At 46.8% G+C, this 576,716-nt stretch overlaps 3 protein-coding genes and 1 non-coding gene across 4 annotated transcripts; 2 read left to right on the top strand and 2 right to left on the bottom strand.

Moving 5' to 3' along the window:
• Positions 1-78,530: 78,530 nt before the first annotated feature.
• SEC61B (SEC61 translocon subunit beta) lies at positions 78,531-107,640 on the bottom strand. The gene is made up of 4 exons (XM_078659418.1): positions 107,498-107,640; positions 103,173-103,270; positions 84,359-84,460; positions 78,531-78,863 (listed from the first exon to the last, which is right to left on the bottom strand). The coding sequence occupies exons 1-4, from the start codon at positions 107,498-107,500 to the stop codon at positions 78,776-78,778; spliced, it is 291 nt and encodes a 96-aa protein (XP_078515544.1). The 5' UTR covers positions 107,501-107,640; the 3' UTR covers positions 78,531-78,775.
• On the bottom strand, positions 97,658-97,793 carry LOC144783571 (small nucleolar RNA SNORA84). Its single transcript, XR_013601523.1, has one exon. It is a non-coding gene; the product is annotated as a small nucleolar RNA SNORA84 (small nucleolar RNA).
• Positions 107,641-108,298: 658 nt separating the features above from the next.
• On the top strand, positions 108,299-129,529 carry ALG2 (ALG2 alpha-1,3/1,6-mannosyltransferase). The gene is made up of 2 exons (XM_078659416.1): positions 108,299-108,651; positions 128,419-129,529. The coding sequence occupies exons 1-2, from the start codon at positions 108,352-108,354 to the stop codon at positions 129,319-129,321; spliced, it is 1,203 nt and encodes a 400-aa protein (XP_078515542.1). The 5' UTR covers positions 108,299-108,351; the 3' UTR covers positions 129,322-129,529.
• Positions 129,530-250,174: 120,645 nt separating this feature from the next.
• On the top strand, positions 250,175-576,500 carry G2E3 (G2/M-phase specific E3 ubiquitin protein ligase). Its single transcript, XM_078659417.1, has 16 exons — positions 250,175-250,317; positions 316,527-316,647; positions 353,243-353,311; positions 359,230-359,327; positions 378,677-378,778; positions 404,671-404,795; positions 419,622-419,781; positions 424,444-424,550; positions 433,585-433,701; positions 465,186-465,316; positions 483,044-483,170; positions 519,434-519,747; positions 533,017-533,198; positions 539,692-539,864; positions 540,532-540,746; positions 574,650-576,500. The coding sequence occupies exons 3-16, from the start codon at positions 353,275-353,277 to the stop codon at positions 574,928-574,930; spliced, it is 2,169 nt and encodes a 722-aa protein (XP_078515543.1). The 5' UTR covers positions 250,175-250,317; positions 316,527-316,647; positions 353,243-353,274; the 3' UTR covers positions 574,931-576,500.
• The last annotated feature ends 216 nt before the right edge of the window (positions 576,501-576,716 follow it).

Below are 576,716 nucleotides of genomic sequence, written 5' to 3'. Positions count from 1 at the left end.
AATTTGTGGATTTCTATAGGACCTTATATACTCCAGAATCTATCCCGAACGAAACTACAATACAGAACTACCTAGATGAGCCCCCTTTAACCTTACTTGATACACTAGAAACAGACGTCTTATCTGAAAGTATTACTGAGCAAGAATTACGCCAAGCTATTGTTGTTTTACCTGCAGGAAAAGCCGCAGGTGAAGACACCATTCCCCTAGAGATCTATAAAATCTGTCTAGAGGAACTAGTACCTTTACTACTGCAGGTCATACAATCCATTGGTGTGACTGGAAGGGCCCCCAAATCATGGAACAGAGCTAAAATAATTTTTTTTCCTAAAAAGGGCAAACCAAAAGAAGAGAGGGGGTCATACAGACCCATTTCTCTGATCAATACCGACGCAAAAATATTTGCAAAAATCTTAGCTACTAGGTTGGCTCCTCTCATGCCCAAAATTGTCAAACCGCAGCAACACGGGTTCGTTGCTGGGAGAGACGCCACCATACATGTCAACACAGCCATAACAGTGTTTGACGTGGCTGAGACCGAGTCCATCCCACTCGGTATGATATTGTCGGATGCCGAGAAGGCTTTTGACCGAGTGGGGTGGGACTACCTGTGGCGCGTTATGACCAAAATGGGGTTTAATGGATATTTTCTAAAATGGATACAGGCATTATATGACAACCCTTCAGCCCGTATTAGTTATGGGGGACAGACCTCCACAGATTTTTTTATATCTCGGGGCACTCGCCAAGGCTGCCCCCCTATCACCTTTATTATTTGCCCTCTCATTAGAACCATTTGTACATTCTCTTCAGGTACAACCCAAAATAGTTCCTTTTAAGTTTAATGAACAGGTATTGAAAATTACGGCATATGCCGACGATATTGCCATCTACTCTTCAGACATCACGAAAACATTACAAGGGATTAATACTGAGGCTTGTAAATTTGGCAAAGTTTCTGGTTACAAACTAAATATAAACAAAACACAAATTATAGCCAATCATTCACCAGCAGTAAACGTCCCAGAGATCTGCAAGACCGCTACCTACTTAGGTGTTAAAATCACTTCTAAAATACGAGAAATAAACAATCTTAACTATAACAAATTAATCAAATCTACTACCGTTCTGTTAAAAAAATGGCATAGATTACCTCTGAATTTAATCGGCAGAATCAACCTCATTAAAATGAAGATATTACCTAAATTTTTATACCTCTTTCGCTCTATTCCATTAGCACTAAACAATTCTTTTTTCAAGCAGCTTGACGGAATATTTAGCAGCTTTATCTGGGGATACAAAATAGCTAGAAGATCGCTGAAGCTCCTAAAAAAAAGCACAGACAAGGGCGGCTTAAACTTCCCGGATGTTAAGTTATACTTTTGGTCCTCATTTATCAGGCGTCTCCGGTCTTTGCTACACAATGAAGATACTTTTTTTTCCCATTCTTTTATGTTAAAATCTGAATCAAATATGTTTTTATTGCGAGCTAATGACCCTAATTACTAAGAGAGAGTGAAATTTAAGACCGCCAAAGATATTGTTAGGATATGGGTTAGCATTTTGACCTACTGTAAAACTTCTTTTTACCACTCGAAACTGCAGCTTTGGGGAAATCCGGGTTTTCAGGGAATTTTCAACGATTGAACAGCCCTCAGATGGTCTGCCCATGGAATTAACATTTTGGGTGACCTATACGGCGCACAAGGGTTTTTAGATTTTCACACTCTCCAAACTCTTCACAATATGACGGAAACAAGGAGATTCAAATACTTACAAATACACGATTTTTTAATAAGAAAGAATCAATTACACAATATTCTAGATTGTGATATTTGGAACTGTTTATACTCTACTAAAAATAAATCAGTGATAAGCGAGGCTTGTAAATACTTCTGCGCTGTTAAAACTGACGACTGCTCAAAATTAGCTGAAAAATGGAGTAGCAAAACTGGCCTAAATATAACCCCCAAACAAATCACATGCTCTTTATCCAACATTAACAATGCTGTACGATCATCTAGTTTAAGATTACAACAGTTTCGTACAACATGTATGCTATACTATACACCGGAAAAGATTTCTAATTGGTCCCTGTTAGAACTGGCTATTTCGGGTAGGCTAAGGCGGACGCCAAAGCCGGGCAGAAACCACCATTCTAGTCAGGGCAAGGAAGTCACACGCCAAGATAACCCCTGCTCACCCTCTAGGTAGCTTGGCACGAGCAGTCTAGGCAAAACTCGGAGGCGATGTGTAAAGCATTCGCGCTAGCGCACAACAGCAACAACATCCTAGGCACACCACAAAAGGAACTCCACACAAGGTTATATTAAAATAACTTTTGTATTGTCAAAACATATCAGATAAAATCACACATATACATTGTGCCAATTGGCACGGGCAATATTCACATGGGATTATTTACACAGGACAGGGCCACATGGGCCACTGTCATAATCAGCACTTTGTAGATATATAAATAGCACTTATAGAAGTGAAATACTGTCAGAAATTAGAATAAAAGTATATAAAATCACTGTAACACAAAGTAACAGTTATAGATCACATCCAGTAACTACTGGGGACAGGTAAGTACCACCTACGCAACCCTAAACCCTTAGGAGACTGTCACGCAGGGGACCGGGGCCTCACTAGGACCAACTGTACTAAAAAGAACAACCACCTAAGTATCACACAGCATTTAGGGGTCTAAGCAAGAACACATTACCCATGATGTATGAAACACATTCAGAGGAGTAGTAAAGGAAAACCACCTAAGTAGCACACAGCGTTTTAGGGGTCTAAGAAAGGACACATTACCCATGATGCATAAATATACATTCAGAGGAGTAGTAAAGAGAAACACATAATGTATAAACCTACACATTCAGCGGTGTTAAGAATAAAGCACATGATGCAATAAAAATACATTCAGAGGTACCAGAATAACACAGTAGCGCACAAGTCACATGATGTCTAGAAACATTCAGAGGTGCAGGAATAAAAACCATACAATTGCGCACAGCCTTACATAAGCCACCACCTGTGGCAGCCCCTAGGCCAACTGGCCTTGTAGGGGCAAAGATGCCCTGAGTCTCAATGTCCGGGCGCGCTGCCATGCAGCGCCAGTCTCAGCATAAGCCTAAACGTAGCAGGTGCCCACTACTTGCTGGACACCTGGGAATCACACAAAACCTAAACGGTGCAGGTGCCCACTAATTGCTGGGCAGCTGGGAACTTCATACTGCGACAGGGTCCTCACTGACCCTCAGGCGCAAACTGCGCCCACGCTGGAGCCCCACAGGCTCTGAAGACAACCGTTGGAGCCACACAAGCTCTAAAAGCAAATTCCTCGCAGGCAGGAGGGGGGCGGGCACCGACAATGTGCCCCGACGCCCCTTCTAACTAAAAATGACCAAACGTTGGAGCCACACAGGCTCTTAAACACCTAGGCCCAATGGAGCCCTCAGGCTCTGCAAACATGGCCCCTCGAGCCTCGCTGGGCTCTCCAAACGAATGTGGCGCTTCTGAGCCTCTCATGGGCTCCTCAGCAGAAATGGGGCGCTGTGAGCATCTTGGGCTCAAAGAACACAAAATGCGCCCGTCGTTGGAGCCTCGCTGGCTCAAAACACGCAATGCCCCATAGCCTTTCTGGGGCTCCAACCCACGTTGGGGCGACCCGCTGCCAACCGGGGCCGCCCTTCCCGCACCACTATCTCTATGTGGGAGCGGTCCACTGCCACACGGGACCGCTCTGGACCTTGTGCCCCCCACCGGCACCGCCAGCAACCTCACGGAGCCCCCAGCCCTCTCACTCACCGGGCTGTCTTCGGCTGGGCTCCTCTGCAGGGGCAGCTGGCGTCACGGGGATTCTCGGCTGGGGGGGCAGCAGCTCCAGGCTGCCTCCTCCTTCCGCCTGCGTCCTCTCCCCTCGGCTTCCCTGGCGGCGGGGGCGGGCACCAACAATGTGCCCCGCGCCCCCTCCGCTCTCTCTGCACAGCTGGCTGGTGCCTGCGGGGCTCTCCCACAGCAATAGGAGCCCCGCACCGGCGGCACTGGCCGCCATCTCTCGCGCCTTCTTCTTTCTTCTGGGGCTCTCTCAGCAGAGAGGAGCCCCGCGACCGGCCGCCATCTCCCGGGTGCCTTCACACGACGTCATCCAGCTTCCAGGAGCCAGCCAACCACAGCGCGGCTCCTGGACCAGGCCCCCTTCAAAGGACCAATCAGAGCACGGCTCTCCTCGGGTCTCGGATAATCCGGTCGCGGCCCCTTCGTGGTTGTTTTCTCCGCGGCAATTCGAGGTGGGCACTCGTAAATACTTAACTAAGTACGGGCAAGAAACCTCCGCGCGTCCAGCGCTATAAGCGAACATAAAGCGCTCCTAAGCGCTAGACGGTCCAGATAAAGCGCTCTCAAGCGCTTGGGGGAAATAAAGCACTCTTTAGCGCTAGAGCCCAATCCACAGCGCTCCTAGCGCTAGAACAGCAGGCAGAGCGCTCCCAGGCGCTCAGGGGGAAGCACAGGGCCTCCAGGCGCTAGAAATACAGCTCCAGCGCTCTCCACAGGAAAATGCAGCTTCTCCATGCTGCAACAGTCCCAGAGCTTCCCAGGGGGCAAAGCCAAGTCCCCCCATAAGCCCAGGCAGGGCAGAGGGGTCCCCCAGGAGTCCAGGAAAGGCCATCAAGTGTCCAGGGGCTGGGGCAGGGCTCAGGGATTCCCCTGAGCCCAAGCAGCAGCACGCCCCTGGCAGATTCAAGTCAGAAACAAGAACATTTTGGAAGGGGACACAGCCCCTTCTTATACACAGAAAAGTCTTTGAAGTCCTTTGAAGTCTTTGTGTAAGCGGGCCCTGAGCCCTGGGTGTTTCTGGTTTCCCTCTCCTGTCAGCCTCAGGTCAGAGGTGACAGTGGGCCAGCAGGAGGGGGAGCCAGCAGGGTGATCAGGCAGACACAGCCCTGCACCATCAGACGCTATCTCCTCTCGCTTCCCTGGCAGCAGATGTGCCCTTTCATCTACGGGCTGACTCCGACCCCCTCCCTCCGGGGGCTCTGCAGCGCCTGGCACCCTCAGACCAGACAGTCAATCCACAAGCAGGCCCAGGCACTCCTGGGCCAGGCTCACCAGCCAATCACGTGCCAGCAGACTCACTACACAAATATGCCAACTTCTAAAAGTGGCGCTTCTAGACTAGACACAACCATGCTGCATACACCAATACGCAGCATTCATTCTCACGAGTTCATACATATCAAACTCGACCCTGCACTCCCCACACATCAGGAACTACCATGGGCATACATATTCCCCATTCATTCCTATGGGAGGGCAGGTCACTCACCACACATACCCAGAGAGCACACGCACTTTACACTGTGCCACAGTGAAAAAGTGCGCAGAGGCCTAAAATCACCAACCCAGGTTCCAGAAACAGGCTAGGAAAAAGCAAAAAGTCTCGGGGTGAACCTGCCCAAAGGACCGGGTCCAACAGTCCCTTAATAACATCCAAGGGGACCGTACTAAATGTCCCAAATGCTTCGCTTACGCAGCAGACTTGGCACACATGCTGTTCTCATTTCCAACTCTAAAGGATTTTTGGGGGGGAAGTACTTAAAGTTCTGGAAATCAAAAAGATTTTTTTACCTGCTCTTACTGCATCGATTGTACTACTTGATATACATCCTGTTTCCCTCCCCCACTGTGCTCTGATAACGATCCTCATATCTTGTGCTAAACTTATATTGGCCAGAGCGTGGATATGCCCCAAACCACCTAACATTTTGGAATGGTGGTCATTAATCAACGAAATTCACTCTATGGAGTTTGGGTTAGCTAAACTAAGAGGAGCTGGCTCACTAAAAAAATTTGAGAAAATTGGGGCAATTTTATTGAAGGCCCTTTGTCTACCTGAAAACTTTACATTTTTTTTTCCTCTTTTCTCGAACAGTAATTTTTTCTGTCGGATAGATATTTTGTTGTAGCATATGTTTATATCTTTGTGTTGTTCTGGTTTTTATGTATGAATAAAATGAATTATGTTGTAATATGTTCCAAGTGGAAAATGAAACTAGCTTCTGTTAGGGAGCGTGCTACATTTATTTTTGTAAATTATGATTTTCTTATTATTTGTACTTTGACATGTCTTCCTTATTTGTTTGTTAAATAAAACAATTTATGGAAATAAAAAAAGAGATATCCATCATTGATGGTGGGGTAGTAAAATATTCGGGATGTCCCAACTCACTTATAAATAACCCTGGGCGTAGTAGGCATAGTGGGGCTACGCGAAGCTACGCGAAGTGGACCAGAAACTACGTCCACCTATGCACTTTGCGTAGCCCCACTACGCGCCACCCGCCTCCCTCCAGCCCTCGCTAAATACTACCCGCCTCCCTCCCGCCCTCCCTAAATACTTAAATAATGTTTTTAAAAAGAATAAACACCACTTACCTTGTCGGCTGCGTCTCCGGGGCTCCCTCTGGTAACCGCGCCGCCATCTTGGATACTAATGCGCATGCGCGGCCGCCCGCGCATGCGCATTTCTCGTGAGAAATGCGCATGCGCGGGCGGCCGCACAAGCGCATTAGTGTCTGAGATGGCGGCGCGGTTACCAGAGGGAGCCCCGGAGACGCAGCCGACAAGGTAAGTGGTGTTTATTCTTTTTAAAAACATTATTTAAGTATTTAGGGAGGGCGGGAATGAGGCGGGTGGCAGGCAACTTCGCTACGCCCACAGAGTGGGCGTAGTGTTGCCTGCTACGCCTACTTCGCAAATGGCGAAGTAGGCAACACTACGCCCACTCTGTGGGCGTAGTGAAGTACTACGCCTAGGATTACTTGCACAGTCAAATACAAATTTAATCCAAGGGGTTCTGTAGGCCCCATCCAGCTGTAAAATATATTTTAAAAATCGCTCTATTCCGCTCTGTCTGGTCCTTACACCAGACCCTGTGCCACAGGAGGATTGGCTCTAGTTCTACCAAATCTGCTAAATGGCTAAGAGCCAATTCCTCGTGGCAAATGAAAGTGGAGGCACTGGGGGGACAGAGAGAATGTACCTTATAAAAGCGTTTTCTATCTTTTGTAAAGAGTTAGTATCGGCAAAGCCCCACACCCAGTCTCCATAAGTTGCCATGGAGACGCACTTGGCTTTACATATATGTAGCAGCTCTGAAGGCGGTTTCCTACCTCACTTCTTTACAAAGCTTGATAGTGCCGCGGTAGATCTGGCAAAAGCTGTTTTTTTGTAAGCTATGGCAGGGGCCCATGAATCTTGAAAGTTAAAAAATACACCTAGGTAAGAAAAGTTTTTTGTGGACGCTAACTGTTTCCCATCAATAAAGATTTCACGAGTTGTCCGCCTCCCTTGCTTACACCTCATAACATAGGTCTTGGTTATATTAGTTTGTAGACCAAGATCGGCCATAAATATACTAAAAATACCCAGGACTCTTTGGAGGCCATTTTGGGTTCTGGCCATCAACACCGCATCGTTCGCATAAAGGAGTGCGGGGATCGATTGGCCACCTACTTGAGGATAGTCTATGCCCTGGGAAAGCAGCGCATCTTCAAGTCCATGTATATAGAGATTAATAAGGAAGGGGGCCAGCACGCAACCTTGTCTGACCCCTCTCCTAATTGGGAAAGCTTCAGTGCATTCTCCCTTCTGGCCAAAACGGACGCTTGCTGACGCGTCACTATACAATCGGCGTTGGAGAATGATAATTTGCAAATCAACCCCCACGCTTTCAAGGACCTCCCACAGGCTTTTATGCTTTACTGAATCAAAGGCCGCGGTGAGGTCAACAAAAGCCAGAAAGAGGCTACCTTTTTTTGCTCTAGTGTATTTCCCTATTAATAATGTGAGGTTTAATGACTGCTCGATAGTGCCCAGACCGTCACGGAACCCATACTGCAGATCTGATAGAATCTACTTTTCCTCTGCCTAATCGGCTAAGCGTTCCAAAATAACCCTCCCTAATACATTGACCATGGAGTCCAGGAGAGAGATTGGCCTGTGGCATCCTGGGTCTTCGCGGTTACCCTTTTTAGGTCTCGCGCCTGCTGTCGCAAAGCGAGTCTATTGCAATCGTTTCAGTCCTTTCAGCTTTCAAGGACTACCCAGAGGAGACAATAGACTGGCACGCGCACGCAGCCTGCCGGAATCGGATCAGGTCGCGTGCGTGAACACGCGCTCCGATTCCGGCAGGCTGTTCACAGACACACGTACACAGACACACAGACACACACGCACAGACACACACACGCAGACATATGCAGACACACACGCGCACACACACGCACACATACATACAGACACCCCCCCGCCGTCACACACATACACACACACGTGCACGCACACACACACACACACACACAAGTGCACCAAGACACGCCCCCCCTTCATCTAAGCCCCACTCACCGGCACTCCGGACATCTTCAGCCTCCGCGCTGCTCCTCTGGCCAGGCACTCCGTGGGCGCGGGCTTCACAAGACGGAAGTCCCGCCCCACGATAAGTTTCGTTTTTGGGAGTGCGCGCGCACGTCTTGTGTTTTCATTGTGAGTTGCCTCAATTCCGAAAGCATCACGTTAATTTTACATATAGCGCCTAAACACATTTGCTTGCTTAACTCACACTTATCAACGCAGCAACTTCAGCTCAACCTTGGGGCTCAGACGCTGCTTGGGTTTCTGTATCCATCTGAGAAGGAGAGGTTTCGAAAGCTTGCTGCTGCAGATCGAGTGAGTCACTTCAAAAATAGATTATTTTACTTTTCTACGTCTCCTTGTCCTTTCCTTGTAGGCCCAGGCAGCGCCTAGGAATGACCAAACGGCAGCTTTTGCTACTGTAAGCCTTTTTGCTTCGAGGGCTGATTTCAAGAAAAAGAGACCCCAAGTCCCTCAATTACCTGCGAAGCCACAATGCCATCTCTGGCTCCTGCCCCGAGAAAGGTTTCTCCCTACACCAAAAAGCAAACGGCGGGAAGCGTGGAAAACAATACTCTCCCAAAAGAGCTGCCCCAACGATGGCACGGCGATTCCAGGTGACGTCACCGGAAGTGCGAGCCAACATGCTAGGTTTGATAAACGCGAGCCCCAGCTTTCTTTAAACAGCTGTTGCAAGAAGGCATGCAAGAATCTCCTGCGATATACTTACATTTTGTATCCGTGAGTGCCAGAACCTCGCCCAGTCCAGACATTTTACGGTGCATTCTGGGATTTGTAGTTCTGTGGCTGTCGATGTACAATCTGGACTAGAAGTCTCAGGAATGCACGCGCAAAACGTGGACTGGCTGTGTGATTTGTGTAAAAATCAAGCTGCAGTGCGGGGGCTGTAGCCGTCATGTCATCCAATAGGAGATGGCAGTCTGAGGTTTGTAGTTTTGTCATATTGCTATTGGACTCTAAAGCCCAGAGTGCAACACGGCGTTGCTTCAAAACATGCCGATGTCCAAACACACATATCAAAAACATACAAATACTTGTTGATTCAAAATGTATTGTTAACTCACCCATCCTGCCAGAGCGCAATTTCCCCACACGCTGTTCCTTTGTTATTTACGCTTTGTTGAGCCTGCTGAATGAGGAATAACCAAGGGCACCGGATTCCCTCAGTTCAACTGGCACACGTCATTCCCTAAAACCTGCAGACTATCTCCCCCTTCGTCGCCTGTGACAGGTGGTAATGGGAGCGGCTGGGGGTGCAGGGCTGGTGGGTGGGGGTGCAGAGGTCGTCAGTGGGCGCCGGCGGGGGAAACACCCGCGTGCTGAAGGTTAGGCGCACTTTTTTAGATGATTTAAAGCAGGCTTTTAGTGGAATGAAAAGCTGGGGGTCTCTCAAAGGGACGTGGCTTAAAACATTTATGCAAATAAAAAGACATGTGCTCAGCATATTGTGTATGTCGATGCTTCAGTCATCGCCTCGAGATATATAATACAACAAGTCACATGACACCTACAACAAGCCAGGACTACTGGCTTTGTCAAAGGGTGTTAGCTGCACGAGATACATATACTACATGCAGACATACAACTAGGGTTCCGTGGTCTGTAATATTTCAAACGCGTTAGTTCTTGCCCCAGAGGTTGTGGCGTAATGGCCAGAGCTACTAACTTCGGAGCAGGGGAAGCACGTTCGGATCCACAGCGTGGGCTCAACATCTGATCCTGGGGCTTATGTACAAGCCCCTTGTGATGCCACCACGTCACTTGTTGCCGTATTCAAAGTGACGCAGCAGCGGCGCAGGGGGCTTGTACATAAGCCCCCCTGTGCTGCTGGGAAAATCACTTCATTGCCAATGGAACCAACAAACAAATGTTGGTGCTGATTTCAAGCAAATCAATATCGAAGCGCAAAGAGATGAAAGATACAGCAGAAAACAATGAGCTGCGGAGCCCGTCTCGGAGCCGTCGCTCACCGGCAGGACCCGGCCCACTTTAAGCCCTGGATTTAGAGAGATTCTTTTACCGCGGATGCCAGAAGCCAATACGTATCCTGTTCTTCAATGTATATATATACATACACTGTAGGGGACAAGACTGGGAGCAGTCAGTGTGCATCGAAAGAATCGATCTTTCATAAGCACTGGAGGGCGCTGGCTATTCATACCTGACGGTGTTCTTCTAAATGAGAGAGAAGGTTTAGTACCCTGTGCCCCCCAGAAAGCAGTGTGAAAAGCCCCGGCTTTTCCCAAGTTGGCCGAGGGACAGTGGCCCCCGCCTGCGCCTCGCTTCAGCCGATGCTTCCAAGGGAGGCCCCTTGAAATAACTGTAGGAGACCGTGGCAATGACCGGTCCCCGTTCTTGCACCCAGAGCAGCTCTCGGCAATCGGCGATCCCACGGCAGGCCTGGCCGGAAAGAGAAGCCGCCCCGCCGCAGGTGCGTGAGGGCTCTGCAGGCCCATAAAGGCCCGGCCCGAGCCCAGATCAGATCAGATGTGAGAGAGCGCAAACTGATATAAATGTATGAGTACATCACACTTACCTATAGTAAGCACAAGTCATGATGAGAAATGCCATGAGTGCTAATAGTATCTGAAATTATATTCTAAATGTATAGCTAATATAGAGATTTAAGTAGAAGTGGAACTAATACAGAAATGTGTGACATTATATGATTTTATTAGACGTGATTATTTTGAATCTATGTCGTGTAGCTGTTAACATATAAGATGGTCTGTGGTAAAACGCAGAACGTGGTAGGCCTCAGGGCCAGAGCTGGAGCTAAAAGGGAAGGTGTTTCTTTTCACGACACAGATTGTTTAACGTTTTTGGTCATTGCATTAATGGGCCATGATTTAGAGTAATGTTTTCTAAATAATAGAATAAGAGTTTTAACATGCTTTAATTAAATGAAGAAATTGAATGCTATAATCATAATGTGAAATATTGTAGGCCTGAAATGTTTTAGCATTGATTTACACGTACATGTCTGGGCTGAGAAATGTTGCAAGCTTTTAGAAGTCTATGAGAGTTGGGTTCTTGGCGGCAGATATCTGTCTGCAACAGGAAAGGGGGGATCCAATTATAAGTGAATGAATAGAGGTCTGTTCAGTAGACGGCCCAGACATGGAGGAGGGTTCTGGAATGTTTAAGGGGTATCAGCGGGCCGGAGAAGAGACTGAGAAGCAAGGTCAACTCTAACGTCTGAGGCCCAATACAAAGCATCATGGAAAAAGCCTGAAGTTGCACCACGTGAGAGGCGTTTCGCAAGGGGCGTCTCAAATGTTGTTGACTGTTTTGTATTAGGGACAGCACCCCTGGGTGGAGTTAGAGCAGAGACCTGAGGACCCTTTAGAGAGCGGATGGGTAGGCAGTGAGGGGTCATGACTGGAGAACTTTAGGTTTTTCACCAAGAGACTTAGAGTGGGTGACTTCCCTTGGGGGTCATTCATTGCTGACACCTTTGTTAGGTTGGGATTTGGTTAAGTAGGGATACCATCTAGAACAGGGTAGGGACGCCTAACCTGTGTTTGTTTTCCTCCAACCTAAATGAAGGAGAGATATGCGTCTATGCTGATAGCTTTGCTATTTTTAGAACTTGTGTTAGTGATTTCTGTTGCTCGTTTGAGGGCTTTTCGAGAGCACATGTATGTAATTGGACCTGTGTATCTCGTGAATCTCATTCTGAGATGCTTGTATTTGCAGCTCATTATATCTTTACAATAAACTTTTGAAACCTAGAAGTTGTCCGTGATCTTTGAGAGTAGAGTCCTTTCTTGGGTGAACTAATTTGCAGATAGGTGTACTGTTTCCTTCCAAGACAGGCAATAAAGGTTCAGTCGACCAGATCGAGGTTTGGATCAATAGATATAAGGTATCGATCAAAATCTCGCCCTTTCAGTTGGTAGCTATAGAGGATGGTTGCCTTCTTGAGGACGGTGACCTAGGCCAGGTTAGCTTACCCCAAGGCCCCTAGAAATCGATGATCGGAAGAACAGCCCGCAGATGAAGATCCGGATGACGTGAGACAGAAAAAGCAGCAGTATCAGAGAGAGTGAGTATAAAGGGTTATGCGTGTTAGATTGCGGTGTTTTGTATTGTATCTATGTTGTAATGTCTGGCGGAGTTGAATGTCTGTAGAGTGACTGTGGAACAGGTTGTGAGCGCGCGCAACCGGTGGAAATCTTAAGTTCAAGGAGAGCTTAAGTGGTTCGGGTGTATCGGACACCCAGAGTAATTGTCAACTAGTGTGAAGGGGGTCATGAGGTACCATTGATCACCCGAGAGACCGAGATAGGGGGAACGTAAGAGTGAGTGCGTGAGTAACGGACGCTGGTCGGAAGTTACTGTGTGTGTAAGCAACCTATCAGAGAGACGATAGACATCTCGTCAGTTGTGTTGACAATTACAGATAGACTGTGGACGTACAGTCGAGAGAAGTGACCGCTTGGTCGGAAGTAGTCATTTTTCAGAGTATGAATGGGACGCATGCATAACCGGGAGACGAGTTGAGAAAGGAGGGGTGCTGCTGCGAAGCGGAGAAAAGAGACGTCAGGTGGTGTCGCGACGTGATTGGCCAACAGGAGAAAGACCGCGCTGTGATAGGCCAAGCTAGCAAAGCCGCGACAGGATTGGTGGATTGTCATCAGGAAGTAAACAGAGTAGCGAGGCTGGATTTTGTGCGCATAATTATGAAGTGTTTTAAATGGTTGAAAGCACTGTTTAAGAAAGAGAGGCGAGGATCGTATGAAGGGGAAGAAGCCCCGCCGGAGGGTACGCCAGCTCGTTATATGGCAGTAAATGTTGGGTTGCATACGATCCTTTGGATATCAGAGTGGAGTAAGATTACTGAAGGAAATGAGGAACTGACGTTCCCGAAGTACGGGACGTTCAGATTAGAGGTGTTACATCGATTGAAATCAGTCATGACCTCAAAGAGACCCTTGCCTAGACCAACCCAGTTTGAAGCCCTTGAGGCATGGCTTAGGGCAGCGCATGAAAGGAATATGAACAGACGACAAGAAAGGGTGAAACGCTCGGTAAGGGCAGTACAGGATGCCAGGTGGGATGCGGATGCTAAAAGATGGAGAGTGCATAATTTGGAAATAAATAAACTGTACCCAGTGTTAGAGGCGCCAGTAAATAAAAGCCCCATAGAAGAAGATGACGAGAGCGAAACAGAGGACAGCCTGATAAACAGATTACTGACAGACAGGCCACCCCCGTATAATAGAGCAGGGGGAGAGGTCGAGAATACTGAAGGAGAAAAGGGGGGCAATGCAGGAGAGCATAGACCGCTTCCCAGTTCAGAGTGGGATCCTGAGCCAAAGAAAGAGTTGCTCCAGCCTAGTCAGGTGCAACAGGTAGTCGGTAGGTTTGTGGTACAAAGAGCGCCGGAAACGGAAAGCGCCACATCCTACCCATTACCAGATGCACTACAGGTACCTGTTACCATAGGTCCTATAATATCGATATATGACCAAGAGAGAGCAAAAGGGGAAGAACGGAAGCGGAAAGACAGAGAAAGAGCAGAGCAGGCAAGGAGGAACGATACCACTAATTCCCCAAGTCAGATGCCGATACCCAGAGAGTGGAGCACCCCGATGCACACAGCAGGGGACCCAGGGGGAGATCCTGGGGGCCCCAGATGGCCAATGGATCTGAGGGGATCTGGACGAAAGTCCTTTCAAGAACTAAATGAGTACATGAAGCAGTGGGATGAGGCAGTGAAGGCTCAAAAGTGCATCAATGCTGCAGAAGCAGAAAGGGAAAGTCAGGACAGCAGAGCACGAACTCACTGCGGGGCTGGGGAGAGTAGCCCGGAGTGGGACTGTAGAGGGAGTAGGGGAGTCACCCATTGGGCCCGAAATGGAGGTAGAACAGACCTGGAAAACGGGGGCCCCGGGAGTGAAGGGGTGGCGTGCCCAATACTCAGTGAAGGGGAGAGGAGAGCGCAAGAGTACAGGAACAGCTTTAAGTGTCCACACTGTGTGCCTGGCACCAGAGAACAGAATGGGAGTTGTGAGAGGTCGCACCATAGTCCCTGTGATGACAGAAATGAGCGCAGCCCAGGGAATATGGGGAACCAGGAAGGATCGTATCGGATACTGAGCGATACGAGGCAAAGGGAGTGTAGCGACCAGAGGGAAAATAACAGAGAGATGTGCGGTGAGAGGAGAGAAGAAGACGAGAGTGGGCAGAGAGAGAGTAGGGATAAAAGGCCCGTGTTCCATCACCTTCCAAGATTGGATGGCCGAGCATGGGACCTGGAGAGATGGGAGCAAGGGAGGCCACCCATTAATTCTCCTGAGCCCAAACGCAGAGCTCGAAGTTGGGATGGGAGGGAGACCAGTGAGCCCCCTTCGAAAGACATATTGCGAGCTGAGATAAAAGCCAAGAGACTTGATGTCTCCAGCTTAAGGTCAGATCTGGATGACATGGTAGATGGTACCCTGCCTTTAGAAAGAATGGAAATGTATGAACAGGATGAAATACTGTATATGGCAAAGGACATCACACGAAAGGCGAGAGCAGTCCATGAGAAGTTAGTCGAACTAGCAGGCAAATATATGGTGGACTTGTCAAGAACCAAAGCATTACAGGGTAACCACAGGCTACATTACTCAGATCGAGATCTAGATGAGAGGAGAACGATTGGGCTGAAAACACACATAAGGGAACTGATTACTGGAATAAGGACATGGAGGGCACTAGATAAATGGGAAGAGAGGTGGTCCAAGAAAGGGACCGGCAGAAGAAGCATGATTGGTATAACACCAGGACAGCAGGGAATAGAAGCTTACCCTTTGCGTGAAGTTGCCAATGGGAGCTATGTACATGTCCCTTGGAGTAGGGGAGATTTAGCTGCTTTTACCACATCTTTCCCCAAGTTACGAGAGAGCCCCGTGGAGTGGTACAAGCAAGTCGAGAGGTTTGTAAAGATCTCAAAAGTCCTATGGATAGATCTGAACACGCTGTTTGACATTGTAGTACCAGGAGATCTGTGGACAGCATGCAAGGTTAGCGCTGAGTGGCCCACAACGGAGCCAGAGAGAGATGCTAGGACTAATGGGCCGTCCGAGATCGTGATGGCAAAATTCGAGAGAGTGATGACTTGGCTGAAAGAAAAAGTGCCAATGCAAGACATAGATTGGGTCAGAATAGACAGAACGAGACAGGAACCCAAAGAGACAGTCCATGAATATTACGAGAGATTGCTGAAGGCGTTTAAACAGTATAGCGGCTTGGATGTAATGGATCCAAAGGACATAGGGCAATTCGTGTCCAAGTTCGTCCTGGGACTGAGACCGGATATTAGTTTAATGATTCAGCAACACTCGATTTGTTGGCAAAGTAGACCCCTAGATGAAATACTGAGATATGCTAGGTACTGCTGTGATGAGGTAGACTCCAAGACTAAGAAACTAAAAGAGAAGCTGATGGTGGTACAATTGCAGACAGCAGGAAAGGGGGGACCGCAACAACAGCAGCAAGGGACAGGTACAGGAGGTAAGAAGCAGTACAGTCAGAACAAGGGTAATGAGGAGAGTACTACCTTTAGACCCAGAGTAGACATAGCTACCTTGAAGAAAACGACTAGGTGCCACCAGTGCAACGAGTTGGGGCATTGGAAACGCGAGTGCCCTTACAATGTAGAGATCGGAGAGCAAGAGATAGAGGAGGAAGAGGTCCAGAGCGCACCTATGAGAGGGGCGACGCCATACCAAGGAAAGGTGCTCAAAGGGGGGGGGGCTCCTCCCCGAGCCCAGTTCCCGCAACCTCCTCGAGTAGGGAGTATGGGTAAGACCTATAGACAAATGCCCCTGTTTGTGGAAGGTGAAGAATGCTATTATGTGGACCCATTAACCGGACAGAGAGTGGAAAGAGAAGACTGCACCCTTGGGGCAGCCTTAGAGGTAGATCAGAGGGGACCCTATGTTGAAGCAGAAGTAGCAGGGTGCCCTACGACGTTTCTGGTGGACACAGGAGCCACTAGATCCACGATCAGATCAGCTGCAGTTCCAGACCTGCCTATGTCTGGAGAAACCATACAGGTGGTAGGGGTCGCAAACAGGAGAATAACCAGCCAATTGACAGAACCGGTACAGGTGAAAATAGGGAAGTACAGCGATGAGCACCAATTTGTGGTTTGCGATTCAAGCCCTGTGTGTCTGCTAGGAAGAGACCTGTTGTGCAAATTGAATTGTACTATATATTGTACACCCCAGGGAGTGGAGGTATTGACTAATGATGATGATGCAGATTTCAAAGTTGCAAACTCAAGAATATGTGTGGAGCTGTACCCTACTTTGACAGTAGACGAGCTTCCCTGGGATTTGAGAGAGACAGTGGCATCAGAGGTATGGGATTTCACTGGGGAAGAGATTGGATTGGTCAAAGGGGTGGACCCAGTGAAAATTGTAGTGAAACCGCATGCTGAGTTCCCAAGAACACCCCAGTATAAATTGACCCCAGAAACGATTGCAGGCATAAAACCCGTGATCGAGTCCATGATTAAACAGGGAATACTGAAAGAAATCGTGGGTAGTCCATGTAACTCCCCGATTATGGGTCTGCAGAAACCAAATGGGAAATTTCGGATAGTGCAGGACCTTCGAAAGATTAATAACATAGTCGTTTCATGTTGTCCAGTGGTACCGAATCCATCAGTGATACTGTTTCAGATTCCATTCCAAGCAGAGTGGTTCACTGTGATAGATCTTTGTCAGGCTTTCTTTTCGATCCCTTTGGACGAAGATAGCCATTTTCTTTTCGCATTTAAGCTGGAAAATCGCGTCCTAACATGGTGTCGTATCCCTCAGGGGTATACAGAGAGTCCATCGATCTTTAACCAGCTTCTGAAGAAAAATCTTGAAAGTCTAGTGCTGCCCCAGAAGTCAGTTCTGGTCCAGTACATAGACGACCTCCTTGTGGCGTCAGAAACAGAAGAAGCTTGCAGGGAAGATTCCATTGCTTTGTTAAATCACCTAGCTGCCAATGGGCACAAGGTGTCCCCGGGAAAATTGCAGTACTGCCTGACAGAAGTGCAGTACTTGGGACACAGAATTGAGAAAGGCAAACGAAAGGTGTCACCAGACAGGATAGAGGCGATCATGAAAATGAACGCGCCTCAGACACAGAGAGAGGTCAGGATGTTCCTAGGGATGGTGGGTTATTGCCGACAGTGGATCGTGAACTTTTCACTGAAAGCAAAACCTTTGCAAAAACTGACGCACAAGGAGGTGAGTGATCCGGTACCATGGGACAAAGACTGTTTGATGGCATTCTTACAGCTGAGAGAGGACCTATGTCGTGCTCCGGCATTGGGAATGCCTGATTACAATAAACAATTCTTTCTTTACTGTTGTGAGAGAGAAGGTTGTGCGTTGTCTGTGTTGGTCCAAATCCATGGGAATGCCCGTAGACCAGTTGCTTATTTCTCGGCTACTTTAGACCCAGTAGCCGCAGCGTTGCCCGGATGTCTCAAATCCGTTGCTGCAACGGGTGTCAGCATTGAGAGATGTGAAAATATTGTTATGGGGCACCCGTTAGAGGTGTGCGTGCCACATTCTGTTGAACTGTTGATGACCAGGACCAAAACACAGCATCTGACCAACAGCAGGCTCACGCGCTATGAGCAAGTTATTCTTGCTGCAGAGAACGTGACCCTCAAGAGATGCTCTGTTTTGAACCCTGCTACCTTAATGCCACTTCCAAATGATATTGATGATGATGATGAATATACAGACCATGACTGTCTCGATGTGACTGAACTATGCACCAAACCCAGACCCGACATCGTAGATGAGCCACTGACGGACCCAGATGAAGTTTTCTTTGTCGATGGCTCATGTGTAAGAGACGAAGTTGGGCAGTTGAGAGCAGCTTATGCTGTTTGTACAATTGAAGGAGTTGTGGAAGCTGGGTGCCTGGAAGGAGTACACTCCGCTCAGGTAGCCGAGATTATTGCCCTAACACGTGCTTGCTTAGCAGGCAATCAAATTCGAGTCACCATCTACACCGACAGCCAATACGGGTTTGGGGTAGTTCATGATTACGGGCAGTTATGGTCTCAAAGAGGGTTCATGACTTCTTCAGGCTCTCCCATTCGCAATGGAGAGTTTGTGCGCTTGTTGTTAGAAGCATTGCAATGTCCAGCAAGTATCGCAGTTGTAAAGTGCATCGCACATACCAAAAATGAGGACTTTGTTTCGAAAGGCAATAGATATGCTGATGAAGTTGCGCGGTATTGCGCAGAACAAGGTTACTCTTTCACAGAGGTGGATGTGGGTGGAATAAATGTAAGAACTGAATTAGCCATGATACTGGAAACTGTTGATACTTGGGATGAATTGTCAACCATGCAAGAAAATGCTCCTGATTCAGAAAAGGAAACATGGGTAAAGGCAGGATGTGTAATAGGTGAGACTCATTTTTGGGTCTCAGCAGACGGCAGAGCAGTGTTGCCCAATGAGATGGTGAGTCCAATGGCTAGACTCATACATGGTCCCGTACACTTAGGGAGAGATGCTATGCTGAGAGTGTTTAGACAGACTTGGTACAATCCTAAGTTTAGAATAGCAGCAGAAGCAGTGTGCCAGCGTTGTGTGACCTGCCAGCAGCTGAATGTAGGGAAAAGAACACCAGTTGCACTAAGTCACATAGGAAGGTCTGGAGGTCCATTCAACAGAATGCAGATAGATTTCATTGAAATGCCAAGATGCAACCGCCTCCGCTATGTCCTGGTGGTTGTTTGTGTGTTCTCCAGGTGGGTTGAGGCGTACCCTACACGTAGGTGCGACACCCTCACAGTGGCTAAGTTACTGCTTAGAGAACTTATCCCTCGGTTCGGGGTGCCGGCCTTTTTGGAATCAGATAGGGGAACACATTTTAACAGCGAGCTTGTGAAGATGATTTGTGTTGCACTGAATATAGACCAAAAACTCCATTGCAGTTACCGACCAGAAGCCTCAGGAATTGTGGAACAAATTAATGGCACGATCAAGTCCAGAATAGCGAAAGTTTGCTCCTCAACGACCCTGAATTGGCCTGACGCCCTGCCATTAGTACTCATGAGCCTTCGTAGTACCCCAGACAGAAGAACAGGGTTGTCACCACATGAGGTGTTAATGGGGAGAGCAATGAGACTGCCATCTATTCCAGCTACTGCACTGTTAAATATCACAGATGATATGATCCTGGACTATTGTAAGGGGCTGTCTGACGCCATGCGTTCTGTGTCCCTTCAGGTGCAGGCTGCAGAGGTTCCAGCGTGCCAGGGCCCTTGCCATGACCTGTATCCTGGGGACTGGGTCCTGGTGAAGAAACATGTGAGAAGAAGCTGCTTGGATATTCGTTGGCGTGGGCCCTACCAGGTCATCCTGATCACAAGTACAGCTGTAAAGGTGGGAGGCCTGCCCAACTGGATACACGCGTCGCATACGAAAAGGGTTCCAGCACCTCTGGAAACAGCTCCTCTCTCGGATGGACGTCCAGCTGAGGACCAAGAAGCCATAGAGGGGGCTAGCCAAGCTGTAGAGGTGCCAGTGGAAGCAGGGAACGAGTCTGACCAAGCTGAGGACGGTCAGTACAACAGCGAAACAGAAGACGCTACAGAAGGAGAAGACAGCTGGGAGTACGAGTCTGACCCTGACAGGTCTGAAAGAGAGCGAGAACAGACCAGAAGGAGAAGGAGTAGAAGGGCACGTGGAGAAGCAAATTGGCCGCAAAGAAGAAGTTCTAGCCTGAGGTCAACTCCAGAAGCAACCCTTCCTCCGATATCAGAAGACTCAGACCCAGAAGAAGGTGCTCAGGGCGCTGAGGCACCGGACCGAAGAAGGTCAAGAAGAGTGCGTGTGCCTAACAGAAGATACTCCACACCTGAGTGGACATATCTGGCGACAAATGTCTGTGAAACCGGAGACAGGGAGGATCCGAGCGGTGGTGGTGTCCAGTTCTGAGCCCATTATCACCGTGGAAATACAACTGTTGGTACCCGGTGTCGAACAAGAAGGGTCACTAACATTCGTGCTCCCCAGACCTCCCCGCCTCAGCAAGTTAAAACACATGTTTCTTACAGAATTGAAATTCCCCGACTTTGGTACCACGATAACAGCACATGAAGAGCATACTCTTCGCATGGAAATATTGAACTATGCTATTGAAGCTGCAACCACAAATCTAATAGTCGATTGTTAAAGGACTTTGTAAATAAAGCAAGCAGAAGAAAAGAAGATTACCTAGCGCCCAGGAAGCAGAGAATTTTAGGGAACCCCTTGAGTGGATGGAGAAGGGCTAGGGTTGTCTTTTTGAACTGTGAAAGGACTTTTTGCGAAAAAAGGCTGTCAGCCTCCAGCTGTGTGGATTCTAAAGACAAAAAAAGGATTGAAAGAGACTGTAAAGGAACGAGAGGAAAAGAACTTTTTTTGCAAAGAGAAAGGGAAAGCTAGATTGTCTGACGAAATGGAGGCCGGCACCCCGAACCGCAGAGCTAAATGTATAATAGGTACACTAATAGTAGGAGTGATAATATTAATAGCTTTAGTGGTAACAATTTCTTATGTAAAGGGACATGGGGAAGAGGTAAAGGTAACTGATGCGAATTCTGTAGTAACACTTACACCCACTGTTGCAGGTGAGAAAAGGGAAAACACTCAAGAGAAAGCGTTATTGGCTGCAGAAGCCCGCAGGTTACATGTAGACGAGTCCCAAGGAGACTTTAGGTCAAATGCTTATGCTAAACTTTTGTATGAATACGTGGATGCCATGGAGGTTAAGGATTGCTACGTCTGCATGCAGTTGCCTGCGTCTGTAGATGAAGGAATTCGATATCATCACCTCCCTCTGACATATGGCATTACATGTAGCTTATTGCTTAGTATATTTTATGAGAGAGATAGTTTTGAATACTATTTCTCCAATTATGATTCTGTGTTGCCAGAAGTCCCGAATTATAAGCAGATGAATAAATGGGATTACTGGAAGAGTGAAGACAGATTGGCCAAGTTCTTCATTCCTTGGATTACCTTAGATACTTCACATGCCCGTAGAAATAACCTGACATGTAAGGTGTCCGAAGTCGAGAAAAAGTTCATAGGGCAGGTGGATGATCGTTACAGGAGACAAAAGATTTTGAAAAAATCAGGACAAGGGAAATTAGATTGGACCGAGGAAGAGAAGTCACATAAGAGAAAGGGTAGTAGTGGTCCAATAGCTTTAGATAAAGCGCAGAAAGGAAAGTTATGTCTTCACCGAGCCAAAACGTATTATGAAAATGTATACGTGGGTGAAGTTGACTGTGAACATGCTTTTAATTTAGAGTACTACACTAAGGATTTCCTGAAGGGAATGCAAGTAATTCCAAATGTGTATTTTGTATGTGGAAGAAATGCTTACGTGAGACTACCTGACAACTGGTATGGATCATGTTACTTGGCAATTGTCTTCCCCAAAATATATCATGCACAAGACTTATTGATCATTGAGGGCCAGACATCATCGAGGGGAAGGAGAGATGTAGGTGATGCAGAAATGGTTGGAGATGTCTTTGGAGCTATGTTCCCTCTTTTGGGAATAATCCTTAATGATGTTAAAATTAGACGACTGGCAACAGTTGTCGACAGGTTGTCTGCCAGCACTGCTCAGTCCTTAATGCTGGTAGAAGGAGAGATGCAATCGATAAGGGCTATGGTTCTTCAAAATCGGCTTGCATTAGATGTCTTATTAGCAAAAGAGGGCGGAGTCTGTAAGGCTTTGAAGGTTCAGGAATGTTGCACTTACATTCCAGACCTTTCAAAACCCCTTGAGAAAGTTATTAAGAACATAACTAATATACACAAAGAGATCGAAGACTTGAGTAGAGAAAATGTCTGGGAAAAGGTGGGCCACGGAATGAGTACAGTTGGAGGGTGGTTTTCCACCTTAGGCAAAAGCTTTATTTGGTATATCCTAAAGCCTATCATCATAATATTGATCTGTGGGATAATATTGTGGGGATTGGTGAGGGTATTCAAATGGTATAGAGCAAGAAGGTCAGAAAGGGCCCAAAGAGAACAGTTGCAGAGATTGGCTGCCATACAAGATAATCAGTACAGGAGCCTGAGAGCTCTGGAAGCGCAGAGAATGCCAGCAATAACTGCAGTTTAAATGTTAGTGATGACCCCGAGAGGTCATCAAAGGGGGGAACTGAGAGAGCGCAAACTGATATAAATGTATGAGTACATCACACTTACCTATAGTAAGCACAAGTCATGATGAGAAATGCCATGAGTGCTAATAGTATCTGAAATTATATTCTAAATGTATAGCTAATATAGAGATTTAAGTAGAAGTGGAACTAATACAGAAATGTGTGACATTATATGATTTTATTAGACGTGATTATTTTGAATCTATGTCGTGTAGCTGTTAACATATAAGATGGTCTGTGGTAAAACGCAGAACGTGGTAGGCCTCAGGGCCAGAGCTGGAGCTAAAAGGGAAGGTGTTTCTTTTCACGACACAGATTGTTTAACGTTTTTGGTCATTGCATTAATGGGCCATGATTTAGAGTAATGTTTTCTAAATAATAGAATAAGAGTTTTAACATGCTTTAATTAAATGAAGAAATTGAATGCTATAATCATAATGTGAAATATTGTAGGCCTGAAATGTTTTAGCATTGATTTACACGTACATGTCTGGGCTGAGAAATGTTGCAAGCTTTTAGAAGTCTATGAGAGTTGGGTTCTTGGCGGCAGATATCTGTCTGCAACAGGAAAGGGGGGATCCAATTATAAGTGAATGAATAGAGGTCTGTTCAGTAGACGGCCCAGACATGGAGGAGGGTTCTGGAATGTTTAAGGGGTATCAGCGGGCCGGAGAAGAGACTGAGAAGCAAGGTCAACTCTAACGTCTGAGGCCCAATACAAAGCATCATGGAAAAAGCCTGAAGTTGCACCACGTGAGAGGCGTTTCGCAAGGGGCGTCTCAAATGTTGTTGACTGTTTTGTATTAGGGACAGCACCCCTGGGTGGAGTTAGAGCAGAGACCTGAGGACCCTTTAGAGAGCGGATGGGTAGGCAGTGAGGGGTCATGACTGGAGAACTTTAGGTTTTTCACCAAGAGACTTAGAGTGGGTGACTTCCCTTGGGGGTCATTCATTGCTGACACCTTTGTTAGGTTGGGATTTGGTTAAGTAGGGATACCATCTAGAACAGGGTAGGGACGCCTAACCTGTGTTTGTTTTCCTCCAACCTAAATGAAGGAGAGATATGCGTCTATGCTGATAGCTTTGCTATTTTTAGAACTTGTGTTAGTGATTTCTGTTGCTCGTTTGAGGGCTTTTCGAGAGCACATGTATGTAATTGGACCTGTGTATCTCGTGAATCTCATTCTGAGATGCTTGTATTTGCAGCTCATTATATCTTTACAATAAACTTTTGAAACCTAGAAGTTGTCCGTGATCTTTGAGAGTAGAGTCCTTTCTTGGGTGAACTAATTTGCAGATAGGTGTACTGTTTCCTTCCAAGACAGGCAATAAAGGTTCAGTCGACCAGATCGAGGTTTGGATCAATAGATATAAGGTATCGATCAAAATCTCGCCCTTTCAGATGCCTGCGGATTGTGGCCAGAGACCAGCGTGCTCCTGCCTCCTGCCTCCTGCCTCCTGCCTCCTGCCTCCTGCCTCCTGCCTCCTGCCTCCTGCCTCCTGCCTCCTGCCTCCTGCCTCCTGCCTCCTGCCTCCTGCCTCCTGCCTCCTGCCTCCTGCCTCCTGCCTCCTGCCTCCTGCCTCCTGCCTCCTGCCTCCTGCCTCCTGCCTCCAGCCTCCAGCCTCCAGCCTCCAGCCTCCAGCCTCCAGCCTCCAGCCTCCAGCCTCCAGCCTCCAGCCTCCAGCCTCCAGCCTCCAGCCTCCAGCCTCCAGCCTCCAGCCTCCAGCCTCCAGCCTCCAGCCTCCAGCCTCCAGCCTCCAGCCTCCAGCCTCCAGCCTCCAGCCTCCAGCCTCCAGCCTCCAGCCTCCAGCCTCCAGCCTCCAGCCTCCAGCCTCCAGCCAGATGTCTGCAGTCACGCCCGCCACGCCCGCAGACCCCCGGCTGGTGCGCCACTTCCTCCGGAACACCTTGGAGGAGGCCTGCGGGCGGCTGCTCCGCCGCCTCCGGGAGCACGTGGTCTTCAGCCCGGTGGGCGAGGAGACCCTGCGGCGGCGCGCAGCTGAGCTCCTGCAGGCCGTCCACCGCCTGCCCGCCAGCCCCAGGACGAGGCCCCGCTGCTCCTGGAGGCCTGCAGCTGCGGCCTGCTGCCCCCCACCGTGCTGCAGGGCCTGGCGCGCCGCCTGCTGGAGAGGCTGGACCTGCACCATTTCCAGCTGGTGCTGGGCCACCTCCAGCAGGCCGTGGTGAGAGAGCGGCGGCTGGAGGCCCTGCTGGCCACCCGGGGCGGGCTCCGCTTCGCCCTCCACCAGGAGCTGGCGGCCCTGCTGGACGCCCACTGCTACCTGCACCTCCACCTCCGGCTGCGCTACCAGGTCAGGTTGACCACAGCCGCCGCCTCCACCACCTCCGCGCAACAACACCAGAGAGTCGACCTGGCCTTCGGCGAGAGCACCAGCGGCATGGGGCTCTATATCACCATCAGCCGCAACCCCCGGGACATGCGGGCCCTGCAGGCCGGGCAGGCTCCGCTGTGGGACATTCTGGCGGGCGAGGGGGCCAGCGCGCCCGGGGGCACCATCACCGGGCCAAGGGGCCGCGCCTGCCACCAGCTGGTTTTTTACAGCTCCAGGGAGCTGGGCCAGGGGGCGGACCACCACCAGGAGGCCTTCCTGGCGGAGATGGCAAACTACAGCGCCTGGGAGCAGGTGGGCAATTTGTATGAGGCGGCCTGGGGGCTGCCCCCCCGGCAGGTGGGGGCTTCCATCCTGCCAGTCTGGCCAGGCATGTAGGAATCCGCAGGCTCCTCCCGTGCGGCCAAATAAATAGCCGTTAATGAGCCAACTTTATTCATTCTTCTGTAGCGCCGCCCGCCGAGGGCTGCAGCTTTACAGCCAAGAGCCCTTTTTAAACGTGTGGAGAGAGGCCCTGTCCTCGCATGGATGGATGGATGGATGGACGGATGGTGGATGGGGGGGGCCTTCACAGCTGCCAAGGTTTCAGATTCACATCTCCGACGTGTGGTGTCATTTTGCTGTTTCCACTAGTAGCTTCTCTAACCTATAAGCGTTGTGTGGGTTTGATTTTGTTTTGAAGTTCTGTGTATAGTGTGTTGTGCTTCTTCTCTTCAGCCTATCGCAAACGGGGCCATTACCTCTTGTTCATGAGGCAGCCTGCTGTTTGCAGCCCCAGAAGTGTGCAATAGGGAATCCTATTATACTCATCAAAGTAATATTTCTTACGATAGGACATAGGACGAAGGAATGCGCGCCCCCGTCACAGCAATGTCGAGAGCTTGTTTTACATTCAGAGCAGCACTTCCCACTTATTAGGTCTTGCCTAAGCAATCCCGTTAGGGATGCTGGCGAGATTATATTAAGACTTTCAAAAGTGTACCCAAACTGCGGATCGGGTACAGTTCATGTGAGCCGGGAGCGTGAACATCGCACACCATTTGGGAGCCTGTGCGCCTCAGCACCAGACTTCAAAGGAATCCGCTCCCCCGCCCCGCGCATCAGACTTCAAAGGAATGCGCTCCCCCGCCACAGCAATGCCGAGAGCTTGTTTTACATTCAGAGCAGCACTTCCCACTTAGTGTGGCTCCCGATTCCCACCACCGCACGGCTTAAATGTAATAGAGCCCTTCACTCGTGGCACACACTTCATGAAGTCCATGTTCTTTTAATTTATGCACAAGCTTCGCAACATGTTATTTGTATTTCTTTAAACATTTAGGTAAGCTCAACACAACGTCCTTTTCATGGCTGTCGCACTTCCGGGCACACGCTTTATAGCCCCCACACTTTCTCTGCTCTTTTGCCCCCTGCTCACTGCTGCTTACCTCAAGGTCTCCACAATCTTCACCCAGACTCGGGAAAGCCCGGGTGGTACACGAGGATACTGTCCGCACAGGTCGTTTTCTATAGTTGGAAATTTAGAGTCTCTCACTATTGCCAACATTAATCTTTCTCCGACTTGGCTCCTTACAGGAATGTAAATTCAAAAGATCATTCAAACATGGTTGTCTCTTGCTCCTCTCAGTAGTACATCTTCTCAAATGTCTAACAGTATGTTTACTTTTAGCGAAGTCCTCGTGAGGGCGCTTTTTTGAACAATGGGCATGCTCACTTTATTTTGCCCTAGACAAGATCATACAACACTCAATGCCATCGCTAGACCATTCTGTACAAAGCTCTACGGCTGGAGCACAGTAGATTCACAAGTCCTAGCCACCTAAAGACCATAACAACCCCACACACACACACAACCCCCCCACACACACAACCCCCCCACACACACACACACCCCCCCCACACACACACACAACCCCCCCACACACACACACCCCCCCCCACACACACAACCCCCCCCACACACACAACCCCCCCCCACACACACAACCCCCCCACACACACACAACCCCCCCCCACACACCACAACCCCCCACACACACAACCCCCCACACACACAACCCCCCCACACACACAACCCCCCCACACACACAACCCCCCCACACACACAACCCCCCCACACACACACCCCCCCCACACACACAGCCCCCCCACACACACAACCCCCCCCACACACACACCCCCCCCCACACACACACACCCCCCACACACACACAACCCCACACACACACAACCCCCCCCACCACACAACCCCCCACACACACACAACCCCCCACACACACACAACCCCCCACACACACAACCCCCCACACACACACAACCCCCCCACACACACAACCCCCCCACAACCACAACCCCCCCACACACACACAAACCCCCCCACACACACAACCCCCCCACACACACACCCCCCCCCACACACACACAACCCCCCCACACACACAACCCCCCCACACACACACCCCCCCACACACACACAAACCCCCCACACACACAACCCCCCCACACACACACACAACCCCCCACACACACAACCCCCCACACACACACAACCCCCCACACACACACAACCCCCCACACACACACAACCCCCCACACACACACACCCCCCACACACACAACCCCCCCACACACACACAACCCCCCACACACACACAACCCCCCACACACACACAACCCCCCACACACACACAACCCCCCACACACACACAACCCCCCCACACACACACCCCCCCACACACACACAACCCCCCCACACACACAACCCCCCACACACACAACCCCCCCACACACACAAACCCCCCACACACACACAACCCCCCCACACACACAACCCCCCCACACACACACACCCCCCCACACACACAACCCCCCCACACACACACCCCCCCACACACACACAAACCCCCCCACACACAACCCCCCCACACACACACACAACCCCCCACACACACAACCCCCACACACACACAACCCCCCACACACACACAACCCCCCACACACACACAACCCCCCACACACACACAACCCCCCACACACACACAACCCCCCCACACACACAACCCCCCCCACACACACACAACCCCCCCACACACACACCCCCCCACACACACAACCCCCCCACACACACACAAACCCCCCACACACACAACCCCCCCACACACACACAAACCCCCCACACACACACAACCCCCCCCACACACACAAACCCCCCCACACACAACCCTCCCCCACACACAACCCTCCCCCACACACCACCCCCCACACACACCACCCCCCCACACACACCACCCCCCACACACCACCCCCCACACAACACCCCCACACACAACACCCCCCCACACCAACACCCCCCCACACACAACACCCCCCCACACACACAACACCCCCCCACACAACACCCCCCACACACAACACCCCCCCCACACACAACACCCCCCCCCACACACAACACCCCCCCCCACACACACAACACCCCCCCCACACACACAACACCCCCCCCACACACACAACACCCCCCCCACACACACAACACCCCCCCCACACACACAACACCCCCCCCACACACACAACACCCCCCCCACACACACAACACCCCCCCCACACACACAACACCCCCCCCACACACACAACACCCCCCCCCACACACACAACACCCCCCACACACAACCCTCCCCCACACACCACCCCCCAACACACACACCACCCCCCCACACACAACACCCCCCACACACACACACACCACACACCACCACCCCCCACACACACAACACCCCCCCCACACACACAACACCCCCCCCACACACACAACACCCCCCCCACACACACAACACCCCCCCCACACACACAACACCCCCCCACACACACAACCCCCCCCCACACACAACACCCCCCCACACACAACACCCCCCCACACACAACACCCCCCCACACACAACACCCCCCCACACACAACACCCCCCCCACACACAACACCCCCCCACACACAACACCCCCCCCACACACAACACCCCCCCCCCCCCACACCCCCCCCCCCACACACACAACACCCCCCCCCACACACACAACACCCCCCCCCACACACACAACACCCCCCCCCCACACACACAACACCCCCCCCACACACACAACACCCCCCCACACACACAACACCCCCCCACACACACAACACCCCCCCCACACACACAACACCCCCCCCCACACACACAACACCCCCCCCACACACACAACACCCCCCCCACACACACAACACCCCCCCCACACACACAACACCCCCCCACACACACACCATCCCCCCCCCACACACACCATCCCCCCCCCACACACACCATCCCCCCCCCACACACACCATCCCCCCCCACACACACCATCCCCCCCCCACACACACCACCCCCCACACAACACCCCCCAACAAGCACACACAACCATCTATCACTCTGTCCCCCAACAAGCACACACAACCATCTCTCTATCACTCTGTCTGTCGCCCTCACGCTGTCTGTCGCCCTCCCTCACTCTTTCTATTGCATCAACACAGCATCACTCAGGGGCACCACAACATCACTATGCGCTACCACAGCATAACTGAACGCCCCAGCATCACTCATCTCCACAACATGAATCTGTGCAACCATTCAACAACTGGTTCAAATATGTTCTCTCAATGTTTCAAGCTTTATTACAAATGTCACAAAAAGATGTTAATATTTCACTTCTGTTCTTGGATTTTCGTCACGATAAAATACACTGAACATAACCTTCACAAAAGTTATTTACATACGTTTAAGCTATTGCCATTATAAATTACAATAACTTTTATTCAAGTATCAATCATTAAAAAAAATAAAAGCCATTGTTATTTGTAATAGCAATACATCTAAGTCCTGTAAATACACACATATTGCATTACAAATGCTATAGGTGTCACATTTGCGAAAGTTATAACTATTGGCATTGTAAATGACAAAGCTATTAATTTCGCTATTTTCAAAACCAACACATAAATAAAGTGTCATTTACAAGACCAATAGCTCAAGCTTTCCTAATGCGAGACCTATTGCATTGCAAATGCTTGTTAAAAACTGGAATAATTATTGATTTTGCCCATGTAGGGGGAAGGGTAGACCTTATGCTAGCATTAAAGACCTGGGTTAATATGGGACCCCACAGGGTAATATTACGTTTATACAAATCAAGAGTTACCCCGTCGGACCCTGGTGCTTTACCTCCTGCTCTTTGCGCCAGAGCCCTGATCACCTCCTTTAAGGTGATTTCTAGGTCAGTGTGTTCCCCAATACTTGGAGTGCTAACTTACAGGTGGCTGCCTAAAACCCCCTGATCATTGTATAATTTGGAAAAATGAGTAATTCATGCTTTTTCCATTATAGCTATCTCCACTGAAGGACCTTTACTAGAGACTAAGAAGGGAGTTCTCAAAACATTCCAAAAGGTTTTTTGACTGAGACCAGCGAGACCTCATTGCCTGGATCTACTCTGGGGTGAATTGCCGCGCTCAATAAGTATTGACTGTTCAGTTGATTTAGGCTCTGAATCATGGCCTGTCTGCAGGTCCTTATTTATAAAGAGTTAACATGTTTCTAAGATAACTTCTGTGTGCATCTTTCCAGGTTGGACACACACAAAACGTACAATCTTTTTCCTCTTTAGAGTAGCAAAGCCTGCAGTTTGGAGCAGCCACAACTGTTTCCGGTGAAATGTTAGTTCCTTTGTTGGGAAACAGCCCAGTCTGCAAGAAAGGAGTTTGAATTTGGTGTGAAGTGAATGGTTGGTGTTTAATATGATTGTGACATTAGTTATTTACCATTGGTTGGCTCTCACGTCACTCTCGTTTCCTTTCTTCCTGTTGGTCAGTGCCTTCTTCTGCCTCCAGCTTCCAGCTCGGCTTCACGTCTTCGTCCTTGCTGTGGAGCTTCGACCAAGTACTGAAGAAATGAAATCTTCATTCTCAGGGAATACTTACTAATAGAAAAAAGAACTTGGCACAGAAGCTGAAATATGAAAAGACATCTTTATTAAATTTAATAAGTGAGGCCACGTCACACAGAAGCCGTAGCAACTGAATGAGGTAGTCTAAAGAGTACAGAGCACAGAGGCCTTTTATATGCTTAGGGTTACAAAACTCAGCATAAAAGAAAGGGGCAGTCCTTGCTTTTGCAAGCATGCAAAATGCCTAACATTCCTTCTTACACAAGCCGGACACACCCATAATAAAAGGACCACAACCCATATCATAAACAGACCATAAAAGAAGGAACAGAAAACAGATAAGAAGCTGGATAAGGGGTGTGTGTGTGCATACCAAACTCTACAATGTCCTGTGCTTTGATACTCAATCTTGATCAGCTAAAGGGCAGGAACTGGTTTAACAAGGTCAGCTTCAGGCAACAGGGTCAGTTACCTCAGGTCAAACAGGAGTCAGCACAAACTCGACCTAAGGTGTACATGTCCTTGAAAGACTTGTTCAGCCACAGTCATCGGCCTATGTGAGGGCAACCACAAAATGGCTGCCATACACAAAATGGAACCCACGGGTTCAGAATTCACAGAACCTCAGTACTGCTGCCGGTGGTCATAGTTCCTCCACTGGATGCACACTTGTAACATACTTTATTTTTTTACTGTCCAGCATCCACATTCTGTTGTTTGCTCGCCCGTCCCTACCACCACCCCGCTTCCATCACCCCATAACCCTTCCCTACCTCCATCATAGCTTGTTTTTATATAGCATGAAGTCCACTGGAAGGACTTGGATCGGTTTATATAAGAACCAGTTACATTACACAAGGACACATTAATTTTTACAGGGAGATTAAGGGATTTGCTCAGAATCACAGGATGTTGAGCTGTCGCTTAGACTCAAAATGGTACCCAGCTCCACAGCCAGCAACACTGGCCTTAGCCTTTTCATGCTCAGGGTTCCAGCTAGCTGCACTATGACAAGCTGGTAACTTCATGTGCATTTGTTCAAGAATATAAACTGCGTATTAATTATTAGGACAATAACAACTTTAGCTTATTTGTACGTGCTTTACTTAAAGTAAAAGAAATCGCTATGATGCAGTCTAGCCACATCATAACTCCTTTTTTAGGTTTCGACCTGGCGAAAAGCTGCGCAAGCAGCGTTTCGAGCAAGGTGAAATCTTTTGTTTAGAGTATGTGGCTTGGGAATCCGCCCTCTGTTCCATTGGCTAGCTCCATAAATGGAGGCTAGCCATTGGAACAGAGATCGGTCCGTCAATTGCGGAGCAGATTCGGGGGGCGTTCCGGCCATTTTTACTCATCCTGCCCTTTCTGACAACGTCATGCGGCGGTGGGCGGGGTTTATTTTTTTTTGTCCTCCATGTTTGTTTTGGCCATTCCGCGGCCGACCTCCGCCGGAGGAAGTCCAGGTCCAGGTGAGTGCTGGCCGTTCCCGCCGCCCCCCCGCCCCTCCTCCCGCTGTCCGTGCTCCCCCCCTCCCGCTGTCCGTTCCCGCCCCCCCTCCCCCTGTCTATTCCTTCCTCGATCACATCTCCGTCGATGGAGTGGCCGGTATAGCTTCAGGGTGAGTGACTAGTGAAACCGAAAGTAACTGTCCAGAGGCCTGAAGCAAGTGAAAGGTGTCGGGGGGGCTCCTTTAGAATAAAGTGCAACCATTGCTGGGGAAATTAATGATACAAGTTGCCTAACCCGCCAATGGCAGCGTGAATCATAGGCTGGGCCAGTATTTTGTGTGGGACTAGGACTGGTGTGTTTGAAGAGGAGACTGGGATTGTTCAATAGTGCATGGTCTTAGCTTTGAAGTAATTACTGAATTCCTAAAATAGTCCCTCAGCGACACCTTTTTTAACGAAGGGGTTCCGGTTACTGATAGTCTCGATATCAGCTGTTCGTGAGTAGATCCTTCCTGGGGTGCAGCTTGGTGCATGGGGGAGGTTTGGGAAGACTGAGATTGGGGCAAAGATTGCCAAAGTTGAGGCTCGTGTCTGAGGTCTGGAGCAGATTGTAATCTTGCTGAAGTTGCAGGAGGTGTTGATTGCATTGGGGCCATTGCTGCTACGACCAGGGGTGCGTGGGCGGCCGACATTTTGAAACTTTTTTTAGAGGGTTTTGCTGGAGCTTTCCTAACTCTCCCAGGTCTCATCATTAGGAGATTCTACCAATTGGGGCCGCCAAGCTACCACCTGTGTCTCATCACCGGTATCCTTTCGCCTGGGTGCGGCAGTCGGGCCAGAGGACGAAGAAGATGAGAGAACTGATTGAAAATGGTTGCCGGATGCCGCGCTGACAAGACGAGACTGCGGACTTGGCTCACCTCATCTCTCGCCTCACCTCGCCACTGCTCTCAGGGCTCTCACTGGTGCTCACTGCTGCCCACTAGAGACCTCTAGAGAGAGTGCAGGGGTTTGTGGCAGGTGAAAGGTTGTGCCAATAGTACATGGAGATGAGGGGTGCAGGGGTTTGTGGCAGTTGAAAGGGGTTTGCTTAACTAGAACTGTGCAGAGACTGGAAAGCTCTGCAGAGTGCTGTAGTGTAGTAGCCTGGCATCTGAAGATGTGTGCTATGCAAGGATTGGAGGGCTGTTCTGTGAGTTATGCACGGTGTAGAAAGTGAAGTTGTGCATAAAGTTGAGAGCTGTGGTAAGTGGAATACTTTGCAGAGAATGGAACTTTGGTAGAACAATGAGTGAAAGTGTGTGTAGGAGACCTGGGACAGGGCAGAGAGTTGAGTGATGGACAAAGAGGGGGGCTGGACAGAAAGCCGAGGTTTGTGTAAAGGGTGAGAGGCATGTTCAGAGAGCAGATGGTGGATGTGTAGAGTTGATGTTTCTTTAGCAAATGTGGCCTGTGAACATGGAGGAGAACTACACTAGGAGAAGGGTTGAGTGGTAGGTGAACGGCTGTGATAAGAGTTGGGGCCATGAAGAGAGAAGGGATGTACTGTGAGACGGGGCTGGGCAGTGTGCACCGCTTGAAGGAATGTGCACAGTGTTATGCCGTGCCAAGTGCGCCTCAGTATAGAGTTATGCAGGTAGGGTAGAGCTCTTCTGGGACTGTAGGGCTGTGCAGAAAGTGGGTTGTTCAATGTTCTACACTTCCCAGGGAGTGTGCAGAGACTGGAGCTCTGTGCAGATGGAATCTAGAGAGTGTTGATTGTGATTGACTGTTTTTGCAAATAATGTGGTGGGCTATTCTGGAGGTGGTGAGAAGCATAGACCCGAGAGATGTGCAGAGTCTAGGGAACTGTCATGAACACAGTGACTGCTCCTATTTTAGTGTCTCTCTTTCATACCTTCCCAGCTTTCAGATGGACTTTATCTTTAATAGTAATTGTGACGTTCTTAGACAGACATGAAAATTGCTGCTATCATGGCTGCCTGCGATCTATGCTGACGTTTTACTGTTTTTAGTCATGAATGCTGACATTACGTTATGCCCCCTTGCTGTACAGGTTGCTGGACTTTTTATTGTTTATAATAATGTCTCCTTAAGACCAATATGCAGCTCGAGTAGATGTATTTTACCCCATATTAGTTTAGATTTTGTGTCTCCAAGTTCTGCTTTATTTTGTAAATAGAATATAAAGCCAGTAGTCAAATGATATAGAAACCCAGGTATTTGATCATTGAGTAAAAATGCAGAGCTCAGCACTGGTGCAGACCCCAGTAGTGGCGCAGAGTTCAGCAGCGCTGTATAACCCAGCAAGCAGAGCCGCCATCTACTAACTTTCATAGAAAGGGATTCGCATCAGCGCAGACTCCAGCAAGCAGCGCACAGACTGTAGCAGCAATACAAATCCCAGCAGTACTGCAGACTCCAGCAGCGGCACAGACCACGGCAGCACTACTGATCCCAGCAGTAGAGTATATATGTGTGGGTGTATGTGACTGCTCCAGTGTGTGTGTGTGTGTGTGTGTGTATGTGACTGCTCCAGAGTGTGTGTGTGTGACTGCTCCAGTGTGTGTGTGTGTGACTGCTCCAGTGTGTGTGTGTGTGACTGCTCCAGTGGGTGTGTGTATGTGACTGCTCTGGGTGTGTGTGTGTGGGGCTCTGGGTGTGTGTGTGTGGCTCTGGGTGTGTGTAGCTGGCTCTGGGTGTGTGTGTGGCTCTGGGTGTGTGTGGCTGGCTCTGGGTGTGTGTGTGCGTGTGTGTGTGTGGCTCTGGGTGTGTGTGTGGTTGGCTCTGGGTGTGTGTGTGGTTGGCTCTGGGTGTGTGTGTGTGTGGTTGGCTCTGGGTGTGTGTGTGTGGCTCTGGGTGTGTGTGTGTGTGTGGCTGGCTCTGGGTGTGTGTGTGTGTGATAACAATTGCTGTCTGCTGAGCTCGTCCGTAGGGTACAATAGGTCTCACATTTGCGAGAGATTAAGCTATTGGCAATGTAAATGACAATGACATTTATTTATCGGTTTTCAAAACCAACACATAAATACAAATTTTGTCATTTACAATGCCAATAGCTCTAACTTTTCCAAAGGCGAATCCGTTGCATTGTAAATGCTTGTTTACTTTAAGCTATGTAGCACAGCAGCTTGCACCACTGTGCAACAATTAAAAAAACATTGACAAAGTCAATAGATCTTGCATAGGCAAAACCTATGTGCTTTGCCAATGCTTGCTTAAATACCACAGGCGTAGCTGGTACGTGCGATGCATCGTTCAGTTTTAAGAAACCCAAAGCTGTTTACAAATGTGATCGCAACAAGTTAGAGTTTTTTGGTCTTAGGATTTTGGACCACATGGACCACTTGGTTTGTTTGTGGGTCTTCCTCCAGTTTTCTGAGTGATTAATAAAGGTCCCTGCTGGGCCAATTGCTGCTTTACAAGGCCACGCTCAAGACAGATCTGTGCCTGGGAGGTATTTATTTGAAGCTTAAACAATCGCCTAAATTAATTTCCATCCCATTTTTACCTCTCGCCTGGGACAGCGCATGCAGTGTCGCTTGCAACGATTTATTGTTTCTATAAAAAATGAAACTCTAAAAAGGGTCTTCTAGCCACTCCATTACTCACCTTTGGATGGCCTCACTGTCCATCTTAATTTCTTTCTTTTCATTGGTGAGCGCCTGCCAGTGCCCATCGGCTGTCTCCGTGAGTTTGTTTTCTTCCCTGGAGCATGGACCAAGTACTGATTGATTTCTTAATTAGTGTTCTTCCGCTGCTTGCTCTTTGATTGTGGCACTATTCTTTTCTTTTGGGTTTCTTGCAAGCCTGCTTGAAGCTGTCACAGTTGAAGTCCCTGCTACCTGGGATTTACAAGAGCTGAACTAAAAAAAATATCTATAACAAAACTTTGTGGCATGTGACCAATTTCTGAAACATACATTTTGGCCGCCTGACACTTTAATTTATGATAAAGCTGTAAACCTACTCCCTTCGTTTAAGACTGTTGTCATACAGCATTTGTTTTTCAGAATTAACATTTGCTGCAATGTCACATGGTGACATCTTTTATAATTTAGAGGATGTTTTATTTATCGCTAAACATGCAGTGTTTTAAAAAGGTTTGTTTCATCATTACCTCTACCCACACCTAAGCCCTAAAATCGTCCTTACCTTCTTTTACCTCTACCCACTCCAAACCCTAAAGTCACTTTTTTAATAACTTAAAAAGTAAGTTATTCAAAAACAAACTACTTACCTGAGCGGTAAAGGTATGAATACTTACCTGAGGGGTAAAGGTATGAATACTTACCTGAGTGGTAAAGGTATGAATACTTACCTGAGGGGTAAAGGTATGAATACTTACCTGAGGGGTAAAGGTATGAATACTTACCTGAGGGGTAAAGGTATGAATACTTACCTGAGGGGTAAAGGTATGAATACTTACCTGAGGGGTAAAGGTATGAATACTTACCTGAGGGGTAAAGGTATGAATACTTACCTGAGTGGTAAAGGTATGAATACTTACCTGAGGGGTAAAGGTATGAATACTTACCTGAGGGGTAAAGGTATGAATACTTACCTGAGGGGTAAAGGTATGAATACTTACCTGAGTGTTAAAGGTATGAATACTTACCTGAGTGTTAAAGGTATGAATACTTACCTGAGTGGTAAAGGTATGAATACTTACCTGAGGGGTAAAGGTATGAATACTTACCTGAGGGGTAAAGGTATGAATACTTACCTGAGGGGTAAAGGTATGAATACTTACCTGAGTAGTAAAGGTATGAATACTTACCTGAGTGGTAAAGGTATGAATACTTACCTGAGTGGTAAAGGTATGAATACTTACCTGAGTGTTAAAAGTATGAATACTTACCTGAGTGTTAAAGGTATGAATACTTACCTGAGGGGTAACGGTATGAGAACTTACCTGAGTGTTAAAGGTATAAATACTTACCTGTGTGGTAAAAGTGTGACTTCTTGCCTGTGTGGTAAAGACTGCGTGGTGAAGGTCATGCGTGATAAAGGCGGTTTCTCCTCAGGAAGGACACATTTCCGTCCCTTCCTTAAACATTCTCCTGCCTTCAGCCTAGCGCCCCTAAATGTTTTACGGCACTGTTGGTTGTTTTACGCCCTATGGTATGTTTGGTGGGCACCATCACCTATTTGACAGTCAACCCCCCCTCACCATATACTTTAGGTCTCGTCAGAGACAACGCATGCGCTGTCCCTTGTGAGGAATTTTGTTTACTCACTGGGGGCTTTGAGCCCACCCATTACTTACCATTGGTTGGCTTCATTGTCACTCTCATTTACTTGCTTCTCTTTGGTTAACAAGTACCAGCTTCACTTCCTCTTTGGGCTTTTGTCCCTACTCTGCTCACCGCTTTCAGAGGTACTTTTTATCCTTTTGGGTGCACCCCCTTCAACCTCCTCCAGCATTAGTGTTTGCTCAGTCACCCCCTCCCGCGTTGTTGCTTGCCCTCTCATCCCACCCCCCTCCTGCGTTGTTGCTGGTCTGTTTCTCCCCACCCCCTCCACCATTGGTGCTTGACCTGTCTGCCCACCACACCCACTTCCTCCTTTGCTGCTTGCCCCCTCCCATCCAGTCAGAAAAAAAGAACCCAAAAGTCCCACCAATGGGTTACAAGATAGTACAAAAATGCAGACGGCACCGCACTCCCTGCTCTGCATGACCTTTGGCGCTGTCTTCATTCTGGGGAAACACAGCAAACTTTAGCTTGGAGGTAAGATAATGAAAAAACAGATTATTTTTCCTTGAATGCATTTTATGTATTTGTGACGTTCAGACATTGGTGCCATGCCATGACCCCTCTCCATTTTGACAACCTCAGACTGCTTTAAATAGATTGCAGGCTTCGCGCCCATCTAAGGATGTTTTTTTTATTATTGCTTCAGGTGCCCAGCCTCTGGTTCACATTTTCTGCCCCCATTAAAAAACAAGCATTAGAAATGCAATCGGGCTCGGATTTATTTGAGTTTGAGCTAATGGCATTGTAAATGCCAATGTCTTTTTGCCATGTGTTATGGAGTGTGTGCATGTGGTGTGTAGTGGAAGTATGTTTGTTGAATTGTAATTTTACCAATGGTGGCATGCTGTGCTTTATATGAATATGTTTAAAAGTAAAGTGTACCATACTGCGATTGCTTGGTGGAAAAGTGCACTGCCGGCTGGAGGTGTGTGTGCCTGGTGGAAGGGTGCACTGACGGCTGGTGGGTGTGTGCTTGGTAAAAGCGTGCACAGATGGATGATGGTTGTTGGTGTTTGCGCATGGTGAAAGCATTCATTGACGGCTGGGGGTGTGTTGTGTGTGTTGTTTTCTGTGTGCTGGTGAGTGTGTGGTGGTGAGTCTGTGGGGGTGAGCCTGGGGAGCGAGTGTGGTGGTGAGTGTGTTGTGTTGAGTGGTGACAAGTGTGTGGTGTTGAGAGACTGAGGTGTGTGGTTTGTGTGTGCGTTGTGTGTGTGGTGTTTTCTGCACACTCACACACTGCCCCGTAACATTCACACACTGCTCACCCGCACACTCCCAATGTCACCCTGCATAGTCACACACTGTTTACCCTGCACACTCATTCTGCACACTCACACAATGTGCACCCTGACACACTGTCTCTGCAGTCACTCTGCACTCACTGTCACTCTGCACTCACTGTCACTCTGCACTCACTGTCACTCTGCACTCACTGTCACTCTGCACTCTGCTGTCACTCTGCACTCTGCTGTCACTCTGCAGTCACTCTGCAGTCACTCTGCACTCTACAGTCACTCTGCACTCTACAGTCACTCTGCACTCTACTGTCACTCTGCTGTCACTCTGCACTCACTGTCACTCTGCTGTCACTCTGCACTCACTGTCACTCTGCTGTCACTCTGCACTCACTGCCACTCTGCACTCACTGCCACTCTGCACTCACTGTCACTCTGCACTCACTGTCACTCTGCACTCACTGTCACTCTGCACTCACTGTCACTCTGCACTCACTGTCACTCTGCACTCACTGCCACTCTGCACTCACCGCCACTCTGCACTCACCGCCACTCTGCACTCACCGCCACTCTGCACTCACCGCCACTCTGCACTCACCGCCACTCTGCACTCTGCACCGCCACTCTGCACCGCCACTCTGCACTCTGCACCGCCACTCTGCACCGCCACTCTGCACCGCCACTCTGCACCCCCACTCTGCACTCTGCACCGCCACTCTGCACTGCCACTCTGCACCGCCACTCTGCACCGCCACTCTGCACCGCCACTCTGCACCGCCACTCTGCACCGCCGCACCGCCACTCTGCACCGCCGCACCGCCACTCTGCACCGCCACTCTGCACCGCCACTCTACACCGCCACTCTGCACTCTGCACCGCCACTCTGCACCCCCACTCTGCACCCCCACTCTGCACTCTGCACCGCCACTCTGCACCGCCACTCTGCACTCTGCACCGCCACTCTGCACCGCCACTCTGCACCGCCACTCTGCACCGCCACTCTGCACCCCCACTCTGCACCGCCACTCTGCACCGCCACTCTGCACCCCCACTCTGCACCCCCACTCTGCACCCCCACTCTGCACCGCCACTCTGCACTCTGCACCGCCACTCTGCACTCTGCACCGCCACTCTGCACCGCCACTCTGCACCGCCACTCTGCACCGCCACTCTGCACCGCCACTCTGCACCGCCACTCTGCACTCTGCACCGCCACTCTGCACCGCCACTCTGCACTCTGCACCGCCACTCTGCACCGCCACTCTGCACCGCCGCACCGCCACTCTGCACCGCCACTCTGCACCGCCACTCTGCACCCCCACTCTGCACCGCCACTCTGCACTCTGCACCGCCACTCTGCACTCTGCACCGCCACTCTGCACTCTGCACCGCCACTCTGCACCGCCACTCTGCACCGCCACTCTGCACTGCCACTCTGCACCGCCACTCTGCACCCCCACTCTGCACTCTGCACCGCCACTCTGCACCGCCACTCTGCACCGCCACTCTGCACCGCCACTCTGCACCGCCACTCTGCACCGCCACTCTGCACCGCCACTCTGCACTCTGCACCGCCACTCTGCACCGCCACTCTGCACCGCCACTCTGCACCGCCACTCTGCACCGCCACTCTGCACTCTGCACCGCCACTCTGCACTCTGCACCGCCACTCTGCACCGCCACTCTGCACCGCCACTCTGCACCGCCACTCTGCACCGCCACTCTGCACCGCCGCAACGCCACTCTGCACCGCCACTCTGCACCGCCACTCTGCACCGCCACTCTGCACCGCCACTCTGCACCGCCACTCTGCACCGCCACTCTGCACCGCCACTCTGCACCGCCACTCTGCACCGCCACTCTGCACAGCCACTCTGCACCGCCACTCTGCACCGCCACTCTGCACCGCCACTCTGCACCGCCACTCTGCACCGCCACTCTGCACCGCCACTCTGCACCGCCACTCTGCACCGCCACTCTGCACCGCCACTCTGCACCGCCACTCTGCACCGCCACTCTGCACCGCCACTCTGCACCGCCACTCTGCACCGCCACTCTGCACCGCCACTCTGCACTCTGCACCGCCACTCTGCACCGCCACTCTGCACCGCCACTCTGCACCGCCACTCTGCACCACCACTCTGCACCGCCACTCTGCACCGCCACTCTGCACTCTGCACCGCCACTCTGCACAGCCACTCTGCACTCTGCACGCCACTCTGCACGCCACTCTGCACCGCCACTCTGCACGCCACTCTGCACCGCCACTCTGCACCGCCACTCTGCACCGCCACTCTGCACCGCCACTCTGCACCTCCACTCTGCACCCCCACTCTGCACCCCCACTCTGCACCCCCACTCTGCACCCCCACTCTGCACCCCCACTCTGCACCTCCACTCTGCACCCCCACTCTGCACCCCCACTCTGCACCCCCACTCTGCACCCCCACTCTGCACCCCCACTCTGCACCCCCACTCTGCACCCCCACTCTGCACCGCCACTCTGCACCGCCACTCTGCACTCTGCACTGCCACTCTGCACCCCCACTCTGCACCCCCACTCTGCACCCCCACTCTGCACCCCCACTCTGCACTCTGCACAGCCACTCTGCACCGCCACTCTGCACAGCCACTCTGCACCGCCACTCTGCACCGCCACTCTGCACTCTGCACCGCCACTCTGCACTCTGCACCGCCACTCTGCACTCTGCACCGCCACTCTGCACTCTGCACCGCCACTCTGCACTCTGCACCGCCACTCTGCACTCTGCACCGCCACTCTGCACTCTCAAACTGCACTCTCAACTCTCAATCTCCACTCTGCACTCTCAAACACCACTCTCAAACACCACTCTCAATCTGCACTCTCAAACTGCACTCTCAAACTGCACTCTCAATCTGCACTCTCAATCTGCACTCTCAACTCTCAAACTGCACTCTCACAATTGTCATATACACGTATGTGAGTGTGACAGGAGCAAGGCGGTCATGTTTTCTGCCCCCAAGACCACTGTAATCAGATGCTTTACTGTCTGCTACAATAGTGCAACTACTCCATATAAACAGTCCTGAAGAATTCCAGTTAGACTTCTGAAAGCGGAAACCTGTTGACAGACAGCCTTTAGAGCGAAAGACAGTTCCCCTCAACTTATCCCAGATTTGCTGCTTTTATGAACACTACACATAAACTTTGAGAATGCTATTAGGCTTTCAACGTCTTGCCCCTTATTAAAAAAATATTATAGTATGCCACTTGTAGTATGTCATTGCTCTGCACTGTGCTGCTTTGGCATTTCATCTTGAAAAAATACTTTTAGATTGTTTTAAGATATGTAAAAAAAAATACACAAACCTTGAACACCTAAAGAGTGATATTTAAAGAGGAATGAAAGTGAATCTCTGAACTATATGAAACCAGTCAAAAGGTTCCTATCTCCCACTTCCGATAGATGCTTGCTTTTAGAAAAAAGATTTTGTAAAACATTGTCAGGAGTCTCAAACAGAAAGCAAACAGTTCTAAAAGGCGCTGCCTGCCAGCTTGCTATTCATTACCTCAGCTCCGAAAACAAAAGCTGCTGCAAAGAAACACCTAATAAACTCGAGAGAACAATTCCATTCACACCAGCCACGGACCATTCTAGAAAAAAAATGAAACTGAGATTAAAAGAACAGCCCATGACAGAACGTCAGACTCTTGTTCTTGAACTAATGAAGCCCTTTCCCGGCCTGGCATGGAGCAGCTGCGCGCTGACCGCTGCTGAATGGTGAACGCGCCCGGCCATCTGGATTCACTTACGGAGGCACCCTGACAGCTCCTAATTATAATTAATGTACTTCTTTGCGCGCACACGAACGAAAAATGCTACACATGCCCGACGAAAAAGACATTTAGCCTATCACTTCAAGGCTATTAAAACGACACCACAACGAAGACGAATCACTGGCCAGATGACATAACACACTAAAGAATGTGTGGAATTTGTCTCGCCAAAGCCCTAGGAGATACTTTTTTTTTCTCTTCTTTAACATTAGGATCTCGAAACTCCTCCCACTTTCAGTGGGCGGAGGCCGAGCCCTAAAAAGAGTGATGCATAAATCTGTATTTTATCTTTTTGTTGGTTTACGTTTGCTGACAAGTTGTTCTTGTCACTTGTTCCTCAAATGTTGTCTTGTGAAGGCAGTGAATAATCCCAGAGTAAGAGAACATATTACTACCACTCGAGGTCAGCACTGGCTGCTTCATAGCGCTTTTTTTCTAACTTTACACATGCTGCACAGCAGCTGTACTACTGTACAACCTGGCCAAAAGACATTGATGAATCCAATAATTCTCACAAAAGCACGACCAATTGGCTTTGCCAATGGTTGTTTGCTATATAAAGGGCAGAGACAGACGTTAGTCTCTTTCTTCCCAAAGGGAGTGCGAGAGAGGGCTGTTCTAGCTGTATTCTCTGAAAATAATATCCATACACAAAAGGGCAACCAGTCGAAAAAAGGGAAACCGCTTAGAGGTCCTAGTGCGAAATCCAAAGATTTTGGAGTAGACGTCTCACCCACTAAATAGCGGCATGCTTCATTTGCGGCACCTATCCACACCCTGGTTGGGTAGTACCTCCAGGGTGGGCTCAACCACGAACAGGAACTCTCATATAAGGTATCTTTCTGGATAAAGCAGGGATCCCGAAGAAAAATAGGGTATTAAAAATGCCTCAAGGTATACCCTCAAAAGAATTGCTGTTTATTAATAGGGTATCACGGGCATATTTAAATACAATTACAGGGTTCGAATTGAGCATTAGATTATCAATCACCCCTGATTCATGCCCAGTAGGACCTCGAAGTGCTGAGTGTTTTCTCTCTTTTTGCCAGGTTGCCCTTCTGAGTAGGGTTCTAAGTCTCGTAACTTAGGAGGGCAATGTCATCCGCATACAACAGACTTACGATAGGCGTGAAGTCTACACCGAGGGGTGTGGAGTGGAGTTTACAGCGCCCTGTGTTTCGCCCAAGTCAGTGATGTATAAGTTGAATAACGAAGGGACCAGAATGCTCACTTGTTTTAAAGTATCTTTTGAGAATAAGTTCTTCATGGTCTTTGTTCCACCATTCAGTGCCAATCAATCAAGGCATTTAAATAGCGCGCTACTCACCCGGAGGGTCTCAAGGCGCTTGGGGGAGGAGGGGGGGTCTGTTACTGCTCAAACAGCCAGGTCTTGAGTTGCTTCCTGAAGGAGAGGTGATCTTGGGTCAGGCGTAGGTGGATGGGGAGAGAGTTCCACATCCTGGCTGCCAGGTAGGAAAAGGATCTTCCTCCCATGGTGGTTCTTCGGATCCGTGGAACGGCGGCGAGGGCGTGGCTGGTTGATCGTAGCTGGCGGGGGGGTGTAGAAGGTCAGGCGGTTGTTGAGGTACCTGGGGCCCAGGTCGTGGAGGGCCTTGTGTGCGTGGGTGAGGAGACGGAACGTGATTCTCTTGCTGACGGGGAGCCAGTGCAGGTCTCTCAGATGTCTGGAGATGTGGCCGTGTCGGGGGATGTCCAGGATGAGACGTGCGGAGGCGTTCTGTATGCGTTGGAGTCTTTTCTGTAGTTTGGCTGTGGTTCCGGTGTAGAGGGTGTTTCCATAGTCCAGTCGGCTGGTGACTAGTGCCTGGGTCACAGTCTTCCTGGTTTCGGTGGGGATCCATCGGATGATCTTTCAGAGCATGCGTAGGATGTTGAAACATGAAGAGGAGACGGCATTGACTTGTCTGGTCATCGAGAGGGAGGAGTCCAGGATGAAGCCCAGGTTACGTGCGTGGTCCGTTGGCTTGGGAGCGGTGCCCAGGGCAGGGGGCCACTAGGAGTCGTCCCAGGCAGAGGGTGATGATCCGAGCATGAGGACTTCCGTCTTGTCCGAGTTCAGTTTCAGGCGGCTGTTCATCATCTACTCGGCTACGTTTTTCATCCCTTCGTGTAGGTTGGTTCTGGCGGTGGCTGGGTCGTTGGTGAGGGAGAGGATCAGTTGGGTGTCGTCGGCGTAGGAGATGATGTTGAGGTTGTGTTGGTGTGCGATGGCTGCGAGGGGGCTCATGTAGACGTTGAAGAGGGTGGGGCTGAGCGATGATTCTTGTGGTACGCCGCAGATGACTTCGGTGGCCTCGGATCTGAACGGGGGGAGGTGGACTCTCTGGGTTCTTCCGGCGAGGAACGAGATGATCCACCCTAGTGCCTTCTCTTGGATTCCGATGTTGCTGGGGCGCTGTATTAGGGTGCGGTGGCAGACGGTGTCGAATGCTGCGGAGAGGTCCAGGAGGATAAGGGCCGCTGTTTCCCCGTTGTCGAGTAGGGCTCGGATGTCGTCAGTGGCTGCGATGAGGGCGGTTTCGGTGCTGTGGTTGGCTCGGAAGCCGGACTGCGAGTGGTCGAGGGATCCATTCGTCTCGAGGAAGGCGGCAAGCTGCTTGTTGACGGTCTTCTCGATTACCTTGGCTGGAAAGGGGAGGAGCGAGATGGGGCGGTAGTTCTTGAGGTCGGTGGGGTCTGCTGAAGGTTTCTTCAGGAGGGCGCTGAGCTCGGCGTGCTTCCAGCTCTCCGGGAAGGTGGCGGTGTTGAAGGAGCAGTTTATGATATCCCGGAGTTGGGGTGCGATGACGGAGTCGGCATTGTTGACGACATGGTGGGGGCATGGGTCGGTTGGTGATCCGGAGTGGATGGTGTTCATTGTGTTGATGGTGTCTTCGGTGCTGACCGCGGTCCAGGCGCGGAGGTGCTAGTGGGGGGCGTCTGCTCGGTGGTTGGGTGCGTGGTCTGTGGTCCGAAGCTGTTGTGTATGTTGGCGATCTTACTGTGGAAGATCGAGGCGAGGGAGTCGCAGAGGTCTTGTGAGGGAGTGATGTCGCTGTTTCCTGCGCTGGGGGTGGAGAGCTCTTTGACGATGCTGAAGAGTTCCTTGCTGTTGTGTGCGTTGTGGTCCAGTCGTTCCTTGAATGCAGTCTTCTTGGTGGTGTGGATCAGCTGGTGGTGTTTGCGGGTGGCGTGCTTGAGGGCGGTCATGTTGTCTGTGGTCGGGTCTTTGCGCCAGGCTTTCTCGAGGGTACGGCAGTTCTTCTTGGATTTCTTGAGGTCGTCGTTGAACCAGGAGGCTTTCTTGCTGCCGGGCCTGCTGGGATGGTTTTTCAGGGGTGCGAGGTCGTCAGCGCAGTTGGTGATTCACTGTGCGAGGTTGTTGGCTGGTTGGTTGGGGTCCGTCGAGCTGGCGGGCGGGTTTTGGTTCAGGGATGTGGTGAGCTGGTCAGTGGTGATCTTGTTCCAGTTCCTGCGGGGAACCTGTTGCGGGTGGTGGTGAATCATGGTCCTTCTGAAGCTGAAGTGGTCGCAGCTATGGTCTGTCCAGTGGAGTCCGGTGGAGTGGCTGAAGGAGATGTACTTGCTGGAGGAGAAGATAGGGTCCAGCGTGTGTCCGGCGTAGTGCCACAGTCACTCAGTAGTTGGGATAGAGTAATTCTATAGTCTAATGGGAGATTTTCTGTCTTGTGGAGCTTAAAATCCCTGAAAGTATCTGTACCTGGCTGGAGCTACAGCTAGGTTAGCCCCTCCCTGGTTTGTGACAGACAATTGAGATTGTAGGAAGGATATGGTTGAAATAATTCAAAGAGTAGTGGACAAGCACAAGAAACAGGCAGTGTGCTATCAATCATCTACAGAGCACGGTAAATCACCCATGAGGGCCTCGAGGCGCTGAAAATGTTGGCTGCCGCGTGGTGGTTTCATCGTTCCAACATCCAGGTCTTGAGTCTTTTCCTGAATTGCTGGAGCCACGGTGCAGCGTTGAGGTCCAGGGAGGTCCTTCCATGCCTTGAGAAGGTGATGGGCGTGGAGGTGCAGGTTGGTGACTGCGTCATCATGAGGTTCACAGGTGAGTCCATGTACCCTTGAGAGGAAGAGGTGCTCCAGATTATTAATGCCTACTCGCTCTTGGAAGGGAAAGGGGGTGGAATCGAGAAGTGGGGTCACGGAGGATGAAGCTTGCATCATGTTGCAGGGCACCCAGTGGGGTCGTGATGGGGGTTTTTGTTGGGTTGATCTTTTGAATCACAGGGGGTTAGTTGGGTGGGCCTGAAAAGGTATATCTTTAAGTCTTTCTGGAGAGCAACTGTTCGGATTTTGGCTGATGTAATCTAAGAAAGCGTCTTCGAACAAGGCAGGAAAAAATTCCAAAGAGCACCCTTAATTGGGGTGCAGACACATACACACATAGACACACACACCATCCACCCAGCCCAGAGAGGATCCCAGATGCTGTTTGGAATTTTAGTTAGCTTCGGAAAAAAATCAAACTACACCCGGGCCATTGCCGGGGTGAAAACACACACAACTGCGCCCCAGCGAGGAACTAGAGCTGTTTGGATATTTTTTTTAATCTAAGCCGGGGCACAAAAACACACATTTAGGTTTAGGATTGTCCTGCACCTATGGAAACATACCAACCTTAGACATTCCTGAACACCAGACACCTGGAGGAGTCCTAGGTGTTGTTGCGTGCCATGAAGCCGCCATTTTATCTTACCCAGGTGTCATTGCAAAGGACAAACACTGGTAAAAAAGGGATTTCCTTACATTTCTGTAATGGAAAATTCCAGAATCTGTGAGGAATAGCAAAACTTCCACAAACCAGTGCTCCCACAAATCTACCAATAAAAACAGTACCTCACATGTCTAGGTGGACCCATCACAATTAAAACTTAAAGGCCAAATAGGTGACCATGTGAAGTAATTGTGGTCTTCACCTGATCACATTTTTAGCCTACCCATGATCCGTGCAATGTGCTAATCCACATATGTGGGTACCACTTTTTTTTAGGGAGAAGTGTGGAACCATTGGATGTTTTTTTTACCATACTTTCACTTTTGCAGGGGATTTTGGGTAATAAAATGTGCTGAGATTCATGCAAACAATATAGAGTCAAAGGTGCCAGCAAAGGAACTTTGTTTAGATAATTACTTTTCAGCTTATGATTCTATATTAGAATAATAATTAAATCTTATCTGATTAATCAGAAACTGCAGCAATTTAACTTTGTAATAAATATACAGAGAACAGCATTTGACCAACTTAAATGTGTAAATACTGGAAATTAGAGATGAAGAAGACACGGAGTAGTAAATCTTTTGATAAAAAATTACTTTCGTTTTTATACTGCTTATGCAAGTCAAATGGGTACAAATCAACATTTACTGGTGGGTACACAGCACTAGACAAATGAAATAAGAAATTGTGAAATCAAACTATAATTCATTTGCAGAAACAAGTCCAATCCTATATCAAACAAGAGATGACAACTAATTCTTCATAATAAGACAGTCATCAATGTAAATTAATAAAGAATCAGGAGAAGGACTGTGTGGTCGACGTTACCGTCTTCAGTAGAATAAATCCGTAAGACCTTCTTCAGGACAGAAAAATAGATAAACAGTTGTGACCCTTCACAAGAAAGTCCAAATGCGACTTTATAGGTCTCCACCTGTGGCTGTAGATTTCTGTGGAGATCTTTGATTTTCTGTTTTACTTTTGTCAAGCTATCGGACAGCTGCTCGTTCTTGTTCAACCGTCACGATATATATATATATATGGCACAGTCTTTGTAATTCTTCAAATTTTAAACAAGCAATTTCCGCATTGAATGTCAGTCTTCACAAAGGGCGGCATCCAGAATTACCTTCTCACATGATTCATGCAAGCCACATCACAGTTGATGTCCCTTTATTGCTACTTTTCAGAAATGCCTGGGGTTGGTAGATGCTCCTGGGTGCCAGTCCACTCTGTGTCCAAATCCTACAGACATCCCCAAAGGTATGCCCCCCGTCCCCATCAAAAACATTCCGTGGAGTCTAGAGCGTGGGTCCCTGCTCAAACACAGGGAAAACCCACACGTCTGATCACCAGACCTCAGAAGACCTAGAGAAACGTAGATTGTTTTTGAGAAAAATGTTGAAAAACTGTCTTGCTCATTGCAATGTCCTAGCTAGTATATCAGGGTGAGGGTGGTCTGTCACTCTGTGATCAAAAGACTGGACCATAAATGGGGCATTTCATTTCCAGCAGCTTTCTTAATTTCCAAAGTAGACTTCACACAGTTGATCACTGTGGGCACCTTGACCCTATAGAAAACCCTTAAATATCCGTTACTCCTAATTTCAGGAGACTCGGAGAAACAAAGCTGAGTGTCAAGCCTGGATAGGGATATTTACATGCGGTAACGAGAATGGTGGGAATTACCACATTTTGGGGGGAAAAGTGCTAAAAATCTAACAAAGATCATGTTTAGAGTGTACTATTGACTAGCCAGTCATGGCCAGGGAGAAGTGGCCAGCACCAACAGATTCCTTAGTTTGCAGAGAATTACAAAATATATTGTTTTTCTACCATAAACCGTAATACTGCTATGATTTTGTGACCTGCACTACAATTACAGAACTGACATACATATTTCCTATTTCCCGCCAGACTCCAGGGACATTCAGGGCAACATTTCTTTGGTTAGTATTCTGGGATTTATGTTTTTCTGCTTGACAAATGCAACAAAATATTGGCCAATTTGTTAAAAAAATGAGAATATCTCCACATTTTTCGTTATATCTTCAGGCAGCGATTCAATATTCATTTGAATTTTGATCCAGTGCATAGCCCTGTAAGTGCCAAAAACCAAGAAGTGTGTTTGGGTGCACAAAGAGATCCAAGAAGTGCATGGGCATCAACAATCTAATTCCAGTTATTTGGAAACAACTCAGGCACAGCTGTGCGCAAACACACCAGCAGTGAAAGGAAGTTGCAAGGTACAGGTGAGCTTTTCAAGTGCAGAAGTTGGTAAAAGTTAGTGTGGGAACAATTTCAGCATTTTCAAGTGCCGTCAAAGTTGATAAGTTGGCGGAGCAGCATTGCTGGCATTTTTGTGGATGATAAATATACTTTCATGGTTTTTATTGGCTCTGTCTCTATAGAGAATGGAGTAGCTTTTAGGTAACAAGATGTCAAGAGGCAAAAACGTACTGAGAGGAACCAGGTCTCATTACCGAATTCTAGACCAATGGTTGTGTTAGACCTGGCACCTTGGCGTGAGTCTCCCTTCCACTTTTTGCTGCTGTGCCTCATATGTTTTGCTGGTGTTAGCTGCTCAGAGCACTGTGCCACTGCCAATCAGTGCCACAGTGCAAGTGATCCCTGTATAAAGTGTATATGTGATTGGTTTCGATGATTGGCTTATTTGGTTTACTGTCAGACCCCAGTAAAGTGCACCAGGAGTGCCAAGGCTTGTAAATCCAAATACTGCTCGTGGGCCTGCAGCACTGGTTTCGCCACCCACAGAAGCAGCCTTGGAAAATGTGTCTAAAATGTGTCTAAGGTTGCAGAACCTGCGTGCAGTCTGGTACTGTCATGCTGGCTGGGCAAGTGCACACACTTGCCAGCCCCTAAATCTTCCCTTTACTTCATGTGAGTCACTCCTATGTTAGGCCCAAGGGCATGGTGCATTGTAAGCATAAGGTAGGACAAGCCCTGATGTGTGTGGCATGTCCTAATAGTGAATTACAGCCATATTCGGTTTTCACTATTGTAAGGCTACCTGTTCTCATAGGTCAGAATGGGCTGCTGGAATTATTACACTCTATAATCCTAGCAGGCTCAGGGAACATGGTAGAAATTCCAGTTTGGTATGCCTGAACTCAGAATAATAAAATACATCTTTTAGCAACATTTATTTTAATGTTCTGTGTTTGCAAATACCACTTTTAGAAAGCTGGTATTTGCTCGCCTAACCATTTTAGCCCGCCTCTGCTCCGATGTGTATCTGCTGTCTGGTTTCGGTGAGTGACAGGGCTGGGGAATTCCAGGAGACAGGCTGGGCAGCCAAGTGGTGAATGTGAAGATTACACCAGGATGGGTGGGAGGAGTGCCCCTTGACTCTGAATAGGGCTGTGCTCTGCCACCAAAATGCTGGCTCCATCTCCTGTTGAGCGTCTGATGTCTCTGCCCTGCACACTGAAAGCAGAAGCCTGCATCATGTCAACAAAGTGCTCAGAAACTGGACTGAACTAGGCACAGGCCCCCTGGACTGAAAGAACAAAAGATTTGCAGTATAAAGATAGGAGCCCTGCTCCCAAGAAGTCAGATCATGCTTGAACCACGAAGAACCTCTGCCCGACAATAAGGACCTGGAAGAAGCTGTAAGGAGGCTTGTGGGTGAGCTTGCCACCTGAATGGAGTCCCAGGATTATTGGACTCCTCCTGCCTTCGCTGACAATCTGCTGAACTTTGGCCATCCTTATCGCTGGAGCCGCGATCCCAGTGCGCCTTGTCCCCTTCTTTGCAGTGACGCTTGTGCCTGGCTGCCCCCGCACCGTGTGAGCCACTCCGCTACCAGCCGACCCTCGCACCGTCCCGCCAGGGCCGCCCGCACTCTGCCTCACTCTACCCCCCTGTTCGAGTCGCACTGCTCGCCTCGCCGCCCCCCACCGCGGGAAGCCTGACCGGAGTGCCTCACAAAGCCAAGGACGGCCCATACGCATGAAGCGTACTAGCCACCTCGCATCGCGCTCTTGAGCACCCGGGCCGCGCCGCACTGAGAGAGCCCGTCCCGTACGCCTCGTACTAGCTGCCTCGTGCCGCGCTGCCCGCATTTACTCAGCAGCTCCGAACCGAAGGTGCGGCTCGAACGCCGAAGAGGACCAACATCACCTGCCCCGCTCCTCGAGGCCCCCCTGCTCTACGCCTCTCACCGAGACACCTACCACAGCCGGGGCCCGCCTCGCAGAGGAGCCACCTGTATCTTTGTGTTGACTACACGTCCCGGACGCCTCATTCGAGCCAGACTCATCATCCCAAAAGGTACTGTCACTCACCTCGTACCCCTGTGTGTATGCCAAGGAGTCCGCAACGCTTGCATAGTACCTTTTGACAGTTTTTGTTACTCTGTGAGAGTCGGACAAGAGTGCGTAACGCGCACAGGAACAAAGAACTACGCATTTTTAACAGAACTCTTATTTTTGCTAAATAGTATTGTGGTCTCATTTTACCAACGTTATTTGCGTCTTGTGCTAAGCCTTATATGAAGAAAACCTATTTTTATACAAACCCTAGTGTGGTATCCCTTTTGTGGTGTGGTCACTGAGTTACTGTATGTGTTCACAAATGCTTAACTATTAGCGCTCTGAGATTAGCCTTGTCTGCTCGCGCCACACTGCCTAGAGGGTGAGCAAGGGTTATTTTGAAGGGTAATCCCCTTGTCCTGACTAGAGGAGAGGGTCCCTGCTTATCACAAGTAATTACCTGTGCCAACCAGAGACCCCCAAATCTAACATTGGAAGCAGCGGAAGGGATTTTCGAATTTGCATTTGTGATTCATGTACAGTAATCGGTGAACCCCACGTAGTGAGTTCAGACCAATAACGTAGCCACACACATGTTGATTTTTGCTATTGCTGAGAAATCTCTATTTTTTAAAGAAGTCATGCCTGGTTCACTCCGTGGGTGGAAAGGCAGCATCTGTAATCCCTGACATTGAAGGAATAGAATGGGAAGAAGAGAGGCTGTAGAGCTACACCGTAGCCCAGCTGAAGGGCTTCTGCTGTTTATAGAGGTTTGTTTGGGGGGGGGATCGGTATAGGAAAAAAAAAAAGGTGTCAGATGATGCAAGGAGGAGTAGAGTAGGAGAGAGTCTAAAGGTTATTTTGGGGATCATAGTAGTGGTTTGGGATAAATGAGAGTTGGTGTAGAGGATATATTGATAGATGTATAGAGTGAGGGTAGTGCATTGGGTAGTGCATTGGAAAGAGTAGTAGAAAGTAGTTTGAGATGAGTCAGAAAGTTGGGCTAGAAGACATATTGAGAGAAGTATAGGCTGAGAGATAGGGTAGTGCATTCAAAATGCCAAATTAGAAGAAAGTGATAAATGTATAGATCCATAAGTACATTAAAAGTATATAGATACATAAAGGAGGTAAGTATATGTAGATTAAAGATATTGATAGAGGTACAGAATGAGAAATAGGGTAGTGCATTGGATATGCTTTTTCAGGAGAAAAGTAACAGACACACATATCCAAGTACATGGAGGTACATAGATGCACAATGGAAGCAATTACATGTAGATTTTTTTTTAATCAACAATTATTCTACATGTTTATACAAAGCAATACACAAAGATAGGTAAATATCTATAGTGAAAATAAATGCTTATATACAGAGGGATATGCTATAAATTTCTGTTTGAGTATGATGCTTATGTGGGGAAGAGCCAATTCTTGAATAGTTTTCTAAAGATAAGGTGGTTGTCGGTGGATCTTATGTTGGGGTAAAAAGTTCCATAGTATGTCTGCTTGAACAGAGGAGGATGTGCCACCCATGTTTTTTTTTCTTGTTTCTTGGGATTTTGAGGCGAGATGCCCCTTTAGAGCGGAGGTTCCTTTGTTGAATGTGTTTGGTGATTTTATTCCTGATGAAGAGCGCTCCTATTCCATGTATTGCTTTGTGTGAGAAACAAAGTAGCTTGAACGTGGAATTTCTGGCAACCGGTAACCAATGCAGGGCTTTCAAGGCAGGGGAGATGTGGTCTCGTGGTTTGATATGCAAGAGTAGTCTGGCAGCAGAGTTCTCAATCCGTTGTAGTCTTTTCATGGTTGTTAAAGGCGATCCATCGTAGAGGCTATTGGCGTAATAGAGTTTGGATAAAACAAGGGAGATGGTAGCTTGGACCTTGTGTGGAAATCCCAAATGAGGGAAAATTAGTCGCAGCGTTTTTATAGTAGCAAAGCTTGATCTTGCTAGTTTATCCACTTGGACATTCATCGACAGTTTGGAGTCCATGGTCATTCTGAGGTTTCTTTCTTCCTTCGATACTTTAGGCAGTGATCCCAGTTCATCAGGCCATGCGGCAAGTGGGTTGTAATTTTTCCAATCTCCACACGTGAGTATTTCTGTTTTGGAAGCATTCAATTTAAGTTGGCTTCAAGTCATCCACAGCTCTGAGACAACTGAAAATTAGGGTTTTCCAATGTCTTTGGGGCATTTCAGTTGAAGGAGTATTTGCGTGTCATCTGCATAGTTATGGCATACGAGATGAAGTTGATTGCCCAGTTCCGGTAATGACTTCATGTAGATGTTGAAAAGCATGGGCGAGATGATAGAGCCTTGAGGGACCCCTGCTTTTGTGGAGTATGGTTTGGACGAGAAAGGTGGGCTATGGATATTATTAGTTCTTTGTCCAAGGTAGGCCGCGATCCAGTCTAGAGCAGTTCTCTCTATGCCGGCTTCATAGAGTCTTTGTTTCAGAGTGTCATGGTCAACCGTGTCAAAGGCAGCAGAGAGGTCCAAGAGGAGTAGCGCAGCAACCCCGTTGCGGTCCAATCGATTCTTCAGGTCATCCCAGATGGCAAGGAGGGCAGATTCTGTGCCTCTTCCCGGACGGAATCCTGTTTGGAAGTCTGAAAGTATGAAGTTATCTTCAATGAATTGTGACATCTGGGGGAACGCTGCTCTATCAGTTTGCCCAGGAACGGTTAATTTGTAATGGGTTTATAGTGGTCATGGTTCAGCAGGTCCAAGTTTGTTTTCTTCAGAAAAGGGCGTATGTGTGACTTTTTGAGTTCTTCTGTAAATGTTCCGTTCGTTAAGGAATCGTTAATGATTTTTCTTACTGGAGTGGCAGCAGAGGTTGTTAAAAAACTGTCTTGAAAGTTTGTGGTGGACAGGGGTCAGAAGGGCTGCCGGCAGGCCTGCTTGCTGTGACCAGGTCCATAAATTCATCGTGTGAGATGTGTTGGAAGGAACGGAGAGGCTGGGTTAGAGTATTCTTGGATTGTTGTTTTGTACAAGGGTTAGTGCTGGTGCTTTGTTTCTGTTTTAAGGACAAGTCCAATGTGTCTGCTTTGTGCATATAATGATTTGTCAGTTTGTCTGTGAAATCTTGAGTAACAGAATGAGTTCCATCTAGGCAATTTGGTTTGCAAAATTCATGGAGTATTTGATAGATTTCTTTATTTGCACATTTAGCATTTTGAATTCTGTCTGAATAATACTTTTTCTTAGCTTTTTTTGATAGCCGACTTGTATAATCTGTTCATTTTCTGCAGGTGAAGTTTGTCTTGTTTGGCGTTTGTTTTGAGCCAGGTATGTTGCAGCTTTCTAATTTCATTTTTTTATGTCTTTTATTTCTGTTTCTACAAGGCGCTTTTTTTTTCTTTTGTTCTGTTGTGTGGTTTTGAGTGGCATCAGGATATCAAAAGCTTCCTGTAGCCACTCATATAGATTTTGAACAGAATTTGTTTCTAGATTTGTACTGGATGTTAGTTGTGTTTCTAAGTGTTCCAAATTGAGTTTGTTCCACAGCTGATAGGTGGATGGATGCAAGGCAGTTTTAGGCGAATAGCTTAGTGTTGTTTTATGTTGGAAAGCAAGCAAGTGGTGGTCTGACCATGTGACTGGAGTTATAGTTTGAAAGGTAACTAGTTCAGTATTAGCAAAAATGACATCTAGGATATGTCCAGTGATGTGTGTGGGGTTGTGGACAATCTGATGCAGGTTCAGTGCATCTAAGCCAGTGATTGATTTTGGATGGGTCATATTGGGTTTGTCAAACCAAATGTTGAGGTCACCCAGAACGCATAGATTGGAGTGTGTTGTTATCAGGTTTGAAACTGTCTAGAAGTGCACCTGGGAATGTCGCCTTGCTAGGTGGAGGTCTGTTAAGGAGCAGGAAGTTAAAGGAGGAAGACAGTGTAGGATTGCATCTGGTTAGAAGAGTCTCACAATTCTTTATGGAGATGTTGTCAACTTTAGTGATATGTAATGTTTGCCTGAACACAACAGATAGACCACCTCCTTTTTTGCCTATACGATTTTGGGTGATTGTTTGATAGCCTAGAAGAACTGCTTCATGCAGGACTGGAGCCATATCATCTCCCAACCATAATTCAGTTTTGGTTTTGCATCCGTGAGAAGGTCGTAGATGTGATGTTTGTTTTTAGAGAGGGATTGAACGTTTATTAGTAGACAGTTTAGAGAATGGCCTTTGGTGCTAGTGAGACTTTGTTTTGTAGATGAGTGATCAGTATTGTGTGGGTTTGTAGCAGGTGTGTTTTTAGTGCTGGCATTAGCTGTATTAGGATAGCAATCGTGTAGCTGTTCTGTATCATGTTCCTCATCCAGCATGCTAAGAAGGAATTTGGATGGGTCTGTGTGTGTATGTGGTAGCGATGGTGTTTGAGAGTGAGTTGGTGTGCTGTGTTTTCGTGGTGTAACATTGTTGTGCAGTAGACATGGGGAAGCGAAGGTGTGACACATTGCTTATATTGTTTGTGTGTGCTTAGGGCAGAAGGTGTAGGAGACGGCGGTGATGCAGCATGTGGGTCATGTAGTAAGGTTCTAAATTGTCCAATGGATGAGAGGCGGTTAGAAGAGAGTTGCTGTGTCGGTGTTAGGTGTGGTGGAAAAGAGAAAGCTTGGCATTGGAGTTTGTTCCTTTGTGTGGTTTGAAATGTGTGTGTATGTTTGTATTTTGTATTGGTAAGTATTATGAGGTGTTGCGCTTTGAGGATCTTGCTGTGTTGGTGTGCGTAATAGGTTTTGTTTTTGAGGAGGGGTGCTGGTGCATTTGTTTCATGCATTGGATTTGGTTGTATAGTTTGTGAGAATAGGTTGTAAGGTAGAGGGGTGGTGATGTGTTTATAAGTACATTGTATATTGTTTGTCTTAGGTTTGTTGCAAGAGTTAGAAAGTGTGGTGGTGTGCAGTGTATGTGTTAGTGTTATTATGGTAGAAGGAAGAGGAGGGTGTTGGTTGGACAAATTATGGAAGGTTGATTATATGTTTGTTAGTCATAAAAGGTGGTCTGTTGGGAGTAATTCGAGCAGGAAGTGTGTGTCTGGATGGGATGTAGTTATGTATGGTGTTGAATGGGGTTGTGTTAGTGATGAGTGGATTGGTTAGTGGTATAGGATAGAGGTGTGTACTGTTTGTAGGTGATGGTGGGTATGCGTGATAGTTGGGATAGTAGGGTGTATAGATGTGGTTTGGTTGGTTTTGTAGTGTATGCTGGTACATTGGTGTGTGCTTAGGGTTGCGTGTGGTATACATTTGGTGTGTGCGTGTGTGTGTGTGTGTGTTACTATATTTGTGGATGTGGATGGTGTGGGGTGGGTATAACTGAATGGGAAAACAGGCAGCATTTCTGGCCCTGGTCGCGACCAGCCTCGAACAGGCTCAAACAGGCAACTGCCCTTGTCCTCTCTAAATTTAGCCTCGATGCCCTAACCCTGGTCTTTTATAACACTAGTAATCAGGTGACCCCTCCAGCCAATGGGAACCCTAGCGCTAACACTATCCAATCACAACAATACCCCTAAAATCTGGAACCAGTAGGAGACCAGGACCTTACAACCAATCTTAGCCCTAGTCCAAGCAACCAATCAGTTAAAAAAAAAACCCTAATCTCTTTGTCCCATAGAGGCCTTAGCCATACCAGTAGTCCCAACCCAAGTCCAAGCAACCAATGGCACAGGAAGCCCTAGTCCCTACTTCCAATAGAAAGCCTAACCCTACTCTTAGTCCAACACATAGTCCAGCAACCAGTCACACCAGAAGCCCTAATCGCTACTTCCAATTAAAGGCCTAGCCTTAGTCCCACCCTAGTCCCAACAACCTATAACAGAGGAAGCCCTAGTCCCTACTTCCAATAGAAATACTAACCCTAGCCCCAGTCCCAACACTACAATAATTGAATCACAGACTCAGAAACCAATCAGAGCCCTTAAATATCCAACCAATGAGGCCACTAACCGTACTCCAATAGAAACATCAGATACAACCGCCAATAAGTGTACACATGTACCAAACAACAGCAGACTATATAAAGGTCCCAGCTAGCTCAGACAAGGTTTGCTGGCCAGGGAGTTGAAAGCTTCTGCTCTATTCAGAAATCTCCTAGGAGGCAGACAGGCTCAATCCACACTTTGAACTTCTGCAGGTAGGGGCCTAAATAATTTGCCATTTAACAATACTGTCTGAATAAAACTTTCCTCTCTCCTGGCCAAAAAACGAAGTGCACTGTCCCTATTAAATACAGTTTAAACAGCACACAGCAGAGTACTGCTGTCTCAGAGCACCCTTGGATGTAGAATATCCCTGTGGGGAAGGGTGGGCTGGTTTCACTGACTTGTTAACACAAAATGGTGGCTGGGGGTGCACTGCTTAACATACAGATCTTAGCATGGAGCAAAGGAGAAATTTGGAGGGAAAGATCGGTGGTCACTGGGAATGAGAGGGGAAAAATTACAGAGTTTTGACTGCAAATCCCACAATTCAACAGGTTAAATGGAAGCAGTCACGGGCAGGAAAAACCACAAGTAAATGTAAATGTAGTTGAGCTTATATAGCGCGCAGCTACCCGCAGTGGGTTTCCCGGCGCTTGCTTAGGGAACCCTTCCTGGTATTCCCCTGTGAGATAGCAGGGTATCCACAAGGTGAAAGTCAGGCATCCCGCCGCGAGGGGCCGTTGTGGAGATTAAGCAAGCTATTGCCCAGAGTCGCAGAGTGTGAACCCGTGAGTCGAGGAGGCACCGGGGCGAGAATTATCGAGTCCGTGGAATTTTTAGCCCAAGACCCCGCCGAGGCGGGGAATTGAACCCTGGTCCAGGACCGATCTCAGCTTCCGGGTCTGCTGCCTCTAACCCCTGAGCCACACTTCTGCACAAGTTTAAACATAAACCTAGTAATAAATTATCCAATCAAGGGCAGGTTAAACCTACAATTTTAAACTAACAACCACAGTTCAAGAAATTAAAAAAAAAAAAAAAATGATGATGCAATCACAGGTAGGGAAAATCGTTTTTAGGTCTCGTCCTATTCCATTCCGCAAGGAATGAATAGGGCGAGACTATTGGGGCTAAACTAAGAGCTAAACTAAGCTCTCAAAAATGCGGATTTCCAGAAGTGCATGTGTCCCGTGCACGCGCTTCTATCCGCCTGCCTGCCTGCCTCGCATCATCACATCAAAGCCAGCCATCTGTTGCTTCCCCAGCGTGGTGCCGCCAGCAGCTTCACTTCAAAGGGATCCGCTCCGCCCCCTGCTGCATCAAAGGCTGTCATTTCGCGGCCGCGTTTATTTACTTTCATTTCGCGGCCGCGTTTATTCTGCCCCTGTTAGGCTCGTTTTTAGGGCCATTTTTAAATTTCAGTTTATGTGCTCTCTCCCTGTTACGCAAACTAACAAAAGGATTATAGAGTATGAAGCTGCTGCCTGATCACAACACCGGCACTGCCTTTGTTACAAATTAAGCACTACTAGGGCGGCTGCGTTTTTGCAGCTATACCCAAATTAAATTAGTAGCGTAGCTCCACTTTAGGTCATATTTATTTTTGGTGTGTATAAGAATACGTCCACAATCACAGGCTATTAAGCACAATCAGACATGAAAACCTAGTTTCCAAACTCGTTCATTGGCAGTTTTGCCCTTTAAACAACATCGCCTCCCCCATTTGAACAATTTATGTGCTCTGTGTTAAGAAGGCTAAAAAAAAAAAAAAACATGCTGTGTAAAGCCGATGCCTGCTGAGAGCCCAGGCAAGAAGCCGGGGTGCTTTTCAAGAATCCATCTAATGTTACTTATGTCACCCTTTCTTTTCAACAGAATTTGTTTGAACCTGTTTCCCACAGCTCCCACCAGGGTGCATAGTCTCTCGCTTTCTTTCTCTCTGTCTCTCCTGCTCTCTTTCCCTCTCTCTCACTCTTTCCCTTTCTATCTCTTTTTCTCTACCTCCCTCTCTCTCTCTATCTCTCCTCACACGTTCTGTTTCTCCCGGTCTCTTTCTCTCTGGCTCTCTCTACTCCCCTCTCTCGCTCTCCCTCCCCACTCTCGGTCTTACCCTTTCTCTCTCCTCCCTCTCTGTCTCTCCTCTCTTTCTCCCTCTTCCCCCTCCTATTTCCCTCCGTCCCTCCCTCTATATGTCTCTTCTCTCCCCCTTTTCTCTCTCTATCTCTCCTCCCTCTCTACTTTCTCTCTCCTGTTGATCAGATTCCCCCACACACAACCCCAACACATCCCCACACACACACCCCCCACACACACCCCGCCTCCGCACACACACAACCCCACACACACCCCCCACACACACCCCACACACACACACAACCCCCCACCCCCACACCCCCACACCCCTCCACACACAACCCCCCCCACACACACACACACACACACACACACACACACAACCATCTATCGATCTATCTATCGCCTTTAGTCTATCTATTGCCCTCACTCTATCGCCCTCCCTCACTCTATCTATCCCCCTCCCTCTATCTATCTATCGCATCCTCACAGCATCACTCAGCACCAACACAGAATCACTCAGGGGCACCACAACATCACTATGCGCTACCACAGCATCACTGAACGCCACAGCATCACTCGTCGCCACCACATCACTCAGTGCCACCACAGCAATCAATCTGTGCAACCATTCAACAACAACTGGTCCAAATATGTTTTCTCAATGTTTCAAGTATTATTACAAATGTCACAAAAAGATGTTAACATTTCACTTCTGTTCTTGGATTTTCGTCACAATAAAATACACTGAACATAATCTTCACAAAAGTTAAAGCTATTGCCATTATAAATTACAATAACTCTATTTCAGTATTAAAATATTTTTTTTTTAAAAGCCATTGTTAGTTATAATATTAATACATCTAAGTCACGTAAATACAACACATATTGCATTACAAATGCTATAGGTGTCACATTTGCAAAAGTTCAAACTAATGGCATTGTAAATGACAAAGCTATTCATTTAGCTATTTTCAAAACCAACACATAAATAAAATATTTGTCATTTACAATACCTCAAACTTTCCTAATGCGAGACCTATTGCATTGCAAATGCTTGTTTAGTGAAGAGATGGCACTAGTCTGCCTCCTTACCACTTCCTGGACTCTGCTCACTGCAATCTGGGGCACAGGTAGGCTGCAGCTTACAAGATGGAAAAGCAATGCAGACACTGACAACCCAGCCAAACACTAATGCATCCACTAACACACCCAGACAAAAACACGGACACACCCAGGGACATACCAATGCAGACACTGACACACCCATCCAAACACTAATGCATGCACTAGCACACAAAGGCACCTACTGATGCATACACTGACACACAGTGTACTGACACACCCTGTCTCACACCGATACAGTCAATGGCGCATTAAAAACACAGTTGGCTCTTTGTTGGACCAGATGGTGGTTCCAACAAGCAGTTTTTTTTCTTGAAGGGTTAGCATTTATTTTTCAGAAAACGTGAACAGGGTTGTAAAAGGTTAAGGATGGGAAAACTTAAAGAAGCAACATGCTTGAATCTTCAAAACACATTACCTGGTAACTGAAAGCAAAGAAAAAAAAAACTAATAGTGATGCCCCTTCACTGTCACTGTATTCAAGTACGCACACAGGATATTTTTACAGCAACAAGCATGTGGCACTTTGCACAGTAACCACTCCCCTCAATTCTTTGCAGGCAGCTGGTATTGTAATCATTGCAGCTGAAGATGGTTCTTTGAAGGGTGCTGTAGAGGTGGACTGTCCTCCCGTCTCTCGCATCAGCTGGGTGTAGACCCTTTTATGAATTGTTTATAAGTGCTTCCAAGTGGAACTTATGCCGTGTGAATACTTTTTGTCGTGCCTCTGGATAAGTGCTTGCCGCAACTATTGCACACCACATATTTTGCAGTTGACTTCTTTTCCCCAGAAGGTATTGTAAAGTGCTTCCAGGCATCACCTTCTTTTCTTCAAGGTGTTGATCTTTCTCCTCATCAGGTTGTGGATGTTCATCCGAACAGAACATGTAGCTTTAGCCATTCTGTAAATGCAGAGCACTACCGGTTCTCAATCCCCTTCCTACAGACTTGACTGGAGAACTAACTGTTTTGAGGTTTGGTTTTCCATGTACATGGGTGGGGTCCTCAGATATCCAATCAAAAGACAAGGTTTGGGTGTAGTTTCGAGTGAATTAGCGAATCTGGTGCGTGGATTTGCAAAACTCAAAATGGGTAACTTAGTTGAAAAGCAGATAAAAGATGGTTAATATATGGCTACCGATTACAGGTGAAAAAAAATCATCCAACGTGCATTCACTAAATTTAACATGGTCAAGATAGGTGACCTATTTCCAGGAGGCCACGTGTTTGAGGCCGATAACGTAACCCAATTCCCAGATGCCACGTTTATGGATAAGTTCACTTTATTGCGTATTCGTTCAGCGTTACGCAACACTTTCCCCGATTTCCCTCTCGAACCTCCAGCCTTCCCCCCACTCACCATGGTGATAGACAGCGCTAAGGGTGTACACCTGGTCTCCAAACTCTACAAGGTCTGTGCGGACCTTATCCCTCTTAATGATTCCAAGATTCGTAGAGAGTGGGAAACGGACTTCGGGAACCCAATTACGGATGATCAATGGGCTGCATGTTGCATAGTAACAAAGAATGTCTCACTTAACAGTCGCCACAAGCTGATCCGCTTTAAATTTCTCCGCAGAACGTACGCTACACCGGCCAGAATCCAGAGAATAGATACATCCAAACCTCATAACTGTCCTAGATGCAAGGCCCAATATGAGGACTTTGCCTGCCCACGCATCCACACATATTGGGTAGAAATATACAGGATTATTAACAGTATGGTAAAATTTGACGATAAACCCCCTGCCCCAGATCGCCCTTCTAGGCTACGTAGTCCAATTGCCTCTGAAGCTGCGTAAATCTGAAGCCATAAGCTTGCTAATAGCCAAAAGAGAAGTCACCATTCACTGGGGTGGAAGGGCAACCCCCACGATAAAGGATGGCTTAACAGCATGGGATCCTGCTCCATGAGAAGCAACATTTATGCGAGCACAATGTCTCCAACCTCTAGGCCTAGACACATTTGGGGTCCATTTCGACCTTACCTGGAAACACAGCTACAAGATCCACCCACACAACAGGACCAGGGAATCTTTCCAACTGGAGTGGGGTAGACAAAGACTGCTCCACACAAAGCTATATGGCATACCTTTTGGTGAAATAATTCACCACTTGCACAATGTCAAAGCTGAAAGCACCGTCAAATTAAGTAACAATGGTTGGTGTGGACAAATGCATATAACCAGAGTTTTGTTAATAGATATTTTGGAAAAAGAAGTATATACTACCCTTAAATAACTGACGATATCGAGGCCATAAATATGTAAAATGACATTATTCTTCAAGTACTCTGACTGTTCTCATAAATGTAATGTATTGTTATCTATAAAAATGCAAAATAAAGTTGTTTTTTTAAAAAGATGGTTAATATATATGTTCACACTGATGTCATTAATGAATATGGAGGTTTGTACATATTTGAAATAATTACAACATTTGCGGTAAATCCGCGGATTCATTCCGATCACATGATTGGGATTAAAAACCAGAGCGGGGTAGTCCTGTCTATCTTTTTGGAACCACAAAGGTACAGTGGTACCCCCAAAATAATTTAAAAAAAAGGGTTTAATTGCATTATTAAAAAAACGTATATATATGATATTTTTATTTTTTTAAACATAAGTATTTTTTTTTAATCTGCCGTTAAAAAAACTAAATTCAAAATAAATTGTAGCGCACTTAGGGCCAGATGTAGGTAGGCTTTTACCGGGTGGTAACGGCCGAATTCGGCCGTTACCACCCGGTAAAAGCAATTTGACATGTAGGTCCCTGTAATTTACAGACTCGGTAAATTTACCGGTAGGTAAATTTACCGAGTATGTAAAATACCGAGTCGGTATCATTACTGATTCCGGACAATTGGTATGTAGGTGGGACTCTTCTGAGTCCCACAAGCAGTACAACATCGGTATTTTACCATCAAATACTACTTGATGGTAAAATACCGTTTCTGGTGTGCATGCACATGTGTGCATGCACACCTATGCCATATGACAGGCAGACCTGCCCTTAGGGCAGGTATGCCTGCCACATGGCACCCGAGCCTCTTTTGGGGGTGCCAGAGGGTGTCAAAGTGACACCCCCTGCACCCTTGTGACAGTCGGTATTTTCCGATGTGGTAAATACCGACCGGTATATGCCCAATCAATCCTATGGGCTTCAAAGCCCATAGGAATGCATGGGCATTGACTGGTCGGTATTTACCACATCGGAAATTACCGACTGTTTCCGATTCGGTAATTGCACATCTGCAATTACCTACATCTCGGTATTTTTATTTTCCGACCTCTTAAATACCGAGTCGGTATGACTCGGTATTTAAGAGGTCGGTAAATAAAAATTACCTACATCTGGCCCTTAGTGTTAAAAATAAAACAAATTAACTAAATAAAACAAAGGTTGCGTGGATGTTATGGGTAGGAAATAAAACTAAAAATACCCTAGAAATTCACTGAAAAATAAAGGTTACAGGGGGGCCCCCAAAGTTGTTGGGGGCATTCAATCTCGCACAGATTTCGCTGTCACTGCTGATTTACTGCCCAGAGCACCGGGGACACTAACACTGGGTCTGTGGCACCCGGACTACCAGTCCCGGCGAGACCTGCGCCCTGTGAGGCATAAAATCCACGGAGGGCTACCGCGTCGCGGGAGAATCCCGGGACAAGGGCGGGGCCGTCTGCGGACGTCTGAGGCCGAAGGAGGCTGGGCTGGGCCACCCCCCTTGGCTATTGTACACCAAAACAACTATCAAATGCATCGGGTATGTTACACCTGAAATAACTTATGCTGACATTGTTCCTAACTATTCATGGACGGTTCTATTCTCTATCGATATCGGGCTGTGTCTGATCAAAGAGGAGGGGGGGGGGGGGGAGGAAAATTGAATTGTGGCACTCTTATCGGATGATCTGGCAAAGGATACTACTAGTTTAATATCGGGGGCGAAGGGAAGGGAGTATTTTCATTCCTAACATTGGTTATTAATGTTGTTGATGAGTTGTGATATTTTAACTGCCAAATACGCAACGGCTTACTCTATTACAGCGTGTGTAAGATTAACTCTGGTTGGTCAAAGTTAGCGTGAAAAGTTACTAGCGTACTCTTACATCATTGCCTAAATGTAAGTATATTGTCATGAGTAAGCAGAAATGCCTAGCGGGGACCCTCAACAACTTTATTTTAAGAGCAGAATCACTCATAACCCACGAAATTGCTCTTGCAGAAAGAAGGTTATCTTTAGATCCGTCTAAGCTACCAACATACAATGAATCTGGCCAATTACTCCTAAAAGACCCATCGCAAAAACCAATGAGTGATTGTATTGCTTCCCCCGCACACACTCTAGGGAGCCATGTGGCAGATCATACTATAAATAATAACAAAAATCAGTCAGAGCTAGAAGTGTCGCCAACTCCATCGATGGCAACTAGGCATCGAGGAGTAAGGCAAGGGGTGCAGGAGAAAAATAAACCAAAGACCATATCACAAGGGAAGCGGACCACCAGCAAAAAGGGAGGAGTGGGCAGGCTAGGGATGCCAGCCGGAATTAATTGAACATATGAGCTCTGAATGTAGATCCTTCGGAACTCAAACTGAGACTGATTACTCCCCATACTCTAACAGAGCAGATAGTACGGCGGAGACGCTAGAACTTATTGTTGCAGATATTTTTAAGACCACTCTAGATTCTGTCCAGGTGCAAATAAATGATCTTATGTGCGCTAGACTGAAGGATCTAATGATAAAATTACCCAAATAAATCAGGCTATAGCTAAATTAGACATTATGTTCCAAAAGGGGAGAGATTACTTTGAAGAAGGAATTAAATTACTTGCAGAATATAGGTTGAGTTACCAAAAAAATAAAGGTGATTCCTGATAGGATCATTTTAGCACAACCAGGAATAGCTACCCTGAACGGAACTGGCATTGTGGGAGAAAGAGTACAATTATTAAGAAACAAGGAACCCCAAAGTAATGTCACTGGCCTAGGAGAAAGAAGAATTGATCCAACCATAGGGAGACCAGATTACTCCTGCAGCAGTAATGTAAGGGCACCAGTATCTAGTTCTGACGAAATTAATGTGATTCCCAATTGTGACAATCTAAGTTTACCCCCAGCCGCATGCCCGTATGTTTTAATACTAACTGGCGTACCAGCTTTAAGAAGAGATCAAATCGAAACATGGCTTAATCTTAGGAATAAGGTTGTAGATTGGCTCCAAAAGTATAAAGGATTCAGCACGGAAAAAAGGAATGAGATTATAATGGTGCGCAGAGTGGGGTGGGTGGGGCATCAGAGGAAAAATATTGATGGCGACTGTATAGTTGTAAATTTTAAACGCCCCCACATAGTTCGTCATTTATTAAGAACATGCGAGGAGACCCAGAAAGAGAACACTAACATCCACGCTCTCCCTTTGGGGTACTTTCATAGACCGAATGGGGACGAAACACGTAAGAATTTTGAGAATTTTTTCCCTCTTCACACTTTTAATAGATTCCAATACTTACCTTCCTTGGAAGCGGTTGATTGACTGTATTCAGTAACAGACCAAGGAGAAGGAATAGTGGTCGCCCCAATAGAAATAAAGACAAAAGGGATAAATGTCTCATTAGTCACTTTTCCACGGACATATGTCCCAGTGTATGAAAAGGAAGACATGGAAGAAGGGGTCCTAGCGAAACAAAAACCCTCATTGATCTCTGGTGGAGAAACAGTATTGACAGGAGTAAATACCTGTACAAGTGATACTATATTAGATGGTCCTCTTTTAGCTAGGAGTGACTGCAATCTCCCAAATTTAAAATAATTTCATGGAATATAGCAGGGCTTACGAAAAATGTTTGCGACCCAGAGTAGTGCAGCTGCATTGAAGGAAGTGACATCTGTCTCCTGCAGGAAACTTGGGCGCGAAATACCCCGCATAGAGTGGGATATAGAACATATAACGTTGATGCAGTTCCCTCTGCTAGAGGTAGGCCCTCGGGGGGGCTCTTAATATGGGTAAAAGTAACACTCGAGGTCCAAATAACAATATTAAATATTGACTCAATGGATATTCTTGGATTAAAAATAATTACGAAAGAAGGTAGTGCGTTACATTTATTTAATGTTTACAACAGACCATGCCGTTCATCCAAAGAGTCAGTGACATTGGAAAAGTTGGACTACTTCTTAAATTGCATGGAGGAGAAATCAAGCATAATACTAGGTGGCGATTTGAATTGCAATTATGAGCCAATTATAGGTCTTGGCGATATTTTTGATGAGGAGTATAGGGCCAATAATATCCCTTTATTACATAATATTGAGTCGGTCCAATGTACTGTATTGGCAGTCCAAATAATGAGGCTGACAGTCGCGCATGGTTGAGAGCATGCAACGGCCGACTTCCATCAGACACACTAAAGGCCTCGACCTTTATAAGGAATAATTCCCAAAGTAAAATTGATTATGTCATGGTTTCCTTTGATATTTGGCATTATGTAATTGACCTAGAGATTATGCCCAGGATTATTGAGAGTGACCATCGTCCACTCCAATTGTTATTTTCACCAGGCTAGTTGCTCAGTGTAACCCAAAAAAATGAGGTGCCCTATTTAGTAAATACAACCAATGATGCTATATTAGTTAGTAATAATAGTCGTTCACTAAAATGGGCCCACATATTGGAGCATGGAGAAGTGCTAAGAGAAATCTATAGATTGTTAGCCGACACGTTTGCCAGTTATTTAAGCACACCATTAGAGGGTAGTACCTTTGTTGACCTACATATTGGGTTTTTTAAGTCATTAATACCATTGGTAACCAAAATGCCAAAAAAATATATAAATAATATATCAAGCAGGAAACCCTGGTACGGCAAGGATTGCCGTAATGGCAAGGTTAGACTCATAGAAGCGATAAAAAGCAAGTCTCCTGAGGAGATCAAGGCGGCCAGAAAAGAATATAAGAAAGTTCAAGCGAAGGCAAGAACAAATTGAGATGAGGAAAGTTGGTCCGAATTGCTAATGGCAGCTAAGATTAAGAACCAAGTGGGGTTTTGGAGATTGGTGGCGAATGGGAACCATATAGGAAGAGTGGTTAAGGACGTGTTTCTTGATAAAATGACTTGGGTCGAACATTTCTCACAGTTCTATAGGGCTACAGGACATATTGGGGTTCTGGAAAAGGATACATTATGGTCCAGCCCCAGTATAATTAAATTAGAGTTTGAAATAGAGGAAACAGTGTTAGCAAGTAATGCAGTTAAAAATGGAAAGGCACCAGGATTGGATAAAATCCCAGGCGATTTATATAAGCATGAAATTAACGTCTGGGCGCCTTATATTAATTTTTTGTGCAATGCTTTAGCAGCAGGGGTAGATTTTCCTGATAGCTGGAGGGGTGCAGAAATCGTTCTAATTTTTAAAAAGGGCGACAGGAATGAACCATCTAACTATCGCCCCATTAGTTTAATGTATATTTTACAAAAAATCTATGCAAGGCATATTTTAACACGTGTGAATATATGGATGGAGGAAAGTTCTGTACTCACTAAGTTCCAATCTGGCTTTAGGCCCAGAATAAGTACTATTGACCAAGTTTTCAGATTTTGTTGTTTATGTTGGAAATATGTTATATAAGGAAAGGACATCTTTACGTTGCATTTGTAGACTTCAGGGCTGCTTTTGGTCTCGTCTCACGTGATCTTTTATGGGAGTCTTTACATTCTCAAGGGCTTCCGGTCCGTCTTCAACAGATCATAAGGTTGCATGAAAATAATTATGCGAGAGTAAGATGGGTGCCCAATGGCGAACTAACAAAAACCATCTCAATTAAACGAGGAGTCCGCCATGGATGTGTGGTGGCTCCCACATTATTTTCAATGTTTGTCAAGGACGTCCCATCTTACTTAGAGGGCTGCAATAACGATTCACCAAAATTGAACGGAGAAAGGGTTCCAGCCCTTTTATTTGCAAACGATACTATATTGATTTCTCAAACACCCAGAGGTCTGCAATCCCTTTTAAATTCATTTCAAACATATTGCAACAGGAAAGGCCTAGAGATTAATACTAATAAGACTAAATATATGGCCATAAACCCTCACAAAACTTTAGGGGGAATTTGTTTTTAAATGATCAAAAACTAGAATCTGTACAGAATTTTACTTACTTGGGAGTTTCATAAGATACAAAACTTTCGTGGAAAACCCAAGTAGAAAAAAGTAAAATGATACTTACACAGAACACTCTGCCTATTGTAAAAAAAAAACACGGGGCGAGCCTTAGTAAGGCAGTTTCTCCGGCACTTGAAGTTTGTAAGTTTAAGGCCCAGTCTGCAGCGTTATATGGGGCAGAAATATGGGGGCCAATGTGTAGGACTGTTTTCATGAATAGCGAAAACAAATTTTATAGGACTCTCCTGAAGTTGCCAAAAAGTACACCATTAATATCCTTTATGCTAGAATTAAACATGACGCGCACGGGTCATTATGCCATCTTGATACCATTATCACTATGGGTGAGACTCTGGTGTACACCAGAGCTAGTAGAGTATAGAAATGGACTCCAAGAAATAATGAGATTAGATTCGGATAACTCCAATATCTGGCTAAAACACGTGCGCACATGGTTAAATAGAATTGGGTTGACACAGTTTTGGGAAAATCCTTTTAGTTTGACGCAAAATTCCAAAAAATTGCTGAAAACGACCTTTTGGGTAGACACGGTACATAGCTTGTCAAATGACCAAGTAGGTGGAACCTTGATAAGTAATTTTCTTGTTTTTAAGGATATTCCTTGTTTTGAAGAATTCTTAGACTAGGTTCAAGCACCTTTGGCCAAAACCTTGTATATGAAATGTAGGGATTTTAAAAAAATGAGAGGGAGACAGTGGAACCTTCCTAACACATAGCACCTAACCCAAGTCACTCCCAATTATAAGTTGCCCCCAATCATTTGTATGGGCAAAGTGTGTGCACACTGACTGACACCCACTGTCACAGTGTTAGTTCAACAAAGAACTAAAGTAATCCATACACAAGAGCAAAGGTGCACAACACAATTCTTAAACTACAGTTCTAATAATCACAGACGTAGGTTTTCTTGGTTGCGATTTTCTTTATTCCAAAATGGTGTACATTCAAAAATACGGGTTTTTGCAGCCGACGCGTTTCGTCCACAAGGGACTTCTTCTGGGCGAATTCTTTTGATTATAAGTAGTCGTGTTTTCTTTATAATACGGACGTCTCAAGAGGCTTCTTAGTTCATAGTGCTGAGGTGCCACACAATTGTCGTGTTGTGAGCAATGTTAGTAACAACGGCTTCCTTCCCGGATTAAGGCCTTAATCCGGGAAGGAAGCCGTTGTCACGCGGCGAGGTATGAAGATTGGTGATAAAAGAAGCATAGGACTTTATTAAGAGCCTCTTTTTGCTGAATTATCTATTATCCAACCACCTCTCTCTGAGATTAATAGTTTATAGCAGTAACAGAAGACTCATCTTAGACGTCGTGACAAATATTTGAAGACGACCTTCTTTCTTTTACTAACATTGCTCACAACACGACAATTGTGGCACCTCAGCACTAAGAAGCCTCTTGAGACGTCCGTTTTATAAAGAAAACACGACTACTTATAATCAAAAGAATTCGCCCTGAAGAAGTCCCTTGTGGACGAAACGCATCGGCTGCAAAAACCCGTGTTTTTGAATGTACACCATTTTGGAATAAAGAAAATCACAACCAAGAAAACCTACGTCTGTGATTATTAGAACTGTAGTTTAAGAATTGTGTTGTGCACCTTTGCTCTTATGTATGAAAAGTAGGTATGTAATGTTGAAAACCAACACGACCATAGCCAGGTGGACAAGCACCTGTGAAATAAAGACTAGTGAGCTATGTACCTTGTGCCAAAGTAATACAAAAAGACGAGTCGCACATCCTCTTTTGTTGCCCAGCTTATGAGGCTAGGAAAAAATGGATTAAGCCTCTCTGCCTTACCTTAGGAGTGCGCTCATACAAGGAGGCGAATAGGATTATTAAGACTGATACTAGGCAGGTGATTGTTTTTGGTGTTCGTAGATTTCTATTTGCAATAAGCTTTGTACGCAACAAGATGGGCCTGAATCTATAAATTAACTGATGTAAACTCCTTTTTGTACTTTAACTTAATGTTACTGCTATCTTGTGCTTATTAACCCCTTCCACGCTCATGAGGAGCTGGGCTCGTCATGAGGTAGCCTCCTCGCACGCTCATGACGAGCCCAGCTCGTCACGTAACATGCGATTTAAAAAAACTCAGCGTACGGGCGGAATTACGCACGCACGCGGTTAACTTGTGTATATATATATATATATATATATATATATATATATATATATATATATATACACACACACACACATTTTAAAGTCACCAGTAATTTTGGAACTGGTGAGAATAATCTTAAGTAATGTTTTATGTGTTTTTTGTAAAATTGATGCCTTTTTAACTAATTTATAAAGATTTTATTGTGTCGATTCCCTAACCATATCCATGCCATCTCTAAAATCATGTATTTCTCTATGCAGACACTGAATTTTGAAATGATTGGTTTTATGTATCTTTTATGGCTCTATTGTGCCGAAATAAAGATTATAAATGAAATGAACTAAATAAAATAAACATTACAGTGACAGAAGACTTTAGAAATGGAATTTAAAAAGGTTAGAAATTCACTGAAAAAACAAAGGTTGCATGGATGTTATGGTTAGGAAATAAAACTAAAAATACCCTAGAAATTCACTGAAAAATAAAGGTTACAGGGAAGATATAGTTAGACTCCGATTTCACTCATACAAAACCACTGAAATACTGCAGTTCTAGTTACCTGAGCTAACTATAACTTACGCCCCCGCAATGCACTGCTTATGACCTCACATATTACATCACTTATGACAAGGTCAGTGACTTCACTGATTACATCTTCCACAGAACCACTCACACACCCACATCCCCAGACAACCTCTCATACACCCCCACAACCACTGGCATACCCACTTAAAGACCGTATACACCCACTCACTCATCCGTAGAGCCACTCAGACACACTCACTCACCCATACAGGCACTCAGACAGCCACACATCCACTTATTCAACCATACAGCCACTCACCCATACAGCCTCTCAAGACAGCCTTTTACTCACCCTTACAACTACTCATACACCAACAAAGCCACTTACATACCCATCCACACATCTATACAATCAATTACACACCTGCTCACTCACCAGGAATTCACAGTTTGAAAAATCTGCAGTTTTGTAAAAAGGCAGCTCTTTTTACAAAATTGGCCACGAATTTGATGAATGAGACCCTCCTTGTCTGGTTAACATTCTCAGGTGTTGCAAGCTACTCAGTGGTCGTACGTACACCGACAGATGCCCCCTCTTGCCTGCATTGCTTATGTTGCGCGACTGATGTGAATTGTCATTCTTTTCCTCACAGTGAGTGAGGCTCTCTGCCCTGACCCTGCGCTGATTTCAACAATTCTTCACCGAGCTGCACAAGCCCTTATCTGAAACAGCATCCTATAGGTACACAGTTGACAAATTATGTGGCAAGAAAATTCTCTCTGTGCGGCAAGCTCTGTGGCATTACCCTCTTCATGTTTTAAAACTCATTGATTGAGAAATCTCACCAATGTTACAGAACACTGAACTATTTATTGAGAAAGACAACTGGGCACATAATACCTGCTTTTCTTTTGGATGGAAGCAAACAGCCATCATTGTATTACCATTCATTTGTAACAGCTGCATTACATAGTTTGTGTAAAATATAACTTTGCAACCAATAGAGAACAAGCATTCAAGCACACACTTCTTGTAATAAAGGATGTGTGTCTTATTCTATGGCAGTACCGGAGGCTTCCGATTATGCTTCCTCATTTCTTTACTGCACAAACAGCAGCCAATGAAAGTAAAACTACAATGATAAAAAACAACATTTCCTACGAGGCTTTGAACCATGCCTCCAATACTACAGCCAATCACAGTAGTAGCAAACATATAAAGTATCGAGACACTAATCTGGCCTCCTCTTTCTTTGCTGCTCTGCAGCCCAGATAAGTGCTCTTTACTTTCCATACTTGTATGATCTCATGTTACTGATATCGCCCCTGGCAAGTGTATTTTAATGCTTTTAATCGTATTGTTTATAGCATTGCCAGTACTGTGTACTGTTTCATACCTGGCTCGTGCTGTGCCTTTTAGCCTGAACGCGCTGTTGCGCCTCGTTCACATACGCCCTTGTTGGCGTTCCTTCCCTCCCGATCTCGGAGCGGAGTTTTCCTGGCCCGCTCAGAGTCCCTTTAGCTGTGTGGAGCGCGTGTTGCGCCCCGGCTGTGGCGGAATACCTGGAAACTCACCTCCGCAAAGGTTTTGACAAAGAGGTGAGAGCACGCCTTAAGTCAGAGTGTCCCCGTCCCGATTTGGCCCACAAGGTGGCCGTCACACCAGACATTGACACTTCCATGACTACTTTCCTCAAGAAATATAAAAAAGACCCTAAAAAAAGGGGATTGATCGCGCGCTCAGAGCGTGCCAAGATAAGGTCCTTGACCTTTCAGGGCCGTTGGCCAAGATCCTGGAACTGGCCCTCCAAGCTCAAGAGACAGGGGATGCCATTCATCCTGAAGTCCTAGCAGGTTGGGCGCAACGTCCCATTTGCATGCTGGGGAACGCCAACTGCGCTTTAGCTTCTGAAAGGCGGAAGTCAGTCTTGCTCCGGATTGATCCTCAGTTGGTAGAGTTGGCTCCGTCAGAGCCGGGTCCTTTGGCGGAAGGACAGTTGTTTGGGGACAACTTTGTGAAAGACATTGCAAAATTTGTTAATACCTTTGCGTCTCTTGATAAATTTGAGGCCTCCTTGAAGAGGGTTTTGCACCAGGTCTCTAATAGGGCCGGGCGTGGCAGAGGACGCTCGACCGGCCGCTATTCGAATACCGGTCCTGAAAGGGGATACGCTCCTAGACGGGGCAGAGGATACACACAAGAACCGGACCAGGCCGGTTTCTACCCGTCAAGATCCCGCGGCTTCAGAGGCCGCTATAATCGAGGTGTCAACAAAGGTTACAAGAACTTCGACAATCAGTCCTCTGGTAAGTCACGTGGGCTTCTTGGCTCCGTTAGGGGGCAGGTTGCGTCACTTTGTGGTGAATTGGAAGAGTCTCACTTCAGATGTTTGGGTCCTCTAGACCGGCCAGGGTTACCAGATAGAGATGTTGGAATGCCCCTTTCAGGCCTCCCCCCCCCTCCACCTCTCCTTTTTTCCCTTCTAGAACAGAGTTTTATCGACTCAGAACTAGAAGAATTGTTAGCCAAGGAGGCTATTGCTGTGGGACCCTTCATCCCCGGAGGCTTCTGCAGCAACGTCTTCCTAGTACAGAAGAAAGGAGGCGGTCAACGCCTAGTTTTAAATTTGAGAGACTTCAAATCCTATGTCACTTATCGCCACTTCAAGATGGAGGGTATCCATCTTTTACGAGACCTTCTGTTGGAACTTAAAAGATGCCTATCTGACGGTCCCCATCTGCCCCTCTCATCAAAAGTACTTACAGTTCCCTTGGAAAGGGCAGTGGTACCGGTACAGGGTGCTCCCCTTTGGTCTGTCCTCAGCCCCTTGGGTGTTCACCAAGCTTCTCAAACCAGTGAGCTCTCGCCTCCGAGAGATGGGAGCGTGTCTCATTGTTTACCTAGACGACATGCTTATTCTAGCCCAAGATCGGTCCCTTCTTCTCACACATCTAGAGTGGACGACTTCTCTGCTGCAAAATCTGGGGTTCGTTATCAATGCCAAAAAATCGGACATGATACAGTACCAACAGATGGAATTCCTAGGTTTTCTGATGGACTCCGTAGCAGCTCAGCTCCTCCTTCCTCTTCACAAGATCAGGTCCATCAAGAGGGAAATAACATCCACTTTATCCAAGGAGATGATTTCCTTGCGTGTTCTGGCGAGGACTGTGGGCCTTCTGGCTTCATCGATTCAGGCCATTTTCCCAGGCCCCTTACATTACAGAGCCCTGCAGAGACTGAAAATCTTTTATTTACAGAGTAAGTTGCATTCCTCTTTCCCTCGAAGCCCGAGAGGAACTTCAACGGTGGCTGGAGCACATGTCAGCCTGGAATGGCCGAGCCATCTTCGGCGCAGCCCCAGATGTGGTAGTCGAGTAAGACGCCAGTCAGTGGGGCTGGGGCGCTCGCTGTGGAGACTTTACCACAGGAGGACGGTGGTCAGCAGACAAACTCACACTACACATAAATTGTCTAGAGTTGTTGGCAGGGTCCTTTGCCATCAGATCTGTCTCACCGCTGAAGAGCAATTGTTGTATCCTCCTTCGAATGGACAATGTCTCAGCGGTGAGATATATCAATCGATTAGAGGAGACGAAGTCCCGAATGCTGGTACACATTGCGAAGGAATTTTGGCACTTTTGCCTGAATCGCAAGATCTCTGTGGTGGCAGAATACCTTCCGGGGAAATTCAATCAGGTGGCGGATTGGAATTCCCGGTTTCTTCGAGACTTCAGCGATTGGAGACTTCATCCATCGCTGTTTGGTCAGATCATGACTATGCGAGGCCCCTGTCAGATAGATCTGTTTGCCTCTCGCCTCAATGCCCATCTTCCCCTGTTTTACAGTTGGAGACCGGATCTGATGGCGATGGGAACGGACGCATTCCTACACCACTGGGGGCAACGGAGGAATTATGCCTTTCCCCCGTTTGCTCTGATCCAGAGAGTGGCGGCGTTTGTGCGCCGGCAGAGGGCGGCAATAGTGTTGGTGACTCCGTTTTGGTCGACTCAGTCGTGGTTTCCCACACTGTTGGAGTTATCTGTGGACCTTCCATTCCGGCTCCCAGTTTTCCCGACGCTTCTGCAGGATCCATTGGGAGCTTGCCACCCCTTAATCCTGCAGAATCAGTTGACTTTGATGGTGTGGACGTTCTCCGGAGACATGAATGCCTTGCAGGCCTTTCACAAGAGGCTTCCAGATTTATACAGCAAGCTTGGGCTCCTTTCACCCGGAAACGATACTCTGCATCTTGGAAGAAGTGGGTGGGTTGGTGCCTTCCGAAACAGGTGGATCCCGTGGGATCAAATGTAACTGATGTTCTGAATTTTCTATCTGAATGTGCATCTTCAGGCCTGGCTTACAGGTCGGTTAATCATTTCAGATCTGCTATTTCTGCTGGACACGATCACATCGATGGTAAGCCTGTGGGGATGCATCCCTTGGTTTGTAAGTTACTTAAAGGAGTGCGTGTGGCCAACCCTCCTCGACCCAGGTATTCCACACTGTGGGATGTTACAAAAGTTCTTAATCTGTTGGAAACCTGGCCAGATAATGGTGATCTGTCCCTAAAACAGCTTTCTGCCAAGCTTACTATGCTACTGTGTCTCATTTCATGTCGCAGAGTTTCAGATGTTAGAGCTTTAGATTTGGCTGGTAGGATGTTTTCTCCGCAGGGTGTCTCCTTTGTTATTACACGACGAACTAAGACCATGTCACGCTCAGTCGAGTACCCCGCTTTCCCACATAACAACAAGTTGTGTGTTGCAGTGTCTGAAATGTTACGAGGAGCGTACTATTGCACACAGGACTGATCCTTTAGGCCAGTTGCTAATCTCGGTTCAGAAACCCTTCAAACCAGTTGCTGCGGCTACTTTAGCCAGATGGGTTCGTTGGATTATGTCAGAGGCTGGCATCGATATCTCTGTTTATGGTGCTCATTCAGCTAGAGGTGCGATGGCCTCTAAGGCCTATTTGTTAGGTTCCCGCTTGGAGGACATCATCAAAGCGGCCGATTGGTCTTCTGACTCAATGTTTAAAGTGTTCTATTATAATCCTATTCCTCATGTTTGATGCTGTGATTCATGAGCTTTGAACCAGCATAATCAGAAGCCTCCGGTCCTGCCATAGAATACAAAATTTTCTAGCTATCGCGACAAGAATTTTAGATTCTATTAAGGACACGGAGGCGAGGATTATCCCACCCGTTGGGACAGTTTTTACAACTGTAAGTTGTTTGAAGTATGTTGTTTAACATCTTTATTCCCACCCAGTGAGAAATGTGGTGGTGGGCTCCTTTTTCTCAAACTTCTTTTTCTGTTTCAGGAAACTACTCCAACAAGAGTTGAATACCTCCTTTGGATTGAGCTTCTATTCCTTCCTGGAAGAAGATGATTACTTCTTGGTTATGGATTATTCTCCGTTGAGAATTCCTACAGGAACTGTTTTTCGTCTCCGTTGAGAGTTCAGGACTTGGTTTATTTTAAAGAGACTGTTCGCACAAAGAAAGAGGAGGCCAGATTAGTGTCTAGATACTTTATATGTTTGCTACTACTGTGATTGGCTGTAGTATTGGAGGCGTGGTTCAAAGCCTCATGGGAAATGTTTTTTATCATTGTAGTTTTACTTTCATTGGCTGCTGTTTGTGCAGTAAAGAAATGAGAAAGCATAATCCTCGCCTCCGTGTCCTTAATAGAATCTAAAATTCTTGTCGCGATAGCTAGAAAATGTTGTATTCTGTGCATTCCATACTGGTCTTCAGGTTTATGTTTACGCTGTATACACACACTATGGACCTTTGGAGTATCTCTTTTCTTTAACCCCTTCCATGCTGATGACGGCTGGGAGCCGTCATGGCACACAGTGCTCGTGTGCTGATGACGGCTCCCGGCCGTCATGACCGCACCCGCAATTGGAATGTGCCGCACAGGTGCAGAATCGCGGCCGCACCCAAGGGGTTAAGACAGAGGCCTCCCCTCCCCCCTTTTTCCTTTAAGACAGTCTAAGTGCTGCAAAAGTTCCATATGTGTGGCTCAATATTTGCTAATCCATGCCGCAATATCTTGAGGGGGTCTGACTCACCATCCAATACAGTCACTCACTAACCCACCCATCCATATAGCCATGCATATACCCACTGCATGCCAGTCACCTTTGTGACGGAGTAACCAGTCAGCCGAAATCTAAATCAGGCCCTATGCCTCGGTCTAAGGGTCCGATATATCACATAGTAAAGTATAGCACTCTAGGAGGGTCGCCTGTCGCATTATTGATTAAAGGTTTGTTTGTAAGTATATGGCAACCAGGCTAGATGCTGGCATTTATTTTAATTATTGTGGCTCGCACTTGCAATTACAAAAATATTTCACCAGGTTTTTAAGGCCAAACCTGCAAATTGCCACCGATTGTTTTCTCTCCTTTTTAGCCAAACCGAGGCTCGCTCACAGACTTATAAATTCAGTTTCAATGGCATCGCCCTGGGCAAACAGGCAGCACTGCTCCATTTTCGGTCACGAAATCCTATCAATTACTACGATCAGTTTATCCATGTATACCTTGGGAAAGTAGGTCTGCGCGAGATAGGGCAGTGACATTCCAGCAAAACAATTTCTTTTTCCAAAAGTCTTACTACCACTCTTGCTGGCGGAGTCTGAATTATTGCAGTGCAGCTTCTGTTGGGATTCATTTTAAAATCCCCACATTACATTAAAGTGCTACAGTCAGCTGGCTAGATTGAAACAAGCTCTGAGAGATTCAACCACGCAGCTCACCGAAGGGCCACAACTACCCCTCAGTTACGGTGACAAAATAAACCTTGCATAAACCATGTGGTCGGTAACACTAAATCAGAAAGGATATACACAAGGAAGGGAGACATTTTATTATTTTTTAGTAACATTGCACAATAACATTTCTTACATGTTCTAAGGCCAAACTGACAAATTAAAAAATTCATTAGCGGTTGGTAAAAATGTCAAGATTCGTAGATTAAAACTTTTCAGTCAATATAAGATTTATTTCATGCCAGGTGGGACAGCATTCTTTTCCAGAAAGTTATTTTCTAGTTTGTATGTTTGGTCCAAGATGAAGATGTTCTAGTAGTCCCTGGTTCTAAGACCTTGTGTACTTGCCCCAGATGTGCAGCATAAAAACAGAGGCGATGAAGAGCAGACTCATGACCAGCACTGGAACGGGCCCGCTAGGACAGAGAAAGAACAGAACAGGTCAAACATTTCTCAATTGCGGAAATGGCCATTGGCAGGCACACATTACTTTGTAGCATGCAGTGGGAATTAATATTAAAATAACAAGCAGGGCATTAAAAAAAGGACCATTTGTCTTCACGTGGTACCAGCTAACTATTAGTCGTATACTTATTAGAACAGCTCAACACTTTCCTCGCAACAATAATCTGGTTTTGCTTACAGCTCTGAATGTCTTTGATCCACTTCATTCAGTCTGCCCCTTTCAAAACAGAGGGACTGATTTAGACCTTGGGGTGGGGGGGGCGGGTTACTCCGTCCACTGAAATATAAATCCCATAAGATATAATGGGCTTTATATTCCATACGTGATATCTGTTATCGTTGTGTCGAGTTACCCGTCCGCCGAGTAAATCTTACATGTATTTTTGAAAGGCAGGTTTATATGCAAGCTTAGGATCTTTGTAGAACCATCAACCACTGTGGCAAACAGCGGTACATGAAAGTGATGAAAATGGTGCATAGCTTGCAGATATGCGGGCATGATCCTTATCCAAGGGAAGGCTTATTCAAGTAACAGTTAAAAGTAGCTGCAGGAATTTTCAACATTACCTCCTCATCTGACCTCCCAGTCACATTTATTAAATATAAGGAATGCCTCTTTTTGTATGGTCGCCCCCAAAGTTTTGGACAGATGGTACTGGTTTTTCGACCCAGAGTGCACTGACGCCTGCTAAACAGACATCAGCTAAAGTGGCCTGACCCATAATCGTGTATGTTTGATTGGCCTACATCCAATTGGCACATTTTAACTTACTATGTCTCTATGATAAGGTACAAGGGGTACCCACGGCCTGCAAGTTGGAAGTGTCTCCTCGGGGACTGCAGCAGTAGTTGTGCCTCCCTCCCTGAGAGGGTCAAGGTAAAAAGTGGCTCCCAATCTGCCACTGCAGACTGGAAGGGCAGTTTAAAACTTCTAACTCAACTTTGCCATTCTAAGTAATGGCAAGGCCTAAACTCCCTTTTTAATGTGTGCAAATCGCTCCAACAGCAGGCCTATTGAGACACAAGGTAAGGTGCATCATATTAAAAAGTACATGTTTTGGCAAAAAATACACAAAATTGTCGTTTTTACTGCAAGAGAGATTGGTAGTCCTATCTGGGAGTAGGAGTTACATGTGGATAGCTCTGCTGCTATAACTTCCAAATAGGACTACTAAAGTTGTTACTTCAACACATTACATTAAGCCCAACTTGATGCCCAAGTTGAAACTTGTTGCTACATACAACGTTTAGAAATTTGCTAATCTGTAGCCCAAGTTTTCCAGTGGCCATCTACTGAGGCCTGGGTGCATGTGCAAGCAGCAGCTGATAAAATGGAGTCCTGCTGTTGGAGGGGGAAGGTAGCCGTGTGGGGTGTTAGCCCAAAAGGCCGGCTTCAAAGGGGAAGCCACCCTTGAAAGAGACATGGGAACTACACTCTAGAGGGGTTGCCCTTTTGTTCGGGTAGACAGGTTGGTGCCAGGAACAGAGAGGGTGGGATGGGAGTGTAGCCCATTGGTAGTCTCACCTCTAGGGAGGGCTACCGGGCTCTTCAGGATGAGAGAGGTCTTCTGCCATCTTTAGTGTGGGCAGAATGTAGGCTTATGGGATAGCTAAATGCCACACTTCACAGAAAGTTGACACCTGGCATAAGTGAACTTATTAGTCCACTGACTAGTGATTGTGGCCTCCACGGAGGACATTTTCTGGGCTTAATAGGGGCATTCAGAACTAAGATCTCACTTGTATGGAGAAGAGGACCGAAGGAGGACTGCCCTGCTGACCTTGGAACCGGCAAAGAAGAGGATGCATTTAAGTTGAACTCCACCTGTTGCTCCTTGGGCTAGCAAAGGAAAGGATTGTGCCTGCTGTGTCCTGCTCATGGGGAAGTCATCCTCCCAGCCCAGCCAGAAGCAGACTCCAAGAGTAATTTGGCTGACTTCCTGTTAATAGCACAAGGCCACAAAATCTGAAGAAGCCTGCTGGGTGAGCTGGTAGCCCAGATTATCAGATCGCAGCTCCTCGCCGCGGTGCAGCCCTGGAGACCAGGACATAATGTTCAAAATTTGCACCAAGTCTGCTGGACCCAGGGGAGACGTCCGAGTGCAGTTTGGTCACCCAGAAGGAGAGTTACCGCCAAAAGTAGGAAACAGATGTGTTGGGTGACTGGACTTCTACTGACCCCGAGGGGACTTTGACGAATGTTGACCCCTGTGGCCAGCATCACCTCACCAGGACCGTAGACTTAGGAGTAGCCCCAAGAAGACCCCCGTCGACTGCAAAGCATCATGTATTCCTTGCATCAGAACCACTCTATAGAAGTCAATGGGAAGGAGTCGGCCACACTGGAAGTGGACTGAAGACTGCCTCTATTAAGGCGGCAAGTGTTTTGTTAGACTTTGCTGGTGCCCTTGTCTATCTCCCTGCCGGGGTTGGTCGTCCATAATAACTCCAAGTAAACGCATACCAACCTGTGAAAGTTTTTCTTTAAAAAGTTGTCGAATTTGTTGGATTTTCCAAGGCTTGTTCGTGGTTACAGGAAAAGTTGCAATGTATTGTTTCTTATCAAATCTATATCTCCTGAACCCTCCAGTGGATCTTTCGCTCCCAGAACGCCATACATTCATACAAATATACTTTTTTTATAAACTGGTGTCCGACTTCTTGAATGTCCAGTTTCTATCTTCTTTAATTGTTTTGGTGCTATTTAAATGCTTTAGACTGGTTCCTTTATGCAAGCCTCGCTACTTCGAGCCACAGCTACCGAGGGTTGAGCTAAGGTTTAACAAACAAAAACCGACTGGTCCTAAAGGGGTTGGTAGTGTATTATACGGTGAGGTCACACAACACAACTATAAAATACACCTCAGTTCCTCACATTAACCTTTAACCATTTGCTCCTCACACCAGAAATGTCATCAAGTCTTTTAAATTCACCTGTTTCCCATCCCTCCCCGGACGTCATACCACGGTTTCTGTCACCTGTTATAGAGTACTCCCTCACCTCACTTTCTGTTTTTGCCTTTCTGCTCCAGGGGCCACCAGGCAGAAGGTAAATGTATTTTTTTTGTTTAAATAGTTTTCTTGATGGTGGTTCGCACTAGCGACCACTTAGCCCAGCGGACCAAGGGTGTTTACAGGATTGTTGTTGAAGGAAGTTGCTCACCAGATGGCAGTGTAAGCAATTATTTGCACAGCATTTCTTTTTAAATACAGCAAGAATAAAAAAAAATGAGCCTCGTCATTAAGTTTACAAATCTGTTTGCGGAGCCCCCGATTAGATTTGATGGCGTACCGGGGTGCTGCTGCACACAGATTGGGAATTGGGAGGTTTTGCGTTATTTTACCACTGGGCTTTGCTTCTGTAGCCTGGCAAGGAAACTCACGCTAATGTGCTTTCCGGATTTAAAAAAATCCCAAGTACACGGGGTAGTGAGTTGGGGATGGTGAGTGCCACTGCGTAGATACTGCCCTCTGGCACAACCCAAACTGTACTTTTTGGCCCACTGAGAACACCTATGTGAGTACCCATGCTCTAAATCATATGCTAATACAGGTACCCACAAATTCAGAGATTTAAAAATAACAACTCCTAAACTTCATATCTTGTTCCCATTTCAGAAATACATAGGTTTCCTGGATTCCCATTTTTCACTTTACACAATTCACCTTATGAATTTGTCTATACCCGGTACACAATGAAAATACATTGATGCAGCTCAGTTATTGGCTCTGGGTACCTGGAGTTCTTGGAGAACCAACAAACCCTATACATCACTGCAACCACAAGGGTCTAGCGGAAGTAATGGCATATTGCTTTTGTAAATCACCCATCCGGACAAAAAATTACAGATCAAAACTTAAGACACACAATTGATGGACGGAATGCAGGAATAATCAAAACATTCACCCACAGTCAAGAGATCTGGGTTAAATCCATCATTTTTTTTTTTGCAGAGTTTTATATAGCGCGAACTAGAACCGAACCGAATCGGTTATCAGAGCGCTTTACATAGCACCAGTTACGTTACATGAGGACACACTTTCATTTTAGGCACGGGGAGATTAAGTGATTTGCCCAGAATCACAGCTTTTTTTTTGGGGCGTCGTTACCGAGACTCGAACCCAGTTCCCCAGGTCCGAGGCCGAACGCCTTAGCCGTTAGGCCAACCCCTCACCATGCCACCCCAGTTAAGACCTGGCCATATGCAAATCAGTCTTGACCCTGAGCCTCATGGGAACAGTCCAGCCCGAACTGCCGAGCCAGTTCCTCCCTGGACCGGAAACAAGCATCCAAGGACCGGTTTCGGCATTTCACCCATCAGCCAGGATAGCTAGATTCCAGTGGCACAGTGAGCCCAGGACCCACTTCTGTGCATACCTGGCGCACTTCGGGCCGGTCCCAGGATGCTTGTTTCCGGTCCAGGGAAGACATGGCGTGGCAGTTCAGGCTGGACTGTTCCCATGAGGCACAGGGTCAGACTGATTTGCATATGAGCAGGTCTGAACTGGGGTGGCGGAGTGAGCTAAAGAATGATGGATTAAACCCAGATTAGTTGACTGGGGATGAGTGCTTGCAATGTGCAACACCTAGTCCATCATCCCCTTTGGTTTTGCTTTGTTCGCCCTAAGTTGGCAGGGTATGCCCAGACTTTGGTCCCTTGCTCACTTTGCCACTGGATTCAAGATTGCCTGGCTGATGAGGGCTGTGAGCCTGAAACCGGTCCCAGGATGCTTGTTTCCGGTCCAGGGAAGGCATGGCTTGGCAGTTCGGGCTGGACACTTCCCATGAGGCACAGGGTCAGACTGATTTGCATATAGCCATGTCTGAACTGGGGTGGCGTAGTGGGCAAAAGAATGATGATGGATTAAACCCAGATCAGTTGACTGGGGATGAGTGCTTGCAAAGATGAAAACGGTCACAAACGGAAGTTTTTTCCTAATCAATTTTTATATTTCTTTATTTCAACAATTATTTTCTTTGAAACAACCTTGAGGGATCTACACAAGACAGACTCCTCACTTAATTCAGGATTTCCTCTACTTTTCAGAAATCTTTAGTTTTGCTAATCTGTTTCATACTGGTTTACACCACAAACTAGAAGTAGGTTTGAACCACAAAAAGAATAATGGGCTACCTCATTGAAAAATGCCAAAACTGTGGTAGAAAGTTTTTTTTACATTTATTCAGCTCTGCATGGTGCTGGAAGCTGGTAAGATGGTGACAGAAAACCGTTCGTTGATGTCATTTTCAGGAAAACAATCAGATGCTTATCCGGAGCACTTTCACCTAGTTTTCTAAAAACAAACAAAATCCAAACCTCAAAATGTTGCTATATTCTGCCTATTTTCTCTGTACCCTACAGGGGAATCCAAAAGCCCTCAGTATCTTTAGAATCCCCAGGATGTAGGGGGGAGTGGGTAGCAATTAGCTAACCAATCAACTTACACTTTCAGACCAGGCGAATCTTCTGTATAGAACCTCCACATGCCTCCTGTTCCCGCTGATGTAGTCCGGGCAGCACTCCTAGTTCCACTGCTGGCATTTTTCCTGTGGAAAAACAGTAATTGATATTGTAAGAAGTTGATGAGTATGAAAAAGAGCAGCCATCTTGTTTTTTCCATTATTTATACTGGTAATCCAACAATCCCTCTAAAGAGCAATGAGATCGTGTTTGGCTGAAAACAAGGCATACTCCTTTAAGGATGGCGGTCTCGCCATTTGTAGATCAAACGTATAGGCAGAGTGCCAAGTCCAGCCCCTCAGCAGGCATTCCCCCAGGTTCCCTTTTGAAAGTTGGTGGACATCAGAAGGCAACACATTACATGGCAGGATAGCAAAGTAGGTTGTTTTAGACAACCGAAACCCGCCATGCGAAACCAACATCCTGGCAAATAAGTAGGACATTGAAATACATGTTCTTTAGAGTCGAAAGTTGCACTAGGGTACAGAGGAGGAAGGACCAATTCAGGAGTCTTTAGGTCTACAATTCAATCAGCTTAAAAAAAATCTGTCTTACATGACATCCATGAGAGATCAAAGGAAGAAAGCTAACTTATTGTACCCATGGTACACAAGCAATGGCAAACAGAATGTGTCTGGCTTAGAGGCGAAGTGCTTGAGCACTGCCTCTACTTAAGTGGATGAACGTGGAAATGATTCAATCGCTGGGGGAATGGAGAGGTGGGCGAGTGATGGCAGGAGTGAGTACAGGGGGAATTACGAAATTAGCAGGTGAGAGTATGCTTAGATACAGGGTCGTGGACAAGGTGGTGAAGCTGTGGAATTTAGGTGAACAGTGGGTCGAGAAGGAGCAGCTAATGAGGTAGGGGCAAAGTGAGTGCACGGCGGAGAACAAGTGCCTCGATGGGTGGAAGAACGAGTGCATGAATAGGCAGCTGCATGAAAAGGCGGGTTTATGAGTGGATCACGGGGGCAAGGGCAGTGCATGCATGACAGTGTGAGACACAAGACAGTGTGCATAGGTATGGTCCAATTAGGTATCAGCGAGGGAGTAAAATACACCACTGTGAACAATCACCCGGCGTATATGTATTAGTGCCATATCCTGCTACACACTTCCGGCTCTTTGAGTAGTCCAAAGAGGAGATACTGCTTGTGATGTTTGGTATTTTATGGCAAACATCAGGAGATGTATTTGCATAAAATTAATGTATATAAAAGTTATTTTTTGGTTATCTTTAAATTCTGGCATGGTCCTAGCACACCTGGGCCTGCGGTGGGATCAAGATTTCAAAATGGGTTATGGTGTGCTTATTGAGAGCGCCTTTGGCAGCCACGTGGGTCTTGGCGCCAAGACAGGTAGAATCTTATACCAATAACACAACCGAAACAGGGGAAGAACGCGAAACAAACTTCCGTGCCCACATGGAGCTATAGTAAATGTGTAATCGTCTAATACACACCGGGGGAGGTGTGCCACAAATTAGCACATAAAGAGAAGAAGCAGATCCACCAGAGTGGCATTTCTTAAGAACACTCATAAGTCTGAGTAATGATGATTGGCAGTTTCTTGTAGGATTTCTCAAGTTGTAACAGAGCCAAAGTTTTAGGCTACCTGCTGCACCAGGCACATTAATTTAGATTGTATTATCTCCAAAATGTAAATAATGTAGGGATTGGTGCGTATCCAACTCAGCTCTGTGGAATCTCTCTATTCCTGGCTTAAACCGCTGAAATGTGGAATTATTTTCTAAACTGCGATTGTAACTTTGAATGATTGCCTGCACACACTGTGGGATAAACGCAGAAGACACGTGTTCGCATTAATAGCACATATGGCTGAATTGTAAACTATCCCTGGCTGGTTGTCTTTAACCCTTAGCAAGAGTACTATTAGGGCTGCTGTTTTTTTTGTTCTTTTCCAACTTTCCTTCAATTGATGCTTTATCAATTCTTCCCAAGCAGGGCAGAGTCTAAAGCTAGGCCTCGAAAATCTCCAGGCTTGCCTCCCACTTTAATGACGACCTATGCATGACGGCCACTGCCTCTGGGGGATCTCCCACCTCCTCGAATCTTACTTAAATCCTTCCCCAAGAGCATTCAGCCTGGGAACCTAAGTGAAGAGTTGATAAGAAAAATGTTACCCTGCAAGCATCTGTTCGTAGCATGTAGTGCTGTAGATGAACATGCTCTGCATACTCCTGCCATCTGGGGTCGGGGCTTGGACGTTTGGAACTTGTTTTTTCTTCCAAGTAGTATTAGTAGGAAAGATAGACCCGTCCGAAAAGGTGGGGGTGTAGCTATCATCTTCAAAGACGAACTTCAGCTCTCCCTTATAAATAACACTGAATATGCCTCCTTTGAATACCTTGTAGCCTAACTCAAAATACAGGCCCCCCATCCGCCTTCACAATATATATATATATATATATATATATATATATATATATATATATATATATCTCCGCTACTTTTCTTCTCTTTTGTAAAGAAAACAGCACTCGCGGGAGTAGGATCTAAGTTTTTATTATTCGATCCTTTGAGCACCAGACGCGTTTCGGCTCCTGCCTTTGTCAGTGGTACCACTGACAAAGGCAGGAGCCGAAACGCGTCTGGTGCTCAAAGGATCGAATAATAAAAACTTAGATCCTACTCCCGCGAGTGCTGTTTTCTTTACAAAAGAGAAGAAAAGTAGCGGAGATTATAGCGAGCAGCGTCGCTCGCGACACGCACCCGTGCAAGAGTGCGCGGCTTGACGCAACAAGGAGCGAGAATATATATATATATATATATATATATATATATATATATATATATATATATAATCTGCCCGGAAATCAATACCCATTCATTGACGAGCTATCTAACCTTCTTACCCAATCCTCAATGTCCAAATCTAAAAACATCTTCCTGGGAGACTTTAACCTCCATTGGAATGATACCAAAGATCCCTCAATCTCACTCCTCTCTGACCTTCTCGAAATTAATGACCTCAAACAAATCTGTCAGTCACCAACCCATTCCAAAGGAGCCACCCTTGACGCTATCATTACCAGTAAGGATCTAGCCCTCCTATCTAACATCATTCCCATTGACTGGTCCGACCATCACCTTATCCTGTTCTCCATAACTACCTCTGCCTCCCCCCCTCCCACAAAAACTATTAAACCCATGAAACTGATTAGAAATCTCAGTCATATCCCTCCCGACTTACTTGAATCCAAACTTCATGCCCAACTCCTCGCTATCCCTCCCTCCCTTAACACGAATGAACTAACCGAACAATATAACAAATCAGTCATTGATACCCTTGACCTCCTAGCCCCTCTCAAACTCAAAGAACAAAGAAATTTCCCCTCTAAATCATGGTTTAACACAGAGTTAAATAATGAAAGACGCAGACTCAGACTGACGGAAAGATAATGGAGACAGCACCCTTCTCCCTCTAACCTGGCCCGCCTCAGACTTGCTAGATCGTCCTACAAAAAACACATCTTTAGACAAAAAACTTCCTTCTTCAGGACTCAACTAGATCGAGCTCAGAATAGGCCAAGAGAACTATTCAACATTGTGCGCAATCAAACCGCTTCCGCTCCCCCTGTCCCACTGGCCTCGTTGACTAGATGTGAAGAAATAGCTCTCTTTTTTTCAGACAAAATTAAACAAATTGAGCAATCCTTCCTCTCTACTGTGATCCCTACCGCCAATTCGAACATCGCTCTTAATATCCCCCCCTCCATCATAACGATTAATATCCCCCCCTCCATCATAACTCCCCCTACACCCACTACTACCCATCATAACTCTGATCTCCCTCACCCCCCCGCCCTCTAATTTCCTGGACTCCAATCATCTTAATTCTCTTCCTAAAAATAATGCCGCATGGTTTAACTTCCAGCCAGTCACTGAAAGAGACGTCTTCAACATCATTACCAAAGTCAAGCCTTCCTCACACACCAAAGACCCTCTCCCTTCCAAACTTGTCCAAAACTCAAACACATCATCACTCCTTCCTGGACCTCTATTATCAACAGCTCCCTTGCCACCGGCTGTGTCCCCACTTCATTGCAACTAGGCCAAATCACCCCCATTATAAAAAATCCTTTGGCAGACCCAAGCGACCTCAATAAACTTCGTCCCATCTCCAACCTTCCCCTTCTCTTTAAAGCCCTTGAAAAATGTGTCCTTCTCCAACTAGATAAACACATTGAACATTTTAACTTACTAGACCCCTTTCAATCTGGCTTTAGGAAAGGATGCAGCACGGAAACCGCCATGCTAAACATTGTTGACGACATTCACCACTCACTTGACAATGGCGAATCTAGCCTTCTGATCCTCCTGGATCTCTTTGCAGCGTTTGATACTGTTAACCACTCTGCTCTACTAAATATTCTTAGAGATTGATCCGGACTGAATGGCACGACACAAATGGTTCGTTTCTTACCTACAACACCGTTCTCAACAAATCAAAAGCCAAAATTGCCTATCTAACCCTACCTCCATCTCCTTAGGAGTTCCGCAAAGATCCATCCTCTCTCCCTCTCTCTTTAACCTTTTCATGGAACCCCTCACACTCATTCTTAAACAAGCCGGGATCAACTACCATCTCTACGCCGATGACACCCAACTATTATAAAATTAAAACTCATGCTGACATCCTTCACCTCAACAACACTCATCAAGATTCAAGCCTGGTTCAACGTTAACCAACTCAAACTCAACCCTAAAAAAACTGAAATTATTATTTTTTTCCCCTAAAAATAACCAGCTCCCCATTCAGAATTGGAGCTCTGACCTGAACGCCCAAAACTGCTCCTTATCTTTGTCCTCCTCTGTCAAATCACTAGGGATCTCCCTTGACAACCTCCTTACACTCAAGGTACACATCAACAATTCTGCTAAAGGAGCCCTCTTCACTCTCCGCCACCTTAAGAAAATCAAGCCCTTCATCCCCATCGATTATTTCAAACTAGCAGTTCAATCCCTGGTTCTCTCGCATCGACTATGGAAATGCCATTCTCACCGGAATTCCCAAGATCCACCTAGCACCTCTTAAATCTGTGCTTCACCTTTCAGCTAGACTTACCACAGACTGCAAGCGATTCGACTACATCTCCCCGGCCCTTAAAACCCTTAAATGGCTCCCTATTGAAGGCAGGTCCACTTACAAAACAGCCTGCATCACACACAAAATTCTCCTTCAAAACACACCGACATACCTCGCTAACAAACTCACTAAAGCTGGTTGCTCCTGTTCCCTAAGAAGTACTAACACCTTCCTTCTCATCCCCCCCCCTCTAAAATAGAAAACCACCCAGTCACGATCCATTTCCGGCAACGCTCCTTGCACTTGGAATGCCCTTCCAACTGACCTTCGCTGCAACCCTTCCTACTCTAGCTTCAAAAAAGATCTCAAACTACATCTCCTCAATAAATACTGGGGACCCTAATCCCTATCTGTTCTCGTCCACTGGCCACATCTGTCCGAACCTTGATACATCCGCCCTCTCTTTATCAGCCTTACTAGCCCTTCCTCCTCGTCACTTCCCCCTCCCTATTTACCACCTTAACGTTCCTTGCACACCCCCTTCCCTTGTCCACCCTCAGCCCTAATACCCTCCTACCCCCCCCATTTCTGCCCCTCCCTCTCCCTTCCTTCCTTACCAACCTAACTGACCACTAACCTCCCTATCCTGACTCTGCAATTTTCCGGCTCTCTTTTCAATTTGTGCCTTATGATATTTTTTGACTATCACTTCTTCCACATTTTGGTGTGCTTATTACCCATATTTATCATTTTGAAATATGTCAGGCGAAGACTTATATGTTATTTTCACATATTGATGCTATGTATGTTCCCTGTCTTTTTTTACCTTCTTGTCTCAATAATGTAAAGCGCTCTGATACTCCTGGGTCCAGCCAGCGCTATATAAAACCTCTAAAATAAATAAATAAATAAATAAATAAATAAATAAATAGAATCACGGGTACATGGGAACTAATCCTTTTGCTGACATTGTACATGGACAATGACTTTATGCAAGATTGTTTTTCACTCAGCAGGTGAAGGTAGTATAGAGCTGTAAGAACAGTGGCGCACATGTGCACTGCTCGAGAATTAGGCATAGAAAGAAAAAGAAAGAACCGTGACCAGAGCCACACAATTAGGAGAGGAGCATGTGACGCGGCCTGTCAGTAGGACTGATCTTTCAAAGAGGCAGGTACAGCCTATCAAGGCGCCACCATGAACCTGTGGAGGACTGACTGGGTTCTTCACTAGGTAAAACGAAGATGCTTGAACGTCCGATCAATCTTAGGACATGCATTTAAAAATTAAAACCCGGTGCGGAAATTAAACACTGAAGACTTAACACCAGCTCACTGACCCCTCAAACCTGCAACAATTCATGGAACTTGAAATGAAAAACAAGCTCTACACCAAACGACAGTAGTGATATCCTTCTCGTCAGAAAAAAGTTTCACATAGCACATCTATGCCATTATAGGTGCTTATCTGTGTGCTGCCAAGGAAAACCACTGGGCACTTTCAGATGGATGACTCATAGAAAACAGGAAACTCACAACTGAGCAATATTGCACCAGAAAATAGACCCTAACAACAGTAAGGCTGCGCACAAAAAATAGTCAGTGCAGTTAACAGAAATCTGTTTAGGCTACAAGACAGGGACACAATCTGAGTTGGGGGGGGGGGGCAGAATTAGAACCGGGCACAAGACCAGTACAGCCCAGCAGATACCTGGCATGGTTGCATGAGCAAGACAGACACCTAGGGCATACGGAACAGCAGACCACTGAGCCTGTAACCAGGCAAGGTCACCCCCACGCACCGCTGCTTCCTGCCTCGCTTTTGCCTCGTTTTTCTGCCACTTCCAGACGCCGGACGACCCAGCCGCCGCTGAGCCGCCCTCCGACTACTTTTCCCGCCGCTGCCTCCCTGCGGCCCGCCCCCCTCCAGCCCATTCGCTGCCCCGCTCCCGCCACCCAGCTGCTCCTCCCTCCCGGCTCCTTACTTATGATGCCCTCAGAGCGACCGCGCAGCGGGAGCGCCAAAGGCAAGCCCGTCTGCGCCCGTCCGCGCCCAGCACCAAGACCCCTGGCCCCCGCCGATGCAAGACCACCCGACGGACCTACGACGCCGCCACCCTCAACGCACTCAATGCCAGCCGGAACCCCGCCTGCTACCGTGCCACCCCGAAACGCACCCACGGACCCTTCACCTGCAAAGCCTGCCGATTCACCTGCCTCCGAACCTGCACCGCACCCGCAAAGGCGAGCACCAGCAACAACCACCTCAAGTGCATCCTGCTCAACACCCGCTCCGTCCACAGACACGCCGTGGAACTCTGGAACCTCCTCGACACAACTTCACCAGACGTCGCCTTCCTCACAGAAACCTGGATGAACGCCTCCTCAGCCCCCGACATCGCCATCGCCATCGCCATCCCGGACGGGTACAAGATCACCAGGAGGGACCGCGTCAACCGACCGGAGGAGGCATCGCCATCGTACACAAGAACACCATCCGCATCACGACCAACTCCGACGACCCCCTCACCGCCGCCGAACTCCCCCACTTCCAGATACACATCGACCCCAAGAAAACCCTAAGAGGCACCCTCATCTACAGACCCCCGGGACCACGCACACAATTCAGCGAAGACATCGCAGACTTCATCAGCCCGCACGCCCTCCCCTCCGCTGACTACATCCTCCTAGGGGACTTCAACTTCCACCTGGAGAACAACAACGGCACCAACACCACCACCCTGCTGGACAACCTCGGACTCAAGCAACTGGTGAACACCCCCACCCACTACGCCGGCCACACGCTTGACCCAGTCTTCTCCTCCAGCAAGCACATCTCCTTCAGCCACTCCACCGGACTACACTAGACAGACCACAGCTGCGTCCACTTCAGCTTCAGAAGAACCACGACTCACCACCACCCGCAACAGGTTCCTCGCAGGAGCTGGAACAAGATCACCGCCGACCAGCTCACCTCCTCCAGAACCCTCCCACCAGTACAACGGACCCCAACGAAGCAGCCAGCAACCTCATACAGTGGATCACCAACTGCGCAGATAACCTCGCACCACTGAAGACCCCTCCCAGCAGACCCGGCAGCAAGAAAGCCTCCTGGTTCACCGACGAACTCAAGAACTCCAAGAAGAAATGCCGTACCCTCGAGAAAGCCTGGAGCAACAACCAGACCACAGACAACATGACTGCCCTCAAGCACGCCACCCGCAAACACCACCAGCTGATCCGCACCACCAAGAAGACAGCATTCAGGGAACAACTGGACATCAACGCCCACAACAGCAAGGAACTCTTCAGCATCGTCAAAGAGCTCTCCAAACCCAGCGTCGGAAACAACGACATCACTCCCTCGCAAGACCTCTGTGACTCACTCGCCTCGTTCTTTCACAGCAAGATCGCCGACATACACAACAGCTTCAGCGCACAGACCACGAACCCAACCACCGAGCCAACGCCCCCCACCACCACCCTCCGCGCCTGGACCCCGGTCAGCAGCGAAGACACCACCCGCGTGATGAACACCATCCACTCCGGATCACCAACTGACCCCTGCCCCCACCACGTCTTCAACAAAGCCGACTATCAACGCACCCCAACTCCGGGACATCATCAACACCTCCTTCAACACCGCCACCTTCCCGGAGAGCTGGAAGAACGCCGAGCTCAGCGCCCTCCTGAAAAAACCAACAGCGGACCCCACCGACCTCAAGAACTACCGCCCCATCTCGCTCCTCCCTTTTCCTGCCAAGGTCATCGAGAAGACCGTCAACAGACAGCTTGCCGCCTTCCTCGAGACGAACGGATCCCTCGACCACTCGCAGTCCGGCTTCCGAGCCAACCACAGCACCGAGACCGCCCTCATCGCAGCCACAGACGACATCAGATCCCTGCTCGACAACGGGGAAACAGCGGCCCTCATCCTCCTGGACCTCTCCGCAGCGTTCGACACGGTCTGCCACCGCACCCTAGTGCAGCGCCTCAACATCGGAATCCAAGAGAAGGCACTGGAGTGGATCATCTCGTTCCTCACCGGAAGAACCCAGAGAGTCCGCCTCCCTCCGTTCAGATCCAAGGCCACCAAAGTCATCTGCGGCGTACCACAAGGATCATCACTCAGCCCCACCCTCTTCAACGTCTACATGAGCCCCCTCGCAGCCATCGCACGCCAACACAACCTCAACATCATCTCCTACGCTGACGACACCCAGCTGATCCTCTCCCTCACCAACGACCCAGCCACCGCCAGAACCAGCCTACACGAAGGGATGAAAGAAGTCGCCGAGTGGATGAAGAACAGCCGCTTGAAACTGAACTCAGACAAGACGGAGGTTCTCATCCTGGGATCATCGCCCTCCGCCTGGGACGACTCCTGGTGGCCCCCTGCCCTGGGCACCGCTCCCAAGCCAACGGACCACACGTGTAACCTGGGTTTCATCCTGGACTCCTCCCTCTCGATGACCAGACAAGTCAACGCAGTCTAGTCGTCGTGCTTCAACACCCTGCATATGCTCCGAAAGATCTTCCGGTGGATCCCCACCGAAACCAGGAAAACGGTCACCCAGGCACTCGTCACCAGCCGAATGCACTACGGAAACACCCTCTACGCCGGAACCACAGCCAAACTTCAGAAAAGACTCCAACGCATCCGGAACGCCTCCGCACGACTCATCCTTGACATCCCCCAACACAGCCACATCTCCGGACACCTGAGAGACCTGCACTGGCTTCCCGTCAGCATGAGGATCACGTTCAGACTCCTCACCCACGCACACAGGCTCTCCACGGCCTGGGCCCCAGGTACCTCAACAACCGCCTGACCTTCTACACTCCCACCCGCCAGCTACGATCCACCAGCCTCGCCCTCGCCGCCGTTCCACGCATCCGCAGAGCCATCACCGGAGGAAGATCCTTCTCCTACCTGGCAGCCAAGACATGGAACTCCCTCCCCATCCACCTCCGGCTGACCCAGGACCATCTGTCCTTCAGGAAGCAATTCAAGACCTGGCTCTTCGAGCAGTAGCAGACCCCTCGCCCCCCCAGCGCCTTGAGACCCCTCCGGGTGAGTAGCGCGCTATACAAACGCTATGATTGATTGAAGATAATCACCCTTAAAAAAAAACAACCTTAGAAACACGAAGCAGGGGACCTAAAACCGAACACCAATGCAGGAACTTAATGTACACTTAACAGTAACAATTTAGTTTAAAAGGTCCCAAGTCAACCCCCCAGCCCATCCCCAACCCACTTTTTTTTCAAGGAAACTGGTTGAAGCCTAGATCCAAATAGGGTTTTGGGAACAATCCACCCAATGGCTAGTTAGTGGGTGAATCACAATGAAAGCCATGTGTTACCAAAGCACAAAGAGGCCAGATTGGTGAACACTGCACTTCATAATTACCCAACAGAAACTGGGCAAAACTGGTTTCAGGTTAGATGAGCACAGTCCTGCGCACACGTGGTGAGGATTTTCGACCTTCTTGCCTCGTTGCCACAGCTTCGGCAGTGCCGATCCTGATCAGTTAGTTGCACATATGCGCAGTAGTCCCCCCTCGGTTACTCCAATTGGTGCTCTATTGGCACCACCTGCACCTCCTAACCTCATTGTGCATACCATATTCTCCTCCGTACACATTACATGTAAACCGCCAATTTTTATCTTCTGTGCTTTGTGCCTGTGGCACTTCTTCAAACCCGCACCATCATTTCTCTCTCTTCTTCGTTCTTTTGCAACTGGACTGCCCAATTGCTACTACTACGGCAATGCCAATCTTGTACAGTTTGTCCACACATGCGCAGTTATCCCCGTATAGCCCCCCAATATGGTGGCCTATGGCTCCCCCTACGCGGTCTAGTTTTCTGCGATCACTCCACGGCTTAAATAGACGCGTCATTTCCGGTTCACTCGTACCAGGCTACTCCATTATCCATAGTCCCTCGACTTCTCCCATCGAATGTTTACAGGTAAGCTGCCTCCCGCAGCCGCTAAACCACCCGTTATTCACCTTGCTACTTTTGTGATTCTGTCCAGCTAACCACGACATACCTTCCTTCTCATTACCCTCATAGGCGCACCCGCCTTTCCTATGCTTACTCCTCGTGGATCGCCATCATTTTACTCCCTGGGTGAGTTTTCCCCTCTTTTCCTTTTTTCACATCATCATAGGGCTACATTCCTCCTCCCATTCCTGCCCTGCCTCAAACTCTGTGCCCATTTTAAAGCTTTTCATAACCGCGAACACCGCCTTCCGATGTGACACTGGACTTCACACATACTTAGCCTTGGGGTAAGTCCACTTCATCTGCATTCCAGCATGTTCTGCCGCCTGGGATGTATCCCTGTAATGCCCTCCATTACTTTTACCTCTTACAGTGCGAGACACCCGCCTGCCGTCACGGCGCTCTCTCATCGGCCCACCTATCCGTTGCCTCAGCCCACGCTTCTATATACTAGTCAGGTAGCTCCTAGGCTACAATCTTTATAAACACCTTGATTTCTCCTTCAGGGGCCCCCACGGTCCACCCGCAGCTTCATCCTGACGCGGGACCTTCAAGCAGTCTACACAGACTAGCACCACTTTCATCGTTCATCTACTCTTGCGCAGCGCACACCCCAGCCCGGGTTGAAATTATCACCGTTCATATGGTGAGCTTTTAGGTCTAATCTACCTCCACCTCTCCATACGATGCCCCCACCCTGGGTCCATACGGTTAGACCTAATCCTTTCCCATCCCCGTTCCTCCTCCACACAGGTGCCTGCTCTCACATTGTGTCCAAACACGAAACCGGTAACCACCATACCTCCTCCTTCAAATGCCGCTTTTTCATAGTGCACCACACAGCTTGTGGACTAGCCACCCACACATTCTTGTCCTCCTCGTCTCTCTTGCCCATTACTTAGCTTGCCCACTGCGGTATCTCATACCCTGTACACTTCCATTCACACAAATACCACGTCGGGGGAATTTTTGGAAACCTCAGGCCCTAATGTCCATTAGTTTTGCCTCAATCACTTTGAATTACTTATAGACCGCCGCCGTCCATTTATTCCTGTTTATTAATTGCACAGTCTCTGCGGGTTTGCACAATGACCACTCCATACCACTCCTGTCACCCACACACCAATTTTTTTCTTTCCCACCGTTTTTATGCATCATGGCACATCATCTGACGTTTTGTACTTCTGCACATTTCTCATGAGGTCCAACCCATGAAAGCGGCACACCCACAACAGTCACTGCATTTGTGTTTTCCCGCGCATTATTCATGATCTAGTAACCATGAAAGCGGCACACCCACAACAGTCACCGTTCACCTAGCGCTCTGTCGCTCTCCTTATCCGCAGGTGAACTTAGGGTGATCCCCCCTCCCTTCATCCCTGTGTCTTATATAGAAGAACGACAGTGTTACTTTCAGTTTCTCTCATATCCCTTACCCTTTATTTTGTATCCTTCCCAGCCCTGAAGAGTCACAGGATCACTCCTTGTGACGAAACACGTGTCGGCTGGTTGTTTGGTATAATACAGTCATTGCCTTGTGATAAATAACTTCCAAAACTTAAACTGGTGTGTCGGTCGACCTCCGCATTGTCAATACGTGAATACACTTGTACTAACTTTGTAATATCCTCACCACGTGTGCCCAGGACTGTGCTCATTTTACAATGTGGATCTTCCGACTCGCACAAATCCGGAGGTTATCGGGTAAATCCCCCGACATGGCAGCACCGTATTTACTTAGATACATACAAGACACTACGCGCATCAGTCTGAGCGCCATTCTTCCGGTCTTCACAAAAAAAAAAAAACACCCCTAGCCTTGGTTTCAGGTTAGCATGAAGTATTATTCGAGATCAATTCTAGTCTAATAACGGAGTGGCAGGGGAACCTTGGAGTGACCATCTCAAGAAAATGGAAAGGATCCAACTTAAAATATGCTGAAATCTCACCCAAGGAGAGTCCTCACAGGAGGTCAATGCCCATGTCCGAGGCGCAGCACTGAGGCAGGTAGCAACCAACGGGTGAGGCACAATTTCTTACATCTCAGAAAGAACTACTAACGTGGCATTGCTTAGTAGCTACAAGAGGCTTCATTGAAGGACGAGCAAATGAAAACCTACCGGTGTGTCAGTTTGTGCCCCTACACCAGTGAGAATTTTTCAAGCTACGTCAACCACAAGTACAAGTACAATAGCATTCATTAAGAAATCGGGTTCATGAGAAGAGTGTAACTGTGACCGGGCTATGGAGGCTGCAGAATAACGACAGACACCATGCATAAAATCACAGCATTACTGTTGGCCCATTTTTTAAACCTGAAGTGCTGCACAAATAAACAGTCTTCAGGCACGAAGTTACCAATAACATTGCTAATTGAAATGAGATGTATATATAATAAAAACAGAAGGTCTTTAAATAAGACAGTAAAAGCAGCATATACTGAAGGGGAGTGACCAGCATAATGTGCCAGAGTTAAAGGGGGCACACCGTTGGGGGCAAGGTGTACGTACATATTACGAAGGGCAATAGCCAGATAAGAGCTAGAATCTTTGGGTGCATAGCATGAACATCTGCGCCCTTTGTACATCACATTTAGTAAGGACATTTTCACCAGCGCAGCAGGTGAAGAGCAGGCGAATGGCAGCATGCAAATCCTAAAGGGGACAAACAACACCAGATTCGAACCTTGCTATCAGTAAGCAAATGGGACAAATTTCTAGACAGTAAGTTCAAAAGTTAAGCTGTGGCACAATACCATTTTTAAATGTCTGGAGGCCAAGACTAAAACGGTACAAAAGCACCCACATGCTAAACCCCAAATTTCTGCTATTAAATTAAACTAATGTGTTCTGAAAAAACAAGCCAGCGAAGGTCTGGTGTAAAAAAAGCATTGGCCGCGCGGCCGTGAAAGTGATAAGGCAGCGAACGTGATCACGGGCTGTAAGGGTGCCTGCGAGATGGAGCCTGTGCTCGTAAGCGAGCGCCCGCGTAACCTCAAGCTCTAGGCCACCAAAAGCAAAAGCATGTGGTAGCATTTTCTGAAGCCCATTTACTAAAAGTATCGCCAGAGCAGCGAATGCGCTGGATCAGGCGAGACCTAAAAACATGACCAAATGAGCAACAAGCATTTGCAATGCAATAGGTCTCGCATTAGGAAAGTGTGAGCTATTGGTATTGTAAATGACAATTTTTTTTAATATGTGTTGGCTTTGAAAATATATAAAATAGCATTGTTATTCACAAAGCCAATAGCTTACACTTTACTAATACGAGTCCTATTGGCTATGGCAATGCTTGTTGGTAGCAAGCAAGGACAGTGCTGTGGTGGTGTCCCGCGAGTGATGTGGTGGTGCGTGCAGCAGTGTGAGGCGGGCAGCAGTGTGAGGCGTGAAGAATAATGCGGGCTAACAAAATGCGGGCAAGTTAGACTAAAACAAAACCCAGAACATCGCCTCGCGCCGAAAGCAAATCTGTTACGGCAGGGTGGAGGGGTGGGGAGGAGGGGGCTGTAGCTGAAACTAAATAAAGGTGACTTCGTACATTATGGGAATGCTTGCATGTTGATTAAAGCCTAGGCCATGGTTGAGGAAGCAGCACAGACGTGCTACGTTTATAGGAGGAGTGGTTCTGCCTTTTGTTGCTGACACACCGTGCAGTGGCCACCGTTAATGTGTGGTGCAGTGGCAGCACGTCGTAGTGCCTCAGAGCAGAGTCAGCTCTCGCAAATAGAAATTCCTCTGTTGTCTCTGTGTTTATTTAAGTTGTAACGCAAGGAAAACCAAGTTTAAGATGGAAGGACTTGCGCACCGTCGCATGTACCTATGTGGGCACTAATCAGTACGATAAAAAACGTAAGTGGTCTGGTGTGAAAGATGAAGCGGGTGGCCGTGAAGAGGCGCTGTGCTGATTAAGGGAAAGGAAACATGAACAATTGCATGCAGAGCTTATAATGGGAGAAGTTTGTATGCCACAAGTAATCATGGTGATCCATGGGGGTGAACAAACAACAACAAGCTCTTGGCATTGCTGTGACGGGGGGCAGATCCTTTGAAGTCTGAAGCGAGGCACAGACAAATGGTGGTGTGACGTGGCTGGTTTGTGCACGTGCATAGCTCACATGAACTGTGCGAGATCAGCAAGTTTGGTAGAGGTTTTGAAGTGCTTACTATAATTCTCGCCTATCTTTCCCTGCGGGATAGAATAGTCGAGACCTAAAAAGTGGGGGTGACCATGAAAGCAGATCCTACTTTCCTACAATGCTGATATAAATACTGCAATCGGAACAATGTATTCGGTTTCATAATCTGTTTAGTGGGGTAAATACCCGAATAAACATTTGACTTACTGATATAAGAAATATGATGTACAGGTATATTTTTGGGTGCTTTGCGGAGCACTTGTTTTGGTAAGGGTGCAATGTTGCTGGTCACCCACAATATTCACCAGAGTAAATTACAACTAAAAGAATAAACAGAGTGCAGTTACCAAGGGTTTGAGACACTTATGCACCCTGACCGCACCTCATGGCATCAAAGGCAAGGCCTCATCTTTTTTCAAACTGGGAACACTTAGCGAGTTATCAGGGGTACTGCTCAAAGAAGAGCACCCATGACGTAAAGTTAAGAAACAAAACTGTGAAAAGCCAAAATGCCAAGGCTTGTGTGCAATATGGTTTGAGGGAAGAATACTCAGAAGCCTTTTCGATTAGGAGCGGAGTAAGACAGGGCTGTGTCTTGGCTCTGTTACTTTTCAACCTGGATATAAATGGACTGGTGGAGGCCCGTCTTAAGGATAACCAGGACTTTCCTCTAGTAGCTGGCTGTCCAATTCCAGCCCTACAGTACGCGGACGACGCAATACTAATCTCTCATACACAAGTAGGCCTTCAGCGTGTCTTGGATAGTTTCTCCCTCTATGAAAGATTTAGGCCTAAGGGTAAACTCATCCAAAACTTTTATTATGCGCTATGGTAATGGTATCAAGAAGCATAAGGATATGTTTGTGGCAGGGCAAAAGATCGGGGTTGCTAAGAAATTCTCATATTTGGGCATTCTTTTTGCCCATAACGATACCTGGGTTCAAGCAGTTTTAGCTAAAAAAAAACATGTCCTTTTACGTACTACATCTGGCTTAACGGTTTTTGCCAGAAAACTGGGAAAAAGACCCCCTGTGGAGCTTTTAAAAATGTATAAAGCAAAGTGTGTCCACTGGAGCGGGGCTTGGGGTTTTGCCGATCTGCTCCCAATACAGAGAGTTGAAATTTTTTTCCTAAGATATATTTTATGCTTACCGAAAGGTTCTCCTGCATGCGTTTGTCACGCAGAGTTGGGGCTCACATACATCTGATTTAATTAGGCTTGAACCTGTGCTTTTATGGCACAGACCGTGGTATAAAGACAAGGCCAAATTGAACAGAGAAATTATTTTAGATATTTTGAACCTGGAAGGAGCAATGAGGATACCGTGGCTAAGATGTGTGTACATTTCTAAAAGATCTTGGCCAGAGTTTTTTTATTGACCCTGGCACCCTTATTATTATAACAAGGAAGAAATTAAGAAAAGATGGTATGTTGCTGCTAGACTCTAATAGAATGTCGTCCGAGATTTTAAAACCCACTGTTCCGCACAACCAGATGGTCTTAACTACTTTTAAAATTCAACCTTACTTAACTTTTGTACAAGGCGCCTATGATAGGTTTTTATTGACCCGTTTTAGGCTGGGAGTCTTTCATCGACTACTCCCTTTTCCTACAACAAATGACTGGTCTCAAAACCTCCAAGCCTGCCCTTGCGATAATTCTCCCCCACAGTCTACCATTCATGTTACCTTCTTCTGCAAATTTTACACTGCTTGCAAGGGCCCTGTTCTTACTACCTATTCTCAAGCAGTTTGGGCTACACCAATGCAGACCAGCCTTCTTCGCTTTACAATTTTTAGATAATGAGCATAGGGTTTTTAGGGTATCGATTTTTCTGAAAAAAGTTGTCCCATAGGACACAATTGTCTACCATTTGATCTATTGTGTCAAGAGCTTTCTTTAGTTTAATACCGTTTCAATTTCTTAGGACTGGAGCCTAAGTTAACTCAGGTGTTGAATTTGTAATTGTTTGAATAATGGTATTATATTTTTAATGTGCTTTTATGATTGTCTGTTCAAACAATCGAATAAAGCTTTCTTGACTTGACTGTATGGCATGACCCGAGACTGCACATCTTCAATCATATGCCCTTCCTTCTTGTGAAAGGGAGGGTAATGTAACATCTAATGAATTCAATACTATGTTTGCAAAGCCAAAGGCGCATACATATAAAGCTATCCTCACACCATTCTCTACCTCAAAAGTAGACAAATCCTGGCAGAACCCTGCACACCACAGAGTTCGAAGCCACATGTGGTTAAGGATTTTGCCACCTCAATGGCACATCAAGTAATACTCATACTTCACATATTACCAGCAGTGTACATTTGAACCTTTAGCTGTCATTATGCACGCAACATGGTGAAATTCATACAGAGTGCTAAGATTCTGCCACATCAACATAATTTCCATTACCCATCAGTCCACTTATGAACCAAACGAAAGATGTAAAAATACACTACACCTTCATGCACAGAACATGGCGTCAAAGTTAAATAGCAGACATTGATACCTTAAATCATTCATTCAAAGCAATGAGCAATAACCTTCCCTCCTCCCCCGCAGAATAAGACAAACGGCAATGTCAGTACATTTGCCTGTGTACATCTAACCAGCCACTATCCAATATGATCAATCAGTAAACACTACATTATAACCTTCAAGACCTCAGCGCTGGGAAGCCAACATGGGGAGCCATGCGCTCAAGAAATCCTTTTGAATAGAACTGAACTGAATTCCTGCCAAACCGAATTGGACTCATTCATAAATGAAATGCAACACAACTAAAATGTTGACTCTGGTAGCCGGTATACTGGACCCTAGAATATACCACTCGACACTACAATTTAGTAAGTAGCACCATACAAATTCAAATAACCTAATGTTTCGTTTCTGCAACAGTGCACATCACCCCAAAAAGAGGAAATAACTGCTTGCTCAGTCACTCTGTTGAACCCTTGGTTCAGAACTGCACAGGTCTTAATTGGCAAAGGAGACCGTTGCGTCTCAATGACGATGCTGCCCACTTAATCGTACTCCTCTACTCCACCCTAACCCAGCTGCAAAACAGTAAAGATTGATGTACCTTTCCAGCGACTGTTCTTAACCAGGACATGAAAGAGGGAAATGACAACTTCCTGGCACAGCTGAAGGACTAAACTAGAATATTTCTCTGTGCCCCCCTCAGAAGTCTGCACATTGAATAATGTTAACTGCATTGGTGTCTGTGTTCAAAACTGCTCAATACCAATAAGTTCAAAAACTGCTTCCCAGTGACCTTGTCACTCTCACCCACGCTCCCTAAATACACATCAGACTCAGATCGACTGAGAAGGTTTATCCAATTCCAGGAAATTGTCAGGGATTGAAGACTTTATAATCTGTGTTTGAAAAGGGTTGACGCTAGTTATACAGTAAGCTAAAAATCTACTAATAACCTCGATTTCACAATTCAGCAAAGGAGACCGACGGATTACAAAGTAGTGCGATCTTTGAGGACTAAAAAGACAGTTCAAATGTATTTTTCACTGTGTATAATGCATAGTGTAAAAAAGTGGACTACTGAAAGATTGAGATTAATTAAGTTTCAAAACCGTACCTTTGTCGGACAGTCGAACCAGCCGCTCTGGGCGCAACAGCTTTACTGGGAGATCGGCTGGATGCACCAACATTGGTAGCGCTTGCAGCAGGACCAGGCTACAAAAAAATAAATTAAAAGGTTAGCAGTGCTCATGAAATGCCATAACTACAGCAAACTGAAGAAAATATTGACAAAAGTAGTAATGTAAAAAAATGAACTAACAAGAAAATTGCTAGCAGTGGCACTTCAAAGATAAAATTACATTTTAAGCAAGTAGCAGAACTGGGTTTACAGATACATTTAATTATATTTTTTGATACATCATAAAAAAAAATTAAAAAAAAGAAGGTTATCAAAGTAAGCAGAATAGTTTTACCTGACTGAGTCACAAATTCACCATGTAAACATCACCCAACTCACCGTGTCAGAGATTGCAATACAAGGATATTTAATGTAAGTAAATTAATGGTATTTACACAGTGCAAACCTTGGACGGCAATGAAGTGTAGAACAATGGGGAAACCCATTTAAACTGTTCAAAACCATTGAATATAGGGTAAAATGCTGAGCCTGCTTTCAGTTTGTAACATGCAACGGGTAGTTAGTGTTCTATGCACAGGTGTTTCCCTTCTGAATTGGAGCAGAGAAGGTCCAGTTAAGATGGGGATGCTCCAGAGGAGGGACAAACAAGAAGAGGAAGGAAAGCCCATACAAGTCAATGAAATAGCAAGCAAATAAAGAGTGGCAAAGCCAACCAGAGGTAAGGCCGTGCTTCAGGCCCACGGTCTCACACTTGCGGCACACAGGACTGCATTTGTGACACTAGCAAAAGGTCAGACATGTAGCACTGGAGGCAACATATCTAGATTAGAGTCAGTAGACAGGAATTCATGTTTTCTCTGCTCACCTCGACACATCTAGAAAGCACAGGATGGGAAGTGGAGGGGGGGGGGTAGATGCTGTAGGGAATCACAAACGCTTTCCTAATGTTCTGCTCCCACCTTTATCGCATAGAACTAGGTGATCCCCACTCCAAGATGAATACCCGCCAGGAGTCTGCTTTGCCCCGGACTCGTGGGCATGAAAGACCTTGGGGCAGATTTATGTTAACTGGCGCATCCCCAGGGATGCGCCAGTTAATGTGCGCCACAGTGTGCCACAGCTCCGCCACCCATGGTGCAAGGCAAGGAAGATGCGTCACGCATCTTCCGGCGTACGGGCGGCGCATTGCTGGAGTCATGTCGCAAGTGTGACATAACTCCTGCAATGCACAGGGGCCACCCCTACAATGGATGGTGCGTCACTCTTACGCCTGCTTCAAGCAGGCGTAAGGAATTAACGTAGAAAGTGACTGAGTGAAATCTCATAGATTTCACTCAGCCACTTTTAGGAGGCGTTCCTGCGCAGGAAAGTCCCCCCTGCGCAGGAACGCCTCCTTATGGCGCAGGGCTTTCTAACGTGACGCATCTCCTAGATGCGTCACGTTGTAAATAGGGCGCATTGCTTGCGCCACCGTTGCGTCAAATTAAGTGACGCAATTGCGGCGCAAAGGCCTCATAAATCTGCCCCAAAATATCAGACGATGGAGAGCAATAGTTAATTAAAACTCTGCCGAACAACAAAACTACCAGGTCAAATGGATTTCCAATGTCTTTCTATAAAGTGTTCTGCAAAACTTTAGCCTCTGGATTGAGCAATGTCTTCAATGACGGACCGGAGACATTCCTAGGCTAGCTTTCAATGGGTTAGACAAGGCAACACGCAATAATAACCAGATACTCCTTCTCTTACTCAGTGCAGAGACTGCCTTCCTTAGAGCGGCCCGGAGCGTGATAAATTAAGGCTGAGGTCTAGAATACTCATTCATCAAAGCTGACTTACATCGTCCCTCCACCAAATTAAAGATTTGGATGAGACTGGGCTCGTTTTTGCTATTTCAATGGAGCTTCTCACTAAATAAAAATGGTATGTTCATCAACAATATCCATTATTTCTTAAGCATGCATTATATTTTCTGCCTCTTATAGTTAGAAATACAAGTGTTTTAAGAAGTCTCAAGCTTCACATAGGACATAGGTATAGAAATAAATCAAGATAACAGCAAAGAGATTCTTAGGACACATGGAGTCCTTGGGGTCCCAACAGGCATTGAACACTTAAGAAAGATCTTTACCCTTAATGTTTTTGAGACTTAACAAAGCAACAGTCCACCATTGCTGGATGTACAAGACCTATATAGATGGGGAAAACTAGAAATTTAGCAAAAAGGCAGAATTAACTGCGTAAAAATAACTATGCCTAGACTGCTGTACGTAGCCATAGTCCATCCCAACCCATTTGGGACGGATGTTATTTTCTTGCGTACTTCGAGAGTGCTGGTGACTTATCAACGTCCTAGTTTCACCCCTCATACTTTTCCATGGATTTAAGATACTGATTCCTGCACTAAGATTTGTGCGTGCGTGCAGCACATTGGACTGATGTTTATCCACTGAAGAAAATAAACTGTACTATGCTGTGACAATTCTTCATAGCGGTTTTCAAAAGCCTTGAAAAAGTCATCTTACGACGAAACACGTCTCGGCTGTAGCCCAAGTTGGACTTTTGAATAAAGAATATGGAATTATCCTTTGGTCTTTTTGTACTCACTGCGATATGCACTCAACTGCTAACTCACACTGTCCAATTCCGTCAAGTCTCTTGCCATTTCTATCGACAACACCCACACCCTTAACGTTCACATCAAAAATCTCCCAAAAGAGCGCTCTTCACTCTCCGTCACCTCAAGAAAATCAAACCATTCATATCCACTGATGACTTTAAACTTGTAGTTCAGTCAATTGTTCTTTAACGTATTGACTATGGCAACGCCATTCTAAACGGAATCCCCAAAGTCCACCTTGCTCCAATCAAAGCTGTGCTCAACCTTGCAGCCAGGCTCATCACAGATTGCAAACGCTTTGATCATATCTCCCCTGCTCTCAAATCTCTTAAATGGCTCCCTATCGAAGGGAGATCAGCTTACAAAAATGCCCGCATTAATCATAAAGCCCTCCACCAAAACACTCCGCAGTACCTCTCCAAGAAACTCCTTATCGCTGGTACCACTCGTCCTTTGAGAAACACCAACGCCCTCCTCCTAATCCCACCTCTGCATAAAAAGAAAGCCACACAATCTCGCTCCTTTTCTGGCAACGCCCCTACTATCTGGAATACCCTCCAAAAAAACCTGTGCTGTAACCCCTCCTACCCCAGCTTCAAAAAATACCTCAAAACCCACCTCCTTAACTACTATTGGGGATCCTAATCTGTGCCCGACTCCTGATCTCTTTTCACTATTCCATATTTGTTTTAGTAATATAGGTCCCTCTTCCTGTACTCCACTTTACCTAAATTACTTGAAATGTTATTGCTCCAGCTCCTGTTTTATCCTATCTTGATTTGTATAATGTTGTTTTTTACTTTGGATATTTCACGCTGATTTTTCCTTACCTTTGTTTTTATGCTCATGTAAAGCACTATGATACCTCTGGGTCTAGACAGCGCTCTATAAAACTTTTAAAATAAATAAATAATGCTGCTGAACACACCTGAAAGGACGCACTAGAGCCACAGACCTGGATGCCTCTTTTTCTGGTGGCGCTCTGAACATTTTATGTGTGTATGATTTTCACCCTACATATGACCCTACTTGGATGACATAGTGTCCTTCTTTACATTGAGCACGCCAACTCAACATATGGATGTTAAAGATGTCCTGAATTCTTGTATGTGCTAGCAATAGGACCACCATTGCCATCCTCTCTGTGTTTGTTTCCTTCTCGCCTGGGGACGGGGGAGCTCGCTGGAAACCCCCAAATTACAGATAAAAGGATCATCACAGTCATGGGACACGAGACCCAAATAACGGACGAACACCCGGCTCTAAAATACTTTTTTTTTTTTTTTTTTTATTTGTTTACTGCTTGGAGTTTAAATACGAAAATATAGTTTTCACTCCTCAATCAAATGTATTAACCACCAGGACTTAAACATACAAGTTAAATACAATCAAACCCCCCCAGGTCGCAGGGCTGGGTTAGGCTGACGTGTCACTGCTGGGATGGAGGGGCCACACTGGCAGCTCAGGGGTCTGCCCGGCTCTGACTACAAGAGGATTTAGAATGAGAGTCAGGGCAAGGCTGATGACAGGGGAGAAGGCAGTGGTGTGATGAAAGAGCACTTGAACCTGGTCGCAACAGGCTGCACTTTGCATTCAGAACCAGGTACCCCGAAGGTGCTCGAATAATGCGGGGGAGCCCCCTTTATAGCTGCTGCTGCTGTGTCGGGGTTCAGTTACTCACCATGGCTGAGGTGAAGTCGGGGTTCCTCTCTGAAGGGACAGACGCTCAGCTGCTCCTCACTCCTCCGCGTCACTGAAAAGAAGAACCGTTCTCGGTGATGACGAGCCCTCCATGCACCGTGGGGCCCCACCCCCGCCCTCCTCTCAGCGCTGTGCCACGATACAACAGATGTATGCACTTGGGAAACCTCCTCGGGGATAAAAAAAACAAGCATTGCAACAGATAGTACTTATGAGCCGTGTATGGTTGTTTCTAGCTACAACGCAGGCATGCACAGTTTGTCAATGGTTTACATTATTTTAATTGAAATTGAACGGCAAGGTGTACTAAAATTAATAATTAAATTAATTGCGAATATAAGAGAATGTGGCCACTTTTATGTAGACTGAACTGGCAGCCCTGCCCTTCCAAATTCACTGAAAGAGCCCCTCTCTAAGATGGCGGCCAGCGCAGGGAATGTTTGGGGCATGGTTAACTTGGACTTTCACGCCCCCTCCCCGCAGTGCACTGTGGGAAGCTAAAAACCACATGACGTGTCACTTCATAAACCTCCCTCTGGTGTCAGCTGTCAGTGTTAGCACACGACCAGTGCTCTACCCGCATGGCAATGTTAATGAAAATACGATAAGTTGCTGTGAAAAATACTGAGCAGTTTGGCGGTGTATGTTCGATGTTTGGCCAATTAACGGAAAATCCTCTTTCAAGATGGCCGACCCTGTTTACAGGGTTCAACTATGGCTTTGGTGTAGATGTTTACGCTTGTTAGAGAGACGTGTCCAGTGACGTCACGGTCACGTTGCGTGTCCTCCCGGAAGTGGCCTGTCAGCCTGCAGGGTGGCGGCACCGCCATTGGCATGAAGGTGCTCTTCCTGCACCCGGACCTGGGCATCGGCGGGGCCGAGCGGTGCGTGCTGGACGCGGCGCTGGCCCTGCAGGCCCGGGGCTGCTCGGTGGAGGTCTGGACCGCGCACTATGACCGCCGCCACTGCTTCCCGGACTCCCTGGGCCTGCGCGTCTCCTGCGCCGGGGACTGGCTGCCGCGCAGCCTCGGGGGCCGCTGCGCCGCGCTCTGCGCCTACCTGCGCATGGTCTACCTGGCGCTCTACGTCGTGTTCCTCAGCGGCGCCGAGAGTGACGTGTTCTTCTGTGACCAGGTGTGCAAGGGGCTGGGGCTGCCACCGGACACTGCTGTTTGTTATTGATTGAAAGTGCCTTATGTGCTGGGCTGCATGCGTCTTCACAGGTTTCACTGAAGCTGTCTGTTTGCTTAAAAATGAGGGCCTCATTTGTGAAAAGTGACGCATCGCTGCGTGAAAACAGCGATGCGTCACTTTTCATTGCACCCCCCTTGTGACATGCTGGATGTGTCTGGGCAGATTTACCCCTTGTGCCACTATTGCATCACTTTTCCCAAGTGACGCAAAAGTGGCACAATGATCTTGTAAATCTGCCCCGTCATATTTACAATATGAAGCATCGTGTCGCAAGGAGTTACAGATACGTCAGTACTTGTGACAAATCTCTAGGCGCAAAAATGACGCCTTGCTGGATGTATTTCACAAAGGTGACGCAACCTCAGCAATGGGCCATTTAACATGGGCAAGTCCCATTTCAGTGTGCTTGCGTCAGTCTTACGCCTGCTGCGAGGCAGGCATAAGATATTGACACTTTTGTGTCCTAGAAGTGACACAATTTCATAGATTACACTGCGTCATTTCTACGAGGCTTACTTGCGTCAAAACGCCCACCCTGCATACATTATACATGGCGCAGGTATAATGTGGCGTAGGGGTTTACAAACTGACGCATCTACCCAAATGCGTCACTTTGTAAATATGACGCCGCAGGCGCACTTTTTACCCTGCTGGTGCGTCACAAAAAGTGACGCAAGGGCTCATAAATAAGCTCCTGAGAGTTTTAGTTGCATCTCCCAAGAGTAGGGACGTAAATATTATTTGGAATGAAATCCATAATGGATTGAGTGGTATCTTTTGATCTCTCAAAAATAGTTTGCATGAACCTTTATACGTTTCTCCTCAATAGTGTGCAATAGTGTAAATATTCCCTTCATTAATATTGATAGAATTCACTGGTATGTCATGGAACTCTGCATCCCAGTATTCTATGTTATCTCATTGGTTGCTGTTCAGATCTGTGGAGGATTCGATTATAGCTGTTATAGACTTTGAGTTTGTTACGCGAGTGCTCAATTAACCTAATCTTCTTAAGTTATCGCTTTATATGATTACAACATTTTAGCGACGGGGATGTTTATATGATTACAACGCCGTATCTGTGCACTATGCATCACCTATTCACGCTGTTCACTTTTAAGAGTAGATCTATCCGTTATTGAACTGTTGTAAAAAATGGTATCACAGGGACTCAAAATGAATGACAATTGGACTGCTTAAAACTTTGCCGATGTGCAGATTTTAAAGTGGAAACCTGTCCAGTATCATTTTTCAGAACACTTTACATGTGCAAATGTATCACAGGATGTTGAGCCGAGACTCTAACCTAGTTCAAAGGTCGGCAGCTCTGAATAAGAATAATTTATTGTACAGTTAATTTAAAACTCACAATGTTAAAACTTTCATCATTAAAATTATTTTCAACCGTATATTGTACTTATATTCTTTGGCCATTACGCCACTCCCCTCGCAAAGGCTTCAGCTTCTTCTATTTCTAAATCTACCAGAGTATACATTATAAACCACAGATAGTGCGCTTCAACTCTGTTTTCACTGAACAAGATAATACTAGGTTCTTCTTCCTCATGTGGACAAGCCACAGGTTTATTATTGGAACTTGGTATTTCAATCGAACTCCTTCAACTGTTCATCCTCGAAGTGCTGTGACTATATGGAGTGTGCCCTTCCACCATATTGTGGTGTTTCCTTAAGAGCGGACTCTGCTTAGGAGGATTATTCTTCCCTTCCCGGTGTGCTTGTCCTTTGGCCTGTGTCCTCATCTCTTCCTTCCTCGATGTCAGTGCCTTAGTGCGTCTCTACCACATGCCAGTGTCTCTAACTTCCAAAGTTGGGGCATCTGAGTCTTGCTGTCCTCGTGTAAGTGTCTTTACATTCATAGGCAGTATATCCTTTTTTTCAGCCACTGTGCCTTTGTTTTTTAATTTTAGTTTGAGCTAATCCTCATCTTTGTACCCTATTTCTATGTCTCTACCTTCTGGTGTCTGTGTCTACACGTCTTTCTTCCCAGAACCTGTCGCTCTAAATTTGTGTCTTTGTCTCTGCCTGCTGGTGTCTAATTCTCTACATTCTAGTTTCAGTGAATCCTCTTCTGTATGTTGAGGTATGTGTGTTTCTAAAGCCAATCTGTGTCTTTGACACATTGCCTTGTTCTACATTCTGGTGTCTGTGGCACAATGACTTTCTCCCCTTTGTCGGACTCTGAGTTTTAGGGTGCTTATGCCTTTCAGCCCTCATATTTGTAATTGTCAGTGCCAATCTGCCCATGTCTTTCTGCCCCATTTCCGTGCCCTAATCTTTTGTGAAAGTGTTCCTTGTCTGCATTAAGTTCTAGTGGAAGTCTGTCAAGTCGTTTCGTCCCAGTGCCTGTCTCTAAATTTCTGTGGCTATACATCCTTACCTGTAACTGTGTCTAAATGCCAGTGTAAGTGTATCCCTACCTGTTACTTTACCCATGTGTTGAAGTCCCATTGCATCCACGCCTGTTACTTTACCTATGCGTCTAAGTACAAGAATCAGTCTATCTGTGCCTCTTTCTGTATCTAAGTCTGTGTCAGTCTATCCCTGCCTGTTACTGTACTTATTTATTTATTATTTATTTATTTAGAAGTTTTCTATAGCGCTAACAAGACCCGAAGGTAGCAGAGCGCTTTACAGTAAGAGGAAAGGCATGGTGAGCAAAAAGATACGTAACACATAAAGGCAGTCCTCAAGACAAAGTTGGGGGAGGAGAAGTTCGTAACAGTAGGCCTTTTGGTAGAAGGATACAGAGATAGCACATAGTTCAGAGGGAGATCCTAGTTATCTAGGACCCAGGGAACGGGTGAGGAACAAGGATTTGAGTTGGATCTTGAAGTCCGAATAGGAAGGTAGAGTTCTGATATGAGGGGGGATAGAGTTCCATATTTTGGGGGCATTTCCAGTGAAGGAGCAGTCCGCAGTTTTCTTCTTTCTGGTTTTTGGTGGGATGAGCAACAGGGAGTTGGAGCTTCTCAAATATCTGCTTTGGCCTGCTTTTTTGAGCTTGTTAGCCAAGTATTCTGGTTTACCGGTGTGGAGGGCCTTGTGTGTTAGGCAGGCCGTTCTGAAGGAGCTACGCATTTCCACCGGGAGCCATTCAAGTTCTTTGAGTGCTGGGGAGATGTGGTCAAATTTTTTGCATCCTGTGATCATTCTTGCTGCCGCATGTAGTGTTGTTTTTAATGGAGACAAGTGTGATTTGGGTATGCCTGTAAGGATTGAGTTCCCATAGTCCAGTCTAGATAGAACTAGAGATTGGGTGGCTAGTTTGAGGTCTTTGTTTGGAATAAAAGTTTTTATTTTATTCAGCAGTCTGAGGTTGAGGAAAGCACTTTTTGCCGAGTTCTTAATGTGGTTTGTCAGGGTTAATTTGGGGTCAAGGGTGAAACCCAGGGATTTGACGGAATCAGTTGGCGTGAGAGAACCTTTAAGAGCATCGATCGACTTCAGCCATTCAGTGATTTGAGGATTGTCTTCTTTGTTTGAGATGAGAAGAGTTTCGGTCTTGTCGGGATTGAGTTTCAGGTGGTTTTTTGTTAGCCAGTCTTGAACATCTTTTAAGACAGCATTTAGTCTGTGGATGTCATTAAGCGAGGAGGTTTCCAGGTAGATCTGCGTGTCATCCGCGTAGAGGTGGAAGAGGATATTGGCATTCCTGAGTAGTTTGGCGAGCGGTTCCATATAAATGTTGAAGAGCTGAGGTGAAAGTACTGATCCTTGGGGGACACCCTTGTTGACTTGCTGCGTTTCAGAGGTGAAGTTCTTCGGTTTTATTATTTGCGAACGGTTGTGGAGAAAGGAAGAAAACCAATCAAGGACAACTTCGCCGAGGCCAGCTCTTGCTTGCAGAGTTTTGATGAGGAGCTTATGGTCTACCGTGTCGAAGGCTGCGGATAGATCAAGGAGTATGAGAAGGCAGCACTTGTCAGCGTCAAGAGAACCGTGAATGTCATCTAAGATGTTCAGCATCGCGGTTTCTGTGCTGCGGCCTTGTCTGAAGCCAGATTGGAGGGGATCGAGGAGATTGATGTTCTCCAGATGATGAGTCAGTTGCAGAAGAACACAGCGTTCCAGTGTTTTGGCGAGTAGAGGGAGGTTAGATATCGGTCTGAAATTGTTTAAGTCTGCAGAGTCAAGACCGGGTTTTTTCAGTAAAGGAGTGACTTGTCCCATTTTTAGGCAGTCAGGGACCACTCCGCTTTGTAGGGAGCTGTTTATGATTTTGCCCCAGATGGGAGCTAAAGTGAGCTTCATTTTTTTGACTACTGAGGGAGGAATGGGGTCTGAGATGTGAGCTGATGGTTTGGCGGTCGAGATCAGCGAGATTATCTCAGTTTCCTGCACGTGGCGAAAGCTTAGCCGCGGGGAGGGGGCCAGAGAGGAGGGTCTGAGGGATGGCCGCGTTACTGATGTCTAGAGATAGTTCAATTTTTAGGACCTTGTCGTTGAAGAAGCTGGCGAAGTTATCGCAAAGTTCTTTGGACGCTTGCAAGGGTGGGGGTAGAGGCTTGGATGTTTGATGTCTGATTATGTTGAAGAGCTCCTTAGGTCTGTTTTTGGAGTTGGCTAGAGCCTCTCGGAAGAAGCTGGATTTCTTGCTTTTGATATTGTTGTTGTACTTCTTGCTGGCTGTTTTTAGTTGTAGGCGAAGGGTGGTTGTTGGGTTGTTTCTCCACTTTCTTTCTTTGGCTCTCAATGATCTTCTTTCTGCGTTGAGGTCCGCATTGAACCACGTTCTGGATGGGGTGGCGCGGCTTCTTTTGAGCTTTGGAGGAGCTAGATTATCGAGAATGGAGACTAGCTCAGAGTTGTAGTGGTCAGTGAGTTCGTTGGTCGAAAGATGTGGGGAGTTGTCTAGAAGAAGAGAACTTAGCTGCCCTTCTAGAATGTCTAGGGGGACTTGGGAGAGGTTTCTTGACCATTTGGGTGGGTCTTGGGGAGGTTTAAGCGGGATGATGGGGTGATTAATGTGAAATAGGATCATATGGTGATCTGACCAGTCAACAGGGAGTATGTGGTTGATCGTGATTGAATTCTTTTGTGCAATGATGGCGTCCAATGTGGCTCCTTTGTAATGTGTCTCCTCGGTGCAATGTTGAGTGAGGTTGTTGTCGGTGAGGAGGTTGGATAGTGATCTAATTAGAGGGTTATGGGATTCATTCCATCGGAGATTCAGGTCACCAAGAATTATGTTTTTGGAGTCATCGAGGTGTCCAAGGTCCAGTGTCCATGGCTATTACTGTGCCTGTGTGTCTAAGTCCCTATGGCACTCTATCCGTGCCTATTACTGTACTTGTGTGTCTAAGTCCAAGAGTCAGTCTATAAGTGCCTGTTACAGTACCTTTGTGTCTAAGACCCAGTGTCCATACTTTTGCGCCTGTTACTGTACGTGAGTGTCTAATTACCTGTGTCACTCTATGCATGCTTTTTACTATATCTATGTGTCCAGCTCCCAGTGTGTATGTATCCATACCTTTCTGCTCCACCTCCCACCCTAAGTTGGAGTGTACCTGTGGCTCTAGCATGAGCTCAGCACTGCTGCTTTCGGGCATTTTACAGCCTTCAGACGCTTGCACTCATACTTCACTTATGTCACACTGCAGTGCTGCCTGCCAGACTCTTCACCTCCTGCAAAGGGGAGGGACGGCCTTAGGTGCTCTCATTGCAGTGCCTTTTCAATAGGTACCGCAGTGTGACCACCGCACTGCCCGTCTGACAATGAGGAAACTCGTAATCTGGTGGGAGGGCGGCGGTCGATTTTGGTGGTCTGGGAGCGGGGCGCTGGCGTTGCGGCCCACTCCCAGATTGCCAAAGTCGTTAGCAGGCCCTTAGCCCAAGGCTATGAACTGCACTTAAGAAGATTTTTTTAAGTTATCCCCTGGTTTTCTTGAAAAAAAAATAGTTTTGTTACAGAAAGCAAACTAGTTAATTAACCAGATCGATTAGCAAGCAGACTGACATAAAGCCCGTCTCCAAAGAAAAGCTCAAACGTCTCTCAGTGCAAAACAACTTTCATGTCAAAGGTCTCAGACAGGGCAGTTATTTCTGCTCGAAAAGTCTCAGTAAATCTGAACTGAGAAGACGCAGCATAAAACAACTTGAGTCTCATAACAATAATTTCAAGCAAAAAATTCTGAAGTCAAAATTCTGGCTCCTCTCCAAATAGCATGTCCTGTTATATTGTTGTAGGGACTGATTGCATCACAAACACAATATGATGGACAGAGTGCTGAAACTTTTCAACCACTCGCCCCCAGTCACACATCTGGGTTTAATCCACCGTTCTTTTGCTCACTATACCACCCCAGTTTGTACCCAGCCATATGCAAATCAGCCATGACACTGCTCCTCATGGGAACATTCCAGCCCGAACTTCCAGGTCAGGTCCTCATTCATTTCATTTTCATCTTGCTTGCATCCTGCTTTTTTTCGACTTTTGTTTCCCTCATTTGACATTTAATTCTTCGTTTTACCCAAATTTATTACTCGAATTAACATTGAGAGAGAAATATTAGTAGTTATCAATGGGGAGGGAAGAAGAAGCTTTGATCCATTCAGCTTCCTGAGGTTACAGTAATGATAAAAAGAGAATGGATCACTTGTCCTGTCAAATCAAGGTCTTTATTGAGAATATATAAAAACCCTCAAAAAACGTACACAGGCCATTGGTGTATGTTGATTGTCCGCCTAAGTGTAACGTTCCAGCATCATCATAGGGTTTTGGTTTTGTAATATGCTGTCCTCCACCTGGAGGTTGACCAACTGATTTTCAGTAGTGTCCAGAGATAAAAACTGTGAAAAAAAGTGCAAGGTGCTCATGTGTAGTTGGTTAAAATTCTCTACTTCACTCTACAGCGCCAGATTTTTATTCCAAAAAAAGTGAGGTGAGAAAGTGTAAACCAAAACCAAAGGGGAAGAGGGAGCATCAGTAAGGCGTCGACATGGGCATCTTCAATAAATCTATTGAGCAGCCCCCAATGGAATATAAGGGTGCCAAAGCACCAGATGTGCCAGGGAACACGGCCTAATCCTGATTTATTTGACCCCTCTCAATCCAGAATCCCACCAGTGCGACGAATCCCAGGGAGACTCTCACAGTGAATGGGGCCATGACCGGCCCTGGTGCCCTTAATCCGAGGTTCCTCCTGCAACAACTGGGCCAGAAATGACAACAATACGAAGTTCTTAGATACGCCAGACCCTAAGAACATCCGTCATCCTTGCTCATCTTAATGGGCCCCAGGTGGGAAAGTGGCCGCCTACATGGTGGGCAGGCTTTGAAAGCCTCTTAACAAACAGATTCACAGCTGCCTAAGAGCAGAATGCCTCCATCAGTCACTGGTCAACAAAGTGTCTTTCACTCCGAAAAGGGTCACTTTGTTAGCCAAATACATTAGAGGACCTCAGAGGGGCATAGATCACTTATTGTGCTTAAGATACAGTTCTGGGCATCATTTCCCCCCTCACAAAGATTCACACCATGATCTAAGGAATCTGTCACTCTTATCGTCCCCAAAACACTCCTGCTAGGCCCAGCAGGCAGGTATCTTCCTAGGCAACGCTCTCTCTAGTGAGAGATGCCACTCCCTTCTCATTACAATTGACCCAAAGCGCAGTGATTTTGCCTTTTCTGAAGCCAGAGCCATATCTCAAAGTAGGAGGAGGTCAGGTGGGAGGGTCTTCAGAGATACCGTTATGAAGGAGTTTGATAAACTTGTGGCTACCTTTACCTCAACAGATAAAGCCCAGGCCTCCAAGGAAGTGATTTTTACTCCAAAGATTTTCTCCAGGCCAGTTGTTGTAGGGGGGCATAGCCACCTGTTTCCTGGGTAGGGTGTGTTGTCCCCTCCTCAAGAGAATACACAAGATGCATGGAGTGCCGGAGGCCACTACACTGGCCGAAACAACCAAACCAAAACTAACAGTAAGTGTTCTCCCTACTTCCCAGTTTAGGATGGGAGGAAAGTTGGAAGATTTTGCTCACAATTGTTGTGCTTGGACTATGGACACCTCAGTACTCTAGACAGTGTCGGGATTTCCGGTCGAATTCTATAGGTTCCCTGCACTGACCATGCGGCCCCATCCCATTTTGTTTTCAGAGCAAGATGCCAACTTCCTTGATGAGGAGGTAAAGGCACTGTTAGCGAAAGGTGCAATAGTTCCATCTTATCTTCACCACTAGGGAATTTGAATAGGCTGTTTCTGGTGGAAAAATGGGGCAATTCTTAACCGCCATGTGATCAATCTTATGGAAACAATAAGTGGTTGTTGTCCCGCTACTTCAAAATGTAAAGGATTCACTTGGTCAGAGATCTGCTGAGGCCGTGGCGGCTGTATGGTTCGGTGGGACCTAAAAAAAAGTATACCTTACTGGTCCCATTATCCCACCGCATGTCCGGCGCCTGTGGTAATTGTGGAGAACTCAAATCTTCAAATTCACCTCTCTCCTTTTTAGTCTGTCCTCGTCTTCTTGGTGTTTCAATAGTGTACTCAGTACAGGCATGGAGCACCTTTGATCCCGAGGATACATTTCATAGTCTACCTAGACCACATCTTCCTTATGGATCACTGTCATGAGCTGCTGACTGAGCATGTGCTTACTGGAACATCTGTGAGTTGTCATAACTGAGAAGAAATCAATTATGATTCCATCCAACAATTTACATTCTTGGTTTTCGTCATAGATTCTGTCGCAGCTACTCTGTCTAGCATTAAGGAGAATGGCGAAAATCAAACAAGCTATGGAAGACCCTGGCCAAAGAAGCCATATCACTCCATCAGCTTGCCAGATTGGCTGGTCTCCTCTTTGATACAGGCCATTTTCCTGGGACCTCTGCATTACAGAGCCCTTCAACAACTAAAGACGTATTCAGAAGGTACCCCTGTGGTCAAAGCCAAGGAGGAGCTAGCTTGGTGGCTGTCCCACATGAAAGCATGGAATGGAACGGTGATATTCTGTTCTAATCCAGATGTCTGCATCAAATTGTAGCAAAAGTGGTTGGGTAAATCTGTGTGGTGAATTTTTCTGAAGATGTAAAATGGTGTATTTATGATAAACAGCTGCATATCAATTTTCTGGAACTCCTTGTTGGACTCCTTTGCGGTACAGCGTTGCACTTAGGACCGAATACAATGCCAAGTCCTTCTTAAGATGGACGACGCAACAACAATGTGATATTGATAGATAGTCTAGGCTGCGAGGTCAAGAGTTCTGGTTAACTTGGCCAAGAACTTCTGAGAGTTTTGCCTAACGAACAGAATCTCGGTGATAGTGTGATTTCATCTGGCGGATCTCCAACAAGGTAGCGGACTAGCATTTGAGGCATCTGCATGACTGGAGCAGTTGAAAGCTGATGACGGCGGTATTTGAACAGATCACAATGCGAAGGTGTCCTTCCATGATCGATTTCTTTGCCTGAATCATTAGTTACCAATGAATTAGTTAGAGTCCGGACCTGAATGCTTTAGTGATGAGGGCCTTCCCCTTGGACAGAAAAGGTCTGTCTTTCCACCATTCTTGATGATAATGTAGTTCTCAGCACACTTGAAGCGACAACAAACAGTCATGGTAGTGGTGACCTCAATCTGGAGATCTCAAGTGTGGTTTCCAGATCAAATGCAACTTTCCTGACATTATCCAACCAGTCTACCCCATCTTCAATATCTATTACTAGATCCATCAAGAAACCTGCACCACATGAAAATGGAGAGCACATTGCATCTTATGGCCTGAAGGATTACAGGGAAAGATGGAAAATCCCTAGACTAGTGCATCAAGCTAAGCCACTCTTATCCAAAGCCTGGGCTGTCGGAAATATCTAGAAGTCAGCATGATCGCGATGGTTGTGTTTGTGCCGCAATGTGGTCACAGTGGGGGTCTCAATCTAGCCATATCCTGAATTGAATTTGGTAAGCGTGGCCTAATGACATAGAGGTCGGTGAGTACCCTATGATTGGCGATCTCTGCATGGTACTTAACCTCCCTTCCCCCAACACAAATCACTAACCAGCCAGTAGGTGAACGCCCAAGGATTAACAAGGGTCCGGGACCGAAAGCAACGTTTTAAAAACAAGCTCTCGGCATTGCTGTGGCGGGGGGGGGGGGGTGTAGGGCAATACGTTAAACTCTTTGTACGCCGTTTTTGTGCTGCACACTTGGAGGCTTGACAATAACATGCTAGTTGGGGCTGAGCAACACCATCGCTGCCGTACCAAAATGGTTAAAGGGACTGTAAGAAGGGGAGGTGCAAGGAAAACAAACTGCGAGGGGCGGAAGGAAGGAGACAATGTAAACAAAAAAATTCAAATGAAAAGAAGCGGGACAGGTCGATTACAACAAACTGCTGTCCAGCATAATAGCATTTACATTGGAAAGGCTGTGCTTCTGTCAGAGGTTGGTCAGAAGGCAGAAACAGCAAGGGTCCGGGATTGAAAGCAACATTTAAAAACGAGTTTGAGGTCTCGGAGCCAAGCCAGTCCCTGGCTCGGACCGCTCCATGAATTCTTTGCCTAAATGTAGAGTGGGGCCTTAAGATAAGTAGCAGAGAATCGACCAATGGGAGCACTGAACCAGTTAAGAATGATTGAGAAACTAAAGAAGACACTCATAAATATTCGGCTTCACATTATTATTGTTTTGCAGAAATCGGAGATAAGCGCCACGCGTAACATTAAAATACACAGATAAGAGTCAGGTTGTCAAGGAAACCACAGCAAATAAGTAGGCAACAAGTAAAACATGTAAACGTATAAATCAGCCTGGACAGTTCGCTTACCACCCAGGAAAAGCAGTAAAACTAACTGAAGCATTCATGGGATCACCACAGACCTTCAGGTTTTAATTCCGATAACATAGAGTTGAAAAACAATCAACTTGCCTGAAGAATTTTCAGAAAATATATAGAGTGGGGCGAGTGACTATAGTCAGAAAGTGAACAAGCATTTACAATGCAATGGTTTTGCCTTTGTTAAAGTTAGAGCTATTGGCATTGCTCTTGACATTATTTTTATTTATGTTTTTTTAACATAAATAAATGGCATTGCCACTAGCTTTATCTCTCGCAAATGACACACACAAACACACACAGAGCCCCCCCACACACACCCACACAGCCCCCCACACACACAGCCACACAAAGCTTCCCACACACACAGCCACACAAAGCTTCCCACACACACAGCTACACAGAGCCCTCCACACACACCCACACAGCACAAGCAGGCAACAGGGGCACACGGAGGCACAAGCAGGCAACAGGGGCACACGGAGGCACAAGCAGGCAGCAGGGGCACAGGGAGGCACAAGCAGGCAACAGGGGCACGAAAACGGAGGCACAAGCAGGCAACAGGGGCACGAAAACTGAGGCACAAGCAGGCAACAGGGGCACACGGAGGCACAAGCAGGCAACAGGGGCACACGGAGGCACAAGCAGGCAACAGGGGCACGAAAACGGAGGCACAAACAGGCAACAGGGGCACGAAAACGGAGGCACAAGCAGGCAACAGGGGCACACGGAGGCACAAGCAGGCAACAGGGGCACACGGAGGCACAAGCAGGCAACAGGGGCACGAAAATGGAGGCACAAGCAGGTAGTGCTTGGAAGCGACCAAACTGTAACCTTAAGCTCTATCTCCAATGCAAGCCATATTATTGCATGTCGGCATTTAAATTGATTATTGGTTATTAAGATTATCATTTTTTGCTGCATCCTAATACATACGATGTGCTTTTCTGCGCGTCATCCTTCACATTGACGCCTTCCATGGAGGGACTGCACCTAGCCTGTCACATTGCATTCGTTGTTTCACTTCCCTGACCTGCCTACCTACTGGGAAAGTGTGCTACATATTTGACCTTTCATATCCTACTTGTGATGTGACGCGAGTTGGAGAGCAGACTGGGCTTTTTTTTTTTTTTTTTTGATAGCAGAGGCCCCGGACAACAAAGAGGATTGTTGAGGAGATGGCAAGAGAAGATACAAAACCTGCTGGCAACGGGATGGTACAAAAGGTTTTCTGTGCCCCGTACATCGCAGTACTTGTGCAAGTACAGTTAATCACTTTAAAAAGATGACCTCGGTGTTATAGTAGAGTTCCCCGAACCCGAGAGGGAGCTGCCACAGACCATGAAAATATTTGCACCTTTTTTGAGAGCATCTCGCAGTTCTAGCGCAGCTTAAGTGATTTGGCCTAAACACCAGAGGTTTTCTGGCGTCGTTACCTAGACTCGAACCCAGATTCCCAAGTCCGGGGTCGAGCGCCCCAGCCTTCAGGCCACGGCAGCGATGAGAAATAAGTGTCACCTTGAAAAGATACTTCAACACTCCCTAGATGTATTTCAAAAGTGATCGCATCAAGAAGCCATATGAGATTGAATTAATTTTTCATCAGTGTGTAGGAACAGTTGCAAAAACAATCTGTGACAATATTGTACACAAAGGCGGCAGCTATCATAAACAGCTGTATTGCTTAGGAAACCTTAGACAGACACTGCGATGCAAGCTTCAGAATACATTCCTCCGGAATAACTTTGTTCATGATAAGAGGTGGCATTCCCTTTCCGTTACAACCCGGCGTTCCCCGCAAATAGAGGCTGCAAAGCGAACCACTGCGTCACCAAGAAGGCCCTTCTCAATTCTGACTAGGGTTGAGATAATACGTGGATGCAGCAGTCAGGGACGGACAAAATTCCCTCGGGCATATGGCTTGCTTCTACCTTTCAGATAAACATTGCCGCTAATGGCGTAAGGGCCTTGTAAATAAGCCCCTAAAAGTGCAAGTTACTCTTTAAGTGGAAGCAACCGATAACTGCCTCATTTAAATTCTATACTCACCAGAGTGACCAACACGTGGAGCAGATACTTAAATAGACACTTTGAAGGCTGTACTTGCATAGGGTCTCACATTCTTTTAAATAAATGGGGATACACGATAAATGCACAGGTTGACCTGTGCGGCCATAGTTAAAGTATGCTTCGTTCCTTGTTTGAATTGTTCTTCTGTATTTTCCCATGATGCAGTGCACTCTGCCAATGCGAACGTTTGCTTCAATGGGAAAATAATGTTGCTAAAAAGGGGCGATTTCTATGACTCTGTGAAAGGGATACGGCGAAGTGTGGGCCCTGCAAGTGTGAAGCACCCATGAGGAGGGGCGGGGGGGGGGGGCGCCGGACAACTCGGGAATCGGAACTAGGACCCGCCGCCACTTGCCACAGTCGGCCTGAGACCCCCACCTCTCTCCAAGGTGGGGGGGAGGGGGAGTGGGAGGGCAGCGAAGCTCGCACGGACCAACACAATAGGTCGGCCAGGCCCCGCTCGGCGCCGCATGTGCCCACACATAAGTAGAGTGCTCTGGGAGCAAACAGAAGCGGCTCAGCCTATGCGGGGCTCGTGCTCGGAGCCCCTGGACGCCATGCAGCCGCGCCACCAAGCGTACCTCTCCATTTATACCCCATCTATAAAATTGTCAGGAAACGATAGATCCCCAGGTGCCCCCATGCCACGCCGCCGGACGCGCATGCCAACACTAGCATGCGGGGAGGGGGGACGCCTCACACTGTAGGCGGAGCGGGCAGGGGACCGGCTAAGTACAGGAACACCAAATGGACCTGGCACACATGGGAGGAGGGGGGGGGGACTAACCTCGTCGCAACCCCCGACCACGGCAACGGCGTCGAGCCCCCTTATTATTATTGTTACAGCTGCCGACCCCTGACAATTGCTACGGAGTCCTTAGTGTGCTTTCATTATACCGCGTGTCTCAGTGCGCGTGTCCGAGACCCTCCGGGGGTATGTAGCGCGTGGGGGCCCGTGCTCCTCGTGGCTGAAGCCCCTGGTTTAGCCCCTGTTTCTTCCGAAGATCCTTACCCGCACCCGGTTGCACATGACCGGTCAACCGGAGCTAAGCCGGAAGGCATGGCGCGATCAACCCCTCGAAGTGCCGAGGAAGATTCCGTGGGACGCGGGCAGCGGCAAAAGCCGAGGAGCTTCTTACTCGATGTCCCAGAAAGCGCTTTTAGCCGTTTTAGAGGAATGGCAGCACCTACAACTCGCTTCAGTACACGGCAGGGGCCGAGTCAGTTTCATGTCCGTAGTGCCTCAGAAAGGATGGCCGGGCAGCTGCAACACCCAGACGAGGTGACAGGGGAGAGATAATCACGCCATGGAAGGCTGGAGAAGTACTGAACAAGCTAGTGCTTGATGCACAACAAGCAGGAAGGCGGGTGCCGGCTCAATGCCGGAACAGATTCGGGGGCGTTCCCGGCTTTCGGCTGACGTCGCGTGACGTCGGCAAAAGCCAAAGAATCGCGGGAACGCCCCCGAATCTGGTCCGGCATTGACGGACAGGCCCCTCGTCCAATGGCTAGGCTCCATTTATGGAGCCAGCCAATAAATGACGAGGGCCGACCCAAACCCCACTACAGTTCTCATCAGGTTTTCGCCTGCGCGAAAAAGATGCGCAGAGCGCATCTTTTCGCCAGGCAAAACCTAAAAAGGACTGCCTCCCAGGTTCTGAACTGGGATGGTGCAGTGAGCTAAAAAACGGTGATGGATCAAGCCCTGATCTTTTGACTGGGTAGGAGTGTTCTGCTTAATTCAGATACTCTGTCCATCACCACCCCCTTTTGAATCGTTTTGGCCACCACAAGTGTGGAAGGGTATGCTCAGATGTGAGTCCCTTGCTCACTGCACCATCAGGACTCAAGCAAGCCGGGCCGAAGACGGCTGTAATGCCAGAAACCGGTCCCGGAAGCTTGTTTCCTTTCCAGTAAAGAATTGGCTTGGTAGTTTGGTCTGCCCTGTTCCCATGATGCACTGGGCCAGGGTCAGACTAATTTGCATGTAGCCAGGTTCTGAACTGGGATGGTGCAGTGAGCTAAAAAACGGTGATGGATCAAGCCCTGATCTTTTGACTGGGTAGGAGTGTTCTGCTTAATTCAGATACTCTGTCCATCACCACCCCCTTTTGAATCGTTTTGTCCACCACAAGTGTGGAAGGGTATGCTCAGATGTGAGTCCCTTGCTCACTGCACCATCAGGACTCAAGCAAGCCGGGCCGAAGACGGCTGTAATGCCAGAAACCGGTCCCCGGAAGCTTGTTTCCTTTCCAGTAAAGAATTGGCTTGGTAGTTTGGTCTGCCCTGTTCCCATGATGCACTGGGCCAGGGTCAGACTAATTTGCATGTAGCCAGGTTCTGAACTGGGATGGTGCAGTGAGCTAAAAAACGGTGATGGATCAAGCCCTGATCTTTTGACTGGGTAGGAGTGTTCTGCTTAATTCAGATACTCTGTCCATCACCACCCCCTTTTGAATCGTTTTGGCCACCACAAGTGTGGAAGGGTATGCTCAGATGTGAGTCCCTTGCTCACTGCACCATCAGGACTCAAGCAAGCCGGGCCGAAGACGGCTGTAATGCCAGAAACCGGTCCCGGAAGCTTGTTTCCTTTCCAGTAAAGAATTGGCTTGGTAGTTTGGTCTGCCCTGTTCCCATGATGCACTGGGCCAGGGTCAGACTAATTTGCATGTAGCCAGGTTCTGAACTGGGATGGTGCAGTGAGCTAAAAAACGGTGATGGATCAAGCCCTGATCTTTTGACTGGGTAGGAGTGTTCTGCTTAATTCAGATACTCTGTCCATCACCACCCCCTTTTGAATCGTTTTGTCCACCACAAGTGTGGAAGGGTATGCTCAGATGTGAGTCCCTTGCTCACTGCACCATCAGGACTCAAGCAAGCCGGGCCGAAGACGGCTGTAATGCCAGAAACCGGTCCCCGGAAGCTTGTTTCCTTTCCAGTAAAGAATTGGCTTGGTAGTTTGGTCTGCCCTGTTCCCATGATGCACTGGGCCAGGGTCAGACTAATTTGCATGTAGCCAGGTTCTGAACTGGGATGGTGCAGTGAGCTAAAAAACGGTGATGGATCAAGCCCTGATCTTTTGACTGGGTAGGAGTGTTCTGCTTAATTCAGATACTCTGTCCATCACCACCCCCTTTTGAATCGTTTTGTCCACCACAAGTGTGGAAGGGTATGCTCAGATGTGAGTCCCTTGCTCACTGCACCATCAGGACTCAAGCAAGCCGGGCCGAAGACGGCTGTAATGCCAGAAACCGGTCCCCGGAAGCTTGTTTCCTTTCCAGTAAAGAATTGGCTTGGTAGTTTGGTCTGCCCTGTTCCCATGATGCACTGGGCCAGGGTCAGACTAATTTGCATGTAGCCAGGTTCTGAACTGGGATGGTGCAGTGAGCTAAAAAACGGTGATGGATCAAGCCCTGATCTTTTGACTGGGTAGGAGTGTTCTGCTTATTCAGATACTCTGTCCATCACCACCCCCTTTTGAATCGTTTTGGCCACCACAAGTGTGGAAGGGTATGCTCAGATGTGAGTCCCTTGCTCACTGCACCATCAGGACTCAAGCAAGCCGGGCCGAAGACGGCTGTAATGCCAGAAACCGGTCCCCGGAAGCTTGTTTCCTTTCCAGTAAAGAATTGGCTTGGTAGTTTGGTCTGCCCTGTTCCCATGATGCACTGGGCCAGGGTCAGACTAATTTGCATGTAGCCAGGTTCTGAACTGGGATGGTGCAGTGAGCTAAAAAACGGTGATGGATCAAGCCCTGATCTTTTGACTGGGTAGGAGTGTTCTGCTTAATTCAGATACTCTGTCCATCACCACCCCCTTTTGAATCGTTTTGGCCACCACAAGTGTGGAAGGGTATGCTCAGATGTGAGTCCCTTGCTCACTGCACCATCAGGACTCAAGCAAGCCGGGCCGAAGACGGCTGTAATGCCAGAAACCGGTCCCCGGAAGCTTGTTTCCTTTCCAGTAAAGAATTGGCTTGGTAGTTTGGTCTGCCCTGTTCCCATGATGCACTGGGCCAGGGTCAGACTAATTTGCATGTAGCCAGGTTCTGAACTGGGATGGTGCAGTGAGCTAAAAAACGGTGATGGATCAAGCCCTGATCTTTTGACTGGGTAGGAGTGTTCTGCTTAATTCAGATACTCTGTCCATCACCACCCCCTTTTGAATCGTTTTTGCCTCCTCGGCTGGAGCACTGTAAAGAACAAGCTCTCGGCATTGCTGTGGCGGGCGGGGGAGCTGGTGCCTAAGCACAGACAAATGGTGGTGCGCGATGTGCACGCGGGGGAGCGGCAGCCTTTGATGTCTGATGGCAAGGCACAGACAAATGGTGGTGTGTTATGTGGCTGGCGTGCACGCGCCTGTCTCATATGAGCTTATGGGATCCACAGCCGTTTGGTAGACTTTCCTTTTCCACTTACCTAAAAAGTTGCTAAGTGGTATGATGATAAATACTTCCCTAGGAAAGAACTCTCTGAGAAACTGACCATTTTTCTCTGCTTACTCAGGTGTCAACAAACAACAAAGACAGACCTGAGTTTTATAGGAATAAACACCAGGATTTACTCGTCTTTTGAGAACTTTGTAAAAACTGTAATGTATTTGGCTGTCTTGTATGAAAGTAACCAGTATACCATTTATGCTCACTTATACTATCACTTCTTCTTATATGGTTTTGGTTCTAGTCACTTGGGGTTCTTCTAGAACATTTCTTCACTATTCACTTTTCTGTTATATTTTATACTTTGTGTGATATAACTTTGATATTTATCAGAATAATACATTCCTATCTGGCTGAATCAAAATTACTCCAAATACAGGTTGGTTTTTCCTTTCTTTTACGATTCAATCAAAAATACATTTTTTCTGTAAAAAGAATAACGCTCTTTTGTGAGATTAAGTCTAACCAGGATTTCCTGTAGTACATTATTGACCTACAAAAAATGAATTCCCTGTGAACACTTGTTTTAAGCTATAAACTTTGTACTCAAGTTCACATGGACATTTGGGTTGTGCTCTTGTGATTGTAAGTGCTGTCACTTTTTAAAAGTGGCATTTCTAAAATACTAATGTTAAATCCAACTTCACTAGTAAGTAAGATTATCAATACTATTAAAAACATATGAAACTTGAAAAGACAACCCCTCTCTGATCAGGAATTACAAATAAAAAGTGTATTAAGGAATTCCCAACGCTAACTTATCGGAGGAGTAGGCCTCACAGTAGTGAAAAACGAAATAGGCTGTTTGTCGCTACCAGGACATGCATAACATAAAAGTGCAAGTTCTGCTTTTTACTTTCATAGCACACTGCCTGTAGGGCTACGTAGGGGTGATGTATGTGGAATAGAAGGGGAGTTTAAGGCTTAGCAAGTAGTTTTAAATGCCAAGTTGAAGTGGCATTTAACTGCACACACAGTCACTGCAGTGGCAGGCCTGAGACAGGTTTGAAAGAATGCTTCTGTGGGTGCACATCCCGACCAAGGCTCATTCACCCCACTTGGAGACAGATAATGGATGGAGGTAAAATGGAAACTTGGACAGTAAGTAAATTGGTTTGTCGCTGATAGACGATCCATGTATAAGATTGTCTAATAAACACATGAACAAAGTTACAATGATGCCGGTTTGCATAATGTCTGCTATGTTTTGTTCATTTACATTGCTAATAATGGAGGTGGCAACAGATAATGTATTCATAGATGGTGAAACTGTCTTTTTATTCTTGGGTAACAAATGTTGTAGCAGGATTTATTGGAACAGTTGGATCGGTTCTTGTGGTAGGAAGAAGGAGGGCAATGGAAAGCAACAAAGGACCATTATGGACAGTCCAGTGTTGTGATAAGATTTTATGGCATGTTTGTTTTCTCACGTTCTTAAGGGAAAGTTAGTTTGTGTGATACTTTATGTGGCTGTTTGAGAGAAATAAAAAGATAGCATAATCCTCTCTTCCATGTCCTTAATACAATTGAAACTTTCCATAGCACTAGCTAGAAAATATTTCATTTATTTGCCTATAGAAAAGCTATGGACCCATAGGTTTTTAAAGTAGCTATACTACGAACCCTGACCTATTCATACTGAGAACTGTAAAAAATCATCTTTGTTGCCACTTTAATACCTATTTGACCCTAAAGTGCAAAGAAGGAGATATACACATATGTTAAACCTATATTCTTCATGAAAAGTGGCATCCTACTTCGGATCAGCAACATTTGAGTATACAAATGAAAAAAGTAGTTTGTGACACACGCTAAATGTACAACCTTACACCGCATGCCTTTACCACACATGTAATATGTGCTGATTTTTGCAATGCAGTACATTACTTTGCGCGTCTTTATCACACATTTTTGTGTTTGATATATATACTGTTTTGGGGGGTGAAGGGGAACACATTTTATTGTGTGTGTGTGTGTGTGTGTGTATATCTTTACCCTCCCACAACTCTAAAAATTCTTATATCCCTTTATCTCTATGCAACCCTGAAACCTAAATTCACCCTTACCTCCCTTTACCTCAACTGACTGCTAAACCTATTTATAAAAAATAGCAAATAATGATGGTATTAAAAAAAAATAAACTCTTACCTGCATGGTTAAGTACTGCATTGTAAAGGCTGTGTGGCAAAGTAAACGCCTATACTATATTATTCTCTTACCTGGGTAGTAATGGTCACATGTGGTAAAGACAGCGTTGCGAAGGAGGCATACCAAACAGAACAGTTAGAAAATGCCTTTCACAATTTTCCTGTAGAATTGAAATGAAATATTTTGTCTTCAGTCATGTTTAAAGAGCATACCATTGCTATCATTAATATTTTATTTTATCTCCTGTAGGTATCTGCATGTATTCCATTCCTTAAACTTTCCAGAAGGCCAAAGAAGGTGTTATTTTACTGTCACTTTCCAGACCAACTCCTCACCCAAAGGCAGTCCTTGCTCAAAAAGTTATACCGAGCTCCAATTGATTGGCTAGAAGAGAAAACTACGGGCATGGCAGATTGTATACTTGTCAACAGCAAATTCACTGCAGATGTTTTCAAGAACACATTTAAGTCCTTATCGAACATAAATCCTGATGTACTTTATCCCTCTTTGAATTCCAGCAACTTTGATTCCATAGTTTCTGCAGACCTTGAAAGTATGGTTCCCAAGAAAGTACATTTTCTGTTTCTCTCAATCAACCGATACGAAAAGAAAAAAAATATACTTCTTGCATTAGAAGCATTCCACAATCTGCTATCACGGCTCAATGCTGATAAGTTGGAACAAAGTCACCTGATTGTAGCTGGTGGATATGACGAACGTGTTTTGGAGAATGTGGAATACTATAAAGAATTGAAAAATGCTGCTACTCGATGGAAAATGGAAAATAATGTTACTTTCCTTAGATCGTTTTCAGATGAACAAAAAGTGGCTCTTCTTACAAAAAGTACATGTGTCCTTTACACCCCTAGCAACGAGCACTTTGGCATAGTTCCTGTGGAGGCAATGTATATGGGATGTCCAGTGATTGCAGTCAACTCTGGGGGGCCTCTGGAGTCTGTTGTTAATAATATTACAGGATTTTTATGTACTCCTAGTCCAACAGAATTCTGTGAAGCAATGGAAAAATTTGTGGAAGACCCTTCTTTAAGAAAGTCAATGGGAGCTGCAGGAAAAGCTAGAGTCAAAGACCTATTTTCCCCTGAGACCTTTTCAGAGAAACTTTATCAGTACTTGTGCAAACTGACACAATAGAATTTAACTTTGCAACCTTCATCGTATTTAGCAAAATATTCGGTCCTATCAACGTATTGTTTTTGGCTGATTATGCGTGGCTAAAAGATGGTTGGGCTTTTGAGTTGTATATATTCTATTTTTGTAATCTTTGATACAGTTTATCAGTTGTTTTGATTTCTTTTTGAGGGCGAGAGTTGAAATAAAATAAATCATGTTTGGCTTCCTATTCCCTGTTGTGTTTCAGTATGGTGTAACTTGACTGATAAAAACAGGGTCATTGGTTGGGTCTTTCTACGAAGTTAACTTTGACCTTTTTATGTTAGGGTCGTTTATAACCCAGTCCGCAAACCCTCTGCTTTTAACAATCATGTCCATAATTTAGGAAAGATAGACATTTCTTGTTTTTTAATATCCATTTATTCTTGCTCTGCTTTCAGTCCACTTATACAGTATTTTTGCTAACTTTTAAGTGAACCAGTGTTGGGACAGAATAGTCACAGTCGTTAACCTCTACTCTGAGCGCCCTTTCTGCGTAGATGTCTGAATCCCTGGAACTGATTTTTTGGTTAGGGGTGAACACGGATCTGTGTTTACCCCATTACCTAGGACTATCTCACAGTAATACAGTCTGCCTAGACTGGGAAGGGCGCACAAGACACGCAATACTTGTGGGTGTGTACTGGACAGGCCATTATAGCTGGGTACGGATTAAGACCAGTCAATCGTCGCTGACCAACAAACTCCTAACAAATAACGGCCTTAATCAAGGGTGTGTACTTGCACTGCTCCTGTTCAACATCTACACATCCGGCTTGGGTCAAGCATTGGAGGGGGCAAACATAGTTATTCCAAAGCTGGGGAAGGTGCGGCTCCAAATCCTTCAGTACGCTGACGACCTTGTAATTTTGGATCATACCAGGATAGGCTTACAGAAAACCCTAGACGCGCTACACAGGTTTAGTAAAAAGAATAATTTATTGGTAAACCAGGAGAAGACCAAGATCCTTATCTTTGGGAAGTACCATCGAAAGCATATAGCCCAATGGCGCCTGTGTGACCAGAAAATTAGATCTTGCAAAAATTATAACTAACTGGGCCTCAGGCTAACGGAGGGGGCAAAGACAACAGCTCATTTGAAGTATCTAAGAAGTAAAGGGGCAGGAATCACCTGCAGTCTGGGAAACTTCAATCGAAAACTACACAGTCCATTCACGGAAGCCATCTTGAAAGTCTTAAAAGCAAAAATAGTGCCCTCAGTTAATTATGGCCATTTAATCTTCCCCGGAGCCCTTACCAACTTTTATGAGTTTTCAAACTGCCGCATATAAGAAAGTGCCGGGTATCCCACGACAGGCCAGGAGAGCCAGAGTAAGGCTGGAGCTGGGGCTCTCTCGCCCCGACATTTCTTGCCTGGGAGACACAATAAAATATTACATTAGTACCTTGCGAGCCCCAGCAACAGCATTGAAAGCACAAATTAAAACAATCTTCGAAGAAAGCGGATCCCCATGGCAAGAGCAACTGGCAGTAGCCAATCAATTGCTGGAAATAGAGGGTCAAAACCTGGCCAATACGAATATTTCAATTCCAGCATGGAAAAGAGCAGTGAACCGACAGGTAAAGCAAATATCATCCGCGAGAGATCTCGCTAGTCTGCATCATCACCCAAATCTCTCCTCACTGGATGCCTCTTATAAAGTGGGAAAAGCACAGCCCTATCTTGAGCAAGCCCTATCCGTTCCAACCCGAAAAAAGATCCCTTATATGAGGCTCCTGGCATTACCCATAGTGGAGTTCAATCAAAGCTGGGCCCGTGTGGATAAATCAGTAGCATGCAGACTTTGTGATTACCATCGGGAATCCTGGTATCACTTGTGTTGCTGCCCAAAGTTAGCCAGTGAGAGGCATCGTTTGGTCATTACAATCTGCAGAGCTCAGGGCCTCAACCGATGCTGCGAAATTTCGGACTTGTGCTTTTCGTCTACAGCAAGTCAAACAGTAGCACGGCTGGGGAAATTCATAGACCTAATTCGTATAGGACTGTCCGCAAATGCAGAGCTGCAAAAAGAACAAGCATTTACAATGCAATGGTCTCGGCATTATTAAAGATAGAGCTACTGACATTTTCTCTTTTTTTATCATAAATAAATGGTATTGTCATTTAAGACACCCAGGTGACGTAAACTTTTCAGGCAGCCTTATGGAATTTTTGTTTGCCTTTACTCCCTCTGTTGGTAGATGGTAAACATCGAGTAGCCAAACTGTATTAAAATTGTAGGAATAACTTTAAGTACAGCTGACAGACTTCAGTTGATAAATGAATTCCTTATGCATAACAACATTTCAGGCGTGTTGTTAAATAAAGCAAAGACACCCACGTTTCTGTAGCTACAATCATTTACACCGTAATTTAATCTCACCCTCTTTTAGAGCCATCTGGGTAAAAGAAAAGAACGCGCCAACACATCGGCCAAAAGCTTCAAATAGTTTCCCTGGGCCTCCGCCTCTGTTCACGCCCGCCCTCCGCGCGAAAAACCATTGAATTCTGGGATTTACAGCTTCCTTCCAGGATCACCTGTGCTGCAGTTTAAACACAAGTCTGTTGCTTCAGCTGTCTAACCTCTTGCTTTCTGCTGACTCCTGTTGACCCCCTGTTTTATAATTGAGCCCGTGTATTTGCTTGTGCAAATTGGGTTTTTCTAGATGACAAAAAAAAGAACAAAAACACAAACCATCGAACACTTCAGGGCTGGGGGCGCGAGGCTTTGATCATTCCCCCCGCAGAAGGGGCAAACATTCCGCCAGCAGGTCGCTATTACCGTTTTAAGCTCTTAATTATTGCGCCAAGATACTGAGATGCGTACGCCGTTCCGTTTTTTGACCCATTTATTTTATAAATATTACGATAACAATTTCGTAGAAAAAAAAAACAGGGTTCAACCGGAGGTAAAAAAAACAAACGTTTGTGGAGTTTATGGGGTATAATTTCCCAACCATTAATTTAAAGGCTCCCACCAATTTGCTGAACAACGAGGACGAATCTCCCAGTGCACTTTTAACGATGCATCAGACCCAAAAGGAAGAAACAAACCTGACGGAAACAGGTCTTTGGAACAATGCCAGTCGTTTCCTCGATATTATTTGGCTTGTATGGCAACCTAGAAATTAAGGCACAGCGTGTCAATTCCTCCGATCTTTTAGAAAGGAACACAAACAATCAGGGTCGGATTGGGACCCAGGCCCGGGCACCGAAGGAAAAAAAAGTTATGTGCGCGCGCACTCGAAAACGAAACCTAGCGTGGGGGCGGGACTTCCGTCATGTGCGCGAAGCCCGCGCCCACGGAGTTCCTGGTCCGAGGAGCATTGGTGACGCGGGGCTCCCATGCCTGAGGGAGAGCCCCGCGGAGGTGACAGAACACCGGATTGGCGGTAAGTGGGCCTTGGGGCGCTCGTGTGTGTGTGTGTGCGCGCGCGCGTGTATGTGTGCGCGTGCGTGTGTGCATGTGTGCGACGGCGGGGGTGTCTCTGTATGTGTGCGTGTATGTGCGCTCCTGTGTGTGTGTCTCTGTGTGCGTGCGTGTATGTGTGCTCGTGTGTGTGTGTGTATGTGTGCGCATGCGTGCAGGGGGAGGTGTGCCTGTGTATGTTTGCGCTTCCCAGGAGACAGCCACTGCGAGCGCGGCGCGTGCCAGTTCCAAATCGCCTCCAAGGCGGTGCGCGCAGCCAGGATTGTCTCCTGGGAAGCAGACACGGCCACAATAGGTTCTCGGCGAGAACGCGCTTCCGCGCGCTTAGCCGAGACCTAAAAACTCTAGGTCTGGAAAAAACTAATGCACCTTGCTTTTAAACTGCATAGCTAGAATATGACATTTTATTGAAGGTTTTATGTTGAACTGACTGGAGTTAAAAAAAAAAAAATAAGGGAATACAACGTATGTCGTTTTTTTAGATAACTATTTTTATATTGTTAGTATATTGTAATGATTTTAAATAATCGAACAATAAAAGCTTTTTCATTTCATTTCATGCCGGCTGTTCTGGGCTATATCAGCTATAAGGAGGTATTTTCCCCCATACATTTTTCCTTCTCACCTCCAATGTTGCTCATTTTGTGTGCCTTGGGACTCTGCTTATTTTTTAGGTTTTGCCTGCCAATGCGTACGAAGTACGCATGCGCTAGCAAAACCTCTGAGATGTATATGTGATGGATGACCCGCCTCTGCCTCTCATTGGCTAGCTCCATAAATGGAGGCTAGCCATTGGGAGACAGAGGCTGTCAATCACGCTTTCTCACAAACGCGATTCGGGGGCGTTTCTCGGGCTTTTTTAAGCCCCGCCCCTTTGTCCTGGGCCGCGCTGTGATTGGCTGCCGGCCCGGGACCTGACTTGTTTAGATCATGACTCGCGAGAACCGCTAACTAAAAATACGGGTTCTCACTGCAGTTTGCTGCCGTGTGCCTGATAGAAAGCGTGAACGGCCCGGCAGCTGATCCTTCATCTATTGAACGACTGCTTTTGATTCTGGGTAAGTAAGTGTATGCCTTATAGCTACGCTGAGCCTTTTATAGTAAACCGTTCGTCTCAGCACAGGACTCATGCTAGACACGGTTATTTTCTTGAAACCCAGGGTGCCATCAAAAGACGGTCCCCGGCACACGCGAGAGAGAAGGGCTTCTCCCCCCTTTAACACCGCGGGGCAGGAAGCTCTCCTTCTACACGCCCGCAAACCCACCCCAAACAGCAGTGGGGACTCACACCATCATCCCAGTGCACCCCCGTCGCTCTCAGTATGCTGGTCGTGGTTCCGGTGCTGACCGGTTCTCCAGGTACTCCACAGGCTGTCGGACGGATCAGCTGGGCTCGCCACTTGATCGCCGTCGCTCACGAGTTCCTGCTCCGCCTTGCCTCACACCAGCTCGCCTTCCTGGGCTGTCTCCTCCGCTGGGCCACCTTCAGTCGTGTTGGTCGCGGACCTGGTTCCAGCCCGATTCGGCCGGCCACTCAGTGGGGTTGCTCGTCCCTGCTGCAATGCACTTCTAAATTTGCTGGACAAGAGTCTCGCTCACCAGGCTTGGCTTCCGACGGTTCTCCTTTTCAGACGGGGACACTGCCTATTCCAAGGTAACAGGTGAGCGTCTGCAGGAGTTGGGGGGACCCCTCGTCGGATCTGGGGGCCGGGGGCGTCCAGCAGCACTGCAAGGGCCCGGTGGGTCTCCGACGCGGCTGCCGCAGGAGCCGGGAGGGTGCCCAGCGTCACCGATCGTTTCTCTGCTTTGTTGTTCGCCCCTGTCTCTTGTTCTGTCTTGTGCAGTGTTGTTGGCCTGTCCGTTTGTGTGCGCATCAGCCTCTGTCTCGCTGGCGTGGTCAGCCTGTCCCTCTTGTGTCACTCTGTATTTGTCTAATGCTGTCTGTCTGCTTGTATTGCTCATCAGCCTCTGTATGTATGTCTGTCCTTTGTGTCGGTCTCTCTTGCCTCCTGACTGTCGTACTGATCATGTCGGCATCGTTGGCCAGCTTGTGTTTTTGCTTGTCAGTCGCTCGCTGTGTGTCAGCATCTCTTGTGTGTCAGTCTGCCTTTCTGGTGCAGCTCCTGTGTGTGTGTGTGTCAGTCTGATCTGTCGTGTGTCTGTCGTCAGTTTGTGTCTACAGTTAAAGGGTTGGTTTGTGGGCACAGGGCGAGGGTCGCCTTCCTTAGATACATGAAACCACTCCCACTATTTAAAGCGCCGAGAGAAGGTTGAGTGTGCTGTGGCGCTATATAAAGAATTGTCACAGTGATGAGCATCGCCCCTCAGACCTGCAGTTGGCACTCTGTCTTCCCGACAGGTGCAGTGCAAGCTGGATCCGCGCAAGGCGTGCCGCAGTGCCACTGGGCGCTGTAAAAATGCAGCTATACCATTACCCAGCGCTGTGCTGCCCTGGCACCGCGCCCGCCATGCTCGGGCAGATGGTCCGCACAAAGGGGCAGTCATGGTTCCGCAGCACCGCCCCCACTGCGGGTTTTTAGGCTCCGGCCCTCACTCTGTCTTTGCCAAGGGGCTGTGGTATGGTGTCAGCCAAGGCTTCTAGACCAGGACACATCCTAGTGTCGCTGCTGTTCACAGGAGTCACTGTGAAGCTCAAAGCCTGCCAATTGTTCGGCTTCTTGGCGCTGTCCTGCTTGTCATCAGGTGGGACCCGCACTTCCCAGCTCGGAGTGCTGCTTCAAACCCCTTTCCGCCCATGGCTTGGGTGGCACCCGCCCTCGTTTTCTAAGGATAGTCCCTAGTTTGAGGCATCATATTCCCTTGTCATTTCTTCATTGTATACTTTATAAATGGCACACAACCCTGTACCTAGCAGCGCGGCTGTATCCTAAAAAGCAACAGGTGAATGGCATGCCTCTCTGCTGGTGGAGGGGGGGGGGGGTTGGCTGAGGGCGCTGTCCGGGCAAGTGTTTATCTGGCCCTTATTGCCCCCTCATGAGTACGTATCCTTCCCCCAACAGTTCAGGCGTCTAGCGTTTAAATGGATAATGGGATTAGCACATCTCGGCCGAGGCGGTTTTAGCCGGATGTCAGGCTCCTTAGAGGGTGGGGGTCATGCAGTCCTTGAACTGTGAGGCGATAGTTCTTAAGAGCGCTTAATTATGCCACTCAACTGCTTTCTAAATGCTTCAGAACAGCGAGACATAAGGGGGTCTACCCAGGATCACACAGACTGTTCACGCCTGGACGCCGGGATTAAGACTTTCGAGGCATTTATTTGTTATAATGCCACGTCCCGTTCAGGTGCAGTAAAACATATAGTAGATTTGTGTTGATAGATGGGATGGTCGGTCCTGGTCGCTTTTTAGCTTCTTTGACATTTTGCAGCTTTTTAAAAGTAATATACGGACTGTGGTTGTGTATTCATGATATGGTTGTGATAGTGTGAATGAACATTGTCTATGTTTTGCAGTCTATGTATCTGCCCTTTTGCACTGTGCTCTCTGCTGCAGCTGTGCGCAAGGGTAAGAAACGGGTACTCTATTAACCTCACATGGACCTTACAAGAATGAAACCCAGAGAGCCCTACGAAATGTTAACATATGTGCAGTTATTGTAGGTACACAGTCGTCAGCTGGTCCCCTGTCGAGGCTGTTCCCCTTAGAGAACAGCACCAATGGAAAGTGAAATACAGGCCAGCATGTTTACTGTTGGCATGAATTGTATTGATCTTCAACTTCTTTTCATTGTGCTATTTCCGTCTGCTCGGAAAGCTGTTTTGCCAGCAATACTAATTAAGGGATAATGTTTTTTTTTGTTATTCATATGGAACCTGAGCATTCTGTAGGGTGTGGTGGTCGCCTGCTCATTTTAGCCAGCTGGAGGACGTCACAGCGATCATCCGCTCCCCTCCTGCACAACACCACATCACTACCGCTGTTCATGAGGCGAAAAGGCTCCTCATTGCGTCACATTTAAAGAAATGTGTGGCTTCAAAATAAGGCCACACAGTCAACGTTGTACCAGACGGCGTGCAGTGCAGGAAGTTGTGCTAACAAAGGCCATTAATACTATTAACAGTGCATTGGGCGAATGCTTCTTGGCAGTGGGCAAATATCTGCCCATGTTCTTGAAAGTCTGTGTAACACACAACTCCCTTCTTTCTGTGGCAGGATTGCGCCTAACACCACTGGAGACCAATGCAGCAAATTCATTTAAAAGTTCTGTATATTAATGGCGTGGAAGGCAGCATGATTAAACAAGGTTAATTTTGTACATTAAAATAATGACGTTTCTAAAGATGATCACCACGCGCGGGTCACACACTCCATATTTGCTATTATCAAGAAAACAAGTGTGCAGTGCACACTAGACAAATATGGACTTTTCACACCTTGGGCCAGGCCTATGAAACACAAGGACCATTAAAAACATGTGCCCTCCGCTGATCTCTGTGCTTCAGCTGCAGGTCACGACTTGGAATACTGTTCAGGGTAACCGGGCCTGCCTTCCATCTCCCGGAGTTCGGCAGTCTTTTTTTTGTTCCTTCCTACGGCCTACGTGCTCCCTCGTAGCTAACAATTGTTTCAGCATTAATAACAATGGATCACAAGAAAGCCAAACTGTGTTTACTAATAAAATTTAATACCGGAATGCCCCCACTTGTCTTTCCTTCACCTGAACTGACGGTTTGCTTTTATCCTATTTACATGCCTTTATAATTTCTCTTTTTTACTAATGACAGCATTAATTATTTTCATCACCTTATCTTACCGGGTCTTTGTACCCTTGGATGTTATCACTCGGATGATACCTGCCGCTTTTCACGTTAGGTTACAGATCCATTTATTTTTTTTAAAGAGAAGGCTTTACATGGTAAATATTGAATTGATATCTGTTTGTTTTAAAAAGTGGTTAACAACATTAAAACTGGGACTTCTCTCTAAATAAAAAAAAAAGTAAACGTCCAGTGTGTGTCTCAGCTGCAATATGGTTAGCTCGTTTCTAAGCACTCAATATTTTGGCAAACAAGGTGGCCTACGGAGAGTTACGGCATTTTGCAGAGGATCACACTGTTTGGTTGATTCATGCGCGCCGGGATTCAATGTTAATTAAATCGCCGCGTTCTTCAGTTCAAGCTTTTTTCAACATAGTCTGAGCACGAAAACTTCACACTAATGCCCAGCAGCGAGAAACCCAAGAGCTAAACAGAAGCAAAATGTACCCCCCCATCTCATAATGCAGGGGCCTGGCGAATGTGTTACTAATATGCACAAGCAATTACTGCCGCAGCTTCCTGCCCGGCTTCCCTCAGTTTATTGTCCCAGACAAGGTCAACAGTCAAGGGAGCAGGCAGAGAACGAAGTGACTTCCCACTTTGATCTATACCTGCTATGCGACCCACACCAGAAGAATTCCGTTCACAGTGGCATCCTTCCGGTCGTCTATCTGTCCATTCTTTGTGGTGCATCTACCTATTCATTCTTTCACTATTTCATGCAGCTATCGGTGCGCAGTTCTATCTATCCATCACTCGCTCACTAATTTATCCATCCAGTCATCCTTTTAGGCATTCATCTATTCACCCACTCGTCCTTTATCATTTCTTTAATTTATCCATCTAGCCTTTCTGCCTCCCCTCACCCATCCATTCATCTACCCGTTCACACATTCACACATTTATCCATACATACTCCAGGCCATTTATCTTTCCTTTTACCCATCTATCCATCCATCCGTTCACCCATTGATTACCTCACCCTTCAATCCATCTCTTCTTTCATGCATCCCTCTGGGCTTTCACCGTTCTAATTTTCCATTCATTCACCCATCCTTTCACGTTTCCATCCATCATTACATCTGTCCTTTCACTCTTCCATTGAACCACACTTTAGCCTTTCCTTCTTTTCACCTTTACTTCTTTTCCCCATTGTTGAAAAAAAATTTCCTTCACAGATTCTCGCTCTTTTTTTCCCTTTTTAGGTTACGCCTGGCGAACAGCCGCGCAGCTCTGGGTGTGTGTGTGTGGGGGGGGGGGGGCTCTGGGTGTGTGTGTGTGTGTGTGGTAGTAATTGCTGTCTGCTGAGCTCGTCCGTAGGGTTCAATAGGTCTCATATTTGCGAGACATTAAGCTAATGGGAATGTAAATGACAATGCCATTTATTTGTTTTCAAAACCAACACATAAATACAAATTTTGTCATTTACAATGCCAATAGCTCTAACTTTTCCAAAGGCGAAACCATTGCATTGTAAATGCTTGTTTTCACTGGTAGCCAGTGCTAAAGTGCTTGTGCATTCTCCCTAAAACATGATGAAATTGGCTTACATCTGATTGGCATATTTAATATACTGGGTGTGTACTGGACAGGCCATTATAGCTGTGCGTCATGCCTGCTGTTCTGGGCTATAAGGAGGTATTTTCCCCCATACATTTTTCCTTCTCACCTCCAATGTTGCTCATTTTGTGTGCCTTGGGACTCTGCTTATTTTTTTTTCACTGGTAGCCAGTGCTAAAGTGCTTGTGCTTTCTCCCTAAAACATGATGAAATTGGCTTACATCTGATTGCCATATTTAATATACTTATTAGTCCCTGGTAAAGTGGTATACCACATACCCTGAGGCTACAAATGCTACTAGTGAGTGGGCCTGCAGCACTCCTTGTGACATGCACTTAAGTAGCTTCTTGAAGCATGTTTCAGGCCTGCCATTGCTGCCTGTATGCAGTTTTTAAAATGCCAATTTGACTTTGCAAAATAAACCCATTGCCAGGCCTAAAACACGCTTTTTTTATTACATAAGTCACCCATGCGGTAGGTCTTAAACCGCCCATTAGGGCAGGGTACATTGTATTTAATGAGAGAGAAGAAGTCTTACTGCGAGTAAGAAACTGTCCTGAGCACTCTAGTGCACTGAAAGTGCGTAATAGTAAATAAACCAAAAGTCAATCACATGGTAATCTCAAGGCTTAGTGGATAAATTTATTCATTTTGATAAATCCAAAAGCTGTCCATTGAAACAAAAATCTTCTTGTGTGAATTTACACATCCTTTTTAGAATAAATCCATTACAAATCCATAGAGCATGTATAACATGAAGTATAATGGATAACCCCAATGCATTTCGTGCTAGAACAGCACTTCTTCAGGGGGATATATTTCTAGGAAAAAAGAAATAGAACAGACTGTAGGTCGCTGAGCAACAGGAACAGAATAACGCAAACATATACAGCGCGAAACTGTGTTAGAAAATGTGGAATATCGGACTAGGAACGTGAGAACACAAAATTATCACTAAATTCCAACAACGGGGATATCCCACCCAACTCACCAAAATTGCAGAAGACAGAGCTATGTGTCTTAACAGAGATGATTTGCTGAAACCCAAACAAGACAATCCCAAAGATGAGAATCGTACAGTTTTTGTATCAAAATTCTCTACTCAATCCAAAAAAAATCAAAGAAGTGATTCGCAAACACTGGCCAATGCTCAATTTAGAGAAAGACTTCAATAACATTTTTGAGAAACCACCGATTTTTGCATATCAACGATCCAAAAACATTCAATCTCTTCTCAAACATCCTCCCCCGCAAAATGTGGTGACACATAAAGGTACCCTTCCTTGTCATAATTGTGGACATTGTAACAGCATTATACCTGGAAATATATTGTGTCATCCTTCTAAAGGAACTCCCATTCACCTGAAAGTTTCTGCCACATGTGACTCTACAAACGTCATATATATGTTAAAATGCCCATGTGGTCTCCCATATGTGGGGAAAAACAGAAAGAAAAATCAAAATTAAACTCAATGAGCACTGCAGCAGCATTCGGACAAAGAACTTGAAGTCATGTATAGCAGCCCATTTTGTTTCACACTCTCACAACCCCAGTCAAATCCGTTATCTAATTTTGGAAATGGTTGATAAACTTCCTCAAAGAGACAACAGTAAATACTTGTTGCAACGTGAACTTCACTGGATTTATTTTTTACAAGCCCTTCAACCAAAGGGGCTCAATGACAGAATTGAACTAAGTTGTCATCTGTGACTGTTATAATGTGTCTTGAATCTGCGATCTCTCTTGAATCTGTGTTCTCCAATGGTACTTATTCATTTTTAGGTTTCGCTGGAGGGCGGAGCTCTTAGCTCCGCCTCCAGAGAAATCTCTTGATTTCCAGTAAGGAGAATGGAATACGCCCCCCTGTCCCATTGGCTAGCTCCATAAATGGAGGCTAGCCATTGGAACAGAGATCTGTCCGTCAAGGCCGGACCAGATTCGGGGGCGTTCCCGAGATTTTTTCCCAGGGCGGAGTTACGTTTTCTCCCGTTCCCTCCCCTTTCACTGATGCGCTGTCCATTTCCGCCCCCCCCGCTGTCCTGTGCACGTTTCCCGCCGTCCGTGTCCTCTCCCGCCCCCTCCCGCCGTCCGTGTCCTCTCCCGCCCCCTCCCGCCGTCCGTGTCCACTCCCGCCCCCTCCCGCCGTCCGTGTCCACTCCCGCCCCCTCCCGCCGTCCGTGTCCACTCCCGCCCCGATTGATGGTTATCTAGAGCCGGTGCCCACCCGGCATTTGCCTGTAAAAATCAGCCCCGCCTGCCTACCTAAGGAGAAGGGCCGCTGCGCTGCCCGCAGCGACCCGGAAGTGGTTGGCCGGCCGGCCAATCCCAGCGCGGCCGTCCGGAAGTGCCCGCCCCCCGGGGGGAAGAAAGAAGAAGCATGGCGGGGCGAGGCAGGGCGCGAGCCTCGCCCGTTCCGGGAATTCCAGTCAAGCGAGTTTCACTGCAACAGAGAACTCGTTGGCGCGAGGGAGGGAAAAGGCGCCCTTTTGCATCACGGGCTTCCACGTGGGGGTGGGAGCCGTTTCCTGAAATTCATGTTGTGCCTGCGCCCTGCCCGCAGGTTAGGGTAAGCTGAATGAATTGCTTTCTGTGTCGGCGGGCGGCTGCGGAGCGTCTGGGCAAAGCAACAGTCGGCCCTTGTAGCAAGCGTGCCCACCTGACCTGCATGTTCCACAGCCTCACCAGGCCTCCACGAAAGGGCCTTGCATTTTGTGCGCTCATCTGTCCAAAAACAACAGTTTCCTTTTTGTCAAAGTACATAACTTGTTGAAGAGAAGCAAAGTAGTGTGTGGTGCCTTCAGCTTTTTTATTTTTTATTTTTACCTCTGTGTCCAGTGGCTTTATGGACAAGTTCAGGTGTTGTAGTATTTTATATATTTATTTTATGTATATATTTTGTTGAATAGTGTCAACTCCAAACACCTTGGTATCGTAGGTTTGATATTGATGTTGTAACATGTCTCATTCACTACCTTTACTACAACAGCTTTAGACGGCTGCACAAAACGTTTGTAACATAATGGGTACGCAAAGGATGATGGGGCTTTATGCCTTTGACATGGCCACAGTGCTTATGCATTTGGTATATACCACTGGGCTTTATGCAAACACTGTGTAGGGAATTTGTGTTTATCATACTGAGGCATACCATGCGCTCCCACGAAAGCAAACACTTTGGTTGCAGCAGGCGGGAAATTTTTGGTGAGGCACATATAGGGAAGATGCTGCTTGGAATCTGCCAGAAAGATAAGAATCAATCCAGTAAAGAAGGACACCACTTAGCCCTATCTCCATTAGTCTATTTGGTAAGATTTGATGAATGACTGTTTCAAAGGCAGCTGACTGACACAGCTGAACCAGGACTGCTACCCGAACACCATTTATCATTCTTATCTCGTCTGTTGCTACCACAAGTGCTGTCTCCATGCCATGGGCTGGTCTGAAACCCATTTGCTCTGGTCCTAATAAATCCTTATGTTACTTAACCAAACACCCACTCAAACAGCCACTCACCCGTACTGCCACGTACAAAGCCAGTCACCCACCCACCCATACAGCCACTCCTATATATATATATATTCACTGAAAAAACCATAGGTTATAGACCATATATAGTTAGGAATTAGCATTTACAAAACCTTGAAAATTCACTGAAAAAACCATAGGTTATAGACCATATATAGTTAGGAATTAGCATTTAAAAAACCTTATTTTACTCACACAAAACCATTGAAATTCCATATATAGTTAGTTGCACTAACTATATATCGCGCACCCGCAATCCACTGCTGATCATGTCACATATTACATCATTCATGACATGGTCAGTGACATCACTGATGACATCACTGATGACATCTCAAATGACATCACTGATGAGATCACTGATGACGTCATCCAGTGACTGTATAATTCTGTAAAGTTAAAATATGTCTTACATATTGAAGAATGAATGGATGTATAAGTGTCTTGATGAAGGATTTAGTAGGGGCATGGCTGACTGTATGAGTGACTGATTAAATGTGTCTCACTGAGTGCATGGGTTAGTGACTAAACTGTCTTAATTTGTGCATCATTATGTCTGTTGTTCTGTAAACTGCTGCATGTGTTGATCATTAGCTATATGATTAACTGTATGGGTTATTGATTGGTTGCCCAAGCATTTGTATGGGAGACTGAGTGTGTGTGTGGGTGGCTGGGAGGTGTATCACTCTCTGCATAGATGTGTGAGCAGTTGATTGACTGGATGTATGGGTTCAAAAGTGCATGTGGAAACAGCTGTATGGGCGGTTGACTGTGTGCATGAGTGTATTGGTGAGTGAATGGATATCTCAGTGCTACATGTCAAAGTAAGTACATATGTAAAACACAGTACATGTGAGAGTTACCATATATAAATAACTGTGCATAAGAGCCAGTGAATGTGTGAGTGGCTGTATGGATCATTGTGAACTTGTATCCAGGATTGTATAAGTGAGTAAATATGTTTTAGTATATGTTTGAATAACTAAGGTGTGTATAACTGTATAGTTGAGGAAATGGAGGTGTGATTGATTCTTTGCATGACTGACTAAGTGTCTGAGTAACTCCATGGATGAGTGACAGTCTATGAGTGTCTGTTTACACTGAGTGTATCTAAGGTTATATTAGAGTCTGAAGAGGTTTATCGTATTATCACATGAATGATGTCATCAGTGATGTGATCAGTAATGTCAAATGAGATGTCACCAGTGATGTCATCAGTGATGTCATTTGAGATGTCATCAGTGATGTCATCAGTGATGTCACTGACCATGTCATGAATGATGTAATATGTGACATGATCAGCAGTGGATTGCGGGTGCGCGATATATAATTAGTGCAACTAACTATATATGGAATTTCAATGGTTTTGTGTGAGTAAAATAAGGTTTTTTAAATGCTAATTCCTAACTATATATGGTCTATAACCTATGGTTTTTTCAGTGAATTTTCAAGGTTTTGTAAATGCTAATTCCTAACTATATATGGTCTATAACCTATGGTTTTTTCAGTGAATTTTCAAGGTTTTGTAAATGCTAATTCCTAACTATATATGGTCCATAACCTATGGTTTTTTCTGTGAATTTCATTGGTTTTTTAACAGCTAATATCTGTAGCTGTAAAATGTATTCTTCTTTAAATCCAAAAATATATTTTATATGTTTATGAATAATTTTTTTTTAAAATATTTTTTTTTCTTCGTTCCCGCTTCGCAAATCAGGAAGCTTCCCGTTAGCTGACCTTGATGCCGCGAAATAGACCGCGAGCCGGTAAACGTTTCTTTATCGCAAGTGCCGCGTTACAAAACAACATCGTGACGCCTCCCGTCCGCATGACGTTTCACGTTGTCGCGTGATACGTCATATGACGTACTACGTTAGCGAACTGGTACGCGAAGCGAGTCGCAAAGCGCAGGTTTCTGGAAGCAAACCGGGAGGCCCTGCAAAGCGCTTAACGTAAACACAGCAAGTCATGTGACTTGGTAATAACACTTTTCATTGGTTCATTTCACTTTTGGTTTCCTAATGATGTAAGACTAGGTCATATAATCTAAAATGAACACTTTTGATTGGTTGAGAACTCTTGTTTTTCCCAAATGATGAAAATCCCTCCTTCTTTCCTCACTCTGACTTTCATCATTGTGAGAGAAAGACCCTTTGTGATCACTGAGCAATGGCTTCTTTAGTAGCTTCAGCTGGTGCTTCCCCACCACCTCCACCACATCCAAGGAAGAGTGGACCACCTGCTCAAGTTATAATTCAACAAGAAGAAGAAGAAGAGGAACAGGAGGACGAGCACGGAGAGGCAGTTTTTGCCTGAGCAGCCCAGGACGTCTCACCGGAAAGAAAACTTCATTTGGCAATTTTTTAAAATTCCCAAAGGTCAGAAAAAAGTAAATGGAAGATACGTAACTTGCCTTATATGTCAAGATAGACTGTCCAGAGGGACCGACAAAAAATACAGTTTCGGAAACTACACAATGCATCGCCATATGACTAGGTGGCATCCTAACAACTACAGTGCTGCACAGTTTCGGAACGACCTAGATAATCTCCCTATTATGGCCAGAAGATCTGTTGTACCGGAAGTAACGGGACCAGAGGGCAGGGAGATGGTGCCAAATATACAAATGAGATTTGGTGATGTAAAACACATCTGCGTATTTTGCGATGGATTCATTTCCTACGGAGAAAAAAGCATCACTCTGATCAACAGAGCTATTGACTATCATATGCAAGTTTGTACGAAACGCCCAAAATAATAAATACTTATTTTTTTTGTTTTGTTGCTCCTGTTGAGCCCTTTACAATGAATCGTTTTCATTGCCCCCTCCAAGAAAAACCCCAAAAAATATAAAACTGTTCCGAAAAATTCAAAAACAGTAAAAAAATGTTCAGAAAAATAAAAAAAAAAGTTCTTTTCAGAACTACCTCCCCGTTATTAAAAAATTGGTACAATATTTGGAACTGTGCCAACCTCTATTTCTCTTAGTTCGCTTCCCAGTTCGCTCGCCGGTACGCGAACCGGAAGCGAACCAAAAACAGTAAGTATAAGGGAAGGAAACAGACACTTATGTTAAAAGAAAGACAGCTATAGGGGAGTAAACTAGAGATACTATTACCCGTAATCCACTGCTGATGATGTCACATATTACATCATTCATGACATGCTCAGTGACATCATCAGCAGAGGATTGCGGGTTTTTTGGCAACATGCCTTATCCACGGTTTAATAACGCTGCCTTTTGCTTTATATAAGTTTTCAAATTGTATGAAATATATACCAATAGGTCGTTATGAACCTTTAGGTAGTGCTTTTCTTCATGAGGTCTGGTCGCTTCCATACACATACAGATGTTTCAAAGATGATCAAGAAGTTTATCTGAATGGAGAGGAATGCACTGAGACGCCAGATCATTCACTAATGTGTAGGCACATACAGTTACACGGTTCATGCAACAAACACCGACCAAATATGGCTTGCGTGTTGCAAGGCACGCCAGTTCCTGCTATCATCCCCACGTTCAAGTTGTTGGAAAATTGTAGTTATTTGATGCTCAATAATGAAGATTGTTCTGAGTTAATTAAAAGTATTCCTTTTATCGTAACAGTAAGTGAACGGGTTATTTGCTGCAGAAATGTTCTATTTCCTCCCACACATGAACATAGGGAGTTTTCAATCTGGCCACAAATACCAACCTTGGGACACGTTTCAACGGCATGGCAAGAATAAGAGCTCTTTTGTCTCAGAGAGAGGTGGCCTTGAGTTCGGCCCGTGAAACTTTCGTACTTCACATAGCGAACACCCGTACAGAGGTGCACACCCTTTTCAATTAAGATTTGCCTTTCAATTTCAGCAACATGTTTCCGACTATCTTTAACGCATCCTCCACAAAGTCCCTGGCGCACTTTTTTAAAGTTGTTACCAGTGGTCTCGTGACTTCATTTGAGAAAATCTTTGGAGTCATCCCTGCTTCCTTTCATTCTATTTTCTCCACTCTGGTTCGTGGATTGGCATTTTTACTTGCATTACCAGCGGACGCTCTTGTGCTTTTTTACATTTTTAAATATGGATGTCCCTCCTATGCAACCTCCCACCCTGCAGCTGCTGACACTGTTCCGCAATCGCATGCTAGAATATTATGGCACAATGCCGTTGGCGATATTAAGCACGGCATATGGATTATCTTTTCGATTCTCCTACTTCACCTGTGTCCAGCCTGTATTTCACTGCCTGACCTGTGATTTCGATTGGGCCATTGATTTGTGTCTCTGCGGACCGGTTTCTCCTGACGTCGACTTTAATCAGCTGATGACTCCTATCATTACTCACGAGTTGGTTTGTCCTGGCGAAAGGATTATGGCTGTGGCATTGATGCATGGACTACTTGGTCCCTGGAATTTACTGGCGGCAGCACAGTCTTTCTTGGAACAGAGCTTTCTTGAAAACCCACCGAGCTGTCCTCTGATGGTGATAGAGGATCCGGTGCTGGGAGAGCACGTATGTTCTTTTCCGCTTTTAAATTGGATGGCTGAACTGTTTTCGGATGAAGACGGTGACTTCCTATTGGAGGCTGTTGCAGCTTATTTTGCATACACAGTTATGTCATAGACCTTTTTCATGTTTGATATGCTGAGTACTAGCATTTCATTGACAATTCATTGACTTATTTGTCAAGTTTTTATTATTTACCTTGCCTATTGGCTTAAGACTCGATAAAGTACTTGGCTGTTTTATTTTTCTTTAGCATTAAATTTTCCTAGTTTTTAATGCTTTACCTTGCGGACCGTCCACATATAAACTTGCAATCTGCTCTCATGAGATGGCACTTCTATTATCTTATTCAGTTTGTTTCCGGATCATGGGGAGGTGTCATCTAGGTCCTGGATATCTTTACACCGTGTTAAGTTAGCATGGGCTCATTACCGGTTTAAACGCCATTTTTCCTTTTTTGCAACTTCTGCACACGACACTTAGTTGTTGCTTTAGCTTTCCACCTAGTAGTTCATCGTGGTTTACATGAGAATAATATGTTATTGCTCTACTATCTGCTTTGCTTGTTAAACTATATCTGTACAGCGAGTGCTAAAGTTTCAAGAACAACACGATACAGAATTGTTATGAGGTCTGATCTCCACGACTTCATACTCATAACATAAGTGCAACTTCTGCCAATTCTGGGCATGAGGCGGGTTTTATATTGCTTTGCCGAACACACATACACAACAGTTGATGCGGTTCACATGAAGAGAGAGCTGGTGTATGCTGATGTGATTCCTTCAAATCTAAGACACTAAAGTATGGGCACGCCCTAAACCAACACAAAGAGACCTTCTTAGCAAATAATATAATATGTGTATTAGGGAGGGTGAGATATAAGCAGCCGCGGGCCGTGGAGGGAGTTACGATGGTGCAGGGAGGCGGGGAGGGGGAGAAGCAGGGTGGAGCCCTCTCTACCTTGCCCCTCCCCCTCCCCGCCTCCCTGCCCCACCGTAACTCCCTCCACGGCCCGCGGCTGCTTATAAGTGTTGCTAACTCTTATTCATTTACAGCATGTTAACATACTGTCACCATTCGCTTTTTATGTACTAGTAACTATGCTGGTAATTTTGCTACTGATAATATGTGTACTTGTATTCTCCACCCTGCCCCTCCCCCTCCCCGCCTCCCTGCCTCACCGTAACTCCCTCCACGGCCCGCGGCTGCTTATAAGTGTTGCTAACTCTTATTCATTTACAGCATGTTAACATACTATCACCATTCACTTTTTATGTACTAGTAACTATGCTGGTAATTTTGCTACTGATAATATGTGTACTTTTATTATCTAAGGTACTACGCCTGAGAAGACGGCATTAGTAAATAAACATTTCAAATACACATCTGTTCTTCTTAACTCCATGTTCTGGTTTCTAAGAAATCTATAACGACCGACTGTTCATGAGTTCCACGTATCCTGAGGTACTATAAGTTCATATTCTGGATTGTCTAAACATTGAGAGTTTGTTATATCCAATGTGACACTGTACCTAGCTTGCTAAGGAGTTTTTCATTACTAACGTGAGTTTTGGGACACCCTAATTCGCCGAGGTTCCAATCCTCTGTCCACAGTTCTGTGTGAGAACAGAAACCCTGCGACAGGGGCACCCCCAACCCTTGCTGGAGCTTCATCACACTTGCGATACAACTCCAGCAATGCATTCGCCGAGGTTCCAATCCTCTGTCCACAGTTCTGTGTGAGAACAGAAACCCTGCGACAGGGGCACCCCGACCCTTGCTGGAGCTTCATCACACTTGCGATACAACTCCAGCAATGCGCCACCTTTACGGCACAGATACATCACGCATCTGTGCTGTTTTTGCCCCATGATGCGCCGCATTGTAAATGCAGCACACCATAGGTGACGGAACAGCGGCACAGAATGACTAACACATCCCTGGTGATGCGCCAGTCATCATAAATGTATCCCTATGCTTCTTATCTTGTTAGAGATGAACCGCCATATGTATCATCAAAGTTTTTTGCATTTCCTAAATAGCGAACTTTAAGGAATAAATAGCGATTCTTTACCATTCCTAGTTTGCGATGAGCTATTTGCTAATTAGCCGAATGTAGCCCAATGAAGCCCAATGTAGCCCAATGTAGCCCAAAGATGGACGCCAGACACACAAAAAAACAAATGTAGCCCAAATATCAGCCAGATGTAGCCCAACTATAGCCCAGTGACAGAATGACCAATCAGCTTCGCAAACCTCCGTTACGCGAAGCGGAGAGCTGTTACAGATATATATCTTTTTTTGAACGTTAATTTCTCAAAATCCACTGGAGCATATATATTGAGACCTAGCAAAGGCACATCGGGCTACCAGTCCCTAATATTTTGCCAAGTTTCGTGCAAATCCATTCAGCCGTTCGATTATTATTATTATTATTTTTTTTTGCCCCGCGGGGCCCTTTTAAAACCTCCACATCAAACCTAGGGGGTCAGCGAGGATCTACTATGCCCCCTTATAGTTATTTCCCCCTTTGTTTTGACCTCCTCTTGTCTCTCGATCCTACCGAGAGACAAGATGGCGGCCGCTACGGACTGTTTGGAATGTTGACAGACGCCGGAGAACCAATCAGCTTCGCTTCACAAAGCTCCGTTGCGCGACAAGTACGCGTCCTGGGCCGCTGCCCAGTCCGCTGTTACAGATATATATCTTTTTTTAAACGTTAATTTCTCAAAATCCACTGGAGCACATATATTGAGACCTACAAAAGGCACATCGGGCTACCAGTCCCTACAATTTTGCCAAGTTTCGTGCAAATCCATTCAGCCGTTCGGGCTAAAAGTGAGGCCAACCGCCCTATGGAAATTAACATGGGAAAAACGCGTTTTGGGACCCCCCTTTTTTCTCGGCCCCCCCTTGATGAACCCCCCCAAAATTTTCAGGGGCTGCTCAGAAACAAAATGTGCCATTTTCCTGAAAATTTCAGCCAATTCCGTCCACAAACGCCAAAGTTATTAGACATAGAATTTTCAAAAAACCCATAGAGAAAAAATCCTAACTATATATACCTACTGGCGACCGCCAGTAGGTAATATATATATATATATATATATATATATACACACTCGACATATACAAAACTCTAAAGGATCGCTGGTCTCTTAATATATTGTGCAGCAGCTCTGGGGCACAGTTCCCAAGTTCTTGTTGTGGTAAGCCTTTGGAATGCAAGTTGGTATTCTAAATATAGTATCATAGTGCACTAACTTGGCCCCTAGTCTATTCTGAGGCTGTGATTTAAATTTAAGCTCAGCAAGCAGATGGTTGTCCAAAATTCTACTTTTATCAAACGGCCACTTTCCAAAACCATCTGTTTTAAATACTTTTATTGTTTGGTGAAGTTTCGGTGGAGAGCAGCGGAGTCCTGTATGCATGAAGGAAGCAATCCAAACCATACCAGAAAAATTAGGTGGTCACAGCCCCCTCCGTGAAATCTGTCATGGTTTAATCTCCTAAATTACTCTTCACAGTAGTATTTGTATTATATTTACCATCTTACACTACGTGAGCCATCCCTTCTTTTATCTTTCTCTGTCCTTTGGCAAAACATTACATTTATAATTGGCCTTTTATAGGTAGATGGCTTACCAGGATCCATTCAACACACAGATTAGCGATGTGAGCCACACTTAAGTGTTTTTTGCGGCCCTAAGTCGCAACGCGTTTTTATGTTTGCGTTTTTAAATATCTTAATCATGTTCCTAAACTGGTATTTTACTGTGCCCTATATAAATGCTGTAGATAAGCCAAATTAATCTGGTGGTCGCTTTTAGTTGTATTTTGTGTGCATGCTTGCATTGCTAAGTCAGTTTCTTTCTCATCTTCTGTGCTTCTTGAGGGTTCCTCTCCTTTAAACCCAATTTCTTTTCAAGCTGAAGGACCAGGTATATCATAAGTGTTAAGCGTTGGTCCATCAGGACTAGATTTACTTTGAATTTGCATGAAAATCACTAGCGACGTAAATGACGCGCTGTTTGTTTTGTTGAATATAGCCAAATCCAAAGTGAATATCTTGAAAATCGGATATGTAACCACCCCTCGTGGTCTGGTGTTGGACCCACCTGGTGCAGATGAAGAAGCACGAGTGATGGAGACCTATGCACAAAAAAACACACCCTGCTATTTGAAGCATCATCCAAATTTACTTTCCGAAACCCCCCTGTCGCCACAGTAAGATTGCACCATATCTTCCATAGGTTTCATATACTGCATTTGTCAATAGGGAGGAGTATGTTCAAGTCACAGGCTGCCATACCTAATTCTGATGGGTCCAGCAGCAAGAGTTCTCATGCTGATTGAAATTGGGACGTCCACGGATACTCAGCCTATTTCTTGTCGTTCACTCAGATGTTTTGGCTGCTGAAAGCACCGTAAGAGACTTGGAGAAAGTCGGGGGAATAAAGAAAAATTGTCTGATCAAGTGTACTTAGGTTTGCCATTTCCCCGTATGATTCTCATCTCGTTGTTAATCCTCCGGGTCAAACTTTTAAGGGGCTGCATTTCCCTTTCCCTCCTTTACAAATTTCCCCTGATATCTGTAACTCTCTGCAACTTGTAATGAGGGCCTAAGCCTCCGTCCTGAAGGGCTTGCGGGGGGGGGGTGTGTAAGTGTCAGAGTGTGAGCAAAAAAAAGCATATACCATTTTAGATAGTTTCTCCAGTTGTGCCCTACTGTCACAAAACATAAGTAAATCCCAATGCTGCTGTGCCGATGTTTGGGGGAAATGTTGTGGTTGGCATATGAAAACCAGACAACGAATAATATACCTGGAATTAAGATGTCGCATGAAGACAAAGTGATCTAGGCAAACCCATTATATACACATGCAGTTCAATACACATGTATGGTTTTTAATGCGTACAAACTAACATTTGAGGGAAATGTACTCTGCTCCTTGCAGGAGTCCTAGGCATATCAGTGTTATTAAATAACCAGTTTTCAAAAAGATGATTATCTGGGAAAAACAACATTTCCTTAAAACGGCAAAGACTGCCTTGATGGAGTTTGGTTGAGTAAAAAAAATGCGGTAGTGCTGCTGGGCTAAAATTACAGTTATTTTGTTTTAGTTTTGTCGTTTAATTACTGCCCATTGGGTGGAGAGTGCATAGGGAGTGGAGAGTGCATAGAGTGCAGAGTGGGGAGTGCATAGGGAGTGCAGAGTGCATAGAGTGCAGAGTGGAGAGTGCATAGGGAGTGCAGAGTGCATAGAGTGCAGAGTGGAGAGTGCATAGGGAGTGCAGAGTGGAGAGTGCATAGGGAGTGCAGAGTGGAGAGTGCATAGGGAGTGCAGAGTGGAGAGTGCATAGGGAGTGGAGAGTGCATAGGGAGTGGAGAGTGCATAGGGAGTGGAGAGTGCATATGGAGTGGAGAGTGCATAGGGAGTGGAGAGTGCATAGGGAGTGCATAGGGAGTGCAGAGTGCATAGGGAGTGCAGAGTGCATAGGGAGTGCTAGAGAGTGCAGAGTGAGTAGGGAGTTCTAGGGAGTGCTAGAGAGTACAGCGTGAGTAGGGAGTTCTAGGGAGTGCTAGAGAGTGCAGAGTGAGTAGGGAGTGCTAGAGAGTGCAGAGTGAGTAGGGAGTGCTAGGGAGTGCTAGAGAGTGCAGAGTGACTGCAGAGATTAAGCTAATGGCAATGTAAATGACAATGCCATTTATTTATCTGTTTTCAAAACCAACACATAAATACAAATTTTGTCATTTACAATGCCAATAACTCTAACTTTTCCAAAGGCGAAACCATTGCATTGTAAATGCGGGAGTCCCGCAGGGGTCTATTCTTAGCCCCCTGCTTTTTAACATCTTTTTGGCCCCCCTTGCAGAGGTAGCGGAGTCTTTCGGCGCCCAGATCGTGTCCTATGCCGACGACACCCAACTCCTGTTTACCCATAACAGGAATGAGGTGTTTGACGGGAGCCGCATCAGAAGCTGTCTAGAGGCGGTTTTCGGCTGGTTCAGGGAGCATGGTTTAAAATGCAACTCCGATAAATCGGAGCTGCTTTTTTTTGGTTTTTCTTCTGAGCCAGTTTGGAAAAGTTGGTGGCCTCAGGATTTGTTTCCACCTGCTAAGGCAAGCGTAAAAGCCAAAAATTTGGGTATTATGATTGACAATGATCTTTCCTATGGGCCCCAAATATCTAGCCTTTCGGGGAAATGTTTTGGCATCCTTCGGATGCTGAGAAAATTTTTGCCCCTGATATCCACCAAACACAGACGGATCATTGTTCAAGCACTTGTAGGGTCCAGATTGGACTACGCGAATGCCCTCTATCTAGGGCTTCCAAAGTACCTGGTGAGGCGGCTTCAAGTAGTCCAAAATTCAGCTGCCCGTGCCATCTACGGGCTCCCTAGACGTGCAAGTGCCTCTGTACTGCTGCAAGAGCTGCATTGGCTTCCCATAGCCAAGAGAGTTCAGTTTAAGAGCCTGACGCTGACTTTCAAAGCTCTTCATGCCATTGGCCCCAAATACATGAGGAAACGTTTGGCTCTCTATAAACCAAACAGAGCCTTACGGTCTGCCTCCCTGTCTATGATGGTAGTCCCGGCCATCAAACGAGCTAGACAGGGCGGTCGCTCTTTTCACCATTTGGCTCCCCGTGCGTGGAATGAGCTCCCGCTTTTTCTCAGACAGATTCCCTGTCTTTTGTCCTTTAGAAAGGCTCTAAAAACTTGGCTTTTTACCAGTTAGGCCTGCCATTTTCCTTTGTTGTCGTGTTGTGTTGCCATATTGAAGGCTTCCTTCGCCAAAGCGCCGGGACACTCCTTCGGGAGTAGCTGTTGCGCTATAGAAGAACCGAAATAACATAACATAACATAACATAAATGCTTGTTTAGTACTTTGCATTCTCTTTCCACACTCTGCTCATATTCTGCCTACCTGTACCTGTTTCTCTATATATATTCTTCTGCTATTTTTCACCCTTTGTGTTTTTCACTGTTATATTATATTATGTGTCATCTATTCTTCCCAATTTCTTTCTTATTTTTTCACCCCACTTTTCCCTTTCTTTTCGTTTCCTTTGTTTCCCGTTCATGTGTTTCAGTCCTATATCTGTTGCATTTCAGACCCAGCCATATGCAAATCAGTCTTGACCCTGGTCCCCATGGGAACAGTCCAGCCCGAACTGTCAGGCCAGGTCCTCCCTGGACCAGAAACAAGCATCCTGGGACCAGTTTCCGGATATTACGCCAGCCGGGCTAGCTGGACTCTAGTGGAGTGGAGAGCACAGGACCCACGTCTGGGCATACCGGCGCATTCAGGGTGACAAATGCAAAAAGAGCAATTGATAGAATGCTGAATAATGTCAAACATTCACTCTAATACAGAGAGCAGGGCCTAAATCCACCTTTTATTTTCTCCCCATGCCATTTCAGTTCCGACCCAGCCATATGGAAATCAGTCTTGACCCTCCTCCTCATTGGAAAAGTCCGGCCCACGCTGCCAGACCAGGTCCGCCCTGGACCTGAAACAAGCATCCAGGGACCGGCGTCAGGGTATTGCCCCTCACCACCCAGTCTAGTTTTATTGCAGTGGCATCCTGGGAAACCAAAGCAGCAGTGGGTCTGTCATTAGTTGTTGGGGCAGTTTACCTCCCAGTTCTCCTTCCTTGGCTTACACACTTGTATACCCATGACATGGGTACTGTAGACAGCATAGTATGCCTGTGAAGAATTGAAGAATAAAATGTATTGGTTGTAAGGCAAAGTGAGAACCAGTCTTAATGAAGAAGTCTCCAAAATGCTTCAGCACTCCAGTAGTCTGGTCCAACCCATTGGTGCTGGTACCCAAAGGTGCCCCACTGTGCCCTGCCCCAGGAAATCTGATTCTGTGTTGACTGCGTGGGGCCGAACTCAGTCACTTAGACTGATGCTCACCGCACCCCTCACCCCTAGTTGATGAGTTCATTGACAGGCTGGGAGCTGCCAGGTTCTTGAGTGCTTTTGACCTCACTTCAGGATACTGGCAGATTGCCCTGACTGAGGGGTCCAAAGAGCATTCTCGACCCAGTGGGCCCCTTCACTTCAGAGTGATGCCCTTTTGGTTAAAAATATGCCCTGCCAACTTCAAATGGTTGGTCAACAGCGTCCTGGCCTGGGATGGAGTCCTTAAGGGCTGCCTACCTGGATGACATGGTTGTCTACTACAGCAGCTTGGAGGACCCCCTCCTGAAAGGTACTTAGGGCCTTGCAACAGGCAAGTCCAACTAGCAAGGCCAGTAAGTGCCAGACAGCATGTAATTGTGTTGTATCTGGGAAAACCGATGTGCGGGGGCAAGATGCAGCTCCTCCATGCCAGGATTGACACTGTCCTGGCCTGGGAGCCCCCCAAAATGCAGATGGAAGGCCTGACTGAATACTATAGGGGGTTTGTCAAGGGGACGGTACCATTGTTGCCTCCGGAATGACTCGACTGCCTAGAAGCAGCCCAGGAAGTTGATCTAGACCGTGGCCTGCCAGAAGTCTTTGACCCCCTCAAGGAGGACGTGTGTACAGCACTTGTACTCAAGGCCCCTGACTTCTCCCAAGAATTTATAGTGCAGACAGATACATCAGAGCACAGCATAGTGCCTGCACTATAACAGTTAAATGAGGAGGGCCTAATCCACCCTATAGCCTTCATTAGTAGAAGGTTACTTGCCAGGGAACAAAGGCAGTGCTTAATTTGAACCGGTGGTTTCTAGCACTTAATTGTCAACACAGGTCCTTGACTGTCTGCCACAAGGTGGTGCTGTCTGGCCAATTTAGAGATGACCACAATAACAATTAATTCAATCTAGATTAAAAATGGCTATTACGTGCCGCCCACGCCATTCTTATAGCTTTGGTTGCCTGAAGTAGTCTTAATTATCACGCTTGTAGTAGTAAAATCATTAGTAGTTGTGTTGTTACTATCATTGTGTTACTATCATTTTTTTTACAAATTGGACACTGAACAATGTGAAGTGTTATTGAGAGAGAGCTGCTTTTACTCTGGACTTGGCACTGAAGAAGCTGAGACCATACCTGTTTGAACCTCATTTACGAGTTCAAACAGACCACAGGTTCCTCAGATGGCTCCTCCAAATGAGGGGTGAGCATCCCAAACTGTTGAGGTAGTCTAGCTTCCTACTGGGAATGGACTTAAAGGTGGAACATTATTATTATTATTAATTTAGACTTCTAGAGTGCATAGCTGCCCTAGGGCTTCCCATCGCTGAGAGAGAGGATACAGACGGATTAAAGAAGATATTTAGGGATACTGCATAAACAGCCAGGTTTTTATAGATTTTGGGAATTCTAGTTCCTTGTCCAGGGAACGGCATTCCTTCGGTAAGGCATTCCAGAGTTTGGGGAAAGGCGGGAGTAGGATCTCCCACCCCCCACCTTACTTTCTTTGTGGAGATTGATATTAGAAGTCTTTCTCCACTCGATCTAAGGTTTCTAGTAGGGACATATGTTGAAACCAGAGTAGGGTCAGATGTTGAAACCATGGGTCAGACTACTCCAATGCTGATGGTCTGTCCAGGATCGTCTGACTTAGTGATGAGGACTCCCAGGAGGTTGTGTAGTTCTCCCCACTTTCAGCTGGGGAGACCTATCACCCATAGAGTGGTATTTATTTTATGATCTCATTTTTGTTGGCCTTAGGACTCTGTGCACATTACCACCTCTTACAGTGCTAAAATGCTTGTGCTCACTTCCTACACTATGCTAACATTGGCTTACATCTGTTTGGGTATATTTAATTTGTGGCCCCAGTAAAGTGGTATACCATATACCTGGGGTTGGTAAATTAAATGCTACTAGGGGACCTACAGCAATTGTTGAGTCACCCACTGTAGAAGCCCCTTAAAACATGTCTCAGGCCTGCCTTGGCAGACTGTTAGCAGTTTAAAAATAACATTTCAACATGGCGAAATAAACCTCTTGCCAAGCCCTAAACTCTTTATTGCATTTGTCACCCCCGAAGGTAAGCCCTAGACAGCCGCTAGGGCAGGGTACATTGTAACTAAAAAATGTGACGTGTATTTTTAAGTATGTCCTGGTTGTGAAAAACACCTCTCTCCATAGGATAACATTGGATTGCCTTATTACATTTAATAAGTGCTAACGTTTGACTGGGAGTAGGTGGAAAAGTCATGTTTGTTGTGTGAAAAATTGTAATTTAAAATCCTCTTTAATGGTAAAGTCGGACTTTGTCCAATGACTCTCTGACCATGCCTCCTCGGACACCGCTGGCTCCTTGCCCCACTGAACTTCACCTTCTCAGTCACTGTTCTTCAAAAAATTCTTCTAAGGCTGAAGGTAAGTGGATACCTGGCCCAATCTACTTTGTGTATACAACCTTTGCTCCGTCATGGTCAGCCATAACGTTTGACTTTGCCCTCGTCTCGTGTGACTAGATGTCTGTGGTTGGTGCATTGATCTTGTAGGTGCTATTTTTCACTTCAAACATAAAAAAAATCCTAACTTGTTTTACTGATTGTTTATTTTTTATTTTTATGTCAAATAGTTTATTAAAATGTACTCTATTTTTCTAAATTGGTGTGGGGTTTTTCTTGTGTTGAGTTTTTACCTTATTACTGTCTGAGCGTTGCATAAATACTTTACACATTGCATCTAAGTTAAGCAAGACTGCATTTGTGTCTAGCTACCAGAGGGTTAAGCACAAGTTAGTTTAATGACTTTTCGTGGCTCACAGTGATGAGGATTGTGGTTGTTGCTTGAGGCGGCTTTCAACAATACGATTTCTCACAAAAAACATTTGTAGTAGTTGATTTTAACTAGCAGTACAACCACTGCAAGATTTGTAGTACTTTGCAATTTTGCTCCACAAAGCATACATCAGTATTTCATTGATGCTTGCACACTTCCAAATAATTTGGTTTAGAGTAAAAAAAAAAAGAAATATATACAAAACAATGGGCAAGAGCTCTTACTCTCTACCACCACAATCTTGAAAGAGTTGTAGAAAAGTGCCTTTAATGGCTAAATTCTCAACTGGAAAACCGAACAACACAGTGAGAACTAATTCAACCAGTGGCATTAAAGTTGCATCCTCCTAAATTACGTTGTACGATATCAAACATAAGACAAGTCTAAACCTGTTGCTCTCACATAGGCTGGTACCAGCACAACAGAAACCATGATGTGCTGTAACTGGCAAAAGCTCACCTCACTTGCCCGTTGACACTGAACAAAACACAAGAGCCCCCTCATATACATCTACATACTTTAATTCTTTGTGAGTGTTTTTTGACAAAGATGTTCCCAATCTTGTTACCGACAAAACTCTGACCATCCTGGTACTCATGATTTTATTGCTTACTGTAACCAGGCATCATAGAAAAGCTCCTGCAGACTTCAAGATCTTAAATAATTGAGGAGACATTCACATTGGAGGCGGTTCTGCCTACTAATTAATCCAAGCGCCACTTTTCATTCTCATTTATACATGTGGAAACACTACATCACAAGTCCAATAACCACCTTTGTATGTGCAACACTATATGAGCCTACCAAAATACCTCCTGCCCCCTCCAAGGTGATATTCTGACCCTTGCACAGCTCATGGCCTTGATCTTGAAGGAGAGTTCCATAATACGGACATCAGCAGATGTGTACAAGTCCTCCAGGGGCACTCGTGGCCCCTGTGGCTGCCCGGGGCTCCTCGCGGAGGGCCGGCACGCAACCGGCAGCTGCGAGCTAGCCATAACTATGTCTCCATGGTGGTGACCTCCCCCTCTCCTCCCTCCCTGCACATGCCTTCCCAGCTGTTGGCTACAGTGCACCAACCATGCGATCACCCCCAAACTGCAGCAATGTGCGACACAGTGTACCCCAGTTCTACTCACCAGTTTGTTTCAGTTTTTTAATGTTGGCATATCACCATCCTTATGATCTAGTGCTAGCGGAGAGCGCACACCTCACACCCCAGCGTACACCAAAGGCTGCCTCATGTGGGTGTTGACACTACTGACAAAAATGAATGGATTGAGGGTGCACAGCAGGTTGATGTGGATTTTTGAAAATTCTGATATGGTTGGGTGCTCTCACAGGTAGCGTCTCCGTCCGGTGGCGCTTATATAAAGATGAGTAGTGCACGCATAGATTGCAAATGCATCCCTGTGGGGGAGGCACACCTTAGGGTTCATAAAAAAGACTCCAAATATTGTCCATGAATCTGTTCTTATTTATTCTTAGTTATGTAGAAGGTTAATGATATTCACAGCATATCATAAATAAATACTTTCGAGTTCAGTATTTAATAAATTCCATCCAATGGAAACTCTAATGCATTTCGGACAAGAACAGTCCTTTGTCAAGGAGTTCTGAAACGAAGACGAGATAAAGCCCTGTCAGGCTAGTATGAAATTAACATCAAACAAATGACATGGGTGAGGTGTGCTCGTGGTTAAAGAGTAGAACGAAGTGATTGTAAAGACGGTAAACCGTACGTGATGGTTAAGCAAGCAAGAAAAGATGAAAGAAATTACGGTAATTATTAAAGAAATGGGTTAACTGCGGTGAGCATAAAGAGCTATGAAGTTCTTAGTTGAAGGATGGTAATCCATGCGTTGTGCTTTCAGCCATAATAAAGGCAACTATGGTGGTAATAGGTTAATTAAATGCAAACTAAGGGCTGTGATACCAAAGGTTTTGCTAGCCGTGCTATTTGAGAGGAACGCGGTGGTAATATCGCTCATGCATTACGTTTACAGAATGTTACATGGCGGCGCCAATTGTCCCTCCGAGTGACTGACTTACTTGATAGTGTTCAGAAGTTCAGACGTCCGCTTGGTGGAGTGGCATTAGTATACACGGATTTTCGACGGAGAAACTGGTATAAGTGCGAAGGGAGATTAGTGGCGGGTGACGTCATGAGTGTGTGCCGCGGTGGCAAGGGTTCTAAAAATAAACGAAGGACTAAGGTTGCGGCCATAATAGGTGAAGCGGCAAGTGCAGTTAAGGAGTATTAATGACTAGAAATGAACAAAAGGCTATGATGGCAGCCATGTTAAGTGAGGGGAATAGAGTAAATGTAGGGTTGCAGTGCTAGAGGGCGCACAGAAAGAATGCATAAAAGCACAATATTTAAAGATAACAGCTAAATTCAGTGCGATCATTGAGTCCATATGGTTTCATTGATTGAAGGCGGTAAAACCATTCCATTTCGCGCTGTAGAAGAAATTTACGATTGTCTCTTCCTTCAATTTTAGAAATTGTTTCCAAAACAATAAACTTCAATTGAGCAATGTTGTGTTTGAGTTCAAAAAAATGAGTGGCAACATTGGACTTTTCATTCTTGATGCGAATGTTCGATTTGTGCTCATTAACACGAGTTTTAATTTTTCTTTCGGTTTTACCTACGTACATTTTTCCGCAGGGACATTTCAATGCGTATATTAAGTTTGAGGTGTCGCAGGTGGCATTTACATGGAGTTTAATGGTATACCCTTTCATGGGGTGTGTGATGTGGCTTCCTGTAATGACGCAGTTACAGTTATTACAGTTCATACATGGGCGGGTTCCTTTGTTTTCTTTGACCTTGTCCATTCTTATAGATAAGATTTCTTTGATGTTATTGCTACGTGTGTAGGCGAATAAAGGTTGAATCTTGAAGATGTCCTTAAAATCAGGTTCTGCTTGTAGAACAGGCCAGTGTTTAAGTATGATTTTCTTAAAGGCGGTGCTGGAGGTGGAAAATTTCGAAACTATAACCATACGCTGGTTATTTGCCAGGTTTGTGTGTTTCAGCGCATCTTGTCTATTGATTCAACTCGTTTCATAGCTTCATTAAGAATGGTTTCGGGGTATCCTCTTTCTTCAAAACGGTCGTGCATTTCTTTGATTCTTTCTTTGAATGTGGTGTCATCTGACACTATACGTCTTAGGCGTAACATTTGTGAGTAAGGGAGATGTTTCTTCAGCGATCCCTGGTGGAAGCTAGTGAAATGCAAGGTGTTGTTTCGGTCAGTTGGTTTCCGATGTAGGTCAGTGATAAATCCTTTTTCGGTTTTCGTGATGTTAACATCCAGAAAAGAAAGGTTGGTTTCACTCATTTGCCATGTGAGTTGTATTCTTTCATTTTTCGTGTTTAGTGAGCTTAATGTGTTTTGCAAGGATTCTTGAGTATCTTCCCAAAGGATAAATAGGTCGTCTATGTACCTTGCGTATAGAATAAGTCTGTCATTGAAGTATTTGTTGCCATAAATGTGCATTTCCTCAAATTCTTGCATGTAGATATTGGCATAAGTTGGAGCCGCACAATTCCCCATCGACATTCCTGATAGCTGAAGGAACCAGTTGTTGTCATGTTTAAAATAACTATGATAAAGTGTATATATCATGAGTTCCATAAGTAGTTCTTGCATGGATATTTCAATCTCACTGTTGAGGATTGCTTTTTCGATAGCTTCGATACCCCCTTCGTGGGGGATAGAGGTGTAAAGTGAACTTACGTCAGCAGTGCAAAGTACTATAGGTTCCATGTCTTTAACGTCGATTTCCGACAATCTGAGTAAAAATTCAGTGGTGTCTTTAGCATAACTTTTCATCTTGATGACGACAGGTTGTAAATACTTATCAAGAAATTTTCCCACCGGTTCATGTATTGATCCTCTTGTGGAGACGATTGGCCTGAAAGGTGGATTGTCAAGGTTTTTATGAATTTTGGGAGACATTTGTATAGAAGGACTTTTAGGGTGTTCACATAAAAGATAGTTTTTGGTGCGTTCCTCAATAGTGCCAGCATTGTGAGCTTTTGTAACAATTTCTTGTAGTTCAATTTGAAATTGGTGCGTGGGGTTGTTGTCCGATTTGATATAGAGGTTCTCATCGTTGATGTGATCATTGAGATTTCTATTATATAATTTCGTATTGAGGATTACCAAGGCTCCTCCTTTGTCAGCCTTCATGCACTTTATGTCCGGATTGTTGGCCAGACTCTTTAAGGTGTCCTTGTCTTTTTGGGTGATGTTGCTGCGTACCGTAGTCTTTTTGACACTACCCCACCGCTTATCCCTTCAGCCCAAAATCGACTTTGAGGCCACGCAAGAGATTATAGACCACCCTGCCCAAGTCCTGAAAACTACATCGTAGTCCCCCAGCCCGGAAAGCTATCTCAGACACCCCTGTAGCACTGAAAACGAGCCCCGAGCCCCCCAGCCCAGAAAACTCCCCCGATTTCCCCTCTGCCCAAAAAATTACCCCCTATCCAGCCCAGAAAACTAACCCGAATCCCCAGCCCAGAAAACTACCCCGATCCACTCTCTCACCCCGTGCTGTCCCTAAAACTACCCTAACCCCTCCACTGCCCTCGGCCTAATACCCTAACCCCAAATTAAACAAGCATTGGCATAGCCAATAGGTCTTGCCTGTGGGACCATATAAGTGTTTAGCCATGCAACAGTTGAGGCCGCACACTGGAGCAGGCAGCATCGGTGGGGCAGAAAGGGATGCTGGCAGCACCAGTGGGGCAGAAAGAGGAGCAGGCAGTACATTTGGTCAGGCAGCACCGGTGGGGCAGAAAGAGAGAAGTAGGCAGCACCAGTGGGCAGAGAGGGGTGACGGCAGCACCAGTTGGCAGAGGTGTGCAGTCAGCAACAGTGTGGCGGAGAGAGAAGCAGGCAGCACCAGTGGGCAGAGAGGAGTGCAGGCAGCATCAGTTAGGCAGAGAGAGGAGCATGCGGCACCAGTGGGCAGAGAGGGGTGCGGGCAGCACTAGTTAGGCGGAGAGAGTAGCAGGCAGCACCAGTGGGCAGAGAGGGAGGCGGGCAGCACCAGTGGGCAGAGAGGGAGGCAGGCAGCACCAGTGGGCAGAGAGTGGGGGCAGGCAGAACCAGGGGACAGACTGCAACAGAGTGAGCACAACAAAGTTGAGTCAGAGAAGCCAGTATCAGATAGAAAATAATTCAGGCAGCAGCGAGAAGCAGGCATTTAGGAGAGGCAGACCAGAAGGCACCAGACCGACGTCTGTACATCCAGCAGTGTAAGAACAAGCAAAGAAGTAGTTCATACTGTGGGAGGAGACTGACGGAGGCTGCAGAGAGCCAGTCTGGGTATCAAGCAGCATGGAGAGCACGAGAGAGAGTCGGGCATTAACTGGGAGAGTGAAAGAAGGAACACCAGAGGGATGGGCATAGATGCAGATAGGACCTGGAAAGCAAACCGTGTCATGTAACACTGTGAGCAGATGGCACCAAAGCACACGCAGCACTGGCGAGGCCGGCTGCACCAGGGAGCACGTACGCTGGCAAGGAACCTGGGAGCAGCTATAGGAGCAGGCTGCACACAAGCAGGGTGAACCCAAGAGCAGATAAGCAGTGCAGGCAGACCCAAGGGAGCAAAGAGGCAGGGTAGCAGCGACACCGTGGGATCAGGTAAGCAGAGAAGCATGCTGCAACATAGGTGCAGGTAGATCTAGAAGAAGGCTGCACCGTAGGAGCAGAGAGGCAGAAAAGCAGGTGGCAGAAGGCGTGGAGAAGTAAGATATGGAAGAAGGGTACATTATGGGCGCAGATAACCAGGGAAGGAAGTGGGACCAGGGTGGCAGACATAAAAGCATGCAGCGCAACAGGGACTGACAAAGAATCACTTTTGGAAGTTGACAGCAAACGGGTCGTTGGCTTCATGTAGCAGGTCAGAGGGCATTGGCAGAAAGGGTAGTGGACAGACCATGGAATGTGAACAGACAGGGTTGCAGACAAAAAAAGCAAACACCTCCATTTAATTCGGGAATTACTAAGCAGCAGAGCACAGAGAGGGTCTGTATGACATTTCTCATGAAGTACATGGCTGATAAAGAAAGCAAGAGAGGCTTAAACACTTTGTATGTGCACATCAGTATGTCATCCAACACAGTGTACTGACACTAATCTTGTTTGTGAGAATTGAAAAGACATCAGGGACCCAAACGAGGAGTGACGCGATCTGTGGTGGAGGAGGGAATTGAAGCGTGGAGAGAGGCACGCAAGGCTTAATGAGCCTTGACAGAAACCCACATGGTGGCTATGCGCTGGTGCACGCAAGCTTGAGGCCAGGAAAAGCCTCTGGTAGGGCTTTTAAAAGCCCTTTTACTAAATTTCTCGCAGAGCAGCACATGCGCTGGCTCAGCGAGACCTAAAAAACGACCCGATCCTCCCCCAGCCCTGAAAACTACTCCGACCCTCCCCCAACCCTAAAAACGACCCCGACCCCTCCCTAACCCTGAAAACTAAGATCAACACCCCAGCCCTGAAAATTACCTCCGACCCCTGCACCCTGAAAACTATCCTAACCTATCCCCCCCCCCCAGCCCTAAAAAACACCTCGGAACCTCCCAGCCCTGAAAACTACCTCATAACCCCAGCCCAGAAAATAGCCCCAAACCCCCAACCCAGAAAATTACCCCGACCTCCCCTGCCAGGAAAACTAGCTCAACCCCCCCCACCCCCACGCATATGTGCGGTTAAGGAAAGCGTGGTTTAGCTTGTGTAGTCGGAACACGCGTAATTATGACTGTGGTGTTCCGACTGTTTTCCCTATGGAATGGATCAGTGTGTCAACCTGAAACAGAAATCCGATGGGCTGCAACCACCTTGCAACCTACTGAGAATTCTCATTATTTGAGTAAGATACATTCTTGGGAACAGTCAATTACGTGAGATATAACAGGGTTAGTAGAACCCAAGCCAATTTTCAGTGTGGAAAGCCACACACTAGAATACTAGAAAACCAGAAATATATTTTCAAGATTTATTTAAAATCGGAGTTTCTAATGGAGGAGTGTTCCCTGCCACTGCAGTAATTGAGGAGTACCAAATCTGCTTAAAGCAAAAAGGCACTACTTCAAATTGAGTGCAATGTATAAACTACCATCAAAGGAGAAGCTGCATGGAATGTGACTAAGGAATAAGCCTAGTAGTTACAAGTGCAACCGAAAAATAAACGTGTGTTTAACCCCTTCGACGCTGATGACGAGCTCAGCTCGTCATGAGGTACACCTCTCGTACGCTCATGACGAGCTCAGCTCGTCATGAACCACAGGTTTTTCAAAAAGTGAGCGCAAAGCGGGAAAATGCGCCGCACCGATGCGGTTAAATCATACAACTCGCTGAAGGCCTCAAACTAAGAGGATAAAAAACTTAACAATTACATTTAATCAATAGGAACAATTGTCTAGAAAAAGAGATCATAAAATAAGAATATATAAAAAATAATATATATTGCAGCCTCATACTAATTGATATTCTACATATTTAAGTACCAGGAGTATAGAGTTTGGCTAATCCACACGATACTCCGATAACTAGCCACATTATAAACTGTGACATCATCGGTGCTTGGTCTTATAATTGGCAGTGCTTTAGGATGCTGCCTGACTCCTAACTTATGACAAATTGGCAAAATCCATTTCTTCCAAGGACCAATCTATGCTTTGCAAAAATAAGAACAAATGTGCCACAGATTCAGGCTCATTTTTACATACCGGACAGCAATTATTCCCAGGGTTATCTTGGTCCCATCTTGAAACTCTTGGTTGGTAAGATTTCATACTAGAGTATGTCTTTAATCACATTATTTCTGAGGGGATCAGAACATCAATATAATCACATTTGTTTTTGTGCGGATTTGAACATGACTATTATCACACACTTTCTCTACAGATCTATAATCACTATCTCTATGGAATCTGAACATCCGTACAATCACACGCTATCTCTTTGGGGACCTGGACTTCACTATAATCACACATTATCTCTGCGGGGACCTGAGCCTGACTATTATACTACACTATCTCTCCAGGAACTTGAACATCACTATCACAACACTCTATGTGAGCACTTGAATGTGACTATAATCACACACTATCAGTGCGGAAATCTGGACATCACTGTAACCACACACTATTTGTGCGGGGACATGAGAGTGAGTATAATTAAATTCTACATCTGCGGGACATGGGAATAACTATAATGCAAAATTATTTTTGCACAAGCTTCAGCATGACTATCATTGTACACTATCTCTACAGGGACTTGAACATTACTATCATCACATACTATCTCTACAGGGACTTGAACATGAGTATAATGCACACTATCTCTGCTGGGACCTGGGTGTTACTGTAGTAACACATTATTTCTGTTTCATATTCAATATGACTGTTATTGTATTCTACCTCTACGAGGGTTTGACCGAGTATTACCAACCATTATATCAGTGGGGACTTTGGCATGACCACAATCTGACATGATCTGCAACATACAACCAATAGAGAGGTCTTAGTAGACCGGCCACTGTGTCACAACCCACTAATCAAATTATTCTTCATCCTGGATAAAGGTGTGAGCATTGAGGTTAGCCTGTTGTAAATGTCTACTACTCTATGCCATCACCATATAGAAAGGTCTTTGTGAACAGATTACTTTATTGCAATCTACTACTACAGTCATTGATCACAAAAGAGAGGGGTCAAAGGAAACTGGTCAATATGTCATAAAAGAGAATTATACTCCGCTGTCACTGTGCAGTCTCAATGAACAGCTTAGACTGTCGCAAAGCACAACCATACATATACATCATCACAGGATATGTGTCACTAGAGAGGCTAGTTTATTAAATATTACACCCACTTTAAAAACGGGGTTATAGATCAGGTGACATTAAAAATAGTATCACTAATTAGTAGTACAGAAAGAATACTATTTTAACTTTTGCAGTAGCTTAGTGTATATCTTTAAGTCTCAAAAACATTTACAAAACTCATTTAATTATCAGTGATATCATCAGTGATGTCATTGACCATGTCATGAGTTATATAATATGTGAGGTCATAAGCAGATCATTGCGAGGGCGTAAGGTATATTTAGCTCAGGTAACTATAACTTCTGAATATCTATGGTTTTGTGTGTGTGAAATCTGAGCCTAACTATAACGTCGCTGTAACCTTTGTTTTTGCCACCAATGAGAAGTGGATGCTAGCATGCTGCCGGAACTTCAATGGCACTCATGTTAGAAATGTGCATGCTTGCTGATCAGTCTCACAAATTTCAATAACATTTAGCTATGTGGGTCTGTCATGTGACATGTGTCCAGTGACAGTTCCCCTCTGACCACAACCATTTAATTAGTTTGACATTGTAGCTGCTACTCTGCATTTTCCTAATCAGCGTACCTCTCTCCAGTTCACAGGAGTATGTCTCTTTAAGTCATGATATTTCTCACTAAAGTAGATATTCCTAAATTCCTTTTTCTGGCTGTTGTGGTAGTCCCGTCCTGACTCCCGACCCAAATGAGATAGTCCTGTAGTGTCGATGAATAAAAAAAGTAAAAGAATTTGAGCATTTTCTGTAGTTTTAGTAAATAAACTGACTTGCATCAGAAGAACCTGTCAAAAAAGTACACAAAAGGATCATGTAAGTAATTATACTGAAATATGAAAGGCAGCATTCAGGCAAAATCATCTCCCAGGCCCCAAGCATTGCAAATCAAGCTTAAAAAATGTGTTACAACAACCTCCCAGCCACCACATGAATCATCAATCAGTCAATATTACTAAATGGTGTAAGAGTTACCTGTTCCAAGAACAGTGCATATATATCATTTTTCCCATGGAAGAAATACACTCAAGGGCAGTCTTGTATAAAGATCTTTACCGGCAGCCCAGCAAGGGAATGAAAAAAAGAAGCATATGGATAGGAGTCATTGTCTTCATGACCTTTAGCAAATGAAGGCTTCTTGTGTGTACACTGGTCCACTCCATCCATGTTAAATGGACAGCGTAAGCCAGACACCAAATATATAAATGCCCATCTATAGAAATAAGTTCTGTTGTGGGCAATTTAGCCTGGCAAGCAGAGCTCATCCTCAAACCCAGGTGATCGCACAGAAGCTCATCAACTAACACACTTACTTCAAACTAATTGTCCTCATCCTCCTCCTGTTCTGTTTCAGGAGCAGTGTCATCTTTTGGAATTAAATAACTGTTCATTTTAAACATGGTCAATCGTTCCACATTTGAGACGAGCGACTGGTCTTTCTAACTGTGATAATGGGGCCAGCTGCACCAAATACATGCTCAGAAGACACACCTGCCTAAGGACAAGCCAGATACTTTATTCCCAGCCTGCTGAGTTTTGTTTATTGGCGCATCTTCCCATACCAATAGAACAAAGGGTTTTGATCCAGGTAGACCCCTTGTGAGTCATTCAGATACTCTTGGACCATCCTCTGAATGGTCATTGGTGTTGCCACTTGCTTCGACCTCTGTTGCCTTTGCCTCTGCACTTGACTTGCGCTGTGCCGCTTGAAACTAAGTGATTGCAGAGGTTGGGTCAAAGTCTTCTGTTGCTGGTGCTGCTGTGTTTCTGATGATCAAATACCTGGGTTTTTATAGTATCTGATTGCTGTTTTTATCTCATGTGATTGCTGAGAGGACACTAAAATCTCAATAGACTAAACAAGTATGGCACTAGATGTGTCTTTGATTTACATATAGATAATTTGCCCCTATAACTAAAACCGATCATGGCAGCCTCCACTGTTAGTGTCTATTCTGTTATGGAAGCAACCATAATAAAAACACTAAAAACAAAGTCAGGTTAGATAGGAGTCATACATGATACTAGCACTGCTGCGTGTGTCTAAAACTTCACACATTCCAAAAGAAAGATGTAAAAAAAAAAATCTGTAAGCCAGAACATTATAAAACAGAAAAGGTACCGACATGATTTGTCACATTGAAATGAAATGAAATGAAAAAGAAATTTATAAAGCGCAATACAATTACCCGTGGGTGTCAAGGCGCTAGCTCATCAGGTGACAAAACGCCGAAAGGTCTTAACACAGATTCAGAGATTGAAGACCCATGTCTTTAATGCTTTTATGAAGTCCAGCAAGTGAGTTTAATCTTTTAACCTCTGTGGAAGCAAATTCCAGAGTCTAGTCGTGCCGACAAGAAAGCTTCTCCCACCCCAGGAGCTTTTCCTGAACCTGGGGATCACCAGATTGTGTGCGTGAGCTGAACGTAGATGGTGAGCAGGAGTGTATAGTTGAAAATTATGTTTAAAAAAGACAGGCCCAATGTCATGGATAGCTTTGAATGCTATATATGTAGAGTAACACTGCCAGGCATATACCAAAGCAATTACACAATAGATTAAACAAACAAACTAGTGCAGTTTAGAAAAAATACATTTTTAATTGGGTTAAAAAGAGACAACACTAAAAATCAGTGCATTGATCACAATTAATAAAAGAATCCTATACTGATACATGTGTATTCACAAAGGAATTCAAATTAAAAAGAGATTAGATGGCATCCGGTCGACGCGTTTCGACATAAGAATATGTCTTCATCAGGACATATACCATCCAGTTTCTAAAGTTGTACTCATGTACAAAGACAAATCTATTTTCTAATATTCAGGTTGTATTAACGGCTGTATAAGGGCTGTATCATCGAGTTCCAAGTTAGATATCTTATTTAGCAGTTTTCTTGCACGTATGTTATTGGTTCCATTGAAGCATTCATAGCCTGAATTTCTAAGTTCCTAGCAGGTAATAATAACCCCTAGAAAATTATGGGACGTTCTTCATCTGGGGTCTCTTTTATCGATATCGTACCACGACGGAAAACTGATGTATTGGGTAAGGTCCTAAGTTATCATAGAGCGATGTCGAATCGTGGTAACAGTCCTATCCCCGAGTATAGTTTAAAGATATGTTCGGCGTAGGCGTCTTGCTTCCAATTATATTATACTGCCAATCGCACACGCTCCTAAATCTAATAGAGCGGTGTTCACAAGTATAGCCGTTATCCCCTCGTGCTTTGAATGCTATACAGAGAGCTTTAAACTCGATCCGTCTCTTTACTGGTAACCAGTGTAGCTCTTTCAGCGCCGAAGAGGCAGACTTGTGTTTAGGAGTGTTCAGCAAAAAGCGCGCTGTGGCATTTTGCACAATCTGCAACTTAGTTAGACATTTCATCCGGAGGTTGATGAAAAGACAGTTACAGTAGTCAGCTCTGGACAAGAGGAGAGTTGAGATCACTAACTTCCTTAAATTAACGGGGATAAATGGAAGGATCTTTCAAAGTAGTTTTAGTGTATAGAAAGATACAGAGGTGACCTGGTTTACATGGCCCTCAAAGGAGAGCATGGAGTCAAAAGTGACTCCCAGGTTTATTACCTTGTTTGTAGGGATGGGTAGTGATGGCACGGGATTACCAGCTCAGTTTACCACACTCACAAGATGATGGACGGAATGTTGCACAATGGCAAAACATTCACCCCCAGTCACAGATCTGGGTTTAATCCATTGTTATTTTGCTCACCAAGCCACCCCAGTTCAGACATGGCCATATGCAAATCAGTCTTGACCCTGTGCCTCATGGGAACAGTCCAGCCCGAACTGCCAAGCCATGTCTTTCCTGGACCGGAATCAAGCATCCTAGGACCGGTTTCTGGCTATCAGCCGTCTTCAGCCAGGATAGCTTGACTCCAGTGGCTTAGTGAGCAAGGGACCCATGTCTGGGCATACCCTTCCCACATACTTTACCATACTTACCTGGGCCCATAAACATTCACACCTTGAACCGGTAATCCAACTATCCTTACTGCCTATCAGAATTGTATTCACCTTTAGGACTTATCCCTGTACACTATGACTTACCAAATCCTTGTCACGTGTGCTCTAAGTCCTAAATCTAAGGGATCAAAGAAGTTAGAATAATAGGTAGCGATTGACATTTACCTTCATGAAATAACAACAGAATCGGGTACGTTTTAAACACTTTCTCTATGCAATATTTTGTGAGTCAGGTGCCACAATAGTGAGATTAAGGACTTTGCGAGTAAGAAAATAACAAAGTAAAATCTTGTAAGGGTGCGTGGCTAGCGAGCTACGATGGCGGACGGAGTCTGCTAGAGCTCCGGTGCCGCCGGGGCCTAACCATCCTGACAGGAGCTTCTGGGGGGCCCAAACAGATCGTGGCAGGCGGCTTTGGGGCCGCAGAGACACTCGGAACCCCTGGTTCAAGTTTGGAGGAGCAGCGAGGGAGGACGGGCGGAGGTTGCGCCCGTGGCGTTTGCGGCCTCCCTCCTCGTGGGCAACCGGGGACTGAATTTTGGAGCGGGCCCGAGGGACCTCGGTTGCTCCAAACCGAAAGTGCCGCTCCTGGACCAGGGAGTACAGCTGAACGCCCGGAGCCCCGACCGGACCGCCCAGGTGCCCTGCGCTGGGAGAACTGCCCCAGAATCCGACTGTCCCGACTGCCGGGGGCGCCTGGAAGTGGCGCGGCCTGCATACAGTGCGGGGCTGGCGGACCCTGTGCGCTAGACGGCGCCTCTACAACAACACCGCTGAAGGTAGGGAAGCGGGGCTGGGGCCACCGGGGGTGACGATAACTGGACTTCTCTTTGTGGCGCTCCCCCCCACCCCTGCTCCCTTCGTCTCCCCAATCTTCTCTCCCCAGTTGGCTGCCGGGACATACAGGGCCCCTGGGTGCCACTGGGACAGTTTCTCACTACCGATAGCCGGGGACCCCGGGGGCCCGGGACACCGCGCTGCCATTGAGGCGGCCTGGACTGCGCTGATACCCTAGACACTGCAGCGCACCAGACCTTGGAGCCAGAGATTGGCCGGAGCGGAGGCCCGGAAGGAGGTCCCCCTGGGTGCACGGCAGTGGACACGAATACTGCCGGGAACGAGACGACACGGGGGGGCCTGGTGGGGACGCCCGGCGATATTGGCGGCATTCTCCCGGCGCGACTGACCGCACCCGGTCTGAATCGGCCATGGTGCGCAAAACTACCAAACCACCGGATGGCCGGGAAGGCCCAATTATGGCTGTGACCACCCAGGCGGCTGCAACGGGGGAGGCCCCCCTGAGGACATCCGGACAGGACCCCAGAGGGGACCAGCAAATGGACAACTGGACCTAATTTTGAAGGAGATCAGAGACTCTAGGATGGCGATGGAATCGCAACTGGGTACCCTGACTACCAACCTCTCCTTACTTAAAGCTGATCATACTAAACTGGCCGACAAAGTCAAAGACCAGGGAATGGCGATAGCAGATATCACACCGACGGTTGCGGACCACACGGCCTCCGTCCAACAGCTGAAGCAACAGGTGGTATCCCTGATGGACCGTGTGGAGGACACGGAAGGCCGTAATCGGCGGAATAACATTCGCGTCATTGGCCTGCCGGAACGCAGTGAGGGGGCCCGCGTGACTGAATTTATGGAACAGTGGTTTCGCGACTATGTGGCCCCTGAGGGACTATCATCATTGTTCTGTGTGGAGAGGGCGCACCGGGCAGCCCAAACCTGGTCGGCCGCCAAGCCCGCTGATTGTCCGGATACTCAACTATAGGGACAGGGACACCTTGCTACAAAAGGCCAGAGAAAAATCCATCATGGAGTTCGAAAACCGGGGCATCTCTCTGTATCCGGACCATACCAATGTGGTACAGAAGCAACGGTCATCGTACTTCGAGGTCAAGAAGCGACTCCAGAAGGCCAAGCTGCGTTATGCTCTACTATTTCCGGCCCGCCTCAAGATAGTGTACGATAAGAAGACGCACTTCTTCGAAAGCCCCACCGACGTGGAGGACTGGCTTGAGGTGATGGACATTGAGGGTAGCCAGGCCACGACCCCAGGAGCGTCAGCGGACGCGCCCCAGCGAGACTTGGAACAAGCGGGCGAAGCGTCCCCCACCTCGGGTACGGGGCCGGGACGCAGGAGTTTGGAACTAATACCCTGATATTTACACCCCTGGCGGCGCCGTTGAGCCGGCGGCACCGAACTGAATGGCTAATTGGGTTGGATCTGTGCCTGGCCACCCCCCCACTCGCGTATGCACACGTATTTGGTTGGTTTTGTTGCAGACTTTCTTGTTCGGCTCAGCAATGTTTATAGACTGTGCCAGGTTAGTTTTGTTCTTGGGAGGGCTAAAGTACGTCTCCTGGCAGGCACTTGCGTCGTGCGCTATGAGGCGCATGGCGTCATACAGTGATTATACCTGGGTCCGGTCATGGCTGAAACTATAGTGAGGTATAGACTGACGACCTGAAATGTGCGTGGGCTTGGAGCCATTCAGAAAAGACACCGGATCCATGCATTCCTACTACGTAATCACGCTCAAATCACCTTCATGCAGGAATCGCACTTGACAGTGTCTGAAGCAAACACCTTACGGAAGAGGTGGAGAGGAACTGTAATTTCCACTTCCTACTCCGCCTTCTCCAGGGGGGCTACTATTTGGGTACGTCATGGTAACCCTTTTGTAGAACTAGACCGGAGGGTGGATGAGCAGGGGAGGTGTATCCTGGTGAAGGGTACATTAGATGGCACCCTGTTGGTCCTGGGTAGTGTCTATGCCCCGAATTTTGATCAGGACACATTCCTCGCTAAGGTCGGTTAAGCGCTGGCAGATTGGGTGGACGTCCCCTGGATCCTGGGAGGGGAACGGAATATGGTACTAGATGTGGGGCTAGATAGATCGCACCCCCCTCTACAACTGACTGGAATACATAGAACAACGGACATGTTTCAAACTTGGCTTGCGGGATGGGGACTGGTAGATGTGTGGCGTGCACTACACCCGGCCCACAAAGAATACTCTTACTACTCACCAGTACACAACCTACACACACGATTGGACAGATTCCTGTGCTCTACATCTCTGCTGTCCAAGTGTTCCTCATCCGAGTATATGGCTAAAACCTTTTTGGATCACAGACCACACACATTGGACCTGCAGTGGGGTAGGGTGCCGTCCCCGGTGTCGACCTGGAGGCTCAATCCGCAGCTCTTGGAGGATGGCCCCTTCCGCAGGTCATTATTAGAGGCCCTAGATAACTACTTCCGGGAGAACTGGGACACGGCAACGTCCAACTTGGTGGTGTGGGATGCCATGAAAGCGGTAATACGAGGGGCGGCCATTGGCCAACTGGTGGGAGACCGGCAGGAAATTCACAAGAAATTGTGTGGGGTAGAGGATCGGTTGAAAACCCTGGAAAGGGAGGCCAGCGTAGATCCTACCCGAAAGGGGGAACTACAGACTAGCAATATCGAACACGCGGAGCTATTGGAAACGTTACGGGTCATAGACCATAAAGAGTACGTACGACGACAGCAGGCTGAATCAGCTCTGCTAGCCCGCCTGGTGCGAGACCGCCCTGAAACCCCGGTTATCACACACATTCGAGACGGGGCGGGTAGAATAGTGCACACACAGTCAGAGAATAACACGGCGTTCCGAGATCACCTGCGGGCCCTATACGCCCCTTTCCCTATGACTGCTGCCGACTAGGTCAGTGACTTCCTGCGAGATCTGCCTCTTCCGACCCTGACCAGGGATGAGCGAGAGGGGATGGACAGACCCATTACCCAGCAAGAAATATGAATAGCACTCCGATCCCTTAAACATGGCAAGACGCCAGGTATGGATGGACTCCCGGTGGAGTTCTACCAGACTTACTCTGCCACCCTGGTGCCTATTTTAGAGACCGTCTACAAGACATCGTGCGAGTCTGGGCATTTACCTGTGTCAATGATGCAGGCCCTAGTTACCTCCATCCCTAAACCTGACAAGGACACTTTGGAGCTGGCTAATTATAGACCCCTCTCGATGCTCTCCACAGAGTATAAGATACTCAGTAAGGCCATTGCTCTAAGAATACAGGATCGGCTCCCTGCTCTGATTCACCCAGACCAGTGCGGTTTCCTCCCCGGAAGGAGTACCTCCCAAAACACGCGGAGACTCCATTCTCTAATGGCGGCCACACCGCCGGAAATGCCAAGGGCTGGTTGTGTTGCACTGGATCTCTGGCAAGCGTTCGATTCCCTGGCATGGCCGTTCATGTTCGAGGTGTTACGGCGCTTCGGCTTCCCAGATTCACTGCTTAAACTGATACAACTACTATATACAAACCCCACTGCTAGGGCGCGTACCGGCAGATACATCTCGGACAGCTACCCCATCCATAGGGGTACCCGCCAAGGCTGCCCATTGTCGCCCCTTTTATTTGTACTGACGTTAGAGCCCTTGGCTATAGCTCTCAGAACTCACGCAGAGAGAGTGGGCATCTCCATAAGAGGGACCCACAACTTGATCTCGATTTATGCGGACGATATCCTGCTGTACTTCCGAGATTTGGCAGAGGATCATGCGCCTATAGGGGCCATACTAGACCGCTTCGGAGCTGTGTCGGGACTAGCCGTTAACCCTGCAAAATCTATGGGATTCTACTTCAGGGCACTACAGCACCCCCCCCCATATTCAACTTGGCGGACACTTGATCCCATTAACGCAGTCCACGTTTAAGTACCTAGGTATTAACGTATACAGATTGCCTGAGGATCAGATTGAGGGAAACATACGTAGAGCCATTAATGGTCTGCGCGGTAGTGTGGGATTCTGGACGTCACTACCCTTAACAGTCATGGGAAGAATTGCCGTCTCTAGGATGGTGATGCTGCCTCGTATACTATACTATTTCGTCAACCTGCCAGTTCTTATCCCTCGACAAGACTTTAATACGCTGAATACGCTCCTAACCACGCTGGTCTGGGGGACCGGAAGGAGGAGAATTAGTCTCCGGAAACTGCAACTGAGTACCAGACGAGGAGGCCTAGGGGTGCCGGACTTTAGGGGGTACTACTATGTGAACCAGCTTCAGTGGCTGGCGAGATGGATTGCAGGTAGAGACCTACACGAGATTGACCTCACGTCTGATAGACTGGCACCGGTCGAATTACACTCCCTGCTTCTGCCTAGAGCCAGGATCCCTCGGGACAGCCACCCTCTATTATACACTGCCCTACTGTGCTGGCGGAAAGCACTAGCGTACACGTCAGAGGCCTCGCCTTACGCTGACAACATACCTCTACTAGGCGTGCCGACGCCGCAAGGACGACTGACACGAGATAGATTGCAACCCAGGGCGGAGCAGGAGTAGACACAGTGGGAGACCTTTTTGGGGACGATACACTACTAGATCACGACTCCTTTTTGCAAATCACGGGGGCACCCCCGAGGCTCTACATCATACATGCCACAGTGTCACATTATGTACGGACTAACTGGGCCCCACAGCGAGTTAAACCTGCACAGCACGAACTGGTACACCTTCTTTATTATATGGGTAATGGGGGATGCCTGGTACACTGGCTCTACACTGGGATCAGGGAACATGCTGCAATGTCTCTTAACTCACTCCGGGACTCCTGGACATTAGACTCCGGTGAGGCACTAACAGAGGGGGCTTGGAAGATTATCCTAGAACACCCCAGAAAGGTGTCTCGGAACGTTAAGTTTAAGTTCATACAAGCCATGGTATTACACAGGGCATATCTCACCCCCCACAGACTACATAAAATGTTTCCGGACTCTCCCCACTACTGTCCCCGTTGTAGAGCTGACGAGGCCGGCCTTCTCCATATGCTGTGGGCGTGCCCTCGTCTGCGGGGCTATTGGGGTGGGATTTGCCAGGCCCTGAGTACAATCACGGCCCTCCCGGTCCCGGAAGAGGTACTGCCTTGCCTGATTGGACACCGGAAACGCCCTAAACACCACAAGGCCCAGGTGAAGTTCCTAGACTTATCCTTGTTGTTGGCAATCAGGGTCCTAACCATGAGGTGGAAGTCCGCCAGGCCTCCCGACCTAGAGGTATGGCGTTCTGACTTACTGAGATGGGGCAGGGCAGAGGGGATGGTTTTGCGTAGGGAAGAAGAGGGAGGACAACGAAAATACCCGATTGCGCAGGAGTGGGAGCAGATGCTACTGGAGATGGAGGAAATGGAAGGGGAGCAGGAGCCAGTTCATGCAGACGGCCCCTAGGTGGGGGAGAGCGGGGAGTGAGGTGGGACGGCTGTGAAGCAACCTAGCCCAGATAGCGCGCAGGTTGGTCAGCTGAGTATGAATACACTAGCTGAGATGCGAATGATTAAGGCCTGGGCGGTATACCAGGTACTGAAATGGACCAGGAGACGTACGTAGCGGGGTGGAGGGAGAGGGGTGGGTAGGGAAAGGGCAGACCGGGAAGATCATGGACTATTGTTACATATATAAGCCGAATGCACAGCGATATAAGAGAAGCTATACTGGGGGTGAATGGAGTACACTGTTTTACGGTTTAAGAATGTGCACAAATTGAAGGATCCGTTAGTAACAAGCTCTTATAGTTGCAACTTGATGGTCTGAAGATACTAGTTGTGGGAGGAAAAAGAAAAGACTGTACACTGATAGCCTGTTTGATTGTATAATGTGATGATATGCAGTCGCTAATAAAGAGTTTTAAAAAAAAGTATAAATCTTGTAAGACTTTAAGAAAATACCTTTAGACATTGGTACCTGGGAAGGGTGAGAAAGGGAAACGGTACAAGGATATACCACACAGATCATATTTACCTAGAATGGTGCGAGGACCAACCCTGGCCACGGGATGGGACAAGGAAAAAGCTTGCGACTAATCAGGTGCCAACAGGACAGGTGCAGGGCAGGTCAGGCAACCTCCGCTGAGTGCAACGCCAGCGTCACACCCCTCTCTGCGGGTATTCTCGAAATCCCTTCTGGGTGACAGAGACTTCTCCCTCACCAATTTCCCGATTCTTCTTTCAGAGTGCTCGACCAGCCCTCTGAGGTCTGCGGCATCCACTATTCTTCTCCAGCATACGCTGGGTCTGTGACAGGTCTGTGACAAGTTGGACAATCTAACAAACTGAACCTACCTTAGTTATACCATTTTCCAGGGTATGTACCACCCCCCAGTGTTGCAAATACGTGTATTCCTTTAATTTGATTGGTCAGAAAGGCGAGGAGAGGTCATCACACCATACCAGTATGAGATCATTTCCATTCAATAAAGTTGATCAATGTTCCCGCCCATAATTTACTTTCCCATGGTTTTATTCCACCCAGCAATATTATTTCATTTAATATACAATGTATAAAGTTTCGTGCTTTTTCTTCCTCTTGCTCCGGGTCCCCATGAACATGGCGGGTGAGATGGGTTTTGGCGGCGGTTCAATGACAGAGCTTTAAGGATCTTAGTGTTGACTGCGCATGACCACCAATTTCAAAATGGAGTGTGCGACATCCTTCAGGCCCAAATACGAGCTAATAATAAAGTCAAAGAGAGACATGTTAGAATACAAAAATAAATGAATGTACTGTATACCACTTATTTCTACTCTAAACCCATTACTTTAATTTAACTATAGCATTAGTAGTTAAGCAGGACATACAAAATTTAGTTTGAGCAAGAGCATGTGCATTAGTATGTGAAGCATGAAGCGGCCATCTTTGGCACTAGTGCGCAGCTGCAAGAATTCCCACCAAAAGCATAGATACGTCACACTATGTAGATATAGCAGAGCATTCGCAGAAAGGTTCCCGCATTTTCGGCAGCCATATTAGGACACTCGGGTTACTGTTAGTAAAAGCACGTAGACAAGCTTCCCCTAGATGCTAAAATGCTGTGAAATGCAGTCATTAATATCACAAAACATGTTGCTCCATCAATCCCCTCTTTGATGGTATTCTATACCATCACTAATTACAGAACCAGATGCCAACTTTAGCAGTTTCCCAATTCAATTTCTTCTATTATTTTAGAATTTCCTCTTTATCTTTTCTTTTGGGAACCTTTCATTCTTTTGTAAATATCCCCCTTAATTTCTTCAAGTTGAATTTCATCGTGCTTTTGTTTCTTTCCTTTCTCATTAACTGCATACCACTTTCTGTTTCTTATATTAATACGGCTATTCCCATTATTGACATCAGTATTCGACCTACAATACTTTTTCCTACATTAGAAAACCAACTACCTACAGAGGAGAGACCATCAGTTAGACTCTTCCATGGACTATCAACCTCCAGCGGTTACAATTCTTCTTCCAAATGAGTAATGTTTTTCACATATCTCCCAATTCCAATACTTTTGTCAGGTATGTAAGTGCAACAATGTTGCGCCTTCGCATTCTACAGACTTCGCCCTCTTTTCCCAATAATATATCAAGAGCAAGTCGATTTTGTAAAACCATTGATCTTATCGCAACTAATTCAGTATTGATCAATAAGAATCCTCCTGCAGTATCAGTCGATCAGCGATCCACCACTGTTGACAATTTAGAAATTTGTTGTGTATTCAGAATTACTCCCACTGACGGTATCAATGCACTAAATATATCACCTACAATTTCAGAATAACGAGCTCTTTTATTTCGTGTTAGTCCATTATTTTCTTCATTGCTTCCAGTGATTCTTTTTACATGGTGTATCTTTGGAAATACTATTCCGAAATAGCAACTCCCATACCATTGATCAGGCAGCTTAAAATAAGCTTTGTTTCCACAAATATAATCGACTCCAGGAAATACTGGATCAGTTTCCCCTTTAGTGGTTTAAATCTTTTATTGAACATGTAACAAGACCATCTGCTCTATGAAAGCGATGCAGCATAAGTAGCTATAAACAGCAGCAGTAGAGATATAAGAGTGATATGAGCGGAGCAGGTCAAGAGTAAACACATAACAATAAAGAAAAATTATACTACCCTCCTCCCTCCCCCTACCCCTTCCCTCATCCACTGGGAAATTAAACAGTGTAGGATTAGCTGGAGTCTCCGGGATGTTAGGCAACTTCATTAGTCCGATCACAGTGGATCAGAGAGGCGTAAGAGCCGTAGGTACCTGGGGCATGAGAGTTCGTGAAATTCTGATGTAAGAAGGGATATGAAGGGTTGCCATAGTTCTCTAAAGTCTGATCCTTTACCCGCAAGTGTAAGTGTTAATTTCTCCATGCCCAAGACGTGCCACAAGCGGTGTAGCAACCCTGTGAAAGTAGGGGTTTGGGAAGAACGCCAATGTATCAATATGTTCTGGAGAGCTGAGCCTATTGCAATGGCAATCAAATGACCCCTCCTGGATTTGAGTGTGTAAGTAAGGGGATTTAACAGTCCCAGTAAGATATATGCCGGGAATCTTGGAAGTTGAGTCTCTAAGTCTCTAAGTGAATGTCTATCTCATCAAGAATCTGTTTCCAGTATGGTTGAACATGTTGGCAGTCCCATAAAAGGTGAGTCAGAGTCCCCATCTTCCCGCAACCGCTCCAACAATTAGCACGTTGCCGTGGGTCATATTGATGTATCTGTTCAGGTGTATAGTACCAATATGTAGCTAGTTTTGTCAGTGTCTCAGTGAGTACCCTCCCACTCCTTATGAGTCAGGGACCTGCCCAGTTCCCGCTCCGAGCGCTCTCGGCCAGCATTGTAAGTATGTTTGTCCTTCATTAACATCTTCTTATCAAGGTCTGAAATACGTTTTTTGTCGGATGTGCGAGTTATAAGCCATTTTTCATAGGTGGTCAAAAAGCGTTGTGCTTCAGGTTTAACCTGTGGATGTAGGGCCCAGTGACGGAGCTACAGGTATCACAGACGTTCCGCTTCCGCGAGGCCATACTCGGCTTTGAGCTGTGGGAAGGACATCATCCCATCTAGGTCAAATAGATGACCCAGCAAACGGAATGCTGTGGCCCGCCAGGCTGAGAACGCTGCTGCCTCCATACTCGGTTGAAAATCTGGGTTATCGAATAGTGGGGTGAGAGGGGAGGGGAAGGTGGTTAGATTATACTTAACGTTAGTGCGATCCCAGGCTTCCAATGTCGGGCGGGTGATATGGGATGCGTAAAGATTGGGCGGTCTGTGATGTTTCGGGAGGAATGGTATTCTATGCAGGGGTGTGGCCGCCACTGCTTGATCTTGAAATAGCCAACATTTCTCAGATTCTGGGCAATACCATTCTACTAAATATCACAATTGGGCGGCGTAAAAGTAAAATTGGATGTCGGGGACCCCCAAACCTCCTTCCTCTGGCGGGAGGATCACTATGGCGTGCGTAAGCCGGGGTTTTCGGCTTTGCTATATGAATTGTACTAGCTCAGATGGAGTCATTTTAATAGTAGCTATCCTGCCAAGCCGAGAAAGTAGATGGTGTTTCCATCGAGTCAGTTCCTTACGTATAAGTATGCACAGTTTAGCATAGATGGTGACAACTGTGGATGGGTTATTAGGGCCTAAGTGTATCTGGGGTTTTCGGCCGTGCCATATGAATTGTACTAGCTCAGATTGAGTCTGTTTAATCCAACCGATGTGTGGAGAGTGAGGCAAAGTCTGGAATAAGTATAGGATCTGGCGAAGGATAGTAATTTTAATAGCAGCTATCCTGCCAAGCCAAGAAAGTAGATGGTGTTTCCATCGAGTCAGTTCCTTACATATAAGTATGCGCAGTTTAGCATAGATGGTGTCAACTGTGGACGGGATATTAGGGGCTAAGTGTATCCCTAAGTATGAGACTGATTTTGAGGACCATTGAAGGGAGTGTTCTTCTTGAAGACAGGTTAAGGTGGATGGAGATAGGGAGAGATTGAGCGCCTCTGATTTGTCCAAGTTAATTTTAAACCCTGAAGATGATGCAAAACTATTCATCTTGGTAAATAGGGATCTCAAGGCAGGGATTGGGTCTGATGGAGAAATCAAGATATCATCTGCATATAGGCTTATGGTGTGTATGTCCCCACCAAATTTAATACCGGTTATGAGAGGGTTAAGTTTAATTCGCAGGACTAGGGGCTCCATATATAAGGCATATAGGAGGGGGGAGAGCGGGCATCCCTGCCTAGTGCCTCTGCTAATAGGAAACCGCGAGGGTGTGTGCCCATTAACCCTGACTGTGGCTTTAGGGAATTGATAGTTAAGGATCCTGGTGCGTAGTTTCTCACCCATTCCTGCCTGTGTGAGAACTTGTTCCAAATATAGCCAATGGACCCTGTCGAAGGCCTTCTCGGCGTCAATTGTAAGCAACATGTACTCTCCTTGCGTCCGAGATGCCTTCTCAATCAAGTGGAGAACCCTTTTGGTGTTGTCACTTGTTTGGCGTTGTGGGATAAATCCAGCATAGTTTGGCTCCACCAAGGCTGGCATATATGGTGCCAGATGAGAGTATGCTAGTGCTAGTGTACAGTTTAATATCTATATTAAGAAGAGATATCGGTCTGTATGCGCCACAAGATGTTCTGTCCTTACCGGGTTTGGGAATGACCACTATGGTGACTTTGAGCATTTCGGCTGGTATTGCCCCTACCTGCGCGAAAGAGTTGAATAGTTTTGTCAATTGCGGGGCTAACAGGGGGCAGAATGTCTTATAGAAAGCTGCTGAGTAGCCGTCAGGCCCCAAGGATTTGCCCAATTTGAGATGGGAGATGGCTGCGATAACTTCCTCAATTCTGATGTCCCTGTCTAGATAAATGGCCTGCACCGGCGTAAGAGAAAGTATGCCTGCCGCTGCTACATAATCAGCACTACAAGAGGGATCTAGGTGTTCATCAGTATAAAGATGTGCGTAAAAATTACGGAAGGTCTCTGCTATTTCGGAATCCTCTGCAGTTAACTCCCCGCCCTCCGTGCGAATAGTTTGGATGCTTTGATTCTGCCTGGGCTCTTGAAGTTTGTGTGCTAGTAGGCGACCACATTTGTCCCCTCCAGTGTAGAACGAGTGACGCAGCCGAAGGGCTGCAAATTCCTCTCTTTCTTGATCTAGGGCTGCCAACTGTTGCCGCACTGTGCGTAATTGGCACCATATTCTATGTGCCCCCGTTCTCTGATGTATTTGTTCGAGCTCTTGTACCTGTTGGGTGAGGTCATCTCTCTTGCGGCTACGTTCAAAATTTTCCGCCGTAGCAATGGCGACAAATTCCCCCTTATGACAGCCTTGAGAGCTGTCCATTGCATTGACAGAGTAGTGTCATTGTTAGCATTGTGTGTGAGATACTCTTTGATCGCCTTCTCTACCTGTGTACTACGGAGGCCTTCTGGAGAAGGGTATCTCGCAAGCGCCATTGGTGAGTGGGTTGGTGCATTGGTGGGAGCTTGAACGTTGCAAGTACTGGTGCGTGGTCTGATGAGGAGGCGGTCATAATCTCAACCTCCGTCGCCACTGTATGCAAGGAAGTTGAGCAAAGAAAATAGTCAAGTCTAGCATAGGTTTTATGTGCTCCTGAGTGAAACGTGTATGCCCGGTTGTGAGGGTGAAACGGTCTCCTGAGGTCTATCAACCCTAGGTCTGGAACCCGAGTAATACCGGCCTTTGAGAGACCTCCGGCCTGTCCCGCACGCTGGCAGGAGCGGTCGGCACTATTATCAAAAACTAAATTCAGGTCACCCCCCAGGATGATTCTACGCTCTGTGGTGGCCGTGGCATCAGTGAGGGAATCATGGAGGAAACTTTCTTGTCCGTCGTTTGGAGCATATATAGATCCCACTATAAATGACATGGCTCCCACCATAAATTGGTACGTGAGAAACCGACCTCTGATCTCAGCTTCCTTCTGCAATATTTTGCTTTGAAAGGACCGTGAGACTAGGATTGCTACCCCTGCTGATTTAGTAGGCCCTGATAAAAACGTTTGTACCGGAAATATGCGCAATTTCAGCTGGTGACAATCTTTGGGAAGGAGGTGGGTTTCCTGCAGGAGGCAAATGTCTGCTTTGGTGTGCTCCAGATACGAAAGGACTACCCTGCGCTTTATAGGGTTGTTCAGGCCTCTCACATTCAGAGTGAGAATTTTGAGTGTGTTGGGAGGCATCAGGGAAGTGAGACTCGGGAGAGACCTATGAAAGGAAGCGCTAATGCCAGTAGGTAGAGGAAGTAAGATGCTTGGAGATCCAGGGGAAGGCCCTCTATGGTAGTCCGAGAACAGATAGGGGAGGTGGACGAGGAATCCCAAACCCAAAATAAAAGAAAACCCCCAATAAACCGTCTCCAGCAATGAGCTAGAACATAAAGGTATAAAATGAGCAACAATGAGAACACTAGTCCGCCATCGCATGATGACCAGTACAGCATCGTAATGGGGTCCATATTGTGGCCAAGGTTAGAGGTACCCGCCTACCCCGCCGCCCACCTTAAAATGTATAGTAGGAAAACCGGGCACTCCTGCCCCTTCACGAGTCCTTGGATGGGGTCCCCGCTAGGGCCTCCAGCATGGTCTCAAGAGCAGCTCGCTGTCCCCTGGCAATTTCTGTCTTGTCTGGGAGCCTATTTCGCCTCCTTCTGCCCTGCTGCTGCCAACCCGAGGGTGTGGACGCGGGCCCAGAATGTGTGCTGTGATAATCATTCTCCTCACTGGGTGGGGATATTCCCAAAAGGCGACAAGCATCCTAGAGAGAAGGAACTTGTGTCAGCTTGCCATTGTGACAGAAAATAAGTCTAAAGGGATGGCCCCAGGAGTAGGATGTACCCATCTGACGGAGATGGTCTGTGACTGGGCGAAACTGCCGGCGCCGCCGCAGTGTTACTGATGATAAGTCCTGGGAAAGCACTGGTCTTTTTTTTTTTATAAATCTTTTTATTAAATAGACTCGACAACATGGTACAGTTCCATAAAGGTCAATACAAAGGGCACAGCAAAAGTAAGTATACACACAGAAACAATAGGATAGTGCATTGGAAATCATGAGGAGGAGGGTCATCACTGTCCAGGTCACGAGGATGGGTACAAATGTTTTCACGATAAGAATTACAGGGGGCCCATATCTTGGGCCATTTCCGGGGGCAATCTCGGGCCGTATATACAGTCTTTTTTCTCAGCATGCACCAATCAAGGTCTTTTTCCCAATCTGCAATTGTGGGTGCATGCGGCCCCCCCAGAGCTGCGCGATGTTCCTTTTAGCAATCATACATCCGAGTGTGACCCATTGTGTGGTGTATGTGTTTAGGTTGGTCGGTCCCCATATGTTAAGGAGACACCTGGGCGCTTCTGGCTTAATCTTGACCTCCAGCGTTTCGCTCATGACTGCATGTACCTTACACCAATATTCCTGGATTGGTTCACAGTGCCATATAATGTGTATAAATGTGCCTAGTTGAGTGCATCCCCGCCTGCATGATCCGTCCGTCTGCCCACCCATGTGTATCAGCTGGGGACCTGTCACATAGATTGTAAGGAGGATCTTTAACTGCACAAGCCGGAGCCGCACCGAAATTGAAGGAGATCGCCATCTGCCGATTTTCGTCATCTAGCTCGATGCCGTCTCCTGTCCTTTTCTCCATCAGGGATAATAGGGGATCACCCATGTTGTTAATAAGTTTTCGGTAGGTTAGGGAGATTGCCCTCTCGGGCAGGTGGCCATCTAGCAATCTGTCCTCAAGTGGGGAGATATCTGGTGGAGAGGAGTCCCCGGGCAAAACTGTCAGTAATGCGTGGCGGACATGCGGATATCGGAAAAGCTCTGAGTCAGCCAGTGAGTGTTGTCTTTGGAGAGCGGCGAAAGGCTTCACGCCCCCCTGCATCCCCTAGGTCTCTAATATGGGAGATGCCAATAAGGTCCCATTTATCGAAACCTTTGGATTTACCCAGATCTCCCAGCTTTTGTGAATCCCACAAGGGAGTGCTAAGGGTCATCCTGCTGTTCCAGCCAAGTGATTTGTTTGCAGCATGCCAGATCTTGACTGTATGGTTGGTAGGTCCAGTAAGTGGATATCTGTCTGGTTTGTAATAAAGTGCTCGAGTGTAGGCCCGTTCGGAAGGATCCAGCGATCCATACGGAAACCCCGGTCCTCGGGATGCCCAAAGGTGCCGTGGTTTATTGCTGTGAGGTGTGCTGCCCAGTAGTATTTTTTAACGTCGGGTAGCCCAATTCCACCTTCATACCAGCTAAGCGTGAGTTTTGGTAAAGCAATGCGAGGTCTCTCACCCAATAATAGGTCCCGTTGGAGCCCTTCAATTTCCTTGAAGTAAGAGTTTGGGACAGGATCAGCCGGGTTTTGTAGGGCATAGAGGAAACGGGGCAGGGCAAAAGTGAGACCTATTGTACCCTACGGACGAGCTCAGTAGGCAGCAATTACTACCACACACACACACACCCAGAGCCACACACATCCACCCAGAGCCACACCCACCCACCCAGAGCCACACACACACATCCAGAGCCATACACACCCACCCGGAGCCACACACACACTCAGGAGAGCAAGCACAGCGAGGGGGCAGGGAAGCAAGCACAGCGAGGGGGCAGGGAAGCAAGCACAGCGAGGGGGCGGGGAAGCAAGCACAGCGAGGGGGCAGGGAAGCAAGCACAGCGAGGGGGCAGGGAAGCAAGCACAGCGAGGGGGCAGGGAAGCAAGCACAGCGAGGGGGCAGGGAAGCAAGCACAGCCAGGTGGCAGGGAAGCAAGCACAGCCAGGTGGCAGGGAAGCAAGCACAGCCAGGTGGCAGGGAAGCAAGCACAGCCAGGTTGCAGGGGAGCAAGCACAGCAGGGGAAGGGGAACCAGGGGACGGGGGAGCAAGCACAGCCAGGGGGCGGGGAAGCAAGCACAGCCGGGGGGCAGGGAAGCAAGCACGGGCAGGGAAGCAAGCACAGCCAGGGGGCAGGGAAGCAAGCACAGCCAGGGGGCCGGGAAGCAAGCACAGCCAGCTCCCATCCCACTGAGCACATTTAGTACTTTACGAAGTGCGTTTCCTTCAAACGTTTGAAGCCGGGGTCTCTAAACAAATCCGGATGGCTCTGTGTGGAAAACAGGTACCACTTGTGTCGAACAAACCTTCAATAATGGACCAACTAGTGCATGTCACTGTTCAGAAAGGACTGCAGTAAGAATAGAAAATTACCTCAGATACGAAAACCCTTAAAAAAACATTAAACGCACCTCAGCATTCAAAATGAAGTAGAAAGTTCCATAGTATTGTCAGAAAAGCAACATATTTAAAAGACTGCTTAGTCTCATAGGGCCAAACAAACAACTTGATGAGCCCAAGAAAAACGTTTTGCGAGGGTTCTGTATAGTTCTGCAATGTGGCATTTGCAGACTTCTTCAACCCCCAGTAATAGCCAGCATGTGCCCATTCGAGAAGAAGCTGAAGGTACAAGGAAAAAATGAATCATCCTTCAACGTACCCCATCATCAACAAACTGTACTCTGTTAAACGAGAATATAAGATTTACTAAAGTCACTTTCAGAAGGACTGTATTGGGTATACAATATTCGTGCAACTGCGCATGGCCTGGAAAGATTGCTTCCCCTCAACACCGGTCTATTGTGCACAGGGCCAGTAGCATAGCAAAGCAAATCTCAGCGGCCACCATGGGTACCCTACCCTACCTAGGAAAGCAACTGTTGCCCATGTGGCGCTCCAATCCTTTTGGGTCATGTTTGCGCTATATAAATCTGCAAAATATAATAATAAATAAAGCGTTATTTTAATGTATATAGATGCATGATATGGTTACCTGATGCGCCAAGGACCAGTGTTCAGTCTTGGACTTTCCTTTGGCAACCTGTTTTAGGATTGTTTGTTGAATTAGGTCAACTGAAGTAAATGACTCACCCTTGCATATTACACCTAAACGCCCCGAATATGGTCAGACCTTCCTTGGCCTCGGCAGATCTCGCTGCTGGCGCTACAATCCTTCCGACGTCCCGCACCGCCCGCCCCTGTGCGGGCACCGGGAGAATTGATCCCGGACCAGGGGTAAGCGCGCCCGCACCCAGACTGGCCGGTCCCTAAACCGCTTTGGGGAAAGTGGAGAGTCCGCGAGCTCTGCAGAACTGCCCGTTTTGTCATTGCCTTGTCCTTCCACCCATATTTCCCACGTGCCTGTTTTAGCACTCTCACTTCTACCTACTCCTTCTAACTGCAGAGATATAATCTGGCGTACTAGGTGAAACGCTTAAGCGTGTTAAAGCAATATACTTGAATTTTGAAGACACTTTAATACATTAGAGCAGTGTTTCCCAAACTGTGGTCCGCGGACCCCCAGGGGTCCGTGACACATTCCCAGGGGGTCCGTAGGCAACAGTTTTAAAAGTACAAGTGATGAATGTACCTACTGGAGCTGAGGAGAGTTTTGTTCAGTGGCAGCTTAGATTGAACTAATGTAGCACAGAGGGCTAATGTGCCTACTACAAAGAACGTGTATCATGCATCTTAAAAAGCAGTATTTTATGTGCCTAGGTTCGTGGTTACTGCTTTTGTCACAGAGTTTCTTTTGTTACTGTGCACTTCATGAGTGCCAATCGTTATCTAGCAGAGGGACCTATAAACTGTCACCAAAGAGCTGCTTGCAAACTGCATGGTACCAGTTATTAACTTATATTTTTTCCCAGCTATTCATTATCCTGATGCTGCTAAAAAGATTTATTTGGGTGGAAATGCATTTTTAATGTTAAAGTCAGTGCTAGCCACTGTGTTATGTTCTGAATCCTGAGTTTGTGCTTTTCCCGACTAAGCACTCTTTAAACATTTTATATACACACTGATTTACATGTATGATTCAATGTCTCTATATGTGTGTGATGTAAAGTGCTCTGAAATCCTACAATGGTATGAAAGATGCTATAAAACAAATGAAATACATGTGTCAGAGGGGCTATTACTTCAATATAAAATACTAAGGGCCAGATGTACGATCTGTTTTTATATGTGCGAACGGGTTCGCGAACCCATTTATGCATGCAAAAACCTATTGAGCCATGTACATAGCCTATTTCGCGAGTCGCAATTTGTTTGCGACTCGCTAAATAGGTTTTGCAACTTGCTATTTGGAAGGGGCATTCCCTTCCAAATAGGGAATCTCAAAACCATGTACAAATGTTTTGCGTTTGCAAAACAGTCACAATTACCACCTACTTCAAGTAGATGGTAATGCATTTGCAAATGGGAAAGGGTCTCCAGGGGACTCCTCCCCCTTTACAAATGCATGCAAAATAATTTTTTAAGGGCAGGCAGTGGTCCCAGGGACCTCTGCCTGCCCTTAGAAAATGAAACGAAAACGTTTCATTTTCTTTTTTATTTTAAATGCATGGTAAACAGGCTACATTTTTTTTTAAAACGTCTTTATTTAAAAGCAGTCTGAGACATGGTGGCCTGCAGAGCCCAGCAGGCCACCATCCCTGGGAGGGCTGGTATTCCCAATGGGCTTGTAAATTGCGAGAGGCTCATTAATATTAATGAACCTCGCAATTTGCGACCCCATTGGGAATCCCAAACAGTGTTAAACACGACTCGCAATTTGCCACTCGCAATGTGTCGCCAATTGCGAGGCGCTAAATTAAATGGTCGTACATCTGGCCCCAAAATCCTTAGTACTTTGAGTATTTGTTTTGTGTGCACACATATGTATTTTTTTCGAATTACTGTTTTAATTTTGAAATTTACCTCATACAAATTGCTTGGGGGTCACCGGCTTCCAGTAGTGACTCAATGGGGGTCCTCAGGAGTCAAAAGTTTGGGAACCACTGCATTAGAGCATGACTTTGTTGCATGATTTGCATGCCAAATATTTCCAAAACTTCGCACGTGCTCGGGCTATTAGCCAGCGCTGATCCTTGGCTCGCCTCTCGCTTGACTCCCCCTTTTAATCTATCGGGCCGTCCCCCGCAAGGTAGAGATGCTGTTCTAAAGCTGCTTGCTTCATTACCAACATGGAGGGGAAAAGGGAGGGGGGATTTCCTCCCTTCCCACTGGTAAATAGTATCCAGCCATCTCCTCTCCTTGGTCGCCAGCCCCCTTGTCCGTCTCAGACCAGTAGTAGAATCTTTGGCTGCTACACCCCGAGAGGTGTAACCTGTGCTCTTTGGGTCTTTAGTTGGGATGGAGAACTGGGTGGTCTCCCAAAGTGGTGTGGCCGATGTGATTATGGGCGTGGCCTAAAACGCAAACGCAGCAATTCCGAGCTTAGCAAAGTGTGCCGCCCAGCTGTTAATTTGCTGCCTAAGTCACTGCACGCAGGGTGCGCACCCCACGCAGGGCGTGCACCGAGTCTGGGTTGTAGGATCATGTGCATTTAGACTGGACGCATCCAGACCGTAGTGCATTTAAATCTGCTGCTGTGCACGGACATCATTACACTAATCACAAGGACCCGCTGGATCAGTATGTGAGACTCTGCTGTGGGGGGGTCCTAACGCGTTGTGCGTGGGGGGCGGGACGGCATCGGGAGCTCCCGCGCACCTTTGCCTCTATGGTGCCCGCCGCGTCTGACCGGGACTGATACATTCATTCCAAAGCGCCTAATTTTGTCACATAATACTTCCTTTGACTCACCCACTCGCGAGCCCGTTTTCTAGTTTTGGGAGGGCGGGTGGATTGTGTGCTTCCCCACCGGCCAGTTCGCACACTCTACATTGCTGGAGAATTCACTGTGTGCAGTATTCACCACGGGCTTACCCTGAGCAAGCAGGGACATAAGGTTGGAAGAGAGGGGGCACCCCTTAGACGGAAAAGAAATGTGGGTCGGATGATATATAAGCGACTTGAAGACTTTAAGAACATCACAATAAAAACCTAGTCTCATAGCCCTACATGACCCACCCGCGGTTCGAACCGCCAACCTTGTAGTTCTAAGTGCCACACTCAAACCGCTTGAGCTACCTCATAAGCAAGTCTCAACCAATACTCAGTTTAAATAGACCCCCGTATGTGAAAACATAGCAACCAACATTATACAATGTTTCGAATAGCCATTAGCACCTGAGAACAACGTTCTTAAATTGTTACTGTAAATGCACCGTGCCGTGTTCTATCACGGTTGCCGGTCAGCTTGAGGCGGCTGGTGTGGGCCTCCCAGTGCCGTGCCCCGCACCTTCGCCAACGTAACAGGCAGTCTGGAGGAGCCTCATGCCTCTGTTGAACTGCGAGCAGCCACGTGCCCGCAAGATATCAATGCTCTGACCCCCAAACTCGCAGCGCAAGCTCTCAGGCGAGCAGCACGGTATTAGCTAATGTACCAGGGGGCGGTCGCAGCCAGCAACGTGTGCCTCACGGTTACCGTACATTTTGACTGAATTCCCGGCGCGTCAGACCTGCAGCCGGGCTCGCTGCACCACACCGGCAGGGGCTAATTCCGGTACGTAACGGTTACCTAAAATAATCTACGTACAGCCCTCCTCAGATGAGGGTCTGAATGGGCCCCGTTGTGATCCACTCGTGACATGCCCGTCGCCATAGGCTTAGTGGGCGTTAATATCACACAGCTGCCTCAACTTTGCCACCCGCAATGCCGTGAGTGATCAACCGAGGTTGCAGCGGTTCACCGAACCGCACACCCCGCACTTACAAAGTCGCCCCAGCGTGCTTGAAGCTGGGGTGGACGCAGCCTGCCCGTGGTGCGGAGAGTGCCCAAGGTGTCTCGAGGCACCCTCCCTGCAAATGCTGGCTCGCTGAATGGAACATCAGCATTGCGTCTCTTCCTGCCCCCCCGCAGCACCTAAATAAATTAAAGCTTGCCATACTTCAAGACGCTGCCTCGGTTGGCGTGAGGGTGAGAGGTGTGGCTTAACAGCCAGTGCTGCCGACTGACCTTGAGCTGGGGCTCCAGGGTTGAGCCCTGGCTCTCTGCTTCCTGTAATTCGGCCGAGCTGCGGCCCTGGACCTTGCACGTCTTGAGGACTAGCCTACCGCAGCCCGCCACCGCTCCGGCAAAAGACACTTCGAAAAAGACCAAAACATGCCGAAAAAAAACCATCCGCCCACCGCCGCATGACATTGTTAAAGGGGCGGGATGAGTAAAAATCGCCGGAACGCCCACGAATCTGCTCCAGCAATGACGGACAGATCTCTCTTCCAATGGCTAGCCTCCATTTATGGAGCTAGCCAATGGAAGAGCAGGTGGGACCAAGCCCCCGTACTGTTCTAACATAAGATTTCGCCTGCGCGAATGCTGCTGCGCAGCGGACGCCAGGCGAAACCTAAAAAGGGCCGCCTTTCCTAGTAGGGAGAGTGGGAGCGACTTCCAAGTTGTGATGTCACATTTGAGTCTCTGCAGGGGAGGGACAAGGTTACAGGCGTATCTAACTGTTGGGTCAAGAGAAATGAATATGCCTAGGTATTTGAAGCCTTCTGAAACTATCGGTATGGGGCAGTCTTGGGGTAGGAGGGTTGGCTAACACAGAGTACAAATAGGAGGGATTTTTGCCGGTTGACACGAAATCCAGAATATCTGCCGAAAACATCTAGGATATCGAATACAGCAATTAAGGACCTTTTGGGGGAGGTGAGATAGAGAAGGATATCATCCGCGTATAGGGAGATACGGTCTTCCCAGTCTTCGGACCATCGCATCCCTCGAATCATGATATACTTCCGGATCCATGCTGCAAGAGGTTCGAGGGCCAGAGCGAACAGTAAAGGAGAAAGAGGACACCCCTGCCGTGTTCCTCACTAAGTCTGAAGGTGATTTTTTATTATTTACAACCACCCGCGCCAGGGGCTCACTGTACAACAATCTCACCCATCTGCGGAAATTCAGGCCAAACCCTAGTTTTGTCGCTACTCGCTCTCCAATACTGTCCACATCCCGTCGGATATCCTTGATCTCTGCAGTGAGATCCTTCTTCACTGTCTGAAGATCTTCTCGGAGGGCTGAGAATAGAGATTCTAAGAATGCCTTGATCGGCTCCTCTCCTGTGGGTGTCGCTGGGACCAGCGAGTAGCCTCTTGAATTACCGCTTGCCATGTTGGGTATGGTGTGCGAGCGGCCAAAAATATACTTCAGGGGTTTGACTTTCTTCGTCTTGTTGGTGGCCATCATTAGATGGTTGTTTTGGTGCCAATGAACGGGCAAACAAGGGACACCCAATGGGCCACAGGTGCTGTGTAGGGGGATCGAAGTTCTAGCGACCCGCTGTTGTATGGGGGTATACTGTCCCTGCCACTCGGGCCAACTGTGTAGGAAGGTGGACGGTCCGAGGGCTACCGCTATGTCCAGCGATCAAGATGAACTTCAATTGGTAGAGGCCATAGCCGGGCTGCAGCGCCGAGGCGAAGAGGAGGCCAAGAGGGGCGAGGCAGGTCCTCGCAAAGTCCAAGAGAGTAATCAGGCCTCGTCAAAGGTGGTGTCCGCGAACTTACCACACCCACCACTGAAATGTCAGCCAGAAGCAGTGGGGCAGTGTCCGTGTTGGTTGGCATGCCCCCTCTCCGCCGCCTACCGGTGTCCTCTGCTCGCAGTAGCAGCTCCGTATGAGGAGTTCTTGCTTGTGGGGTGGGTGGCGAGTTCAGCGAGCCGCCAGCGAAGCCCTGTGATTGATGTGCTTCAACAGCGCTGCCAGCCCCGCCGCAATCACCCCGATGACGCAGGTGAGTGCCAAGCCCCTCAGGTGGTTGGGCGCCGCCACACCAGTTCTCGGTGATGGAACTCTCCCGGGGTCACCCCTGCAGCGTTTCCTATTGCGACCGGTGGGCTAGGCTAGGCCGCCAATATCAGGCCGCTAGTCCACTGTAAGGGGCGCCTCTGAGGGGGTCCACATATGTGCATGTAGATTCTGGTTTAGGGCGCTAAGCTGCAGGCGTTCGCTGTCCGCTTACCAGGCCATCGATCAAGCGAAGCACCACTGAAAAGGTCCTCCATCTCAGCGAGCCCCGGCCTGGTATACAAGCGTCATCTGCGTCTCCCTCAAGGCCCGGCAGCCGATCCACCACTCGAGGTCGGGGTTGTGCTCGGCCCACCGGTACTCCGGCCACTCCAGGTCTGGGTGGCGTCCGGGCCTCAGGGCGCCGGGTCAATTCTGGAAGCCGCCTGCGGGTCCCGTCTGGAAGGCCAGCGCTGGGGGCAGAGAAGAAAGAGATCCGCTCCGGCTGCACTAGGCCCACAACCTCTGCAGTGACAAGGCCACTGCGTGTGCTCGTATGGTGAAAGCTGAGCTGCTGCGATCTGGGCCCTCGCAGTCCGGCGCCTGATGGAGCAGAATCCGGGCGTGCAAAACCGCTGCAAACGGAGCCCCACTGTTAGCGCTTTCTGGCGAGACCACTCCGGGTGCTTCAGTGCTGTAGGAAACCCGGGAAACTCTGCGAAATGGCGGACAGCGGGCAGGAGCTCGATTCTGTGCGTCCTACCTCGCCACCATCTTGGCCAAGCCCCCCAGTTCCCCCTTTTAGTCCTCAATTATCAGGAAATTGTGTTCACATTCACTGGAACCTATGACTACACTATTATACGCTGTTTTTAATCTAGATTTTCTCTTTCTTTTCAAAGTCCAGAGACATAGCAGCATGAGTCTTGCCAGTTGCAATAAATTCTTCTCTTTCACCCCATTTGGGTATCTGGGGTTTGGTTCAGTAGCCTTTCTATGGAAATCCGGTCTCCTTTTCTCTACTAAATTCAAAAATATTTTCTCATCTTCATGTAACCTACATGTTAAATTATCCTTATGTGCTTCTGCTATATCTATTGTTTTCATTGTTAGGAAAAATTCACCCATAAACTGTGAGTCTTTACTACTAAGGACAGGGTTCATGTTTCTACGTATAGGAATCTCTTAAAAAATCACATCTATGTTAGAATAATACTATTGTAACTTTCCAGTTCTATAAAGTAAACTAGCTAAAACACTACATGGAATACCATGTGTCAATGGTAAATGATGATGTGTTACTCCTTCCGCTACTGATGCCTGTAATTTCATACAAACATAGCTGTCACTAACTTCCATGGTTTCTACATAATGCACAAAAAGGTTAGCAAACACATTTTAATCTGTCTCATTTCAATTTATGCTGTGAAGTAATTCTACCTCAACTGGTGCTTCTAATTCTACTCTGCCTTGCTTAAGATTGGCTACCTTTCCATGTGCACTAGTGTCATTCTGTCTACTCTCACTCATTAAATAAGGTATAGCTATCGTCAGTCCTAACCATGCTGTGGATACTATCAACATACTAGATATGCATATTCTACAACATGTTTTTATACAATTTCTTTTCGGTTTTCCAGCAGCTCTATTATGAGCCATTTCTGACTAAGGAGACTTAACCCCTCTTTGTAGCTTTTACACAGAATATAACCTGTGAAGTTATTTTCAAGTTGGTCTCACTTCTTCGTCAATTTGATCAGCAATTAATTCTTCATCACTTTCTGCATTGATTTCCAAATTCTCAAAATCCTCGAGAATTACATATGTCCACTCAGGACCCTTGAATTGATTATTCAGTCTTTTCAAACATGGACTTCTCCTTTTTGGTTTCTCTGTGGATGGTCCAGACTGACTTATTATTTCATCTACTTGGTCCGGTTCTTCACTTATTGTTTTCAAGCGATATTCAGTCTCTTGATAATACTAGGCCAAGTATCACCTTTTATGAGTCTTTTAGCTGGCACTGTGCTTTTATTTTCTTCAAGTGTCCTTTTATTTTCATCAACTTGTGGCACACTTTGATTTTTCTCGTCTTCAGATTCCCTCTCTATCTGACCTTGTCCAAGGCTTATTATCTTTGCCGTTTCTGCCTGGATGGGTTCTTCTACCCTAATTTAACCCTGTTCAGGAGTTGGTTGGATTTGACTTTTTCTTTGGCTTTGTTCTCCTTCTTCTTCCTGAACTTGTTTTTCTATACCTGTCTGGTCCTGCTCAGGTCTTTCTTTTTCTTGATTGTCTTCTGCCAGAACGTTTCTCTAGTGCCTATCTGTCCCTCTTCAGACATGTTGATAATGCTGTTGATTTCATCTGTCTAAGTATTCTTCTCTTTCCTTATCTGGTGCTCCTCAGATTTGACAATTGCTTTGGGTTCTATAATCTGAGTGTGTTTTTCTTAGGGAGAGGTGTGGCGCCGCGGCCAGGGCGACTGACGCTGGAATCTGGGGATCAGGGTTCGATCCCCGGCTCCGGCGGCAGGTTAGCCCAGCACCATGTGACTCTGGGCAATAGCTCGCTTAATCTTCCCGACGGCCCCCAGCGCCTAGAGACCCTTACGGGTGATTTTGCGCTTTACAAATGTGGATTATTATTATTATTATTCTATTCTAGACTCATCCTCACAATCACTCTGTCTGTCTAAGTATGTTTGACTTCTTGTTTTCACAATTATTTCAGGTATGTCAACTATGGGAATCCACTCATCCTGATTGGTGCTAGGTTGTTCCTCATCAGCTACTTCAGGATCGATTACTTGAGATCCTTCAGCTGTACAACCTTCAGCCTCTGCTTCGTCAGTTTCTGTCTCTCTTTTAGTGTTGCCGGCATGAATCCAGTTTGGTATTCCTTTACATTTCACAGCTGTGGTGGTAACCAATATCACGTGATGTGGTTTTCCCCACCTGGGTGCTAGGCAGGATTCTCTGGTGTGATCTCTTATCACTACCCAGTAACCTGCATTCAGGTCATGAGTTGGAGTCGATTGTCTGGCCACAGCGTCTTCCCCAACCTGGTGAGAGATAGAACGCACTTGATCAGCCAACTCTTTGCAGTACTCCAATACTAAATCATCAGATATATTTAACAGCTTGTGTCCTGGTATACATGCTTGCCTCATTGCCCTTCCCATGAGTATCTCATAGGGACTCAAGCCTGTATTTTTGTCTGGAATGCTCCTGAGTCCCATCAAGACAAGAGGTAAAGCATCAGGCCACTCTAATCGAGTGGATTTACACATCTTTCCCAGTCTTGATTTGATTGTGCCATTGAGTTGTTCCACCACTCCAGAAGCCTCTGGGCGGTATGCACAGTGCAGCTTTTGCTCAATTTTGAATGCTTCAGAAATTAATCGAACTATTTCATTATTAAAATGAGACCCTCGGTCTGATTCAATCTTTACTGGAAAACCGAATCTAGGAATGAGTTCCCTCAAAAGGAGCTTGGCTACAGTTATCCTCTCATTCCTTCTGGTCGGGTAAGCCTCCACCCATTTGGAAACTAGGCAAACAATGACAAGGACATATTTTAATCCTCGACAAGCAGGTAGCTGAATGAAATCGATTTGGAGTCTGATGAATGGACCTTCTGCCTTTCCAATTTTCCCAGGGCAAACTACAATATTCCTACCAGGACTCATTTGTTGACAAATTAAGCATCTCTGGCAAAGACTCTCTGCTATGCTCCTGAACCTTGCATTAAACCAATCCTGTCTGAACAGTCTTATCATTGCATCTCTGCCTATGTGTGTGTCCCCGTGGCACATCCTAGCCATTGGTGCAAGCATACAGTCAGGTAACACTGGTCTCCCATCTAAGTAGATTATCACACCATCTTCAGCTCTTCTCGGACAACCTATTTGCTCCCGTTCTTCTTTTTCTTTGGGTTCTGCTTCATTTTGTAGATATTTCACTTCCTCCCATGTTCCTACACCCCCTAACAGCATAAGTTGGCAGCTGATTCCACATGCATCGATTTTCTTGTTTACTGCCATTTTGTATCTGGCACAATGTTGGGCCACCTGGTCAGCATAACGATTACCGGCTGTCACTTTGTCATTTCCAGATTGGTGAGCAGCACACTTGACTACGGCCACTTCTTTTGGTAATTGAATTGCTTCAAGTAATTCCTTTACAAAATGTCAATTTTTAATAGGGGTGCCTGAAGAAGTCATGAACTCCCTTTGTATCCAAAGTTGGCCAAAGTCATGCACAACCCTGTAACCATACTGACTATCAGTGTAAATGTTTACTTTCCAATTGTTCCCAATTTTGCAGTTTTTTTTTAAAGCAATTAATTTGGCTACTTGTGCAGACTTGACTCCTGGTAAATAGGATGCTTCGACTATACCAGCCATTGTGCACACCGCATAAGCAGCACTCAATCCTCCTTCCTCATGACGCATGCATGAGCCATCTACAAATAGCTTATTTTCTGGATCTGTTAATGGTTCTTCCTGTATATCTGAGCGAGGTTTAGTACTGTATTCAGTGAAGTTAATACAATCATGTTCGACTTCCTCCTTTACATCTTCAAAATGTGAATTAGGTAACAGGGTTGCTGGATTCAGAACAGTACATCTGGCTATTGTCACATTTTCTGCACCTAGAATGACTCGCTCATACTTAGGCAACCGACTAGGAGTTAGGTACTGAGTACGGGTTCTTGAAAACAGAATCGCAACTGAATGTGGAACTAATAGTTTTTTATGATTGACAGTGTCAAATGTGGCAGAGAGGTCTAGCAGCACAAGTGCTGCAGAACCCCCTGCGTCGGCTGCCTGCTTAATCTGTTCGGACGCTGAAATCAGTGCCAGTCCAGTACTATAGTGCTTTCTGAAGCCAAACTGAGTGGCATCCAGAAAGGCATGTTTCTCATTGTAGTCTGATAATACCACATACATGGCCTTTTCAACCATTTTGGCAGTTAGTGGGAGCCTTGAAATTGGGCAGTGATTTTTGGGACCTGTAATGTAATGTAATGTAATGTAAGACATACTTACATAGCGCAACTATCACCCAAAGGGTATCTTGGCGCTTTGACTCTACAAACATCACACACAGACGAGATCACACTGCCCTGGGGAAAAGGTGAGACTTCAACCCCTTTTTGAAAAGGGATAGTTCATTCAAACTCCTCAAGGAAAATGGGAGAGAATTCCAAAGTGTAGCAGCAGTGAAGACAAAAGAACGGCCGCCCATCAGAGTCCTCTGGATTCGAGGGACGGCCACCAAATGAGCAGATGAGGAACGTAGAAGTCTGGCTGCCGAATACCATGAAAAGAGTTCCTGAAGTGCAATAGGCCCCTGTCCATGGAGTGCCCTGAAGACTATGCAAGAGGCCTTGAAGCAGATCCGCTGATGAATAGGCAGCCAATGGAGGTCTTAAAGCGCCAGAGATGATGAAGCTGAGCGCATCCGAGAGAGGGCCAATTTGGCTGCCATATTCTGGATCCGCTGCAATTTCCTGATCAGGGAACTAGGGCCACCCAGAAGCAGTGTGTTGCAGTAATCAAGTCTGCTGAGTATGATACTGCGCACTACTTCAGGTCTGGCCAAGGCAGGTAACATAGGGAGGATCTTGCGCAGTGTTCGTAGCAGCATCATGCAGGTGTCTTATTTACAAAGGCATCCGACTGTAGTTGTGGGCCGAAGATGACACCGAGGTTTCGGGCAGCATTCGGTGCTTCAACAGTGACCAAGGTGGTTGGTGGCCAAAAGTCCACAGGCAGAGGATGAGGAATTTTATCCAGTGAACAATGCAACACCTCAGTCTTTGATCCATTAAACTGAAGGGAATTATGTCTCAGCCAGTCCGCAGTGGCTAGCATGCACCGATGAAAGGTCTCTGCAGAGACAGCGTCCTTACCTTCAAAAGAGAAGATAAGCTGCGTGTCATCGGCATAGTTTATTACAGAGATGCCGAAGGATTTAATCAGCCTAAGCAGGGGACAAAGGTAAAGGTTAAACAAGATGGGGCTGATTGCCGTCCCTTGAGGCACTCCTTGCCCCACCTTTCTGGTGCCGGACCTAAATGGAGGTAAGGCCACCAATTGATGCCTATTGTGAAGGTAAGAGACCAGACAGTCCCGGTCCGAGACAACCACCCCATTCTCTTCCAATCTGTTGATTAGAGTAGAGTGGTTTACCGTGTCGAACGCGGCCGACATGTCGAGCAGCACCAGAAATGCTGCTCCACCACTGTCGACACGCGAACGTAGATCTTCCAGAACCACCACCAGTGCCGATTCCGTACCGTGAGCTGGCCGGAAGCCGAACTGGGCTACATCTATACAGGCATTAATCTCTATAAAGCTAGACGAGGATTTGGTGACATATTTTTCCAAGATTTTGATTGGAAAGGGTAATAAGGAGATGGGCCTGTAATTCGCAGGACAGAGAGGATCCAGTGTCGCTTTCTTCAGTAGTGGAGATACCACTGCCCGTTTCCAACTATCAGGGACCATAGCAGAGCTGAGGGACTGACAGCAGATAGAATAATGAGGAGGAAAAAGCTCCTCTTGAAACAGCTTCCAAAACTTATGTGGCAACGGGTCCAAAGGAGAACCCGATGCGACACAGTTAGCCAAATTACAAAAATCCTCATAGTATGGAAGAGTGAAGCTGGACAGCGTTGGATGTGCAGTAACTTCCCTGGTGTCTGCTGGAGTCGAAGTGGACAGTGGCTCAAAGGTGGGCTGGATGTTAGAAGTACTAGGAGAAGAAAAACCGGTCAAGATAGTGGCAATCTTGTCCTCAAAAGTAGCGGCGAGGGAATCGCACAGATCCTGCGAAGCAGGGATGCTGTTAACGGCACAAGCAGGATTGGAAAGATTATTAACGATTTTAAAAAGAGTTTGTGACCTATTAGCTGCGTGTGCCAACGTAACCTCGAGGTACTTGGCTTTGGCACATTTTATCTGTGCTTTATAGCCCAGAAGTGATTGTTTAAAAAGATTTTTATCTACCTCATAATAGTGCTTCCTCCAGGTTCTTTCCGCTTGTCTACAGCGTAGTTTCAGCTGAAAGAGTTCATTACAGCACCAAGGGGCAGCGTGCTTGGATCTGTCCTTCACTTTCCTTAATGGAACCATTTTATCTAAATATTCTGTAATCTGTTGGCAGAGGCTCTGGTAACTCTCCTCTACTTCTTTCTCCAAAGTAAAACCACAAGGAAGCAAAGCAGGCAAGGTAGAGCATTTAAAAAATCTAGACCACTGTCTGCTAAGTTTAGTGTTGCCTGTGCAATTATCTAAGAAAGAGTCATTGGGAAGTTGTAGTGAAAATTGGATAAGGGCGTGATCAGTCCAACATTGAACGGTTATATCCCCAATCTTGACCCAAATGTCTTCAGCAAAGACTAGATCCAGAATGTGACCCTTCAAATGAGTTTGGGAGAGCACCAGCTGCTGAAGGTGGATGTTACTGCAGGCCTGGCATAGATCTTTATACTCCGTGTCCAAGGGGCCATTCAGCCAGAGATTAAAGTCTCCCAAAACCATGAGCCTAGCATGAGAGTTAGAAAGATCATAAATGAGATCCACCAAATCATGTGAGACTGTCGTGGCACTGCCAGGTGGTCTATAACAGAGCATGCCAGAGTACAGGACCCCCTTATGACCTTTAAGCGAGAAGCCCATCAATTCAATACCTTGAATGTCTTTGACCTCAAGCTCTGTCAAGTCGAGTGTCTCCCTGAAAATAAAACCCACACCTCCTCCTCTGCCGCCCGCTCGGGGATTATGCCTGATCTTATATCCAGGGGAGCAGGCCAGCCCAAGCTCCACCCCACTGTCAGCTCTTGTCCATGTCTCCGTGAGAAACAGCACATCGAAACCCTGAAAATCGATTAGGAGTGATATTTCCGAATGATGTTTACACAAGGACCTGACATTGAGCAGACCACAGGATAACACCGTGGGACTGTTGGTGGTTGCAGAAGGCTGGCTGACCGAGCAGGATAGCTGGCCTACCTGAAAGAGTACTTCCCTGGAATAAGCATATCGAGCTGGAGCAGGTTTGGCAGCATGGCTGGCGCTGGTCGCGGTCTGTGCGCGGACGGGCGCAGACGGGCTTGCCACCGGCGCGCCATCGGCGAGCCCGCTGCGCGCATGGATGTTCTGCTTTATAAACACCGTAAGCGCGAGAGTCCTACGAGTCAACCTCTGGACCCGCGAGCAAGATGGCGCCTGAAAACCGGCACCTTCCTGGTTCCCACACCCAAGATGGCGGCCAAATCGCCGCGACGCGGTTCAAGTAAGCCCTAAATCGGCCTAACTCCCGCAAATGCGGGGTGGAACCTTTTAAAGTGCGGGTAAGAACTAGAAATGATTTTGCACAGCAAACCTGCCCCGTCTAGGTTTGCTTTTTGTAGGAGAGGGAGAACAGAAGCCAGTTTCCAGTTAGTGGGAAATATGCCTGAGGAGAACATTTTGTTAAAGATGGAAGATAGATGAGAAGCAATTATTTCTGGTAGAAGATGATAGACTTTGGGGGGACAAGGATCTAATGGGGAACCAGATTTAGTGGATAGAGGAAGATTAATGTCCTGGTCATGGGTCAGTGAAGGAAAGAGGGATAATTCAGGGTGGTCACTAATATCTGGGGTAGCTGAAGTGATTTCCATTGTCCTGCTGGGAGTGGCTGGCATACCCGGGGAGAGAGTTGCACCTTGAGAGAGAGAAGTGGAAAAGCCACTATAAACTGAACTGACTTTATCCTGAAAGAAAGTGGCTAAGGAGTTACAGAAGGTCTGGCTTATTGGTGTATCCTCTATTCTTTTTACGATTATTGGTGTATCTGCCATTTTGGGGCATTTAGCCTCTGCAATAATGGTTTTAACATTCCCAAACCCTCTGATTCTATAAATCGGATGGTATGGTAATGCTAAAACCCGTTTTAAAATATACAAAGCCCAATTAACAATTTGGAAAAGGATTTCCAAATTGTTAAATGGGTTTAGGAAAACCATTACGTATTTACTTATGCCTACTACCACCCCCCACCCACCCCGATGTATATTCCTTCAACCAGGACTCTCCAGCTGTCTCTGCTTTGGGCTTTTCTTTCATTCTAACTCCAGTCAGTCTGACTTGCAGTCAGCCTCGAGGCCTCAGCACCAGATGTTTCTGTTTTCCATTTCCTTTGAAGATTTAAGGTCAGGGTTTTCCTGGTGGTGTGTTATGCGGGCTTGCGGAGGATGTGGCATATCTAGCCTCAGTGTCTATCATGATTTTTCAAGAACAGGGAGTTGGAAAGTGTGCTGCCAAAGGTCGTTGTTACTGATGGTGTTTGGCCAGTGCATTTGGAGGATTTTCCTCAGAAAGGAGTTGATGAAGGTCTGGACTTTGTTGGTCGTGGCCACTGTTGTCCTCCAAGTTTCTGCTCTGTACAGAAGGATCAATTTTATGTTTGTGTTAAAAAGCCTGATCTTGGTTTGCAACGTTAATGTTTAGCTGAATGAAGGCAGCCCTTGCATTGCCGATTCTTACATTGACATCAGTGTCTTTGCCGCCCTACTTGTCTATGACGCTGGCCAGGTATTTGAAGGCCTCAACCACTTCCAGTGCAAGAGTAACTGCAGTTGTGCTAGCGATGTTACCTTCAGTATCTTGGTTTTTCCCCTGTGGATGTTGAGGCCAAGTTGTGCTGATGTGGCTGCCACTGTGTTGGTCTTCTTGTGCATCTGCTGATGGGTATGGGAGAGTAGGACCAGGTAGTCTGCAAAGCCCAGACCATCGAGCTGCATCCAAGGTGTCCACTGGGTCCCATTTCTTCTCTTTGCTGTGGGTGCCTTCATTTTCCAGACTATGGGCAGCATGGAGAGCAGACTCCGGCCTTCACTTGGAAGGTTTCCTTGAGCTGTCCTCCATAGACTATCATGCAGGTCATTCCCTTTTAAGAGTTCCTGTAGATTCTTACACGTTTATCTAGCACACTGTAGAGGTGGAAGAGTTTCCAAAGGGTCTCTCTGTTCACGCTGTCCAATGCCTGCTGATAGCTGATGAAGTTAACATGGAGGGGTGAGTTCCATTCCATCGACTGCTCAAGGATGAAGTGCAGTGTTGCAGTCGAGTCTGTGCAGGATCTCTCTCTGTGGAAGCCAGCTTGCTGGTCTCACAACCAAGTGTCAACTTCTTCTTTCATTCTGTTTAGGATGACTGTTGAACACTTTGCCTGGCTCCGGAATCTGGGGATCAGGGTTCGATCCCCGGCACCGGCGGCAGATTAGCCCAGCACCATGTGACTCTGGGCAATGGCTTGCTTAATCTTCCCGACGGCCCCCAGCGCCTAGAGACCCTTACGGGTGATTGTGCGCTTTACAAATGTGGATATTATTATTATATTATCCCTCTGTAGTTCACTCAGTTACTCAGGTCCGATTTCTTGGGGATCTTGATGGGATATTCATTCTTCCAGTCTGATGGTACCTTTACCATTTCCCAGATCCTTCCAAACATGGAGTAGATCAGGTCTACTAATGTTTCAGTGTCTGCCTTCAGTGCCCCTGCAGGAATGTTGTCAGGTCCAGTTGCCTTCCATTTCTCAGATGTTTGGTGGCTTGGCGTATTTCTTCCTTGGTTGGTCTGCTGCAGTTGATTGGCAAGTCCTTATCGGCTGGGTTTATGTCTGGTGAAGACAGCGGCATGGGCTGGTTCAGCAGTTCTACAAAGTGCTCCACACATCTTCGTTGCCGGCCTTCGTTACCTACGATTGTCTTCCCAGCCTGGTCTTTAACAGGTCTTTCTTGCTTGCTAAATCTACCGAAGCGTTTCCTTATTATGTTTTACAGTTCCTTCGATTTTCCTTCTCTTGCTGCTTCTGTGGCAAAACCATTGATGAATCTTCGCTAGTCTGCTCTTAAGCTTCTCTTTGCTTCCTTGTTGGTTTTGGTGTATTTGCCTTGAGCCTTCGATTTTTCTGCTCTAGTTTGGCTGGTGTTGACTTCAGCTTCCTTTTCCTTTCTCTCTCTGATTTTGCAGCGTCTTGGTGGAGATCCATTCTTTATGTTGGTGTTTCTTGGATCCAGTGCCTCCTGGCTGGTTACTGCCATTGTTTCTTTGACCTTCACCCTCTGGCCTTCTACTGTAATTCTTGCAGGACTTAAAAGTTGTTACTGAGGGTGACTGAGTATTCACGATTCTGTGCATCTTTGAGGAGGGTTGTGATACATTGCTGGGGTTGGTTTGTCGGATCCATCCCTGCTTTCTTCAGCTTTCCCTTTATCGTGGCCATGACAAAGTGATGGTCTGATGTCACATCCACTCCTCTCATTACTGTCACATCCAGCAGGGACCTCCGGAACTTATTGGCAATGCCGACTTGGTCAATCTGATTTTGTGTTGAATGGTCTGGTAACACCCACATTTCCTTGTGTATTCTTTTGTGTGGGAATACACTACCACCTATGACCAGACTGTTCAGAGCACAGAGATCTGTGAGCCATGGCAGGTCCCAAGCCCAGTTGTGAAAGGAGGAGGGTTATGTGTGGGTCTCACTATCCCATCATGTACAAAAATCCTAGCTACAGAAATGTCAACCAAAAGACATACCAGCCTTGTGGAGAGAGGTATCTCTTCAAAGCGAGCTACAACACATTGTGGTAAAATCCAGAGTTTCCTGGAAGCCACAAAGCCGATCCATCTGTTTTTTAAATTTTTTTATTCAACAAATACTCAGCAGCACAGAAATGTTCATATATTGAAACTGTTCGACACTGAATAACGGAGATAGCAGCTCTACATGCTCACACAGTACAGTAAATTCAAATGTAAGAGCAGTATATTTATTTCCAGCATCAATGTATTTACCTAGCATAGCCAGTCCCTCAAATTCCTGGTCCACCCACCCTATCATTTAGCCAGTGGAGTCCTCAGCAACTCCTGTATTCTACCCACGCGCCCCAGATCTTATCCTACTTTCGTGGGCAACCTCTAGAATACCACCTTTTCGGCTGCACTACACCAGGCAATCTGTTTTCCAATCTGCAAATCATGAGGGTCGGGCTGCTCCCCACACCCTGGCTATATTCCTTTTTACAACCATGTCTGCAACCATTAACCAGATCTTAGAATATTTCGGCCATGTTTCTTCTCCAGTCCCACACAGTATATGCCATCTGGCCTCCAGTGAGAAAGTCTGGCCTACCATCTCAGACATGACCTGTTAATTCAAGAGGTGGCGGCTTGGTACAAAGGTGCACACATCAGTTACAGGGTAAGCCGTAGTATTATCAACGGTCCATATTTTAAATTGTCCACAAGTTAAATGGTGCTCTGGAGGAGGAAGAGCCACCCGATCCTTCTCCTTGTGGAAAAGAGATATTTTCCAGAGGTTAGACAAATAGACCTTAATTTAATAAATTAAACAAGACCAAAACGATAAAAACCCAATAAGTAGAACTTGAGATATGAATTTTTAAAGACTAAACAGTAAAATAGCGAGTAGAAGCAATAAACACTAACTTGGAGAATCGGGTCGCGCCAGACTGTGACAAAGTCAAAAGTTTAGGTTGACCACGATGGAGCGAGGGCAGAATACAGGGACGCAGTGAGGTCTGCTGAACACAAGTGCCTTGATTCTTCCTGCGTTGATGTTGAAGATGCGGGGTGCAGCTGACGCGATGTGTCAGTGTCGATCCATGCAACAGGGGCGATGCGCCAATCCTGATCCATGCAGTAGCGACGACGCAGCGGCTCCGATGAGCGCAGAGATGCAATGCGGAGATTCGGAGTTGAGTATGCCATCGACAGAGATGAGGAGATCTTGTGGTGGTTCTGAAAGTGATGCATTGTGGCCGATCCACACAGTCGAGGCGATGCATTGGTTCTGATCCATGCAATGGCACTGATTCAACAGACGATGCGTGGGTTTCTCTGAAGCAAGGATCTTAGGGCCATATGTATCAAGCAAATTCGCATACGCATCGGCCTTTGCGAATGCGAATTTGCTAAATGGTATGTATGAAGCAAAATCTGGTGCAAAATAAGGAATCGCAAAATCTGCGATTCCTTATTTTGAAATTGCATTTAGGGAATCGCAAATTTTGCGATTCCTTAAATGCAATGTATGAAAGAAAAAAAAATTGCAAAATGCCCTTAAGGAATCGTAAATTACCACCAAATTCTAGTTGGTGGTAAGTTGCGATTTCCTTGAAAAATTCACTTTTTTGCATTTTTCAAAGTGCCATGTGATGCACATACATGCCCTTAGGGCCTGTATGTGCCCCACATGTGCACCCATGCATATTTCAGGGGTGCAACAGGGTGTCCTTTAGACACCCCTGCACCCTTGAAATTATTCTCAATTTGCGATTACCAAATTGTGAATCGCAAATTGAGAATAACTTCCCATTCATTCCTATGGGCCTCTTGGCCCATAGAAATGCATGGGAAAGTATTCTTTAATTGCGATTCGCAATTTGCTAATCGCAATTAAGGAATTCTAAGAAATCGCAAAAAAAATGCGATTTTGTACATACATACCCATTTGCGATTTCCAAATAGTGATTTCTTTAAAATCGCTATTTGGGAATCGCAAATGGGTGTCTTGATACATACGGCCCTTAGGACTCAGTGCCTGACACTGCTGCACTGAGGGGAAGTGCTTTCCCAGTTGAACAACAATGGAGCCGAAGCAGCCGATTGGTGTAGTCACCCTTCCAAGGCCCCTGCGTGAGTTAACCCACTGTTTAACATACTGGCAGCTGTGATGTAATAAGAATATTAAAAAGTAGTGGAAACACCCCGCCTTCTTGACCCTGTATTCAGCATAGAATGTAATATCTAAACTGCCAGACTGGCTGTCGGTGACCCACCCATAGCCAGTCCCTGTGATCAGTGAGCAGCACTGATTGTCTGCTTGCTCTCTGACCAATACTTGTGTCCTCTCCTTCCCAATCATGGCGGCAGTTGTGGTCTTCTGGTGTGCAGGTGCTTTTTTGCTACTTATGAGCCAGTGTCTCGCCTCTGCGGGCATGTCCTTTTATTGCGCAATGTTTACTGACTCCAGAGGCACAACTAGAGCCAAATTTTAGGAGGGGCTAAGTCTTCCAGGAAGGGGTGAAATCACAACAAAGCCTGGTTAACAAGTAAATGCTCTTTTAAAGACCTGTGAAGTACTCGGGTTCAATAAGACGGTCGCCAGCCTGGGAAATTGACACACACAACAGGGGGGTGCTGAAGCTCTTTTAGCCCAATAGGTGTTGCGCGCCTGACTTACGCAGTCATCTTACGAACATCTCTGCTGCTTAAGTTAAGGGCAGCTACTGCCTGTGGAGAGCTACTCCCATGGAGTAATGCTTACTTGTGCATTTTATAACGTTTAATACATAATTGCGGCTTCAGGCTTTCCTCGATGTAATCCTATATATAAAAGCAGACATTGATCTGGTGCTTTGCTGCAGTTTTAAGATCTTCTTAGAGTTTCTCGTTGCTCAAGTGAGTGTCATTTCTGATATTTATATGTTTCCCTCGTCTTCATTGCTTGATTTTACTTGCGAGAAAGTGTCACTCATAGTCGTTGAATGTCACTCATAATTACTCTGAAATTATGAAAATGTTACCTTGATGCCCTTGGGCTAAGTTGCGCTTTACAAGACTACATTCATTCATTCACATAAGCACTCTGAAACCTTGGCAGCTAGGGACCTGCTTGCCCGGAGTGATAGATCAGACTGGCTGATCGAATAAATCAAAGCCCAGGAAACAAGCATTTTGGTTCTGTCCTCAGCGGTGGAGCTCCGAGCCTGCCAGCCCCCCTTTCTCCCCGCCACTAGTCCTGTTGTCTGCTCCCCCACATCTCAGACCAGCTTGGTTGGCTGCTTTACAAGAAACATGTTTTCAGAAAGCAGCGCAATGGCAAGAGATGTCCACCAGAGGGCGCTAAGGTATAAGAAATGGCAGCAAACATCACCAAACAACACTTACACGGGGGACTGCCATTTCAGAAGCACGAGAGGTGAGCGGTCCCTCCATAACTCAGGGAGAACAGAAGCAAGGCCCTAATACAGGCTTTGGCAGAGTGTAGGAAGCCGGCTCTGTATATACTATGCCAAGATGAGGTATAGCGTGCACAGAGTCCAGTGGATGCTCGAAGGTAGACAGAGGTAAAAGTTAGAGTGACCAACTGACTTGAGTGCAAATTCAAGACAGTCGGCCACATGCATCATTGCACCCTTTTGCGATTCCTAAATTGCGAAAATTAAGGAATCGCAATTTAGAAATCGCAAACTGCAATGAATGAACAATTCGCATTTATTTTCGCGATTCGGTATTTTTCCTTAATTGCGATTCACAATTTGTGAATCGCAATTAAGGAAAACCCTTCCCATTGATTCCTATGGGCCATGAATGAATGGGAAGGCATTCACATTTTGCGAATTTCAAATTGCGATTCGCAAAATGTGAATGCAATTTCAAGGGTGCAGGAGGGTGTCCAAAGAACCCCTCCCTGCACCCCTGAAATGTAACTTTAAATGCAATTTACACACACACATGCCCCAAGGGCGGCATGTGTGTGTGTAAATTAAAATTTCAAAAATGCAATTTGTGCATATTTGAAAGTTTTCGGTAAATTAGCATGAAGTTCAACTTCATGCTAATTTACCACTTCCAAATTGCGAATTCGCAATTAAAAAATGATCATGCATTGCATTTAAGAAATCTGAAATTGCGATTTCTTAAATGCAATCGCAATTTTAGAAATCGCAACATGGTTGCGATTCCTAAAATTGCGAAATGCATGATGCATTCCAAATTAGTCAATTGCATACGCAAACGGCCGAAAATTGCGATTCGCACCGTTTGCGAATGCAATTGACTTTGATGCATGTGGGCAAGTGAGTGTAAAAATTCCAGACAAAGGGTCAAAATTCAGGACAAAAATTCAGGACAGGAGGTCAAAATTCAGGACAAAAGGTACGTTTTACAGACACACCAGGGGAGGTTGCACAATAGTATATAAGTAAGTAAATAGACAACTACTAAAGTACAAGTTAAAATAAGTTTATATTAGGTTGAGACAATTGTGCACTTCATGGTTTGTCAGTATGCGCACAGCTTTAAGCAAATGTGCAGGTCTTTTTGTGGTAACAAAACAGCCCCCACCTTTCCATCTCCCAAAGAAAACGCCTGATGCCCGGTCGGCCAGTCTGGCCTTGGTACCACCCTCCAGTGGCGCCCCTCATCTTCACAAAGACCCTCTCTCGTGTGTATTTAATTTCTTCTATAGTGCTACTCATCCCAAGTATGTGGGGCAGAGTGTTGGGGTGCGTTGCAACACACACATATTATATAGAGACAATCACTCATATAAATGTGAAAGTCAATGTATAGGAAATGTTGCTTAAGGTAATGGGGCTTATAATGTGTACTCATACTTTCATCCATCATTCAGTCTTTCACCATTCATTCTGTCCTTCCATCTGTGTGCCCATTCATGTTAATATTCATCCATTTACAAACCTATCCATCACATATCCTTCCATCCATCATTTCACTCATCCATCCCTCAATCCACCCTTTTACTCATCCATCATCCATCCATCCCCCCTTTCATCCTATCCATCCATACACTCCTTCATCCACTCTTCCATCCATCCACTCATCCATCCAGCCATTTACCTATCCAGCCATCCTTTCACTTACTCATTCATCTATCCTGTCACTCATCCTTCCACCCATTCACCCGTTCAGTCATCCATTTACCCATCCCCCTTTCTCTTTCAATTCCCCTTTCACTTAACCATCCATCCTTCCATCCACCCACCCATCCATCTACTCATCCAGTCATGAATCCATCCATTGAACCTATCATTCATCCAGCCTTTCACTCATCCATCCATCCTTTAACTCATCGATCCACCCTTTCAGTCCTTCACTCATCTATCCATTCTTTTGTCCATCTACCCGCCCTTTCACTCACTCATCCAGCCTTACATCCACCCTTTCTCTCATCCGTCCATCCATTCTCCCTCTCACTTATCAAATCATCAATCAACCCTTTCACTTATCAATTCATCAATCCATCCATCATTTCACTCATCCATACACCCATTCTCTCGCCCGTCATCCACCCTTTCACTCATCCATCCATCATTTCACTTATCTATCCAGCCATCGATCCACCCATCCATCCTTTACTTCCTCACTCATCTTTTCACATTAATTATGAGACCCATCCAGAACTTCTACCCTCGCTGTAGTTCCTAAAGCAAGGGGTGGGGTGGGTCAGGGTTCACTATGCCCCTGCACGTAGGCAATCTGAAAAAGTGGAAGGCGTGAGTCATGCATGATGCACAGTGCCTGGACGTGGGGCGACTGTGACATGGTGATGTTTCCAGAGCTTTCATTGGGATGAAAAAACTATCGGGGTCTTTCCAAAAGAGTGTTTGATGTAATAAAATGCGTGGCTTAAAACACATAAGCTAAAAATCTGTGCTTAATATAATGTGCCGCCCGACTTGTATTTTTGTTACTTCTGTCATTGCGTCCAGATATATAATACAGCAAGTAACGTTACACCTACAACAAGCCCGAACTATTGACTTTGTCAATGATTGTTAGTTGCATAAAATAAAAAATGCAGCAACCATGGCTGCTATAACTATAATCCCTTCCTTTGAACTTCTTTCCCTGCCTTCCTTTGGTGAACTGGATTCTCACCTAGCAGCAGCATTGGGTTTTTGCACTTCCATGTGACAGAATGCCCTGCCCTGGACCGAGGCTCGACGAGGCCACCACATGCTGTGCCAGCCCAGACTGACCCATTGTCATTCTGTATGTGGCAATCAGCCCCACGCAGAATGACAATGGGCGGGGTGGGGCTGCCCTGGTCCTCAGAAGAGTGCGAGGCAGCCCCATCAGGGAGCTGAGGCCTTTTGCAGGGGAACAGCTCTGTTCCCTGCAATGCCTAAAATTACGGACCAAAGGCGTCCGTAAAAAGGATCCTCACGGACAAAGGACGAGAGGTCCAATTTACGGACTGTCCGTGAAATTTACGGGCGGTTGGTCACCCTAGTAAAAGTAGATAGCACCTTACTCTTTTTGTGGGGATGTATTTCGTTACAACACATACTATTACAACGCATGCCTTTATGACACAAGTTTTACAACGCAAGTCGTTACAACGACTTGCGTTGGGGGGTGCTGGACAGTGAATAGTTTAATTTACTATTCCAACTCCAGTCCCCGTGGATGGTAGGGAAGGTGTTGGATAGTAAATTAAAACTATTCCCTATCCTAGAGCGCCCCACAGCGCAATGCGTTGTAATGACTTGCGTTGACATGGGTGCGTCATAATGGTAGTGCGTTGTAACAGTTGCGTTGTAAAGGATGTTTCCCATTTGTGGTAGTGTGGGCGAACAGTGAGGCTTTATCAGAGGGTAGTGGTAAGCGTTTGTTGTACACACTCAGGCAGCAAATGATGCCGCAGATTCAAAGACTTAACACAGACCAATTTGTTTGTATCAAAAATATTATTTAGTTATATTTATGTTCTCGAACCAAGCAAGCCTGGCACAGGTAAGTGTAAATGTTACTTTTCAAGGCAGGTTGAACAATACAAGCAAGATGAATGAAAATGACTTTGTTACAGGTTTGTAAATGCTTTCAATACAGTAGAAATTACTGTCAGATTACTTTGAATTACTTTGCTGGATTACTTTTTCTACTCGGTGTGATACACCTAGATATCGCACTGGGAAATTTTCTAGAGAAAAAGTAAGTAAGTAAGCAATTTTTAGTTATTTTCAGTTTTCTTAAAGTTCAATAGAAAAACCAACTCCACACAACATATTTCAAGTAAAAACTGTCAATGTATTCCTATGGAGAGAAATGAAGTTATCAGTTAACAGGTAAGTACTTTGTTATGGGAGTTGGTATTCTGGGGTTAGAACCAGGGTTCCCCCATGGTCAAGGATGCACTCTCAAAAGACGGATGCAGGGGTGTATTTTGAGGTTGGATTTCACCTTACCGGGCCACTTGCGGTTGGCGGGGTCTACGTGCAGAGGCTGCAGGCGTGGTTGGAGACAACCCACGGTGGACTCACACTCTGGAGCGCTGGGGACGTCTCTGGGACCGGTGGGCCACCCGGATTCAGGCCGTAGGCGTCGGGGGCAATGGTCGTTCCAGTCATTGGGTTTCTTTGTCCTTAGCAGGCTCGGAGTCTTTCTTGGCTGTTTCTTTTGAACAGAGCTGCTGTTCACATGAGATCCTGTCTTTGTTGAAGGCAGTCAGTCCTCCCAGGGGTTCTGGAGGTCGCTGACTGCAGGACAAGGCTGGTGTGTACCAGTCAGGGAACCCACCAGAGGATGGCCCTTTTTCAAGGGGCCTCTCTAAGATACCCTCTGAGTCAATTTTTCATTAAATCCCACACTGGCATCAGTGCGGGTTTAATGTGCTGAGAAGTTTGATACCAAACTTTCCAGTTTTCGAAAAGCCATTATTGTGCTGTGGAGTTTGTCATGGCAAACTCCCAGCTCCATGTACTGTTAATGGCATCACTGCACTTTCAATGTCTAATAATTGGCTTAGACCCTATAGGGGTGCAGGGCTCCTGCACCTGTACCCTCACCCCTGGTATAGTGCACCCATCTAGAAGGGTGGCTGGCCATTGTCAGTGCAGTGGGTTGTAGGATGTGTGCCATGTCAACTATTGACTTTGTTCTGCACCAAAACACACAGCCTGCAATGGCAGTGTGTGTGTGTAAAGGTACAGGGCCTCTAAGGGTAGCACAATAAGTGCTGCAGCCCTTAACACCAAAACACACAGCCTGCAATGGCAGTGTGTGTGTAAAGGTACAGGGCCCCTAAGGGTGGCACAATAAGTGCTGCAGCCCTTAACCCCTTGCGTGCTGATGATGGCCCCCATCCATCATGCATCACAGTGCTCGGGTGCTGATGACGGCTGGGGGCCGTCATGAACCCGCCCACTCTTCGAAACGGCCGCACAGGCGCAGAATCGCGGCCGCGCCCAAGGGGTTAAAGGCCTTCACTGACACACTGTCTATGGTACCTTTTACAAGGGATTGACACGTGGCGAGAGAGGTGCCAATTGGGGGTACAAAGCACAGCTTTGAGAAAGAACACAGGCCCTGGGAACCCGTTAGCAAACCCTGACTATGAACGGTTTCTGCTTCGTCAGGCGAGGCAATTACTAGAGGAATCCGTTGACACTTTCTATGCTCGTCTGAGAGACCTAGCTGGCACCTGCACACTACCGGATGCAGTTGATTTTAGGACACATTGTTTCATGCCAAATTTGTGTGAAGATTTGTCAAACGATGACAAAGTTAATAGCAAAACAAACAAGCATTGGCAAAGTCAATAGGCCACCAGCCTATAATCACACATTATAACACATAATATATGTGGAGACGTGACCATGACTATAATCACACTTTATATCTGGACTTGAACATAATTATCTTCACACACTATCTGTTTGTGGACTTGAACAATATCTTCACACACTATCACTGTGGGGACTTGACCATCCGTATAACCACAGACTGCAACATCCCTATAACCAAACCTTATCTCTGTTGGGATTTGAACATCCCTTAAACCGCGCAGTATCTCTGTAGGGACCTAAACATCCTTATCTTCACACCCTATCTGTGGGGGTACATAAACATTGTCTTTAAACATTATTTCAGCAGGGACTTGAACAAAATTATTCTTATACACTATCTCAATGGGAACGTGAACACAATCTCTCTCTCTGGAGAGTAAAAAACATCCCTATAACCGCACACTATCATTGTGGGGAATTGAACATCGCACTATCACACACTATCATTGTGGGGACTTGAAAATGATTACCTTCACACATCTCTGTGGGTACTTGCAGTTTCCTATAATCACACTGTGACGAGGAGAGTCAACCCGGGAGCATGATAGGGGAAACGATACCCTTGGGACCTACCAATAGATCCTCATCGTCTCTCTCCCCACAGCAACCGGAAGTCTCACCATTCTGCCTGCCGGAGACCGAGACAGGACCCTGTTTCTTTAACTGGGCCGAGTTCTCAGGAGTTGCCGACCCCTTCGATGACGTCACAGACGCGGACGCTGAAAATCCTGGAAGTCAGACACGAGAGGTGTGTTTTACACCCAGAGGAGACGAGTTTGTAGCAGCGGAGGAGACAAGCGTGTCGGAAAGGAAGACCGAAGCATCGGAGGAAACAAGGTTACTGAGTCTCATCCCGAAGTCTACCAAAGCCAGGGGGCCAACGACATCACGCACCGCCAGCCACACTTCAGGAGAAGTGTGGCTAGCACAGGTACGTTCTCGTATCGCGGGCTGGGCGGGGAGATAGGTTTAAAGCCCCCTGACAACACCGACTACTCCAATGCACTACCCTTCCTGAGCACTACCGGCACCCAAGTATTCTAGAGTTGTGCTGCACCGAGTGACTCCTCACACCCTGTCCCTGTGTACTATAAATATACACCCCGTTTTAAAATAGCTTTTTGTTTTTCTTTGTTTGTTTTTGCCAACAAGCTTGGGACACCCTGGAGAAGCGACGACGAGGACTAAGAGGGAGCGGATCCCCAGAGAAGGATCAAAAGGCCTCACTTCCATACTACCGACCCAGTCCCAGGAGAAAAAGATTGTTAAAACCAATAAAGCCACAGTTACCAAAGTTAACTGTCTCCTCTGTTTCCTCAGTCCCGCTTACACGCACAATACCTCTATTTGGACGTGAACATCTTATCTTGACACCCTTCCTGTGTGAAGACTTGAACATTGTATTTCAGTGGGGACTTAACCAAGACTATCTGTCCACACTATTTCTGTGGGGACTTGAACATCACTATAATAAATCACTGTCTGTGTTGATACTTGAATATCACTATAATAACACATTATCTTTGTGGGGACTTAAACATGATTACCTTCACATAACATCTCAGCAAGGGTATCATAAGCTCTCTTTAATCACACCATCTATCTGAAGACTTAAACATGCCGATTACGATATACTATCTCACTTTGCACTTGAACGTCACTATCTTCACACACTCTCCGTGTGGGGGCTTTTACATTAACTTTACACACTATTACAGTGGGCCTTGATCACGATTATATTCACATACTATCTCTGTGTTGACTTGAAAATAATTATCCCCACACACTATTTGTGTGCAGGCATGACTATTGTCTTTTCACACTATTTCACTCGGGACTTGAAGAAGATTATTTTCATACACCATCTTTCTGGGCATTTGACCCTCAAAATAACCACACATTATTATTGTGGCGACGTAAACATCTCTATAATAAACATTCCATCACACAGTGGAGACTTGAATGTCTCTATAATAACACTATTATTGGACATGGAGATAATTCCCTTCACATAACATCTCCATCAGGGCTATAGGAGTCCCATAACCGCACACCATCTATGTGGAGACTTAAACATGCCTATTATCACATGCTATCTCTGTTTGAACTTGAAAGCCATTCTCTTAAAACACTATCTGTGTGGGAATGTTAACATTATCTTTAGACACACTTTCAGTGGAAACATTATTATCCTCACACACTATTTGTGTGGAGACTTGATCATTGTCTTTTCACACTATTTCCCCAGGGACTTGAACAAGAATATGTTCATACACCATCTTTCTGGGGACTTGATCATCCCAGTAACCAAATAATATATCTGTGAGGACTTGAACATTGCTATAATGACACGCTATCTCTGTGGAGCTTAAACATCGCTAAAATCACACACTATCTCTGTGGTGACTTGAATATCCTTACGCACTATCACTATATAGACTTGACCATGATACTCTGGACACACGATCGGTAAGGACTTGAACACCATTATAATTACACATTATGGGGAGGCTTGAACATGCATATAATTACACACTATCAGGTACATGCATCATCGTTGCCGTTTGCGATTCCTTAATAGCGAAAATTAAGGAATCGCAATTAAGGAATCTCAAAGGGCAATGCATCAAAAAATCGCAATTTTTTTAGCGATTCCTTATTTTTCCTTAATTGCGATTCACAATTTGTGAATCGCAATTAAGGAATCCCTTCCCATTGATTCCTATAGACCAAAAGGCCCATAGGAATGAATGGGAAGACAATCTCAATTTGCGATTCGCAATTAGCTAATCGCAAATTGAGATTGCGATTTCAAGGGTGCAGGGGTGTCCAAAGGACCCCCTGTTGCACCCCTGAAATCAATCTATGCACATATGTTGTGCACACACATGCCCTAAGGGCATGTGTGTGCACAACATGACAGTTTGAAAAATGCACAAAATTGCATTTTTCAGATTTTTCGCAAATTACCATAAGGTCCAACCTCATGGTAATTTTTTCCTCCTAATTGCGAATTCGCAATTTTTTTAGGTGTCATGCATTGCATTTAAGGAATCGCAAAAAATAGCGATTTCATGTATTTTTGATTGATGCATCCCAAATAGTGATTTAGGAATCGCAAACGGCCGATTTTTGCGATTCGCACCGTTTGCGATTCCTAAATTGCTTGATGCATGTGGCTGTATCTCCGTAGGGACGTGAGCATCATTATCTTCACACACTGTTATGTTGTTATGTTAATAACTTTTATTGGGCGCACAGCTGCCCCAGCAAAGGGGCGTCCTGGCGCCAGATCAAATGCCACAACACAACAAGTCGAAGCTGAAAAGACAGGGGATCAGTTAGCAGTGACAAACAGATGAGTTTTTATGGCGCGCCTGAAGAGAGTAAGGCAGTTAAGGGCACGAATATGGACAGGAAGAGAGTTCCACAGTCCTGCCGCCAGAATACGAAAGGAACGACCTCCCATCCTGGTCAGTCTGAACCTGGTTTTAATCGCCAGATGAAGAAATTCCGACCTAAGAGCCCGCGCAGGAACATAGGGGGAGACAAGACCCGCAAGAGCTGGGGGAGAGGAGAGTTTCAAGATCTTAAATGTAAGACAGAGAGCCTTAAATTTAATTCTCTGTCTAACCGGCAGCCAATGAAGAGAGGTCAAGACTGCAGAGACAGAACAACGTCTCGGGAGGCCAACAATGGCCCATGCCGCAGCATTCTGCACCCTTTGCAGCCTAGTAGCCTCAGCCTGATTCACTCCAAGCAGCAGTGCACTCCCGTAGTCCAGCCGAGAAAGAATAGAGGCTTGGACCACCAGCTGCCGAGTAGGGGGATCGAAGAATTTGAGGACAGGTCTCATTCCTCGCAGAATACCATAGCAGGTAGCTGCAATCTTCTTCGTGTGGCTGGTAAAAGAGAGAGTAGGATCCAGCCAAACCCCCAAGTTCTTGACTTCGGCAGCTGGGATGGGAGTCACCCCCAATTCTGGAGGCCACCACTGATCTCCCCAAAGTTCCTCCTGCTTCCCTAAAATCAGGATCTCAGTCTTTTTGGCATTTAACTGTAAACAGTTAATGCGCATCCAGTTAGCCACGGCTGTAAGTCCTGCACGGAATCTGGGAGCAGTCACCTCAGGGTCCCCACTGAGTGTCACCGCCAGCTGCGTGTCGTCGGCATACGATGTCATGGTTAGGCCACACTGTCTAACGACTGCAGCCCGCGGTTTCACATATAAGTTGAACAAAGTGGGGCTCAACGCAGAGCCCTGAGGGACTCCCAGTCCCAATAGATGGAAAGAGGACTGACCAGGTGGAATAGCCACTTTAAAAGACCGGTCCGAAAGGAAGGAGCGAAACCATTGGAGAGCCGTCCCCTCAATTCCCACTTCCACCAACCGCCGCATCAGAATGTCATGAGACACCGTGTCAAACGCGGCGCTCAGATCTAACAAGAGGAGCGCCGCTGTCTGCCCCGCATCTAGCACCGAACGCAGATGCTCAGTCATAAAGAGCAGGGCAGTTTCGGTGCTGTGTTGTGCCCGAAACCCATTCTGGCTCTCGTCTAGAATATTATTGCGAGAGAGGTGGGCAGACAAGATGGAATTCACGTGTGCCTCAGTGACCTTGGCGGGCCAAGGCAGGAGGGAAATGGGACGATAGTTCTCAGGTAACAGGGGATCAAGATTAGACTTCTTCAAAATGGGGCTGACCACTGCTTGCTTCCAAGAGGAAGGGACCACGCCCTCAGTGAGTGAGAGATTAATCACATCCAAAATGGGCTCACGACAGAGGGGCGGGAGAAGAGTAAATATCTCAGGCTTCAGCGGATCTAAGGGAGAGCCGGATTTAATTTTGAGGCTCAGAGTGTCAAAAGCCTCAACAGACATAGCAGGCAAAGAGGACAGAGTTTCATGGATCGTAGCCATCACACCACTAGGCTCAACCCCGGGCACAGATGGCAAAAATCCTCGGTAGATAGCCTGCACCTTCTCCACGAAAAAGGATGCCAAACTTTCACAGTGAGAGTCCGTGCAGATTTCTAGCGAGGTGGCCCGTTTTCCCATCAGGTCTTTGAGAACCTTAAAAATTAATTTGGATGGGTTAGGGCTGCTCTGAAACTCAGAAGCATAGTATGCGGCCCGGGTTTGGCAGATTGCCCTGTGGTAAATCTTAAGCTGGGCAAAATACAGCGATTTTAACGTGGGATCAAAGGATTTCCTCCAAGCCCTCTCAGCTTGCCGGCAAGTTCTCTTAAGCTCGGCAAGAGTATCATTATACCATGGGCTGCGCGTTTTGACATGACATTTCGACCAAAGCATGGGTATAAGAGAATCGAGGGCGGTTATGATCCAGTTACAAAACTGCTCATATCCCAGTTCCACATTCGGCATGTTGCCCAACGGCTGCGCCTCCAAGATCTTAACAAACTCCTCCAATTTGAGCTTACGCCAGTTTCTTTTAAGGATCAGTCTGTCCACAGGTTTAAATTGTGGATCGTCTACAGGAAGGGACACTTTAACCAACAGATGATCGGTCCAACCTACCACCATCGGGTCCGAAGCCCTAGCCCGTACCAGAGTGTTAAAGAAGGGGTCAAGGATAGGACCTCCTATGTGGGTGGGGGAGGTAACTAGTTGGTTCAGTTGCAAGGCTTCAAGGTCAGCTAACAAAGAGCTGATGGGTGATGATGACGTCTGGTCAAGATGTATATTAAGGTCACCAACGATATTAAAGTTAGCACATCTAGGGGCTCACAGACTGACCGCATCAGCAAGGGCGACCTTGAAGACAGTGTCATTCCCAGGAGGACGATAAATAAGCAGGCCACTAAGAGTGAACTGATGACTGAAAGTGACCTTAAAAGAGGCGCTCTGGCACATCGGTAGATCATACGTTTTCCAATCAGCCGGAAAGCATGATTTTGTCGCCATGGCTATGCCACCTCCCCTAGACGTGCGGTTCAGAGTAAACACTGTATAGGTGGAAGGAAAAGCCAGATTTATAATAGCAGTGTCAGCATCTTGAAGCCACGTCTCAGTGAGAAAAATAAGGTCAGGGGATTCTTTATCAATTATGTCCCGTAGGGACAGATGGTGCTTGACCAATGATCTCACGTTCAGGCTCCATATGCTGAGTACTCGCTCAGTACTGTCAATACGAGTACTTAGGGCAGTCCTTTCACCAGAGCGCACCCCAATAGGGGTATCCAGAGTAAGACTACCACAGACACAGGCATAAGGCCCCGACAATGGGAACACCAAATCATGACCACACGCCGGAAGACTATCTCTAATGGAAAGGAGGTCAGCGCGATTATACCTGAGCGTCGTAGTGCTATGCATGATGGTATGATGGATGAGAGCCAGAGTCCATAGCCCGCACCCGCTACCTTGACGTGGACGAGCGCAGACGGGCAGGACTCTGGCACGACTCCGGCCACGCGACGGCGTCCCACTGCGCGTTCCCGCTGCGCGGGAGAGGACGACTTTAAATAGGCGTCTCACTGAGCAGCTCGAGCGTCGGGACGCTCCAAAATGGCGCCCACGAAAGATCTTACTCACCCAAACTAAGATGGCGCCCACAGGATTCCAGCCCCGGGACCCGGACCCGCCTAATGACGATGCGTGTTCCACAAATTAAATGCAGGTAAGGGGACAGGTGCCCAGGTGCCCAGGTGCCCAGACAGAGCGGTAAATTAAAAACAGGGGATAAGTCAAAAGGAAAGAACAAAAAGACACAAAAGGTCAATTTAAAAAGCACAGCCCACTGGCAGCGCGACCTGCGCAAATGCAGCACTGATCAGGGCGAAGAACGCACGAGTCCGCCTTAAATAGGCGTCTCACTGAGCAGCTCGAGCGTCGGGACGCTCTAAAATGGCGCCCGTGAGTGTTGAGACTTGAACATTATCTTCAGGCACATTTTTATCAACACTTGAACATGTTTGCTTTGACACACCATCTCTATGAAATTTTGAACATCCAAATAACCACACATTATCTCTATGGAGACTTGAACATCCCAGTAACCACACACCATCTCTGTGGGGACTTAAACATCACTATAGTCACACTGTGTCTTTGTGGGAACTTGAATAACTTTACCTTTACAAACTATTACTGTATAGACTTGACCATGAGATTCTTCACACACTGCTGGTAGAGATGTGATCACCATTATAATCACACATTATGAGAAACTGTGAGCATGCCTTTAATCACACACTATCCCATTGGGGAATTGATCCTCCATGTAATCACTGTTAGACATGTCGCCATTGGCGTGGGTCTCCCTTCCATTTTTAGCTTTTGTCTCCTCTGTGTTTGCTAGTGTTAGATGCTCTGGGCGCTGTGCCACTGCCATTCAGTGCCACAGCGCGAATGCTCCCTATTTGTAAATTAACTGTATGAACTGGTATGATCCTAACTGACCCAAAGAACATGATAGGAAAGTCGAATTTAGTATGCATGATCTCCAAATATGAACGTGCATCTTTTAGTGATGGTTATTTGTATCTTCCGTGTTTAAAACTACCACTTTTGGGAGGTAGGTATCTTCTGGCCTAAGCCTTCCTGTGTCCTCTGCTGTTATGTGTATTGGCTGTATGATTTTGGAGGGTCAGGGCAGGCTGAGACCGACCTGGATTAAGTGGAGAGATCTGAAGTTGGAGTATGGGTAGGGGTGACCCTTTGATCTGAGCAGGGCCGTGCCTGGCAAGGTGAACGATGGCTCCACCTCCCACTGTGTGTCTGAGGGCTGAGCCCCTCTCCCTGAAAGGCAGGATGTGCATCGTAAATAAAGTGCTCCAGGACGACACCAAACTGGTTCTGGCTGGGTTTGTAACTTTTCTGAGAACAAAGGGGCATATTTACAAGGGCGAGATAAAACTATCGCCCTATTTACAAGAGGGTGCTAACATGCATAATCGCATGTTAGCACCCTTTTTCCCAACGCCTCCCTTTGCATCTTTAATGAGATGCAAAGTGGGCGTCACTGGGCGTACCCCGGATGGACTACCTTGCAAATATCGCTGATGTTCACATCGCGATATTTACAAGGCTGCCCCAGCATTTTAGCACACGTTAGTTTTTGGAGAAAACCGTGGTTTTCTCCAAAAACTAACGTCTGCTAAAATGCAGACCTACCTATCCCTAACATTGGGGTGGATTATGCTGATACGACCCTGTGGGTCGTATCAGCAAGGTTATCACCATTTTCCGGGGAACATTGCTGGAAAACCAGCGATGTTCCCTGCAGAACGGCGATAACCTCGCTATCTCTGGAATTTTTATCGTCCTGGAGAAACGCTAAGTTAATAACGCACTACCAGGGCGATAAATTCCAGAGATAGCCTGCGCTAACAAAATGATTGCTAAGCACGGCCAGCGATAATTATCACTGGCCATTGATAAAATGCCCCAAAGACTTTTGGGGAATAAAGGTCTGTGCTGAAACCCCAGCACGGTGTGTTACTTCTGGATGTCAAGACGAACCTCTGTCCATGGAAATAGAGGGAAAGGACTTTGAAACTTTTATCCATCTTGCTGAAGCAACTACTCAAGGGCGTGATTTGAGCTTGCCTCCTGCTGAAGTCTCAGGGACATTAGACTTCACCTATCAGTCGTCCGGATTCCTATCTGAGGGGATCCTACTCGCAAGTGAGGCCTCTGTTTCTACTGCGGGGAACGCGGACTGAGAATCATCGCTATCGCTCGTGTGGACCGCTGCAGCTGAGGAGCTGTGCCGCTGAGTGCCCGCACTTGCTGTGCTACAAGGATTATCGCTATCGCTCGTGTGGGCCACTGCAGCTGAGGAGCTGTGCCGCTGAGTGCCCGCGTTTGTTGTGCTACAAGAATCATTGCTATCGCTCGTGTGGGCCGCTGCAGCTGAGGATCAGTGCCGCTGAGTGCCTGCGCTTGCTGTGCTACACAAATCATCGCTATAGCTACTGTGGGCCGCTGCAGCTGAGGAGCTGTGCCGCCGAGTGCCCGCATTTGCTGTGCTACGTGAATCATCGCTATTGCGGGCTGCCGCAGCTGAGGAGCTGTGCCGCTGAGTGTCCGCATTTGCTGTGCTACATGAATCATCGCTATCGCTACTGTGGGCCGCCGCAGCTGAGGAGCTGTGCCGCTGAGGGCCCGCATTTGCTGTGCTACATGAATCATCTTGTGGCGGATCAGAAGGAGGGACTAAGACAACAGGACTGGGTAGGTGTGGTTTTATTTTAATAAAGGTCTTTTTCTTTCTCTGAGATTGTCTTTCTCGTGCTAAAGTTGCAGGATCCAACGTGTCCACTAGTGCACGGAATCGGCGGGGGCTTGTCCGTCGTCTTCCTTCCCCCTCGGGGGCTTCTCAACTTCGGTCTCGGGCCGGGTCCCAACGCCACATGCGGGAGACAAAGAATGGCTGTTAGCGCTCTGTTTGGTATGAAGCGTACCCAGGGGGAAGCCCTTCGGGAAGTGCAGTCACCGGTGACTTTTGTGCTCTATCTCAGGCTGTGCACGAGTTGTGAGGGAAAAAGGGTGAAGGTTGAGGACAGGGCAGGGGGTGTGGAAGAGGAAGGGACGGAAAGAATGGGTGACGACTATACACGGCTATTTACAAGGCTAACGCCGACCCAGCCAACCCGATACCCGGTCACGCACCTGGGTGAGCCACACTCCTCCGTGGGTGTGGCTGGGCGGTGCTTGAGAACATTGGCCTCCAGGCACAGCAACTCTCGGTCTCTGCTCCTCTGCGACGTCCTTGTTCGGTTCTTCCGCTTCTTCGGCAGTCTCTCTCCGACCTCCGTACTCCCTCCAGGTGTCGAGACACACCTTCCTGTTTTCTTCCGGTCTTTTGTGTCCGCCTCCAGTCGAGGGCGGGTATCCGTCTTCCAATCCGCTGGCTTGGCTGAGGAGTGCGTCATATGGGGAAGTGCCTTCGTCGTCAGCCTCGGGTTCCTTAAAGGCACAGTCTTCCCTGGGTGCTTGTACCTGACTCCACCATGCGTCGGACTCTGTTTCCCAAGGGTCCTGAGGCGATGAAACAGAAGAATTACTGTCGGCAATGGTCCACCAGTCCTTCTTAGCCTCTGTCCCTGCCACCCCGCTACACATCTCTATCGCTATTGTGGGCCGCTGCAGCTGATGAGCTGTGCCTCTAAGTGCCCTTATTTGCTGTGCTACGTGAATCATCGCTATTGCATGTCACCGCAGCTGAGGAGCTGTGCCACGTTAATCATAGCTATCGCTATTGTGGGCCGCTGCTGCTGAGGAGCTGTGCCTCTGAGTGCCCTCATTTGCTGTGCTACGTGAATCATCGCTATTGCATGTCGAGCAGCTGAGGAGCTGTGCCACATTAATCATAGCTATCGCTATTGTGGGCCGCTGCAGCTGAGGAGCTGTGCCTCTGAGTGCCCGCATTTGCTGTGCTACGTGAATCATCGCTATCGCTATTGTGGGGCGCTGCAGCAGAGGAGCTGTGCCGCTGAGTGCCCGCATTTGCTGTGCTACATGAATCATCGCTATCGCTATTGTGGGCCGCTGCAGCTGAGGAGCTGTGCCGCTGAGTGCCCGCACTAGTCACCATGTCGAGGATCTTGTTATCACCTGCGAGTGCTGCTGGGTCCCCGCCTTTCAGTCCCGTCCCAGGATTATCGTGAGTGCATGCCGCGGACCACTACAGCTAAGAGCTGTGGCCGTTGCGAGTCCGCCTATCATCACCGCGGCTTCCTTGTGAGGCTGCGTGCCGTGCCCCTTTAAAAATCGCAGGTAAGTTGCGTATCACCGGGTCACGCGGGCCCCGGCCTTGAACTAAGTTCTTTCCACATGCTTTAGAGTCCGCTATTGCTTTTGAAGCGAATCTGTAATTATGTGCATTGTGTTTTCTTGGTAGCTTTTGAGCCTTATGTTAAGCTTATATAAAGATACTTATTTTTCTATAGCTACTTGTGTGGTGTTCCTTTGTAGTGTCTTCACTGCGTTATTGTGTATGGCCATAAATGCTTCACAAACTGCCTCTGAGATAGGCCTGTCTGCTCGTGCTACGTTACCACAGGATTGAGCAGGGGTTATCAAAGGGTGTAGCCCCCTTACTCTGACTTAGGAAGAAGGATCCCTACTTGGACCTCGCCACCAGCCGCGGCCAACTAGAGATTCCCATTTCTAACAATCACACACTATCTCTGCTGGGACTTGAGCATCATTATCTTCACACACTAGCTTCTTGGCGACTTGAACATTATCTTCACACACTATCTTTGTGAGGACTGGAACATTCCAATAACTGCACACTATTTATGGGGGGACGTGAACATCTCGGTAATGACGCACTATATCTCTGTGGGGACTTGAACATCGTTATAATCACACACTATCTCTGTGAGGACCTGAGCATCATTATCTTCACACACTAAGGGCCAGATGTAGGTCGCCCAATACCGGTCGGTAACGGACGAAATTACCGAATTTCGGCCGTTACCGACCGGTATTGGGCTTTTTAAATGTAGGTGGCATTTTTTTAGGATTCGGTATTTTACCGAATCAGTTTTTAAGGATTCGGTAAAATACCGAATTCTTAACATACCGATTCGGTAAATTACAGAATCGAGGATGTAGGGACCACTCAAGTTGGTGCATTCCTCAGTTAAGGATTCGTTATTTACCACCAACTACAAGAGAGTTTTCCATGGCTGTGGTGTCCGAGCAGGACACGCACAAGCCTTGGTTAGTGCAGGTGCTCTAATACTGAGGGTATGGATACAAGTGAGCTCCTGGAGGGTCTAGCATCTCGAAACTCAGCAGAGAGATGGGGCTGACCTCTTAGAGCCATGAAGTCCTCTTCCTATTGTGATGCTCCCTTGGTGGGCCTGATGGACAGCAACACAAGGAACTGGGCAGATGTGGTCGGTGCCTGCAGATACCGGGAGATGGCTCCTCCATCACAAGGTAGATAGTTGTCGAAGTGCTGGGCAGTCTTCCAAGTATTGGGGAAGATGCACAGCTGCACGACGAGTCGGGCCTTTGCAATTGCCAGGGAACAAGAAATCAGGCAGGGTTTGGCGCCAAGTCCGGTGGAGGTCCTTAGTTTCTCATGGGGTCGGCTCTTCTTTGTCCTTCTTCTGGTCCCAGGTAGTCGAACCTGTCGGTCAGGTGTCAGGGAGGCCCCTAAATACTCACTTTAGAGGTGTTTAGGGGAGCAAATAGTAGTAGCCAATGGATTACCTACCACTGTGGTGCCTGCACCCCCTATATGACCACTGACTGTGTAGAATGGGCATAACGTTGACCCAGAATTCTCTATTTTCACCAAAAGCAATATGGTGAAACCCTTCTCTGGCTGACTAGCTAGAAAGTACAACACACCTCCTGAATATCTAATTATTCCCCTGCCCTGGTGCCAAATGGGCCCCAGGGCAAGGGTTGGCATTCCCCAGGACTGGGGGAAGCTGGGGTCGCATATCAAAGGTAGCAGGGGCTTTGAAGCCTCTGGCTAGATATGCTAAATCACTAGCCATCCTGCTGGAAATAGCTTTAGTTGAGCAGGCATTGTTTCTGACCTCTGAGAGTATGGCGCATCCCTTGCAGTAGGTCAGAAACTCGTCTGTGGTGGCAGGCTGGCATATACCAGTCAGCCAACACACTAGGAGACTAGCAAGGTTAGAAGGGGGCACCTCTAAGGTGCACTCTGGGTTCACGCCTTAATACATTTGACACTGGCATCAGTATGGGTTTATTGAGATGAGGTGTTTGATACCAAACACGATTATTTTTAGTGAAGCCGTTAAGTAACAGGATAACTCGTAATGACCAGTGCCCAGTACATACCTCTAAAATAGCTTCCTGGTCGTTTGCAATGCCTAGCAATGGAACTAGGTATCACAGGGACATATCTGCTCATGCAGTTGTGCCCTCATTTGTACTATAATGCACCTTGCCTTAGGGCTCTAAAGGTCTGCGGTAGGGGTGACTTACATATAGGACATGCAGTGTACTTTACCATTGCCCACAGGGAGTGGGCAATGTCATGTTTTCAGAATGGTTTGCACCATTTCACGCATCCTGTAATGGCAGTCTGTGTGCAGTTTGTGTGTGGGTCGCTTAGGGTGGCGCACCCCCATGCCCTGGGTACCAATGGTATCATTTACCAATGACTTACAAGGGTATTAAACATCTGTCTCGTTATAGGGAAAGAGCATTGGCACTGGGGCCTGGTTAGCAGGGTCCTAGTGCACGTTCAATCAAATGCATCAGAACCAGTGAGCAAATAGTGGGGGTGACCATGTTAAAAAGAGGCACTTTCCTACGGGGGGGTCTAAAACAAAATGCTTGTTTTCCATGCTGATTCAGAAAAGGGGGTGGTGATGGACAGAGCATCTGAGTTAAACAGAACACTCATACCCAGTCAAAAGATCAGGGCTTAATCCATCACCGTTTTTTAGCTCACTGCACCATCCCAGCTCAGAACCCGGCTATATGCAAATTAGTCTGACCCTGGCCCAGTGCATCATGGGAACAGGGCAGACCAAACTACCAAGCCAATTCTTTACTGGAAAGGAAACAAGCTTCTGGGGACCGGTTTCTGGCATTACAGCCGTCTTCAGCCCGGCTTGCTTGAATCCTGATGGTGCAGTGAGCAAGGGACTCACATCTGAGCATACCCTGCCACTCCTATAGTGGCCAAAACGATTCAGAAAAGGGGGTGGTGATGGACAGAGCATCTGAGTTAAACAGAACACTCATACCCAGTCAAAAGATCAGGGCTTAACCCATCACCGTTTTTTAGCTCACTGCACCATCCCAGCTCAGAACCCGGCTATATGCAAATTAGTCTGACCCTGGCCCAGTGCATCATGGGAACAGGGCAGACCAAACTACCAAGCCAATTCTTTACTGGAAAGGAAACAAGCTTCCGGGGACCGGTTTCTGGCATTACAGCCGTCTTCGGCCCGGCTTGCTTGAATCCTGATGGTGCAGTGAGCAAGGGACTCACATCTGAGCATACCCTGCCACTCCTATAGTGGCCAAAACGATTCAGAAAAGGATATGCTCAGACATGAGTCCCTTGCTCACTGTACCATCAGGATTCAAGCAAGCCGGGCCGAAGACGGCTGCAATGCCAGATACCGGTCCCCGGAAGCTTGTTTCCTTTCCAGTAAAGAATTGGCTTGGTAGTTTGGTCTGCCCTGTTCCAATGATGCACTGGCCCAGGGACGGACTAATTTGCATATAGCCAGGTTCTGAACTGGGATGGTGCAGTGAGCTAAAAAACGGTGATGGATCAAGCCCTGATCTTTTGACTGGGTATGAGTATTCTGTTTAATTCAGATGCTCTGTCCATCACCACCCCCTTTTCTGAATCGTTTTGGCCACTATAGGAGTGGCAGGGTATGCTCAGACATGAGTCCCTTGCTCACTGTACCATCAGGATTCAAGCAAGCCGGGCCGAAGACGGCTGCAATGCCAGAAACCGGTCCCCGGAAGCTTGTTTCCTTTCCAGTTAAGAATTGGCTTGGTAGTTTGGTCTGCCCTGTTCCAATGATGCACTGGGCCAGGGACGGACTAATTTGCATATAGCCAGGTTCTGAACTGGGATGGTGCAGTGAGCTAAAAAACGGTGATGGATCAAGCCCTGATCTTTTGACTGGGTATGAGTGTTCTGTTTAATTCAGATGCTCTGTCCATCACCACCCCCTTTTCTGAATCGTTTTGGCCACTATAGGAGTGGCAGGGTATGCTCAGACATGAGTCCCTTGCTCACTGTACCATCAGGATTCAAGCAAGCCGGGCCGAAGACGGCTGCAATGCCAGAAACCGGTCCCCGGAAGCTTGTTTCCTTTCCAGTAAAGAATTGGCTTGGTAGTTTGGTCTGCCCTGTTCCAATGATGCACTGGGCCAGGGACGGACTAATTTGCATATAGCTAGGTTCTGAACTGGGATGGTGCAGTGAGCTAAAAAACGGTGATGGATCAAGCCCTGATCTTTTGACTGGGTATGAGTGTTCTGTTTAATTCAGATGCTCTGTCCATCACCACCCCCTTTTCTGAATCGTTTTGGCCACTATAGGAGTGGCAGGGTATGCTCAGACATGAGTCCCTTGCTCACTGTACCATCAGGATTCAAGCAAGCCGGGCCGAAGACGGCTGCAATGCCACAAAACGGTCCCCGGAAGCTTGTTTCCTTTCCAGTAAAGAATTGGCTTGGTAGTTTGGTCTGCCCTGTTCCAATGATGCACTGGGCCAGGGACGGACTAATTTGCATATAGCCAGGTTCTGAACTGGGATGGTGCAGTGAGCTAAAAAACGGTGATGGATCAAGCCCTGATCTTTTGACTGGGTATGAGTGTTCTGTTTAATTCAGATGCTCTGTCCATCACCACCCCCTTTTCTGAATCGTTTTGGCCACTATAGGAGTGGCAGGGTATGCTCAGACATGAGTCCCTTGCTCACTGTACCATCAGGATTCAAGCAAGCCGGGCCGAAGACGGCTGCAATGCCAGAAACCGGTCCCCGGAAGCTTGTTTCCTTTCCAGTAAAGAATTGGCTTGGTAGTTTGGTCTGCCCTGTTCCAATGATGCACTTGGCCAGGGACGGACTAATTTGCATATAGCCAGGTTCTGAACTGGGATGGTGCAGTGAGCTAAAAAACGGTGATGGATCAAGCCCTGATCTTTTGACTGGGTATGAGTGTTCTGTTTAATTCAGATGCTCTGTCCATCACCACCCCCTTTTCTGAATCGTTTTGGCCACTAAAGGAGTGGTGGGTATGCTCAGACATGAGTCCCTTGCTCACTGCACCATCAGGATTCAAGCAAGCCGGGCCGAAGACGGCTGCAATGCCAGAAACCGGTCCCCGGAAGCTTGTTTCCTTTCCAGTAAAGAATTGGCTTGGTAGTTTGGTCTGCCCTGTTCCAATGATGCACTGGGCCAGGGACGGACTAATTTGCATATAGCCAGGTTCTGAACTGGGATGGTGCAGTGAGCTAAAAAACGGTGATGGATCAAGCCCTGATCTTTTGACTGGGTATGAGTGTTCTGTTTAATTCAGATGCTCTGTCCATCACCACCCCCTTTTCTGAATCGTTTTGGCCACTATAGGAGTGGCAGGGTATGCTCAGACATGAGTCCCTTGCTCACTGTACCATCAGGATTCAAGCAATCCGGGCCGAAGACGGCTGCAATGCCAGAAACCGGTCCCCGGAAGCTTGTTTCCTTTCCAGTAAAGAATTGGCTTGGTAGTTTGGTCTGCCCTGTTCCAATGATGCACTGGGCCAGGGACGGACTAATTTGCATATAGCCAGCTTCTGAACTGGGATGGTGCAGTGAGCTAAAAAACGGTGATGGATCAAGCCCTGATCTTTTGACTGGGTATGAGTGTTCTGTTTAATTCAGATGCTCTGTCCATCACCACCCCCTTTTCTGAATTGTTTTCCATGCTAGCGGTAATTTGTAACATATGGGCCGCCAATGGTATGTGGATGCACTTATTGTCAACATTCTGGCACTTGCATATGGGATGCAACTTTAGACATAAGGGGGCAACAATGACAAAAGACTGGCCCAAGCACATTGTATTGACATTCAAAACCATGCCAAGTACCTGGTATTAGCATTTAGACTACACATGTTAGTGCTATTGTCCACATCACCGCACAACAATGGATATTACAGCTCCTAGAACCCACTATAATGTGATAGGCGCTGCAAGATATAACAAAAGCAGCCAGCACGCTTTGACTTGCTCTGTGCTGCTGGCTGCTTATTCATGCTGCTGTGATTATTATGTTTATTTATATCCAGCTTCCTGAGCCAGCAGCATTATGGCTGCCCCAGCTTGAATTTCCAGGGGCCCACACATGACATTGTAATGCTGTTAAAGTATCTTATATAACTAGATAAATTATTGCTTTTTGTGGGTGGGGCAACTGCACAGATGGGAAGAGGGTAAACATGAGGTGTTGCAGACACAGCACACTCCTTTTCCCTTAACTTTAGACTTCCAAATGCAGTTTGGAATTTGAGAGCAGTATTTATGCCCATGGCTGCACTCATCTATGTGGATTGTTATGCCTGGCTTAACAGTGCAACTGTCGCCTCTCTTTGTGACCAACAGAGACTAGCTCCCAGGAGACACCATTCCGGGGAAGGAGCCATCTCCACTCATACTACATACAATGGCTGCCCAGTACTGTTGTTAGTGGCGGGCATTCCCAATTTGTGTGATAGTATGTTCCATTTTGACCACACCGCCACTTACGTTTAGGGTCTGTCCCCCTCCCCATTTTGGCCAAAGTGTGGCATGAATAGTATGCTACGTGCAGTATTTTCAATTGTATTGAGCGGAGTTTAGCTGATATAGCCACTTCTTTGGGGATGCCGGTGCCTCCTGCCAGTCTTCATCCTCCAGTTCCCCTATATCAGATTGTCACTTCTTTCTGAGTTTACTGAGGGGGTCAGGAAAGTTATTAACCAATTTTTGGTATATCATGCATATTTCTTTTTACTGCATGTGGTCTGTGAGGATTCTGTCCTCTAGTGGGGAATCCTGAGTACATGATTTGATTGGGCTGAATGTGTGTGCTTCAGCTCAAAAGGCTGCGGGTATTGCACTTTTTGACTTGTAGTAAAGCTTATACTCTATACAGCAGGACTGAGTTGGTTATGGTGGCAAGGCCATGATCATGGGTACAATCCTAATCGGCTTATTGTGAAATGATATGATAAAGATTAGATTAATAATCTTATATAGCGCAGCAGATACCCACTCTGAGATTCCCAGTGGTTTGAAACAGGCAGGAGTGCCCCCGGCCCTGCCAACTCAGAACAACCACGTTTAGTTGTCTCAGAAAGATAGTTAATGATGGGCAGAATATCAGATGTTCCAGTAGGGCATTTCAGAGTTTTAGGCCGAGGTAAGCAAAGGAGCGACCTCCCATGTGGGTTCATTTAATCCTGGGAACTGTGCAAAGAGAGCGTTTGCTAGATGGCAAATGACAAGTAGGCTTATGCGATTTTATCAGGCGGATTATACGGCAGGGGCAACCTCTGCCCTTGCTTTAAAAACATAATAAAGAGCTTTAAACTGGATACGTTTCTCCACCCTCAGCCAGTGAACCTCACAGAGTGGCCGAAGCATGTTTTGGCAATTTTCAAATCAGTCTGGCGGCAGCATTCTGCACCACCTGAATGCGTCTTATGGAGGCTTTATCGTCCCCAAATACAGAATGCTACCATAATCCAGGCGGGACAGAATGAGTGCTGGGAGGACTGTCCTTTGAGCAGAGTTAGGGAGAATCCAGGTGAGTTTCTGAAGCCATTTCAGGATGGTGAAGCGCAGGTCACTGATACTCAGTGGCAAAGCAGTGTACATGTCCATGGGGAGAGATATGCTACTGTCATACATGCCAACATTTTAGGACAGGGACGTGGGAGATTTAAAATAAAAAATCGGGAGAATGAAGATTCCCCCTTGACTTCTACTGTAGAAAATGCAATTTCAGGCAGGAGACAGCTAAAATAAAGCAATTTTTAGCTTGAAAAATTGGTAGTCTCCTGCCAGAATCATTGGCATGTATGCATGGCTTCAGGTGGGCCAGGTCTCAAGGGGTCTGAGCACCGGTAGTTTTTTAAAGAGGGCCTCGAAACGGGTGTCTATCGGGCTCTGTTTTGAGCCCTGGCACAGGCGGTCCGTTTTTTTCCAGACTGCAGTGACAGCAGTTTGCTGTCACTGTAGTCCGTGAAAAAGTGCCAGGGCGCAAAACAGCCCGATAGAGACCCATTTCGAGACAGCAGGCACATCAATATGCACAAGCTCACACTGCTCACTTCTCACTAGCGGAGAAGTTACTGCATGACGTCATGCCAGGTGAGCGTGTGGGGGAAGGGAAATCCTTTAGTCATTTTCTTTCTGGATTTCCCTTTTCTTTCTGAAACTCAGGAGCAGCAACATTGTTGTGGTGTCACCAGGGCTTTAAGTGGAAGCCTTTTCAATATGATATACAAGCCATAGTTGCTGCTTATTGATCTTATGCAACTAAAACCCATTGACAAAGCCAATAGTCCTGACTTGTTGTAGGTATGATGTTACTTGTTGTATCATATACCTCGATGCAATGACAGAAACAGCAAAATACAAGTCGGGTGGCACACTATGCTAAGCACAGATTTTTTTGCGTAAGTGTTTTTAAAGCCACGCCCCTAATTACACTTATTATATAAAACAACAAGGGCACCCGATCGATTCAGCACGGGACCTCGGGGAACATATTTAGAAAAACAACAGTGGTCCCAAGCACAAAAGAATATAATGGCACAAAATAAATATAGACACAATGGCACTATATTGAATAATGACTTGTCCAGCCGGACAGAGGTCCAATTTTTACTTTAGCAAGGAATATTCTGATTGAATAACTTCAACATTTCCATAGAGGAGGGCACAAGCCTGTACCCAGACATATACATAAAGGCGAAAAAGGTTAGAAAAATAGACCAGAATTATTAGGCAAAAGCTGTTATTTCCTGTGAATACTTCAATAACAGAAATTCTATTAAACACCATTACTTGCCAACCTAGGCAGTTAGTACAATACACAGTATATGGTGTTTTTACAGTTGACGGCGTTTCGATCCCTTTTACAGAGTCATAGGGATCATCATCAGGACAAAATGTTGCCTAATTTCTAACAAGCCATGAGAGCCTAAGGAGAAGATAGAGAGAAAAAACATCAAGAAGAGTACAGTAAAAAGTAATCCAGAGGTTCTAGAGTGAGCAGCTCTACATTAACGTGACTAAGCATACATTATTCAGTGAACGGAGCTGTTGCTAAAGAAACATATGCTGTTGTTTCTTGCTACAGTGAGCCGTGCAGGAAAGTGATCAGCGGCGGTAATGAGAGAGTACTCCGTGAAGCTAAAAGGTCTTTTGGAAGTGATTCGTACATGCCGTAGACGTGGTGACAAAATTGTGGTCCAAGTGGTGAACCGGCATCGTGAGCAGACGCATTTGTAGGAAGACCGCTATATATAACGATAACCTCAGGCAGTATCCATACTGAGGGACATAGTTGACACAGTGAAACTGTTAAACATTAAGTCAGGTTAGTCCAGTCCTCCTGTTGATTCAGTCCTGAATTCAGACTGTCAGTTCGCAGAATCCATTTGAGTTCCTCTTTGTTTAGTAGTTTAGAGAGGTCACCTCCTCTCGGTGGTAGTATTACTTGACTGATCACAGTCCATCTCAGATCATTTTCCGTGTGTCCTTTTTCAACAAAGTGTTCCACGAGAGGTGCTTTCTCGGTCTTACACCTGATGCGACTCCGGTGCTGTGAAATCCGCAATTTGATTTTCTGCTTGGTCTGTCCCACGTAGATTAGGTCACATGGGCACAGAATTGCATAGACCAAATTACAACTATTACAGTTAGTGAAAGTCTTCAATGCATTCTTTATCTCACCAAACACAAATTCTTTCCCTTCAATACAGAAATCACATACAACACAACATCCACATTTAGAGTGTCCTTTCAGTGGGGGGAGTGACCATAGATCAATAAGGGTAGAACTGGGTGGAGGTGGGAGGGGGAGAGCTGCCCTTACCAGGTGGTCTTTCAGGTTTTTGCTTCTCTTAAACGCAAATAGGGGTACTCGAATTGTCAAGACAGGTTTCCAACACAGACCATTATTGCAGACTTAAAACCAACCCCACTAGAGAACTTCAAAACCTTATAAAACAAGTGACCACAGAGGCATTTGAAACTGGATTCCTCATTAAAAATGAATTGAAATTTCTAAACACTGATCACCCCAGAACCCCGGTTATTTACACCCTTCCAAAGATACACAAGCGGCTTGAAAATCCGCCCGGCCGCCCAATAGTCTCTGGTTGTGGGTCTGTGTTGGAACCCCTTGGACACTATGTAAACCATTTTTTGAAAGATTTGGTACCCTATACACAATGTTTTGTTCGTGATAGCATGTATATGATCAATCTCATCGAGAATCATCCCTTTGACCCTGCTAGTGAAATCCTATGCACCCTAGATGTAGAGTCACTTTACACGAACATTCCCCAAAAAGACTCCCTCATTGTCATGGAACGAATTCTTAACACCAGACCACGTCACGATACAGTACCCACCTTGTTCATCATTCGATTGCTGGAAATTTGCCTGACCCGAAATTTCTTTATGTACGATAACGAATAATATCAGCAGGTGAAAGGCACTTCGATGGGGGCAATTTTTGCTCCCACGTTAGCTATTCTTTACATGGACTGGCTTGAATGCAACACCATTTTGTCGTCCACCAACCCATTCCATCCAGGGTTGTTACAATGGAAACGGTATATAGACGACGTGTTTATGATTTGGGGTGGCCCAGTTGAAATCCTATAATAGTCCCACTAGCACACTCCGTTTGCACTTAATTATTCAGTTCAGCGTGCTCTAGGGTGCACCCTCCGTGTTGGAGTGCATCAAAATCAAAGTACAGCAGCGTGTCCCATTTGGGAGACGTCCCCTAGTCACAGCTCTTATAACCCCTATAGGGTGTTCTCAATTGTTGATGAGTTTCAATTAATCACAATAGTTGTTTAGTTCGTATTCATTTATTTGTTATATTTTCAAGAATTTCTTCATTCTCTTAAATTCATTTTCAATTTCAAACGAATTCAATTGATTCACATCCTTATAACATATCCATAATCCAATGCATTTCGGCTGCTATTGAGCCTTCATCAGGGATATATGTCTATAATCAAAAAGATATAATGCATGAGGTGACAGAAACCATAAATTCCACATACAGTAAATTTCCAGTTTGCAAACTGTCTATTAAATAGAGAAAAACGGCCAACAGCCCCAGTAATGAACATCAAAATAGCATAGGCCTAATGAGCCAGAATTAATTCACAAGTAACATGATAAAGGAACAATGCAAATCGAAAATGTCTGATGATATAACCACAACCTATTGGTTATCAGGTTCAAGTATAATGATTACGCGCTCATCTCATAATCAGGCGTTTCAAAGATTAGTTACGCACCATGGTAAACAGTTAAAGAAAACATGGGTGCCATATTGAAACGATGTTATCAGTCTGCACAATCATTAATAGTTTTCAAATAAGAAGCATATATTCATGATCATAACATATTACATGATAAAAATAAATGATATATAAACAATGTGAAAAATAACTGAAAAAAACATGAAAAAAACTACCAAATGACAGTCAATCAAAGGCATGTCTAGCAAGTACATAGTCAATAAAGTTCGTGGGAAAGAACTACAGGTAGCAACTAAATTCAACCCTATCATTCATCCCATTTGGCTTCAAAGTGTCTAATTTGTAAATCCAAAAGTTTTCACGTTTTAGAAGCAATTTGTTATTATCAACTCCTTCATGTTTAGAAACAATCTCCAAGATCAAAAATCTCAATTGGCTGATATTATGTGCAGCTTCCTGAAAATGGATAGCAACTGTGGATTTTGTGGATTTGTTGCGAATATTGGATTTGTGCTCATTCAAGCGAACCTTCATTTTTCGTTCCGTTTTACCCACATATCCTTGTCCACAGGGACATTTCAGTAGATAAATGATGTTAGTACTGTCACAGGTAGCATTAACCTTCAGTTTGATCTTGTAACCCTTGCTTGGGTGTGTCATGACGTTTCCTTTAATTATACAGTTGCAATGACTGCAATTATAACAAGGCAATGTTCCTTTGAAAGTCTGATTTTCACTCAAATTCTTCGCTTTAGTTAAACTTCCTAAATTTGGAGATCGTTGATAAGCAAATAGTGGTAACTCATTAAATATATTGTTGAAATCCGGTTCTTGAGATAACAATATCCAATGTTTTTTGACAATTTTCTTGAAAATATTGCTTTTGGTGGTGTATTTTGACACCATTACCATTCTGGTGGTTTCTTTACTCTTTTGAGTTTTTTGTAAAAGTTCTGTTCTGTTTTTTGCTGCACAACGTGTTTGTGCTTCTTCCAAAATTTTGATGGGATAATCTCTCTCCTTGAATCTCGTTTCCATTTCTTGAATTCTTGATACAGACTTATCCGCGGAAGAAACAATGCGCTTGACTCTAAGCATTTGAGAGTATGGCAAGTGTTTTTTAAGAGAATCCTGGTGAAAACTCTTATAATGCAGAAGGTTATTGCGATCAGTGGCTTTTCTGTAGATATCAGTTTCAAACCCGGAATTTGTTCTGGACACTTGTACATCTAGAAATGTGATTTTGTTTCGATTTACCTCTGAGGTAAATTGAATTTGTTCATCTCGGGAATTCAGGGTGAAAATGGCATCCAATAATGACTCTTCCGTGCCAGTCCAAATGATGAACATATCATCAATGTATCGTAATATCAGTCTTGCTTGAGATTTCCATGGTTCTTGGGTCAAAATATTTTCCTCCTCGAAGGATTTCATAAAGATATTAGCGTATCCAGGGGCTGCTGAATTTCCCATAGCCGTTCCTGTCTGTTGGAGATAAAATTGATTCTTCCAGCAAAAATAGCTGTGGTACAGGGTAAAATAAAGAAGTTCCATGAGAAACACCTTCAATTGTTCATCCAGTTCAATTTCCAAGAGGGCCTGTTCAACAGCTTCTATGCCTTTTTGGTGAGGTATGGATGTGTATAAGGATTTGACATCCATGCTACACATCACTATTTGTTCATCCGAAGAGATATTCACTTGCTGAAGAATATTTAAAAAGTGGGTCGTGTCCCTGACATAAGTCCTCATTCTCATCACACAGGGCTGCAGATATCTGTTGTCCGATGGGTTGATGAATACTACCCACTGTTGAGACGATAGGTCGGAAAGGAGGTTTTTCTAAAGACTTATGAATTTTTGGTAACATGTATATTGTAGGGCTCCTTGGATGACAGGTAATCAAAAACTTTTTTGTTCTTTCATTTATTACACCATTTTCAAATGCCTTGTTGATCAATGTTTCAAGGTGCTTAGAGAACAATTCAGTAGGGTTAGCATCCAATGGTAAATAAATGGCTTTGTCATGGCTAATCTGCCAAAAGGCGGATAAAGGCGGTGCTATTGTTATAATGAAAACTTCACATTACGAACAAGAAGTGGAAGCTCACTTAAATGACAAAGCCATTTTTCGATTTGCATTGTTCCTTTATCATGTTACTTGTGAATTAATTCTGGCTCATTAGGCCTATGTTATTTTGATGTTCATTACTGGGGCCGTTGGCCGTTTTTCTCTATTTAATAGACAGTTTGCAAACTGGAAATTTACTGTATGTGGAATTTATGGTTTCTGTCACCTCATGCATTATATCTTTTTGATTATAGACATATATCCCTGATGAAGGCTCAATAGCAGCCGAAATGCATTGGATTATGGATATGTTATAAGGATGTGAATCAATTGAATTCGTTTGAAATTGAAAATGAATTTAAGAGAATGAAGAAATTCTTGAAAATATAACAAATAAATGAATACGAACTAAACAACTATTGTGATTAATTGAAACTCATCAACAATTGAGAACACCCTATAGGGGTTATAAGAGCTGTGACTAGGGGACGTCTCCCAAATGGGACACGCTGCTGTACTTCCAGTTGAAATCCTGCCATTATTCCAACACTGGTTAAACAACAATTGTAATGGGCTTAGCTTTACACTAACCCACAGTAAAACTGACATCCCCTTCCTTGACCTCTGTATACAACACAAGGATGGCTTGTTATTCACCTCCCTATTTCGCAAGCCAACGGAGAGAAATACCCTCCTAAGCTATAGCAGCTGCCACCCTCGAGCTCTCAAAGACAGCCTGCCCTACTCTCAGTTTTTGAGACTGAGACGCAATTGTTTCCTTAAAGTGGACTACTTTAAGGAAGCTAATACTCTTGCAGACAAACTGAAAACTATGGGCTATCCCCGCCGCCTAGTTAAAAATGCCATGAAAAGGGCCTGGTATTGTCCACGGGAAACACTTCTTGAACCCAAAGAAAAAAAGCAATCTGATAAACTCGTGTGTGTCACCACTTTTTCTCCAGTGTCCAACAAAATTCGAAATTGCATCAGGAAGAACTGGCACATCCTAAACTCCGGGGATCTAGATCTAGATATACCCCTATTTGCGTTTAAGAGAAGCAAAAACCTGAAAGACCACCTGGTAAGGGCAGCTCTCCCCCTCCCACCTCCACCCAGTTCTACCCTTATTGATCTATGGTCACTCTCCCCACTGAAAGGACACTCTAAATGTGGATGTTGTGTTGTATGTGACTTCTGTATTGAAGGGAAAGAATTTGTGTTTGGTGAGATAAAGAATGCATTGAAGACTTTCACTAACTGTAATAGTTGTAATTTGGTCTATGCAATTCTGTGCCCATGTGACCTAATCTACGTGGGACAGACCAAGCAGAAAATCAAATTGCGGATTTCACAGCACCGGAGTCGCATCAGGTGTAAGACCGAGAATGCAATGAGAGAGAGGGGCCCCAGCAAGTACACACAAAATTATTGACACAAAAACACTCCAAATATATACACATGTGAGTCAATTAGCTAGCATTGTTTTTATTACAATGAAGCTGAGCCAAAATTGTTAGGCAACAATTAATGTACAAAATCAATAGATTCATTAAATATCCGTGCCCTGGGGAGGGGAAAGGGAAGTGTGCAGTGAGTATAGTGAGTATAGGAAGGGATGAGTGACATAAACACAAGGGCCAAAAGGGCCACACACTATTATATACAAACTTGTTTCAGTTTTTTTAAATAAATGACCGTTGGTTCTATTATAACCTAGAAAAACCAGACTTCATGAGTGTACCAAATAACACAATATCAGAATGAAGTTGGAAAACAGGAAAATAGTCGACGTTTCGACCCCTTTAGAAAAGCAGGCTTGAATGGATCCCTTGCAGTGGGGTCTTCTTCAGGACAGAAGACAGGGACACAGACCAGGATGCTTGTTTTCAGAAGGTGGAGAAAGAACTACCCTCATAGGGTGTAGAGTCTGGACAGTAAAATCAACCACTAGAAGCAGGAAGGTGGCAGTGCCTATGTTGTTAAAATGGCATCGAAGAAACGTATCAAAAGTAATTTAGCAAGTTCATTCCCAAATGTAAACAGGAAAGACCGAGAAAGCACCTCTTGTGGAACACTTTGTTGAAAAAGGACACACGGAAAATGATCTGAGATGGACTGTGATCAGTCAAGTAATACTACCACCGAGAGGAGGTGACCTCTCTAAACTACTAAACAAAGAGGAACTCAAATGGATTCTGCGAACTGACAGTCTGAATTCAGGACTGAATCAACAGGAGGACTGGACTAACCTGACTTAATGTTTAACAGTTTCACTGTGTCAACTATGTCCCTCAGTATGGATACTCTGTAGGTTTTCTAAACTCAATATTCTAAGTTTCTTTAATTCCTTGTAACCACGAATGTTATTGCACGTTAATTGCATGTCCTTCACTGCCCCACCTCCCCGTCATTGCCCTTCACCCAGGACACTCAGAGACTTACTACCAATATGGCCGCCGCTAAGTCCTACAACTATTTTCTCCATGGCATGTGATTCCTCAACTAGCCAATCACATACCTCCATATAGTTAGGCTGTCCCATCCGCCACAGTAACGGCGAGGGAAGATATCCGAGCTTATTCCAAAGGTAAGAATACCTCTGCTAATCGGTACGATTCTTAACCGTAACTTATCCTGTAGGGACCAGCCTCTAACCCCCTGACTCTGTTGCAGGCTCTTCCCCATGCGACCGAGCGATCCGCTGGCGCACCGGACTGCCTTACCTGCCGTTCCGCGGGTAAGTGTCTTTTACTCCCCTTGATTCCCTTTATTAACGCCTCTCCTACAGTACCACTAATTCCTTGTAAACGTTTCCCTACAGGAGACTGTTCCCCGCCAAACCAATTCCAAGGAACTCTACACCCCTCGAGTTCCCCACAGGGTAAGCGTGCGCACGCTATATAATTCTTTAATTTATCGTATCTGAGTTGGCCCAACGGCTATTAATATAATGGTTCTGTCACCCCTAGATATCTACATCTGGCCCAGATTCACTGCGGCCAGCCCCGGTAAGCTCCCCTCAATTGATCGTACCCTTCCCCCACTCGCTCACGATCACTCATAATGCTCGTAGCATGTATCGATTCTATGTTACTCGGCCCGATTCACATAGCTTCACTGTGCTTGTGGCATGCGCCGTTTTCTCGGCATTCGGTCTTATTCGTGTAGCCCCAGTGCTACCCACGTGGGAGTGCAGCACCCACAGTATTCCCTTCTGTCATATATTGCTCTGTTGCACAAAGCGTCATCATTTACCACGCTCTTCACTCTTCACATTGCCTGAGGTTATCGTTATATATAGCGGTCTTCCTACAAATGCGTCCGCTCACGATGCCGGTTCACCACTTGGACCACAATTTTGTCACTACGTCTACGGCATGTACGAATCACTTCCAAAAGACCTTTTAGCTTCACGGAGTACTCTCTCATTACCGCCGCTGATCACTTTACTGCACGGCTCACTGTAGCAAGAAACAACAGCATATGTTTCTTTAGCAACAGCTCCGTTCACTGAATAATGTATGCTTAGTCACGTTAATGTAGAGCTGCTCACTCTAGAACCTCTGGATTACTTTTTACTGTACTCTTCTTGATTTTTTTCTCTCTATCTTCTCCTTAGGCTCTCATGGCTTGTTAGAAATTAGGCAACATTTTGTCCTGATGATGATCCCTATGACTCTGTAAAAGGGATCGAAACGCCGTCGACTGTAAAAAAACACCATATACTGTGTATTGTACTAACTGCCTAGGTTGGCAAGTAATGGTGTTTAATAGAATTTCTGTTATTGAAGTATTCACAGGAAATAACAGCTTTTGCCTAATAGAATGAAGAAATTCTTGAAAATATAACAAATAAATGAATACGAACTAAACAACTATTGTGATTAATTGAAACTCATCAACAATTGAGAACACCCTATAGGGGTTATAAGAGCTGTGACTAGGGGACGTCTCCCAAATGGGACACGCTGCTGTACTTCCAGTTGAAATCCTGCCATTATTCCAACACTGGTTAAACAACAATTGTAATGGGCTTAGCTTTACACTAACCCACAGTAAAACTGACATCCCCTTCCTTGACCTCTGTATACAACACAAGGATGGCTTGTTATTCACCTCCCTATTTCGCAAGCCAACGGAGAGAAATACCCTCCTAAGCTATAGCAGCTGCCACCCTCGAGCTCTCAAAGACAGCCTGCCCTACTCTCAGTTTTTGAGACTGAGACGCAATTGTTTCCTTACAGTGGACTACTTTAAGGAAGCTAATACTCTTGCAGACAAACTGAAAACTATGGGCTATCCCCGCCGCCTAGTTAAAAATGCCATGAAAAGGGCCTGGTATTGTCCACGGGAAACACTTCTTGAACCCAAAGAAAAAAAGCAATCTGATAAACTTGTGTGTGTCACCACTTTTTCTCCAGTGTCCAACAAAATTCGAAATTGCATCAGGAAGAACTGGCACATCCTAAACTCCGGGGATCTAGATCTAGATATACCCCTATTTGCGTTTAAGAGAAGCAAAAACCTGAAAGACCACCTGGTAAGGGCAGCTCTCCCCCTCCCACCTCCACCCAGTTCTACCCTTATTGATCTATGGTCACTCTCCCCACTGAAAGGACACTCTAAATGTGGATGTTGTGTTGTATGTGACTTCTGTATTGAAGGGAAAGAATTTGTGTTTGGTGAGATAAAGAATGCATTGAAGACTTTCACTAACTGTAATAGTTGTAATTTGGTCTATGCAATTCTGTGCCCATGTGACCTAATCTACGTGGGACAGACCAAGCAGAAAATCAAATTGCGGATTTCACAGCACCGGAGTCGCATCAGGTGTAAGACCGAGAATGCAATGAGAGAGAGGGGCCCCCGCAAGTACACACAAAATTATTGACACAAAAACACTCCAAATATATACACATGTGAGTCAATTAGCTAGCATTGTTTTTATTACAATGAAGCTGAGCCAAAATTGTTAGGCAACAATTAATGTACAAAATCCATAGATTCATTAAATATCCGTGCCCTGGGGAGGGGAAAGGGAAGTGTGCAGTGAGTATAGTGAGTATAGGAAGGGATGAGTGACATAAACACAAGGGCCAAAAGGGCCACACACTATTATATACAAACTTGTTTCAGTTTTTTTTAAATAAATGACCGTTGGTTCTATTATAACCTAGAAAAACCAGACTTCATGAGTGTACCAAATAACACAATATCAGAATGAAGTTGGAAAACAGGAAAATAGTCGACGTTTCGACCCCTTTAGAAAAGCAGGCTTGAATGGATCCCTTGCAGTGGGGTCTTCTTCAGGACAGAAGACAGGGACACAGACCAGGATGCTTGTTTTCAGAAGGTGGAGAAAGAACTACCCTCATAGGGTGTAGAGTCTGGACAGTAAAATCAACCACTAGAAGCAGGAAGGTGGCAGTGCCTATGTTGTTAAAATGGCATCGAAGAAACGTATCAAAAGTAATTTAGCAAGTTCATTCCCAAATGTAAACAGGAAAGACCGAGAAAGCACCTCTCGTGGAACACTTTGTTGAAAAAGGACACACGGAAAATGATCTGAGATGGACTGTGATCAGTCAAGTAATACTACCACCGAGAGGAGGTGACCTCTCTAAACTACTAAACAAAGAGGAACTCAAATGGATTCTGCGAACTGACAGTCTGAATTCAGGACTGAATCAACAGGAGGACTGGACTAACCTGACTTAATGTTTAACAGTTTCACTGTGTCAACTATGTCCCTCAGTATGGATACTCTGTAGGTTTTCTAAACTCAATATTCTAAGTTTCTTTAATTCCTTGTAACCACGAATGTTATTGCACGTTAATTGCATGTCCTTCACTGCCCCACCTCCCCGTCATTGCCCTTCACCCAGGACACTCAGAGACTTACTACCAATATGGCCGCCGCTAAGTCCTACAACTATTTTCTCCATGGCATGTGATTCCTCAACTAGCCAATCACATACCTCCATATAGTTAGGCTGTCCCATCCGCCACAGTAACGGCGAGGGAAGATATCCGAGCTTATTCCAAAGGTAAGAATACCTCTGCTAATCGGTACGATTCTTAACCGTAACTTATCCTGCATGGGCATCCGCAGAAATTTTTCCAGGGGGGGGCGATAACATGGCAAATGAAAGGGCGTGGCTAATGTTAATCAATAGGGGCGGGGCTAAAATGGCAGACAATCAGGATCGGGTAATGCTCAGGCCAAGCTGAGAAAAAAAAAGTGGTGAATTCTGCATTTGAAACTGGACAACAATTAGAGCACACATATGAACCCTAATATTACACCCTGCCCCCTTAAAACTCATACATTACCTAATCCCTGAAATTAGCCCCGTGGCACCCCAAAACCCATAACCCATACCCGCCTGACCCCTAAAATTGTCCCCCTGGTACCCCAAAACCCATATCCGCCCTGAACCCTAAAATATCCCCCCTTGCAACCCAAAACCCATACCCATCCTGAACCCTACAATTACCCCCTGGTACCACAAAACCCATACCCACCCTGAACCCTAAAATTACCCATGCCCCCCCAAAACTCATACCAGCCCTGAACCCTAACATTACCCCTGGCACCCCAAAACCCATATCCACCCTGAACCCTAACATTTCCCCTAGCACCCCAAACCCCATACTCGCCCTGAACCCTCAAATTATCCCTGGCACCACAAAACTCATACCCACCTTGAACCCTAAAATTATCCCTGCCACCCCAAAACCCATACCCACCCTAAACCCTAAAATTACCCCACTGGCATGCCAAAAGCTGAACGCTATGGGGCAGATTTACAAGCCCCTGCGCCACTTTTGCGTCACTATTAACATGGGAAAAGTGTCGCAAAAGTGGCCCAAGGGGCTTGTAAATCTACCCCTACAAGCTTACACTACATTCGCATATTCGGAGGGGACTGTCCTCCTTGAGGTTTCCATGCATGTAAGTCTAAAACACTGTAACCTAGATATGCAGCCAGTAGGTAATGCTGGTGATGCTGTGGAATGCATTAAAGTGACTGGAACTTACTTAAAAACTGCTGCCTGCTCTTCTGATACTATTCGGTGGAGTCGGGCTGATCAGCGGCACTGTCGTCCTGGCATCCAGCCCCTCCCGAAGGTCTCACTTTCTAGATAGGTGCCGGTCAAATGTCTCCTGGATTCTCCTTGCCTGGGCCTCCTCTGCTTCTTCCTCTGTGCCCTTGGATGCAAAAAGAGACAGATCCATGGCCCTGTTCACCATTTATCTGGTGAGCAGCGCCATGGATGTGTATTCCATACAAGTGCACAGACAGCAGGGAGAAAGGGATGGCAGTGCAGGTGACGCTTTCCTTTGTAAAGTCATTCCTGCTGGCGTCATAGCCCATGGTTTGCTGTCTGTGCACTTGTATGGATACACACCTATACAAGTGCATAGACAGCAAACCCTGGGCTATGATGCCAGCAGAAATTCCTATACAAAAGAAAAGCGTCACCATCCCTTTCCCCTTGCTGTGCAAATTTTCCCACTCCCACGCCATGACCAGGCAGCTAGAAGTGGTGATTTGTCATTCTGAGGGGTGTGAATGTTATAAGAATGTGTGTGCCCGACTGAGACAGCTTCCCGGCACACCACACACACACAACCGCACCCAAGCACTTCACACAGGTCTTTAAAAGACCATTTACTTGGTAATGAGGCTTTGTTGTGTTTTCACCCCTACTTAGAGCCCCTGCATCTCCACTCTGCACATGGCTTTGGCTGGATGAATTAGCCCCCCCCCTTCCGAAATTTGAGGGAGAGGAGTTGATGTGAGGTTTAAAAGAGGGGTGAACAAGGGATTGAAGACACTGAGTGGTGACCGTGATGGGGCAGACATTTAATGCAGTTTCCTTTACAAATAGGTTTATTGTACAAATCTAATTTGACATACTCGCAGACAGCAAATGCTGCTGTCTTTCCATGGTGTCTGAAAGTTTTTTTCAGGAAGTTGGGTTGACGAGCTGATCGGGTTATTTTCTTACTTCATGTGGTGGTGATGAGTGAGTTGCAGGGCGCCTGCACTTGTCGCCTCTGTCATTGGTAGCCCCCTCCATCTGAACGCCAAGGATTACCGCCCCCCCAACCACCGGCACCTGGAGGTGTCGCTGTGATGCCTAGAGTGACCAACTGGCATGGGTGCAAATTCAGGAGAGTGAGTGTAAAAATTCAGGACAAAGGGTCAAAATTCAGGACAAAAATTCACGACAGGAGGTCAAAATTCAGGACAAAAGGTAAGGTTTAAAGACACATCAGAGAAGGTTGCGCAATAGTATATAAGTAAGTAAATAGACAACCACTAAAGTACAAGTGAAAATAAGTTTATATTAGGTTGAGACATTTGTGCACTTTATGGTTTGTCAGTATACGCGCAGCTTTAAGCAAATGTGCAGGTCTTTTTATGGTATCAAAACCGGCCCCACCTTTCCAGCTCCCAGAGAAAACGCCTGATGCCCATTCCGGCCAGTCTGGCCTTGATACCACCCTCCAATGGCGCCCCTCATCTTCACATAGACCCTCTCTCATGTGTATTTAATTTCTTGTATAGTGCTACTCATCCCAAATATGTGGGGCAGAGTTTGAGTGCGTTACAACACACACATATTATATAGAGACAATCACTCACATAAATGAGAAAGTCAATATATAGGAAATGTTGCTTAAGATAATGGGGCTTACAATGTGTAATCATACTTTCGTCCATCATTCAGTCTTTCACGATTCATTCTGTCCTTCCATATGTGTGCCGATCCATGTCCATATTCATCCATTTACAAACCTATCCATCACGTTTCCTTCCATCCATCTGTACACTCATCCATCCACTCTTCCACACATCCATCCATTAACTCATCCATCCAGCCATTCACCTGTTCAGTCATCCATTTACACATCCCCCTTCCTCTTTCAATTCCTCTTTCACTTAGCCTTCCATCCACCCACCCATCCATCCTTCCATCCACCCACCCATCCATCTACTCACACACTCATGAATCCATCCATTGAACCTATCATTCATCTATCCTTTCTCTCATCCATCCACCCTTTCACTCCTTCACTCATCTATCCATCTACCCGCCCTTTCACTCACTCATCCAGCCTTACATCCACCCTTTCACTCATCCGTCCATCCATTCACCCTTTCACTTATCAATTCATTAATCCACCCTTTCACTTATCAATTCATCAATCCATCCATCATTTCACTCATCCATCCGCCCATTCACTCGCCCGTCATCCACCCTTTCACTCATCCATCCATCCATCATTTCACTCATCTATCCAGCCATCCATCCATCCACTCATCCCATAACTTACTTACTCACTCACCTTTTCACATTAATTATGAGACCCATCAAGGACTCCACCCTCGCTGTAGTTCCTAAAGTAAGGGGTGGGGTGGAGCAGGGTTCACTATGCCCCTGCACATAGGCAATCTGAAAAAGTGGAAGGCATGAGTCATGCATGATGCACAGTGCCTTGACGTGGGGCGACTGTGACATGGTGTTGTTTCCAGAGCTTTAAGTGGGATGAGAAAACTAGGGGGTCTCTTCAAAAGGGTGTTTGATGTAACAAAATGCGTGCCATAAAACACATAAGCTAAAATTCTGTGCTTAATATAATGTGCCGCCCTACTGGTATTTTTGTTGCTTCTGTCATTGCATCCAGATATATAATACAAGTAACGTTACACTTAGAACAAGTAACGTTACACCTACAACAAGCCAGAACTATTGGCTTTGTCAATGGTTGTTAGTTGAATAAAATAAAAAAAACTATAATCCTTTCCTTTCAACTTCTTTCACTGCCTTCCTTTGGTTAACTGGATTCTCACCTAGCCGCAGCATGGGCGTTTTTGCACTTTCATGTGACAGAATGCCCTGCCCTGGACCGCTGCTGGATGAGGCCACCACATGCTGTGCCAGCTCAGACTGACCCATTGTCATTCTGTATGGGGCAATCAGCCCCGCAGAATGATAATGGGCGGGGTGGGGCTGCTCTTGTGCTCAGAGGAGTGCGAGGCGCCCCATCAGGGAGCTGAGGCCTTTTGCAGGGGAACAGCTCTGTTCCCTGCAATGCTTAAAAGCCCCGGCGTCAGGCCTCACTCCTGGATGCATTTGTACAGATGGGCTTGCGCAGGGGGGGGCAAGGAGAGGCGCTCCAGGGGGGGGCAAGCGCCCCTCCTTGCCCCCCCCTGCGGACGCCCATGTTATCCTGTAGGGACCAGCCTCTAACCCCCTGACTCTGTTGCAGGCTCTTCCCCATGCGACCGAGCGATCCGCTGGCGCACCGGACTGCCTTACCTGCCGTTCCCCGGGTAAGTGTCTTTTACTCCCCTTGATTCCCTTTATTAACGCCTCTCCTACAGTACCACTAATTCCTTGTAAACGTTTCCCTACAGGAGACTGTTCCCCGCCAAACCAATTCCAAGGATCTCCACACCCCTCGAGTTCCCCACAGGGTAAGCGTGCGCACGCTATATAATTCTTTAATTTATCGTATCTGAGTTGGCCCAACGGCTATTAATATAATGGTTCTGTCACCCCTAGATATCTACATCTGGCCCCGATTCACTGCGGCCAGCCCCGGTAAGCTCCCCTCAATTGATCGTACCCTTCCCCCACTCGCTCACGATCACTCATAATGCTCGTAGCATGTATCGATTCTATGTTACTCGGCCCGATTCACATAGCTTCACTGTGCTTGTGGCATGCGCCGTTTTCTCGGCATTCGGTCTTATTCGTGTAGCCCCAGTGCTACCCACGTGGGAGTGCAGCACCCACAGTATTCCCTTCTGTCATATATTGCTCTGTTGCACAAAGCGTCATCATTTACCACGCTCTTCACTCTTCCAATCTTCACATTGCCTGAGGTTATCGTTATATATAGCGGTCTTCCTACAAATGCGTCCGCTCACGATGCCGGTTCACCACTTGGACCACAATTTTGTCACTACGTCTACGGCATGTACGAATCACTTCCAAAAGACCTTTTAGCTTCACGGAGTACTCTCTCATTACCGCCGCTGATCACTTTACTGCACGGCTCACTGTAGCAAGAAACAACAGCATATGTTTCTTTAGCAACAGCTCCGTTCACTGAATAATGTATGCTTAGTCACGTTAATGTAGAGCTGCTCACTCTAGAACCTCTGGATTACTTTTTACTGTACTCTTCTTGATTTTTTTCTCTCTATCTTCTCCTTAGGCTCTCATGGCTTGTTAGAAATTAGGCAACATTTTGTCCTGATGATGATCCCTATGACTCTGTAAAAGGGATCGAAACGCCGTCGACTGTAAAAAACACCATATACTGTGTATTGTACTAACTGCCTAGGTTTGCAAGTAATGGTGTTTAATAGAATTTCTGTTATTGAAGTATTCACAGGAAATAACAGCTTTTGCCTAATAATTCTGGTCTATTTTTCTAACCTTTTTCGCCTTTATGTTAAATTGTATATGCCTAATTACACTGACCACACCCCTTTGAGAGACCCCCCCCCCAAGTTTTTATATCCCACTTAAAGCCCTGCGTGTATGGCTACTGTAGCTTTTCATCAGTGTGTATCTGTCCCAAGTCTGTGGCGCCTTCAAGTGGGCTGGCGAGTCAGGGAGGGGCTGCAGGAGAAATGAACACAAAGCCTCCTACACTTTTCAAAAGCTTTGCATGGCCTGTGAAGTACACTGGCCCAGTGCCCAGTGTGCCCGGGCAGCAGCTGCCCGGGCTACAGCACTCAAAGCCTTTTAAAAATAAAAAATGGGCGCCGCGCGCCTGACCGTTAGTTATTGTAAATTTGTAATATTTTCTTGTACATTCCTCACCCTTGCTTGCTTTGTTTGATTATGTGTTCTTGCCTTCTATGTTTTACCCTACCTCTTCTTGCTTGATTTGTTTGATTATGTGTTCTTGCCTTCTATGTTTTACCCTACTTCTAGTTTCCTTTTTATTTTTGTAACGTTCTATTTTGTAACATTTCTCTCAAGTAACGTAACTGGTTCTATTGTACAGCGCTTTGACACCTTCGAGGAAAGTCCGAGCTTTATAAAAATGCATTAAATAAAATAAAATAAATTGCCATTGCTTGCTTTGGCCATGGAGTGTTGACAACCCCAGGCTGCGCGTGGCGAGTCATTTCCGTAACAATCGCTCTCCTCGGAGTGGCGCCAGACGCTGTCAATCTGCCAAGACAGCCTCTTTCCTCCTTGGCTTGGCTCGCCGTAGCTCCGCCTCTCTTGCGGTTCAGGCCTCTCTCTGGAAGCGTGACACATGGCCTCTAGTCCTATAGACGCCTCCGCCCTCTGTTTACAATGACTGCGCGGCGTCTCAGGACGAGGCTTGACCCGCACGCCTGTCTCAGGCTGTACGTACGTCCCCTGGCTTCCCTCCACGGCGCCGTCACGTCCGCGATGCAGCGGAAGTCGGCGTTTGAATCTTCGGCGGGGCAGAAACTTCAATAGTGGCCTGGCAGCTGGAGCGCCCGGTTACCGTGAGCCCAGGACCGAGGCGGAAGCCGGGCTGGGGGAGACCTTTCAGAGAGGACCGAGCACGGCGCTGTGAGTGACGGCAGGGGAGAGGTGTCTGCACATATGTCCAGGGCTGCTTGCAGCCTTGAGTAAGAGCATTCGTGTCAGGGGCTCCTAATTCCAGTCTCGTCACCACTGCTGTAACACTATTTTCAAGGGACTCTGTCATTTTTCCCTCTGGACTGCAACTCCCAGGATGCACCGGAATGTTAAATGGAAGCCCATTGTTGGTCAGCGGTGACAGAGGGGCATAATGATAATCTTACCTGGTAGGAGATAATAAAGGAGAAGGGTGTTGTAAAGATACCAATGTCCACAATGCAACTAATAACCATGAGGAATAGGGGCTTTTCCATGTACTCCTGAGAGGGAGACTTATGCGCTGTGGAGGGCTATGCACTGTGAATAGAAGTATTATGAAGTATGGCAAAGGGGCATGCGTGCATCTAAGGGAATTGTTTTGTTTTGCATTGTTAGTTATGCGTCCGAAGGTGGTGTGCTCGATGAATGGAATGTGTTTTGCACTATTAGACAGGGAGACCTCTGCACCCTGAAGCATTCACTTTTCTTCAGGGGTGCTTCTGCATTGTGTATATATATATATAATGCATTAGCCCAGGCCAAGTCACCCCTTTTCTAAAAATTGTTTTTTTAATCATGCTGCACAACAGACGCGCTGCTATATACAGGATGGCTAAAAACAATTGCAAATAGCTCTCATTGGTGAGACCTACTGGTTTTGTTTTTGTTGATGCTTTTTTCTCTCTTCTGTCCTTCGAACAAAGGCAGAATTTTGCTTTAAGCAGTTGTCAAGTCTCGACCTTCACCTTAGAGCTCTTATAATACGAAACCCTTACTTTACAATGATGTGATTTAAGGCGGTGGTGTTAACCTTGGCTCAGGTGACATCTAAGGTGATATTATTTTGATTCTCACTTTGATGGGGTGTAAAGAAGCAGTACTCTTTTCCAATGAGCGCATTTTTTTTTTTTTTAGTGGGTAAGAAATTTCTAATTTTAATCCTGTGCCTTTATTTTACATAACACCTGCTTTGTAGTTGTGAAACGTACTTTTCGCCTTAATATACCTCTTAAGAACTGGCAGGTAGAAAGAATACCTAGCTGCTGGTGGCCACTGGTTTGAACATGTTTCTAGAGACCTTCAAGGAACCATTGGTATTGTTCTGACTACATGTACTTTCTTTGAAAACTTTGGGTGTAACCCTTTAATTGCAGGTACTTGTATATCACGTCTTATGATTATGCTAGTGTTAATATTTGAATTACTTTTTCCCTATTCACTCACTTCCTGCAGCCTTTAGTTAGTTTAGCTACCCGAGGTCACTCTGCCCCTTCACTCTCAGTTTACAATCATTATTTAAATACTTTAAGATACCAGCAATGGGACTTTGAAAGAATAAAAAGTCTGTGGCTCCACAGTGCTTTTCTACTGAATGAGTGAGTGCAGAAAGACGTAACAAAAGTTGGGTTGTCTGTGTGTTTCTGAAGTAGAGATGGCTGAACTCGGCGTTAGTATTCTAAGTGTTTTCATAGCCCGGGACATTCCACTCTACCTCTGTTGAGATGCTAATGCACATTCAGTAGAACTTTGTTTGCATGTGAAAATCGTTGATGTAGCGGGCCGGGAAGAGGACGGATTAAGGTAGTTTCATGGTACAGAAGTAGGTTTACCTGTAGGACTGCAGTTTTTGGTCTGACACGGAGGTAGAGAAGTTCTCAGAAGCTTGCAGGTGGATTGTACTGCCACCGTAGGGATTACCCCCATTTACCCCAGATTTGTAGCAGAATGGATCGAAGGGTAAGGAAATGTTTATTGATGTTCTTACAATAAACACACAGAAAAGGACAAAGTCAGTGTGTTGAATGGCAAATGGAACACAGCTAAGTTGATATTGGTAAGCAGAAATACAGGAATGCTGCTGAAGTGTTTATATTGTTAGGAGCCCATACTCAAAAGGCCCAGGAAACAAAGAGAAGTGGCAGGATCTGTCTGGATATCCAATCTGTAGATTGCGTTTAACTATACCAGAAGGACCTCTTTTTTTTTTAGGTTTCGACCTTGGCGAGGGGCGAAGCCCCTCCCAGATCGAAATCTTTTGTTTTCAGTAGTGAGGTTAGAACCGCCTCTGTTTCCAATTGGCTAGCGCCATAAATGGAGGCTAGCCATTGGGAGACAGAGGCTGTCAATCGCGCTTTCTCACGAAAACGCGATTCGGGGGCGTTTCTGGTGCTTTTTTAAGCCCCGCCCCTTTGTCCCGGGCCGCGCTGCGATTGGCTGCCGGCCCGGGACACCCCCGTGACGTCATTCCCGGGCCGCGCTGTGATTGGCTGGCCAGCCCGGGACCTGACTTGTTCACCCTTTCTCGGCACATTTTCTTTTCCACCACGTCGTACATTTCATCGTGTTTCCTCTCTGTGCATCCTGCAACCTTTTTTGACCAGTTCATTATTTCATTTCTTTTCTCCTTCTTTTTTTCACCCATTTTTATACGTATCTTTATTTATTCGATCACCCAGTCATTTTTTTCGATCACTCAGACACTTCTAGTACTTCACTCACTTCACTGTCCCTGGATTCGTCCGATCCCTCACACTCTTTTTTTCAGTCCGTTTTCTCTGATCACACAGCAGGACTACTCTCCATAGTCCCTCTTCTATAACACCTATCGGGGATATTTCACGCATGCGCTCAAGCCACTCTTTACTTCCGCATCGTCCCTATGGCGTTTGTCCGCTTCGGAACTTGGTTAATGGCGCACGCATTTATTCGGTAAGTTGGACCATAAGCCTTCTTGGTTTTCCGGGGCACTTGGCTATCACAAGCTTCCCTATTGTTCACTGTTTTCCTATCATGAATTACACGGCATGTATTCGGGAGTGTTTTGGGTTCATCTTTAGTAGACACCGACTCCAATCTTTCTTTCCTGTTTTAGCTTGCATTTCTGTATTCCCGCATGTTACTCCCTCTGCGCGTTCCCACGAGCACTTTTTTGAGCATGTTGGTGCATTTCCTGCAACGCACTGGTATCTTTATCTTTTACGCACGTGTTCATTTGTCATTTCATTACATGCTTTGGTACGCACAAGCCCTATCACAAATTTTTTCTCGCGCACTACCGTTTCACAAACACTATTCTCCACTCCCTTCACCAAAAACGCCAAGAAAAACACGCACTCCACGGATCTTAAGATTGACGATCTATTTCAATGCCATTCCCCCTTCACCAACGCGTTTCACCCAACAGGGCTTGTTCTTTCTTGCTCGCTTCCTGCTTCGAGGTGCGGACCCCTGGTGATTGGTCTTACCTTATTCATCCGGTTCGCGTTGAGCATTCAGATTACACCAGGGATAAAAACAATGGGCAAAAACTGCGTGCCGTGAATTTCAAAGCAGGAGTGAGAGGAGAAGGCAGGGGGAGCGGCAGCAGGAAGGTGCCGCGCTCCAGGGGGCACGAGCGGGCAGAGGAGCAGCCCGCACCGGCTGGCGCCTGTGCCATTTCCGCCTAGCTCCGTGCCAGGTACACACCAGCCTCACTCCAGGCGGCATCACCTACCCGGGGGACTCGGCATGGCGACCACCGGCAGCTTCACCGAGAAGTACCAGCTCTTCTTGGCACCTGGAAAGTAAGGATGCTGCCAGATATCCCTTCCTGGGGGGGAGGGGGGGGCTTGCCCATTCCATCCTTGGCACGCATGCTTGTCCATCAGCTCTCCCATCTTTTTCCTTTCCGTGCATTCCTGTCCCTCGTTCCTTCCAGTGGGGGAGGGGGGCGTGACACCCATTTCTTCCAAAGAGATATTGGTTCGTGTCACCTTTCGATAGAGAGGCCTGCTTACCACCTCCCCCGCCCCTCCTCCTTCTGACTCATATGTGTATATCATCATGATAGGTGGTACTACGGGAAACCCCTGCAGGGAAAAGGTCGTGAGGAGGGAATTGGGAAGGGTACCACAGGGCGAAGAGCGGAAGCTTCCCTGCCCCCTCTCCTGCCCACCTGCAGCCTGGGGAGCCCACCGACAGGGCGAGAGGGGGTGCTGGTGCATCGCAGTTACTCGCTGCTCACCCGCCCCCTCTTCCCTGGCTGCGGTGCTTTAAGTCCGCGCTGCTGCATGCCATCCTTTTCATCCCCCCACACCTCCCCCCATCTACACTTCTGGAAGCCTGTACTACGAATGTTTAGTAACCTCGAATGGGTAGGCGGCCCAACTGGTCTATAAACTGAGAATTGCGTTGTGTGTAAACACTACGCAGAAAAGCCCCCCCCCCGCCAATTTGCATGTCATGAGAGTTGTAATAATGCAACGCAACTCCACCATGGAGCCAGAGAACGGAGGACTGACGTGTCCCCTCCTCTCATTGCTCTGACGAGCCCGTGTCACCTGTGATCTCCTAGGAGGGCTCTGAGAGGATGGAACTCGCTGTGTGGGGGAGGGGCGCTGTTGTGGGCATACCTTTGGTATGCATGCTCAGTGGCCGGCTCTCCTACGCATGCCTGGTGGACGTTTGTGTATTGGGGTCCGGCTTCAGCCACTGTCTCGGTTAGAATATATATTTCCCACTGTTTACTTCGTAGAACGATGTGCTGGTCTGTTAAATTGTTAATTTTGAGAACTGTCTTGAAAAAAATAACACTGTGCTGTGAAGAAATGTGTAAAACGTACGCACATAGAATGCACGCGCATACACGTGCACTCATTCAGTGTTCAACGTGAAATTGCGTGCATGCAAGTATTATGCGATTCTCACTAATCAATGAACATAATTTTGCTGAAAACATGTGCACTGATTTTCCCTGAGTGACAGTGTAAAGGGGATTGAATCAGCCTCCCCAACTTCTCTCTTTCGTTGGGTTGAATTTAGAAAGGGTATTGAGAAGAGAACGGCCTCCCTGTGGTAGCAAAACACAGGCCCCTGATTGCTTTATTGTTACTACCCACAGCGCAAAAGCGCGTTTCTATTTTATAAGCAGCATTAGTTCTTGCTGTTCAGTTTTTTTTTATATGTACTTACCGTTCTGATTCATGCTGCCCCGAATCTGCTCTGGAGGGAGGGGTGGCAGCCCAGTGGGTTCACGCGCCTGGTGCAGGGATCTGTGTAGACTGCGCAGGGCACCTATACTTCATTTCACAAATAGCCGTCTCAGCCTCTTACATTTATAATCTTTGTACATAGAGACCATTTGCTGTGGTAATGGGGACACTTTTGTGTAAGGTCACATGTGCCATGCAACTGAGGTAGCAACACGTCACGGAATAAACACGTATTCCGGTTTATTCACTCTTGTACAAAGTGCCTTATATGGGCATTTACCTTCTTTAAGCACTCTTAATTTTGAAAGTTGCATTTAATTAAGCATATGGAAAATAAGCAATTTGCCCAGGCTCACACAACGAGCCCCTGAAGTGCCTTTTGCCTCTGCAGTTCACCAGCAGCCTGTGACTGATCTTCACCCCTAGACATCCCTTTCATATCCTTAAGAATAGCACCCCTCCCCTAACACATCCACTGCTGGAGTCAATATTCGAACTCGTTTACAGTACTGGTGCCGCCTCTTCCCTATACAAAGATTGTTGGCCGCCTTAGGTTTACCAATGTGCTTTGTTACTCTTCCTTCCCTCACAGAGATCTCACACCCTTGGAGCTTCTCCTCGCCCAAGGCATTTCTGCAATCCTTCCCTTCCACTGGACACTGTCATCATTTTTTTCTAAAAGGTGCATACTCAGTCACGAACTGCGAGACTACGCCCCCTCTGAATGGAAATAAAAGCAACCACGGGCATATAGTGCCTTGTTAGGCCGCATCAGTGAATAGCAGCTTGAGGCCTATCGAGGGGCAAGGCCTTTGCTTTCAGCACACTCCATGTTAACTCAGTGAGCAAAACAAAAACAAGCATTTACAATGCAACGGTTTCGCCTTTGGAAAAGTTTGAGCTATTGGCATTGTAAATGACAAAATTTGTATTTATGTGTTGGTTTTGAAAACAGATAAATAAATGGCATTGTCCTTTACATTGCCAATAGCTCTAACTTTTCCAAAGGCGAAACCGTTGCATTGTAAATGCTTGTTTTTCCTAGCTTCCATGGGCCATCTATATCTATACTAATATAATAGAGTGCCCAAACCTTTGAGGCGGGTAATCTCAGGAACCACAGCACCAATCACAACACCCAATACAGCGTTGGAAAGGGTAGTTGCAGCAGAAGGACATAGGCTATGCAGACGCCCACCATATACATTTAAAAGGTAAAAGAACCGTGCCAGCAAAGTAGTCCCTTGTGGGCGTGTCTGCGTTGTGCTGTGGGTGTGTGCTGGGGGCGTGACAATCTCTGGGGGCGTGTGGTACGTTCCGCCCTTCATGCCATTTCTCATATCGTGTGCTAATCCCACCCTGCTCCCTTTAAATACCCCTGCACCCCATAATCATAACCCACCCTTACTCCTTAAAATACCCCAACACCCTTAAACACTAACCCATCTTAACCCTGTACCCCAAAACCCAAACCTAACCCTAAACCCCAAAAATACCCCTGTACCCCAAAAACCAAACCTAGCCCTGAACCCTATAAATACACTGTACCTTAAAACCCAAACCTACCCCTTAACCCTAAAAATACCCCTGTACCCCAAAACCTAGCCCTGAACCCTAAAAATACCACTGTACCCCAAAACCACCCCTGAACCCTAAAATACCCCTGTACCCCAAAACCTAGCCCTGAACCCTTAAAATACCCCTATACCCCAAAACCCAAACCTAGCCCTGAACCCTTAAAATACCCCTGTACCCCAAAACCTAGCCCTGAACCCTTAAAATACCCCTGTACCCCAAAACCTAGCCCTGAACCCTTAAAATACCCCTGTACCACAAAACCTAGCCCTGAACCCTTAAAATACCCCTGTACCCCAAAACCCAAACCTACCCCTGAACCTTAAAAATACCCCTGTACCCCAAAATCCAAACCTTGCCCTGAACCCTAAAAATATCCCTGTACCCCAAAACCCATAACTATATCTAAAGCCTTAAAATACCCAAACACTCCAAAACATATACCTCACCCCAAAACATATAACCCTATACCCATACTTACCTTATCCAAACATTTAAAAAAAACATGCTTTTACCATTCATGCATTTACAACGAATTTCGCTGTAAATGTATGCGTGATAAAAGCATATAAATTGTAATGCCATGCGTTATAATGGCATTGTGGAGTCATGGTACTTTCGTAATGAAAGTATGCGGAGTGATGGTATGCGGAAAGAAAGTTGCGGAATAATGGGTGTTTACCCTCCCCCGGTAAGTACATTGGTGGCACGGTGGCCCACATCTCCAGCAACATACTCATATTTTTTCACCACCCATTTGAAAAATGCACAGGTATCTCTCATTGCACCGACATACACTTTTAGACACACCGCCCGCCACAAGTTCTAGAATTGCGAACTTTAGAGCTGGGGAGCTACGTTCGAATCTTGGCATCAGCTCAACATACTGTGATTCCAGGCAAATCGCGTTGTCTCCCCGTGCCTACCACAAATGAATGTGTTCTTCTGTAATGTAAATTGTGCTCATGCCATGTTGTCGAGTTTGCGCTATATAATATTGCAAGGAAAAATAAAGTAGGGAAACTCGAGTTCACACTACTGAACGCGCACTCTTAAGTGCATCAGCAGTGCACTGTGAATCGGAGCGTTTCACAGGCCTGTCACAGGTAAGAAATGCTATCAAAACAAAATCCTACAAAACAATATACTACTGGCTGACAGCAATTCGTACCCGGACAACATCGTGACCAGCTGCTAGTAATATAATATAGTGATATCCTTTTGAAGTTTTCTGCCCCACACAACACACCCATCAGCTTTAATACTTATGTTTCTAACAGACTACAGCAGCTTTTGGTAAATTACTTGGCCTTAGAAACTGGACAAAAATGACACCTAACATAAGCTGATGAATCACGCAAACTACTTGGTGGAATCCCATCACTAGGTTGTTCCAAATAGTTGAAAGGTTTACTTTCTGAGCGTTGGGCATAGTAGATATTCATATGGGCACTCTGAAAAAATAACTCGGTGGTTACTTCAGTAAGCATAAAATGCTGAAATCTGGTTAGGTTTTGAATCCCAATACGTAACATTTTTTTCTGGGCATTGTAGGTCCAGTAAAAATGTTTGTTCAAAGTGATTGCCGGAGGCCTGTCAGCCACTCGTTCGTAAGGTAATTTAAGAGTTATCTGCAAGGTTGACAAACGCCTACCTGTAGCTACATTGCCAACCTAGCTCCAGGCAAGAAACCACAGTCGTAACAGTAATCCATATGTAGTGCCCAGCAAGGCAGCGTAAAGATGACTATAAGGGCTCATCTCAGCTTTTTTATTTCTTAAACTTGGTTTGAACCAGAGCAATCTTCAGGTTTGCAAACCACAGTTAATAATTACAGTTGTTTCTTGAGTGCTGTTGTATCCGTGCAGCTGCACGCGTCTTCATTCTTCCCCGGAACCTTCTTTCTAACCTTGGGGATGTGATGCTGTTACCATGCAAACTTGATTTATTGTAAATCCGATTGCCCACCTAATGTTTTTGACTTGAAATGCTTTTCAGAGCTTGTATGTCTGTGTGATAGATATAGATCCAGAAAGAGCACACACTTCACAGATTCACTTTATTCTTCATATATCTATATATCTATATCACGCTCACACCTTCTTCACTTCCCCCAAAGGATACTGCACTCACGGGGATACTTTTCATATGCTTTATTGCAGGCAATAAAGCATCTGAAAAGCATCCCCGTGAGTGCAGTATCCTTTGGGGGAAGTGAAGGTGTGAGCGTGATATATGGCGGTTGGACCATAACCGCAAACTGCACCCGCTCAAGATTGTGCTCCGGCTCTCTTTTGGTCAAAAGGAGCGTGAATATAATATATATCACACATGCTTGCTCAAGTGAAGCATACATTGGTACTGAAAGTGACTCATTGCTGATCTTAAACAGTTGTTAGTACCGTATTCTAAAGTTCAAAAGCAAAATTGATTCAGTAAAAAGTAGATCTAAATGTAGTGCTATTTTGCAAAGATGGCATGCAGGTGTGTTCACTCCAACTCTGGGTCGATAATATTTTATCTGTGGAGGTTGCGTTTTACAATGTTTCTATCTTCCAGTCATTAGTCTTTTCCTTTCAGGAAAAGCCTGGGAATGGCCTCTTGTCTCACAAACTTTCTAAAGATGGAGACCACAGCACTCTGTTGAAGTGACATTAGTTTTCGTACCCATATAGTTTACTACCATGATGATCCTGATGTCTAGGAAAATGCATTTGGAGGTTGAGCAATTTTTGTGGCAATATTGATCAAGAGGTTATGGTGGCATTTTGTACGATTTACTGTTGAAATGATCTCATTTTGGTTGTTCGACTGTAGCTCTTTAATCCCTCAAAGGCCAAGTTTGGGAGCAGTATTTAGTCTGTGGGCTGCTGCTGCCACCAGGGGTTAAACCTACCTATCTTCCTTCATGCTAAATTTCTGTTTTGTTGCCATCTTAACTTGCAGGAAATCCCTCTACATACTTGAGTGTCCCTATGTTCAACAATGTTTAAAGTATGTAGTGAGCAGAAATGGTCAGTGGGTGATAAGGTTTGTTCGGTTTTATACATTTTTTGATAGTGAAATTATAACTCACTGCGTGTCGTAAGTGTTTAGTTATCCAGCACAATATCCTTGGTGCAACATCATCAAGTGTTGCATGGCTAAACACTTATACGGTCCCAAAGGTGAGACCTATTGGCTATGCCAATGCTTGTTTAACTTTCTATTTGGCCATCTTAAGTGTCCTTGGCTGTCAGTATTTTCTGATAATTGATATAAGTAACAGTTTTGTAAGTTACCTTGACTGCCCTCACCATTTAAAATAAAAATAATCCTTATTCAATTAAACAATATTGGGCTTACTGTTTTGCAGTGCTAGCTGTATGTTGTAGCTGTTAAGAAGCGTATTATTTTGTCGATGATTGATCTCTCCCTCTCAACTGTCTTAGTAAACTCATTTGGTTTACAGAAATTTGGTCTACTTATGACTTGTCCAGGTGCCAGCTATGTCTCATTCATAACTCCAGTGCACATAAATTGTATCACATTTATCCCGATCTCCAAAACATCCACTTGTTAACAGTGGAGCAAATGGCCGTGTTGGAGGTCAGTGTAGGAAATAAAATAAAATGCAGGTGCATGGGAAAAGTGGCAACGAGCAGAATGGGAAATATATTGGATTACTGAAAGGTATGTAATCTAAGGCAAGACCAGGGATTAGTCTTCTAGAACAGTGGTTCCTAACTTTTGACGTATGCGAGCTGACCCCCTTACTCATGATTAGACTCCGGGGTCCCCCACTAAATCATTATTGAATCCGGGTACCCCCACTGTCGTTATTGGAAGCTGCTGGCTCCGCCTAAGCACTTTCAATGATTTGAATTCCAAAACAATAACAAAATGGTTTAAATATTATTTTTAATTCACAAATCAATATAAAAAATTCTACTTTTTAAATTAATGTGAATGTTGGAGCTTGTCTCAATTCAATTAAGGCCACTCATCGGCCGTACTATATTCTGGTTGATGCACTTTCACCGCTCCCACGAATCAATCTGTGGATACAAACTTAATTTGTAACTTCAAATTTCGAGAATGTTTAAAATGTTCAATTTAATGGTTTGCTTCTTTATTTATACACACCATATACACCATATTAATCTACCAATATTTCCATTTTGTAAGCAGCCTCGGACCCCCTGCATAGGCTTTGCGCGGACCCCTTGGGCTCCCAAGACGACAGGTTAAGAACCACTGGTCTAGGTGGTCAGCAGTGGTGGATCATAGACGAAATACATTCTTCTTGTCCTTTGTAGCAGTGGACACTTCTATTGTTGGGGTTTGGCTGCCAATGTGGCGGCATTTTCGACAAACCTTTGGGAGTAGCCCTATAAATCCAGAGGTAATTTCAGTTACTGAATTATGGGGAACAGTTTGGTTTGGCACCAGTTGATGCACTTAATGGACCATATGGATAAAGCTGCTTGAATTGAGGAATCTGACCCCAGTGGAACCGATAAGCTAGTAGTTCTAATATTAGATATTGGTTGAGTGACTCTACTTTGTGGTTTTAGTTTCTTGGTATTTCACAGTTAACCACCCTTTCTGGGTTTCATTGCTACAATATTAAATATGGAATGTACCCCCAATCTAAAACGGAAAATGACCAGATTTCCTCTTTCTGTGTTGAAATGGCTCAAGTATTTACAATTAGTCTCTTAGTTTCCGCTGCCCTACTTGCTTCTGTGTTTAAAAGGAGGTTGAACTGCATAAATCAAATCTCGCAGACCGCAGCATTGGCTATACTCCAAAATAAACCATTGTATCTCCCTCACTGTGGTGCTTTATGTATTAAGACGTGCTTAAAGATTGCAAGGCGAGGAAAGCTTTTTTTAAACTTTTTTTTTCTTCGGGTTTGACCAGTTTATGGTTCTGGAAGTGTGGCAGCCGCTACATGTGCAAATACTCCATTTAGATTAAAATTAACTTTAGATGTATAATTTACATCTAAATGTTAATGATGGCAGTACTCTGAAGAATTCAGGTACTACTGCATCAATTGTTACGATTTTTAAACTTTTAAATGAGATTAAATGTAATAAAGACTATTGTGTGTATTTTATAATTAAATCAGCTTCCGTAAAAGTCCTTGTCCTTAGTAAAAAGTGTTGTTAACTTTAAAGACTTCATCTTGTAAAAAGTTAACGGTTCGCTCATATTAATAAATGAAAAGATAGATCAGTACTGTTTGTTGTGGAACAATCTTCTGACTTGACGGGAAATTCCTTAAATTAAACTCTTCCCACATCAGCGCTTTTAGTTATCTTGCCTTGGTGCCAACTTGCTGTCTAGCCAATTATATAATTCTAGGGCATCGCACCACATTTGTACAGCCTCGAGATTTATAAGTTCAATTCTCGGGTACCATCAGGCTATGCTACTTTTTCATGCAAAGCAGTTTCATTAGAGCATCTTTTGCCTGGCTCCAATTTCTTCACATTGAGAGTCTTGTTAGGAAATGCATCCCTGAACATCCACGGAGGCCTTTTAATAATTCAGGTCTGTACCCAGCACAGTATTTCAAGTTCAGCTAGGTCTGTTGCTACCAGCATTTACCATCTTTCTTTCCTTGTGAGTTCAACAAACCTGGTCGGTACGAGGATTTCCAAACTGACTAAGTCTAATCAAAATGTTTTTGCATTCCAGTGGGGCAATGTAAATCGGGTAAACACATTTATGTATTTCAATTCTGCATTTTGTGTGCTACACGTGCAGTGCACATGAAATGTATCTACAGGCTGGCCATTAAATGAGCACATCAAACATACAAGCTATAACATCCCCTAATGTTGCTGAGTGCCTAATAATAGCTACTGCTTTAAAAAAATATGTTGTGCACTTGGTCAAGATGACAAGAAAAGCTAGTGAATTACGTCACTCAACGCAGTTATCAAGGGACCGGATACTGCTCCTGAACGTCAGCTGCTTCTGAACATATACATGTCAGTGGGGAGCGTTCAATCCACTGAGCCATCCTGCCAGCTATCTAGTGTGTCCTGGTGTCACAAATCAGTGACTATGGTGAGCCAGGTGGTCCTTGCCTGTCTATTACCCTTTACTTAACCAGACTGATTAAATCATAATCCTACATGAATGAAAGCCATAATCAGGATGAAATCATTTGTTGTGGGTGATGTTTGCATTTTCATGTAAGTCCAAGACCCCTCAATGTGATTATCCTTTACTGTGAACTAGGTTGACTTGGAAGGTAGTTTTCCCGCAATGTTTTGCACCTTTGATAGTGCTTTATTTTAGTACACTGATAGCTTGATATATATACGTTAGTTACCATAGTCTGGAGGTAACCATCTACCCTCCCTCCCTTTACAATGAGAAGGTTTTACGTCCAGAAGAAAAAGTAGCCTTTCATGGGGAGCTTGCTTTGTGGCAAATATGTTTTGAAACCTGCTCCTACTTGTAAACTCATGATGAGGTCCCCATCCCAGAGTGCTCCCAGGTTTCTTACCTAAACTGTAATGAGAACTCAGTTGCCTAAGATGAAGAGGGTAGGCAGAAGGTGTATTTTTGTTTTTTTAATAAACTGAGCTGTTTAGTTTGAAGATGGTTTACTCATCCATACCCCAGTGCTTTTAGGACCTTTGCTTATGGCTTCAAACTGTTTGTTACCTCATAACAGTTATTACATCATGGCATCCACGTAGCAGTTGGTTTGGGAGTGGCAGGTGTGAATCATGTTCTTGAAGTGTTTTATATAAATGTTAAAGTAATGAGGGTCTCGGCAGGGGACCTCATTACCAGCGAAGAGAAGATCTTCAATCCTCAACCTTTACGTACCCTTATCAAGGAATGATAAACCATGTGTTTGTTGGTTTGATGTTGTTCACTGTTTGAAGTCTATGGAGCCAGATGTTGTCGGTGTCTAATGTGGCAGAACGGTTGAGTTGAATCTGCAAGCTGAGGGATCCCTCTTTATCTAACTCACTAGCAGCCCGTCCCGACGTTGTCCGGGAGCAATCAGGCTTCAGGGCCCCCGCCCGACGTTGTCCGTGGGTCCCCCGGAGCCTTCCTCCATATATTGCAGTATTATACCTCTGTTTACTTTGTACGCTTTTGTAGCAGCCCGTCCCGACGTTGTCCGGGAGCAATTAGGCTTCAGGGCCCCCACCCGCCCGACGTTGTCCGTGGGTCCCCCGGAGCCTTCCTCCATATATTGCAGTATTATACCTCTATGTTTACTTTGTACGCTTTTGTAACCTGCACACATAACTTTTTCCTCCTGTAATGCACCGTTTGGCTCACTTTTTTAATGCTCCGTTTGCTTCCTCTTGCTACCTGCACACGTCACTCTTTCCTCCTATACCTCTGTTTACTTTCTACGCTTTTGTAACCTGCACACGTAACTTTTTCCTCCTGTAATGCACCGTTTGGCTCACTTTTGTAATGCTCCGTTTGCTTCCTCTTGCTCACGATGTACGCTTTTGTAACCTGCACACGTAACTTTTTCCTCCAGTAATGCACCGTTTGGCTCACTTTTGCAATGCTCCGTTTGCTTCCTCTTGCTCACGATTTTCATTTTTGCTACATTTTTCCACCGCTCCTAAATAAATAAATAAATAACCTACTTCCTCCGCCGCTCCTCACCGCCTGTCCGCCGCTCCTCACCGCCTGTCCGCCGCTCCTCACCGCCTGTCCGCCGCTCCTCACCGCCTGTCCGCCGCTCCTCACCGCCTGTCCGCCGCTCCTCACCGCCTGTCCGCCGCTCCTCACCGCCTGTCCGCCGCTCCTCACCGCCTGTCCGCCGCTCCTCACCGCCTGTCCGCCGCTCCTCACCGCCTGTCCGCCGCTCCTCACCGCCTGTCCGCCGCTCCTCACCGCCTGTCCGCCGCTCCTCACCGCCTGTCCGCCGCTCCTCACCGCCTGTCCGCCGCTCCTCACCGCCTGTCCGCCGCTCCTCACCGCCTGTCCGCCGCTCCTCACCGCCTGTCCGCCGCTCCTCCCCGAGCCATGTCCGCCGCTCCTCCCCGAGCCATGTCCGCCGCTCCTCCCCGAGCCATGTCCGCCGCTCCTCACCGCGCTCCTCACGTCGGGCACGCACGTCGCGGCCGGCGCTTCTTCCAAGGGACTACTTTTCTTTTTCGGTAAATTTTTTAAATAACATATATTACGTTTATATAGCCTATGTCCATCTGCACACCCTGACGATTGCAACGATGTATCGGGTGTGTGGATTGGCGCTGTTGTTCCCGAGTTTACCCGCCTCAAAGGTTCAAAGTTCTTCCTTTATAATAGTAGTATAGATAGTAGTATAGATATAGATTGTTGCACATGTCTACCAGTGTGCTCTTTATGCCGTGTTTGGGTGGCTGTCTGGATTGATGTTATGATTCTGTGTTGTCTTAGTTGTCTAGTGACATTTTGTCGTAGTAATGTTGAGATCTGTGGAACGTCTGTAACAGTGGAGTAGTTGTGTGGTGCAGCGTACAGTGTTTGTGGGTGCACATCGGGGTCCGCTTAGCTGCTGTTAATGTTCGGACTGAACTGTTCCCATTGGAGCAGTGTCGAGGCGGAGTTGCCTATGGCAGGATCCAAACATGAGGGGGCATGGTGTGCAAAATAACAAGGGACTAGGAAGCAGCATGATTAATTACTAGTGGCTGAGATCAATTCAGGCATTCCATCCATTACGTTTTCATTTACTTTAGGTTCGAGGCTCTGAAGGAGCTTTGAGCACATTGTCTGGAAAGTCACTGTGGGACTTTGTTTGTGTCTAAATTCAATAGCTGCTTTTTTTTCTTTTAATGATGCTAGTCAGTGTAGTAGAATTCCTGGGGTTGGGATATATATGAGGCTTAGAACAGAGGACAAATTAATTTTTGTACTACTTCGTGGGGCTTCTGTGCACTGTTCCGGTCTCTTAAGTACTTAGGGCCTCATGTACTAAGTGTTTTAGTGGTCGCAAACGCTCAGATTTTGTAAATCTAAGGATTTGTGCCTGCTAAAACACTATTTGGAATGTGCTAAACCCAATTAACGATTCGGAAAAAGGTTTTCCGAATTGGTAAATGGGTTAAGCAAACAATAAGGAATCTGTATTTGATAGGGGTGTGTTTATGGAATCCCTTCTAAATAGCAATTTGCTTATGTTATGTTGCAATGTTTTGCAACCGAAATCCAATGTGTTTTGAAATTCAAAGGATTTTTAGAAGAAATCTTTGAGGCTTTACACTTTCCCAAATGTTTATCCATCGTATGATTGCAGGTTGTGTTCCTTGCCTCCCCATACCCCCACCCCTGTGCAACATACCTTTGCATTGTGCTTGTTTGCACTGTACCTGTCCATATTTAGCCACTCCAATGTTTTAAAATACGTCACTACTAGCTTGTCTTGCTTTAATGTTAACAATTCTGCTTGTCGCATGGATCAACGAGCATTTTCCAATGCAATAGGTCTCGCATTTGCAAGAGTTCATGCTATTGGCATTGTAAATGACAATGTCTTTTATTTATGTTTTGATAATTAACACATAAATAAGTATTGCCATTTACAATGCCAATAGCTCAAACTATTGTATATGCGAGACCTATTTAATTCCAGAGAAGAGCCCACCATTGTCCCGGGCTGCTTGGAAAGTGAAAGCGTGCATGGCTCGCTGAATGGTTCAGGAAAGCATGTCATGCCTGCAGTAGGAGAAACTCATTAAAGAAAATAGTGCTTGGAAAGACATACAGTGTAATAACAGAAGTAAAAGGCAGTCCTCATGGGAGGTTACAAATGAAGTTGTGGCGCAGCGGCTAGGGTGCCTGACTCCGGACTATGGGGTTCACAGTTCGATCCCCGGTGCAGGCGGTAGGTTAGCCCAGCACCATGTGACTCTGGGCAATAGCTCACGTAATCTTCCCGAGGACCTCCAGCGCCGGGACACCACTTCGGAGGTAGCTGTGCGCTTTACAAATACTGGCATTTCATTTAATTTCATTTTTCATTTCATTTCAGACTAGGCAGTACTAAGGAGGGACTAACAAGCTTATTCAGTAGAATCCAGCATTTACAAAGGACAGTGACACAAGCCAATGAAAAATATGGGCGGATAGTAGGTGGATCTTCAAGTCCATACTCGAATACAGCATGCCTCGCAGAGCAGCGCATGTTCTGCCAAGGCTCGACCTAAAAAGGGGCTAACCACTTTAAAAGCTGTTGCATTTATATACTTTTCTTCAACATCTAGGCATATTCCCCGTATCGTGCCCTCTCCCTCCCCCCCGATATACTATCTTCAAGGGTACCCGGGTGAATGAATAGTGAAAAGTAACGTGCTGCGAGTCTGCAAAAGTCCAAGTTTCTGGTGTTATGGGTAACGAAGCCAGGGTTAAGATAACCAGGGGTCACAAAGCATTAAATGGTAGACAAACTGGGTTCTAGGCCCAGAATTGGCTGACTAATTGAAATTCTTTATGGCACACGTCTGAAGTGGAGAATGACAATCTCTGGGCAACCCTTTGAGGATGTTAATGAAAACTTGGATTGTTAAATACTGTTTTGCACTGCCTCCCCCCTCGCCCCTCTTCAGCTATTCCACTTGTTACACGGTAGGAGTCTGATCTTATGAGGGTAAAATTGGGGACTGCTCAGAATTTTACCTTTTTTGGAAGGGAGAAGGTAACGGAATTGATTGGAATTTGTTTACTGCATGGCAGGTCTTATTACAGACTCAGATGATTTTTAATATTTATTTAATCTTTATTGTTTAGTTAATTAAAACCATAACAAGTTTCCTTTATACTTTTCAAACAATGTTTAAAGATAAAATTACATAAAGGATGTTCAAAGATAGTTACAGTAAGAATAAAATCCAAATGCTCATATATAGAAAACTTAAAATGGGGAAGAATAAGAACCCAAAAACATAATGCATTTAAAAAATATTAAATTAGTTTCAGGCGTTTTTCAAAAGCAAGCAGAAACTTTATAATAGTTTGTTTGTGAGTCCATTGAATCCAAGCAGCCAATGATCGCTGTCCTGCAAGTGCGTAATCTCTTAACCAGAAAGCAGTTCTTTAAGAAGAGCCTACGCTCCTGATTTAGCTTCTTACAGTGACAAATGATGTGAATTATGTCCTCCTTAGTATGACCGCAGAGCCGACAGGCAACAGATGCAGGGTGTTTCCAGGCAGGCTCGTCGGCCAATGTTGGATATTTACCAAATCTTAGGGCCATCAACCTTTTTTTGATAAAAACGGAGTAAGTGGAATCCAAATAGGACGCCGGAGTAAGTAATTTGTAACTGTTGATCACAACCCATGAGTGGGAGCGATGGGAAACAATTTCCTTATCAATAATCAATGAATGAAATTGGCGGCTTTGTTTATTGCCTGTTTGAATGAAGTAAATGGCAAATTTCTATCCCAAAGCTGTGCAGTACATGTTGATTCCAGCGCACTGGCCAGGAATTTGTTTGCCTCTGCTTTGTTTTGTGTTTCCAATTCCTGCCATAAAAATGTGTTTAAATTATTATCCATGGCATTCATCTTAACCCGGTACCATACCTTAATGCATGTATACAGTCTTCCCACTGACTCGTTCATAAGACCAAATTCTAAGCGCATTTGTGCTGGTGAAGCAGAGCGGGGAAGTTGAAAGACTCTCTTGTAGATTTTGGTAATTAGGTTGTTTAGAAGGGCGGAATCCTTACCGTGCATTGCTACACTTGCATAAGAAAAGGTGGGAAGAGCTTTGCTGGCAATTACAGTTAGTAAAGGTTTAAGAGATGGGCCCTCTAGTTTTTTTGACAAGGTACTGAATGCAAAGATTAAGGCTCCAGCTCTTTGTGTCAGGTAATTTTTCTGGTCTTTTAAAGTTAACTTATCAATAAAATATCCCAGGTATTTATAATTTGATACACTTTCCACCCTTTTACCTTCGATGCTGATATTGTAGTCTGTTGAGCGTCGGTTGGTAATTAACATAGTTTTGGTCTTAGATAGATTCAAAGACAGCTTGTTTGCAGACAGGAAAACTGAAAGTTCTGTTAATAGCCTGGACATTCCGAATTTTGTTAAGCTCATGAGCACAATGTCATCGGCATATGCGAGATGTGAAAGTTGCAAATTACCTAATTTCGGAGAATGAGCATTACCAGAGAGAAATAGATTGAATAGATGTGGGGCCAGGACACAACCTTGTTTTAATCCAGTTCTTGTGAACACTTTTCTTGACAGTCGGGAGCCATCCCCTAGTTTTACTCGAGTCCATGTGTCTGAATAAAATAGCAACATGCCCCTTAATATGCTCTCGGGTATATCCCATGATCTCAATTTTGCCCATAATAGGTCCCGATCCACACTGTCAAATGCGGCTTGTAGATCTATAAAACATAGGTTCAGCTCCTCTTTGGTGCGCTGGCATTTTTCAGCTATCATGGTAATGGATATAATATTCGAAATTGTTCCGATCCCCGCTCTAAACCCTGTTTGGTTGATTGGGATCAGTCCTCTTTCTCCTGACCAGGTAACCAAGTCTTTTAAGAAGTGATGCAAAATATTTTGCTTCAACGTCCTGCAATGCTATTAGTCGATAATTAAGTGGGTTGGTTCTATTGCCACCTTTGTATATGGGCATTCTTATGGATCCTTGCCAACTTTCCGGAACTTGGTTGTAGATTTGTACATCAGCAAAGAGTTTCTCAAGAAGTGGGCTCCAATATTTGGGTTCATGTTTGTAAGCGGCTTAAGGGATGTCGTTTGGCCCCGGGGCCCCATTACTTTTGCCCCTTTTAATTACTTTTATGATTTCCTCCGCAGTGTAAGTTCCAAGTGTTATAACCGAGGTTGGAGCTTTGCTTGGATTAGTTATTAATAGCCGACTACAGCATTCCACCTCATTTGTCCTTTTATGATGATGTTGCGGAATGAGTTGTTTCCCTGGGATTTTTATTATATTTTCTTTAAATTTTAGCGAGAGAAAAGTAGCCCATTCGCTTTCCTGCACATTTGATGCAAGTACATTCGAAGGTCTAGTTAATTGATTTATAGTTTTTCAGAAAGTAATTGAATTCGGGAGTTTGGAACTAAAGAGCAATTTAATCCAAAAATTCTCATTTATCCCTTTTTTATGCTCCCAGATCTTCTTTTTATACAACTTTCTTAGAGCCTGGAAAATGTCTAATTGACCAGAGTCTTCGAGATTCGATTGCAACTTTTTATGTTTTTTTCTCAGGCCCCTTAGATCTATCAATTCCTTCTGCAATTTGTTACTTAAATTGGGTCTATTGGCCTTTATCAGGTGGTTTGATTTTTAATTTTAGATTCTCTAGAAAGAGAGACCATGCTTGAATGTTCATTGGGGTGTCACCTAAGTTGTTCATCGTATCCTCTATTATCGAGAACCACTCGATTTTTATTATTATTATTATTTTTTTTCAAATTGGACCAGATTATACGTTTTTGATTAGTTGTGCATAGTTGGCCCTCGAGTATATATGATGATTGGAATCTTTCCACGCACAAATTGAATTTAATGTGTTGCATTGCGTGGTCACTCATGGGAGAGTATTCGATATAAAAATGATATAGTAAGGGGAATAGCGAAAGGCTTACAATTGTATAATCCAGTATTGATTGGGCATGCGGACCATAGAAGGTTTTCTTAAGCGGTCGATCCTAGACAGTCCTTCCGTTCAGGACTCGCATGCCTAAGTACTCTAACTCTGTCACCAATTGTGTGCCTAACCGATCCGTTAGCCTTGCCCCACCTTGCGTCTGTTGTGGAACGCTCCAGAGCATGTTATCTGCAGTTAATATTTCATCTTCCTCCAAGGAGTGTATTAAGTTGGAATTAAAATCACCGGTTATTATGTTCCACAATGGCTCGGCGCTGCGAAGGTCGGTTATTACATCATATAATAAGGCATTTTTTATCTTTTTCACTCTAACTTTAGGTTGCGTGTAAAACATTATTCAGGATGGTGGTCATATTATTGCTTGCAATTAGACCTGATAATTTAATTACTTTAATACTTGGATCAGGAGATTTGAGTTGTTCCGAATTAATTTTTAGAGCAGATGACACTTAGACTGAAAGACCACCGATGGCTCTACCATAGGTTTTACATTTTTCAGCAGCTACTGAATGGAGCGTGAAGCCAGCCAACGCAATTTCTTCTTGCAGCCATGACTCTTGTAAAGCGATTATATCGCAGTTTGCCCATTCATCTAAGGCTAATCCATCCTCTAGTAATCTTTTAGCTCAGGCAATGTTCCATGATAGAATGTGTATACCTCTTTTATCGGCTTACTTCGCATTATCTCTAATCGGTCAGTTTTTCCGCTTATCATTTAGCAAAGTGGGAAGCCATTTCCAGCGCTCCGTTGGTGATCTAGTTTCTGCTTCCATTTCTTCCTGGGTGAGGACTTCATCGCTTCTGCCTTTGGCATTGTATAGAATTGAGTAAACTGGCTTTTGGAGGGCCGCTTCAGCCGGTTTCCTAATGGATTGCAAACAAGTTTTCTTTAGCGGAAAGGGATAACGAGGGGTGACTGGCTGTGATAGTTGAATACCCCATGTTTGAAATACATCTGATCTTCCTAATATCGTTTGAGCAATCCCAGGGGTTTTCCAGGTAGTCAGTGTCTGTTCATTTATTAAGTCCATTGGCCCTATTGGGGATTGAACTCGTTCAAGATCTGTGGATTTAATATCTCTTAACTTCTTGATTTCAGCCATTAATTTCAAGTTATTACACCTGTTCAATATATCGTGACGGCCCTGTGTTTTATATTCCGGTGTCCAGATTTGATGACATTCAACACCAGGCTTAGGAGAATCAAGCCTTTGCTCTTTACCATCCATTTGATTTGGTTGGGTGATTTCCTTATTCGTTATGCAGAAGCTTAACTTGCCCTGAGTCAGACTACTGTGCATTCCGAATATCGATATCACGCCGGGGATTATCAGCCATAACTTGGTCACCCGTTTCTAACTCCATTTGTGATGGGGAAACAGACTTTAGTTGTTCCTCGATTTCACTGCGTTGCTCCGGATGTAATTGACTGATGTTGTCTGGAGCCCCAGTTTTGCCAGCTATTTGGTTTGCTGTTTGCATAATTTGTGATATTGATTCTGTTGTAGTCATAGATTTTGTATGCCCCTCAATGTTGTCATTTTCCAAAGTGAGAATTTTATCTTGAGGAGGCATCCTATGCCGGTTAATTTTTGGCTGCATAATTTCTTTGTAGTGAGAATCACTGTTTTTTTTCCAGTTTGCAGTTTTGTTTGACTTATTACCAGAGCCAATGGCAGGCGGAGGATTCGCTCTTAGCAGCATGTCTTGCTGATTTTTTACTGTTTATGGGGTTTATCGCGCTTCCTGATGGTTGGGAGCTCTTGGATTCGCATTTGCTCATACATTTTTCATTAACGGGGTTGGCGTCTTTTTCAGTTACTTCAGAACAAATGCCATCTTTTTTTATTGTTCTTGCCTTTGTGTTATAAAAAATGGGGAATATTCCAATTCCTAACTGTGAGTCAGCATCGCATTTCTTGTTCCTGGCCTTCCTTTCTCTTTTTCTTTGTCGCTTTGATAGTCCTGGCTTTGTAGGTCCAGAGATAATTACCTCAGATGTAACTGTTTCATTTGCGTCATCCCCTATAGTAACGTTGCCCGGACTGAGCTTGTTGTCGACTGGTGGTTGATGCTCAATTTTGGGGGTGCCCAGTCTAACGAACTCTGGATCGGGACAGATAAAGCGCTTGTTTAGAGTGAGTATCTGCTCTAATACAGTTGGTAATGAACTTAATTTATCAAGAACTGGTCCGCAAGTGCAGATTGGTTCAGATTGGCGAGAGTCAGCTTGTGCTCTATTGATTAGATTATTCAAATTATCTAATTTCGTATTTATCCTGGCTATGTAAGATGCAATACCATTCATCAGATCGATCTGGATATCCAGTTTGTCAGATTGCATTATTATAGTTGCCGTGGATGTCTGTAATGCTTGTAAAAGGGGAGCAACAAAATCCGGGGGCCCTGCTACTTCATGGAACATTGTCTTGGCCTCGTTACTTAGTGATTTATCATGCCTCGCATTTGCTGTTGGTGGCAATATTTCGCCGAGGCCGATTGGCCTGGGTTGATTCTCCAAATGGCGCAAACAAACGGATTGTTGGACCTCTTCATAGCTGCCATTTTCTACAGCTGCTGCTGCCAGTGCTTGGGCTGAGCTTAAGTCAGCCAATAGATCTTTGCTATTATCTATTGAGTTGTTTTGATTGGGCCACGGATGGGAGAGCTCATCAAAGCTTGAATGCAAAGCTTGAATGTGATTTTGATGCGAATTGTCAATTATTTCCAAACTTTGACTTCGATTAGTTGAATTTATCAGAAGCAGTTGTTGAGTAGATGTCGTATTTGAATCATCATCAGCAGCAAAGTGTACTGTGGCAGTTGTAATTAAGCTACTTTTTTCCACAAATAGATATTTTTTTGTAGTCTAAGTTAACCAGTTGATCTGGTCCTTTGGGTGAGGCATAATTTCCGCTGGGTTGGGGTATATGTTTCCCTAAGGTAGATGTATGGGTGGCATCGTCCAGCCACTGTTCGTTTGCTACCAAGTTTTTTGCGGGAACTATGGGGGTCGATAGGCCCGCAACGTCCCCTGTTAGGGAAAACAATGCGGACCCTGGATCCTTTAGAAATTGAAATCGCGAGCTCTTTAGAATGTTTTTATTTGACGCAGACTTTTCGAAAAGCGAAGCAATTGGAAAAATTAAAGGGTTTTTCAAATTGTTATTTGCCTTAACGGTTGCTTTATCAATTCTTCTCCGTTTGCCAATCCCTTTGGGGCAGTAGATTTTTCTCCAGGGGCCTTCCTTATTTTGCCAGACCTCATAGTGAGACCGGGGTCTGGATTTGCTTGACTTGTTCGCTGGGTAACCAAAAATTTATTTTGCGGGCTACGAGCTACCCTCTTTGCAACTGTCAATCCCCTTGCCTCCCGCGAGACTCCTGCCGGGGGGGAGGGGGCACTCACTGCCACACTTCGTCCACAGGCTTAGCTTAGCCACTTAGCTGATGCTCGCAGCTAAGTTATCCCAGTGCCAGACCGGGTATGAAGCGACAAAAGTGTACACTTTTATTTTTAGCCACTTTTTGCAGCTTTAAACTTTAACTTTTTGCGAGGAATATACAGTATGGGGGCTAAAGAGCTGGGGAACAAGTTCAGATCCGGTCACGTCTGTGCTGCCACAGATGACGTGTGTACCGACCAACCCCAGTGCCCTGAGCCGCAGTTTGAACGCCTGGTCAGCAATTGATCGCAAAAGCCAATGACTCCACTCTCTAGGCCAACTCCCTTATACTCCCTGGCATCAAATAATATAGCCGCTGGTAAACGCTGTTAAATGCTGCTTACCAGGCTTGCTGCCGGTCCGCCACGCTCGGAGTATTATGGCAAGGAAGATGGCAGCTCACCGTTTTTCACAATTTTTTCCTTGCCACTTTCCGCTGATCTCACTCTCCACTCACGGTCCGCGACACTCCGCATCCAGGACCGCAGCTCCAGAGCTAACAGCCGGGCTGCCAAGCTGCCAAGCTGCCAAACACTCCCTTGCTCGCTCTGCGGTTTTAGCTGAATACTCCGCGGCACCCCCCCTGAGGGTTTTCCACTTTCCGTGTACTTTTTCCCTGGTCCTACTATCCAATCTCGGGATCTGGGACCTTCTTTGAGGCTAGGTCTCAGGTTTTGCATGCGCAGGGTGGGGGGGGGGAGGAGGGATGAAGGACCCCGGAATGCCGCATGAAGGGTAATACGCATATTGTCCATTCTCGGCCTTTATCCTTGGCCCATCAAGCGTCTATTCCTTCTGGGGACCACCTTGAGCTGTCGCGGGGCTGAACTATTTTCTCTTTAAAGGGACAGTTTGGTGGTCAATGTGTCTTGGATCTGTGGTAAGAAAAGTAGAGCTATGCGATTCTATAAAGCACCCAGGTGAAAAGAACAGATCTTTGTGTAGGGTAAATACCTTCTGGTGGAAACTCAGATGGTTTAGTAGCAAAGGAATACCAGAAACACCAGGGAAGTAAAAAAAGACCCCGTGGTGCGGGGGGGGCCCCCACTCTCTTCAGTAAATGAAGGGGGCCCCGCATCCCCCCCTTCCCCTCCGCTCTTTGGTGAGAGAGGCTTGCGCTAAAGAAAGCCTCTCTCCCTCTAAAGCAGGTGCAGGCTGCTCGGAGCCCCTCCCGCTGACTGAGGAAAAGCAAAGTAACAACATACATTGTTTCTCTTCAGAGGTGCCAGGCCGGGATGGGGGTTGGGGCCCAGAGACCGCATTCCCCACAGGGCTCTGCTCCTGTGAGAAGAGCCAAGGACTAGGATGGAGTGGGGTTCCCAGAGACAGCATTTTCCAGGGCAATGCTCATATGAGAAGGGATGAGGCAGCAAAATGGTGCCCTCAGGTAAGCACTCTTGTTAGAACGCACCATGTGGGTGTCCGCAGGGGGGGGGGGAGACAAGGAGGGGGGGGTGAGAAGGGTGCAAGGCCGACGGGGGGGTGCAAGGTGGAGTGGATAAGGGTGCAAGGTTCAAAAGGGTGCAAGGGGTAGGTGGAGTAGGGTACAAGGGGAGGGGGAAAAGGGTGCAAGGGGGAGGAGGGTGCAAGGGAGATGGTGATGAAGTTAAAAATTCCCCCCCTCCGCTACCCCCCCCCCCCCCCCCCCCGGAAACATTTCTGCGGATGCCCATGGAACGCACACTACTTTGTGGGAGAGAGAGTGCGAGAGAGAGTGGAGTGTGAGAGACTGTGATGGAATTGGGGCAAAGTGTCTATGAAGCTATGCAATGCCTCTTAAGATTGCTATTGTCTACTAATAATAATGTATTATCAAAATGTGCTCTTTGTAGTTACATCTGCTTTTGAAATACTGAATTGTCGCATTGTCTAAAGTTTTAAAACTGAAACGAGAAGGAGCAGTGGATGCACTTTTGTCAAAACTGAACGATGGGTGGGCCCGATGTTGTATATCATGGCAGGAGTCTGCATCAGAAAACCCACCTAAAATTGGGCAAACTTCCCCGGCCTACTGATGGCAGGGACCCTGTAATAAATGGACCACCACCTATGAAAGCCTGCTGGCAGACTAAGCCCAACCTTTGACTCCACCATCCAGTGTTACTTATAACAGCTGTATTGGTGACCGTGGTGTAACAATAGACCCGCATCCCCTGCAGTATGACGGGTCGCTAGCCTGAGAGGTCTAGACTGGCACTGAGGATGGGGGGGCTCCATGTAGTTTGCAGGGGGCCCCCTCCAGTTTCGCTACGCCACTGAGAACCACGTAAGCAACCTTGAAATTATTTACTTACGTTCTAATTAAATTCTGTATTCGAAACATGGATAAAGCTTCCTAAATTGTACTTGTAGAGTTTGCCTTGAACAAAGGGGAACTTAACCTCATGACATGGTTTCCCCACAACCGTTTGCAATTAAACTGAACACTTATTTAGTGCACTGTAGAGGTTATTTTGATTCTAGGTGTTTTCACCTTGTTCGTTTTTTTTTTATCCGAAATTGTTCAGTCCAGCTGCGCTTTAAGGTGCTTGTACAAATAAGGCAGTCACTTATGTCACTGTATTGTCGGAGAGCTCTAAAGATGTGGTCCTTGTACTTAAAAAAAAAAAAAAGGCCTGTAGCTATCAGTCTTGATGTGGGGGGAAAATGCTAGTCCATGATTTCAAAACACTCCTTCCCTGGTCATTTGGCTTTTCGCTGGTGGTCTAGCTCAGCTGGTGAGGGCGCTTGCAGGTTGAAGAACCGTTCAAATACCCACTGGTTTACTATTAGCCAGTGAAAAGCTTCCCAAGCCGCAGAGAAGTGATCATGTTGTGGTGCCCCTGAAATAAGTGACATTACTGCATTTTAAGTATAACGTGGGACGAATCATAATGATGTAAATAAAGGTTCCACTCACTAGTGGCTCCCTGACCCTCCAAGAAATAGGATTATGATCTGCTTTTGTATATTGATGACCAGAAGGTGAAAGGTTTTCCAATTTGACTTCAGGAACTCTTCCAGAGCAGAGACCAATCTGCCTTGACATGGCCTGTCACAGGCTGCATAGAACTGGAGCCAGCTATGCCTCACACATGACGTTGGCACTTAGACACCTCACTAGACTGGGCACACAGTTACACTCTGAACAAACCCTGCGTGCTGTTTGTGTAGGAGTGGTGCCCAAAGTCCACTCTTGAATTATTTAAAAATGTGGGACCATTAACCATTGAAGGGTGGTCCTATGGTGGCGCTGCCATCAGTTGAAGGGGATTCTGATGACAAATGTTTATATAAACTCTGTCTTCTTGGTGTTCCAAGGATGACTGCCATGTCAAAGGAATAATATGGAACTCTGTAAACTTTGTGCAAGCATTTTAGTTGGCTCGGATAATTTAACCTACTGATCACAGCTAGAAGACCCTCCCACCCAGCACCGTCTCGGACATGGCCTGGTATGAATCCTAACTGAAATGGAGCATGCTGGTCTTGATTTACCAATACCCCCAAATGTCTCTCCACAGTCCTTTTTCAGGATCATAGAAAGGATGCCCAAGTTAGTTATCAGTTTTTGAACTATCCATTTGCACAGAAATCAAATTATATTGGTCCATAATTAAGAACCCAAATCTGCTCAGCCGATTCCACCAGTGGAATCCGCCTATTTCTTCTAGAGAGAATCCGTATTAGGCTAAGGAAAACGACTGTCCTTGATCAAAGATTACAAGCTACAACAGGGACCCCGCCATGAACCGCACTCCATTCCATCGTGTTAGCAGTATTTGGACTTTCGCCCTGCTTCAGGAATGGAGATGATGTCCCTGTTTGCATACATCATCTTATGGATGTGGTATAGCTATGAAATCTAGGCGTGATGTGCACTCTAGGGAAATATCGGACTGTAGTTGCAGGCGGGTAGCTAGGCAAGATGTAGTGAATTTCTTTTTCCTCTTCACCGAAAGATGAAATTACCTACTTAAAGAAGGTTAATTATACTTTGCTGAAGAAACTGGGATTAATTTTCTTTGTTAGTGGACTCTTGGGGCATTTATGCATCCCTGCACAATGAGTGAGAGAGAGAGAAACTCTGTTTATTTAGACCGTAGTCTTTAAACAATGAGATCGAAAATAGAGATGCATCACATCAATAAACAAAAAAAATATAAGCCGTACACAATTTTAAGTCATAAAATCGTTAAAAAAGAATTTAAAACATGCTATACATAATAAAATTGGAAATTATTACATTTAAAATAGGCGATTTTGATATGTTGCTCATTACAGTACTATCTGATGTCTTATGGACTTGCAATTCCTCGTACTTTAGCTTTTGCTTCCAGCGCTAGGCGATTTACCTCTTTCAGGAAGTTACCAAGAGCAATTGCTATTTCCAGATTTTCCATTCCTAACAACCAGTTCCTTGCTTGTACACGTTGTCTTATGCCATATTTTATAAATAGAGGGCGTAGGAACCGTTGTCTCACTTTTAAACATGTCAAGCAATCAAGAAGTATATGTAACATTTCACACTTGGCTCCCAGGCCACATTTACATATGCACAATGAGTGAATCTCTCTCAGTTAGGAAGGGCACTACCTATATGTGAATGCCTCTGGGATGTAAGCTTCTAGAATGGTGAATCCGCCTACCCCTCTTAGGGGAGAGGAGTTGGCCTAACCTCGATCTCGGACCTGGGGATCTGGGTTCGAGTCTCGGTAACGACGCCAAAAACCTCCTGTGATTCTGGGCAAATCACTTAATCTCCCCGTGCCTAAAATGAAAGTGTGTCCTCATGTAACGTAACTGGTGCTATGTAAAGCGCTCTGATACCTGCTTCAGTTCGGGTCTAGTTCGCGCGAATGTTTTAACTAGAACAATGGTCGCCACTGGGGCTGCTTGAGTGGAAGTGAGGTCAACCTTAATACGCGAGCTCCTAAACGTTGGTCCATAAAGGCATCCACCCACCTGCTATGAGCTGTACTGTTTATTGTGTGTTTGATAGTGGTAAGAAACATTTTTGCGCATATGTGGGTGTGCAATGCATGCAGTTTTATGTGTTCTATTAGCATAAGTACAGTAGACCCAAAACTCAAGCTTGGCAGTAAATGTCCGTTCTTTTCCTTATTCTATGCATGCTGATGGAATGTCTTGTGAGTCAGAATTGCCTTTTTCTGCCGTGTTGCTTTATCTCAAGAAATAATCTATTTAAGAGCATTTGCAGTAGCTGCAGCTAATGGGATGCAAATTAACAAACTGTTTCGGCGGTTTTTCTAATAAAATCTGACACAAATCGCAGACCACAAAAGATGTCTTGCTTTACCGGTTGACACTTTAAAAGGCTCCTTCCCAGCTTCCTTCATGCCAACAATTTGGCATGGGGGCAACGTTAACTTGTTGCTTGTCCCCCCCCCCCCCCCCACCCCTCCATCGTTCTCTAGTCAATGTGGCGAGCTGCAATTTGGTGGACTGCAGCCACGCCATGTACGCTCGGGGTATCTAGAGGGGCCGGCCTGCAGTGTAGGTTTGTCATAACCTTGATTGGGTTTGTGGAGGGGGAGTTGATGAGGGGTGGGGGGGCAGGGGCGAGTCCAGGAGCCCTGCACTGTAAGCCAGCGACCCCTGCAGGGGGGGGGGGGGTGCGTGGGTTGTAGAAGCCGCACTTCCCTGCAGGCTGTAATCGGTGGTGGCAGGCCTGCCACGTTTCCTCCTGCCAGGGCAGGCGTGTGTTGTGTGTATTGTTTGTTCTTGGCCTGCCTGTGGCTGGGATTAACCAGGTCCCTTTCTCTGGTTCAAGTTGAGCCCCCTCTTGGTGCACAAAGGATCCTGGCAGGCGAGGGGGGGGCTTCCTGCCCCTCTGCTCTCTGTATACAGAGGGCTGCAGCATGTCACTCTCTCCAAGCTGGTCACGTGTTTGCTGCTCTGGACCAGCACATCTGGAGGTAGTTTGGGCCTCGGCGCTCTCTCTGAAAGAAACTGCTTTCAGAGGGGGTCCTGCCCAGGACTGTGCCCCCCCCCCCCACCCCAGACCTGTACAAAGGAGGCACGTGTCAGTGCAAGGCAGGCCTGCTCCGGAGACCCCAGGGTGGGAGGCAGGGCCCAGGGCCTCGAGCATGGCCTGGAGAGAGGGAGGAGCGCCTTTAAACACAGCAGAGCAGAGCGGTAAAAACTCGGGGCCCCGTGGGGCGGAGGGACACATTAGAAACTGGTTTGGGATTTTTTTATTTTATTTTTATTTAATGGGATTTTCTATAGCGCGAACTTTACCCGAAGGTGTCAGAGCGCTTTACACAAGAACCCGTTACAAAACATAAGGACTAAGGATTACATGCGTTACATAAAAGATGCAAACAGAAACAATTGCAAATGTACAAGATGTAAAGTCACACAAGGAAGAGATACAAACAGAAAGAAAAATTGCAAATGTACAAATAGTAAAGTATCTCAAGGAAGAGATACGAACGGATATACTCTGAGTCACATAGGAATGGTAGAGAGTACAAAGGTCTACTGCATATGCTAGTGGTTAGAGTTATCTCTATATACATAGGGAAGGGATACACATGGATATACTCTAAGAGACACATAGGAATGGTAGAGAGCACAAAGGTCTACGAGGAGATGCTAGCCCGAGAGAAGACTCGCTGCGTTTTGAGGGCGTTTAAAACACTTGCACCTTGTTCAGATAAACAAATGTATTAGGACGGCACTACCAAAAAGCCAGCATCCATGGCTGTTGGTGTTTCTCGCAGTGCTCTGGGTGATGTCTTCCTCTTTTAGATCCTCTATCAGTCGTGCAGCTCTGCTTTAATAGCACTCTCTGCTTTGCTCCTTTCCCAAAGCCTTGCGGGCCTTGTACTTCTGTAGTTCAGTTTCTGTTGCATAATAATTGTAGATGTGAAGAGCTCAAACTTTAGTGCCCCAGTGTATTCTGGTCATTGTAGTCATTCATGTGGTAAAGAACCCACTCTCCTGTGGCAGCAGCTGTTGTCTGTCAGACTCTGTTCTCTTTGACCTCAGCCAAACTTGCAGGGGAGCGGGGGGTGGTGGGAGCGGGGGGTGGTGGGGCTCGGGTCGTTGACCACTACTGTCCCAGGTTCCATCTTGCTATGTAACTGCAAACTGCACAAAGTACAGCCACTTCACGGTCAGTAGTAGCGGTGGCGAGCAGTCGCAGGCTTCTCAGTGTAGTGTGGGGATACAACACACCCATCACTAAGGCATCCAGCCTGTGCTTAATTTGTGGCGGTGGCTTCATCCAGCAGTGCTTAATTTGTGGCGGTGGTTTCCGGTGCTTGGCACCAGCACTCAATTGTCAGCATTGGCTCTAATGAAAGTTCACCACATGGTGACGCTCTATCTTTATTGAGGTGAGCACACCAGCTGTGCTTATTATCTCAATTTATATAGAAAATTGATAACCGCCTCTCTGGTCATTATTGTACCTTTGTGTAGCCTGAAATAGTCAGAATTGTCACACTTGTAGGGTGTGATGTTTAGGTGTTATGTTGGTACTGTCGTCATCGCTGACAGGGGCCTTCAGAGAAGGGCTCTGGCCCTTAATGTTTTACCAAATAAGTACTGCATCCAGCAGTGCAATCGTGTGATTGTCCAGCCCAGTTCCTATCTTTGTACGAAGAGAAATGTTTTAATGCATAGTAAAACTTAATACCACACACTATAAAATCAAGCATTGGAAATGCAATGGGTCTCATTTTTTTTTTGTTCGAGCTATTTGCATTGTAAATGGCAATGTCTTTTATTATGTGTTATGGAGTGAATGTATGTGGTGTGTAATGGAATTGTGGGTTGGATTCGATTAGGTATCTGTGGAATGGTGTGGAGTGGGTTTGTGTAGTGTCACTTTGTGGCATGGTGTACTGTAGAATTACGTGGATAGACTGCACCTTGCCCATGAGGGTACTTTGGACCTACCTTAGAGGTGCCTTACATGGGGGGCGGGGGGGAAGGGAAGGTCAGGGCCAGCTAAGTTGGTGCACTTGCCAGGTTGAAATGGCAGTTTAAAACTGAGCGTGCAGACACTGCAGTGGCAGGTGCGAGATCCATTTGAAACGCTTCTTGTGTGGGTGGCACAATCCGCTTTTGATTAACAGGGTCTTGGGGCACACAGTGCACTCTACTAGAGACTTGCCAGTACATCAAATATGCCAATTGTGGATAACCAGATATAATTACAATTTGCAAAGGGAGCACTTGCACTTTGGCACTGATCAGTAGTGGCAAAGTGCCCAAAGTATCTAAGCCAGTAAAAACGAAATCCTGCACAGTCCAAAATGCAGGAGGTGGAGGCAAAAGTCAGGGGAAACCACACCAAGGATGCCAAGTCTAACAGGTCTCCACTATCAGCCGTGGACGTGATTGAAGAGCTGTCATGTGTCAGATGGAAAAGGATAAAGTGGACCTTTCTACACACTCTTTAGGCATGTGAGCCGTTCCTTTTTGGGCGGGGTGGGTTTTAAGCTGTTTGTGGTTCAAAGGGCAGGGGTGGGTGGAATTCCAGTTCTCCCCAAATCAATATAGGGTATTTTGGGTGACCTATGTTGAGACACAACTTGAGCCTCAGTGCTATGGGACTGCTAGCCCAAAGAGATGTTGCTTTGCAATTGGGTAGTCTTAGTACCCCTGATTTAGAGCACTGGAAGAAGGGTATGGATTGGTTCTCAGCTGGTGAAACAATTGTGTATGAGAGTTTGGGGAGTGTGAAGAAAAAAAGAAAAAAAAAGTGAGTCCATTGATGCACCGTTTAATTTGAAGTGGTACAAGGGCAGTGTGCACCCAAGCTGAAGGGTAGAAAGGGCTGTCTAGCAGTTTTTCTGCTTTTGTCGAAAGTGAACTATGTCCCACTGTCCCCATAGTTGGTCCTAGCCATTCTGGGGTGGCTCCAATTTTATTGTTTATGTTGCTGGCTTGAGGTGCTGTTTTTCATGCACCACATTGTAAGGTAAGAATAAGAAAACACAACCAGTAAATAGAATAGTAATCAAGGTTAGGTAGATGAATTGAAGTTAAAAATAGTAACGTGAAGCCAGAATATTAATAATTTACTTATGATGTAGTGGTAAGTGAAGTACTGGATACTATGACTGCCCCAGCCACTGCAGGTTGATATTACTTGCCTCGACATATGTCCTACAACCATTAAAATAAGTTCTATGTGTGCTTCTGACTTAAGCTTTGTGAATCAGACTCCCCGGATGTCCAGGGAATAAAATGATAACAGGATACACCATCAACTACGTAGTGGTGTTATATTGCAATGTTGGTGACTATGCAGATAATTAGGCTAAGACTGCAAGATGTCTATTTCGAGGCTCTATCCTACGTCAGATGCATTACCAAAACACACCAATATAACTTCGATGCATTAAATTACTGGTTTGTAATTGCAATTAAAGTTTACAGTGCTGTGAGAGACAATAGGTATGGAGCACAGCCAGCAGTAATACTACCTACAACCCCTGCACCAGGTTCAGTTATTGTTCCCATTGAATGTGAATCCTGCTAAGAGGAAAGAAATCACCCGACAGCAGAGCGGTGTCACTTTGCTCTGTTAAGGGCAACTCTGACTAACTGCTTCCTGACAGGCGTGCGCATCAGTTCGAGCTGTGGGCTTTAATCACTTCCTCGGATCCTTGGGGAAAGAGAGAGCAAAGTGCAGAGCAAGTTAACAAGCTTACTCTTGCACTGTAATGTGCTCCTAGAAATACGCCTGTCAAATGAAGGGCTGTTATAAATAAATGCAGCATCTGTGGCTGCAAGTCGGTGCTATGAAACCGATGTTTGATGTCTCTGAGCAGAAGATGTGGAATGCTGCATCTCCAAACCAGACTGTCCAGTGAATCTGCCCATCTGACTAACTGGGGGAGTGACCCCAAGAACAACAAGCATTTGCAATGCAACAGGTCTTGCATTTACGTGAGTTTAACCTATTGGCTTTGTAAATGACAATGCCTTTTATTTGTTTTAAAAACCAAAACCTAAATAAAAGGCATTGTCATTTACAATGCCAGTAGCTCAAACTCTCGTAAATGCGAGACCTATTGTATTGCAAATGCTTGTTTTACCTAGCCATGTTGCAGGGTGCAGTACCATATGTTGTAAAAAAGTCACATGGGATCTCTTTTGGCCACATATAGTACTGCACCCTGCAAAGTTGGAGTTATTGGCATTATAAATGCCAATGCTTTTTGACTAGCCATGTTATATGGAGCAGTACCATATATGGCCAAAAGAGGTACCAATGGGACCTATTGTGGCCACGTATGGTACTGCACCCTGCAGTAGACATGGTAAATCCACCCTACCCATAATGCATTGCATGCAATACTTTACCACAAGTACATTCAAATAGCTATGCCCATATATAAAATTAGTAGCTTTGATATGTGACAAAAGAAATACCATAATTCCGGATTAGGTTCTACTGTGTGGAGCTGATGAAGGGGAATTAATAGAAGGTCTCATATAAATGTGAGATGTGCTAGAGAGTGAAGTAACCACTGCAAGCTTTCTCTGTGGATAAAGCCTGTGTTCTGCTTAAAGCCCATTTAGCAAATAGTGTTTTGTGGTTGTACTTAAAACCTAAGGAGTGATAACACATAAAACAAGGCTGTACTTAAGCTTAGGGAGTGGTAACACATATAGCAAGGATGTTCTCATGGGAGGTTACAAGAAGAGACATGGTGGTACTAAGGAAGAGCTACTAAGCCTATTGATCAATGAAAACCCCCCATTTACATATGATAAAATACAATTAAAAAGATGGGTCAAAGTTTAGTTTTTAATTGCAGCGGAATTATTATATTTGCATAGCACTATTGTCAACATTATAAAAAAGCAAAAGTAAAAAACACTGTCTTCAATGCCAACAGGTCCAATGCGAGACTCTCATTAGTTGGAGTTATTGACCTTATAAATGCCAACGTTTTTTACCTAGCCACGTTACTGGGTGCAGTACCATACGTGGCCAAAAGAGGTCCAATGGGCCCTCTATTGGTCACATGTAGTACTGCACCCTGCAGAAGATGTGGTAAATCCCCCCTACCCATAATGCTTTGCATGCAAGACAGTACCACGAGTACATTCAAATATCTATGCCCATATATAAAATTAGTAGCTTTGATATGTGACAAAATAAATATTTTATATTGATTACGGATTAGGTTATACTCTGTGTGGAGCTAATGAAGGGAAATTAATAGGTCTCGTATAAATGTGAGCTGTGCCTGTAACCACTGCAAGCTTTCTCTGTAGATAAAGCCTGTGTTCTGTTTAAAGCCCCTTAAGCAAATAGTTTTCTGTGGCTGTACTTACAACTTAAGGAGTGATAACACATATAACAAGGATGTTCTCATGGGAGGTTACAAGAAGAGACGAGGTGGTACTAAGGAAGAACTGCTAAGCCTATTGCTCAATGAAAACCCCCCATAAACATATGATAAATCCAATTAAAAAGATGGGTCAGAAAGTTTAGTTTTTATTTGCAGTGGAATTATTATATTTGCATAGCACTATTGTCAACATTATAAAAAAGCAAAAGTAAAAAACACTGTCTTCAATGCCAACAGGTCCAATGCGAGACTCTCATTAGTTGGAGTTATTGACCTTATAAATGCCAACGTTTTTTACCTAGCCACGTTACTGGGTGCAGTACCATACGTGGCCAAAAGAGGTCCAATGGGCCCTCTATTGGTCACATGTAGTACTGCACCCTGCAGAAGATGTGGTAAATCCCCCCTACCCATAATGCTTTGCATGCTAGACAGCACCACGAGTACATTCATCTAGCTATGTCCATATATTAGATTAGTAGCTTTGAAATGTGACAAAATAATTATATTAATTCCGGATTAGGTTGTACTGTGTGGAGCTGATGCAGGGAAATGAATAGGTCTCCTATAAATGTACTAGTGAGTAAAGTAACCACTGCCTGCCTTGGAGGACACCGCTTGTGTCCTGTCTGTAAACCCTTTAAGAAAGCAGAGCCTCGAGGCTGTAATAAACTTAGGGAGTAACTACACATGTACCAGGAAGTGTTCTCATGGGAGGTTACAAGAAGAGTAAAGGTGGTACGAAGGAGGGACTACCAAGCTAGAGTTTAGTTTTGTTTTTATTTGCAGTGGAATTATTATATTTACATAGCACTATTGTCAATGTTATAAAAAAGCAAATGTAAAAAATACTGTCATTTTCAATGGAAACAGCTCAAATGCGAGACCTATTGCATTGATAATGCAATTGGTCAGTCTCGCGTTTGTGGGAGTTGGAGTTATTGGCATTATAAATGCCATTTGTCTTTTTTTGCTAGCCAAGATACAGGGTGCAGTACCATATGTGGGCAAAAGAGGCCCAAGGGGACCTCTCTTGGCCACATATGGTACTGCACCTTGCATACGATATGTTAAATGCACCCTACCCAAAATGCATTGCATGCAAGACTGTACCACGAGTCCATTCAACTAGCTATGTCCATGTATACATTTAGTAGCTTTGAAATGTGACAAAAGAATTATGATATTAATTCTGGATTAGGTTCTACTGCGTGGAGCTGATGAAGGGAAATTATTAAACGGTCTTATATAAATGTGAGATGTTCTTGTGAGTGAAGCAAGCATTGCCAGCCTAGCTTAGGACCAAGTGTGTCCTGCCTGCAGCCTTTTAAGAAAATAGTCCCTCGAGGCTGTAATTTAGACCTAGGGAGTAACAACACGTGTAACAGGGGATGTCCTCATGGGAGGTTACAAGGTGAGACAAGGTTGGTACTACGAGGGACTATTCAACCTATAGTGAAAAGCCCTATATAACAAAAGGGGAGTGGAGAGGGAACGGGTCCACAAAGACACGGGCGGATTCGATCTCCCCGGCTGTAGTTAATAAGTAGAATCCACCCATACAGGGGAGGTGGAAAGAAAGGGGAAACAAAGTCTAGGATTGGATGTGTTTCCTACAATGGTGGGGAGCACATAGTGTTCTTTAAATACCCCTCACACACCAAAAGGGCCCTTGATGTCCTGCTTCATCATAGGGGTCTTCGCGTCCCTCTACGGAACGCGGCGTGCTGCTAACCAACGAATGCACGGGAGCACTGATGTAATCACTATATGTGGTGTGTGAGGGTAGTGAGTGGTAAGGTCAGATGTGAATGGATACGTGAGTATTAAAAAATACCTGGCATGTGAGGGTTAAAAAGAGTTTTAATATTCCTCCGTGCTGGTATTGTTAATAATGGTGTGGTGGAGGTTTTTGCATTTAATGTACATAACCTCCTTTGTGCGTTGACATGTTTCGAAGCATAAAGCTTCTTCAGGACGGGGTGCACAGATCCCTACCCTACTCACATGTGACAGTATAGTACTGTTTCTACATAAATATTATGTGTAGAACATAACCAAATGTGCCTATTATGGTAATTGGCCTTGAACAAGGTTGTGCCTTCAATGTGGATTTGCTAAAATGAAGCCATTGACATCATGAGCCTATGAAAACGGAGGGAACCCAGGGTTTAATAACACTGAGTAGTGGTACTACCTGCTACATCCATCCCTTCCGCGGCTCCGTGGTAAGCATCTTCTGAGCCAAGATATGAACTCAAAGTTTAAAGGATTTAGAAAAGCTATTGTCAAGCACTGTAAATTCTTACACAAGTGATATTACAGTGATTGACATTGGTAGGAATCTTTTTTTGGTGACAGATACTGGCTGCTGAAGTGTGGGGGCTCCTACATTGCCTCTTTGGCTGCCCCTAGTTACTCCCACTGCTCCTGGTTCAGGTAGAAGAGCCGAAGGGGCCTGAGCCAGTGCTGCTGCCGCCATCAGCACCCAAAGCCTACCAGCAAAAAGTGAACTGTTTTCCACCCTAACTTTAAAGGGTCAGGTTAATGGGGCCACTGGTGGATGGAGTTCATATTGGTAAGGGGATGCAAATGTTATATGCAGTTTAGGCATCTCGCGCTCTCTAATGTAGCTCTAAATCGGAAGTTAGTGTTCAGTGAGCACCAGAGACTTAGAAATTGAGTTGGTATCTGTAGTGGGCACAGTGGCTGTACCTCAGTTTTACCGGCGCATATCCGAAACTGCTGGTCGTTTTAAAAATTGTGATATCTGACGCATCCCTACCTTCTGTGGCGCCTGCTAGAACTGCCATTTTGTCCGTGTGCATTTGGAAGAGCCACGAGATTAAAGTTATGTTCGATCAGACCTCTGCCTGTTTCTGGAACCAGCAGTTTCCAAGATCTGGATGACTGGCCTCTTCCATCGAAATACAACCAGATGACACCAGATTTCTGATGAATGGTGGATGGTGCACCCTTTCCGTATTGGTAAAGGGTGGCTTCATAAAGTCCAGCAAGTAAAGGATTTGTGCGAGCTCGCCAACCGGCTCGCTCCATCAATGATCCCAGCCTGTCTGGTGTGCATGTAATGTATGTATACTTGTAAAGCGCACTGTTACCTCGTTACGTGGCGTCCTGGCGGTGTATACCGCTGGGGAACCCGTCCTGGCTTTCCCTGTGAGAGGGCACCCCAAGGTGAAGCCAGACATCCCCGGCGTTGCTGGAGCCGTTGTGGAGATTAAGCAAGCTATTGCCCAGAGTTGCAGAGTGGGACCCATGGTTAGCATAGGCACCTAAGCGAGAATTATCGAGTCCACGGACATTGACCCAAGACCCTGCCGTGTCGGGAATTGAACCCTGGTCCCGGGCCGACCTCTGCTTCAGGGTCTGCTGCTTCTAACCGGTGAGCCACACTTCTCCAGACTTCGCCAGACTTGTGAGTGGGGCTGTACCCATTCACTGATGTAGCTGTCTCCAGCTACCTTTCTCAAAAGTCTAAGTGCATCAAATTATCGCCCCACTGCCAAAGCCCCAGAAAATACCAATGCACCACTTTCCAGTGTTTTCTGTGTGAAGTCACGCAACATCATGAGTAGGGCTCTCGGTTTTATGGTATTTATTTTTTGACATTTCCGACTGTATTTAACCAGGTTTATTTTGTGCTTATTTTACTATGTGAATTTATACACTAAACAAATAAATAAAAAATGAATTAGCAATGGGTATGTTTTGACATTAATTTGATAAATGTTTACTTGCATTTGGGTCCAACGGGTTTTAGCGGTACACAACACAATAGTCATCTGAAAACCTTTGCATTGCAGAAGAGTAAACCGCTTTACATCTGCCCTTATTTAGGCTCTTACGAAATCTTGTGGTTTTTTTTTTTTTTTTTTTTTACAACCACTGTTCCCCCCCCACCTGTCCATCTGCACACCTACTGTCCTAGCATTCGTGATTGACAGTAGTGAGAATCTTGCAAGGAAGACCTATTTTCCATATTGAAAAACCTAGACCGGTAAACAAATAGTTTTCTACCTGTATTTATCTGTAAAGATCTGTGATAACAGAATATTAGGAGTCCGGATCATAAGTTCTGACAGTCCAGAATGCGAACAGCAAAGGCTGGGGGTTACAGCACCTCATTCACGACTTTTTTCCTTCAGTGAGCTGTGATCCAGGATTTAAAGGTGCTAGGACTCTGTTGTGTTTTTGAGGGTACTTCACCTACTTTTGGACTGCATGTGCACCAAATGTATAACTACTGTTAAAAGAACTAGTGTCTCCAAAGAAGGGTGGGGTGCTGCCCTGTGTATAAGGAATCTAGACACATAACTGGGTTGGCTTTCTGAATCTGTAATGTTCCACTACTCCTTAACCGCGTGCGGTGCAGATTTCCGCGCTGCGCTGAAGTTCGCAAAAACCCCCGGTTCATGACGAGCTCAGCTCGTCATGAGTGTACGAGAGGTGTACCTCATGACGAGCTGAGCTCGTCATGAGCGTTGAAGGGGTTAAGAAGCATGTTTTTCTGTACAAGTCCATTTTTTGGTTTATTCGATCTACAAGTTTCAGCTAGCACAAGGCCATAATTGCAATTAAAAACTTCATGTTTTGCTTATTTCAGAGAGGTTCTCAAGTACATATAAGATAGTTGTACAGCTGACCCTTGTTTGATCTTTTCATTATCGTAGTGCATTGTCCTGATTACCTTATTTATGTGGCTAGAAGGAAGTTCTTCTGAGACATCCTCGTATTTGATGAAATCCAGAATTGATGTGAATTTTTCTTTGAGTTACAATATTTGTTATCAAGGACTTCCATCAGATGTATGTTTTGAGTTTGGCTAGTAGAGATTTAAAAAGTAGTACATTGTTGGTCCTGCTGCAGGTCTTTAGTGTGGTCTGTGTGGATGGAAGGATATTACCTGTTTAACTGAGCGGTGTCATCTGTCTATTGCCTGAACCGCGCAGATATTTTTCTACAGATCATTGGCCAGGTAAAGAGCGATTATGTAAAATTCTGAAAGTCCATTCGTAGCTAAAATGACAGAGGAGCGCTATGTGCCTTGAGACCAAAGAACTATAATCCAATATTACGAAGTGAAACAGATAGTAAACTATGTAGAAGCTTTGCAGTCTTTTAAGGAAGGAAACTGCCAATTCAGTAAAATGATTCCAGGTATACTGCATCAAGTGTTGGCAGTTAGCGGAAGAGCTGAGCAACTTGTAAAAGGCAGGGATAGTATAGTGCCTACTGTTCTAAGTTTTAGCCATGTGGCATTACGTTGAAAGAGGAATCAAACTTGGCCCTACTAACTGATCCCAGACATTTGAAAGGCCCCCTTACCTCCTTATAGGTCAAAGGAGGAGGGCAGGTATTTCCATGGGGACACCTCATGGGAATAAGGCGTTTGTGTTCTTTTCGGTTTGCAAAATATTTGCTTAGTAATGTGAACATTTTGAAAGTGAAACACATTTTGAAATTAAAATAACAATGCAATGATGTAGAGAACTGTTTTCTTGGCATAGGTCAAGGTGCAAATAGGAATGCTTTCACTTCTCATGGACGTGTTTTTCGTCATTTCCAACTTCGTCCCCGTCCGGCGTTGTTGTATTCTGCTGTCCGTCCTCCCTCCCGCCGTTCGTGTCTTTCTTCCGCTGTCTGTCTTGCGGGCGCCGGCGAATGTTTCAGGCATACGTTCGCAGCGTACAGGGCACAGTTCAATTGTTCACGCTTCCAGCATGAGAGGCATACAGGGGCGCGGTGCGATGGTTCACGCTTCCAGCGTGAGAGGCGTACAAGGGCACGTTGCGATGATTCACGCTTCCAGTGTGAGAGGCGTACCTTCGGGTTTACCAAGCGGCAAACGGCACGTCCGTTTCAAGTACGAGCCGTACTTGTTGTTTTCGTGTGCGGTGAAAAGTCCACAGTGAGCACTGTATCGAGAGTTCGGTGAGATGTGATGCCGCGGTCTCTCCGGTGGAGGGGTCCCCTGAGGGCCTGCACCGCATACATGCATGCGCCTCTCATCCCAGTGTCCTGTGGGCTTCCTACAGCCAAAGGCGGAGTCCACGTTACCACTTCGGGACACTGTCCCTCAAACGAGCCTACATGTTTATTTACTGTAAACTCGTAGTAGAGCAGTCGGGTGATGTGCGGCAACACTTCTGCGAACCAGGCAGTGCATTGCTTTATTTATTATGGATTGCTTGAAATAAACATAAGAACTCCGTGGAGATCGTAAGGTAACATGGCGCTGTAGAAAAACTGCCTAAATATCAGGAGGTAGTTCTTGAAGATGCTCTCTTTATGTTGCTGTGACTTATTAATTCATTCTTCCTGGGATTGGGGTGTCCGGTCACTGCAGTGCTATGGAAGGCCAATGTCTGCTTAGCTACACAATACATTGTTTTGCTAAACCAATGTAAGGCTGCGGAAATGCAGAGCTTGTTTGGTCTACCGGCCGCTGGATCCGAGGTCCCGTCCAAGTGCTTCCGCATAAGTATTCATGCGTTTCTCACTAGAGGACCCCTCCCCCTGCCAGTAAGGCTCAATCACGCACTGGAGACTCAGAGCACCTCTTTCAGAGAGCAGCACTGCCCTTAATGCCTTAGCGCAGCCATGCTAATTAGAAACAGATGCCCCCCCCCACCCTTAACGATAAGAAATTCTGCAGGCACTACCCTGCACACTGAGGTCTCCTTGCTTCAACATGTCCCTCCCCCCATCCCCTCCCCTCCTCGGAGCACACGTCGCTCAGGGAGCCTCTCTTCGCTTTAGCCCCCTCACCCCCTCGGAGCACAAGTAACTTGTTTTGGGAAGCCCCCTTGATGTGCACTTTCTCTGATCCCCAGTGTTAGGATGTTTATATATGTCAGCCCTCGAGTCTCAGAGATTAGCAAAACCAGCTTTTAGCCCATGCCGCGAACATCAAGGTTTTATTTGGTTTCTTATGTATCCTGCGCCTGTATCGGGTTAAGCATTCTCACTATCTGCCTTTTTTCCCACCTGAATCTTTGTCATGTAGAAAGTTTTCAATCTCCACTGCCTGTTGTGGCTGAGACTTTCACTATACAATTCTATAAGCAAAAACCAAATATCTCGAAATAATCTTAAACACACACACAACGCAAGTTATAAGCATCCATGGCACTCGGGCTCTCATTGGGCTCCCCTTCAGTAATTGCGCAAAAGGGCCTGGAATCCATCATCTCCAGGACACTAAGCCCCTCAGCGCCCCATGCAGTCCTCTGCACCCCCTCTCTCACACGTAGGCCTTGCACCTGCCTGTCAGCACCTCATCAGCATGCTCTGGCACAGAGAGGAGACAGGGTTGAATGTGTGTGGGGTTCTGTCTGTCTGTGTGTGTGTGTGGGGGGGGGGGTTCTGTCTGTCTGTGTGTGTGTGTGGGGGGGGGGTTGTGCCTGTGTGTGCGTGTGGGGTTGTGCCTGTCTGTGTGCGTGTGGGGTTGTGCCTCTCTGTGTGTGTGTGTGTGTGTGGGGTTGTGCCTGTCTGTGTGTGTGTGTGTGTGTGTGTGTGTGTGTGGGGTTGTGCCTGTCTGTGTGTGTGTGTGTGGGGTTGTGCCTGTCTGTGTGTGTGTGTGTGGGGTTCTGCCTGTCTGTGTGTGTGGGGTTCTGCCTGTCTGTGTGTGTGTGGGGTTCTGCCTGTCTGTGGGTGTGTGGGGTTCTGCCTGTCTGTGTGTGTGTGGGGTTCTGCCTGTCTGTGTGTGGGGTTCTGTCTGTCTGTGTGTGTGTGGGGTTCTGTCTGTCTGTGTGTGTGTGTGGGGTTCTGTGTGTGTGTGTGGGGTTCTGTGTGTGTGTGTGGGGTTCTGTGTGTGTGTGTGTGTGGGGGGTTCTGTGTGTGTGTGTGTGGGGGGGTTCTGTGTGTGTGTGTGTGTGTGGGGGGTTCTGTGTGTGTGTGTGGGGGGGGTTCTGTGTGTGTGTGTGTGGGGGGTTCTGTGTGTGTGTGTGTGGTTCTGTGTGTGTGTGTGTGTGGGGGGTTCTATGTGTGTGTGGGGGGTTCTGTGTGTGTGTGTGGGGGGGTTCTGTGTGTGTGTGTGGGGGGGTTCTGTGTGTGTGTGTGGGGGGGGTTCTGTGTGTGTGTGTGGGGGGGGTTCTGTGTGTGTGGGGGGGGTTCTGTGTGTGTGTGGGGGGTTCTGTGTGTGTGGGGGTTCTGTGTGTGTGGGGGGTTCTGTGTGTGTGGGGGGGGGTTCTGTGTGTGTGTGTGGGGGGGGTTCTGTGTGTGTGTGGGGGGGGGTTCTGTGTGTGTGTGTGGTTCTGTGTGTGGGGGGGTTCTGTGTGTGTGTGTGGGGGGGGGTTCTGTGTGTGGGGGGGTTCTGTGTGTGTGTGTGGGGGGGTTCTGTGTGTGTGTGTGTGGGGGGGGTTCTGTGTGTGTGTGTGGGGGGGGGGGGGTTCTGTGTGTGTGTGTGTGTGGGGTTCTGTGTGTGGGGGGTTCTGTGTGTGTGTGTGGGGTTCTGTGTGGGGGGGGGGGTTCTGTCTGTGTGGGTGCATGTGGCTCTGTGTTGCTCTGTGTAGGTGCAAATGCAATAGGTCTCGCATTTGCGAGAGATTAAGCTATTGGCATTGTAAATGACCATGCCATTTATTTATCTATTTTCAAAATCAACACATAAATAAAAATGTTGTCAATTACAATGCCAATAGCTCTAACTTTTGCAAAGGCGAGACCGTTGCATTGTAAATGCTTGTTGTTGATATGCTGTTCTTGAAGAGCCTCTTAGGAATTTCTTTAGTTAAATAGTTTCATTCCTAGGTCTCTTCCTACTCTCTCACTGTAGGCTTAGTCATTCGCAAGACTTGAATTGTTTACGTAACTAGATTTAGGCTAACACATCCAATGAAATTAGGTCAGAGGAGATTCATTAATATTGATTTAGGTATGCATGTTCTGTTTCTTATTTCTACAGTGTGCGTCTGCCACTTGTTACAAAAAAGCACTTTCTGTCTGGGTGATTACAGGAGGACCTGTATGCTGGCGGAGTGTGATTGTAGTAAGTTGTAGGGTGTACCTGGAATCAGCAGAAGAGAAGTGGGAACCTAACTCTAGATAGTGCCATGGTGCCAAGGCCAAAGTAAATGGTAATGCACCTCAGTGAGTCATTCCTTAAAAGTTTAGTATGAAATTAGAGCGAGGTTGGCCCCCACAGCATAGCTGTAGTAAACCACACCACTCGCCGTTGTAGAGCAAAGTGAAGAGCAAAGGCAGGACCCATATTCCTGGTGCTGAGAAATGTCTGTTGACCAAGAAGGATCCAGGAGGTAGACTGCCCGCACAGAGAGAGCCTTCCTTGCTCAGACAGATCAGTGTGAATGTCTTATTGTGGGGTGGTCTGAGAAGCAGAGCCTACCAAGACTGTGAACCACTGTTCAAATGACCTTAGTTCATTCTTGAGTGTAGCCCAGAGCTGGTGTTTCATCTATCTTTGGTTGAGGTATGTCTCTCTGAACCATGCACCACTGCTTCATTTCTTCAAGCAGCAGTTAAGCATTTGAGGCCTATCCTTATCCCTTCCCATTGGATTAGCCGCTCACCTCTGTCCTTGGACGTCTGGCTCCATGGTCGGGCTCATGTTCCCAACTCACTGTTGCCTGTCCCCCTGCGCAACTCAAAATGTAACTGATGCCACTTGTGGTGTTCAGTACCTCTGCAACCATATCTGTCCTGTGTGTGATGTCCCCACAGAAGGACCAGGACGGTCATTCTGAACTACAATAAATATGAAACACCTGCATGCAAATGCCGTGCTTGGATACCAGTTGAGAATATTATGTGACTGTAAACTCTTTATAACTCTGATTAGCTGTAGCCTTACATGCGTACCTTTAGATATGCAGTCAGATCATTCTAATTGTGTAAACTTATTAGGCATATTTACTTAATCTTCTATCGTCCTCTTATAGACAAACAGTGATTGCATGTTTGTATTTGTGAGATGCACATGGGCCATGAACTAATTTTACCTCCCTTCCATCCTTCAAGACTAAGCCTTGACTGTTCGACCTCCGATACCACTGAAAGTGAAGGCCTAATAAGGAGGCCCCTCACCCCTGAGAGCTTGCAGTAAGCAGTCTCTAGTTTCTTCATTTGCAGGGACTGTGATAGTGCTTTCTTACAAGCCTTTATCTGCCAGAATTGCATAGGCTCAGGAGAACAGACCATATGCAAGTCCTTGAGGGAAGAGTAGGTTGTCATGCATGGTGTTGACGCATGGTCTGAGTTGTGGCCAACTTTTCGCTGATACCACTACATTCCAGTTGCCGTTTGTTTAAACGGGGCACTTTACCAGTCAGTTATACAGCTGTAGTAACAGTTTAGCTTCTATGCAGCCTTTAAATACTTATGGAGAAGTTACAAAAGTTATTATAAAGCGTACCTCTTAATCCTTCTGGCCAAGAAAGTGCAAGATTCATTTGACTGTCATTTAACGAGAAGTACAGAGTAGAAAAAGTGCCACATGCATGTAAAAAACTTTTGTTCTACAGTCATGGCCACCCAAAAGAGGTTTTCCGCAGAAGAAGAAAAAATGATCACATGAGAAAACAATCTGAGCAGGCATTCTGTGCATTGGCTGTAAATGTGTTATGGACAACATAGTCAATTTGTGCTGCAAGACGTTTTGTGAAAGGCAGAACGTAGAATCCTGTTTGCTGGTGGTGATTCTCTGTAAGGAGAGGGTGGTACAAGTTGTGTGTTTGTGTGTGGTTTCATCCAATGAGATACCACCAGCCTACACTGTAGGCTTATTCGTTTACAAGACTTTTATTGTTTATGTAACCAGATTTGGGCTAACCCATCCAATGACATTAGGTCAGAGGAGATTAATTAATATTGATTTAGGTATGCATGTTCTGTTATTTAACATTTGTACAGAGTGTGTCTGCTACCCGTGTTATAAGAAAGCACTTTCTGTCCGGGCTGATTACAGGTGGACCTGTATGCTGGCGGAGTGTGATTGTAGTAAGTTGTAGGGTGTAACTGGAATTGGCAGAAGAGAAGATGACACTTGACTCTAGATAGTGCCATGGTGCCAAGGCCAACGTAAAGAGTAATGTACCTCAGTGAGTAATTTCTTAAAGGCTTAGTATGAAATTAGAACGTGGTTGGCCCCCACAGCATAGCTGTAGTTCACCACACCACTCGCCATTGTAGGGCAAGGTGAAGAGCAAAGGCAGGACATGTATTCCTGGTGCTGAGAAATGGCTGCGGACATTAAATGATCCAGGAGGTAGACTGCCCCACATGGAGAGAACCTTCCCTGCTCAGGCAGATTAGTGTGAGTCTTATTGTGAGGTTATGCGAGAAGCCGAGGCTACCAAGACTAGAAACTGTGAATCACTATTCAAATTACCTTAGTTCGTGCTTGTGTAGCCCAGAGCTACAGAGCCCAGAGTTTCATCTATATTTGGTTCAGGTATGTCTCTCAGAACCATACACCACTGCTTCATTTCTTCATGCAGCAGTTAAGTATGTGAGGCCTGTCATTATGCCGTCCCCTTGGATTAGCCGCTCACCTCTGTCCTTGGACATCTGGCTGCATGGGCTGGCTCATGTTCCCAACTCACTGCTACCTGTTCCCCTATGCAATGCAAAATATCACTGATGCCACTTGTGGTATTCAGTACCTCTGCAACCACTGCAGGCGTTGCTGTCCACTGTGTGATGTCCCCACAGAAGGACCAGGACTGTCAGATTGGACCTCAATAAATGGCAACTCTAGTTGGCTAGAGGGGGATGTTGGTGAGGTCTCTGATCAGGGGTTCCAAGAGCAAGTTCTTGAAAGCTTGCACTTAGACTGGTTCTGGCTCCTTGGGTGTTATGGATATATTTTATCACAGTGTGGGCAGGGATAATCTGTCAAGGTCTTTGCCTTTGTGACTGATTTTATTGTCTTGCGTTGGTGGCTGGTAGTCTGGGTCAGTCTTATTTTAGGGCCTTGCTGGACACCTTGCCTGGTTGAGAAACGTATTGGGCCTATGGTAGATAAAATAGTTGGCGGACAAGAGCTTCCTTCTGTTGATGTGGAAGATGATAGGCTTGTGCAAAGTTTCAGGTGATACCTTTGTGAGACTTTTGAAGGAGCCTGCATCTGCCTCATGTTCTTAGCAAGCATGTCATGATTAGTGGCCATGGCTAGTCCTTCTATCCTGTCTGTGTTGGGTTCTGTAGCCCTTAGAGGTGTAGGGTCAATGTTGTGGTTGTGGGTGCCTGTGGAAGGCAGCCAGGTTTCGGTTATGAATTGCGTCAAGTTCCTGAGTAGTGCTGGTTTTGTCTTCTGCATGCATACCATTGTGCAAGGGCCAGGGTATGAGGATCAGTTCTTGTGGTGCAGCAGTGTGTTGTAAGGAGAAGGATATGCATGAAGTTGTGGTTAGGTGCGAGGGGTTGGTTTAGGCTCACTTTATTTCAGTTTTCCGTAATAAAGCTGCACTTCGCAACAGCAGGAATGTGGTGTGAAGAGCTACAGAAAACAATGTTTAGTGTCTCTATTACTGTTATGTTCACAGTGCTTAGCTCTAAACGGTTCATAACTGGTGCGATAAGTTTCTTACGTATACAACCTGCATCATTTGCACCTACAAGTAACCTTTTCAAATTTTAATGCACTGTAGTATATTTGGTTTATGGTATACAGTAGTGAGTATTCATTTTGTAGCTTTTCTACCTTCATGTTTTTTACTTTTAGTTTTACTTATGTATCTCTCCTTTATTACTTTTTTTTTTTTTTTTTAAGCCAAACAACGTCCAGTATAAGTTTCTGTGTCATGGAAGGCTGATTCCCTCCCCGCCCCCAAATCTATTCATGTAATTTTTTTTGCCTAGTGGGATGCTTCCACATCTAGTGTTGTTCTGGCCTCCTAGGTCAGCTGTTGCTATACCTTCTGTGATCATCCAAAAAAGCTTCAAGTAGCAATATTGATAAAGGGATTTCAGCCATGCCCACATACTGACCTTCTGTATACGTTTTTGAATGGGCAGGTGGTGAATGCGTGCTCTGAAGGTGATTGAATGTGTTTGCTTGGTGTACACCTTATGTTTAGTACAGTAGGCTGGACTTTGTTATAATGATAAGCTAAAGCTATAGGGCCAGGTGGTCCATTAGGGAAGTTATGTTGGATCCTGTTGCTCTAATCTTATTATGGAAAGTGGCAGCATGACTTACCTTTTTTACTGTAAAAGGCATATATTCGAGCTAATACGTCTTTAAGGGTACATTGATTTTAATTGGTTAAATTCACTAGGTTGATGTTTTGTAGATTACTGTAGAAGGCAATAGTTTTAACAGATTTGCACTGTAAGAATACTTGTTGGGCCTTCCTAAGTCTGAGGTTTTGTTACTGCAGCCATTTTCTTCTCACAAGCCATCCATTTGAAAGATTTGATCAATGTTTTTTGTTTTTTTTAATTACACTTTCAGTGTAGCTTTGTCATCGGATCATGTGCCATATCTTGTGTAAACTGAACACAGGGCCTTCAGGTGAGCACTCTGGACCTGAATAACTGTTTCAGTGGGTATACGCTGCCCTCTTCTCGGTCCATGCATGCATGCGTAAAAGGGTGCCGACTTGCCAGGAGACCGCAATTTGAAGATGGGGCTACTTTAGTATGTTTGTGTGGCATCCATAGCGCCATGAATCTTTGCTGTTCGGATTTGAAGCACTACCATGTCAAATCTGTAAAGTGATTCATTGTGAACAGTTTCTCAGTGGAACTATGGCATTTTGAAATATGGAAGGAATTTCAAGACTTTTGTTTTTAAATTGAGTATGATTCAAATGTCACCAAGGTAGACTCCATCACCTCCTCCAATGCAGTTAATTTTGATCCCTCCCCGATCCCGTAGCCTTCTGCATTGCCCAGGACTTGTATTAAGGATCTAGGTGAGTTGGCCTCAGCAGTCTTAAGTTGCCTGGTTTTAGTAATGTGATGATGAAAATTGAACAAGTTAAGTGGCCATCTTTATTATTTTGTCATATGTGGGACACTATATTAGTGTAAAGTTGGATTAAGAGACCATTAGGGGTTGAGGGCATTCTTGTTTGTACTGATTAAAATATCAGTGACTCAATGTGTATTCACGGCCACCAGCTTACTGTGCGTCCGGTATTAGCTTAACCATCCCCATGCTCTGCAAAAGTGGTCAAGAGTCGGCCAGTCTGCACGCTAAACGGGCGTTTTCTTGTGTATGTGCATTGAGCCCCAGTTATTGTGGCTGGGGTTTGTCTATTTGCATACAGTGGTGCAATGATTCAAATTCCAAAGGGTCTTAATCGTCTTACTTGGCGCTGGGCTGTTTAAAGTCTGTAGATCTAGTACAATAGGGCCAAAGGCCATTCTGATGCCAGTATTTAACTTCTTGTGGGCCTATTTAGTGTCCAGAAGTTCAGTTTCTTCCTTGAACATGGAGCAGTGTTAGGCTGACACTCTAGGTAGGCAGTTATATTAAAAGGCTTTTTTTCAGTATTTGTAAGTCGAACTTGATATGCCTTTGGCAAAACAGCAACTCCAATATCCATGAACTTCTCTTGTGACAAGAGACAATTGGAGACTTGCATGTTTGTATGCCGTCTATACAAGTAATCCTAGCTCGGCGAGGTCTATTTTCAAGCCCAGCAGAGATTCAGGAGGGGGTGCATTTGGTTATAGGGCAGTTCTACACTAATTGTATTTATAAAGTGATTTTGTACCAAGGCATTGCTCGCAGTTTAAATGGCCTCCTGTTGGAGTCTAAGGTTTTAGGATGGGCAGTGTATGCTTGCTGAAAAGTGTAGATGGGAAAGTACAATGCAATTAAGGTTATTCTACGTGTTGAAATGTTCTAGAAAAAGTAGTTATTTTATTACGGGATAGATTAATAGAACAGTAAGAGTATGAATAAGAAACATAAAGCCTGCAGTTGCTTGCAGCTCCTAGACCTGTGATATAACCTCAGTTGTTTTCCTGTTTGTTCATCGTGGCTCTACTAAGGTGACATTAAGCATGTGACCTGAGATGCGTACAGGGAGCTGCTCTTTACAATCCATGCACGGGAAGATTAAGACCCTTTGGAATTTGAATCATTGCACCACTGTATGCAAATAGACAAACCCCAGCCACAATAACTGGGGCTCAATGCACATACACAAGAAAACGCCCGTTTAGCGTGCAGACTGGCCGACTCTTGACCACTTTTGCACTGATTAAAATATCAGTGACTCAAAATCTGTGCATGCTGCAGTGCTCAGCTTAGTGCTCAGCTTTCGGGAGGCGGACTCTAAATCCCATTTCTTCACTTGATGACCAGCATAACCTTTTGTGGTTTGTTTCAGTGCATATGTATAATTGATTATCATTTTGGAAGGCATGCCTTTGATCAGGGATACCACACACTTGAGGTTCCCTAGCAAACATTCTTCCAGAGGGGACTTGTACGTTTCCAGACAATTCTTGATTGGATCGTTGAATAGGTAGCATCTGTCCTGTAGGGCCTAGGTTTGCATACATGCAAATCCACGACTGAAAGGAATCATGGCAGCCTACTGTATGTGTATGGGGCACAATTGGGGTTGGATTACAAACCACTATCTTGACAGTGGAGGGTTCAAAAATCTAAACTTATTGGGTGCTTGCATCTCAGTGGACGAGTTGCCATCTAAAGGCTTGAGTCCAAAGTCTACCCAGTAGTTCTTCTGCATGAGGCAGAGGCTCAAGAGGGTTCCTGCATCTGTTGGTTCTACTCATGCATAATAGTAACATTTGAGCTAAGTTTCCCAAATGCCAAACTTCAAGAGGTGAGTGTGCGCACGTCGTCTTGGGGGCCTCTGTCTGAGATATTAGTGCATTTGTTCCCCTTGTGTACAGAGCTTGAAATCTGCCCCTAAACAGACCTTGTTCTCTTCAGGCCAGTCCTCCCAGTCTCTCTGGCACGTGAGCTTCAGGTTATAGGGCATGATGTCTGATGAATGCCTCTCTTTGATGGATGGGCCAACGCCGCTTTTATTCCACTCGTGGTACTGCAGCAGGTGTGATTTCATAATTCCAGGGCTTGCCCTGGCCTTCAGTAGAAGCAACACCTTATATGGCAGCGGTATCTTTCGTTTAGTTATACCACCATCTAATATAGCTAAACTTAAGTTAGAATATGTTTACTCTGAGGGTTGTGCTGCTGTTAAAATTGGCAATGTTTTTTACGCTATTTTGATTTTGAACTGATTCTGGTGACCGTACATTGGAATCCGCACATGTAGGTACAATTGATGTGACTGCTGGTCATGTTTCAATCTATATGGTGCCATGGTTCCTGTTGGACTGGGGACTGGCCACAATGAAGCTCTAGACCAGTGTTTCTTAACCTGTGGTCTGGGACCCCTGGGGGGCTGTGAAGCCTTTTCCTAGGTGTCCGTGATTGCTTAGAAAATTAAATGATATTAATAGATTATTAAAGTGTATACAAATGAAGCAAAAGGTAAAATTAAGAAGCATTGGCATAGCCAATAAGTCTCGCTTTTAGGACCTTATAAGTATTTAGTTATGCAGCACAATATCCTTGGTGCAACACCAACCGTTGCATGGCTAAACACTTATAAGGTCCCAAAGGCGAGACCTCTTGGCTATGCCAATGCTTGTTATGCACACCTGGGGGTACTTGCAAATTAATTTCCTGCCAGATGAGCACAAATGTCCACCGAAGCAAGGAGTTAAAGACCGAGAAAGGAGCAGAACTTTCTGGTATTCAAACTGCTCCCAACACGACTTGAGCATAACTTCAATTTCTGGTGTTGCCCAGAAAAGATAAAACAGTAGGTTGCCCTATTTGTTTTTTCATGTTGGGCCCTCGAGGTTAAAGGTGAACCGTTTCATCAACCTCAGAGCAGTCTCCGGCCCGGAGCATTAATCTGCTCTCGTTTTGCATGGCTGAAAGCGTTCTTGGCCCACAGGTCTGTAGTGTTGAGCTGACGGTTGTGAATCAGCATTTAATAAAACAAAACCGAATTTCTGACAATTGCCAATATAAAGCGTGACTCCCACGAGCTTTCACTCTGCTGTACAGTTCAGCGGGGTCACAAGCACATTTATCAAGGTGGTTGGGGAAGAGGATAAACAAAAAGCTGGTCCAACTTAACTGCGCCCCGACCACACATTTAAGAAGTCTACATGCTTGGTTTGAAGTTGGTGGTTTTCATTCTGGCGTGTTGCTGTTTTTTACCACATGGTTTACTTCCCATTCCTATGCAGCTGTTTTTTTTTTTTTTAACGAAAGTAGCAACATCCAAATGCGAAAGCACCAAGGATTTCTTCAATTGCGTTTGGATCAATGAGGTCTTAATAGGTATTTGAATGAGTTTCTATATGGCCTCTGTGCCAGGACGCTGTGCGGCCTGTGACCTCAGCACGGGGTCACTGCCTATGAAGTGATCGGAAGTAAGAAAGCCTGCCCCGAAGCAGAGACAGTGCCCTTTTCAACAAGCAAGTAAGAAAGCCTGCCCCGAAGCACACAGTGCCCTTTTCGACAAGCATTGGCCGCGTGGCTGTGAAAGCGTTGCGGTCGCGAAAGTGAAATTGATGAGGGGTGAATGGAGAGACCGAGTGGTGCGCGCTCGCTGACATCGGGAGCGAGAGGAAAGTGGGAAGAGAAGTGAGTGGGGGGGGGTGAGGGGTGAGTGGGAACAGGTAAGGAGGTAGGTGAGGGGATTCACGTGCTGTAAGGCTTAATGATCCATTACAGAAAGCCAGATGGCAGCTGTGCACGTCCACGCGCGCGTAACCGCACGCTGGAGGCCGGCAAAAGCGCTTGGTAGCACTTTGAAAACCCAGTTACTAAATGTCTCGCCAGAACAACGCATGCGCTGGCTCAGGCGAGACCTAAAAAGTGTAAAATGTTCTGTAAATGTGAAGACATTTGAAAGTAGTGGCTAAAAATATATTTAGTATTGTCAGATTTGTGGGGGGGGGGGGGGGAGTGCAAATGTATTAGACAGTATATAGTATGGACATTTGAATTTAGAAAGACTACAATCTTCCCATTACGTTTTTATTGATTTTGTTTTATATTTGTAGATAACCCATTTCTTCATTTGGTTATTTGTTTGATGAATACTTACTTTCTCTATTTTGTTTGTTTGTTTTGTGGTTGAAATCATTGAAATTGCTTACCTGCAGTCCCAAACCTTCCAGTGACTCTGGGCGGGGAGGATTACACCCCTATTCAATAGTGATTCAGTGGAGGTACCTGGGTTGCAATAATGATTAAGTGATGGCCTACGGAAATCAAAAAGTTGAGCACCACTGCTCTAGACATGCCAGTCTTTAAAGCATCGTTCAAGGGGGTTTAAATGCAGCTATATTGGGAACTGTTTGTGTTGAACCACAGAGCGTTAACCACATGTAGACCTGTCATTGTTTTATTTAAGCCTTTTTCCAGTCAAAGGATAGCACTGACCAGGTTTATGTGCATAGCAAACACAAGGAGATGATGGACGGAGCGCTGAAACTTTTCAGACACTCACCCCCCAGTCACAGATCTGGGTTGAATCCATCATCATTCTTTAGCTCACGTCACCACCCCAGTTCAGACCAGGTTTATGTACATGTCAGTTTTCCTTGCAGAACTAACTTGATTTGGGACAAACCATGGTCTCTAACAACAAAGATAAAGGTGACTAAGAATGCCAAAGGTGATGGCTCTTCCCCATGGCCTCTCCAGGGGGCAGACTGATTGACTTGAACTGTAGCCTCAAGAGATGGGAGTCTGTGGGATTTTATTATGCTCCAGGGTTGGTGCAGGCTGTCAGCAACCCCCAATTTTCCTAGTTTAAGCCAGGCTCTGGCCCTCTGAGAATTTAGGACTACAGGCAAGGCACAGCATGTCGTCCTTACTGGCAGAAATAGTATTTGTGCATTGGAACTTTTTAGTCCTGTACAGGGATCCATGTTTCAGCATGGTGAAAGAAGGCAAGGACAGCTGCTAGCAGAGAACTGGCCCCATAAGCTTCAGTTAGTCTACTACACTGGTGTGCAGCCCTTCCTTGGCTAGAAAAGGGATTGTGGGACAACTTGATGGTCAAGTCGACCAAGTGCTCAGTTGGAGGTGACCAATCGGCTGTCTTACTAATTTGCATCAAAAACTCTTGCTTGTGTCCTTGATATCAGAAGCCTTCCTGGGAGGAGTCCGACTGACCCAGGTAAAGAGGTTTATTGGATTGAGACCTCATTCCACATCGCTTGCAGTTCCAATATGTAGGGTGTGAGAGAGTGCTTTGGCAGAATCACCTAGCTACTTGGGAATAGACCCTGATCATCCTTCCCTTCAGCAAACCTGGAACACTTGTAGAAAGCTGGAGGGAAAGTAATGCTTAAAGATCTCCGGTCACAAATGACGTGTGCAGCTTCACACAATGCCCTAAGTGTTAGAGGTTTCTACTTGAGGTGCCCCTCGACCTCCTAGCAAAGCTTTTAAGTCTTGACTCATTTAACAAGGAGGCCTCTCCTTGTGCTCACATGATTGTCTGGCTCACTCGAGGAAGGGGTGAATGAAAACAAGAACTGCTCAGAAAAAACATGGCTGGGGAAGCAACCTCTCCAGAGCCTGGTAGTGGACCTGCTATCCAGTAATAATTGTATTGAAAGGCCATTCCAACTTTGCAAGCATTGTATTCAAATTAGAATTTTATTCTTGGTTAATTTGATGTACTTTATTAAAGTTAAATAAAAAAAAATCTTTGCTATCAATAAAATGGCCAGACTTTGTTGTTTTCATATGTTATATGAACTTTAGTAAGAAAGCCACTAGTGGGCTGTCCTAATGCATACTATCAAGCAGACTTTGAATGCCTCCTTTAAAATGTTAACATTGAGACAGTCTAGCAATTGCTTTCAGTCATTTGTTCAAGCTCTTGTGTCCTCTCTAGTTTCTTTTCAAGTCTGCCTCAAGAAGGCCGCGGCAGGTACCTAGCTCAGCTCAAGTGTTTTTTAATTCTAGTGCTAGACAGACAAAACCCACAGTTAAAAGGTGATCTTGCACTAGTCAGCGACACATGATACTAAATGTTATATCCAGGAGGGGTTACAGTTGGTAGGTAATGGTTAGATGGCAGCCATATTTCAACCAAGTTGAAGTCCACTTGTGCTTAATTGGCACATTTAGCTACTCCTAATATCAGCTTGACTTCAGAGGTGTCTTGCCAGGAAGCCTTACACGTATAAACCTTCCCCCACACTCAGTCATTACATTTACTGATCTGCCTTCATTAAAGAAATCGCACACCTGTTTTGGGATCTTCTTTGTGAAACATTTTACCTTGTAAGAGAACATATTGACCAGAGGGCTTCCTGTGAATGTAAGTAGCCGTACTATCTGAAAGAGACACATTAGTGATAGATTCCTTACCTTAGAATATCCCCAGGCGTCAGATGGTATCCGGAAAGTTTTCGTCTGCAGTACCCCTGCGCGTCGGTAGGTGTCATCGTACGGCTCTGTGTACGTCGTTTGTGTTTTAGTCACAGAGATGTCGCTGGAGCTACTTAGACGCACCCAGGCGCGCTGATGTCAGTTCTTTTTCTGCGCCAGCAAGCGCAGATCCGGAGTAAGCGGTATCCCAGTCACTTTTTGACTGAGTTTTTTGGACTTTTTGTCTGTTTTTTGAGTGAAATTCTACTGCAGGTGCATAGGGATGCCTGGTTAAGTCTTGCGCAGCCTGTCCCTGTACGATGTCGGTGACTACCCGCACCGCGAGTGTCTCTACTGCCTGGAACGCGACCACGACTCCGAGTCGTGTCCCCACTGCTGGACCATGGATCCTAAAACATTGCGGGAGCGGTCCCGAAAGTGGCTAAAGGCCTGAGAGTCTGCTCCACGGCGTTCCCGGTCCCGTGGGAGGTCGAGGGACCAGCCGCGGAGCCATCAACACCATCCGAAGTCTTTTCGCTCGGAGTCCGGTAAGGCGAAGCACAAGTAGTCTAAGAAGCACCGTCACTCTTCTCCTTCTAGCTGGTCTGAGATGCGGCTGAGGGTGCAGTTGCTGCCAACCCTGTGTCTTCGGCGGAACCTCCTCCGTTGCCGATGGCCTACCCGCCCTTTCTGGGTCCATTGGCGGCTCTGGCCGCAGTGCGCCTTTGGGCCCCACGGGCCCGATTGGAGGTACTCTTGGAGGCATGTGCCTTCATCAGGGGTAAACGGTTAAATACACGGAGTGTGTCAACAAGTTAACCGGCCGGACGCCATTATACGTGCTGTTAGGGTGAAGCTGCGGATTCACCTTAACCGCGCGTATGATGGCGTCCGGCCGGTTAACTTGTTGTTACACTCCGTGTATTTAAACGATTACCCCTGATGAAGGCACATGCCGAAATGCATTGGGATTGAATACCGGATGTATGATAGCTAGTGAATACCGCTATCTTGTGAACTATGCTATTGAAGTATTAAGGAACAACGTAACTTTCTATTTGATTTGCCATGATTAAATTTGAATGACAAGCGAACACATTTTTGTCTTATTGAAAATTATCGAAAAGTTTGCTGTTTTCAACAGCCCACTTCCACCAGTTCCCTAGGGGACACCCACACTATAGTGTCGGTGCAACTCCGATGTAATATTGCTTACTCCCGAGCGGGGAGTCGTCCCTAGGAGCATGGTCTAATACACGTCTACAAAGTTTTGAAATTCAGCTGTGCACAGCCACATTCTTTCGGAGTTCAGACAACACCACCGCCATGTGGTATTGCAACAAACCAGGCGGGTTGGGGTCGTGGACCCTATGTCAGGAGGCTCTGCTTCTCTGGACATGGCTTGAACGTCAAGGCATTTCGTTGACTGTTCAACACCTGGCAGGTACCTTGAACGCCAGGGCGGACTAACTCAGCCGCCGGTGCATGATGGATCACGAATGGCGTCTTCAATCGGAGGTGGCACAAGGACTTTCAACAGTGGGGAGAGCCTTGGTTCGATCTATTCGCCACCGAAGAGAACGCGCAATGTCAGCAGTTCTATGCGTTGGAATTTCCAAGGCGGCACTCGCTCGGTGACTTTTAGTCACGAGTGGAGCTGCAGTCTATTGTACTCCTTTCCACCTATATGACTTCTACCCAGAGTGCTGAAGAAGATCAGGCGCAACCGGGCCCAAGTCATTTTTGTGGCTCCGGACTGGGCTCGGAGAGTTTGTTATCCTAAGCTACTCAGTATGAGCCTGGATCCCCTGATCCGACTGACTCTTCAGGAGGATCTTCTGTCGCAGCAGCAGTGTATGGTCCTCCACCCGGTCTCCACCTATATGCGCGGAGAATGAGCGGCACCAGTTGATTCTGTTTGACTTGCCTCCTGAAGTCTGTGATGTCATTCTGGCAGCCAGGCGTCCCTCCACTAAATCGGTATACGCCTGCAGGTGGAACAACTTTGTGGCATGGTGCACAGCAAAGGCTGTGGATCCCCTTTCTGTCCCTCTTTCAGAGGTCCTCTTGTTCCTTCTTTCCCTGACCCGGCAGGGCTCTGCTAAGGGCTATCTTTCTGCAATCTCTGCCTTTGTCAGGCTCCCTGATCAGCCTTCTCTTTTCAAGTCCCCTTTTAATAGATTTCTCAGAGGCATTACTCACTCATTTCCCCTCCTATTCCGTTTGTGATGCCGTAGTGGGACTTGCATCTGATTCTTACTTTTCTGATGTGCGCTCCTTTTGAGCCGCTTCACAACTGTCCGCTTCGTTTATTCACTTTGATGACTGATTGCCCTCACTTCCTCTAGGCGCGTGAGTGAGCTCCAGGCTCTTTCCTGTAAGCCTCCTTTTCTGACAGTTCATCCGGACAAGGTTGTGCTTTGCACTCGTCCTTCCTTCTTGCCAAAGGTTGTCACTGCCTTCCACATTGAGCAAACTATCACCTTGCCCACTTTCTTTCCGTTGCCAAACCCTTCCAGAGAGGGAGAGGCTCCACCGCCTGGACCCAAAATGTGCCCTTTTATTCTATTTGAATCGCACACAACAGTTCTGGGTGGATGACCAGCTCTTTGTTGGCTACATGGGCGCCAAGAAAGGCCGGGCTGTGAACAAGAGGACTATCTCCTGCTGGGTCGTCTTATGTATCAAAACCTGTTATTCTCTAGCTAAAAAGGAACCTCCGGTGGGGTTGCGCGCCCATTCTACCAGGGCGACAGCTACTACTGCATTGGGACGTGGTGTCCCCCCCTGCAAGACATCTGTCAGGCAGCCACGTGGGCCTTGCTGCACACTTTTACTAAGCATTATTGCCTTGACCTTCCAGTCTGGAGAGATGGCTTCTTTGGCCGTTCTGTTCTCCGTGACTTTCTGGTGTGATCTTGGTTCGCAGACCCTCCACAGGGGTTGGTATTACTGAGGTATATTTTCTAAGGTAAGGAATCAATCACTAACTTGTCTTTCAGATGCACAAGTTACTTGTGTAATGATATATCTGTAAGACATTAGTTGGTGATAGATTCCTTACTGCCCCACCCATCCTCCTCGTTCTGCAAACTGATTTCTAGGGTTATGGTCATCCCTTTCAGGGCCCTAGTTTCAATGCGCCAGAGGTCAGTATCTTGCATAGCTCTGCATTCTTGTTGTGGAAAGTCGTGTACAGAACTGACGTCCGCACATATGGGAGCGTCTATGTAGCTCCAGCGACGTCATCTCGATGACTACGACGCCAGCAACATACACTGAGCCGTACGACGACTATTGTCACGCGCAGGGGTACTGCTGACAAACTTTCTGGATCCAGTCTGATACTTCTGGATATTAGTTAGCGATAGATTCCTTACCTTAGAATGTCTCCTACAGATGTATCGTTAAACAAGTAAGTAGGGCGTGGCCAGCAGCCAACGATGGCGGCAGCTTAGAAGGCGAGCTCCGTGGTTGAAGCGGCCTCCTGGACAATCCGACTAATAATCCGTCACAAAATCATCGCAGGCGGATAGGTGCTGAAGCCCAGGACCGGGCGGCACAAACGGAGACCGGCGGATTTCGGATCCGACAGCGAGAGGTGGAGTTGGCGGAATAACCCGACCAGGCCATTGAAGCAGACGTGAGCCGGGGTGTTGACTGCAGCGGTGAGCGGGCAGGAAGTGCGGCGAGCGGGGAGAGATCACACCGGAAGTACCCGCTCGAGATCGAGGCCCGGAAAATACAAGACCCATCTAGACGGGGCCACTGCCGGAATAGAGGTACTCAGTTGTGGAGGACAGGGGATCGTAGGCGAAGGCTTGAGGAGATTCAGGAGCTCACCTGATTCACCCGAACGGACCTCAAAGGCGGAGATATCCAGGCGGACGCGGGGATCGCGGGCGCCATCTTGAAAACGGAACGTAGTGAGGCCCGGGGACCCAGAAGGTTTGGCGGCAGCACGGGCCGCGGCGAGAACCGGCCGCCGTTCTGGACCACAAAGAACCGTCCAACAGAACGTGGCCTCCCCGGTGGGGAGGAAGGCCGATGCAAGAACGCTTACCAGCCGGCGGGGGCACGAGCAAGGGGAGAGACGCACTGCCGCCTGGCACTTTCTAGTCACCAAACGCAACACAGTCCTCCGGACCCGGACCCGATATCTTGGAGCCCCACATCACGTTGGGAGTTAGGGTGCGCAAATGTGCCTTTGCCTCGACTGCCGGGGTGGAGGTGTGCGCAACTCTGCGCTTTGGAACATCGTAGGGTGCGACGCACCTCGCAGCACCGCTTGAATAGATTTGTGGTGGCATCGCGGTGATACATGCAGCGACACAAACAGTACAACGGATCCTACTGTTAACAACCCACGACATTGGGGGATAGGAGAAGAAGTGGCGACCCGGGCTGCACGCCCCGAGGGAGCGAGACCGGAGGGGTCACAGCGGCCCACCGATTGATGCCACCCCGCCCTCAGAACCTTCCACGCTAATTTCATTAGGTGAGGCGAGAAGTGAGGGCTTCACCAACCGCTGGTTCAACGGAGCAGTAATTGTACAGGGGCGACCCACGCAATTCCAGAGGGGTCTACGCAAGGGTGGTCTCCCATTAGCCTTCGTGCCTACAAAGACATTGCGCACTAAGAACTTACCCCTGAACACCAGAACGAGGGTAACCACCAGGATGGCCGGGAAGGGGACGAAAGGTGGAGCCGCACAAGCCCGGCTGGAAAAGTATGCCTATGATAAGGCTCCCTCCTCTTCACCTGATGCGAAAACGATGCAGGGCAAAACAGTGGAGGCGGTGGGAAGCAAGAAAGCGACAATAGATGATGTCATGAAGGCCCTGGCTCAGGTGCAAGTGACGGTGGGATCGATATCGACCGACATCACACTCCTACGAGCGGACCTCCATAAAATATCAGAGAAAGTGCACTCGATGGAAGTGGTAACTAAATCCTTGGTGGAGGATGTCTCAGAACTACAGATCAGCATGGAGCGGATCGCAAAGGAGAATAAGGATCTACGTGCTAAGCTGGACGATCAAGAGGGACGCTCAAGAAGAAATAACATCCTTATAATCGGGGTTCCGGAATCTGAGGGCACGAGAGCCATGGACCTCTATGTAGAGGAGCTAATCAAACAACACCTGCGACCAAAAGGCCTCTCTGACTTTTTCACAGTCGAAAGGGCACACTGGGTTCCCGGAGGCCGCCCGAAACAAGGCGCGAACCCAAGGCCGATCATCGCTCGCCTCTTCAATTTTAGAGACAGGGATGCGATACTACAAGCTGCGCGGAAATCGCCACCAGTTCGAATCCAAAACTCCACACTGGCGTTCTTTCCGGACTATACGGCGGAAGTGGCACGGAGGAGAAGAACCTTTTTTGAGGTAAAGAAAGAACTCAGGGCTAGAGAACTTCCTTATTCAATGCTCTTTCCAGCCAAACTCAGGATAGTAGCAGACAATAAAACATGTTTTTTTGACACTCCGGAAACGGTACAGGATTGGCTGGAGGGGTGGAGAACAGCGCGATCGCGCCGTTCTAACAGACCGACCGGACACAGCAACGGGGAATCTCACCCGAGCTCCCAAGCGTCAGGAGGGGAAACAAGCCAACGCTCACCTCTGCACGGAATTCAAGAAGCGGAAGATACGGAAGAACTATGATTTCTCCAGACTGCCATTGTGGCTCATGTGAAGCGCTGCCCGGGCGTGCCGCCATGGACACTGGGCGGAGGACCTCCGTGTATGAGAAGGGAGGCCGCTGACTCCGGAGGGTCCTTCACCCCAGCGCGCAAGTACTATGTTTTGGGAAGGGTTCAGGCACTCTGCTGAGTTGGGGGGGCGGGCAGTTCTTAGTCCGTTGAGCAGGGGGGCAGGGAGGGGGGGAGTTGGGGGATGGGGGGTTCTGCATTTTAAGACCTGTTCTATTGGTATAGATTGGACATATATGGCATGTTCGCACCACATAGCAGGGATCAGGCACAACAGTCGAGCTCAGTTGGGGCGACACAATGATACATCCACGCACGGCACCTATGGCACACACAACGCGAATTGAGACGGAGAGGGAGGATCAGGGACTGAAGCGGGTATCACCATTGTGCATTATGACATGGAATGTACGGGGATTGGGGGACAAGATTAAGCGGGGACTGGTACTACAGAGTATAAGACGTTTTAATACAGCCTTGGTCCTATTGCAAGAAACACACTTAACGGGCACAGCTACACGGGCCTTGGATAGGAAAGGATACAGTATGATCGCCCATTCAGAATTCACGAAGGGGTCCCGTGGCACGGGAATCCTCATGCACCGTTCATCAGGGTTCATTGTTCAATCCACAAAAACAGACACACAGGGTCGTTTTGCAGCTGCACATGGTCAATGGGAGGGGAGGCCGCTGAATGTAGTCTCGGTATATGTTCCGCCGGCACTGCATGCAGTGGCTCTCCCTGAATTGGGGAAGTTTCTGCTAGAGCTACCGGAAGGAGATCTTGTCTTGGGGGGGGGACTTTAACACTGTGGCACACAACACACATGATAGATTCCCGGTACGAACTCAAACACCCGGGCCCTCACGCCTGCATGGCTTCTTGGAGGCACAAGGTTTGGTGGACCTATGGAGACAATTACACCCGGGGGCTCGGCAGTATACCTACCACTCGGCGGTCCATGACAGCCTGTCACGGATTGACTATTTCCTAACACTAGGACACGGCCTCCTCACTATCGATGACGTACAAATTAGACCTAAGGGTATTTCAGACCACTCTCCGCTAACACTGACTCTCTCCAACCCTGAAAGGACAAGAAAACGTATCTTCCCGATTTACCTGGGGTACCTTCAAATACCACCGATAACCAAAACACTGAAGGAGGGAACGAGGTCGTATTTTAACGAAAACGAGGGGACGGTAGAGTCTCCCACTATCCTATGGGAGGCCTATAAAACGGTTCTTCGGGGGCTAGCTATCTCAGCGATTGCGCGACATAAACATACACAAAAACAATAACTTTTAGACCTCGAAAACAAATTGGACAAGGCCAATAGAGACCATGAGGACGACCCGACGATGACCACACGACACGCACTCCAACTGTGCCAGCAGAGTCACTCTGACCATATACGCAGCAGGGTGGTAAATGATATAACGACCACGAAACACAGACTGTATGATGTGGGCGACAAGGCGGGTAGACTCCTGGCCTGGTTGGACAGGAAAAGGGATGGACAAAGGGCCATATTACATCTAAGAGATCATACGGGTGTGTTGCAGACCCACCCATCACTGATAGTTGAGCTCCTAGCGGATCATTTTCAGGCAGTATACACCCCCGATACCGAGGTGACTCGAGGGATGGCGGAGACATCTCTCGTAGACATACCCACTCGCGCCTTATCGCAGGCCAGCATCGATGACCTAGAAGTAGACTTAACCGCTGAGGAGATTCAAATAGCTATAACAGCATTACACTCAGGGAAAGCCGTAGGACCTAACGGAATACCGATAGAATGGTACAAGACATTGTCAGAAACGCTCTCCACACCCCTATGCAACATGTTTAAGGATAGCCTAGAGCAGGGACAACTGCCACCCGACCAGCGAGCGGCGACTATAGTGACGATCCCAAAACCCGGCAAGCCACCGGAGGACTGTGGCTCATACCGCCCAATCTCCCTCCTCAACGCCGAGAACAAAATCTTAGCGAAACTACTGGCAAATAGGCTACAGCCCCATTTGGTGCATCTAATACACCCGGACCAGTCAGGGTTTATGCCACATAGAAGCACGGCGATGAACCTCAGGCGGCTGCATGGGGTGATGGCACGGGCTCCGCTGTTAACGGAGCCGGCGGCAATCCTCTCACTGGACGCCAAAATGGCATTTGATCTGGTAGAATGGCACTATCTTTTCGCAGTTTTGGAACACATGGGTTTCGGCCCGAAATTCATAGCATGGATTAAGCTGCTGTACCAAAAACCGACGGCGCGAGTGACGGCAAATGGCCGTATCTCAAGAGAAATATTGTTGAGGAGGGGTACGAGACAAGGCTGCCCGCTCTCACCGCTACTGTTCGCCCTGGTCCTGGAACCTTTAGCTACTGTCATTAGGACTACTCGGTTGCTACGAGGAGTGCAGTGGGGTGATGGTTGGGAGGAAAGAGTCTCATTATATGCCGATGACATGTTAATCTACCTGATGGATTTACCGACGGGGGTGCCGGCACTGCTGGCAGTGTGTGAGAGACATGGGCTGACCTCGGGTTATAAAATAAACTGGGCGAAATCAGTGCTCTACATGATACACGGCGCACCACCGGTTCTGTCCGCTGACTGTCCATTGCTAGTGGGAGACGTCTCTTTCAAGTATCTGGGGATCCATATTACACGAGATCACGATACATTTCAAGAACTGAACTTGCGACCACTGCTCGAGAGACTGAAATCAGACGTGCGGCACTGGAAGACTCTCCCCCTGACTTTGCTAGGCAGGGCAGCACTGTTCAAAATGATGGCACTGCCCCGCTTCCTTTACGTCTTGGAAAATACACCGGCGACGGTTCCACCACCATTTTTCAGACAAGTCTCGGCGCAGCTGTCAGGCCTGTTATGGGGTAACAAACCAGCGAGAGTGGCACATCTAAAGTTGATCAGGGATTGGTATAGTGGAGGGATAGCTCTCCCAAACCTGGAACTGTACTACTGGGCGGCGCACCTTAAGGTGATCAACCAATGGTTACATGGGCCACGTGATGACCCGGCATTCGTGGCGGATAGGCAGCAACTAGGCAATGCCACCCTTTTGGCTCCGCTCTATAACAAAGGGATGATTAGGAAACTGAGAGGCCCCACTAGGCATGCCGTGACAATATGGCATAGAGCCCAGACGCGACTGAAATGGGAGGGTGTGATTACACGCATGACACCTTTATGGGACTCCAAAGTCTTGGGTAATCTAAGGAATAGCAAGGGCTTTGACCAGTGGGACACCATAGGGATCTCCACGGTTGGGGACATGTGGACAAGGGGTGGAGTGGTGCCATTTGAGACCCTCAGGGAACAATACGAGTTGAGAGTTACTGAGACCTACCGTTACATACAGATCCAGCACGCATTAATGGCGGCATTAGAACCTGGGATGACGATCCCGGAGTCGGCTCCGTTAGACCGACTATTGACAGAATACATGGAGGCTAAGGCCACTTCTCTCACTTACCGTAAATTAATAAATAACATGCCAGACCCGCTGCAAAAACTAAAAGAAACTTGGGAGGAGGAGCTAGGTGAACTGAATGAGGAGAGTTGGAATGCCACACTGGCATCCCCCAGGGAGGCCGGCATATCGACACGATTTCGGTTGGTGCAGTTTAAAATACTGCACCGAGTCTATTATACACGTGTTATGCTACACAAAATACATAGAGCTGATCACCCACACTGCCTGAGACAATGCGGAGCACAGGGTACACTATTTCACACTTTGTGGGAATGCCCTAACATCATGGTTTACTGGCGGAGGATAACACGCACGATGGCTCAAACCTTACAAATCCCCATCACACCTGACCCCAGGATCTGCTTATTGAATGTATGGGGCCCGAACAACTTGACGACATATGGGAGACAATGGGTAGTTGTCGGAATGATGTTGGCGAAGCGCGACATAGCGCAGAAATGGGGTGCACTGGAAACACCTACCCTGACACAATGGTGTAGGAATATGGACATGGTAATGATAACGGAGAGGGCAGTGTATCAACAAAGGTCTAACCCACGTAAATGGAATAAAATATGGCTCTCATGGAACACATATAGGGGGGAAATATGCGAGCCTCTACCAGAAGGAGAAGAAATAGATGGTGAGGGGGAGGATGAAGAAATAGAATAGGGGAGGAAAGGGAGGAGAGTTGATGCTTGGCGTGGGAACGCTATAAAATGAACACGACCTCTTGCCAAGGCCACGGATTACGTAGGTCGTAGTCTGATACACACATAATGTGGAGTAGTTCCTAATTAAGGCGATGATGTCTATGATGGTCAATGCCAAATATCCATTCAATGAAGTTCTCAGTTCCTAGTTAATGCAATAAAATGAAAGTTGCGATATCGGAGGAGCGTGGCTGAATGTTGAAGCTACACTTAAGAATGTATATGAATGTAACCTTGATAACGAATATGCAACAATAAAAACAAGTTTAAAAAAAAAAAAAAACAAGTAACTTGTGCAACTAGCAAGAATTGTTAACCATGAGTACTGTCTCTGGTAGTTAGAAATTGGGATGGATCACTTAGATTAACCTAATGTAAGCATCCCAGTCTTCTGCTTATGAATCCGTGCTCCTAGTTTATACTGCCTCTATTGTAAGGATGTACTCTAGCATAATGCTAGTTGTAGCTACAGATGTGGTGAAGTGGAGATGGAGCTTTGCAAGGTGGTTAAGAAACTGGTACAGGACGGTGGCAGATTTAATGTGAGCCTGTCTTGGGCCAACAATTGTGGTTGAATCTTTCTTCCCCTAGTGCATGCCCTTGAGGCTCTAACCACAGTTCCTCATTTAGGAACAAGTTTGATTCTCCAAGCAGCTTCTTTCTTTCCTATTGATGCACCAAAGAGCAACCTTTGTTAAAAAGAGATAGCATAAGTTTCTGTTCTACACATTTTCTCCCCTTGCATGAAGTAACACAATTTAGAGTCTTGTATTAAAAGGCTATAGGCATCAACTCTGAGTTATAGCATTACAGACAATCTCTAACTAAAACATTGCTCATACAAGTCCCAAGTTGTCTGTTCCGTACTGATGAGGCTCATTTCCTTCTCTCTCTTTGTTGCAGGTCGATGCTTTCAGATGCCTGTCTAACTACCATCCGTCCTATGTTCTGCCGGTGTTCCTGACCTCTGCTGGCTACCCCTCTGCAAGTGCTTAACATGAAATAGCACCAAAGTCCCCTCAAGGTACACTTAAGCTTATGGGTTTACGGTTGGTGTTTTTGCTGACTGCATTGGCAATGTTGGTTAAAAAGAAAGGAACATATTGGCTTTTAAAACACTGGCCTATTCTCCCATCTTTGAGGTCTTAGTGATTTCTGAGTATTTGAAAGCGACGAGTTAAAGAAAATCTAGTTTGTTATCACATCAGTGTTTGTAAAAGTGTTCTTGCCATTCCAGTGTAAATTGGAGAGGTTGATAGATCTCCGATGTCCAGCATTTGCAAACTAAGACGGTGCCTATCACGGTACAATCCGCTGTCCAAAGAAGTGCTTACTGGGAGGGGGAGTATCATGGAGTACTTTTGCAGAGTGAGTGGATGTTGAGCAGCGAGCAAAAGAGATCTGCAAGAATGAATAGGTGAAGGTGTGCATTTTATGAGAGACCGATGCTGATCATTGTAGGTGGTAGGAAGTTCGGGTGGAGCGTGACCAGAGATTGGTAGCGGAGTATGGTAAGTCTACAGAACTGAACTTTGCGAATTTCGACAGTTTGTGGGTTATTTGTTGGGCTCCTGGTTTTATATTTATCTTTTAACATTTGTCTGTATTTATCCACATTTATTTTTGGCCTTATTGGTATTTGTCCATATGTGTTTTGGGAATTAAATGAGTCCTAAAATGTTAAATTGGATATTTCCACATTAATTTAACCCATACTTTGCCTGTCCTGTTTTAGCAAATATGACAACACATTACACCCACAGGTAAATATTGGGATTATATGCAAATAAATGGCAGTGTTTAAGGAAATCGGTCATCCTGTTTTTGAACTCCTCAGTATATCCGCTCAGTTGTTGGCCTGGAATTCATGAAGGACAGCAAGGAGTTACAAGAAAAACAATTCACTTAAGTTTTCCACCTTTAAAAAGAGAGACCGGAAACAGTGTTTTCTGTCTGTAGTTCAGTAAAAACTGAAAACTGGAGCCTTAGTTATTTGATGTGAGAGAAGGTCATAGTTCTGGCTCTGTATCCCAGTGTTAAATGTCCTAACACCTGTCAACCAGTGCCTTAGACCTACCAGTGCCCTCGTTCACCAGTCTGTCATTCCTAGAGTACTGGAGATCATCTCAGGTCAGAAAGTGAGTGGGCTTCCTCCATCTGACTGTATTTCTTCCACTTGTCTTTTGTTCCTTCCGTAACATTGCCCACTATGTTGTTTAGTCCTCCATCTCCTCCTAGTCCACTCCCGGATGTTACCATCAAATGCGTCTTAACCGAGCCTTCCTTTACTTCGCAAGTCGTTACAATGACTTGCCTTGGGGAAAGCGCTAGCCTTTGGATTGGTAGAATTTACTATTCAAACTCCAGTCGGGAAAGTGTTGGACTTAAAGTACTATATCAGTCCAACACTTGCCTGGTAAAAGAATGCGTTGTAAAGACGTATTCCTGTTTTGGAATGCAGCGTTAAGGCATAGCGTGGTCCGAGCCGTGATATAAAGGGTGTTTGCCCTCCCTGAGCCCGATGACACGCCAGCAAACTTGTGCCTATTCATTGAAACCTTCGTTTTATGTTGTGCTCCAGCACCGTGACTAGATTCAGGATTATCCTTGTATTGTTGCACTGACTCCTTCCTGTGTGTGATCTCAAACAATTTGATTTGTGCTGCCATATTACTCACATTCATGCTCTATAAACGCTGCCAGAAGTAGATAGTAAGGACCTCATATTGATGTAATGGGTAAGAAACAAGATGTTTAAAAAAGTCTGCTTCATGCTGCCATTAAGTTGGTGAAGAACCTCTAGGTAGTGGTAGTTTAAAGCTCAGAAGGGTGTGAATGATTGTTTCAAGACTGGCTGCACACTGGAGTGAGTGCATCTGTTGTGTAAGAGCATTGGACATGAGCTTATGTAAGAAGCTGCGAGAAGTAGTCTGCAATAACTCTGCTTGTGAGCTTGGAGTTGTGCCTAAATGGCCGTCTTAGCAGAAAAGAAGCAGGAATTGACTTTTAATGTAGAGGATTTCTGGTCTGTTTTCTGTATGTTCAACTTCTGTTGATGGTATCCAGGAGGAATCTACCTAGAGACCATCCATGATTTGGCTGCATGGTAAGGAAAAGGCAGTCGTGAAATAAAGCTACATGCCTTGGTCTGCACTTGTTTGAGATTTCATTGTTTCTTTGCTGCTTAGTCATTTGAATAGGATGTTGGTCAATTGGTGGAGAATGTTTCCATGGCTGATCTGACCGCTTTAATGGATACTTCTTGCCACAGATTCCTCACCATTTAAATTTCCAAAGGCACCTGCTTTTATCCAGACATTTTGTCTGCAATAACTCACACGTGCAGTCACACGGTGCTGCCTTGGTGGTTTACTCTCACTTTTGCTTTGTCACCCATAAGCAATACAGTCAATGGTGTGATGACAAACTATACACCTCCAAACATAAAATTATTGTGACCAGTGAAATTAAAATGATTAGAAACCTACTTATCACACCCCTGAATGTTTTTGGTAATGTTGCAATAATATTTGAGGTTTTTCATAAGAGTAGTGTTTGTAGGTAGGCCACGGAAGGAGTTTGTTTCTGGTTGGCCAAGTAGATCGGAGTAAATTAAGATGTAGAACTCATTTAACTGACCCGTCCATGTAATCTGAATTACTTTATGCGATCATCCTGGGTGCTTCTTTTGATTTGCGATCTAAACAAACATTAATTTAAATATCGATGTGTATAGTTATTGGGTAAAGATGAGGCATTGACTCGCCAAGCAGTGTCTTTGGGTTAAAAATGGCACTTGATTATAGAAAATTTGCCTTTATTTTTCAGGAGCATATGAAGTTTTAAGACCTATATTATGGATGTATTAAGACTTGTAAATGTATCTACCGGTTTGTTTAGCAGACATCAACCCTTTATCATAATTTAAGCTGATGCAGGTATTCTGTGCAAATCCAGAACTAAGCGTGGGATTATGGGACCTTAGTATATAGGGACTGGGTTAACCTACTACCTTGGTGTCCATGAGCTTGGGACCAACTAGCTATAGTCTCACTTGCCCTCCTACTCACTCACAGAGGAACAAGTGATTAGACACCCCAGAACACAACACTCCCGACTCTCAGGAATCGCGGCTGCGAGATTCACCCTTTCGCTTACGGTCTTATACTCCGCCACAAAAAGATCTGACAGACACGAGCAGGTTTAAAATATTTTAACGATTGTGCTCTAGTATGCAATATACGTGTCGCAATCAGCAGAAAATTGCCTAACACAAATATGGTCCGTATAACAATTAGTCCGTAAATCATAAAAGGAGCTGCCACGGTGAATGGCCGCTGTGTGCCTGTTGCTTGGAACCAGGGACCACTCCGCTGCACTCAGAATACTTAAGGCTGATGCTAGCACAACCTTAGTGTGTGGGGTGGCCAAATTTCTTAGTTGGGCCTGGATGATTAGGCTGAAGGCTATTAGTTGACTCAAATTTTAGCTGAATTTTTTTTTCATGTTTAAATTCTCACAAAGCTGTCAAAATTTAATATCTTTTAAAATTATTTATTGTAACATAAATGGTTTTTATTATACTCTTTTTAAAATGTATTTGTTAATGAAATGTGATTTTATATTTTTATGTGCTTTTATGATATTTGGTATATCGAAATAAAGCTTTGATGATGATGATTGGCCGCTTGGCTTAGCCTCCCTCCCCTTGTCTAGAAGCAGAATGAATATATATTAAATCTCTGGGCGGTATTCCCAACCGCTGGATCTGCATGTTTTGTATAGGTGCTAGGGCCTGACCAGACCAGAATAACAAGGGGCATTGTTCGACCTTGTTCACAATGTTCAGACTAAAGCCCAGAATTGAACAAAGTGTCAAAACAGTAGGTTCTATGAGAGTTTGTGTGGCACACGCAAAATTGCCTCTAAGTAACGTGCGCAAAGCAGCGGAGAGTCAGCAACGGGCTCATGCTAACGTAGGGAAGAGGACAATGCCCATAGGAGCCACGTGACAAAGCTTTCTGATTTTCCGACCCTTTGTTAATTCTGGTAAAGTTCCTCAACCTCTTTCCCCCTCAAACCCCCAAGAGTTTCCAATAGTTTCAATACTTGTAAAAATCAAAGGTAGTAATTATATGAACCAGAAAAAAATGTAGGTAGACTTTTTCCAGTACATACACAGAATTTAGTACTTACTGTTTGATTGGTCCACAGACACTGCATGATGTGTACAGGGTGTGATGTTCCTAGGAGTTAGGGCAGGCCGCAACACAACAGTCCTTAAAATTCCAATAAAGCACAAACACCCCTGTTCAAGGGTCATCCTCTAGATTTGCATCTTGAGGTGCATTATACTGGATTTACTCATTGCCCTCAAATCAGCCTCAGTCCCACAGAATGCTTGATCCAGATTGTCACGTAGAATGACACTGGAATTCCCTCTATTGCCCCTAATTAACTGCTACATGAAGGACTTTCTGCTGGACATCCCATCCAGCAAGAACGGTTATGACTGCTGAAATAGGGTCTTTTGCTTTGTGTAAAAGTGCCCAAAATGGAGCTCCCTGAATTCACCTGCTATTAAAAAAACAGAAGTTCTTTCTAGACTGGTTCAACCAACTTCATTCCGGAGGTAGCAGTTAAAAAATGACAGGTGAGTAACTTGCTTTGTGCCACCCTTGGCATCTAAGGTCAAGCCCGTCTGCGCCCGTCCGCGACAGGACGGGGCGCGGGGCCAGGTACCCTGGTCTCATATTATCCCCTACTTTACGCTATGATAGAGAAGAGCTGCTTGCTCTGTGTCCTGAGATCTCCCTTAACTGCATACACTCCATGGAGGTGCTATCACTACATGCTTGTCCTATATGTTCTTTCAAACCTCCCAATCCATCTCGGATGGCTCCTGCTAATAGGAGGGCCAAGGCTGGATTGATTAACTGCCGCTCTCTCGGTAAACACAGTACTCAAGTTTACCATCTACTCGAGGACCAGGAATTTGATATACTATTTCTTACCGAGACATGGCTGGGAGAACTCTCTGATCCTGACATCATAGAGGCTTTGCCCCCTGGCTATTCCCTTGCCAGACTGGATAGGAAGGAGGGCAGGGGGGGGGGTATTGCCATTGCGACTAGAGCTGCTATGCAATGCACCCTTTTGCCTCTGAATATTGATCATTGTGAAGCTGGTGTTTTCACTATAAACATGGGACCGCAAACCTCCCTTTCAGGCATCCTAGTGTATAGACCTCCTGGCAGGATGTACGATTTTATTGCCAACCTGTTGGAGGTCACTGCTCACCATGCGATTAGGAAAAAGAGCTTCCTTGTGCTTGGCGACTTGAATGCCCACTTTGATGACCCCTTAGATAGGGAGGCGAGCGACATTAGGTCCGCTCTCCATTCCCTACAGCTTGATCTTATAAATCAGAACCCCACTCACAGACTTGGGCACCTCCTAGATCCCATCTTCGGTCACCACTCTAGAGTACACTCCTCTACACCGATCCCGGTCCCTTGGTCCGATCATTTTGTCATTCCTTTCTCCATTCAGTCTTCCAAGGATGACCTAAAAAAAGACTCTGAGCAGCGATACCCGCGGCGGAAGTGGAAATCCTTCTCTCGGGCTACCTTCAATGAACACCTCACATTAGGTGGTCCGATAGGAGGCACGGACTGTGAAACTGCATACAGTCACCTACAATCCCGCATTTTAGGCGCCCTTGATAAAACCGCCCCCATTCGTGATGGGAGTAATCCTAAAAATACGAGGAAAACCACTTCATGGTACACTCCTGAACTCCAAACGCTCAAATCTGCTTGCAAAAAGCTGGAGCGTGCATGGCGGGTTAACTTTTGCCCAATGATTAAAATAAAATATAAAAAATTGCAGAGGGAATATTATAGAGAAGTTCGCATCTCTAAAGCCACCCACTATAAAAATCGGATTGATGAGGCAGAGAACTCCTCGAAGGAGCTTTTTAAAATCTTTAAGGAGATCTCTGTACTCTCGACTGATAATAGGTCCGCCAGTGACTCAGTAGACACCTGCAATAGGATTGCGAGATACTTCGCAGGAAAGATCTCGGATATCTACGCAAGCTTCTCTGGAAACCTGACCGCCACTTATGATCTCATGGAAGACAGAGAGGTTAGCCCCACGGACTCATGTCTACACAGTTTCCGGGTCCCCCCACCGGATGTACTGGTAAATGTCTGCCAAAGTGTCAAATCGGGCTCTCCCCGAGATCCGGCCCCTCCTAAAGTTCTGACTGCTAGTTTGGATGTACTTGAGCCCTATTTTAGGCACATCATTCAACTTTCGTTTTCTTCGGCCTCTCTCCCGGGAGACTGGAAGAAGGCTATAGTGCTGCCAATAAAAAAGAAACCAAATGTCAGCCAGGACACACTAGAGAACCTTAGACCTATTTCCCTCCTGCCCTTTCTTGCTAAAGTGACCGAAAAACTAGCCAATATACAGCTCATGGATCATCTAGAGGCTAATAAGGCACTACACAGCTCCCAATCGGGCTTTCGGAAGAATTACTCGACCGAGACGGCCCTCCTGCGAGCGACCGAAACTCTGCGGATTGGGGCAGATGCAGGGCACACAATGGCTCTCATCATGCTAGACCTCAGCGCTGCGTTCGACACTGTGGCTCATTCCATCTTGCTACGGTGTCTGCGCAGTGCTGGGGTCACCAAGGCGGCTCTGGGCTGGCTCAAGGCCTTCCTTTCTGACCGCAGTTTTCAGGTCCAGAGAGGCACGTTTCTCTCGGACAGCATAGCCTTAGAACAGGGGGTGCCCCAGGGCTCTGCCCTGAGTCCCACCCTGTTCAACCTTTACATGGCTCCACTAGCAGAGGTGGTCCAATCATACGGCATAGAATTAGTATCCTATGCCGATGATACCCAACTGCTCATTTCCCTATCACAGGCACCCGTCCTAGCAGCGGCCAATTTTAAAACCTGCATGCAGGCGCTTGCAGGCTGGATGAACCAACACTGCCTGAAGCTCAATGGCTCTAAGACTGAGGTTCTAGTGATAGGGGGCAAGGATGCCAGCTGGACTCAGGATTGGTGGCCCCCCTGCCTTGGCCCTACACCTATCCCGGGCAGGGAGGCAAAAAATCTGGGAGTCTGGGTGGATCCGAAACTTTCTTTTGAGAGCCACGTCAACAAAGTAGCAGGGAAATGCTTTGGGATAATGAAGACCCTTAACCGCACCTTGGACCTTCTGCCCTTGGAGGCTAGACGTACCATGACCCAAGCATTAGTTACTTCCCGCATAGATTATGCTAATGTACTGCTACTGGGGACCACTGAGAAAAACCTAAGACGGCTTCAGGTGCTACAAAATACTGCAGCACGGCTAGTTCTCAGACTCCCCAAAAGAACGGCATCTAAACCCACTCTGGCTACCCTTCACTGGCTTCCTATAAAAAAAGGATCCTATTTAAGGCACTCTTAATCTGCCATAGGATCTTCGTTTCAAAAGCCCCTGAATATCTGAAGGACTTAGCGATCCCCTACCTGCCCACCAGAGCACTCCGCTCCTCGGGCATGGGCCTCCTGAAAGTACCCCGTATAAAGAAGGCCAGAATGGGCGGGCGCTCCTTCCGAGTGTTGGCAGCCAACCAGTGGAACATTCTCCCCAACGAAATTAGGCTGGCCAAGACCGAAACGGTATTTCGGAAACTCCTAAAAACTCATCTGTTCACCTAGTAGTCCGGATACTGCTTTTTCTGTTTCCACCACTCTCTACACAGCGCGGGGACACGCCGGGATGGCGTCACCATGGCGCTTTATAAGCCCCTTTATTATTATTTTTTATTATTAGGAGAGTAGGGTCTGCTTCCTATGGTTACTCCCACTTTTTGCTGTGATTCTCTGGTTTTTCGACTTTAGTGTGGCTGTCGGCCTGCTAATCAGGCCCACGCCCACCTGCTCTCTCTAAATTGATACCATGTACTTTAGGTACATACCAGATTGGTTGCTGGTTCACCCTTGTGAGCCCCTGTATAGAGTACCATAGGTACCCAGGGCATGGGTCCACCCTGGGCCTACCAGGGGCTGCAGCATGTATTGTGCCACCCCTGGCTAGCCTTCCAAACGGACACCACAGGTCGGTTCTTACAGCCTGGTAAGGTGGTGTAATCACCCCTTACTTAGATATAGTATATCTATATACCTATATGCCCATGTAGACACATATTAACCTATAAGGCTGTTCTATGATATAGCCATACCATATACTCTTAAGTGCATTATAATCCTCGCGGTTAATGCTAACTTTGGTTTGCCTTTATCAAAACATGTTGTGTAAGGTGTCAAACACTTTGGAATACTACCCCTCCCCCACCCCCCGCCAGTTCTGGCGGCGGGGGTAGCATTCCACCCTTCTAGATGGAGAAGACATGTAGTTACTGGTTTACCCGGTTAAAGTTACAGAGCCTCAGCATCACAAAATGGATGCTGCTGCCACAGACACGAGTCTGCCCTCCTGCTGCTGGCCGAAACTCCGGCAGGGGAGGCCTGGACAATAGATTTCCTGTCCAGTGAGATGCTGGCACCTCCCCAGACAGGATCTTAGTGTATTGGGGCAGGGAGGGCTGCATTCCGTGAATGCTTTCCAGACACTGCCTGGGGCACACAAGGTGCTCCATGCATTTCCCAGTTCCAACCGATTGCTGGGGCACTCAGCCCCAGCTCTGGCGCAAAACTGGACAAAGGGGAAGGGGTGTAACCACACGCTCCCCAGGTCCACCCATAGGTGGACCTTGAAGTTAGCCCAACCCCTACACTTCCTAGAAGTATAGGAACCCAGTTCCTAGGTCTTTAGATTACTCTGGATGAAACTCTGAAGAAATCCTGGACCTTCGACATTTCATTTCGACTGAAAGACTTAAGAATCTCCCTTGGGGTCAAGGAGTGACCCCCCCCCCCCCCTGTTTAAACAGTCACCAAAGAGGCATCTTTGCCGGTCTGCATTTTCGAGGCTCCCGTCGGATCCCGAAGAATCTGCAACACAGGACACGGGCTTCCAGACGTCTCTGAAGCTGACACGAGTTACCAGCAGAGCCGAGACCTGTAGCTGACATGAGACGTGGGACCGGAACTCCTGGACATCCTGCATTTTTGCAAGTGCACCCACTTCCCGAAGTTGTGCATTGGGGTATTTGAAGCCCCTGCCCGAGCCCCTTTTGCACCGAAGTACAGAGGCCAGCACTCCACGAGTGACCTGTGAGTCCCCTTTCTTCACCACAGCTCGAAAGTCCTTCGCGGTTCCTAGTCCGTTGGCTAGTGAGCCCCCACGAAGGCCAATCCTTTGTTTCTTGAGCTTTCCTGGTTGCTCCAGACGTGCTCGGACTCCCCTCCAAAGGGTGAGTGCCTCAGACCTTGCTGGTCTGCACCGAACCCAATCTTGTCATCTTGCGTGGGTTGCTGTTGCCAAGGCTTCTTGGGTCCAATCCAGATTCTGACGCTGCAGCACTCTACATCCTTCGTGGGACAGATCGAATTCGGCTCCTGGTCATCATAGACTCCTCCTGGTCCTCGTGGCTGAAGAGTCCAGCTTCACCACTTCCACCTGAAAACACCGACTGGCATCTTCCTGTCTACATCCTGGTCACTGGCTAGTGACCCAGACTCTGTCCCCTCTGCTTTCAGGTTCTTCACATCTCCGATCCACCCTTGGATCCACCTGGACACTTTTCCTCTGGTTCTCCTGCAGCATTTCTTTGCAGCTCTCCATTGGAATTGACGACTAAACCCGACACTAAAGACACCTATGCACCCGGCTTCCCTGGGTGAGGTAACACAAGTACTCCAGTGCTCCCGTGGGTCTTGACTCTTGAAGTGTCCTAGTCTAAAAGGGTTCCATCGTAGTTCACCTCTAAGTGCTCTTAATCTTTAAAATTGTAACTTGTTTGTTCTCCATAGAAAGTCAAGTGATTCGCGGCTGTGTTTAGACACTGCACGCGTCCCCCGTGGGTCTCCTGTGTCACTACCTTGGGTGGTTCCTTGTTGCCCCAGCGGTTCTACAGGCCCCAGGCCTGCTTTTTAACCCTCACGTGGTTCTTGTACCACTATTTTAGTATATGGTTTGTGAGGCCCCTAGGGCATAACGTATACTGTGCAATTTATCGTATGCTAATTAAGTTCCTTGTATTGTACTTTTACCTCTGACCTCCTAAAGAGACCAGAGGGGTTGTGTTTAGAATAAATACATATATTTGATATATCCCTTGTATGGTGTACTTTCATTTCGTCATTCAACAGATTATAGACTGGTAAAACTACTTGCTTAACTCGCCTCTAAGTCTTAGCCTGAAGGCTGCTCTCCACAGCTACCACTAGGATAGCTTTCTATAAGGTTCACTTTAAACCTACCATCAATAAGGGTCGTTTGGACTGGTGCAAGGTGCCCACTAGAATAGTGGACATCATATGCCAGGCCAACTTCTCACAAGCCGAAGGACTAATCTTAATAAAAGTTTATTAAAAAAATCCTTTCTAAATTTTGGCAAATCTGACCGCTTGCTGGGGCAGCTTGGTTGAATTGTAGTAAATTGAATAGTCTGCATTCTAGTGGTTTCAGATGAAATACAATCACTGATCTTAACAACTGTTTTGCAGCATGAATCCTTTTCTGGATACACATGCCTTGCATCTATACCGCCATCTAGTGTTTGGGTCCGGAATCGTGGTTTGTCCTTCTGTCTCTCGATTGTAGGTCGAGCCTGGGCAATGCATGTGCTGCTCTGCGAGACATGCTGTATTCATGTTTGGACTTTAATCGTCGCCCATATTTTTTATTGGCTTGTCATTGTCCTTTGTAAACTGTGGCTTTTCATTTATCAATAGGCTTAGTAGTCCCTCCTTAGGACTACTTTGTCTCATTTTGTAACCTCCCATGGCTACACCCCTTGTTACATGTGTTACTCGGTAGGCTTTAATTACAGCCTCAGAGCACTATTTCGTTAAATGGCGGTACACGCTCACAAAGCTTTATTTTTTCCCCATAGCGGCCTGGCCTTTGGTTTATTTGCGGGGCATAACGCAATCAAATGTTTTTTTACCATTTTTTTAGGTCTCACCTGGCGTTAGCAGTGCGCATGCGCTACTCTCACCATGCGAGTGCCTCTTGGAATCGATACGATTCCAGAAGTATACTTGAAGCCCCCCATCTCTTTCCATTGGCTTGCGTCATCGTTTGTTAAATATTGGCGCATGATTAGAAAGCGGGCTTCTCGGTTACCGCCTTGTCCACTTTTAGGACTGCCCATGTGGACAGGCCGAAGCCATCTTTGCTTCTGGCACAGCGCACACTGCATGCACTCGTGAAGTCAGCCCTCCCTTCCTTTTCACGCCTACCCATGCCTCTCTGATCCTCCTCCAGTCCCTCGCTCCGGCCTGGCACAGCGCACACTGTGATGTTCTCGTGAAGTCAACACTCCCGGGACCGGCAGCCCCATGCACTACGACACCTGACGCCTAGCAGCGAGACCGCCTTCATGGGCACATGGCAGCCCGGTGAGGCCAACCTGCTCTTCAGGATGTCCAAGCAGGTAAGGGGGGCTGTGCTGTTTGCCACGGAGAGAGGAGTGGGGTCTGTGTGCGTCTGTGTGTGAAGCGCCGCGCTGCCTGTGCCCGCCGCTGTGCATGCAGCCAGGCAGAGTTTGCAAACCGGCCTTCTGTAGTAGGGGATCTCTGTGTATAGTCATAATCTAGAGAATAGTCCCGCCCATGTGCGTGGACCCCGGAGCAATCAAAAATCTCTTAAATTGTCAAAAAATGCAGAACTGCACAGACACTTAAGAGAGAATTTAAAGACCGATAATGCAGCCTATATCCACAGGCTACATTGTCCAGTACTTCAACTAGAAATTCCACCAAAAACCCACAAACCGCACAGCCTGTCCAGATTTCTCCACAGAGAAAAACTTTCCTTTACCAGCAAAATCGTCTGGAATGATAGAGGAAGGAGTAAACAGACAAGCACCATAGGCTGCCATTATGTGGCTCAGAACAGGATACTGTGCCTTTAAGAGAACTTTCCAGTACACTCAGTATCCCAGAATGCACAGCAGGTCCCTTTTACTTTCAGTTCTTTTTGAAGGCGTAACACGCCAGACCTGTAGCATTCCTTACATGAATATCTTTCTCCACCGGGAAGGAGGGCGGGCGCTTATGACTATAACAGAGATACCCCTACTACAGAACTGGAGTTACAGGACAGAAACTACTCCTTCTGTAGTAGGGGATCTCTGTGTATAGTCATAATCTAGTTAATAGAATGGCAAGCCCATCCCCACACCAAAGCGGCGGTGGAGAGAAGAAAATGCAGAACTGCACAGACACTTAAGAGAGAATTTAAAGACCGATAATGCAGCCTATATCCACAGGCTACACTGTCAGTACTTCAACGTGAAATTCCACCAAAAACCCACAAACAGCACAGCCGTTCCAGATTTCTCTGGAATGATAGAGAGGAAGGAATGGACAGACAAGCCCCATAGGCTGCCATTATGTGGCTCAGAACAGGATACTGTGCCTTTAAGAAAACATTCCAGAACTCTCTCAGTATCCCAGAATGCACAGCAGGTCCTTTTACTTTCAGTTCTTTTTTCCGGCTCCTGCAAGCAGGACCCTGGAGCATTGAGCTCTCCCTTTCAAGGGTTTATTTAGAGATTTTTTCACTTTTCAAGTGTTTGAGTGCTTTCATTGAAGTACTTTGGTGTTTTCTTCCTTGTGTGTGTCTTTGTGCACTCTTTTATTTGTCAAAATGCCTGCTTTGTTTGATAAATGCCCAGAGTGTCTGAGGAAGAAGGCCAAGTCGGACCCACATGAGGTGTGCATTGTCTGCCTTCCCTCATCTCATGTCCCAGAGGAGTGTGGCATTTGCCAGACCTTATCCACCAGGACCCTGAGAGAGGATGAAGATCAGGCTCCAAGGCCTGGAAGATAGACTGAAGGCACAAGGTGGGTCTGGGCATACTCCATCTGCCCATGCTCCATCTGCCCATGCTGATGTCTCTGGGGAACTCCCCAGGGGCTGGAAGACCAGCAAACGTCCTAGTTCTCCGCCGGCGTCGATAGCATCGACCACGGCGTTGAGAGGGATGACAGCAGTCAGTTCCCCGTCTCCCCAGGGCTGTAGGTCGAAGCGGCGTCGAGGGTACTGACTAGGCCGCCGTCGAGATCGCCGTCGACTGAGTCATCGGCGTCGTCGTCGAGGGAGTTCAGCCCGGCGTCGGTGCTCGCCGTTGAGGCAACACCGCCGTTCGTCGTCGGCGAAGAGGAGGAGGTCGGCATCAAGGGGATCCTTGACGTCCGAGGACGTCGAAGGCTCGGGGGTGTTTGACGTCGAGGAGACGCTCGGCGTCCAGAAGGCGTTCGCCGTCGAGGAGAAGGCGTTCGCCGTCGAGGAGAAGGCGTTCGCCGTCGAGGAGAAGGCGTTCGCCGTCGAGGAGAAGGCGTTCGCCGTCGAGGAGAAGGCGTTCGCCGTCGAGGAGAAGGCGTTCGCCGTCGAGGAGAAGGCGTTCGCCGTCGAGGAGAAGGCGTTCGCCGTCGAGGAGAAGGCGTTCGCCGTCCAGGCGCAACTCAACGTCGAGACGAGGGCGCCGGTCGACATCGAGACGGCGCTCTTCGACATCGAGGCAACAATCTTCGACGCCAAAGAAGCGCAGAAGGAGTTCTGGCGCCACGAGTCCCTCTGGGTCCGCTGGGGCGCGCCGGCGACCTTCGCCAGTAGGAGACACTGCCTCTCCATCGCCTCCGCCTAAGAAGATAAGGGAGTCACCAGGCTCGGTGTACTCCGAGGTATATACACCTTCTAAGCCGAGGTTGGTTTCCCCTCCTCCCTCTTTGCCCAAGGAACCTCCGCCGCCGAATCCCAATCCGCCTCCGCTTGCACCAATTCCTCCTCATGCTCGGCCTCTGAATCTGCCTCAGCCTACGGCTCCGCCGAGGACGGCTTCGCTTCCACGGTATCCGACGCCGCCTAAGGGGACTCCTCAGCCGAGGCTCCTGTCGCCTACTCCTTTGAGACCTGCAGAGCGTCCGAAGCCGGGGAGATCACGATCACGCTCTTGCTCCGGCCGGAGGGAGAGATCGCGGAGTAGTCACCGGTCGTCGAGATCAAGGCGACGCCACAGGAGGCACAGATCAGGATCCCACACGGACTCTTCTGGGACCAGGGACTACTCGCCGACTTTGTCGGAGTCCTCCGGGACGAGGGTGTCACCAGTTGACGACATTGTCTCATTCCAAGAGGTTCTGCTGAGGGGTGCTGACGGTGCCCACGCCCACGACGTCCGTGATTTTCGAGACGCTACATAAAAAGCACCTGTCTCGGCCGTTGCTGCCTCTAGTACCAGGATTGGTGGAGCCCGCCAAGGAGTTGTTTCTCACTCCGGCGGTGACGAAGGGGGCTCCCTCCAAACTCCTCAAGAAGTACCGGGCGTCTGATTCTGACCCGGCTTTTCTCAGGATGGATCCGACACCGGACTCTGTCATAGTGACGGCGGCTAGGAAGCAGCATGCCTCCACCCCGTCATCTACAGTACCTCCTGATAAGGAGAGCAGCTGATTAGACTTGGCGGGCAGGAAAGTCTGTGGGACGACGTCTATTGCAATGAAGGCTGCAAGTGCCGCGGCTTTACTAGGGCGATATGATCGAGCCCTATGGGAGTCCCTCCAGCAATTCGCTGAACTCCTTCCTCGAGAGAAGAAAGAACTTTCAGGAGATTCTGAATGAGGGGTTGTTGGTGTCGAACCAACTCATCAGCGCGGCTGCTGATGTGTCTCTTCTGGCGGCGCATGGGTACTGCCATGGTGTCAACCAACGGCGCCACGCCTCGCTTCGCCTTACATCTCTCAAGCCAGAATCTCAACAACGGGTTGCCAACCTGCCTTTCTCGGGGGAAACTGTTTGGCAAGCATGCAGACGACAAGATGGCCCGCATGAAAGCGGAGGCCGAGACCCTGACGGCTGTCTGGTTGGAGAAGCCCAAGGAGAAGAAGACCTACCGCCCGTTCCAGAGATGGTTCGGGGCGCAAGGCAGAGGGCGAGGGCAGTCTTCGGGACAGCAGCAGCAGCAGTTCCGGAGGCCCTTCCAGAAGCGCCAGAAGGGCAGAGGCGGATAGCAGTCCGCAGCGGCGAACAAAGGCCCGGCTGGGTCTAGGCCCTGAGCGGTTACTTCCCCTGCATCCGTTACCCACTCAGGTGGGGGGAAGCGTTCAATTTTTTCTGGCAGAGTGGAGAAAAATTACTCCGGACAAGTGGGTGTTGAATATTGTTTGCAATGGATAGTGTTCGGTTCACCAGCCCGCCTCCAGCAATTCCACCGGTCAGCTCGCAGTTCAGCCGCGTGAGCTCCAGGCAGAGGCCGATACCCTGTTAAGAAAAAGGGCGATAGAAGACGTACCTTTGTCTCAAAGGGGAAGAGGTCTGTACTCGCGGTTCTTTCTGGTTCACAAGAAGGACAAGAACGAGTTCAGGCACATTCTGGATTTGTGACCAACAAACAAGTGGATTCGCAGGTAGAAATTTCGCATTTTGTCGTTGCATCAGACTTATCCTCAGCTGCAACAGGGAGACTGGCTATGTGCTATAGACCTACAGGATGCGTACTTCCATGTGCCCATTGCACACAAACACAGGAAGTTCCTGCGATTCAAAGTCGGCACCAATCATTATCAGTACACAGTACTGCCATTCGGGCTGAAGTCTGCGCCCAGAACATTCTCGAAGTGCATGGCAGTGGTAGCTGCACACCTGAGGAAGAACAAGGTGTTTTTTTCTACCCGTACCTGGACGATTGGTTGATCAAGGCTGCCTCCTTCTCGGAAGCTCAAGCGCACTTCCAGAAGGGCGTGCGTTCTCTTGAACAAGCTGGGGTTGCACATCAACATGTCAGTCTGTCCCGACTCCGGTTCAGTGCATACAGTACTTGGGAGCCTCCATCAATACGCTGTCAGCAAGCGTGTCTCCTTCGGAGGAGAGACGATTATCACTCCTTCGGAAGGCTCAGGCTCTTATGACCGCTCCATCTACAACAGTGAGGACGGTGTCTTCTCTACTGGGGTCGATTGCCTCTTGTATCTTCCTCACGTCACACGCACGGCTTCACATGTGACCATTGCAGGAGTGCTTGGAGGATCAGTGGGATCAGAGGAAAGGGTCTTGGGACGACAAGATACGACTGTCTCGGCATGCTCTTCAGTCTCTGAAGTGATGGTGTTCAGCGGAGAATCTCCTCAGAGGGGTTCCCTTCCACAAGGAAATTTCCACACAGACTATCGTGACGGATGCGTCTCTCCATGGCTGGGGGGCGCCTGCCGGAGACTTACAGATACAAGGAAAGTGGTCCCCGACGGAGTCCACGTATCACATCAATTTCCAGGAACTCTGAGCTGTTCACTTGGCACTGAAGGCCTTTCATCCGTCCTTCCAGACCAACTCTCTGCTTGTACAGACGGACAATACGACCACGATGTATTACCTCAACAAGCAGGGGGGCTCGAGATCACGCACTCTGTCACAGGAGGCGCAGGCTGTAGGAGAGTGGGGTCTGCAATCCTATGGTCACCCCAGATTTTTGCTTTTTGCTTCACTGGTTTAAGACTTTCCCTGGCTGTGGGCCTGCTAATCAGACCCACAGCCTAGCTGTTCTCTCTCTAAATTGACAACCATGTACCTTAGGTGCATTTACCAATTGGTACTGGGCCACCTTATCAGTCCCTGTACCCAGGGCATAGGTGTACCCAGGGCCTACCAGGGGCTGAAGCATGTATTATGCCACCCCTGGCTGGCCATCTAAACAGACACAACTGGCTGCACGACAGCTGGGGCAAGGTGGTGTAATCACCCTTTGCTGTAGATATAGTATACCTATATCTAACCTTAAAATGGACACATATATTCCTATCAGTCACTCCTATGGCAGGCCTTATCGATCCTGAAGGCAGAGTGCTTGGAATTATGTGAGATGGTGCTCTGGCATGAGCTGAGCCCGTCTGCAGCTTGCGGAACCAAGTCCTAATAGCTGTTCCATGATAACGCTATACCATATACTCTTAAGTGCATTATCTACCTCGCGGTAAAATGCTAACTTTGGTATAACATTATCAAAACATGTCGAGTAAGGTGTCCTACGAATTGGAATACTACCCGCTCGCCAATTCTGGCGACGGGGGTAGCATTCCACCCTTCTAGAGGGACACGACATGTATGTAACTGTGAACCCTGGTTAAAGTCAACTCGAGCCGTGGCATCACAAAATGGATGCCACCACCACAGACACAAGTCTGACCTCCTGCTGCTGGGAGTCCTTCCAGCGAGGGAGGCTTGGACAAAGGGTTTCCTGCCTTGAGAGGTGCTAGCACCACCCCAGACAGGATTTTGTGTATTGGGTAGGCCCAGCCTGAAAGGAATGAGACCTGCCCGGGGCACATAAGGTGTCCTGTGCATACACCGGTTCAAACCAGTTGCTGGGGCATCCCTGCCCCAGCTCTGGCGCGAAACCGGACAAAGGATAGGGGGTGTAGCCACCCCCCTTCCTGGTCCCACCCAGGGGAAGGACCTAGTCAGTAGTGCAGTCCCATTTAGGAGAATAAAGGTAGGAGCTGGTCCCATTCCAAATTAGATTATCCGGAACAACTTTACAAGAAGAAACTCTGGACTTCGACGTTCTGCTCCATAGAAGACTGAAGAATCTCCCTTGTGGGCAAGGAGTGTCCACCCTGCACAAGCAGGCACCATCAAGCGTCCAGCGGCTTCACTTTGTCGTCTTCCCTCGAGGATCCAGACTTCAGAGCCCGACGAGACCCGGATTCCCAGACCTCTCCGACTTCAACTCACCTCTGCAGCACAGCTGAGATCCGTGGGTGCGACGAGACACATGGGACCGGCCATCTTGAAAGAAACTGCACTTCGCTTCCAGCACGACTCCTGAGGTGAACTCGACCAAGTGCTTTGGGGACTGAGAAGCCCCAGCCCTGAGCAGCTCCTGCACCGAAGACCAGCCCTCCAGCATCCACGAGATCTGCGTGGGGCCCTGCTGCTTGACGCGTTGTCTGGTCACTTGCCGGCTGGCTAGTGGCCTCCTAGATGACTAACTTTGAAATCTTCACTGCTGGTCTGGTTGCTCCAGACTGGCCCTTGCTCCCTTCCAAAAGAGGAGCACCCTGGACCCTCCTGGTCCACTCCAGACGCCGTTTCCACTCACCGCGTGGGTTGCCTTTGCCAAGGCCTGTTGAAGCCGATTCCGGATCCAACACCGCCGACAGCGAGAGCCTGCGTGGGACAGCTCGTGCCTCCATCCTGGTAGTCGAAGACACCTCCTGGTCCACGTGGCTGCAGAGACAAGCGTCCACTCTTCACCTGATCGCGACGACGACATCTGGTTCCTTCCTGGTTCCACTCCAGTCACTGGCTAGTGACTTTGAACATTGTCCCCTCTGCTTTCAGGTCCTCTTCTTCACCGATCCACCCTTCGATCGCACCGGACATCTTCCTCCTGGTCGCCTGCAGCATCTTTTCTTACACGCTCCATAGACTTCAACTCGAGAACCCAACGCACTTTGACACCTATGCACCCGCAGCCCGTGGGTGAGGTAACGAGAGCATTTCTGTGCTCAAGAGTAGTTTAACTGTCCTAGTGTCCAGTTCCACAGTCGTTTTAATCCTAACTAGTCGGGATTGTCCGTACTCACCTTTAACTTGAACTGTACTGTCCATAGACGTTGTTACGCATCTCGCGTGTGAGTTCACACTCTGCACACGCGTCCCGTGGGCCTCCTATTACTTACCTAAGGTGAAGATGGCGTAGTCCTAGCGAACCTCCAGCCTCTGGACAACTCCATTTCCTCTATCGACTTTCACATTCCACTTACTGACTGACTAACGGCTACCCATCTACCAGGTGTGCAGAATGTTCAGGCGGACGCACTGATCAGACTGATTCAGGAAAACCACGAATGGGTCATAAACGACGAAGTACTAGGAGAAGTCTTCGCAAGGTGGGGGACTCCAGACGTAGATCTGTTCGCTACCGCCGAAACCAGCAAATGCCGAAACTTCGCCTCCAGGTACTACCAGCAGGGGACGCTGGGGAATGGGCTATGGATCAACTGGTCGAATAGCTTTCTGTACGCTTTTCCACCCATTCCCCTGATTCCGGCGGTGCTCATCAAACTGTCCCAGTCCAGGGCGCGGATGATCCTGATTGCCCCGGAATGGACCAGGCAGTGGTGGTTCACGGACCTGCTTCACCGGTCTATCCTTCCTCATATACGGCTGCCGTGCCGGCCGGACCTTCTCACGAAGTTCGGGGGGCAGATGATGTACCCCAATCTCTCGTCTTTGAGTTTGGCTGCATGGCTCCTGAGAGTGCAATATGGCCATTTGAATCTACCAGAAGATTCTATGGACATACTGAAGGAGTCTAAGCGGCCTTCCACTAGGACTTCCTATGCTTACAAGTGGAAGAGATTCTGCATCTGGTGCAAGTCCAAGAACTATGATCCAACGACATGTAAGGAAGATGTCATCCTTCCGTATCTTCTACATTTGGCGCATTCTGGCCTTAATTTCCATTCCATTAAGGTTCATCTCGCTGCGCTTACTGCCTACAGGAAATGTCCTTCACAGACTTCTTCCTTCCAGATCCCTGTGGTCAAGGATTTTTTGGAAGGCTTGAGGAAAGTGTTCCCTCCTGTCCGGCTTCCTTCGCCTTCATGGGAAATGAATGTGGTGCTGTCCAGATTGATGAAGGAGCCTTTTGAACCTATTCATAAGGCTTCATTGCAGCACCTGTCCTGGAAGGCGGCGTTCCTCGTGGCCATCACATCGGCCCGCAGGGTGAGTGAAATTCAGGCGTTGTGTTGCCAAGAACCTTATACTGTATTTCTTGCTACTAAGTTTGTTATGCGTACTCACCCTAAATTTCTTCCAAAGGTTATCTCTGATTTCCATGTTAACCCGACCATAACTTTACCTACATTTTTTCAGAATCATTCATCTCCAGCGGAAAGGTCCCTGCATTCCCTGGATGTTAGGAGGGTGTTGAAATTTTATCTGGATAAAACCAAGGATATTCGTAGGTCAGACCAATTGTTTATCAATTATGGATCAGTCAGGACTGGTCTTGCCACCTCTAAACAGTCCATCTCGAGGTGGATTGTGTCCTGTATACAATTGTTACCAGATGTCTAATAAGACCTTAGGGGGTAAACCTAAGGCTCATTCCACCAGGGGCAAAGCTGCCACGACTGCTTTGCTCCGTAATGTTCCAATTGCCGAAATCTGCAAGGTGGCCACTTGGAAGTCGGTCCATGCCTTTGCTAAGCATTACTGTCTGGACACTGATGCCAGGACAGACGCTCAGGTTGGGCAGGCTTCGCTGCGAACTCTGTTCGCACAGTAGTGGTGTTAATTCTCTTCTCTCCACCGCCGCTTTGGTGTGGGGATGGGCTTGCCATTCTATTCACTTGGTTATGACTATACACAGAGATCCCCTACTACAGAAGGAGTAGTTTCTGTCCTGTAACTCCAGTTCTGTAGTAGGGGTATCTCTGTTATAGTCATAAGCGCCCGCCCTCCTTCCCGGTGGAGAAAGATATTCATGTAAGGAATGCTACAGGTCTGGCGTGTTACGCCTTCAAAAAGAACTGAAAGTAAAAGGGACCTGCTGTGCATTCTGGGATACTGAGGGTACTGGAAAGTTTTCTTAAAGGCACAGTATCCTGTTCTGAGCCACATAATGGCAGCCTATGGTGCTTGTCTGTCCACTCCTTCCTCTATCATTCCAAACGATTTTGCTGGTAAAGGAAAGTTTTTCTCTGTGGAGAAATCTGGACAGGCTGTGCTGTTTGTGGGTTTTTGGTGGAATTTCTAGTTGAAGTACTGGACAGTGTAGCCTGTGGATATAGGCTGCATTATCTGTCTTGAAATTCTCTCTTAAGTGTCTGTGCAGTTCTGCATTTTTTGACAGCTTAAGAGATTATTTTTGATTGCTCCGGGGTCCACGCACATGGGCGGGACTATTCACTAGATTATGACTATAACAGAGATCCCCTACTACAGAACTGGAGTTACAGGACAGAAACTACTCCATCTGTTTCACCCTTCCTCTCCACGCTCCGTACCTCTCTAATCCTCCTACACAGTCGCTCGCTCCGGCCACTCTTTCCTGATCTTTTCCCAAAAACTTTTCTCGCTTCCTGTCCATCCGCCCTCATTCCCTACAAACATTATTTTTCTTTCTCCTCCTGACCTCACAATCCTCGACCTGCCCATCACCCTGTCCACTCGCTGTTCTCTCCCACCGGTTTACTCTCCGCATATCCTCTGCCCTCACCCTTTCTACTATCCCATGCGCGCTCTCTGTCCCCAAGCGCTGCCCACGTCGCCATCCCCAAACTATCAACCAGCTCTGACACTTTTTCCCTTCCCCTCTTACACGCAAAGAGACCCATATCAAATGTCTACGTTCGCTCTGAGCGGGAGGAGTCAGGAAGTGTGTGCTGACGCCAGTATTATTGATCACAACAAGACACATGGTTTAATTAGGTATTTTATGATTTACAGAACGCTCCTAATTTTTTCACAAATGTGCGTTATGTTAAACAAGCATTTGCAATGCAATAGGTCTCGCATTAGGAAAGTTTGAGCTCTTGGTATTGTAAATTACAAATATTTTATGTACGTGTTGGTTTTTAAAATATTGAAATTAATAGCTTTGTCATTTACAATGCCAATAGTTTTAACTTTTGCAAATGTGACACCTATATCATTTGTAATGCAATATGTGTTGTATTTACCTGACAGATGTATTGATATTACAAATAATGGCTTTTAATTTTTTTAAATAATTAATACTTAAATAAAAGTTATTGTGTAATTTTAATGGCAATAGCTTAAACTTTTGCAAATAACTTTTGTGAAGATATAGTAATGGCTGCATATGTACCATTTGTAATTAGCAATTCCTTCCATTGGGCGCACGTCAGTCAGTCATACACAATCAGTACGGTGGTCCTGAAGACCCTTGAAAAAGCAGCCCCGAGCAGGCCCTCATTTCAGGCCAGCCTGTAGGGCTGGGAGAACGACCACCGCCAGCCTGGCACCATCTGCAAGCGCACTGCTGTCCCCGAGCAGAGAGGCGCTGCAGGCGGAAGGGTGGGCCTGCAGCGAGGTGAACGCCCTGCTCTCTTCACGCGCTGCACAACCGGACACGAGAGGTCACCAGGCACACAGTAGCAGCGGCAGGGCACGAGGGGTCACCAGGCAGGCAAGCCCAGCGGCAGAACCAGCGGCAGGGCACGAGGGTCACCAGCCCGGCAGAACCAGCGGCAGAACCAGCGGCAGGACACGAGGGGTCACCAGCCAGGCAGGACCAGCGGCAGAACCAGCGGCAGGGCACGAGGGTCCCCAGCCCGGCAGAACCAACGTCAGGACACGAGGGGTCACCAGCTAGGCAGGACCAGCGGCAGAACCAGCGGCAGGACACGAGGGGTCGCCAGCCACGCAGGACCAGCGGCAGTGCAAAAAGCATTCACGATCTCGAAACGATAAATAAAAGAAAACCGCCTGTGTCATTTTGTATGCACAAGCGTACATTTTCACACGTGTGAACTTGAATGGTAGGACTGCCAGCAGTACCATGACACGTTCATGCCATTACCTCAATTTTTTTGTTTAAGCAATAAAAGTATCTCCCTAAAAGTAAACAGTGGAAGGACTCGAAATGAGGCTTTACTCCAGGGAGACAAACCAGTTGTACAAGGCAAGCCATTGAAAAAAGAGCAAGCAAATGAGTGACAAAGCCAACCAATGGGTGGGATTTAAGTCCAATGTAATTTCTTTGTTAGTTTACAACTGGTCATTTGCAACCAGACAGCTTCGTCTTTGCTTGCCCTGAAAATAGGGATAAACATGTCACTCCACAGAGACTAGTAAAGGCAATAACAATCAATTATCAAGTTAAATTAAAACTCAAATCAAATTCAAGGAATATAACCTGCATATGCCTTTCGATACTAGGTAAGCTATGCAAAACTAAGCAACCACCAGTGGAGCCACGGATCGGTGAAGAAATTATATGGACTTTTCAGGGGCAACCAGAGAAACAATTCTGCCTGGGTTTATACACAAAGCTCATTCTGCTTAACTAGACTGGATAGCAATTGACATCAGTGTGCTTACTGCCACGCAGCGCTGTGAAGCGTCTCCAAGATAACAACCATCGATATTATTATAACGCACTGAGAAGCGAGTACGCTTTCAATCCGCATCAAAGATTAGATATTTTGTTCAATCTGAAGGGTGAAGGGACTACGGAGTCTGACAGCCAGACAAAGAAGGCAGTGCCACCTGGCCTGATATTTCTTAGTGTCATAAATCGCCAAAGTAGACGGGAGGTGCAGAAACCAGTGCAACGAAATCAGTGGACTCTGGTAGTCTGCAAAGGGTGTACTAAAGGGAGGGGAGCATATTCATGTTAGGTGCGTGGACCAGACAGCGAGATTAGTTGAGAGGAGAATGGTGCTACTTACTAAATCAAGAAACGACTACCATTTTATGGTTCTATACACGTCAGTTTTCTTCATATCCACCAAATTGCACAATTAAATATTTAATCACAAGGCCATGTTATAATCCGAAAACGTATCATGGAGTCGACGCAAAGACCTCCAAACCCTTTCAGATCTCGCATACATAAAAGTGCACACGCTCGGTGGGTTTGCCGCCTGGCATTTTTCGCGCCATTTCGGGCTAGCCTACCACACTCAAAACAGCACCCTGCCCTTTAGAGGTACTCAAGGGGCTATAGAGTGAGCATGCATTTGGAGCACAGGAACATGCTGCAGTGTGACGACGTCATAACGGGTTAGGAGCGCTCCGGACCCGGTGTGCTATGACGTCACAGTACAGGCCGCTGTGTTCTTTCCAAACCCCGAGGTTGCGTGGCGTTTACTTTCTTTACTCGCCATCTTCTCGGGGTCCTCTTCTTCGCCCGCGTACCCCGGGCACCGAAGGCGTTCACTGGTTTTCCGCCCGATTCTAGGAGACAGCCACCCCCACAAATATCAGGCGGGGCTGGCGTTCACACTAATTCTAGGGGCGAGAGTAGACTGAGTGGCCGTGCTACTCTGACGGGTTTCAGAAGTGCCTCGAGCTCAGCCACCTCCACTCGCGCCCAGGCCGCGCAAAAGTTAGATTCTCACTTTCAACCCGCGCCGCCGATCATTTCACAGCTTTCAGCGCGCATGCGTGACCTCCAGGGAGAAGACGCGTGATAGCTACTGTCCAGCCTTCTTTCAAGGGCTGACCAATCACAGAAGAGGAGGAAATGAGTTAAACACTAGAGCGAGGAATCCTTAAAGCAATGGCACAGGCGTGGCCTTCGGAGGACGCCGCCATATTTGGGATTTGGAATCACGCTCTTTCTTAAACAAGACGCACCGGAAGGGCGGCTGGTGCTAGCGGGCTCCCGTGAGGTGAGAGCCCCGCACCGAAAGAAGAGACCGCCGCCCCCTGCATTGAGCCCTCGTATGGAGACGAGTACCGGTGAGTGGGGGCCTTTGCCGTGCTGCGAGGGCGGGGGGCATGTGTGTGTGCGCGTGCGGCGGCGGGGGGCTCTGTATGTGTGTGAGCGTGCATGTGTGTATGTGTCTTGGAGTCTGTGTGTGTGTGTTTAAAAGAGGCCGATGACTGGGGGGGGGTGTGAGCGAGTGTCTGTCTGTGTGTGTGTGTGTGTGTGTGTGTGTATATGCGCGCGCGGCAGGGGACATGCACGGGGCTGGGCTTGCGCGCCCACGAGGTTAAATCTCCGGCAGGAGAAGCGTGTGACAGTCTGCTGTCCACATTCCCCCAAAAGTGACAACATAAGTTGTCTCGCCCTAGACAGCAAAAGCTTCGCTTTTGCTTTAGTCTAGGCGAGACCTAAAAAACCTGATGTCTCCGTCCCCACCAGTGTTATGAAACTGGATGACGTTTGTAAGGCTTCCCTTCCTCGTGGCACACTAGTTGTTGGCGGAGTGGGTTAATAAGCTCGACTCCCTTGGGGTCGGCAAAGATGTTGGAACCCTCTCGGAGCATTAGATAAGCTGCTGAAGTAAACAACTTCAAACATCTGGCATTAACCACGAAGGCTTGCGATGGAAAACAAACACAAGCGTAATCATTCGCAACAGTAATTTTTATGATAAGTAATTACAAAAATATGTACAGACATGCTTCTGGTTATTAATGAAAATGATAGTCTGCAAAGTATTACAATGCGCCTTCACGAACCAGACGAGAGAGCGGTCATTAATGAATAGCCCCGAGGGATGGAGTGACAGAATTCACCCTTAAATCTGTTTTAATATCAATAGGAAACCAGCATTAAAAATGAAATATGTCTCTTCATTAAGTTAAAGCCATTTGCTTTTCTATACGATACCATTAGCAAAGCAAATGGCTTTAACTTAATAGGCTAGACCTATTGCATTGTTCATGCTAATTTAAACTGCCAGATGCCGCACTTTCTCTTTAATGATGTAGATTGTAAAAACAGGGTTTTCACCGCTCTCCAAAAAGCAGCGCTATCCTACAGTTGTGCCGCACTTTGAAGGGATTCCCATGATTCTCTTCTCTGGGCACATCTCCTTTCCTTGAGAGACAGTCTATAATCTAGTATTGCCTGTCTCACCTTAATGAGGTTTCTTGGCTGTCTGCCTAGCTCTTGCTTTAGATTGGTAAGTGCTTGTTTACATTTTCTGGTGAACCACCCCTGTTTTTGAGCCTTATTGCGGGATTGCACAAATAGCTCCTTAGCCCCAGCTGCTATTAGCTGGAAAGACCATAAAATATCATCATGTGCGGCTGCTTCACTCAAGAAGTTATCGAAGGCAGTTTTGCATTTTATTACTGGATCAACCTTTGTCCAACGCAGGATGTACTGATTGGTGCTATTGAGTATTACCTTACACGTCAACTCTGTTGCATTATCAGTCCCAACATGTCTGTGATGGCAAGTTGATGTCTAGACATAATAGAAAATGATCACTCAAGGTATTATCACCCTCCTTAACAGAAAGCAACCTAGGTGCATAATTGAGTGACACCTGTATATCGTCCATGGTTGAGGATAAAACTTCCATTAAATGTATAAGGCATAGGAAAAGGTCTGGCCAATAAGTTGTTCACGAAACCAAGCTCAGTGCTTCCAGTCAGTTCATTAAACATCTCCCCCATCGGTGTATGACAAACATGGGTACTACATATCCAGTCTTCATCAATATTTCCGCAAATCCTACTATCCCCATGTGGACATAAAGCACAGTTAAAATCACCCACAAAAATGAGCATTGTCTCTTTAGTACTGGCATTGATAAGTAAGTTGAGGTCACTACCAAGATTTCGTATGACATTACCACAAATATCTGGCAAGATGTTATAGAAATTAATCAAGATAGTACAGCATGTGAGATTTTGATGTAATTTTACCAGCTGATAGTAGCTATTCCCCAACTTTGACTCTATTTTGTCCAATGCAAGCTTATTTGAAATACACATAAAGAGCCCACCCTTCGCTCTACCCCCTCGTTCCTTTACTGCAAGCCTGTAGAGTTTTATTTAATCCGTTTATATGAATTGATTCTGACCATGTTTCCTGGAGACATAATGTGTCCTGATCAGAGATAAAATCACACCATGTTTGATTATTTGTCTTATTACACAGCCCTGCAATATTCCAGGAAATAACCTTGCATGGCAAACGATCACTGCTCAACATAATTCTCAGGGGAGACTTACTCAGAAGTTGAGTGTAACTAATGCAAGATAATGCTGGAGTCTGAGTTGGTAAATCGCATGGTTCCAAAAGGATGGCTAAAGTACTGCTCCTAGCATATCTCTCAGTGGACTCCCTTTAATTTATCACATAAGGTAACCTAAGAACTGAGGCCTCTTGTTCTACAGTGCAGTCGTTTAATGGTGCAGCAACCTTGCAGCCCCTGGGAAGGCCCACATCGACAATCAGACGCCCATTTGATGGTAACAGTCATTCATTATCCTCTAAAGTATTGAGGGCATCGAAATAGTCGCTGACTGGAATAGGAAACCTGGGCTGTCTCCAATCCCTGTCTTTATCTACCCCTGGTGTAAACTGTGGGAGATCAGATGGTTTATAGAAGAAACCCAGGGGTAGAATATTAATCCCCGTAGGACTGACCAGTTGCCCACCCTAGCTAATACGGTTCGAACCAAGTCTGGTGACCCAAATGTTAAAACTACTCAATCGCCCTCTAGGGACTTTTTAGAACTTCCTATCCAACTAATCCGCCGTACCATCTTGAATTCAGCAAAAAGCGGGTTGGATAGTCCCGTCCTTGCGCTCAGTGCATGTAGTGATTTATTTCTTAGTGTTGACCAGTGTTCCATAGCTCCACGTGCTATTGGCCAACACAGTGGTATAGGGCTGCTTCTGGGGGAAGGTGCAGAATATTTGGACAGGGCAAGTTACACCGGTGCTGTGTTTTGCTGTTTTGAGTCACTTAAAATCTGGGCCTCCTCTCTACGTATATGGTTATGCCTGGCGTGGAGGGGATCTTTTTTGAATGTTCACCAGTCGCTCTTGGATAGTAGGTGTACTCTGTGCTGTATCTACTTGCTTAGAAGTGCGAGGTACTGCTCCCATATGCGACGTTCCCGAGGCTAACGGGTTGTTCGATTGAGGTGAAGGGTTCAAGGAGACAGTTTGGGGTGCCTTCCTCTTTCTTTTCCCAGGAATATCTCACTGATAAGACATAGCACCCCCGTTTCTGTTCGGCAGAGCAGCCTTAGTTCTACAGTGACATGTGTTAGTCAGAAGAGGGAGGGTACTACCCACGTGTTTTTCCAGGTTAACTATGCTCTCTCCTAGTGATGATAGCTTAAGTATCAACGCGTTCAGTAAAGCTGAGACAACAGATGCATTTTTGTCCCAAACTCCCCATTGTCAATAGCCTGAGACTGGGTTAAAATTATTGGGGCGGAATCTTTGTGAGCCAGAATAGGTTCCAGACTAATCTCCTCCACCTCTGCAGTTTTAGTTTTGCGACCTTTCTTTAGGGGAGGGGGAGTTTGTCGATCGTGACCCTGCCCCTCTTTTCTTGGATGGGTGCACAGGACCGCTCCCCTAGCTAATTTTAGCTTTTTGTCCCCTTGTTACCTTTGACCTAGTTGAAATGTCACTTGCCTTGGGAGTGTCAGTAGACTCTGACTCAAAAACCAAGTTATGCTGCTCATTCGACGGTGGTGAAATATAATTTGGAAATTAATATGCTCTACAGGGCCGGGCACTGCAAGCTGAGTTGGGGAGCGTTTTGGTTCTAAAGACCATCTGCGCTCAGTAAGAGCGATTTCATGCATAAGTGCAGACTCAGCCCTTAATAAAAAAAACATCCAATGTCCCCCAAACCCCCTGACCGGTCAGTGACTTGTGTTTGCTCCTTTTTTTCTGATCCATTTACCAGTATTAACAATTGTTCTAATGACCATGTTATACCCTCATACCTTGCTGTTGCAGTCCAAACAAGGTTCCATAAAAAGTCTGCTAGATCAGGAGATGACAGTAACGTGGCCCAGTCCACCCTCTTCCGCTGTGGGATGACGATAGCACCTCCTGGTGCGCGGCCTTCTGGGGGATGGAGTCTACTCCGCGTCTCCGTGCAGGAAGTCCTCTCCGCGTCCCCGTGCAGGAAAGTGCTACGTGCTGACCCCCCGGCGGGAGTAAAGTGCGGCGTGTCTTGCCCTCGGTAAGATGCGGAGTGTGTTGAAAAGCTTCATCAAAGTCATCCTGAAGGACAACCACATCTCCAACTGTTGCCTCAAGTTTGCGATGGATGCAACGGACACCGCAAGTAGATGTATGTAAGAAGACAGTTCATAGGCTCCTTCAGGATCGGAGGTGCCCCCAACAGAAGACCCTCAGGCAGAGCAGGTTTCTCAACAACCCAGCAATACCACCACCAGCTGGGCTTCAACCAGTAGGGCTTTAACCAACAGGTTGCACAGTAAGCTGCTCCGCACCTGGCGAGGCAGACCTTTTGCAGAAAGCTGAGGCAGGGGACATCTAGCGAGGGGAGGAACTACCAAGTGACTCAAACCACCAACAGCCCTGCTATATAACACAAGTGGGGGGGAAGAATGGGAGACTTCTCCAGGAATAGGTCAATCATCAGACAATTGGACCTTAAACATTATAAAACACGGCTACTGCATAGAACTTGCCCAACCACCACCTCGTGTTCCAGCCTAGAACATTAAGGTAGCAGGAACTCATAGTTGCAAGAAGAGGTCAAGGAACCCATCAAAAAGCGGGCCATAGAGTCACAAAGGTAGAAACGGGTGATGGCATCTACTCGGCATACTTCCTAGTTCCAAAATGAGGCTGAACACTGACCTAGATCCTAGACCGTGGGTACCTAAAGTTCATACAAATGCAACATTTCAAAATGGCAACATTACAAGAAGTGATCCTGCTCCTAAGGGGAGAATATAGGGCCACATTAGCACTGAAAGACGCCTACCTTCACATACCAGTGAACCACCGGCAGAAGAAATACTTCTGATTCATCGTGGGTGGAGCCAAATGTTCCAAAATCTAGGGTTTACCATAAACTACAAAAAGCCAGTGAGGATGTTCTTGGAGGCAACATTGGACTCTAGGTCAGCGCAAGCATACCCAGCCCTCAAGAGAACATTGGCAATAGTGGAGCAAACTCTCCTCTCCTCTACTACAAGGGACAGTCTCTGACAGTGAGTACAGTTATGAGGCTTGGCACAATCTGTTTAATGCATCCACGTTATACCTCATGCAAGACTACATATGCAACCCAAACAGGAATGGATCTGCAACGGATGATGGATGGTCACAAACCTCGGGGAGGATCTAATGGTTGTCACATCAAGGATTCAGAAAACGATAGAATGATGGAGCCTGACGAACGAGAGTGTAGGGGTACCTTTCAAGTAACCAACTCCCACTGTGAACATAGCAACGGAAGCGGGCCACCAAGGCTGGGGAGCACCCACATGGGAAATATTAGAGGCCTATGGAGACCTGTGGAAGCTGTGAAACACAAACTATCTGGAACTATAAAGGCGTTCTTCCTAGCGCTGAAAGCCTTTCAAGTGCATGTGAAGGGGTGGGCAGTGCTTATACAGACCGGCAACACATGGCCTATGTTTTTCCTCAACAAGCAGGAAGGAACCAAATTACCACTCTCCAAACAAACGCACGAGATAAGGCAGTGGGTGATTCAATGGAACACCTCCCTGGTAACAACCGCTTCCTGGGCAAAATCCGAATTTGACAAACTGCCTAGTCAAGAGAACAACTGCCACGAATGGGAGATAAAGCAGGAAGTGCTGGACAGTGTTCAAACAGTAGGGAATGCCAAACTGAGATCTGTTTGCAATCCCGGAAAATGCAAAATGGCTAAATTTCATGTCCAGGTTTCCATTCCAGTATTCCGAGGGGAAGGCCCAGACTATAAACTGGTCTGAGATTTCCATACGCTTTTCATCTGATTCTCCCTGATTCTAAGAGTTCTGGACAAAGGCCAGACAGGGAAACCTCCTTAACAACAAAGTTTGAACAACGAATGACCTAAACCACAAATCCCAAACAACAACCAATCTGTTAGAACTCGTTATCAATGGAGTTGTTTGGCATTGCTCATTGGTTAGCCTTCGTGGTTAAGGAATTTGTGGTTTAGGCAGTAGTTGTTTATTCATACATCCCGCCAGACAACCAGGAATAACTCCTACTTATCGCCCAACAATGGGACAAATGCATGGTATTCAGATCTATTAGAGCTGTCCAAAGGACAAATCATAACGGTCAAGGCAACTCTGGACCTGCTAACCAAGCAGAAAAGTATCAGTAACTCCTTCGGTATGAATTTGGTTATTTTAGTCATCCATAACCCATAAATTATTATTGAACACCACCATTTAAACGATACATTCGATCCAGATGCCTTATTTAGTGTTACTATACATCACCAATTTATTATGTAGATACTTCATAGAAACAAGACTACAAAGTCTTTGAGACCACAATCACACTATGCTGGTATGCATATGAAAAGCTGTAGAATGTGGCGGCCCAATGTGCTTTTTCAAGCCGTCAAGCATGCTAATGTGCAGAAGATACAATGAGATCAGGCAGGCAATCCTCCAGTTAATGTATCTTTTCCAACTGCCAGCGTGTACTTCTCAATATGTAGCCAGCACTTTTCGGCCAATCTATTTATGGCCTCTTCAGGACTGAACAAGGGAGTGTGAACCTGCTGAAATTGCCCGGGGCTTTACTGATCCCAAACGAGGGGGAACCTTATATTTACTAGAGTTCACCTGTGAAGACACCAGGCACACACTGTAGGAATATTTGCACTCATCGCGTTATTTGTAGATGCAAAATAGGGTCAAAGACAGAGGGCGGGTTAAAGAAATTTCAATGTATCCCACTAGAATCGTTGTTCATTTTGTACACAACTAGCCCAAATCTCTAGAGGGGTTACATGGGCACCCCCCTTATTTATTCCTCTAACCATGCAGAATGGGCAGGTTTCACCCAGAGCTAGCCAAACTCAAGCTAGCGGTGTAGCTCTTGTAGCGGTTCGGACACCTTCCACTGCCCTCGGGACATTGGAAATCCTAAAGGAGGCAAAAAAGCCAAGCACCAGAAGGTGATAAACAGCCAAGTGGGCCGATGCATCCACTGATCAAGAAATGCTAGAGACAGACAGAACGCTGAACAGTGCTAACATATCTCACCATCCCACTAGACCGCTGCCTGACATATGCGTCAAAGGTCCACCTTTTCACACTACCAGTAATGAAGAGATTGCTGGAAGGATCAAAGAGTGATGCCACCAAGAGTAGCACCAGTGCCCACATGGAATCTGAATGCCGTACTCGCGCAACTCATAGCAGAACCTTTTGAACCAATGCACAAGACTGAATTGAAGTTCCTAACCCTAAAGACTGCGTTCCTTAGGGAATAGGGTCAGTGAACTGCAAGCACCGACAAGCCTGGAACCGTTCTTTCGAATCCACAAGGACAAGGTTTTCCTGAGAAGGAACCCACAGTTCCTACCAAAAGTGGGTTCACCTTTCTTCATCGACCAGAGCATCCAACTGCCAGCCTTCTTTCAGGTCCCAAAGACTCGAGCAGAGGGGTCACTTCATACCTTCAAGAGCACTCATGTACTACCTACAGGAGAGAAAAGCAATCCGAAAAGGAAACCAGCTCTTAGTCTTCTTTGCCAGGGCTAGCCGTGGTACCCCAATACCAAAGATACCATTGTGCGATAGTGAAATCTATCAAAACATGTTATGCAAGTGCAGGGAAGACCTTACCTACATGCCCCAGGGCTCCCTCCACCAGGAAGGGCACAATCCTAGCCTTTCTAGCAAGCGTACCACTTACCTACATCTGCATGGCTGCAACCTGGGCATACCCACACACATTCACGAAACACTACTGTGTCGACATTCATTTAAACAGGAAGGCACAGGTAGGACAAAAAGTCCTACAACACCGGTTTTCCAATTCTCCCACATTGTGACCCATCCTTCCCATAGAACAAAACACTGCTACTTAAACAGATGCACAGCAAGTGAGTCAAGAAACGTCTTCAGGCTGGAAAACTACTCCCACTGGTAAGTAACCATTTGGTTTTAAAAGAAATTGGCAAGGCTCTCACAGAACCAAAATGTCAGTGCAATGTGCTACCACGTTGGGAGTCTGAAGTTAATTTGCAATTTCATATTGCTCCTATGTTTGATTAGAGGAGGAGGATTATCAATTATTATACAGCTTGTTTTGCTTTACTTGTCGTCAGTTTTTTTAAAAATTATTTTTATTAAGCACAAATTATAATACACTTACAATAAATACACTGGACTGCCATTCTGCACAATATATCTGTACACATCCTCCTATTCGATAAAGATCAACAATGATTTCTATATTTGGGTTCAGGGATCCTCCAGCACTTCGGGTCCTCCAATGCCACCGGGGGAGTGCAGATATCACCCCTATAAGCATTCCAGGGCCCCCATATCTTGCCCCATTTCTTGGGCCTCCCCCTTGCCACATACGCAGCCCGCTCTCTGAACATGCACCAATCCAAATCATCCATCCATTTCCCGACTGTCGGTGGCTGAACCGCCCCCCACAGCTGAGCTATATTACGCTTCGCAATACTACATGCCAATGTGGCCCACATCTTTCCATGGGATGGGAGATCTGTCGGGTCCCAAACATTCAGGAGGCAACGCCTCGCCTCCAACTCAAAACCCACTTCCCAAACCTCCCTCACCTTGGCAGGAATAGCAGACCAGTACCCCTGAATGAGGGCACAGTCCCACAACGCATGAAAGAACGTTCCTGACTCACCACACCCTCTCCTGCATTCGCCACTCACAGCTAAACCCATTCGCACCAACCGTGGGCCAGTCACATAGCAGCGATGGAGAATCTTTAATTGAACCAGCCGGAGCCTCATCTGGATGGCAACGACCCTCGGAGAGGCCACCACCTCCCTCCAGTCCTCATCATCTAGGATCAATCCATCCGATGTCCACTGGTCCCTTAGAGCCACCAAGGATCCTCCGCGTGATTAACTAGTTTTTTATAGATCAGGGAGATCGTTTTCGTCGGGAGATGACCATCCAACACTCGATCCTCCAGCGGGGAGGCCTCCGGGGGCGTCATGCCAAGGGGAATGTTGGTAAGCAGCGAATGCCTAATCTGAAGGTAACGAAACCTCTCGCTCCCCAATTTTACTGCCATTGTCTTTTAGGCAAAGGTTAATGCGCTTGCCCGTTGGGCCATGTAGTTTTTCTGTTCTCGTTGGTTTAATTTATTATCCAGGTAGAATCCCAACTTTGTCAATCTCTCTAATCACCTCACCCAGCATCCTTTTCTTCCAATTACAAGACTAGAGAACTCAGACATGCGGGCAGAGCGTTCTAGGCAGTTTGTCACTCGAGTGAAAGGAGGTATGACGGAAAAAACAGGTCCTGAAGGCTGACATTCCTCTTCTGGACTGACCTTCACAAGAGTCCTTCACTGATATTCCTACTTATATCATGACCCCTAAATCACCTCTTCCCCAACTAACTCTGGTAGATATCCCTTCCCTAGGACGACTATTAAGAGGACTATTGGGCCCAGTACGTATGCAACTGACCCTATTTTCAAAACCTCAATAATATGAGACTTTGCTCTCGAGCCGCGCTAGACAAGCGTCTGCTTTATATATTCGAGATTGGATACAAGTGCATCATATTCTGTTCTCCCCCACTATTCCTCAAAGGGTGTTGATCAATACTTTTGAACTGACATTCAGAGTCAAGGTCTGGGCGATCCTTGCATTGAACACCTGAATTTCCCCAACAACATGTATAAGAGGTGCCATTGCAAAGATTGGATGGTGTCTATAGCCTTTTTGATTCTTGTATTCAAGTATCACAGGAACGTCCTCTTGTTCCAGATTGTGTACTGCCACTACTGGTTCAGAGATCCTCATTTGGCCTCCAGCATGGCCCCTGGGTGCTTTCCAGTTGATTGGCAATGGTGGCAGCAGCCCTCAGATGAAAGGGCATCTTTGTTTATTGTACGAAGGCTAGATTATAGCCGCCTCAGAACTGGACCATCAGCAGGACCTGTAGTCTATTCTGGATCTTCTGGGTTTGCCCCTACAGATGAGCCCTTCTAAACCCAACCTCACTCTCTTAAAAGTGTACAGAACCTAGGAGCCACATTGGAAACAAATGTGCCAGAATTTTTCTTGAATGAAAGGAAGTATTATATACATTTGAATATTTGCTATATAAATAACACAAGCTCTTAAGCGTTTATTTGGCCCTCAGTTACATGTGAAGCATAGATCTTCATCAGAGCTGTCTAGAGAACTAGTGGTCTTTAAATAAGAGTTTGCTGAGGCTATGATTTCTCTAGCATCCAGTCAGCCGTATGGTGGAACAAGGAGTCTTAACATTCGTGAACTTTCAAGTAACTTCTTTTTTCTCTGATAAGACTCCCTCTGTGCTGGAGCGGAGGGCAGTTAACGTATGCCTAAAGTAAGTTCTCTGCTCAGTATCTGCATCTCCAGTGTTGGGAGAGGACCGCAATCCCATGCTTTGTGCACAAGGACTTTGTTGAGGCGGTTTGTAACAGCATTAATGTTGATCGTGTATATATTAGGTTACATAACGAGGTAGTACATATCTTGGCCGATTCCAAACTATTACATCTAATGGTTCTACTCTGAGTGATTGCAATCAAGACCAATTAAATATGCCGAAAGTAACTTCATCCTGCAGGGCATGGACATTGGTGAAATAACGGTCATATTACAGTTCGTGTCCTTGCACATCCCAATGCTCCAGAATCTTAGTAGGTAAATTTAAAGGGGTCTTGATTCTGCGTTGCTGTCAACTACCTACGTGTTGGACCCTGTATGGTAATACAGGAGGCTACACGCCTTCTGAAATGTGTAACGGTGTAATATCAATTTGGTGCAGTGTTTCAGAGCATACCTCAGGCCTATTCAGGGGCTTAATTTCCCTCTCAGCTAGAAAGGCCCTTATACAGGCACTTCTAGTGACTAGATTAGATTATGGAAATTCCCTACTGGTAGGGATCAGGGAAGATCTACTTTCCAGGTTGCAGGTCGTACAGAACACAGCTGCGTGTCTAGCCCTCAATCATCCTGTGCGAACCCTCTTGGATCCCTTTCTACGACTGCTCCACTGGCTGCCTGTTGGGAAAAGAGGCGAATTCAAGCTATTATGTCTGGTATTCAAAACACTTCAGGAAAAGGGACCAGCTTACCTAAGGAAGAAGCTAAAGCCATATATCCCCTCTCGCCAATTGAGATCGAGCGATCGACAGCTGCTTTGCCCCCTGAGAATTAAGAGTCACGATGGGCGGCCGTTCTCTCGTATCTCGCCCCCTTTCACTGGAACAGACTGCCAGACAACATCCATGCATGTCCCAATCTCAGGCAGTTTAAGAAATTTCTTAACCTGGTTGTTCTGTCATTAACCAGCAATCTCGGTTCTGCGGTCAGTTATTGAGGCGCCGAGAGGTCACCTTGGGGATGATTCGTATGCGCCCTATAAATACTGATCATAATAATTTCCTTCATTTTGGGTATGAAAATTGTAAAGGCAGCAGTGCTTTCAGCCACTGGCACTATTTTAGTAATGTGTCTATGTGGATGCTTTTCAAAAAGCTAGTAGGATTGTCTGCTACAGGCATGGTTTCTTATCTTTTGTTTCATTTGAAAGTATACTATGAGACCTGCATTTGGTGGGATTTACTACTGTTTAGGGATTCAGAGAATATCCTGGACTGATCTATTTTTTAGTAGTGCCATCAACTCTCTTGTGATGCTTTGTTCATGGGGGGTCTTGTTTTTGGTTAGTAAGCTGTGCAAGACAGCACTTAATGCTTTTTTAGGTGGTACCTGTTCAGTCCATATTAACAAACAGACTAATAACGCATGTTTAAGTTCAATATCGAAGCCTCTGTAATCAATTTATAATTTTCTTTCGTTCTTTAGTCTGTCTTCATCAGAAGAAAAGCCCAGTGACCATGGGTGATGGTGTTCTGTCTCGGACACAAAACTTACGTAAGTCACCTTTTACCCTGAGCTGGCGGAAATGCCTTTATGTCCATCTGGTGATAGTGTTTCTTGTAACGGGGGTACCCTCATCTAGTATGCTGTTTCAAATAGATGCGTTTGGACAGAGTGAAGGAGACTGGGACATTACTTGCTTGAATGTTGTCTGAGGGGTCTTCTGCATACTTGAGTCAACATTCTAGCCTTTAACAATGGATTAAAGTGCACATAGGTGTTTGTTACAGAAAATTAAAAGAACCGCTGTTTATAATGGGCAGACACTGAAAATGTATATCAGAACAGGGTTATGGCCTGGCTTGATGGAATTACTGTTTGAAGAACCAGATACTGGAGTATCAAGCATTAGATCACGCCTGCTTATGCTAATATTGCACCTGAAGAATTTGCATGCATTCCTTATCAAGCTCTGTCTTCAGCGACAGCAGTAATAGTCCCTTTACTTCACATTAAAGCGGCTGAAGTGTCTCTAGCCTTTAAACGCACGAAAGGAGACAACAGACAAGAAAACGAAATTACTTTTCACTCTACATTTTTATGCTTATAACCATCATAATTGTTACATTTAAAATAGCTACTAGATTGTGCTGAGCTGCCATGATTCTTATGGTTGCCAATTCTACCCAGCATCATGGTTGCTTTAAGTGCCAACATTTTCCCCTCTTCTCCACTGCATCAGTGACTTGTAATTTCAGATGACAACTACTTATTTATTTGGTATTTCCATGAGGTGCTTTGGTGAGGAGTTTGCTTTCTTGCAGCTGTGCAAGTTTTGAATACAGTACACTGAAGTGAAAAACTGTATCATAGCATGAAGAAAACAAAATGTATTTGCTTTAATTTTGCAAGTGATTTGCTAATTAATGTGGTTTCTTAGATCCTTTGGAGTACCTGGTTAGAAATGGCAGTGTTTGTAGATTTACCTATATGGAAATGTTTGGTAAGGTATTAGTTTGAAGACCTAGCATTGTGTCTCCACATAAATATGAAGTTTTGTAAAAAGTGTGCGAATAGAGCAGTCGCTTGTGCATTGCTTAAAATCTTGGAGGTCTGAATTCTACATTTAGAGGCTGTCACAAAAGCTAGCGTTCCTAATTCTAAAGCCCTTCATCCTAGATGGATTCAGTGGGCTACGTCCTGAACAGCTGTTGATGTAAACTGTCTTTGACCCTTTACATACGCAAGAATTTTTGCAATACGAACATGTTTATCCTATCCCCTCTTCTGTTCTTCCTTTGGATGACCATCAGTGTATTATTTACACTGATGGTTCAGCACAACCGCTATAGGTTCTAAACAGCAATATTCTGCGTTATACGCCATTGTTTTGGGCACTATGGTAGATGACGTTTTTTCACCCTACACTTACCTCATTCTCTGGGAGCCTGTATTGCACATGCATGTGCACAGGAGTGCTGCAGGTGTGAGACTCCTGTTGTGCGCAGCCCAGTAACTGCTCACAGGTAGCCTGCCACAGAGGAGAGACTGCAGGATTATACATTGACCTGGGGCTTTCCTTCTAATGTTATTGTTCACTCATAGGAAACGTCCGTGTGGTTTACGGTCTTGTCTCCAAGGACACTCCATTATACACATAGGGGGAAGGCTGCCTTAGAGTGCAGTTTGCTTCCCTTTGGCCTACAAAGTCCAGTGACCTATCAAAATGGGGTGGAACCGGTATGACAAACCCAAATCTGAAAATTCCATGAAGATGTTCATACAGCTTTTGAGGCATCCATGATTGTCCTATTTGAGATCAGAGAATAGGACTTTTGTCACCCTGCTGTTCAAAGGTAATTACATTTCTCTCAAGCAGCAGGAACAAAGGCCTCCCCACTCAAAGGTAACAATTAATGGTGCTTCCCATAGCTTCTGAGGAGGAAAGGGGTGGGGATGTAGGATCTGCATCAATCCATTAGCGGTCACGCTGTACCAGGGATGGACCAGCACGCGCCCCCGGAAGAAAGGAGGCAGCCTAGACCTTTGGAGCCAAACAAGAGGGGGGCTCTGCCTTAAAGTTTTGGTGGGAAAGACCCTGGCAATGATGTCAGCGAGGGGCGGATCTGAGCCCCCAGAGAAGAAGTGACTCCATTTTTAATTGTCCAGCGTACTGTGCCGGAGGGCTGGGACTGGGTGGAGAGGTGTTGTGGCTGTCTAGGATTGGCTAGGGGTGCCTCTCTTCTAGTACTTTCTGCCCCCTCCCCCTCAAGTCATGCAGAGAGGGTGCTTTTTGCTGGACACTGGGACTGTAGGCGGCAGCCAAGGACCGCTGGAAGGAGGACACCACCCCCGATGCCATCTAGACCAAGGACTCTGGCTACAGTTGACCCCAGGACAAGTGGGGCTCCCCCCAGGACCCGGTTAGCTGGTCCCCTTACACCACCCTAAGGACTAGTTGGGGGAAGAACTGGAATTCTGCACCGAGTAGCACAGCACCAAAGGAGAAAAGTTTGATGCAGCAAGCGAGTGGAAGCAGCTTGCTGTTAAGTTTACCACCTTAGAGGCCATGAGGCCTAAGGAAATACTCTAGGCGGATCACCGGTAATTCAGGATGAAAGGGGGGCCTGACTTCATCCACCGATGGGGGGCCTCTGCTGCAGTCCAGGAACACTACTGCACCTGCGGGAGGCCGCTGCTTCTCTCAGGCCTCCCGCTAGTTGCCGACACTACGCCTCACATGGGGGCCAAGTGTGTCCCCTCCGCACGGGAAGCTCGGGGGGGGGGGGGGTGTACCGTCCACTGCCGCCTCTACTTCTCTGTTCTGTCTGGAGGCCCTGTTCACGCAGCCTCAGATCCGCCCAGCCGCCACAAGGCACACAGGCCTCTCCAGCTCCGTCCAGGTGGGCGTAGTCTCTTAGCAGACATCTGCTCTGGCACCGACCCCAAAAGGTCCAGAAAGGGCACGCAACCACCACTTCTGCGGCCCCTCTGTATCTTGCGGCTGAGCAGTGTCTGGTGCTGTCAGGTCGATAGATGGATCCCGAAGCACTTTCTAGGCCGGTCGCGGACAAGAGACACAGCAAGGCACGTCTTACCTCGGTGCCATCTTGGCCACTTTGATCTCCTTTTAAAGGAGGGCTGGCATCATCCCTCTAGATGGGAGCATACGAAGGAATCTTGGGCGGTGGTGGGTGCAGTGTCAAGGAGGAACCTGCCCTCTGGATAGTAAGTTTAAGATAGCACCCCTCCATATTCTTAGGTTTTGATTGTTTTTTGGGCACCATGTGGCGTTTCCAGAGAATGGCTACCTCTGCTGTCTTTCTTGACATGGAGCCCCAGAACTGATGGGGGTATTTGGGGTGGCAAATGCACGACTAGTCTCTGGGGAAAGAGTGGGTTTCTTGCAAGAAAATTGTCAGGCTTGGGTTGAGATAGATATTACTGGTAATTTGTTCTGGTTAGGGTATATAAGCCCTTGTACATTAAGAGACTGGAGTTGAGAAGCCTTCAGAGGCCGCTTGATTATCAAGAGGTCCCCTTAGCCACCATACCCCACGGACCCCCCCCCCCCCCCCCCTCCTCAGGTGTGTAAATTCACAGCAAACCACAATGAACCTGAAAATGGCAGCCAACATGGTCGAATTAGACCTCTCCTGTATAGTCGTGAGAAAGGTGGCGATCAGCAAATTCCCCTCCAGAGTTGCGACCCTCTATAAATCGTGGACCTTGTATGGAAGGGGAACTTCCCTAAGGGATCGTAGCCTAGCCCGGGGGCCAGGAACAGGACGTCCAAGAGATAGTACATCTTCCGGCTCCCGCTCCAGTACTTTACTTGATAAAATGTCCCACACAAAAGGGGGTGCTACTGTCCCGGGCAGTCGTTAAAGGCCCTGGTGACAAGGGTCTGGGTTTTAAGGCTGCGAGGATTGCCAGTCTCTTCATTCATGTCCCGGAGATGGAAGATAATGTTTGCTTTAGTATTCTCTGGAGAACCAGACATCATCTGTAGGTTTGGAGGTGCGGTCCACTGTATCATTCATGGCAGCGACCTTCGCAACGAGTGTAGAACATTCTGGCTATGAGGCAAATGTTTCAGCCTCGGTCCTGGATCTTGGTGAGAGTAGCTTTGAGGCTTCTTGGCCTGGCTGCCTCCTGCATCGTGCTTGTCCACTTTGTTAAATGGCATATGCAAGCTCTGCAGGTGGATCTGAAATCTCGGTGGGCCACCACCAAGGAAACCAGATGGATGTCATCCAGGTTTCAGAGGAGACTGCATAAGATCTGCAGTGGTACCTGCTTGACTGGAGCCTGACCCTGTGGCAGACTTCTTTTGTTGTGGTGACAGGTATATCCCAGCTGAACTGGAGAGAACTAGGTGAGGTCTGAGACTGAGGACTGTGGCCTTTGGCAGAAACCTACCTTACATAAAACTGTTGGAGCTGCAGACCATCCGCTTGAAGTTGAAGGTCTTCCTGCTGTTCTTTAGAACCCGCAACAGCCTTACCTTGAAGAACAACAAACCATCATATGGTACTGCAACAATCTGAGGAATGGGGTCTTGTGCCTTGAAGCTCTGTCTGTGGAGTTGAAGGGAGCAGCCAGACATCTCCCTGATCGTGAATCACCTGGTGGGCAGTTGCATCTCGAGTTGGCGTAGGACCTCCTCCAACTGTGGGGAGAGCTCTTGTTGGGTCTTTTTGCCACATCAAACGTGCTGGGTCAAAAGGTCTGCGGATTTGGAGTTACCAAGACTACTGTCTCTAGGAGATGCATTCAAGCTAGAGTGGAGCACTGGACGCTGTTGTGTCTTCCAGTGTCTCATGCTCAGAGTTCTGAAGATCAATAATGACCGAGCAAAGGTTATTCTAGTGGCTTCGTATTGGGACAGGAGACTGTCTGACTTGCAACGTCTGGGCATGTGTATTTGCCCCCTGATCAGGTTACCACTTCCGAAGTATTTTCTGTCACTGCAGGCATGGTTCTGCACCTGAACCTGCGTAATCTGCACCTCCTTGCTTGGAAATTGAACACCAGCAGCTGACCGCATTTAATATACCTCCTAAGGTTTTGGATGTCATCTTTGCAGCCAGACGTTCTTTTAAAAAATATATTTGCGCTGGGATAAATTTGTGTCTTGGTGTGGCATGTGCAACACAGACCCCTTTACAAGCTGAACTGTCAGATGCGCAGCTGCTTGTTTCTTCAACTAGCTCTCAAAACCAGCTTCACAATCGCCTTGCGGCATTGCGTAAGTGAGCTTCAGGCTTTCGCTGTGCAGCAGCCCTACTCCTACTTTTTCCCAGACCAGCTAGTGTAGAGAACCAGGGCATTCTTTTTGCCTAAAGTCGTGATGCCTTTTCACGTTGGACAAACAAACACACTCCTATCATTCTTTGCCCTGCCTAACCCCTTAAAGACGACGACAGATTTGATTGACTGGAGGACAAAAGAACCTTGAGTTTTTACATTGATCGCACTAAAGACCATCAGATATCCGATCAGTTTTTTTTTGTGTTTCTCAGAGGCCAAAAACAGGTAAGGCTGTGCAGAAAAGGTCCGTCAAGGTGGCTAGCCCTTTGCAATAAGACCTGCTACTCAGTGGCCAAAAGGCAGCCTCCGTAAGGGCTGAAAGCCCATTCCACCAGGGCAAAGACTAAAACACTGTTGTGGTACCTATTCTCAACATCTGTGGCAGGAGGGGAGCAGGAGGAGGAGGGGAGCAGGGGGGAGGGGTGGCGCTATTTGCAGCAGACATGTCTGTAATCTCATTTGGGGCATTGAGAAAAATGGCAGCCACAGTCAGTGTGCCGGATCCAAGATTATAGAATGAGGAGTCCGAAGTTGCGGTTTTCACCGGAAAGAATATCCTTTAAGCTAAGTAAATCATTCATCTAGTTGCTTTTCTCCTGTATGCAGAATCTGATAGAAGTCTTTTGTGGAGTAAATGCACAATGTGTTTTATGTTTCAGCTTGTGTTTTATGTGGGCGGACAGAAGACTGTCCTGAAAAGTATGGAGAAAAGAAAACCTATCCAGAAGAAAACCTCACCCTTCATTATTACTGCCTGGTAAGGCTTTATCTGCAGTTAAAGAGTTTGTGAAATGGTACTGGTTAGTAGAGACCCATCTAAGCATTTGGCTGGTTGATTTGGTATGTGATATTCATTGCACAACCTTGCTTCCGCGAACATCCAGCTTAATTCTTTGCGGGAACTCTACTTTTTACTTGCTGTTGGGGTGAGATGATGACCTTTTGCTTATTAAAGAGGATAGGCTAGTGTGCTACTGCCTGTGTCTGGACCAGGCTCTTTGTCATTAGTTCAGCTGTCCTTGTTCTCTCCATGCTAGATTGCAGAGTTAAAACTAAGAGATATGACCTATCAAAATGGGGAGCAGCAGCTCGACCAAAATCCAGAATCCTGCAGGTAAGCTGGCCACACAGGATCAAGACCGCTCTATCCTTGTGGGTGTGGCCAGCCGGCAGAGAAAATGGCAACTTGTTGATGTGGCTCTGCAACTCCCTATCCTTAATCCGCCACCATCCGTAAATAAATCCGCTCCCCAGCAATGCCCATCGCCGCACTGAAGACAGAAAGGTGCTGGAAGGCTGGCACACAGTGGAAAATTGTCCTGAGCGAGGCGACCTGCGGCTCCTGACTATATGTGGCGAAGCTCAAGGCTTGATTGAGTGAGACAGACTGAAGCGCGAGAGAAGCAACGTCGTCGGCTGGTAACACCGAAGCAGGCTACTGTAGCACCGAGAGATGACCGCGTATCTACAGAGGACCGCAAACTGAATTGATGTCAGAGCCGGAGGTGACGCACTGGCGCCCAGTGTTCTACGGGGCTCAAGAAACCAGAGAGGACATGGGCTCTGTAGACTCAGCATTCAGGCCTCCGGCAGGCAGCGGTGATAACTCTCCTATGGTCTCCCCACCCAGGCCTAATGACCGTCAGCAAAGGAGCTAAGGGGACACAACAAACAAAAGCTGAAAAACTCCTCGCATGATTTGACAAATGGGATCAGTCCTGAAATTGCGTATTGAAACTTGTTAGACCTGGCATCCTTGGTGTCGTTTCCCCCTGACTTTTTGCTTTATTACTTCCTGTTTTGTGGACTTCATCTTTCTGACTTTAGAGTTGTCTGCACTTTACCAGTGTGAAGTGCATATGCTCTGAAATCTAAACATGGTGACATGGACTTATCCTTCATTCCTACATTGAATTCCATAGTAAAGTGCACTATATGTGCCAATAGCCTGTACATTTAAATGCTACTAATGGGCCTGCAGCACTGATTGTGCCACCCGCTCAGTAGCTTTTAAACATGACTCAGGCCTGCCACTGCCTTTGTGCAGTTTTGAACTGTCATTTTGGCCTGACAAGTTAACCTACATGCCTGGCCCCATCCTTCCTTTTTATTACATGCATGTCACCCCTAAGGTATGCCCTAAGTAGCCCCATGGGCAGAGTGCAGTAAATTTAAAAAGTAGGACATGTACTTTAAAGTTTTCACATACCCTGGTACTGAAATACTCTTGTATTCATTTTTCACTACTGCAAGTCCTTTCTCTCCCATACGTTAACATTGGTATTGCCTTAAATACCTTTTAAATATAATTTCCAATCAAGGTAAGTAAGTAAACTTTATTGTATAGTTAATTAAAACTCACAATTTTTTAAAATTCACGATTTAAAAGGAAATATATATCAAAAGATAAAATTAATTTTAAGTGTAATTTCCAATTAGGAGCAGATAGAAATTTGAAGCGTGGTGGCTCTGGAGTTCATTTAAATTCACACCTTATGTTGAAGCCCGATTTCAAATTGTACGTCTGAAAATGCCACTTTTAAAGAAAAGTTGCCATTTTCTTACTTTAACCGTTCTGTGCCTCAGCCAGTCCTTGAATACTTGTCTAGGTTGGGTGACAGCTGGGCTTTGTGCATTCCCTCTAGACAGTCCAACAAAAGGACAAGGTGTATGAAATGTGCATCCTGATGGCCCATCACCAGGCTGGGCCTTCCTGAGATAGATTGGGTGGGAGCAGCTGACACTTTCACCTGAATAGAGCTGTACCTGTCCCCACACAAAGAGCTGCATACCCCCCGTAGTGTAGCCAGGGCAGGGACCTTATGATGATCGAATAACTCTTTAATGTCTCCCCCACTTAAAAGGCACATTTGGCTATAAGTATGGGACCCCTGACACCACCAAAACAGAACTTTGCTGTAGGCAAGGACATTCTACCTGGAAGAATACCTGCTGTGCTGTAGGACACATGGCTTGGCAGTTGTGGAGAAGTGTGGCTCAATGTGGAGAAGTGTGGCTCAATGGTTAGAGCGGCAGACCCTGATGCAGAGGTCTAGCCCGGGACCAGGGTTCAATTCCCCGCCTCGGCGGGTCTTGAGCTCAAAAATTCCACAGACCTGATAATTCTCGCCTCGGTGCCTATTCCAATCATGGAGTCCCACTCTGCAACTCTGGGCAATAGCTTGCTTAATCTCCACAACGGCCCCCACAACGCTAAGGATGCCTGGCCTCCACCTTGGGGGTGCCCAGTAGTGGACACCTCACAGGGAAAGCCAGGATGGGTTCCACAGCGGTATTCGTACAAGCGCCTTGAGACCCTTGCGGGTGAGTAGTGCGCTATACAAGTATCAATTTACATTTACATTACATTTACATTTACAGTTCGGGCTGGACTATATCCATGAGGCACCGATTTGCCTATGGCCATGCCTGAACTGGGGTGACTTGGTGAGCAAAATAACGATGGATTAAACCCAGATCTGTGACTGGGGGTGAATGTTTGTGCAACATTCCGTCCATCTTGTGTGTTTTGCTGTTCACCCTTTGTGGGAAGGGTATGCCCAGACGTGGGTCCCGTGCTCACTGCGCCACTGGAGTCAAGCTATCCTGGCTGAAGACGGCTGATAGCCAGACCGATTTGCATATGGCCATGCCTGAACTGGGGTGACTTGGTGAGCAAAATAACGATGGATTAAACCCAGATCTGTGACTGGGGGTGAATGTTTGTGCAACATTCCGTCCATCTTGTGTGTTTTGCTGTTCACCCTTTGTGGGAAGGGTATGCCCAGACGTGGGTCCCGTGCTCACTGCGCCACTGGAGTCAAGCTATCCTGGCTGAAGACGGCTGATAGCCAGAAACCGGTCCTATGATGCTTGATTCCGGTCAGGGGAAGGCATGGCTTGGCAGTTCGGGCTGGACTGTTCCCATGAGGCACAGGGTCAAGACTGATATGCATATGGCCATGTCTGAACTGGGGTGGCTTGGTGAGCAAAATAACGATGGTTTAAACCCAGATCTGTGACTGGAGGTGAATGTTTTGCCATTGTGCAACATTCCGTCCATCCATGTGTTGTGCTGTAGGATGAACTGCAACTTTGCCACCTGCATTGTTGTGTTGGTCTGCTTCCTCTTGCCTGGGAGTGAGGGGGACTGGACCTGCTCTTTATATCCTTAACCTCCCCCCCCCCCCCACACCCCCTAAAAACACACTGCTTGGTGGCCCAGTGCTCACAAAAGCCACATCGTTGATGTATTAAAAGATCCTACATCACTCCTCAGATGCCCTAAACAGCTGAAGGAAAGGTTGGAGGAAGTCTTAGGAAGTTTTGAAGGAGGTGGCCCTGGATGCCCCCAGGAAAGTGGCAATAAAATTAGGGTTCTGCCTTGTGCAACTCCGCTTATTACACCGTTCTTACTATAACAGAACAACACTACTGAAAATGAGTAGAGCCACTGCTGGTCTGTCCTTGAGAATGTGTTGACTGGTGTGCACTTTCCATCATATCATATGATCCTGCTCGGTAATTCCGTGGTACTGAACTGACCTTTCACACTGCATGAAGCAAGCGAGGGGAGTGGGATTGACTGGTTCAGCAAAAAAATATTTGCTAAATGTGTGCTAGACAGCCCTGAAATACCCCAAAATATGGGTCATGCTTGGGTTGACAGCGGCGAAAAGAAACATCGCTAAAGTTTGGGGAGCCAGGGGTCCACCCTCTCTGGATTCCTGGAAACAGAATATGGACTGGTGTACGATACCTGAAAAGGCATGACAAGAGTGTGCCCCAGGAAATGGAAAAGAAATTGGGTACTTGGAGCGCCTCCGGCAGGGCCTGACCCATCAAGGGAGAGGGACAGTGATGGGACCCCTTATACTGCTAAATCCCCAGTCTGACTATGCGGTAGGTGGGGAGGGAAAGGGTTTGTCTTTGGTTCTATTCATTGAGATAATGTCTGTGTAAGTCAGTGTAATGCTACTGTATTTTGTTTGTACTTAAAGAAAAAACATTTTTAAATAAAAAAAAAAATCCATCCCGCCTGTACATTAAGTAGCAGGGCGATTGGTAGCCCAGAAGAGATGCCGTGCCTGAAAATCCTGGGCCGCTGTGGTGCGGCGTGCAGATGAGTGGCGGCTGGCATTTTCTGTCTGGTGCCAGTTGCGCCCTAGGGCCTCCCTGCCGAGAAAGCTGCAGCCTCTGGCGAGCGGGCCGGAGGTGCTGGGGGCGGCCGCAGGTGATTAGAACGCAGCCCACTGTGGAAGGCAAGTGTTGGAGGTGTTCCTGCCGTTTGGGGATGCCTGGTGGGTGCTGGAAGGTGTTGCATGTGGGACGCCAGCCAAGGGAACACGTGTAAGCTTCCTCCTTCACCTGGATGGTGAGGTGGGCCTGGAGCTCCAGTGGTGGGCGATGGATCCCTGGGACAGAGGAACGCCCTTGCTGAAAAATTTGACTGAGGTGGAATTCCCTTGTGGGAGCTTGGAGTGTGACTGACATGACTTTGGGACTTTGCATAGGCTTCTCCATCTGCCCACACGCTCTGTCCCCTCAATCCGGGAGGCAGCCTCTAGACTGTGTGCTATGCTTGGATCATATGGGGGGTGGGGGGGGGGGTGGTTAGGCAGGGGTCTGGCATTAGGCAGGTGGACTGCCTTCATGCCCGTGGCTGTGTACTAGCTGTGAATACAATGGATGGATGTTCCTGTCCAGGTGGAATGGGGCCTATGTAAGAAACCTTGTGGGTCACCCTATGCGCCTGCGTTGCTGTTGGGGCATACCACCTGTTCACCAGTAACTGATCTGAGTCGCTCCCTTCAAGGCAGCACTTTTTCTTCAGGTGTTCCATTGCCAGTGGTACTCTGAGGCTGCCTATCGACTTGCCCTGCAGTGCTGGTTGTGGGTTTTTGCCCATCAACTTGGTGAAGGAGAAGGCACCTACGGTTCACCAGGGTAACCTGGTCACAAAGTATACCATGAACCAAGCCTTGCCCCAAAGGACCACGTCGCTGGCAGAATCTCAAAAAATGCAGGAACGTGAGAAGCACTGGGTATTCAGGCCGGCCGCATGGCCCTGGAGGGCAAAATAGAGAACGTCTCAATGTCAATTTATTGCTAGCAAATCTGCACAAAGCTGCTCAGTGTGCAGATGGTGGATGGTACAGGGATGGAGCATGCCGGCCAATGTGAAGACTTTGGAAAGGCAAATGTCAAAATTGACTGCCAAAAATATTCTGGAAATTGGGCCGCGAATGCAGAAAAACAGTCAGAGAAATAACCTCCACTTCTGGGGCCAATGCAGAGTTTCGTGGGGAATTGGATTTGCTGGGAGCAGAAATCATTGGGACGGTCTGCTGAGTTTGCCGTGAAGAAGGGCGCTTTGAGCTCTACTGGTGAGATCCTCTCCCCGGGTGCCTATTCAAACCCTGATTGCATACACCCTGATCTAAAGAGACCAGGACAGTAGCCTCAGGTTCTTGTCTGTCCACGCAGTGAGTGTTTGATAATCACACTATCATGGTGCACCCGGATTAAAGTCTAAGCAATGAATTTGCAATGCATTCTGGTCTTTCCCGCTTGCCTGAAGGTCCTCGCGCAGAGCAAGAGTCATGTATTTGATAGCCCGAAGGAAATGTGGGGCAAGGCGGGGGCTTATCCAGTGGTGGCCTCTGGGCACAACACAGACCAGGTGGATAACATCAGGGCAGATGGCACAGTGGTGAGAGACGGCTAGTCCTCTGAGGGATCTGGAACTCGTACTGATGGTCTAGGAGCGACACACGGATGGCACAGGAGCAGTGAAAGACTAGGGCGCCCCCTATGCGCTCTGAGGGCTGGTGTCACTGGAGCCTGGATGACGTATTTGGACTTAATATTGGTATAGTGCGGACTTATTCAACTGTGTTTTAGATACCCCTCATCCGGGCTGCGGGGTGGAAGCAAATGAGGGGAGATGGATGGTTGACAACTGGTAAATGTGACCGGGCCTGACAAAGACAGGCCTCAATTTTGGTTTCTGTGCATCACCTACAAAGGGGACAAGTTGAGAGACACTGCTGCCCCTTGGAGGTTGGAGTGGCAGAGCCCATCTGCTTGGGGTCCCCTGCATAGGCCGGGTGTCTGCTGGCTCCGATACTGCCCACAGGTTTACTTTCTTAACTCTTTCACTTGGTGTGTGGAGGATAACCTAAGAACATAGGTGTTTGAATTGACGCTTTGGTTTCATCTGTAGTTACACTTGGGACGAACCGCCAGTTGGGCTAAAGTTGATTGCTCTTATTTGGTAGTGGGTTGGGGGGACGTGGCAGTTAATGTAAGAATGAGAAGGGGGGTGTTGTGGGTTAGGAGACAGACTGGAGACGAGATCGGGTCAAAGTAGCTTTTATTAGCCTGAGTACACGCTTGCGTCGTGGGACCAGTCTATAATATGGCAAAGGAGGCTCTGCTGGTTTCTCCCTGGATTCTCGTCCCTCGGCGAGGTCCGCCCTCTTAATCACTCCAGCGCGGTTGTCCGTGCGGACCGAGGAATCATGGATGAGAAGGGAAAAAAGAAAGGTACTAGGTGTAAATGTGGTGCACGGTCACACAAGGTTGGTAAGGGAGGGGGGGGATTGGTGAGGGATCACACTGTGCGCAGCACGTCTAAATAAGTGAGGACAGTGCTCAGGGCAGGATCACTGGGATACGGGGACCTTCCCTCTAGGTTCTCGAGCTCTCCCTTTTACCCACCCAGCCCGTAAAACGTTCGCGTACCTGCGAAAGCCACGCTCCTGGAGCGTGGCTGGGCGACACATGGTAACGTTGGCCTCCGGGCTCCTGAACGTCTTTCGACCTCTCCTTCCATGGATTCCGCCTGGTTCACTCCGTTAACAACTCGCCAGACTCCTCCGGTGATAGCACGCACAGATATCCGCCTTCTGCCCTTCTTTGAAGGCCCAGCCTCTTCGTCATCGCTGGGGGCTTGGCTTTGTGACCAGTCCTCCCACTTAAAAGAACAATGTCCCTTTTCCTTGTCCTCGCTGTACGTCCGTACTTCCTAACATGTCCACTCCTCCGGCTGCTGAGAAACAAGAGGGTAGATGACGGTGGTCAGTCTCCGAGTCATCATGTGGGTTCACCCCTTGCTTGGTCCGACTGCACTCGTTACAGGGGGATACAGTGTTTAGATATGTATTGTGATCTGATGGGGTGGATGGCATTGCAGTACAGAGGATCCTGGTGGCTGGCATCTGTGACCTAAATTGAAACAGTCACTTGTAACGTTCAGAAAATAAATGACTGCTTCTAGCGAGGTGGAGTGTACTATCTTCGGAGGTATAATGTGCAGATTGTTATAAGAAACAGAGTATGTGGTAACATGGAGTCCTTTTGCCCAAATTGAGTTTTAAGTGAACCGTAAGAGCTTTGGCTTTGTCAAATTTAAAATATCGGACACTGGAGGGGAGCCACTAGGCAAACAGGGAAGGTCAGACGCCTCTCCTCGGTGCAATGTTTTTAAAAATTGCAAATACATTTCTTTGTGTTTATTTGATGTTTACTTATAGCCTATTTTACTTTTAACTTAAAGCCGCTATTTTGTGATCTGCGCTATTACCTATTGCACTGTACTGTCCCCGTTCCGCCGCGGCATGTGCCGTTTGAGCGGAGGGACGAGGTACCGCCAGCCATTCTTCTTGCCACATTCGGAGGTCAACAGTCTAGTTGCAGCTGATCACTCCCACCAGCTCAGAAGCAGACGTGCAGTCTGGATGCACAGCAGACACGCGCAGCGGCACGCCAAAGACAAGTCCATCTGCGCCTGGCCGCTGCCTGCTACGTTGCCTGTTACCATTCAGTTTGTTTTTCATCTGCATATATTTTGTGATCCCCATATCGATGGCCATCATACGATATACAAGTAAGGAGCTTCATTCTCTCAACAATCTTCCCCCCTTTGAACAAAATATTAACCCCCTCCCTACACATCGGATACCAGCAGGAGTCACGTTAGCATACCCCTTACCCAAACAGGTCATAACCGGCCATATACTAATGACCCTAAACTTAACTCTAAAAATATAACATGGTTATACTGTTACGTTCGATCCCTCCCCAAACATGCCTTAGAAATCTGGACTCTGCTCGACTTTGAGAAGTCAGACATCTTCTTTTCAGCGGAGACCTGGTTTCAAGAGTCCTCTACCTCAGATATATCTTTTGCCTTCCCCTAGGACTACCAATTGAGTAGAGTAGAGTTGATAGAAAGGACAAGATGGGTGGAGGATTAGCTATCGCATTTAGAGCTAATATCAAATTCACCATAATTGATTCCCTCAGCGTAGACTGGGTAGAAATTTGTATTTTTAAAATTAATAGCCTATCCAAGGGATCTTGGAAGGGGGCCATACTTTACCGCCCTCCAGGCAGCAAAGTCTACTTTTCCAGGCACCTTATGGAGATAATCGCTCCCCATGTGCGAACTACTGATAATTTTCTTTTGTTTGGTGATTTTAACTATCACATTGACCTTTTTAATGATCCCCATTCAATCGTTCTCATCTCCAGTCTAAGTACCCTAGGGCTCAAACACACCGTGAATGGTCCCACCCATAGAGCTGGCCACACTCTAGATCTTGTATTTACAAATTCCCCTAACGTAATGGTTGACCCACCTCTGCCTGTTCTGTGGTCTGACCACTACCTGTTGAAATTTAATATACCCATTACATCTTTCTGCCAAACAGATTCTGTATCGGAGCCAATATGGTATAGACCCTGGAATAAAATAGACCTGGAATCTTTTTCTTCACATTTTATCACCCCTCTGATGTCTAATACCAAACATCTCAATGATGCAGCCAATTTATTAGACGCTGCTATTTGTCAGGCCCTTAGTAAAATTACCCTAAAGAAAAAAGTACATTTTCACAAATCCTCACCCTGGTTTACACCTGATCTAAAAATTTACAAATTAGCGACCAGAAAGGCTGAACATAAATGGAGACATTCAAAAAGCCTCTCTGATCACAACGATTATAAACATAGTTTATGGGGGGGGGGGAGAATAAATAAAGCTTCAATTTCCCAGAAATAATTGTTTAAGATTCTTAATTAATTTACAAATCCTACTTCTACGCAGCCCCCACTAGTTGCCTCACAGGAGTGGGTTGACTCTTAATCTACTTTTTTGGTAGATAAAATTGACTATCTATAGCCAGTTTCCTCACAACACTGTTCAACTGGCTACGCAGAGATTAGAAGACAACTGTCCCTTGGCGGTCTCTATTCTTAATGAATTCCCTGAATTCTCTTTGGAATAAGTCACCCTGGTACTTAAAAGGGTAAAATCAGGCTCTCCCACCGATTGAGTATCCTCCCAGGTTTTATCAAAAATCAGTCCAGCTATCATTCCCAGTCTAACTAGGCTCTTTAACATTTCACTATTACACTCTTCGGTAACTACAAGGTGGAAGGAGGCCATAGTTAGACCCATTCTAAAGAAACCCACTTCAGGTTCTGAAAAGCCAAACAACTATCAACCAATCTCTCTTCTCCCTTTGTTTGGTTTAATCCAGCAGTCATTGATAAATAGTCAATTAAACATCTGGAAAAAACAAAGTGCTAGATAACTCTCAGGCGGTGTTTTGAGCTTTTCATAGTGCCGAAACAGCCCTACTATAAGAGGTGGAAAGCATCAGATTCTCTCTGGACAATCGAAGATCGGCCATTTTAGTCCTTTTTGATCTGTTGGCCGCCTTCGACACCAACTCCCATTCCATCATTCTGGAATGCCTGAGAGAGGTGGGTGTTGGAGGCCCCGCACTGGCCTGGTTCAGGTGTTATCTGAGTGACTGAACTTCCCGAGTCCAAATTGGGGCTTTCACTTCCAAGAGCCAACCCATAAACAGGGGCGTCCCCCAGGGATCCATCTTGAGCCCTACGCTCTTTAATCTATATGTATCACCCCGTGGCTAAAGTTATCAAGGTTCACAGCTTCGACTAACTGTCATACGCCGATGATACTCAGTTGTTAATTACTCTTGGACCTGATGTCGTTAATACTAAATATAGATTTGGGCAATGCACGCTGGATATAAACAACTGGATGTTAACTAACAACCTCCAGCTAAACGCAAATAAAACTGAAGTTGTTCTCTTTGGTTATGCACAGATGCTGTGGACAAATAAATGGTGGCCTTCTACCTTGGGTACCTGTCCCCTTCCGAAAGTAACAACCCGTAATCTCATCGTAATGATTGACAATCAACTCTCCATGCGTGAGTATGTCAGTCTAGTAAAACGTTCCTGTTAGAGGCTAATGCACGCCCTTCGTAAAATCTTTAAATGGGTCCCACTGCCTTCCCGACTGCCATTCGTTCAGGGTCTAATTGTCAGTCGCCTGGATTATGGGAATGCCCTATTGGCATCCATAAATGTAGAACTCTTAAGCTCCAGGTTCTGCAGAATACAGCAGCTAGATTGGTTTTGAACCTTCCCGCCCGCTCTCTTTTTGCACCTAGCCTGAGGACACTCCATTGGCTGCCAATCAAGAAGCGAATAACTTTAAAATTTGCTGTCTTGTTCATAAAACTCTAAATGGACAGGGTCCACAGTACTTGGCAAATAAACTGAAAAAGAATCAGCCACCAAGGACTCTCCTCTCTGCAAATAAATATCTCAACAATCCCGAAGGTTCGAACAGTTAAGTATGGCAGCAAATCTTTTTCGAAATTAGCCCCCACTCTCTGGAACTCCCTGCCATTGCACCTACGAATCGAGCTAGATCCTAAAAAAGTTTCGTAAGTCCCTTAAGACCTGGCTTTTTTAAATTGACCTCTTCCCAGCCATCTTTTCTGTCCGTTCCTGAGTCTCAGCAAAGCGCTATGAGACCCTAAGGTGATATATGCGCTCAACAAGAGACCGTACATAGACATAGAAACGCAACTTCTGGCTCAGGAGTGGAATAAATGGAGGGGTCCTGTGTGTGTGGCTACTTACTCTATGCTAGCAATGGCATGGATTGCTGCTGGGGGTTCCATAATAGAGAAGGCGGCGTTCATATATCCAGGAGGTAGATATGTGAGGTAACACTACTCCCTCCACAGAATGTGCATGTAATAATTTGGATTACAAGACATGTTAGAACCAATAGCAGTAATCATTGTAAAACATAGCCTGGAGCTCTCCTTAACAGGTGTCGGTCTTGCTCGCCTTACTTGGTCCCAATTTGCCGAGAGTAAACTCCAGCCCTGCTTTCAGCAAGCTAAGCATTGTAATTACCTTAGCTTGTCCCCATTGTATATTATTAGATTTTACAGTAGTTGCTATTTAAAGAACTCCCTTATTTTATAGACTTCAGCACTGTTTAACAGTTGAGTAATATCTTCCTTATAATGTGCTTAACAATTGTGGTTTTGCCCTGTTGAAGTTGTACAAAAATCCATATTCTTCTTGTAGGGTTCTAGTCCTTACACAATGGGGTCCTGAGGCAGGGCCGTACCAGGAGTCCATCCGCAGATGACTGACATCCTGGAATACCTATAACAATTTAACACTTCAAGTGACTTTACGCAGAAGGCTCCGCGCTGGGCCCAGCTCACTCACTCAGGTGGAGGTGCAGCACTATGGCTGAAATTTTTGTTCTCTGAACGTGTCCTGTACAATATTCCACCAGCCCTAAAGAGAACCTTCATTAATAAACACACAGGCCCCGCAGGAAGGTTGAAACTCATAGGTGTATACATTTAAATGGCCAGGAGTCATTCTACAATCAAGAGAGAATTATTTTACCAAATCCCCGAGGAGAGTATTGATACCTCCAGGACCACTTAAATGGTTTCAGGCCACAAAAGGGCTGCGTACTACTATTTGGACTACATCCGTGAAGGTCAAAACAGGTACCTAAAGATTTAAAAACATGTAACCGCCTTAAGATTACACCATAGGACCCACCTCACAATATGCAGTTGTTGTGACCTGATATGGCACAGAAAGATAAATGTGACGTGTTCATGTAATGTCTTGATAATCTGTATGTATGTTTTTTATTGTGTGGTATGTAGAAGGATTCATACAAATTGTACAAAAGTGTTTTTTGGCACGCTAATTGAATGCATCATGGGTGGTACTTGAAACTAAAACAAGCATTTGCAATGCAGTAGGTCTCGCATTAGGAAAGTTTGAGCTATTGGTATTGTAAATGACACATTTTCTATTTGTGTTGGTTTTGAAAATAGTGAAATGAATAGTGTTACAACCAGTTGGTTCATTCCGTCCACCCCTGCTCCCTGACCCATGTTGGTACTTCCCGCTGTGAGTTTGTGATAGATGTTGGGAAGGGTCTCCAGTGAGGAGAGTGGATGGCCAATAAAGGAGTTGTACTGTCTCAAGCTGTGTCCTAATTCTTCCTGTACTACTCAACTTCTAACACTGGCGACGGACCTGTGCAGGGGGCAGTTGTGGCCATCTCCCCTTTGTGTGCTCTCTCCACACGGAAACATATTTGAAGTAAAGAAATTTGAGAATGGTGATCGCTCCCTTGATGTACTGACTTTCGTTAACTTTTGTGCTTACGATGGAGAAGTAGCCGGTAGGAAGTTAAGGAGCCTTTTTACTTGTGGAGCGCTGGAAATCAGGACGGGCAGCACCTCAAAGAACCCTGTTGTCAACGTACCTTATGGTGAAGAGAGCCGCGGTGAATACATCGACGGGTGACAGAGGAGGTTTCTTGGTGGTCACCGCCTCAGCTATCGGCGGGAGTCCGTCTTGGTTTTTTTTTTTTAATTCAAGTTTCTTGGCAGCACTGTCTACGGCGTCGGTGAGTAGCATTTCCTGCCCCTGAGCTGCGCCTAGGCTATTGGAGTCCCCGCTTGAATAATTATTCCTGTCAACGTTTCCGGAGGAGGTTGTTATGAGGAGCTTTATCGGAGAAGTAGTGTCCCCGCCCCGCGGCGCCTCGGTGAACTTGTCCCGCCCTCGCTGCCGGAGAGGTGTGGTGTGAGGGGTTTTGCGGGAGAAGCAGTGTCTTAGCTGCGCGGCGCCTCAGTGAATTTTGCCCGCCCATTGGTGTGAAGAGTCTTGCTGAAGAAGCGGTGTCTCAGCCCCGCGGCGCTTCAGTGAATTTTGCCCGCCCATTTCCTGTCAGTTCTTCAGCAGACACCCTCATCTGGGAGTGGCAGTGTCTCTCTACGGCTTTCGCGTATTCATCACTTTCCCTGCCTGAGGAAAGGAAATAGTGTCTTAGTGCCTGTGTTCGTCAGGGAAGCCTTGCCGGGCCGTTTATTTTTTTAATTTTTTTTTCTTCTCCTTCATTGACAACACTGCGTTCAGTTCGCATCGGATGTTAGCCTATTCCACAGAACTTGGACAAGAGAGAAAACTATGTGGAAGTGAATCATAGTAGGAACTGCGCAGCGCTGGAAAGGCTGTCTGACTGTGGTTTTTCGCCTCATTTTGAATAAAACCCCTGGTTGAAAGTTACTATAGCTGGTGAACTCTCACCTTTCCCTCCTATATCCTTTTATTTGCAGTGACTTACTATTCGTTGAGGACCTACTGTTTATGCTTGGTCATATCTCAAAGGGGCTGTGTTCATTTCCAAGGGTTTTCTAACCAGGGTGTATATTAACTTTTAGTACTAGAGATTGGGTTTAACTGTCATAACCACCATGGCAGCTGCAAGCATGAATCAACCCCCGCCTTTCCTAAATGACATAGGGGAACCCGAGATAAGCTGGAAGGAATGGGTGAAGCTTTTTGAGTCTTACCTTATAGCAATTGGGGGACAGAGGTTCAACTCTATAAGGAAACAACATATATTACTCCACAATCTGGGTGTGCAAGGGCGTAAAGTATATGAAAATTTACCTGTACCTGAGCAGGATGCTAATGCAGTGGGGGAAGTGGATGTGTTTGTGCAGACCATGGAGAAATTAGAGAAACACTTTGGTGATAGGATCAATGTGGTCTTGGAGCGTCATAAATTCTTTAAAAGATGTCAAGGGAAACAGGAGTCAGTACAGAATTATATTGCAGTTCTGTGGGGACTGACTCAATTATGTGAATTTGGGGATCTCACCGACTCCCTAATAAGAGATCAATTGGTGAGGTGTACCAATAATCCACGAATTCAGGAGAAGTTGTTGGCTAAGAATCCAGGGCTGAAGGAAGCTGTTGGAATAGCAAAGTCAGTGGAGCATACAGCAAGATGTGTCAAAGAGATGAGGCCAGAAAGGGAGGTAGTAGCTACCATAAGTGATTCTGAAGAGAGTTTTGATGTGTACAAAATGAAGTTTAAAGAAAACGCTAGTACCAAGATAGAGCACAGAGAGAAGGGCCCTAAGTGTTACCGGTGTGGCAGTAACAACCATTTTGCCACCTATTTCCAATGCCCCGCCAGGTATGTCACTTGCAAGAAATGCAATAGAAGGGGGCACTTTGCCAGGGTGTGCCGTGATGGCGAGTTGCACTCAAGAGAAAACGAAAGAGGAACCGAAAGGGGTACAAATAGAGAAGTAAAATGTATTGAACAGAAAATGGAAAAGTTTATCTTGCAAGTGAAGGATATTGATAACACTGTGAATTCCATTTATCCTAAATGTGATGTATTAATGATGAATGCATTGAAATGTTCGCTGATTCTTGTTCTCCTTTCACCTTGATTAATAAGGATGACTATGTTTCCATGGGGGGAAGTAAGATTAGTGACCTTAAGAATCCTGATATTTCCCCTTCAGGTTACAATAAGGGCAATATACCCCTGCTGGGAATGAAGGAGGCGCAGATTCAATTCAAAGATAGGAAAACCTATGGGACAATATATGTAGTCAAGTCTGGTTCAAACCTGTTGGGGTGGGTTCACCAGAAAGAGTTGGGAATCATATTGGACCCCAATAGTCCAGAACAGGTTTTGCTTACTGAAAATTTTTCAGGAAGTGAAAGGATCTGTGATGAATTCTACCCACTTTTCAAAGAGGAGCTAGGATGCCTGCACAACTTCCAGCATAGGATTAAGCTAAAATCTAATGCCAAACCCGTGGTGCATGGTCTGCGCACTGTGCCCCTCAAACTGAAAGAACCACTAGAAAATGAATTGCGCAAGCTGTGTGATTTAGATATTATTCAGCCAGTGAGTTGTTCTGAGTGGTTGGCCCCTATTCTCGCAGCCAAATCCAATGGGGAAGGTATCCGCCTCTGTGTGGATTTACGCAGTTTAAATGACTGTATCTGGGTGGAGAGACACCCTTTGCCAGTCATAAATGAGATGCTAAGCACCATGGGCCCTGCAAAATATTTCAGTGTTATAGATTTATCCATGGCGTACCACCAGATTGAATTACATCCGGATTCAAGACCACTCACGGCGTTTATTACGCCGTTTGGAGCTTTTATGTTCAAAAGAATGCTGTTTGGACTTGCGTCAGTGGCAGCCATTTTCCAAAGAGTCATGCAGAAGATCCTTGAAGGAGTAGAACACACCATGTGTTTTCAAGATGACATTTTGGTTTATGGTAAAGACTCAGAAGAACATGATGATGTCCTAAGGCAGGTTTTCAGAAAACTCATGGATGCAGGGCTAACTGTAAAAAAAGAAAAGTGCAGGATCAAGGTGGAACAATTTGAATACCTGGGCCATTCCATCACAGGACAAGGTTTCAGACCTAAGGGAAGTTTAATTTGTGCAGTGAAGGAGGCTCCGAGTCCACGTAACAAAGAAGAACTTAAATCCTTTTTAGGGCTCATGGAGTACATGTCGAAGTATGTGGACAATTTTGCAACAAAGTGTGAGCCAATGAGGGAAATGTTAAAAAAAGACAAGGACTTTGTGTGGAGTGAAGAGCAAGAGGCTGTAGCTAACGCACTAAAGGAGGATCTAATCAACTCCCCAGCTCTTGGTACTTTTGATCCAACCAAAAAAAACATTCTCGCAACAGATGCATCAAACTACGGGTTGGGTGCCACTTTAGTGCAGAAGGATGGTAGTGAAGAAAAGGTAATTGCCTATGCGTCCAGGAGCCTTTCTTCCCCGGAGAAAAACTACTCTGTAATTGAACGAGAAGCCCTGGCGTGCTTTTGGGCGGTCAGGCATTTTAAGTTTTTTTTATGGGGGTGAGGTTCACGATACGAACGGATCACAAGCCCCTCATATATGTATTTTCGGTGAGAGGCCTGGAAAATTGAACCCCACGCATCAGCAGGTGGATTCTAGGATTAGAACATTATAATTTCAAGGTCGCACATGTGCCAGGCAAAGAAAATACTATTGCTGATTTCCTCTCGAGATCACCGCTGCCAGAGGAAGAAGGACCAGAGGAGGCTCTAGACAGCCCAATAATGATGATGAATATTCCTGCCATCACAGAGAAAGAGTGGGAAGACAGTATGAGGAAAGACAATGAACTTAAGGTGCTAATGGAGCAGATCAAAGGAGGATGGCCTAATAAGAAAAGGGACGTTGGTGCAGAGCTAGAAGAGTTCTGGGAAGTACGGAATGAATTGAGTGCCATCGGAGGGAAAGTGTACCGAAATAACAGGGTCATTCCGCCCAGGGAATTACGGAAGAGAATCATAGACTTGGCGCACGAAGGCCACCTTGGGCGTAGTGCCACTAAAGCTAGAGTGAGAACGAATTTCTGGTTTCCCAAAATGGACAACATGACTGAGGAAGCTGTGAAGGAATGTGGAGCATGCGCCAAGAGCGACAAGTCCAAAACTATACACAAGGCCCCACTTTCTCCAGTAGAGGTTCCAACCAAGCCATGGAGCAAGTTGGCATTAGACATCATTGGACCCATGCAAATGCTAGGTGTGCAAAAAAAGTTCATGTTGGTTCTGATTGACTACACCTCTCACTGGGTGAAGCAAAAATTTGTGCACAACATCAACACCAGAGCAGTAATTCAATTCCTGAAAGAAGTGTTTTGTGAAGAAGGTATACCTTCCACATTAGTTACTGACAATGGGGTACAATTCACCTCTGAGGAAATGCAGAATTTTCTGGAGATTTCAGGAATCAAACATGAGACCACAGCTCTCTACTGCCCCAAAGCTAATGGCATGGTGGAGAGAGCAAACAGGGTCATCAAAGAGAATATCCAGCTGGCCATTGTTAATGGACAAGATGTTGAGAATTGCTTGAGAGAATGTCTGTGGGCCTACCACACTGCGCCCAATAAAGTAACTGGGGTCTCTCCTTTTGTGTCTTTACGTGGAAGGGAGCCTAGTACCAAGTCTAACCCCTGTTGGTTAAATGGGGGCGATGTCAGGGATGTAGATTGGGAGGAGGCAGGAGAGAAAGTCCAACAACATCAAGATAAGTACAAACAGTGGTACGATAAGAAACATGGTGTGAAGTCTCAAAGGTGGGAAGTGGGGGACATGGCGCAAGCCAGAAGGAACACCAAATTAGGAACTGACATCAGCAAGTTCTATTCCCCCAGTAGGATTGTTAGTGTTAAAAAATGTTGTACAGTTTGAAAATGGTCAATGGTGGAGTTTTGACCACATTGTAAAAGTGCAGCCATAACTCTCTTCTTTGCAGGATCATTTCTAGGTCCTTCGGAGAGCCGATCTTTGTGTGTCAACCTTTCCTGTTTGTACGCCCCGCTGGGTACTTATTATAAGGAAGGGAGATGTGTTACAACCAGTTGGTTCATTCCGTCCACCACTGCTCCCTGACCCATGTTGGTACTTCCCGCTGTGAGTTTGTGATAGAATGTTGGGAAGGGTCTCCAGTGAGGAGAGTCGATGGCCAATAAAGGAGTTGTACTGTCTCAAGCTGTGTCCTAATTCTTCCTGTACTACTCAACTTCTAACAAATAGCTTTGTCATTTACAATGCCAATAGTTTTAACTTTCGCAAATGTGACACCTATAGCATTTGTAATGCAATGTGTTGTATTTACATGACTTAGATGTATTAATATTACAAATAACAATGGCTTTTAATAATTAATACTTAAAAGTTATTGTAATTAATAATGGGAATAGCTTAAACTTTTGTAAATAACTTTTGGGAAGATTATGTGAAGTGTATTTTATTGTGATGAAAATCAAAGAACAGAAGTGAAATATTAACATCTTTTTGTGACATTTGTAATAAAGCTTGAAACATTGAAGAACATATTGGAATCAGTTGTTGCTGAATGGTTGCACAGAGTGATGCTGTGGCCTTCAGTGGTGCTGAGTGATGCTGTGGCCTTCAGTGGTGCTGAGTGATGCTGTGGCCTTCAGTGGTGCTGAGTGATGCTGTGGCCTTCAGTGGTGCTGAGTGATGCTGTGGCCTTCAGTGGTGCTGAGTGATGCTGTGGCCTTCAGTGGTGCTGAGGTGCTGAGTGATGCTGTGGCGCTCAGTGGTGCTGAGGTGCTGAGTGATGCTGTGGCGCTCAGTGGTGCTGAGGTGCTGAGTGATGCTGTGGTGCTCAGTGGTGCCGAGGTGCTGAGTGATGCTGTGGTGCTCAGTGGTGCTGAGTGATGCTGTGGCCTTCAGTGGTGCTGAGTGATGCTGTGGCCTTCAGTGGTGCTGAGTGATGCTGTGGCCTTCAGTGGTGCTGAGGGGCGCGTGGGGGTGCTGAGGGGCGCGTGGGGGTGCTGAGGGGCGCGTGGGGGTGCTGAGGGGCGCGTGGGGGTGCTGTGGGGCGCGTGGGGGTGCTGTGGCGCGTGGGGGTGCTGTGGCGCGGAGGGGTGCTGTGGCGCGGAGGGGTGCTGTTGCGTGCTGTGGCATTGAGGGGTGCAATGCAATAGGTCTCACGTTTACGCAAGTTTAAGCTATTGTAAATTCCAATGCCTTTTATTTGTTTTTGTTTGTAGAACATAAATAAAAGCCATTGGAATTTACAATGGCAATAGCTTAAACTTGCGTAAACGTGAGACCTATTGCATTGCAAATGCTTGTTTGAAGGTTTTGCCTTGTGTGGCCGTATTGTAGGAGTGCTAACAGCTGTGGGGACTATGGGCAGTCACGGGAAGCACGAGGTGAGGAGAACCTGGCAGGGAAGGGTGGTTTACATTTACAGATGTAGCAGTGCGGCGAGGTGCTCTTTGATGCCGCTCAAACACAAATTTTTCGATCTGTCTGTTTCTACCTCTTGACTATTCATTAAATATCCACTGATTGTAGTTTTCTGTTTCTCCGTAGTTGTTGTCCAGTGGTATTTGGCAGCGAGGAGAGGAAGATGAAGGCATTTATGGATTCTTACCTAATGATATCCGCAAAGAAGTGGCCCGATCAAAGAGGCTGGTAAGTGAGGACTGCAGTGGTGCAGATAGGATTAGAAACAACCCTATTCTTGTTCAACATCTCATCTTCAAGTTTCATCAGTGCTCCTTTTTTTTGAAGATTCTTTGAGATGTCATGATGGTTTGGGGTAAACACAGGCTGTTCATTTACTATCTGGCCCTTTCCCATGCTGGGAGTTCTTTATTCTACTCCTTTACATCGTCTCATTTACCTCTGCCCACTATCCTTTGGCAACCCCCCCCCCCCCTTTGCCCACCTCCAATACAGTTCTCAAGGAACCTGCAGACCTAGCTGAGAAACCGGTGGGATTGAGGAAGGCTTTTTACAAAGCCGGAAAGCTAATAGCCTTTAGCAGGATCTAAATCCTCTATCCAAGGCCTGGATCCAAACAGGTAAATAGCAATTATCTATTTAATTTAATTTCACCTCCACCCACAAGATAAAGGCTTATGAAAAGCCCAAGTAAATTGCCAGAAATGCTTGGGTAGGATGGAATGTCTAGATAAATCGATAGAGCTCGAGCGGCGGCTGTGGGTGCTTCAGTTTCTTTATCAGAGGACTTTGATATTCTGAAACCTTGTAATATCTCTGCCCACCTGCATAACCTTGAGGCTCATTTTAAAATTTAAATTAGATTTTGAAAACAAATTTAAGGAAATTCTTTTTTTGGCGGCATATTTGAATAATTTCATTTCGCGAATATTGGGGGTATATTTTGTAGATTCACACACTTTATTTGCTCGAAGAGGGAGCCTCACAGTACATTAAAATCAGTAAGTCAGAACCCCCAGGATATAGCGGCATGGATTAGCAAATTTAGCGGCACAAAAATGGAAATTTAGCGGCACAAATATGGAAATTTAGCGGCAATTTTGCGGCATTTTATTTTGCAATTTTTCCTACAACAAACAGATCTTAGTTTTTTTTTTAGTTAATTAACAACATGAAGCTATGTATATTTGGTTTATTTACAATGCAGACTTTGTTTCCCTCAAAGCAAAAGACTGGCCGTCATCAGCTCAGGGCAGCAAAACAGCATTACATGCGTCCTGCGTTGCGTGGGGGGGGGGAGGGGGTTATGACAGTTGTCCCACCAGGAGCTACCGGCATCATTCACGGGAGGACGGCAGAAACTGGTCCGGCTTATGACGGAAGGTTTGCCCAGCGATAGAATGGCATGGAGTTTCTTCAGGGGGAGCTGCTGGAGTTTGGAGGTTCATCACTCAACAATCATTTGCGCCCTCCGCTCTTCCTCAAGACCAGCAATGGTGCACGTGCTCCTCCGTTTGCACAAGGGTCCACCGAGTGTATCCAGGCACTCCCCCACCCCTGCGGTACAATACACACCAGAAAACTTTAGAATTAAGGTTGACTTGTGGAGTAAACTGCTCGCCAAGGATACTGACTGTTTCTTGGCAGGCATCCTCTTTTCCCAGTTTGCAGAGGTTCAGAAATAGTGCACAACACCAGGGCTGCCCAAGGGATGCCCTGACACCCATCCCTCTTGATGTTGCCACCAGTTGGCCCAAAAATGCCCACTGGTTGCTAATGTGGACTTTAAATGAGAATGCCGGTAGCACTGTTGAACCGTCTGTGCCAGTCCATGCCCTGGTGAAGGCACCAGCCGAGGGCCATGGCATTTTTCACCGGTTTAGTTTGAAAATGGGGTATCAGACAAATGAAGGCAGGAGCAATTGAGATGGGTTTGCATTTGAGTACATGGATTACGGAGGCTATGTGAAGTGGCTGAAGAGAACACTGTCCCTTTTGTGCTTGTTTCTTAAAGCCATTGGCAAGCTCGCCAGTTTTATAATGAACTTGAAGTGGTCCCATGATCGTTTATCAAACATTTTTACGTGTGACGTAAGGGGAGGCAGTAAGACCTGGCCTTACCTGAATTCTGCATTGCATCTTCTATACAAAGGATTTGAATTGATTTGCATTTAAGAAGAACTTTGTTGTACTGGTTTCCCTGTGACATTTCCTTCGTATAAGAGTATCACTGAAGGGTAAGTCTTGTGTCCAAGTCAGACTTAGGATGTCTTCCTCCAGGAGTGATTCATAGCTGTTTGAAACCACAGGCTAGGCTCTGTGCCAGCAGTACTGTGGTGCCTGGTCTATTATGTCAGTTTTTCCTATTAAAAATTCCCTCAGAGCTTTAACATAAGTTATGTTTAGCACTCGCTTTAACATAAATTATGTTTAGCACTCGCTTTAACATAAATTATGTTTAGCACTCGCTTTAACATAAATTATGTTTAGCACTCGCTTTAACATAAATTATGTTTAGCACTCTTTTTTTCAGTGAACCTAATGTTGTTGCGCAAATAATTTAGAACTTGAGCTTAAGCTCCAGAAATATTGCCTTAGTGGAATACTTGTGCTGCCGCCTTAGGGACAACAGAATTCTTCTCCCATTCTTGCAAAAACAAACATTTCACTCTTTCCTACACATTTCTTGAGTTGACAGTTACGTTTGCACTCTCCTTGCTTTCTTTTTGCTTAACCCTTCCCATAGATTATATGTTACAAAGGGTTACATTATTAAGTTGCTTTTAAATTATGAATATTAACAAAAAGGAAGGCAACAAGGACAAAGGGCGCTCAGCTATAAGTAAGGCTAAATTGTAATCACAAAATTATCCAACAGACTGCTACAAGACTGGAAGGAAGGTTACCAAACTTCCTTAAGTAATCTTGGAGACTCCAAGATAGAAACTAAATATAGATTCCTGTCGAGCAATCAAAATTCTATTGCTGTTTATCTCAGCAACAGCAAAACAAATATAAAAATCAGTGGATCAAGAGTATGAAAAATTTTTCTTGTAGCAGTCTGTTGGATAATTTTGTGATTACAATTTAGCCTTACTTATAGCCTTACTTATAGCTGAGCGCCCTTTGTCCTTGTTGCCTTCCTTTTTGTTAGCATTTCTTGGGTTGGGCTGCCGCTAGAGGCTGTAAATACGAACAATGATGAATCGTGAACAAGAAGCACAAGATCTTTTCAATAATTTAAATACAGGCTCAACTGTAAATGCAGCAGTAGCCTCTACGTCTACAGGAAAACAGGAAGGTCTAAGAGCCAAATTCGTAAAACTAGAGAAACTTAAAAGAGCAGAACTTAATAAGTGGTGGGACGCGGTTACACTAAAACAATATATTTCCCTTAACCGCATCCCTAGAGGTCTCAGATCTACCATCATTCCTACTTATGAAGACTTGGAACCTGATCTATTGGATAAATGGGAACAGGAGCTCACCTCCAGTTCTAGTAATTTAATAAGGATACTTATAGATAATGCAGAACGTAAAATCGAGAAACTTCTGATTGAGATTAAAACATGTGAAGAGGAAATTAAACAACTAAATTTACCCGAGGCAACTATCAAGAACTACAATATGTTGGATGAGATTTTGACTAACTTGCAAGCAGACATCAAAAGGAGAAAAGCGCGTAAACTAAAAAGGGACGAATTAGATTATACATCAGGTAGGGTGTTTACCTTTGCGCGTAAATTTGATTACCTTTTCCAAAAAAATTATAATAACAAAAGAAACTTGACTCCCTTAAGCTCAGCTGTTAACACTTCGTCTAGCAGTATATCCACTGATGGAGGTAGCGTAGGAGCTCCTGTGGCCCAGGGTGGGGATACCACAAATACTAACAATTTTTTAGTAGAGGTTCAGAGGTTCAAAAGAGGAATCCGAGATACAGGAGGGAGATTTGGCAATGCACAAACAGGAAGACAAGGAGAGGGAGCCGTGGCAAACGCAGGAGAAGCGGTCCCGGGGATGAGGGAGAGACTGAGGTCATGGAGGAAATAGATACCAGCTCTAAAGAAATTGAAGTGATTAACCTTTCATCTGTTGAATTGTCTGACAGTATGAGTAATGTATTAAAGAAAGGTTTGGGGTATTGTCCTACCAAGAATGTTGATTGGTATTCAACTAAAATTGATGTGTATAAGTTTGTACGTTTACTGAAACTAAAAAAGTTTTTTTCTTTGAAAGATAACGTAAGGACAAAAACACCAAATAAACCATTATTGACTGAGATTACTATTCAAGACCTGTGTGACACGAAACTATTATTGTCCTTGACTGAATCAGAAGATGACCCTGTAACTATGAACTCTCTTTTTAGAGATCTTGAGATTAATCCTGGTCTAACATCTCCTAGTGGGTTTAAAGATAAATCTAAATGGACGCCACAACTGTCTTCCGGTAATGTTATCGATGCCTTTTACAAAGCAGTTACTCTGGATATAGATAATTTAATTAAAAGAGAAGGACAACAAAATAAGAAATTTCAACGTGACAATTTGAAAACAGATGAAAGGGAGGCACTACGTCAACTTACTGATCACCCTGAATTAATAATACGCAGTGCTGATAAGGGTGGCAACATTGTTGTTATGAATCGTATTGACTACAACAATGAAGTTTTGTCCCAACTTGGAAATGATAAATATTATGAGAAGGTAGCTGTTAACCCATTGGAAAGGATTAAAGGTACAATCAATACAAAACTGAAAGAGTGGTATGATAAAGGTCTTTTGGATAACGATGAATTTCAGTATCTTAAGATACAATCCCCTAGGGCCCCTTGTATGTATTGTTTACCCAAAATACATAAGGACAGACAGAAACCACCGGGTAGACCGATAATTTCGGGTATTGGGGGGCCCACGGAGAGATTATCTCAATTTGTTGATTCATATTTAAGACCTTTTGTTTATAATTTACCGTCACACATAGAAGACACAAAACATGTCCTGAACATTATGAGTGATGTAGTGTGGGATGATGATATGATTCTAGTAACTCTGGATGTGGTATCTTTATACTCAAATATAGACCACGAACAGGGCATCCTAGCAATTGAGAGTTTCCTGAACAAAAGACCAGCCGAATATTTAGATCACACCTCTATGTTATTAGAGATGACCAGAATGGTTTTGGTAAACAACTACTTTCTCTTTTAATCCTCCTGGTACAAGCAAAAGACTGGGACTGCGATGGGTTCTAAATTTGCTCCGTCCTTCGCGAACCTCTTCATGGGGAGGTTGGAGGCGGAGTGGATTTGGGGCCCTAGGGGCAGTCAATGGATAGACCATATATACTACTGGGGAAGGTTCATTGACGACTGTTTATTTTGGAGAGGCACTACTGATGAATTGAAGATGTTTTTGGAATTTTTAAATACTAATGACCTTAATATGTTATTTACTACACAGTATGATCAAATGAAGCTAACCTTCCTTGATATTGAATTATTTGTGGAGGGTAAGAAACTTAACAGTCGCATGTTTCGTAAAGAGACTAGTTGCAATTCTCTTTTACGAGCGGACAGCTGCCACCCTAAGAGCCAGATCAATTCAATCCCATATGGGGAAATGATTAGAGCTAGACGAAACTGCTCTAGTGATACTGATTTTGACAAAAATATTAGGGATATGAAGATGAGGTTTAAGAACAGAGGTTACTCGAATAGGGTCATTAATCAGGCTGTGAATAGGGTACATAAACTTGAACGATCAGTGACTCTTAAACCTAAAATTAAGAGGGATACGGTTACTGATAACCAGACTATCAGAATGATAACTAATTTTGGTGTGGGGAGTAATAAGATTTTTGGTATCATGAAAAAATACTGGCATATGCTCTATGCTGATAAAGATCTTAAACCTTACCTTAAAGATAACCCAAGTATTACTTTTAGAAAAGGATTGACGATTGCTAATATTGTCAGCCCGAGTTACCCTAAACCCAGTGTTCACCCAGGATACAGTGAATGGTTACGTGCCCGTCCCAAAGGCTTCCATTACTGTGGTAACTGTAGTTCATGTTGGTGGGCACGGAGGAAAGTTTTGACATTCGAATACAACGATACAGGTACTCATCACATTGATACTTTCATTAACTGTGATTCTAATTTTGTTATCTACGTCATTGCCTGTGCCTGCGGAAAAATTTACGTAGGGAGTACTGTAAGGAGGCTAAAAGATAGGATGGTGGAGCACTATCGGGCACTCAAGAATGGAGATACGAGATACCCGATAGCGTCACATTTTATACAAAACAGCAATGATAAGGAGAATCATAAATTCTCATTCCATGGTATTGAACAGGTGGTACTTGATAAACGTGGAGGAGATAGAACACTGAAATTAAGACGGAGAGAGGCACGCTGGATTATGGTCCTTCGGGCTGTAGAAGGACTTAATATCGATACAGAACTGCAATATTTCTTAGGAGATTAATCAAGTTCATTGTGTAACAGTACTTGATTTGGCTCTTGTCTGTTTACATATGGCATTAATACAGTGTTACAACTGAAAATTTTATTATCTAATGAAACTCGGGTACTTCAAATGTTTATGCCATGACCCCTTTAGATTGATAATGTTTGAGGAATGACGCGGGACGCTCAACACTCTGTCACCACATAACCAAACAAGTTATTTGTACACTTTGCAGAATTCATGACTTATTAACTGAATTTGATGATATTTCCAAAATATACGGAATCGTGACCCCTTTCTTAATTGAATTACATTAGTTAGTGATAGGTATCTCGTTCTATAGATTAGTGATAATCCCAACCATTCCAAGATGGCGGTGGAAATCTTACCTATGTGATCCGTGTTATAGCGTTGTGATAAATTCGGCATATGGATTTAATAACTATTTAGTTTATTCACACAAATAACAATACTTTTGTATAAGTAGTTTGATATGAGGTTTGTGTATGGAGAACAGTAGCCTAGCGACCGTATACTTCCCTCTCGCAAATACTACCCGTTACAAGATGGCGGTAAGAAACTGGCTACCGCGATCAAATATAATAGACATTGAATAAATGGGATATTCGACATATGGAGCAATAATGTCGTTATTCTTGATATATTGATAGGTTTTTATGCCTAAATACAATGGGGCAAATACATTATATTAAAATAGATTAACGTGTTTAACGAACATGCTTTAAGATGGCGGCTGCCATTTGACAATTTAAGTTGGCCTGGGAGTACCTTACCTGGTACTACTTTAGAAAGATGGCGGCTACTACACACGCCGGTTGTTGATACATGAGGAGTCATTATTAAATATATCACGACAGAGGGATATAGGTAAGAGTTATCCTCTGTACCGCTATCTATACTAAGTATATTTACTGACAGGAGACTCATAATTAATGGCTCTTCTTTGATAGACCCTGTATACCGGACTCATCTCGGAACGAGAGTGCGGGATGTTTAACGGGTGCAACATTAGGTAAGACAGAGTATGGCGAACTAATATTACCGCTATTGTTTCTTATATACAGCAAGATAAATAACAGAGGCATGTTCTGATTTATTCTGACAGACTGACTAACGTGAGATAACTTGTGGCATCAGATATTAACGCGAGTGAGAACGGAGAGAGGTATACCATGATATTTATCGTTTTTTAAGTTGTGAACATATTCACTTGAGACATTGAGATTAGTTTCACCATTTAATTTTTATTGGTCGTGCATGGCCTAACAGATGTAGATGGATCTAAGTAATATGGTTCTTGTTGATTGTGGTGACATTGTTTAGAGCCTCCCTATGTCATTCCAGGAATTGTTGCTTGCAGAGCCAGATTAGAGCTCGAAACTGCTAAAGATTTAAGGACAAATATTAATGGAATAAGGTAATTAAATTAGGTGGAATGAATTTGGCACAAGGACAGAATGTTTTTTCTGTGTGTTATGTTTTGTCACTGGGATCCACTTAATGTATAATAGATGTGTCACTATTAAGAGGGTGCTGTGTTTATGCTTTCACCTAGGTGGTGAATTTTTGTAACCTGACTTAACTTCTCTTAAATTGAACCTTTAATCCTGAGCATATACTTGATTATCATACTGTATTGTTTTGGCTTGCAGCCCTGATGAAGTTGGTTGGCATTGATAATTGCCCAACGAAACACGTGTTGGCTGGTGCTGATGCACATTGGAAGTTGTGAAATCTTGAAATTTTGCTTTGAAATTTATTAACGTGGAACTTTGGAATTCTTCGAGTGAATAAAGAACTCGTGAGACAGAACAGAACTTTGGATTGACATTTTCTATTTGACTTTGGATTGATGTACTTTGAATTTGGTGCATGAAAGCCCCTGTATAGACATTGATCCTGGTGCTTTAACACTTTACGAGTTGAGAAAGTGTTTACAAAAAATTTTTTTTCAACATTTTTTCATACTCTTGATCCACTGATTTTTATATTTGTTTTGCTGTTGCTGAGATAAACAGCAATAGAATTTTGATTGCTCGACAGGAATCTATATTAAATTATGAATATTATTTGAGTTCTAATATCTTGTCTTTGTCTGACCCCCACAATTTAACTCTTTTCTCTTAAACATGCCAGCTTGGTCTGTGATAAATCTGTAGGTCTCAAAATAAGACATTCACAAATGCTGTTTATTTATATTGGACACTGAAATTCTGTTCATCACATTAAAGCCAGCCATATTTGCTGTTTGCAAGTGCAGGAAATATTTGCAAAAAATTATATTCTTGCTTATTTGATGGCTTGTATGGGCATGACAGCAGGTGAAGAAATGTAACGGGGGAGCAAAAGCAAACCTGCTGTGCCCCATGATACTTCTCTAAATGAACTTCCCTTTTCCCTTGAACTCATGTTAGGACATACATTTGTGTGGTTTGCTTATTTGGGATGGCATCTGTCTCTTGCTCACTGTGAGATCTGTTTTAGATTTATTACATGTCAAGCGAGAGCAGGACTTCTCTCAGGATTTAGTTTTTGGTGCAAGAAATATTCATTTGGGACAGACAAGTCATTTTGAAGCTGCCCCCTTTGATCTGCCGAGAGACGGCTGCTGCAGCTTCTTCCAGATAAAAGTTCAGAGGTCAGCGCGAGTTCACTGCCACCAGAGATGTGATGCGCACCTAACAAAATATCTGTTGTGTCTTCACAGCATCGTAAAAAAAAAATGCCTGCATTCTCCAAATTTCGCGGGCAGTTTTGTGACAATCGCGGCCTTTTTTCAAAACTGTCGATTTCGCGATTTTTTTGCAAATCGCGAAATTCTGGAGGGTCTGGTAAGTAATGACTTTACCTTGAAATTAATGGATAAAAACCATTCACTTTAATTCTCATCCAAGTCATTAGGAATGGTTCATATTTCAACCAATTAGGAGACACCACCCTCTAGAACCCTCTCCACAGAGGCTACAGGCTCAGATTGTTTTACCGCATGTTGTGTGAAGGGAGTATCCCTGAGCTCTGCTCAGTACTTTCTCTTTCGTCCTACTGAACAACTCTTCTAGAGATCAGCATGTCTTCTATAAAAAGGTCTCTATTTAGGTATTGTAACTCCTGTTGGAAGCACAGACTACACTATGATGATCCCCCTCCTACAAGAAGTGTATTTATTGCCGTCACCCTGTTCACCAGGTGAGAGACTAAAATCTGCAAAACTTTCTCTCAGAAAACTTTGAGAGCGAGAGAGAAGCCTTCTTTGGCTACAGAAGTTGAAGACCAAAGACGATCCTCTGTCTGACAGATTCCCCCCTCAAAAATACTGCTTCTAAAAAGAGGTTGAGGTGGAATTGGTCTCTCTTAAGGTTGCAATGGTGCTTCAGAAACGGCCCCATTCTGGGAAATCTGATGATCAGCCCTCATCTAAAAAAGAGTGCCTCTCAGAAGGATCATTCCGTGCCCTCTACACCTTCTAAGGCCGCCTCTCAGGTAAAGACAACTTCCAGGTCTCCATTTAGGCCCTTTAAAGACGCTCCATCAACGAAGTCATCAACAACACCCTTATTGGCGAAAGCTTCCCTTGCCACGACGAGTACACAGACCTTCTCCTCAAACGAAACCTATAATGTCCTAGTCTGTTTCTGTCGACAATAGTTTTAATAGAGGTGAGGCCTTCTACATTGATGACCGCATTGTCTATGAAAGCAATGATTTAAGAAGGACCATCTCTGAAAGAGTCGTCGTCTGGTACGTCCTCCCCTCTGCGGTTGTCAGTGGCTCTTAAGAACAAAATTCCTCGGCAGCCTCATTGACAGAGACTCCCTCGACAGACCTGAAGACTATGTCCACTGACTTGTGTCGACGAACATAAACGCCAAGGATCTCGACGGAAGAACCGTTGTCAACAGCCTCGTCGACTGTTTGCTTAACAGTCTGCATTTACTCCGTCGACGGTTCCTTCAAGTAGCTTACCTGCAACTCATAATAGATCCTATTCTACGTCGACGAAGGTGCAAGCTGCCAAGGACACTGTTCTCTCATTTACAGAATCTCAGCCCAAATGAAGGGCTTCACAAGAAATAATTCTACCTGTCCACACTTCTACTAGTAAAGTTTCTCCCAGTCCTCCAGAGGAAAGGGATTCTGATGAAGAGGGCATGTTTCGCATGGCTCACAGACCTTCGGATAAAATGCCAGGAGGATGATGAGTATGTTTACTATACTCAGGACCCCAACCAGGATAGACATAGATAACAAATAATTCAAATGCCTGTTTTCCTAGTATAAAAATCTGCTGGACATGTTGGAAGATTACTACAACAGATTCCTTTCATCAGAGCCGGCTACCTCAGTCCCTGAAACGCGGATTACTCGATAGTCTTTGATATGTTCTACTTTTTCTCCACCGCCTGCGGCACCACAACTGCAGGGTCCAGAGCATTACACTACTGATTAATAAAGAGAGGAAGAACTGGATGAGGTATCACTACCTAACCAATGGGACTGTTATCAGATACAGATGCAGTCTCTTTTAACCCCACCTCCAGTGGATTCTCCACCTGAAGACATAGGGGGTTTTGATACCCTTCCAGGAAAGGGCAGCAAAGATATTTCAGCTTTCTATGGTCACCAAGCAAGCTGATTGTTTCCTATGTGATTTTAAGGAACAAACTAAGACTGGTTTGTACTGTCTCATAGTGGGGTTTATATGGGAAGAAGGCCTGAAGGTAATGCGAACACCGGCTTCAATTCCAGCAGTTTTACCGAAGTTGGAAAAGAAATATAAGGCGCCTGACAACTAGCCTGCCTGCCTTATAGAGCAACCAAAGCCCGGATGCTGTGATTTTCCAGGTGGCCCAACGTCTTGCCAGAAATCCTGTTTCACCCCTGTCTGCCACTTCTGACAGACAAAAAGACGTCTTGACTCCATTGACAAGAAATTCTCTACTATGGCAGCAACCACAATGAGCGCGACTTACTCTCTCGCTATTCTAGGTAGATACAACTGACATAGTGGTCAGACATTTTGCCTTTCATTGATTTGCCCAGGCGTCGTCCGCGCACATGACGTCAGTGAGGTCACATAAGTCCCACCCCGGCGCCCCTACGTCAGTGTTTTCCTTTTCCGCGTGCAACGCGGATCCGGTTTCTGCTCTTCGCCTGTTTGGGCCCCTATGTCTTTCCCTTGGTATCTGTGTGGAACAGTGTGTGAATGCCTTCGGGCTTTAAGTCTTGCACGTTGTGTGGACACCTTATGTCGGCGACGGACCCTCACCTCATTTGCATGTGGTGCTTTGTGGAGGATCAGGGCTCCCCTGATTGAGGCGTGCCAACAGTTCAAGCCGAAGTCGCGGCAGGAGCGCTGGATGAAACTGCTCTTGGCGCGTCTCTCCAGGTTGGCTTCTTCCCCTCGTTCAGCTTCGGTGGAAGGTTCTCGAAGCGGCCGTCTTCTTCCTCAGCCCTCTTCTGCGCCACATGATCGTCGCTCCACGGTGGGTAAGTGTCGCAGTTTCTCCCTGAGGGATGGTTTCCGTCCTGCTGGGGTCATGGGCTCTCCGCAGGCGATGTGACCCTGCGTCTCGTCCTCCTATCCACAGTTTCCTGGTGAGGGGAGTGTCGAGAGCCCAGATGGAGACCTATGCGGTGGCTTTGCAGACCTTGCTGGCTTCTCCTCCTCCTTCCCCCCTCCTGGGACGTCGGCGGATCCCTTGCATGATGCGGGGCCCCCCGCGGCTCCAGCGCAGACTGGTTCGGCTCTGGCGCCGACTGGTTCGGTTCCAGGCTTGGAGGATGCCGTTGGGGTGCGGCCCTTCAGGGGTCCCTCCTTCGGACCACCGCGCCTCTGCTTTGCTGCAAACTCCTGTGGGAGTCCCTGTGGTGTCGCCGGGGCTTGGGTCGCATCCCCAAGCCCCTCTTGGCCCTCTGGACAGGTGGTAAACTTGTCTACGGCCAAGGTGACGCTGTTATGGCGCCGGCAGCTGCTGACCTGGGCGGTGCCACAGGGGTCGGCGGACTCCTTTCATCCTGCTCTGGGTCGGGGCTGGAAGGGGTCCCCTCATCGAAGGTCGAGTCGGAGGTTGACTCTGCCTTGGCGGTGCCATATGGGTCGGTGAGACTTTAGCTGTCGAAGCACTTGCTTTTGTGATACAAACTCCATATCTTATCAATTCAGTAAAAAGTGGGTTAATGCGTCTGTAACAGTAACTCGTTCAAATTTTAACAGGGCATATCTAGTCTTTTTAACATTCTGTTGATGTTTCTACTCCTATTAAATATTTAACAGAATATAAGTTTTTATACAGCTGCTCCTTTAGCTGGCTGGCTCCCAAACAGTGGAAAACCTGCCCTTGTTACTCGGGCAAGAAAGCTCTGAATTGATCATTCAAAGGAGGCTTAAAATTTGGTTATTTTGATTGATTTAAAACTATATTGAGCTTGCCTTATAGGTGTTGCCCGTTTATGAGGTTTTAGCCCAGGGACACTGGCTGAAGTAACCAGGTGCTGTATAATCGCTTTATTATTATCCGTTCCTTTGTGTAAAAAAGATTTCAAAATTCACCAAAATTACTTTTTCTTCTGAACGAGTACATCATCTAAACAGTGTACGAGATATTTGATGTGGTAAGTGTTTGTATTTCCTTCTAGGCTGATATCCGCTTGCACCCGGATAACTCTGACACAGTAGTTTCGTTCAGTGACAGGTTTCCATGCATTGCCAGTATAAACAGACAGCTACACTTGTCTTGTAGTGGATTAAAAAAAGGTATTTTACTTAGCATGTTTTTGTAAATAATAGAGTTCAGATTTTACTAAACATATACATTTTGCTACACTACATTTCTCACTTTTTTCTTGTTTTGTCTATTAGGTTCTGTAGTAGGGGATCTCTGTGTATAGTCATAATCTAGTGAATAGTCCCGCTCATGAGCGTGGACCCCGGAGCAATCAAAAATAATCTCTTAAGCTGTCTAAAAATGCAGTCCTGCAAAGACACTTAAGAGAGAATTTAAAGACATATAATGCAGCCTATATCCACAGGCTACACTGTCCAGTACTTCAACTAGACATTCCACATTCCACCAAAAACCACAACCAGCACAGCTTGCCAAGTTTTCTTCACAGAGAAAAACTTCCCCTTTTACCAGTAAAGCCTCAGGAATGATAGAGAGGAAGGGGAGGACAGACAAGCCCCATAGGCTGCCATTATGTGGCTCAAAAAGGGATACCGTGCCTTTAAGAAAACTTTCTAGAACTTTCTCAGTATCCCAGAATGCCCTGCAGGTCCTATTACTTTCAGTTCTTTTTGAAGGCGTATAACGCCAGACGTGTAGCATTCCGAACATAAACATTTGTCTCCACCGGGGAGGAGGGAGGGCGCTTATGACTATAACAGAGATACCCCTACTACAGAACTGGAGTTACAGGACAGAAACTACTGCTTCTGTAGTAGGGGATCTCTGTGTATAGTCATAATCTAGTGACTAGAATGGCAAGCCCATCCGCACACAAAAGCGGCGGTGGAGAGAAAAAGTACAACACCACTACTGTGCGAACAGATTTTGCAGCGAAGCCTGCCCAACCTGAGCATCTGCCCTGGCATCAGAGTCCAGACAGTAATGCTTAGCAAAGGTATGGATCGACTTCCACGTGGCGGCCTTGCAGATTTCTGCACTAGGAACATTACGTAGCAAAGCAGTTGTGGCAGCTTTGCCCCTGGTGGAATGAGCCTTAGGTTTACCCCCTAAGGTCTTATTAGCCTTTTGATAACACAATTGAATACAGGACACAATCCACCTCGAAATGGACTGTTTAGAGGTAGCAAGACCTTTCCTGACTGACCAATAGTTGATAAACAATTGGTCCGACCTACGAATATCCTTGGTTTTATCCAGATAAAATTCTAACACCCTCCTAACGTCCAGGGAATGTAGAGACCTTTCTGCTGGAGAGGAAGGATTCTGAAAAAACGTAGACAAAGTTATAGTCTGGTTAACATGGAAATCAGAAATAACCTTAGGAAGAAATTTAGGGTGAGTACGCATAACAACCTTAGCAGCATGAAATACTGTATAAGGTTCTTGGCAACACAACGCCTGAATTTCACTCACCCTGCGGGCCGATGTAATGGCCACGAGGAACGCCGCCTTCCAGGACAGGTGCTGCAGCGAAGCCTTATGAATGGGTTCAAAAGGCTCCTTCATCAACCTGGACAGCACCACATTCAGTTCCCATGAAGGCGAAGGAAGCCGGACAGGAGGGAACACTTTCTTCAAGCCTTCCAGAAAATCTTTGATCAAAGGGATCTGGAAGAAGGAAGTCTGTGAAGGGCATTTCCTGTAGGCAGTAAGCGCGGCGAGATGAACCTTAATGGAATGACAATTAAGGCCAGCCTGTGCCAAATGTAAAAGGGATGGAAGGATGACATCTTCTTACATGTCGTGGGGTCATAGTTCTTGGACTTGCACCAGATGCAAAACCTCTTCCACTTGTAAGCATAAGAAGTCCTAGTGGAAGGTCGCTTAGCCTCCTTCAGTATGTCCATACAATCCTCTGGGAGATTCAAATGGCCATATTGCACTCTCTCAGGAGCCATGCCGCCAAACTCAGACGAGAGGCTGGGGTGCACCATCTGCCCCCCGAACTTCGTGAGAAGGTCCTGCCGGCACGGCAGCCGAATGTGAGGAAGGAGAGACCGGTGTAGCAGGTCCGTGAACCACCACTGTCTGGGCCATTCCGGGGCAATCGGGATCATCCAGTCCAGGGCGCAGGACAGCTTGATGAGCACCGCCGGAATCAGGGGAATGGGTGGAAAAGTGCACAGAAAGCTGTTCGACCAGTCGATCCATAGCGCATTCCCCAGCATTCCCTGCTGGAAGTACCTGGATACGAAGTTTCGGCATTTGCTGTTTTCGGCGGTGGCGAACAGATCCACGTCTGGAGTGCTCCACCTGTTGAAGACGTCTCCGAGTACTTCGTCGTTTATGACCCATTTGTGGTTTTCCTGGATCAGCCTGCTCAGTGCGTCCGCCTGAACATTCTGCACACCTGGCAGATGAGTAGCCGTTATCGTCAGTCCTCTGGCAAGAAGCCTGTACCAGATCGCCTGCGCCTCCTGCGACAGGGTGCGCGATCGAGCCACCCTGCTTGTTGAGGTAATACATCGTGGTCGTATTGTCTGTCTGTACAAGCAGAGAGTTGGTCTGGAAGGACGGATGAAAGGCCTTCAGTACCAAGTGAACCGCTCTGAGTTCCAGGAAATTGATATGATACGTGGACTCCGTTGGGGACCACGTCCCTTGTATCTGTAACTCTCCGGAATGCGCTCCCCAGCCGTGGAGAGAGGCATCCGTCACGATGGTCTGAGTGGGAATGTCCTTGTGGAAGGGAACCCCCTTGAGGAGATTCTCCGCTGAACACCACCATTTCAGAGACTGTAGAGCATGCAGAGACAGTCTTATCTTGTCTGTCTTTAATTCTCTCTTAAGTGTCTGTGCAGTTCTGCATTTTTAGACCGTTTAAGAGATTATTTTTGATTGCTCCGGGGTCCACGCTCATGAGCGGGACTATTCACTAGATTATGACTATAACAGAGATACCCCTACTACAGAACTGGAGTTACAGGACAGAAACTACTCCTTATGTACATACAGTAATGCAAAGAGGAGCACATTTATTACACAAATACAATAATATATTCCTGAAAGTTATGTTACAATAGTTTATATGTTACAATAGTTTATATAGCGCTCAGCTGCCCCAGCAAAGGGGCGTCCCGGCGCTTTGTAGCAGCAAGAATAACTGACCCCAGTGAACATTAGCAGGGCTTAGTACCGGACAGGCTTAGTTTCGGGGGAAAAGGTGGGTTTCAACAGCCTTTCTGAAGTCCAACAGGTTTTCCCGTTCACGTATGTGTGCTGGTAGCGAGTTCCACAATTTAGCTGCTAAATAGCGGAAGGAACAACCTCTTGCTCGGCAGCGCTTGATCCGGGGAACCCTGACCAAATGTTGACCTGCAGAATGTAATACGCGAGTTGGAACATACGGGGTCAAAAGGTTGCAGAGCATTTTAGGAGTAGCAAATTTTAAAATTTTGAGGGAAAGGCATAGTGTCTTAAACCTGAATTTGCTGAGCCATAGGGAGCCAATGAAGCTTCCGGATGGTATCGGAGATAGAGCAAAATTGGGGAAGGCCTACTAAGGCTCTAGCAGTCGCATTTTGAATGCGCTGCATCCGGGAAATCTCAGCTTGATTGACTGGCTCCCAGGAGCAAGGAACAAGCGTAGTCCAGCCGGGAAAGAACCATGGCTTGGACAATCAACTGCCTTGTAGATGAATCTAAGAACTTTAAAATACGTCTTAGACCTCGTAAAATGCCAAAGCATGTGGCAGCGACTTTTTTTTTGTCAAAGCAGAAGCTACGGGAGGAGTCCAGCCACACTCCCAAGTTTTTGACTTCTGATTTGAGTTCCGGGACTTTACCCAGAGCATTGGGCCACCAATGATCACCCCATAAGTCTAGGTTTTTTCCAACCAATAGCACCTCTGTCTTGTTTGCATTTAATTGCAGACAGTAGTCATCCACTCTGCCACAGCAGTGAGGCCACCTCTAAACCTAGATACATTTGGGGCTTCTGCTTCAGTCAAGGCAACCTCTAGCTGAGTGTCGTCCGCATATGAGACGATGGTAAGGTCCCATTGTCTGGTGACATCAGCCAGTGGCTGGGCATAAAGATTAAATAAGGTGGGGCTCAGTGCCGAGCCCTGAAGGACGCCCTGTTCAATTTATTTATTTATTTATTTTTAAAGTTTTATATAGCGCGAACAAGATCTTTGCAGATATCAGAGCGCTTTACAGAAACAGTAGGTAGGATAAACAAGACTCTTAAATCAATATGAGATTCCGTAGACAGTGAGATGCAAAAAATAGGGTATCAGTCATACAAGAGTATACAGAGTAATAACAATCAAGAAACAATAAAATGGAAGCAGTACAATGTCTAAACGGATAAGATTATAGCACCCCAGAGGGTGGGTAAACACAAAGTTGAGAGCAAAGAAGTAGTCAGTAGTGGGTGCGTTGCAGGTTGAGGCACTCAAGTCCTTGTGTACAATCCAATAGACAAGTTGGAAATCAATAGTATAGCATCCGTGCAATGAATTAGATCCAGAAGCAGACAAAAAATGGACTGACATAGATAAATATTCATCAAGCCGATAATGTGGGGGCCAAATACTGTCATTGTTCCAGTATCAATAGTGTTCAGGTGTATTTAGCCATAAGGATGGCCTTCACCTCTTTCTTGAAGAGTATAGTGGACGGGATAAGCCTGGTTTCTGGTGGGAGTGCATTCCAGATCCTAGGTGCCATTCCAGAGAAGGAGCGTTTGTATGTTTTTTCCTTCCGGAATCTCCGTGGTTTCAGGAGGAGAGTGTTTGTGCTTCTGTTGGATCTTGAGCCTCCTGATATGGTCAGCTTATGAGAGGTAGTTGGGTGCCTTGTGGTGTACGGCCGAGTGTGTCATACAGGCAATTTTCAACTGAATTCTGGCTTCAATAGGCAGCCAGTTCAGGGTTTTTAAGTCAGGGGATATATGCGAGTGTTTTCTTGAGCCAGTGATGAGTCTCGCGGCCGCGTTAAGGGAGGCTCTTAGGGGAGCCGTTGTTGTCAGGGGGAGCCCGCTGAGAGCCACAATTCCGTAGTCTATGCGAGGAATGACTAAGGCTTGTACCACAGTTTGGAAGTCCTTGGGTGGTAGGAAGGGTTTGAGTTTTCTCAGCGTGTTGATTAGGAAGTTAGCTCCTTTAGTTGCTATGGTAATATGCTGCTGCATGTCGAGATTGCAGTCCAGTGTGATGCCAAGGGATTTCGCTGAGTCTGAGTCCACGATGGTGGGTTGGACATTGAGTGCGGTTAGATGATTGAGCCAGGTTTGGGTGATGGCCTTTTTCGCAGGAGGAGAGATCAGAAGGAACTCAGTTTTCAGAGCATTTAGTTTGAGGTGATTGTCGGCCAGCCAAGCTTGGGTGTTTCTTAGTGTGGCATTCAACAGTTTGATGTCTTCAGGGGATTGAAGCTTGAGGTAGAGCTGAGTGTCATCGGCGTACATATGGAAATGTACCTTAGCAGATTGAAGCAAGGTGGTGAGTGGTTCCATGACGAGGTTGAACAATGTGGGGGATAGGGAGGAACCTTGCGGGATGCCCAGTGTTACTGGCACAGGCGAGGACAGTGCGTTGTTGATCTTGAACCTCTGCGAACGGTTGTGCAGAAAGGACGTGAACCATTTGAGAACCGTCCCGGATATGCCCATTCTGGTATTTAGGAGCTCCAGTAGATTCTCGTGTTTGACCGTATCAAATGCTGAAGAGAGGTCAAGAAGGATGAGGAGGCAAGACTCATTGTGATCAAGGATTTGGAGGGCATCATCTATTATGTGTGTCATGGCCGTTTCCGTGCTATGCTTTGCTCTGAATCCGGATTGGTGGGAGTTGAGGAGGTCAAACTGCTCAATGTGTTTTGTCAGTTGGAGTTGTACGCATTTTTCTAACAGTTTTGCTAGAGTGGTGATATTGGTGATAGGACGATAGTTGTTTAGGTCGGCCGGGTCAGCTGTGGGTTTCTTGAGTATAGGCGTGACTTGCCCAATCTTGAGGGAGTCTGGGATGAGCCCTTGTTGCAGGGAACAGTTGATGATTTTAGTCCAGAGTGGGAGGAACAGGGGGGTGAGGACTTTAACAGCATTGGCAGGTAGGGGGTCTGTGTGATGATTGGCGGGTTTCAAGGTGACCAGCAGCTTGTGAATTGATTCTTCGGAATAGGTGTCGAAGGACGTCCATGAAGCGTTGTTTTTAGCATGAGTGTTAGTTATGCATATGGAGCCGGCGAATCGACTTACATCCTTGATGAGATCGCTTCTTATAGTGTTGTTCTTTTGCTTGAAGAAAGCCGAGAAGTCTTCGCAACTTGGGATAGCCTTTGTTAAGTTGTTGGGTTGTGGAGGTTGCGTTTTGGTTTGGGTTTTGACTAACTCGAACAGTTTTTTTGGTCGGTTTTTAGCTTGATCCAGCTGTTGGCTAAAGAATATTGCTTTCGAGCGTTTGATTTTTCTGAAGTAAGCGTTTCTCTTATTCTTAAGCGTTCTAAGGTTCAGTGCTGAGGGGTCAGATCTCCACGCGCGTTCAGCTAAGCGCATCACACGTCTGTCTTCATTGAGTCTGCCATCGTACCATGGGTTCGAGTTCTTGGTGGAGACTCTCTTCAATTGCAAGGGTGCGGCTTCGTTGATTATTGTAGACATGGAGTCTAGGTAGAGGTTGGTCAATGCATGCACATCAGAGACGTCCGTCGGGGGAAGAAGGAGACTGCCTGTGTGGGCAGGCAAGGACTTTGGGTTAAGGTTCTTCAGGTCCCTCTTCCAAATCTTGGTTTTGGCAGGTTGCGCCGGGTTAAGTTTGACCTTTTCGTTGATGAAGAAGGTGATGATGTGGTGGTCTGACCAGTCGCATGGTTCGATTGCGACTAGTTGGGTAGAGTCTTCTTTGGCGATGATAAGGTCAATGATAGAGCCTTTTTCATGTGTCGGACTGTTGCAGATTTGGGTGAGGTCAAGCGCGTCGAGGAAAGTCTTAAGGCTCTTCACCACAGTGTCTTTCAGGTCATTCCAGTGGAGGTTGAAGTCTCCCAGGTAAATTTGATTGAGCTGTCGACCGGCGTTGGTGGATATCGTGTCCATTAGTTGTTGGGAGAAGATGAAGTTGTCACCGGGTGGGTGGTAAATAACATGAAGGGAGCACACAGGTTTGCCCTCACTAGTAATATCAAGGCAGATGAGTTCGCAGGAGGAGAGGGAGGGAGAGGGGCCTTCAGTGACAGCTAGGTTGCTCCTGTAGATGCAAGCGATTCCCCCGCCCGTCTTGCCGTTCCTGTCGAGTCTAATAATGAGATAGTTGGGGGGGACTAGTATGTCCATTATAGGTGTGGATGTTTCAGTTAACCACGTTTCAGTCAGAATGGCTAGATCAATGCCCCTTGATAAGATGAGTTCCGCGATGCCAGAGGAGTGTCTCCGGGCCGATCTGCAGTTGAGCAGGAAACACTTTAGTCTAGGGGTGAGGAGGGTGGGAGAATGATCTAAGGAGAGAGGGATATTTTTGAGATTACAGGGGACAGAACTTCTGTCGCTCAGTGTGGGTGGCCTGAGGGGATTTGTGAGAATCGTGGGTATGGGGAGGTGTGTTGTGGGTGAGCGTTTTGTGGGACCTGGGCCATAAGAGCAGAGTAGATTGTGTAAGTCTCGGCCCGAGAGGGTGTTTAGGGTGCGATGGGGACGGCTAGTGGCCTTGCGATCAGGGATAGAGGGCCAGCGCGGGGAGAGCAGGGTGGAGCGGTTTGAGGGGCGCATGGAGTCCTTGTTGGGCGGGGAAGTGTAGGGTAGTGGGTGCCTGGGGTGTGTGAGAAGATGTTCTTTGATGGTGTGGAGCTCTTCCTTGACTTGTAGGAGGGTGGAGATGATCATGTCCAGTGTTGGATTGGGGATAGAATTGGAAGTGAGAGCAGGGGGTGAGTGTTTGAGACGGGTAATGGGGTGGGAACTGGATCGAATGTGACGGGATGTGCGCGCGGTGGAGCAGGGCTCTGCGGTCCGAGTAGGTGGGGTAGCGTTCGGACCAAGAGAGAGTTTGTGAACAGGGGGCGGGGATGAGGACAGGGGGCGGTTGATAGCGTGAGTGATGGCGCTTGTGGAAGGCGGTGTGGGTGAGTTGGGGGATGAATGTAGACTGGAGAAGGAAGGAGTGACAATAGGGGGGTGAGGGCTAAGAATGGGAGGGGATAAAGGATAAGGGGTTAGGTTGAGGGAGGTGGTGTGTTCCGTGAGTCTGGCCGATGGGGTGGGGTAGTGGGGAGTGAGAGTGGGGGGGGAGAGGGGGTGAGGGTTGGTCATGTCGCAGGGCGCGGGAGGTATGCTCAAGGTGATGGAGGTGGGTTCTGCGCGAGTTGTGTGAGGAGTGGGGTGGGGAGTAAGGAGGGTGGGGGTATTGGGGATGTGTGATGGGGGATGATAATCACCAATGCATGAGGGGTGTGGGGAAGTGAGATCGGAAGGGTGATCGATTACAGCAGCATCTGCGACGTTTGCAGAGGTTGTGTGGTGGGGGGTGAGGAGGGTGGGGATAACGGGAGTGAGCAAAGGGGGGAGATCTTCGCTAGTGCATGAGGGAATTTGGGGGATATGAGCGGGTGGTATGAAATGGGAAGTATGATCAGGAGGGTGACTGATTACCGCGGATTGGGGAGGGGAGAGCTGTGAGATGTTTCTCAGCTGTGATGGGGTGCGGTTGGTGTATATGGGGGAGAGGTCTATGTCTGTGATTAAGGCGTGTGGGGTAGCTACAGAAGGTGGGTGGGTGAATAAGGTGCTGGGGGTAGCGGAGAGGTGCGTGTCGCTTTGGGGCTGAGCTATGTTAGCTGGGTTGTGATTGGAGGCTGTGCGGTTAGGGATGTGAGGACTGGGGGTGCTGTGAGTGGGGGTCCGTGGGTTGGAGAGGTGCTGTTTGAAGGTGGGGAACATGTTGTCTAGTAGTTCCAGGTTCCTGTCTGTGGATTGAATTAGGACAATCCCGTTATTGTAGATAGTGATGGCGGTTCTGCCTGGGAAGAGTTGGGATGGTGTGATGGAGAGTGTTGAGCCATGAGCGGATTTCCTGGTAGAGGAGACGGTGAGTAAGGTGCAGAACACTTTTCTCCATTGGACTCTTCGTGTGGTGTGGAAGATGATGTCAATATTCATGGATCCATTCACCGGTGAGAAATAGGTGTCGACAAAGGGGGTTTCAGGGTGGGTCCTAAGGAAGTTATGTTTAAAGCGCTTAGCGGCTTTTTTGTTGGGTAATGGTGGGTAGATGATTTTATATGTGTTTGCCGATGAGATCCATGTTGGGTAGAGGTAGGCGTAGGAGGGTGTACAATAATGATAACGGGAGCAAAAAACAGGTGCAAACAACAAATTACATGTAACGATAGTGACAATGGTGAGCAGACTGAGTATATGAGGTAGCAGTCAGAATCAAACAATGAAATTAGTGACCTTAGTGAGCAATCAAAATATATGAGGTAGCAATCGGTACGTCACAAGAGAAAGTGAACTGGGTGCAGGTTACACAAGTGTATAAAATACAAGTAAAAATATAATAGTGGTATACGAGGTAGCATTTACATTAGTGAGCAATCAGAGTACATGAGGTAGCAATCGGTGCGTCACAAAGAGAAAGTGAACTGGGTGCAGGTTATAAGGTGTACAAGATACAAGTAATAATATGATATAGATAAAACATTGTCTAAACATTAACAGAGGCAAAAACACTGTCTCTAACACAAGAGGTAGTGGATACACATGGTGTGAACCCAGATAAAGAGGTAGCAGACTGTGTGTTACACGTGAAAGTGAACAGAGCGCCAGTTACAAAAATGTCTAACCTGCCGGAAAAAGGTATAATACTGCAAAAATGTCAACAAGACAGGTAGAATAATATAGGAAAAATATAGTGTTGAGGTAGTGATGAGGTAGGCCCTAGGAAGTGGAGTAAACACTAGGGTGTAAACCCAAGCTAGCCACCCGAGAGATATACTGGGCAAAGATGGCCGCTCCATATGAGGAGAAGAGACAGTAGTCCTCTTTTTATTTTTGTGGCTTTGTGTGCAGGGAGGGCAGTTTCGTTTTCAAGCTAGCCCAGTTCCAGAGTTGCTGTGAGAGAGTCTTATCTTGTCTTGAAGGGGCCTCGTGGGCATCTGAAGGCACAGGAGGTGATTTATTGCCTTTCTTTTTAGCACCCCGCCATTTTGAACAAAGGGTTTTGCAAAAGTCCAAACGATGGTCAAAAGAAATACCTTTTTTTTGTCGTGAAGCCTGTGAGTTAGGGGGGGGGTTTGCAGGTTTCCTGGTGAATTAAACAGCGTCCCCGAGCCCTCCACTGCCCTCAAAGGCTGTAGGAATCCTCTGATGTGGGGTGGGGGGTAATTGTGACTGTAGGAACCGGAGAGCTGCTCCCAAGGTCCCGGCGGCAGCCGGTGGGGGGGGCCGCAGGGTGTCACATCCCCAGAGGAGGAATCCCCGCTCTTGCCTGCAGGGCGCTCTGAGCCTTAGTGCTGCAGCCCCTTCCGTCACAGCTGACGGCGCTGTGTGTTTCACTCTGGTCTCGCTGTTAGACTAGGGACTCCACTCTGGTGGTTCCCTGGGCATCGTCTCCACCCTCCCTCTCACCTCCAGCTTCCGAGGGTCCGATGTAGAGGGGGACAGGTTCAGCCGAGTGAGCCTCTCAGATAAGTGAGGCTAGGCTCACCGCGGACCTGCAGCAGGATTCCGGACTTCACCGCTATGCCAGTGGGGGTGCCTCCAGGCTATTGCAGGTAAAGATCTCCGACGCCGCTTTCCATGCAGGGGTTGAGGGGGGGGAGGGTCCGCCAAGCCTCCAGGCTATTTCAGCAACAGACGCCAAATTTCAGCAACAGACACCGTTCTCCATGCAGGGGGGAGGGGGCAGCCACGACCCGCTTCAGAGCCGTTTCAGTCCTGGCTCCAAACCCAGCGTCCTCCGAAGTACTCTCCGGTGCTGTAGAGAGAGCGGGCAGCGCTGGGGGGGGGGGGGGTTCGACACCCCCTCTGGTCCGGTCCAGTCGTCCTGTGCTCCTCCAGTGTTCCGTTGTGGGTCGCGGGGGTCAGTCGTCCGTCCGGCGCCTCACCGACATCTGCCGCAGGGATCCTGGCATTCCCCGCCGTGAAGTCCGGTACAGGCGATGGCGGAATTCTAGCGGGTCCCACGGGCGAGAACTCCGGTGGTCAGCTCCTGTCGTCCAGTGCTCCTCCGCTGTTCCGTTGCGGGGGACCTAGTAATCCAAGCAGTCCAGTTACAGCGACAATCCAGTTACTCTTAGAATCCAGTTACTTTAACACTCCAGTTACTTGTATACGTTCCAAAGATGCCTTGTGCTATCAGGGGATAAATCCAGGAGAGGGATCCCAAGCACTAGGAGCTCCGGCACTGGAGCTCCTACCAGGCGGCCATCTTGGACGTTGGCGGAACAAAACTACATTTACCCTATCACTTCAAGCCTATTAAAACGAAAACACAAGGAAGACGAATCACTGACCAGATGACAGAAAACGCTAAGGAATGTGTGGAATTTCTCTCTCCAAGGCCCTAGGAGATACTTCTTTTTTTTCTCCTTTAACATTAGTTCTCGAAACTCCTCCCAGTTTCACAATAGAATGTGCCTGAGATAGGAATGGAGGAGTAGACACATGAAAGGACCTCTTGGTCAGAAAAGATCTGAACCAAGCAAGGGCCAGATCGGTGATCCCTGCCTCCTCAAGCTGGTGGAGCAGAATCTTATGGGAGACGGTGTCAAAGGCGGCACTGAGGTCTAACCGGATCAGTGCTGCCGTTTGGCCATGAACAAGAATGTTCTGCAGGTGTTCCGTCATGGCCAAGAGAGCAGTCTCGGTGCTATGACCGGCGCGAAAACCATGTTGCGTTTCATCCAGAATGTTGTTGGAACTCTGCCACCTTCGCTATCCAGGGAAGCAGAGAGATAGGCCTGCAATTCTCAGGTTTCGTAGGGTATAGACTAGGATTCTTGAGGATGGGAGAGACCCACGCCTGTTTCCATTTCACTGGGACAATAGCGGATGAAAAGGAGGCATTGATCAGCTGGTGTAACGGGGTCATACAGAACAGAGGGGATTCTCTGAACTGTGCAGGTTTAAGTGGGTCAGCCAGAGAGCTGGACTTGATTTTCAGTCCATTTTCTAAATTCTTTCCAGGAAATCTCAGGAATAGCCGTCAGATTAGAGGCTAATGTAGGTCTAGTGAGAAGACATGGACTGGGCATTGTCATAGAAGAAAAAGATAGATAAATTGCCCTTATTTTTGTGTGTATTTTAAAAAAGAAAAACAATAATAAAAATACATTGAAAGATCAAAAGAATTCAGGCCTGTTGATTGGATCAGCTCATACAACTTTCAAGAATATATTGTTGTATTTGTGTAATAAATGTGCTCCTTTCTTTGCATTAATGTTTGATAAAGTAGTAGGCTTACAGCGGTAGCCTTCAGAAAGTTGAGCACTGCTTGGGACAGAACGAGATCCGAATTTAGCTTGTGCACATTAGGGTGTACAACATTGACCGCTGAGAAGAGGATTTATAATGTATATACAAGTTTGTACCATTTATATGGTCCCAGAGCACTTTTGGAACCGAGGTCTGTACTGTTCTGGGATTCCGGTTGACAGAAGTCGAAGAGGTCTGTTGACATTGTGCTGTTTCTATTTACAACTCTAAACATGCATTGGCATAGCCAATAGGTCTTGCCTTTGGGATTTTATAAGTGTTTAGCCATGCAACACTTGAAGTTGTTGCACCAAGGTTATTGTGCTGGATAACTAAACACTTATAAGGTCCCAAAGGCGAGACCTATTGGCTATGCCAATGGTTGTTATATTTTACTTTGCATTCCCAGCCGTATGAAGGGAATGAAAGATGCTATTAGTGGGGGAGGCACTTCACCTAGAAATTGCTGACTGGTAACTGAAAGTTGATGCTTTGGCTGATATTTATTTTAATTCTTTTTTCATGTAGACTTGTACATTCTGCAGAAAGAAAGGTGCATCCATCGGCTGTGTAGGGCATCGTTGCAAGAAGAGCTACCACTATCCATGTGGACTGCAGAAGGAATGCATCTTTCAGTTCATGGGTTCTTTTGCGTAAGTCTTCCTCAAATTTGTTTATTTGGTGGTCAACCTAAATTTACCCCTGTGGCCTTCCTTTCCTACCGGGTCTTAAGCATCTTTGTGCAGCGTGAGGTTTTGTAATGGGGGGCTCTGGTGCACATGCATGACTGCAACCGTTTGTGTTTCCTTCCGTGTTTACTGGCTAATAATGCTGCTTTTTCAATACATCCATTTGGGAAGGATGTGGTTTTCCCTCTAATTGTATGGATTTTATTTGAGTACTTCAACCCAATCTCCAGTTTCCTACATATGCTGCAAATGGCCACCTTCTGGTTAGGCTCTTGGTGCCCACGCAGTTTACAGATGCCGACCCTCCCATCTTGTTCCTTGGAAATGAGCTTTTCTGTCCTCCGATCTCATTTTGCAACTGGCTTTCTTTCACAGTGCTGGTTGTGCATTAAAGAAAATGATTGGCAATGTTCCATTGACGTTCAGAATGCCTATTTACTTTTCTGTATCGCATCACAGGAAATGTCTGAGATTTCTAGAAGGAAGCAAATACACGGTGCTTGTGGCCTAACGTCGTCCCCATGAACCTTTTCAAAGTGCATGGCCATAAATGTAGTCAATCTGTGGAAGAAGGTGACATTTGTTTATCCCTATCTTGACGACTGGCACATAATAGCGTACTGTCGGTCAAAAGCAGGACATGACTTTAAATCCACCACCAGGCTCCTTTCCAAACTAGGTATTCAAATCAAAAGGGACAAAGCAATTGCTGCATCAATGCCTTGTCTTGTGCATCTTGTGGCAAAAATAGACCCGTTCAATAAAAGTGTGTCCTTCAGTGAAGACTGTATTATCCATTTTGAAAAAATGTTTGTAGCAGAGACATGCCACTGATCAACAACCTGCCAATTTACCTCATTCCTAGGATTCATAGCATCCTACATAAACATAGTACCAAATGCAAGACTGTTAATGTGGCCTCTACATCAGTGTGTTGAAGGCTGTCTCAAAGGAGACAATTGAGGGGATAGCCTTGATTTTGCAGCGTGAATCTTTCTGGATTCACTATGCTGTGCATTATTCCGCGGTCTTGTGGTTGGGTCCGGATTCGTAGTCTTTTCTTTGTTTTTTTTTTTTTTTTTTTTGTAGCCCAGGTGGGTGTCGGCGTCACACCCCTTTGGGTGTATTTCCTGTGACGTCGGCATGCTTCCTGCGGAAGCTCCCACTCTTGGGCGCCATCTTCAGATTCTTTTTTTCCGCGGTCGGGTCTGGATCGTTCCCGTTTGGGCTCCAGACATTTTTGGAGAAAGAGGAAAGAAAATACAGAAAAGACGAGAAGTCATCTGAAGACTACAGGGGACTTCATCGACGGAAAGCCGGCGAGGAGAAGGCGTTTTTCATCGAGATCATCGACGATCGTCGACGAACACGCGACCAGAGAGGCCCTGGACGCTCGATGATGGACAACACGCCGTTCAAGTTCTGCCGTAACTGCCACCACAAGTACGCGCAGAAGGACCAGCACCCGGTATGCAACCTTTGCCTACCGGTGGACCACGAAAGCAGAGACTGCAACGCCTGTTCCGCCTTCGCCCCGAAGACCCTTCGTGTGAGAGAGGCAGAGGGTAGCACACGCCACCCTGCAGGGGAAGGCCCCGACTCCGTCCCTCTACGAGCTGGGGATGTCCTCCGAGGAAGAAGACAACGCTGCCGCCGAAGACGACAGCTACACGGTCGTAGAGACCGATTACACGAAGATTTCTGACAAGGTAGGAGACTCTTCGGCCCCCAAGAACCCGAGAGACTCTGAGTCTAGAAAAATCGAGGGCAAGACCCTGAAAGCGCCGATGCCAAAAAAGGCGGCGTCCGCGACTACTCCCAGGCCCAGCGGATCCTCCGAGAAGGAGTCCCCGGCGCCGAGGGCTGCTGATCAGCAGAAAACGTCGAAAATCGTCCCTGAAAAGGATCGATCGACGCCGAGGGAGAAAGACCCAAAACTGACGACGACGACCAGAAACCCAAGATCCGGTCCGACGTCAAACTTCGACGCCGAAAGGTACGGCGACGAACCATCCGCCGAAAAGAACGGCCGACGCGGAACACGCGGCAGAGATGGAGAAGAAGAGAAGGCGCCTCGAGGCCGAAATGGAGAACATCATGCAGCGGAAGAAAGATTTCGATGCAAAGATGAAGGCCTTCACGACCCCTCACAAGACCAAGCCACCGGTGGTGGAGGCAGTCGAGGAGGAGGAAGAGATCGCCGAAGTCGTCGAGGAACAAGACCAGGACGTCGAGGTGATCGACGACCAGGAGGAGTACGAGAATCCCTACGATAGTTACAACTATGGGGAGGAAGAGGAAAGCAGGACAGACGCAGACTCGACACCCTCTGACCTACAGGAGGTAGATTACATAGATGTCGACACCGACAGCCCGGAGGAGGTGGTCGACACTTACCCCTCGAGGCCCTCGCCGCCGGACGACATCGGGGCCTACAACTCGGTGATACAAGCTGCCGCAGCAGCTTTCAACCTCAAGCTCGACGAAGAGAAGCAGAAAGCAGACTTCCTTCTAGAAACATTGCTCCCAACACAAACGAGGAGCCAGTTCCTTCCAATGCTCGAGAGCGTCTTGGCTCAGGGGAAGGAAGCTTTCAGGGAGCCCGCAACATGCAAGGCAGTAACTCCCAGAACTGAGAAGTACAAGCATGCCACAAAGGACCCGGCCTACATTCAGGGCACGGTCTCCGCAGACTCCATTATCACGGCCACAGCAAGGAGGAGGGCTAACGTACCCACTACCTCGGGCCCACCACCGGATAAGGAGAGCAAAAGGATGGATCTGGTGGGCAGAAAGATCGAACGGAATGCCGCGACCCACTGGCGCATGGCTAATTCCAACGCCCTGATAAACAGGCACATGTACCAGATCATGGAGGAGCTGGGGCAGTTGGTGAAGGACTTGCCCCAGGATGCCAGGCAGAAAGCCGAAAAGCTGGTTGAAGAGGGAAAAAACGCAGCAAATTCTTGCCTTAAGACGGCCCTGGATGGGGCAGACACCGCCAGCAGGCTCATGATGATGGGCGTCCCGGAAAGGAGGCACGCCTGGCTCAGGATATCCGGTTTCAAACCGGAGGTGCAACACAGCATCCTGAACACACTGTTCAACGGAAGCACGCTTTTCGGAACAACAGTTGATGAAACGCTCAGCCAACTGAAGAAAGATAACGAAACAGCAAGATCCATGGGAGCATTGCAGTTCAGAGGGAACAAGAGGGGCACCCCGTCACGGAGGCCCGGCGGGAGAGGCGGAAACCAGCCCGGTACATCACACCAGGTTTTCCAGCAAACGCACCAGGCAGACTCGCAGACTCAGCATGGCCATCAGAAGCAGTCCTGGCAGTACCAACAAAGAGGCCAGTCCTTTCGAGGGAGAAATGGACGGGGACAAAATAGAAGAGGGGCACAGCAGCCCACCTCTAAGTGACTTCAAAAAACTCCGTGTGCCCGCCCACAAAAAAGATCCCAGGGGGCAGCACGTACAGATGGGTCAAGACAAACTAGACACCTACGACCACATGACACCAGTGGGAGGAAGATTAAGATTCCACCTCCGAGAGTGGAGAGAAATCACATCAGACAAATGGATCCTCAACATTATCCAATTCGGATACTGCATAGAGTTGGAGGGGAGGCCAACAAGCAGAAAGCCACTAGCAGGCAAACAGCTGCAGTGTCTGCAGGAGGAGGCAAAGGAACTCCTGCGGAAGCAGGCCATAGAAGGGGTACCCTTCAAGGAAAGAAACACAGGAGTATACTCAACGTAATTCCTGGTACCAAAGGTAGACGAGACAATGAGACCCATTCTCGACTTACGGTTCATGAACAAATTCATAAGAACGCACAAATTCAAAATGACCTCCCTTCAAGAGGTGCTCCCACAATTGCAGATTGGGGACTTCAAGGTCACAATAGACCTCAAAGACGCATACCTGCACATTCCAATGAACAGAAAGCACAAGCACATGCTCAGGTTCACTGTCGGAGAAAGCCACTACCAGTTCACGACCCTGGCCTTCGGTCTAAAATCAGCACCAAGAGTTTTCACAAAGTGCCTCGCAGCAGTTGCAGCGCACCTAAGAAGGCAAGGAATACACGTATACCCTTACCTGGACGACTGGCTGGTGAAAGCAAACTCATACCAGAAATGCAAGCTGCACGCACATACAGTGACAAGCACGCTCATAAACCTGGGGTTCTCCATCCATTGGAAGAAATCATCAATGGAGCCACAACAAGTGAAGATCTTCCTGGGAGCACAGATCAACACCTTACAGGGCAAGGTGTTCCCCAGCGAGAAGAGGGCGAGGGCGCTGGTGAAGGAAACTCGCCTCTACCGGAAGGGACAAGCTCGGACAGTGAGGACTGCGAGCAAGATCATGGGGATGATGGCATCATGCATCCACCTGGTACCGAATGTACGACTCCACATGAGACCCTTTCAAGAATGGCTACAGGAGCAATGGTCACAAGCTACAGGCAGTTGGGAGGATCTAGTGGTTGTAACGCACGCAGTGCAGAAGGAGATGACATGGTGGACCATGGAGAACATAGCAAGGGGAAAGCCTCTAACGCCCCCAACGCCAACAGTGACCATCACCACAGACGCATCCCTGAAGGGATGGGGCGCTCACATGGAGGAGCTCAAGGTGAGGGGACTGTGGACACCAACAGATGCGACAAAGCACATCAATTACTTAGAATTGAAGACAATCTTCCTTGCACTGAAAGCCTTTCAAACAAGACTATACAAACACAAGGTGTTGATACAAACAGACAATACCATTGCGATGTTCTACATCAACAAGCAGGGGGGCACACAGTCAGCCCCGCTTTCAACGCTGGCGCAGGAGATATGGAGATGGGCCATCCCTCTCAAGATAGACCTGCTGGCCATACACCTGCCAGGGAAGGACAACATACAAGCAGATTGGCTCAGCAGGCAGACATCGGCATCCCACGAGTGGGAGCTCAATGCTCAGGAGACAAGGCACCTATTCGACAGATGGGGAACTCCATCGGTGGACCTGTTTGCCACACGCCAGAATGCAAAATGCCAAAACTTCGCATCCAGGCAGCCCGAGGAAGGATCACTAGGGAATGCCCTATGGATAGATTGGTCTGGGACATTTGCCTACGCCTTTCCCCCGATACCACTGATGCACAGAGTACTGAGCAAGTGCAGAGCGAGCAACATGACACTGATACTGGTCGCACCACAGTGGGCGAGGCAGACAAGGTACTCGCAGATCATGGAGATGACACAGTGTGCACCCCACAGATTCAGCAGGAGGAAAGACTTACTCTCCATGCAGAACGGAGAAGTGCTACACCCAGAGCCAGAGAGCATGAGCCTAGTAGCGTGGCTCCTGAGGACATAGAGTTCGCACATTTAAGATTGCCAGAAAGTACCCTGAGGGTCCTGCGGGAGGCAAGAAGGCCTAGCACTCGGAAGTGCTATGTTGCGAAATGGAAAAGGTTCACAATATGGTGCAGACAAGAAAGACTTCACAATAAAATGAAGGACTCCACAGTGCTAAAGTACCTGACGCACTTGCTAGAGAAGAACCTTAGCTCATCCTCCCTGAGAGTTCACTTGGCAGCGATAGTCGCCTACACAAGGGGAGAAACTTGCTGGAGTTTCTTCACATCACAGGTGGTGAAGAGATTCCTAGAAGGTGCGAAGAGGATCGCACCACCCAAGCGGGTGCCGCCACCTGCATGGAACTTGAACATAGTCCTAACGGAACTCATGAAGGAGCCCTTTGAACCACTCCACAAGGCGTCCTTAAAGATGCGAACTATGAAAACAGCTTTCCTGGTTGCAATAACGTCCTTACGCAGAGTAAGCGAGCTTCAGGCTCTGACGCTACAAGAACCCTACATACAAATACACAATGATAGAGTTGTGATGAGGACTGACCCACACTTCATGCCGAAGGTGGTATCTAAATTTCACATGAACCAGTCTATACAGATACCGAGTTTTTTCCAAAAACCAACAACTGCCGCAGAGCGAGCTCTGCACACCCTGGACGCCAGAAGGGCAGTCATGCACTACATTGAGAGGACGAAGGGACACAGGAAAACAAAACAGTTCTTTGTGTCATTCGCCAACAGTTACATGGGAAAGGCAGTAAGCAAAAAGACCATTGCACGATGGATCGCACAGACAATTCAACTCTGCCACAAGCGTGCAGGACAAGAGCTAGCAGAGGGGACACGTGCCCACTCCACTAGGAAAAAGGGTGCTACAATAGCCTTCCTGGCTAACACACCCATACAAGACATATGCCTGGCAGCAACATGGGCTTCGGTGCACACGTTCACGAAGCACTACTGTGTGGACATACAGATGAACAAGGAAGCTCAAGTTGGACAGAAGGTGCTACAGCACATATTCAATACCCAACGCTCATCTTCCACCCAACCGCCACAGAGATGAGAAACCGCTACAAAATCTATGCACAGCATAGTGAATCCAGAAAGATTCACGCTGCAAAACGAATAGTTTTCTTACCTGTCGGTGTAGTTTTGCAGCTTGAAGATCTTTCTGGATTCACTAGCGAACCCACCCACCTCCGCCAGAAAGATGAGGCTGGAGAGAGAAGAGGTGGAAATAGAAAAGTGGAAAAGACTTTGAAGGTACAAAGCGGTAAAATATCACCTGAATAGAACATTGCCATTACTTCGGAAACGAAAGAAACACGGAAAAAAAGAACCCGAAGATGGCGCCCAAGAGTGGGAGCTTCCGCAGGAAGCATGCCGACGTCACCGGAAATACACCCAAAGGGGTGTGACGCCGACGCCCACCTGGGCTACAAAAAAAAGAAAATAAAAGACTAAGAATCCGGACCCAACCACAAGACCGCGGAATAATGCACAGCATAGTGAATCCAGAAAGATCTTCAAGCTGCAAAACTACACCGACAGGTAAGAAAACTATTCGTTTCACATCTTTGGCACTAAACTCACTGGCATAGTGATGCAAAAGGTACTCTATTAGTAGCAGTTCTGTTCCAAAAGAAAACTCTGGTGCAAACCATATTCACGGATGCATATCTAGCTGGGTGGGGGAGCCCACATGAAACCTGTGCGGATTCAACAGTCTGGACACATTCAGAAAACTTACCATATCAATCTCCTACAACTGAAAGCTGTCCACATGGCACTCAAAACCTTTCTCCCTTGTCTGTCCTCAAAGGACATGATTGAGAAGGACCGTACCACCACCTCCATGTATTATATCTACACACTGAGTGGAACAAGACTATTATCTGTCCACATGCAAACCATGTAACATTTGGTCCTGACAAGAAGAATATCCCTACGATGACGTATATCCCATGGGTTCAGAACCAAGAAGCTTATTTCCTCAGCCAACATCACGAGGAAAACCACAAATTGGTTCTGAACTACGGATTCGTATACATTTTGGGGTAATGGCTTGATCCATCCTTAGACCTGTTCACCATGGCACAGAACAAAAAATGGCGACTTCACATGCAGGGCACCGGAACTATACATAGTGGGTGTGGAAAAGTGGGTTTCTGTTTCAGTATCCCCCTCCACATACTTTTGGCCTGGCTTTTGATGCAACATTGACTGTAGAGTACTGGGTCCCTCTGTCCAGGTTCCCAATAAGTGTTCTTATGGCAGCTTCTGACCCTGTGCAAGTTCTTAGTAAATGGTACCCTGGTACCTTGGGCATGGGGACTGAAGTGGGTCCCCTAGGAACCCCTCACCAGGGCCATGCTGACTGCCACTGCAAGCATGCATGCCTTGGTGTGGGCAAAAAAAACAACAAAAGTCAACATGACACTACCTGTGTGCCATGTTCAAGCAGCACGGCCATAGATATAGGGAAGTCACCCCTCTAGCAGGCCTTACAAGCCCTAAGGCAGGGTGCACTATATTCAGGTGTGGGCATCTCTGCATCAGCAGATATGCCCCTAAAATATGTCTATTTTTACATATTGTAAGTTCCAGTGATTCTATAGAGAGTACATGGGCTGGACACAACAACTAGAGTTCTCAAGCACCATGTTGTCGTCACTGAACACAGGACTGTTTGATACTAAACCACTGCTCTCAATAAACCCACACTGATGACCGTGTGGGATTTATTGAAACATGTACCCAGAGGGCATCTCTGAGGTGCCTGCTGAAAACCTACCAACCTTGGCATGGTCTCTGACTGGCTTTAGGCAGCTTGCTGCCACCCCACATATTTTCACCCCTGGGTTGAGTGCCCCTGCTCTCTGAGGCCAGAAACAAAGCACAACCTTTGGCGTCGTGTCACCGAACCCTCCACCTCCCCACTCAGGATGAGCAGTTCTCGAGGGGGGAGGTTCAAAGACCTTGCTACATTTGTAATGCGACCACAGCCTCTGCTGCTAGCAGCAGATGGCAGTCCCCTGGTTCAAACCCCCCACTTTTGGCAGGGGAACTAATGGGAACGCCAAGATGGAATAGGAAGTGTGCCCAACTCTTAACCAACTCCACCCCACAGATTTCCCCACATCTGTGGTCACTACAAATGGAACCTATCTCACCCCTAAGGCAGGCCTTTCAATCTTGAAGGCAGGGTGCTGTGTCCTAAGTGTGAGAATGGCCCTGCATGAGCAGGACACCACTACAACCTTCGGAGTCAATGCTTCCGGGTTGTAAGTGCATCAGCCATTACGATACATACAGTGGCCTTGCGTCATTACGCGATGACCATCTCTAAACTGGCTGTAATGAACCCTGCCGTGTTTGGTATCACGTGTTGGAATCATACCCCCACACTGTAAATGGTGTGGGAGGCATGATTCCATGCACTGTAAAGCTCCTCCGGGAGACGCTCGGTGCTCCCTGTACCAGTCTCCGAGAACCGGACAGCAAGCTAGGGCTGCCGCCGACCAGAGGCACATTATCTGCCCTCCTGCTGCTGAGCTAAGCCCAAACAGGGAAAGGCAGGACAAAAGAGCTACTGTCTCACAGGGAGGTGTGAACCACTCCCATACAGGGTTTAGTGTATTGGGACAGGGTAGGGGTGCTTGCCAGCACCACTGAAACTACTTAATGGGCACATTTGGTGCCCTCCGTGCATACTCCAGTCAAAACCAGTTCAGGGAGCCGTTGGCTCCCGCTCTGGCGTGAAACTGGACAAAGGACATGGGAGTATCCTCCCCACTATCCAGTCCCTCCTCTGGGAGAGACACCTTAATCGTCCCCTCCCTTTCCTAAGGGTACTTAAGGGCTTACCTGTGGGTGGGGTCCCTAGATTTGTCATCGGACAAGATTCAGATCACATACCACTTCAACTGTCTGGACACTCTAGACTTTGCTTTTTTGAACCAAGACTGCACCAGGGAAGACTCCTGCTGCTCCTGGTCTCGTTGTCCTGCTGGTCTTCTGCAACGTCTGTGCCTGTGCTTCATACAGGTACTTCACCAGGCCTGTGGACATCCAAGACACCCAAAGGCATCTCCCTTGGAGGGAATGAGTCACTCCCCTGCATCTTCAGGGACCATGACGCAGCTGACCGGTCCGCTGTTCCTAAGCTCCCTCAGACTTCGCAAGAACCAGCAACACAGGTGGTGGTTCTGCAACTCCCTCGATTTGATTTATTGACTTATAGAGCGCGCGAATGCCCAGGGGCGTCCTGGCGCTAGACCGAAAAAGGAGTTCTGAACAAATCAAGACCTCTAAGAGGCGGCCGTGAAGAGCCAGGTTTTCACTGCCTTTCTGAATGAGAGCAGTGAAGGACTGTTTTTTTTATGGAAATGGGGAGCAGGTTCCAGATCTTTGCTGTATGCAAGATGAAACTTCTGCCTCCCCATCTGGCTCTCCTAAATCTGGGCACCACGATCAGTTTGGCTTGACTAGATCTAAGAAGCCTGGAGGGTTCATATTGTTTCAGGCAGGTCTTTAAGAACTGAGCGCCCGACCCCTGGCACGCCTTAACCCCTTCGGGGCTGATGACGAGCTGAGCTCGTCTTGAGCGTAACCTGCCGTACGCTCATGACGAGCTGAGCTAGTCATGTAAGGCGGTAATTTTGAAATTGCCGCGTACAGCGGGAAAATGCACCGCATCCATGCAGTTAACGGCCAGGCACAATGATTTAAATTGAATCCTTTTGGCAATGGGGAGCCAGTGCAGGGATTTTCATTTATGGGTGATTGGCTCGTGTTTAGGAATATCTAACACCAGCCTTGCGGCCGCATTCTGCAAACGCTTAATTTTTTAAAGGACTTGCTGCTTGGCTCCGGCATACAGGGCATTCCCGTAATCCATCCTAGACAGAGCAAGGTCAGTTACCACCATTTTCCTGGCGTCTGTTGGGATGAAGGGCAATAGTTTTTTTATCATTTTCAGAACAGACCAAACTGCCAAACTAGTTTACTGGCCTGGGCGTCGAAAGAGGTTAACGTCTAAGGTCATGCCCAGATTTCTGTCCTTCTCTACAGGAACAGGACAGCTGCCCAGGCTATCCGGCCACCACTCAGGGGACCAGATAATCTTGTCACCCCCTAGCATTAAAACCTCGCTTTTGTCCCCATTCAATTTTAGACCATTGAAGAGCATCCATTGTCTAACCTGTACCATGCAGGTTCTAAATTTCTCCGCAAATTAAAAAGGGTCGGACTTAAGATGACCCCTGGGGCACTCCGCAAGGGGAACAGAGTTTTTGATCTGGCTTCCCCTACCTCGTCCGAAAAAATTCTGTTACGCAGATACGAGGCTAGCAGGGCCCGTGCCGAGCTATGAACTCCAGCTTCGGCCAGCCGGATCAGGTGTGTCTCGTGATTGACCGTATCGAAGGCCGCCGATAGGTCCAGAAGTACCAAGGCGGCCTTCCCTCCTTCGTCCAAGACACCCCTGAGTTCTTCCACGGCTGTTAGCAGTGCCGTTTCAGTCCAATGACCTTCTCGGAAGCCAAACTGTGAGTGATCGAGTGTGTTTGCCTCCGAGAGGAAACATTTCAGCTGTTTATTTAAGAGTTTCTCAAATTTTGGCGGCGAAGGGTATCCTGGCAATAGGTCTGTAATTGCCCGGCTCATCGCCGTCTAAGTTTGATTTTTTTAATAGTGGCATCACTGAGGTGACTTTCCACGCGTCTGGGAAGGTTTCTGATTTTAATATTTGCGAAAACAATTTCTCCAATTGAGAGCTTAGCAGTTCCGGAAAGAGCTGCATAATTTTCGGCGGACAAGGGTCCATAGTACTGCCTGACCTAATAGACATCACTTCTTTCAGTATCTGCTCAGCAGTTGGAGGTCTAAATTGGAACCTTGGGTTCTGTAGCGATCCCTCAACTTCACTAGTGAGTTCCAAAGCTGTCTGTGCAGGTGTAGCTAGAAGGAAGCTTTTAAAAGATTCGTATACTGATGCTTCCAATGTCTTCCTACCGAGTTTGTGACCATTATCCCTCATCGGAACCGCTGGAACAGAACCCCTGTGCTCCACGTCTTGCCATTGCCAAGGCTTTATTGACTCTGTCCTCCAGAGATCTTCGGGCTCCAAGAAGCTCCAACTTCAAGCAACTGCTGCAGCCAAGATCTTCACCCTCACCACTTCCTCTGCACTGTGCGTCGTCTTCGTTGGTGAGCTGCTTGAGATCCTCTTGTGATTCCTATGTCTTCGGCCTCTGGGTCCTCTTGAGGATCTTCTTTGGCTTCAGTGGGCTCCCCTGCTTGCTCTGGGCCTGCTCTGGGGTACCTGGTCGTGGTGAGTTACTAGCACCTTGCTGGTCCCGACACTGCACTTTGTTCATCTACATTGTTTGTTGCCAAGGCTTTTTGGTGCCCCTGCCGGACAAGGTCACCTTGGCTCTCGACATCTGGTGTTGGACAGCTTGTGAACGGCTCCTGACCTTCCAGTGTTGCCTGGTCTGCACAGCTGCGACTTAAAGGGCACCATCAACCTCCCCTTCCTCTCCGACACCGGTGGGTATTAGTCTTCTGTGCCTCCTGGTTACTCCAGAGTGGCATAGACTCTGTCCTCTCTGCTTGTAGGTACCTCATCTTGAATCCACCTTTGGCTTCCACAGAACTCCGTCGTTGTCTTCTCCAGGACTCTGTCATCTTCTCCAGCGGCATCTTTCCTGAAGTCCTTCACTAAGGTCTACAGCGGTTTCCGACGTCACTTGACACTTATGCAGCTGGCTTCCCTGGTGTAGGTGTCCTCGTTCGTGGGGTATCCACGGGTGGGGTGACTCTCCAGCCTTCCATCTTCCACAGGATGTCTTCCGGGTCTGCTAAGAAGGGTTATTTTTCTTTAAAAAAGCAACCGCGACTTACCCATTGAGTTGTGTTGATCACGCAGTCGTGTTCACACTCTGCACGCTGCCTCCTTGGGGTTTCTGGGTACTTACCCTGGGTTGTTCTTTGGGTCCCCAACACCTCTGTCTTCTGGTTCCATTCTTGACTGAGTCATAGTAAAAGTAGCAAATCCCCAGGACCAGACGCAGTCCTAGTTGACTTGTATAAAGAAAACATCGACTTGTGGGGACCCTTGCTGACCCTAGTACTGAGGGCCAATTGTATAGCAGGTTTTCTGACCTTGTGGGCCGAATCAATCATTGTTGCCATATAGAAAAAAGAACGCCAAACCCAGCGTGTTATAGGCCAATCTCCTTGATTGACTCACTAGCAAAGACAGCGGGACCCAAAATCTTGGTAAATTACAGCATTGGGCTGAATCGCATGGCAAACTGTCAGACCTGCAATACGGATCGGGAAATATGTTAAGATTAAACAAAGCTTTTGTTGATCTTTCATCAGCTTTTGACCTTATAATACATGCCAAGTTTTGGTCAAAACTGAAAGACATGGGGGTGGAGTTGCCAATCATTAGCTTTCTGAGAGGCTTGTACTCTGGCTGTAGAGCCAAGGTTAGATATTGTGCTAGTGGAGAGTGCACCAAAGTTTTCGGCTTGGAGAGAGGGTTGCGTCCTGGCCCCCTTCCTGTTTTTAATATATATAAATAGTGTGGGGGAGGAACTCCTTGCAGCTTCTAAAGATTTTCCACAAATTGGTATGTGCCCTGTCCCGGCCCTCCTCTACACCGACTCCGTTCTTATGACCCACACCCCATTGACCTTACAGTCACTGCTCACCAACTTTGTCGAATACATGAGGGAACTGGGCCTTCAAGTTAGCCAATCCAAAACTTTTATTATGAAGTGTGGGAAGAATACCAAGAAATGCAGAGATCTAACAATAAACGGAACAAAGATTGACTTCACCGACACTTTCTCTTGCCTTGGAGTCCGACAGGGAAGGTGTGTGGAATAAGGCCATGGACAATAGAAAGATTCTCTTTACCAAGGTATTTTGGGTTCTCAGAAGCTTTGCAAGGCGATTGGGCTCCAACTCACCTGAGATTAAGATATACAAAGCAAAATGCCTTAGCATAACACTTAATGGGGCGGGCATATGGGGACACAAGAATTGTGCAGAAGTGCAATAAATAGAGAATACATTTTTTGGACCCCTTCTAGCACATCAGTGTACGTATCCCATACCGAACTTACAAACTTAATTAGGTTAGAACAAATTTTACTGTGGCATAAAATCTGGACCTCAGAATACACAGACCTGAATTGTGCAATAATAGTAATTGTCTTAAATTAACCTCATTCTCGCGCATTGCATGGTTGGCGTATGTCCAGCGGTTCTTTTGTGACATGGCCCACTCCGAATACTTTAAGAAGCCAGAACTGCTAATTACTATTAGCAGAAAAATGCTGAAAAGGGACGCTATGACACATTTGGATGACCATAAATTGATGATTGAACTTCCAAAACCTAGTGTTTTAAAAATCAACCATTATTAACTACTTTTAATATAAAGTCTTACCTTAAATTTGTTTTAAACTCACAGGTTTGTTCTTAGATGTTTAAGAGTGGACATATTCCACCGTTTATGTAGTTTCCCTACTGTGAATGATTGGTCTGCAAATTTGATAAACTGTCCCTGCGATGGCCAGATTCTCCAGAACACTATGCACGTGGTTCTTCTCTGCAAATTTTAAACCCATTACAGGAAGCGGCATATAATACCAATAAGACAGTTCCGTTTCACACAATGTCGCCCTGCATATTTGTTTCTGCAATTATTGCCAATGCTAGAAATTGGTTGTGGATAGTCATTTTTATGGGCTGTGTTTTATGGTAGGAAGAACATGAGATTAGCCGCTACCAAGAACACAGCAAATTGTTTTTCGAATTTATTTTTATGGTATTTGCCCTACTCTAAATTGGCTGGCAGTTTGCGTTCCGCCTTGTATCGAAGTGGATTTTTGAACGCTGATTGGGCAAACTCCTCGCAGACCACACATGGGTTCGAATCCCATCCTCTTCGCCAGTTTATGAAATCAAAGGGTCTGCAAAAAAGTGAATCGTGTAGAAGAGTTGGCAGCATACATCTGATCTGTTTATGATCATTGACACATCTGATCTGTTTATGATCATTGACACATCTGATCTGTTTATGATCATTGACACATCTGATCTGTTTATGATCATTGACACATCTGATCTGTTTATGATCATTGACACGGACTGATCCACCATTGGTCCCAGAGTTAACTTTGAGAGTCCTCACTCACATTGAGCATACTTCCCCAAACATTCTATCCATAGGGTGCTTCTGTTAACCTATGTTTGTCAGCAGACTTCCTGTTTGGGGTGGGTAATGAAAGGATTGTTGGCCAATTTCACTTTGCATCCCGCAGAGGCCCTAACTTGTGTTTGCAGTTGACCAAGGCCGTCGTTTGAGTATTTGACTTGTGCCTTGTAGGTCATTCTGCCGTAAGCATCGCCCATTTCAGAAGTGCGTACAAGACACCGGCTCCTCCACCTGCACCATATGCCTGGAAATCGTACAGCATCGCCCGTCGTACAACATCCTGCACAGCCCGTGCTGCAAGACTGCCTGGTTCCACCGAGACTGCTTACAGGTGAGAGGTGCTCATCAGACTTGGCTGCAATGCAAGTAGATCAAATCAGGTTACTGCATCCTGCCTGCTTCCAGTTGCCAAAGTACTTGGCTAAGTGAATATGCACAACTGTAATTCATCTTCTGGGAATGTGCTTCTGTCCCTCCATTGTTTGACACTTTGTTTATCTACCTGTATTACTGCTGGGTGACCGTCTTTTTCTTAGTTCCCTTCCCCATCCTTGCTTTTCCTTTTGTATAAATATTAATCTCCATATCATGGTTCATTGCCTCGGACATCATTTAGTCTGCAATGTATGTGTTGGAAAGTGGATTATTGGTAGGGGCAAATGTAGGTCTGCCACTGGCAAGAAGGCCACTAACACCGTATAGGGCTCAGAATAGGTCTTAGAAAAGTATTCCTATGCTCAACCCTTGGTAACGTGGCTGCGAGCAGGCAGGCTTAACTTCAAAGACAGGTATGTAAAGCATTTAAAAACACCACTTCAGTAAATAAGACAAAACACAAAATAAAAATCCAACACCAATTTATAAAAATAGGTAATATTTTATCTTTTAAATGACGACAAAATGAAAAATGTACTATAGGGAACCAGAGATATGAATTTTTAAAGATTAGTCACTTTCTTGTGCTTAGAAACCAACAGTACCCCTTTTAGTCATTTTGTTTTCTCTGACTGGGACACACCTTTAGAAATTGTTCTGGAGAATTTCTCACCACTGTTGGGCCGCCTTCTCCAGTAGGCTGGGTCTAGTTAGAACTCCTTTCTGAAGTTCTGCTTGCGGGTCCCAAAGTATCCAACACACAGTGGAGTGGTGTGGCTCACTGGTTAGAGGCGGCAGGCTCACTGGTTAGAGGCGGCAGGCTCACTGGTTAGAGGCGGCCGACCTGGGAGCAGAAGTCGGCCCGGGACAAGGGTTCAATTCCCGACGCGGCAGGGTCGTGGACTTGGGTCAGCGGACTCGATAATTCTCGCTTCGGTGCTTACTCTAATCAGGGGTTCCACTCGGCAACTCTGGGCATTAAGCTTGCCTTATCTCCACAACGGCCCCATCAATTCCGGGGATGCCTGGCTCCACCTTGGACTCCCAGCAGGGACCATCCCACAGGGAAAGCCAGGACGGGTTCCCCAGAGTTATACAGCGCCAGGAAACCTACGGATGGGTAGCAGTGCGCTTTACAAGCTCAAATACATACATACAATCCAAGGTTCTGGAATCTCCAAGAGGGTCCTTCAAAGTGTGAAACTTTAATTTCGCAATACACTTGAACAAAACCCTTACAAATCCACTGGTACTGCAGGCTGGGAATTCTTTGAGGGGATGTCCAGGTGAGCTCTGTTAACCTGTAGCTTGCAGGGAGTCCACTATTTAGTTCTTTTACAGCAAGGAAATCCACAGGGCTGTAGTTTCAGATGGTGCAGTCTTCAGAGGGCAGGCCTTAGAAATTGCACTTCCAAATTCTCATCATGGCAACGTCTTGCTTTCTTAAATTTCAAGCAGCAGATCTGGAGGGCTCGGCCCCTCTCAGATACTTATTCCAAGTTCTCTGGGTCAAGCAGGAGGTCACTTCTGACTAATGGGAGCAGGGTAACTCCTCCAAGATATGACCATATCCTGTAGTGTGGCATTATTTTGTCCCAGAATGCATCAAATCTTCCAAATCCATAATGGCTGATTTTTCCAGCAAGGAGGTTAGAGCTGGCTAAACACACCCATAGGATGGCTAATTTACTCTCTCCCCACTGCACCTGCTCATACCTTCCTTAATCCTACCATCCGCCTAAGGTGTGAAGTTCAGAGCTGTAAATGACACTGGTCTCTGCTCTCGTCTTTGAAGAACATAGTTTACGACTCCTCCCCCTGTCCTGGCAGAGCTGGTTAACCCCAGGGACTCTTATCACCTTCAAGGCAGCCTGGCTAATCAACTTAACTGTGTCCATCGGGGCAGACCACTGGAAGGCTGAATTTGGACTTACAAAAACGTCTTAACTTCTTGTATGTACACTTTAGGAGAAATTTAACAATATATTTTTGGATTTATTAATACCATTCTGGGTAGTCTTTGAATGGTATTTCTAGCCCTCTCCTATCAAGAGTTATTAATCAATAACTTCCTACCGTGTTAACCTATGTAACAGGATTTGCAATGGGAAAAATTACTTGGGCAATTTTTCCAGCACCAGGACTTACAAAAACATATTTTAGAAGTACTTGTCTGGTATCTACAGGAACCCCACCCCATGTGTAACTAGGGGAGACTTTAGGGGTTCTGAATATGTAGAAATATTGCAGATTCTCCCTCCATGGTGCTCCTAGCATCAAAGTCTAATTTGAGCAGCACTTTACCACAATGTGGGGAGTGAAATGTCTTTTTACCCAGGCATATAGAAATGCATTTTATAAGGGTGTACCCTATACATATTTGACCCCCCCCCCCACCCCTGGGACACCTAGGGAAGACCCTGGGGGTGCCTAATATGTCAAAACAGTGTATGTTATCCCTTTTTAAATGCCCCAAACTCGAGTTTGGGCACAAGTTACTATTTAAAAGCAGTACTGGCACCCAGGGCTGCTTTTAAACTAACCTCAGGCTTCAGCAGTGCACACATGCAAGTGAAAAAGAGCTGCTGGCCTCTAAACTGCCATGCCCTACGGTACTAGGGACTTCTAGGCAGTTTCAATCCCCCTGCCCTATTATATACTAGGGGCCTATAGGGTAGGTCATGCCAATCACAGGGGTACTCCACAATACCATTGTGTACCCTAGTGTATGTAGGTGTTTTAACTGTATTCTAATGTCTTTCAGCATAGCACTGGGCTTGGTTAGGCAGACCCCAGGGTCTGTCGGTTGCCACCAGTACCATTCAGCAAAAAGTTGAGGGGGGGGGGTGCCCAGGGCACAGGGCACAGGATGACTTGGCAACAGTAGGCTTTTAGGTTACCCAGGGACAACTATTTTTCCCACATGGCGTCATTACTCTGACTATTGTCTCCTCTATGGCTTTCCTTCGCTGCTTTTTAAGGAGTTGGCTTTATACACATCTATCTCTGCCCTAGGCGAAGTAAGCCTGCATGTAGGAATGGGCGAGTGTGTAAGAAATGGAGAATGAAAATAGGTGCTCTTTCTTCTAATCTGGTTTTTCGCTTTATGCCTAAGTGGGCAGATGTTTGTTTGTTACCAGTTATGAAAGCAAGAGATATGTGCTCACTTAGGTCCTGAAGTGTGACCAGTATTGATTAAAGACTTTTTTTTAGGGCAGACTACTTTGTTCATCCCACTATTGTTCACAAGGGTATGACTTTTACCACCTTCCAGATTTTATTGTTGATTTTTCCAGGAAGGATTGGTCCAATGCCATCCATGTGCATTTGTGCACCGAGAGAACTAAGGTTGCAGGATGCGAAGCCTGGTCTGTGGTTTCTCCGCATTCTCCATGATATCGCGTGGATATTGTGGTCCCCAACAAACCTAGTTTTATAAATGGCCTTTTTCTAAAGGCCGCGTTTTGTCTCTGGGATAATGGAGTTGGACACCCGTGTTCAAATGCAGGACTTTCTGCTAGGCGAGTTCTCCAGCCCGTGCCATGTGCCTCCCCCAAGTCTAGGACTTGACATCCACGATTCACCTATGGGGCTGGAAAGACTGCCTAGAGTGAGCAAAGAAATGCAAAAATGTTGAGAAGCAGACTCCCTAGCTGCGTTCAGAGATCCTAAGGTAAACAACCTCCGAGTAGATTGGTGGTGTAGTTTTGTCACTGCCTCAAAGAATTGGTGTTGGATAGGCATCTGTATTAAAATAAAATAAACTAAACCTTGTCTGCAGTTGTTTGCTTGTGCTTTACACTTCTACTCTAGATACTAACCCATTGCCATGTTACCCAGCTCGATTGATTGCGGACGTCCACTCACAAGAAGCATATAAAGTGCTGGAGACCTCATCGAACATAAATGTCAAAGTTGTAATGTTGTAATCTGCTTTTTCTTGACTCATTTTCCAGTGTCAGATTTCAGCCTTCCTGCTTAGTTTGTTTCCATCTCGTGTGTTTTAACTTTTGAGTGATGAGTAGGCTCTGCCAGGTAGTTGTGCGTATTGATATTATTCAGGAATTATTAAGACATTCATGCCGTCTTGTTTTTTCTCCAAGTACCCCCTTAGGGAGTGTAGTCTCATGGCCCCAAAGCAGGGGAAGACCAATTTGAAAAAAACTGAGTGTGCTGTCTGGGTCCTTGCAGCAAACCTATGTATCAGTAATTCTGACTGCCCAATTCTAATACCTTTGTGATTCCATGATGTAGTTGGCTTCACTTTATATTGTAATTTGTAAGGGCAGCTTAAAGAAAGCAGTTGAAAGCTGTCCGCTGTAGGTGAGCTGTTGAACCCATTTATGATGCCTTTGAAATGGGTTTCGAACGGCAGACCAGTTTTTCTTTATATTCTTTTACTCTTGCCAGCTAGACCTAGTAGGCTCCGTTGGATTAGTGACTTCCTGTGTGAAATGGTCGGGTGGTTCAATTTTTCAAGCCAGTGGGCCTACTATTTAATCATGTTTAGTGTTTAGTCTTGTATCCTGTCTGTAACCTGGGGTAGGATGTGTTGCTCCTGGTATTAGAGTGGATCAGCTGTTTACCAATGCTTTGTCGGTCTGTTCTCTCTCCACAGTACCAAGCTCTTAGCGCCGGAGTGTTTTTCTTCAGGTGTACAGTATGCAACAATAAAGATGTCTTTCAGGAAGAAATGTTGCGATTGGGTATTCACATCCCAGAAAAGTAAGTCTTAAGGATTTCCTTGAACTTTATTTTGCGTAATGGCCCACGTCCATAGTATAGTGCATGTGCCATTCTATGGATGGAACTGTTACACGATAGTGCCTTGTTGGCAAGTGATCTATTTACTACTGTCATATTGAGTGCTGTTATTTTTGGGGCGGAGTTTTATATAGCGCAAACTAGACCCGACTGTATCTGAGCTCTCTACATGAGCACCAGTTGTGTGACAGACTAACACATTCATTTTTGCTAGGCACTGCGAGTTTAAGTGAACTGTCCAGAATCACAGTATGTTGAGCGTCCCTTCAGACTCTAACCCGGTCCCCCAGCTCCAAGGTTGACCGCTCTAGCCATCTGATAGACATCTAGCCGCAGATTCCTTAACTTAGAATATCCCCCCAGGCGTCAGACTGGATCCGGAAAATCTTTTCCCCCAGCAATACCTCTGCATGCCTGGAGGTGACGCCGGCTGGCTCCGTCCTGACGTTGTCCACGGAATTGACGTCAGTGGAGCCATATAAGCCCCTCATGGCGTGCTAATGTCGGTTTTTCTTTTCCATGTCCTAACTCGGATCCGGGAAAGTAATACCTCGGGCCTGCTATGGTTTTACAGGCTTTTCCGACACCCTTTCGCGTCCAGGAACAGTGTCCGATGCCCCTTGTGGGCTTTAAACCTTGCCGATCGTGCTCGCGACAGATGTCCTCGACGGACCTTCACAAACTCTGTACATGGTGCTTGGGAGAGCGCCATATCTCCGTGGAGTGCGACGTTTGCAACATGAAGATGCTGTCTGCCCGGGTGTCCCGAACGGACCCCTTGCGACCCAGGTCTCCTTTTCCAGTGGAGCCGTCCACGCGGCAGGGCCGGTTCCGGCACCACCGCAGTCATTCGCTCCTGACTCTTGACACTAGAGTCGCCGCCCCCATTCCTGGCGCGCCTCCGAGCCCCATTGGGGGGGTAGGGACTTGAGGCGTTCAGGCCTAATCGGAGGTCGCCGGCTTGACTCGTGGAGTCAAGGCCTCTTCGGAGGTCACAAACGCCTGCTCCACTTGAGTGGTCGAGTACTTTTCAGAGGTTGCCGACGCTTGCTCCACTCCACCAGTCGGGGCCTTTTTGAGGGTCTCCGACGCTGATCGACGCCGGTACCGCCTCCAGCTTTAGTGGTGGAGGATGTGGTCCCGGTGGGTTCACCACCCCTGAGTCATTTCACTGCTCTCCAGACCAGGCGCCAGTGGAGCACTGGCCTACTCCTTATGCTGCTGAGCCTCTACTAAGTGACCGGTTTAGCTTGCATCCGTCGCCTACTGATGACTTTCTTTCAACCGCCTCGCGGGGCCACGGAGCCTAGTGGACGTTCATCGGGGCTCTTTGCAGGGCTGCAGACATTTTGAGGATGGAGCCGCCCTCAGTCTCTAGTCCTTCGGAGCCTTGCTGGCTATTCTCCACCAGGGGGAGGGGAACATGGAACCATTGTTGCCTTTTGCGGAGTCATTGTTTGACATCCTTATCTGAACGTGGGCACGGCCCTCCTTTGGGGACCCCGTGGATCGTGCTATGGCACATCAGCCAGCTCCCACTGGCCCCCTCCTGTTTGACCCACCATCCTGGAGCTGGAGGACTTGTGCTTCAGGAAGCTGTCACTCCTGTTCCATTGCATCCTCCCACTCGAGTCTCGGTGGTTTGAGTCATATGGCCGCGATGTTTGCACCCGCCAGCTCGGGACTCCGGTCCCTCAACACGTATGTAATTGCTCGTGCTACATTTTCCCCTTTGGGACGCTGTTCACCGGCTCCTCCCCGGGGATCTCTCGTGCCGATCTAGCCCGCCTAATCCGTGATGGCCATGATATGGCGCACTTTTCATCCGGTCTGCCATGAACACTGTGGGTCGTACTATGGCCAGGTTGGTTGCCATATGCTGCCACACGTGGTTGCATTTTCCCAGAGCATGTTCAGGAGCGGCTTAAAGATATATGATTTGATGGGGTCGCTCTTTTTGACGCCCATGTTGATTTGGCGGTCAGGCGCCTCCTGTATATGTATGGCTTTCTGTTACCCGTTGTGGGCTGCAGTTGTTCTGGGTTGGTTGGCTGCTCAGCCGTGTTTACTTATTCTGCTACAGCTGGTTATGCTGTGTTTAACTTTCTTTGGAGCCTCTGCCTACCAGCTTGTCTCAAGAGGGGTCCTTCTTTTGTAGGGTTGTGCCTTACCCTGTGTGGGGTATTTTTTGGCACTCCTATTGCTACTCTTCTTTGCCCAGGAACTTTTGGCACAAGCTGACTCTTCCTACTGTTGTAGGATGTCTCCTCTGTTGAGATCGATAGGATTGGTTTCTCTCCAAGGGTTACCATTGGTTGTCTATGGTCCGTCATGTGCATATTCCTAGTTCTCAAGGAGTGACTCTGGTCTATGCCTTTCTGCCTCTGGATCTGTGCTCCACCCCTGATGGTTTTTTTTCTGGGTTTTGAGTTCTTACTCCCATTATGGCACAGGTGCTTCGTTAGGTAGCATTACTCTGTGTGTATTCTCTACGTTCTCCATTTTGGTTGACTGTGTCGGTCTTTGCAGTGCAGGCTTTTGGCGCCAGGCTTGTCTGTGCCTTCTTTCTATCCTTTATGGGCAGTCTTGTGGTCTATGTTTCCGCTATCTCACGGGAGACCAGGATTGTTCCCCCTTGGGGACCTGTTATGCAGCACACCGGTGCCGTGGTGGTACTTGCATTACTCTCCAATTTAGCATTTAGTCACTCCACGTAGGTGTCGACATTCTTGTCTCTTGTGTGTGTATAGAGTGGATTCTACACGCCACTGGGGTGCTTGCATACTAAGTCTATTTTTTGTCTTAGTGTCAGACATTTTTGCTTACTCTTTCCTTGGGGATAGTGTCCTCTGTGTGTTGAGAGCCTTGCAGGTTATTTACTCACAGTGGTGCCTTTTACCTCGTTTAGCTGCATGCCTTCCTCCTGAGCTTTTGCTCAAATGGTGGCTCCGCTGTCTCTGTTGGCACTAGGCTCTGGGCTCGGCCCTGCCACTGTTGTCACATGTCCTAGGCAGTAAACATTAAGGTGTTTTTTACTTCCATGCACTGGCCTCATGCTGTGGCTCCGGTTCTTGTGGCGACAGTCTTCCGACTGTCCCCTGTTTCTTGTGGCTTCCACTGTGGTGTGTGTTCAGGCGGTATGCTCTACCGTTGTCCTGTTTTGACCCTCGGTACTTCTTTCCTCTTGGGTTATAGAGAACGATGCCTGGATCCTTCTTTGAAGGTCTCGCTGCATTGTTTTACGTTGGCACTGAACTTTCTAGTTCTGTTTTCCTTTCGTCTGTCTGGGCGAGAGAGGTCCCACACCCTCTCTCGTTGGATTTGGTGTCTATACCATCCCTTGTTCAAGCTCCTTAAGGTGGGTCATGGGTCTGATGCCTGTTGTCCTGGCATTGCGGTTTTCACCATTTTTTCGTCAGTCTCTTTACGAATATGTTCTCCTGGAACATGATGGTGGTTTCGCAGACCCTCCTATAGGGTATGGCTTTGGAATCTATTCTAAGTTAAGGAATCTGCGGCTAGTTGTCTCTATCAAATGGAAGAGTTACTTACCTTCAGTAACGATATATCTGGTAGAGACAGTCTAGCCGCAGATTACTTAACGCCACCCATCCTCTCCACTCTGCGAAGACCTTTTCATATGGTGTCTTTCCACCTAGCATCCCTCTTTCTGGCGGGTTTGGTCTTTCGGAGGTGTGCTCTCGCACTTCACTGTGGGGTAGGGTGTGGTGTTCTAATTGGGGCCCTTCGGACTCCCCTCCATCCTAGTGTTTGGTTGGTGGCGTGCTCTTGCACCTTCTTTAGGCAGCTTTCGAGCCCTTTTGCTCTCCACTCAGTCCACGTTTTGAGGTGGTTCAGTTCTATACTTTTTACTAACTTCTCCTGTTTTTCCTCCTGTGCTACTCGCGCGTGGAGTTATCCTGTTTTTTATTCTCTCCCACCGCCCACACCTATGCTGCCTCCTTTCTTTGGCAGTCTGTTGGATTGGGTTCTCTTGGCGCTACAGTTCTTAAATCTCTGGAGTGTCTGTGTGTGGTGAACTTCTGGTGGTTGTTCACTTCTAGTGACTTGTCTTGCAACATGTTGCTTCAATATTGTAGTTATTTTAATTTCCCTCCTGTGATGACCTGCTGTGCCTCGCTTGTCATATATTTTGTACCGCAGTCATTGCCCCCTCGAGGAGGGGCCCTTGCTCGCAGTATGTACTCTGTGAGCTCCCTTCAGTCCCTTCGAGTACTGGGTGCTTTTTCAGTGATTTATTTCTTTTTAACACACTGTTCCTATGCTATCGCAGTTTTTTGCACGTCTCCGCGTTGGTGTGCGGAAAAGTTTCCTGTAGAAAGCTGACATCGGCATATGGCTCCACTGACGTCAGTTCTGTGGACGACATCAGGACTGCGCGCTGGAATTTCCAAGGCGACAATCGCTCGGCTACGCCTTTCAACTCTGAGCTCAGTCTTGCTGTACGCCTTTCCGCCCATACCACTCCTGCCCAGGGTTCTAAAGATCAGGAGCGACCAGGCCCATGTCATCCTTGTGGCTCCGGACTGGGCGAGGAGAGTCTGGTATCCTGAGCTTCTGAAAAGGAGCATCGATCCTCTGATCAGGCTGCCCCTTCCTGTTACTCACTGGAGTAAAACAAAAAAAAAAAGCAAAGCTGTGCAGAAAAGGACCATTTCCCAGTGGATTGTTCTCTGTATCAGCTCTGCTACGCATTTGTCAAAAGGCAGCCTCCGGAAGGATTAATATCCTCCAAGGCTGCCTCCTCTGAGTTGGTACGCAGAGTTCCTGCCCTGGACATCTGCTAGACGGCTATGTGGGTGTCTCCATATGATCATGGAGCACTACTGCCTGGACGCCGAGGTTCGCTGACCGGGTCATTTCACCTGCTTCTTCCTAGATAACCTCATGGTTTTATACAATTCAGACCATCTCCTCCTAGGTACTGCTTTGGTGTCTGTTCAAAAGGTGAGGATTCTGCAGTTTGATGTCTTAATCAGAAGAAATCGCTAATTACCTTTGGTAACCCTTTCTGTAGCGACTCCAATTGCGATTCTGCACTGACCTACCCCTCCTCCCAGTTCTGTGAATTAGACTCCTGCCATTAATAAGATCATGTGTACGAACCTACACACTGGTCAAAGACAATTTGCGGATGGGGCTCTAAATCTGGGGGCAGAGACGGCCTCGAAAGCAATTGACAGAGCACGGGAGTGACTCTTATATAGACCCCGCACCAAATTTCTGGAGCGGAATGGCATCAGTGCAAAGCTGCACAGTGCCACATACTGGTGCACAGAGGACTACTCAACTTTCATGATCCACTTCGACACCTGGGGAATATTCAAAAGGCGAGGAATCCGCAGTTATTCTCTACCAGAAAGCACCTTACGCAAGGTAAATAACTTGTTCAACAGAATTAGGCTTGCATATAAGTCTGGCTTCCTAAATAAGCAGGTGCACTCCCAGACTTTCTGGCATATTTGAGAGCTGCAGAACAGCATGTTCTGGCAAAGGGGTCCATTAGAGAAGTCAAATTATGGACACGTGTGGACAGCAGTGATAGACCGGCCCTCTGGGACCAGGTGTAGAAGCCTAAGCAAGATAGACCCCTAACCCTTACATTTGGACCCCCCACCAACCCCACATTGACAGCTTGGGATACTTTAGAAGACGCTAGATTATGCCTACTTTATGACTGATTGGTTTGTGTGTGCGTATAATCAGGCCTTCCCATAGGCACTTGAAAAGGGGCTGATCGATAAATTGAGGCATGTTACGGTCTATCATGGACATGATGTATGAACAAGAAGTCTTGTTCTTTGAATCATGAAAGCAAACATTGAACGAGATGTAGCAATATTATTACATCTAACTTATTTATTGGATAGTGCACACTAACATCAGGAATCCACCACCTGGGGTTTAATGCTAACTAAAACTTCTTAGGACAGCCTGTGGCACAAAGGAAGTGACTAGCCTGTAAACAGTGGTCTCCAAACTTTTTTATAATGAGCTCTACTTCTGGTCAAGGAAATTCATTTGAAGCTACTAACAAATGTTATCCCAGTACAATAGTGACCACAGAAAAGTCGGGAAACTTGTCAATATGCAGTTCAAGACAAACACAAGGAGATGATGGATGGAGCGCTGAAACTTTTCAGAAACTCGCCCCAGTCAACAGATCTGGGTTGAATCCATCATCGTTCTTTAGCTCACTTCGCCATCCCAGTTCAGACACAGCTATATGCAAATCAGTCTGACCCTGTGCTTCATGGGAACAGTCCAGCCCAAATTGCCAAGCCTCGTCTTCTTCTCTGGACCGGAAACAAGCATCCTGGGACGGGTTTCGGGCTAACAGCCCTCATCAGCTAGGCTTGCTCGAATTTTGTGGCAAAGTGAGCACGAGACCCAGGTCTGGGCATACCCTGCCAACTTAGGCCGAACAAAGCAAACACAAGGAGATGATGGTCGGAGCGCTGAAACTATTCAGACACTCAACCCCAGCCACAGATCTGGGTTGAATCCATCATCGTTCTTTAGCTCACTTCGCCACCCCAGTTCAGTCACAGCTATTTGCAAATCAGTCTTGACCCTGCGCCTCATGGAAACAGTCCAGCCCGAATTGCCTATCCATGTCTTCCCTGGACCGGAAACCAGATTCCTGGGACCCGTTTCGGGCTAACAGCCCTCATCAGCCATGCTAGCTTGAATCCAGTGAGCAAGGGGCCCACGTCTGGGCATACCCTGACAACTTAGGGCGAAACCGGTCCCAGGATGCTTGTTTCCAGTACAGGGAAGACGTGGCTTGGCAGTTCGGGCTGGACTGTTCCCATGAGGCACAGGGTCAACACTGATTTGCATATAGCTGTGTATGAACTGGGGTGGCAGGGTGAGCTAAAGACTGATGATGGTATCAACCCAGATCTGTGGCTGGGGGTGAGTGTTTTGAAAAGTTTCAGCACGCCGTCCATCTCCTTGTGTTTGCAATCTGCAGTTCAAGCACATGGTTAATGAAATGACACCAGAAGCAGCGCATACATAATAACAGCAGTAAGTCTCCACAACTCATTTTGAGTTAACATTCGACTATCCGCTTTAAATGTTTCTGAAATGCAACATTTATTTTTATCAGCATTTTATTTTCTAAAAACATTTTTCTTTGAAATTCATCTTCCATTTTTGACAAACTCCATTTTCTAAATTTGTTTTCAGAAAGAAACAATTATCGGCTTCAAAATGCTGGTTTTCATTTTTAGTAAAAACTGATGTTAGCTATCAGCTTGTTGTTTTTCATTAAGTACTCACATCTAAAAATCCTGCACATGGACAGAATCTGTCCAGACCATGAATGCTCACCAGAATGCCAAGGATGCCTGTAATATGCCACTAAAGCTCACCATAATATCAGAGGTACCACCGTGCCATAATAGCCAGGATGCTCACAACATCGGCGAAGGACTTTATTGTGCCAGAGGCAGCCACCATTAAGTCCGTGTTGGCCAATATTAGGTCAGTCATTCTCATAATATGTCGGTGATAGTTGGGGGTATGCACAACTACCAGGAATACAGTCACAACGGCGGACCATGGGTACTGTACCTCACTTCACGTTTCACCAAATCAGTCACGTGCACTACTGTTCCAATACCTGCCGTTGTTTGGTACCACTGTCCAGCAGAAATATATTGAAAGTTCAAGTGGAAAGGTGTACAGGGAAAAGTGTTCTCATCTTAAAACTTCAGTGCAATATTTGTAAATTTTGCAACACTGCTTATCGGGGAAAAGCAATGCCAAAGGCACAAGCAGACCAAATACACAACTGTTTACACGTGCTGCCAAACATAATAGTGCATTCACAACAGGGCAACAATTTAGATGATGTTACAAGTAATCAAAGCAGGACAGAAGAAACTAATTTTGTGGCGCAGGGTTTCACTTCAGAGCCTTGATCTAGCTTTGGCTCTACGTTAAAGTTTTAGCCATTCTCGCAATTTGCTTGGTAACAGCCAATGTTCTTCATCACCAAAATAATGCAAACCGCAGACAAGGAATCGTTTACAAGACCAGTGTACCCACTTTACTAATTAATCCTAAGGGTGAGGATAGTTGTGATATTCTGCTTCAAAGCTGACAACAATGAGAGGACTGGCCATTTTTCTGTGCTTCATATCACAACAGTGTTTTGCCACACTATTGAGCTGCAAAACACTCCTTTCATCCAATGTTACCAACTATGTATTACTGGTAGTCGTGTGGGTGACTACAGGGAACATGTAGGCAAGGGTTAGAGCAGGTTTTTTTGTGCTGTGTTTTTGTTGTGGGAGGTCCTCCTAATCTTGCTGCTTTATTGGTAGCTGGTAGATATGCACTTTATTTGCTACTCTTAAGAGTGAATGCAGTATTTGGTACAGGATCAGTTTCCCTCAACTTCCTGTTTCACTCTTACAGAAAGTGCCTATTGTGCGTACTTGCATAATTAATTGCTGGAAGTAGTAACAGAAGTAGCCTTTTCAGTCTGTGGTACACCCCTGCCTATGTGGCTGACAAGCTCACCGTCTCTATTGGCAGTTAACTCACCCACAGCCGTGCCACCATCAGAATGCTAACTAAAAAGTTCAAGAAAAGGGAAAACAAACTAAGCCAACAGGCCATCTCCATCTATGCACCCATGACCAGGAACAACATCCCTTTATCCGTGAGGGCTGCCCTAACCATGCCAAGCTGTCGGAGTTTCATATTAAAACAATTTGCCAGATCAAAGTGAATACAAATTAAAACAAATCTGTACCTTAATGTGCAAGTTCCTGGTGTGCTAATTGCCCATTGGACGACATACCTGCCCTAAGATGGAGGCTTCCCATTGCCCCAACCCTTAAATGAACCTAAAGTAAGATAAAGCCCCCTTCAGCTGTTGGCAGACTTCTGCTCACTCATACTTTCATACTAGTGGTGTTAAATGTTCAGTGTTTAACATGTGATGAAACCTTTTCAGAGACGCTGCATGGGAGATGGAGGATAATGCATATCAAGACCTTCTTCAGCGTTACCAGCATTGTGATGAGCAAAAGTGCCTCTGTAAAGAAGGGCGGGAGTTTGATGACCCAGAGAGGTAAGGCAAAGTGATACGTTACAGAAAGCGTGGTGGGCCCTGGCTCTTTTTCTTTAGTTCAGTGGGGTTTACTGTTATGGTGTTTATCTAGCACATTAGTTCTTAAACTTTTGATTATCCCCACTAAATCCTAACTGATATCTGGGGACCTCCCGCGGAGGCATTATTGGAATCCGGGCACTCCTATGGAGTCATTATTGGAATCTGAGCACCCCCATTGATTCATTATTGGAATCAGGGCTCCCCCAGGGAGTCCTTATGGGAATCGGGGCACCCCCAGGGAGTCCTTATGGGAATCGGGGCACGCCCAGGGAGTCCTTATGGGAATCGGGGCACGCCCAGGGAGTCCTTATGGGAATCTGGGCACGCCCAGGGAGTCCTTATGGGAATCTGGGCACGCCCAGGGAGTCCTTATGGGAATCTGGGCACGCCCAGGGAGTCCTTATGGGAATCAGTGCACGCCCACGGACTCCTTATGGGAATCGGGGCACGCCCACGGACTCCTTATGGGAATCGGGGCACGCCCACGGACTCCTTATGGGAATCGGGGCACGCCCACGGACTCCTTATGGGAATCGGGGCACGCCCACGGACTCCTTATGGGAATCGGGGCACGCCCACGGACTCCTTATGGGAATCGGGGCACGCCCACGGACTCCTTATGGGAATCGGGGCACGCCCACGGACTCCTTATGGGAATCGGGGCACGCCCACGGACTCCTTATGGGAATCGGGGCACGCCCACGGACTCCTTATGGGAATCGGGGCACGCCCACGGACTCCTTATGGGAATCGGGGCACGCCCACGGACTCCTTATGGGAATCGGGGCACGCCCACGGACTCCTTATGGGAATCGGGGCACGCCCACGGACTCCTTATGGGAATCGGGGCACGCCCACGGACTCCTTATGGGAATCGGGGCACGCCCACGGACTCCTTATGGGAATCGGGGCACGCCCACGGACTCCTTATGGGAATCGGGGCACGCCCACGGACTCCTTATGGGAATCGGGGCACGCCCACGGACTCCTTATGGGAATCGGGGCACGCCCACGGACTCCTTATGGGAATCGGGGCACGCCCACTGAGTCATTATTGGAAGCTGGAGAGCCTGGATTTGGTAGTTTCAATGATTTGAACCTCAAAACAATACATTGAAGTACAGAAACAAGCATTCATCAATCCAATACACAAATGATGAAATATTGTATTGAATTTTCGAACGAAAAGAAAACGATTTGTAATTTTCATAGGACGGTTGGAGTTCTAAATTCAACTGAGGCCACCCATTGTATATAGTATGTTATGTTTGATGTACTTCACTGCTTCCACAAATCAATGAGAACACCAACTTAAGTTTTAGCCTCCAGTTTCAAATTCCTTAAAAGTTACGGAGTGTTTTTAAAATGCTTAGTCTTACATTTTGCTTTGTTTATATACTCTTTAGTAATCTCTTAATAGTTAATTTTCTAAGCTGTTGCAGACCCCTTGGATAGCTGCCGCTGACCCCCACGGGATCCCAGACCACAGGACTTGTTAGGGTATGGACCGATGGGAAACCCTACATGAGTGGGGTGGGAGGGTGACAGCAGGGGAGGGAAGTAAAGCAGGAAACCAAATGAGACCAGAGCAGCACCAAGCCTATTTTCTACGAAGTGTCATTTATTTTTTAAAGAGTTTTATATAGCTCAAACTTGACCTGAAGATATCGGATATCCGAGTGCTTTACATGAGGACCAGTTTGGTTACCTATTAACACAATCTCCCCGTGATTTGCCCACAATCATTTGATGATTGTCGTTGCTGAGACTCGTACCAGGTTCCGCGCTTCGAGGTTGACTGCTCTAGCAGTAAGGCTACATACTCTCCCCATTACTCGCAAGCCTTTATTTTGTTTTTTTTTGCCCCGGTGGAGACTTTGGCATTAAAAAAGGGGTCGCAGACACTTGGATAGCCCGTACGTAATAGTGCTGCTGCTCAGTGTGCGCCACCACGATCTCCGCTTGCCCCTCCAAATGAATCATTTTGCTTTGCACCTGTACGGTATTATAGACCCTGAAGTAGACAGTGCAACCTCCCACTCCATGGCACCACTTGAAAGAGGTCACAAGGGCTCAGTCATATCCCCCCCCACCCCTGCTAGCGGGTGCAGCCACAGAGTGCACCCGCTTGAAAAGAGATCTCTGGCAGTTTTAAATGCAGGCCGGGTTAGTACCTGCAAAGTGAAAGGAAGCTCTAAACATCCAGGCCTCATTTCATGAACGCAGGGTTCCCTGGGCTGATGTGGGTGCATTCCTGCACTGGGTGAAACGCGGTCATTGTAATAGGGCACGCTGACTCGGATGCCCCCAGTGAAAGGCGTGAAGCGGTGGAGAACAGGAGAGTGTAATATAGGCTCTGGTCATTATTATATTTTACTGCTCTCTATCCTCACGAATGATTTTACTACAGGCAGATTAATCCAAATGATGGTCACTTTAAAAATCGTCGACTAACCCTGTCTGAGTTTCTCCTTTTATTATAAAGACACACTGCCACCAACTGCCAAATACAAGCTGCTTTTTTTTTTTATCTTGGGGAGGATATGAAGATTTGGATCACTTTTGGTTTCTCACTTTTCTCCGTACTTAAAAGGTATTTTTTGTTACCCCAATTTAATTTGCTAAAATACAATGGTACCTCCGCCTCGCCAGTCGGCCAAAGGTTTATTCGTCACAAAGAATGAATGCTAGTGTGCTTTCCACCATCTAGGGTGCATGTGTGTATAAGCGCCAATGTGCATTAAGGAATCCTACTGACATTGCTCATACAGTCGAATTATGAATGTTTTGAGTTTCCTCAAGTGGAGCAACTGCAAATTTCTGTGTGCTTTTTTTTGTTTTTCCTTTTTAGGCTTTTTCTGATCTTGCTTACCCTGACCTGGGGGCAGTGACTTCGTGGCCTTCGAGTGGTCTTCCTGAGGCTGGGCTGCTTTGACCCAGCTTTCCAACTGCCTCTTTGGTTTCCTGGCAATGTCCCCACAGGGGTGTCTTGGGATGTCGGATTTTCTTACCCGCTCTGGTCACGGTAGGGGGTGTCCTCTGGATTGAGGCTGCAGGTGTCGTCTGGAGCTTGAGACAGGTCAGGGGTCGCCGGATATCTGTTCAGGATAGCTGGGGGGGGGACCTCCTCGTGGTGTCTGTTCACTCAAACACGGGCTGGGCTGAGCGGGTGCAGAGTGTGCTGGTTTCGCAGTTTCTGGCTGGCACCAGAAGCTGCAGCTCAAACACGTCCGGTGTTCACGGGAGAAACCGCTTGGGAAGTGAATGCAGGCAGGTTCTCTGGGGTTTTTGAGGTTGCTGGCCGCTAGACACGCCGGGGTTTCGCAGGAGCAGGTTCGAGGGGAGACAGGCCTGTAGGGCTGGGGCCAAGTCGGTGGGCGTCGTCCTTGTTAGCTCTGCACGGCTTCTCGTCATTCTTTTCTTGTGGTTGCTGTATCTGAGGAAGGAAGGTTCAGGGTGCCCCATAATACTAAATTTAGGGGCGTTACAGGTAGGTAAAGGGCAGGTACCAATGGGTCCCTTCCCTGGGGTGGGTACACCCCCTATTTTGCCACACTCCAGTGGGAGGGGGCAAGAGTTTGTCCCTGGTTGGCTGGGTCCCCCCATCCTCAAGATGGCGGGGACTCGAGGTTGTGCTTCACCTCGCCTCTCCCACCTTAGGGGTGGAGTTGGCAGAGGTGGGCACACCTCTCTTCCTCACTTGTTTTTCCTGCTGGTTCTCCCGTTCAAAGTGGGGGGTAGAACCCGTGGGGGACCAGTTGCTGAAAGCAGCAAATGGTCTGTAGAGGCTCACAAAGGTGGCATGCCTTCCACTTCGTGAACCCTGCCCATCCTGGGGGAGGGAGCTTGGCACCTCATCCCAGGATGTGCATTGTTTCAGACCCCCGAGAGCAGCAAGATCTCGACCCAGGGGTCCAGAAACATGTCTGGTGGTGGCAGCCTAGGCAGCCACTCAGTCAGGTCACTAGGAGTTGGTTGAGTTTCAGGGGGCATCCCTAAGATGCCCTCTGTCGTGCATTTTACATTAAATCCCACACTGGCATCAGTGTGGGTTTAATGTGCTGAGAAGTTTGATACCAAACTTCCCAGTCTTCAGTGCAGCCATAATCGTAATGACAAACTCCCAGCACCATATACTCTTAATGGCAGCACTGCACTCAGTGCCCAGGAATGGACCTGGGTACTGTAGGGGTTCACGGGTCACTCCCCTGTACCCTCACCACTGGCATAGGGCACCCAGCTAGAGGGGTGACTGATGTATGCCAGTAAACAAACAAAGTGGCCGGACAGCTTAAGTTTAGATACTAATTCAGCGCCTAGTTCAATGAATTACCAGGGTGAACAGACATGTGTCTGGAATTACTTTTTTATTTTATAAAAAGATTAGAATTTTTTTTTTCCTTATAGCGTCAAAAAGCACAACAAGACATTTAACGGATTTTACAAACAATACATTCCATAAATTGAAAGCAACAATACAAATCAATGGGGGTTTCCACCAGTGAAATCCAAAACAATATACTTTTCATAGACAACTGTACTATGCCTCGAGTTGAGTGATCTATGAGGCACCAATCCTGAATATGGAACAAGCAAGTGGTCTAACAGAATGGAGTACTGGCCTACTTGTTTATCATCTGCAAAAAGATACACAGTGCATTTATCACCAAGTGCTACAACGAATAGGAATTACAAGGAGGCAATTCTGCAGTTTGCACATGTATTAGTTACATTCCTATCGAGCCTTAAAACATTGGTATCTTGCAGGGAAGGACGTCGACGCGTTTCAAACCCAAGTGTATTTGACTGGTTCTCCTCAGGACATGGACTGGGGGGTCGTTGTCACTTATTGGCTGGGGGTTTGGATCACTCCCTCAATGGTGCGCCAAAGACGATCACTAGGAGGGGTGCCGACACACGTCAGTTATGCACTATGCAGATCAGGAAAGCTTCGTTATACGGGCATAAGTCCCTTCATGGACGCTTGTTCAAGCGGCGGCCGCCGCCTGGACTTGTGCGTTCTCTGTGGCGATTCAGAAGCGTTTAATTCCGGCACCCGACTCCGTGTGAACAGACCGCTGTTCACACGGAGTCGGGTGCCGGAATTAAATTGTTGCTTTCAATTTATGGAATGTATTGTTTGTAAAATCCGTTAAATGTCTTGTTGTGCTTTTTGACGCTATAAGGAAAAAAAAATTCTAATCTTTTTATAAAATAAAAAAGTAATTCCAGACACGTGTCTGTTCACCCTGGTAATTCATTGAACTAGGCGCTGAATTAGTATCTAAACTCAAGCTGTCCGGCCACTTTGTTTGTTTACTTTATTGAGAGTGGTCCAGGCCGGATAGTGACAGGACCCAAGCCTTCCCAGTCCCTTTTGATGTATGCCAGGGCAGTGTGTTGTGGGCATGGCACACAGGGATGTGTGCCAGGTCGACTTCACTTTGTTTTGCACCAAGACACGCAGCCTGCCAAGGCAGTATGAGTGTCAGGGTACAAGGCCTCTAAGGGTGGCACAATAAGTGCTGCAGCCCTTAGAGGTCTTCCCTGGTCACAGTGCCCTAGGTACCTGTGGTACCACTTACCAGGTGCTGACCTGTGGCCAGAGATGCCAATTCAGTAAGTTTGTGGGGGAAGAACACAGGCCCTGGGACCCAGGGCACACCAAGGAAAAGTGCATCAGTAGTCTGGCAAAACGTGAGGGGGGTTACTGCAACAGAAACCCACTTTCCTACAGTATCACCCTAGTCTTATCCCCAACTTTGGCACAGAGCAGGATGGGTGTTGTCCGGCCCCAATTTGAGCCATTCCCTGCAGGACAGAGCCCTATTCCTATGTGTTAGTGCTTGGGGAAGATTGGGAGGGTCACTGGACCCTTATGAATACCAGCCTCTAGACCCCCAATGAGGTCAACTGGTGTGAGAATTTGGCAGATGCCATGGGACTGGACAACTCCGCAGATTGGCTTGGTGTCTCCTCCTTCCTTGGCTACAGAGGAGAAAGGCTTCTTTGCAAGGATGGTGAGGGTTGCGGCCGAGGTCCTGGACCTTACTCTACCCTCTGTGGCTGTCAGGCGAATGTTTTGACGGAGGTGCTTCAACCAGGAGTCATCCATCCAGACTAATTCTACTGTTTATCGCAGCCATCACAGACATTCTATTCGGGGCCTGGTTCAAGCCCTGCACAGGGACTCCTGTGAATAGGGCAATAGCCAGCTGCCATTGCCCTACCCCAGGCAACCTCAACTTCCTCACCCAACACCCCACCCATTTAGAGCTTGGTGTTCCAACCCTCTGTGACCAAACTAAATCCTGGTGCATTCCCTACCACTCCACTGGACAGTAAATCCAGGAAGCTTGATACATTTGAAAGATGCTTTCTTCTAGCTTACCTTGTACAGCAGTCGATGAAACCCCATGCTTTTTGGGACAATACTCCCTCTCACTCTGGTACTTTGTTCCGCAGATGGTGCCTAAGGTCTTGGGGGATGCTTAAGCCATACCCCTAAGCTATTGCGGACGGGAGAAACGCAGCGAAGTTCGCCATTCGCTGTGTACTGTATACGACTGACTCACTGTGCAGAGCTGTTTCATTGTCTGTAGCCCTTGGGCATCATGCCCGGTTGAGAACCACTGGCTTTTCAGTGTATGTCCATGCTTCTCTCATGGACATGCCCTTTGATAGCTCCAGTGTCTTCAGAAGCAAGGCGGCGTCGGCTCTAGAGCCCTTCAAGGACAGCAGAGCGGGAGCGAAGTCTTAGGCCCATCTATAGCCCCTTGCCAACCCCAGTCACCCTTTTTGCTTCTTTGGTGGCCATGGAAGGAGCTTCCAGCCAGGTTTCTACCCGCCGAGTCTCCAAAGCATGCAACCTTCCTGGCTCCTGCGTAGATGAGGACACGACACTCGCAGGCCTCGTGGGTCGGGTAGACTGAGATTAGGCCAGTTCACCACTGTCTGCAGCCACAGCTTTCAAGCCTCTTTAGTTTGCCCTCTGTACATCAGCTCCCAGTTGGAGGCAGCATATGCCATCACCTGCACCACTAGAGGTCCATAACAGCTGACTGCTTGGTCCTCCCTCCACCCATCGCACCTACTTGTGACAGTCTGACGTAGGTTTACATCTGCCTACTCTGCCAGAAAGTGGCGGTCCTCTTAGCTAAAGTAGCCATAGAGAGGGTGCTGGCTGCAGAATTAGGTCGTCGATGCTGTGCACTCTACTTCCTGATGCCCAAGAAGGATGGAGACCTTCATCCTATCCTAGACTTACACCCTCTCAATTTCTTCCAAAAGGAGAAATTCAAAATGCTCACCCTTGCTCTGGTTAGCAGGGTCCCATCGCAATACCAATCACAATCCGTACCAGTGAGCAAAAAGTGCGGGCGACTTTGTCAAAAAAGCATGTCCTGTAGTCAACGACCCATAATTGGGTCAGTGGTAGAGCCCTCTTCCTTCCCAACCAGATCTGATAGTAGTGACAGATGCTCAACTCCTGTGCTGAGGAAGCCATCTGGGAGAGGTGGAGCTCAGAGGACTCTGGTCTCCGGTGTACTCTGGACTAAACCTCCACCTGTTGGAGCGTCTAGCAATTTGACTGACATTGAAAGCCTTTCCACCCTGCAGGTGCTCACGGACAAAATACTGCCATGAGGTACTGCACCAATCAGGGCGCTGGGGTCATGGACTCACCGTCAATAGGCCTTGCGTCTCTGGACTTGGCTGGCACATCAGGGCATTTCCCTGGCAGTTCAACTGACTGGATCTCTGATGGCGAGAGTGGACAAACTCAGCTGACTATGCCTAGCTGATCACAAATGGCGCCTCCATCCGAAGGTGGCGCAAGATCTTTCAGCAGACGAGAGAACCTTGGTTAGATCGGTTTGCCATTGCTGAGAATGCACAATGTCCGAACTTCTCTGTGCTATAGTTTCCAAGGTTGCTCTTGCTAGGAGACGCTTTTTTAGGTCTCTCCTACGCAGCGCGCATGCGCTGCATAGGAGGACCTTTAGCCGGGTGCTCTGCTCTGCTCTTTTTGGAAGCACACTCTCGCGCTTGTGGCGGCATCCACCTTGGGGCGCGCCGCAAGAACGAGTGCAGTGCTTACAAATGAGTAGACTGACGCAGGAGTGTGCTTCAAAACAGCTACTGCGGGCGGCAGCATTGGGTAAGTAGCGTGATCCACTTTTCTTCGGGGTGACCAAGTCATTGCACTGCTCTTCCCTGACCCCCTCTATTACCACACTGAAGCTGATTAACAGTTCTTTCTTTTTATTCACAACGTGCACATAACTCTGAAAACTCAGTTATAAAAGGAAAACAAAACAAAAACGTAGACTGGTTTCGATTGGTACCAGTGCAAAATGTGTGCTTAAAACCGAAAAGAGGATCAAAGGCATAATACAGACTTTCGTACCTTTGGCCACGTGTCAGTTATTTTATTTCCGCTTTGTGCTTCTCTGACTGCATGGTGTCAATATTTTGCTACTCTCCCCAACTGCAAGAGAGCCTTCTATTTATTAGACTATAGAGTCTCTTCCCACTGCTGTCTCCTTATTTGGCTTCTGCGCCATGAAATAATTTAACTCAAATATTGTAGTATAGAGTTTGTGCTTGGCTTCAAAATATGATTTTACCACCGCCTCTCCTTTCCATCAACCAACAAGAGACAACCTGTATTTGTTGTGACCTCTAATGGCATCCCGCAACGCTCTTGTTTGGCTTTTTCTATTCACCTGCATTGTAAAGTGCATCAAATCTGATTAATTTAACGTTAAACAGGTATTTACCTACATTTCTAGCACAGTTATGCTCCCCTAAACTTGCAGGGATGATTAGCAAGTTTCCCTGTTCTCATTCAGCACATCAAGCACATTGTTTTCCACCGAATAAAGGCTTCTTTGTTATAACCATCTTCACTTGTCGCCTATCAGCCCCATCTCTCTGTGCTGCCTACTCCCAAGCCTCATGTCTTGTCTTTATTTTCTTGCTTTTAATTTCCTGATGTCAGGCAGGATAACGCCAGAACTGCACAAATCCCACTGATTTTACCCCATTTTTACATTAAATCAACCGGTCCCAAGATTTAACATTTTCCTTTTTATTTGCCTCACCTCGACTTCTGGCTGAGGTTAAGGGTGCCCGGCATCCCATTCTTACACATACTTAATTTTCTTGTATGTGCTCTCTGGTTGGTTTATATGTGGGCTAGAGTATGCAAAGACGTATTTGATTAACAAACATCTTCTGCAAATAGGTGGGCCATAATCCCATAATTCCCAGCGTCTCATCTAGGACTGAGGCCAAAATAGCACTAGTACATTTTAGAAAACGTTGACTTACGCGCCCATTTGGCTAATATGGCAAAACGATGGTGCCAGTGAGCAACAAGCATTTGCAGTGCAATAGCTCTCGCATGTACTAGAGTTTAAGCTATTGACATTGTAAATGACAATGCCTTTTTGTTTTTAAACGAAAACAAAAATAAAAGGCATTGTCATTTACTATGTCAATAGCTCAAACTCGCGAAATGTGAGACCTATTGCATTGCAAAGGCTTGTTGTCTTTAGTGGAGGTCCGGCATGTTGTACGCCTTTCTGCCTATAAGACTCCTGCCCAGACTTCTCAAGATATGAAACGACCAGGCTCAAGTTATCCTTATGGCTCCGGACCGGGCTTGGAGAATCTGGTATCCCGAGCTGTTGGGCATGTCCTTCGGTCCTCCGATCAGGCTGCCCCTTCGGGACGATCTCCTGTTGCAGCAGTAGGGAGGATTCTGCTTCTGAACCAATCGGTACTCCTCTTTCATGCGTGTAGACTGAGCGGGAACAGTTGACCACTTTCGACCTTCCATCCAAAGTCTGTAATATTCTTTGCAGCTCAGTGTCCTTCCACCAAGACAGTATACACCAGCCTTTAGCATAAGCTTGTGATACGGTGCACAGCCAAACAGATTGACCCCTTATCTGCCTCCCTTTCCCATGTCTTATTTATCCTTACTCTTGCCCAGCAGGGTTCTGCATGGGGTACGTTAAAGGGTTACTTATCTACCATCTCTGCTTTCCTGTGGCTGCTAGATCAACCTTCCCTCTACGAGCCCCCTATTGTAAATAGGTTCCTTAAAGGTCTCCAGCACGTTTCTACCAACTCTATTCATTATTCCTCAGTGAACTTAATTTGGTTCTTACTTTTCTGGTGTACACTCCCTTTGAGCCGCTTCTTCATATCTGCCCTGTTTGGCTTCTCACCATCAAATCGGCCTTTCTGTTTGCAATTACATATGCCTAGAAAGTTAGTGAACTGCAGGCGCTGTTATCGCTGCCTCCCTACCCGTCTTTCTTCCCAGATAAGATGGTTCTTCTTGCCGAAAGTAGTAACCCTGTTCCACTTTGGCCAGTCCATAATCTTGCCTACCTTTTACGCTCTGCCTCATCCCTCTAAAGCGGAGAGAGTCCACCGGCTGGACCCAAAAAGCATTGTTGCTCTAGCTTAACCGCACAAAACCGTTGCAGGTGGACAATCAACTCTTTGTTGGATATGTCGGGACCATTAAAGAGAACGTCATGCAGAAACTAACCATCTTCTGATGGATCATCGCACTCTGCATTAAAATCTGCCACGCATTGCCCAAGAAGCAGCCTTCGGAGGCTTGCGTGCTCCTTCCAACAGATCAAAGTCTGCAACCACTGCGTTAATGCGTGGAGTTCGGTCCTAAATATTTGCCATGCAGCAATGTGGGCCTCCCTGCACACGTTCACCCAACACTATTGCCTGGACTCTTGGGTCTGTCAGTATGGACGATTGGCCCTTCGGTTTTGCAGACTTTTTGGTTTCAATGGGGTTTGTAGACCCACCGGCGGGAAGATATTGTTTGGGTATCCATTTTAAGGTAAGGCATCTACAGCTAATAGGCTCCATTAGATGAAAAAGTTGCCTACTTTCGGTAATGCCTTATCTGGTAGTCGCTCTATTTAGCCACAGATTCCTTACCGACCCAACCATTCTTCTGTAAACTGATTTTAGTGTGAAAGGCTGCTCCCCTTTGCAGGGCCTTGTTCCATACACCGTGGTCGGTGTTCTTCAGGGCGCCGTGTTTCTGGCCTGGGACATTGTGAAAAGAAACTTATGAGTAAGGTAGGTTGGCACCTTAACAGGTCCTGTACACGTCACTTCCAGTTTGGATGATGCCAATGACTTCACGCTTTGCTGGACTACACCACCTGCTGTCACACAGAGTTAGTGCTCACAAAAAAATTAGAATCCAGACTGACGCCTGGGGATAATTCCAAGGTAAGGTTTCTGCAGCTAGATCGTCTCTACCAGATAAGACATTACTGGCGGTGCCTCACTTGTTAGTCATGGCAGGGGCGGAGCTGCAGGTTGCCTACAACAGATGTAGCTCCCTCTGCTGAAAATGTTGCTTCAAAACTTTGCAGACAAAGGACCACTGGGTCATCCAGTCCATCCACAGTGGCTGCACTCTTTCCTTTGTGGCCCTCTATCCTGACGATAGTTTGCCTTCCAAGATATCATGCTGTGAAGCCAATGCTTGGTTTTGGAGAAGTCCTTATTCTGCGTAACAAAAGGGCCATAGAGGTGGCGCCTGTCCTGGATTGCTGCCTTGTAAACTTGTTCATTTGGCAGAGAATGTTCACTGTGCTGTTTGAGCCAAGGTCTGCTGGACCTGAACAGAAACATCTAGTTGGTGTCTGAAGTGTCCAGTTGCATCTCCAGACTGCCTAGGTCCATCTTTCAATGGTCTTGGTTTTAGGCATTGCCTAATCACCATTTTCCGCCATGGTCTTGTCAGTCAGGCTGACCATGCTCATGTTTTTGCGAAAGTATTGGTGGTGGTTGCTCCATGACTGACGCTCTTGGAAGCCAATACTTTTTCATGCTTGAATGACTGACCTGTTAAAGCAGAGTCCCTGGTGCTGGTCAAGGATTATAATTGGCTTACAGTGACACTTGTCCATGATTTGGTCCTTGCGATCATGGATGGGGAGGTTGTACATATCGTACAGGTCTGAAATGCATCATGGCCTCTTACATCTTGTTGGTTCTGCATCCTAGTTGGCAAAATAGGGGCTCCAGTGGTGCCTGTGATATCGGTGGCTAGAACGCCAGTGGAACTTTTCAGCTTGGGTGCAGTTATTCCTATCAATTCCATAGTCCTGCACCAGTGGATGGACCTTCTAGGCTTGAGGTGTGACATCCTTCAATCCTCTGCAAACTATAGTGTTCATAGATGCTTCCTCATTGGTCTGTAGTACCCATATAACGACGCAGCTGCATGGAGTATCTGATAGACTACTAGCCGCAGATTCCTTCACGTAGAATTATCCCCAGGCGTGAGACTGGGTCCGGAAACTTTTTGCCACAACATCTCTGCGCTCTGGGGGCAGGGCGACATCACGTGACTCTGCCCAGGCGTTCGCACACGTGACGTCAGCGAGGTCACATAAGCCCCACCCCGGCGCACCTACGTCAGTTTTTTCCTTTTCCGCGTGCAACGCTGAACCGGTCTTCACAATTGTCTTTTATCTGGTGGAACAATGTGCGAATGCCTTCGAGCTTCAAGACTTGCAAGTCGTGTGGGCGTCTTATGTCTGCGACGGACCCTCATCTCATTTGGATGTGGTGTTTGGGGGAGGATCACGGCACCACTGATTGCGAGGCGTATCAACGGTTGAAGCAGAAGTCGCGGCGGGAGCGCCGCATGAAACTTCTATCGGCGCGTCTCTCCAGGTCGACCACCTCCCCTCGATCTGCTTCGGCAGGAGGCTTCAGTTACAGCCCTGGTCGTCATCTTTATCCTCCGATGTCGCGAGAGCGGCGCTCCCTGGTGGGTAAGTGTCGCAGTTTGTCCTCGGGGGCTGGTGTTCGGCCTTCCGGGGTCGTGGGCTCTCCGCGGGTGATGCGGCCCACATGTCGTCCTCCTATCCACCGTTTCCCGGTGAGGGGGCGTCGAGAGTCCAGGTGGAGACATACGCGGCGGCTTTGCAGGCCTCGCTGGGGGTCTCATCCTACCCCTCCTAGGGCGCCGACTGATCCCTCTCGTTGCGTGGGGCCCTCCGTGGCGCCTCCGGCCCCGACTAGTTCAGATCCAGACTTGGAGGATTTCGTGCTGTTGGGGTGCGACTCCTCTGGGGTACCTCCTTCAGGCTCTGCCTCGCCACAAACTCCTGCAGGAGTCCCTGTGGTGTCGTGGGAGGTCCCCGGGCTCGGGTCGCATCCCCAAGCCCCGCTCTGCCTTCTGGGCAGGCGAAGGCCCTGTCTAAGGCTGAGCTGGCGCCGCCACGGCGCGGGTGCCTGCTTCGGCCAGCGCCACACGGGTCGGTGACCTCTCCTCATCTCACCCTGGGTCAAGGTGGGGTGGGGACCCCTCGTCCCTCCCCGGGGGCGGCTGCCTCGTCAGAGGGCGAGTGGGAGGTTGATTAGTCCCTGGCACCACCGCATGGGTCGCCAGACCGCCTCCACTACATTCTGGGCCGAGGCTGGCAGAGGGTTTCGTGTCACTCCCCCAGTCCCTCTCGTTCCTCCACGCACGCGGCTGCCTCGACGGAGGTAGAGTTGGGGCCGTTCAGGCGCCGCCCCTTGGCCACTTCGGCTCCAGTCGCCGGTGTGGTGTGGCTTGGAGGAGCCCTCTCCGGTCCCTCCTTCGGCGCCGGATGACTCTGGCATCCTACCTCCGGGTACGGACTCCACGGCTCCACACAGAGGTCGGGCCGCGGATTAGACTTCGGATGCTCCCTCTTCTCCGGAGACTTGCATATTGGTATCCTCTTCCCGGAGACTGGCTGCCATGTGGTGTCTTTTTCGCCGGCATAGTCGAAGGGCTCCCAGCCTTTTCTGAGGCCGAGACGCTTGTCGGAGGATTGGCAGGTCCCTCATTCTACGGTGCCTTCTGGTTTCCAGGTCTGACCTTTGCCTGCCCTGCTTGGCTTCGGGGACGACCGCCTTGGTCTGCAGCTGTCTCCCACGGAGTAACTGGTTTCTTCTCCGCAGGGCCCTACGGAGGTGGGTGTGCCCTTAGCTCACACGGTGTCCACGGCTGTGGGCATTCTGCGCATGGGGGCCCCGGTTGCTCATTTTCCGGCGGACCATCTCTTGGAGGTTCTTTACCAGGGCGCTGGTGGGAGGGAAATCTTACTCTTTGAGGGTTCGCTCCTTTCTTCCCTGACTGGAGCTTGGAGGCATCCTGCCTCGGGATCAGTTGCCTCAACCCCTTCTGCACTGACATCTTCTGGCGCCGCGTGACCTGGCGTGCCTCTCCCTCCACCCCTCTCCCTCCACCCCTCTCCCTCCACCCCTCTCCCTCCACCCCTCTCCCTCCACCCCTCTCCCTCCACCCCTCTCCCTCCACCCCTCTCCCTCCACCCCTCTCCCTCCACCCCTCTCCCTCCACCCCTCTCCCTCCACCCCTCTCCCGCCAGTCCACTTTCCCGTCCCTGCCACCACTGTTGACTCCGCCGTCCCGGGAGGCCCGCTGGCTGGACTCTTGGGGGCGCAACATGTTCGCCTCAACCAGTGCGGCCTTGTGGGCCCTTAACACCTTGTGTATTGACGAGGGCCTCCTCTTGTTTGTGGGTCTCCGCAGAGTCTCTGGGATCCGCGGATTCCCAGGAGACTGTTCGGGTGGACTTCAGCATCATGCTTTGGATGGCCTGAGGTGTTGGGCCGGGCCATGTCTTGGCTTCGGGAAGCTGTGTTCCCTGAGACTATTCGGGAGCGGCTCATTGATCTTCCGTTTGATGGCAGCTTGTGGTTTTATGCCCCGGCTGATTCTGCCATCCAGAGGTTCCTGGCGGGGCTCCGTCCTCTTCCGCCTTCTTATTATTCTTCTGCAGGAGTATTCACTGCATATGAAGCTACAGCACTAAATGCCAAGAGCAGATGCTTACAGGGTAAATAACCTATTTCTTTTCCTCAGTTTTAAACTCCATCACTTGAGTCAGTCTTTTTGGTAATCTAGTACCTGGGCACCCCTTTTCTGGGCAAAAGTGCCCTTTGTGAATTGTTTAACATCTCAGGCACCTAACACCCTTTGAAAAATTGGTTAAAATAACTGAGGTTCTAAGAGTACTGACAAACATATCACTCCCGATAGGTGAGTAAACTCCAAGATGGGAATACAAAGAAAATAACTTGGCCAGGGCATAACAAAAAAAGAATGGACCGACTACTGGAGTGCACAAGATTAAACACTACGGAGAATCCAGAATCAAAATCATGACTTACTGGAATTTCACACCTAAAAATGTACCAAGGGGCATCTGAAATATATTCAAGACAATTGGTGATCATGCCAAAGCTAGCAATTGACTGGAAGGAAAATCTAGCCGCAGTAAAAGATGGTAGTATTTCCAGTGCCAGCTGAATCAACAAGCATTTACAATGCAATGGTTTCGTCTTTGGAAAAGTTAGAGCTATTGGCATTGTAAATGACAATTTGTATTTGTGTTGGTTTTGTCATTTACATTGCCATTAGCTTAATCTTTCGCAATGTGAGACCTATTGAACCCTACGGACGAGCTCAGCAGACAGCAATTACTACCACACACACACACACACACCGAGAGCCACACACACACACACCCCCAGAGCCACACACACACACCCAGAGCCCCACACACACCCACCCAGAGCCCCCACCCAGAGCCCCCCCCACACACACACACCCACCCAGAGCCCACACACACCCACCCAGAGCCCCACACACACCCACCCACCCAGAGCCCCACACACACCCACCCACCCAGAGCCCCACACACACCCACCCACCCAGAGCCCCCCCACACCCCCCCATAGCCCCCCACACACCCCCCCATAGCCCCCCACACACCCACCACCCCCCCATAGCCCCCCACACACCCACCACCCCCCCATAGCCCCCCACACACCCACCCAGAGCCCCCCCACACACCCCCCCAGAGCCCCCCACACACACCCCCCCAGAGCCCCCCACACACACCCCCCCAGAGCCCCCCACACACACCCCCCCAGAGCCCCCCACACACACCCCCCCAGAGCCCCCCACACACACCCCCCCAGAGCCCCCCACACACACCCCCCCAGAGCCCCCCACACACACCCCCCAGAGCCCCCCACACACACCCCCCAGAGCCCCCCACACACCCCCCCAGAGCCCCCCACACACCCCCCCCAGAGCCCCCCACACACCCCCCCAGAGCCCCCCACACACCCCCCCAGAGCCCCCCCACACACCCCCCCAGAGCCCCCCCACACACCCCCCCAGAGCCCCCCACACACCCCCCCAGAGCCCCCCACACACCCCCCCAGAGCCCCCCACACACCCCCCCAGAGCCCCCCACACACCCCCCCAGAGCCCCCCACACACCCCCCCAGAGCCCCCCACACACCCCCCCAGAGCCCCACACACCCACCCAGAGCCCCACACACCCACCCAGAGCCCCACACACCCACCCAGAGCCCCACACACCCACCCAGAGCCCCACACACCCACCCAGAGCCCCACACACCCACCCAGAGCCCCACACACCCACCCAGAGCCCCACACACCCACCCAGAGCCCCACACACCCACCCAGAGCCCCACACACCCACCCAGAGCCCCACACACCCACCCAGAGCCCCACACACCCCCAGAGCCCCACACACCCCCAGAGCCCCACACACCCCCAGAGCCCCACACACCCCCAGAGCCCCACACACCCCCAGAGCCCCACACACCCCCAGAGCCCCACACACCCCCAGAGCCCCACACACCCCCAGAGCCCCCACACACCCCCAGAGCCCCCCCCACACACCCACCCACCCAGAGCCCCCCACACACACCCACCCACCCAGAGCCCCCCACACACCCACCCACCCAGAGCCCCCCACACACCCACCCCCAGAGCCCCCCACACACCCACCCCCAGAGCCCCCCACACACCCACCCACCCAGAGCCCCCACACACCCACCCAGAGCCCCCACACACACCCACCCAGAGCCCCACTGTGGTATATAAATAAATACCGGATCTATTTTTTAATGAATAAATGAATAACAGGTAGCTCAATAAATAAGAGTCAAGATTCGAGGTAGTAGGAGTTTTGCAGGTTTATTACAGCATAAAGGACAGGAGCGGGACAACCTGCATAGGAATAGGATGGCAGGGCCCAGCAGCTGCTGGGGCTGGATCTGGGATGAGCACGCTAGGAAGGATAACTTTTTAATAACAGTACATGAGCATATATACATAACGCAAACACATAGCATTACATCGCAATAGGCGTAGCAGTGGGAGGAGCTATAGGCGTGACGCGTAGCAGTCGCGAAAGATAAGGGTGAAAAAAGGTGTAACAGGGCGTATACATAGACATGTGATGCAAACGTAACAGAATATGTCATAAATGGGGCGGAAACATGGAGGGGGCTACCTAAGGAGCCGGGACCTCTGACCTGATGGTGCGCGCAAACTTGGCAATGACGTGTTACTAGGAGAAGCTGGGGGCTTCGAACTCTGTGCTAGGAGCAGAGACTGAAGTCTGGAGAGTCAGGGCGACATGTACCTAAGCAGTATCTAGTATCTGATGTTTAGAGAACATGTTTGATAGAAACTAGAAGTTATCGGGGTAAAGGCGAACAGACTCTAAGACTGGAGCATGCATTATTCTACATGTAGTGCGTGATGAAGAATATTAAATGACCATTAATACAGTATTTCTCTAACGTGGAGACGTGAAGGCTAGACAATGACGGAAACTATTGATGCGATTCAGTAGCTTTAGGAATGCAGAGAAGGAGGACTGAACTGATAACTGGAATCATAACATACTCTTGGCAGACTCAGAGGCAGAGCCAAGCTGAGCCGGGCACTGCGAGGCAGGAAGTAAGTGAAGGGTCGAGGATACAGGTGGGGGCTGTATCGCTCCTCAGCGAGGCTTCAGGAGACAGGAGCTGAATCTGGTATCCAGGGCCTTCTGAGGCCTAGAAACGAGGACTTTACAATGGAATAACGTGCACACTGAGCTACGTGGCAACGTAGCTTTACATAGGCCTGATATTCGTAGTATTCACGAGAACTGGAAACTGACATACTAAAGGTGGACACAACTGTAATTGCGTCTTTAATTGAACATGGGGAATAACATATGCATATTAATCATGCACAGATAACATATGATGGAGGACTCGTAGGGACACAGAACATGGCAAAATTTACTTTTCCACATTCCCTCCTTGTCACTATGTTTCCATCAGGAAACATCAATATTCATGATACCATCTATCATTTCATACAGTATCATTTGTTCGTCTTGAATTTTCTGGGAACGGGATCTAGAACGGGGCTTGGGACTAGGAATACAGGAGGTAGCACAAATGCCGCAAATCGCAGGGCCACATTGTATACAGAGGCAGCAGCTGAATATGATCGCTACTGCAATACCTAGAAAAGACAAGACTTTCCATCCCCAAGCGGAAATTATATTCCAGAACCAACCGGACCATGTCCAGGTGCCTGGATCTTGGTGTAACAGATGGGCAATTTTATGGAGTCTGGTTATAGCTGAATAAACAGACGGCGCGTTATTTGGAATGAAAATGCAGCAACTAGATCCGATGACTCTACAGGCCCCGCCCCTATCGGCCAATATGACGTCAAGGACGAGACGATTCTGTAAAACGACAAATCTCATAGCAGATTGCTCTTCGGTTAAGTTACCTAGAGCAGAGGCAGTCTCATTGACAACTACTTCAAGGGTTCTTGTTAACCTACGGATTAGCTTACTATTCTGGATAGGTCCTATAAAGAAGAAGAAACCTCTATTGAAATCTGTATACTGTTCTAGAGCAGTTTCAGTATAATCGACAATTGGGGACTCGATCTCCCTTCTATGTCTAATGTGTACTAGATGTGTGTTTCTATGATAATCAGGTGGGGCTAGGAAAACTGGTGGCAGTAGGAAGGCAATGTAACAGGTTCCCTCCCAATCGAGGGGCAGACGAACATATGCGGTCTGACCACAAATAAAATAAGAATGACGTGAAGCTTTGAAAATAGATTTCCCACTGTCACTATACTTGATAATAGTAGTACAATCACTATGTCCTACATGTACGGAACCATTATTTCGGACACATAATTCGCCTTTGACTGGTAGTACTGAAATAGCAGGTAAATCTGGAGTGGAATCAGACTGAACATTCAGGACCATGAAATTCGAAGAATAATTACCTAAATTATACACTTCATTTTCTAGATCTAACCCGGTTCTGTGGGGGAGACCTTGCTTGTCTGGAAAACACGTACTGTTAAGAAAAGACATATCTGTTGAGGATGACGTTAACGTGGACCATGCTCCACACGAACCATTATGTGAAAAAGGATAAGGAAAAAGTGGCAGAACTCCTTTCGGTGTCTGGAAAGGGGGGAGTCGACCACACACCCAACAATTTGTGGCATTGCTGGTCTGGTGTGAATAATGTAACATGCGGATGAAAGAATTATTTCGCATAGCGAGGCGGTAAGAGAGTTCATGAGGAGGCAGATCACTAAACGTGTGTTCTACTGTAGCATTAGCAGACTTATTTACATGAGAAACTGAAAAATACAGATAAAATGCATAACTGGTGCAGGAAATCATAATGCTGAGAAATAATATGAAACATAGAAAAACGATACATCGGATTGAGTTTTGACTAACTCTCTCACTATGGGGGTCTATTTTATACATGTCAGAAACAGTCTAACCGTTTCACCTAGGGGAGGACTTAGACAATCAAACTGGCTGACTTATTTTACTAGACCGGAGTTTGAGTTTATACTCCTGTTGCGCAGTTTTCTCTAACTGGGAAGGGTTCGTAGCAATGTCTTTTGCGGGACAGTCCTTAAAAATAATACTTTGGCAGTCCTTTGAATCCTGGGAAATGTTCTTTGAGACTGGTTTCAGTCCATAAAACTTCTTTATATGTGAAAGGTGCACCCAGCCTTTGCGTCCCTCCAACTTCACGGCTGTACGGGTGGCGAGGAGGACCTGTCGGGGCTCCTTCCAGCGAGGCTCTAGCGGACTTGAGCGGTCAAAATTCCGGACAAGGACCATGGATCCTGGAACGATTTCATGCGGTGCCACCTCGGTGTTGTCTGGAAATGCGGCGGCAACCTGTGAACGACAAGAGTTGAGGGCAGACATCAAGGAAGCTAGGTAATCTGTCAACATATTACTTGAAACATCGGTAATACTTCGGGTCTGGGTGTACCCCACATGTTTGGGGGGCGGCCGAATACGACCTCATACGGGGACAGACCTGATCTGGAATGTGCGACCATGCGCATATAGAACAAAGCAACTGGCAGAGCTACTAGCCAGTCCACACCTTTCTCTTTACATACTTTGGCGATGCGAATTTTCAGGGTCTGGTTATGTCTCTCTACGAGACCTGCTGCTTCAGGGTGGCGTACACAATGGAACTTCCACTGGTACCCTAACAAAAGGGAAACATGTTTCATTAACTCTGAGGAGAATGGCTGGCCGTTGTCAGAATATACGACTCTAGGGAGTCCATAACGGGGGAAGAACTCACGAACCAACTGCTTGGCAGTGGTCGCGGCTGTGTAATCTGGGACTGGATATGCTTCTGTCCACCTGGACAAAGCGCATACAACTACAAGGACATACTTGAAACCTCGACATCGCTCCATCTGAATATAATCCATCTGGAGGACTTCAAAAGGGTGGTCAGGAGGTTGGAATCCCCCTCGTTCCACCGGGACACTTTTACCTGGATTAAACTGGCAACATATCATACAGGTACGGACTTTCTGCTTGGCGGCAGCTCGTAAATGCTTGTTGAACCAAATGTTCTGGATACTGTCTAACATAGCTTTTTCTCCTAAATGTGCTGGACTATGTGCGGTATTAATAATGACTTGAACCATAGAGTCGGGGAGAAACCAAGTGGCTTTTCCTTTCGTTAACCATCCTTGATCTGTCTGTACCCCTCCTTGTTCAGACCATTTCTTGATTTCATCGGGAGTAGCATGTAACTGGATATCTATGACATCTTGAGTAGGGTCCTTAACTGTCATACATGTAGTTGGATCTGGAGTGTGTGTCATGTTAGCTGGAATATCTGGAGTCTGTGCTGTAAGCTTGGCGGTGCGATCTGCTAGATCATTACCCTGGGAAATAATGTCAGTAACTTTCGTGTGTGCTTTGCATTTCATGATAGCAATGGATGTCGGTAAATGTATGGCATCTAACAGAGCTTGAATAAGGAGACCATGCTGAATCTTGGTTCCATGAGAAGTCATGAAACCTCTCTCTTGCCAGAGCACTCCGAAGTCGTGTACAACTCCAAATGCGTAGCGCGAATCTGTGTAAACATTAACTTTCAGGTTCTTGGCGTGTATGCAGGCTTGAGTCAGAGCAACTAGCTCTGCTGCTTGAGCGGACAGGGTGTCAATACGGTGTGTCTCAATAACTTCAGTGTCAGTAGTCACTGCATACGCGGCGACTAGTTCTCCTGTATTAGTTCTCATACATGAACCATCCACATAAAGTGTCAGGTCGGGATCTGGTAACGGAATATCTGTCAGATCTTGTCTTGGCTTTGTCGTAATGTTAACTATTTCCACACAGTCGTGTGTGGCAGAATTCGAAGTAACTGATGGTAACAGTGTAGCAGGGTTCAGGATGTTGCAGCGTCTGATTTCTATGTGTGGCTGAAACAGTGTCAATTCATAACCTGTCAAACGTGCAATTGTCAAGTGCTGAGTTTGTGTTCGGTTTAAAAGAACTTCCACGGAGTGTGGAACCTGTACTGTCAGGGAGTGTCCTAACACTATGGAATCACTTTGTCTGATAGCTAGGGCTGTGGCTGCAACTGACTTGAGGCACGCAGGCAGAGCCTGGGCTACAGGATCTAATGTGCTCGAAAAATAAGCACAAGGCTTGTACTGTCCTGCTTGATCTTGTGTGAGAACAGATAATGCTGTACCTTCACGTTCTGTGACGAAAAGTGTAAAAGGCTTACTGTAGTTCGGTGTAGCTAGAACTGGAGCTTGACATAGGGCTTTCTTTAACTCATTGAAACTAAGTGTATGTTCAGATGACCAAGGGAGGACAGTCGATACGGCTGCCTCCTGTGTCGTTAACTGTATCAGTGGCTTGGCTAGAAATGCATACTGAGGAATCCATTGTCTGCAATAAGAAGTGAGGCCGATAAAAGCACGTACCTCCTTCTGGGTCTTGGGCTGTGGAAGACTCGCTATTAACTGGATACGGTCTGGTGTCAACTGCCTACCCCTCTTGGACAGTAAGTGTCCTAAGTAGACCACTTGCTGGACACAGAATTGAAGCTTAGAAGGGGACACCTTGTGCCCCATCTCGGCTAGGAAATACAGAACTGTAAGGGATGCTCGCTCGCAAGCACGTTCAGAACGGGCTGTGATCAGGAGGTCATCGACATACTGGAGCAGGGCAGTGTCAGTTGGCATGTGAATGTTGTCTAGTTGTCTCTTAAGTGCTTGACTGTAAATACTAGGACTTTCTGTGAAACCTTGAGGAGCTCGTGTGAACATATAGCTCCTTCCATTTAAACAAAATCCGAAAAGGAACTGGCTGTCTGGATGAATGGGGACACTGAAAAATGCGTTCTTGAGGTCGATTACAGTAAAGAACGTGGCTTCTGAATCAATGGCTGTCAATAGGGAAGAGATATCTGGGACAACTGGATACTGGGGAATAATACATTTATTAAGCTCTCGTAAGTCAATCACTAATCGATATACTGGGGGTGCATTTGGATCAGTACGTTTCATGACGGGAATGATCGGAGAATTGCATACATTGGAGTCAGTTTCTACAACTACTCCTTGAGCGATGAGCTCGTCAATAATTTTGGATAAGGCTGCTACAGCCTCAGGTGGCAATCTGTACTGTCTGATTCGTGGCAGGACTACACCGGGCTTGAGAGTCACACGATGGGGTGTGATTTGCATATAACCAACATCAGTTGGACCTTGCGCCCATAGATGCTGCGGAACATTGGACAATCTGGGATCAAAATCTCGTAATACATAGTGACCCTTGAAGTCACGTAGGAACAATCGTATTCCCTCTGGGGAACAGCATATAACTGCACCTAATTCTTTCAGTGTTTTAATACCTAATAGATTTTCTGGACATGACTTAGTAAGTAACAGATCAGTAGTGCGGGACAATGGACCTACTTCTAGAGTAACTGGCTTTGATATTTCATTTACAATGGGTTTTCCTGAAAATCCAAGGGAAACATTTCTTGAGCCTGAGAGCGGAGCCCCTGGAACTTCGGCGTGACTTATAGTGGTCCTACTTGCCCCTGTATCAATCAAAAACTTTCTGTCTTTCCCTAATACTTGACTGTGAACATAGGGACCTTCTTGATCTACAGGTATCTCGATGAGAGGCAAGCCTACCTCCCTCTCTAGGCTGTTTCATGAATATGGCTGATACTCTGGATACTCGGACTGTGCATACTGGTACATCTGCTGTGTAACGTGCTGTGTTGCAGCAATAGGCTGCGGCGCTGGAACTGTCTGTGGTGCATTCTGTGGCTGAGGAATCTGTGAAACTTGTTCTTGTCTAGGCGGACGTGGTCTTTCTTTAGTCTTACCGGTAGCTATGTTGTGTTTCAGAACTGCACACTCGTTTATAAAATGACCTGGTTGTTTACAATAATTGCAGTTCCCTTTAACGGGAGCTGCAGGATGACTGGCTTGATTCGGACCCCTCTTCTGACTGTCTTGAGGAACGGATTGTGCAACTAGTACTTTCATTTTCGTGTCTTTCATACGTTTTCTCTCGTGTTCTTGCTCTTCCCTAATTCTATTCTGGTGGTATTGGAGCATCTGTAACATCTGGGACGGGGTATTAGCTTGCCAGGTACTTTCGACTTTCAAAACTCGGTTTTTAATTTGTGGGCTTGAATTCTCGACTAATTTAGTAACAAAAAGATGAGGGTATGACTCACTACTTGTCTTGAGGCCACTATTGATGCTAAAACATTTCTCAAATCTAGAATAAAAATCACTAATGTCTTCGTCTTGTTTCTGTTTACAGGCTGAGATTGCATCCCAGTCTTCTTTTCTAGTTGTCAATAATCTGGGTAAAACTTGAATCAATAATTCAGGTAATTCTTTACATTTTGCTCCAAGACCGGTACCTGGTACTCGTGCCTTATCTTCAGCTTCTAGAACTGCCCAATCGATCTTTTTCTCTCCCACCTCCCATTCTTTTTCCTTGAGCTTTTCATACACCCCTGCGGGCAACAGAACCTTTAACATTTTAATTATGTCTGGATACGTGTATTCTCCCATACGGAGCATGTCTTTTAATTCTCGATGGAACCCTGCTGGATCTTTATCATGACAGGGGATTAATTTTTTCATCTCTAAGAGTTCCATCTTGGTAATCGGAGTGTAAACAAACACTCGTTCTAGTTCGCCACCTGTTCCTCTAACTGGGTGGACTTCTCGTAACGGATTCTGTCTGTCCATGTAAAATGGTTTACTTTCTGGGGGTGAGACATGAACAAAATGCGGGTTCAAAAACGTTCTATATTTGTGACGCTGTTCTAGAATGACACTAATTAAATCGGTACCTAAACCTTTCCATCTATACTGGAGTAACTCGTTCAGGATATCATGTAACGGGCCTGGATCAGAGTGCTGACCCTCATACAATGTAATGAGGTGCTGAATCATATACATACCCGCCAGTCGTTGCTCGGCTGGGGGCATTTTCAGAAACATTTGTGCCACTATTTCGTCTGGAAAAGTGGTAGAATCAGTAGTCCATCGGACTGCTGATCGGACTAGTTCTTGTTCATGCATGGTACTTAACTCGCTATAACCGATTCGTGATTTCAGAATGTGATCGGTAGCTTGGAATACTTGTTCTAGAGAACCTTTTTCTGGTGCTGGATGATGGAAAGTTGACTTGTGTAAATGGCGATCTGGAAATCTAGATTTTCCTACATACGCTATTCTGTCGGGATTCTCGTCGTCTACCTCTTCAGTATCAGAGTTACTTTCTTTCTCGCTTACTTGTGCTGCTTTACGTTGTTCGTGTAACCTTATTATTTCTTTACGGATTTTCTTGTACATACTTTCCATAGCACTGATGGTCCTGTGCTTACCCTCGGCTATATTATCACTCCACTTTGTCAGGGTTCTCATTTCGGCTTGATCTTTGGACGGGTAATCTTGTTCTCTTATTAAACAATTAATCAAAAACTTTAGTATCATGAGCTGGACTTCAGCTTTTCTTTGGCACATGACATCACTAATACTTTCTGGATCATTCCCTGTACGGATGAAACGATATATTCTGTCTAGATCTTCTTTCATATCTGGTAGGGTGACTAGATACTCGGTCACCTTTCTTACGCGTAATGAATATAAAACCATACTATCCTCGCCTGGGACTGGATCATAGCCGCATTCATTAAGGGCTTTTCTTATTTCTGCTACAGACTGATGTCTGGGTGTACGCTGTGACGCTTGTGCATGTAATTCGGCTGTCGTTAAACGCTTGTGTGGCGGCGGGGTTTGAGGAGGACCTCCTCCTGCGGCCCCTAAACTAGAATCATCGACTGATCCTCTTCGTCCTGGCAGAGTGGGAAATGGAAATGCAGGCTGGACTTGTATGGCGGGCTGGACCGGGGGTACCGTAACAGGTACTCCGGTGTCTGGAGGAGCGGGAAGTGCCTGATTTACAGGGACTGGCGGAGCGCGAACAGGATTTGCATATTCTGGGACTGTATCGTCCAAATAGGACGCAATAAAAATATCAGCTGCGGTCGGTTTGTGACGTAGCTTGGTCGGAACTAATGGTGGCGGGAAATTACTGAATGCCTCTGGGGTCGCTTTTGGCAGGCCCTCGGCAAGAAGAGGATACATACCCTTAATAAGAGCATGCCTCTGTCTGTCTGACTGTTCGGTTTTAACTCGTTCACCAATCTCGATTAATTCCCTTTCTTGGGCTCGTTCCAAGGATTCTCTACTTAATTCTGACTTTCTGATTTCTTTTTCGGTTCTTTTATGAGCTTCTTTGCGCCATAACTCGATGGCATCTTTCTGTGACTGTCTGGCTTTCTTTTTCCATAATGCTTCTTCTACTCGCATGATGCACTCGGCATCCCATGTACCCGATACGGGCCATCTATACTTTTCTTCTAACTGTTTGGTATACTCTACCCATAAATCTAGATATAATATGGCACTTATGCCATGCTTCTGATACATAAAATGACCTGGACTGTCCCTAGGCGGAACTGGAACTGCTGCTTCCAGCAGACCCTTTCTAGTTTTTAACTGACGTAACTTAGAAAACAAGGGCATGACTGGACTGTAATCTAGACACAATACAATACACAATGAACACGATACTTATTCCCCATTCATACCACGACATTAAAATACATGAAGAACATTTAAAATAACAGTTCGGACAGAATACTACCTGGAATACGGAACACAGAATACATGAATTTTCTCGGGAACAGAACTGACTGGAACAGAAACTAGATGTACTGCTGAAACAGTACGAAACTTACCGGTCTCATACAGAGACACGTCAGGACCCGCATCCACCGAAGTGGACACTTCGTTTGTGGGACTGTGTACCACCAACCCACGGACCAGAGTCAATTAAATTGACCCTGTCTAGATACTACCCCAGTAACGGTACTCACCGGGCAGCAAGAACGGAAGGCCTCGGACTGGACTGGACTGCTTCGACGCCGGACGGACGAACTTCGGACTTCTGTTACAGGTGGGCCTCCGGATACCTCGGACCTTGGACTCTCGGCTTGGGCTCTGGTCGGGACTCGCCGCGTTCCTCCACCGTCTCGTCTGGATGCTGGACCGCCTCCTCCGTCTCCTCCGTGGGCCTGAGGGATACTTGAAGCAGAAATATCTGCACGTGCAGTATGGTTCCGTCACGGCTGCAGAGGGTCAGGGGGTCGGCGTGGCTTCACCGACGCGTGGGGAAAGGTCAAGTCCCTGTTCGGGCGCCATTATGTGGTATATAAATAAATAATACCGGATCTATTTTTTAATGAATAAATGAATAACAGGTAGCTCAATAAATAAGAGTCAAGATTCGAGGTAGTAGGAGTTTTGCAGGTTTATTACAGCATAAAGGACAGGAGCGGGACAACCTGCATAGGAATAGGATGGCAGGGCCCAGCAGCTGCTGGGGCTGGATCTGGGATGAGCACGCTAGGAAGGATAACTTTTTAATAACAGTACATGAGCATATATACATAACGCAAACACATAGCATTACATCGCAATAGGCGTAGCAGTGGGAGGAGCTATAGGCGTGACGCGTAGCAGTCGCGAAAGATAAGGGTGAAAAAAGGTGTAACAGGGCGTATACATAGACATGTGATGCAAACGTAACAGAATATGTCATAAATGGGGCGGAAACATGGAGGGGGCTACCTAAGGAGCCGGGACCTCTGACCTGATGGTGCGTGCAAACTTGGCAATGACGTGTTACTAGGAGAAGCTGGGGGCTTCGAACTCTGTGCTAGGAGCAGAGACTGAAGTCTGGAGAGTCAGGGCGACATGTACCTAAGCAGTATCTAGTATCTGATGTTTAGAGAACATGTTTGATAGAAACTAGAAGTTATCGGGGTAAAGGCGAACAGACTCTAAGACTGGAGCATGCATTATTCTACATGTAGTGCGTGATGAAGAATATTAAATGACCATTAATACAGTATTTCTCTAACGTGGAGACGTGAAGGCTAGACAATGACGGAAACTATTGATGCGATTCAGTAGCTTTAGGAATGCAGAGAAGGAGGACTGAACTGATAACTGGAATCATAACATACTCTTGGCAGACTCAGAGGCAGAGCCAAGCTGAGCCGGGCACTGCGAGGCAGGAAGTAAGTGAAGGGTCGAGGATACAGGTGGGGGCTGTATCGCTCCTCAGCGAGGCTTCAGGAGACAGGAGACAGGAGCTGAATCTGGTATCCAGGGCCTTCTGAGGCCTAGAAACGAGGACTTTACAATGGAATAACGTGCACACTGAGAAACGTGGCAACGTAGCTTTACATAGGCCTGATATTCGTAGTATTCACGAGAACTGGAAACTGACATACTAAAGGTGGACACAACTGTAATTGCGTCTTTAATTGAACATGGGGAATAACATATGCATATTAATCATGCACAGATAACATATGATGGAGGACTCGTAGGGACACAGAACATGGCAAAATTTACTTTTCCACACCACACACACCCACACACCCACCCACCCAGAGCCCCACACCCACACACCCACCCACCCACCCAGAGCCCCACACCCACACACCCACCCACCCACCCAGAGCCCCACACCCACACACACCCACCCAGAGCCCCACACCCACACACACCCACCCAGAGCCCCACACACACACCCACCCAGAGCCCCACACACACACCCACCCAGAGCCCCACACACACACCCACCCAGAGCCCCACACACACACCCACCCAGAGCCCCACACACACACCCACCCAGAGCCCCACACACACACATACCCAGAGCCACACACACCCACCCAGAGGCAGGGCAGCCCACATCTCACTTCTTGCTGTTTGAACGATATATTTGGGGACTAAGAGTGTATTGCTACGTTCTCCCTACCTCTCTTTTTGTTGAACTGCATCTTCAAACCACACCAAACAAAATAATCTGCTAGAGGAATACTTTCAAATAAAATGTTATGACGTTATGTTACAGATTGGCAGAGGTTATATACTGCATTACAGCGACGCCGCTTCTTTAAAAATTATGGCTTTACCACCAGTGATGGGACTTTCAATATTTAGGACTGGCCGCAGAAGGCACGGCTCGAACGGAATTAACAGTGCTTACTGCACACAATTTACAAGTTGGAACCAAAGTAATGCGGGCACATAACCTGTTCTGACGTGCGAGTTTGACTTTCATTTGTACCGATGCACGTCCAGGACATAAATAATTCAAATTATTAAACAGAGCACCTGCGTCACGGGGCTGGGCGCTGAGGGGGAGGTATGTGAAAATGGTTTGAACCAATACACCTTTCACGATAGGGAATGCGTGCTCCGCTGCCCTCCACAAACATGGACCACGCTAACGGGGGGAGGGGAGAGAGGGGTTGGGGGGGGAGGGGGGGTTAGCCGGCCCAGGCAGGGCTTCCGGCTTTCAGGGCTGCGGTCACTTGCTTCGAATGCAGTTTATTTTAACCGGCGAAACATCTGCTTGCTGGAACAGCTGGGTAACATTTAGGAGTTTTACATCAAGGCACTAATGCTATTCGACATTGAATTTCGGGAGTGTTTTCACAGGTTACTAACCACAGTTTAGAAATGTGGTTTCATCACTAATCATGCGTTTTCGCTGTCAAGATGGAAAAGGCTACCCTTCAAGCTGTTAGCAGAACTGACAATATGCATTGTTCGTACTGGCAATCACTTGGCCTCCTGCTGTGTGCTGGGGTGGGGGGGGGGTGGGGGGGGGGAGAGAATTCAACGAGGTTTTCTGGTGTGCAGATGGTACCATGGACGCCGCGTCCCTTCAAGTTGCGTTACTATGGAAGAGAGCGAGTAGAAACTCCTGTTACAGAATCTATTACCCTCCTTCGGGAGTAAAAGGACGCACGCACACCCATCCTCATTTCCGCTGGTGTGTGTAAAACTCGCAGCTCTGATCAGTTTGTATATATTACACACACCAGTCTGTCTAAATACTTAATTTCGATCACATTGATCTGTAGAATTTGGGATTCAAGCGTGTAGAATGGCTATTCGGAAGTAAATTACTTGCACAAACCATACAGCGTATGGGTAATCCAAGTTAACGTGGAATCTCAGAACATATACAATATAAGGATCATGACTTACTACCACAAAATAAAATAGAAAGCTATCAAGCCTGCGGCCTATATGCAAGATTAGCGATTCGGGGACAGTGCTGCCTTTATTTATTTAAAAATAAGGATAAATGCAAACTGTAGCGGGGGCTCCTCTGCGGCGGCTCCCTTCACTGGCTGTGGGATCTCGTGGTTCTTGTGGCCGGACTCCTCTCTCGGGATGCGGAGTTCACGGGATCACGGAGGCGATGCAGCCTCTCAGTACGCCTCCAGCGTACTCGGCGTCCTCGAGGCACTTTGGAGACCCGGAGTGCGAGGTGTACTGGGCAGGTGATTGCAAGGGGGAACGTCTCATAGGGTGTACCGAGGCAAGTGCGGAACTGCCCGATCCTTGACACCATGATACGGGTGTCATATCCAAACTAGGAAAGCAAGAGCAGACTACCGGAGAGCTGCGGGCAGAGGGGGAGCGGGACTAAGGAGAGCTGCGGGCGGGGGGAGCGGGACTAAGGAGAGCTGCGGAGGGAGGGGGGGGAGCGGGACTAAGGAGAGCTGCGGAGGGAGGGGGAGCGGGACTAAGGAGAGCTGCGGAGGGAGGGGGGAGCGGGACTAAGGAGAGCTGCGGAGGGAGGGGGGGAGCGGGACTAAGGAGAGCTGCGGAGGGAGGGGGGAGCGGGACTAAGGAGAGCTGCGGAGGGAGGGGGAGCGGGACTGGAACAGAGCAACAGGTCGTTTCGCGATTCGGGGGCGTGTTTGCGTGCTCTCCCCTTCCCATTGGCTGGAAGGTAAAATTCCAGCCAATGGGAAGAGGAAAGGGCGTGACTTAAAAAAAGACACGGAAACGCCCCCGAATCGCGTCAAGGCGGGCCCTGAACTCAGTGACGCTCCTCTCCTCCAATGGCTGGCCAGCATTTACAAGGCCAGCCAATGGAGAAGAGGGGCGTTTTCAGGCCCTCATACTACAACAAAAGATTTCGGCTCCGCCCACCCACTGCTTACGCAGTGGGACGGTAGCCGAAACCTAAAAATGGCTGTAGGCATGAAGACAACGATATGGGAGAATGTTAGAACTAGAGAATGTGTTAGGTTCTCAATTGCTTTTCAATGATAGTGATTGTGCATTGGTGGAAACAAACACCCCCCAGTTGAACCCATGGTTTCTAAAAATGTAGGACATTTATTGTAATGGAAAGATTAAGTAGAAATGTAATCAAATATAGATGAGTTCCTGTTAACATGGGAACCAATACTACATGACATAGACCCCGACTGCTGGGATAGAACATGTCCCCCGTGGATGAGAGCTTTACGTTTGTTTGACTGGCGGATTAGTTGCTGAAGTGTATTTAGAGTTAAACAATAAAGGGACCGGGGGAGGGCGGGGTGGTGGGAGGATGTCAGTAGGTCTCGCAGAAGTTTACGCGGAATGTATGGAGAGAAATTCCAATATTGTAATTTACAATTAAATTTAAAACCTCCAGTAAGTATTTGGAAAAGAATGAAGGCATAAGTAACACTTAATCTGTGCTCCTGCAACTTGATAGAGGTTTAGAATTTATTTTTTCCTGCTTCTTTTGTAGTAGTAAGTGGGAGATTGTACGCTGTCAGTGCTGTGGCTCGCGTGGGACGCATCTAGCCTGCTCCTCCATGAAGAACTGGCAAGAGCAGAATTGGGAATGTGCCGAGTGCAAGAATATCATAAACCGATCAGGTAAATGTGATCGATACATTTTCCTCGTTTTTTCATTTCTGCTATTAGTGGAATAATTAGATGTATCTGATTCATCCATTTTGAAACCTGAACCTAAGCGTTAAACTCCCTATTTACTTAAGAATTTTGAATAGTTTCTCTATTTCCAGTTTTTAATTACCACTCTGAAATATGGTGTTCCTTAGCTGCACAGTTAGATTTGCTCTGCACGAAACCAGTACAAACAGAGGGGGCTCTGAGACCGCAATAATCTGCTGCTGGCTGTTTAAACTGTGTTTTTGTTAGGGATTTTACAATTGTTTTTTGGCTAGGAGAGTGAGTAAAGTTTTGTACAAACAGTATTGTAAGAGGGCAAAGTTGTTTAGGCCCTTACCTGCAGAACTTCAATGTGTGGATTGAGCCTGTCTGTCTCCTAGGATATTCTGAATTGAGCAGCCTTCGAGCCTTCTGGCAGCAGCCTTAGCTTGCCGATTGCCTCCGAGGTAACCCCGAGCCCTCTTATTACACCTGCCCAGGCCCCTTAAGGGTTTGTTGTGTGAACCCCAAAACATTCACCTCCATTTTGTGAGGTGCAGTTTCCCTGTGCTCCAGATTGCAGTGAACCAAGGACCAGGAGGTGGTAAGGCAGACTAGTGCGGTCTCTTTTCTGAAATTTAAAAAGCGTTTTTTGGGGGGGGTGTTTCCTACCTGTGATTGCCTCAATGTACGTTTTTTACCTGCCCATGATTGCATTATTTTTCACCTGTTTTATCTAGAACTTTGTGGTTTTTACTCGCTTGTGACTGTTATATTTAAGCTGTTGAACTGTGGGATTTGCAGACCAAATAAGTCCCCCCTCCCATTAGCCGTGACTACCTGTTTTTCCCTCCTACTCCTAATTTCTACCTTGATCTATGCTCAGAACTGTGTTAAGCAATCCACCCCCAACTCCCATTGTGTTAGCGAAACGGGATATTACACATCAGTGACCCACTTGCCTCCGCTCTTTTCTGGAGACAACTAAATTCCTGGACAACCACCAGGCAGGTTTCCGTCCTGCACATTCCACCGAAGCAGTGATTCTATCAGTACTGGATGTCCTCAAGGGACGGGCCGATGTGGATCACTCTCAGGCCCTGGTCCTCCTTGACCTGTCTGCGGCATTTGACACCGTGAACCACAATTTTTCTGGTTCGCATTGTTGCAGCGGGTCTCAGGGGCTCAGCGCTCGACTGGTTCGGCTCCTTTTTTGAGGCCCGTAAACAGTCAGTGTGGCTATCGCCCTTCAAGTCCAGAATGGTGGATCTGAACTGTGGCGTTCCTCTGGCCTCCTCCCTTTCGCCAATTCTGTTCGATATCTATATACGTCCCCTGATCTCGGGTCTACGACAGATGTGAGTAAAGATCTTCAACTATGCTGACGACCTGCAGCTTATCTTCACCCTTGACAACTCCACAGAATCTAAGGACTTTGTTAGGAGGTCCATGCTATACGTCAAAACGTGAATGCATGTAAACCAACTAAAGCTGAATTCAGAAACGCCCGATATCATTGTTCCCCACAGTAAACTTGACTACTGGACTCCCTCCTATTGGCTCCCTGATTTGGGTGTGGCACCTACTCCTAAACCTGCTATAAAAAGTCTGGGTCTCCACATTGATGCAGATCTCTCCATGAGCACCCAAATTGGCTCAGTGACATCGGCATGCTACGTCAAACTGCGCAAGATCAGACTTTTTTAGTAAGGAGGCCATCACCTAAATTGCCATAGCCTTCATCCTTTCCAAAATCGATTATGGGAACGTCCTCTACAATGAACTCCCACCATTCTACAGACTGGTGATTGCAGGTGATTCAAAATCAAGCAGCAAGAATCCTCTATCTTAAGGATAGGCACTGCCATATCACCCCCCTGCTTAGAGACCTCCACTGGCTTCCATTGGAGCAACAAGCCTTGTTCACAGCTGGCTGTATACTCTTTAAAGCTATCCAAGACACCAGCCCAAGATTCATTGTCTCACTGATCAATAAACACCTCCCAAGCGGACTTTGAGATCCTGGCACCAGAACCTTTTGACAGTGCTCAGAATCCGACGCAAACGCATCAGCGGGACTAGGTTCTCTTTCCTTGGACCCATGATCTGGAATGCTTTCCCTGCTTTCCTCAGGCTTGAGGGAGACTATCTACGGTTCAGAAAACAACTAAAGACCTGGCTTTTCACCGTGGCCTATAATTAGCTGCTTCTGGCTTAAGCTGCACTCTCCTGTCATTTCCACTGCGCCAAGAAACCTGTTGGTGTATGTGTGCTATACAAATACCCATGTAACATTAACAGAGGGTGCTCTCTGAGAGCAGTAATCTGCTGTTAGCGTTTGTTTTGTTTAGGGATTGTACACTTGTTTTTGGCTGGGAGAGTGAGTAATGTTTTGTATAAACAGTATTGTTAGAGGGCAAAGTTTGTTAGGCGCTTACCTGCAGAACTCCAAAGTGTGAATTGATCTGGTCTGTCTCCTAGGAGATTCTGAATTGAGGAGCAGCTTCCAACTCCCTGGCCAACCAACATTGCCTGTGGTCTCCGAGAACTAATATTGACTGCTGTTGGATGCTACTTGTGTGCAATGATTGGTGGTTGCATCTGGTGTTTCTATTGGATTAGGGTTAGTGTTCTCATTGGCGGAGTATTTGAGGGTACTGATTAGTTCCTGGTTCAGTGATTCTATTGATGTAGGGTTTAAGGTGAGTAGTCCAATTGGTGGATAGGTTTAAGGTTTTGGATTGGTGCCTGGGTTTCCTATTGGGCGTAGGGTTTAGGATTAAGTACCTGGTTAGGTGCTTGGACTAGGGCTGTGATTGGTTGTAAGGGTTTGGTCTCCTATTTGTCCTAGAACTAGTGTTGTGATTGGTTAGGGCTAGGGTTCCCATCGGCTGAAGGGTTCACCTGATTACTAGGGCTACATAAGGCCAGGACTCAGGGCCTCACAGCCTGGGCGTCAAGGCTAAGGGTCAGTGCCTGGTCGAGACTGGTTGGTACTAGGGCCAGAAGTGCTGACAAATTTTACATACACCAGCACCGACCCAACACCACCCACATCCACAGAGTAACACACTCGCACCACACGTGCTCTACTCATTTAATACAAACTAACCCTATACAAAATCCTATATCTCAGCACCCACTACAAAACCCCACAAACACCTGTACACCCTTCAATCCCACCTAACAAACATTTCCACCATCACTTATAAACAGTACACAACTCTATCCTATACCACTATCCAATCCACTCATGACTAACACAACCCAATTCCACAACATACTTCACTATATCCCGTCCAGACACACACTCCCTGCTCAAATTATTCCTAACAGAACCCTTTTTGGCACTAACAAACCTATACTCAGCCTTCCATCATTTCTCCAACCATTACCCTCACCTCCTTTCTACAACAACGCACCCGCACAACACTTACTCCACTGCACCACACACACATTGCCACTTGCAGCAAACCAGTCTAAGATGCACTTTTAACTCTACTTCATCCCCTCTTACACACAACATACTCTACTCAAAAACACACCACCCCTTTTACCTTATAACTTCCACTTACAAACAATACTATACAAACCTATCCATCTCATAAAAACAAACACATCAGCACCTCCTTTCATTACTTCTCAATAACAAAACATCACACACACCATCACAACAAAATCTCGCCAAGCGCAACACCTCAGAATACTTACCATCACAAACTACACACACACTCACCTTTCAAACTACACACATGAACAAACTCCAATACCAAGCTTTCTATCTTCCACCACACCTAACACATATTCAACAACTCTTCCAACCGCCTCTCAACTATTGGACAATTTAGGACCCTACTACATGACCCACATGCTACACCACCATCCCTAACTTGTACACTTTCCGCCCTAAACAGACGCAAACAAAATCAGCAATGTGCCACACCTCACAACTTCGCTTCGCCATGTCTACTGCATAACAAGGTTACACCAAAGAAACAACAAAGGACACACCTGCTGCAAGCCCACAAAATACTGCTCACTCCTCTACAAAACAGTCACACTGTCATCAAAGCACATTCTCTAAACTGTCCACTAATATATGCTCGATTTCTCTCTAAAAACAAACATCACGTCTACGACCTTCTCACTGGCGCAAAACCCGACATACTATTCATAACTGAATCATGGTTGGGAGAGGATATGGCTCCAGTCCTACATGAAGCTGTTCCTCTAGGTTGTCAAACGATCACCCAATCGTAAAGGCAAAAAAGGAGATGGCCTAGCTGTTGTGTTCAGGCAAACATTACAAGTCACTAAAGTTGACTAAGTCTCCGTAAAAAAAGTGTGAGGCCCTTTTCACCAGATGCAATCCTACACCGACTTCCTCCTGTAACTTCCTGCTCTTTTACAGACCTTCACCTTGCAATGCAATATTCCCAGACACACTCTTAGACACTCTTTCAAACCTAATAACACTACACTCCAACCCATGCCTTCTGGGTGACCTCAACATTTGGTTTGTCTAATCCAACATGCCCCATTCCAAAACAATCAACGCTGGGCTAGACGCACTGAATGTGCATCAGATTGTCCACAAACCCACACACATAGCTGGACACATCTTAGATGTCATTTTTGCTAATACTGAACGGGTTACCTTTCAAAGTATAACTCCAGTCACATGCTCAGACCACCATTTGCTTGCCTTTCAACATAAAACACTAAGCGACGCACCTAAAACCACCATACATGCACCCACCTATCAACTGTGGAACAAACTCAATTTGTAACACTTAAAACACGACTAGCTACAACAGATCTCCCTCATCATGTTGGGTCCCACGTGGTCCTGGAAGCTGTGGTTCACAACCTTTCTTCGAGCTGTCTGTAGGTCCTCACAAGATGCTCCCCAACAGGCCGGACCTTTGCACTCAACACCCCGGGTACGATTGGGCATGTCAATCCCAGTCAGCTCAACATTTTGCTCTGGCTCCTGATGTCCTAGAATTAGCGTATCTCAATTTACCAGTTTAGAGAATGTCCATCCTAAAGAGGCGTGTGTCCCACTACCGTAACCTCTTGGCTGCGGGGTGTTTTCCCCCCGCTGTGCGGGGGAGCCGCATGCGGCGACGCTGTGCTGTTGAATAGCTCAGCTCGTCATGAGGCACAGCGGAGCTGCCCTCGTGACGAGCTGAGCCCGTTTTTAGAGTGTTCAGCACAGCGGGGAAATTATCCCTGCGTGCGAACGTTCCAACGGCTGTGACGAGCTCAGCTCGTCATGAGGGCAGCTCAACCGTCCCTCATGACGAGCTGAGCTAGCCAACAGCACACAAGGGGTTCAAAGAGGCTATACCCTACATGTCGTATCCTTCATCCCTCACCAGTTGCGGCTTAGACTCCAGTGGATAAGGTGGTCTGCATCTGCAGAAAATTGAGATGCTTTTGGTAAAGGGACTATACAGAGGGTTTTGTAGCTGATGAAAGATAAGGGCTGTTACTAGCTATTTCTTGGTGCCAAAAAAATGTGAACAGCTTAGACTGAGCTTAGTTCTTTGCCAATCGAAAGCCTTCCTATGGAAGGACAAAATGAAGGAGCTGATTTTTTATTTATTTTTATTGGTTTTATTCTTACAACGTATAACATATAATTGTCAACGCTTTGTCGATACAGGGGTAACAGCCAGACTGGCTAAGTTACTGGTAGTACAGTTTCACAAAATATATGCTGGTCTGCCCCCCCCCTATCCAACTGTCCCAGTGAGGAGAAAAAGGGGGTGTGAAAGGGGGACTTTCTGTCCATTGTGGGGGTCAGAGCAGTTCCAGTTTTCCCTTCTCATCTTTAGAATTACCATATCTCCTTGGATTTATAAAGGTGGTAGCATCCCATCGTCGCAGGTTATTGATACATGTATTCCCTACTAGTTGAAAGTGGGCTTACTGCAGTCTTTTGCGTCTGCCCCCTCAGGGGGAGCCCCTTGGTGCTCAGCAGACGGCAATGCGCCAGGTCTTAGTGATAGACGTAAGGGTGGGGGAAGCCCTAACAAAGTAAAAAAAAAGATTTATGGTGATGCAACCCAATGGGAAATGTAAGTTGGGAATAAAATGTGATATCATGCACACATTAGTAGATTGCTTAAATGTTCTACCATTGTGTACATTGTTTCTACGTCCCATTTTTTTAAAATACGGAACTATGTGCCGCACCTAAGCCATAGAACTTCTTTTCGATATTTTTAACCTTGATATTGCAATAGCAGTTGGAAGGTATATGGATGCTGTAAAAAAAAAAAAGTACCTGGAGAAATGTGATGAATAATGAAACCATGGGGATATAAGGAATAATGCAAAGGGGAAGGATCTCAGAGCGATTCTTGCAGAAGAATTTTAAATAGGAATTCTGGTCTTGCTACCATAACAAATGAGATCTATTTTTGCTTTATGTATCTTTTCTACTGCTGTTCTAGCTTTAAAAGCAATTCACATCTCTGTTAATGAAATAGGGCCCCTGTTGTAATCCCAGAGTTTGATATCCAGTTGATCAAAAATTTACTTATCTTTTACTAATGGGTGTCTATTTGTTTAAATGATGAAGGGATGTAGGTCAGAGATTGCTCAGCGATGAAATGAGGCGGGCTGAAAGCGCTTAGGCCACCTATTTGACCTCAACGGCATTATTCCCTTCACTAGAGTGCTTTAGGACCTAGACATTCCCCGTACAGGCGAGTTCTATTAACTACAATGACGGCATTGGGCTACCTCCGCAGCGTACTTGCCACACGTTTCTCGTAAACTTACCCCGTTCGAGAAGTGGATTGCGAACAAGAAAGATGACCAGCATCTTATAGCGGAACTCTGTTCTTCTTGTGCCAAGCCAGAAAGGCCAACTCCCCTGAGAGGTGGAATTGGGACGGGCTTATGGACAAGCAATGGGACAACAACCATTATGGAGCCCTTCATACGGTCTACAATACCGCTGGAGCAGAGACTGCATTTAAGGTAGCGTCTAATTGGTATGTCCTGCCCACTCATATCCATCAATGGGACAAGAACCATACAGAGGAATGCTGGCGGGGCTACGGCCTGATGGGCTCCCTTGCACATCTTCTTTGGCACTGTCCGTGGCTGGAGAGCTTCTGAGAGCAGGTGCTCAATGACATTGACACTGCATGCGAGACTGAGATTATTTGCTTCCCGGCCTTCACTCTCCTAGGACTTTCGTACCCGATAACATTCCCCTTGCGGTCGCTGCCAGGCAGGCAGATAGCATTAGCACTTCTTGCAGTGCGCCAAGCCGTTTTGGTACATTGGGGCGCGGCCACTTTCCCGAAACACACGGCATGGCTTCATAGACTTTGGATTACCCTAGCTATGGAAGGCTTTTCTCTGGTACAAGACTAGAAGGGCGAATAATACGCAGAACTATGGGCTCCTTTCATTGCATTATTATCAAAAGACCTCCAGGAAGTCACTTGCCCCAAACTCCCGCAACTCCTCAAGCTGATCCCTCAGAATCAGGAATAGGGTGCCCCCCTTCTGGGCTCACGGGAGGCTTTGGATCAAGCCTGGGGGGTGGGATCGGGTCACTGTCTAGCACCTGAAGAAATATGGTACGGGCTCCCCTCTTTCTTCATTTTCCTTTTGGAGGGTTGTTCTATTCTTGCATAGGTACCTGTTGTCAGATCTGTATTGCCCTTTCGATGGCTTCCATTTGTTTTTACTTATCAGGCAAACCTCCGGGTTGTAGGCACTGAAGCTGTGTACGTATATATAGGCCCTATGCATCTTTCCTAGCCGCCGGCCCCTGTGGTTGTAGGCGAATGGCTGTGTATATGTGTTGGTATGCCTTCTAAAATTAATAAAAAGCTGTTCCATAAACGATGAAGAATCCGCAAATTGTTTTGTTTATCCAAAGCAGTATCACAGATTAGAAACCTCACACTATTTTATCTATTGTTTACCTTATAATAGGTTTCTTTTGATCATCCTCTGTGCCAAAGAGCAGGGATGAAACCAGTACAAAGCATTGAAAACACCTTTGCAAAGTTACACATTCTGTTTCGTGTCATATCGCAAGTCTCCCAGAAGCGGTTGTTGCTCGATGCCCACTATTCCCACATCTAGAACATGTCAATCTGTCAAGTTCATTGTTTTACTGCAACTTGGATGGATGCAAGTGTACATTTATACACATCTGTACTGCTTGTGGACTTCTTTACTTCCTTGATCAATTGTAAGGACATATTACACCCCTGAACACTCAGCAGTGTGCTAGTTTCCCTTCACAATGTCTATCCTTCCTTCAGGTCAGGAATGCAGTCTAGAGGTTCTTCCTGTCTGAGATTATTAGAACATCTTTCCAGCTGATCCCTCTTGTGTTGCACAGTGTGGCAAATTCACAAGTGTTGGTTAATCCCCTCAGAATTGCTGCATAACTAGTTGCCTTTTCTTCCTTGCACCCTGCCAACGAGTTGTGCCCTTCTAGAAGACTGACTTTCTCCATAAAATGCGCTTCAAATTTCTTGAATGTTACTAGAGAAACGTCCTGCTGTTCTTCTGTGCCGCCCCCAGCACAGGCGACCAGGTCTGGCAAACTCTTGTATGTTTCCTGCCTTCTTTCAGATTGTGAAACAATGTGTTCCTTGCATGGGTGTGAACCAGTTTCTTCTCCTTTTGCTTGCATATGGTTCTTAACCCGTTTTACCCACTGTTTCCATCGTCATTCAACAATGAAGATGGTTGTGATATGCCTACTGCTCCTATTGTAGGCATTATTTGTGGCAAAACACGTAGTGGGGGCTAAATGGAATGGTGAATTTAATGCTAAATGATGTATGAAAGGTACTTACACTCTTTAACCCTTTCACTGCGGCGGCTATTCTGCCGCAGTGCTAAGGGGCGGGGGGGGCCGCGCGGGGCGCTCCCACGCTTGTGACGGAACCGCTCCGTCACGGCCCTCGGGTGGGCTGTGCTTGTGACGGAACGGTTCCGTCACGGCCCCGCCCGCTCAATAGAACGCTCAGCGCAGGCGCGGAATTCGCGCCGCGCAGGTGCGGCGAGAGGGGCGTGACGAACGGTTCCGTCGCAAGCGTGGGAGGGGTTAAGTCCTGCTTGTCCAAATTGGCTCGTTTACTCCACAGCATACTTTTCAAGTCCTATTTCTGTTGCCATAGATTCTTCCTCCTTTAGTTTGCAGCTAAAGGAGGCCGCATCAAGGACAGGGCACAATAAAACTAAGGCTTGCCTGCTCATATTAAGAGTAAGGTGTTTGTTGACCTTGATAAATGGCATATGGCCATGTCTGAACTGGGGTGGCAGAGTGGGGCTAAAGAACGGTGATGGATTAAACCCAGATCTGTTGACTGGGTGGGAGTGTTTGATTGGTTCGGATGCTCTGTCCATCACCACCCCCTTTTGTACCATTTTGTTTGCCATAAGTTGGCAGGGTATGCTCAGACGTGAGTCCCTTGCTCACTTTGCCACTGGATTCAAGCAAGCCTGGCTGAAGACGGCTGAAATGCCAGAAACCGGTCCTCGGAAGCTTGTTTCCGGTCCGGGGAAGGCATGGCTTGGCAGTTCGGGCTGGACTGTTCCCATGAGGCACAGGGTCAAACTGATTTGCATATGGCCATGTCTGAACTGGGGTGGCAGAGTGAGCTAAAGAATGATGATGGATTAAACCCAGATCTGTTGACTGGGTGTGAGTGTTTGATTGGTTGAGATGCTCCGTCCATTGCCACCCCCTTTTGTACCGCTTGATAAATGTGTGGCAGGCACATGGAAGCAGAAAGCCCAAAAAGTCAGTCTCTCCTATCGGCGCGCAGAATCCGCAGGTTATATAAGATGGTGCTATCTTGGCATACTACTAAACATGCCAGGCACCTCTGTCCGAGAGCACCGCAGTGCATTATGGGGTTGCCACACATTTATCAAGGTCAACGAACCTGCTAAAACCTACATTTCAGTTGCATTGACGCTTGTCCAGCATGAGAAAATGAAATAACAGGACAATGGTATTCCTTGGCTTTAATTAAAATGGATAGAATGTAGTTTGGTCTGTTTTAGAGGAAGTTAAACTACAACCCATCCAAAACAAACATATCTGGTAATACAATGTTCCTTCCGTTTAAAAGAATCCATACCATTGCTTTAAATTCTGGTTGAAAGTAATGTTAATAACACCATCTGTTTAAATTGTATACCTCAACCCATCATCCCAACGCCTCTTTCCCATTTGTAGCTAATTGTATAGTCTGTTTTAGAGTTCAGTTAAACTACTCGAACACACCATTAGTGAGTATTTTTTGTATAAAATTCCCCATTTTGTCTAGAAACCCTCTGTGAGGAAATGGTGTGTTTTAAATGGTGTGGTTGTGCAACTTCTCCGTGTAATGCAACTAATCAGCTCATTTAGGTCCAGCAGGTTTGTCTGTACAACCCTCAGCTGAACACTGGCTAGCTCTGGCATTGAGCAGCAAGACTTACACTGAAGACAACTGTAAGGCGTTTAAACAGCACCAAAACAGAGCCTGAGTCCTATTCTTAAGGGCTAGGACTCTGGGATGATTGGAAGGGGTCACTGGACCATGTAGAATTCCAGCCGTATGAAGAAGAATTGGACTGGTGTGAGGATCTGGGTGAAGCCAGTGGACTGGATGCGTCTCCAGAAATTGGCAAGTTTTCCCACCCTACCCTGTCCACAGAGGAGGGAGCTTCCTTTGCAAGGGTGATGCAGAGGGCAGCTGAGGTCCTGGAACTTAGCTTGCCCTTGGTGACAGTCAAGACTGAACTCTTGAGGGAGTATCCCCATCAGAACGGCTTCACCATTTCAATGAGGCACTTTCTGGCGTACTCAATGGGACTTAGTCCAAGCCCAGCACAGGGGCTCCTGTGAACAGTGCTAATGTCCGTCACCACCACCCCTCACATAGCACCTTACCCCACGGAGCTTGGTGGTCCAAGCCTCCACGTAAATCCTGGTGCATTCCCGAACACACCGACGGACAGGAAATCCACAAGGCTGGGCAAGCTTGGGAAGATGTTTTTTTTTTCTACCAGCCTGGCACTGGTGTGACTCAACTTAGTGCCTTTCGAACCACTATTCCCACGCTGTATCGGATCGGGTTGCACAGGTAATGGAGGAGGCCTGCGTCATGCACTCCCAGGCTTTTTCCGATGGGAGTGTTGCTGCCAAGTTCACCATTCACTGTGGACTTGACGCCACCGATTCACTAGGGAGAGCAGTTTCATCAATAGTGTCCCTGTGATGCCGCGCCTGGTTGAGGACGACTGGCTTTTCTGGCGATGTCCAGTCCTTCCTCATGGACATGCCCTTTGGTGGCTCCCGTCTCTTTGGAGACTAGACAGATTCAGCGCTCAAGCACTTTAAGGATAGCAGGGCTATGACCAGGTCCTCTTGCCTTTCTATGGCGCTCATCACCCTCAATCTGACTTTCGCTCCTTTGGTGGCCACAGAAGAGATAGGCAACTGTGTCTTTACCGGCCTAGCCACCATGGAGCGCAATCTTTCCAGCCTCTGCATGGCCACGGATGCGGTTCCTATGAGCCTGTGGGCTGGATAGCTAGTGGTTGGTTCATTACACCAACCTCACCCCCTCCCCCCCCCCCCCCCCCCCCCTACACCCACACCTACATACCTACGCACACACACCCCGGAGCCTCCAAGCTTGCCTAGTCTGCCCACTTATCATGGGCACCCAGTGGGTGGCGACATTCTCCAGCATCTGCCCTGCTGGCAGTCCATAAGATCAGACATGTGGGTTTTGCAGATTGTCCGAAGAGGGTATTCGCGCCCCATCGTGACTGCCCCTCCCGCCATGCCCCCACCTTATGACAGGCTGACGGAGCACGACCTTTCACTTTACCACCAGGAAGTGACGGCTCTTTTTGCCAAAGAAGAGAAAGTGCTGGTGCCAGAAGTAGGTTGTGGTTGCTATTTCCGTTACTTTCGGCTGCGCAATAAGGATGGAAGCCTTTGTCCTATCCTCGACCTACGCTCTCTCAATTTCTTCCTCAAGAAAGAGAAATTAAAGATGCTCACTCTTGCTCAGATCCTGTCTTGGTTCCGGGAGACTGGATGGTAACATTGGACTTGCAGGACACAACTTCCTCATTCCCGTTATGCCTTCCCCACAGGATTTACCTGTGGGACAGTGTGGGCCATAAGCCTTCTCAGTTTGATGGGCTCCCTTTTGGCCTCACCAGGTGATGGCGGTGGTTGCAGCTCATCTGCGGAGATCAGGGATGCCAGACTTCGCCCATTTCTAATTGGCTGTTAAAGGCGGGCTTGCCCCCAGGCTGTCCTCTCCCATCTCCAGATTACGTCAGACCTTCTGCATTTGCTGAGGTTCACTAACAACATGCTGAAGTGTCACAAGGCACCCACTCCGGTGCTCTGATACCGATGTTTCAACCTCTATCCTGTATTTTGGTGACAGACTCTGAGGCTGCTGGGCCTCATAGCCCCTTTCGTCCTGCTTATGGGACATGCCCATTGTCATATGTGGGCTCTACAGTGGGACCTCAAGTCTCAGTGGGAGCAGCATCAGGGGGAATCTCTCCAACATGATCCAGATCTCTTAGCGAACTGCATGCTGGCTTAAGAACTATGATTGGGTCAGTTGCAGACCCCTCTCCCTTCCTGATCTGACAATGGTGACCGATGCGTCACTCCGGGAATGAGGCAGCAATCGGGGAGAGGTAGAAATCAGATGACTCTGTATCCAGTGGAATCCGAACTCCACCACAACCTGTTGGTGCTCAGAGTGATTCGATTGGCATTGAAAGCCTTTCTGCTCTCCATCCAGGGAAGGTTAGTGTAGGAAAGTGGACTGCTGTTGAAGTAAACCCCCCCCCCCACACACACACACAAGTTTTGCCAGACTACTTTTACTTGATGTGCCCTGGGTCCCTGCCAATCCGGTTCCCTAAGGCCTGTGTTCTTTCCCAAAACTAACCCAAATGGCGTCTCTGGCCACAGGCCAGCCCCTAGTAAATGGTACCACAGGTACCCAGGGCACTGTGACCAGGGAAGACCTCTAAGGGATGCAGCACTTATTGTGCCACCCTTAGAAGCCCTGTACCCTTAAACACACACACACACACTGCCTTTGCAGGCTGCGTGTTTTGGTTCAGAACAAAGTGAAGAGTCGACATGGCACACATCTGTGTGCCATGCCTACAACCCACTGCCCTGGCATAGATCAGTCACCCCTCTAGCTGGGTGCCCTATGCCAGTGGTGAGGGTACATGTGCATGAGCCCTGTACCCAAGTGTCCAGGTCCATTCTTATATGGTGCTGGGAGGTTGTCATTACGAACTCCACAGCACCAGAAAGGCTACACTTAAAACTGAGAAGTTTGGAAAAAAAACTTCTCAGCACATTAAACCCACACTATGCCAGTGTGCGATTTAATGGAAAAGGCACACAGAGGGCATCTTAGAGATGCCCCTAAAAACGACCCAGTTCAGTGTCCCAACTGAGTGGCTGCTTAGGCTGCCACCAACAGACATGTTTCTGGACCCCTGGGTCGATGGCCTGCTGCTCTCAGGGGGGCCTGAAACAATGCACATCCTGGGACGAGGTGCCAAGCCTCCTCCCAGGCAGGGCCCACGAAGCTGGAGATTCCCCAGGCCATTTGCTGTTTTCAGCAACTAGTCCCCACTGGTCGTTCTCTGCCACCCCTCCCCCTCACTTTGGGCAGGCGAATCAGCGAGGAAATCTAGGGAGGGAGGTGAGCCCACCTCTGCCAACTCCACCCCTCAGGTGGGGGAGGCGAGGTACAACTCAGAGTCCCTGCCGTTTTGAGGATGGGGGCCCCCAACCAACCAGGGGCAGGCTCCTGCCCCCTCACACTGGAAAGGGGCAGAATAGGGGGTGTACTCACCGCAGGGAATGGACCCATTGGTCCCTACCCTTTACCTGCCTGTAGCGCTCCTAAGTCTAGTATTTAGGGGGCACCCTGAACCTTTCTTCCTCAGATTCTCGCAACCTACGAATGACGAAAGAAGACGCCCAGCAAAGAAGACTGCAGAGAACTGACTTGGCCCCAGCCCTACCTGCCCACCTGCAGTTTTCAGAGGTTCTGCGCCAAAAGACCCCTTGTCTTGCAGTCCGCGACCTCCAGAACCCCTGGAAGGAATGACTGCCTTCAACAAAGACAGTATCGCCTGTGAACAGCAATTCTGTTCAGAAGAAACTCCAAAGCAAGACTCAGAGCCTACTGAGGACAAAGAAATCGAAGCCTGGAAGCACCACTGTACCAATCGCCTCCGGCCCGAGTTTTAGTGGCCCACTGGTTCCAGCGAGGTACTCCAGAGTCCGAGTCCACTGTCGGTTGACCCCCTCCAGGACTCCCCAACGTCTTCTGTAGCCTCTGCACGGAGACCTCCCCCATCCGCGAGTGGCCCGGTAAGGTGGAATCAGACCTCAAAAGACACCTGAGGTGCACCTACATCCCCGACTCCTCCAACTTACCTGCCCAGCTGTTGGTTCCTCCCAGAAGTCTTCCTCGACAAAGCCTGCTGCTAAAAACCTAAACCGAAAATCTCTATTAAAACAGGGCACCCGACGCCAAAACAGCAGTCTGCACCCGACCGCCCCAGCGCCGCTGAAGGTGCACCTTTTGTGCTGGCTTCTTTCCCCATTTGCCCTGAGCTAAAGTCGAGGAGCTTTGCTCCCAAAGCCGTGTGGCCTGCTAGCCAGAAGCCACTAACCGGATGCCTCCTATACCCCATTGGATTACATTGGACCTCAACACTCGGCCGCCCCAGTGCCGCTGAGGGTGAAACAAGAGTGCATCACTGACCCTGGTTGGGCCCCTGAGTCTACCCCCAGAACTTGAACTCCCACTGTCGATAACTTACCTGTCAACCGATTACTTTTCCTCCATAGGATAACATTGACCGATTTTCTTCCAAAAAGGTTGAGTGTGGGGTTTCAAAATCTAAAAGTATTCTTTGAAAATCGCACGAATAACCAAAACGTATTTACTTACCTGTTTGCAGAAAATGTCCCAGTGCTGAATCCAGGTATCCAACACTGAGTAATAAAAGTAAAGTGAAAATGAACTTATCTGCGATTTACTGAAAAAGCCTATTCATTTCAATGTACTATATTTGCTAAGTGTTGCATACTACTGCTTCCCTGTAAATCAAACCAAGTACAATTTCTATTGCATTTCGAAACTGTTTGACTTTCAGTAACTTATTACTGTAAAGTATTTAATGCTTACCTGTGCCAGGCTTGCTTGAGTCTAAATAACACTGTAAATTTTTTATACAAAACCATTGACCTAGAGTTCAGTCTCTGAGCGCGTGAATTCATTTGCGGACTGAGTGTGTACATCAAATGCTTAACACTGTCCTTTGTTACTGCCTTATTGCTCGACCAAGCTACCACAAATAGAGAGTAAGGTTCTATCTAACTTTAACTTCTGCCTACCTTTGGAGTCACCTCGACATATACACACTATACCTCATTTTGGTGTTGTAATATATATATGGAGCCAGTTTCTTACTGCTAGTGCAAGTGTTAAAGGTCAAAAGCACGGTCATGTGGTACTGCAAGAAACAGGATGAGTTTGTCAAAGCCCTGCATCTCTGGGAATGGCTGGATCGTCCGGCCAATTCCCTAGTGCTTCAACATCTGGCGTGTTCTCTGAACGCCAGAGTGGACAAACTCAACCGAAGATGCCTAGCGGATCACAAATGGCTTCTCCATCCGGAAATGGCGCAAGGTTTCTTTCAGCAGTGAGGAGAGTCTTTGTGATCTGTTTGGCATCGTCAAAATACATGCAATGCTAATAGTTCTGCGCGCTGTGGTTTCCAAGGCGGCTCTCACTTGGAGATGCTTTTCTTCTGGAGTGGAGCTCAGGTCTCCTGTACGCCTTTCCGTCCATACCAGTCCCGCCCAGAGTTCTCAAGAAGAGCAGGAATGACTGGGCCCAAGTCATCCTTGTGGTTCTGGATTAGGCGCAAAGAGTCCTGTATCCCGAGCTGCTGAGCATGTCCATCGGTCCGCCAATCAAGCTGCCCCTTCAGGAGGATCTTCTGTCACTGCAGCTGTGGAGAACTCTCCACACAAACCACCTGTCCATGCTCTGCTTTCTTTCATTGATATTGAGCTGCGACAGTTAATAGCCTTGGAACTTCCTCTTGAAGTCTATAATATCTTGGCAGCCAAGTGTTCCGCTACCAAGACGGTCTACTCCTGCTGTTCGGCTAAATTTGTGGCATAGTGTTCAGAAAGAAACTAATAACCTTTCTGCTCCTGTTTGTTCTTTCCCTTGCTCCTCAGGGCTGTTATGCGATACCTATGTGTTATCTCTGCTTTTCTTTGGTAGCCTAACCTCCCTTCTTTTTCCCAATCCCCTATTCTACATAGGTTTTTGAAAGGTTTGAAACATGTTCCTTCTCCCTCCTTTCATTATGCCCCTGTGGGATCCCAATCTCCTCCTCACTTTTCTTTTGAACGCTCCCTTTGAACCTCTGCACAATTGTCTTCTCAGGCTACTTACTATCAAGACAGCCTTTCCTGTAGCATTCACTTCTGCATGGAGGGTCAGTGAGCTTCAGGCCTTGTCATCAAGTGTCTGTATCTTAACATGTACCCAGACATACTTGTGCTTCATACAAGAGCTACCTTTCTTCCGAAAGTGGTCACTCCATTTCAGGTAGGAGAAACCATCACTTTGCCTACTTTTTACACTGCCTACTTTTTACACTGCCTACTTTTTACACTCTGCCTCATCCCTCCAAGGAAGAGCAGAGGCTTCACTGTCTGGACTCTAAAAGAGTGTTGTTTTACCTTGACTGTACATGAGAGTTCATGGTGGACGACTAGCTCTTGATTGGGTATTTCGAAGCGAAGAAGGGCAGAGCTGTGCAGGAGCAGACCATCTCCAGATAAATCGTGCACTGCATTGGTTAAGACGCGACCCCTGAAGATTTGCTTGCTCATTCTACCAGAGCTGAAGCTGCAAACTCTGCATTAGCACGCAGTGTTTTTTCGTACTGGACATCTGCCAGACAGTAACGTGGGCTTCCCTGAACACGTTTACCAAACACTGTTTGGTAGGTCGGATCCATAGGGATGGATACTTAGCCTGTTTGGTCCTGCAAGACTTCTTTGTGTGAAATTAGTCCACAGACCCAACCCCCGGAGGTATTGCTTGGGTATCGATTCTAAGGTAAGGAATCCGCTGCTAGATGTCTCTATCAATTGAACAAGCTGCTTTCCTTTGGTAACGCCTTCTCAGGTAGAGACTATCTAGCCACAGATTCCTTACCAACCCACCCATCCTCCCCATTTTGCGAACGCATTTTTAACGGACAGGGTTTTTCCCCTTTCAGGGCCCGCGTTCTCGACACCAGTGGTCCGTGTACTTCGTGGCTTCGCACTTCTGGAAAGCCACATAGTGACTGACGTCAGTGCACCTGTGTGGTGCCTTTATAGGCACCGTGAATGTCACTTCAGACGCGGACAACATCAGGAGCCGAACCACTGCACCTACTTGTGGGCAGGGTACTGCTCACAAAACACTTCAATATCCAGTCTGATACCTGGGGATAATTCGAAGGTAAGAAATCTGCTGCTAGATAGTCTCTACCAGATAAGGTGTTACGGAAGGTACGTGATTTGTTCGTTGTGGGCAATTATCAATTTTTCTAAAGTGTATTTATTTTTCCCTTCAGTGAAAAGGCGGCGATCGGGATCCCTTGCTACTTCCGAAAGAATAGAGATGTTGGATCGGAGTCTGGATCATTCAACTCCCAAAAGCTTGCGGCTGTCAATAGGTGCTCATCGTAAGATTCTTCACAGGTTGGTGGACATCTTGAAACGTCGTCTTTCCTGCAGGGCAGCTGCTTGTTTATAAAGTAGTGATTTACATTTTTTTTAAAGCGTTTTATATTGGACACCTTCCTGAGTAGCAGGAGCAAATGTTAATATTTTGCTTAAGTCTGATTAACTGTGCCGTGTTTCTATAGGGGTTCCAGGCAATCTGGAGCTACTGGGCTCAGATTTTGCCTTAGTCTTTCCCCGGTGGTTTCTGATCTTAACTTGCCAACATTGCAATTCATCCTCAGGCCTGTGAAGTCAAGTAGTCCAAACCCTACTCACGGAGGTAGTGTAGGGTTGGAGCTCAGAACTTAACAGGCCATCCAACAGTAATAGACATACTTTTACGCACACAATACTGTATATTAAAAACTATAGAGTACTTACATTTCACCAATATCCCACTTATGGATATTCTATCCGTAAATGCGCAAGATGGACTTCGAACCCTCTTTGTAAGCTATTCTGGGGGCAGGGGGTTGTATATGCTGCAGCCTTCTCTTGTGATCTGTTCGATCCATTTGCTCTGGAGATCAGGGAAGTTTGATGCTGTAAACTTTCCCCTTCCTTCTGGAATGGCAATTTCCATAGAACCTTATGTACTCTGTGCACTTCTTGTGACAGGGCCAAGTCTGCACATGACCGTGATTGGCTGGGGAGCTCTGCTTTGGGAAATATGTTCGGTGCAATAAGTGAGGTTCATCTGCTCTCTTCCCTGCTCCAGCCGTCATACTTTAGGTCTGCACGATGCGTGCATTCGCATAACCACTCCTGTGTTTGAAGTGCCAATATCTGTGTTGGAGTGGCTGTGCTGCTTATGGTCTTATGGGCTTGCTTTGATTGGTTTTTCCTCACGCCAAGCACCCAACGCAAATAAGCGAAGAACCAACCCCAGGTCACAGTAGTGATACTGTGGTGGTGTTTAACATCTCTCCCGTGACCGGGGATGCCATCCTTATTGATACAGGAACGTTAGATTATGTGCAGCATCTAGCTCTTGCAGGAGCACCTCCAATGCACCTCAATAACTATATCTGAGGATATAATAACAATTGGCCTGGAGTTCAGTCCTTGAGTGTGTGAAACCTTTTGCTGACTGAGTGCAGTTGGTTTTCTTGGACCATATCACAGTCTCCTAATGAGACCAGGGACATCTCTGCGGGACCTCCCCCTCCTTGGACAACCCATTCCTCACCCAGGGCTACACTAGCCATCTGCAGGGGGGCTGCACTGTACAACAAATGCTAAACACGCCCCTCTAAGCCTAAGCTGCTCGACCATGCTACCACGAATACAGCACTTGGGATTATTAAAGTAAGACCTGTAATCCAAATATGGGTAATCTGGACTTTTTGCATGGTTTGCGCTTACATCAGCATAATACATAAAAAGCATTGGGACCATTACGAGATAAAGAACGCAATAAATCCAGAAGTGCTACAAAGCAGTTGGTGCAGCACCAGAATAGAGACCGGGCACACAACAAGGGAAAAGGGTCCACAGTGGCATTCATAGTGAATGTCTCCGGAAATAACATCTGTATGGCAGCCACAGGAACAAACAACATTTTGGATATCCAAACAAACAAGCTGGTGCATGTAGGACAGAAAGTACTAAAATACCTGTTTGAATAGTTAGAACTGCATGTTCATTCGCTCACCCAGGCATCCGACTAGATCTGGAAATGTTTTGCAATATTGCTTTTGTGTACAAGTAGGCGGAGTTATGCAGCTCCGCCTCAAACGCAGCTCAGCCAAACCAGCCCCTTACTATGTTGCCCTGGCTCCCCACCCAGGAAAGAATTAGGTTCAAGGCAATGTGCATTGTCCATAAATCTATTTCTGGGAGGGTCCCCCATTGTCTCACTCGAAGGTGTGATTATACCGCCCTAATCGGACTTTGAGATCTGAAAATAAACGTCTACTTGCATATCCCATGATCAAGCATTCACGAACTGGAGGTCGGCAGTTCTCATATAATGCAGCCAAGTTTTGGAACCAGCGCCCAGATTTATTTCCGTAATCTAATCATCTTAAGTTCAGAAAACAGCTTAATACTTTTCTCTTTCCGTGATCGGTTCTGAGTCTTTAAGGTGTCACATTAAGCGCTGGGATGCCCTTGGGTAGCCATGCGCAATATAAATGTGTATTCATTCATTCAAGTTCATCCAGCCCCAGAAGTGATTCTGGAGGCAGATATATGCCAGCCCTGTGTGCTGATGTCTGATTGTAGGACGCTGGCTCTGTGATATACCAATAGTTGGTTATATTGTGTAAACAGTCCAGAGATTCCCTCAGAAGTGTATAGGCCTTCTATGTAAACCCAAAGTGCTCTATTCGTGGTGGTGTGGTTGAGCAGCCTTGGGCCTAACACAGAGAAGTGTAAGACATTTGTTATCCACACAGTGATTAATAAATGACATGACTCAAAAAGGAGATTCACACCAATTTTAGAAAAAAAGCTTCTTTCTAGGTTTAAGACTAAGATCTACGTTCAAAGGTGAGTACGTTTTTCACACATTCTTTTCAATTCAAAAAGTGGACATGTAGTGCAATTTTCAGTTTAGCAATTTGATCCTATAGGAGTAAAACAAGAATGCTGTTTTGTTTCGGGACGGGCGCAGAGTGCCAACACAGTGTCAGGCGTCCAATGCAAGCCAATGTAGACTCGGCCTCTGTAATTCTGGCTGGTATCTTAGTGTACAACCCCCCAATGCTTTAGCCTACTCTTTAGCACTATTATTACACACGATAGCGGATCTTTCCCTTAGACACACGCACTTCATAGTGCTAGATGATTTTAACCTTCATGTTGAAAACTCCTTATGCACACAGGCTACCCATGTATTAGAGACCTTGCAGGGCTTGACCTTGACTCAATTAGTTCAGGGCCCGACCCACATAGCGGGCCATACTCTTGATTTGATATTCACAAATCATCCTGGGATCATAATGCATCCCTCACTTCCCCTCACATGGTCAGATCATTACCTTCTCCCTTTTGATCTAACTCTCCCTTTATTACCCAGTCCTTTAGCACTTGGCAGGGAGAATGGGAGAAAATGGCATAAAATAACATGTGCCGCCTTGGATCCTTTCTTTGCCTATCAATTAGATCCTCTATCTAACGACCTTAATGATAGAGTGGCTAAATTTAACTCCTCCCTTCTACTTGCCATTGATGCCATTGCCCCATTACAACCTATCGCCTCCGCCAGATCCCGGCCATCTGCACCCTGGTTCTCCCCTGCTCTGCGTGAGGAAAAGAGCCGTTGTAAAAAGTTGGAACGCAAATGGCGGCAGACTTGATTCTGAGTCTAAAACTATTTATAAGACAGCTCAAAAAAATTTCAAAAATTAAAACGGTCCACTATGAGAGACTTTTTGCCCAACAAATTAAGAATGCAGATAACTCTATTAAACCCTTTTTAATATTGTAAAGGACTTTGTTAATCCCCCAGCCATGGTGTTTCAGAGTACCCCCAGCCAGTCCTTATGCAATGGTTTATAGGACTACTTTCAGGATAAAATCATTAATATAACATCTTCATTCACTCCTGTTATGGCCCTCCCTATTTCTGGTGACCTTGATCAACAGAGTGTCACTGACTTCCTTCAAAGAGCTTACTATTGAGACTGCATTGAGTCTGCTTGTCCAGTGCAAATCTGGGTCTCCTTTAGATCCTGTTCCTGCTAAGGTGATGGGCAATCTTGTTCCTCTATTGATCAGCCCACTCCTTTCTATTTGGAACACATCGTTATGCACTGGCCAATTTCAGACTGTATGGAAGCAGGCAATGCTAGTCCCAATTTTGAAGAAAGCAGACGCAGATCCTGCGCAATTTAGTAATTATCGTCCAATTTCTCTCCTTCCTAAACCGGCTAAAATCCTGGAAAAGGCTGTACAGAAACAATTGGATGATTATTTAGAAGCCAACCAATTATTACATGACTCGCAGTCTGGATTTAGAACTGGTTTCAGTACCAAGACCGCTCTTCTAGAGGTGTCAGAGATGATCCGTGAGTGTGTGGATAGGGGCGAGGAGGCCATGCTGGTCCTCCTCGACCTATCCGCCGCTTTCGATACGGTGTCTCACGAGATACTGTTGGATCGTCTGGGTCAGACTGGAATGGGAGGCTCGGTATTGACTTGGATTAGATCCTTTCTCAAAGGACGGACTCAGAAGGTCTTTCTTAGACCTTTTGAATCAGAGGGTAAACCTCTACTTTGCGGCGTGCCTCAGGGCTCCGCTTTGAGCCCTTTGTTTTTCAATGTTTATCTTGCACCTTTGGCGAAGGTGGTGGAATCTTGGGGGGTCAGAGTGATCTCTTATGCTGATGATACTCAGCTTGTGTTTTCATTTAGAGATCACTCTGACATTAATTTTACCAATTTCCACCATTGTCTCAGCAATATCTGCTCCTGGATGACTTCTAATCACCTTAGACTGAACAGTGATAAGACGGAGGTCTTATTTTTTAATCAGAAAACCTCGCTGCCTGCCATTCAGTGGTGGCCGACTGTGCTTAATCCTCCTCCTATACCAGTCCAAACAGTTTGAAATTTGGGCTTTCAATTTGATAATGCACTATCCTGCAAATCACAAATCAATAAGGTCACGGCAGCTTGCTTTGGCAAACTGCGCATGATTAGAAAGATTTTCCCGTACCTCCCGCTGTACTCTCGCAGAACCATCATTCATGCCCTGATCACCTCACACCTTGATTACGCTAAGTCTTTATGCAGGTGTCCCCTTGTACCAAATTGAACGCATGCAGATTGTACAAAATGCGGCGGCGAGATTGATTGGCAATATTCCTTACCGCCACTCGGTCGCTTCCTATCGTAGGAAGCTACATTGGCTTCCCATTGCCCGTCTCATTCAGTTCAAGCTTCTGATTTTTGCTTTTCGGGCCCTCAATGGGCTGGGCCCGGGATACTTGAGAAAGAGGCTCAAACTGTCCCAGTCGGTTAGATCTCTGAGGTCGAACAACTTGCGCCTCCTGGTTGTCCCTCGCTTTCGCCATTCCAGAATTGGTGGCAGAGCGTTTGGCGTAATGACCGCTAAGCTCTGGAACAGACTCCCATTGGATCTTAGGTTTATTTCCTCTGAATCACTGTTCCGGAGCAAATTGAAAACCTGGTTGTTCACTATCCCTTAAGTGTCATTCTTCCTTTCTAGCCTGCAGTCTACAGCGCCGGGACACCCCTGTTGGGGGTAGCCGTGCGCTTTACAAGCTTCAAATAATAATAATAGGAGATCGGCTTAAAAAAAAGGCTGCAGTCTCTGGCCAGGATGCTGGGTGAAGAAAACAGACGGCTGCCCAGGTAAGTACAGATGCTTGGAGGTGTAGGGACACTGTTGGATGAGCTTCCCAGGGGCTTCGGGTGCAGGGGAGTCCTTTGACGTCAGTAAAGGCTTACCGGAGAACGGTTGCGGTTTGGGTGGGTCTTCAAGTTGAGGTTGTAGGTGTCGGTGTGGTGTCCAGGAGGGGTCAACCCTCAATGGACTTGGGCTCAGGATTACTGGGAAACCTTAGGTCCGTTGGGCTATGTCGACTCAGGCCGGAGGAGTCTGGTGAAGGGGTGGGTCAGGTTGTCGGGGTTCGCCGTTCAGCTGGGCTCAAAAGTCCTTGGTTGTTGATTTCTTGTGGACAGGTCTGCTGTCGTCTGGAGTTCTTGATCTCTATTGAAGGCAGGCAGCCCTTTAAGGGTATTGGAGGTCGCCGAGTCTGCAGCACAAGTCCTCTTTTGTAGCCTGGATGAAAGGCAGCAGCCAACCAGCAGGTCACTGGTCCTTCTTTCTTGCTGTTGCTGCTCTTCCGTGTCCTGGCTTCGTAGGTCATCAGAAATCTAAAATTCAGGGACTGGGTGCCACCTAATTACTAGATGTAGGGGTGTTACAGGAGAGTGGCAGGTAGAGCACTGATTAGATATGTCCCACCATCTTCAAGATAATAGGCACTGAAAAATGTGCTTCACCTCACCTCCATCACCTGAGGGGTGTAGTTGGCTACATGGGGGACTCCTTGTATTCTCACTTAGTTTTCTGTCCAGTTCTCCTGCCAAAAGTGGGGGTTTGAATCAGTGGCTGGCATCTGCTGCTAGTCACAGAGGCTGGGATCGTATTACAATGATGGCAAGGCCTTTGAAGGTTCCATCTAGCTCACTGTGCCTGCCTGGGGTAGGAGGTGTGACAATTCCGCCCAGGAAGGGCTTTGACCCCTCAGAGCACCCCATGGGTCCAGAAACTGGTCTGGTGGCAGCAGGCTGCCTAAAGCTAGTCAGAGACAATACCATGGTTGGTAAGTTTTCAGGGGGGGGTAAATGTTTTAATAAATCCAACACTCGTATCAGTGCAGACTTAAAAGAGGATTTGTTTGGTACCAAACACTCCTGTGTTCAATGAAGCCATCATGGTGCCGGGAAACTCGCGTTGCCTCCATCCTTTATACTCTGTGGCTTCCCTGTCGCTTACAATATTAAGAATGGACTTAAATATTGTAGGTGCATATCTGTTCATGTCGATATGCCCACATCTAAGATATAGTGCACCCTGCTTTAAGGCTTGCGAGTGGGGTGACTGACCTATACCTTAGGCAGTTCTCTTTGTGGCACACAGGCAGTGTGCCATGTTGACTTTGTCGTTTTTCTTTGCACCAAGAGATGAAGACTGCAGTGGCAGTTTGCATGGCCTTGGTGAGGGGTCCCCAAGAGACCCTATTCAGTCCCAATGCCCTGGGTACCATTAACTAAGGACTTACAGGGGGTCTGACATTTCCAAACATGGTAAAGTTTTAGGAATGTAGATCTGGCACAGGAGACCTGGTTGGCAGGGGCCCTGTGCGCTACAGTCAAAACCACATAATTTTCCAGGCAGAAAGTGGGAAGCGAACAGGTAAAGAGGTACTTTCTCACACTTTCTGTGCCTTCGGTTGCAGATCCTGAGCTTGCCCTCCAAACGTTTGATGAATTTTCTCAAATATTTTTAGTGTGCGGTCATCCTCAAAGCTGGGGAACCGGGTTTGAGTCTTGGCAGGGACGCACAACATCCTGTGATTCTGGTCAAATTACTTAATCTCCCCTGTGCCTAACAAAATGAACGTGTCCATTTACAACACAACTGGTTTTCATGTAAAGCGCTATGGTAACTTTGGGTCGAGTTTGCACTGTAAACACCCCACCCCCCAAAAAAAGGTAATGTCAAATATGAAGACTACACCTTTTAAACATTGCAATGACTGTTGCAAGCATTTATGTAATTTCTGTGGCAATACCCCAGCAGGTATGTCTCCGTTGCCTAGGATCTTAACATGACTCAAAGTCCTGTGCAAACTGCCCCCGTGTTGAAATTCAAAATGGTCGAGGCCCGCAAAGACGAGCACTACATCGATTAACACCGTTGAAAGGCATGTAAGGGGTGGTTCCAGTCATGGATGCGGACCTGGCCCTGTTTTAGGGGCAGTTTTTGAATGAGGTCCACTTCACACTAAGTAGTCTTGTAAATCCAAGTTAAAAAAAAGAAACTTTGGTGCAGACCAGCCCGTCACAAATAGTGGAGGTGCTGGCGAACTATTTCCAATCAGTGTACTCCCCTGAATTTGAGGTCACCCAGGAAATGGCGGAGGGGTCTCTCGAAGGAATACCTACTAATACTTTGCCACAGGACGTACGGGACGAGCTGGACTCGGACCTGACAATCGAGGAGATACAGGCTGCTATAGCGGCGCTACACCCCGGGAAAGCACTTGGCCCTAATGGGGTACCGATTGAGTGGTACAAGACCATGGCGGAGAAGCTGTCGACGCCTCTACTCCAAATGTATGAGGAGTGTCGGGAGAAAGGGCAGCTGCCGCCTGATCTGCGCACGGCTACTGTAATCGTGATACCAAAGCCCGGTAAACCCCCGGAAGAATGCGGATCCTACCGCCCGATCTCCCTCCTTAACGCCGAGAATAAAATTCTGGCGAAACTGTTGGCCACTAGACTGCTGCCACATCTGGCGCACCTGATACACCCGGATCAGTCGGGGTTTATGCCACACCGGAGCACGGCGATGAATCTTCGACGGCTTCACGGAGTAATGGCACGCACTCCACTACTGGAGGAACAGGCGGCGGTATTATCCTTGGATGCCAAGATGGCGTTCGACATGGTGGAGTGGAGGTATCTCTTCGCGGTTTTGGCACATATGGGTATTGGCGCTAAATTCATATCGTGGGTCAGGTTACTGTACACCGAACCCGTAGCACGGGTGGCGGCCAATGGCCACATCTCGAGGGAGATCCCGCTGGCGAGAGGCACAAGACAGGGATGCCCGCTCTCACCGCTCCTATTCGCCTTAGTGTTGGAACCATTGGCGACAGTCATCAGAACAACACAGCTGCTGAAGGGCATTCGGTGGGGTGGTGACTGGGAGGATAGGGTCTCCCTATACGCAGACGACATGTTAATATACCTCACGGACCTCGCGCATGGGATACCGGTCCTGTTGGCCCTGTGTGAGAGGCATGGCACGGCATCGGGGTATCAAATTAACTGGGCAAAATCGGTACTCTACTTGCTGAATGGCACTCCACCGCCCCTGACGGCAGATTGCCCGTTGCTGTTAGAAACCTTCTCCTTCAAATACCTGGGGATTCACATCACACGGGACCAAGCGAACTTTCATGACCTGAACCTTAAGCCACTGCTGGATAGGTTCAAGGCAGATGTGAGACACTGGAAGGCCCTCCCTTTAACTCTGCTAGGCAGGGCGGCGCTCTTCAAAATGCTGGCGCTCCCACGCTTCTTGTATGTCCTAGAAAACACGCCGGCGATGGTTCCACCATCTTTTTTCAGGCAGTTAGCGGCGCAATTGTCAGGACTATTGTGGGGAGATAAACCGGCCAGGGTCGCACAGGTAAAACTAGTGCGGGACTGGTACAGCGGGGGGATAGCGCTCCAGCACCTTGAATTGTACTACTGGGCAGCACACCTTAAGGTGATTAACCAATGGATACATGTAGCACAGGCTGACCCCGCATACCTAGCTGACAGGAGGCAACTGGGCATGAACACCCTGCTGGCCCCGCTCTATAATAAAGGTCTGTTAAAAACATTGACAGGCCCGACCAAACACACGGTATCTATCTGGCATAAAGCCCAAAGGCGACTAGCTTGGGAGGGGGTGATTACCAAGCTCACACCACTGTGGGATACCAAGGTCCTAGGTAATCTACGACGCAGTAAGGGGTTTGACAGATGGGACGACATTGGAATCTCCACAGTGGGAGATATGTGGACGAGGGATGGGGTGATCTCATTCGCGGCCCTGAGGGAACAATACGACATGGGAATGACTGAAACATATAGGTATATACAAATCAGACATGCACTCCTATCAGTACTGGAGCCAGGCACGACGGTCCCAGAATCGGCTCCGCTAGAGGACCGGTTGCTTACAGATTACATGGACACGAGTGCCACCTCACTCACATACCGTAAGTTGTTAAATAACCTACCGGACCCACTGGTAAGACTGAAGGAACGCTGGGAGGATGAGATTGGGGACCTGGATGAGGCGAATTGGAATGCAGCATTGGCATCACCCAGGGAGGCGGGTATATCCACACGCTTTAGATTGGTACAATTTAAAATATTACACAGGGTCTATTATACCCGCACGACACTACACAGAATCCAGAGGGCTGAACACCCATATTTCCTGAGAAATTGTGGGGAGGAGGGTACGCTGTTTCATACGTTGTGGACCTGTCCTTATATTCAGGACTACTGGAGGCGTGTAACACGCACGATGGGTCAGGCATTGCAAACCTCATTCGCACCCGAACCCCGGGTCTGCTTACTGAATGTGTGGGACCCGACAGACCTGACACCGCAGGGGAGGAGGTGGGTCACCATTGGAATGATGATGGCTAAACGTGACATAGCAATGAACTGGGGGGCGAGCACCACCCCAACCCTGACTCAATGGTGTAGAAACATGGATATGTTAATGATGGTCGAAAGAGCAGTGTATCAACAGAGGCTTAACCCACGTAAGTGGAATAAGACATGGTCTCCATGGAATGTGTATAGGGGGGAGCTCTGTGAGCCACTACCTGAGGAGGATGACATGGATAGTGAAGAGGAGGACGAGGTCGTAGAATGAGAGGGAGGAGTGCAGGGTGAGGGAGGGTCATTTGGGAAGGAGGGAGGCATGGGCCCATGAACAGGGATGACGAGGAGTCTAGGGTACGAGAACTCACATGTATAATGCTTGGGAAAACTAATACTCGCGCAACTGTCATAATTAACCTGATGCCAATAGCAATGTGTTGTGACCCTTTTGGTTTTAAGTTTTGAACAAAAAAACAAAACGAAAAATGTAAATTTGAAAAGTTGCATATATGACTGAACGCGGCTGAATGTTGAAGCCAATCAGACGGAAGATAAAAGATGAATAATTGATTTGTATTTGCGACAATAAAAACAAATTAAAAAAAAAAAAAAAAACTCAATGTCGGCGCATGACTCCTTATCCTGCTGCTCTTGTCCAGAGAAGTCACAAGGACATCAAGGTGCCTCCTAGTCTTAGTCCCTGTGTTCAATTGAGGAACCGATTCCACAGCTCATCCTAATGCAACCAGAATTCCTGGTCTCATCGACAATGTTGCATTAAGTTGAGGTTTTTAGGGAAGCCCTGTTGTGTGTCTTTGACATCCTTCTGGCTCCCGCTGGTGCATCTCCAGGCCCTGAAGGATCCAAGAAGGCACCCGGCGGACTACTGTTAGCGGATCAGTTCTGGACTCTTTCTGTGCCTCATGATTCTGCTGCAGGGTCTGCCTTGCCTCTGGGGCAAACTTTGAATCCATCACCAAAACTCTTACCAGTTCCTGCTACCCCAGCCCTGGAGGAGGTACCTATTGTCTTATCGAACTGAATCAAACCCAGCATGACCTCATTAGAAGGTCGCATCATGTCTTCTGGGTAGTTGCACACATGCACTCTGGTACATGGCAGCTTTGTGGCACTCGGTTTACAAGACCTGAAAAACCATTTTGTGGATGTAGTTCAGGATGGACATGACCTAGTAAACACAAAGCTGGTTTTGGATACCACATACTCTGTTGCTAGAGCCATTGGGTTTCTCTGACTCGGACACTTGCCTGGCTCAGGTCTACAAGGTTCTCCATATGATCAAAATAGTGTAATGAACAGTGTAGTGGAGATAGGATGGTCTGGAAAAGAGAAGAATCTTATGGAGGACGATCATTTTGTTCCACTTCAGCATTGCCCACATTAGTAACAGACCACCTTCTGAGGGGTGCTCATCTGGAGGACCTGAGGATCAGAGGCTTTTGGTCTCCAGAAGAGCTATGGTTACACATCAGTTTGTAATTGAGGGATATCTGGTTGAGAGTAGTCCAAATCTAAGACCTCTTCACTCCTTGGGGCACACCTCATTTGGAATTGGCAACTCACAGCAAAACTCTGAAGTTCTGCACTGTCCATTGAGGGGGGATGGGGAGGTATTTGAAATTGTTTGGAAATTTCCACTTCATTGGGCATTTCCTCCTACATCCTTGATTCCTCGAATTGTAAGGAAGATTCATCAATAACAGGCTCATGTCATTGTAATTGCCCACGGTTGGTCAAGTGTGTGGTACACAGGGGGTGTGGCCAGCCAGCAAACATGGCGGCCGCGATCTGATAACGCTCCGATATACGACCCCTAATTATCCTGGCGTTAATCCTAATGAGGTGTCTCCCGTGATTGCAACCAGCGGGAGTGGCAAGGGGTTGCAGCGAGGAGCCTGTGGAGCCCGGTGTAGGAGAGTGGGGTCTGCAATCCTATGGTCACCCCAGATTTTTGCTTTTTGCTTCACTGGTTTACGACTTTCGCTGGCTGTGGGCCTGCTAATCAGACCCACAGCCTAGCTGTTCCCTCTCCAAATTGACAACCATGTACCTTAGGTGCATTTACCAATTGGTACTGGGCCACCTTATCAGTCCCTGTACAGTATACCTTAGGTATCCAGGGCATAGGTGTACCCAGGGCGTACCAGGGGCTGAAGCATGAATTATGCCACCCCTGGCTGGCCATCTAAACACACAACTGGCTGCACGACAGCTGGGGCAAGGTGGTGTAATCACCCTTTGCTTTAGATATAGTTCCCTATATCTAAACCTAGAATGGACACACATATTCCTATCAGTCACTCCTATGGCCTTATCAATCCTGAAGGCAGAGTGCTTGAAATTATGTGAGATGGTGCTCTGGCATGAGCTGAGCCCGTTTGCAGCTTGCGGAACCAAGTCCTAATAGCTGTTCCATGATAACGCTATACCATATACTCTTAAGTGCATTGTAATCCTCGCGGTTAAATGCTAACTCTGGTATAACATTATCAAAACATGTCGAGTAAGGAGTCATACGAATTGGAATACTACCCCCTCGCCAATTCTGGCGACGGGAGTAGCATTCCACCCTTCTAGAGGGACACGACATGTATGTAACTGAGAACCCCGGTTAAAATTAACTCGAGCCTTGGCATCACAAAATGGATGCTGCCACCACAGACACAAGTCTGACCTCCTGCTGCTGGGAGTCCTTCCAGCGAGGGAGGCTTGGACAAAGGGTTTCCTGCCTTGGGAGGTGCTAGCACCACCCCAGACATGATTTTGTGTATTGGGTAGGATAGGCCTGAAAGGAATGAGACATGCCCGGGGCACACAAGGTGTCCTGTGCATACACCGGCTCAAACCAGTTGCTGGGGCATCCCTGCCCCAGCTCTGGCGGGAAACCGGACAAAGGATAGGGGGTGTAGCCACCCCCCTTCCTGGTCCCACCCAGGGGAGGGACCTAGTCAGTAGTGCAGCCCCCTTTAGCAGGATAAAGGTAGGAGCTGGTCCCATTCCAAATTAGATTAATCCTGAACTACTCTACAAGAAGAAACTCTGGACTTCGACGTTCTGCTCCACAGAAGACTGAAGAAATCTCCCTTGTGGGCAAGGAGTGTCCACCCTGCACAAGCAGGCACCATCAAGCGTCCAGCGGCTTCACTTTGTCGTCTTCCCTCGAGGATCCAGACTTCAGAGCCCGACGAGACCCGGATTCCCAGACCTCTCCGACCTCAACTCACATCTACAGCAAAGCTGAGACCCGTGGGTGCGACGAGACACGTGGGACCGGCCATCTTGAAAGAAACTGCACTTCGCTTCCAGCACGACTCCGAGGTAAACTCGACCAAGTGCTTTGGGGACTGAGAAGCCCCATCCAAGAGCAGCCCCTGCACCGAAGATCTACAAAAGGGGATGATGGACGGAGCGTTTGTATAAATCAAACACTCACCCCCAGTCAACTGATCTGGGTTTAATCCATCACCATTCTTTAGTTCACTCAGCCACCCCAGTTCAGACATGGCTATATGCAAATCAGTCTGACCCTGTGCCTTATGGGAACAGTCCAGCCGAACTGCCAAGCCATGTCTTCCCTGGACCGGAAACAAGCATCCTGGGACCGGTTTCGGATTCATAATCCTCATCAGCCAGGCTATCTTGAATCCAGTGGCCAAGTGAACACCGAAGATCAGCCCTCCAGCATCCACGAGATCTGCGTGGGGCCCTTCTGCTTGTTTGCTGCTCGACGCGTTGTCTGGTCACTTGCCGGCTGGCTAGTGGCCTCCTAGACGACGAACTTTGAAATCTTTGCTGCTGGTCTGGTTGCTCCAGACTGGTCCTTGCTCCCTTCCAAAAGAGGGGCGCCTTGGACTCTCCTAGTCCACACCAGACGCTTTTCCTCCTCACCGCGTGGGTTGCCTTTGCCGAGGCCTGTTGATGCTGATTCCGGATCCAACACCGCCGACAGCGAGAGCCTGCGTGGGACAGCTCGTGCCTCCATCCTGGTCGTCGAAGACACCTCCTGGTCCACGTGGCTGCAGAGTCAAGCGTCCACTCTTCACCTGATCGCGACGACGACATCTGGTTCCTTTCTGGTTCCACTCCAGTCACTGGCTAGTGACTTTGAACATTGTCCCCTCTGCTTTCAGGTCCTCTTCACCGATCCACCCTTGGATCGCACCGGACATCTTCCTCCTGGTCGCCTGCAGCATCTTTTCTTTCAGGCTCCATTGACTTCAACGCGAGAACCCGACACACTTTGGCACCTATGCACCCGCGGCCCGTGGGTGAGGTAACGAGAGCATTTCGGTGCTCAAGGGTAGTTTAAACTGTCCTAGTGTCCAGTTCCACAGTCGTTTTTGTCCTACCTAGTTAGGATTGTCCGTACTCACCTTTAACTTGAACTGTACTGTCCATAGACGTTGTTACGCATCTCGCGTGTGAGTTCACACTCTGCACACGCGTTCCGTGGGCCTACTATTACTTACCTAGAGTTAGTGTAGTCCCATCGATCCTACAGCCTCTGGACAGCTCCATTCCTTCTATCGACTTTCACATTCCACTTACTTAGTATATGGTTTGTTGTGCCCCTAGGGCACCATTCTAATTTTGTGCAACTTATCGTATTTTTCCTAAGAGATTGTCATGTGCTTAGCCCTCTGACCTCATAAAGAGTTCAGAGGTGTTTGTTATTAATAAATATACTGTTTATTTTCATAACAACCAGTGTGGTGTCCTTTCATCTGGTATTCAAGGGGTTATATTGTGGTAAAACAGCTGGCTTCACATGCCAAAAGAGTTTAGCCTAAGACTGCTTTGTCCATGCTACCATTAGGATATAGGTCTATAAGGTTGACTTACAACCAATCACCATAAGGGTTGTTTGGACTGATACAAGGTGATCACTATAACTAGTGAGCATCATATATCAGGCCAACTTCTCACACCCGGTGGTTCTCGCCTGGAAGGCGCAGAAGAGGGAGCAGCGGTCTGCCTGAAGCGGCGCGGCGCCAGTGGCGAAAGGCGTGAAAAGTGCTCCGGGACCCAACTGCTGTCGGCGGGGCCTGCGGTGGCACTGGAACATCGCTAGAGACGTCGCGATCTGCCCCGAGGTGAATGTCGTCCTGGAGAGGCTGATTGGGTGGAGTGCACGCTAAGATTGGCAGACCCCGTAATCACCGGCCGCCTGCAAGAAGTGCGGCCCGGGATAGACTAGCGCGCGCAGGCAGCGGGGCACCAGTGAAGAGGCCCTAACCTGCGGCTCATACGGGCTATCACAGATGACACTGGAGGACTTGGAAGCTGGCGGGCGGCGGAACAGCAGAGACCGGCGCAGCAGGACCTGACCCGGAGTCGTGAGCCCGGTGCTGGCGGAGGGGCCGGCCACCCCGGGAGTCGCAGTGGGGACTCTGTGGAACGGGCCCTGCACCGCCTGAGCACGGGGGCCTGACAAGAACTGCGGGACCCCATCTCACCGGCCATAGTGACTGTCTGCCTTCCAAGGCGAGGAGTGAGGCCTGGGGCGGAAGGGAGGCCATGATGACATTGAGGGAGGCGGCCCGCGCAATCTACAGCGGCCGCCTGCGACCTGAGGAGGCGTCTGTCCCCTGCCTGCTGGCGAGGTGTAAAGACTTGGGGGTGTCACGAGAAGTGCGGGCGGCGGAAGAGAGCCTTGGGGGCCCCCGGGGGCATCGGATATCCCTACGTCCAGCAGCCATAGAGCTAATACGCCCGGCTAGGGCCAGGGCCTTGGCCCTGCACCGGCCAGCTGCGGAGTTGCGGCCCAGGAGGAATATGTAAGGTGGTGGTCCCCTGAAGCTGGTGCTGTCCTATGACATGTGGGGCTGACTAGATCGGCAGACGGTGCGGCGGCATCCGTGTAGGCCCGGCAGGAGCTCCGGGCTGGGACATTCTCACACAGTGAAGGCCCGCGAGCTGTGCGAGTGAGGCGCGGAGCATGGCACAAGAGGTGGCCCCATTTGTCTGTGAGTAAGCCGGGAATCACACAACGCCTGGTGGACTAATTGAGAAGCAGGCCTCTGGCGTGGGGACTTGCGAAACTATTTTATCTGGCAATATCCGGAGGCGCTGAGAGAAAGCCTGTTGGTAGGGCCTGCGAGATTACAGCCTGCAGTGTTGGGCTTTGGGGCGCCATATTGGGAGCAGCGCCATTTTGGACAGGACTGAGGTTGAGGTGGTGTACCCCCGGAGTTGAAGTTGCACGGAGTGTCGGGGGAGTCCTGAGTGGCCAGGAGCGTCATAGGTGTGTTGCGTCTGTCCCGCAGCGGATCTACAACGGTTATTGGCCGAAGGCGCCTGGTGGAGCTGGGTTGTTTGCTGGAGATGCGAGAGTAAACGTGTGGCACCTGCTGTAGAAGACTGGGGCATTCCCTGGTGCTGTGCAGGGAAGGTGCGCTGCAAGCTAAACAAACCCCGGAGCCGGTGGGCAATACTGCGCGGTTGGCTCCCTGACAGTGCGGCGATCATCCAGGAGGGGGTTCCCCTCTGCTGACAGAGCTGCCGCGGGACAGCCACGACCGATCCCCTTTTGGGCGCAGAGGAAAAGGTGGGGGGGGCTGAGCTATGGCAGCCCGCTGCTGATCAAGCTCGTCCGAATCACCGACCGCCTGTGGATGCCAACGGTGCAGCAGCTAGTCATGGGCAGGCTGCGGGACAAAGCACAAAACGGGCAGCCAAGGGCTGATAGTTTGGGACCTTCGCTGGGGCGCCAGAGTAGAAACATGGAGCCTCAAGCGGCGACTCTTGCGGCCAAAATGGACACTGTGCTGGCAGCGGTGGAACGGATTGGCATCACCCTGGAGCAAACAAAGGAGTCCTTAGAGTCGAGGATCGACAGTCACGTCGGATTTTACCCTTCATGCTGATCACCGTAAGTTAGCAGAGTCGTTCGCCTTGCAAAGTCAGACACTCCAGGAGATCCAACCTGAATATGATTGACCGAGTCCATGTGCTGGAAGAGCGCATAGAGGATGCGGAAGGACGCTCTCGGTGCAACAATGTCTGCGTGGTGGGCCTCCCGGAGGGCGAGGAGGACAGAAATCAGGAGCAGTATGTTAAGACCTGGCTACACGACCTCTTGGGGTGATATCACCGCAGTTTGTGGTTGAGAGGGCACACAGAGTGCCAGCGCAGAAGCTCAAGCCAGGAGCTAGACCCCGGCCGTTCCTTTTCAGGCTCCTTCACTATCTGGACAGGGACGTGGTACTCTGCGAAACCAGGAAACTAGGCGACCTCACTGTGGGAAATGGTCAGGTGTTCTTCCCGGACTACACAGCAGCGGTTCAGAGACGGAGGAGCACCTACATGGCAGTGAAGCGTCAACTGCAGGAGCGGGAGCTGGAGCTACCTTACTCCCTGTTCCCGTCTCGCCTCAGGGTGGTCTCGAAGGAGGGGACCTGCTTCTTTCATGCCCCATCGGACGTTTGGGACTGGGTAGAGGAGACTGGGCAGTGGAAAGGACCAAGACCCTCCGGCCCGGAGGATGGTGGCTGGCAGGAGAGGAGATAGAAGGCGCAGGCGGAGAGAGGCCCGCCGGGATGCAGGGCCAGGCCCAGATGCACCCAACCCGGAGAAGATGAGACTGGAACGTCAGACTCTGGAGGCGGTGGCGACCCTTGGGACAGCATGGAGACTCACGGACGCAGCGACCCAGGAACCAGTGGATCATCCCCATCCACTGTGTTCTCTGAAGACCTGAACGTGCCAGTGGTGACGCCTCAGACGGCTGACCAGATTATGTGATTGAGTGGTGCGGAGTTGTATCTCTCCATGACTCACAAGCATGTGTATATCGCACACTGTTCTCCCCCCGCCCCCCAACCATTCCATGCTATTGAAATGTGCTATGTGCTAGCAGCGCTTTTGTCATCCACTGTGATTCATATGCACAACTGTGAGATGCCTTGCTAGACAGGGGATAGGACGCGCTGCGCAGGGTTCGCGGTTGCCGGTCCATATCGCTGTCCCACACTGCTCCGGCGAGATTGACCAACCTATGACTCGTTGCACACCTCTTGTGAGTACAGGAGGCTTGAGACAGGGGCGTAGAGCAGACTAGACACTGACATAACACACACCCCACTAGCCACTCCACTGGACTAGCTCTTTGTCACAAATGTTCCACTCGAAGTTTGGACGTGTGCCCTTTCGGGGATTCGCCCTATTAGTTGCACTGTTTGCAGTTGTTACTATGTTTAAGTTGCAGCACACTGACACGACCCCCTTGGACCACGACTCGGCCCACCCGAAGTGACCCCATTGTTTTGCGCTGCGATGACTTACCCAGCCACATGACGCACACTAATGTCGTGACTTGGAACATACGTGGCATGCACACACCATTGAAACGCTACTCCGTCTTTTCCTACATGCAGCGGCACGCTGTGGGGATTGCTCTTCTGCAAGAGACCCACATGATCCAGACAGAGCTTGACAAACTCCGCAGACACTGGAGGGGGCGCATTTATGGCAGTCTTCTTGGCACACGCGCGCGAACCCTGGTCTGGGTGAGGGTGGGCATCCCTTTTATATGCAAAGAAGCAAAGGTGGATCGAGAGAGTCGGTATTCCCTAGTGAGGGGGAAGCTAAATGGTCAGGAGGTAGTATTAGGATCGCTATATGCCCCGAACATAGACCAGCAATCCTTCCTAGCGCAGATGACCCAGGTCCCCCCCCACCCTTATGTTGGGCTCCCTTGGCTGCTTGGTGGGGATTTCAACATGGTATTAGACGTGCACCTAGACAGGTCATTCCCCCCCATCTGTGCTACAGCGGTAGCATCTAATGCGCATGCGTTCAGGGATTGGCTTTCACACTGGACGCTGCAGGACCTGTGGCGCACACTACACCCAGAAGACCGACTCTGTTCCGCAGTCCACGACTTACGTGTCCGGTTGGATAGGATAGTGGGTTCCCAATCCCTGCTTCCACTCATTACACAATCGGAATATTTGGGGAGAACACACTCCGATCATAATCCCCTGTGGATTCAGATCAGTTGGGAGGCGCACCACCCACCTATCCATACGTGGAGGTTACAGCCTACTGCGCTAGAGGATTCAGAGTTTCGCTTGTCCCTGGGCACAGCCATCCTCTCCTATTTTGTTGTCAATGAGGGGACAGCGAGCAATGCCATGGTAGAATGGGATGCTCACAAAGTGTCTGTCCGGGGGCACTGTATGGGAGCCACATGGAACATACGTAAGACGCTTTCTGCATCCCTGACACGCCTGGAAGGTTGAGCTTCTGCGCTACGAGCGGGAAGGGGGGGGGGGGCACGCACATAAGCTGGGAGATCTCCGCACGCGGATCTTCTGGAGAAGCTGAGGTGCCACAACTATGCCACGCACACGGCCAGAACGCACGCCAAGGCAGACAGAGCAGGCCGATTGCTGGCCTGGTTAATAAAGCTAGAGGGGAGAGGTGCCCCAATAGGAGCTCTCCGCACAGCAGGGGGGGAGGGGGAGATGGTGTATACACAGTGTGAAATCCACCGTGCCCTCACAGACCACTACGCGCAGCTATACAGAGCCCAGGTAATCGGCCCCAGGCATATCTTGGAGGAGTTCTTGGACTCTGTCCAACTGCTCACGACCTCGGAGGACCAGCAGGAGATGCTCAATGCCCCTCTCTCGTTGGAGGAAGTTGGAGAAGCAATCCAGACCATGGCATCCGGGAAGACACCGGGGCCGGACGGCCTGCCTGTCGAATATTATAAAGCGTACCGGGAAACTGACGCCATTGCTACATAAGCTATACACCACAGCGGTGGAGGAAGGATCATTGCCACCCTCTATGCTAGCGGCGTTCCTGGTTTCCTTGCCTAAGCCGGACAGAGACCCCAAGGCCCTGGGTTCATATAGGCCTCTGGCGATGCTCAACGTGGACTATAAGGTCCTTGCTGAGGTGCTCGCGGAAAGACTGGCGCAGGTGATCCCCCACTTAACTCACACAGACCAGAACATGTTCGTCCCAGCGAGATCTACGTCATTGAACATCCGGAGATACTTTAGGGTGGCAGCTGAGGCCGTGCGGAAGTGGCCCAGGGCTGGATGCATCCTACTAGATCTGGAGAAGGCGTTTGACTGCCTAGAATGGGGCTACTTATCAGCGGTGTTAGTGAAATACGGGCTAGACATAGGATTCCTACACATGGTTGGCTTACTATACAGGAGCCCCTTGTTTCGGGTGAGATTGGGCCCTTACATATTGGAACGGTGGCGGTGGGCCGAGGCACCCAGCAGGGGTGCCCTCCGTCCCCGCTACGGTTTGCGCTAGCGATCAAGCCCCTGGTCGTAGCTATGCGAGAGGCCCTGGGCGATGGTATCTCGATGGGAGACGCAGTCCATCAGGTATTGCTCTATGCTGACGACCTGCTGGTGTTTGTGTGGGATGTGGGCCGCCTACCCACACAGTTGGCACAACCACTGCACACATTTGCTGCCATCTCGGGGCTCCGGGTAATTGCGGGTAAATCCTGCCTTTATGTTTTCAGGGAAGGAACCGAAGACCCGGGATATCGTCTTGTGGGTACAGGAGTCCAATGGAAAGAGGACACCTTCCGATATCTGGGGATACAAATATACCGTAGCCTGGCCGACTTGTTCGGGAATCTAGGGAGAGTGGTTGCGGCTTTTAGATCACACATTTCTGGAGCACACTCCCGCTGACCACCACAGGCAGAGTGGCACTTGCTAAAATGGTCCTGCTTCCCCGCCTCCTGTACTACTTTGTCAACTTACTGTTATTCACTCCGGCTTCCTTCTTTGCTATGCTCAATAAGTTATTGCGAGACTTCATCTGGGGCACCTCTAGGCACAGACTGGCGCTGGCGAAGTTCTTGCTGATGGATCGGGAGGCTTGGCAGCCCCTATTTTGAGCACTATCTAGCCGCGCAGCTACAATGGGTTGCTCGTTGGCTGGCAGATAGAGCTAGAGATGACACAGCCACGGCAATGCCGCCATACTCCCTAGAGCGTATCACCAAACTCTTCCACCCCATAGCAAAGGTCGAGCGCCAGGGCCCGCTCCTCTTGGAAGTGGCATATAAGTGCTACCGAAGAGCCTTATAACTCACCTGCGACACGGTCCCTTATGCGCCTGCCATACCCTTGGAGGGCTCACCTAGTGGTGAAGGGGTGCTCACGTCCTCCATGCACGTGGTGTGGCTTGTGTCTGACGTTCACACACTCTGTGACTTATATAAGGAAGGGGAGCTCATGGCATATGAGACGTTGGTAGCCCAGGAAGGGCTCCCCCCGGAGGGTTCTTGATGCACCGATCTCTGATAGCGCAGCTGACGGGCAGATGGGGAGATATAGCTACGGAGTCCCGGCAACATTTAACCATGCAGTACCTTTGTCATGGGGAGGGGAAGACATTTGGCCCGTTGGTTTGCAGCGTCATTACGGGAGCACGTGGCAATTAGCTTGGACCCTTTTAAAGGCAAGTGGGAGCTGGACCTGGGGCGGTCACTAACAGATGAGGAATGGGAGAAGGTGCTTAAACGCCCGGTCCGAATCCCCAGAAACATGCGATTTCGCCAGATTCAGCTCTTCATTGTACATAGGGCTTACCTCACGCCGGAGTTGATCAACAAGTACTTCTGCCGTGGGAAGCACTCTGCCCTAGGTGTAATGAGCAGGGGGTGGGATTCGTATATATGTTTTGGAGCTGTCCGGGGCTGGGTAGCTATTAGTGAACAATTAGTGAGCTGCTACAGAACTGCACGGATCGAACCATACCCTTTGACTGGCCCGAGTACATCCTATACCACGTCAAGAGATCCCCCCCCAAATATAAGGTGACATCCCGTTTTCTAGATCTGGGGCTGGTGGTAGCAAAGCGCCTCCTCACAAGGAGGTGGAAGGCGCAGAACCCGCCATGTGCACTGGCATGGAATTCTTCATTTCAGGCATGGGCCTGGACTGAGTGAACCGCCATACGCAGAGAGGAAACGCTGGGGCTCAGGAAGGAACCCATAGCGGCATAGTGGGAGTGCTACTTCGTACATTACAACAGACAGACAGGGAGGGAGGCACAGGAGATGCGGTGGGGATGGAAATCACACGTGGGGCGGGTGCATGCCACAAGCCGTTCTCCTGCTGGGATAGTCCGATATGTTTCACTCCTGCTCCTCTGCGACATAAAGATAGACACACCAATGCAGTCATAGACGAGGAGTGCACGCAAGGATGGGCGGGGGCAGATGGTTGGGGCTGGGGAACTGGGAAACGGGGAGAAAGAAGGGGAGTTGGAGTCTTTGTGAGGTTTCTGCTGCCAAGTTAATGTTTTCTGTTTCATATATATACCATCTGTTTGCAAGCTCAAGAAGAAAGGTCAGCTCTGAACTGCACGGTCCACTGAGCGGCCAACACCCCGGCTCTTTGGATGTCTTAGGAGTCGGCATCCAGGCAGGCGAGCTATAGTTCAGACCACTTTGGACGAACATCTTCTGTATTATTCAGTACAAAGCTTGTATACTGGTACCTTAATATGTCAATGTGCTAATGCACTTACGAAAGTTGTGTAACTGCCATCAAATTTTTATGAGTGAAGTTTGTAATGTAAAGTGTCTCTTGAAAAACAATAAAAACAGATTTGACACAAAAAAAGGTGTGTGGTACACAGACCGATGGTACCACACTGTAACAGACCCTAATAGTCTACTTTCCAACTGAGATGGATTCTATCGGAAGGACTGGTTCCGCAGCCCAGTCTTGAGTCTAAACCTTCATTTGTGGAGATCGAGCAGAGTAATGTGAGAACCTTAGAAGTAGCAAATGTAATGCTTCCTGCCCATCTGTAAACTCTCTATGGTCTAGAAACTGGAACAAATTTGTTTTGTGGTGCGCTGGATTTTCGGATAGATCCTCTGAAAGCATACCTCTCAATTAGTACCACAATTTGTGCTGACTTTCGCTTAAGGCTGTGCCTAAGCTACGCTGAAGGATTCTCTTTCAGCCTTATCAGTATTCCTTTGCCTATCACACTAACCTTCCCTATTCTGGTTTCAAGATGCCTGAAATGTTTGACCAGCATGTATCTGCTGCATCAACTGCAGCAACAAGGTAATGGGGCTTATGCTTAATAAGGGCTAAATCAGTCCTGGATTTCTTGTGTTCCTGTTCAAGGAGGACATGGCCTGGCAGTTTGGTCTGGACTGTCCTGATTGAAGTAGGCTCAAGACTCCTTTTCAGATGGCCGGGTCCAAACTGAAGTGGCATGGTGGATGAGGAAACTATAGATTTGGATGCAATCTTGAGCAGACCATTGACGTGGATTATTTCAAGCATTCAATCCATCACCTTGTTTTTGATGCCCTCTTTTCATCCAGAGCTGGACCATTTTATCCTCCTTCGCATCTTTCTAAAGAGGAAGAAATGCTACACAATTAGACCTTAAAAGGGTTGTAAATTGTAGTTCTACATGACCTGAAAAAGATAAAGCAATACAAAAACGCAAAATATCCCGATGTAGTATTCTGTTTATCAGCATCTTTTGTGCATTAACAAAACAAAAAAGACCTACCTGAACGTAGAAGAGCTCCTCATTCTACCAGAGCTAAATCCCCTACAGCTGCTTTAGTGGGTGGGGTACCTGTAGCAGACATATGTAGAGCCAGTTCAGGATTTTCTCTTCATAGTTTTTTCAAAAATTACTATTCAGCTCGGAATAGCGGAGATGGACCCTTTGCCCACTTTGTACTTCAAGATTTTCTGATATTGAAGTAGTTTTCTCCACACTGTCCTCCAACAACTAATTTCTTTGGGAGTCTGTTCAGAGGTTAGGAATCTGCAGGTAGAGACAGATTCCTTACCTTAGAATTACCCCAGGTGTCAGATTGGATCCGGAGATTTTTTTCTCTTTGCAGTACACCTGTGTGTCGGTTGGTGGCGTTGGTCGACTATCCGTCGTAGTCGCCGGGATGATGTTGCGGTGTCCACTTAGCCGCTGCCCCTGCGTGCTGACATTATTTCTTTATTTTTCTGCGCCAGCCTAGTGCAGCGGATCCGGAGAGAGCTTACACCTTTAGACACTTTTTGACTAAGCTTTTTTGGACTTTTGTAGACTTCTATTTTTGAGTCATTGACTCCTGGTGCGCTAGGTATGTCTCATCTGACCGGCTTCAAGCCCTGCGAGGTCCGTCACAAACTGATGTCTGTGATGAACCTGCAACTCGTGTGCCTTTTGGTGACTGGAGGTTTACCTCGACCAGAAGTCGTGCTCGAGGGGAAGGTCTTGAGACCCTTTGCGGAGCCTCACCACCTCTCCAAGTCTTCACAGTCCTCGGGTAAGTTGAACCACAAGAAGGAGACGAAGATGCACCGCTGCTCTTCGTCTTCTCTCCGTTGCTCAGCTAACTTGACAAGGGATCTGGAGCGTCGTCGCTCTAAGGCTCGGTCTGTGATACCTGATTCAGGGACGTCTCCACCCTCTCCCTGTTTCTGGGGGCCGGGGTGTCCCCTGCCCAGCTTTCTACGTTCTACGAAGCCATCCAGCGTATCATTTGGCAGCCCAACTCCACCAGGGCGTCTTTCAGCCCTGAAGTCTGTCAGGGGCCCTGGGCCTTCTATACCGGTGGCTACAGCGGGCCCCAATGGATCCAGGACGGTTGACCTTGCTCGAACTTTACGACGTGGCTGGAGTCAGTCGTACCCCTGGCTGACAGTCTCCATTCTCACCCCGAGATGGACCCGGATCGACGTCTGATCAGACACGGAGGGTGCTTTTGTTGCTTTGTTAATCCCAGGTGTTCCCTATTGCCTAGAAAATGATGATTAGGACTGGGACGGGACCCTTTGGCAAACCAGCCTGAAAAAACGGACTGGAGGGAGGACTTTGGTGACTCCAGTGGTCTGGACCCTTCCCCAGACCTTGGCATGCTCCCCCCCCCCTACCGTGGCTACGAAGGAGGGAGCGTCCTATGGTGTGGTGGTGCATAGAGCAGCCAAGGCTTTGGGCCTGGAGTGGCAGTCAGGACTGATCTCCTGACAGAGGTGCTGCAACATGCGGCAACTTCCTCAGAACCCCTCTTGCTTATCAAATAAGCCCTCACAGACGTCCTTCTGGGCACTTGGTCCAAGCCCAGCACAGGTGCTCATGTGGAACGGACAATTGCCTGCTGTCACCACAGGCTCCGGGCGATCCCTTCTTCCTCACCCAACACCCTTCCCTTGAGAGCTTGGTTCGGCAAGCTTCTTCCAAGGGTGCATTCCCTTCTGCTCCTTCAGACAGGGAATCCAAGATGCTGGATCATCTTGGGAAGCACATGTTCTCTTCCTCCAGCTTGGCACTGCAGGCTGTGAATTCTGCATGCCTCTTGGGCTGATACTCCCATACAATCTGGGATACGGTTGCACAAGTGCTGCCTCAGTGCCCGAAGGAGGCCCAGGCTGTTCTCTCCCAAGCCGTGGCAGAAGGGCGAGACACAGCAAAATTCACGATTTGTTGTGGACTTGATACCACTGACTCACTGGGCGGAATGATTGCCACGTTGGTAGCCCTTCGGCACTACGCCTGGTTGAGGATGTCTGGCTTTTCAGAGGATGTTCAAGCATCTCTGCTGGACATGCCCTTTGATGGCAGTCGCCTTTTTGGTGACGAGGCAGACTCTGCGCTGGAGCGCTTTAAGTATTCTCAAGCTACAGCCAGATCCTTAGCCTTCGTGGTGTCCTCCCATCCACCGCAGTCTGCCTTTCTTGGCTACGGAAGGGGCACTCCACCTTGTCCAGCCCAGTCTAGCATCCGGTCCACGCAAGCTGCCCAGCCTATGAGTGGCCACGGACATGGGACCCAGCGACCTTGCGGGTCTGGGAGCCAGCAGGCAGTCAAGTTCAAGCCCCCCCCCCCCCCAGCAGCCTCCAAACCCTCCTAGTCTGACCTTTTTAAGCTCATCAGCGGCCAGTGGATGGCAGGATTCGCCCACTAGCAGACCATCACGTCACAAGGGTTTTGCAGAGAGTCCAAAGGGGCTACTCTCTCCCATTCAAGACCACCCCTTTCATGCTTTACCAGTCGGAAAGAACAGAGGACAAGGTGTGAGAAGAGCGTCTGTACCTGGAAATGGCAGCAAAGTGCACCTTTTTAGATGTGAAAACTAGGCCTGACTTTGCTAGAGTAAGCAGATATGGCAAGATTTGCTTTGGCGATGCTTGAAAAGAATGCAAATTATTCTGTGTGCACCAAATACAGAATCTTACATTTGTTTGTAGGTTTTGTTGGTGCTTTCTGCCCTGGATTTAGAACGAGGGTCCTGCATTCTTGAGCAATTTCTACATCCCAAAACTCCTAAAATTCATGTGCCAGGCACATAAGTGGAGAGATGCTGGTTCCGGATGGCTTATCCGTGTATACCTTCCTGGTCAGCAGTGATGGTGTCGATGAGAGGAGCAAATGGGTTTGAGAGGGCTCAGAGAACTGGTGTTGCCTGAGCCACCTGGGTGCGATCAGCAGAAGAGAACGGCGTTCTGTCTTCATTTTGGTGAGGACCCTAGGTATCAAATGGATGGGGAGGGAGAGCGTATGCATATATCCTGGACCATTGCATCGAAAGGGCTTGCCCCTACGACCCTCGGAGAGGTAAGCTGCTGGCGCAAAACCGGACTTTGCTGTTGCTGTTCGTCTTCAAGAGTTCCAGTGCTGGTTTTCCCCATTGTGAAGAGATCTTGTCCAGCTGTTGCTGGTCCAGCTCCCACTCGTGGCAACTGCTGTTCGCCCTGGTGAGAGTATCTGCCAATGTATTGTGAAGACCCGGGACATGTTCGGCTCTCAGGAATATGCCGTGAGCCAATGCCGAAGTTCTTGGGCTTTTTGCGAGAGTTTGAGAGACTTTGTTCCGCCCTGCTTTTTAATGTGATACATGCTGGTTGTATTGTCCGTATGATCCTTTGATTCCTGGTAGGAAGGCCTGCAGGGTTAGAAATATTGCTTTTAATTCCAGTCTCTTTACATGCATCATTCTATGAGAAGACCATTTGCCCTGGATTTAAGGGTCTTGCAGATGCCCTTTTCAGCCCTCCATAGATGCGTCCTTCGTGACTATGAAATCTGGGATGGACAGTAGAAATGTGAGGCCTTGTGATGGGTGTGATTTGTGACATCACCACTTCGGTGCTTGTCGCATGTTGAAGGTCACGGAGATCAGGTCCTCGAAGGAGCCTGTTGCCTGAATCCCCTGCACTTGAAGTTCCTCCTGTAGCAGTCTCATTTTGAGACGAGACCAAGGCACTAGGTTTATTGCTTAAGAAAGCATACCTAGTAGCGATTTATACGTTCTCACTGAAATGCACTGTTTTCTTTGTTCTGTGCCAAGCAAACCAACCCATCTTGCTGCTCCTCTGACGCACAGGAACTTTATCCAGATTGGTTCCCAGGAACTTTAGTGTTTGAGCAGGGTGAAAAGATTTGCAATGGTTCACAGTAAGGCCTAATTTGTGAAACCGTGCTTAGCAGTCCTTAGTAGCTGCTGAGGCCTTTTGTGCAGTTTGGGCTTTTAGCAGCCAATTGTCTAGGTTGGGGAATACCTGTTGACCTTTGTCAGCGTGGCTTCCACTGGCACAAGGCATTTGGTAAATATCCATAGGGCAGATTTTAATCCTAAGGAAAGGACCTTGAATTGGAAATGGCTACCAGCTACTGAAGAATCTTGAGTATCATCTATGTTGGAGTTGAATGGGGATATGAAAGTAAGTGTCTTCCAAATCTAGAGATGTCCTAAAATCTCCACTGCTGAGGCGAATCATCAAGATATTCAAAATTGTAACCATCCTGAATGTGTTTCTTAAGGAATTTGTTGTTTCCAGAGAGCTTATGTCTCCACTCCCCTGACTTTTTGCACATGAGAAAGAAATGGGAGTGAATCCCTTCCCTCTTTGTAGCACTGGAACTTCCTCTCTTGCCCTTTTTAGGCGCATAATGTTGGCCTCCTCTCAAGTGAAGACCAGGGGAGTGCGCTCCCATGGGAGGGGTGTTGGGTAGTCATTGGGTGACCGTATGCAGCTAAGTCCAGCACCCATTTGTCCGTTGTTAAGCTGCTCCACTGATGGCTGTTGCTGTACCTGTGTCTAGGCCTTGAGACTGTTCTCCTTCGGGATCCCTGTTTGGAGAAACCAGCCGTTGCTCGATAAGGGGGCTGCTGTTAACCCTGTCTATACTGGCACTGCTAGGCCTGATCCTGACTGGTGCGCTGGTATCCACCCTTATAGCCTGAAAAACCTTGACCTCATGCACCTCAAAAGCACTGTTCACGATACTGCCGTGTGCCCAGAGATTTGTCAGTATCAGTGTCTGTTTTGATGGTCAGTAAAGCCTCATCAATATACTTTCCTAATAACGAGACGCCATCGTAAGCGTTGTCCAGGATTTTGGTCTGAACCTCCAGCCTGAATGTTGCTTTCAGCCATTAGCTGGCATCTTAGAGCTGCTGCGCAGGCTAGCTTTTGAAAACTAGTTGTAGCTATATCCATCGCAGAGTCGATGACTTCTGATGCTACTCGCCCTTTCTTGTGGGATTTTACTTGCTTTCCTTTCCTGTTGCTTGTCATCTGGAAAGAGATCCAACATAGATGCCGTATCGGACATCAACGGCCAATCGTATCGACCTAGAATTGCCCAGGCATTGGCAGCCCAAATTGTGATGGCAGACATTGAGGTGAAACGTTTCCCAGTAGCATCTAATCTGCATCCGTCTTTGTTGAGAGATTCAGTAATTGGCGTTTATGGATTTCTGGATTTCTGGATTCTCTGTGCAGCTTGGTATTTAATTGTCTGCCTCAGGATGCCCAGTGAGGGATGCTGAGGAAACCTTCAAGGCCCTTTATTTTTGGTCCATCTAAAGCAGGACAGCAGTCACTGAAGCTGGCGTTTTTCATTACCTTTAGCCTTTACTGTCAAATATAATCAATTCTAGGTATGGAGCGTACTGATTTTCTTGTTTGCTCTTTAAAATCGTACAAGTAGTAGTCGGACTGCTTCAACACCATAGGAAGGTGAAATCTAGTGGCCACTCTCTCCATTAGATTGTGGAACCGTCCAATATCCTCAAGTCAGCTGAATGATGTGGAGGTGGAGACTTTGTAGGGATTATGTAATCATCCCACTCATTAGTCGGCAATGGCGTATCGTGGATCTCGCCCTCTTCACCCTCTGGCAGAAAAGTATGGATCTTCCCTTGGGAAGTAAAGGCGCTGATGGTCTCGGAGATATCTTTGATATGGATGGAGATGGCATATTTAGATGCAGGTTGTATTGGTGGAGTAATAGAACGTTTGTTCGGAGGTTGAGGAAATCTTTTTGTAGTCTAATGCATCGCCTGCAAGTCCTCAATTAAGGATGGCGGTATGTGTGCAGTATCCTGCCTATGGGGTCTAGCATAGTACCATATTGTCTGAGGAACAGGGCAGTAATGTTGATCAGTCAATCTGTGGTTTGTGAAGCGCTCTCACCTGTGAGGGTCTCCAGGCGCTAGGGGGGGCTCGCAGCTCTGGATCAGCCGAAGAGCCAGGTCTTGAAGCACTTCCTGAAGGTGTGCAGAGGGGGAGGGGGGAGCGTCTGATGCTGACTGGGAGCTTGTTCCAGGTCTTTGTTGCGATGTCTGAGACGGCTCTTCCACCTGCTGTGGTTCTGCGGGTGCGTGGGGTCTCTGCCAGGGCGAGGTCGGCGTAAAGGAGGTTCCTTTTGGGTACGTGGAGGAGACTTTCTTTGAGGTATTTGGGTCTGACGTGGAGGGATTTGTTGGCGTGGGTGAGTAACTTGAAGGTTTCTCTTTTCTCGATGGGGAGCTAGTGGAGGTCTCGTAGGTGTTGGGTCATGTGCTTGTGTCGTGGGGTTCCGAGGAAGAGTCTGGCTGCAGTGTTCTGGTCCGTTGGGGTGGGTGGGTTTCCAAGGGTAGGTGGCCACCAGGAGCTGTCCCACGCAGTCGGGAGAGTCAGAGGATGAGGACCTCTGTCTTTTCCGAGTTGAGCTTTAGGCAGCTGTTGCTCATCCAGAATGCAAAGTCTTTCATTCCTACTTGGAAGCTGAGTCTGGTGTCATCTGGGTTCTTCGTGAGGGAGAGGATGAGCTGGGTGTCGTCGGCGTAGGATACTATGCTGAGCCCATGCTGTCTGATGATCGCGAGGGGGGCCATGTCGATGTTGAAGAGCATGGGGCTGAGCGAGGATCCTTAGGGTACTCCGCAGTTTGTCAGTAGGTTTGGAGAGGAAGGGAAGGGAGTCTGATCCTTTGGGTTCTGCCAGAGAGAAAGGAGCGGATCCAGTCGAGAGCGGTTGCCCGTATACCAGCATCGTGGATCTGGCTCCAAGAGCCCGATGGGACACGGTGTTGAAGGCTGCGGAGAGGTCTCGTAGGATTAGGGCTGCAGTGTGGACCTGGTCAAGTAGCATGCAGATGTCATGAGTGACAGCAAGGAGGGTGGTATCTGTGCTGTGGTTGCTGCAAAATTTAGACTGGGAAGGGTCGAGGATGGAGTTCTCTTCGATGAAGGTGGTCAGTTGGGTTTGATGAATCTCTGACTTTGGCAGGGAAGGAGAGAAATGGGCCGGAAGGTTTTCAGGTCCGTCGGGTCAGCCGATGGCTTCTTGAGGAGGTAATTGCAAACACAACAGTGATGGACAGAATGTGGATCAATGTCACACATTCACCCCAGTCCAAAGATCTGGGCCCAAATCCATCGTTTTTCCACTCCACACCACCCTGGGTTAGACAATGGCGATATGCAAATCAGCGCTGACCCTGTGCCCCATGGGAACAGTCCAGTCCGAACTACAAAAGCCATGTCCGCTCTAAGTGTACTGGGGATGCTCAGACGTGAGTCCCAGGCACTCCACACCACTGGAATCAAGCTAGCCGGGCTGATGAGAGGTGTTACCTCGAAACCGGGCCGGTCCTCGGATGCTTGTTTCCGTTCTGGGAAGGACATGGCTTTTGTAGTTCGGACTGGACTGTTCCCATGGGGCACAGGGTCAGCGCTGATTTGCAAATCGCCATTGTCTAACCCAGGGTGGTGTGGAGTGGAAAAACGATGGATTTGGGCCCAGATCTTTGGACTGGGGTGAATGTGTGACATTGATCCACATTCTGTCCATCATTGTTGTGTTTGCAGGCTTCTTGAGGAGGGGCTTGACCTCTGCCCGCTTCCAGTTGTCAGGGAAGATTCCGGAATCGAGGGAGGCATTGATGGTCCGGCCTAGTTCTGGTGCTATGGCGGTGGCAGCTCTGTGGTAGATGTGCGGTGCGCATGGGTCCTTGGGAGCTCCTGAGTGGGTGTTCCTCATGGTCGTGGTGATTGATACTGTTCTTAATCATCCTCATCTTCAGCTTGATATTTTACATGGAGCTCAAACGGGCTGTGTGGTGACTGTCGGAAGCGCCGGAGGGACGCGGCATAACTGGCTTGAGTTGTTATACCAAGTTACCGAAGGACACGTGATCGGAAGACACGGGGTCCCGTGTATGGTTGCCGGTACGTCCGGATGTGGCAATCATAAGGTCCAATACATATATGTGTGATGATTATGAACCAAGAACCCCAGACTGCCCTGATGATATTGCTGAAATAAGAGCAATGAAACATGTCGGCACTTTGAACTTGTATGGTATATGAAAATCCATTTTTAATCTGGAAGGCTTGCAGCACCAGAATAAAAGATTGAGAGCTAGCAACCCTTACCACAAATCGTTTTTAAACCAACTTTGGTTGCACTTTATATATTGGTTTATTTATTTTTGTTTGGGTTAGAGGTGCACTTGTACACTCTTTATAAATGTGCATTCTGGTATTAGCTATTTTTTACATACCATCAATATTTATACACTTGGTTACTGTTATTTGTTGGTCATCTTTATACACTGCACACAGAGAGAGTGACCGATGATGAGAAGTGGGTATACTGGGCACTGCTAACCAGGAACCCCCTCGGGAGTTACGTTCGTGAGGCACTCTCTCTGTTTTCTGGTGGTTGTGGGAACCTGTATCTACCCTTTCTTTAAAGCCACATCCTTGACCCATGAGATTAGTGTTATTTAACACACTTAGGATGATCTAGATTGTCCATCAGATTATCCCTGTTGGTCAATAAAGTTGGATGTACTGATTGTAGATAAGTCGTGTTTTGTTTACAGTAGCTCGAGTGGGGGGCGGCCTTACCTTTCCTTTTTTCCCCCTATACTCCTATTGATTAATTTGGGCTGTGTGCTGTGCCAAAAGTACCCTCCTCGTCAGAGTCCTGAAGATCTAGTAGTGACTTAGTGGTAATGGAGACGTCTTGCTTGGTGAGGTGATTTCTGGACGTAACTGTCGTGCACTTTGTGTGCTCTTGTGGGCAGTGTTGTCCTCTGTTGGCTAGTGTTGTCTTTCGAAACTGTCATCTACAGTTCCATCACCGATGGTTGTCTCGTCATCAAGGCCCCCATCGACGTGACCGTAGTGGTGATGCTCTCGGATGGGTTCGCTGATGCAGTGTCAAACGGGGCAGTCAACAGTGATTTCATTGAGGGACTCTTCAATGGTGATGACAACGAGGTAGTCATGGACTGTTGAATTGCAGTCAATGATATCGGAGCATTGATGGCAGACGTAGTCTACATTAGACGACGAGATAGAAGTGCTTGTTGTCGACGCCACTTGCGTCATCAACAGGGACTTCTGAGAGGATTTGTTTCCCTATATGAGAAGAACTGGCCTGACTGCATACTTTCTCCTTGTGAGAAGTAAATGGGCCCGATAAGTCTGAGGAGACTTTAGAGTGTCTCTTTATGAGAGTCATTAGCCTTGGACGTTTTAAGTCTCGCCTGAGCCAGTGTATGCGCTGCAAGACATTTAGTAAGTGGGCTTTTAAAAGTGCTACCACACGCTTTTGCTGGCCTAGCGCTTGCGCACCCGTGCAGCCGCCAGCTTTCAGCACCCGAGGCGCCATCTGCAGTGTGATCACTTCACTTTTATCGCTGCTGCGTGCGTACCACTCGCACGCTTTTTTAAAATTTTCCGTGCTTCCTCCGCCTTCTTTATCATGCCATGTGAAATAACCGAGCAAGATTGGTTTGTGAAGTAATGTGAACTCGTGCAGTGCTTTAACCACGTCACTGTTATGTGCGTGCATGCCCATCTTGAAATGCACAGGAATCCACTGATACTGTAGTCGTAAATTTTATATTACAGTGAGCCGCCAGCTTTCAGCGCCCGATGCGCCATCTGGAGCCATCACTTTTGCCGCTGCCCCAGTCCGAGAGCTCGTTCGCCAGGGCTTCCCAGCAGGGTCGGGTTACTGAGGCAAACATTTTTTTGTTGTTTTTCTTTACTTTAACATAAGCCCGTTATATTGTTACATATGAAATATTTCAGTTTCGTTCTTAGTTTTGTTCAACTTTGTTCCCAGGCATGTCTCGTAAGTCTGCGACTGATGCGTTGCACGCCCCCAGTCAGAGAGCTCGTTCGCCAGGGCTTCCTAGTAGGATCAGGTTATTGCGCCCATGGAAAACAGCCGAACATTACTCTTTACTCCTCGGCCCTCTTGAAGAGCCTCTGAGGCGGATTGAAGCTGACCCCACCCCCCACAGAACGCCCAAAACAGAAATGGAACATCGAACATGAGCTGCTCTTTGGTCGGCATTGCCCTACTTATTTCGGAAAATTTGCGCTGCAAATATTATTCCCTCGTTGCCAACTCTCATGCAGACGAAAATATCTGTAACGTGCTCTCAGATCCGGTCTTGCTTTTTACATGTCGGTTGATTGCCTCGATTGTGATGCTTGTAGACCACCCTTTAATTCACAATAAAGTAATATGCCCCAATCAAAGGCCAAAGGTTTGGTAGGAGTTTTGAGTCTACTGCGTCCTCAGTTTCATTTCTGAATCCACTGCGTTGCATTCGCGCACACCTTACTGGCTGGCTATTTTTTATAGTCACTGCTGATCGCCGAGCTTTGATGTAACCGCGATGATTCACGAGACAGGAATTGTGTTGATTGTAATCACACTAGTTTGTTTCGGTTGAGTTTGGACTGGGCAATAAATTCAAATATTTTTATTCTCGCCTGCCTCGTATTGCTCTTTTAAACCGAAATCAAACAAGAGGTACTGTTTCCCAATTGGAATCCTGTGCAAACGTCTCCCTCCTCACTACAGATAGGTCATCATGAAAGCTAATGCTACAATTAAAATATAGCCCTCCCTTGCAGAAGATAAATCTGAAACCGTGTCCTCCTTCGTGTATGCGTGTGCCCCCCCCTGCCTCTCTCCAATCCATGCATCCCTTCCCTTACACAGCCTTCGGTTTCCAAACACGCCTCTACTGGTGCTTGCTTTGGGACCGAGCTTACTGATATTAGACACACTACATAAACCATTACAGCCTGCACACCAAAGGAAACATTTCGGTGCCTCGAAGACATATACGCTACATCCCGGATAGGTAATTTAAAGCATTTGCCTTTACCGATATATCTAATAAGCTGCAAGGGTGCTTATGAGCATGTCTCAGAGCCGCAATGATTAGAATATATGCCTTTTAAAACTGCAATTTAATTAGTGTTCCTTCTAAAATAAGTAAATTCAAATAACGAGTACAATGCACTTCCTTCCGTTTTACATCCATCTGGAAATGTAACTTTATATTTTGCTTTTTAAATGTTTCCCGTTTTTTCTGCAGCAAAGTATCAGAAGGGAGCGTTGTTTGGAGTGGACAGATTGGGCATTTGCCCCTCCCTGCCAGCTTTTTGTGTTTTTGCCCTCACCACTACACATTTTTCTGTTGCTTTTCATTTCCCCTTCCCCCAGCTCCGCGACCTTGCTGCACCTGCCTGTTGCTTCCTTCTCTTCCTCTGGCACCCTCCTCTACTCTTCTGTTGCTTTTTGTCCTCCCACCAGTTCAGTTGCTCTTGCCACCCCTCCTCTCCATTGCTTTTCATCCACCACTCCTTAGCTCTTCACTGTTGCTTCTCAGTCTCTTCCCTTCCCACTGATTATATTGATTATTTTTCATGTTAATAAATTATTATATTTTGTATATATAATTTACATGTATCTCTCTCTCTAAATCTCTCTAAATCGCTCTAAATCTCTCTCTAATTCTCTCTCTGGTCGGTTGACATGCTAGTTGTCTATTTGGGAGTAGGACGTAGCTGATACTGAACAGTTACTATGTAAGCAAGCATTGGCATAGCCAATAGATCTCGCTTTTGGGACCTTATAAGTGTTTATCCATGCCACAGTTGATGTTGTTGCACCAAGGATATTGTGCTCCATAACTAAATACTTATAAGGTCCCAAAAGCGAGACCTATTGGCTATGCCAATGTTTAAGTTTTCTGGCCCCTTCAGAAATGTCCTCATGGGACCTGTCTCTTTTGTAAGACCTATGACAGGCCTTGCAGTCCTCATCAGAAGGATGCTTGTGTGATTTTGTTTTTTCAAGGTCACAAGAGTAACCTACCCGCTCTATCCCTCGTGGTTTTAGAGCAAAAAGTGACATATTTTACACTTACCTCATGTTGGGGATGGAGGCAGTTAATACAGTCCTTATGTGGGTCATCCACACAAACCCTTTTCTTCCTACAGGTCTTGCAGGGAGGAAACTGGTCTCTTCCTTCAGTATGGTAGTAGAAATATAAAGCTGTAGTAGCGAGAAGAAAAACTGAGCAGGGTTCTGGGAGACTCACTGGTGCACAACATGTAGTGAAAATCTGAGGGATTTAGCTTCTCATTTATTTATAAAGTTTTATATAGCGCGAACAAGATCCCGATGGATATCGGAGCGCTTTACAAAGGGATTGTTCTAGAGGGTGCTAGCTACTGATTGGTTGTATATGAAGTTTGGTGCTACTAAATTCATGCCCTAGTGCCATTCTAGCCTATGGTCATTTTGCATACTGCTTGACTATGGAACAGTGGGACTCCCATCTCGACAACTGGGAATAATGATACAAGCATGTGAATCTATGAAAGATAATCCAATACTGGATAAGTATCTTTTTTTTCTCTAAGCATCTTTGTAAGGTGGTTTATTGGAAAATGAATGCCATTGTGCAGTTGGCAATTGAAACAGCTCCTTATTTTGTTATAAATTCATACTTTTATAAATAAGAACAGTTCAGTTGTGACACTATACAAAGAGCATATACGCTTCAATGTATTTACTTTTGCTTTATACATGTAATACATTTTGTTTGCTGTTTTCTTACCTTGTTGGAAACACTCAAAGGAAATTCATTTTTATGTAATGCAGCAGTAAGAGGTGTAGAGGACTTCACATGGTATTGATTTGCACCACAAAAACCATGTATTAATGGATATGTTAAAGGGACCTCTTTTTCTATGTGACTATAAACTTTAACACCTCTTTCAGGCCATTCAGTAAGCAGTGGAAGATCGTCGCAGATATATTGCGAGAGCTTGTTCTTCAGATTGACACACAGTCGATCTCCAAGCTAGTCATTAATCGGACTGATATCTGGGGTAGTGCTGTAATGGGCTTCCGACTCCGAAACTTCAGCGCAATACAAACTCTCAAGGTCACCTTCACTGGACCGCAGGATCAGTCGGAAATGAAGGACGTGGAGGTGTCGAATCATGAGTTCTTCCGCCTTCTCATGCAATGTCTACAGAACTCCTCTGTGTTTGAGAGGTCCTCTCCGAAGAACTTGTCTTACGACTTCCGAGGTAATTTTATGTAAAGACTTCATGATATCCATTTATAGCCTCGCAGCAAGGTTTGGATTAATGAACCCTTCTTATAGGGCTGAATAATGACTTTGAAAACGCATATGTTACCTCCAGCGAATAAATGGAAAGCTCTGAATAAAGTACTTTCTGTTGGTAAACCTTTCTTTGGCAGAAGCTCTAGAAATAGACCAGGAAGGAGTTGATGTATAGATCTGTTTAATTTGTTAATGAGAAGTTAATTGAAGAAACTAGTGATTTACTTAAACTTGAATGCGTTGACAAATCAGGTAAATAAGCCTGTAAGACAGTTTGTTGGAAAGTTACAAGGCCACAGCACCTACAGGCAATCCATGGGGAAGATCTGCCCTGAGTTTGTGGTTCTCGCGCCTAGTCATGTCCACTAGCAACATGGTTTGTTACAAGTATAAGAAGGTGTTGATTACAGGTGCTTATGCAAAGACATGTCAAGGAGCAGTGTGTGCTATGTGGCAAAATGTGCTGAAAATTTAGTGAGTGTGATGTTGCATGTTGCACAATACAAAAGGTCCTAAGAGCGAGGCAATGCGATGTTGAATCTACAGTGCCGGTTGATTCTGGGTTCAGGCACAAAATGTCATACTTGGTTTGCATCTTGTGATAGCTAGAGATGTGTGGAATGGCATATTTTGACATTTTAGCCAGAGATGCAACTATACCAGGGATCTCAAACCTTTTTGGAAGTGACAGCTACTTCTGATCAGTGAAAATCATTGAGCCTCTGAAGGTCAAATCTCGCGCACTACCAGACACCCCAGCGCCAAGCTTCATTGACTTAAAGCCTAATGTCTATAGAGCCACATACTAAGGTTTGAACAAATTACTTTGACTAGGGGAACTATTACAGGGCTGCACTGTGTCCGTGTAGTCTTTGGGGGGGTGTATGAACATCTGTGCGATAAATGGGATACACGTGATTAAGAGCCTGGGTGGTATGCACTTGTGGCACAAGATACGCCTTTCACCATATGTGGCCCCGTTAAATGTATAACACAAACGTACTACCATTTTTTTTCTAAGTGAGAGACATTTAAAGTGCAGAAGAATGTTCTGCAAAAATATTCATAATATGGAACTTTTTGCTGCACATTACATTAATGGCTGTATCTTTCAGTTGTAAATATGGCACTGTCTATCAGCCACTGGGAACAAGATGCCTGCTGTGTGTAAAGGCGACAATTTGAAATGGGAGTAAATTAAACGGAAGAGTTAACTTTAGATTTATAAGGATTCCATAAAACTCCTCATTTAAATGTTCTCCCATTTCCAAGTGTCACACTTACAAACAGCAGGCATCTTGTTCCCAGTGACCTGTAGACACAGTGCCAGATTTTAACACAAAAATACAGCCATTTGTTTAAATGTGGAGGAACGTAATGAAGAAACATATTCATAAGAAATGAAAAAACTATTTTAATTGAAAGTGGAGAAAAAGATTAAGGCTTAATGTTTCATAGAAATATATTTTTCTTCATTTTAAATTTCTCTTATAAAAATACTGTATTTTTCATTTAAAAATGCCAGTGTCTGCTGGCTACTGGGAGCAAGAGGCCTGCTGTTAAATGCAGCGCTTGAAAATGGGAGAATTAAAATAGTTAACTTGATAATTAAGGTAACTTTTAATTTTCTCCCATTTAAAAGCATTCAGAAACCTCATTCTCTTCTCATGCTTCAATGTCGAGTCGACAAGGATTTTTGGTTTAACAGTTAAATACCTCAGTGCTTCACCTCTGTGTCCCAGCCTGGGTCATAAAATCGACCTCTCGCACTGCTTATGATCAGACCCTTCTATCTACAGCCTGAAAATGTAAAATAAATACAGCGCTTACCTTAAAAGGGAAAATATGACCCTTTGTTTGGTTAAAAATCAACTCAATGCTGTGAGCTACTCTGAAGATGTCTGTAAGCTCCTGGTAGCGGCTGGTTGGAGATACCCGATCTATAATGATTCTGGGGTATTTCTCTACCCTAATTCAAAGACACATCTACCCCAGGAAATATTTTAAATTGAACTGAAGTCTGTCTCTCTTAGGTCAGGTTAAAAACAAATTCCTAAGGATGTAACTGTTTTTTACTGCTAAAGAGAAGCTTGAGTTTATCGTGGTTCGGGATTGGAGAAAATGGACTTGCGTCTATCTGGGAGTTTTTACAGTCTGGTTGAGAAAATTCTGGTGACTTCCTTGCAAAATTATGCTGAAACCTTATGAATAATCTCCAGGTATCAGACTGTATCCAGAAACTTTTAAGAAGTAACTCTGCGAGACTCCTCACTGACTCTGTTCTGCTCTGGAAATGACGTGCAGGGCCTAGATAGGCTTTATATAGAAAATAATGGTTCCAGTGGAATAAATTTACTTTCTATAGTAAATACAAAGCATAATAGCCATCTCAGCTTTAGGGTTGTTGGTGATAGAGAGAGAGAGAAGGCTCTTGACAACAAGGCTTGTATGACAAATAGATTTGTATTGTTTTTCAAAAAAGTAATAACATATAAAATGTACAAAATAAATTTTTAACAGTGCGAAGTGTCCCAAGTGTATCTGAAGAACTAAAGAACAGTTAAGTGACAGTAGGTAGAAGTATTTACAAGATTTCTAAACAATTATATTCTCAAGTAAGCGACCATTCTATGATGTAAACAAGAGAATAGTACTGCGACTATTATACAATCATAAGCGCTGTCTGAGTAGTTCGCGCCCATAAATCGTCGACTGCGTTTCGACCCGACTTTAGGATAAGGGGTCTCGTCAGGACCAAGGTTGTGGGGGACATCTGAGGGATAAGAACAAGATTGGGTGTAAGGACTGGACCAAGTATTGACAAGCATTTACAATGCAATGGTTTCGCCTTTGGAAAAGTTAGAGCTATTGGCATTGCTCATGACAGTTCTTTTTTTTTTTACTTATAAATAAATGGCATTGTTATTTACATTGCCAACAGCTCTCTGTTGTGAAACATGCACAAAAGACATTGTTACAGATGGAGTTCGAGAATCAAATCTGCTCCCCTCTTACACCAGACAGCTGACACTCTTTCAGGACCCAGCTCTTGAATAAAGTCCTTAATTTCAATGCCCTTCGAGAAACATTTGGCTGCGGTCCCCCGTGTCTTGTTTCAATGTTCACAATCACAGTCTCTTAGTTGTTGGCAATGAAAAGCTTGCCCGACCCTAGGGACCGGACAAAGCCGGATAAAAGAAATGACATAATTGAAGACTCCCGTGGCCTAGGTCAGCAATAAACTTGAGTGTGAGGCTGGAATCCAGCAATGACTGAAGAGAACACTCAAGCAATTACTTTAGAAACGAACACTCAAGAAATGACTTTAGCAAATTAACTCTAAATGCAAACAGCGAGGTGCTTTTGTGTCCTATGTTTTAAAATAAATACCCGGATACATTTTTAGAGCTAAATCACAGCTTTCTACTGCATGGAGATTGTTTTGGCTCTGTGAAACTCAGGGGGACATTTACGAACCCTCCAACCACCAATTAGCAACATACACAAACACACACGCAGTACTTACTGGGGTTTATGAGATGAAACAAGAGGAAGGCGAGGATAGCCCCCTGGCTACCGGCTGAGGAGAGAGCACCCATGCCGTCCGTGGGTTAGAGCTGCGGTCTGGGGTTGGGTTTACTCCCACACATACACAAAGAAGCCTCTTGGCTCCACATTTCATCACAAACCGGTGGGAGCAAGCGCCTTTGCCCAGAATCAAGATAATACACTGACACCCAGATTGCCCCGAGCTTTACGGGAAGCTATTGGATTTACACAGACTCGCGTGCCTATCCTTCACCTGAAAGAGAGTGAGTGTGTGTGTGTATATATATATATATATATATATATATATATATATATATATATATACACACACACACTTAATATCACAATCGGCAGACTACGCGGTGAACACTCCCCTGTGAGCATGTCGAGACACATGTTCATCGCCATGACCTTGTCCGTAGGCGAAACACACCTCTGACTCACAATACATATACCCACAAGATTATGAACAACCGCATAACACTGAAAGGTGAGGAATGCACAGCTCAAATACCCTGCGCATGTGCAGAAAGAACCACCCGCAAACCAATCAGCATAACAGATAGATACACAACCGATGATCCTGAGCAGATGCCAAGGGGACACACATCTATCACCATGAGCATCCCCAGGGGTTAAGGGTGAACACACCCACCCAAGCATGTTGGGAGAGGATGATGGTGCACATTCGTAACGCATGTGCAGAAGAGAAACGCACATCTCCTAGCAAGTCAGGAAAGGACATTTCCACTGTTGTCGCCTATTGGGTACGGTGGGGGTGGGGGGGGTTGCGCATTCCTGCAACCCTCGGCTCACAGGACTATGCTCATCTCTAAACACCACCTTAAATCGCGATGTACTCTCCAATAGCACGAAGTAAATACGCCATTTCGCAAGCACGGATGGCTGAGATGTATAGCCCCAATACCCTCAGTATGTCTGTCCTAGCACAGAACATGACAGAAGATGGATGTTGAGCATAAGCTCACCTTAAAATAGCAAGGTAGCAAGCAGTTCTTTTACATGCACACCCATCCTGAGCATGACTGAATCACATTCACTCCCGCTCCATCGACATGTCATGTGAGGGAGTCGACACACCATTATCCCGAACATAACTGAATTTATGTACACAAACCACCATTGCCGCATATAAATAGATTGTGCAAACAACGGGGAAATTAAGGGTGTGAGCATAAATCTTCAAAATACTAGTCATGGAAGTAAAAGTACATAGCCAGCTTCCCTGTGGAGAACAGGAGGCCCTTTTAAGCCTTTATCTAACCCCTCCTCCACACCTGAGTACAGCAACAGACCACCCCACCTTTTCGCCGAGTACACGAACCCGCCCGGGGAGCGGCGCAGCGAAGACTGATCCGCCTCCATTAGTGCAGCAACCACTGCCTTTTACCACCCCTCCCCACCCTGCGCAAATACTGCATAAGTGGATCTGTGTGTACACTGCCAGGAAGGATGGCAGCCAGCGGAGGCGTTTGCTTGAAATGAGTGCAGGAGCAACAAACCACCACGCGCTGCAGCAGCACCGTCGTACACCTACCACCCTCCCCGTCCCAAGGCCCGTGGCCTCCCCGTCTTCTAACCATGGTGCCGCGGTGTGTCGGGCGCTGCGCTCCCCGGGCTACGGTCGGCGATAGGGGCGGGGCTGGTGAACGGCTGCTAGGACTCTGCGCGCCGCTCTGATTGGAGCACAGTTGGCAGTGTTTTAGTGTCCTGCAGCTAGATCGAGTGCTGGGTAAGTGGAGGGTTTTGACTGGGAGAAGTAGACTACGTTTTCCAAACTGCATCCTCGAGGCGGCTTTTATCTATTTCGTATGAATTTTGAGCATCGTTTGGCGACGACCTTCCTCAACTGTATCCGAGGCACATACCCCAGCTTTGGGAGCTCTTTCAAGCTGCTTACAATCATCCCGATGCCAGTGGTGTATTCGGTGCAGCTGCCTTTTGCTATTTTGCAGACACATTTGTGGATTTCGCTCAGTAGCATGCTCGGGAAGACGAAATGGCAAGGAGGTTAAGATTGCACTTCGCAGCAAAAAGGAGTAACACTGATCCATTGCCAGACAGCTCAGGGGACTATCTGGATAGCAATGCTTTTATGTACCCAAGAAGACTGTCGCCCACCTCTGCTCCAAACACTATACAGATGAAGCTGAGTAATAGGGAGGCCGCTGTGCAACCTGTGTCAGCGGAAATCTGGAATTCACAACCGTGTGTGCCCTTTTCACCTAAAACAAGCACCTACGAGGACACAGGGGGCGGGAGAGGACACGAACGGCGGGAGGGGGGCGGGAGAGGACACGAACGGCGGGAGGGGGGCGGGAGAGGACACGAACGGCGGGAGGGGGGCGGGAGAGGACACGAACGGCGGGAGGGGGGCGGGAGAGGACACGGACGGCGGGAAACGTGCACAGGACAGCGAGGGGGGGCGGAAAGGCACACGGAGGGGGCGGGAATGGACAGCGCATCTGAATTCACTTACAGTGAAAGGGGAGGGAACGGAAAAAACGTAACTCCGCCCTGGGAAAAAATCTCGGGAACGCCCCCGAATCTGGTCCGGCCTTGACGGACAGATCCGGCACTCAATGGCTAGCCTCCATTTATGGAGCTAGCCAATGAGAGCCGGGGGACGTTCCCGAAGTGCTTATTGTCAACATAGGATTTCACCTGCGCTGAAAGGCTGCGCAGCAGCCTTCGGCAGGCGAAACCCAATAAAGGACAACTAAATGGATGGCTAGAAGGAAGTGAGTACCCGAGTCCACAATGCTCATTCACGTGTGGTGAGGTGTGCCAACCATGTGTGTGAAAAAACAGAGTTAAAGGTTTTTTTTTACTCAGTGAACCCAGCCGGGTTCTGTACAGCGATGCGGAGCTGGGGTAGAAAAGAAGGCATGGTAATGAGGTGGGGAAACGTGGATCTGTAATAGCTGAATGAACTGATGCTAGGATGCTTTACTTACCACAGGCGGTGGTGAGTGAGCAACCGCTTAAGGGATCGAAGATTCACTAGATTGCTGGTCTTGTTGAGGAGCCCTCGTGGGGCGGTGGAATGCTCGGGTAATGAATCAACTGGATAGTCGTGGGATCGTCCAATAGATTATGGATGTGCGCAGGCCACGATGGGACGGAAGGTGCCAAGGAAAATGCCTGGAAAGAGGGGAATGCCCGTGTCGGAACATGGGTACGGCATGGGACGGGTGGGGGTGGGTCCGCAAGCAGTGGGGCTTACCTTCGGCACTCGCTTAATAGCGTGAGACAGTCTGACGGGATCCGACTGCTTGTGTAAGGAATTAGAGCACTCGTATGGCGTCCACGAGGAAGGTACTGTATAGCGTGGTACAAAAGGGGGTGGTGATGGACGGAGCATCTGAACCAATCAAACACTCACACCCAGTCAAAAGATCTGGGTTTGATCCATCACTGTTCTTTAGCCCACTCTGCCACCCCAGTTCAGACACGGCTATATGCAAATCAGTCTGACCCTTTGCCTCATGGGAACAGTCCAGCCCGAACTTCCAAGCCATGCCTTCCCTGGACCGGTAACAAGCTTCCGAGGACCGGTTTCTGGCATTACAGCCGTCTTCGGCCCGTCTTGCTTGAATCCAGTGGTAAAGTGAGCAAGGGACTCACGTCTGAGCATACCCTGCCTCACTTATGGCGGCCAAAGCGGTACAAAAGGGGGTGGTGATGGACGGAGCATCTGAACCAATCAAACACTCACACCCAGTCAAAAGATCTGGGTTTGATCCATCACCGTTCTTTAGCCCACTCAGCCACCCCAGTTCAGACATGGCCTGTATAGCGTGCGCAGGGAAAATGGGAGAGCGCTGCAAACTCGATCTTGCAGCGGGGTTGAGGGTGGAGGGCAGATGGCACTGATGTAGTGGAAGAACATGTGAATGTGGAAACAGGGTGACAACGTGGGAACGTGAGTTAATTGCAGCGGAATGAACGGCCATACTGTTTCAAGAATGACAGTGAAACGCACGGTGTACAAGAGAACTGATAGTTTGTGCCATATTCAATTCGAACGTGCATGCCGCATAAACAGACCACCTGGTGGCAGAACATTTCAATACATACAAAGTACTCCGCAATTGGTTCATTTTCCAGTTCGGAATTACAGAGACCAAAAGAAAACAGTAAGGGTGCAATGGATATACATGAACAATGAGTACTGGTTGGAATACACTACACAGATCAATTTGAAATGAAAATAACAATCGAAAGACACATAGTGCAGATGGCAATTTCCGAAGACACATTGTACGAGATGTGTGACCGTGCAGGGAGTGTTACTCATTAGCAGCGATAGAAAGTTCACGAATGTGAATCTTTAGTGGTAGTGGAGGGACGGTCAACATCATGATGGGCCTATCCGAGTGTCCCTGTCTCTTCACGGGTGTGTGATACTTAGGCTGCGAGTTGCTGCTAAAGTCATGTCAGCCCCATGTTTGTAATCAATTGTCATGAGCAGTGTATCTGTAAGGGCACAGAGGGTTACCGTAAGCAAGCAACACATTGGAGCGTTCAATTGTACGTGCAGGTGTCAGTGGCGAGGGGAGCCTATCAGGAAGAGGTGCATTATCTGAGGGTGGCAACAAAACCACGCCATTCTGCAGCGTGATTCAGACCGTTGTTAATTGAGTCAATTCTATCATCCAATGACATTCGCGACGTTTAGGTATTTGTGTGATGTCACCTCCTCTCTGGGATTTTCGCAATGTCAGTGATCTGCCATTTGATCTCATCGGCTGTGATTTTTTTTCTTCTTCAATGAAGTGAGAGACCAGGGGGGTCAGTTGTTACCAAGCGTCTTATACGGCTGCGGTGTTGTCCTATCCTCGCTTTGACTGGTTGTTGTGTCTGTCAGATATATGGTAGGCCACAGGGACACCAGATACAGTACACAACGTTACGCGTGTTACAATTGGAGAAGAAATCTAAGATGTGGTCGCAGTTACCATGTTGGAATGTGGTGGTGTTTTCCGTATAGGGACAAGCAACACAATTGCCACACTTCTTATGGCCCAACAATGGTGGCAGACCCCAAGCGGATTCTAGTGTGCCTCCTTTCTTTTTTGTGGTCTCTATGGAGGATCTGACTAGGTGGTCTTTAAGGTTTTTTGTACGCAAATAACAGGACATCCATAGATGGGTCTATACTCTTGATTATATGCCAGTGTTTGGTAATGAGACTGCGAATTTTGTTGGTGTGTACACCAAATGTGGTGACACAAACAATTTTGTTTACCTGTTTCTTGGGTCTGGTGATGAGCGATTCCTCTTGGACAATACCATGCCCGTTTGAGAGATCTTTTGACAATTTTGTTGGGATAGCCTCTGGATATTAATTTGGTTTTGAGTATTTCAGCTTCTTTCGTGTAATCTTTCTTGCGAGCACAGTTTCTGCGCACTCGCAAGAAGTGACTAAAAGGCAAGCCATTCCTCAGTGCTCGAGGGAGGTGGCTTTTGTAGAAAAAAAAATGTATTTCTCTCTGTTGGGCTTCCTATGAAGTGATGTGTATAGTTTGCCACCTGTGTGTTGGATGTTGAGATCTAAAAATGCTATTGACTATTTATGTGAAGTAGCAGTGAAGGTCAAGTGTGTTTGAATCTGATTGAGGTAGGTCACAAATTCATGGAAATTATCCTCACTACTACTCCAGACAAGAAAAATATCGTCTATGTACCCGTGCCAACATTTGATGTGAGACCACTAGGGGTTAAGGCTACTGAGGGCATAAGTGTGTTCTACATGGTTCATGTATATATTTGCCAGATTTGGAGCGAAAACTGCCCCCATGCTGGTACCCTTATGTTATAATGGTTGAACTGATAGTTTTTAGGTCTCGTGACCTACAATGCGTGCAAGCGCATTGAGGGATCGAGAATTCAAGTGCTCAAAATCCTCATGAAACCACTAGCTTTTTGCTGCGGTTTTCCTGAAGTTCACGTGGCCACAGGCACCCCCTTTTGGGCCATAAACTTGCATTTCTCCTCCCCCCGCCCTCCCCAGCCAGCTTCCCCCAGGCCGTAGCAGCACTCCTCCCACACCAGCACCTCCCCTCTCTCTCTCCCCGCAAACACAGCCTTTACTTTCATTTCTCCTCCCCTCCCCAGCCATGCCGAATTCTCCTCCCACCTCCCACGGCCGTCCTTTCTGCCCACACAAGCCTTCTCTTCTCTCTGCTTTCCCCTCAGGCGCCATGACATACTTCAAAGTCTTATCACTTCACACGGCCGCAGGCCGTGCAACCAGAGCACTTCAGTTGGTGCGCAGCCCCCCTCCCAGCACTGCCTTGTTACTCTCGGCAGCCAACTTTCGTTTCATGGTGGAACAAACCTCACTGAACTATCGTCTATTGTAGCGAACAACACCAGGTTCAACTTGTGACTTCAGGCGCTACACGCATCTTTGCAGGGTGTGTGCACAACCTAACGCCATTTTTTGTAGCTACCTTTACGAGTATTATTGGGTATTACGACCCTGTCTACGTGCCTTGAAGTAGCATCCTGATGGCTTAAGGCGCTTGCTCACAAGTCCGCACTCGATGCACTCTCTTATCTTCTCCTTCCTGCTACCCAGGCTCCGCATTTCACCCATTGAAATAACTTTAGAGCAGCATAAAAGGGTATACAAACAAAGTAATGTAACTAAACCAAACCTATATTCTTAACTAAATGTGGCATATACATGGATAATATATGGAACGTATGTAAGCATAACATACCAGATTCAGAGTGCAGTGTGCCGAGTGCAGTGTGCCGAGTGCAGTGTGCCGAGTGCAGTGTGCCGAGTGCAGTGTGCCGAGTGCAGTGTGCCGAGTGCAGATTGTGGGTGCACTCAGCAGCGCCACCCCACCATCGCTCAGCGCCACCCCACCATCGCTCAGCGCCACCCCACCATCGCTCAGCGCCACCCCACCATCGCTCAGCGCCACCCCACCATCGCTCAGCGCCACCCCACCATCGCTCAGCGCCACCCCACCATCGCTCAGCGCCACCCCACCATCGCTCAGCGCCACCCCACCATCGCTCAGCGCCACCCCACCAGCGCTCAGCGCCACCCCACCAGCGCTCAGCGCCACCACATCACTCCGCGCCACCCCATCAATCTGTGCAACCATTCAACAACAACTGGTTCAATTATGTGTTCTCAATGTTTCAAGCTTTATTACAAATGTCACAAAAAGATGTTATTTCACTTCTGTTCTTGGATTTTCATCACAATAAAATACACTGAACATAATCTTCACAAACTTTATTTACAAAAGTTTAAGCTATTGTCAATATAAATTACAATCACTTTTATTTAAGTATTAATTATTTAAAAAAATTAAAAGCCGTTGCTATTTGTAATATCAATACATCTAAGTCACGTAAATACAAAACATGTTGCATTACAAATGCTATAGTCGTCACATGTGCGAAAGTTATAACTATTGGCATTGAAAATGACAAAGCTATTAATTTAGCTATTTTCAAAATCAACACATAAATAAAAAAATTGTCATTTACAAGACCAATAGCTCAAACTTTCATAATGCGAGACCTATTGCATTGCAAATGCTTGTTGGTTTGAGTATCTCTCCTAGATTTTTAGTTCTAATGTATGCAAATAAGGGTTCCCTTAGCTATTAATGCAGTTCATTCCTTTAAACAGAAGAAACCTATTAGTGATCAGGGACATAATAGAACACAAGCAGCCATCTCTCTTGCAGAGATATACGCGTGAAAACGTTATCAAATACAACAGTGGAAATACACAGCGCGTAAAATACACAAAAGAGACAGCTATTAATGCCGGCACTTTTTATGGTGTATGCATATAAGGGTTCCCTTATTTGCATACACCAGACCTAAAAATCTAGAAGAGATACTCAAACCAAAAACTATCAGTTCAACCATTATACCATATAAGGGAACGCAGCCCTGCTTGAGTTGTAATAATTGCACTAATATCATCAAAGGGAACAACATCACCCACCCAACACAGGGAAACAAAATCAGGTTGAAAGTCAAGGAACTTGTGACACAACTAACATCTATTTATTAAAGTGTCCCTGTGGGAAAGGATATGTGGGACAAACCGAAAGGAAGCTCAAAACAAGATTAAACGAACATAAGAGCAACATAAGAACTAAAATGTTGAAATCCACCATCACCACGCATTTCCTGTAGTCACAGCATCAAATTAATCAACTGAGAGCATGCATATTAGAGATCGTGGAGAGAAAAGATGGCACAGACCACATAAAAACTTTATTAAAACAAGAGAATTACTGGATATACCATCTGGGCACCATGAAACCGAAAGGACTCAATGAAAGAATTGAATTCACATGTTACTTATAAATATGTTTATATTTGTAGACAACGTCACACTACATATCTGAATGTACATAAACAGAGCACTGATCATGTGGCCTCATATAGGCAAAAGTCAACAGGATTAAATGTCACTTTTTTTAATAATCAAACACCCTTATTGCGTGACAACCTAGGGATAGATAATTAGAGCCATAGCACGATAATGCACAACACACTTTAGCTATTAATGCAGCGCATTCCTTTAAACAGAAGAAACATATTAGTGATCAGGGACATAATAGAACACAAGCAGCCATCCCTCTTACAGAGATATACGCGTGAAAACGTTATCAAATACAACAGTGGAAATACACAGCACGTAAAAAATACACACGAGACCGCTATTAATGCCGGCACTTTTTATACAGAAGAACTTTTAGTCATGTAGAATAGCACAAGTTACTATCTCTTTAACAGAGACACGCGTAAGCACCCAATCACGTACATATGCGGAAGATCACAGCGCGCAAATCAAACCGACGCGGCAGAAGGGCGAGAGATAGACGAGACTCTGGTAAGCGTTTTCCAAACATTTTTAAACTCTGTATACCTCAAAGAAGCAATGTCTAATATCAAACAAGCGCAAGTGGTACTACGTTAAAGCAGTTACCAAACGCTACTAAACAATAGACAAGTAATGCTTAATGATATTTCAATAGCACGGGACGCGGACACCCTAGTCGAAACGCGATATGGATGATATTCACACATTAACATATTCACCAGCCAGTTTAAGAACGACTTTAAATTTAACTCGCAGCATTCACCTAATGCACTTTATAGCGTTTAAAAAAGGGGGAGGCAGACTTTATGCGGTTTGGCACTAAAAACCTCCATTGTTACTTTCACAGATTTAAACCCCTGATGAAGGCGAATCCTCGCCGAAATGCATTGGGTCAACATAAGAATCATTGATTTGTATGTTTTTTGAAAGCAAAAGAACATTGAAAATCGATTTGAAAACGGATGTGAATACAACATCGTGATTATATAAATGAATCACAATAAGCAACTATCAAACAATGTAGCAAAGTATCTTCATTTATGGAAATTTATCTGGGAACACAGCATACATCCGAGTGCCCGGGGAGACAGACCAAGGACATTGGTACTGCAACCAGTTTTGAATGTGTGCTTATTGTCGTTTATTGTTGCAGTCTCACCTCTTGTGAATGTTGTGTAGAATAGTATCCATTTTGGCTCGTTAGCTCTCATGGCTGCGATCACTTCATTATGTTTAGGTGCTGCTTCAGCGGGTTATCACCTTTGTTTCCCTTGTTCTTGTTCCCAGCCCTTCAAGGGAATCTGTACTATGAAGCTGGAAAGATGATAGCAGTCTCTCTCATTCATGGAGGCCCTGCTCCTTCCTTCTTCTCAAAGACGCTCTTTCATTGCCTGGTCCATGGGCCCGGCAATGTGGAGCCCTCCATTGAAGATGTGGCTGACGAGGATATGCTGCATCTGATCATGAAGGTGAGTACAAGATCTAGTACTGACTGGGTTCATAGTCTGCAGACATGGGAATTGGATTAGCTTGTGTTGATGTTTGAATCAGACTGCCTCAATATCTCTGGAGGACGTCTCCAAAGCCATTATCCGAGGTAGACTAGGTGGATTTTGTAAGTGAAGCGTATTGTAGAACACGTTGCAATAGGTACCATTAATTTCCTGAAAATTGGGCTTTACAAGGCAACCCACCTCTTATAACGGTTTGGGGTAACTTAAATTACAAATTATACTATACATTAGATTACAAAGAAAACTATAAATGTCCTCAAAAGGGAAATAAGCATGTTGTACATAGGTGAAATACTTGACAGAGAAACTTTCTGGTCCTTGAAGGAACACATTTATTTCTGTTTTTATATTAACCACAGACTTTTATTTGTTTTGAAAGGTTGGACAGTGGTCATAGACCAGTGTGGATCTGTCAGACATTGTATCAGCTGCCCCTGCCGAAAACCTCCCCACCCGACATCCTTCAGCAAAACCTTTTTGAGCACTGCGCATCACAGACCTACTGAATCTGTAGCTTTCTAGGCCTTATTTGTTTAGTCAGACACATCTGTTTATACAAAGTGCTGCTACTGCAGGTGTCTAAGCTAAATGCAGGAAAGGTAGACTTATGTTGGGCGACACTGATGTAAGTAAGACTCTGCTGAACTAGCAGACAACAATTTTCTTGAGTACACACCTATGCGTATGAAAATCGAAGAGGAGACCGAGGGAACTTGCCCAACTCATTGTGGAGTTTATGAACCCAGACTGCCTACTTTACATCACAGTCAATCCTTGTAATCAGCAGATGCATTGTAACACATTTTTCTTTGGAAATAAGGGTCATTCAAGACTACAATGACTGCCCAAATTATTCTAAAACAGGCTGGTACATCGAGAGAGAGAGATATATATATATATATATATATATATATATATATATATATATATATATATATATATATATATATATATATATATACACACATATACATTTGGGGAAAGAACACGACCTCGCTCTGCCCTCCGGCCTTTTCTGTTGTGAATTTTACACTTTGAACCACAACACGACCAAAGCAAACAGGTTGCATGAAAAGGCCGGAGGGCAGAGCGAGGTTGTGTTCTTTCCCAAGCTCCTGGGCGTTTGCTTTTCACACATATATATATAGATATATATACATCTATATAGATATATCTCCAACAAACAGCTCATTCCCATTGCTCTGGGCCCCTCTGAGTTGGCGTACATGCCGGCGGAGCACGCCGGAATTCAAGTATTTTCCAAGACAGTATTGTACGCTCTCAATGACGAAACGCGACGCCAGAAATCAGTTCAGGGTGTTTGAAGGAATAAACACCCTGAACTGATTTCTGGCGTCGAGTTTAGTCATTGACAACATACGATACTTTGGAACTGTCTTGGAAATATGTATATATATGGATATGTGTATATGTATATATGTGTGCGTGTATTAAACAAAAAAAGCACATTCAATATCCCCAAAATGTTTTGGGGAATTGTCAATTGCTGAAAATTGAAGGACTGTAAAAAACAAAAAAACACACGCAAAACTAAGGCTTGTTACCTGGTCTTGTGGCTACAAATACAGCTAACATTATCTGTTCTTGGCTGCACTGTCAAACAATTTCAAAATGATACCTCCTTGGATCCAATTGCGGGATTTCCTTGTGGCTCTAAAACCATGGAGAGTTGTATCATCTCATTGGAAGTTTTATCTTGATCGCCATCTAAAGCGGAACAGCCCTCGTTAATTTCTTAGACCTCAGAATAGCACAGGCTGTACTCGTCTTACCGCTTGAGCACCTTTCCTACTTGACCACTTTAGGGTGGAGGCCATCGTTTCAGATTCAGCTGGTTTACAGGTGGCAAAAGGAGTACATAAAGTTTAACCCTTTTGCATCTTCTCAGCTAGTAATTGAGTACAGGGCTCTGCACAGGTAACAGTCTCCACTATTTTCCAGTGTACACCATGCCACTCGATTGCATCATAAAGGCCAGACCGGAAATATCATTCAGACACAGGCCATATGCAGGTCTTTTTGTTCATAAAAGTAGGAGTAATTTACTGGATTTAGGAAAATTCTCAGAAGTGATCTCGTCTCTAAATTAATGGTGCTAAAACTGCGATGCCATTTAAGCCAAAACTTGTCGAATACACAAACCTACTCACCCTTCTAAGCTGTTTGGGATCCCAACATCATTTGCCCAAAAGACATAAGAATCTTAGTCGTATTGGATGCTGAACTTAATTTTGAAGTTCATCTTGGTTCAGTAGCTTGATCTGCATTTTTACAGGCTGTAACAACACGCACACTGCCATGCATCGAAAGGAACTGTCGCATTCATTCATTTTAAACTGGATGCTAATGCTAAGTTTCATGAACTGCCAAAGAGCAAAATAGTGTAGTTTTGAAATGTGAAGATCATTGCTGCAAGACTGGTATTCACTTTAAGGAAACCTGATCCTACTTCAGAGAAACTGAAATCCCTACACTGGTTGAGAGTAAATAGGCCTATCCTCTTTAGATGTGCATGCCTACTTAAGTGTTTAACCCCTCACCTGCTGGTGACTGAACCACTCCGTCATCAGCTGCGGTCGCGCTGTGCTGATGACGGAGTGGTTCCGTCACGGCCCGCTCGGCACGCCTGCGCGGCGCGGATTCCACGCCTGTGCTGAGCGGGCGGGGCCGTGAAGGAACTGCTCCGTCATGAGCACAGCGCAACCGCGGCTGGTGACGGAGCGGTTCCGTCACCAGCATGTGCCCGCCGCGCGGCCGCCCTGCCCCCTTAGCACTGCGGCGGAATAGCCGCCGTAGTGAAGGGGTGAAAGGGCCTGCATCTGCCTGTGTCCTCTGATCAGCCAGTTAAGTCGATCTACATGTCCCTACAACTAAACTCTGCTGACAAAAGGGAGACAGTAGGTGTTAATCGGCCGGTGATTTGGATCTCTGTCCCAAAAACTTGGAGAATAAATATTCTGCAGCCATTCAGGAAGGATTTTTAAAAAACTTTGGTGGGGGGAGGCATTTTATTCCTCTCCGCATGTGTTCTCAGGTGTTGTCTTCAGCTATACTAGATTACCCATTCTTCTATTCTGCAGGTGCTAGGTACTTTGGATATATGTAGTAACAAGGACCACCTGACGTATGAAATCTTCTAGGACAGGGTGAAACACAATGTGGGTATCATCCTAGACAGTAAGAATCGCGATAGGTAAATAGAGAATGTGTATTTCAAAAGTTGTATACATAGTGTCAAGCAAGCAAGGACAGTACAAAATGTTTTATTTAAGATTTAAAATATAAAGAGTAAAAACACGATGTGCAATCAACATAAAACAATTATCCTTTTAGAAAAAGAATATACAGTACATAAATGTAATACTTAGTTAAAAAAGATTATTTATATAATCCAATGGTTAACAATGTGGCAAAACTTGTATGTAATTCGACGCGCGTTTCGGCGTACAAGGACGCCTTCGTCAGGAAATTAAGCCACAAATTCCTAAAAATCGCAAACATAATCTATGAGTAATCCTATATATGCTAGACATGGTGATACATATTTTTTTTTAAAGTCTCAATTTTAATTACATGGTAGGCGGTACTAAAATTGAATACACATTCAGAGCAGAATTGATATGTTATGCCTTCATACATTGCGAATTAAGGAAAAAAGATCATAGACCATATTCTTTGTATAAAGATGTATAACTCCAAACCGCACTGTACTAGTCTCAGTGGTCATATATATTCAATCATTGAGGGGTCATACATAACAGGATGATAAGAGGGCTCCAATAGTTTTAAGGAGGAAGAAGAGTAATGAATATATGGGGAAACGTCGTTTACAACGCGGTGTTTACACCGCACAACCTTTTCCACGCAGCTATTACAACGCAAGTCGTTACTACGACTTGTGCTGGATGGCGCTGTGGGATAAGGAATGTTGTAATTTTATATTCCAACACCTTCCCTACTGTTACGGGGACTGGTGTTGTAATATGAAATTCCTAAATCCGCGCCCTCCAACGCAAGTCGTTGTAACTACTTGCGTTGTAAAATCTGCGATGTCAAGTACCGCGATCTAAAAGATCGCGTTGTACTGACATGCATCCGAATATATGTTTAGCTTTGGAATAGAGTAGAATATATACAGATATCTAGGTGAGTTAAGTGTGTATTAAGTAAGATTTAAAGATAGTTATCCCAAAAGTGAAGAATAGACTATATACATATATGTATATATGAAGCAAGAGGGAAATGATATAAATGGTGAATGATAGGTCCCAGGTGGCCCAAAGCGAGTGATCTCATGCGACAAATACCGACAGATGGGTGGTCTGTGCTGTATAGTACCTGTATACACGAAGACCGGAAGCCTGGATGGTCGTAGGACAATAAATTATCCTCTTTATGATAATCTTTGATGTTGTGAAACAAGTGGGAGATATAGATATAGGTATAGGTTGATGTATCAGGGCTAAAGTGATACAAATGACAGAACCACAGAAGTTAGGACTGTCAGAACAAACCTTATAGGGTGTTAGAGCTAAGATTGGATATCAGGGTCCTTAGATGTCCATGGATCTCTTGGTTCATCGGTTCACTGGATGAAAATATGAGGGGTTTTGTTGATGGAGGATGGGCATCGAGGGGGTGAGGTTTTTTAAAAAAAACTCTAAAAAATATAGTGGATAACAGTATTAGATGTTATATGGAACAAAATATTTTTTATTTAGAAAGGAAACAGCAGGGAGATGTAGCATAACCGGACTTAAGGTTATAGGCTATTACCTTAATTTATATTGTGGACCTTGAGATTCAGAGAAGCTTTAAGTTCCTCATGTCCTGGAGTCACAACCGATAAACTTTTAATGATGTATAAATTTTGAAGGTTTATAGATAAAAATCTGTGAATAAAACAGATAACTGTGCTGGGTGTTATTTGATACAGAATATTTTTTTGTGAAAGCACGAGTGATCGTGTGTATATATATATATATATATATATATATATACTAAAGGATTGTAGGTATTACCTTTATTCAATAGGATCGACAGTTATACAGAAAGTGTTTAATCTGTGACTTTGGGGTATCCAAAAAGTCAAAGGGTACATCACACAGACAAGGATAGGTGTCCTATGAAACAGTGAAACATATGTTTTCAATTAGTCCGGTTAACTAGTTATCTGGAAACTAGCTATTATGTATGGTGTCTAAATGAAATCAAAGATGAAAATCCCATTCAATAATAATCATATTAATCCTGGGGTATACCTATTTGATGGTAGATCACTCCAAAAAGAATTAAATGTTACTATCCGGTAATCTAGAAATAATGTGGTATGACCAGCCATCTGTTGTCTCTTAGCTTCAATCTTTAAAAAAAAAGGTGCACTAGTACAGAGGATGTATAAGGTTTATTGATAGCTCTGCAGAAGCTTTGACCAATATCGTTATGTTGATAATATAATTATAAATGTCCTTATATCGTTTAGGGTAACGGCTGGTATTTATATGAAAAGCAGGTGACCTAAATCATAATATGGCCAACTAGCTGTAATGTGCCCCAAAGACAGTTTGTCATGGGGGTAAAAATTACCTGAGGCCAAAAAGGGCCGAATAGTTAAGTTAAACCTTTTATCGGTAGTCAATACTATAGAAGTTCCTACCTGATATAGTGGTTCAAAACGCTGCTGTCGGCTGTCGTGGCAAATAGAAGTGGTCCTAGATGGTAAAGACAGCGCAAAGACTCCTGCAAATTTAAATATGGGAATGCCGCTCAATGATTGAATATATATGACCACTGAGACTAGTACTGTGCTGTTTGGAGTTATACATCTTTATACTAAGAATAATATGGTCTATGATCTTTTTTCCTTAATTCGCAATGTGTGAAGGTATAACACATATCAATTCTGCTCTGAATGTGTATTCAATTTTAGTACTGTCTGCCATGTAATTAAAATTCATACTTTTTAAAAAAAATATGTATCACCATGTCGAGCATATATAGGATTACTCCGATTGTTTTTGTGATTTTTAGGAATTTGTGGCCTAATTTCCTGACGAAGGCGTCCTTATACGCCAAAACGCGCGTCGAATTGCATACAAGTTTTGCCACATTGTTAACCATTGGATTATATAAATCTTTTTTAACTATATTACATTTATATACTGTAATCTTTTTCTAAAAAGATAATTGTTTTATGTTAATTGCATATCGTGTTTTTACTCTTTATATTTTAAATATTAAATAAAACATTATTTTGTACTGTCCTTGCTTGCTAGGTACTTTGGAGTCATGATACATTTGTTTAGTTCTGCATGATTTTGCATTGTACCACTGGCACATCGAATATTGGTCTCGTATCTAATATTGTAGCTGGCGTAGCCGCTCAGGCTTTGTATTCTGATGAGTTGAACTTGTGTTTCTTTTTAAGATCAAGGCCTCGCCCTCTCTGTCCAAGCTGAGGTCCACGATCCAAGAGCACTACGACTATCTGTGCGGTATTGGCTGCTTGAGCATCGTGCACTCCCTGAGTGACAAAAAGAAAGTGCTACAGGACTTGCTGCGCTATCATGTCATAAGGAGAGTTCAGACATCCTTTGAAAGGTAATAACTGTTCACGTGAGCAGGTGTCGTTTTTTTGTTTGCAGAATGGTTTTTGAATTTGAGGGAAGGTTGGGTCCCTGAATGAACGTGACACTGTCCTTAACCCCTTCGGCGCTGATGACGAGCTCAGCTCGTCATCAGTTGCGCCGCTCGCACGCTGATGACGAGCTCAGCTCGTCATGTAACGCGGCTTTTTGAAAAAAGCCGCGTAGCGCGAAGATCGCCGCAGCGCGCATGCGGTTAAGGGAACTTCTTGTTAGGAGGTCATGTTAACTTCGACTGTCCATGTAGCCATGTGTTTGTTGGAATTGTTTTCTATGGTGTAGCACTTTTTTGGCTAGCTTTTTTTTAACTTTTTTAACTAGCTAACCAGTTCAACCGGCTAAACAGGCAGTTGGACATACGGATGATAATCATCCAGCTGGGGCAATGTATTACGTTCTTGTTGGTTAAGGTACACTTTCCATACTGTCTGGTTGTATTCTTCCACATAAAAATGTACGTTCGAATGATAATAGTGGGCTTCTGCTTACCTTGTAATGGCGCCTGTGATGGGATCCGTCATTCCTTGCACAGTACTGATAAACACAAATCCTGTTGGATAAGCTGCATGCCTGTGCAATTGCCTGTTTTATGTGTGTTACATCTTATATTTTTTTTTGTTTAGTTTTAGGCATGGTTTGATGACACTTGGTGTGCTGGAAAGAATCCAGACCTTCCCTTCGGTGTTTTGGAACATATTGTGTCAGAAGCCTGAAAAGCTTACAGCAATGACACTGGGAAACATTTTCACCATCCAATTTTCTGAAGAGAACAGCAACATGCTGCTTCAAGAGTCGCATATTACGGAGTTCTGGATGGATTACCTGGAGGAAGTAGAAGGTAGAGTTATTCTTTTTTCTCTGCTCACTCGTCCTTTCTTTCCCAGCTTCATATTTAGACGTAGTTCTTGCGGGGCATCTATAATACACCTATCTATTCAATCAGGTTCTTATCAAGCTTTTCTAGTTCTGCTGTACACTGGCTAACTAGGACTAGTCTTGCAACGGCTTGTCAAGCCCCTGCAGCTTACCAGTGGCAGTTTAGACAACTGAATCTAGGTAAGCTCACCTCGTCCTTGCCACATCCACTCTCGCCAGCCTGTGTGTGGGAGAGGTGGGTGTGTGTTTTTGAGGCACATACTTAGCTAGAGTACTGAACGATTATAGGAGATTGTTCATGATGAGAAGTTGAAGAGGTGAATCCTATCATTTTGAAATGCATTCTCAATTAACTTCTACCGCACAGCACTGTGGTCCACTTTTGTATTGTTAGCTAATACGACTGAAACTATTTAATTTATCCCAATGGATAGAAGTCCTTTTCTCAACCCACTGATGATGCACTGCCTTCTTTAGCTGCAGTAAAAGACTCCCATTCTCCTTTTTATGTTCGAAGTACTTGGGGGATTGAGGGTCACCTACCTACTCCATGCAGTGTGACTGTACCCTAGTTTCTGATTCTCCTGTGATGTTGTTGCACTGCTAACCGATATTACTTTTGGTAGTTGGTAAACATTCTACAAACTAAACTTGGACGCTACATGCAGATGGCTCGTTGCCCTGGTCCGACTACTTCAATCTCACTTCATCGTGGAGAAGTGTGGCTCAATGGTTAGAGCGGCAGACCCTGATGCAGAGGTCTGGCCCGGACCAGGGTTCAATTCCCGCCTTGGTGGAGTCTTGGGCTCAATTTCCCTGGACCTGATAATTCTCGCCTCGGTGCCTATTCCAATCATGGAGTCCCACTCTGCAACTCTGGGCAATAGCTTGCTTAATCTCCACAACGGCCCCAACAGCGCTAGGATGCCTGGCTTCACCTTGGGGGTGCCCAGGAGCGGGCACTTCACAGGGAAAGGCCAGGAAGGGTTCCACAGCAGTATGTGTACAGCGCCTTGAGACCCCTTCAGGGGTGATACGTGCGCTATATAAGCACTACATTTACATTTACAATCCCTTGCATGTATAGCCTCCCCTGTTTTTCTACGTAGTCAACTCAGCAAATTACGACTCCACGTTTTTGGTTGTTGCTCACTGCTCCCCTATTATACCCCCTCCCCTGTGCAAGCTCTAAACAGCCCTCTTTGTAGTCCCATACATGTTGGATCCATCCCTTCTGGATATAGAGGGCAAAATAAAACATGCTGTTTTAGTGACAAACCAGTAATTCCAGAGAAGCTTTGGCCTTTGCATTTGCTCTTTTGTCGTTTTTTTACACAACAGTTGCTTTTTTTTTTTTTCTTTTGTGAAAAATTGGTAACTTCGCGGAATAGCCCCATAAAGCGCTAAAAGCCATGGTGCACAAATATTACTTCGAGATATTTGGTCTATAACTAAATTACTCTGAGGATGCGAAGCTGTTGGACCTCATAATACACTGAGGTTAATTTTACAGAACAAGAAAGAAACCTGCTTTTCTACATATCATTGACTGACTGTGAAGGAACAGGCATCTTTGTAGAAGCTATTGTAATCAGTCTTCCAAAAAAGGCTAATTGCATTACAGTCCATTAAATTCTGGATAATTAAACTTATTTACCTCCTGCCCCGGGTGCTAGGAACAACATCCATAGCTCACAAAAGGCAGTCTGATGTTGTCCCAAGGTCTGCTTTACTGTAGACCCTTACTGCTATTGTTGAGGATGGTAGAAAAGCATTTAAAGATATCCCAGATTTTCTGGGGAGAAAAATCCTCCAGGAATTTTGACTTGTTGAGTGTTTTTCCACTTTGCCTAATGGCTGTACAGTGAGCCAATAAGGACTATCTGATAACTGGCCAACACACATTGATATTTCAGTCCATTAGAGGCACCATACAGGTCTGTCCATGTCCCTACAGAGATTCTTTCAGAGCCCAAGTATCGCAATTAAGATCATGCCCATTTCACTCCTCTCCATAAACTCTATTACCAATGTCGGATTGTTGTAATGTTTATCAGGGCCCGCGCTGAGCTATTTTAGCTTCAGACCCAGAGAAGTTTCCACCTCCAGAACCCCTTCAACACGGCCACTTGGGGGAGCACAGCACTACACCAAAGTGTTTGTTTCATCAGTGTGCACCACCATTTAATTTCCCGACGGGTTGACCGTCATAAATCCAGGACCACTTTCGCCTCTGGGGGAACCGCTGTTGGTAGAGAAATCTGGGAAATTATACCATCTTGAAGATCACAGACCGGCCGTATTGTCTTTCAAACGAGCGACTATTGGTTCTATATTAGTGTTCCACGCGACAGTAGCCACCAGAGAAATATTAACACCTAGTTATGTGAATCCTAGGCCACTCGTATTCCTGCCGCCCAGTCAAGTCTTTGTGGGCATTGCTTCGCAGTGTATATTGTGGGTTTGAAGGTGTTTAGACAGAGGCCCGCGGTCTATCAAAACAGGTGCCTTATCTGCAACAGCCGAGGTCGTATCTGACATTGTGATAAAGAATAAGACGTCATCCGCGTTTACAGCAATCTTGTCCGACCTCCTCCCAACTCCAATCCTGGTGCCTGTATGTCCATCCTTACCCAAACCGCCAGGAGAACCTTGGCAATGGCAAACACCGAGGAGACTGGGTACAACCCTGCCTCGTCCCCTGCTGTGTGGTAAAAATACCTGACCTAGCCTGAGCTACCCATACTGATGCTGTCAAGTCTGTATAAGAGTCGAATATAGGAGATAGACCGTGGACCAAAGTTAAGACGCGGACGGGGAAGAAATAAATGTCTGGTTTACGGAGTGAAATTCATGATCTATGTCAGCTAGGAGAAGCATCGCCGGCTCACTCAGTCTGTCCGCCAATGCCAACGCATTACACGCTATAGTGTGAACCTCGATTAATAAATGTGCGTATTCCCATCCGGCTAGTCGTTGGGACCTTGTTACCCATGAAGTGGGTCTCCTGTAGGAAAAGGACATCCGCTCCCATCCTTCTGGCCCGTTTCAGGACCGTCCCCACTCTTCACCCTATATAATTAACCATTGACATTCCACGATGCCAAATTAAATCCGATGGACTTTTCAGGGACTGTGTACACATGGTTCTATACTGATACCATAACGATTTGTTTGAGAAGTTAGAGTGGAGATTCGGCACATTCCAATAGCAAAAAATAAGAAACATGCAGACATAAACATAGTAGAAACATAACCAAATAGCAAGCCATCATCTCGGTATAATATTTACTTCAAACACTAGTATGTAAACCCCACCCCATACTCCAAGGCCTCGAAATATTGGTCACAGAATGTGGCGGCAGAACCCAACGATGGGCCTGTGGGTCACCTTACCTAACATTAACCTAGCTATTGGACCTTGAATACCATAGTATGCTGCCATCAGCAGTGTCCTATACTGTTTGGATCTAGGATAACACTATCAAACTTAGGTACCCCTTTGTCACTTAAGGGAGCAATTCCCCGATGCCTGTGAAGACTTGGAGCCCCCTGCAGCCACTGGTGCGTCTCCTGTCTTCCTTTGGTTCTGCCGTGACGATCTGACGACAAGAGCCAGGTTACTGGCCTGAAACAGGTAGTGGTCTCTCAAGCTTCCAGCTGAATGTCTGCTTGGTAATGACTTGGAAACCTCAGCATGGGCTGAGGTAGAATTGAAAGATTATGCGGCAATGCTGGACATCCCTGAGATGGCCCTGAGATGGTGTGTAAAAACAAGAGCACAGAGCAGAAAACAGGGTGGAAAAGAAGTGTTGGAGCCTAAAATATGACCCAACCTTCCAAGAGAAAAGGCAAGAAGACTGGAAAACCAGCTTCTGTACAGCAAGAGGATCAGGACCCCTCTCCTCAGGGAGAGGACTTGGACACCCCAGCGGGAACTGAGCCTATGGAGCTTGACCCTTACCAGGTTGAACTCTTAGGCCCAGGGGGACCCTCTAGGGCAGAGCTGTGACTTGGACAGCGAGACTGTCCCACTCTTGAAAGCCTGAGGCAGCAATCTGTTGCCCTGGAAAAAGGAAATATCAGTGGTGCCCACAGAGTTTATTGGGAGCAGGGACTAAGGTACACTGAGGACCTAAACCTGGAGCCACTAGGAGAGTGGTAGTTCCTCAGACGTACTGGGAGTTCTTACTAACTTTAGCTCATGACATCCCCCTAGGTGGATGTTGGAAATGGGATCCCCGGCTGGCCAGGGCTTTCGCCAAAGTCAGTCAGAGACCACCACACCCAAGTCAGGGCAAGGGAGTTACACGCCAAGATAACCCCTACTCACCCTCTAGGTAACGTGGCGCGAGCAGCAAGGCTAAACTTGGAGGCGATGTAGGTTAAGTATTTGCGCACGCACCCCAGCAACAACAACCAAAGGCCCACCACAAAGGAAACTCCACACAAGGTTATATAAAAATAGCCTTTGTATTATAATAAATAAACATCAGATAAAACACACATCTTGTTACACTGTGCCAACAGGCACGGGCGGAATTTACAAGGGATATTGCACAGGACAGGGCCACTTGGACCACTGTCAGGGGTATCAGCACTTTTAGAACTTAGCACTTGTAGAAAGAAAAATCAGTGTAGCACACAATATAAAAATAGAGCACACAACCAGTAATCACTGGTAACAGGACCTCACTAGCACCACCTGTACTAGGGAGAAAACAACCACCTATGTATTACAATACCTGTAGGGGTGTAAGAGGAAAACACATGATGCAATGCATAACATTCATTCAGAGGTGTAAAGGCACATGACGCATAAAAACACATTCAGAGGTGCAGGGGAAGGAAACACATGATGCAGAACCTACATTCAGCGGTGTAAAAGCAAAGCACATGACGCATAAAAACACATTCAGAGGTGCAGCACAAGAGAACACATGATGAATAAACTACCCATTCAGAGGTGTATAGAAAGTACAATTGCGCCAAACTCACGTAAGTCACCACCTGTGACTGTCCCTAGGCCCTCTGGCCTTGTTGGGGCTAGGACGCCCTGTGTCCCAAGTGTCAGGGTCCTAAACGTAGCAGTTGCCCACAAAGTGCTGGGCAACTGGTGCAGGGAAAGTTAGGGCAACGTTGGAGCCTCTCTGGGCTCTGGGCAAGAAAATGGCACCCTCAGAACCTCTCTGGGCTCTCAGACACGAAGGGGCACTCGAGCCTCTCTCAGGGCTCGCAAAGCAAAAGGGCTGGAGCCTCTCTGGGCTCCAGAACGAGGGAATGGCACTCTCAGAGCCTCTCTGGGCTCGCAGACAACGGACTCTGCCTCACTAGGCAGGGGGGGTCCCTCACGGGGGACCCAGGCACAACTGGAGAGCCTCTCAGGGCTCAAAGAACAATGGCCACGTTGGAGTCCCTCTCGGGGGACTCGGGACAAAGACAAATGCCCCCAGAGCCTCACAGGCTCACGAACAACGAACTGCCCCTCCTCGAGCCGTCTCTGGGCTCGCAAAATACAAAATTGCCCCCAGGAGCCTCGGGGCTCCTCAGTACTGGTGGGGGCTTGGTTGGAGTCCCTCACGGGGGACTCAGAGCAGGGGCAACAGCCCCAAGAGCCTCAACCGGCTCTACACCAAGAGATGCGGTACACGTTGGAGCGGCCAACGGGGCCGCTCGAGAAGAACCCGCCCCCGCACTCACCGGGACTTCACTGGTGCTGCGGGAGGCGGGAAACACGGCCGGCTTCTTTTCTCCTGGGCGGCGCGGGCTCCTCGGGCACCACGGAGCCCCGCCTGCACCTTCCGCCGCCGGGCTCCTCTCTCCACTCGGGGAGCCTCGTCACTTCTTGCTGCTGGCTGCGGGGGCGGGACTTCCGCTCCTTCTTCCAGGGCCGCGCAGCGATTGGCCGGCCTGGGAGCTCCTTCCGGGTCGTCGCGGGCAGCGCGGCGGCCCGGCTCAGGCACCGCAGGCGGGGGGTGAGTTTCCCGAGGAGTGGGCTCCCTCGAGGGAAGAAATGCACGGGCAACAGCGGCAATCTGGGGGCAATGCCGGGTGGGCACCGGCTGTGAACGTGCGGCAATGAGCGGGGTGGCACCCGCGCCGCTTGGCACAAAAACACGGCAATTTACAGCGTGGGCAGCCGCAAGAGTAAAGCGCTCTAAGCGCTAGAGGCCACACGAAGCGCTCCCAGCGCTAGGAGGACAGGAAAAGCGCCCCCAGGCGCTATGGGGACAAAGGTAAAGCGCTCTCAGCGCTAGAAATCAGAGACCGCGCTCCCAGCGCTATCAGGAAATCAATAAGGCGCTTCCAGGCGCTAGAGGCTCCAAAAACACAGCAAGAGCCCTTTAAGAAATGCAGCACGCAGTGGGGGGCAAGGCTGGGCCCAGAGCCAGCACACTGGGTCTCCAGGCAGGGAGACACTCCAAGTGGCGGTCCTCTAGCCCAGCAGCAGCAGGAGCCCCCTCAGGATCCTGGAAGAGAACAAATTCTGTGGGGACACAGCCCCATATTTATACAGAGAAATCCTTTGTTCAAGGGTGTAGAGTGGGGGCGGAACCAGTCGCAGCTGGTTCTTGAGTACTCTGTTTACCTCAACCACCCTCTCTATTCACTGGCAGGGCTTGGGTCATTAGACACACCACAGGGGGGCGGAGCCAGCATTGTGTGGGGAAAACCCAGCCCATCCAGGACACAGGTACACTCCTCCCACACATCACTCATGCTAATCTCCCACTCACCACCGGGCAGACCCATCCAGACTTCCTGGAGCCTGGCATGCCAGCCAGCTCCAGCCAATCACGCTCCATCACCCTCACAGCACATGCACACATATCTCAATGTCCAGAAGTAACACTTCCCTTCTAGACACATACATGCCGCAGACACCATCTCGCAGCATTCACTCTCACGAGTTTACACATACTAAACTCGAGCCTGCACTCCCCACGCATCAGGAACTACCAGGGACACACACATTCCCCATGCATTCCTATGGGAGGGCAGGCCAGCCATACTACACGCACGCACTTTCACTCTGGGACCCAGGGGAAAGTGCGCAGAGACCCAAAAATCACTGACACAGGGTCACACATAAGGCAAAAAGTTTAGGGGCGAACCTGCCCTGCGGGCCAAGTCCAACAGTGGACAACTGGGCCAAACCAAAACCTGGAAAGGCTAGTTAGTCACTTTTACTGGCCCCAGATGTCTCAAAGTAAAGGTTGTCAGTTCCTGTGTCACCTCTCAAGCCAGTTGCAAGACAGGTGACCAACCAAAGGCCCCCCCTGATGCCACTGCCTGTGGTGGGGGCTCCCTTTGAAAGGGTAGGTGTGGACATAGTGGGTCCACTTGAACCTCCCACAGCATCAGGAAATATTTATTCTAGGGGTAGAGGATCATGCCACTAGGTATCCAGAGGCAATTCCCCTTATGACTACTACAGCTCTTGCAGTAGCCAAGGCCCTCAGTGGCGCCTTCACCATGGTAGGGTTTCCTAAGGAGTTGGTTTCAGACAGAGGTTCCAACTTCATGTCTGCTTACCTGAAACAAATCAAATCACCCACAAACCAATAGTCTTGTTGAGCGGTTCAACAAGACATTGAAAGGCACACTGTACCTCACTTTGGTATAGTAGCCAGCTTCCTACATGCATGACTTTGTGTTTTTCCTGTATTATTCTGCTAGATCCCTACAAATATGTGTTTTACCTTTATTATTGTTTTCACCTACTATTATGACTATGTACTTGCATTATTGATTCACCTGTACTATTATGTTCCCTCACGTATTCATTCTCTTGTTTGGTATTCCCTGCTCTGTAAAGCGCTCTGATATCTGCAAAGATCTTGTTCGCGCTATATAAAACTTTCAAAATAAATAAAAATAAAATCAAGCACAATCTCACCCAGGCTGCAATGGCATGCCTGTTGTCACAGTTTAAGTTGACTCCCATGGGTGGCACAATACATGCTGCAGCCCACGGTAGACCTCTGGTGTACCTATGACCGGAGTACCTCAGTACTACATACTAGGGACTTATAAGGGTGGAATGGTGCGTCCTGTACTAGCCAGATGCCACACTCCACAGGAAGTAGGTACCAGGTGGGAAGGAGCCTGGTAGCCCGTAGGTTAGCAACCACATCCTGTTCTGAGGGCACTTTCCAAGCATAAAGAGGGCCCTCCTGGCACCAACTTTAAGGCCTGCCATGCTGCACCGTAGAGGACAACACCTGGTGGTTAATGAAGGAACGGACTGTGCCTGCTGTGTCCTGCTCAAGGAGAAACAGTCTCCAGATTCCACTCAAGCCAAGAGACTCCAGGGGCCAGCTGACAGGCCTCCTGTTCGCCGCACAGGTAAACAACAGCTGAAGAAGTCTGCTGGGGCAAGTCGGTAGCCTAGAGTCTTTAAGCCACTACCACTACCACTACCACTGCGCTTAACTAGCGCCCTACTGGAGTTGATCACCCCAAGTACTTCTAACCGACCACATTGACACTTAGCTAAGTTCCCCTTAAACGTTTTTAAGTGTCCAATTAGTTGACTTAGCCAAGGCTTGCTCGCGGTTGAGTTGACGTTGCTTTGATTTATTTCTTGTGAAATCTATATCTCTGGAACCCGGTGTACCTTTTTTGTTGAAGTGTCTAAATTCTTGTAAAAATAGTCTTTTTACAAAATGTCAGATTTCTTGAGTGTTGTGTTGATTTCTTTGGTTGTTTTGGTGATGTTTAAATGCTGTACATGTGTTCCTGTATGTAAGTCTTGATGCTCAGTGCCACATATACCCATGGTTGAACTGGTGGTTTTACAGACGAAACCATCTGGATCTGAAGGGGTTGGTAAGTAAAATTATGCAGTGAGGTCACACAACCACAGTCTTGTATTACACCCCATTTCCTTACATTGATTCCAGGTGGAGAGATCCAGAGCTTGTATTGAGCAGTACCATACAGTTGAAGTCAAGACCTGAGAATTCACCTAGGTAGACACCTGGAAAAGTCGGTCTGGCAGAATGTTTGTGGATAAAGTTGAACTCCAGACTGTCTCCAAATAGTTAGTTTCCCAAACAGTGGAGGAGAGTTTGAAAGCTTGTGAAGTTCCCCACCACAAGTTGAAATAGAGGAGCAAAAAATGTCCTCACAAATTTGAACAAAGCTCATGAGCCACTTTCCGACAAAGGAGACCTTTAACTTCACTTGTCAAATCTGTCCTCATACAAGTAGGATGATCTGAGGGCATTTTGTGCAGATAGACTAATTATCCCGGGAGCTGAAGCCAAGAAACCCTGCTTTGATTAAGGCCCTGAGAGCCTGGGAGTAGGTTTCATAGGGTACCTCTACACCTTATTAAAGGAATTACCCAAGGGTAGTGGGGATTGAGAGGATGTGAAGGATAATCGCAGCCTTTTGAGTTGATCCGGTGGGGAAGTTGGAAATCTACCCTCCCCACATGCTGGGTCCAGGAGAAAAGAGGAAAAAAGAAAGATAGCCCAAAGGATTGCGTCTCTGAGCCATATCCCATTCACAGGGGAAGGGGTACCAGGGAGCCATTGATTTTCGTCGTAGTCATCCAGGTGTTTGGGTAAGTCGCACAGAAAAAACAGTGAGAAGTCAGGTGTTCGACTTCACCTCGTTTGTTGAACTCATCTGACGAGATGAGGGAGTGTCCTCATTCAAGGCCTGGAATCACGGGAGTAACCCCTGGCCAACTCAACGAATTTTGAGGCAACCCCATCTGATTTCCCACGGTCTGGTCTGGCCTCTGCGCCATCCTACCCTCTTGGATACACAGATGGATCTGGACTGGTGCAGGTGTTACCGCTTTGACCTTCCCTGGTCTATGCTCCTGGTGCACTCCAGCACCTGCATCCTCATTCTCATCCCTGACCCCGACACTGAACCAGAGGGTGCCGTAGGTCGTGCTGAATATTTGCAGTGCCAACTGTAGCCTTGCTCTCCAGACCAGAGCCTAAGCCCTATTCTTACAATGTAAGACTTGTGGAGGAATAAATGGGACCTCTGATCCCCGAGGAATGCTAGACCCCAAAATGGACCGGCTTGAGGAATTGACAGATGCCAGTGGACTGAACACTTCTCCAGATATAGGCATGCTCCCCTCCTACCTTGATACGCCATCACCTGCACCACTGGAGGTCGATAACTGCGGAGTTCTCCAAATTGTCTGAAGGGACTTCTCCTGCTCATTCGTGACTACCCCTACACCCAAGCCAGCCACTTGCAAAAGGCTAACGGGGACCATCTATCCTTATTCAGCCAGGAAGTGGCGGCTCTTTTGGCCTAGAGAGTATTAAGAGGGTGTTGGTGCAGTAGTAGGTTGTGGTTCTTCCCACTACTTTCTAGTGCCCAAAATGGCAATGGCCTTCATCCTATATTACACCTGCACCCTCCATTTCAGTTTTTTTTTTGGAGGGGGGGGTTCAAAAGACCTTTATTGGCATTAAATGATGTAATACACTGCTTGATGCCTACATCCCAGGCGGGCTGGCATTCCGTGAGGACATTTGAAGGCGGGAGGGGTGGTACACAGCAAGTCGCCTACAACCTCATCGGGCCGGCCGCGTCCGGGGGGGCAATTATCTTAATTGGCCACAGCAAAGGTCTTACATTTGGACTCTCAAGTAACAAAAAAAAACAATATAACACTGCCACTCATTCTCCAGTGTTAGGTAACTAAAATGTCTATTTCGCAGTCCCCGATCCACAGTGCTGTGTTTATAAAGTGTGTTGCTTTTCCCATTTTTATATTGCAATTGTCATGTCAGATCTTTTCTAATAACTTCCAGTTATCAGTGTTCGCTTTACCCTGTATATCGTTCTCATCAGCCCTGGATTCCTCGGTGCATCATTGGTTATGCTGTGTTCCAACAGGTAAGCTTGAAGTGGGGCCCAGATATCGCGTGGGCGGGAAGAGGGTGGTTGCAGTTCAGCCTAAGTATTAAGCTGTTCTTGACTATATATAAGGTCTTGGAGCCATTCTTTAAATTTGGGGGCCCTTCCCCCATCTACAGGCGATTCGACGTTTAGCTAGAAGCGTCAGTGAAGCGTAGCCCTGTATTTTTGCAGGTAGTGATTCAGTGTACCCTAAGAGGGCGGTGAGGGGTTCCTCCAACACGTGTGTCCCCGTCATTTGATCTAGAGCGAGCAGTACCTCCCCCCCCAATATCGGCGGACAATCCCAAGCCAGGTGTTTGAAATCCGCTCCCTTGTCTCCACATCGATCGCATTCATCGTTCTCTCGCAAGTGTAGTTGATGTAGGCGAGCAGGCGTGAAATATAGCCAGTGAATAGATCTGTAGTGTATTATGCAGAGACTGCTCCAGTTTGGTTACAGCAGAAGGATCACTGTTCATCCGTGAGGGGATGCCCTAGCTCTCCCTCCCATTTGGTCTTAGCTGGTGGGGGGGTTATTTTTGCATTCATTTTGAGTGGTACAATATAAGAGTGACACTACAAGAGTAGGGGTGGTTTGTTGGAGGACATGAAGGGGGGGCATGATGGGATGTTCTAGTGGAAAGCAGGAGGTGAAGGTCCGCATATCCTCCCTAAGCCTAACGTAATAGAACCGATCTAGAGGGGTGGGAGAGGAGGTGCAGAAGAATTCATCTCTAGTGCGGAATTTTCCTTTTATATAGAGTTGACCCCAAGTGAGACTGGACAGCTTGCGCAGCAAGCGGCAGCAGCCTCCCTCTTGTGTAACCGGGAGATCATGATGCCCCTGGAGGGGTTGTAAAGGTGAATATAATGAACATTGGGTCCTACGAGCCAGGTCTCTCCAAGCGCTGGTAGTGCATTGAACCGTGGTGGAGGCTGAGTGTCTTGCAACCGGCGGGGGTGCTTAAATATGCGGAGCATGGTGTGGGGGTCATCTAGCCATCTTCTATTGCGAGGTGGGGCATATATGGAGGGGGATGCATCCAGTAGGCTGCGAAGTGGGCCTGAGCGCATATGAAGTAAAGCTTCAAATCTGGTAGTTCGAAACCTCCGGCTGCGAAGGGTCGTTTGAGAATGTCCCGGCTTAATCTGGCTTGTTTTCCGCCCCACACGAGACGGATCATTTGGGTTTTAATATCTTTAACCGCATGCGCGCTAGCGGGTTTTCCCGCTGCACGCTGGATTTTTAAAAAACCCGCGTTACGTGACAAAGCCAGCTCATCATGCGTGTAGCTTAGGTAACGCCCATGACGAGCTGGCTTTGTCATGAGCGCTGAAGGGGTATAAGAAATGGCGGCTAGGTGCGTATGGTATATTAGTGAAAAGATAGAGCATTTTGGGAAGTATCACCATTTTGATCAGTGCAGCTCTTCCAGCCATGGTGAGGGGCAATGCAATCCACCTAGTGATTTTATCAGTAAGGAGGTCAAGCGTTCGTCCATAATTGGACCGCATTAGTTGGGCGAGGTCTCTAGAGATGTTTATTCCGAGGTATGTAAGCGTGTCTGCGCACCATTTGAGTGGATAGTCTGGCTCTAATCTCGTGGCAGCTTCCGTAAGGGAGAATATCCAGGATTTCCCCCAGTTGATGTTAACCCCAGAGAGATGGCCAAATCGAATGAGGAGTCTAAGGATAGGGTTAAGGCTTTCATCTGGATTACGCAGATACAGCGTATAGGGAGATTAAAATTTGACGTTCTGGATAGATTAACGCATGTTAACGTTTTCTGATTTTGGCCGCCAAAGGTTCAATTGCTATGGCGAAGAGTAAGGGCGAGAGGGCCCATCCTTGACGTGTGCCCCTAGCTAATGCGAAGGGCGAGGATTGGGTACCTTTGATCGTGACTCTAGCCAGTAGGCCAGTGTACAACAAGTTTATCCATGCCAGAAAAGGAGCAGGAAACCCCATACGTTGTAAAACGAATGCTAGGTAGTCCCACTCTTACGAGTCGAACGCCTTTGTTGCGCCAAGGAATACAGCTGCAGCATTCATATCGGGGTCAATGTCCTGGAGGACCACAAACGAGGTGCACAGGTATGAGATGTGCTTCTATTTGGCACGAAGCCCGAATGATCCGGGAGCACGAGGGTAGGCATAAGAGGACTAATGCGGTTAGCGATTAATTTTGCGAGTATTTTGGCTTTGACGTTAAATGGTGAAAGGGGTACCTGCGCCCTCCATTTCTTCCTCAAAGAGGTAAAATTAAAATGCCCATGCTCGCTCGGGTCCTGTCTACCCTACACCTGGGAGACTGGATGGTAGAATTGGACTTTCAGGACTCATTTTCACATCCCCATCCTTCCTGCCCACAGATGTTACCTGCGGTTCACAGTAGGCTACGAGCACTTTCAGTTCACTGTGCTCCCTTTTGGCTTTACCAGTGCCCCTCTGGTGTTCACCAAGGTGTTGGCAGCCCATCTTTGGAGATCAAGGATGCCAGTCTTCCCCTATCTCGACACCTGGCTGGTGAAGGTGGGCTTGCCCCCAGGCTGTTGTCTACCACCTCCAGATTATGTCAGACATCCTGCATTCGCTAGGGTTCACTACCAACGTGCCAAAGTCACAGCGGACTTCCTCTCAGATGCTCCCTTTCGTATGAGCTGTTCTGAACATGGTGCAGTTATGGGCCTACCCTCCCGACCGAGAGTCCAGGATCTGATAGATGTTTCAGCCTCTATCCTGGATTTTGGTGAGAACGACTCTGAGGCTGCTGGACCTCACTGCATCCCGCCTCCTACTTCTGACAAATGCCCATTGTCCTATGCTGCCTCTGCAGTGAGGCCTGAAGTTCCATTGGGTGCAGCATTGGGGGAACCTCTCCGACATGGTCCATATCTTGGAGGGTACTGCAAACTATCTGCAGTGGTGGTTAATGAACTGCGATTTGATCAGCAGCAGAATCCTCTCCCTTCCCCACCACTTTTGACAGTAGTGACAATTGCCTCACTCCTGGGATGGAGTGGCCATCTGGGAGAGGTGGAGACACGCATCAATTCTACTGGAACTCCTGGCAATCTGCCCTCCATAATTGGAAGACTAGTGCTTCTGTTCATGGACAACACCACCGCCATGGGGAACTGCCACAAACAGGGCGGGGTTGGGTTGTGGACCCTTTGTCAAGAGGCCTGGCTGGAACAGCCGGGCATATCCCTGGTGGTTCAGTGCCTGGTGGGGCTGTGTGAACGCCAGGGTAGACAAACTCAGGCGAAGTTGCCTAGCAGATCATGAGTAGCGTCTCCATCCAGAGGTAATGCAAGGCCTCTTTCAAGAGTGGGTAGAGCCCTGGTTATATCTGTTTGCCACTGCAGAGAACGCGTAATGTCTGTAGTTTTGCGTGCTGGAGTTTCCAAAGCAGCGTTTACTCGCAGACACCTTTCATCTCTAGTGACGCTCAGGCCTCCTGTACCACTCCTGCCCAGCGTTCTCAAGAATTTCAGGAATGACCGGGCCCAAGTCGTCCTTGTGGCTCCTGATTTTTCTCTGGGAGTTTCCTCCTGAGCTATTGAGCATGGCTCTGTCCTCTGATCAGGCTGCCCCTTTGAGAGGGTTCTTTGGTCTCTGCAGCAAGGGAGGGTTCTCCATCTGAACCAGTCTGTGCTATACCTTCATGTGTGGAGATTGAGTGGTGACAGTGGATGGTTTTCGATATTTAGCCTGAAGTCTGCAATGCTATTTTGCCAGTCAGGCGCCCCTCTACCAAGACCGTACACACCTCCTTCCTGTTCGGTAAAATGTATGAAATGGTGTACGGAATGACAAATCTATCCCCTTCCTGACCCCCTCCACCCCCTCTTCTCAGGTTCTCCTGTTCATCCTTTCTCTTGCCCAGCAGGGCTCTGCTCTGGGCAATCTTGGCTATCTGCTATTTCTGCGGTTGCCTGATCAGCCGTTCCTCTCCAAGTCCCCTATTGTAAATAGATTTCTGAAAGGTTTACATTTGTGTCCACCTTCTTCCTTGCATGCAAGTTTGTGGCATGGTGTGCAGAGACAGTTGATCTTCTTTCTGCTCCCCTCTCAAGTCTTTCTCTCCATTTCTCTTGCCCAGCCAAGGTCTGCTTTGGGCACCTTAATGGGCCATCTTTCTGTATCCCAGCCTTTCTATGGTTGCCGGATCAGCCACCCATGTTCAAATCCCCTGTTGAACTTAGGTTTTTGAAAGATCTGCAGCACTTTTCCACCTTCACCCTTCATCATGTCTCCTTGGGACCTACATTTAGTACTCACCTGTCTAATGTGTGCCTCCTTTCAGCCACTACACAAAGGTCTTCTCAAGCTCCTTACAATTTAGACAGCCTTCCTAGTGGCGATAACCTCTTTCCTGAGGATCGGTGAGCTCCAGGCTGTCGTATAAGCCTCCGTACTGGAACATCTGCCCAGACAAGCTAGTTTTTCGCAGACCTTACCTCCTGCTGAAAGGTGGCACTCCCTTTCATGTGGGACTGTCCATCACCTTACTTCCTTTTTTTGCTCCGCCACATGCCTCTAAGGAGGTGGAGGAGCGACTCTACCGAAAAGGATCACTACCGTTCTTCCTTAATCATTTGAAAGAGTTGGGGATGGATGACCAACTCATTGCGGGGTATGTCAGAGCGAAGAAGGGAAAGGCTGTGCAGAAACAAACCATCTCCCAAAGGATCATGCTCTGCATTAAAATCTGCTACACATTGGCCATGAAGCAACCCCCCCCCCTATATGCTTGCCTGCTCATTACATCAGACACAAAGCTTGACATCTGCCAGGCAGCAACGTGTGCGTCTTCGCACACTTAAAAAAAATATTTTGCCTGGACAGCCTGGTCTGTCTGGATGGGCACTTTGCCTGTTCAGTCCTGCAGGACTTTTTGGTGCAAAATTGTTTCCCAGACTCACCTCTGGGGTGGTATTGCCTGGGTATCTATTCTAAGGTAAGGAGTCTGCGGCTAGACGTCACTATCAGATGAATGTTACCTTCGGGAATGCCTTGTCTGGTAAACACTCTTCTCTAGCCTTGGACCCCTTCTCCCTGCTCTGCAAACTGATTTCTATGGGCAGGGCTTTGCTCTCTCAGTTCACTAGATTTCCGCACCAGTGGTCAATGTTTTTCATGGCTCCGCACTTCTGCTGTGGAAGGTCGCAAAAAACTGACATCACACTGGGGTGGCCCCTATAGTCACCACATGCTTCACTTCCAATTTGGAAAACGGTGACCATGCCATGCGGAGCCGAACAACGCCACCTACCGGCTCACAGGGGTACTGCTAAGAAAAAATAACCAGATCCCGTCTGAAGTCTGGTAATAAGGCTTAGGTAAGGAATATGTGGCTAGATAGAGTACCAGATAAGGCATTACCGAAGGTAAGTAACTTGTTCGTCTGAACTTGGATCATCCTTGTAGCTCTGGATTGTGCCGATAGTGTGGTACCTTAATCTTTTCAGCCTGTGTATTGGCCGGGCTACCTCTTCAGTAGGACCTCTTGTCTCACAAACATGGGAGGTTCCTCCATCTAATCTGCACAACCTACACCTCCATGCCTGGAGATTGAGTTGCACCAACTTGTGCATTTTCAAGTAGCCTGCTGAACCTTGTGGATATTTTTCCTTGCAGCTAGGCACCCATCTATCAAATATTTTTATTCTGGTCATTGGGCGAAGTTTGTGGCCTGGTGTATAGATTATAAAGTTGACATCCCTGTCGGCCAAAGTGTCAGATGTTTCGTTATTTGTTCTATATCTCACTCAGCCAGGCTTTGTTGAGAGCACCATTAAAGTTTGCTTGAACTTTCAGCCATTGTTCTTTTTATTTGTTTTAATGAATTTTTTTAAGTGTTAGATAGCGTGAACTAGACCCGAAGATATCCTGTATCAGAGAGCTTTACATGAGCACCAGTTTCATTACAGATAAACATTCATTTTTAGGTCTCGTAGAGAGACCTATTACGGTGTAACCAAAAATTTTAACTAAAGCGTATTTCGACGAGTGCATGAGTTCTCGTGACCGCGCTTTTATCCGAGCCGCCTGCCTCCGAGAGCTTTAAATTAAAGCCATCTGTTGCTTCCCCAGCGCACTCGGCCTCACTTCTCCTCCCCCTAATTAACCCTTTAGGTGCTGCCGTCGGCCAACGGTCGTCACGGGCACTACCTCCCCAGTGCTGCGTGCGACCGCTGGACGTCCAGTTCAGCACTGGATAATGGACAGCGCAGCACTGGGGAGGTTTGTTTACTAGCTCCTAAGGTGTTAACACACACTTCTAGCACGGCCGCGAGTCCGTGCTTCAAAGGGATCCGCTCCGACTTGCCCCACATGGCTGCATGCCCCCCAGAGTGTATGGCTCACGAACTCCTCGAACACTTGACACTTCTGCCCCTGCTTAGTGACGTAGGTTTTACTGGAAATACCCATGTGATTTTTACCAACAGGTAGAGCAACAGGTAGAGCGCAGCACTGCTGAGTCCCGGCCTCTGTCTCATCTCGGACCCCGACCGTCACCGGAGACTCGACCGCCGGCGCACTCGCCCGCCTGTCACCTCTGAGTCAGAGCGCACTCTGCTGTGACCGTCCCTGCACTCTCGTCTCAGTATCAGACCTCTCTCACTCTCGTCTCAGTGTGTGTCAGACCTCCCCCCTTACTCTCCGCTCTCATCTGTGTCAGACCTCTTTCCCCTCTCACTCTCTGCTCTCTTCCCTCTCTCTCCGCTCTGTCTCCCCTCTCACTCTCCACTCTCTCTTCCCTCTCTCCGCTCTCTCCCCTCTCACTCTCCTCTCTCTCTCCTCTCTCACTCTCCTCTCTCTCCTCTCTCTCCCCTCTCACTCTCCACTCTCTCTCCCCTCTCACTCTCCTCTCACTCTCCACTCTCTCCTCCCCTCTCTCTCCCCTCTCTCCCCTGTCTAGGCTGCTCTCTGACTGTCTCCAGTGGCCTCTGTCTGTCTCTGGTCACCCCTCACACCCCTCACACCCCTCACCCACCCTCACACCCTCACCCACCCACACACCCTCACCCACCCACTCATCGTCACACCCTCACCCTCACACCCCTCACACCCCTCACCCCCTCACCCACCCTCACACCTCACCATCACATACCCTCGCACCCTCACACCCCCTCACCCCCTCACCCTCACACACCCTTACCCCCCTCACCCTCACACCCTCACTCACCCTCACGACCCTCTCACCTTCACACACCCTCACACCCCCTAACCCTCACACACCCTCACTCACCCTCACCAGCATAGCATAGCATAACAAAACCTAGCATAGCATAGCAAAACATAGCATAGCATAACAAAACAAAGCATAGGATAGCAAAACCAAACCTAGCATAACAAAACAAGAAATAGCATAGCAAAACACAACAAAGCATAGCATAGCAAAACAAAACACAACAAAACATAGCATAACAAAACATAACAAAGCATAGCAAAACAAAACATAGCCTAACACACAACAAAACATATCACAAGATAAAACATAGCATAACATAACAAAACAAAGCAAAACACAAAGCATAGAATAACAAAACACAGCATACATAACAAAACCTAGCATAACCAAGCATATCAAAACATAACATAACTTAGCATAACAAAACACAACAAAACATAGCATAACAAAACATAGCATAGCATAACAAAACAAAGCTTAGCATAACAAAACATAGCATAACAAAACATAGCATAACAAAACATAGCATAGCAAAACAAAGCATAGCATAATAAAACACAACAAAACATTGCATAGCATAACATAGCATAGCATAACAAAGCATAGCAAAACACAACAAAGCATAACAAAACATAGCATAGCATAAAAAACAAAGCATAGGATAGCAAAACTAAACATAGCATAGCATTACAAAAATAAGCGTAGGATAGCAAAACAAACCATAACATAACATAACATAGCATAACAAAACACAACAAAGCATAGCATAGCATAACAAAACACAACAAAGCATAGCAAAACAAAACATAGCATAACAATACACAACAAAACATCATAAGATAAAACATTGCATAACAAAACATAGCAAAACACAAAGCATAGTATAACAAAACACAGCATACATAACAAAACATAGCAAAACAAAGCATATCAAAACATAACATAACTTAGCATAACAAAACATAGCTAACAAAACACAACATAACATAGTATAACAAAACACAGCATAGTATAACAAAACACAGCATAGCATAACAAAATATAGCATAACAAAACATAGCATAACAAAACGTAGCATAACAAAACGTAGCATAACAAAACGTAGCATAACAAAACGTAGCATAACAAAACGTAGCATAACAAAACGTAGCATAACAAAACGTAGCATAACAAAACGTAGCATAACAAAACGTAGCATGGCAAAACGTAGCATGGCAAAACGTAGCATGGCAAAACGTAGCATGGCAAAACGTAGCATGGCAAAACGTAGCATAACAAAACGTAGCATAACAAAACGTAGCATAACAAAACGTAGCATAACAAAACGTAGCATAACAAAACGTAGCATAACAAAACGTAGCATAACAAAACGTAGCATGGCAAAACGTAGCATGGCAAAACGTAGCATGGCAAAACGTAGCATGGCAAAACGTAGCATGGCAAAACGTAGCATGGCAAAACGTAGCATGGCAAAACGTAGCATGGCAAAACGTAGCATGGCAAAACGTAGCATGGCAAAACGTAGCATGGCAAAACGTAGCATGGCAAAACGTAGCATGGCAAAACGTAGCATGGCAAAACGTAGCATAACAAAACGTAGCATGGCAAAACGTAGCATGGCAAAACAAAACACAACAAAACATTGCATAATAAAACACAACAAAACATTGCATAGCATAATAAAACACAACAAAACATTGCATAGCATAACAAAGCATAGGATAGCAAACCACAACAAAACATAGCATAACAAAACATAGCATAGCATAAAAAACAAAGCATAGGATAGCAAAACAAACCATAACATAACAAAACATAGCATAACAAAACACAACACATAGCATAACACAACAAAGCATAGCAGAGCATAACAAAACAAAGTATAGCATAGCAAAACAAAACATAGCATAGCATAACAAAACAGCATAACAAAACACAGCATAGCATAATAAAACCCAACAAAGCATAGCATAGCATAACAAAACATAGCATAACAAAACATAGCATAACAAAGCAGAGCAAAGCATAGCAGAGCAAAGCATAGCATAGCATAACAAAACATAGCATAACAAAGCATAGCAGAGCAAAGCATAGCATAACAAAGCATAGCATAACAAAACACAACATAGCATAGCATAACAAAACAAAGCATAGGATAGCAAAACATAGCATAGCATAACAAATCATAGCTTAACATAACAAAACATAGCATAACAAAACAGCATAGCTAAACAAAACATAGCATGGCTGAACAAAACATAACAAAACATAATAGCATAGCAAAACACAGCATAGCATACCAACACAACAAAACAAAGCATAGCATAATAAAACACAACAAAATATAGCATAGCATAACAAAGCATAGCATAGCATAGCAAAACATAGCATAGCATAGCAAAACATAGCATAGCATAATAAAACAGCATAGCATAGCATAGCATGACAAAACAAAACATAGGATAGCAAAACAAAACATAGCATAGTATACAGCATCACTCAGCACCACCACAGCATCACTCAGTGGCACCACAACATCACTGAGCTCCACCACAGCATCAATCTGTGCAACCATTCAACAACAACTGGTTCAAATATGTTATCTATATGTTTCAAGCTTTATTACAAATGTAACAAAAAGATGTTAATATTTGACATATGTTCTTGGATTTTCGTCACAATAAAATACTGTACATAATCTTCACAAATGTTATTTACAAAAGTTTAAGCTATTGCCATTATAAATTACAATAACTTTTTTAAGTATTAATTAATTAAAAAAATTAAAAACCATTGTTATTTGTAATATCAATACATGTAAGTCACGTAAATACAACACATATTGCATTACAAATGCTATAGGTGTCACATTTGCGAAAGTTATAACTATTGGCATGGTAAATGACAAAGCTATTAATTTCGCTATTTTCAAAAACAAAACCTAAATAAAAAATTTGTCATTTACAATACCAATAGCTCAAACTTTCTTAATACAAGACCTATTGCATTGCAAATGCTTGTTTTTCTTGTTAGGCACAGGAAGATTAAGTAATTTGCCCAGAAACTCAGGATGTTCAGCGTCGTTCCCAAGCTTCGAGGTCCAACATTCTAGTCTTAAGGCTACATCCTCTCCCCTGACCCACTTTTGTTGTTCAATTCACTAGTTGTGATGTGTTTTCTTGGAGGGTTTTGTGTTAAGCGTATCACAATGCAAATTGCCCCCTGCTCTTTATCATGCCACAGTTGGACTTTAATTTGGTCCTTAATGTGCATATCCTTTGAGCTGATGCACAGTTTTAAAATTACTGCCAATCCAACAGCTATTTCTCATTCCAGTTATTTTTGCATGTCTTGTCGGGGAGCTGCAGGCACTGTCCATGCAACCTCCATACTCTGCCTTTTTCCTGGTTAGATTGATGCAATGAACTATATTCCTTTTGCAGAAAGTGGTATCTCACTTTCACATGAGATAGTCCATCGCTCTACCAGCTTTTTTCACTCCACCTAACAGTGCCAAGAGGCTTAATCATGTGAATCCTAAAAGAGATCTTCTCTTTAACTCTGTGGTAACCAGCTGTTGTATCACCATTAATTGTGCTAAAAATAGAAAGGTGATTCAGAAGCCACTGTTATCCGGGGGTGGGGGTGGTGGGGTGACATTCTATGCATAAAGACGTGCTATGTGTTGGCCAGAAAGGCCAATTATATGAGGGCAAAGGCAGACAAAATTGTGTTGGCAAGAGGTGGTATGTTTGGCATGTGCCAGGCTACTATGTGGGCATCCATACATACCTTTACATAGCATTACTTTCTCAACAATTGTAGGAAACTGGGTTTTTGTTGCAGTACCCCGCCTCCCCCACAACCTTTTGCCTGTTTTTTTTCTTACGCAACTTTGAAGTGTACTGGGTCCCTGCTAACTAGGTTCCCAGTACATGTGTTCTTTCACTAAAAACTACCTTTTGGTTCCCAATTGGCACTACTTCAGTGGCCCTTGTAGGTGATACCCTTGGTACCTTGGACATTGTTATGTTATAAAAGCTTTTATAACGCGCTCTGTTACTAGCAAGTATCCTGGCACGGAGAGAGGTGGCAGAGATAGCGAGGGGGGGGAGGGGGGGGAGAGTTACAGGTTCATATTAAACAGATGGGTTTTCAGCCCTTTCTTAAAGGCGGCGGTAGATTGGGCAGCCTTAAGATGTAATGGAAGAGCGTTCCAGGCCCTAGCAGCCCTGACTGAAATGGACTGGCCTCCAACTCTGGAAAGCTTAAATCTAGGCACGGTCCTTTGGCACTGATTAGCCGAACAGAGACAGCGCTTCGGAACATACAGGGTAAACCGTTTCCTCAAATACCCCGGTCCGAGCTGATGGATTGCTCGGTAAGAGAAAACCAGCATTTTAAACATAATCCGGTGCGCTACCAGGAGCCAATGGAGGCTGCGTAAGTGAGGGCGGCACTGAAGAGGGACCCCAAGGGCAGCAGCACAAATTGTTCCAACCTAGGGTCCCCTCACCAAGGCCCTGCACTCTTCTATTGCAGACTGCGTGCCCTGGTGCAGACCAAACTGAAGAGTCGACATGCCAGTGTGCCATGCCCACTCACACTGCATGGGATATGGATAAGTCACCCCTATTGCAAGCCTTGTAGTGCAAAGGCAGTGTGCACTATACCTTCTGTGGGGGCAGATCTACATGCCCCTGCAATATCCATGTCAATTCCTGGATATTTTAACTAAATAGGGAAGCCATAGTGAGCACATGGGCTGGACACTCATTAAGAGTTCCCAAACTCCATCATGGCTTACCTGAATTATGGGATGTTTGGTACCAAACATCTCAATGTAATAAACCTATGCTGATTCCAGTGTCAAACTGATTTAATATTGCGCCCAGACGACCCCTTAGAGTAGTTCCCTGAAACCTACCAACCCACTAGTGTGTGCCTGACTGGTCTCCACCAGCCTGCCACCTCTAGACATGTTTCTGACCCCCGAGGTGAGAGCCCTTGGCTCTTGTGGGTCAGAAACAAAGCCTGCTACGGGCAGAGGTACTTCACACCTCCATCCTGCAGGAACAGCATTTCAAGGGCGCCGAGCCTCAAAGGCTACCCATCCTTTGGTCTGCAACAACTGCCCACTACAGCTAGTGGAGTTGACTGCCCGTGCCCCATGTTTTGGCAGCAATACAGGTGCAAAAAAAAAGTAAGCGCAGGAGGGGGGGTCCACTCCCAGCCGGTGCCACCCCTAAGGTGCTCTGAGCTGAAGTGTACCCCTTGTTTCCCTTCCCTCCATTTTGAATTGAGGGAAACTAGCCAAACGGGATCAGTGATATGCCCCTCCTCCCCACCCCTGCCCTCCCCATGTGGCGTTAGCATTTAGAGGGTTTTTGGGTGCTTAAAGGGAGCGTCAGGTAGGAGCCCATTGGCTACTACCTGGTGCTCCCTTTAAGCACCCCTAAATGTAGTATTTACCTCTGAGCTCTGAACTTCAGTTCCTGACGACCGAAGAGCCGGACATCACAGAGCTGCAAAAGCAGAGAAGACTGCAGAGCACTACTGACTTTGCAGCCAGTCCTACCGGCCTGTCTGCAGCCCTTGGCGATCCTGCACCCAAGACGAATTGTCCTGCAGCCCAGCTACCTCCAAAACCCTGGGAGGGGACTGCCTGCTTTTGATAAAGAACGAGATCACCCAAGAACAGCGGAACTGTGCAAAAGCAACCATCTTCAAGCAAAGACTCTGTGCCCTGAACACCTCTCATAACTTGACCCCCAGTTCCACATTTGCACTGGACTCCTCCGGCCCCAGTCAGTGGCCAACAGATTCCAGCAAGGTTCTGCAGCGCTCCAGATGGGATGAACCCTTCTGGACTCCTCAACATCACCTGCAGCCTCTGCAAGGAGAACCCCCCTTCCCCCCCGCTCAACCGAGACCTGCTCTGCTAAGCTGTTTCTGACAGCAAAATGCATCCCTGCACCCGCCGGCCCTGGGCCTTGGTGAAGAGAACCAAAGATGTACGTACGTCCCAGAGCTTCACAACTTAACTTTCCAGCTGTTGGTTTCCTCTGACTGGCCTCTTGCCCTGAGCCTGCAGCCCTTTTCCAATTTGGCCTTTCTCCATTGTTTATCATTGGGCATCCGATTCTGTGTTGACACCCTGCACCGGATGCCCCTAAGCCGCTGGTGGTGTACTGTTGATTCTGCTTTGGACACTGCCAGTGCTTGCTTCAACCCCCTCCGGGAGACCGGTCCCCCAAGCTTCTGTTACTTAACTGTAAGCAGCTTCTGTTGATCGCCCCTTTCTCCATTGAATTGAATTGGGCCCCCGACACAATGATTGCACCCTGCCGCCCCTGTGCCGCTGGTGGTGTACTGTTGGTGCTGTTCTGAACCTTTCCCAATACCTACCCTAACTCTGTAAGACTGGTTCTGTAAGTCGATGTTGCTTATCCGTATGCGAAGTGTCTGCTTTTTGTATTGCAAAGTATTTCTATTGAAAACCGTATTTACCAGAGACCAAGTTCTGTAGTTCTACAAAATAAATGTAACCAAGTATTTTTATAAGTTGGTTTCGGATTTGAGTGTGTGCCTCATTTATTGCCTCTCTGTACAAAAATTGCTTAGCACTGCCCTCTGCTAAGCCTAACTGCTCGCCCACCCTACCACAGAAGAGCATTATCTACTTAAGCCTCGGGGGAACCACTGGACTCTGCACACGACACCTCTTTTTGGTATAGTACATAGAGAGCCAGTTTCCTACATCAATTAATACCCCATAGAGGGCCATTTTTCCTGGTGATTGATTTCCTGGTTTAACCCCTTCGACGCTCATGACGAGGTACGCCTCTCGTACGCTCATGGCGAGCTGACCTCGTCATGAACCGCGGGTTTTTTAAAAAGTCAGCGCACAGCGGGAAAATGCGCCGCACCGATGCGGTTAAATCTATTCCCAAGACCCTCCACCTGTGAAGGGAACTGTCATGGTATTCTGTTCGAAGCATTCATTTGTAGTACAAGTTACTCATGCGCCTTCTGGTAGATTCTCTTACTCTATATTACTCTATTCGGGTACATGTGGGCAGATGGTTTGAGATTTATATGCCATATATTAGTTGAGTGTGGCAAGGCACTACAGTATCTTCCAAATCTTTGTGGGTCCCTCCCTTCCTCCGCAGTGGTACTAAATAGAGAATTAATCTCCATATATCCAAAAATATGGTTTCGCATACTGTTGTGTATAATTTAGAACTAAATGTATAAGTAAAGCTGTTTAATTTCAATGAAAGGGTTTAAATGTGTTGTTCAGGATCCCATTAAATATACCTCGAGCTTCGTCCAGTTTTTCTTTTGTAAAGTTATCAGCACGGAGTTTATTTTGTCAGCGATCACAGCAGTCGGGATATTCTGATGCAAGGGAGATTTCTAATAGATTCCTCACCTTCGAAATCTCCCCAAGCACCATACTGGATCTGGAAACTGCCAGCAATGCTCCTGTGTGCTGCTGAGTTGTACCGTGTAGATCTACTGGTTCCATACCACCCCTAAGGTGACAGTGGAGCCCCCATTTCTATCCAAATCTTCTGTCACGGATCCAGAGCGCCACTCCGCTCAAAAATTAATTGTCCTACTGACCATTCCCCCAAAATGAAATTTAGCATGCTGGGGAACAATGTTCCCTCCGAAAACTACAGATTTCAAAACATTTTGTGACTGTAGAAAACATATCTGCCACGGACACACAAGTTGTGTTTCTGGTTCTTGGACTGGTGACAGTTTAAAGTTGTGCATTGTGTGCCCCTAAAGCACCCGAAAGTTGCACAGGATTGAGAAGCAAAGCTGTACTTCACTGAACATAAGAAGTCTGGACCCTCGCTTAAGGTCGCAGGTTCTTTCTCCTGGGGCCGTTCATGCAAACGGTCAACCTCGCAAACAAAGTTCTCCGAACTAAGTATAATTAAATGGCAAGCAAAAACATGAATTGAAGAAAAGTGGTGAGAATGCCATCACGCCACTTTATACAAGGAGAGGGCTACAGGGCGTCATGTCGTCAGTTGGTCCCCCTCTGTGTCCTCCGTCGAGGAGCCAACTCCCCATCTGATCCTGGTGTGCCCAAGTTCTTGGAGTCTTCCACAACTGAGCATTTCAAGGCCATGCTGTAGATTGTTGGTACACTTCCGGCTCCCTCTGGCCCCCAAGGAAGTTCAGGGGCATCCATTCTGCTTCAGCCAGCTTATCCTTTCCTGGCAGTCTGATCCTGTAGGACCTCTTCTGTGTCCTATACAGGCTTCAGTACATAAGTCTATTCCAGCTCCAGGACCTCTGCCATCCTGTTCCTTGGCAATGCTTGTGCCAACGCTGCCGCAGGAGAATCCAGTGCAGGTTTTGATGCCTGACCCCAAACCAATTTTAGTCTGTTTACGGATGTCGCACTACAAAATCACTAATGCACCAGTGGTCATCATATGGCCTAACGTTATACCAATGTCTTTTCCAGGGCACTAGCAGAGTCTCCATTATACTTTTGTCTCCGACTCTGAACATGATACGCCACCAGAGGGAGCTGATAATCGTGATGCCTTCCCTGATACTGGGTTGGACTTGCCACTTGGACCACCTATGGGACAGTGAATCGTTTTGCAGTTATTGTAGCATCCTTCCCTCGCGACCAAGAGTAACATTCTTAGGAAATTATGCAACATGGGCAGTGGCACCTGAACCCTTGCTTCTCTTTTATGTGTCCCTCACTGATACCTTGATGGGTTATTAGTCAAATCCCTGATCTTGCCCACTCACAGGTAGTCAGATGTCACAGTCCTGGTGCCTGGCAACCCTAAGTTTCCCGTTTAACACCCTACCCCAGAGAGCCCGGTAGCTCAGGCTTCAACCAGAAAGGTGAACCCAATTAATTTCTCATGACTCTTCTTCTCCTTTGCTAACTTAGCATTGCGATTGGTCAATGCAGTATTGTTGATGGATCGCCCCATCCAAGCCCTCTTGGACATGGCCGGCGAGATCCTGCCTACAGTCCAGGAGGACCTTGGGCCTCTCTGGCTCAGACCGTTAATGATGGTCTAGATGCTGCCAAATGCGTGATTCACGCTGGCCTTGATGCAGCTGATTGCATGGGAAGGGCAGTTGGTATGATCTGCCACGCTTGGACCCTCCCTCCTGGGGATGGCATCTTTTTGGTGAAAGAGTTGACGACTGAGACACAGCACACTCCCCGTGTCCGTTCCCACTTCAGTTAAGAAAGTTCAGAGGCAACTCTAGGGGGGGCGAGGAGAACAGACACCGACAGCAACAGTTGTGCCCCAGCATTGCAGCACCCAGTCCTTTTGAGGACCGGCAGGCAACGCAGAGGCCAGGAAGGGAAACTGTCCTCCTAGTCCTCTGCCCCAGTGGCAACAACCACTAAGCTGCTTTAGTTTGCCCTCAGTGGTGTACTCCTGTCTCATAGGTGAAAGAATTAGGTTTTCCTCCCAGAGTGGCAATCTGTTGCATCCGACTCTTTTTTGTTTTGCATCAGACGGACTTTCAGCAGAGCACCTCTCCATTCTGTTACAGGAGATGTGTGTTGCTCTCCAAATGTGCTTTTGAGAGGGTTCAAATCAGAAAGAACGGGCTGTTGCTATTTCCTGGTGACAAAAAAGGACGGAGTCCACAGGCATTTGTTAGACGTTTAGGAACTACAAAAGAATACCTCTAACCTGACCTATTTACTTTCAACATGAATAAATCTACACATTTAAAAGGATGCGACACTTATGAGAAATATTCAAGCAGACATGTTATTTGTCATCTTTTTTACCATTTATTTACTTTTTCATAATTCAAAGTGGAAAGGACCTTTTTTTGAAACATTTTTTTGCATTTCTTTACAATACATTTTACTATTCAAAGACTAAAAATGCATTCACTCCTATAAGTTCTATATGAACCCCACATATAAATAAATAGTGCAAACAATCTCATCATTCATTCCAAAACATTCTCACAAAGACATGCATACTCATGCTGGTGATGAAAAACTACATAAACCGACAAACAATAACATGAAACGGCAGTACAACTGAGAATCTACACGTTTCTACACAAATTTAACACCCACATCTGTCTTAAAAGTACATAGATTATCAGATACAAATTCCTTTGTTTCTTCTTCTTTTTATATGTAGATCTTGGGTGTGTAGGGCCTACGTACGTTTCGGTGAACTCATATTATTTGTCACCATCAGGGCCAACATAGACAAAAACAAGTGCATATACATATATATAAAAGCAGGGGGTGGTTCTTGTATTGGAGACGATATGGCAGCGTGTTATGGTACGGTTCTAAATGGTGCTCTATCTCTTATTCTAGGTCAATATCCTTTCAGTTTATAGCGAGCTTGTGATGTGTTCCTGTGCTCATTTTACGTCCTCCCAAGCTGGACAACGAGAGATAAGGGGCTCCACGGATGAGACGATGCTTGGAGACCTGTTGCTCGGATATTAATTCCCAGTCACATTTCTTTAGTTTCCTATGGGGAAGCTTCCTTAATGACTGTAGTGCTGCGATACCAGTGCACGCCTGCTGTACTTCCAATTTGGTCCTATTTTGCTCCGTCCGTTGCTCGGAGTTTCCGTAACGTAAGGGTTACGGAAACTCCGAGCAACAGATGATGTGGGCTGCTGAATTCATATCTTAGCATAGATCGCCGCCTAGTGTTTGGTCCGGATGTTTGCACTTTGTTGTCCTGGAAGAGTCTTTGAAGTATCACGAGATAGGTGACTCCTCCCCTGGACTACAGTGCACATGGGCATCTTCTCCATCTTCAGATTGTTTTTTTCCGCCATTGGGTTCGGATGCTATTCCTCATCTCCAACTCTGAACCAAAACTTCAACTTTTTAAAGCCAAAAGGCCTTCTACCTCGACGGTATTGTTCTCGTTCGGTACTCCTTGACTCGATAATACTTTCCATCTCGATCCGGTCGTCTACACGGGCTGTTGGGCCTTTTCGACGCCACGTGGGCCTGCTGCCGATGGAAAGGATCCCGTTTAAAAGGTGCCCACAATGTCACTCCAAATTCCCACATACTGATAAACATACAGTATGCAACAAGTGCCTATCTCCGGAGCACAATGAGGAAAACTGTCCAGCTTGTACTCCGTTCCGGTCAAAGAAAACTATCCGGAACCGAAGGGCCGCTAGACAAGAGATGCAGCGGCAGGCACCGGAACCGGAGAACATTGTCGATGACTAACATGAACTCCCAGAAGCGGCGGACTCCGACCTAGAAATAGTCACCGTAGAGGACCAGTCTGACTCCGATGACCAGATCACACTGGGGCAAACCGTGAGTACCAAACCCCGACCCCGCTTCCACCTCAAGACAAGGCTCCGGTCGAAGCATCGCCTATAGGCCTTAGCCAAGATCGACAAACTCCTTCAGAAGCCCCGCCTTCCGGCTCGGCTCCGAAGACCATACACAAGCCTTTTGATATCCCAGGAACGAGCAACACTCTTCCCAAGAAGGCCGTCAAACCTAAAAGGGTTGTCAAGCCAAAGAAGTTCATCGATCCAAAAAAGGGTGTCGAAACAAAGAGGGTCGTCGACCCGGAGAAGGCCGTCGACCCGGAGAAGGCCGTCGACCCGAAGAAGGCCGTCGACCCGAAGAAGGCCGTCGAGTCTCCAAAGATCCTAGAGCCGAAAGGGGTCGTAGAGCCCAAAAAACAAGTCGAACCGAAAAAGGCTATCGAACCGGAAAAAACGGTCGATCCGAAAAAGGTCGTCGAACCAAAGAAGGTCGCCGAGCCAAAGAAGGCAGTACAGCCAACAAGACGTCTAACAAAAAAGTCATCGAACCAAAGAAGGTCCCCGACCCAAAAACAGCAGTCAAGCCGAAAAAAGATCCACAGCCGAAGGCCCTCGAGCCAAAGACTCACCATAAACAAGTGACCAAGCCAAAAACATTGGCGCCAAAACCACGGACAGTTGAGGAATAACTTTTCCATCTGATACAGTGAGCGCAGAACAACCTAAACTGTATATAGACCCTGAAACAGGACACAACAGTTTACCAGAGGAAGAAAAGATCATTGGACACTGACACTTCTTCTCCTGTTCCTCCAAAGAGAAAAGACTTTGGAACATCTCCTTCATGACTCCTCCTCCTTTCATTCCTGACATGCCTTATGTGCCTTACTCTCCTACACCTTCAGGTTATGATGAGACAGAAAACATGGGGGAAGATCCTCGGGATGCTTTTGTAGAACCTGAGGATCAGGATGTACAAGATAACACATGGGGTGACCATAATGATCCTTATGATACATATGATCCACAACCCATCCCTGACACCTCTACATATCCTACAAAGCCGTTGCCTACTGACAACACCATTGTTTTTAACCAACTAGTGGATAGGGCAGCTAAGTATCATGGTGTAGACATGCACACTGACCCAATAGAAGAGGATTTACTATTTGGCACCTTTCCAACATCTGAGAAAAGTGTACCTACACTGCCTATGTTAAAAGGGGTACTAAAACACGCGCCAGACATATTTAAAGACCCAGCCAGAGCGCGTGTCCTCAATCCCAGAATTGAGAAAAAATATAAATCAGACCCTTCTTATATTAAGTCTGTTACCATTAAACTTACTAGTTGTATCAAACGCTAGAAAACGAGCTAATTCGCAAACGACAGGAGATGCTCCCCCTCCTGACAAAGAGTCAAAGATAGTAGAAGCCTCGGGTAAAAGTGGCCTCCCAGGCAGCAAATACCTGGAGAATTGCCAACACTCAAGCTCTTAGCACGTTACGATAGAGCACATTATGACCAACTGGAAGGTTTACTACAACACCTACCAGAACCTTTTAAAGCTAAAGCAAACGACCTAATACAGGAAGGCAAATTTATCACTAATGCTTCCATTAAATGCGCCCTTGACGTAGCTGACACAGCCGCCAGGTCCATCAACACTAGCGTGTTACTACGCCGGCATGCATGGCTACGCATTTCCGACTTTAAGAATGAAGTGCAATCAAGCATCCTCAACCAGCCCATTAACCAAGATTTCTTGTTTGGCCCTGCAGTAGATGCCATCTTAGAAAAGATGAAAAAAGATACGGATACTGCCAAGTCCATGGGTGCACTTCAGTTTCAACAATCTAGAAGTTCCTTCCGTCGCTCCTCCTTCAGAGGCTCAGGGAGAGGCAACACATCCCAAAATTCCTCCTCATTCAAAAGCAACACCCAAACCACCTTTAATAAAGGCTCCAACAGAGGAGGTTTCAGAGGCAATAATAACAAAGGCAGAGGACCTGGTGGCAACACCACCAGAGCCTCCACCGCCACCAAACAGTGACTTGTTCACACTCCCTCCAGACCACTTAACACCAGTCGGAGGTAGATTAACACAATTCCTACCAGTCTGGAACGCCATTACCACAGACAGGTACGCTTTTCCACGAACTCCACTGATTCCATTAGTGGCACGCAAACTAAGGCAACAGCCACTCACAATGATCCTGGTTGCTCCCACATGGGCAAGACAGCCATGGTACATGATGCTCCTAGAACTCTCAGTAGTTCCCCACCAAAGACTGGGCCTCCCGCCACAACTATTAACACAGAACCATGGAGAAATCAGGCACCCAGATCCAATCAGATGAACCTAGCGATCTGGCCCCTGAGGTCTTAAGAGTTCGGATATCTTAACTTGCCTCCAGACTGTATGAACATTATCAAGGAAGCAAGGCGCCCCACTACTAGAGCATGCTACGCAGCTAAATGGAAAAGATTTGTCATCTATTGCAATAATAACCAAATCAATCCATTAGATGCCTCCATCCAAAACATAATCTTTTACATCTTCAAAGATGCAATCTGGCATACTCATCTATAAGGCTACACCTCGCTGCTATACTAGCATATCTCCAAAACAGACAACCCGTGTCCCTGTTCAAAATACCACCTATCAAAGCTTTTATGGAAGGACTTAAAAGAATTATCCCTCTAAAACATCCACCTTCGCCAGTCTGGAACTTAAACGTAGTACTTACCAGACTTATGGGGCCACCTTTCGAACCACTCCATTCATGTGAATTACAATTCTTAACATGGAAGGTGGCATTTTTGATTGCCATTACCTCCCTCAGGAGAGTGAGTGAGCTACAGGCACTTACCATTCAGGAACCTTTCATGCAAATACACCACAATAAGGTAGTGCTTCGTACTAACCCTAAGTTTAGGCCGAAAGTTGTATCCACTTTCCATATCAATCAGTCCATAGAATTGCCAGTTTTCTTCCAAAACCCGCAGTCAGTGGCTGAAAGAGCCCTACACACACTAGATGTAAGAAGGGCTCTGCTATATTACGTTGACAGAACTAAATCATTCAGTAAGACAAAGCAACTATTTGTTGCTTTTTCTCCACAACATAAGGGTAATCCCATTTCAAAAACAGGAATAGCCAGATAGTTAAATGCATTCAAATATACTATCAAAAGGCTAAGCGCACTTTAACAGTACCCCCAAAATGGGGGCATCCATGGCTTTCCTAGGAAATATTCCCCTAGAGGACATATGTAGGGCAGCTACATGGTCTACCATACACACCTTCACTAAACACTACTGTGTGGACGTGCAAGCAAAGCAGCAAGCTGCTGTAGGCCAAGCTGTCCTTAAAACTCGTTTTCAAACTGCTGCAGCTGGTACAGGTGACCACCGCTAGAGGAGATACTGCTATACAGTCTATGCTAAGATATGAATTCAGCAGCCGACATGCCTCGAACGGAAAATGCTACTTCCCAGTATGCATCTGTTCTTGGCATGTAGTGCTGCTGACATTCATATCACCCACCCTCCTCCCCGGTGCCTTTCACAGCTGCAGTAATCTTTTCTACATACATTTACATGGTCATCTCTTACTTTTCTATACTCCATCTTTGCCACAATGGCGAAAAACAATCTGATGATGGAGAGAATGCCCATGCGCACTGCAGTTCAGGGGAGGAGCCACCTATCTCGTAATACTTCGAAGACTTCTCCAGGACAACAAAGTGCAAACATCCGGACCCAACACTAGGCGGCGATCTATGCTAAGATAAGAATGTTAGCAGCCCTACATGCCAAGGACAGATGCATACTGGTAAGTAGCATTTTCCTTCTGGTGGGTAATCCATCGAACTATAGATTCCTCACTTCTCCCCCACCTCTCGGTTCTATGGAGGAGCCTTCCCAAGTTAGGATCTGCACACTGGTACTAACAATTGTTTATGCTCTGTGTGAGGGCACAGAAAGATGAGCAAGAAACTGACGTCCGCGCACATAGATGTGACACTTATATTTTGCTCCATTCTGTCCCCTCTGGGACAGTAGGGAACCTTGCCAGAGCAGCATGATGCCACCTAGCAGGTCACGTGCGCTTTGCTGAAAGTTTCCGGATCCATTCTGGTACCTGGACAGTGTTCCAAAAGTAGAAATCTAAGGTGAGGTAGAGTATTTACCAGAAAGAGTGACATCAAAAGTATTTTGTTTGTTTCAACCTTCCACTGTTATAATAAAAATGCAAATGGAGGGTTATTGGGACAATTGTTTCTAATAGGCTATTTTCTTTGGCCTTATTTTCACTGGCATGACACTAGTGTGTGTAGTACAGTTGGCCATAGACTTGGATAGCTGTGTTTTCTGTTTATGAATCAAGTGAGTATACCTATGCATTTAACCGGGTTATAATTAACCCTTTCTTGTGCCCATGTTTCTCTGCTGTTAATCTGTTTTTTTATTTGTAGATGGTGAGGCGCGTGTGTCATTGGAAGAAATACTGACGTTTGCAACTGGGGCAGAGGCCATCCCTCCCATCGGTTTTAACCCGGAGCCGTCCATTGTAATTCATCCAGGCTCTGTGCCCATTGGGCACCCTGGCAAGAACTGCTTGGAACTGCCAACAACCAACACCTATGAGGAATTCAAACAATGTATGGACAACACAATCCGGAGTTTGTCGAGCTCCGGACAAGAAGGGCTCTGCTCTTCAACACTTCCGGAGACGGAGCGTCTGAGCCTCACTTAGGGGTTACTTGGCTTTACTAGCGTGGAAGCAACTCTTGGGACACGCGGCCATCCTGGATATTGGGGAGCCTGGCGCCGCACATCTCTCACGCCATTCCGCACCCCCACAACACAAAGGATTTTGTCCAGAAGATCCTCAGCTGGTGCTCTTCGTGCATCTGTACAGCCTTTTTAATCAAGAGATCAATTTAATCACAATGGTCTGGGACCCAGATTAAGGAAGTTAAGCTTTTGTTTACTGTAGCTTTTTCTCTCCGCCATTTTTATTTAAGGAAAACTAAAATTCAAAAAACCTAAATCCACGTCTGTTTATTTCTCGCAGCATAGTAACCTTGTGAAGCCCAAGTGCCATCTTACGTTTGCCATACTACCCACTCAAAAATGAACGCTCCCATTACGCAATTATGTTCACTTAAACCACTAACCTGGGTGATTGGTGCTGGTCGTGTTGGTGGGAACTGGTGTTGCCGGTTGGATGCTATGCGCCATTTAAAAACAATGTTCTTCATGTAGGTCCGATTCAAATTGGCTCTCAATTGATCCTCCCTGTAGCCCAGGCTACACTACACACGTCTATGCTGCACGAGTTCCTTGCTCCCAGCAGGGGAGGCTGTAAGATGGTGTGGAGAATAGATGTCTCAAGACGAACTGAAATACGTGGAATTCACCAGACCAACCACAAACCAAAGAAACCAAAACCTTCTATGGCGACGGACCATGTTTGACCCTGGGATTGTGGCAAAAAAGAACAGCATACTTGGCGTAACACCTTTAATACCACATGTTTGGTCTGGCCCTGCTTTTCTGATTACTAGAATTGTGATTTTTGTACACATTTTGCTCGGGTGTTGGAATGGATACTGTGCCAGCTTGAAGGCGGTGTGTATGGTAATTTTCTTTGTGCTTTTGATTCACCTTTTTTCCACAGCTTTCTTGTTTTACTTTTTCTTTTATTTTGGCTTTCTGCCATGCTACTGCCACCCTTGTACCTTTTCCAAACACACACACACCACTCCCTGCATGCCCCGCTCTTCCTCTTCAAGTTGGTGGGTCTTCCTTGGGTGTTGCAGGGCATTGGTTTTCCAGGGTTCCAGTTGGGAATTGTCTTTTGGCCTCTTGAAATAGTCATTGGTGTTTATGGCTTCCTGCACCACTGGTGGTTTTGCCCGGTCTAGTTTATCCCAGTATATCCTCTGGCACTCTGCAGTCTTGAAAGTTCTTTTCATCCGGAACGGAAGCCGGCCATGAACTCCACCATGAACTCCACCATGCACATTAGTTGGCTATTAACTTACATCAGACAAACTGAATGTAAGACTTGTGGCGCAGAACTCAGAGCTAGGTCATGCAAAAACAAGCGTGGCTGTTTTTATTTTATTTTAATGTATTTTATTTAGGTGGGTAAAAAAATGTTGAGCTGTGCAGTACTGCTGCTAAAGTGCTGCGTAGGACTTGTGGTTGATAGCCACATTCGAGAGGACAGGTAGATTGTTTGTGCAAAGAGTTGGTGCGATCACTTTTTCTGGATTATCTACTGCAGTGCTGAAAATAAAGCTTTCAGTTTGTCCACACATGATTCTTCAGCATTTCATTTATATTGCCTACATTATATCCAATGCCCACCTGGTGGTGAAAGAGGACAAGTAGAGTAAGAATTTGCTGTTTCTTCTGACCAAAAGACCCAATTATCCTTCATGATAAAACCACGTTTGTCATTAGAGCCAGTTTCCTCCAGTGGAGTCTATGTAGATGTCGGAGACTCCGGAAGAACTAGTCTCTGGATACCT

Source organism: Lissotriton helveticus, chromosome 9, assembly GCF_964261635.1.
Source record: "Lissotriton helveticus chromosome 9, aLisHel1.1, whole genome shotgun sequence".
Lineage (NCBI taxonomy): Eukaryota > Metazoa > Chordata > Amphibia > Caudata > Salamandridae > Lissotriton > Lissotriton helveticus.
The sequence above is the reverse complement of the archived record's forward strand: the minus strand, read 5'-3'. Positions and strand labels throughout refer to the sequence as shown.

What these genes read in the sequence shown, in the direction of transcription:
- SEC61B (XM_078659418.1), bottom strand. An exon ending in GGTTCGACTGTCCGACAAAG is followed by an intron (nt 84,461 to 103,172) that starts GTACGGTTTTGA and finishes GTTTTTCCACAG; the next exon opens with GAAAAATGCCAGCAGTGGAA. An exon ending in GATTCGCCTGGTCTGAAAGT is followed by an intron (nt 78,864 to 84,358) that starts GTAAGTTGATTG and finishes TCTCTGTCCTAG; the next exon opens with CGGGCCCGTTCCAGTGCTGG.
- ALG2 (XM_078659416.1), top strand. Translation starts at nt 108,352, where the DNA reads ATGAAGGTGCTCTTCCTGCACCCGGACCTGGGCATCGGCGGGGCCGAG. An exon ending in ACGTGTTCTTCTGTGACCAG is followed by an intron (nt 108,652 to 128,418) that starts GTGTGCAAGGGG and finishes TATCTCCTGTAG; the next exon opens with GTATCTGCATGTATTCCATT.
- G2E3 (XM_078659417.1), top strand. Translation starts at nt 353,275, where the DNA reads ATGGGTGATGGTGTTCTGTCTCGGACACAAAACTTAC. An exon ending in TCCACCGAGACTGCTTACAG is followed by an intron (nt 419,782 to 424,443) that starts GTGAGAGGTGCT and finishes CTCTCTCCACAG; the next exon opens with TACCAAGCTCTTAGCGCCGG. An exon ending in TTACCTGGAGGAAGTAGAAG is followed by an intron (nt 540,747 to 574,649) that starts GTAGAGTTATTC and finishes TTTTATTTGTAG; the next exon opens with ATGGTGAGGCGCGTGTGTCA.